Consider the following 576,716-nt stretch of genomic DNA (forward strand, 5'->3'; position numbering starts at 1 on the left):
TAAAAAGTTCTGTGAGCCCCATATTTTTTTAACTCGTATTTTTGTCATCCCCCTCAGTGATGACACCCGGGGCGCATCGCCTGCCCCCGCACCTCCTTTCCTCCACCACTGGCTTTAGGTACAGCATATGCACAGCTTAAGGAGGGAGGGAAGAGGGTGAAGAGAGAGAGGAGCAAGGAAAAGAAAGGAGCTTAGAGGGAATTGCTTTTTTTTTAATTCATCCTTGGTTCAGGGGTTATTGTAGAGCCAGAACAGTGAACCTAGAGCCCTTCAGATGTTGCTAGCCTCCCATTCTCATCCACCCTGGTCCCTGGCCATTCTGGCTTGGACAGGTAGGAGTTAGGTGGGGGGACAACATCTAGACAGCATCATGTTGGCTACAGGATTGCACATTCCACTGTATGGTAGAAGTGAGAGAGCGGAGGAAGAGGTTGACAGTTTTCTTGCAGATTTCTGCTGCAGCAAGAAAGCTCTTTTGCAGACACCTCCCCCCAATTCCTCTACATTTTAATGTGCATGAAGATCATTTGGAGGCATGAGTTCTGCTCTGCCTCCATCCATAATGGCCTGTCGCTGCCTTCAGAATGCTAACTGTGATGATTGGACGCAAGAGGTGGGCGATTGAAAGGTTTGAGCGGGGGAATATGCAGAAAATGTTATATGTCAGAGAATGTATTAAGAAAGCCCGAGTTTTTTAAGGAAAGGCAAAAGATGAACGGGTTGCAGAAGCTTCCTGGTTATGTGCTTTCCTGGAAAAGAAGCCAAAGTATACAAGTACACAGCTGTACACGTAAAGCATATTTAAAGAGCACACACACACCCTTCACAAACCCTGGGAACTGTAGTTGTTAAAGGTGCTGGGAACTGTAGGTCTGTGAGCAGTAAGACTATAGCTTCCAGGATATTGTGGGGCATAGCTGTCAACCATCCCTTATTTGGCGGGAAAGTCCCTTATCCCAGCGCCGTGTCCCGCTGCTGTCCCTTATTGATGATGTCCCTTAAATTTCCCAAGTTTCAAAGGAAGCAGCTCCTCTCCCTCCCTCCCTGCCGGCCAGGGAGGAGGGAGGCTCCAACTGTGTTGCTTGGCTGCGTTACTCACCCTATAAGGAGTCTAAAAACGACTGGGGGGTGGAGCTTGCATGCCTTGTGCCGATCAAATCAGCTGCATTGCCTTTTCTCAGCACTTCCCAGCGGAGAGGTGACGGTAGTTTTCCTTTGCATCCCCTTTGCCGGGTTGCTGTGCTGTGGGAACCACCGCTTGAGGCTTCGCTTGGCTGCTGGCTGGGCTTTCTGTCTTTGGCTCGGAGGGGCTCAGAAGTTGAACATACCTGTGTTCGGAAAATCCCTTATTTTGGCAGCTGATCCCTTATTTTTGAGGCTGCTGGTCCCTTATTTTCAAATCTGTAAGTTGACAGCCATGTTGTGGGGATGGTGTGTGATTTAACTGTACGGTCAAAGTTGAATGGGTTGCTGGGAATTGTGAGCTTGGTGTGTTGCAGAGTGGGCCACAGCAGCGAGAGGATGGCAGCATCTCTAGCTGTTTAGAATCGTAGAATCATAGAATCGTAGAGTTGGAAGGGACCCCAAGGAGCATCTAGTCCAACCCCCTGCAATGCAGGAATATGCAGCTGTCCCATGTGGGGATCGAACTTGCAACCTTGCTGTTATCAACACCATGCTGTAAACAACTGAGCTATCCTTCAGGGAGAGACTAGGGCAGGGGTTCTCAAACTTTTTCAGCAGGGGGCCGGTCCACTGTCCCTTAGACCTTGTGGGGGGCTGGAATATATATATTTTTGGGGGGGGAATGAATGAATTCCTATGTCCCACAAATAACCCAGAGATGTATTTTAAATAAAAGCACACATTCTACTCATGTAAAAACACCAGGCAGGCCCCACAAATAACCCAGAGATGTATTTTAAATAAAAGCACACATTCTACTCATGTAAAAACACGCTGATTCCCAGACCGTCCATGGGCCAGATTGAGAAGGCGATTGGGCCAAATCGAGCCCCTGGGCCTTGGTTTGCGTACCCATGGACTAGGGCATGGGTGGCTTTCCAGATGTTGCTGAACTCTCATCAGCCCCAGCCAGCATGACCAATGGTCAGGGAATAGAGGAGGTGGAGTCCCGTTACCTCTGGAGACCTACAGGCTCCCTAGCCCTGGGTTAGTGCAAAAGAAACACATCCTGTTTTGCATCTTGGGTCTTTGTAATCCAGCACACTTTCAGTTGAGATCATCTTTGTGAGATGAACTGCGATAATGTGATTCATGTTTTCAGGACCACGTAGGCTGGGAGCTACTTTCACCAGGAGGGCAAATATCTGAACATTTTGGGTTATTGTATCTCATAAAGGATATTGTAGAGCAGGAAGGGAAAGGTCCTGAAAAGGGCAACCAAATTATCAGGGTCTGGAGTGACTCCTCAGTGAGGAAAGACTACCATGTTGGCGCGTTTTTAATTTAGAAAAGAATGCAAGGACAAGGAAGGATGGGCATGCAAGGACCGTTATAAAAATATGGTGCATGAAAAGTGGTCAGAGAGAATGTTTTTGAACCCTGGATAAGAGATTCAGGACAGCCAAAGAAGGGGTATATACTGCTTACTCATTATTACTCTCTTATATTTAGGGGCGTAGGAAGGGAGAGCGGTGGGGGCGTTGTGCCCTGGGTGTCATCCCTGAGGGGGGTGACAAAATCCCCCCTGGGCAGATCACCACCCGGCCCCCCTGGGCACCAGTTGCTACACCAATTGCCCCCTGGATGCAGATTGCTGCACCAATTGCCCCCCTGGGACTCTCACCCCGTCCCCGGGTGCACAGTATGTGCGACACTCTGGGTCCCAGAGCAGCTAGCTCTGCCTCTGCTTATATAATAATAATAATATTAATAATAATAATAATAATAATAATAATAATAATAATAATAATAATTATTATTATTTGTACCCCACCCATCTGGCTGGGTTTCCCCAGCCACTCAGGGCAGCTTCCAACAAAGATCAAAAATACATCAAAATGTCACACATTAAAAACTTCCCTGAACAGGGCTGCCTTCAGATGTCTTCTAAATGTCAGGTTATCTCTTTGACATCTGATGGGAGGGCGTTCCACAGGGCGGGAGCCACTACCGAAAAGGCCCTCTGCCTGCTTCCCTGTAGCTTTGCTTCTCGCAATGAGGGAATCGCCAGAAGGCCCTCGGCGCTGGACCTCAGCATCCGGGCAGAACAATGGGGGTGGAGACGTTCCTTCAGGTATACAGGTATATTATGTTATTAATCACATTTGTCCATCACCTCCTGAGACAAGTTTTCTAGGTGACCGTTGTCCAGTTATGAAGTCCTCTTATCACAAAACGCAAGGTTAAATAATGCAATTTGCTACTTACTGCAAGATGTGACAGCCGCCAACTCCGATGGCTTTAAAAGAGTATTGGGCAAATTCCTGAGGATGAGGCTATTGGAGACTCACCATTATCTTGGGTATATGCTACCTCCAGCTTTCAAGGCAGTGTGGGTTGCTGAGTAGCACAGGAGAGGACCAATGTTCTCAGGTCCTGCTTGTGGTCTTCCCAGAGGCATCTAGTTGGTCCCTTATCTGGGAATTAAAGCCCTGGCTATTATTTATTTTCACTCAGTTATTGTGCAAGGCTTTGCAGCCAACTGAGAACCTAAGGAGATACCAGCCGGATGAGGCCAAAATGCCTACCTATGATGAGGTTTAATTAGAGGAGAGGAGGATGCGAGCTCAAGCCCTTCTCTCTTTCCCCCTCCCGCTGCCCATATACCTCATGCATTTAATTGAAGGATTCACTCAAAAGGTTTTCATTTTATTTCTAAAGTGGAGTAATTCATCACAGCTACTCACGCTCCTCCCTTCTGGTGACAGAAGATGGTTTTGTTAGAAAAGAAAATAACCCTGGAAGGCTTGGTGTGGAAACTAAATTCCTCATGCAAGTCCCGGACAAATAAGTTCAGTGAATCAAAAATACCCCAAGTTTTGGAAATATTGGCCAATTTTTGCTGCAGAGAAGCCCACAGGAGCCAAATCAATGCATGTCTGATCTGCATTGAGTTTGTACAAGTGACACCTGCAACAAAATACTGCAGCATGGAATGCTATTGTTCGGGGTTCATGTGCTCTTCCGGAATGGTCCATTCCATTCTTTTTTTGCATAGCTCCTCCTCCAACAGGGCACTCAGCATATTGTGCCCACTGAGCATGTGGGTGGCACTGTGGTCTAAACCACTGAGCCTCTTGGGCTTGCCCATCAGAAGGTCGGCGGTTCAAATCTCAATGACGGGGTGAGCTCCTGTTGCTCTGTCCCAGCTCCTGCCAACCTAGCAGTTCGAAAGCACACCAGTGCAAGTAGATAGGTACCACAGGGGCGGGAAAGTAAATGGTGTTTCCATGCGCTCTGGTTTCCGTCATGGTGTTCCAATGCATCAGAAGTGGTTTAGTCCTGCTGGCCACATGACCTGGAAAGCTGTCTGTGGACAAACGCCAACTCCCTTGATCTGAAAGAGAGATGAGTGCTGCAACCCCATAGTCGCCTTTGAATGGACTCAGCCGTCCAGGGGTCCTTTACCTTTACCTGCTCAGACTTCAATGGGCTTTGAGTGCTGTATCTTGCTCCTTGTCAAGGACAGGCTGGGTGAAGAGGAGTGGTGGGAGCCTGCCTCCCGAGAGCCCCCCAGGTAGGGCTCCGAAGATGACACCTTAGAGCCTGGAGCTTGATGGTGGGACACTGGGGAGCAGTTAGCAGAAGGGATGAGCTGGGAGCTGATAGAAACAGGAGACTCAAACGATTAAGGGGGCTCAGGAGACAGAGGGCCTTCCAGGACAGAATTAGTAGCTGAGAGTCACAGCGTGTTCACAGGCAATCCCAGTCCTGCTGACTCTCCTCCCCCTCTGACGCCCCCACTCTAGGAGGGTCCTGCACATTGCTCAGCAACGCATCAGACAGGCCCAGAGGAGGAACCCACCCTCCTTCACCTGCTTGGGAAGGATCCAGAGTGAAAGGCTTGAAGGCTATGCCTAGAGCTAAGTTTTAGCAACACCTTCGTCGAATTGAAATGAACCAGGGACATTGTTGTATTATTGTTGTTGTTGTTGTTGTTTTCTGCTAATGAAAAGCTAATTGCATTTCTTGTCTTCTGTGTGTGTGCCTGCCTTGTGCATGACCCAGCTCGCTGACAGCTCCTTGACACTCCTGTATGCAGATATTGCCATTTTGGTTTTTTCCCCTTTTTTCCTTTTGTTTTTTTAAAAAATAATATTTATTAAGATTTTTCCATTATAATACATCAAAAAAATTAAAAAAACAAAAAAGAGAAACAAATAAATTTAAAAACACATAAAAGTCAAAGTCCTTATTTTCAATGACATATTTCCCTGACTTCCCCACACCTCCCCCTCTTGTATTCCAGTTCAAATTGTTGGTTCAACAAGTTCTTGTCAGATATTGCCATTTTGGCTCCATAACAATCCACACTTAAGAAGAATGAGCTTGTTATTCGTATATATAAAAAATAGAGGGCTTGTCTTCCAACTCAAGGGTTCCATAAAGGTCAGACTTCCCCTACCTGGGGCCCTCTAGATATTGAAGACTATCCCATCAGCCCCAGCCAGCATGACCCTGCAGTCAGAAGACAATGAGTCCCCAGTAGGACCTTTGGCACCCGTGCTCATCCTGCCCCGGTCATTTAGGACTTCAAGGGGAGGAAAGAATTGTTATTGGACTGATGCGGACAGTCAGACATGGAGATTATTGTGTGCATTTTCCTGGGTGTGATGCTAGTGCGTCTGTCCTGGTTTCTAATGTTCCAGCTACACCGCATTACCTGTTATATTATGGAACTGTGGATTTTTGATGGATCTACTCAGGGCTATTTTAAAAAAAACTTTTTTTTATTCAAAATTAAAACAACACATATTATCCAGAAACATATCATCCTTATTTTTTCCCCATTTTTCCTCCCTCCCCCCACCCTCCCACACAACTCCCACCCACCCACCCCAACCCCCGGCTTCCCTCAGTTCCAGTCTTTGATTTCTCTAAGAATGCTGTTTTCCGCATGTTACACAGTTGTATAAATCCTCAAACTATTTAGCTGATTATCATCAATAAAAAAGTTTGTGAATGTTTGTTCAAAGCCAGCCAAGGAGTCCAGTTCGCTTTGTTGCATCTTCAAATACTTTGTAATGGGTTCCCATTCATCTTTGTCACAGTTATCCTTGTCCCATAGCTTATATGTCAATTTGGCCAGTTCTGCATAGTCCATCAATTTTTCTTGCCATGATTCTTTAGTTGGGGTTTCTTCAGTCTTCCATCCTTGTGCTATTAGAACTCTCGCGGCCGTTGTCGCATACATTTTCAGCCGGAACTCACCGGACCTCAATTGCTGCACCTCTCAGGTGGGTGCTATTGCCACTATCAGAGAACAAGGGAGGCATTCATGGTGAGTTCTGGCACCTTTCTCTAGAAAAATAGCACTGTGCTAAATTTCATTCACACCAGTGGCCATGGTGTAGCCTATTGGTAGTTTATATTCCGTTTGGGGGCATGTTTGGGACCTCAGAAGGTTTGGATCCCAACCTTCCATTGGTCCACCCTTGGCACACATCCTTTTCAGCCCTGCCAACACCAGAACTCTGACATCATCATCAGGGCAAACATCACAGATGTTTTTGTGGCAATGGGAGGGAAGATCTGGCACCAGTTTTCCCTCTGCCCTTGGAGATGAAGGTTTGAGGCTTCCTCAAGCTTCCTCAAGCTTCCTAAAGGCTCAAAGCTTGCAGGGCCCAGAGATGGATTCCTTCTCACTTTTGTTTATCAGTAGACTGCCAGTAAAAAATAAAAATTTAAGCAAACGATGCTTTTGCTACTTTTCTTCCCAATACCGTAAGTCATTTCCTCCCTGTAAAATGCAAGATGACAGAGAAGGTTTGCTCCCTTGCTCATTATGGGAGAGGATTAGGGATAAGGCAACAATGAGCATCCTGCGTAAATGGAAGCATTTGATCAGTAGGCTGCCCTTGAACAGTTCTAAGGATCTGTTCCAAAGAGCTGCTGGGCTATTTGTAGATTCCTTCTGAGATAGAAAAAAAGACTTGGGTTTTTTCCCCTCAATCTAACTGAGCCACAAGACAGTCTATTAGAGGATTTCAAGTTACAAAGCTGGCATAAACATCTGCAGGCGTGGATGTGAATTGTACTGCAAATCTCTCTCCCTCCCTCTCTCCTTCCCTCCCTCTCTCCTTTTCCTCTCCTATTGCTAGGATCATGTCTCATGGTGGTGACGGTGCCTAACGATGTCCAAAAACCTGGTTCTCTCATTGCTTTCTGCATCACCTTCAAGTTCCCCAGGCCTTCCTACTACTTGAAACTGCTTTGTCCTAATCCCACACTTGCTTTTCTCTTTCATCTTCTGGTCAGGGTAATAGCAACAGGCTTCTTCTTCTTCTTTGGCGATCACTCGTAGCTGAGTAATATTGTATTCCATAAACATGGTTTGAACAATGAGTCCGTAAGTGACTGTGAAGGCCAATTCTGGACCCACACATCCTTCCACAGTGGGGACATTGGTTTCCGGGCAGGAGTTGGTCACGGTGTGGATTTGCCAAGCGTGCCACCTTCTTAGTACGTTGCATCCTGAGTTTGAGTGTCTTCAAAGCCCATGACACCTTTGGTAAAGGCTGTTCTCCAACTGGGACAATTGGAGGGTCCATGGCTGCCTTTAAGTCATTCTAACATCTGAATTAAAAGAATCGAGATTGTGATGGAAGGGTCATAGCTTAGTGGCAGAGCATGTATTTTGCATGCAGAAGATCCTAGGTTCACTTGTCAGAATCTCCACATATGGCTAGGAGAGACTCCCAAACGGAACCCCAGAAAGACTATGTCAGTCAGTGTAAAGGACTCCTGGGAGGTTAAGTCCAGTCAACGGCGACTATCGGGTGTGGTGCTCATCTCACTTTTCAGGCCGAGGGAGCCGGCGTTTGTCCACAGACAGCTTTCCAGGTCATGTGGCCAGCATGACTAAACCGCTTCTGGCACAACAGGACACCGTGATGGAAACCAGAGTGCATGGAAACACCATTTCCCTTCCTGCTGCAGTTGTACCTGTTTATCTACTTGCACTGGTGTGCTTTCAAACTGCTAGGTTGGCAGGAGCTGGGAAAGAGCAACGGGAACTCACCCCGTCACGGGGATTCGAACCGCCAACCTTCTGATCGGCAAGCTCAAGAGGCTCAGTGGTTTAGTACACAGCACCACCCGCGTACCTCAACCTCAACCTTTACCAGTCAGTGTAGATGATTCTGAGCAAGACAGACTAGTGGTCTGACTTGGTGTAAGGCAGATTCCTAGCTGTAGGGAGGGCACTGTAGATCACAACCATGCAAAACTCCTTGCAAGATGAGCATTGCTCTTTCTCTCAAATCTGTCCTAGGTAGTGTTCCATTTGATGCATTTACCAGAGAACAGAAGACATTGGAGTAAATTAATTAATGCCCATCCTTTGGTCACACCCCCTCAGGGCCATAATGACATTGCAATGATGCAGCAAAGCAAACAACATGATTTTTTAGCATACCAGCAACTGATTTGACTTCCTGAAAAATTAAATTGGGAAAACAGCAACTTTCTGGTGGGTGACCACAACCCTCTGGCCTCTTGCATCCTCCTACGAAGCATCAGCAAAGAAAGCTAATGATGTGTGCTCATGGTCTGGGGAACAACTGAGGGAAACATCTGATAAACCCTTTAGCTTCCAGCAAATACTATATCAAAAGCACAGTCTAATTGAGATACAGAGGAGACAGTTACAGTATGTATATGCTATTGCTTCTGCTCAGGCCCTGTTTATACAGTTCCCCTGGAGTGATGTTGTGCTTTTAGTCATCTCTCCCATCTTCCATTAGGGTGGCCATTTAAGCACCATAAAAAGGGACAAAATTTAAAAAGTCAAAAAGCGCTAGCTTATACGTACTGTTGCGTGCACCCCAATCTATGAGCAGCAAGAAGTTCCCGGGGTGATTTCACAGGGTTCAGTTTCCCTGGAATGGAGGTCAACGAGGACTGTATTCTGTGATTTATAGTTTTATTTACACATATATACAACCTGCGCATAGCACCAACTCTCCAACATGTCTTGTCTCCTCATTAGATGCCCAAGGGAGATCTCCAAGTCATAGCCTGGGGTCCAGCACAGAGCAAGACAAGCCCCCGTGACCTCAGTTTCCAGCATCAACCAAACTCACATGCACACAACGCTCACCTACACAGTCTTGCCCCATGGCCTGTTGTTCTTCATCCTAGGATGACATGGCCACCAGCCAGTTGAGGTGGGGAAAGCCCCCCTCATTTATCTCTTTGGACCTGGGCAGGGCTTTTTTTTCCCCCAGCTGGAGCTCACTAGAGCTCAGCTCCAGCACTTCTCATTCTAAGACAACAGGGGAGAAGTTCATGGTGAGTTCCAGCACCTCTTTGTCTAGAAAAATGGCACTGGGTAAATGGCAGTACTTAAACTTGGAGGCAACAACCTTAGCAAAGGAACTGGTTTGACTGGATTGCAACAACAACAACAACAGCAACAACAACTTATTTGTACCACAACCATCTGACTGGGTTGCCCCAGCCACTCTGGGCAACTTCCAACATAAACAACAACAAAACGAGAATGGGCCTTCTCTGCAGTGGCAAATGATGTTCAAATGATGGGCTGATGGGAATGAGAGACATCTATCTGGCTAGGATGGCTTGGTGAGGGGCCCATTGCAGAGAAGGTTGTCTGTAGCATGCAGTGAAGATGCCCTTAAGGGGTCATCCAGGTGTGTCTGTGGCTCCAGCAACTCCCTGCCCTCCGCCCATCTGGAAAGAGAAAGCAGTAATGGATATTCTAGCTATGGATTGATCAAGTCATCTGCAATTACGACGACTTTCATTTTCTAACCCACTTAAGTAAGACCCTAATAGCACAAAACAATTAATTTTGTTCTTCAGCGCTCAATTAAATTCCTCAGAAATCTAGGATAATAGCATTGTTGTAGTAGAGCCTTACAAAAGATGAAATATAATCACTTCCAGCTCCTCATATTCCCCCCCTCCCTTTCAACAGAAATGAGGTTTTGTCTCCAACAAGCTGAGACACAAAGCATCTTTTAGAACAGGGCAACAAAGGTTGCAGATTTATCAACAGCAGGAGGAGTTCTGTTGTAGTTGCTGTCACAGAGTATTCTAAATAGACGCTTTCTTTGTTGGCCAAAGAAAAGAGCTTCACAATGAATTCTCTGCATTAGAGAAAATAGCTTCCTAATCATATCACAGTGGCATTTTTCACAGATGGGTAACAGGAGGAGGTGGAGAGACTTATTCCAGCTTTCATTTCGACAGATATAATTTTTGTTGGAAAGTGGTCTGGCAGAACTGCTTTTTCAAGAGCAGGAAATGTCCACTTGTCTTCTCTTTTTGGTCCATTTCTCCAGCCACTTTAGGCCTAGAAAACAGACATATAAGGCTTGAGGAGGCGAGAGAGTGGTCTATAAAATTATGCATGGTGTGGGAGAGAGCAAACACACTCTCTCTTGAGAGCCAGTGTGGTGTAGTGGTTAAGAGCGGTAGTTTCGTAATCTGGGGAACTGGGTTCGCGTCTCCGCTCCTCCACATGCAGCTGCTGGGTGACCTTGGGCCAGTCACACTTCCTTGAAGTCTCTCAGCCCCACGCACCTCACAGAGTGTTTGTTGTGGGGGAGGAAGGGAAAGGAGATTGTTAGCCGCTTTGAGACTCCTTAAAGGGAGTGAAAGGCTTGATATCAAATCCAAACTCCTCTTCTTCTTCTTCTTCTTCTTCTTCTTCTTCTTCTTCTTCTTCTTCTCTCTCATATATATATAATACTACCCTACAGTCATCCATCCAATGAAAATGGATGTTCAAAGATTCAGAACAGACAAAAGAAGCGCTTCTTCACACAGTCCATGTTATGTACTGAGTTGAATAGGATCCAAAATGCAGCAGTCTGATTGGTCCTGGAACAAAAGGATCCAGAATGCAGCAGTCTGATTGGTCCACAGGAGCCACCCAATCCAGCTCCAGGTGGAAGTGAATCTGCAACCTGATTAGCCTACAGGAGAATTCCAGAATTAGCCAATCACGTGGGGCCCATTGTGTAAATAATGTATATAAAGCAGACATTCTGGGGGAACTTCCATTCCACCTCACCACTATGAGCTGAATAAAGAGCATGAAATCCACTCTCGACTCTGAGTATATTTCAGTGCATAATAATTAAACTATGGAATTGGCTGCTACAGGACAGCTTCCACCCAAATGGAAATCTTCAGCAACATTCACTTCGCAGCTAAGCTGAGGTGTGTCCATTTGAGACAGCCATTGCATCTGTCCAGAGGACATTGTGTGCAGGTAGGAGAGCATCATGAACAGTTTTGGGGGGAGGCAGGTGCAGCAAAACCAATCAGGTGATGCACACAAGGGGAAGACTCTTCTCTGTCTCTGGTGTATACAGCAATTGCAACTTGAAGCGCAGCATGGGGGCTGGGGACGCACAACCTCACTATGTTTCAAGCTGGTAATGTGTACATGGACTGTAAGCAACAACACGATTTCAGTGTCAGCATGGATAAGAGGAAACAAGAAACAGCCAGAAAGGTGGGCTCATGTATTAAGCTATCTTCACTTTTGGCTAATCCACATTCATGCTGGAAACAAACCCAAACAGCCAGGTAACCTACATTGTCAATGGCCCATCTTTTTGATGACTCAGAAGTCCTCTTGAATTCATTGATGCTGACTCCCAGGTAAGTAGGGTTGGGGTTGCAGCCTTAGTCACCTTTAAGTGGGGACAGAGTGGGAGGGTGAGTTTATTTAGAGGCATTTTTTGTACCGTATCCATGGATCTCCCCCCCCCTTTTGCCTTTCTATTTCTGCTGGCATTAGCACTCTCTAGAGCGTCAGCTTCTAGGAAATGTCCCATTAACTAAAATGCATTCTGTGTTCTGATTTTCCTATTATATTCAGTCATTTCCACAGCAGTCAGTGTCTTATTATATAAGGCTCTTGCACGCATGCTAGCTGAGCTAGACTTTCAGGCATTGCATCTATTAAAAAAAAACCACCAGCAGCAGCACACCCAACAATATCCTGAGCCTCTGCGCAGGACGCAGCTAGAGGAAATGTGGGTGACGTTATAGAAAATTCATTATTGTAAAATGTGACTCCAGAGTCACAGATCAAACTTTTAAAGGTAATTTGCCATATTTCATGCTTGAAACTATATAAAAAATGGAGAAAATGGGAAATTAGAGCAGAATTACTGCCCATATTTTTCAAGAAGAGAGAGTGTTTTAGGCTAAATGAAGCTCATTACCCTGAAGGAATCCGCTGACTACTACTAAAAAAAACACACCCTCACAAATGGAATATATTGGCCGTCCTTGGGAAAGTTGGAAGGGGAGCTCAGGTGTTTGACTTGCTTGCATTTTCAATTCAGCAAGAATTGTAAATAGCCCAGCAGGTAACTAGGTTCCTGGTCAACAGCAAAATTTGGAGCCGTGCCACACCCCAAGCCTAAATTGGAACTGGGAGCATGGTATCGCTCCCCTGTCTGGAATGGTTGGGGTGATCTTGGGGAGGAGAATGAAATCAGAGAGACACCAAGAAGAGGAAATGCTGTAGTAACTGGTGAGTTGTACTACCTTCACAAAGGCTGTGTCTAAACTTTCTCCAGAAGGGAGTCTGAGGGATTGAGGCAAATAGCAGTGGTATAAGATGAAGTTCTGGGTCTTGTTGACAAATTAAAAATGAACAAATCTCCAGGTCTGGACATCATCCAGTGAGGCATTATTAAATGTAAAATGGCTAATCTTCTAACAAAAAACCCTAGATCAGGTGGCATACTGGAAAGTGGTCAATTTAACACCTTGTTTTAAAGGGGGGTGGTTGTTCCAGGAGGACCTCAGAAGTTATAGACTGGTTAGCTTCTCTTCCACGAAAAGTGGTGGCAAATATTAAATTACCAAACATATAGAATCATAGAATTGTAGAGTTGGAAGGGACCCCAAGGGTCATCTAGTCCAACCTCCTACAAGGCAGGAATCTAAAGCATCCATGACAGGTGGTTATCCAGCCTCTGCTTAAAAATCTCCAAGGAAGGAGAGTCCACAATCTCCAGAGGGAGACCGTTTGGCTGCCAAACAGCTCTTACTGTCAGAAAGGTCTTCCTGATGTTTAGTCGTAAACTCCTTTCTTGTAACTTTAAGTCATTGGTTCGAGTCCTACCCTCCAGAGTAGAAGAAAACAAGCTTGTTCCATCTTCCATGTGACAGCCCTTGAGATATTTGAAGATGGCTATCATATCTCCTCTCAGTCTCCTTTTTCCAGGCTAAACATACCCAGCTCCTTCAACTATTCCTTATAAGGCTTGGTTTCCAGACCCTTGATCATCTTGGTTGTCTTCCTCTGCACACGTTCCAGCTTGTCAACATCCTTCTTAAATTGTGGTGCCCTGTTCTGGCACAGTATTCCAGGTGTTGTCTGACCAAGGCAGAATAGAGTGATACTATTTCTTCCCTTGATCTGGAGACTATACTTCTGAACAGGGCTTTTTTTTTCTTCAAATGGAACTCAGTGAATGTGAATGAGGTCTGGTGAATGTGCACAATGTCCAGTCTCTATGCACATTAACCACTTAATCTATATAGACACACAGAGAGAGAGATACACTCAAAATAAACATGAATTTGAGCAGTCCCCCCCTTGAACTTACAGTGTGCACAAGACAAGTCAAGTTGTGTGTATCATTTAAACTGTTGTAGGCTAAATTCAGTGTAGGGGACAGGCTATGAGATAAAGAGATCTGAGGGCAGAAATTATACCAGCTAACATGACCATCTGAAAGGTATAAAGCATGAAATTCTGCTACAAAGAAATGCTGTGGTGGCAAATGATGTTCTTACTATACTGACAGCAGCCAAATTCACTAGGGAGAATGGATTACATGGTCTGACAAAAGCAAGGGCAATATGGAGCAGAACCAAGGCAAAATATCTAAGCCTCAGTCCTTACCCTGTCTGAGCATCCACTAGCCTAACCCTTGACTTCTGTTACCCCAGAGTCCCATTCATTCTAAGTACATCGAATCTAGGAATTGGTTGAAAAGTTACGTAGATTTTGTAAATCTTGTTTGGGTGAAGAACTACATTACAAAATTCAGATATGTGAATTTTTTGAAGGATAGCTGTGTTTTGGTTCTTACTTTGTTTTGGGAAGTCCCAACATGGTAGATTCTGCTTTAAATGTGATCTGAATCAAATTTCTTCCCCAATTCCTAGTCTTGACCATTCAAGAGGTTACAAAGTAGCTGCCAATAAGGTACACCCCTAATTCCTAAGGAAGACTCTAAAGAGAATATACACAGCCTACACAGCTACCTGGGAGTGCACCCCAGCTTCAGGCTATGTGGTTTCTATTGAATCTCTGACACCTTTTCTGTTTAAGAAAACAGTACAACATTCTGCAGGTACAATAAGGAGGAGCTATTCCACCCTCCCCAGCGATTGCGAACATCAGGGATCAGGATATAAGAGATGAATAGGGACACTGAATATACCATCTTCGTTTATTGCTGGCTACATCTCTGGCTTTATGAGAGCAAATTGTAGTCCTCAAATAGCAATGTCAATGTCACCTACTCCATCGTAAGAACCACAAATAAGTCAGTTCCTGGTTCTTTTCTTTACATACATACATACATACATACGCTACGTTTTTGGAAGAAAAGACCCCAGTCTGCACATGCAGAAAGGGGACGGCAGCCATCTACAGTTAAAAAAGCATTTTAGTCTACGGTGGAGCAAAATTTTGATCAAAACTGTAACTTTCAATGGGTGGTGGATTAATCAACTATCAGCAGCACCCTAGTCATGTCTACTTAGAAGTACACCCCATTGTTTTCAATGAGGCTTACTCCCTGGAAAGTGTTATGTGCTTACAAGCTAATTCATCACTGGATTCATTAGTGGAAGCCAAATCCTATACATATCTATTTAGAAGTGAAGTTCAGTGGGGCTTACTCCTAGGTAATTGGGTATAGGATTGAAGCCTTAATCACTGAGGGGAAATTTTAAATCTGTAAGGATGTGAATTACGGGTACCTGGAGCTATCTTGGTTCTAGTGTTTGTAACAGTAAATGTCTCAAATTTAGAGTTTGAATGATAGAAGGTAGGGGATTTCCCCCCCTAATAAATGCTAGTGTTTGTACATTACATGCTTAAATTAAGCCACACCCTCTTCAATATATCAAAAAGGTACAGGACTGGATTTGTTTGCTTTTTGTAATGCGGAGAATTATTTAATACATGCATTGAAGGGCAGACAATCAACTAAAATGTCCAATCAATGGAGAGCCCTAGATATTGCTAATTTAAAAGTAGTCTGGATCTTGTTCATAAGTGACAATCAGTAATCAGGTCTGCATTTACTCTCCCCCGCCGCCACCATTTTGTAGTGGAGCATCAGCCTAGAAACCAGACAGACTACTTCATTTTCCAATTTAAATAAAATAAATAAGAATGCCTGTGTAGATGACATATGATCAATCACAGAGGAAACCCATGGGCTTGTGGGTTTCTAATCTTCTCCTGGGGGCTACTAGGCCCATTCCCTTAACATTCATGAAGAAGTTAATAGCTCATTTAGCTAATAATTACCCTTCTGTGGTTCCTCTCAATTGCTTTCTGCAGAGATTTTTTTAAAAAAAACTTTAATAATAGCCATCAATTCCTTTCTACAGGAGGCGATCCATTCTTTTCACCATTTCAACAACAAAAACCACCTATTTGGGGAGAGAAAATTGACTCCCCAGTGGTTTACATCTATTTTCCAGAGAATGTTGATTGGTAAAGCATTTTCCATGGGGCAGACATGTCACAGAACCGATCTGCTTAGTATTAGTTCACGTGCCCTGGGTGTACATTGCCTTCAGTTAGAAGCCAGTTATTCAATTACATCAGTTGTACAAATAACAGCCAAAAAGCCAACTCTCTTGATTCATAATCTTCACAGTGTATGCCTGCACTTTCATTTTGGTGATTTCCAAAGTGGAAGGAAGGAGGGATGTCTCCGTGGTGCCTTGTAAGCTAGCGATAATGTAAAGTGAGATGACCGATAGTGTTATCATTTCCCCCTATTCTCCAGAGAGTAATGATGCTATTGGACAGTGTATTGAAGATGGAGGACCGCCTGGGTCCTGGTTAGTGAATGGATCAGAAGATCATTAAGATGTGGGTAACTGTAGCTGTTGAAGCAGATGTGGGCCACCAAAGCAAGCTTTATCTTTGTGAAGACTCTTGGAGATGTGGCCGTCAATCTGAATTGATGATATTGACCAATGGCTGATACTTCCTGAAGGTCTATAGACATCATGAAGTCATTGAGATGGAGAGAATGCTTGATGGAGGTGAGAGACTCCATGCCGCAAATTGAGAAGCATCCAGCTGTAAATGATGCTACTCAGGAGATCTTAAGTAGGCGAGACTGTGCAGGATCCTGTTCTGGATTTGTAAGGAGATCCTACACGGGAAGAGAGGGCTGCTGCTTTTTGGACAAACCTGAGAGCAAGATATAGGTGCCTATCAGTGGTCTATTTTAACTGTGCATCTTCATCCTTTGGTAACAAATATTTTGATGAAAGAGAATAAACTGGTTTGTCCACTGATGAGGTCTTAAGGTGGTCCACGAATTCTGTATCCAGCATGTTAATATTTATTAGAAAGAGCCCTGCATTCTACTTTGGTCACTTTCTTGATAACTGCTGGGGTGGGTACAATTTTGGGAGATGACTGGGCATAGGCCACAGGAAGAGGTTACCGTATTTTTCGCCCCATAGGACGCACTTTTTCCCCTCCAAAAATGAAGGGGAAATGTGTGTGCGTCCTATGGGGCGAATGCAGGCTTTCGCTGAAGCCTGGAGAGCGAGAGGCATCGGTGCGCACCGACCCCCCTCGCTCTCCAGGCTTCAGGAAGCTATCCGCAAGCCTTGCAAGCCCAGCGGGAGTTCCCGCGGGCTCACAAGGCTTGCGGGCAGCAGCCTGCAGCCCTGGCGATTGTCCGCAAGCCTTGCGCGCCCGGCGGGAGGTCCCGCCGAGCGCGTGAGGCTTGGGGCGGCAGCCTGTCGCCCGAAGCACGGGGAGCCCTCCAGAGGGCTCCCCATGCTTCGGGCGAGTGTTTGCAAGCCTTGCGTGCCCGGCGGGAGGTCCCGACGGGCGCGTGAGGCTTGGGGAGGCAGCCTGCCGCCCGAAGCACGCGGAGCTCTCTGGAGGGCTCCCTGTGCTTTGGGCGAGTGTCCGCAAGCCTTGCGCGCCCGGTGGGAGGTCCCGCCGAGCGCGTGAGGCTTGGGGCGGCAGCTTGTCGCCCCAAGCACGGGGAGCCCTCCGGAGGGCGAGTGTCTGCAAGCCTTGCGCGCCCGGCGGGAGGTCCCACCCGGCGCGCAAGACTTGGGGCGGCAGCCTGAAGCATGCAGAGCCCTCTGGAGGGTGCCCTGTGCTTCTGGCAGGTGTGCGCAAGGCTTTGGGCGGCAGCCGCGGCTGGGGGGGAATAAATTTTTTTTATTCATTCCCCCCCCCCAAAAAAAACGAGGTGCGTCCTATGGGCCGGTGCGCCCTATAGGACGAAAAATACGGTATGTGGTGCCTGCAGGTTGTTCTGTTGATTTGGGAGTCAATCCCAGAGTGGCATGGGCATGGCATGGCATAGCAAAGGCATCCTGTCCAATGGGGGTTCTTCAGTTACTGATCCTTCACTCCATTTATCATCATCTGATTCTGCCAAAGGAAATGGATGAAACCCCGAAAACTGGGAGGTTTGAGAGTGAATGGAACCATCCCTGTGTAGATGGGTGGGAAAAAGGATTAGGTGAGGATGGAGCTGGAGGTTCTCTAGATGATGTGTGATACAAGCTGCAATTCTGACATTGTTGAGGATTAGCAGCTCAAGTTGCAGAGGCTGGTCAGATTTTGGCTGCAAAGGCTGCTACTGCTCTGGAAGGATAATACCCATTTCCTTTGATAATGCTTCCTTAATTTGCCTTAAAACATCCTCAGATAATTGGAAGGATTGTGGTGGGGAGAGGGAGATCCCTGGACCCTGGTGGAGGATGGGCAGAATTCATGATCCTCAAACCCCAGGAATTTGTCTTTCTCAGAGGATGGCAGGGAATGAAAGCCCTGTGCTATGGCCAGCCCTGGGCTAGCTTCTTCTGGGGCATTGGGCTGGGCAGGCAGTAGCCAGGAAATAGCAGGGAGAACAAGGTAGCTGGTCTTTCCTTGTCTCTAGATTGATGGACCCGCTTATCCTACCTAAAGTGCAACTTCACTGCACTGGCAAGTAGGTCTTACCCAAGGCCTTTCTGGGCTGCTGATTCTCAACAGCACTCATTGGGGCTCATTGTGGGGCCATTTCACCCTATAAGGATGAGCAGAGAAGATGAGGGAATTAAGGGTTGCCACACGCAACCGTTGTGAGGAAGTGGTGGACCCCAAGGCCTGGTCTGCTCATGAGCCTTGGACCTATCTGAGCCTTGGAAGAATCTCGTCTATTGTGGATTGGAGCAGGGGGAAGCCCTGTATGGAACCCCCATCACCAAGAAATGGTGCCTGTAGCCACTGCTGTAAAATAAATCATCATCATCATCATGCTCCAATTCCTGGGCAGGAGGTGATGGTTAAAGGAAATGTGACTGCTTTGTCGAGGCAGGAGCAAAACAGTAAAAGTAAAAGCAACTCCTGCTTTCATACACTAGAAACACAAGTAAGCCCAATGCAGTGATGCTAACATTCCTACTACAGTGGTACCTCGGGTTAAGTACTTAATTCATTCCGGAGGTCCGTTCTTAACCTGAAACTGTTCTTTACCTGAAGCACTACTTTAGCTAATGGGGCCTCCTGCTGCCGCCACACTGCCGGAGCACGATTTCTGTTCTTATGCTGAAGCAAAGTTCTTAATCTGAAGCACTATTTCTGGGTTAGCGGAGTTTGTAACCTGAAGCATATGTAACCCAAGGTACCACTGTACTGTTCATTCTAACCCACCTCACAGGGTTGTTTCATGAAAGAAAAATATGAAGGGCAGGGTATAAATTTAATCAATCAAATAACTTAATATTTATACAGTAATAAAGTAAATAAAGTAACTTAACATTTAAGATTCCTCGAGGACTCTGCTGGTTTTGTTGCAGCAGAGCATTACTGCTCATCTGGAATTCATACAATACTGAATTCGGAGAGTTTTATCCCTGGTGCAGCTGGCTGGAGATCTGTTGCTGGACTGACACCCATGGAAAAGATAATGTTCTGCAAAAGCTAAAGCTCGTTTAGGCTTTTTGCAATCCCAAAGCATATCTTGCAACGAGACTGCGAAAACACACAAGCACATTCTGCTGTCTCTTGTGCAACCTGACAAGATTAGCGCCGTAAGGCAAAGAAAAAACAAAAGGAAGGTTGTGCTTCGGTTATTAGTAATGACTATGTGTGAACTAAAGTCTGATCTAAATGCTATGCTGGGTGTGCTAAAAATTAAAAGTCTTACTGGTGTGCAGTTCCGCACAGCCAAACCATGTTTAAACTGGCTCACTAGTCACTATGTGGCAGAGTTATGCACTGCGCTGGTGTGCTAATTGTAGACACAGATGTGTACAACTGGTTTCTTATCTTATAAATAAAAAAAAACCCATTTAGAGAAGGCACCAGCCACTTGCAATCCTCACTAGTAAGGTTTTTTTTTAAGTGTCATGTTTAAACTGGGCCTTATTTTGAACAAAGATGTATATTGACCAAGGTGTGTGTGTGTGTGTGTGTGATCCCTACAGATGACATTGCCGCAACCCAACATTAGTAGACAAAGGGACATCATTTTTTTTTATTTCCAACACTATTACATTTGCAGACTATTATTTAAAAAGGGAAGACCATATTATATTACTATATTACATTAGTTCAAATCTAGCCTGCCAAGCGAAGATATGTAAACTCTAATTTTACAAACACAATAAAAGACATTTCATTGTACAAATTGCTGTCGTCCCCACAGAGTATCGTGGAAAAAACCCCTTTAAAAATAGATGCCAAAAATTTCTCTCTTTAAATATACACCCACAATTCATTTCCCGAAGGTCTCCCTCTTTAGAAGCACCTTTCTCTTCTCTATTAATACCTCCCCACCATCACATTTAAACAACTGAGTCCTGGCCAGAGAGCACTGAAAGCACAGGAGGCATAAACAGTGTGGGAAGCGCTGTACAAAATTATGACAGTACAGCAGTATTTGTAGATCTCAGTGTTGTTTATACTTTTTTTTTTTTAGAAAAGCTTTGAATATATATATATATATATATATATATATATATATATATATATATATGGTTGAACTCCCTTTTCCTTTTGTGGACAATGTACAGATTGCAAATCTGGAACTTTGGAGGCTGAAGAAAGTTCCTCACCTAGATTGGTATATAACTTCTCTTGTAACTGTCAGTGCAAGGCAAGACTAAAAGTTCTCCAATCGGTGGTACTGTGGGTTCTTAGGCATGTTCTTGGACAGGGCCAATGTGACATGGATCGATCCCTTGATGTGAATCAGACAGTTCTTGTTTCGCATATTAGCCCACAAATCGCGGCCCTTCAGTTAAGAAACACTGTCTGCGCCCGAGATATTTTTAGATCAAACTCTCAGTATGTGTTTGAACCACAAGCTGCATGTCAGACAAAAAGATGATTACCTGTCCTTTTTAAAAACCCCACATCCCCTCTGCACACAAAGGAAAAGAGAGCAGGTGATAAGTTCACTTCTTATTTTATAATCCCTTCTGGCACTTCTTCTGGAACGAGGTTTTCAGGAAACTGCGGTATCCGGGGTCATCCACATACTCGTTCTTAAATCTGGAGCTCAATACCCTCTGCCTCTTCTTTTCTCCTTGTATAATATCGGCTCCATAGAATGTGTCTTCAAACCTCATATCAGAAGCTGTAGACTAAAAAGAGACATTCACTGTAGGGTATATTTCGTACATAACGAAACACCACATAAATAGTTTTCCAACTCCGGTGTATTCTCTTCAAATAAACATAAATCTCAACAACCTCTTCAAGAGCACGAAAGTCTTTCTACTTAATGGTCACAGACCATCGTCAGTTCAAGTTATATACATTCATAAATCAATGCAGGCACTGAGTGGAGATTAATCTTCGAAGTTAGTCAAGAGAAAGCATGTAAATCTCTAATGTGGATCAGCTTCCTGGTGTGTTTACAAACCATGGATGGGATGGACCTTCCAAGGGGCTGGATGCTTGAAAACAGATTGAATCATATGGGCTGGTTACCCATAATTTGATAGATGGGCAAGGGCAAAGGGAGGAACACCCATGGTGAGAAAGGAATGCATAAACCAAAATGAATGAGCTCAGATTGTACTGACCTCTGCCAGAGAAGACATTGTTATTCAAACAGTGATTGGCCTTCTCCTTTCATCTGCCTGGCTCTCTTCACTTGTCTTGTTTGCAAGTAAGCCTTTACTCATGTACAGTCGTACCTTGGTTCTCAAGCGTAATCCATTCCAGAAGTCTGTTCAACTTCTGAAACGTTCAAAAACCAAGGCGCGGCTTCCGAATGGTGCAGGCGCCCCGGAAGCAATAGCCGACAGCCACATCAGACGTTAGGGCTTCCAAAAAATGTTTGAAAACTGGAACACTTACTTCCGGGTTTTCGGCATTCAGGAGCCGATTTGTTCGTCAACTAAGCCGTTCGAGAACCAAGGTTCCACTGTATAGGCTTCTTTCGTCATGGTCAGTCGAGCTGGTATAATTTTAGGAGGAGGTAACTTTGATGTTGCCATTCTTAAACAATCCTAGCCAATCTACTTCCAAGTGCAGCTGCCATCACGCTGCACATACTTTATAGTCTTGTGATAGCAATGAAGGTAGAAATGGCCATCTGGCCGGTGTACTCAAGATCCAGGGTTTCAGTCCCTTGCTCTGAGTACAGTCAGGAAACAGATCTCCAGAGTAGCATACTTTGCTAGGCTGAGCTAGAAGAGAGTCTTACTGACTTCTCGTCAAAAGATTTTCCTGATGAATGGGGCATTACCAAAGCCAGATGCAAAGAGATTTCTGGATACTAGGGTATTCCCGGATTTCAGGGAGCATTATAACAATATCATTAACTCCCCTGAAGAGTTAACATTATTACAGACAGAAGTAAAAATGATCTATAAAACTATCACGATTTCTAATAAATGGCAGAAATCTACTATATCTGCAGTGCTATTCTAAGTTAAATGCAACAATAAAACAGATTTATGGAACATCTAGTTAATTATAAAGCCCATTATGAATACTCTATAAAACAATAAGTAATAATGGGTCATTTTCCTCAACATAATTTTTGCTTTTTTAAAAAATAATCAATCCGCTGTTCTTACCAATTAAGTTATTTATTGTACTATTCAAGAACCATCTTTCCCATGTATGCTGCTAGGTACGTGTTGAAGCTACAAACTCTGTTTCATGATTCTGAAACTTGTAGACTAGAAATATCTCAAGTTAATGCATGATAGAGACCTTTCTGGTCTACCAGGGCATCTTCCAAAGTGCCTACAGGTGGACAATATGTTTGGGAAGAGTCTTAGAGCTCATTGATTGGAAAGAAGCAAGCCACGACCCTGGGCTCAGATGTAACTCTAAGCCAGACCATGGCTTGTTTCCTGGGATCAGCAGTGGAGGAGGGAAGCATGATGTATCAGCATGCTGCATATTCACATTTAAACCAAAACGTAGTTTTAACAATAGTTTAAAGTGACATGACAAGTCAATGAAAAGAAGGCAGCTTGTAGTTTGAATGTAGACAAAGAGAGAGATAGAGAAGAGAGTTTAGCTGTGATTTTGGGGTGGAACCGTAGAGAGGTTACAGCAGGTATCATCTGGGAATCTGACCCAGGGGTAAGGAAATTTGCGGGTGCCTGATACAGAGTGCTTTCACTCTATTTAACTCCGAGTAGGATTGCTATGTATAAGACTGAATCAGATAAGTGCTGGAGATGCAATGAGGTTGAGGGTACGTTCTTTCATATGTGGTGGACCTGTAAAGGGGTAAAAGAGTATTGGGAAATAATTAATAATGAATTGGGAAAAAATGTTTAAAAGTACTTTTCCTAAAAAACACAACAGAGTCCATTTTTGTTGGGGGATAATTTTGTTGGGGATAATTTAGATGGAAATTCGCAGGTGTCAAAAAAATTTATCTATGCCACTACTGCGGCCCGTGTTTTGTTAGCCCAAAAATGGAAAACAAGCGAAGTCCCAACTAAAGAAGAATGGCAACTTAAACTTATGGAATATGCACAGCTTGCGGACCTAACATATAGAATAAGAGAACAAGAAGAACGTACGTTTAAAGAAGATTGGAAAATATTTATTGAATATATGGGGGGGGGGGAATTGTGTACACTTGAAAATGTTGGCAGCATTAAGATAAACTCAACAGTGTAAACAAGTTTTGATGGATGTAATAATGGAATACTGAACAGTATAGTTTATGTAAAATGTGTGGGGATTTATGATATGCAAAGTGAACCATGGAAAGAGAAGAAGGGAAGTCATTGACATTTTAAGGTTGTTTAAATGAATATTCTAAATTGTAAAACAGAAAATTTAATAAAAGTTATACACGACAGAGTGCTTCCACCCTGCTCATATATTTGCAAATAAAGTGAACATTAGAAAGACACTGTAAGTCTCCAGTGCTCTCATAGTCAAAAGAAACTAAACCCTGTAGAGCTACAACTGGAACTTCTAAGAAGTGTTTGGATTTGATATCCCGCCTTTCACTCCCTTTAAGGAGTCTCAAAGCGGCTAACATTCTCCTTTCCCTTCCTCCCCCACAACAAACACTCTGTGAGGTGAGTGGGGCTGAGAGACTTCAGAGAAGTGTGACTAGCCCAAGGTCACCCAGCAGCTGCATGTGGAGGAGCGGGGAATCGAACCCGGTTCACCAGATTACGAGTCCACTGCTCTTAACCACTACGCCACACTGGCTCCCAGTGTGGAGCATAAGAATGAAGAAAGGGTGTGATGGATTGGATCAGTGGATTTGGTCCAGCATTCTGTTTTCACAGTGCCCACCCAAGATGTCTGTTGAAAACCTTCAAGCATGATTTGAGCACAAGGGCACTTGCTCCTCCTGCAGTTTCCAGGAAATGGTATTCAGAAGCACTACTGCCTCTGACCAGGCAAGTAGGGAGCACACATGAATAATGTGGAAGAGGGAAGCAACATCAAGGTTGTTTTCTGGGGTGGGTGAGTTCTTCCTGCTTTCACCGGAATGACCGGCTTATGACAAGCTGCCACATAATAGCATCCAAGGATCTAGGGAAATGATGTTTGCAGGCTGGATAAGGCTTGATCTTCAACATCTGACAAGACGCCATGGGGCAATTGTAAAAGAAACGCATAAGCACTAAATCTTTATAAAAGCGGTGAGGATGATACAGAAATTCAATCATCAACTTGTGGCATTTTGCCCCAATTTCAATGTGTTTGTCGGTACTTACAAATCGAGCCCGCACTCTTTTGGGCAGTTCTTCATCCAGAGTGTAGATTTCTTCCCTTTTCGTTGCTATCTGAGAACCATCTTCAAACTCCACCTATTTATATATATAAAAAAAATACGGAAATTCTTCAGATTACAATTAACTGCATTATTTGAGATTCTGTTACTGGTATGGGATAGCACAGGCAACAAAATATTTTAGCTGTTCAATGCTCATCTGCATGAAATTCATACACAGCCACTCCCTCAATAAAATGACTTACTTTACAAGGTCGTCCAAGGACTGACTTCTAACCTTCTTCTTCTTTCTTTAGTTAACAGCTGCTCAGAGCAGCTGCTGCTGCACTTTAAAGCTTCCCCCCTGATTTCCTTAAAGAGTTAATAGCTCCTGGTAAGTGTGACTGCTTCTGCTCACATTGGAAAGTGGGGCTACAAATGCCCCTGGGTCAGGCAATGGGGCTGATGATGTGCCTTGCCTTTTTTTAAAAAATCTGTATAATGCCACACTGTGCTTTTTCTACACTACTCTGTACTATTTTTATACACTGCCTGGGTATTTCTTTTTAATGTAGAGTGGTTTACAAATTTGGAGATAAATAAATGCAAGGCAGCGAGTCATCCCTCCCATCACATGACCCAGGGCCCAACGTACCCAAATGGTTAATCTAATTCCCCAAGTGATAAGAATTAATCTTTCTGTTTTCAAGGTTGTGGAAGACTTATGTCAAAAGGAGGAAGGTATGAGTGATACTAAAGGAAATGCCAGTTAGCAGAATTATATTGAATCTGATGGAACTTCTTTTAAAATAGTCTGTTCAGAAGATGAAAAGCTTTATCATGCTTAGGTTTAGATCTAATCCAGTATGAACCCCTTTAGCAGAAAATGAGAAAGGGAATGCAGCAAGGTGTGGGGAATGCTAAACGACTCGGCTGCTGCAGTCAGTTGTGCCTTTCAGAAGATCCAAGTTACTTTCTTTGACACCACTTTTCCAATTCCAAGACATGGATGTCTGGTACTTCTATAGCTTTGTTCTTTGTGCTCTTGACCAAATGTGGTTGTTTATTTTTAAAGTTCAAAGTGCCCATTGAAACAAATGCATTAATAATGATAATCATAATCATAAATTCAGAGATAAAAAACTGCATACAGTGGTGCCTCGCAAGACGAAATTAATCCATTCCGCGAGTCTCTTCGTCTTGCGGTTTTTTCGTCTTGCGAAGCACGGCTATTAGCAGCTTAACGGCTTAGCGGCTATTAACGGCTTAGCGGCTTTAAGAAAAAGGAAACAAACTTGCAAGAACTCGCAAGACGTTTCGTCTTGCGAAGCAAGCCCATAGGGAAATTCGTCTTGCGGAACGACTCAAAAAATGGAAAACTCTTTCGTCTTGCGCGTTTTTCGTCTTGCGAGGCATTCGTCTTGCGAGGTACCACTGTAAGTACATACACCTTACTCAAATATGTCTAAAGCCTTCCTGACAGTATTAAAAGATTTTTGTTAGCCCAAATATTTTCAGGGTAGTGATATTAGTTCTGAGTGTGTGTGTGTGTGTGTGTGTGTGTGTGTGTATAACCACCCACTGCCTGACAGTCAGAGATGAGATGAATTGTAGTCCAACATCAGTGTGTGTGTGTGTGTGTGTGTGTGTGTGTGTGTGTGTGTGTACAGGCTCCCCATAACTGATAATCTCCTCTAAATCTAGGCATAATATACCACACAAAAGCAGCCAATGTTGTCCAGATAAAACTACCATACTATGCGGTTTCAGCTCTTCCAGAAGATTCGGCCGTGTGTCTGCCGCACCAGTTAATTAGAAACCAAATTCTATTCTGTGCTGGGAAAATATTTCCAAATTGTAGAGATCTAATGACAAGTAATGGCTCCTTTAAGTTATTCAATAGGGGTTTATGGCAGAGAGTGTCAATAGATCATCTCTAATGAGTCCAAATCTGAACTAGGCTTGAGTTGGCATAATGTAGACCACTCAGTTTGTCAATCACTGTCCATATTAATTTATATCAGCCCCAAGAGACAGACACACATAATAATAAAAACCACTACTGCAATAATATGTCAGTAACATTTGCTACTTAGTTCTCTCTATGTGCTTTTCTTGCATCAGGACATCATAAATTAGCAGTTTAATTGGAATTGCTGGAAAGCATTTGATTAGGTACATGGGTAATTTAGTCATCTTCATAAGCTCACACATGCATATTAAAAAGGGACACACAAGCAAAATCGTAAGACAATGTTTAAGGCTCAGGTTTCCACTTAAAAAATCCTGGCCTTTTTATTATTACAGATCTTCACAGATTTGCAACACTAAAACAGTGACCATGTTTTGATTTCCCATCACACTTCAGCATCTGTAAAAAGTGACATGGAAGTGCCGCCTAAACCCAACTAGTTCAGACCGAAGCTCTATGCATGATTAAAATGAGCAGGAAGCAACACTGTGCCAAACAGCTCTTCTCTCTAGTGCCATTGATAGAATGCACACGTCTGAAAGGTTGAGATTTTGTGCAATCACAGTTCTGTGCAATCTGGAACCCCAAATGTTCCAGAAGCCGAGATGTGCAAAGGCTCCTTCCTTCAGAACTTTGCATTCTGTGTGCAGACACCAGGGGAAGGGGTTATTTAGTATGGCGCCACTTCCTGCTCATAAAGGTAAAGGTACCCCTGACCGTTAGGTCCAGTCACGGACGACTCTGGGGTTGTGCGCTCATCTCGCTCTATAGGCCGAGGGAGCTGGCGTTTGTCCACAGACAGCTTCCGGGTCATGTGGCCAGCATGACTAAGCCGCTTCTGGCGGACCAGAGCAGTGCATGGAAACGCCGTTTACCTTCCCGCCGGAGCGGTACCTATTTATCTACTTGCACTCTGACATGCTTTCGAACTGCTAGGTGGGCAGGAGCAGGGACCGAACAACGGGAGCTCACCCCATCACGGGGATTTTAACCGCCAACCTTCTGATCGGCAAGCCCTAGGCTCTGTGGTTTAGACCACAGCGCCACCCACTCGTATGTTGGTGTTAATCACTAAGTAGCGTAATAAATCTGTGGTGCTAAATGTTTAGGTTTAGTACATATTAAGATTTAAACCTGTATGTTATTCTGGTACGTGTTATAAGACAGTATGAAAGTGTCTAAGAAAGGGGTTTATGCAAGGGGTTTGTGGTGTTAAATTAGTCTTTATGTATAAAGACTATGTGTTAGACTTTGAGAATGTAATCAAGATCCATGTGCATTGGAATGTGTGTACCTACTTCTGAACATCAGCAATTAGCACGTGAAGAGTTAATTAACCTATGTAAACGGTCTAAGTGTGTACGTCTTTAATCCTAGTCAATTAACAAGTGTTGATGAAGTCTGGGGAACTCCTTTGTTGATTAACCATTAGTATTTCAAAGCACCAAAAGAACTGACCATTAGAATGAGAAGGCTCGGTTTTTTTCAGAACAGCAGAATGAGGAGAGATGCCTAGGCTTAGACTCAAGTGTGGCACTGCTGTGAGGAACAAATCCCTCTTGAGATGATCATGCTGTCTCTCACAGAAGCAGGCCTGGAACACTGGTGGGGTAAAAGCAGCTGGCGGCAAGCTTCACAAAGACCACATCTGGCAGGGAAAGGGTTCAGCAGTTTCTTTACTGCTGCCAAAGAAAATGGCATTAGGCCTGAAGGACATAAGTATTTTCTGGCATGGGAACTGTAGTGCATAAAGGTGTCCTAAGCAACATAAAGGTTTCCCCCACTCTTTCATTTCTCCTTTTCTCACCCTCCATACAGAAATGTTTCCACAACCCTACAAGAATGTTATGGTTTCTTAATTGGAACTGCTTTGTTTTAAAATGCCACCTGTCATATCATCTTTCTGCTTTTTTTAGCACTTCTTTTTTGCCTGATCTTATTGTTAGAAGATAGGACACATGGTCCCAAGAAATGGGCAATTAGGGCTCTCATGTGACCTTGGAAAGGGCACTTAAATCCGACTAACAGGAAATAATTCTACTTCTAATAAGGCACATGTGCTTACCCTGAGTAACTGTTTTTAATGGCCACAGTTGTCAAGAACAATGGTTCATCTTACATCATCTAATTTTATGTATCTTAAAATGACTCTGCAACAACATTTCAAGTTATTTTCATTTCCCATCTGTTGAGGTATTCATACTAGTGCTTCATAGCATTTCTAATACAAGGTATCTGAAGCACACAATTCAGGAGTTCTTGCCACAGCCTATTGCAAGGCTGCCAATACCACTGTGAGGAATTCACCCCACCTGCTGCAGTTACGACTCGGCCTGGGGGTCAGCTGTAAGAGGCCAGGCACCACAAAAGACCAGGATAGGCAGCTTAAGTTTCAAATGTCATGATGCTCTTCTGAGCCTTGATTAATCCACAGCTGTTGAAGGGTATCTTAAGAACATGGCCATTAAACTGGCCCATGGGCCTAGAAGTTTGAAACGAGGTGCTCTTATGGTGAGCTGTAACTAAACGATGATCCTGACAAGGTTTCTCTGGAGATCTGAGTTCACTTTTATGAACACAGAATTGGGTTGAAACAAGTGATTCAGGCTTACTGACCTTAGACATTTTCTGTATGACTAAGTCATCCCTCCCACCCTCCGACCACTGTAAGCAAGGCTACCAGTTGTCCAAGCAGAGGTGAAGCTAGGGAACACTCTCATCTGGAGAGACACAAATTGAACCACAGGTACTGGGCCAAAACATATTGCAGACTGTCAGTTGGCTATCCCTGTTAAATAAGTTTTCATCTAGCACAACCAACATAATACTGGCCATATAATGAGCACCGGAATCCGACAACCGAATGAAGGTTTTCAATTTACAGATCACTAAATGCAACTTACATTATGCATGTAAGCTACATTGGTTCCTAGATATTTTGCACCATAAAGTTTTCCATCTGGCCATTTCACTTGAACGACTTCTCCCTCTGCAGGTGGGCCCAGCTTCAGGCAATCTCGGCTCTGGATCAAAACAAAACAAAGAGATATCCGGTTATTAAACAGGGAGGTAGAAAGACTATGTATGTGTATGGCTCAGTCACGAAGGGAGTCTTCTTGCTATCCTGTTAGCACACATACAAAACACGCTCCTCCTCTACGAACCAAAGAGTGTTCCAAGACCCCACTCATAACAATACATAAGAGCAATGTCAACGTAACACAGTGATTTGAATGGCACAAGCGGATTCTGGTGATGATATGTATCCCAAAGAAAAGCCTTGCAATACTCTTTAGCAACACTCTCCCATCACTGCAGAGAGCTCAAAAAGTTAATGTTGTTAAGATAAAATATTTTTCTATTTTCTCACTACCCAGAAGTCTATGTAGAAGAGTTTGAAGAAGAGTTTGGATTTGATATCCCGCTTTATCACTACCCAGAGGAGTCTCAAAGCAGCTAACATTGTCCTTTCCCTTCCTCCCCCACAACAAACACTCTGTGAGGTGAGTGGGGCTGAGAGACTTCAGAGAAGTGTGACTGGCCCAAGGTCACCCAGCAGCTGCATGTTGAGGAGCGGAGACGCGAACCCGGTTCACCAGATTACGAGTCTACCACTCTTAACCACTACACCACACTGGCTCTCAGTGTAGCACTCACTGAGCTCTACAAAGGTGGTGGATGGGGGGAATAATAATAATAATAATAATAATAATAATAATAATAATTATTATTATTATTATTATTATTATTATTATTATTATTATACCCCGCCCATCTGGCTGAGCCTCCCAGATGGGCGGGGTATTCTCTACTCTTATCCTTGCATGGTACTCAACTGTCAGAATCCGAAGGCAGAATCCTAGCCTTGTTGGTAAATTAATGCAGCTATTAAATGCAGAAATACAGCATGAGATAAACACTTAGTATAGCAGCTTTCATTTGTGGAAATCAAAAGCAAATATAAGCCAATACCACCCCCACCCCCCGAAAAAAACCCTTAAAAATTATTTGAGTATTAGAAGGCAATAATAGCACAGATGTTCAGTTTGTTGGCAATCGGTGTAGAATTGAGAATGCCTTTCCCAATTAAAACATTGGAAGACCATGGTCACTAACCCATTGTTTTCCATAACAATGGTGCATTTTATTTTGCATTCTTCTAATACAAAGCGAAGACTCACACTTGCAAGAGGGCAATGAAACAGGAGAGGAGCGAAATTATTTACATTTAAGTGCTTCAGGATGATATACAAGTGTTGCCAGAAAATGATCTCAATCTTGATGGGAAAAATGCCACCCCTAGCTTTATTCAAACTGCCGGAGAACAGCTTTTACAGAAAAAAAGCATTTGTTAATGGCTCTTAAAGCTTTTGTAATCAGCGAGCATTCTTTCTCTTTGTGTGTGTTAAGTGTTGTAAACTCAGCTCCCTCTGGTGGTAGATTCAAGCAAGGCTAAAAACGAGTGCATGACTTATTTGGGCAATAAGGATCCTAGATGCCAACGACAACATTGCCTTGTATATGGACGCAGCCACAGGTTTCCCAGCCTAATAATCTTGCCTGAACAGCTGTACTTTCCATCCCACTGATACTATTGCATGTGCATGCTGTGAAGCTCCTTATATCAAGATGAAGAAAATCAATTCCCATCTTGATAAGATTAGAACTCTTTTCTGCAGATGATTGCTAAGCTCATTTCTACAAGCTGCTCTGCTACAGTGGGGCTTTGAAATAGATGGCAAGGTTGACATGTTACTTTGCAAGAGAGCTACCTAGGGTTTGTCATTCCAGTGGGGCTGAACTACCAGCATGTTGATTAGCAAGGAAATTGTGTGTGTGGGTGGGTGTGGGTGTGGGTGTGGGTGTCGGTTCCGGTCCTCAGTATACACACACACACACACACACACACACACACATTCAGGTAACTACTGCTGTAAATATAACAAGTGTTTTTCCTGCTGATTCTGAGAAGGAAAATGAGCATTTCTGCCATTGATATGATAAAATATATCATTTGAGGCACTAGAGAAACATTTTGCATTATGTTTCAGTTCACAACCCTGTATCCCGTCCTTTCAACATGAACAGGATATCTTCCCAGTAAATGAGGTGTGGATTTCAGGCCGAGTGTTTAATTTGGCACGGCATGATGCACCCCATGGCTGTAGACTTCCTCTGATGTTCCCTCCAGCTGCCAGAATCCTGCTGCAGAAACAAGTGATCTCAGAACTGCTTTTTCACTGCAGGGCCATGCAGAACTTGCTATTGGTAGTGACCCAGTGTTTGGCCAGGGTGAGGAAATTGGTACAGATGATGCAACAGAGGGTGCAAAAAAAAAAATCTAAGGTAGCGATGTAGTAAGACCCTGTGGCTGAAAATGCAAGGATAGGAATGCACACAGCAGCTTTCCCTGGTCTCTCATGTTTGGATGCCCAGGTTGAGGAAGTGATGCTTATTTTCATTTTGCAAGAAGACTGCCATCTGCTCTGTTTGACGGTGCCTAATAACCACCAGCCATTTCTCCATTATTGAAAGCAAAATGGCTCATGCATTCTATGTTGAAGTCTTATTGATAAAGACTTCCTGGAAACTTCCTTGGCTGCAAAACACACAGTGGTCAACTCTTGACAAACCAAGAAACGAAGGGGGGGGGGATTACACCAATTTTGCCAGAGTCTCCACGGGTTTCTTACGATATTCAGGGCACAAGAATAGGTGTTGGGTTTTTTTTACTTATTAAGCCCCAAATAGTAAAGGAACACAGAATACCTTCTCCTTAATATGCTACATTGGTCTTTAAGTTCAACCTGGAGAATTTTCTTGATTACCAGTGTGCCAGTTTCACAGCTAGAGATACTAAAAAGGCTTCTCAGTGGCTTCCCCAGCTGTAGATTTTCCTTCCAATGGTGGAGGGGTGGGAAACCTGTGTCCCGCCATTTATTGTTGGACTTCAGCTCTCATCAACCCCAGACAACAGGGCTCATGCTCAGGGATGATAGAAGCGACTTCTGAAGGGCAACAGGTTCCCCAACCCTGCCTTAGTGGTTTACCAAACGTTGGATACAAAGTCTTTTCTAGAAGTGCTGTTTAAACATATTTACAGGGCAAAGAAAAAAATCTTGATGTGGGATAATGGCTCTGTAAGGGAAATTATGTTAGAAACTGGTATTAACACTCTCCACAGTTGAGAAGATACATGAAGTGGGCCAAAGGAACCTCATAACAGATATACACCAAGGATGGTTAAAAACAAGTCTAAGCAGATTCAGGCTGCAGCCTAGGGATTCCCCTATAAAGAACGGTCCTAAGTGAGTGTGGGTTGTATGAACATAGAGAGGAAATGCAGATCAGTGAAAAGAATGTAGAGCTGGTGAGTTTTGCCTCTAGAAAGATTTTGGAGTGTTAGCTGCAATTTAGAGTGTCCACTGACGACAATATTTCCATTCTAATAATGTCATGGCCTTTATAATCAGTCTCTCTTACCAGCAAAAGTAACTGGATGGCTAATTACATTAGTAAATCACGTAAGCATGATAGTTATCTATTCAACATTATATTTATGCTTTTATTATTTATCATCATTATATGAATCTCCTAACTGGCAACTGGGTGAAGGCAATACCGGCCCGCCTTCAATATGACCCACCTCTGGTTTGGATTTTAATCCCATCCAGAGAAGAACTCCTGCTCTCTTGAATGTCTGATCTGCTCTGCTCATCTGTGGTCTGGCAACAACAGCAGTGGCAACGAATCTTTCTAGGCATAACATGCAAGCTGCCGGCCCAATATGCATAGCTGCTTTATTTTAATGTACACCAGGCTCTCCAATTGTCTTTGGTTGAATGTTTCTAAGATGTACCACTTTTTCTACCTTTTGATTAAAAAAAAGTAGGTGCATGAAGAAATCAAAGCTCCTACCAACTTTATAATGGGCTATTCACTGTAGTAATAGAAAATTTAATGATTGTTTCAGCAAGGGTTTAGAGTGGCAATATATATTTAAAAAGATTGCAAGAGAAGGAGTACGGGAACTGTCACAAAGAGTGAGCGCACACTGTTTAAAATCTAGGGGGAAAAGAAGGGTTCCTGTAGCAAAGTTGTAAAGGTGACTGAATTGGGGTTCCCTGAGATGGGAAGCGTATCCCTCAGGACTGAACTGAAATGTCAACAAGCCCATTCAGTTAATACACTAAATGCAAGCTGTCCATTCTGCTTAAGCCATTTCTGTGTGCATTAGCTTGAAATTTGGGTGTGAGTGATTAAGCTTTCACAATTGTGCATACAAAGTGATAGTTTTCATAAAGAACATGACCACTGTAATTAGTATTAACAGCTCAGCAATAGACAAGCTTATCATAGAAATATATATGATGACAGAGATGAAAGCAACTAATAAAATTTATCTACTCAAGCTATTAAAACTAATGGAAAGAAGAACTTTGAAAATTGGTTGCAAGCATCTCAAAAGCCTCTTTGACCATATCTAGCTTGGGAGAACTGTACATGCATGACTGTATGTGCTAGTTCAAACTGTTTGAGTGAAAGAGCCTGGTTTCTGAAATGTGTAATTGTCAGAATTCTACAGGGATCTAAGATGGAGCCTTGTTTTCCAATCTACTGTGGGACCCCAAACAGATTCACCAGCCCTCTTCATTGCCCACCCCCCAAAGCTTTGTCTTCTTTGATAAAAGCACAACAAAAAGTACTCCTCCCACAATGAAACTCAGAGGCTTCCCCCCCAACCGCCTTCCCCCACTTTCCAACTATTGTGCTCTATCTCTATATATCTGCAGTGGTACCTCAGAAGTCGAACGGAATCTGTTCTGGAAGTCTGTTCAACTTCCAAAACGTTCAGGAACCAAGGTGCGGCTTCTGATTGGCTGCAGGAGTTTCCTGCAGCCAATTGGAAGCCGTGGAAGCCACGGACATTCAGGTTCCAAAGAACATTCACAAACCGGAACACTCATAGAATCATAGAATCATAGAGTTGGAAGAGACCACAAGGGCCATCGAGTCCAACCCCCTGCCAAGCAGGAAACACCATCAGAGCACTCCTGACATATGGTTGTCAAGTCTCTGCTTAAAGACCTCCAAAGAAGGAGACTCCACCACACTCCTTCTGGATTTGCAGGGTTCGGGAGCCACAACGTTCAACTCACAAGGCGTTCAGGATCCAAGGTATGACTGTACGTATATGCACAATAATGCTGGAGCAATGAGAAAACATTTAGTCCATCAAGAATGTTTAAACTGCCCCTAATGAGAGCCTGAGAAGCAACAATAATTCTGTGGGATATTTTATTCTTATAAAAAGAGCAGACTGCATCCTTTTCTTTGAGCTGATGGAAGCAAAATGGAATTAGGTGTTGTAGTGTTAGATGGAACCTAATGAAACCTATACAAACCCTGCTCTCACAATGCACTTCAGCGCATTCACAGTTGGGTAACACGTGCTTTAATTTTGCAAATACTTCCCTTATCAGGTTATCCATGGGTTGGGGGGGGGGGAATGGATTGGGGGTGGGTAGTGAAGGCTGCCACTCGGATGAGAGCATCATGTGGATGCGACAAAAAAATGGGGAGGTGGGTAAGACTGAAGCAGCTTCAAATCCACTTTAAACTCTTGTGTGGATGAGCTCAAAAACTGGAAGCAGACAGAGAGCTGAGTTTCTCTCTGGAAGAATCTGAGGGTACTAGTTGCACTTCGGGGTGTTTGTGGAGTGTTAAGCGGTGAATCTCTACCTATGCTCACCCGATATAACTGTAAAGAAATGCAAATATTACAGAATGCCACGAGCCTCCTGCAGCTTCCTTCTAAAGGAAGCTGAATCTTGGAAGTACATAATAGGAATGATATACAGCACAGCCTAATCAGCAGATTACACAAGTTAACCTCTCTTAATAATTGCTGGCATGTTTCTGTTGGCATGACATCAATCGTTGCTGAAGGGAAAGCCGCTGCATAACGTTATGTGATAGAAAATGCCATTCTAAAATCACATTTCCTTACCAGTTCAAATGCAGGATCGGTAACTTATTTATTTATTTTAAAGAGAACAAATAAAGTAAACACTGCAAGTAACAAAGCTACTTGATACACACCCTTCCCTATTGTTCTAATGTGGGTTTTCCTGGCTGGATCTAGACACATCAAATAAAGTGTTTCAAGAAAACACGCCTTAAACCTCCAAGTGGGAAATCACATTGGCGGAAGACGTAACTCCACAGCGCCATCTGGTGTCACAGTGTTATAACGAATATAACATGCTTTTTCTTTACTAATGTAGCTGAGTCTCCAGTCTTCTGACAGCTGAAGCATACTTGGTTTCTGAATTAAATTTTGAGGCATGCCTCACTCTTATATCGGAAAAGTTTACCTTTCATGCCAGGCCAGAAGGACAGTGGATTATGCAGAGACTCAGTGGATAGCTCCCTCTGTGTGTTGGTACACTGGAATCACAAGGGTCTTTGTTTCATTAATTTATTTCTAGTAGCACACTGACGGGATGCGGGTGGCGCTGTGGGTTAAACCACAGAGCCTAGGACTTGCCGATCAGATGGTCGGCGGTTCGAATCCACGCAAAGGGGTGAGCTCCCGTTGCTTGGTCCCTGCTCCTGCCAACCTAGCAGTTCGAAAGCACGTCAAAGTGCAAGTAGATAAATAGGGACCGCTCCGGTGGGAAGGTAAACGGCATTTCCATGCACTGCTCTGGTTCGCCAGGAGCGGCTTTGTCATGCTGGCCACATGACCCAGAAGCTGTACGCTGGCTCCCTCAGCCAATAAAGCGAGATGAGCGCCACAACCCCAGAGTCGGCCATGACTGGACCTAATAGTCAGGGGTCCCTTTACTGGAGTCTAAACTAGGGTCCCCTAGCACACTGACAGCTCTTTTGTGGGACACTAATTGGCTATAACGTACAGCCATTGGGCGCTCATGCACATGTTCAGTTATGGAAATCTGTGGCTAAGACATCCATGTGGGTGGAAGAACTCTTATTTTTAAATAGCATTCCATTTGTCATGTTATTATGCTGACGTTTTTGTTCAAATGCATGATCACGAAAATGTGCCCAATTCCATTACAAAGGAAGCCAAAGATGGTAATTTGATGTTTTGTGAAATTTAGGTGTATTTGGAAATGCAGAAGTAGTCTTTAGAAAATTTCTGTGATGTACTTTTGCTGTCACATTTCTAAATGGCTCTCTTCCTTTTTTCATAGCTGGAGATGAATTTGAAGCACAGACTGATGGGGCTTAATCGTCACCATTCTCATCTCAGTGAAGGCTCTCTCGGGTCCTCTGTTTGAAAGGATGCAGTTACATTAGTGTCAGCATAATTCTGTTAAGGGCTCCGTGTATCAATGTTGGCTTTAAAAAAAAAAAATGAGGAAAAATCCTCAAATTTCTATTCATGTTTGTCTCTTTCGGGTGAGGAAACATCCATTTTGGAAAAGGCTGGTAGACCAATAATAATAATAATCTGTAAGTTGTGTCACATTTACTTGGATTGACAGCCTGAGTCATGTAGTAATATGTCTTTTATTACTGTTTTTGACTGCTGTGACTTGCAGGCTGAGTTTAACTGCACAGTGCTATATACCCCACAGAATACACATATTTGGGCATTTTTAATACTGAACAGAACAAGAACACATGGGCATTTGGAATATCCTCTGAGAGTCTTGAAAATGCAGCACAGTCCAAAGACTGAGATACATTTCAGCATTGGTGTTTTATAAACTGAAATGGAATATCTTCTTTTCTTTCTCTCTGATGGCTTTAGACTCCAGTTCTATAAACATGTATGTTTCTAACATACATGTGGCTCAAGGGTCCTGAGAAATCTGGATACAAACCGTACCTTGACTATGAATGCAATGGAGTGTCCATGGCCAGGCCACTAGCTCCCAGCCGCAATTTTCTCACTAACGGTTTAGACTCCAGTTCTAAACACACTTAAATGACCAACAATGTAGATCAGTGAACAGTGCTACAGTGTGGACTTTGGAAACTGGGACTCAAATGTCACTTTTGACTATGAAAGCACTGTGGTTGGTATCAACCCAAAGTCATTTTCTCAATATGAGATAAAATAAGGGTCATGATATAAACCAGAGTTTCCCAAACTTGGGTCTTCAGCTGTTTTTGGACTACAGTTCCCATTATCCCTGGCCGCTGGTCCTGCTAGCCAAGGATGATGGGAGTTGTAGTCCAAAAACAGCTGGAGACCCAAGTTCGGGAAACTAGGGTTGCCATACGCCTGGAATTTCCCAGACATATCTGGAATATTTCACTTTTTGTAATATGGCAACACAACTATTATTAGCTTCCTGAATATTTATTTGGTGCTTATATGCTAAATACACAAAGCAGCCCCCTGTGGGGGAAAATAGGTATTTTTGTGAACCTCAGGGTGGCTCCTATCTCCAGAATTCATGATCCATTGCTGGTCCTTACAGAATGCTGCCAGGACCTGTGTTCAGTCCTAGCATGGGGCGGGGGGAGAGTTTCTGGAGGAAGTGGGTCAGGCAGCATTCTGAAGCAGGCAACCAGAGCAGATGACTGGCAAGCAGGGGCAGTATTTACTCAGAGATTATGAGTTAGGACTAAAAAGCCAAAGCTATCAGAGACATGTCCTAGGGAAGAGACTACATGTTGCAACAGGCATTGAGTTCAAACTGATCCCCTTTATAGCTACTGGGCCTACCTCTCCTAGGACCTTTCCTTTTGATGGACAATGGAGATTCTTAAAGTAGCAGCCCTCAAGTTCGACACTCCTTGATATTTCATTATTTCTGGCTCTTGGAATAGGGGGTATTGGTTCCATGGGGTGGGGGAGGGATCTGGTTCAGGAGATGCAATCTCTGGGAGTCCAGGTTGGGGGACCCATATTCAGATGGCTCCAGGCTGCTCAACTCAGGCTGTGTCAGGGCTGGTGCTATTGGCACAGCTGACCCCTCTCTCTGTGTGTCAGTGTCCAAGCCACTGGGTAATGACATACATGTGAGGGCAGACTACAGGATAATGTTATTGCTACATGCTTCTCTTCCAAAAATATTAGGGAGTAATGTTCAGAACTGTATGCACAGAATTCAGGATCTAATCTACAAGGGCAAACTATTCTGGTCTTAGATATAGTGGCTGAGAACTAGAGGAACTCACACACACAATCCACATCTGATTTATTTATTTATTTTGGTCAAGTTTCTTCCTCTGCAGGGATGACTGGAAAACCACCAAAATGCTCTTCATACTTCCTCAAGTTAAAAATAACTTAGGGTAAGCTGGAGACGCATTCATTTTCATTGATTTGAATAGGTATGCTTAACATAGTTGGACTGTTGGATTTGGTAAACGTTGCTGTAAATTTCAAAACATGCAGTAGAAACAAAGACAGTGTCTTCCCTGACCTGTATGAACCAAGGAACTGAAAATCTGGGGGGGGGAAGGCTGCAATTTCCCCCAAACCCCTTCTTTCTCCTTGCAAGCAATCTTACCAAAGGCTGTACAGATACGAAATGGTGGCTTGTCTCCCATAAATGCAATTGTGAACCAAACGGAAATTGTGCAGTGGCTTGAACACGTAAAGCAGAAAGCTTTTGCTATCTTTGTGAGCTAGCTGAACAGGGAAACAGATTAGAGAAATAGCTTCTTCAATAGGCAGCAACATTGCCGTCGCACAAAATTTGATGAATAAGTCCTCCCAGTGGCACTAACACCTGATATGCACATTGCACGGATTAGGGAGGCAGGGTTTTTGGGGGGGAGGAATCCTTCCTGTTACCGATGCTACAGGTATATTATCTAATGAAAACACACAAAGATTTCTCTACGGAATCTGAAAGTTCTTTGGCATTTGCTTCAAACAATTATATGTTGTTCCTCTACTATCTGAGAAGCACTGAGGCATATCCAGGCCTGATTACATTTCCTCTTAGCACCAAATCAAACCACCCCACTTGGGTGGTAAGCAGTTTTCCTCTCTCCCACAGCTCAAGCTTTGATGCAGGTGGAAAGAAAACGGTGGCTTCCACTAAGGAACACAGCCTCATATATCTCAATGTTCCTTAAATCAAGGCATCCTCAATCATTAATGATGCTTTTTATAATATTCCAAACAAAGAAGTAGCTTTTCAAAGGGCCGTAGCAGGAATTTAGCTGCACGGCTTCCTTTATCACCACTTTTTATAAGTAAAGACTTAGCAAGGAAAACAGTATAATCTCTGCTAATAATGTTTGAAGGACAGCTTTCCTTCCTGAAATCAAAGTAAGACAACAGCAGAGATCAGCATGCATACCTACAGGCGAGCGAAGATGGACATTTGTGATAGCAGGCTTGCAGCATACTGACCTAGCCTGAAGATCGTAACACCTTGGCCAATTTCATTGTGCTCTATCCAGTAACACTACAGGGAACAAAATGTGTTGTGATTCTCCCTGCCCACAGCATAGAATCATAGTATCATAGAGCTGGAAGGGAACCTGAGGATCATCTAGTCCAACCCCCTGCAATAGAGGAATATTCAGCTGTCCCTTATGGGGATTGAACCTGCAACTTTGGCATTATCAGCACCGTGCTCTAACCAACTGAGCTATCCAGCTCCAGCTATCCATGTTCTATGCTTTATATTTGCAATTCGCAAAGGAAAATACATGACCAATGCTTTTTTTTTAATCCCATAGTACTATCTGTCTGCCAAATTAGTGGAGCCAAACTAACACTTTCATTCTTTGTTGCGTCTCATCAATCTTCCTGCCTCCAATAGAACTTTATAGTTCTTCAATGTCAATAGCACTCATTTTTCCTACATTTGTTATCTACAAACTGAACGCCACATGTGAAGTTCTTTGCTGTCAATCCCACCACGTGAGCACAATTCTGCAGCCTTTTTCATTTATTAGGTAGGCACTAGACTCACAACTCAAATCCCAAGTTGACCATATAAAACCTGTGTGATCCTTATTCATTGTAGTTGAAGCTCATAGGCCTCTTATATAAGAATGTGTACAAACATCTGACAGAAGTTCCTGTTTCTCTAGAAGATACCTATTTAAATGCAGTAGGAGAGAGTACTGTGTCCAGTTCTGGGCACCACAGTTCAAGAAGGACATTGACAAACTGGAACGTGTCCAGAGGAGGGCAACCAAAATGGTCAAAGGCCTGGAAACGATGCCTTATGAGGAACGGCTAAGGGAGCTGGGCATGTTTAGCCTGGAGAAGAGGAGGTTAAGGGGTGATATGATAGCCATGTTCAAATATATAAAAGGATGTCACATAGAGGAGGGAGAAAGGTTGTTTTCTGCTGCTCCAGAGAAGCGGACACGGAGCAATGGATCCAAACTACAAGAAAGAAGATTCCACCTAAACATTAGGAAGAACTTCCTGACAGTAAGAGCTGTTCGACAGTGGAATTTGCTGCCAAGGAGTGTGGTGGAGTCTCCTTCTTTGGAGGTCTTTAAGCAGAGGCTTGACAACCATATGTCAGGAGTGCTCTGATGGTGTTTCCTGCTTGGCAGGGGGTTGGACTCGATGGCCCTTGTGGTCTCTTCCAACTCTATGATTCTATGATTCTATGATTCTATGATTCTAGATTCCCAGGATAATATGTCACATGGACATAGAGATTAGCAAAACAGGACAGAGAGGTAGACATCTTTACTGGCTAGTCTTCTAACACCTCATGAAGACTTCACAAGCAAACCAAAATGTGGGCCTGAAATCACAGCAGATATTTGAAAAAAGCATTGTTTAAATACAAATCCATCCAAAAGACCCCAACTGTCAGATAATGTACAAGATTCAAGATGATGACTCATCAATCATGAATATCACAAAAACAACTGTCCAAAATCACATACTCTGCACTGGCTAAAGAGTTCAACAGTTGGCTCTCAGGACTATTATACCTTAGGAGTTTGAAGTCCATACTTTAATAACAACAACAACAACAACAACAACAACAACAACAACAACAACAATAATAATAATAATTGTTTGTTTGTTTATACCCCGCCCATCTGGCTGGGTTTCCCCAGCCACTCTGGGAGGCTTCCAACGAAAGATTAAAATACAGTAATCCATCAAATATTAAAAGCTTCCCTAAACAGGGCTGCCTTCAAATGTCTTCTAAAAGTCTGGTGGTTGTTTATTTCTTTGACATCTGGTGGGAGGGCATTCCACAAGGCGGGTGCCACTACTGAGAAGGCTTCCTGCTTGGTTCCCTGTAACTTCACTTCTCGCAGTGAGGGAACCACCAGAAGGCCCTCAGCGCTGAACCTCAGTGTTCGGGCTGAACAATGGGGGTAGAGACGCCCCTTCAGGTATACTGGGCCAAGGCCGTTTAGGGCTTTAAAGTTCAGGACCAACACTTTGAATTGTGCCCAGAAACCCTTTCAGTATTTTTAAACATCTAAAACCAGATGCTGAGCCAGCTTTGCAACTTTTTTTTCTTTTCCGAAGCACAAGGGACAGAAAGGGAGAGGGCCTGCCTGAGGAATAAATGTATTGCTGCCATATCCTGGCAACGTCTGACTGATGTAATGGAGCCTGAAGAATTTTGACAGGAGGCCAGACATCAGCCCAAGATGCAGCACTCCCAGGATGAGAAAAGTGCAAAGGGACTAACCACAATACCAGAGTGCATGCAAGTTGTGTTACGTGCAAGGCAAGGCAGAATCACCCTGAATTTACTGCACCATATAAGAACATGAAGCACTGATTAATTGCTATAATAAAATGTTGGTTTAAACATGCACTGAAATGCATGTTGTGAAATGTTGCAAACAATGCCATTTCCCTTCTGATTTAGTATCATTAGGCAATGGAATCTTACAAACACATCCAAGATGTAAACAAGTCATCATACTAGATTCATGAGAACCATTCTGCCTATTACATATTTGAACATGGGCTTTTTCTCAATTCATCAAGGAATTTTGTAATATTATCTCTCAGAGACACATTACAATATGTGGAATTCCCACTCTAATATCTTTTATTAAAAACATACTTCTTATTTAATTAAAAGACTTTGGAAGATTAGTTTTGATTCATTTGACGAAATGGTGGATACTAATTAGAACAAACAAGGTTGGGAAGCCCCTGAGAAAGTAATAATTCTCTGCAGCAAGAAATAGCAAACACAAGCAGAATATTAAGTTAATTATCCCTGTTGAAAGGTCAGAAGAAATTGTTCAATTTTCCTTATTTAACTTTCAAAAATAAAAATAAAAATCAGTTTCTTAAAATAAATACTTACCACAATGTCTTCAGGGAAGGTGTCCCGGCTGAAGGAACCGTCATCAAACATGACTTCGTAGAAAACTTGAGATGTAACTTCTTTTACTCGGCAGCTATAGTACCGTGTGTTCCTGTGTTTCGCTATGACAGTTTGGCCGGCTGAGACCGTTTTCTCGAAGGCTTTGGTTTTCTAGAAAGCAAGAATTAAACACACATAGTTATATCAGCCACAAAATTTGTCTCTCTCGTTTCAATCCACTGGGTCCTGTACATCTAAGGATTCTTTGTGTCTGATGACCAGGAGTCATGAAAGACCTGTGCTCAGAGATCTGAACTGTTTGCTGATTTGCTATCAGACCAAGTTTGAGGTATTACTATTGATATATAAATCCCTTTAAAAATTGAGACCAGCTTACAACTACGAGATCACCTTACCCTACATGTGACCACATGACCACTTCAATTGGCACTGCTGTAAGGTAAAGGTAAAGGGACCCCTGACCGTTAGGTCCAGTCATGGCCGACTATGGGGTTGTGGCGCTCATCTCGCTTTATTGGCTGAGGGAGCCGGCGTACAGCTTCCGGGTCATGTGGCCAGCATGACTAAGCCACTTCTGGCGAACCAGAGGAGTGCACGGAAACGCCGTTTACCTTCCCGCCGGAGCGATACCTATTTATCTACTTGCACTTTGACGTGCTTTCGAACTGCTAGGTTGGCAGGAGCAGGGACCGAGCAACGGGAGCTCACCCCTTTGAGGCGATTTGAACCGCCAACCTTTTGATCGGCAAGTCCTAGGCTCTGTAGTTTAACCCACAGCGCCACCCGCGTCCCTTTGGCACTGCTGTAGGTGCCACATAATACCCGTTCCACATTTATGAAATCGTTCAGTATGGCAGCACTTACAACTTTGGAACTCCCTGCCTATTGAGATCAAGAACCTTCACTGTACTCTTTTTGGTGCCTGCTAAAAACATTTCTGTTTAGACAAGCCTACCCAGGTGCTTAGAAAGTTGAAGTAATATTCATCTCTTTTAGTATTTTAACTTTTTGATACAGTGGTACCTCGGGTTACATACGCTTCAGGTTACATACGCTTCAGGTTACACACTCCACTAACCCAGAAACAGTGCTTCAGGTTAAGAACTTTGCTTCAGGATAAGAACAGAAATCGGGCTCCAGCAGCGCGGCAGCAGCAGGAGGCCCCATTAGCTAAAGTGGTGCTTCAGGTTAAGAACAGTTTCAGGTTAAGAACGGACCTCCAGAACGAATTAAGTACTTAACCCGAGGTACCACTGTACTTTAAAGTAGGGTTGCAATTTTTTCTTGATTTTACTGTTTTATCTTTTCTAAACTGCTTTGAGGGTTGTTGTTTTTTAACAATCAAGCGATGTATAAATTTTATGAAATAAACAGATGAATGAAGGCCTTCTTTGCCACAGCCACAACTGTCAGAAAGCAACTGTTTAGAAACATCTCCCTTAGCCCAAGCCGCTTGCTTCTAGAGTCAAGAACTTGCACAGAAAACGTGATGCATTGTAGGTGAGCTTTTAACTGAAATTGATAAAATATAATTTGTCTTGTTTCAAGTGTTTTATTGAGGGCTAGTAAACAGACCATCAATTTATCAGGTCTCATATGAAATGTACATGGGGTGAGAGAGAGTTGTGGCTTTGCTGTTCCATCTTGCTTGTTTTTCACTCTCTTCCCACTTCCTAATAATCTGCAGCTGCTTCCAGGTCTGTGCAGAGGTTGTAGCGACTTCTGAAGCCTGGGCCGGGAGTCTTGTTAGAATAAAGTTATAAACTCAAACAAAAAAAGCAGCTGGTCCCTGGCTTAGCCCCACCGAGGCAAATGTGCCCACCTTCCCCCCACCCCTCTGCATGGGCCTGGCTGCTTCCCTTCTCTTGCCAAATCCCAGCTACCACTCCACTGCTTTCCTCCAAATCTACCTAGCATCCATTTCATCTGGCTGTCAATGCCACCTTCATGGCTGAAAGGAGACAATACAGCATTGACAACGCAAGAGGCTTTGCTTGGCGAGTCCTTCTTACCAGTCACACATTCAGCAATGCCTCTTGCATTCCCTAAAGAGCTCCTGAGAACAGTATTGCCGACGCCTTTACCACCAACACTAAATAGAGAAATGGTTGCAGCAGCAGCAGCATCCTATTGAAGTGACAGACTGTCAAAATGCTATAGTCATTCTGCTTAAGGTGTCTCTGAAAGCCACATACAACTCCAAAGATCTTTTTACTGATGCTAAAATCCTATGCGCAGATATACATTTGTTTGCTTGCAGAACTGGAGATGAAAATCATGGCTCACAGCGGTCCTGAGGATGCATGCAGGTACCTGCTTTGCCTGCAGTTTCAGAAGCATGGAATCATTAGCATGTGTCACACTGCCACACAGGCTTCTGCAATCGCCACTTGCAATCAAAATGAGTGTATCAGCTTCCAGTAGATAAAGCGTAGATTAAAGAAAGCTCGTATCTATTACAAAAATGTCCAAGGGTTCATCACATTTTCAAACCAGTTGCTACATTTGGGTAGGGCCTTATGATATATATGGTGAGAAACAACGGCTTTAGGATTGCTTCATTCTCCGTTGCTCTGGGGCACAGGGTAGCAGTGTGCCAGGCCAAGGAGATCTCTGTCTCAGGCATTCTCATGAGCCACTGGTTTCCATCACCCAGCAGGCTGCTAATCGGTGCATGGAATGTCTGAGAAAGGAAATAAATGGAGAGAGCGTCTTCCCTCTCTCTCTGCTGCTTGCACTGCAGCACTTATAACCTATTGAAAGGTAAGACGAAGGAGAGGGGATGTGTTTCAGGTAACTACAAATCAACCCACTCACCAATCTGTACCACACACTGCATGTAGCACATTTCACTTTGTGTACAGTGGTACCTCAGGTTACATACGCTTCAGGTTACAGACTCCGCTAACCCAGAAATAGTGTTTCAGGTTAAGAACTTTGTTTCAGGATAAGAACAGAAATCGTGTTCCGGTGGCGCGGCATCAGCAGGAGGCGCCATTAGCTAAAGTGGTGCTTCAGGTTAAGAAGAGTTTCAGGTTAAGTACGGACCTCCAGAACGAATTAAGTACTTAACCTGAGGTACCACTGTATATGCCAACATTAATAAAGCCTATGGCTATAGCCAGATAATAAAATGTAGAGAAAACAGGAAATGTTCAAATGTATAACTGGTTTAGAGAGGAAGATGTTTCAAAATTAGAAATCTACTTAGCTGGGAAAAAATGTGACATATGCAGACTGATTACCTGCCCTTTATTACCTAATGATTGTAACCTTTGAGAGCAGCAAACTATTCAATACATTCAGAGAACTAAATCGCGAGTACCTACAAGATGAATATATCAAAATACTTTGAAACACCTCAGTAAACGTTTTGGATTAAACCATGTCTCATTGCTTTAACACTGCAATACATAGTGGATTTGATTTTTAAAAGATGGGCCTTTATCAATATTCCGTTGTTGATTGTGGAATTATGGTTGTATATATAGGTGTGTCCTTGAAGAAATTCATATTACCTACACCTTGCCCTGTACTACTTAAATGCAAAGACCCCATTCTCTTCCTGCCAGCATGAAACCGTGGTAGCTAGGCATTGTATCTGCAGTGGTTAACCAGGGGTCACACCTAACCAGGTTTGGAACCAGAATGGCTCTTGCTGTACGGGTGAAAAATGGAACAAGCAGTCCAAGAAGAGTCCAGGGCCCCTGATGTCCACAGATCCCGAGTTCCCCTCTCACTTCTCAGCCCTGTGCATTGAAAGGGGTAAGTTATAATGAACTATATTATCAGGAAATAAGAGCAGAAGTGGTGCAGAATTAAGCAGTGGTCAGTAGCACTTGTAGCCAGGGCATCCTTGGGCAGCTGCTAGGGCCTCAACACATATGTAGATACTCTGCCCTGCCCCACCCCATCTTGGCATTCTCAGTAGCCCCAGTCAACTGGTTCTAGCCACCATTACATTTCCACAATGTCCCTAGCATAGCATTGCTCTGTGACATGGTATGAAATTAAAACTAAAGCTAGACCCAGCTGCCCACTGCTGTTTGGAACACTACCACCACCAGGTAAGCCTGACAAGGCCCAATGGTGAAGGAGAGGGACCCCCAAAGGATGCTTTGCCAAGGGACTCCTCAAACCTGAATCTAATATGTTTCAATGTTGAATGTGTAAGTTTATGTCTAGAGTCCACGGATAAAACAAACACCGTCAGACGTACTGCTGGGTAAGTGTTTAATGGTTCTTGTATTTGTATAAAACCTAATAAAAATGTGTGTGTGTTTTTAATAACCTAAATCTAGAACTTCTCATGGGTGAAATGTTCACTTACTCCAATTCATCGTGAATATAATTTGATTGTTTTGGTATGAGCCACTCCCGATGCTGAGCTGCCTTCAGCCTCACTGCAGCTTTTGCAAACCTGGTGCCCTCCCACTGTGCTGGCTGGAAGCTGTAGTCCAGAACAGCTGAAAGGCACCAGATTAGTAACTGTCCCTTCTATATATCTGCCTGCACACTTGACTCTTGGTGAGTCATTTAAGGATTTGTGGATCTGCTCCCATTTTTCCTGGACCTATGTTTGCCCTACATTTCACCTGGAAAGTCTGTGCTGCCCTACCTCTGGTGGCAACAGTTGCTGTGTGCAGTCCTCTGCTGGTGGATTGTGTTTGGGTTTTTTTGTTTTCTAAAAAAATGCAATTAAAAGTTCAAAAAACAGTAATTTACCCCAACGTGGAGAGTGCGTTAAGAGTTTTCAATTTCCCATCCCTGGAAAAATGTATCTCACAGAAAGTGTTATTGATAAACATGTTCCAAAAAAAGATTTTCTACCACAGAAGCCTAAGAATTTATAGATGCAAAGAATGCAATTTTTGATCAGAGGGACAGCTGTTATGCAAAGAACTGAATTAGATTAGATAAACATCTGTGGCATTTTCTGGATTACTGTGCAGGCTGCGGTTTGGACAGCACGATTTCTTTTGTGTAACATGAGCGATGAATGAACTAAGGTAGTCATATAAAAATATGAGCCACAGCAAATCACAATGAAGAAGAAAGGTAATCTTGGCCTTCTGTGTGGAAATGAAATACTATGAATAAGTATTATAAAGTTTTATCTTGCCTCCTATGTATGAGGACAGAAAGCAAACTTTTCTGTTATTTTTATAGTGATTATATAGGTCCTGGAAGACCTATGATAAATAACACATGTTATGGCACTTCAGCCCTTGGAAAGAAGGTCAACTTCACAGTCCTTAGAAAAACTGGCTTTGAAATAGTTCCCTTTTGACATGATAAAGTCTCGTCAAACCCACTGACTTTTATCCCTTGCTGCTGAAACATGTGGGAACAAGTAACAATGGCAGGCATGGCACTAAACCTACTGCAAATCGCTATGAGACTCTGAGTAGAAAGGTGAAGGACACTGGGACACAGGTGGTGTTTTCACCACTCCTTCCTTGTTGAAGGTCATGGCTTCAGAAGAGACAGAAGTACAGAGCAAGTGAATGACTGGCTACACAGAAGGTGTCATCAGGAAGTCTGTGATTTGTATATATCAGGCATGTCCAACTCCCAAGAGACTGCAATCTACTCCCACTATAAAAAAATGGCAGTTATCTACCCACTGGATTGACCAAAGTTTTTGAGTTTTTTGGGGGGAGGATTGTTCAGAGTTGTTGAGCTTTTTGGGGGGGGCTCCATCAGGATCATGCAATCGACCAGGGACGCCCCACGGTTGACAAGTAGATCGCAATCGACCGGTTGGACATGCCTGGTATATATGAAATGATCAATGGGGGGGGCTGCAGAGTTCTGGTCTGTGCCCAGTCTTGTTTAACTTCTTTATAAATGACTTGGCAGAAAGTGGGGGGGGGGGTGCTCATCAAATCTGCAGATGACACCAAACTGGGTGGGGTAGCTAATACCTGCCAACACAGAAACCAGATTCAAAAATAATTTTGACAGGATGGAGAATGGGGCGCTAACAACATGAATTTCAACAGAGATAAATGTGAAGTTCTGCATTTAGGCAGGAAGAATCAGATGAGACTACAGTATGGGAGAGACTTGACTTGATGGCAGTACATGTAAAAAGGGATCTAGGGGGTTTAGCAGACCACAAGCTATGAATGTGGTTCTACACTGTATGTAGTGTCCAGATCACAAGGAGGAATGGTAGAATCCTACAGCTTAATTTTATCCTACCTCAGAGCAAGACTGCGTTCATCAGTTTAAAGTGATATAGTGTGGATTTAATTTGAGCCAAGCCTTTCTCAGACTCAGGACTTGCTTTGAATGCCAGAGCTCAGCTCCGGATAATGAGATAATGAAACAATGAAGAGAGTTTCTTAAACTACATGCATTTGCTTAGCACCGAGCAAAAAGCCCTGACTTGTCTGGGCTTAGTATTTAAAAGAGTAACTCTCCTTCTATGAAATTAATTTACCACTGCACACAACTATCATTCATTGCCTTTCAAACCCAGTCCATACAGTCTTGGCATTTTCTCATTGTTCTGTGACAGCCAGGAACTAGCAAGCTTTTTAACCTGGTTCAGCCTAGTAGCAGTGTTCTTGTTTTTGAAAACACAGAAACAACAACATGGAATAAAATGGGGCGAAATAATACGGGAATTAAATTATGCAAATCCTTACCACATTTTGACTGATTTTGTGCCTGAAACATGTGATATAGACAACATAAGGCCAGTCATCTGGTTCCATCAGCACTCCTGCGGCATGAGCACATGTAACATGGAAAGAAGCTGGGCAACGACCGTAGGAACACTGGATGCAGGCGCCAGATATTTTCTTAATTCTTTGTCGGCAGAAGATACATTTCTGTAGGCACAAAAGGAGAATTTCTAATTAACTTCATTTTAGCTGCCAAGCAGGTACTTCTGTTTAATCAGCTATGCCTAAATTCACACATCTGTGTTCTTAAGACGGCACACATCTCTCACACACATTTTCGGATGCCTTTCCAAAGGAAGTTAAGCTTGGATGTGCTCTAAGACATCATGTATATTGAATCAGCTGTGTGAATTAGTACACAGTTAAATGCTTATGTTCAGTGGCAATTTTATCTATGTAGACTGAACTCATCATAAACAGAGAAGAGACATTAATGTAGCAGTGGGGCCTGGTTTTTTAATTTACATTTTCAAATCAGTGCTTACATTGTAAATATTGCTATTGATACCATTTTTAAAAAAAACAAACAACTGTATGTAAACCATCTTATGAGGGCAGTGTGTTTTATCTCCCCCCACTAAACGTAAGTAAACATAAATAGGATTGCACTGTTATTCTGGCACTTAGAAGACAGCAAGGTAGATACAAGGTGGATATGTTTCGGGTACGTATTCTGTCCTAAACTTTGAGGACAAAAGACATGGAGCTGATATCTCAAAACAAATGGGTAGAAGGTAGTTATATGGTAGAAGACAGTTGTGCTCCGAGCCCCAAAACCCATCCCTCATGGAAATAAAGACACAGTGGAGACAGAATTTAGTTTAAATGTTAATGGGCAAATTTTGGCCACAATTTTACTGAATACACAAATGTGACTGGTATTGACTTAGGCATTGGTATCAAAACTATATCTGGCTCCTGCCCCACCCTGCAGGAAGCCTGTAACGGTAAACAACCAGCAGGGGGATCTCCGTCAGTGTATATTGACTGGTGCTCACCCCTGGGGTCCTGGGGAGTCCTGGCATGGCCCTAGCCCCTCTCCGGGCTTCGGATGAGATCCAGACCCCCGGATTTCTTTAACCGAATATCCTATTCATTGGAGGGGCAGGTGATGGCCGCACCTCACCTCCCCACATTCCCCTAAACCAATGCCTAACCACCAAACCTTACAAAGTTGTGACATTTGCTAAGAGGTAGGCAAAAACCAAGTGGCCACAGCCAATCTGCCACATTGGGAAAAAATCCTACTCGGTCCCTGTTCCAAAACAGGCAACCAACCAAAGTCCAAAGCAAGGCCAAACACAACCTAATTAATGGGTGGGTGAGCGAGTGTTCGGCAGCGCGAAGCAAAAGGAGGTCCCTACGTCGCGCTGCCAAATAGATACCTCCAACCCCCAACCTTTGCCACGATGCCAATTGGCTAAAGGCCAGTGGCATAACTGTGGCACCGCCGGCTTGGAGTGGGGCAAGCCCCACCCACAATCCAGTTGGGGAAGAGTTTCAGGGGCCGAGCGCAACATGGACCCTCTGTTAGCAGGATCCAACTTCTCAAGATAATCTATACTGTAAAGCCCCTGTTAGTATTTCACGCCTCCAATGATGCAGATGAGATTGGTGTAAATCACATGCCTGTCTGGGAAGAGTGTGGGAACAGAAGACAGCCTTATCTCTTCTGCTGTATGTACTTATTGTACTGTACTTTTGCTTTTACTTGTGACCTGTTCTTCTCTCGGAGCTGGAGAGGGAAGACGCTATGCTTCCTTTGTCTGTACATAGTGTGTAAATAAATACGTAGATTAGCTCTACGATGTCTCCCACTTGTTGCTATGTTATGCTAGAAGATTAGTGTGCATATATCATTTGATACATGTCACTGAAACAGAAGGGAAATGCCTTTTCCAGAGCTGCACATACCAGAGGATGCTCGGTGTTCGGGGACTGAAGGGGTACCCCAGGGCATTTTCCAACAGCTCCAAGTGGTCTGCTAACAGGGTAACTCAAGAAATTCGAATTGTGTTTGGAAACCAACTGGGAGTCGGTTATGGTCTTTACTCATTGGCAAAATTTATTTCAGATGGCAGATTCCAGTTAGCAGCCTGGCCATCACATTCTGAATCAGTTGCTATTTCAGAAGCAACCTCACATATAACACGTCACTATAATCTAACCCAGATGTCAGGGTCAGCCACGTGAGGCAACTGTCTCAGGCAGCAGGGTCCCTGGGGGCAGCAGATCCCTATGTTACTCTTTCTCCCCTGCCTTGTTCCTAAATTCAATCTTCACTCGCCCTGTCCTCCCTGGTGGGAAGGAGGTGTGCCCAATTTTGGGGTTCTCCGATGCCAAAATGTCTTGGACTGGTCGTGCCAGATGTTATCAGGGAATGGATCACTCTGGAAAGATTGTTTTTAGAGAAGAGACTGCAGACTTGTGCACCAATCACACTGCTCTGAACCACGGACTCCACTTCAGTATCCATGTAATGCCAGGTCTAATAACACCTGCAAGCTGCAAACCTATTTCTTAAGGACTGCAATCCCAACCAGAACAAACTAGATACCACCACTTTCATCATTGTCAACTGAACCATCTACTGGAAGTAACTCTGTCTTATCTTAATTAAGTTTCAAATCAATTGTGTTTCAACTTATTATCCTCATTTTTGGGCTCCTCAGTAGAAAAGTAAAAATAGACCAAGCAACAAACAAATCTACCAATTTACTAAATTATATTTTCTAACATTAAGGAATGAGGGAGGTTGAGGGATTTTGCAAAACTGTAAATGCAGAAATTGCATTTGTTTTGCCATACTGCCACAGAAAAAAATGAAATGTAATAGCATTCTGTAATTATATACTTAAATTAAACCTATTTAAACCATTCTTAGGGGAAATGCAGTTAGCATGTCAAATTGATATGGATTTACATTTGATTCTATAAACTTTACATTTCCTGTTTGACACAAAAGGCAAAATGTTTCTTACTACAATGTATTCTTGCTGACTTCATACGCCTTTGAAAGCTGCAGTATCTCTGTAGCCTGCTGTTACTTTAAAAGGTAAGTGAATTTCTTCATGTCAGAGAATTAAAATACAGCATCCAATATGTTATATTATTTAATGTTTTCTAGATTATTTATTCACAGCAAACAATCAGTCACCAGAATTCCTTAAAATAAATTACCACCAATTAAAGGCAGGCCCCACTGTCCCCTTAGCCCAGGAATAGAGAACCTGTAGCCCACTAGGTGTTGTAGGACTCCAATTCCCATCAGCCCCAGCAAGCATAGCCAATGATCAGGAATGATGAGAGTTGTAGTCTAACTACATATGGAGGGTTGCAGGTTCCCCATCCCTGCCTTAATCACAATCATCATATATTTATCCAGGGCTTTTTTTAGCTGAAACTCTCCAAAACTCAGTTACAGCACCTCTTAGGTGGGTGCCATAGCATTATAAGAGAACGAACAAGGGATGCGTTCATGATGAGTTACGGCACTTCTTTTTCTAGAAAAATATCACTGCATTTATATCCTGCCTTTTTCCCTGAGAGGGGCTCAAGGCAGCTTACAAATTAAATAAGAAAAGCTAAAAACATTTTTTAAATCATTAAAAAACGGTTAAACATCAATAGAATTAAAAACTTTTAAGATCCAGTAAAAAGCTACACAAAATTACAATAAAAAGAGCACAGCACCGGCCCTTTCATTAAAAGCAGTCAGTTCCCAAAGTCTGTTGGAATAAGTCCTCACTTCTTTATTAAATAATTTGCTAGTTTCTTTTTTAATAGGATCTACAAGTTGCACCTGACCTGCAGAGAGGCCCATGAGTAGAGAAACACTTTCTGCTGTGGTTGTTACATGACTGAAGTCATGACATGTTGGTTGTGTTCCTTTGCATATCCTTTTATCCATTGGTTTACTCAAATCAGCACCCACAAGGCAGTGGCTCATGCTCTCGTCCAGTATAACTGCTTCCTAGTAACCAGGTTAGGTGTGTAAGTAGCCACTTCCTCCCACCAGAGTATTTCAACATAAATGTATTCATTTCTCTTCTTTTCTTTTCTTTTTTGCTTAAAACTTTTAATATGAAAATTCACTGGTGTACAAAAATACTATAATGTGACAAACTGTTCAAAATACTGGACTCAACTCTCCTGTTACGTGGCTGTAGAAAAACAAAAGCCAAAAGCCAAACTTGGTTAAGAAGCGGTGAAATGTGCATACTTCACACGCCACTGTCTACTCAGACCAAAAGGCATCTCCAGCTGGCCTCCCTGGGTTGCAGACTACTCTTGATGATGCACTAGAACAAACAAGTCCAATAAAAAGAGGACAATGTACTTAAATTTAAAGATGGTCACTATTCCAATGCATGGCGCAAATCCTCTTGCTCGTCCTACTACATCTTTCTTCTCCGGCCAGTGCTGACCTTGCATGTACGAGCCTTGGTCATCAACAGCGTTATTGTCACCCTTTGTCAAAACTTGATGTCTCCGTTTTGTTTTTCATGAATTTTCAAAACCCAATGCACTTTTGGGATTCCCCTTCTTTCAATCCTAAAGACCATGATTTCGCCCACTCCAATTGGCTCCTCAATGCGATTGGTTAAGAATAGAAGACCTCCTTTGTGATATGCAGGCTTCATACTGCACTAAGCATGGCCACAATGAGGCTTTCACTGCCCGTTGGATGGTAGCATTAATGTATTCTGAACTCACAGGAACAGGTTGACAGTGTTAGAATTTCTGCTCCATGATTGCAGTCATGAGATTTTTGTCTATCACATGACAGTGTATGTTTTGACTCCACAAGGTGGGAAGTGACGGAGACAGGATGCTTGTGTTACTGTGTTCTGTGAAGTGGGACTATTGTCCTTTGTTCTCTCTCTTTGCTATCTGATGCTAGAGAGAGAGGGAGCCATATTGCAATGCTCCATGTGTGTTTATATGTAAATAAAGCAGATTAGCCAAAATGCTGAGTTGCTGAGGACTATTACGCAAGCTGCAAAGACTCTGCGGATCCCTAAGTGTGCTGATGTCTGTTGGCATCGGTCGGTGTGATGTTCGGGTTGAAGAAAGCTTTTGAAGCTCCCAAACGATCGACCAGGAGGGAGAGAACATGCCAGTCGGGCATGTGTCTCTGCCAGGGTCCTACTCAAGTGTAAGACGAGCTCCTGACAGACAGGTGATCTTTTGAGCGGTAGCAAAAGGATGCCAGAATTTGCAAACCAAAGCAATGCTGCTAACTTACGTAATGATTACAGTGAACTTATATAAACAAATTGAAATAGCCTCTTTCAAACGAATTATTATTAAAAATATGACCCTACTGTGCAAGAGGCTTTTAAGAATTAAATATGGCACCTATTGTTTTCTAAGGCATTAATGTGGATAAGTGAAGATTTTAAAAATGCAATTGTGATTATCCATAGTCTTCTTTCCTAAACTCACTATGTTGCCTGGGCAATCTCTTTACCAGAAAAACAAAGCTCTCTCCTCCAAAGTTTCTTCCTACTTCCAGAGTTGTTCAAAGTATTATGAGGCAAACATATGTCAGACCCTCCAAGTGTCCCTATTTTCTAGGGACTGCCCCAGATTTACAGAATCTGTCTCGGTTTCTGATTTGATTCCAGAATATCCCACTTTTCCTTAGGACATCCCTATTTTCATCAGAGAAATGTTGAAGGGTATGGAGTTATATGAACCCCAACCCCCAAGCCAAGGAGATAAGTAACTGAACAATCTTTAGAAGACATCTGAAGGAAGTCCTTTACAGGGAAGTTTTAAAATGTTTAATGTTTTATTATGTTTTTATATATGCTGAAAGTCGCCCACCATGATAGGGGCAACCCAATCAGCTGGAAAGTGTATAAATAATAAAATTATTATTATTATTATATTATGATGATGATGGAATAGAACATCCCTATTTTCATTGGAGAAATGTTGGAGGGTATGGCATGTGACAAGCAGTCACACCAGCTTTCTCTGTATACCATGGAAAGAGAAGGATCACAATAGCATAGTTTTAATAGTGTGGGGATATGGAATTTTTATACTATTAAGCTGAAAACTCCCCCCTTGAGATGCTACCATGGACCTTCTACCAGCTGCAATTTTCATTGAATAGAACCAGCAACTGGCATGAAAAAATAATATTCTGGACAGCAATCTAATGTGAGGAAGCACGAAGCAGGTCCACTCATGCATGCTATGAGGAGTTCTGGATCGATAGTCAGGTGGCCCAGTGATATGAAAATGCATAGCAAACACCCCCAAAAGTAGCAAGATAATTATGATTCCTATCTATCCATCGCATTTATGAAATGTTCCTTCAAATATATAAAATTTACTCAGGGCCACAAACGTGTCTGTGTAGAAGTGACCCTATTTAGAAGGGACGGAGATCCTGCATGCAGTTCTGAACTGTTTCCCAGGAAGTTTCTTTATGGAATTCAGTTTCATCTCTGTATTTAACATACATGTGTATACATACACAACATTAACTATTTAATAGCAGACAGCATTTTAAAACAGATTTACTGAGATGCAGCTCTGAAAGGATTAAGTTCTGTGCAATATCCTACAAGCAATTTACTTTGCTGAGGAAAAATGCAAAGAATTCCTTTATCACAAACTGGGTGCCTGCATCTCTTAACCAATAAACCTTCCATCCTTCTGAGACTAGCTAGCTTGCCTGCTGATATCAATAAGCGAAAAGATAAATATTTTCTTTTCCCCTACAAACCTCAAAAGAGATAATTTAAATTAAAAACACACACACTCCTCCCCACCAAGAGAGATGGAAAGAGTCTTGAGACAGCCAGTCACATTTAAGACTTGCATGTTCAAATATTTAGAAACAGGAATCTTGTCAAACTTAAGACAGGGAACTCTGATGGTGATACAAATATTCATATCAAAATTTCATCTACCTTGAGGCTGGCCTAGTGGCATTTCAACTATGTGCTTCAATGTGTCTTAAAGATCTGAAATAGGAACCGACCAGAGTCCCTATGCTCTGGGCAGCAGGAGGCCATGGCAAATTATATAGGTGAATGCTCTCTGCTGCTGGGTAGGAGAAGGTTAACTTTCTGAAGTACACGGGTAATGGCAAGGGACACTTCCATTTGTCTTATCTGCTGAAGTGGAACACATTGCAGATGTAAATATCTTATGAGTGATGTGGACAATGTGGTTTAGGAAGCCTGTGCCACTAGGCACCATTTCTACATAATTCTCCAGTGAACCACAAAAAGTCACCCGTATGTTAGGCTTAAAGAAAGATGCCTTTATGAATTGCTAGAGGTGAATAATTCATGGATCATCAACTATTTTCACAAGAACAAGCCATAGTCCAGAAGGGGAGCCTGTCACATAGCAGCTTCCTTACTCCCCCGTGATGTTCCCTGGGGAGCAATCATAAATGGGCTTTGGTCATCCTTTCATACCCAGTTCCCCCCTGCCCATGAAGAGAAGCTACTGCATTATTTGAAGTGAGCTTAATCTTCCAGTTCATAGGAGACCCCACATTCAGATAACCATGTTATCTCCGAATCTGATCATACTCTATGATCAAAACAGCAAGGAAGGGTGAAAAGTCTCACTGAGATCTAAATGTAAAGTCAAATAGTAATAATAAATATTACTGGATTACCTTCTAAAAAGGTATGCGGCAATGCTGTTTGGAATTTTAAAGTATGCAAGCCTCACTTCCTGATTTACTCATATTTCTCTCCAAACTCACACGTAAGAAGTCACATCTGAAGTGAATTTGCACTTGTACATGGACCATAAAGAAGGCTGATCGCCGAAGAATTGACACTTTTGAATTATGGTGCTGGAGGAGACTCTTGAGAGTCCCATGGACTGCAAGAAGATCAAACCTCTCCATTCTGAAGGAAATCAGCCCTGAGTGCTCATGGAAGGACAGATCCTGAAGCTGAGACTCCAATACTTTGGCTACCTCATGATAAGAGAAGACTCCCTGGAAAAGACCCTGATGCTGGGAAAGATAGAGGGCACAAGGAGAAGGGGACAACAGAGGACAAGATGGTTGGACAGTGTTCTCGAAGCTACCAGCATGAGTTTGACCAAACTGCGGGAGGCAATGGAAGACAGGAGTGACTGGCGTGCTCTGGTCCATGAGGTCACGAAGAGTTGGACACGACTAAACGACTAAACAACAACATAGTTAACCCGACAGTATTCATCTCCTCTATTAGTCTCCCTTCTGGGGCCTACAGCAACCAAAGAAATGAATGGAATCCCTTGCAGCCATATACCTAATCTGTCTTCACATTACCCTATTGGAGAACAACTGTGTTTATGAACCTAACAATCCATAGTAATCAAGAATCTTAGTATTATTTAGATCCTAGCTCAACGTTTTTGTTTTTATTTTTTAAAAAACTCCAAGATAGCTGGGAAACAAGCATATAATGATTTTTGTTATCTGTGCAGCATCTTGTCTTTTGGAGAGTATATGGGATGTTAAGAGAGGGGTAGTACTTCTGACAGGGGACACATCATGCTCCTTCTGGCATAGTTTGTCCACCCTTCGTCCCCATCTTGCACTCAGCTCTCACCTGTGGCTGCTAGAAGCTGTCAGCATGCAACAGCGGCTGTACCTCAGGAACAGCTTCAACGGGCTGCTAAAACCAGGTGAGGGTAGCTGATGGGTCTCAAACCCTCATTGAGTTAGGGCTAATCTGGCTTCTGTTTTCTTACAACTTAGCTAGGGCTGCCATATGTCCGGGTTTTCCCCAGACATATCTGGGATTCGTCTGTCAGAAATAGCGTCCAGGAGGAATTTCCAAAAATCACTAAATGTCTGGGGAAACCTAGACGTATGGCAAGCCAAGTGTTGATTTTTTGGTAAATTTCCTTAAAAATTGCTCAAAAACCTCAACACAAAAACAAAACTCAACAACCTTTGTGTCCGGATTTTCACTTTTTTGAAATATGGATCAATGGTGGAGGAAAAGGCAGTTAAGAGGCAGGACCACGGAAATGTAGAGGACATGTCTACTGCAGTAACATATTGGTGCACAATCGCCTCAAGTAAAGATTCGAATAGTTCCATGACTATACTTGTAAGATATGTATTCACATAGACGTGGGTACAGACACATGAACAGATCTGGTAAAAGTTCTGAGGTTACCATGGAAGCAATATTCTTATTTTTATATATTTTAAAATACAGTTTGCTTGCTATGGACTTCTAGCATGAGCTCACTGACAGCTTGGGGAGTAGACAGATGAGGCATGGAAAATATTCTGAATTTGTTCATTTATCTTATTGAGACACGGGAAGAAGCAACAAATGGCCTGTATTTATAAAGGGGTGGGGAATAGGATGGGAAAACAAAGAATTTGAGCAGAAGAAAATTAGTTTTTAAATAATAGCTGTTATAGTTATTTTGAATATTTAGTCTACTACATAAATTGCAGTTGATTTTATAGTGCATTCCTGTACATGTCCACTGAGTTCCAAGGGCCTTACTAACAGGTGTGTATAAAATTAAATCTTTACTCACATCATGTAATATGAAAAACTACCAGTAGCTTTTGCTTTGGTTTTGTTACTTTTGATATCTTGTTATTTCAATGTCGCTTTTATATGGAGGTGATGGGTACATAGGATCCATTAATTAATTCAGATGGTTTATTGAAATTAGAAGGCCTCAAATAACCAGGATAGTGAAATTCTTGAATGATCTCCTGACAGTATCATCACACAAACAACCTCATTGATTGTCACTGGATGATTATTATTATTAACTTATTTTTAAAAAACAGGATGGAAAGTTTTAATGCAGTTAATGGAAATTTGGGAACAGACTCCACAACTGGAAATGGCATACTGGACAGAATTGATTGGTTACATTCTAAAAAGGTTTCTGTTGGACGGCTTGATAGAAGACATTTATTGCAGATCACAAAATGTAGTGATGAAACAGAAACATTCTACAGATTAATACTGGCTAGTGACATTGGTGTATTTTCCATTTTCCTGAAGCAATATGACATGGGTTATTTGCTTCAGCTATCTGTTTTTTATTGAACTGTTTCTTATCCCATATATCTTGTACATATCTTACATCCATCATGTTTTTGCTCTTAGATTTTAGGATGCAGTATCCTAGTTGACCAGACTGTGTTCTTTCAATAAAGAGGAGGAGGAAGAAGTCGAAAAATAATAGCAGTAGTAATTATTATAATGACTTTTTCTTGTTCTTCCAAAGGAGCCCAGGGCAGCTGGAAGGGGCTAATTACAACTTAGGCTTAGAAAAATGGTTGCCATCAGTTTCACCTAAAAAGGAAATCAAGAGGAAATGCTCAAGATTCCTGCTCAGTTGACACCTCTATGGAACACTGAAGGAAGACTTTAGATAAGACTAGTAATATTTCTTAAGGGGTTTCTCACATCCCTAAATTTGCTTCAATGTGAGGAGATAACTGACCTTTCGGTCCTCTGAATTTTGCAATATATAATAAAATATTGGATGTAAGTATAAAAGTGGGCAAAATTATATGCATGATGATGTAAGCAGCACAGTAAAATAGTCTTCTAATTGCAAAGCTATGCCTTCCTTTTTGCAGGTTATATAAACAGATGTTGAAGTATCCTAGTTAACAGATATTCACTATCAGGTGAGGCTCTGTATGATAAAGTGAGACACCTGCAACTAACCAGAACTGAAAGTGTAACACATAGTGGCACAGTGTGAGGAACCACGTATGCTGTGTTTTTTTAGCTGCTTTAAGAACAGAAGCAGAAATGTCCAAACAATATAGCTAGTAGGGAGAAACAGAAGCCCTTTTGTTTGGAAAAGAAGTAGACTTAGAAGTTGAGTCTTATTTGGGGGGTTTATAAATTTTCCTCAGCACAAGAAGAAATAGATATTTGCAAGCAACGCTAAGCAAAGGCTACAAGCAACTTCAGAACCATTACGATCTTTCAGGATAGTCAATTAATTTATGCTTCTTGATATATTTTCCAGCCTGTTATTTAGTGTTCTTTCGCCACCCAGCAACCCGCTTCTTTTCTGGGTGTTATTTAATTGACAGATAGAAAATCCTATTCATGCTAATTCCCAGCCTTAATCATAGTTAAAAGGAGGTTTGCAGACCTGAAACCCTAATTCAAGGGTGATTATGCAGTGTGTGGACTGGTGGCGTTTCCTTGCTTTCGACGCCTCTCCACTCCCAAAGGCTTCTGTACCACGGTTTGATGAGTATCGATTTCTGAGCTTTTGGGGCTTTACCCCTCCCCCCCTCATTCAGAAGGGAGTTTGGCAATCAAGATTTATGTCTTGATTACCGTATTTTTCGCACCATAGGACGCACTTTTCCCCCTCCAAAAATGAAGGGAAAATGTGTGTGCGTCCTATGGTGCGAATGCAGGCATTCGCTGAAGCCTGGAGAGTGAGAGGGGTCGGTGCGCACCGACCCCTCACGCTCTCCAGGCTTCGCGGACCTCTCCGCAAACAGCGGGAGCGGTCCCGCTGCTTGCGGAGAGTTGCCAGCATGCCGAAGCCTGGGCGCGCTGAGCTCAGCGCGCCCAGGCTTCGCGGATCTCTCCGCAAGCAGCGGGAGCGCTCCCGCTGCTTGCGGAGACTTGCCTGCATGCCGAAGCCTGCGCGCGCTGAGCTCAGCGCGCCCAGGCTTCGCGGATCTCTCCGCAAGCAGCGGGAGCGGTCCCGCTGCTTGCGGAGACTTGCCTGCATGCCGAAGCCTGCGCGCGCTGAGATCAGCGCGCCCAGGCTTCGCGGACCTCTCCGCAAACAGCGGGAGCGGTCCCGCTGCTTGCGGAGAGTTGCCAGCATGCGGAAGCCTGCGCGCGCTGAGACCAGCGCGCCCAGGCTTTGCGGACCTCTCCGCAAACAGTGGGAGCGGTCCCGCTGCTTGCGGAGAGTTGCCAGCATGCGGAAGCCTGCGCGCGCTGAGCTCAGCGCGCCCAGGCTTCGCGGATCTCTCCGCAAGCAGCGGGAGCGGTCCCGCTGCTTGCGGAGACTTGCCTGCATGCCGAAGCCTGCGCGCGCTGAGCTCAGCGCGCCCAGGCTTCGCGGATCTCTCCGCAAGCAGCGGGAGCGGTCCCGCTGCTTGCGGAGACTTGCCTGCATGCCGAAGCCTGCGCGCGCTGAGATCAGCGCGCCCAGGCTTCGCGGATCTCTCCGCAAGCAGCGGGAGCGGTCCCGCTGCTTGCGGAGACTTGCCTGCATGCCGAAGCCTGCGCGCGCTGAGCTCAGCGCGCCCAGGCTTCGCGGATCTCTCCGCAAGCAGCGGGAGCAGTCCCGCTGCTTGCGGAGACTTGCCTGCATGCCGAAGCCTGCGCGCGCTGAGCTCAGCGCGCCCAGGCTTCGCGGACCTCTCCGCAAGCGGTGGGAGCGCTCCCACGGCTTGCAGAGAGCTGCCTGTTTGGGGGCTGGGGTCGGGGGAAGCTTCCCCCGCCCCAGCCCCGCGCCTGGGGGGAAAATAATTTTCCCCCTTTATTTCCCCCCAAAAAAACTGGGTGCGCCCTATGGTCCGGTGCGCCCTATGGTGCGAAAAATACGGTACCTCGTCACTGCATAATTATCTCTGCTGGCAGGAGTGCCAGCAGCAGATATCTAGTCTGCCATGATTCCTCCCCGGAAGTCAGTAGGATCAATAAAGAAATTTCAACAGTGCCAATTTTCGGGTTAATGGTCCCAGGATGTGTCAAAGTCAGTGTTGTACAGGACACCAGTTAATTTGCTTGCATTTTCTCAGATTTACTGGGTATATGTGACAAGCCCCTCCTATACACTGTTTGTATGCCTCTCTTGCTGTCGACTTAAAGCATATTCAATACTACAAATGGGATATGGGTTAATCTTTTAGAAATATTCTGTTTCTAATAAGATGGTTTATATATCCTGGATGGAAGGAGAGAATTGTGTAGTTCCCTCATGTTTGAGATACTTGAGAACCTCGTGTGGGGAAATTCTGAAATGCACAACTTCCACTTTCTATTTCAATGCTTCTGTGTAATGTGCAAAGCCTGTAGAGGAGGGTTCATACAAAGTAACTTTACTTATTGTAAATATATATTTGCCCTCTATGTTTATATAGATGAAAATGCTTCAAGGATAAACAAAATGTTCAGCGTTGGGGATGTGTTCAGCTATTTCTGACTACAGGAATTTTGGCACTTGATTCAGTGTAGCTCGGTCCTCATTCTTTTTAAAGCAACAACAGTGACTTCAGATTTGTTGGCTGTGTGGTCTGCTGCAAGTGTTTGACAGAGTTGCCAGCTTTAAGACTATTCCCTAAAGGTTCTCCTGCCCTGGAGGTATTTGGAACTAAAGCTTTGAGTAATCTGGAGCTAAGAATGACAACTGAATAATGAGCTGAGCTGTAAGTAATCAGGCAAATGTCTGCATTGGATGTGGCTTTTTACTTACAAATCTTTCAGCGACCCCAGAAGGTGTATTCTGGAATCATTTTAATGAACCAGATGCAAGGCACTGAAGGAAAGAGACGTGCAAGCTATACGTGACTTTTATAATTTTATTTTTTAATCCATCCTCTCAACTCCTGCTGCCGTCAGTGCCATTTTTAGTGTCAAGAACTATGATTGACTGGACTGCAGCAAGAGATATTTCAGGGCTATTTCAATTTGATTAGCTATGTTTGCTTCTTCCCATGATGGAAAGAATAAATAGGCACTTCTGGAGATTGTCAATGACCAGAATATACAGCCTGTGATGCATCCAGGCTCTATTGAGATAGAGTAAGCAACAGTAACTGTTTGCATTATTGATCTTCAGTTTAAGATCCCGGTTGGTATCATATCTTGCTTTGGTGTGGGTCTGTTCCTCACAATCCCTTTTGCACTGAGGTAAAGATATATGAGAAGGACACGAAAGGCACAAACATTTCCTCCTCCTTGTTTAAAAGAAGGAAGTCATAAACTAATCTTACTCTAATTAATCTTTCTTTCATCAAATTTTCCCCCGCCCCCACCGCCAGATAGTATGGTTCCACATTATACTTTCATATGAGAATCTGATGTATGTATGTACATATACCGGTACACACACAAACAAACACACTCTTGTACTACTATATCCAAAACACTGCAATCCACCCCCCTTTCCAGTGTCCCTCCTCTTCATTGACAGGACACAAGCCGGCCTGCAACATCTACAATGAGAATGCTGCCCAAAGCCATGAGCCAATATGTCTCCATGTTAGTTTTCTTATCGTGATCAGAGCCAAATCCTATCTCAGTCTCTGGTGCATTTCCCACCAAATAGGCAAAGCTATAAAGCTGTTATGTATGCACATTCACAAATTTATTGAAAATCTACTTATCTTTACGATTCGTATGTTGTGCATTTTGATATGAGAAGGGGGGGGAAATATTTTACAGAGCAATTAAAGCTATTGTGATATCTACATTTACCGACAAATTATAATTACTCACAAGGACAAAAGTTGCCCCAAGGCACTAAAGTTGGCTTCTGATAGATCTCTAAGTAGGCTGCCTTTGATCTTCCAACCTCATACTAAAGACGCTTATAATCAAAATCTTTGAGGGCTGTCGGGAACAACAAAATCTCAGGATCTCACATAGTATTTGGACTGGGAAACCAAACGCTTAACTACTTGAAGGCAATAGTGTTGTATATTACACCATCTTTGAAGTCCTCTTTAATGTGCTTAAATACAGATGTAGCAACTTAATCATAGAAATAGTGGTTTATAATTATTATTTTGCTTTGAGTCTCTCTTTTCTATAACATTAACTTTCTTTTGAGTCTAAATCTGAGAGCCAGAGTGGTCTAAGAGTCTTGGACTGAGACCCGGGAGACCAGGGTTCTAGTCTCTACTCAGCCATGAAATTCACTGAGTGAACTTGCACCAATCACTATCTCTCAGCCTAACCTACGTCATGCGGCTGTTGTGAGGATAAACCAGGGACATTAAGAACCATGTACACCACCTTTGAGCGCCTTATGGAAAGGTGGGATATAAATGTAATAAATGAGAGAGAGAGAGAGAGAGAGAGAGAGAGAGAGAGAGAGAGAGAGAGAAAGGGATTTAAAAACCTTTGGCCAACTGGAAGTCAAGCTTTGTCATGAACTCTAGCTATCAGAACAATCATAGTTGTCCAAAAACAGCCTTGCTATTTCTTTGCTAATGAAAAAGATGCATATCACAAATATATTTTACCAATGGGACAAAAATACTTTGACATTCCACATTATTTCCAAAAAAAGCCCTCATCTATAGAACATAATCTGTGTTTATCCAGCTCAAGGAATTATGAACTCACCCAAGCTGTCTCAACTCCCCATGTTAATTTAAAATGCAGTTTATGTCCTATATTTTAATAGGCTTTTTGTAGAGTCTTGCTGTCCCCAGGGTATAGCAATAAGTTCACAATCTTTTTCAGATTTGCTCTGCACTTCCTTCTCACTGAGGTATCCTGTTAGACAACCTTGACCAGGGTTTTCCCCATGCAGACTCTTCAGCAGGGGTAGATCTTGAACAGCTGCTTTGCCTAACAGTGTTGATTTGATTTTTGGTCAGCTGGATGCCTAGGGATGCGATTTCATTTCAGCATCTTCCCACAGGAAGTGCTGTTCACAGGAAGGCCTGCTCACCTCCATCTTATGCTTTGGGCCCAGTTCATCATCACCCACCTGGAACCAATTAGAAAGCCTGGTTGGTCATCTTCTAGCTCACTGTTTCCACCCCAAGGACAGGCTCATCCCATCATGCTACAATTTTAATAACTGTAAATACTCTACAGTATTTCAGGTATGTGAAAAGGTCAGAAGGGACTACCGTAATTGCCTAATGATTCTAATTTCCTGCACAACACAAGTGATTTCCTGCAGTAATTTTTGCAGTAGGACAGAGCTCTTCCCTGTTTTGCATGTACTGCACAAACACATTTTGAGCATTTGAATACTCATTCAGTAAAATTTATATGCATCTAGTACTTAATATAAACAAACTATGGAGACAGCCACTGTGCTACTTCATATTTCACACATTCTATATAATTCTTTTTGACCAAACTGCGGGAGGCAGTGGAAGACAGAAGTGCCGGGCGTGCTCTGGTCCATGGGGTAACGAAGAGTCGGACACGACTAAACGACTAAACAACAACAATATAATTCTTAGTTGCAGTTTTCCAACAGAAAGTCCAGTCACATCTCCCACCTCCGGAATCCTAGGGACCATTCCAACCAACTTTGCTGAGGGCATTCAAAAGCTGAAGCCAATCACTGCCACTTAATGAGGGTGCCTGTAGGATCCACATGTTTGCCACTGTGTTTGTTGTGCCCATGCTTCACATTTCTAGGCAAAAAAGTCTTATGAACAGCTATACAACTAAACATGTCATGTGCTCCCAAGACAACTTCTGTTCAAATATATGTCTTTAAATATTAGAAATTGCTACTATTACATAAAGGATGTGAAGATCTTGCTAAGGTGGTGTTTTTACGCATTGTGTTTTATTGCATTCCTAAGTAGGATAGTGATGATCAGTAAGAGCCCACACACTAAAAGTAAATAAAAGCAAGCCATATTCTTTATCTGTAATGCTTCTTCAAAGGCTGTTAGATTTGATGGCCTGAAAACTAGCGCCTATTTAAGGTTGTTGTTGTTTTTCAAATTGCCCAAGTCATCCAACAAAGAGGTTGGGCTTGTCATAATAAACTAGACCTCTCAGCACCAACTACTTTTTAATGACAACTCAGTGATATCCCTTGGCAACAGCAGCAAAATGGGAATTACTGTGCCCTAAGTGCATCACACCAGTGTTTCAAAATGCAGAACTCTTGTATATTTCAGTAAAGTGCAGCAGTTGTATCGATACAAAAAGAACAAAATGGACAGGTGTGGATAAGAAGGTAAGATAAGCAAATATGAGGATGGAAACCTAACGCTATATGGGAAGAAGACAACATAGATAAGAAAGTAGAGAAAACATAAATAGAAATAAAGTACTGGTAGTGATAAGAATTTAAATAATTAACCATAGCATCTTCACAAGTAGGGTAATTCTGGATTCTTGTCTCAACTGTTTCATTTTTATCTCCAAAATGGCAATATTCACACATTTATAGCCCAGGGTTTTGAAATGATATCCTAAGCACATTGAGGGATGGGCAGGCAACTACATTTTCATACATTGGCAGAGAGACTTTCTTAATTTTGAGTCTTTCATCTTGCAACTCATGGAAGTTTATTTTCTGAACTAAATGCATGACAGGTGTAATCACACAACCTTAAAAAGCTGCCATTTTTTTAAAGCACATAGCTGCTGACCTGTTTAGTGCTAATCACAATATAAATGTTTCAAATCAGTTTAGGGCAGGCTTCCTCAAACTCGGCCCTCCAGATGTTTGAGACTACAATTCCCATCATCCCTGACCACTGGTCTTGCTAGCTAGGGATCATGGGAGTTGTAGGCCAAAACATCTGGAGGGCCGAATTTGAGGAAGCCTGGTTTAGGGTAATGTAAGAACGGAAAGAGTGAATTATGAAGTTATGACTTTAAAAGACAAATAATTTTCTAACTATGATAAAAAGCAAATCATAAATGTAAGGAGTACCTTTCCTAAGCTCCCATAGTTCTTCCCATCTTCCCAATCACTCATAACCACCTTCAAAGTGCACAGTGATATATCTAGGATTGGAGTGCAAGAGTATTTTTGCTATGAAGATGGTTGGGGGGGAAATAAAGAGGAAATAAAAAGCCCGAGCTTCCCCCAACCCCAGCCCCCAGGACAGGCAGCCCTCCGCAAGCCGTGTAGGCAGCTCTTCACAAGCCGTGGAAGAGCTGCACAACTTCGTGCAGCCCTCCCACGGCTTGCAGAGAGCTGCCCGAAGCCTGGGAGGCGCCGAGCTCAGTGCGCTCCCAGGCTTCGGGGTGCAGGCAGCTCTTCACAAGCCGTGGGAGAGCTGCGCGACTTCGCACAGCCCTCCCATGGCTTGCGGAGAGCTGCGCGAAGCCCAAAGCCTGGGGGCGCTGAGCTCAGCGCGCCCCCAGGCTTCGGGGTGCAGGCAGCTCTCCACAAGTCGCGCAGCTCTCCCATGGCTTGCAGATGGCTTCCTGAAGCCTGGAGAGCAAGAGGGGTCGGTGCGCACCGACCCCTCTTGCTCTTCAGGCTTCAGCGAAAGCCTGCATTCGCCCCATAGGACACACACACATTTCCCCTTCATTTTTGGAGGGGGAAAAGTGTGTCCTATAGGGCAAAAAATACGGTAATTTCTACGGTTGCTTGGCTTCATCAGAGAGCAAGCCTGTGAGACTGCACAGCAAAACCTACATCCAAAGCTCTGTCAGATAGCTATAGCAGGGGTGGAAAGTGAAGTAGCTTTCTCTCTATTTTTCCTTCCCTTTTAAACAAAATCCTTCCCATTGACTTCAATGGGAGAAAGGTTTGAGGCCCTTTGAAGGTGAGGTGACTAATATGCCTTAGGCTTCTGCAAAGTGGCCTTCCCAGTTTCCTTCCCACCAGGAGCAGGAAAGCTCCATGGATGCACAAGGAGAACCTCAGAGGTACCTAAGTTGGTTAGAGCGTGGTGCTGATAACACCAAGGTTTGATCCTTCTATAGGACAGCTGCATATTCCTGATCCTCAAGGTCCTTTCCAACTCGCTGATTCTATGGTATGAGTGCCATACCAGTTTTTAGATGATGCTATGATTGCTTTGCCAGCATTGCAACAGGATTGGATCATGTGTGTTACCAAAAGGCAAAGCCAAAACAGTATATAGATGCTTTTTGATTAATTAGAATCTTCATGCAGAAGCAAGTTCCTCTGAGTTCAGTTGGACTTCAGCCAACCTTCTCAGGATTGCAGTGCGGTATTTTGCTAACAATACATATATATATTTAATAAAGACAAGGGTGACCTTTGAAAGATATATAAAATCAGCCGAGACAATATCTGCCTGATGGAAAGCTGTGATATAAGCACAACTTTCTAAGAGGAAAGCAACTTACAAAGATATGTGGTTTGTTGATTTTCATAAAGATATCAGGGCTGATTTATTACATTTCAGAACACTTAAGAGTTTTGAGCATTAAATATGGGTCAAGAATCTCTAAACATGTCAAGAACCGACATTCATTAAAATAAATCACGCAAAATGACACTTGTATTATAAGTTATGACACTACCATGGTTCTAATAAATAAAGAATGAGAAACTTTCACAGGAAAAATATCTCCCTGTACTATGCCGCATATTTTGACATCGTCAATTCATCATTGTAGAAGTCAGGCAGAGCACAGTCTGCTGTAGTCAGGAAGCTCATTACCTCATTAAAAATTATAGCAGGTCTAGAACTCGACTTTTTTGTTTAGTTACTTATTTTTGTTGAAATAAGAGAACAGAATAATAATTGTTTTGCTTCTCTGTACCATCTGAACATGACTATTAGGCTGCAGTTGAAGAGCAGATGGATAGGTTTTATAGCTGATCTAAAGTGAAGTATATATACTTCTATAACTAATATGACAGGTGGTACATAAATCTACCTTATGACTGCATGGAAACTTGAGATCAATTCAATCAATAGCACCCACCCCCCATACACAAAATTATCATAATGGGAGGCAGAGAATGGGGAGAAGCCTGTTGTTCCACTCCATCCTGCATGTCCTTGTTACTGTCCCTGCAGCCTCCCACACATTGGGAGCTGAACTTCTGCCTGTTGAACTCAAGCTGAACCCACACAATTTAGAAACCTGGTCATCTGTAGTTCCAAATCACACAGGAGCCTATTTGCGCAGAAAAGGCTGAAGTGCTGCTGAAATTCCCTAAATATATACCCAGCATCAATTCCTATATCGTACATGGCTTGTGCAAAAGTGGTAGTCAATTGCATTCATACTGTTCATTTCATTTGTCGCAACAATACAAATTGAATTTTTCAACATGAGATGTTTCCAGTGTATATATTTAGAAACAAATTTCAGAAGCCTAGGGAAATAGTGCTGCTTTTAGAGATACTGTGGCAAGCCATACAGTACAGCTGTAAGTCTAGAGCACCTTTCAAATGCCTAAGAATGCTCTTGCCATGTGCAAACTGACTTTGACAAACGACTAATGTTCTACCTTTTTCTGAAGCCTTTCATGCTCTGCCTCCCCTCTGTCCTTATACATTGTCCTTGCACCTGTTCATATCTTCTCCACTACTGTGCATTTTTACTCTGAAGCTTTATTATTTTGCTTACCAGGAAACTATACCGTTCCTGCAATGCAAATTGTCTTCTGGTTAGGATCTGTGCATGGTAAACCCTTATTCAATTGCTTTTGTGTAATTCTCCAACCTTAAAACACACATCCATAACGGTTCGCATAATTTACAAAGGTGGAGCTTGTGGAAGAATAATTCTACTTTACATTCTTGTTGCTATTGGTGAATTATTCTAAGATGTTCGTTCAGTCTCTCTCTCTCTGTAAAACACATCATTTTGTAGAATGAGTATCACATTTCTGACTAATTTTAAGAGATGTGTACAGTATTTTAAACGAAATCCATTTGAGGGAAGGTGGGCAAGTGTAACGTAACTGTTCAGGAGTATTTATTTAGTACATATTTGTTATGGAAAGGAACTTCAAAACAGCATAAAACGGTATTTGTAAAAATGTGCAGTCAGCAGCAGCTTCTGCTGCTATCTAATAATATGTTAGTCACAGTTTTCCAGCAACAAAGGTGTGGAACCAATCTGTTAGCAAACTAATTCACTCTGGATATCACTCAGCAATATTATCTGTAGCAAGTGGGGGCAATATAGGCAATGCTGTGATGAGAGGAGCACTTGGCTATTCCGACTGAGCTGAGCTGGAACTGGATTTAAGAAATTAAGACTATTTTTGCTGCATTACGTTATAATGCTGAATTATTGTAAGTTTATTAAGTAAGTCATGTAATAAACAGCAGGTTACTATTGATCACTGAAACAATAGCCAAGTTGTTCCAACGGTAACTTCACTTTATTCTGATTTTGAAATAAACAGTCAAATAAATCCTCCTCTAGCTTTCCAACAGCTGTGCATTTGCTGCACAATCCTTGCAAATAAGTTCCATCACATTTAATGGGCCAACCTTCAGCAAAGAGTGCAAAGAATTGCAGCCTTAGGCTGTGATCCTAACCCTAATTTCGTGGAAGTAAACACCACTGAATTCAATAGGACTTCCTTCTAAACTGGCATAGTTAGGATTGTGCTGTTTATCTTCTTCATGGCAAATGATTGTAAGCTTCTAATAAATTAATTGTTTAATAATAATCAGAATGAATGCTGCACATTAAGTACTCACATCTATTGATTTTTTTATTACAAATATATTATAAGTGGCCTTAACACCAGCCAAAGTATCCATGCCTATGAACAAAGCTGGGATGTAACTCTGAGCAAGCAGCTCATTAGAAACTAATCATACAAAACTGAGTGACAGAGAAAGCGGGGGGGGGGACTTTAGTTATTCTGTGTAGACTCCTTAATTAATGTAAGTTCATTTGATATACATTTGATATACATAGATAGATGGGGCTCCATACACCCAAACACTGAAAAAGCAAAGTGATGAAATTTGTTTTGAACTGGTATTTTCTGTACCTTTATTTCATTCTTTTGATCATTTGAAACCTAGAATAGGTTTAATGGAATGCACGAAAGCTCATACCAATGCAGTGGTACCTCGGGTTAAGAACTTAATTCATTCTGGAGGTCTGTTCTTAACCTGAAACTGTTCTTAACCTGAAGCACCACTTTAGCTAATGGGAACTCCCGCTGCCGCTGCGCCGTCACTGTGCGATTTCTGTTCTCATCCTGAAGCAAAGTTCTTAACCCGAGGTACTATTTCTGGGTTAGCGGAGTCTGTAACCTGAAGTGTCTGTAACCCAAGGTACTACTGTAACAAACTTAGTTGGTCTCTAAGGTGTTACTGGAAGGATTTTTTTTATTTTGTTTCGACTACGGCAGACCAACACGGCTACCTACCTGTAACTAATTCTTTTGCATTTACTTTTACAGATTCAGTTTCCAAAAGGTATTTATAGTTATAGCAAGAACAAAACTCAGCTACCTCTCATGGGTAGTTGGTAGGGAATTTATCCACAGGTCCCAGTTTGGACATGCTAAGCCACAGTGCAATAGTAAAAAGGACTGGGGGGGGGGGGAGCAAAGAGTCTTGGTAAGACATGGTTTGGCTCACCATGTTGCGCAAATCAGATCATTCAGTAGATATAGCCTGTAATGCACATAATTTAGACAACCATTTATTACAACTCTATAGGGATAGTAGTATAAGCACATAAAATTGGGAAACACTGGCCTGCAAATACTCCAATTGGAGAACAGCCTTTAACAAAGGTGTCTTGGACTCTGAAGAAGCACGAACTCAGGACGAAACTCAGGAGAAGCGAGCTAAAAGTAAGGCACATTTGGCAAATCCTCACCGTGATCAACTCCTGCCCAGAAACCTATGTCCCCACTGTGGAAGGACGTGTGGATCCAAAACTGGCCTCCACAGTCACTCATGGGCACACTGCTAAGACTGCCTTCATGGAAGACAATCTTACTCGGCTACGAATGATCGCCAAAAAGATAGGGATAGTGGCAAAAGGCTGTATGATAACATATATTTTGTGTGGTTTAACGGATCCATATATATTTAACTAACATAATAAATAGTGGTGGGTTAGTCGGCTATAGGATCTTCTGTATTTTAGCAAATCTCTAATTGAAAAAAAGAAGAAGCGTTTATTCCTCATCAAACTATTTTAATATAATTTTAAAAACATTTTAGAAATATGGTTAAACACGCCTGAGTGCTCTCCCCTAAAACAGAAAATGTGTGAAAGTCAGCTAGTTAATGTGTAAGTTAATGTTCAGTATAATGACTTTCCTTGATTTTACCGCCTGCAGCAATATTTTTTAAAATTGCTGAAAGTTAATCAATACTTGCTTATATTTCAAGAATTGCATGACAACAGTGGTATGCATCACTGTCAAGCATTTTTCTACAACTAGAAACAAGGGCCTCTATAAACCTTCTAATTTTTATACAAAATTAGATCAAACAGAATGGGCAAGATTTTAGTTCTACTTTAAATAATAGTAATATTTAAAATATTTCAGAAGATGAAATGCCTGCGCTTTTAAGTCATATTTGTCCAGTGTGAAGATTCCATTCTTTATACAGGCATGCCACCGTGAAATCTCTATTTTTTGAACTGATTTCCCCTTTCAAGGGTCAAGACTATAATCTTTGGCTTTCAAGCTTACTGTTATCTGCCTTCAGGTGTGAATTTTCAAGCAAATACGTTTCTGCATATAACACTTTAGCCTTAGCCAGATACTGAAAGGCTTGTAGATCAGTCATCATCACTGTGTAATTCTATTTTCAAAATAATATTTCTCACTCAGGATATACTCATGCTTGTATTGGATTCACTTCTCAAATACAAATTTGAGGTAATCAAAAGCCCAAGGGCAACTTCAGTCTTTCTAAAACTCATTTTCTACCTCTGTTTGAAGAAATAGATCTGAAATGTAAAAATAATAGGAAACTATGTGGCGGGGGGGCCACCATTGGTCAAGGTACAGACAGATGTACAAATTCCTGTGCCATTTACTCTGCTGAAAACCAAGAGGAATTTAAAAACAGAAATAAAACAATGCTGACATAATGGCAGAATCAGACCTAGAGGTTTGTATCGAATTATTGTTTTAGCCACAGCTATCAGACCTATTCATACATATACACATATACTTTTCAACATTCTGTGGAGCGCTGAGTTACATTTTATAACAGACATCAATCCAGTACGATCTCACAATCGTGGTGGCCTGTGCTAAGCAACCATAAAATTGGAGAAGTAATGTGCAAATTCTCACAAGGTTGCGGAGAAAGTTAGATTGCTCAACAGAGCTTTTATAGACATTTGGTCTGTACATGATTTAGTGTGTAAAACGGTGGTCACTGTCCTTTCAGTATGGATGAACTGTAAACTGTATTGTAACAAAATGCTAATGCATATTGTAATGGTTCTAGGGGTTGCTCGTGCGTAAATCGACGCCACACCTGGCTAGGTTACCTGGGTGAACCCTTTCTGTCCGGACAGCCACTCACCCGTGGCTGTCTCAATCGCTGGCAGAATCCGTCAGTGGGCATTTCTTGAACTTCTTCCAGAAAAGAAGCTCTTTGACGCCTAGTCGCCGCCTACTCTCCCTGCGCGGAAGCCTTCTGCGCAGGGAGGGTGTGGGCAGCGGAGGACCCGTGCTCTCCCCGCTGGTCTCCAGCGAGGAGTCATGGAGCCACCTCGCCGATTCCCCCATCTGCCCCCCTTCTCCACTGGTGCTACGCTGAATTCCTTCCCCAGAAGATGGGCTACTTCTCTCCCTCCCAGGACGCTCTCCGGAATCCCTCTGGAGCCCTCCCTCTCCCTCAGGCTCCAATGGCAGTTCCCTGACACACACACACACACACACACACACACACACATATATATATATATATATATATATATATATATATATATATGGTCCTTTCCTCTGCCCCTCTCCTCCTTCAGTTTCTCACCTGGAATTCCTTCCAGGGCTGACTCCTTCTCTATAATCTGTCTCTTCTTTCCCCCAAACTCAACTGATAACTATTGCCTGTACAACCCAGAAGCCATAGGATTAAAAAGGAATAATGTTGAAGAACTATCCCTGCCCTAACCTCCCAATACGTATCATAGTTTATCCCCACAAAACTGAAGAAATTCAGAAACATGATAAAGATACTGGGTTGTATCCAACTAAGTTCAACTCCAACAAGACCCAACATGGGGATACAACCCTATGGAACTTTACATCAAGCTGAACTCAGCAAATGCCCACTTCGTTATACTCATCCTTTGCGACGTAATCTGTTAAGAGATAATCATGTGTTAAGTTTCTTGCCCTTTCTTGCTAATTGTATATTAGAGAGGAAAGTTACTTGACACTTTGCAGGCGCATGAAAATGGAAACGTTCACAATTACGTTTTGCAGAAATATTTTTTGGTCCAGACACTTGAAAAGAGTTCAACGGAAGGGGAACCCGTGCTGAACTGGCACCACTAAATTATAGTTTAGCAGTATTTTGTTATTATTTTACATGTGCTTTTTCCATGCACATCAAAGCTTCACTCACCTGGGATTTTAAAGGTTTATGAGGATGCTTGCTTGCAATGTAAGAGAGTCTGAAGCATATGAAATCTGGAAGGTTGTATTCCTTCATACAAACCTGCCCAGGTTTTGAGATAGTCGGGAGATGCTTTTCTCTCAGTCTCACCACCCTCATAGGAATTCTTGGTGGGGATGCAGGAGACTCAGTGGCTGCTCCCAGACTTTGGTACTGCCTCCCTATAGAAGCTGCCTCCTTGTTGCGCTGCTGTCAGCAGGTTGTAGACCTTCTTCTTCCAATAGACTTTTGGGAACTGACAACTTTTAATAAAAGGGCTGATGCCCGGCTGTTTTTATTATAATTATTTGTATTGTTTTAAGAGATTTTAAAACTCTTTATTCATACCATATAACGTGTTACATTTGTTAAAACAACAACAGGAATAATTCTAATACATGATGGCTCAGATCCAACTACTTTAGGCATGTCAATGTTTGGTGGTACCCAGCAACATCTTTTCCTTTTTCTGTTTGATCAGATGCCACGTTACAAAATCCTTCTGAATCTCCCTGCAGTTTCAAAATATGTTTGCCATATACATAGGGTGGATTTGATTTAAATCAAATCCATTTAAATCACGATATAAATTTACAGTGGACCCTTGGGTTACGTTACCTTCGGGTAACGTATCTTTCGGGTTGTGAATGTGGCAAACCCAGAAGTGTATGCTTCCAAGTTTTGCCACACGCGCATGCGAAGAAGGGCACCTCTGGTTACGAAGATTTCGGTATACGGCCAGGCCTCCGGAACGGATCCCGTTCACAACAAGAGGTGCCATTGTACTTCTAATGTGTTTAATTGTTTTAATTATTTTAGCTTCTCCAGCTACTGTGGAGCAATCTCCAGAATGTCTTTCATTCATAAACAGTAACAGCAGCCTGTCCTCACGTGGCTAGGATTAACAAACAGGGATTCCAGGGAACATGGTGTATTTTTTTTAAGAAAAGGAAATCACTGCCTAAATCTAATCAGCAGTGACAAGGGAAGCTAAATTGTGATGTCATAAACCTGCCAGCCAACGGAAGGTGTTTTCAGTCTCTGCTATTTCTAGGAAAATCTTAGATTATGTTTTCTTAAAGACTATTATGGTAATGAGGTTTTTGTTCCACTAGTTCAGGTGTGGGGGACCTAAGGCCCTCCTGATGTTACTACCCTAAAACCCCAATCATCCCTGGCCGTGCTTGCTGGGAATGATGGGAGTTGTAGTTCAGCAGCTCCTGGAGGGCTCAAGGTTCCCCACAGCTATTCCCCACAGGTACTTAGTATGAAAATGAATGCAATTTTGAACAGGAAGTACAAAACAACAGTTCTCACACATTTTGACTAGCGTTTTAAAACAGAAATTGAGCACTCTGTGACAATTGTACAACATGAACATCATCAAGGAGGTTTACTACACATTCTTAGAACCATAAAATATATGTCAGAATAGAAATCTGGATCATTACTGCTCACCAGTTTTAACCTCTGCAAAGGTATCCTGCTTGTGTCTATTGGTGTCCTCTCTATGACATTCACAAATCTCACTTCGGGAATAGCAATTGCACACATGACGTGAGCCCACCTGCAAATAACAACAATACACAAAAAAAGATATGCAAACACTTTAAAGTATATATATAGAGAGAGAGAAATAGATTTTCCCACTGCATTTCTTAAACTTTATTCTTTGCATAATGGTGTTTTTTTCACAAGGAATGCAATGAGAAACCATAATTTCCTCCCCAAATTGATATGCCTACACAGTATTCATACCATATAACGTGTTACATTTGTTAAAACGACAACAGTAATAATAATGGTTCAGATCCAATTACTTTAGGCATGTCAATGTTTGGTGGTACCCAGCAACATCTTTTCCTTTTTCTGTTTGATCAGATGCCACGTCACAAAATCCTTCTGAACCTTCCCGCAATTTCAAAATATGTTTGCCATATACAACTGGGCTGCTGTTTTTAAAGAAACATAGGTCAAAGGCTCCCTTGGCATATAAAATCAGACAAACATTTCTTTTGATTCCATCCTCATTCACACATGCCCAGTACTTTTGAAAAAGTTTGTTGAAAATATTCTAGTCCGTTACTGGAAAAACTTGTTACATATTCGCTGAGCTCTAAAGAACCATATACAGAGCACTGTGCGAGCAGGGTTCCCCAATCCTTTTGGCTCTGGAAGCACCGGTGGAAATTTAAGAAACCACAGAATATCCATCTCAGCAATGAAAAGAATGGTGTTGCTAAGACAACAGATAAGGCACAAAACAGAAATGCAAACAATAGCCTCCGCATCCAAAAATAAAAAGCATCCCCACAACTAAACAACCCTGCAAATGTCAGGAAAGTGCCAAGGGAAGCACCTGAGAGTGTTGGGACCCCAAGAAGGCATATTGATGACCTCATCTTGAGAGCAAGATTCACAATGGAAAGAGGGCTTTCCCTTGTGAGCTGTTATTTGTTCTCCCTTAACTTCCCTATCCTTGTTATGTTTATATATATATTTTTTTAAAAAACTTAACGAAAGCACAATAAATCAATATAAACACACACACACATATAATGGTGTGAGATGCAGCTAAACAGAAACTGACACACATATAATGGAAGTTGGAAACACTTTTTGTCCACACATGGGAGGACTGGATCTCGGCCACTGGTGAGAAATAAATACCATAAATATTTATTCTGAGGTCCTTTACAAGTATTGTTTGAAAATAGTTCCAGTTCTATTAGAAAACGCAGTATGAAGAGTCCTGGGGCTGCGTTCCTCGTGGCATTGAGATAATCATGCATACTGAAGAAACAGCAGAAGCTGCTTAATCCTGACGACAAGTATAACTTGCCTAGCTCCCTGATGGTTGTGTTTGATGTACCCAGCTGGCCAGCCAAGGTGTGCAGGGGAAAAACAGACTCTTGTTTAGTGGTGTAGCGTTATCCTTATGTGCAGGCACTTTTCATTATATCCTGCATAGCCGTGCCTGCATAGCCTGGATATAAAAGAAAAATGAATTTTGGCCAGTGCAATGAAGCCAGCATTTTTCTCAGCCCTCTTACCACAATCAAGCTTACAAAGAGTTCAGAGGAACTCAAAAGTTTCCTCACTATATTGTGACATTTTTGTTGATTTATAATAAAGGGGCTTAAACAGAAGTCAAAATAAAAATGCAGTTTATACCTTAACCTTGCAGGCTAATGCAATCTTTCTCATCACAGCTTAGTGTGGATTTGGTGGGTTTCTCAGGCGACAAAAACCTGGCATGCACCCCAGGAGAATGGAAAATAGGACCCCAGGACATCATTGTTCCAGCTATGAAAAGAGTGGGTGGCCTTTTGTCCCTGTCTCACTACACCACAGCTCTTGTGTATTAGGAGCCTCTACCCAGGGTTGTGATTCTGTATCTGCGAATGTCTAGAACAGGGTTTTATGGGAATGGTCCAGTGTCTTTGGAAATCCATTTTTTCTGGAAACTCTCTGACCATCCTTCACCGCCCACTATGTTTTCCTGTTTCTCTACATTCTGGGGGGAGGGGAGTCTTTATAAATAACTTAATATGGATTGGTAGATATTACTCATAGGAAATGTATTAAAAGAGGAAACCACTGAGGTGATTATAGGAAATTACAGACTCCTGTGGAAAGCGATTTTTTTTACCATTTAAAACTGCCAGTCAAGTCAAAACACAAAAATAGCAAAACAGAGTGTTGTAAAAACACATGAAACACATGTGAAACATGTGTGGAAGTAGGATTCCTCTATAAACAGAAACCACTCCCACATTTTTCATTCATGATTTTTCTTTTAAGATACAATACGCACAGAAAGGATTTTGATTTTCATACATGCCTTTTGTGGGCTCTCATCAGTAGATATCAAAGAAAAGTGTTGCATTCAATTTAGCTGACATTTCCTTGATCTATATTTTGAAATCTGTTTATTTCCGTCAGCACTCTATTATGAGATACTTGATGCTTAATTAACATTTAGCTAAAAAGCTGACTGCAAAGAGATTATAGTTACTATTTGCAGCTAATTTAAAATACTGGGTAGATGTATTATAAATTTATCTGTATGGCAATACCGCATTTGAGAAATAAAGACATCGATCAATATTAAGCTAGAATCCCTTGGTTCAGACATAACTGCCGCAAAGATTCCATTTGTATTAAAGCCAGAAGATGAGGTGTGTGGTACCAGGGCCCAACACTCATGCCCAACTTCATAAACCACAGTTTTTGAAGCCCAGAATGACCATCTAAACCAAGCCATGAATCATTTACACATGCCATATGACCACCTATAGAACACTGCTCAAAAAATGTGTTACCAGTTCTGCTAGTGCACTAGTGCACACATTCACATACAGATACATCTTACATGCGTACTCGCATAATTTGAGGGAATTAGCAATCTTACTCTCAAGATCTTTACATAGACAAGATGGCATTGGCTCTGATAACTTTGCTTAGTTTGGGGACTTTAGCTTAGTGTGCTTGCTCCAGACAGAAAGCAATAAACACACTGCAGCTGTAATTAGAATATTCATTTATAAATCAATAGAAACTTAAAGGTGATAACAAGACAATATAAGACAATTTAAGAGCAAGGGAAGTAGTATCGTGGCTTGAAACACCATTACAGAAAAAATAAAGAAAAGAGTGGGCTAATAATGGATGCACAGACTAGACCACCCATGCCTTGCCTAGACCATCTACTTTTGTAACCAGAGATAGAGAGAAAAGACTAAAGTAGGAGAATTGCCTAATAGGGAACTCTGAAGGTGAGTCTTTAAAAAACCTAGTTTTCTTATGGAGAAGAGGAAAGAACCAGGAAAGGGGAAATGTTATATGTTAAGTAGTAGTTTAAAGTAGTTATCTATGATTATTTTAGTTTTGCAAGTTTTATCAGTTTTTTAAATTGATGATGATCTTATACTTGTTTTTTGAACAGTTTGGTGGATTTTTGCTTTATTTTATTGATAATTTTATTATGTTAATGATTCTTATGATCTATCAATCTTTCTAAATAAAATAAATAAAAATTAAAGGCCTTTTCCTGACTTTCAAGAGCCAGATACAGCAAGAACAGAACAATACAAGAGACCTAAGAAATTGGAAAACTTGGAGTGTGAATATTTCCTGTCCAGATGGGGAAGGAATAGGATGGTGTTGTCAGTTTAAAACTTTCAGAGCCATCGCTGTGGCAAGCAGGGATTCTGTTAGAAAAGGGGAGGAAAAAAAACCTCCCTGGATAGAAATAATGAATTTCAAGTGGGATTCCTTTGCATGCACTTTGTGAGGGATACTTCCTATCCCTGCTAAGGCTCCAGCAGCGGCAGAGTGGCCAATTATGTCGCCGTTGAGCCCAAGCCCAGTCCCATCCTCTTGGTTTCTCTGAACTCTTCTCAGTTAAGTTCAAAGCTAGCAGTATCTCTTCCCTTCAGAATATTCCAGCTGGTATTTCTGCAAAGGGTCCTAACTAGCCCTGAAAACAAAATCACAGACACAGCTTTAAGGCAAGGAAACAAAGGAATGGTGGAGGCAAGGAAGGGGTGCAAACTACAGCGTAAGCAAATTGAAAGAAAGAAAAAATAGCAAAGATCAGTCTCCTCACAACTTTCCAAAGCGATGAATCAGAACTGCGTGAAGCAGTTCTGCTGCCTATAATTGAAACAGAGAGGTATGGAACAACCTTCCAGATAAAAGGCTGAACCACGTGGGGGCGTCCTGTCAATAATAATAATAATAATAATAATAATAATAATAATAATAATAATTTATTATTTATACCCCGCTCATCTGGCTGGATTTCCCCAGCCACTCTGGGCAGCTTCCAACAAAAGATTAAAAGTACATTAAAACATCAGTCATTAAAAACTTCCCTAAACAGGGCTGCCTTCAGATGTCTTCTAAACGCCATATAGTTATTTTATCTCCTTGACATCTGATGGGAGGGCGTTCCACAGGGCGGGCGCCACTACCAAGAAGGCCCTCTGCCTGGTTCCCTGTAACTTCGCTTCTCGCAATGAGGGAACCGCCAGAAGGCCCTCGGAGCTGGACCTCAGTGTCCAGGTTGAACGATGGGGGTGGAGACGCTCCTGTCCACCCAGTCATGGGGAAAGTTATTGCTTAACCTCGCTCTTAATCTGAACTGCTGTCCTTTCATAAAAATCCAAACATGTACCTGATTGATGTTTCAAAACAAAAGGCAAGGGTGGGAAGTTCCTGGAATATCCAGAGCATAAATTGTTAAGTGTTATTCAACAGGGTGAAAGTCAACCAAGAGGAGGTTTCTGCCCATCCAGACTGTCTTTAACACTTCTAATAATGAAAGGGCTTGAATTAGAGAGCTTTTAAATGAAAGTCTTTTTTGGAAATACGCACTTTTCCTGGAGGAAATGACTGAAGGATGCACAAAAATAGCACTGAATTAGTGGTACAGATTTTTCTACAACTGAACAAAAAGGTTCAGGGATCACCAGCCTTTGGGGAACCATGGCCACATTTGCAAACCGGGGAAAACTTTTTTGGGGATCACAAACAACAACAATAGCTGGTTACAAACAAATGCTTCTTTCGAGTCTAATTTCAAAAAGGGGAGGAAAGACCTGTGGTTACCTGGGAAAGTCTGTGCAGGTACCATGTTGGTAAAGCTTCCTTTAGTTCCATCATTTGCTAAGCTAAAACATTGCTCTATTTGACTACAGAATATTGGTCTTACAAACAGTATGGTGTCAACTGCAGAGCTATTTTCTGAGTCTATTGTAAGTAATAGTAAGAAAACCAACCAGCTTGAGTTCCAGAGTTATTCTAAATTGATTCAGATTGATTATTTTGTTAATAAATGCTCATTTCTATCAAAAGTTTAGTGGTACCACATTAACTACCATAATCACAGAATTCCAGAGCTAAAGAAAAATAAGTTGAACATGAGATAAAACTGTAAGACTTGCCCATGCAAACAATGACAAATGAGCTTTCATTTCCTTCCTTTATATTATCATCAACAAAAGCTGAGTGTGGAATATTTAAGCATGAGAGGATGATAAAACAAAACTTGCACATTAGCTCACAAAATGCATTTTAAAAGCAGCAACAACCTAACTTAGCAAGTTAATTGGAAGCTACCTGTACCTTTCAGTTGGAGAAGAGAGGTCCATATGTTAGCTCATTTTTGTAGAGATAAAAGAATACTGTACGTAAATTACATTTTGAAGCTGCCTTTGTCTAAGCCTGCTAACTGAAATTTAAAACCCGGCACTAAAAGTGGAGTTTGCAAGGAAAGGTATGTAACACAGCAGTAATCTTTTCTTTAAGTTTCCACAGGCATTTCTAAAACCCAGTTAAAACCCACTTCTCTTTGACAGAAAGGCTAATCAAAATAATACAAAATTGCACCAACAGGTTTTTGAAAAAATGTGTTACAACCATTCTTCAGAGGTGCCAAACCATACACAAAGCATGGTGGCAACAAAATTATGAGATTTTTTTAAAATTTAAGGGTGGATGCACATGTAGCTGGTACATAACAACCACATATTGATATTGAAGCACAGAAAGGACAAGAGTTCCCTGAGTTCTCGTCTGGGAGCTTCAAAATACAGCTGATCCATGCAGAAAGTTGGGCTTGAAGTTAGCACTGCAGCACTAACTGAAAGCCATAGTTTCATCTGAGAATTTTCTTTGCAGCCGGGCTGCAAAGGAAGAACAACCAGGAAGGCATTTAAGAGTGTGCCCGCCCCCCCCATTCTTTAATTTGAAGATGGGTAACCTGACATCGTGGTGACATCAGGTAATTGAGAGGAGTCATCCACCTGTCAAAATGGTCCACCAGGATGGGGAAACACAAAATTTGGTTCCCAAGCCCAATCCTGCTCCAGCCCCTGTGCTTTGCTGTAGAATTCACTTACTTTCTGTTGGTAGTCTGCTTGAGCGCTCCACCTCTCAAATTACACAGACAGCATTCCTGCAAAAGAAATTTTAAAAAAGAGAGAATTAATCTAAATTAGCTAAAACTATTGTTACACACCCGGATGTAAGGTATAGAAAAATAGGAGTGTAATTGACTGATGCTTGGGGGGGGGGTTGGTTGAATTTTGTCATATTAAGCTCCCTGATGCTAAGGTATTCAAAATGTTTTAAAATAAGGTCTCTGCAGAAAGATGTTGAGTGTTGTTGTTTTTTGTTTTTGAGAACTTAGCAAGTCAGAGGCTTTCTTCTAAAGGCAGAAAACCACATTTTTGCCAGATTTGACTGAAGGTATAGTAAATGAAAGGTGAAGCCAAAGCTTACAAGGGAGGATACTAGTCAATTTCCAGAGAAATCTATACAGAAGAAGAGATCACTATAGTGCATCTCTAGTACTATGCTACAAAGGAAGGGAGAAGTGATATAGGTTGGGAGGGTAGGTAGAAGATTAAGTTACTTAGCAGGTTTTGACGGAGAGTGGTGATTTTTATTTTTTATTTTTGCAGGGGGAGAAAGAATGGATGACACAAGTACTGAATAAGGGGCAGGCAAAGGGTTAGGAAGAGAAGTGAAATATGGACACACGTCTAAGGGCTTTGATCTGTTTCACAATGAATGAGCAAAAAAGTTTGGTAATGTGGCATATTAGACACGAAGCAAATGATTAGGATCTCTCATGATTATTTTTTTTAAAAAAAACATAGGCGCCAGAGGTTGAAAGGTCAAATCAAGTAAAGACAATGTTATTTTGGGAAGAATATTTATTCTACCCCATGTTCTCCTGATAATACTCCCCCTGCAGTAGTTACCTGGATTTTCCCCTCCCTGGCAGTTTTTTGGATTTAACTTCTCCCTTCCACTAGTTCTACATAGTCATTCTGATTTATCTGCCAGCAAGTACTATTAATTTTTGAGCAAACAGCAGGCAATTCTTATCAGAGATTTCTTACATCACATCTAGTTCTATCAAATGGCTACAGAATGAAGTTTTTCCATGTTGGACAACCATATAGGTGCAATATTTACATCTTTCTTAGAGCTGGCAGACAAAAGGAGTTCAAGGGTTCTATTAACAGAGCCAGAGTTGCACATCAGATAAGCACAGCTGATTTCTCTTTTTTTAGTATTAATTCTTTAGCGGTTGGTGCTTTTCCTTATGGGTGCCAGCTGCAGGAACTGGAGATTTATTCCACTTGTGTTTTCTAGAGTATCACATTCTTACAGCCTACCTCTTAATTTTATCCAGTTGGGTGCCATTACCTCCTTATCTAAATTTTGCTTTGGGCTTCAGCCTTGTCTTATACACTTGGCCACAGGGAAAGCAGCAGTAGTAACTAAGCATAAAAGAACTGATCTAATGAAAGGGCTTTCTCCAAATCATATGTGAAAATAGGAAATTTAGTTTTCATGCAGCCTTGTGCACCCAATAGCCCTTCACTATATCTAAAAACAAACAAACCAACAACCTGTATACAAATGAAACATATAAAAACTGCAATCCTATACCCACTTTCTTGGAAGTAAGATCCATTAAACTCAGTGGGATTTATTTTCAAATAGGATTGTGCTGTAAGTGTAGATACATTGCTCAGCAGAAGAAAAAGAGCTGGATTTTCTTCCCACTTCCTGTAACTTCTAAGAGATACTGAAAACCATATAAGGCATTAACAAACCTGTGACTTGAACCAATACTATCATTCCATGTTTAAACCACATGGTAAACATAATTATTCTAGATTATGCTTTTCATGTTGCTAACTTTAAAACACCAATTCTTCTTACGTTGCTTCAGCCGCTGTAAGTCATCCCGCATTCCTCTGTTAGTCCCTCTCAAATATTTGCAGGTTCTTATCACATTCTCTTGTTATCTCCTTTCCTCCAAGCTGTATGCAGTTAAACTCCCCTAGCTATCCATGAACAGAGCCATTTTTAATCCTTCCTTAATATTTGTTGCTCTTCTATGTATTCTGTCTCTTCTATCTAAGTCGTTATCATAATGAGGTGCTGTAATCCATATACAGGTGTAAGCTCTAGTGTAGCCATACTGAAACTCTGCTGAGAAGCATTATGCTTTATCACTGCTGCATCAGCATTATGATTCATACACTAGTGGAGAAGCTTCTGAGCAAGACAACAGGAAAGGAGCTAGTTTCTCAACTAGTTGTCTGTTACAGGCATTATTAAAGATGTGCAATTCTCAGGGTTAGTTTAGATGCTTGAAATCCCACTATGCAAAAGTCACCAAATGAAAGAATATTATTTTTGCAGTTACAGGCCTCGCTTCCCTGTGGCAATACATGTAATAACAATCTACATTCTGCCCTCTACATTACTTTGAAATTGCTCTCACTAAAATGACCATAGATCTCCTCACCACTAAACCACGAGGCCTTTACCACATCCGCCAGACCCTCCAAGTGTCCCTATTTTCCGAGGGACATCCCTGATTCAGAGAAGCCGTCCCAGTTTCTGATTTGTTTTTGGTTTTTTTTAAATTTATTCAGAGTTTCAAGAATACAGAAGAGAGAAGAAAAACAACAACAAAAAAGAAGAAAAAATACATAAAAACCAATACAACAACACCACAACAAAAAAGAAAAATACAAATCCCATATTACATCTTTCATTTTTTTTTTTATTAAATATTTATTGGTATTTTCAAGAAACACACAACAAACAAAAACAAGAAATAAACCAAGTTAAACAAAAAACAAAAAAAACAAAAAACACAAAAATACATAATATTCAAAACTAAACAGAAAAATAGAAAAAACACATAAAGTTTCTGATACTTATTATCCTTAACCTTCTTTCTCAGACCTCCTCACACCTCCCCTTCTTGTATTCCAATTTAAATTGTCAATTCAGCAAGTCCTTAACTTATTTCTTCACCTTAGCTTAAACATTTGTTCTAACATACTATTATTTTACTTTACTTCTTTTTTCCATTTCCTCAATTTATTTTTAACAGCCTTATTTTCAAATAATTTAAAAAGAAAAAACCAATTTTACCTTATTAAAATTACATATCAATACTTATACCTCATTAATTATTCTTAAACCTTTTTCCTAAAGTCGACCAAAATTTCCCTTCCACGATTTACCCAATTTCCTTACCACTAACAAAATATAAAAAGCAAATTATCCTTATGTACCCTTTGGATTCCCAACCTCCACCCACCCTTTTCCCGGTTCCAGTCCCCAACCAATATCCATCAGTCTTTATGTTATTTATTTAGCCTGGAGATCTCACGTCCGAGGCCCTTATATCTCTCTCAGTTCCTTTCTGCCGGTCTCTTTGATAGTCCTTGATGTTAAGCCCCAAGTCTCGGAGGGGCTCCGGCCCAACAGAATCCATGTTGCTTCCAGCCAGTCCTCCATACTTAAAAGCAAAGCCTATGGGGTGCTCCAACTCTTGTTTCAAATTTCTTTCAGATCCAGATGTCCCCAAAGCTCCAGCTTTCACCTTCAACAAATTTATAATCCTCAGGTCTTCAGATCTCCTCCAAAGGGGATCTCTCCATTTTCCAGACTCCCATTCAGACCAGGCTTTCCGCATCCAATTTTTATTGTCCTTTTTTATCATCATGTCAGGCCTCATGTTGTAACTCTCCTTCAACTCCTGCAAACCTCCAGCTCCTCCTTCATTTTCTTCAAAAACAACATATTGCTCCATCGTATCTACACTTTCAGTTTCATTTATTTGTTCAGTTAAATAGGCTTCCTGTTTCAAGTCCTTATCAGGCTCAAAACTGTTGTTTACTGTCCAGTGTAGTAGTGATACCTCTGTAGACAAAGCATTGTATTCATCTTGCAAGTTTCCCAAGAGAACGAGTGCTCTGTCTAATTCTGCTTGGATTTTACATACTCCAGCCATTTTTGTGATGTAGTGTCCCTATTACCCCTCTAGGGGGATTTTAGTTCCTTAATATTCCTTTCAGCTCAAAACCAAAAGTCCAGTTATTTTGTATCAGCCCTCCTTATTTTCAACAAGTTATACCGGATAAACCAGCAAAAACAGCAGAAACAATGTTCTCTTTTTCCAGCTGACAACTAGCTGACTAACAGCTCACTTGACAGCTGTCAAAATCTTCAATGCAACAGGCTTTCTCATAGGACGTTCCCGGGTCTAGGGGGGGGTGAAATTTCAGCTCCCAAAATTCCTTTTATCCTCCAGTAAATCTTCTTATAATGTCAAAACCGTGAAGTCAGGATCTTTTATTAAAAAAAAACAAGAAACAGATTCTCTCGACCTTAGCTGCCCAGTCCTTTGCTTTAAATTGTTTACAAAGAGGGGGGGTGGACTTCCTTTTTAGCCCCTTCCCGCTCGTTCCAAATCCAAAATTAAAGGTTTTTTAAGGTTCCAATCTCTGTATTACTCACGGGTTGATGTTTTAGAGTCCAGTCGATCTTAGAAGAAGTTGGCGCTCTCTGTCAATGGCTTCACTCCGTAGGCGAGGGAGTACTCTCAGCACCACGCCTCACCCTGCCTCCGTTCCGAAGCCTTTAAAAAGGCTCCGTCGCGGATTGGGGGGGCGCAAATGGTGCCCGCCGAGTCTCTGTGTTCACAGGCATCCGCGCCTGTGATTTTAAGGGTCTCCGCTTCGCCGCAGCGGCCAGACCCAGACGCTACGGAGCCGATTCCCTCCGGAGCTCGGAGGGAATCCGCCATTAAACAATGGCGCCAACCCGGAAGTCCTCCCATATTACATCTTTCATTTGCTTATTTCCTTGACCTCCTCACACCTCCCTTTTTGTATTCTAGCTTAATTAATTATTTCAGCAAATTCTTTCCATCTTTCTCAATTTTTATTTGAATAATTTAACTTGACAGTCTAGCCTATTAATTAACTCAGCAAATCCTTTCCATCTTTCACTATATTCTGTTATTCAATTTGCCTTAATTTGTTTAACCTTATCTTACCATAAAATACCTTAAAACTTAATACTTATTTATACATAACTCCTTATATCATTTCTACTAAAGCCAGATAGTTTCATTCCAACATTTTCCCTAATATTCATTAATTTTACCCTAATTCCCAAAATAAAAATTTTTCTTTATAGACTTTCTTCTAATTTTCATCCAACGTCCCTTCTTCCTGGTCTCGGGTTATGTCAGTCCTTACTGTCCATTCCATCCAGTCCATCAACCTGGTGATCTTATGTCTGAGGCCCTTAAGTCTCTTCCATGCCCCTTCTGCAGATTTTCTTCTTGTTGTTTATACTTGCACTTTTCCTTGTCTTTTGTTGGTCTCTTTCTTAATTTCTTTCCTTTCTCCTTGAGGAGTAGATCTCTGGGGGATTCCAGCCGATAGTTATTTCCATCTCCCCTCATCAGACCAGCCCATTCCCCACAGTCCCACTCCCCGCAGTCATCAATGTGATCCAGAAAATAGGTAACAGCATATTTCAAAGTCCCTCCAAAGTTAAGAGCCTCCTCAGCTCCAGGCTCCCCCTGGCCCACTCCAAATTCAATCTTCAAAGACAACAGCTTATGCTCCTGCAGGGCCTCGGATCTCTCCATTTGCATTACTTGAGGTGCATCCGCCACCTCCTCCATTATCATCTGCCCTTGCACTTGCCCAGTCGAACCAGTTTCCTGAGTTGGTCCCTGTATAATTTCTGTGTCAGTATTCCCTATTTGTCCACATTTACTGACTACAACAGTCCTCAAGTCCAACTTCTCATTCATCAGATCCATCTTCTCATGCAAATGCTCCAGCAAAGCATTTGTTTTACAAAAAGCCAGCACCAAGACTTCCTCCCAACACATTTTTATTCAAGGTCAGAAGACTGGTCCCACGATCTTAATCTCACAGCTGTAAAGTCCCCTAGTGGACTGCAGCTACAATTTAACAAGCTCCCTCTAGAGGAGACAATTTCTATTTGTGTCCATCTTTTTAAAACATATCCAACAAAGGAAAGTTACTTTCATTTTTCAAATATTTTGTTTCTTTAGGATGCAAAAGGCAACATTGGAATCAGTTTGTTTCTCTTTCTTTAGCTATCTGTCAAAATGTTCCATTCACAGTCAATGAACGTCTCCGACAATTTCTGTCTCTGACACCCCGTTCCCAGGTTTGAGACGGTGTAAACTTACTTTTCTTTTACTCTTTCTCCTGCAGGCTTGAACAGTCAAAATTCCCCCCCCCCCTTTTCTCCTGCTTCCAAGGGGGTTTTAGTGGTTATAAATGAAGGAGATTTCGTCCTTTACAAACGACTTTCCAGGCTATTAGCTTACAAGGTTTTTGCTTCAGTCTATTTACAAAAAGCAGAAGGCGGACTTCCTGTTTTAAACCTTCCCGCTTCAATGCCAAATTAGAATGTTTCTTGATCCAATTTTCCGTTTCTACTCACGGGTACTTGTTTAGAGTCCAATTGTCCACAGGAAAAAGTCAGCGCTCTCCGGCAATGGCTATGCGGCTTCCCTCCGTGAAAGTAGCAATCAGTTCACAGCACCGCGCCGCTCACCCCACTTCGCTCCAGAGCCCCAAAATGGGGTTCCCCGCGAGTAGGGGAGGCGCTCCTGGTGCCCTGCCGAACCCCACGTTCCCAGGCTTCCTCCACCTGGGATTTCTAGCGGGTCCCCACCTTCGCCGCGGCGGGAAGACCCAGTTTCCACGAAGCCAGTTCCTCCGGTCAGAGGAACTCCGCCATTCGCCGTTGGCGCTAACCCAGAAGTAGTTTCTGATTTGATCCTGAAATGTCCCTTAGGATGTTCCTTAGTACAGGTAAAGGGACCCCTGACCATTAGGTCGAGTCGTGACCGACTATGGGGTTGTGGCGCTCATCTCGCTTTATTGGCCGAGGGAGCCAGCGTACAACTTCCGGGTCATGTGGCCAGCATGACTAAGCCGCTTCTGGAGAACCAGAGCAGTGCACGAAAACGCCATTTACCTTCCCGCCGGAGCGGTACCTATTTATCTACTTGTACTTTGATGTGCTTTCGAACTGCTAGGTTGGCAGGAGCAGGGACCGAGCAACAGGAGCTCACCCCGTCATGGGGATTCGAACCGCTGACCTTCTGATCAGCAAGTCCTAGGCTCTGTGGTTTAACCCACAGCGCCACCCGCGTCCCTAGGATGTTCCTTAGGATGTCCCTATTTTCACTGGAGAAATGTTGGATGGTATGGATTTATCCGACCCCTGAGCCGTCTGAAAGCAATCCTGTATAGGGAAGGTTTTTAAATGTTTAATGTTTTATTATGTTTTTATATATGTTGGAAGCCGCCCAAAGTGGCTGGGGCACTGTGTCTGTGTGTGTGTGTCGGGCAAATGTATTTTGTATGCTTGGAAGACGAGAAGTGACAGATTACGTATCCAGTTAATTGTGTATTAAGGCAACCTACCTCTGCCACCCATGACAAAAAGACCTGACCTTCGTAATTGCTATCATTGTCAGATAAGTGCTCCTAAAAGGTGCATCCTTTTCAAGTGCTGCAGAATAGATTCAGTTTTCTCTACAAGCATATCTTATCAGATCAGGTCAGAAGGTCATCTCCTCATCAAGCACATGCTATAGTGATTATATCTGAGCATAATCTTCAACTTAAATAGCCTCATTAAAAGCTATGAAGTTTATGGAGTGTAAATGTGCAGAGAGTCTATTAAAATGAACACACGCAAAAAAAAACAAGTAAGCATGATTCTCACAGCAAATTGATTTTTTTTTTGTCAATTGTTTTTCTGGCAGCTGCACGAGAAGAAAAATTCAGAAACCATCCTAGTGATGAAATATTTTCTGTGTCTTACTATATTCCATTAAATAAATAAGCAGTCTTTGGAGCTTTCTTTGAGGGGGGGGCCTCCTACAGCCTACCAATTGTGTGTATTTGCCTACAGCATGGAATGAAACTTTATGGATCCGTTATCACTTTCTGTAAACAGGTTTGCAGTGGAAAAGCTGACATAACCTTAAATATAGTAGACAGAATGACATTTTCACAAGGTTGTCCCCACTGACTTCATTCTGCTAGAAATGGTGGTAATTCCATTGGTATTTTCAGAAGGGGGGGTCCCGTGTGTTTAAGAAAGATTACATAAAAATTGTCTTAAACTCTTTGTTTAAAATGTACAATTTCTTGTTTTAACCCATATTCTATGTGGGCTGAAAGTCTCGTCTTCTGCAAGTGCAGAAAGAAACAGAGTAGTTTCAAACAGTTTGTCCTGACACATGTCAATTGGGTCCCTTTAATAGCATTATTATTATGCCTTTCAAAAAAAAATCAATACATTTGAAGCATTTCTGTTAGAATAAGCAGGAAGTAATGTCATACTAGAGAAAGGTAGTGTACGATCTGTTCTTAACAATATATGGCCATCTGTCTAAAAAGTTAACTCGATACCATTCTCATAGCTTAGAATTCTTTAGATTTGTTGTACATCAGTGTTTCTTTGACGACGACGCTGTATGCCCTTATCAGAAACTTACATTTTAGCAGTAAAGTAAAAAACGAAAAAACCCTCTGCCTACAAATCATGTTCATTTATACATTATCAACATTTCTGATGATGAAAATATAATTAAAAGGAGAGCAGGATTGCATGGGTAAGCAGTTTGGAAAGCATTCTGTATGTATTTTCCTCGGATTCTCACTGCATCTGCATCATACCACAATTCTGATAATTCTTATTCATTATATTTCTACTCTGCCCTTCATTCCTTCATCACAGGGTGCTTTAAAACATAAAAACACAAAATGAATAATGAATAAGAATAATATCCCACACGCATTTAAAAGGCCACTGATTGTTTGACAGCCAAGGCCTGGTTTCACCTGGCACCTTAAGATACGACATGATGGTGCCAGGTGAGCCACCCTGGGGAGGGCATTCCACAAAGAGGAAGCCACTGTAGAAAAGGCCTATTCTTGTGTTGCCCTGAGCTGCTTGACCAGGGGTCAGCAAACTTTTTCATCAGGGGGCCGGTCCACCGTCCCTCAGACCTTGTGGGGGGCCGGACTATATTCTGAAAAATATAAATACCCTGCAAGCCAGTCCCACAGCTGTCTCCAGACCTGGAGGAGGAACGCACTCTACGCGCGCTCAGGAGCATGTCTCGGCGCCAGGGTCACCGCCTGCCCAGAGCTGTCTGCGGCTTCAGATTGGCTGCAGGACCTTCCTGCAGCCAATCCGAAATTGTGCCAGTGTTGCCGCCCACCAAGAAGCTGTGCCAGCGTCGCGGAAGTCAGTCCCCGCACGGCGAGGCGACTTCAGCACGCGGGGACTGACCGAGCGGGAGGCAGGGTCTATAGGCCAGATTTACGAGCCTGGGGAGGCATACCGCCCCCGGGTCTTAGTTTGACAGCCCCTGTGCTTGACTGTCCTAACTGGGATTCCTGCCAGTCTACCTATTTTCCCTTCCCACATGGAGTAAAAGCCAAGATTCTTCTTCTTTAGTCAGTGGAAAAGGTGAGACTCTCCTGTATGAAAAGCCATTTTTGCAAAAATTTCTTCTGTCCCTCCACCATACTGCTAAAAAGCCAGTTGATGCATACAGTTGTTTGCCCCAATACCAAATTAGGAGCCATCTGAGGATCTTTTGAGAATGACTGGAAGCCGATAGGCTGAAGTCTTTTTTTATACTCTTCTCAAAATTAGAATGGGGATTTTATTTTTAGAATTCTGTTTTATTATAGGCATTGTTCCCTTACTATTTTAAGGAGCTGAAGATGTTTTGTTTATATTCACCATTTCGTACCTTCTGCTCGGTATTATGAAGAGCAAATGATTTTTTTTGAAAATAGCTAAGGACATTAAAGGTAGTGGTTCTTTCCTTTAACCATGTGGCTGATTTTCAGTCACTTGGTTATATTTAGCATAATTAGCTTCTTATATTTTTATTTTCCTCTAAGCATTTTAGCTTTGTGAAATAAAACTAAGGCGCTCGCTGTTTGAGCAGTGTACCAGAAGGACACTTTCAATCCTACATGTTGTACAGTATGCAACATTCCCTCAAATGTCAGTCATTATTCTTCCTGACTTTACTAGCAGTTTCTGCTCAAAATGTTTTAAGATTAATGAGGCATTTATTCTCAATCAAGAAGCTATGTGAGGATATAGTTTCGCATTCAAGTGCAAGACAGATGAATTATTAAACCTCTTTGGGTCTTTTCATTTCTTGGGATGATGCATCCACCTTTTCTGTTGTTGTTTAAGCGGCGCCATAACAAAGATGGATTCAATGTCACTCTTCTTCTGTCTCAACTATTATTATTAGTCACACAGCAAATAGTGCAGAGTTAACATAAAAATGTGCATAATCTTATGAGTGGGTGTGACACATCCTGAATGATGCAGGAGTTGAAATGAGGTGTTGCAAGCTTTGCCGAAGGGAATGCCTGGGGTGATGGCTATAGGAAGTCAAAGTACTCAATCATAGGTAACTTTGGCATTCTGCTTATCTGCAGCTGTCACTTCTAAAATGAACATGAACAGGAAGAGGAGTAAGGGTTAGAAAGCAATGCTTCTGTAATTGTGTTTGATGCTACATATCACGAGTGGTGCTACACACTTGTCTACTGTGATCTCAAGATTTACCTCCTGCCTTTCCAGTCTGCATCTGCGCGATGCAAATTCAAAACTAGCACTCATTGAGCTAATTATAGCCTCTAATCAAGTCATTGTTCTTTGTCCAACAGAAGGATAAATATTTCCTTGAAAGCAGGAGCTGATTGCACCAATTCAGATCTCCCTGTTCTTCCTGATGCTACGTTTGCTGGAGGAAAAATTTCAAATGCAATATAAATCTACAGATTTATGTGATTCCAAGGACTGAGTTTAAATCTCTTGAAGTTCACTTTGTCAGCCCTTTCGAATTGTGTAGTAGAGTTTTAGACTATAAAAGCAGGTCTTAAAGCGACTTTGGTATCTTCGCTGGCAAAGCTGAGTATTTTGACTGACCAGAAGGTCATTGATCTGCATGCGTTGCTAGTGTGATCAGAAAGCTTTGCTATGGCTTGAACTAATAAGTCTGTTTATAAAACTGGCTTGCATGTGCTACCAGCAGCAAGGGGGGGAAATAGTTGTTTGCTTCTAGAGCCGAGGATACTTTTTTTTTCTACCTGTTTTCAACATCTGTGCTTTTTGTTGCTGTTAGTTTGTGGCTTTTTTACTTCCTTGTTCTTCCCCTTAAATATGTCTTGGCTACAAATATTAAGGTTACACTTTCTTCACACTGATGATTCATATGTGTAATTCCTGAAATAGCCTGTGCCATTGTGGTAAAGGTAAAGGTACCCCTGCCCGTACGGGCCAGTCGTGTCCGACTCTAGGGTTGCGCTCTCATCTCACTCAAGAGGCCGGGAGCCAGCGCTGTCCGGAGACACTTCCAGGTCACGTGGCCAGCGTGACTAAGCGGCATCTGGCGAGCCAGCACCAGCGCCGCACACGGAAATGCCGTTTACCTTCCCACTATAAAGCGGTACCTATTTATCTACTTGCACTTAGGGGTGCTTTTGAACTGCTAGGTGGGCAGGAGCTGGGACCGAACAACGGGAGCTCACCCCGCCGCGGGGATTCGAACCACCGACCTTGCGATCAGCAAGTCCTAGGCACTGAGGTTTTACCCACAGCGCCACCCACGTCCCCCGTGCCATTGTGGTACTATAAACTAAAGAGATACAGGGTCACAGTGCCTGGACAACTTTCTTTTGTTAAACAGATGACTAGCTAGTGGGAAAGGATGAGTGATTTGTGTTTTCTCAATGGCAGATTATCCTTTGGAGATCTTTCAAATCTGAACATTGAGGGTTTTGAGACACCTCACCTCTTACTTAAGTGAGGAGTGTATGAACGTACAGTGGTACCTCGGGTTAAGAACTTAATTCATTCTGGAGGTCTGTTCTTAACCTGAAACTGTTCTTAACCTGAAGCACCACTTTAGATAATGGGGCCTCCTGCTGCCGCTGCGCCGCACGATTTCTGTTCTCATCCTGAAGCAAAGTTCTTAACCTGAGGCAATATTTCTGGGTTAGTGGAGTCTGTAACCTGAAGCATATGTAACCTGAAGCATATGTAACCCGAGGTACCACTGTAGATAGGTGCATTGCATGTGTGTGTGTGTGTGTGTGTGAGAGAGAGAGAGAGAGAGAGAGAGAGAGAGAGAGAGAGAGAAGCAACAGAAGCTCTTTTGAGTATTTAAACAAGACAGGAAAATTGGCTTTCAGGTGGAGAGATCAAAATTAGAAACAGAATTGTTAGAACCCAATACTAAGAATTTGTCAAGAATGTACAACTTGCTGTTGAAATGGAATACACAAGATGAAACGGTTAAATCAGCTATGATTAAATGGGCACAAGACATTGGTCATGACATTATGTTTGCTGACTGGGAACAGTTATGGACCACTGGTATAAAGTTTACGGCATGTAATGCCTTAAGAGAGAATATTATGAAAATGATTTATAGGTGGTACATGACCCCAGTCAAGCTTGCAAAAATCTATCATTTGCCCAATAATAAATGCTGGAAATGCAATGAAACGGAAGGTACTTTCTACCACCTTTGGTGGACGTGCCCAAGGATTAAGGTCTTCTGGGAAATGATCTATAATGAAATTAAGAAGGTTCTTAAGTGTACCTTTCATAAGAAACCAGAGGCTTTTCTCCTGGGCATGGTGGGCCAATTGGTGTCAAGGAAAGATAGGACGTTCTTTATGTATGCTACAACAGCAGCAAGAGTTCTTTTAGCAAAGTATTGGAAGACACAAGAACTACCCACGCTGGAAGAGTGGCAGACGAAGGTGATTGACTATATGGGACTGGCTGAGATGACGGGCAGAATCCGTGACCAAGGGAAAGAGACGGTGGAAGAAGATTGGAAGAAATATAAAGTTTATCTTAAGAACTGTTGTAAAATTAATGAGTGCTAAAATGTCATGGGTAATGTAAAACAGAATTGCAGCGGTAAATGATTGGGTAAGAGAAGAAGGATTAAAGAAAGTGAATTATAAGTTAATTGAAATCAGGGGTTGCTGGAAAATTTTAAAACAGGGATGCAGAAAAGGGAGGCATGGGGAAGTCGGTGAAATAAGGCTTAAGAAAAAGAGGTTATGAAATTATACGTGTTTATATGTTTGTTTGTCTATGTATTGTGAATTGTAATGTGTTTAATTTATGTTGGAAAACCAATAAAAAATTTATTTAAAAAAAAAACAGAAGCTCCTTTGACACTGTAAGAGAGAGGCGCAATATTCACTGAAAGCACCTTGGGGCATATGATGTCTCTCTCCAGGGATCTGATGAGAGGTGGCAGGCCTGCTGCCTGGTAGGAACATTGTGCTGCTTGCCTCAACCTATGCTCCACCTATATTTGTTTTTTTAAATATACAGATAGATGATAGATAGATAGATAGATGATAGATAGATAGATAGATAGATAGCAAATTTAACTAAGAAGAAAAACATATATTCTTTCTTTTGCTAAATTTACACATGTGTACCCCATATTTATATATTAACAAACAATGGAGCACAAGATAAGTTTCCAATTATCTCTCTCTCCAAAGGAAGCCATACACTGGTACTGCTGCCCTCCAGAACTTCTCTCTGCTTGGACATGAAGTGGAAGAAGCATGAAACAATGGCTTCCACAAGTAAGCTGGAGAGGGTAGGCAACCGTGCACTAATGAGAAAGGGTCCCTATGTTTATTGGTCCCGGATCCAGACTAACAAACAATAGATAGTAGCATAGATCACCCTTGAATTTGAGGTTCTAGCATTAAAAGCAATGACCCTAAACCCAGATTACCAGTAAGTATATGACATATCTCCAGGACTGCGTTCTAATTTGAGAAGGCAAAAACCTTGTTAGTCAAGATAGATCTGGGTTCATTGACAGCCCTTACCACGCTGAACATATTCAGGCTGCCCACACAATGAAACTCATTTTAATTGTCGTTGCTAATGCTGAGGCGCCACACCTGTCCCTTCGCTGAAAGAAAACCGGCAAACTTGTTGCTAAAGCAGCCGTGCTGTCTAACTCTGTTCACTGAACTGAACTGATAATTACGTTCTGACTTAAAAGACACCCTGTCAGTTCCCGGGATTGACTTTTGCCATTCCCCCTCCCCTTTACACCCACCCGCAACTCTGCAGGAGCTGCAACAAAAGCAGTTTTATAAGTCCTGGAACTTCTGATTGCCTGATAAGGAACCTTTCACAATTTTCTCTGGTGGCCAGCAAGAGAGGAAAAATTCAATTTTGCCTGGAAAGAATGCCTACCCTGCTAAAATGAAAACATATTACAGATACAGAAATTGACTCTGGGCACATTTTAATAGCAATTCACTGAGCAAACACTGAACTACCTATATATGTGAATCACTATTTTTGTAATAATCTGTTCCAAATTGGTATTTGCCATTTTATTTCCCTGCCTTGGTTAATATGCACACCATATCTGCTACCTCCTGTTTTGTTCTTTACCAACAGCTACAAGGAATAAAAAAAAATAGGGGGAGAAACCTGCTTACATTATCTACTCCTCCAACCTGTTCACTCTACCTTTCTCTTTTATTTTTCATAAAATAGTAAGAAATTGCACTGGTGTGAGAAGCAACAATATATTCTAGTATAGTGAGGCTGATCGGAGGTGAGAGGAAGTCAAATGGTATGTATTTTGAAAAGCTTCTCTATAGTCTTTTTTGCTGATGTTTGGCAATGTTCCCAATTCAAGTAGGAGACAGGATGGCCATCAAAAAGTCTCAGAGAGTTTGGGATGGGGAGTCCCGGTTAAGGAAAGCCATGGGAACACAAGATTATTATTACAAAATAGGAAACGCTAAAACTGGAAAAAGAGCAAACCCTTTAATTTCTGAGCTGTCATCAGGAATTGTCCATATCCTCTCATTACTCTTGGGGCTAGGAATTTGTTTGTTACAAGCTGAATGAAAGCTGAATTCAGTGCCCATCTTGCAAAGAATCTCTGAAAATTGTACATACACAGACTTGTACATGATTGATTCTCTTATAATTTATCAAGTTAAGAAAAAAATTCACTCAACATATACACAGGGAGAGTTTTGTGCCACCAGCCCCTCAGGGAATAGGGAGATGTCTCATTTAGACTGGAGATAGATTAGAGCGTCTATCTCCCCCTGAGAGCAGAAAGTGGTATGGTAGAAGTAATGTTGACTGCAATGTGCACACTCATCCTATTTATGCCTACAGTCAAGTGGTTTTATAGGGTTTTGTGGTAGTTGGACCACCTGTTCATTCATTCATTGCCACGCACCAGAGTCTGAATAAAATTTACAATATAAATAGGCAACATACTTCAATCAATTAAATATAAAAAATATGAAACAGATAATCAGCTGTACCACTACCAAGGTAATCAATAAAAGGTCAAACTTGCCATTCCCCACAACTACACACACACACACTTTTTATTAAGCCTCCAAAGATATTCCAAAACTCATCATCATAAAAAGATTTTTTTAAAAACAAAACAAATTCTTCTTGACTTCCCACCCCTCCTTGCTTTTTGTTACTCCTTTTTATTAGCTGCTTTAGAACACATTATTATTATCTAAGCCCCGATCTCATTAATTATTTCAGCAATCCACTGCTTATATGTCAAATCCTGCCTGCGACTGCATGTATGGATGATAGTTTGATAGATAATCTATCAATGGTATATGATGTATATAATAATATAATTTATTATTTATGCTCTGCCCATCTGGCTGGGTTTCCCCAGCCACTCTGGGCAGCTTCCAGCAAAATATTAAAATACAATAATTCATAAAATATTAAAAGTTTCCCTAAACAGGGCTGCCTTCAGATATCTTCTAAAAGTCAGATAGCTGTTTATTTCTTTGGCATCTGGTGGGAGGGCGTTTCACAGGACGGGTGCCACTACTGAGAAGGCCCTCTGCCTGGTTCCCTGTAACTTGGCTTCTCACAGTGAGGGAACCGCCAGAAGGCCTTCGGAGCTGGACCTCAGTGTCCGGGTAGAACAATGGGGGTGGAGATGCTCCTTCAGGTATACTGGGCCGAGGCCATTTAGGGCTTTAAAGGTCAGCACCAACACTTTGATTTGTGCCCGGAAACATACTGGGAGCCAATGTAGGTCTATCAAGACCAGTGTTATGTGGTCTCAGCGGCCACTCCCAGGCACCATGTATATGATGCATATTTTGCTCTAGGAGGCTTTGTTTGGTCAAAATTGACTATAGAGTTAACGTTAAATACATTACTTCTGGTAAATGAGCCACCATAGCCACTGGAGGGGCTGTGACAGGTTTCACAACATTTTTTAAAACAATAGCAGATGGGCACTCATTTCCATTAAAAAAGAAAAGAAAAAATGTCATGAAATCAGTAAGTATTAAAGCTTTCCCATTCGCTGCAGGAAGAGAAACTGAGGTTGAAAACATGGTTCACTCTATATCCAGTCTGCTCCCACCACTGGTTTGGGAAGTAGTGAACACATGTTAATCACATTCCACATCTGTCCTGTAATTTCTTATGAAATATTGCCATTTCTCCCAGCTTCCATCCAAATTGAGAAAACAAATGACCTGGCTGCATTTTAAAGTGTTAATGTCTGCACAGCCTGACACTGTGACAATTAGAAAAGGCTGTTTAAGGGACAATTAAGAGGCTATTCATTGAAAGCTTCTATTAAGAAGCCATTTCCTCAGCATGCATGTACTTGATCAGCCCTCTGCTGCCGACAATATCTGTCTGTATGGCACACTGTGGTCAGAACAGGGCGAGATGATGTCTAGGAAGTTTGTTGGATGAATGGCCCTGCAAGAGTAGATTACCTGCAGCGTTAACACAGCAATGGTTTTTAGTCTGGTACTCTGGTATCTGTGCATTTGGCATCCACTCTGATCAAGTACATGCATGCTGATCGTCCCTAAAATTTCAATCAACCCCCGTAGATACAAGGGCAGATATTATCAGTGGTCCCACTTTTCAGGGTGACATGCCTCTGCAATATTGAAAGAAGTTGTGTAGTGTTCAGCAATTAGACAATGATGTCCCATGTCAAGGAGGATGAGAAGCACCAAGAAGTTCTGCACCTTCTTTGTCCGTCTGGCAGAGGCAGCATTACAGCTGACAGAAAAGCCTGAAGGGGCAAATGATTTGTTTCTGATTTTTTCTCTCCAGATAAGAGATTAATTGTTGGTTGTTTTCTCCACTGACATTATACCACATATCTTGTTTACCACGTACCAGTATGCAATCAGAAATTCAATTTGAACCATAACAAGATAGTTAAAACAGAAATAAGAATTCTTCTCTCGGCTATGGTTGGCAGAATGCACTTTTATGTCCCTTTCACATACGATCAGGAGGTTTAGTTGGGTCTTCACTGTGAACAACAACTAAATAAAATGCATAACTTACTGCTGTCCAGGCTCCTCTTTTGCATCGAGAACATAGCCATCTATCATTGATTTCATGGGAAGGAACACCATAGCAACCTATAATAAGAGAGAGCTAAGATGATAAACAGATTCTGTACTTCATTATCTTTCTAGCTAAACAGACAAGCTAGCTATTAAAAAAAGATACTACATTTGCATAGTATGTGATTAAAAAAAAGTAAAGAACGAGCATTTCTCCAACAGTAAGCTTAGCAGTTATACTGGCTGCTGGAAGGTCACCTATGCTACCAACAGTTCTCATTCCTAAAACCAGCATTGTTATCTTTAACAATCTTTTCACTATGCTAGACTGTCAGCTTTGAAATCCCAATTACTTTTCCAGGTGGTAAAATACAATCTGAACACTGCAGCAATAACTCTCCATAACAGAGAGCTGGTGCAGCATGGTGATTAACACTGCCGTCTATGCGCTGTGTCGTCTGATATGTTCGCCCACACCTTAACAGTCTATACACCCTTATTTGTGAAAGTATCTTAGGAGTTTGATTGTGTAGGTGCCCTATATCAAGAAACCAGGAAAGGGGTTGCTATCATTTTGGGGTCAGTGGGCATATTTGGAATTTTGAGGCAGTACTGTGGGCACCAGTCATCGGAGGCTCCCTTGTGCCCTTGGTAAGGAGTCATATTGGTGCCCCGCATCCCTTGCACCCTTCTAATCAGTGCCCCCTTCCCTCGCTGCCAACCAACTAGGGAGGGTTGTCTCCCTGCAGGGCAGGTGGGAATTTTGCACCGCCCTGGGTCTGCACCCTTGGTGGGGGTCAACCTAACCAACCCCTGCCAGTCATATAATAGCAGTCATGGGAAAACACAAAATGGCTGCTGTGGGCGAGTGGCATAATGCCTGTCCCATCTAAAAAAAGAGAGAGAGATGACCACAAATTGGTGCAGCCAAGCCCCCATCAGCCACTACATCAAAGGCACCGGAACAGCTATCATGCTTGCTCACAGAGATCTGAGTTCAAAACAGATGGGAGGGTGGGCACCCAATAAAATGTGGACATGTTGAAGGAGAGGCTGAGTCAGTGCAAACAGAACTATCTCTTATGCATTGGATTTTTAAGGCAATATCTCCTGAGACCTTTTGCAGGTGCTACTGGAGCTAAGATTGATCACAGTGGCGCCCATGGGTACCACATTGGTGGCCCCTATGCACAATTGAGGAGGTCCTCCTCGGTTTCTTTGAGGAGACTTGGAGCGTGTTGCACAGCCTACCATGAACTGGCTGCTCACCCCAATGCTGCTTGCATAGAGAGCATGACTGCCTCCATGCCTCTCCAGCTGCATGAGGCTGTCTGTCATTCCAGGAGGAGAAGCCCCAGCCCCAGATGACCAACAGCATCGTGTGCGTGAGGTTGCCTGTCAGCCAGACACAGGGAGTGAGGCAGGCAGTCACAACCTGTGAGAGCAGAACTGAGGTAGGTAGCCAGCTCGAGGTGGGTTGTGCAACTCGCCCCAATTGTACTCAGAAATTGAGGAGGCTACAGTGATACCTCAGGTTAAGAACTTAATTCGTTCTGGAGGTCCGTTCTTAACCTGAAACTGTTCTTAACCTCAGGTACCACTTTAGCTAATGGGGCCTCCCGCCACCATCTCATCCTGAAGCAAAATTCTTAACCCGAGGTACTATTTCTGGGTTTGCGGAGTCTGTAACCTGAAGCGTCTGTAACCCGAGGTACCACTGTATTTGCTTGTGAGCAGAGCCATCTTTCCTATTGGGCTTACTGGTGCATTGCGCCAGGGCGCTGGTCTCTCAGGGGCGCCCCAGCAAGTGGGGGAGCTGCGCAGTTTGCCGGCAGCCTCCCCTTTCTCTGCATGCCCACCAGCTGTGCCCCGTTAACCATATGGCTGGCGGGCATGCAGATTGCCTCCCAAGCCTCCGCAAGAGGACAGCGATCCCCACAGAGGCTTAGGATGGAAGCTGCGCCCCGCCAACCATATGGCTGGCAGGCTGCAGCTTCCTTCCCAAGCCTCTGTGGGAGGAGAGTGATCCCTGCAGAGGATATGCTTAAGACGGCCCTGCTTGTGAGAGCACTCATTCAATATTTGAAGTCAAGAAATTATATTTACTTGCATGGACCTGTACACAACACTTCGCACACGAAATCAGCAGACTTGTTCCATCTTCTTCAAGAAAGCCATTGGACGGATAGTTTTCAGTGTTCTCCTCACTATAAATAAAACATATCTCTGGAATAAGTGGTTTTGTCTTTTCTCTGGCCACAAAAGCTTCTCTTTGTTTTGCTGCTGAGCAACTATAGTGTTCTTCATTAGGGTTGTCAGCCTGAAAAACATATTTGAAAAAGAAGAAATTTGCTCTTTTTCTTTTACTTGGTAAGTTTCTTTAAATAATAATAAAACCAAGTCGCATTGCTTCTAAAATATCCGTCCCGTGTTTCAGATATTTCAGTATTTTGACAGTTGTAAAATTAAGTGTCAAGCTTAAGCAACCTAAATTTATTACTCATTTGAATCTTTCGTTGCATTCATTTCTTATTACTAAATTTTACAGTTTTAAAGGCCTTACACACACATACTGGCCTGGTCCGCATGTCACATTAAACCATAGTCTAATGGCTTAATATGATGAGGAAACCATTCCAATCACAGCAGCTCCAGAAACTGGGAAACTCATCTTTGGAGCTGCAACTACTGCTGCCACATAAGGAGGAATTGTTCCTCATTGTACTCTGCAACAGTAAATGGTATCTGCTCTTGTCAGAGCTTAGTTAGGAGAAGGTATTGGACCTTTGCCTCATCACACTGCACAACAAACTCTTGATGCATGGTTTCCCCCCTCTCCTGCTGATCATGGATTAAGGTAAGAAGCACTTCACATCAGGTTACTGGATGGTGTGTTACACCTGCCTGCTTAGCAACTATCTAGGGATGGGAGACTACACCTCCAGTATTGTTGAGATGTTGTGGTAGGAATGGAGGAAAGGGGGGGAAAGACAGTTTGAGCATTTTGCAACATCTACCAGCTGGGCAGGGACTTCAGTTCCATAAAGGGAGTTTTCTATTGGGCACCTATAAGGAATTGAGCGTGGCAAGAGTGTAATTGGGCAAGATTTGGAAAAAGATTTTAGAGGGGCAAAAATGTCACCACTACCAGCCTGATCTAGAACAGCATTTTTCTCATTTTTTTAGCATGAATCCTGGGGGGAGGGGATAGCCATTTATATGTGCTTATCTATCACTAGTATATGGCATGCCAAAAGTGCAGTGAAATGCAGTGGCAAACACTCTACAGCCAAGCCATAGGAAAATGGCAATTTAAGCGCTAGAAGTCAAGAAAATGCAAAATTAATCATTACAGCCCTCCACAGTGAGCAGGAGAGCCCCTGGATATAAAATGAGGTAGCAAAATGAAGAGACACTGCCCCATGAAAACTGTACTTAAATCAATGCAATTTATGAAATAAATTGTACTCTTTAAAAATAAATATAGTGCAATTTAACCACTTCTCTGCATGCTTGCATAGGAAGGGAGTGTGATATGGGAACCAGCTTTGCATGAACTCCACAGGGTGAGTCCAGAGGAGCCGAATAATACCCTCAAATACGTATAATGAATTTGTACGTCTCAAATATCTGAGTTAATGGAAATCTCCATTCCCTTGCTATCTTTGTTGTGCTTATCCAGTGTGTGCTTATCCAATGCTAAAGCTACCAAGCCTACCACTGAGAGCAGAAATTGCTCCATTTCCATTTCCTTGCTTTTTGGCAGTTGGACTCTACCCCTTGGAATCACAGTATCTATTTTGACAAGCTAAGTGATGGACCGTTTACCATTCAATCTTTTACTTGCTAAAAAAAGGGGGGGAATAGAGGATAAAGAGAAAATCGGCAGTTTTGTCACAAAGCAGCACTCTACAAATATTTGGGTTTCTTTTGTTTATAAATACCTCTCAAACTGTGAAAAGCTTCCTTACCTTGTAGTAAGGCTTCAGGAGTGTGCATATGGCGCAGCAGGGTTCCAAATTGGCAACAGCTGCATTGTATTCCTTTTCAGCAGTGAAATTTGGTGCTCTGTTCTGCCAAAGGTAGACAAGAGGCTTGGCCCAGGACTCCGTTTCTTGTATGTCTTCTTCAGTTAAGAGAGACTCGGGCAGTTCTTAAATGAAAATGACATTTGAAAAGGCTGCGTTCTGAGAGTGACGATGGCAAACAACAATTTAAGCTGCATATAAAAGGGAAGTGGATGGCAAGTCCACACATGAAAACAAGCCCACCAGAACAGACGCATTCAGACTGAAGAGGAAGCCTGCACTGCAAAAGTACAAAAGGAGAATCCACCCTCCCCACGTTTCTTACAGATGCCCGTTCCTGCTAAAAACAATACAAAACACCATGTCAACATGGTTGCCAACAATGGACAAAACTGTATACTGATTGGGGAATAACAGCTCTCATGATCATTTGTTGCTGTGGGATATATTTTAAAAGGGGAAAGGGTACTTATGATTTACTTATTTCTGATTAAGACCTCCATTATACAGAAGAATTTGATGCTGGTAAAAACGCTGAAGCATCAGATTCCTTCAGACCGTGACGACATGCATCTAAGTTGACAAAATACTTTTATAGATCGTTAATGATGAGTTATCTTTAATTCCTGCAGAAAAGCAGTAAGCCAATTATAAAATGGCATGTTTCTTTAGTTTAAGGAAACGTTGCATAGACAAGTTTTCAAAAAGGTTTCTCTCTCATTTGCTTACTGAACAGTTTCTCCATAATGATGCAGTACTTCCCTGCAGCTACCCTTCTTTATTCCTCCATGTCTTTGTGAAAACAGGGAAAGTCTCACAGGATACGGAGTCTGAAGACATCTGCAGAATAGGGGCAGGGGGTGGAACACTGTGCTGAATGGCTTTGAAGCCTCAGTCACTACAAAGAATTTTTGTAACCTTTGTGTTGGCTATCCATACTGTACGTATTACTTAACAATTTTTCCAAACTTCTAAGCACTAAGAGGCCCACATTTCATGCATGTGCCCATGCAAGGATTTGGAAATTGTAGACCAAATAAGCTTGACTCCTGCATTCCCCTTCTGAGCTTCGTGTTCAATTTAAAATAAGCAATCCCGAAGACAAGACAACATGCTATCTTTATCTCTGAGCTCTGCATGGGGTTTAGATAATTAAATTTTTCTTACCAGCACAAATTATTTTATATTTAAACTGAACTTCATCAATGCTTTCACAGCCATTTAATGTGATGCTTTATTTTAAGATACAGATTGAGAAACAGGCAAAAAGAAGCCAAAGCAAACACATTTCAGTAGGAAAATGTTGACACAATATTGTGTCCAATTATGGAGCCATGGTAATGCTAAATCTCTATGTAAACCATATAAGTGTGTGTATAATTACTTATCAATGCAAGCAGCCACTATTCTCACATATGCGAGAATATGCTCTGTTATCCTTCTCTCTCCCTGAGATCTGGCCATTGGTTGTTGTTGTTTTCCTTACAGCATTTATCAACTTGATCTGCTTTAGAAAGTTCATTGCATAGGAAAGTTTAATGAAATACTCTTTTTCTCAGAAAGCCTGTGATGAGTAACAAATATATATATATATATATATAGAGAGAGAGAGAGAGAGAGAGAAATAGAGATATGAATGACTGCGTCAGGAGAAGAAGAAAACCATTCACCCACACCCTGTCGAAGCAGATACTGTTGATTAGTAACTTTGGGAGAAGTTCAAGGCTGTAATCCTAGCCACATTTATCTGGGAGTAAGCCCCCACTTAATCCAACAGGATGTACATCTGAGTAGATATGGTTAGGATCAGGGGTCAACAACCTTTTTCAGCCGTGGGCCGGTCCACTGTCCCTCAGACCATGTGGTAGGCCGGACTATATTTTGGGGGGGAAATGAACGAATTCCTATGCCCCACAAGTAACCCAGAGATGCATTTTAAATAAAAGCACACATTCTACTGATGTAAAAACACACTGATTCCCGGACCATTCGCAGGCCGGATTGAGAAGGCGATTGGGCCACATCTGGCCCACGGGTCTTAGGTTGCCTACCCCTAGTTAGGATTGTACTGTTAGTCTTCTAAACTAGAGAGAAATTCATTGTTTTCTATACTACAAGGCAGTCCAAGAATGATATTGAATTGGGATGTCTATTTTTAAAGTTCTACACAGGGTGAGAATCTAAAACAGAATCATAGAGTTGAAAAGCTGGAAGGGTCCACAATGGTCAGCTAGTCCAAAAAGACTTAAGAGGCAAATGAGGATGCTCCTTTGTGATACACCCCCCTGCTAACATCAGAATTGAAGAATCGCCATTGCCAACCCACAGGCGTGTCAAATGTGCACACCTGGGCTTCACCAGAAATTGAGTATAGCTACCACCCTCAAGTTGGGTTGAGGCTGGCTTGGTCTAAATTGCATGAAACTCCAGGATTTCCATCAGTTAAAGAAGGGTTAACTGGGTTGGGTAACGATCACACGCTATGACAAAGGCAGGATTTTACAGACTTGCAACATGTATCCTACTACAGTTCCGTTCAACTAAACTACAGTACTGTATTTCACAAGAAATTGCAAGATAGTTCTAGATTGTCTCTAAGGTCACGTGCACAGGGCTTCAAAATCCAGGGGTGGATTTTTGCACTAGAGCCAGAGAGAACAGTAATGTGGGACATAGGTGTTCAACTGAGTGAACTTTGATATATCCAATGACTTTCAAGCTAGGAAAATTTCACCCAGATGTAGCAGAAGTGCATCAAGAATGTTTAGACCTTAATGAAATCTTCTGAAAAAACTCTAACACAATTTTGCAGGATGTCAGCATTTGAATTCTTAGTTTGTTTCTTCTTGTATACAGAATGTGCTTAAAATTACCCAAAGCTATGTAGAACTCTTCACCTGTTTTCTGGTGCCAGATCAAAATGATGAAAAACCTACTAATTTCAGTTTTGCAAATTATCTCATCAATATAAATGAATTCTATTTTAAGCCTTGTCTGTCTGTATGCCTGTGCCTCATTTTCCTGAAAAGAATGCACAAGCATGCAAAGCAAAATATGACTCAAAATGCAAATTAAGATCATCTAATCAAACAACAGTGCCTACGCACAACTTTTTATCTCCAGCGTGGTAGCAAGGTTCCATCCTTAATTTTTTTAAAAAAATAAAAATTGACAAACAGGGATCAGCCACACAAAAAACCTAAAACGGACAAAAATACTCACAAAGGATTTCTATAAACAATACATCCAACTGAAGATAAGAATAGCACTGAAATAAGTATGAGCCCTATACAGAGGTTATACCAGTACCTAGCAGGGCCTCTGATCTTGCACACTGACTAGTCCCACTCCCAAGCATTCACTGCAGAGCCAGAGTGTGTGGCTAGTCAGAGAGTTTGATGCCAAGGGTATGGCAAAGGGTTACGCTTTTATCAGGCTACAGCACGGGTTCTAATACTAAGGTATGTTGCATTCTCTATAAAAGAATGCATAATTATTTCTCCTATCGCTATGAAATTTCATATAATTTTGAGTGAGGGATACACAGCCCAAGCCATTTTGCCACCTGAGGCAGGAACCCTTGCTGCTGCCACCCTCAGCTGCCACTTACTGCATGCAGCGCAGAGAAGACACCCGAAGTTCTGCAAGCCATCACCAAAATCTTCCATACTCTTGCTGAGCCTGTGGCAGGCTAAGGCTTAGGGAGGCCTGTATTAAGGCCCCTCTCCACTTTGTTTGGCCTGTGGGCAAGTCCTACCCAGTCTGGGGTCCTACGTGCCATTTGGCCTAGCTTGCTGATGGTTTGGTGGCTGATGCACTCCATCCAGGCAGCTCCCGACAACGGGAGTTTGAGAAGCACAGCCGCCGTCGCCACTGGAGCTGATGAGAGTGTGCTTCTTCTAGAAGAAGCGCTTCCTCACTAAGCTTGGCAACAGTGTCCTTTCCCTGCCCAACTCCTCCCTGAGAACTCCTCACTCTCAGGGCCAGCACATCTAACTTCGCTGCTGCTTTGTGAAAAGAGGAAAATTTAAAAGTGACTTTTTTGAAACAGTGGGTCCAGAGCGGCACCAAGTCCCCAACGCCCCGATCCCCAGCATGGTGGCGGCGATCAAGCAGGAAAACGTGCTGGCGGACATGCTCTCTGGCGTCGGGGAGCCCGAGAAGGCAGCCCAGGAAGGCTGTGCGCCACCTTTTGCCAGGAAGCAGGAGGAGGACAACGACTGGGAGCAGGGCCATCTTTAGCAGATGCAGAGGCTTGGGAGGGAAGCTGCGTAGCCTCTGGGGGGATTGATCTCCTCCTGCGGAGGCTTGGGAAGGAAACGGCACGCCCGCCAGCCATATAGTTGGTGGGGCACAGCTGGCGGGCGTGCAGGGAAAGGGGGGGCTGCGGCAAAGCCACACAGCTCCCCCACTCACTAGGGCGCCCCTGAAAGGCCGGCACCCTGGTGCAACGAACCACTAACACCAGTGGGAAAGACAGCTCTGACAGGGCATTTATTACCTAAAGCTAAACTAGTGCAACATGTTCTACCTGCAGGGAGAAAATAAATCTATCTAGTACTGTAGTTCAAAAAGTTTACGAATAATTGCATTACTATGAAGGGATGCATTCTAAAAATTCCTTTCACTCCAGTACCTCTCACCTGGCAATATTCTAAGAAGAATGACTCACAATGAGCTGGGTAATCATAATTTTCAAACATTTTATTTTAGCTATAACCAAGGTTAACAGCCATCCCTAGTCACAAAACTGTATAATCTCTAATTAAAAATGCAGCAATTTCACTTAACCCTTCCATATTTAAATCTTTTAATTACTTTACCAGATGGATTCTAATATTAATGTAGCCTTTTTTGTGTAAATTACTGGAACATTCTGAAATCCACTCAATCTTGTCCCCTCAAGACATGCAAATATTACATAGATATAGATCATGGCTCAAAGCTGTCTCTAATTTAAGGCGAGATGCTTAACAGCTAATTGAAGAACTGTAGCTGGTGAATTTGTGGGCCAACCTCCCCCCTCCTGCAAAAAAAGAAAGAACCACAAACCCAACTATAGATCTATTCAATTATTCACATAGCTGAAAAGAGGGGGAAATAAGGAACTTCCTTGACTGGGAAATATAAGTTTTGTGCAATAAGTGACCAAACCTTCAGCAGGTTGGTTTTGTGTTTGTTTTTAAATAGCTAACACTATAAATGTAACATAGTTTGGCTCAGAAACTCAACTGGGTGCTGTTTGGAATTTACCACTCCAAAATGCAGCTGTGACAGGGAGCCATTACACATTATCCTATGGGATTTGGGGCTCTTAACCATTACAGTAGGCTAGTGCAATTATATGTCAACTTCCAGTATGAACATGGGGTAGTTTGCATGGTTAGCTGAGCAGAGCCAAGAAGGCAAATTACTGCTTCAGATAAAGGAGCTTCAATAGAACCAAAGCTTTAAAAAAGGGGATATGTAGAACTTTTGTTTAAAAGGGGATGGCTGAAAAAGCCAATTACCAATACTGCAATAAAATACAAGAGTAAATTTAGATATACTCTGCAGGAGAGATAATTTAAAAGCTTGTTGCCATTTTACTGAGATATATTCTCTGTGGAGAAGCTCAGATATGTTTCAACAGCTCTCCAGCAAGAAATGGTCTCTTCCTAAACTCTGAACTGCTCAAATACATTTTTGAATATACACTTAATCAAATACATTGGAGGGTTTTATGTGTATCTGCTTCCAAGAAACACTGTAAGAGGATTTAAAGGGTGGAATTCAACTAAGTTTTATTCAGAGCAGATCCACTGAATTATATGAATACGACTATGTTAAGTCCATTCATTGCAATAGGTCTACTCGGATCAAAATTTTGAATACCACGCATTGTGAGTCTGGCCAGAGGTTTGCTCATCTATGCCTTCTAAAAAGAATGGGGTAAGCAGCCTTTGGAGTTGAAACATGCAAGATTTCAGCTGACTAGGCTGGAAGCATGGCAAAGCAAGGTATAATACAGACCGTCAAAAAGTCAAAGTTTTCTGTGGACTGGAAAAAAGGGCTAAGCCAGGCATAGGCAAGTTTGGCCCTCCAGATGTTTTGGGACTACAACTCCCATGATCCCTAGCTAACAGGACCAGTAGTCAGGGATGGTGGGAATTGTGGTCCCAAAACATCTGGAAGGCTGAGTTTGCCCATGCCTGGGCTAAACTATTTTAGATTTGGTTTTGACTACAGTGCAGTTCTATGCACATCTACTCGGAAGACAGTCCCATTAAGTTCAAAGGTGCTTATTCCCAGGTAAGTGAGTACAGGATTGCAGCCTAAAACTGGTATAGAATGCAAGAATGGAAGATGAGATAAGGTTATAATGAAGTTACAGATTCTGAGATGTCATGAAGTGGAAAGAAGAAAACAGCAAAATTAAGGCACTGGATTTCAGAGAAGCATTTTCTTTTTGAAATATGGCAACCCTACAAGAATAGAAAGCAAAGCATCATGCTACTGATATGTGGACCAGAGTCAGATAAAGGAACCCATGACCCTATGAGGACCTTCCACAACTTTTCTACTTAACATTCACAGAATCCTATTATATGAAAAAGACTTACTAAAACTTGGGGGGGGGGATTAGTATCAGCACAATCAGCACTTGGAATGAACTAGTTCAGCTGAACAAAAATATCTGAACTACACCCGAAGGTAGTTTCCATAAATGCTGATTTAACTAACAAGAATTAAGTTCTTTTGGGGTATAAATCTGATTTATTTCTAGTTTACCTTCAGGTTTTATTCCCTCCCCCACTCCCCAGCAGTAGGACCAGAGTCCTCCTTTTTGTTAAACTACCTCAATCAGACATCTATAGAAATAGAAAGCAAAATGTGGAAGCAACATTCTAAGGCTTATTAGGCAGATACAGAGGCACTGCTGTTGCTACGGATGTTTGTCACTTAATCACTTTTGCTAAAAACCAGGAGGAAAAAAATTAAGTTATTTCTTGCATCTTCCCTGGTGAAGAGGTCTGCTCTATTCCAACAGGAGCAACTTGCAGAAAGAACAGGTACAAGAACAAAGTGAATGATGTCTTGTGCCTTTAACAGCTTTAAGGCTGGCACAAATTAAACAGGGTAAGCCTTTTCAAGTATGGAAGTAGAAGTATGGGGGAAAGCTTCACCAACTGACATTCTATTCTGTCTGTCAAGATATCTCATTTTTTGAGTGTGGCCCTTGATTTACTTTTAGATCTGATACTCCAGCACAGCAACTTGTCAGATTCTGAATGCTGTAAAAAAAATAATGCTGAGGATTAACTTTTTAGTTCATGCTGGAACTGAACACAAACCAAACTATGGCTTAGCACGAACAAATAAGAAAGGATATCTGCTGCTGGGCTGGGCTGGGCTGGGCTGAGCTAAGCCATGGTTTGGCTTAGTATATTAGCTGAACAGGAACTCATGGTTTAGCTCTTTTGGAACAAACCACAAACAATAACCAGGGCTTATGGAAGAAACTATTATTGGCAGAGACCATCAGCAGAACTATTCTAGAAAGGAAAAAGAAAATGGTTTTTCTTTTAGAAGAAAAAAAAAGGCAAGGGGAGCTTTTATTGGTAAAGCTATCATTTGTTGTGCTATGTAACAGAAATGCATGACCACACTGGCCTAATGATCTAGAAAGCTGCTATATAGATTTTACAAACATGTTTACATTTCCATCCTGAAAATACATTCAGGAAGCACTACCATACTTTAATGATGTATTCCAATTGAATTGATATAACACATATGATTATGTTATACAATGGAATAGCAAAATTTGCAGTAACCAAGTAAATTTGCAGTAAACATGTTTTTGACAATATGAAAACACCATGCTTATTTTCATCCGTTTAAGCTTTAATGTAATTGTCATAGATTGTAGTTTTTGCATTTCATTTCAATCTGACCTCACTGCTTATGAGATCAGACTTCTCCATACGTACGTTTATATAGACCTGTCAGCATTTCTAATGCACAAAACATTGAGGCTTTTCTCAACAACTCTGGCGAAGGGGGAGCAATACTTCTCTCTTCTTTTACGTTACTGAACTTGCAACACAGAATTCAAAGATTAAATGATGGTAGTAACCCTTCTGACACTGTTCAGAAGAAAAACAGTGGGATAGATGCAAAACCTCACGTGCCAGTGTGGAACAACCAAAGTGTAACAAAACGCAAGTATGTTATTCCACTCGTAAATGAGCTTACATAACCTCTGCCACAATCAGAACCGTGAGACACAAGTACAGAATCTATCTACTATAGAGAACACTTGCACAATCTCTTTTGCAAATCTTTGTGAAAGAGCACTGGCAGATACTTTCCTGCTTCTCCTGTTTCCTTGCATCCAACACAGTGTCTCTTTCATGAGCCTGGGCAATAAACAAAATCTACCAGAGAATCAGATTATTTTCAAGATCCAGCTAGATATTTATAAAAGAGAACAAAACAGCAAATTTGTTCTCTGTTGGTTCTGAAGATCTAGAAGTGTCCTGTTTAGCTCTGCTTGCCTTCATACAATAAAGTGTAATGTTCTGTGCCAAAGCTAATTGCTGAGAAATCCAACAAAGACTATCTGGTTGCCGAATGAGCTTTTATCATCCATGTAGTATTTAAGCGACTTCATACTGTTCTGAGCTTCTTACAAGTCCCTTCTAATGCGTTTAGAAGGATTTAAGAGAAAGGAAGGGTGGGAAAGTACAAAAAACCGACATCATGTATTCAGGAAGCATGCTGAAAGCTTTTAATGCAGCTCATTCTGCAGCAGTTGAGTTTCTGGCACACGGTCACATATCCTTTCGTCTTCAGTACTGTGCAACAGTAAGTGTATGCAGATGCATTTATATTGGCTGAAAGATATATTATTAGAGGGGATTTTAAAAAGCATGCTCACCTTCATCGCTTACTGCCTGCTGTTTAACCAGCGTCATAGGAGATCTGGCAGGGGGTTTACTTAGCGGATGACGCCAACTTTTAGATGTTTTTGTTCTCTCTCCTTCAGTTACCTGAAAGAGACAACATACATTTTTTTTTTCATTTAAGGCAGACCAAAATTATCCTAAAGGGATGGAAGAAAGAAAACATATATTAACTAAAGGTCACATTCACACTATACATTTAAAGCACATTTAAAGGACATGGTTTTTTGGGGGGAACCCATGTCCTTTAAATGTGCTTTTGCTGGTATTAAAGCATTTTGGGTAGATTTTAGATGGTGTTTTAAGGGGGCAGTAGTAAGATAACAGGCAAAAAAAATACATATCTATAAATGCTTGCAGGTCAATGCACCTAGGTAGTTGGAAAAAAGTAGAAATGGTAGCAGCATTGTTGTTTTTAAACTAAAAGTCCCCTTTTGCCTATTAGTGTTGATAGTGCATGTCCACATTTAGTTTTCTCAATAGAAAAATCAGGATTTCAGATTTAATGGGGTTTTTTCCTTTGAGATATAGTTTTTTCCCACCACAAAAGGAGTGGAAAATAAAAGAATGTCCCTTTTGCAGTCTTTGATAAAAATAATTCAAATCCCGTGGGATAGCTTCGCAGCCTCTCCTTTGAGGGTATACCTTCCCCCAAAGCTTGGAAATTAGACATTTTCAAGAAGCCGGGACTTCAGCTTCATTGGGAACAAAAATGCCTGTACCTACAAAACACCATTTATTGTAGTGTTTCCTAAACTCTGGCTTTAAGTTTCTAGAGACGCTTCCACAGATCTGTGTGAAGATGCCGGCCTCTGCAACTGCCCTCGCATAATGGGTTGGAGTAGCAGCCTGAGATCAAGGCAATTCCACTCTGCTACGTCCAGGAAGGAGCAGCCTACTCTGTCAAGATTAAAAGTTAGAGAAGCAAGGGGTTGTATCCAATTTTAGTCAGAGTAGACCCTTTAAAATTAATGAGTCTGTTGATTTTAATGGCTCTCCTCTGAGTAGAGCCTGGCTGAATACAACTTGGGGGCTTCTCTCTGAAGTTGTATCTTCAAGATGACAGTCTCATTATTGAGGGTCAAAGCTACAGTTCTTCGGTTAAATAAGTGCTGAGACTTTAATGATTGTCGCAAATGTCTTCACCAACATTCAGTTTACTAGGATCTTGCAAGCCTATCCAAAGAGCTATATAAAGAGCTCTATATATGTAGAGCTCTATAAAGCAGCTATCCTCAAGGTGGTGCCATCCAGTCATTCATTTCCCATCAGCCCCAGATAGCACAGCCACTGATGAGGGATGATGGTAGGTACAGTCCAAAACATCTGGAAAGAACCAGGTTGGGAAAGGATGCTACAGAAGGTGGTTGAACACCAATTAATATTAGGTAGCAATTCAACTATTCTATTCCAGCTACAAGGTTACTCATAAAAACTTGGAAATTCAAGAGGCTGGCAGTGCTTGGTGGGAAATGGAAGGCTCAATTAGTACCCTGCAGCTGTCATACAGAGCCCTCGGCAGCCTGGTCTGGCCACTCAAGGAAACAGGACACTGACCTGGAAGGATCATTAGCCTAATGCAGTACAGCTGCTCTTATGATTAAAGAACGTGGCAGATTCATTAAACAAAGCAAGGTAGCTGTGCAGAAAGGCTAAGAGACAGCTTTTTCAGCAGCAACCCTATAAAATGTTTGTGTGCCACTACAAGACGGACACAGCATGCAAACATATTGGAAAATACTTGAAACCCCACTAAGGAATAGCTAAAAAGTACCCAACCAGATGAATTAAACATGAGCTGTAATGCAGAATCTCACCACTGAGAAGATGTTTATTAGCACTTTATATTAAAACAGAAGGACTGGCTTTGGGACTGCTAAATCTCATTCTGTAAAACAATGATGAGTTTGCTATTTATGTCGGTAAAAGGGCAAGTGCTGTTTTATTCTTAGCTCTAAAGTGTCTTTTCCACTCTCTTAGGAACATCTGGCAATTCAAAAAGGGCTGCTCTCTGCAGGTGCCAGAAGCAGATCTAGCCTCCAAGTTAGTTAATGCAGCTCTGCTATTATCTCATTGGAGTCTCATTCACATGGACATTTGCTACCAATCAAAATGGGATGTCTTATAAAATGTGGTAAGATATGAACAACAACTTTGTCTAGTACAGTGAGTTGCACCAGTTCAAAATTTCACCTCAACCACTAGGTGGATTTTTGGGCATTCCACTACACGTTCAGCCTCACACATACCACATAACTGCAGTACAGGGATTATAAAACTGATCCACCTTTCAGGGCTGTGGCAAAGATCATTGAGATAATTTATAATAAATGAACTGTCAAATGTTAAGTATTATTATTATTAGCTAATTTCATTCCTATAACATACTGTAGACAATATGGGAAATTACAACAATGTATGGGGAGGTATTATCTACACCAGGGTTTTCCAAACTTTGGGTCTCTAACAATTTTGGACTACAGTTCCCATCAACTCTGACCACCGGTCATGCTAGCTAGGGATTATGCGAGTTGTAGTCCAACAACAGCTAGAAACCCAAGTTTGGGAAACCCTGATCTACACCATAACACTGGGAAGATTTTATTAAATAGTCAATAGTTTTTTTCTTGTATTAGCTTGCAAAATATGAGGCTTTCCTCTCAGTCATATCCAAAACCACAAATAATCCAAGACAGAGGCTTGTTGAAAAGCTGGAATGAGATGAAAGTATAAAGCACATTACACATACAACTGTTAAGCCGGAGGATAAAATATTTATAGATAATAGTGAAATGATCTCAGAACTCTAATACCGTGCCAAACACTTGAGAAATCCAGGACTCATTTCAAGCAATTCTGAATTTATCAAATATGCTCAAATTGTTTTAACCATAACACCCTTTCTTACCAGTGGTGATATTTCTCCAGGCTCCAAACCATTTTCACTGCTTTCAGTATCGCTGATATCATCCTCTTCTGTAGACAAGCTGCTAGTTTCTTCTTTCTCCAGGCTCTCAGCTTCGGAAGAAGCATACTCAAGAGCCTGGCTTGAAGTAGTTGAAATTTTCAAATTGTCTTCCCGGTTACAGCTAGCAGATGAAAGTAAGTCCAGTGCCGATTCCTCAGAACAAAAATACACAGAGCCAGAGTCTCCTTTCTCTTCCACTTCAGAGTGTGTGTTTTTGATTAGAGGACCATGGCTATGAGGAGAGTTATGACCTAGGGACAAAATTTCAGCATGAAGGCAATACAGTTTGTTTGTTTTAACAACAACAGCATTTTGATCACAATGTAAAAAATAATCTTGGCAGACAATTAAACATGTTAATTGCTCATATTTTTTTGCAGAAGCAGGGGAAATGTGGCTCACTTTTCATCAAGATTAATGAATGAGATGGAGATTAGAATAAAAAATCTGTGCTGATAAGATCAACGTTGATAACTTCAAAAAATGTCTATACTACACATGGAAATCATGTGTTTGCGCCAGTAGTCACTGGCTACTCAAATCCTCAAACTACCAAGTCAATCAGTTTCAGCCTGGATGTTGTACAGTAGATCATTTCTATTATTTGTTTTGTTAAGAGTGCTATCTCTGCACAGCTATGTTTATCTCGGTACATGTCAACTATTTTTGTACAGAAATGTTAACATTAGCTGGAACTTGTCTCATTAAATGGGGGGAAAATTATGATATTGCCCTTTAGATTAAAAATCAGATAATTATTCTTGGCTAAAAATCCAGATGCATAGCCATCTTATTCTTCTGCAGCAAAAATAACAGCTATCTTATTTAGGATGCCACTAGACTCTGTTTTGCTTTAGGATGCCACTAGACTCTGTTTTAGTTTGGTGCAACAATCCAGCCCTAAATCACTGTTATGGAAAGAGCAAGAGTGGAACATTGCTGGAATAGTAGTAATATCCTATTATAAGTGAGGAGGATCCTGCTACTTGTAGAAGTCACTATGAGGGCTACATGCTTCAATACAGGTGTAAAGCTTGTATGGGGTAAGGTGGTGTTGAGGGGGCTGTAGCTGTGAAAGAACGACTAGTGTGATATCTGTAGCTATTTTTTTTTTATGGCTCTTTAGAGGTTGACTTATTTCTAAAGGTGCTTTATATTTCAGTACTTCATTATTTGTTTAGTACACTGTTACGCACCCTGAGCCTTTAGGGAAACATAAGATAAAAATCTAAATCCCAAAGTAAATAGATACATGCTTAGGAAAGGAGCTTGCCAACAGTTATGCCTTCACCATTACACCTGTCCTGGAATAATGCTGCAGCTATGCTATGGAGAAATATTAGGAGACAGCTAGTCCTGCCCCAATCTGCTTTGCAATACAAGATGCTCTAAATGTCCATGGCTGTGAAAGCAGCACTGTGCAGACTAAGATTTGTCATTTTGCAACACAGAGCATAGCAACGTACGGCTTCTCACCTGCAGATTTATGGGATCACAACATCAACTGCCTAGAATTCTATGGGAAATAAACACCATTCGTCTCACCTGAGACCTTTTTGTTATCCAATAAATTGTGATCCATCTGCATCCTGCTTGCATCTTGTTCTTCCCCAGAAGGCACTCCTGTGTTTATTGCCTTTAGTTTTTCTGGTGGCTCTTCTTTGACCTTGAAGCTCTCTGGAGCTGCTCCAACAACGGTGATTTCTGTACCAACCACTATGGTTGATACCTTCTTGTCCTCTGGAGTTTTCAGCTTTTTTGATCGTGATCGGTTGTGCTGGGAGCTGTTATGAGAGATATTGCTGTCAAAACAGAACGTCTGGCTAGGATAAGATAAAACATTTACCAATATGAATATCCCTTTCACCTGCTTTTAGGAATACAAAAAAGACTAAGCAAAACCCCACCCTGACAATTTTTCATATCTGTGTGTAAGGGTAATATTTACAATTTATTAAGCAATAGATTAACAGGTTAATTTAAATCAGTTGTTAATGTTGTTATAGCTCTTTAAAGTTACTTATTAAATGAAATAATATCAGGTAATGCTGAAGCTCGTTCTAAAACCAGTTACTTGGTGAAGCATTCTGTAGAACATGACAAAGACTAACTTAAGTTAATTACAGCAATCTCCCAGATACATTAAACTTCGACAATGATGCTCAAATCCCAAAATGTATAAGACATTTTGATTGATTATTCTTCTGTAATCTCATTTACAAAAATAAAAAAATAAATCATCAGTTTAAACCAGTTGCAAATGCAGCTTTAGCAATAGCTACCAAAATCTGAATTCGGAAAAATTCGAGAAGTTCCTATTACCATAGGTAGCAATGTTTCTGGAAATAATACAGGGTGATTCATAACGAAGTATACCAATGGAAACTGTATACTTCATTATTATGAATCACCCTGTATTTAATACCTAAATATCAAAATCTAAACCTCACGTGCCCTGCTCAGACCATGACAACAAGGCTCTTCCTTGAAAGTAAGGCACAGTAGAGATACAAGCTCAGGAACAGGCAACGGCCCACGGCACCTTTTATGCTCAACCTATGTGACAGGAAAAGTGAGAGTAGCAGGTCAAGCTCACAGACTCCAATATTTAGACAAGGAGTTCCAAACTGCACAGGAGCAACGGGTTGGCATGCCCACCCACCAAGCTGTTAAGAATGGAGCAACGTAAGCTTCTCTCACACCTTGCGGGACTGCTGAGTGTGCAGGCGATTGCTGTGTCAGTGAGATGCTAGGACTTGGGCACACATGAAATGTCAAGTAGCTCTATTCTCAGTATGAGCTGCTTTGTGATCTGGCTGTGCCAACCATCTATCTGGTAGTAGCACATACAAATATATTTTTAAAATTGTGATTTCCTGCTGTGATTTCTGTGTCGGTACAAGTTTCTCATACCAGGGCAGCCCTGGCACAACCTGTCGCCCAGAACACAAACATTATCACCTCACTATTTTCCTCAAGTTGCTGCTCCTATACTTATGGGACCCTATTTGGAAGGCATATTATTCCCAGAATCAGAATTATCATATTTTTTTTCCTTGACATATTACAGCAGAGGTGAAACTGAACAAACATTTTATCTTCATTTGGGGGACGTGCATCTCCTGCTGTGTTTGCACTTGTGCCAAGTCTACTAATTAAATAGCACAGAAATGCATCCACAAGCTTAGCACAGTGAATAAATTCAGCACATGCACTCATCTGATAAAACTTTCAACATAATTACTATAATGTCTCCACTTTTAATTTTAACTTTTAAATTGGCTATCCAGATAAATAAGGGTTGTACTGACAAGGAAATAATTTCTCTGCCAAGTGCAAATGGCAGTTGTATAATAAAGTTGCCAGTTCTCTGCAGCAATACAAGAGCATCATTGTACAATTATATGACACACACATTAAAGCCCACAGGTTCTCAACATGTAAATGTAAGACTATATGTGGGTTGATGATTAAACAGTGCACATTTGTTAAAAATATAACATTCTTACGGTGGCTGGTTTTTGGGGGGTGATGGTGGTTCAGAATCAGAATGACAAAGGTCAGGAAGGGTAACAGATAATGTCCAGATTACTTTGTATCAAGATCATTAAGTGTGTGTGTGTGTGTGTGTGAGTGAGAGAGAGAGAGAGAGAGAGAGAGAACTAATGCAAAGTGAAAAAAAGTCCTAAGAGAGACATATCATTCTATGTTGCTATCAGTATTTACAAAGCATTTTATATTATAAGGTTAGGAGACTCTTGATTCGACAGAAGAATATGTCACGGGATGCAGTGCAAAATTACAAGAAGACTATTTGGGGGGGAAACTGCCAATAAGAAAATTCAAATCCACTATTGAGCTGTAGCATAAATAACCAGTTATTGGCAATACCTTTTGATCATTCTGCCAACTATGTATCTGCCTCTGGATAGACTCTTTCCAGAGGCTACAGCACACTCAAGGATACATAAATAAGTAAGGATTTTGTTTGGAAATTTTCATTGCAATATCTAAACGATTGTGTTTCACTCAGTTCTCCTCAATAATGCTTTTCTGGACTGGGATTCAGCAAAAATATATATGCATATTTTCATACAGAACAAATACTATATTAATGCTCAGAGCTCCACATATATAAATTTCAGGAATGCATTCTCATTAAACTTTTAAAAATGAATATATTTCTTCAATGAGTATTATCATTGTGAAATATGACTCTTTTGCCCTCAAGCTCACTGCTAGGTTTTAAGGAGACACAAATTAACTGTGACTAAAATAAATGAACAACTTAAAAGGAAATGGCAGAGAGAAGTGGAAGAGAGGGGGAGAGAAGCACTGAAAATGAACAGAAATTATATCATATTTAAACTTCAACTTTATGGAGTGCAAAACATTCATTACCACCTGGAAGATCTCTTTGTTTTCCTTCTTCTCTGCAACCAGGCCTTTACCTCGGGTGTCATTTCAGGGGTGGGCTTTGTATGATCAATGGTGTATAAATCTTTCCCTTGTTTCCACAGATGGTATCTGTCTGGCTGAAACTTCCTCACAAAGATATCCATTGATATTGTCACCATGTCTTTCCTGCAGGTACACTGGGAAGAAAGAAAATAGATATTTTTAAGAAGTTCATATGCAAAGAAATGAAACCATTAAAGAAATCCACCAAATTGTCATTGTTAGTAGTACATGGATTTTTTTTTTCTTATGGAGGAACTCCAGCAAATTTATAACCAATGGAGCTATCACAGTAACAAGTATGCATAAACAATAGAAAATAGTCCCCTCATGTTAACATATGTGTTAGAATGTCAGTATTCTAATTAGCCTTGAAGTTATTACAGTTGAATTTATGATGTAATTTGGGATCAATTTATATGCCACAACTACATGGACCATAGCTGTCAAGTGTCCCTTATTTGAAGGGACAGTCCCTTATTCCAGCACCATGTCCCGCTGCTGTCCCTTATTGATAGATGTCCCTTAAATGTCCCTTAAATGCTGCCCCTTAAATTTCAAAGGAAGCAGCTCCTCTCCCTCCCTCCCTGCTGGCCAGGGAGGAGGGAGGCTCCAACTGTGTTGCTTGTCTGTGTTGCTCACCCAATAAGAAGTCTAAGAATGACTGGGGTTGGAGCTTGCATGCCTTGTGTGTGGCTAGTTAATGCAAGCTGAGGGGTTTTTTGAATGCTGGACACCATTTTGTTGCACGTGCTGCTGCAAACTTTGCAGTGCAAAGCCAGGCCAGGGAGCCATCTTAAGTTGAGGCTGCATAGGCCTTGTGGTGCATGTGATTCAGATTCTATTCAGTTGAACCTCTGGTTACAAAGTTGGTTGGACAGTGTTCTCGAAGCTACCAGCATGAGTTTGACCAGACTGCAGGAGGACAGGAAGACTGGAGTGCCTGGAACAGGTGAGGCTGCAGGTCCCTTATTTTGGCTGCTGGTCCCTTATTTTCAAGGCTGCTGGTCCCTTATTTTCAAATCTGTAAGTTGACAGCTATGACATGGACTACTGTAAGACTGTAGTCATTCACTTTTTGCTCTTACATGAAGCCTCTACAGAAGAGACAAAGGGCTATTTCAAATAAATATTGTAATTATTCAGAGTCTTTTACCCAGTAATTTACTGCTGAAGGAGCAAACTGCCTCTACTGAAGTTAGATGGTATGAAAACTTTGTGGGATTTGGTCTGTGCTGGCTAAGACATCCTTGAGATTGCCTTCACCGAATAATGCATGTTTGAATTGTCTGCAGGAGATCACATAGTGCACATTTTTCAAGGATCTCAACTATTTTTCATGGCAGTATAAGCAAGAAAGAGTGAGAAAGCTATTGGCACAGAAATGGAAGCAAGAAGAATTACCGACAAAAGAAGAGTGGCAGATTAAATTAATGGACCATGGAGAATTAGATAAAATGACAGGAAGAATTCGAAACCAGCGGGATCAGAGGTTCTTAGAAGATTGGAGTAAATATGCAAACTATTTGAAAATCAACTGTAATCAACTGAATACGCTAATAGGACTGCAAGAAGTTTTGTAAAGAGGACTATATGAAATATTGCAGGTAAAATTTATGAAAAGGACTATTAGTTATGGATTTTTAAAAGTAATAGTGAAAATAATGAAATGCAAGACTAAGTGATGAAGAATGAAAATCATTAGGTGTAGCTGATGGAAGTCCTAAAAATATTGTGTAAGATAAAGGTAAAGGTAAAGGTACCCCTGCCCGTACGGGCCAGTCTTGCCAGACTCTAGGGTTGTGCGCTCATCTCACTCTATAGGCCGGGAGCCAGCGCTGTCCGCAGACACTTCCGGGTCACGTGGCCAGCGTGACAAGCTGCATCTGGCGAGCCAGCGCAGCACACGGAAACGCCGTTTACCTTCCCGCTAGTAAGCGGTCCCTATTTATCTACTTGCACCCGGGGGTGCTTTCGAACTGCTAGGTTGGCAGGCGCTGGGACCGAGCAACGGGAGCGCACCCCGCCACGGGGATTCGAACTGCTGACCTGATGATCAGCAAGTTCTAGGCACTGAGGCTTTAACCCACAGCGCCACCCGCGTCCCTATTGTGTAAGATATGATGTGGCATTTGGAAAATGTATTTGCAAAAACTAATTAACAGAGAGAGAGGGAGAGAGAGAAAGACTTAGAAGCTAACTAAAAATGACAAAATATTATTAACATTTCTAGATCCATTTCAATCAGGGTTTAGGCCCGGTTTTGGCACAGAAACTGCTTTGGTCGTCCTGTATCATGACCGCTGTCAGGAGAGAGACAGGGGAAATGTGTCCCTGTTAATTCTCCTTGACCTCTCAGCAGCTTTCGATTGACAATGGTATCCTTCGGGAGCAGCTGTCTAGAGTTAGGGGTGGGTGGCACTGCTTTGCGGTGGTTCTGATCCTACTTAGATGGTCATTCCCAGAGGGTGTTGCTTGGGGAGTGTTTTTCAGCCCTGTAGAGCCTTCAATGTGGGGTTCTGCAGGGTTCAAGCCCATCCCCTATGCTGTTCAACATCTACATGAAACGGTAATCTGGAGGTTTGGTGTACGTTGTCAGCAATATGCTGCTGACACTCAGCTCTACTTCTCCTTTACATCTGCAGGTGAGGCAGTGGAAGTGCTGGACCAGTGTCTTGCCTCGATAATGGACTGGATGAGAGCCAACAAACAAACTCAATCCAGATGAGACTGAGGAACTGTTAGTTGGTGGTTTCTTAGACTGAATGGCTGGGAGGTTGCCTGCTCTTGATGGAGTTACACTTCCTCTGAAGCTACTGGTATGTAGTTTGGGAGTACTCCTGTGCTGTCACTTGAGGCTCGGATGGTCTCAGTTGCATTGAGTACCTTCTATCAGCTTTGGTTGGTGGCCCAGCTGTGCCCTTATCTGGACAAGGATAGCCTACAGTCTATGCTCTGGTAACCTCAAGGTTAGATAATTGCATTCTACGTAGGGTTGCCTCTGAAAACGGTTTGGAAACTTCAGTCAGTGCAAAATTCAGCGGCCAGGATGCTCACCAGGGTTTGAGCATATTACACCAATCCTGGTCCAACTGCACTGGCTACTAGTTAGTTTCCAAGCCCAATTCAAAGTGTTGGTTTTGACCAATAAAGCCTTAAACAACTCAGGACTGCAATACCTCTAAGGCTGCCTCTTTCTATATGAACTTAACCTGACCCTGAGATCATCTTCTGAGGTCGTTCTTTGTGGGCCTCTTCCATGAGAGGTCTGGAAGGTGGCAACACGAGAACGGGTCCCTTTTTGGTTTTATTATAAATTTTGTGATTTTATACTGTGATTTCATGTTGTAACCACCCTGAGACCTGAGAGTATAGGGATGTATACAAATCAAGTAAGTAAGTAAGTTTCAGAGTTAAAATATACTCTGCAAATAAGAACAGTTTTCACTAGCATTTCCACTTCTGCAACAAGTTATTTAAAAGGTATCTCTGTCCTTGCTCTTTTTAAAAGTAAGCTTTCAGTGCAATCCTCTTATGTTTACTCAAAAGCAAATCCTGCTGACTTGGAACTTACTCCCAGTTACGTATGTATCTAATGTATTAAACAGTGTATTTTCTCAATGAGAATACTTCTCCATCACAATACATCTAATTCATGCTTCAGACTTATGCATTTTGCTTACTTGCAAGAGAAAATCAAAAATAAAACTTCAAATGTCATAACAACCATCAATTAGAATCAAATGATGGATTGAAGAATCATTGTAGTAATTGCTGCTATATGATTAAATTGATGTATTTCAGAACTAATCATATTATTTTTATACCTCTTTTTACCTGACCAGGTTAAGCACTCTCATTCATTTTAAAGAAAGATGATACTCATTGCTATTAGACCAGCACACTCATTTTGTCTCCCATTGACATCAGTGATGGGGGTTCACAAAGGAAGAATTGCATTGAATTCCCCCCCATGCAATCAAATTCTCTCTAAATTCAAGGTACAATGAACGTCAAGCATGAAAAACAATTGCATAAAAGATAGCTTATGAGATTACAGCATTTGCTGTGAGACTTCACATCTTCCTGCAGTTTGAGAAGGGATTAATATATAAGCCACTGTTAATTTATTGATGAAATACATCCCTCGTGGAATAACATTCAGATGTGAAACAATTCTTTAAAAAGAAAAAATAAATAAACTTTACCCAAAAATTACAACTATTCACAATATTTTTTACAAGAATATTTTCTGATGTGACAACATTGTAGAACACTAAGGGTTGCAGTTTAAAATGTAAAGCCTGAAAATGTAATAAATATATATATCGTTTTTCAGAAGACAGAGATCCCTATTTCAAACACCATGTTTTAAGACTATTCAGAGATTTTCATATACACCAATTGAAAACATCACTTGTTGAAAAATACATATTTGAGCTTCTATTCACTGGAGACTGGAAATATAAAAGCTGCACATCAGACAATGAAAACAGAGGCATTTTGTAGAACTTTTTCTTTTTCATTTTCCATTTATTCCCCCCACTCCAAATGTGCAAAAAATGAAATATGATGCATCCATAAGCAATTCAAAGGGGGATTTTAATAGATGTGTGTTCCCAGTCAAATTCAGAGTTATTCAAATTTTGAGGGTGGTTGTATGGGAATAAGGCATATTGATGGGGACATATTGATGTTTCATAGATCATTAATCCGTTGAAGCAGAGTGAAATCCAGATGAGGCCAGGCCTATCAGTCATGTGAGAAAGTACTGTGAACTCATCCTACAAGTAGAACGCAGATGTAATCGACAAGGTCAGACCATAGATACTAGAGGTGCAACTGATATGCCTGTGCATGCCACCCCAGTCCAGGCCTTGAATCAAATAATGGACTAGCTCTAACATCTAATTAGGGTTCTAAATGCTAATGATACATGAAGTCTGGGAGAGGGCAGGGGGAGAAGGAAGCCCTGCTGAGTACTGCTTCGCCAGTGTGTTCACTGCAGAAGCTGTTTGCCTCTTCTTCGAGTTGCGGTGGGCAGATCCGCGCTGATGGATAGCTGATGAAGGACCCTGTTTGAGAGGCAGGGAAAGGAAGATCTTTCAGGATGGGAGGTTGGGAGAAGAAAGGGAAGTTCCTGGGTGAGAGCTGGGAGGGTTCAGCTTTCTCTATGTGGATCAAGTTAAGATTTACTTGTGAAAAAGGACTTAGTATGCCTTTTTTTGGTTTGGTTTGGTTTGGTTTGGTTTGGTTTGGTTTGGTTTGGTTTGGTTTAGATTATATTGGTTTTTTTATTGTGACGGATTAATAAAATCTTATAAATAATAGTAATTTTAAAACAGGCAACTAAAAGAGTTCTTAGATATGTTCTTCCCAATTAACCAATGAATCCAAGCTTTCACTACCATAGATTACTAGGTCGGATTCAGAAATGGCATTCAATAATTGCTAAACCTGCAGGGCCGAACTGTTAAAGACTCCTTTCACTTAGAGTCACTAGTTTTCAGAATTAAAGCAAAAACAAGATACACCCTGATAAAGCTTGTTACAGGGGCAGTAACGGAGATGATTACACTTCCCATATAACCTACAGAACAAACATTTGTCAGGCACCACTTAGATGTGAAAAGGATTTAGAGAACGTTGCAACAATAGCCATTCTTCCCTAGCAGAATCAGAGTGATATATTTTTACACTGACCTTCCAGCAACTTGTAGGCAGTGCCGCAGAAACCTTTGATATCAGCTATCATTTGTTCAGGCTTCAATAAAACAAGTGTTCTCTTGGTAAAAAGCCTTGAAAAGTACACTATGTTCACAAGTCACACACAAAAATAAATAAAAATGCTAGGCTTCCCACTTATTTCCAGGGTTTTTTCCTCCCAAATTTTAAACTCAGAGTGGGAGAAAAACCTAATATCCTAGGGACAATTTAAAAATAGCTTCTCGGTGTGAACCAGGAAATGACTTCTGCAACCAATAAGATGGTTCTCTCTACAGTACTCGCATTGTATCTTGGGGTAGAATTCAATGTGGTTATGGATGCATGGAATGAACTCTGTTCATGCAGCAGAGACTTTCTTTGTTTTCTTCCCACTGCATGTCTCTCAGCCTGTACTGGGGTTTTCCCTAACCCTCCCAAACAGATTTAGAGGGTACAGGGGGTGCTGGACGTGGAGTGGGGAAATCTCATTGCATGAGTGGTCTTTGTTCTCTGCACAAAGCAGCTTAGTTGAATTGCAGTGGATATTGGCTGTAGCCAATGCTAGTCTTACTTAGAGTAGACCCACTGAAATTAATAGTCATGACAAACATGAGACTAACGTGACCGGCACTGGAAACAAGCCTAAATGTTTCTTCCCCCATCCTTTTCTGCTTGTCTCTCTAAGAAGGGGAGAGATAAGTCAAGAAAAGGAGCAAAGGACAACAGAGGGGGGAAACAAGGAAATATAAATGCCCATCCAACATCCTCCTTCTTACTGCCTCCACACTCCTTGGCTTGTGAGTGAACCTCTGTCAATATCTGATCATTGAAACCTCTGGGGCTGCTGTGTGCCTTCCTCTTCAGCTGCCTCTTTTGACCAGCCAGTCAACCAACCAGCCATTCCCCATCTCCCTGGTCTTCTTTTCCAAATGAAATGACTCAACTCCTGTTTAGGGTTCCAGTCAGTCAGTCCTGCCCTTTCTCAGACTACTCCATGACTTACCTCACAGTTTTTGGTTCCCCACAGCATTCTGTGCCCACTGAACATGTTCAGTCCTCATTGTGTGTTTTGGTTCCTTCCCCCCCCCCATCCCAGACCCTAAAGTTATTTTGTATTTTTGCAAGCCTTTGGTTGCCCCAAGTTTGCCAGTACCTGCCTCTTGTCTATAGATGCACCATTTGGAGTGCAGAAGGACCTACAGTCAGGGACTGAATGCCTCATTAGGATAAAGGATGGATGGTGAAAGTGTTTAAAGTGACACATTGCAAAATGAGATGGCAGCAGGAATCCCTGCTTAAACATGTTAACAAGAGTTTCCACTACTGTACTCTCATCACCACTTCCCAGGTGGATAAAATTTGAAAGACTTATGACAACTGTTCGCCAAAATGAAGTGATTTTGTAAAAACAATTGTAGAAAGATCTGCACTGCGTGTCAATTTCAGCTTTTATTGAAGTCAAAATGTGCCCAAATCAGGCCACATGTGGTTGATTAAATAAATAGCATTTCAGCTTAGAAACATGAAATATTGTATTTAATGATAGATGATAGATAGATAGCTGGATAGCTGAACAGATAGATAGCAAAACTGTCTGAAAAACAACTCTGTATGGAATCATTGCTCTAGAATCACAACCATTAACTTCCCCTTTAGGCTTCCATTGGTATTCACAGGTAACAAAATCTGGTGATAATTTAATATTGAAGGGTGGGGATCAGCCTTATTAAGTAGCAGAACTAGAATACAACAGCTTCCAATAATAATAAAAACCCGAGAATTCAAATTTTATAGTTCTAAATGGAAAAGAGAGGAAACATTCCCTCCATTTCTGAAGTTCAGATTCAAGTACTGTAGTTTATGTAGAGAAAACAACACCATCCAAACATAACCGTGCGTGTGTGCTATCAGCTGTAGTACACACACAAATCTTTAGCAGACATCTAAAGGGGGCAATCCCAAAAATAGCCAGGGAGGACTGATCATGCTCAGTAGCCACAGAAACCTAGATGACTGGTATGGGGAGTGGGGAATGGAAAACGGAGTGGGAGAGAAAATAGAAAGCACAAAATATCCTGGAAGACAGCCTAGCTGACTGACTAGAACAGTGACTAGTAGCACTACACACAGCAGCATTATTTGCCCCCCCCCCAGTAGATTCTACAGATTGATAAGCTTCCTATGTATGAGGAAGGTTCTTCCCCCCCCCCCTTGAAGAAAAGCTTTTATTCTTGGTTACAACTTGCGCTTAAAAACTGGACTGACTTCATTTGGCCCTTTCCTTGAAAAATACTTTGTCTCGATACACACTAGGAAGCGAACATGCTCACTCCACAGCAACAGAGAGAATACATGTATCCTGAGAACTTGTGTTTATAGTTTTCTCACATTAAATAGGAAGCTTAAAGTTGCAAGGGGGTTTAAAGAGTGCAGGTGCTTTACTGGGATAGGTATCTGGCTCCCACTCATACCGATGAACAGGGCCGTCTTAAGCATATGCGGCACCAGGGTGCAAAGATCCGCCCTGCGCACACACATGCACCCAGGTTACCCAGAGTTATCAACCTTTTGGGGGGGACCCCAAAGTTGTTGACCTTGGCCGGCCACCTCAGCAACAAAAGAGGAGCTCAAGGTGGCGGCGGCAGCAGAGCAATGCCAGGGCCGGGCGCGCAAGCAGAGCCCAGTGCAACAACAGTTGAGCCCGAGGCTCATGTGAGCAGTGTGTGCTGGGCGGGCGTCTCGACCGACCACCAATCCCAGGCACGCAGGAGGACGGAGCCAGCTGGCTGCCTCAGCACCTCGCTCACCCACAGCAGAAGAGCTGTGGCACTCCGATGGGCTCTGCTCCACTCGGCAGCGGCTGTCGGCTCTTCCCAATCTCCAGACTCTCAGCCTGGCCGGGTGCCCCACACCCCTAGCACCTATGGGTAAGATGGCCCTGCTGATGAACTATGGAACAATCTCTGGGATTCAAACATCTAGCAGGGAGTGAAATACATGTGCTACTCTTTTATATAATATGTTTGCATGTTTCTACAGACATTGATGAAGCTACCAGCATGAGTTTGACCAAACTGTGGGAGGCAGTGGAAGACAGGAGTGCCTGGCGTGCTCTGGTCCATGGGGTCATGAAGTGTCGGACACGACTAAATGACTAAACAACAAACAACAACAACAGAGATTGATTGGAGTAATTTGTGGGTGTCCTTTTGTGCCTTTCAGAGGTAGTATGAAAGAACATTGGCCAATGCATAGGAGTACAGAGAATAAGAAGGAACTAAAATCCTCTTACTTTTACAAATGCTTTGCTGTGTTGATGTAGGAGGAAATTTTAAGATAACTTTACTATTGTCATCTGATTTCTATGGTGAGGGCTATCACTGTGGGTTTGCCTTCGAAGCTGATTAGAATACGGACATCATCATAGAATATTAGTCATCCTGATTCTTTTCCTACACATCTACCTCTCTTCTCTCCAGGTGGACATAAAGGTAAAGGTAAAGGTACCCCTGCCCATACGGGCCAGTCTTGCCAGACTCTGGGGTTGTGTGCCCATCTCACTCAAGAGGCCGGGGGCCAGCGCTGTCCGCAGACACTTCCGGGTCACGTGGCCAGCGTGACATCGCTGCTCTGGCGAGCCAGCGCAGCACACGGAAACACCGTTTACCTTCCCGCTAGTAAGCGGTCCCTATTTATCTACTTGCACCCAGGAGTGCTTTCGAACTGCTAGGTTGGCAGGCGCTGGGACCGAACAACGGGAGCGCACCCCGCCGCGGGGATTCGAACCGCCGACCTTTCGATCAGCAAGCCCTAGGCGCTGAGGCTTTTACCCACAGCGCCACCCGCGTCCCATCGCCACCCGCGTCCCATGCGCCACCCGCGTCCCATGCGCCACCCGCGTCCCATGCGCCACCCGCGTCCCATGCGGACATATATCTAGTTTAAACACCCTGCTTCCTTTTTTTCTCCCACTTCTGGTGCTGCTGTCTTGAAGCAGTGCTGGATCAGAGACTAGGGTTTGAATAAAAGTGTGTTATGGGCCAGAGAGAAGCCATTTTTTTCTAAGAATAAACCATCCTGACTCTAACATCCTCAATTTTAAATCAGAAGCCAGTCCAAGTAGATATCTAATGACTTGTTTAAGGAACAATGGCTTCCTTATGGATTTGCTTTGTATTGCTAACAATAGCTAAAAATAAAAGTCTCAAATAGCATGTACATGTTCTCATATATAAGTTAAAGGGAAAATGTAAATACAGTTTCTGAACGTAGTGAAAAAACTCATCTAGGAACTGATCAAACATTAAATATTGCATTGCTATGCTATGCGTCCGCTTTTCAATAAAGGCAGGTATGAATACTGCATTTTTAAGAAGTGAAAAGTATTTTTCCTTACACACTTCGACAAGCTTCAACAATTAAAACAATTTTGAATCATAACTGTTGAAACTGGATGCTGTCTTATTAACTCAAACCCTTGCCATTTGAAATTCTCTGAACAACGTTACCCAAACACAAAACAAGCTACAGATTTCATTAAAGTTAACTACATATAAATGCCTTCAGGTAGAAAAGTATAATTTATTACAAGGCTTCCTGTTGTTTGGCATATGGAATTCTGAATGCAAAAACTAAATAATAAAAAGAATATTAATGAAGCAAACAATAAGTCTATTGCAACGCATAGCCTTCCCTGCCCCCAACACTTCCCTTCAAATTCTAACATGGTTCAGCACAGAACCACGGCTATACACATTACTGTTTACTCTGGCTCTGGCACACTGCTCGTGTTTGAAGCTGTGTACACATGGCATTAGCCACAATCCATATCTATCCTGTAGTTTCTTGAGAAATACTGCTGTCTAGTGTGTCTTCTTTCAAACCAGCTTCCATCTGATCTGAAAACACAAGCCACATCCACTATGCAGTTAAGCTGAGTTGTGGAGATCTGAGACAACCATTGTGCATCAGATGACAGTACATACACAATGACAACTTCATGAACAGGAGTTTGGGGGGGGGGACACTGCAAGCATGGGGAAACCAAACAGTTAATGCACAAGGAGTCAAAATACCCCCCCACCCGCCCACCCTCCCTCAGGTGTGTATAAAGGTAAAGGGACCCCTGACCACTAGGTCCAGTCGTGACCGACTCTGGGGTTGTGGAGCTCATCTCACTTTATTGGCCGAGGGAGCCGGCGTACAGCTTCCGGGTCATGTGGCCAGCATGACTAAGCCACTTCTGGCGAACCAGAGCAGCGCACGGAAACGCCGTTTACCTTCCCGCTGGAGCGGTTCCTATTTATCTACTTGCACTTTGACGTGCTTTCGAACTGCTAGGTTGGCAGGAGCAGGGACCGAGCAATGGGAGCTCACCCCGTCTCGGGGATTCGAACCGCTGACCTTCTGATCGGCAAGTCCTAGGCTCTGTGGTTTAACCCACAGCACCACCCGCGTCCCTCAGGTGTGTATAATAATGTGCAAATGTGACTTGAAACACTTAAACACAAACACACACACACAACAAAAAACCACCCTCTTTTTGCTATGATCTACCCAAAAAAATCATCCTGTTTAACAAAACAATTTGCACATAGTTGTTTTCCCGAGAAAAAATCAGTTAGAAGGCTTTTTCTCTATTATCACATCTACAATAAAACTCTTCTTAGCAAAGGTTTTCTAAAGTCCTGCATTAATTTATTCATCACATTGTTCACAGAACTTGGATGTGTATACACAAAAACCGTGAGAGTTCTTATAACTGCATTTTTCAATCTACAAAATATGCGATGCTCCATCCTTGCAGAAACTAGATAAATTCAACTTATACCGAATTCAAGATAATATGCAAGTTCACTATAAAATTATGTCTCTGTCTCAATGCCAGCTTTCAGAGTCTCACCGTATATCTAGGATGAAGGTAACTGATAAGATTGGGCAAAATGTTTTGTACAGCATGCAAGCTGTTTTTTTAGTCTTTAAATGCCCATTAATCACCCCTTTCTTTTTAAAAAGTGTTCTTTAAAAATGGCAGTTCCACAATACACATCCCTTTTCAACTATACTGTATAATCATCTCTCAGGCTCACAGATTTCCAAGGGAACATTTTAGAACATATTGCTGTTATCCGGAAATCAAGCATAAATAAAACAGCTGATATTAGTTCAGTACTTTGGCAGGCAGTAAAGACCATTCTAAGACAATTCTACCTCTCTATGTCCAATTGGATTTCTGGTGCCAGAATAGACATCTGTACACCCTATACAGTAACGATAAGAAAGTAAGGCTATTAATATAAATGTGTAAAAAGGAAATCACAACACGACAACCCTTTTATGAGTGTCGGGGAAAGTGGCTGCCTATTGTGGTCCATTCACTGTCAAGAAAGGAAAGTGCAGAAATACATTCTACGTTCAGAATATGAATTGTGAACAAGTATCCATTAGAAAATGTGCAAGTCATTCTCTTGGCCATTTGACAGATTAAATTAGAGTGCAAAACTTAGTTTGGAAGTAGAGAGCAAAAATCAATATGAAACAGACTTTTCTGCTATAATTCTGGATAAAATAGATTTGGCATAAAGTCAGCGTTGGAAGGTAAGACATTGTAAGCCCTCGGCTCCTACCTCTACTTTCCAACTCCTGATTTCAAAAGAACTAATAAAATATCTTCCCTATGCCACCAGTATATAGGCACCCCCAATTTCCCCAACATGCTACCATTTCTATTGTGACAAGAGAAGACCTTTTCATATGTATTTCCAAATGCAAACAAAAATCCAGTGACTATTATTTTCCAGAAGCTGCTCATGCTCATTTATTCAATACCACAGGACTGGGGGTACAGTTTGGATGGGAGGAAGGGCTCAAAGGAAGATACCAGTAGTGGGTTCTTCAAAGCAAATCTTACTTCTCTCTCTCTTTTGAGGGCAACAGTACTTGCACCCCTTCTGCAGAATACTTTGAAGAATCCAGTGGCAGTAGAAGTGTTTGGTTTCCCCTTCTAATAACCCAACCAAGCACCCAGCACACACTTCTTAGATACTATATCCAGCAGAAAAGAGGGGTCCTTCTTTACCACTCTGCTTGTTCAAGAAGATGGAAGAACAAGATCCTATGAGCTCCTTGTGTCCTTTGATCCTTGCTAGGCTGGTAGCTGCAGCATCCCTCTCTGGCCATCTGGAGTGCTGGCACTTCAGTGCAGCTCAGTCAGGGATTCTTGCTGCCTGAAAGCTACCACAGTGGAATAGGGTCTAAATCAGGCATAGGCAAACTCCGCCCTCCAGATGTTTTGGGACTACAACTCCCATGATCCCTAGCTAACAAGACCAGTGGTCAGGGATGGTGGGAATTGTAGTCCCAAAACATCCGGAGGGCCGAGTTTGCCTGTGCCTGGTCGAAATAGTTTGATCTAACTTAAAAAAACCATTTCATAATCAATCTTCTTTTGCTGCTGCTTCTGCAGGTGCTGGTTTGGCCAGAAAGAAAAGAGGGTGCAAAACCTGGATGATCTATTAATTCTTGTAAAGGTAAGTTTCTTGATATCATCCTACAGCACAAGAGGGTTTTTAAAACCCACACTTAAGAGTTATTCCACATTTGAGCTTTATTTTGCTGTTAATCCACATTTCCCCTATTCAAATTATACAGGACTTATTTGAACATGTCCATGAGAAGCAACTTCAGTCTTTCTTGTTCATACCATTAGACATACCCTTTTTCATTTGCCCTGCCTTCTAACTTGTTGATTCTATTATACTCGTACCAACAGGGTATGCATGCAGTATGGAAGCCTTGTTTTTTTTTGGGGGGGGGGGTTAAGTCGCCACACAAGAGGTGTGCAAAAGCACACAATTAGGCAATTGTAAATTTGCTTGTGCAGTTTTTGGGATCCTTCAAGCAAAAGTGCACCAGAAATACCTACAAGCATAGGCGGAAAATAAATGAAAGCATTAAGGAAATAGTGAGCTTGGAAAAGGGAGTAGCAGAAAGTGACAACTGATCCAACCACACCAAAGCAAATTGTCTGCAACTCCGAGTGGATTGGTTTAGAGCCTGTCCCCCCCCCCCCAATTTATCAGATTATTCCTGAATTTACAGGGGGGAAGCATCAAGACAGGTGGTGTTTAGAGGATAGCATCATATGGAAATACGCAAATTAAATGGAAACACAAACAACTGCAAACACACAGTAACTCCAGTGCAGAGAAGCCCTTAGATACATATGTTGATACTTTTAATATATTCATAACACATTCAATTTAAAATCAAATCAGATTTTACTTTATTGGCCAATATTTCCCATCAGTATGAGAAAAGGGAGGAATGTTGATTTGCTCACAGAGGAATCCTAAGAGAGTGTAAGAAGTCTAAAATGTAATAAATATCAGTCTATCTAATGGTGTCTACCAATAAGCAGAATGCACTTCCACTTTTGCAACAAGACTCTTCCTTTCCTCCCCTTTTCAGTCCCTCACATGCCCCCCCCATCTGCTTTGAAGACCTGGGGAATTCTCAGGACTACATGGGGGTGGGCACAAGACTTCAGAGAGTGATGGAGAAGATGGGAAATTATGTTTGTGCAATGCTTCTTTGTGGAAATTTCTCTCCAAATGAAGAATCCTCTAACTGAGAAGTCCCTTTGGAAGTTCATTCTCCGTTCTCATTTCTCAATCGTAATTCCAAGGGACACCCAAATAAATATATAAGATCCTGTATGTTTGCTGAAATCTAATAAATATATAAGATCCTGTATGTTTGCTGAAATCTGTATGGTAGGAAGCAGCGATGCAAACCCGACCTACAAGCATGTTGCAGGATTAATCAAAGATAATATTCATTTTGTGTGAAAAATGTTCTTATGCAAACAAAGAAGAAAATGATCTAAGCATGGTTCTGAGGTTTCTCCCCACCGCCCTTTTCAACAGTGTTTTGGTGTTTAAATACCATTTTGAAGTACAGTACTTAAAAGATTGCGTGGCAAGAATTTGGAATAGTTAATAGGGTTATTTTTTATTTACACTACACATGATATGGCTAAATTAGATCATTAAATTTTAACATTCCACAGAGGAATGAAAACGGCTTTCTGATGATGTCAAAACAGTAGGAATAAAACTTTTGCATTCACTGTTCCAGTGTAATCAGCACGTTATTTTATGTGCAGATGCTACTTCACCAAATTATTACCACATTGTTCCATCTTTAAATAGACAATTCAGCAGCATATGCTTAGTTAGGAATTAAGTTTTTTGCAGTAGGGTATAATGTACTGTTATTTCCTACTAAAATATATTTAAAGGGAATAATGCTTGATATAAAAAATGATGTGAATAATAAATGAGCTCTCTCCTGGAACGGTAGCTTATCCTTAACATGGAGGGGGCTATCTGTCATGGATGCTTTAGCTGAGATTCCTGCATTGCAGGGGGTTGGACTAGATGACCTTTGGGTCCCTTCCAACTCCATGATTTTATGATTTTATGATTCCATGATCTATGTATTTAATGCACTGAGCTACACACAGGATCAAAAACACTAATGGAAGCAACATCTTAAAACAACAGGAGAAAGGAGAAATACGTGAGTAGAGAACAGGAACTTCGAAGAATGTTTGTTTTATGTTTTTAGATATGCTGTAAGCCGCCCAGAGTGGCTGGGGAAACCCAGCCAGATGGGCGGGGTATAAATAATAAAATTATTATAATTGTTATTATTACTTTGTGATAGAAGTTACACCGAACCTTTCTGAAAATTGACTCCCAAGATGAAATGAAATTCAGATTGGGAAGTTTAATAATACACATACTTTGTTCCTAATTGCTTGCTTGTTTTAATAATCACATATTTCCTCAGAGCAATGGATTTTACATATATAATAGTTATTAGAAAGTAGGTACATTTTGTTCAGCTTAATCTCAAAGCCTCTAATTAGAAGCTTTGAAAAGGTTCTCAGTTTTACAGGCCTCAAACCAGTGAACCTTGTAGTCAACCAAATATTATAACTGAGTGCAAGGCATGCAAGATCTAACCACAAGAAAGTTTCTAGTGCCACTTAACGCAATAACTCTTGCATTACTCAGCTGTTGGTTTTAGGGCTGTTGGTGGTATAATGCCTTGGGACCCTCCTACTGCTCAGCTGCTTTTTGCTTAAAAAATAAATGAGAAACTGCCCAAGCTAAACATTTGACCTACAAGTGATTTTCAGCAAAGCTTTCCAGCTGAGCTACAGTGTTTGCAATCACAATTACAATGGTCTCGTTTTCAAAGAATAAACATGGTCACAGAGCATAAGGTTGTCTCCTGAGGTAGACATTCAGCCACTATCCAGCCAGACCCCATCTAAAATCGACTCTAATTACCCTACTGTGTGGCAATGCTAGGTCTTGCTCTCTGCACAGGGGACATGGCATATTTTCTGTAGAGAAAATAAGAGGCACATTTAAAAGACTGAGAGAAAATTCCTCCTCAGTGATCCCTTTTATCAATTGCTGGTATGTACGATTTGGGATGCGGGTGGCGCTGTGGGTAAAACCTCAGTGCCTAGGACTTGCCGATCATATGGTCGGCGGTTCGAATCCCCGCGGCGGGGTGAGCTCCCGTCGTTCGGTCCCAGCTCCTGCCCACCTAGCAGTTCGAAAGCACTCTTAAGTGCAAGTAGATAAATAGGGACCGCTTTATAGTGGGAAGGTAAACAGCGTTTCCGTGTGCTGCGCTGGTGCTGGCTTGCCAGCTGCAGCTTCGTCACGCTGGCCACGTGACCCGGAAGTGTCTTCGGATGGCGCCAGCTCACGGCCTCTAGAGCGAGATGAGCACGCAACCCTAGAGTCGGACATGACTGGCCCATATGGGCAGGGGTACCTTTACCTTTACCATTTGTGAATGTAGGTTGGGAATCAACTGTCTGATGGCCTCCCTTTTAAAAAATACATTTCAAAAAGCCATTTCAAAATCCCATGCCATTGCTGTACATTCAAAATTAGCATGTAAGGAAAATATTAGCCTAGTATCTTATCAATGTGCATAAGTTTTGCATTGATATAGAGCTTATCAAAATATCAAAGTTACCTTTGTTTGTACTCAGGTGAACTAAATTTTACTATAAATATGCATAAAGGGTACAATCTAGCCAACATTAGCCATTAGTTAAGTTGCACTGATTTAATATAGAACATGCTTAATTTTGCCATTGATATTTGTGGATCTTAGAAGTAATAAACTTTGGCTGGATAGGCTCTATGTACAGTACATAAATATTTATATATCTATATATTAAATTTTAGTCATTTAATTGAACGGATCTCAAGATACCTAATAGCTAACTATATGTTTCAAGGCAAGATAGCATGGTTGCAAGTTAGCGCTTCACATTTAGCTAGACATGTACATAAGCCAAAACAATAAATAGAGCAACTTTCATCAAATTCATAACAGCCATTTTACATTCAGTCCTGTTTTTTTAAGAGCAATGGGAGAAATTCAATGCGTCATTCACCAGATTGCTCAATTAATGTAAGTATTTTTGCTTTCCTGATGGAACTATCTCCCATCTCTTCCCTTGGCATGCTGTTCCAGAGGTCTCCAAATACCTCTCTGAATCAGTTGGGGGTGGGGGGGGCATGCAAAGCGAGGAGAAGGGCAAAGCCCCATTGCACTAGCAAAAGTTATTGCACTGGCTTCTAAGGGGGGGGGGACTACTTAATTGAATCTGGTCCAATATATTGTAGCTTTCCCTCTACTACTTCTTCTTTAAAAGTACATTTTAAAAGGAAAATAGTGTTTTCTGCAAAAACCACCAATTCAAATGCTACTTAGTTGTTGTTTTTAATCCTACCATAATCTAGAAAATAATGCTTGTAAAACAAAATTGAATACAAATGAAATACCAAATAAAACAGAGATTTGTTTACAGATTTGTTTACCTATCCACTGAATACTGAACCTAGAAAAGAAGGTCTGGGAACTACCGTACTTTTCCGTCTATAAGACGCCCCCATGTATAGGACACCCCCTATTTGGGGGGACTCAGATTTAAGAAAATGGGGAGAGATGTATCCTTGTATAAGACGCCCCCTAATTTTTGACATTATTTTTTAGGGGGGGGACTAGTCTTATAGATGGAAAAATACGGTATATTAGACCACAGGAATGAGGGTAACAGTCAAGGTTGACTGCAGTTGTGGACTTAGATCTCCAGTACTCCATTGCTGTTACACAGCAAGTCATCTTCTCCACTAGTCATCTTCTCCACTACATTTAAGTTTTAGTATTCCGCTGCAAAAAAATTAAAAAGGAATAAAGTCCATATTCCATTTAGAAAATTCTGGCATTGCCTTAATAGAAGTATGAGTAAAATATTATTCTACCTCATCAAAAATATGCAATGTTCCACATCAGAGAACAACATTATTGACAAAAAGTCTTATATATATATAATGAAGCCTCATTTGAGGTATGTTAAGAAAGTCTAGATAACTGAGTGGAGTGCACCATGCTGTAACAACAATCCACTGAGCAATGAGAAAAGGTTTAATTTTCCATATTACTGATATTCATAATTTCTAAAGATGACATTGTTACTCGGAATAGTTCTGGGGGAAAAAAGTGGCACCAACCACCATGTATTACCCAACAATTGTGCTATTTCTGTGTACTGGAGTCATTCCCAGGTGTTAGGCCAAGGTCCAGCGCTGGTTGTAGGGCATCACAAACAATTCTTCAGGCCATAAGCCCTAAGACTCTTAAAACACTTATTCTTATTAGAGCATTGTTTTCTGCAATAACTTTACATTTCAATAATAATAATAATTCTCAACCTATTAACCCCAGTCTAAATCGCTACATTTTCAGTGGACTTATCACCACAATCAACACCCAGAACCTCCACAGCGACCTCGCCTTGTATCTTCCACATCAATATACAATTCAAACCAGCTTCTTTCCCCTCGTCCTTCTCCTGTCAACATACCGTATTTTTTGCTCTATAAGACTCACTTTTTCCCTTCTAAAAAATAAGGGGAAATGTGTGTGCATCTTATGGAGCAAATGCAGGCTGCGCAGCTATCACAGAAGCCAGAACAGCAAGAGTGATTGCTGCTTTCGCTGCGCAGTGATCCCTCTTGCTGTTCTGGCTTCTGGGATTCAGAATATTTTTTTTCTTGTTTTCCTTCTCCAAACAATAGGTGTGGCTTATGGTCTGGTGCATCTTATAGAGCGAAAAATACGGTAACCACAGCCACTAGGAATGCATTGAGAAGGTAGACTCTCCAAGGTGTGTGAGCTCTGCAGTTTCAAAAAGGAGAGCTGGCCAATCATAGTCAGCCATCTAACAGATGGCTCAATTTACCCTTCTTCCACTATCCAGACAGAAAGCACAAGCATTTGTTTGGCACTCTAAGGGCTTTTCATAGAGGCAGTGGGAACTGCATCTGTATCTCTGCACTCATGCGCTGGCATCAGATCTACCCTAAGGTAAAGGTAAAGGGACCCCTGACCATTAGGTCCAGTCATGGCCGACTCTGGAGTTGCGGCACTCATCTCATTTTACTGGCCGAGGGAGCCGGCGTACAGCTTCCAGGTCATGTGGCCAGCATGACTAAGCTGCTTCTGGCGAACCAGAGCAGCGCACGGAAACACCGTTTACCTTCCCGACGGAGAAGTACCTATTTATCTACTTGCACTTTGACGTGCTTTCGAACTGCTAGGTTGGCAGGAGCAGGGACGGAGCAACGGGAGCTCACCCCGTCATGGGGATTTGAACCGCCGACCTTCTGATCGGCAAGCCCTAGGCTCTGTGATTTTCCCTCAGATCTACCCTAGCAGCCTTGAATTCAATTGATTTAACTGTGCTTTTCCTTTTAGCCAGCAAGGGCACCTACAAATTGTCACTATTTTGAGGATAGGATTTGAGCACATTCTGCAACTTTAGGTTTGCACAATTAAAGTGGACTAACATGCTCCATCACCTTAGCACAACAACAACACCTCAGACTGTTTGCAGTTAGGAAAGTGAAGGTGAAACACGTGGAAAAGTGAGGGATGAATGATTAATTGGAAACTTTGTAAGCACCATGCCAGCAAATAGGGATGAATGTTAAAATGCCAAATGAGGAAAAAACAGAGCAAATGACTATCATGCAAGTACCCCTCCGTGAGAAACACTGTAGTGCAACAAGTAATTTATTTCTAAATCATAGAATCTTAGAGCTGGAAGGGATCCAAGTGTCATCTAGTCCAACGCCCTGCAATGCAGGAATCTCAGCTGAAGCATTTATGACAGATGGCTATCAAACCTCTGCTTAAAAAGCTCCAAGGAAAACCTCCAATAAGATTGGTCTCAAATAAAATCCTCATCTTTGTAACACCTGGAAAGAAAAACTAAACAGGAAGAAAAAGGTCACTAGAGGATATGCATAGCATAAAAAGGAACAAGTGATCTACATGTACAGGAAATTAGTAAGTATATTTGCTGGACATTTGTCTTGCAATGACCTGTGAAGACTTTCAGAGAACCTTTCTTATATGGGTCTGGAGGGAGAGGGGCTATTGTTTCTTTTGTTTTTGTTTTATTATGTATTTTGTGTTTTCATTTTGTATTTTTATGTTGTGAACAGCCCTGTGCTCTTCAGCTGAAGGGTGATGCAGTACAGTATACATATTCAATAAATAACATAAAAAGTACTTTGTTATCATTAACCTCCTCCAGGAGGATGACTATGGGCATTAGTGCCAATGCTGAGGGGGGGGATTTCAAAATTCCTTCCAGTATGAGCTTCCGTGTGCATGCACACTTCTTCAGTGTGTATCTGAAGAAGTGTGCATGCACACGAAAGCTCATGCCAATAACAAACTTAGTTGGTCTCTAAGGTGCTACTTGAAGGAATTTTCTTATTTTGTTTTGACTACGGCAGACCAACACGGCTACCTACCTGTAACTAATGCTAGGAAAAACCTAGAGCCTCAAAACTATATGGTGCCCAAATGAAGCAGCAAGAAGCTGTGGTGACTTTACACTGCAATTCCTACTAAATGAACTGGCACAAATAGTTGTAGAACTCTGTTTTAACTATCTGCAAAATGACACTATGGCCTCATTCGCATGTAACGGAAAGCCATGGTGAGAAAGCAGTGTGACTATAAAATGTGCTCAGCCACACCCTGTCCACCTGCCTCTGGGAGAAACAGATCACATGGCTTGGCTTAGCATTATGTGTGAACTAGTGCTCCTGGTTTGTTTCTTCCAAACAAACCATAAGCAGTAAGCCAGGAACAACCCTTGGCTTCTCCTGCTCGTTATTTGTTTGAAAAGAAACAAGCCATGAGAAACTGGTTCACACATAATGCTAAGCCAAGCCTCATGGTTGCAGATTTGGTGAGTCTATAGCAGAATTTGCAAACAACAGATTCCTCAAGCATTCCCAAATTGGCTGCATCTAATTTGTTCCACTTTCAGGCTACTTGTATAATGAGTAATACTTGGGTAGCTTTCATTGAAGCAATAATTGGTCCCGTATACTTTCGCAGATACATTTAATCATTAATATAACAAGAAACGACAGCATTAGAAAGAGCAGAAGCACTAGTAAGAGTAGAAGGTCATCTCTTTATGACAATAAACAAAATGCTTCAGACACTTTCAGCTATGCAACTTGGAATTGAGAAAAATACAACACCACCACTTGTCAGGCTTGACATACATTTGTAATCTCACAAAAACTGTGGAGAGAAAGGAATAGAGATATTTAACCATATGGACATTTTGTTGTTGTTGTGCTTGCTACCCAGAAAGATGTGAGAAAGATGTTCAGGTGTAGCAGAATATTTAAATTAACCCCTCCATTCCAAAAAGGCTAGCTCTCTTAAACTGCACTGGAGATTGCTCCTGAAAGAAATAGGAGTATCTGCCTAAAATAACTACTATGACTGCAACAACAACTAGTACTTTTTAAGCTCTGCTATATGCACAGTTCTTACATATGTACATCTGAATTAAAGACACCTAATAAGAACTAACCGGAAACGGGCCACTATCTTAAACAGACTTTTAAATGCCACTATAATAGCTGTTCAGTTCCCAGCAGTGGAAGCTGCTGTGGCAAAAAAAAAGAAACTACTTTAGAAAAAATATCCAGCTACGCCTGACTCGTGCCTGTGTGTGTGTCTGTGTGTGTGTACACAAACACATAAGATATATCTGCTCTGTTTAGATGTTGAGTCCACCTAATCATTATAGTCAAATAAGCAAAATGTTCATTATGCAAAATTATGGTGGAGAAAATTGCAATATATGTCTGCACACATAATCACTTTTTTTCATGCTGTGATATCATTCATGTCCTGGACTACCATGTCAAATCACTGTAAGCAGTAAAGACAGTAAAGACACATCCATAAATGTTGGATTGATACACATGACAGAAACTAGTATTTATCCTATAATAAATACCCAAAAGTATTTTACTTTGCATTGTACCTCTCTTGGTAGGCTGTTCCATATCTTGAGTGCTTATGTGGATAACTCTGGTTTTAAAATGGGACTGGGGTTGGGACAAAATGCACCAAAACTCCTAATGCAATACTATTTATTCTTAAGTATGAAGTGTTAAGTTGTGGGTGAACATATCAGACGACACAGCAATTCTTCAAACAGCTCTTGTTTATTCAGAGGCCAGAACAGAACTGAACTGAAGGGCTCAGTCAGCCTGCTTATATAGAGCTCCAGTACAACGTTACTGTAGCAACTTTCTAAAACTATCCAGTCACTGAACGTCACTTTCGATCCTTCATTTGCATAACTATCTACAGTATACCCCTGCTGGCCCAGAACATAACATGTAGTATGCTTAACCTAATAAGTACTTACAAGTTTTGTGAAACAGATACAACATGGAGAAATATCTCATGCAACTAAATTTGCAAATTATTAGGTCACTGTAAGATGATTAATCAGATAATGCTGTTTGACAAAAATATATAAGAACTTATTTTTAAAAAAACAGTATCTGGTATCTATTTCATAACAGATATTCAGCAATCTCTTAGCAGTTCTACTGAAGTAAGTCAGCAACCAAAGGCAGAATGCAAATAGTGGTGCTGAGTCTAAGACACTTATACTAAATGGTCCTCCCAAAATGAAAACTAGTCAATCAGAAATATTACTTAATTTGTTTGCCCTTTAAATACCATTAAATACTGTGATACTTCATTTACAGTCTGCATTTATTCCACTGCCACAACATGCTTTTTATCTACATTAAACTGAAGCTATTTGTCTTTTAAAACAAAAACAGAACATACTACAAGAAACTATGACTTCAGGTGTGTCAGGGTTTAAACACATTTTTATTCTACAACAGACTAAAACTTGCAAGAAGGGGGTTCGCATTTTGGTCTCTATACATTCTTGTAACAGAAGGCTGTCCATTTTCTTCCAACTATCTGCTTCCTCAGTGAGGGCAATGGTTTGATTCAAATATGTCAAGGAACCCAGCAGAGTTGAGATTACTTCCATTAAGACAGCAAAAGAAGGGGGAAAGGAATGACATCTGACTATAGCCTCAGAGAACATTATCAAATAATATTTCCTTAACATGCTCTAATAGATTTGGGAAGTGAAAAGAATTTGAATTGCAAATTAATTCTTTATCAGTTGTCACAAATTCCCCACGTCTTTAAAATTAAGAACCATGATATAAACGACACAACCTTTTCTAATCCCTTTCTATATAGACTTCAAGAAGAAATAATAATAAATATTTAAATGACATAGAGGTAAAGTTTTCATAAAGCCTGTTATATTATTACAAGAGTCATAAACCAGGATAAGTACAAATCAGGATACATACAATACCATCACCTATATTTCTCAGTGATTTACAAAATAAAGAAGGCGGCGGTAGATGACTCTACAGAATATGTTGCAATGTGCTTTTACAGGTCTGGTTATCATTGGATTGTCCTGCAGGCATCTCAGGCCTGTAAGGTGCTGGGAGACTTAAATCGAAGACTTTGGCAAAAGGGCTTAGGTGCTTTACACTAAGGCAATTTGCTGGCCTAATCTCTGTTGTTCAGTAGGGCCGCTGTGCTAGAAATTTGTTGCCAAGGAAGCACACTCCTCTTCTCATTTTAAGTATGCCACTAGTTTTCAAAGGATGGTTCCTCCTCCTATGCAAGTGGGGTGAGACCTCCCAGAACATGCAGGTGCCTTTCTCCATGCTCTGCTTCTAATGCAATCAAGTCATTTGGACAACCTGTTGATTGGCAACCTGGATCCCTGGAGAGGGATAGCTCTGTGCCTGGGCCCTACAGAACCCACTGTTAAACATATTAGCACCCATAAAAGTCTGTAATGTCTATTATAGTGCAAACAGGGGAAATCTACTAGGGATCCAAATACCCTTCTAAGTATTCAGGAAAACCCCACCCTGGCATAATGACGTACAGTGGTACCTCGGGTTACATACGCTTCAGGTTACAGACTCCGCTAACCCAGAAACAGTGCTTCAGGTTAAGAACTTTGCTTCGGGATGAGAACAGAAATCATGCTCTGGTGGCGTGGCAGCAGCAGGAGGCCCCATTACCTAAAGTGGTGCTTCAGGTTAAGAACAGTTTCAGGCTAAGAACGGACCTCCGGAACAAATTAAATACTTAACCTGAGGTACCACTGTATTTAAGTCTAGGAGTTTGATTCAGTCTTGCTCAGCTTTGCATGCAACCTTGCCCCTGTACCACTACAGTTTCTTCCTCTCCCCATTTTAACCATCCCCACGTCAATTTTTATAGCTCATTTGTTAGGGCTCCATGACAGCCTCCATCCCCTCTTCATAGCCTTTCCCCTAAGGCTTTTCCATACCACATGGGGCTTAAGGAAAACTATAGGGGCTTAACCCCTGGTCCCCTTTCATCACAACATTTTCCCTGGATGTTCAAAGAAAAGAAAATAATGGGAGAGAACAGGTTCTCAAAGTGCCACAATGTTTTATCTTGGCCAACATGCTTCAAGATTCATTCATGTGCGGCAACACATCTTACCGGTCTATTTGCTTTCTGTACCTTTCTCCTTTGCCAAATCCTCAGAAACGAATGAGGAACAAACCTAAGCAACCCCCGTGTTCTGGTGCCAAGGGAATCCTCCTGATTTAAGCAGAATCCTGAAAAGTCTTCTACTATCCCCCCTTTGCATTTAAAAAAGTAGGATCTGAACTCAGGGTTCCCCCTGCCCTCTAGTTCGGTCTCTTTTCTTGCTTCTCTAACTTCTCTCTTGGCCACACAATGCCAAGTTGTAAGCATGACTGACGGGTAGGGTGGGCAAGAACCCAAACCACAGGCTTCTTCTCTTGTCCAGTGGCCCTGTTTTAGACATGACTAGGACAGACACACTATTATTGGTAATTAGTGAAGATAATCACTATACATTTAACATGATCTGCTAATCCAGGCCTTCGTTCATGAGCATCTGCAAGTTAAATTGAACTGCACAGAAAGAATCAGAACATGCTAGGAACAAAACTGACATTTTAGCAGTTTGCAGGAAATGAATGAATGAATGAATGAATGAATGAAAATACTGAAATATTTAAACTCATTTTATTGGCTTTATTTTGAGTATGGGATAAAGGAAATGACTGTGATAAGCTAAGAGAAGAGCTGGAATCTGAATATTGGATTTTCAAATAAACACAGATGTTAAGAATCCATTGCCAACCATGCTTTGGTATAGCCTCTGGACAAATGCCAATTCAATCAGCTTTCACTCTAAAGAGACTGAACAAACCCTTTGTGAAATATAAAATTCTGTCTAAACTTGAATATCGCAGATAAGAACACTGATAATTATCTTTGTCCCACCAGACTGAAAAAACAGAATAGGCAAAATGACACTTTAAAAAACAGTCAGTTTAAAATAGTGAAAATAACCTTTCAAACTACACCCCTGCCCAATTAAATATTGTGCTTTGAAATATTGCAGACAAATTTTCAAATGACTAGTTTTTCCAATTAAAGGCTGTGGGCTGAATCCAAAGACCCCTGTGGGGAAGAAACCCAATCCCCCACAAACATACAGCATTACCCCGTGCCACATAATGAGCCTCTGAAGGACCACCCCCCCTGCCATTTTTAGAAGAGGCTTTTCAGGAGTATGGGGACTCCAAGAGGAAGAGGACCCGTAACAACCCCAGAGTGCACAGCCCACTGGGATCTGAGCTGTTTCCTTTTCACTATGCTTTTTATGGGATAAACACAGCAACAACAAAAATTGTACAGCAACTTCTAACTGAAAATGGACAAACTGTACACGGTTTGTAACACACTTCCACAATCAATCTGAAATGAATTTTAAACTATAACTAAAGTCAGAAGAGCTACTTTTCTGCGTACCCAGAAAGATGGCATTCTCCTTCAACAACAATACATGGATGTTATTATTTCCTTCACCAACAGAAAATCTATTTTTTAATGATTCAGGCAGACTTAAATACTGCACATCCCATATACTATTTGGTGGAAATGCAATAGCTGACAGCAGCTATATAAAAGTGGCATCCAGCGTTAATCATAATCATAGGTAAGTATTTCTCGCCTCACTTTCTAGAGCCATTTCCAGGTCATCTAAAACAAGGAACAAAGGGGAAGGATGAAACCACTTTGTATGCCACATAGGCTCTCCGGTAAAATGTATAAAGGATCTATGTTACAGTAAAAACAGATATCTTGTCACCCTGCACAATTTGCAAGAATTTATAGAAGCACTCCTATCTGACAACCAGACACCTCTTCCCTACCTCAATGGCATATAGAAAGAAAGAACTAGAGATGGAGTTTGACCAGGAGAAAATGAAATTCTGCTGGTAAGTTTGCATGAACGTGTGAAACTGCATATTGCTGTCATTTCTGATTAATTCCAATAGCTAACCAAGTTCCACACTGTGTCCAATTGCTGTATTTCTTCTATCTTATATTCCTCCTTGGATCCAAACATAAATGGACCTTCATTTGAGATTTTTTTTAAATGGGCAAAAGAAATCCTGCTCTATTTTGTAGATAACAAAACTAAATATAACCACGAGCATCTTTAGAAATAAGAACCACCACCCCAAGGAGATTCCAATGTTTTTTCAACAAAGGAATGGCAAGCATGGGGAGCCACTTCACTCGTACCCCTCTGGATGTTTTTCTGCTCAAAATGCACCCCCCAACTTTTCTGCCCCATGTGGGGACTGGAAAATATTGATAAGGCATGGGGAAGTCCAACTCCCTTGCAGCCCCAGCCTGCATGGCCAATGGTTGGGAATGATGGGCATTGTAGTCCAGGAGCATCTGGCAACCCACACATTCCCCAGGCCTGATATAAATGCTCATGTTTTGTCCCCCATGGGACAAAAAGCAGCTTGAAGGGTTAATTCTGAAAGGGAAACGGATGGGAGAGAAAAGGTTAATCATCTCCCTCCTCCAAGCCAGTCCTCAAATACTGATTTTGGTCTCCCATGCTGGCTTTTCATTAAAACAAAACAAACATGTTGAGAGGATTTTTAAACTGCCTGTAATTGAACGTATTTCACCACAAACTAATGATGCAGACTAACCCTGGGACAGCACTGCACAGTTAACTTGGGCAGGAAATCGAAATAATCTCTTCCAAAACTCAAAATTTTGCAAAAGAAAAAGCATGTAAGTAGAAAGAAGGAAGAAAAGATTGACAATGGCTTGCAATGCAAGTAACTAAATAAGCATAGGCCAATTCTGCAGACTGACTATGCCAATTCTGAAGCATGAGTCTCTCTCTATAGTGTGTGTGTGTGTGTGTGTGTGTGTGTGTGTGTGTGTGTGTTAACACTACAATCCCAGAGGAGTTAACTACAGCATAACAAATACTCCAACAGCATCTGACTGTATGATTAACATAAAAATATTGTAAAATACATGGAAGAGTTTGTTGCAACTTTCAGCAAATAAATTGTGATAAAGTTCTTTATTTATAGCATTAAAATCTGGACTGGTCACCAGTTTCTCACTGAACTTAAGGCACCACTCCTACAGATAACAACTTCATAAAGCTTCATTGTGCTATTAAGGAGTAGTAATTGTGTTCACCTGAATGCTCACTGCTTTTTCATCATCAGGTTTGTACACAATATTCTGTTCTTATTTTTACGCAACATCCTTATAGCACAAGGTGCGCCCAATATTAGAGAAAACAAATTAAAGTGATTGCCTGCAAATGCATGAAGTTCTATTGCCCTCTGCTGATGAATGGGTAAAACTGGATATGAAAGCAGAGCATAGACACTAACAGACATGTTCTGAATATCTCTCCTTATATATGGCATTGTAAGAAAATTCAAGTATCATAATTCTAGTGATATCCAAGTGTCAGCTCTGTTTTATCACAAAATACAATACTACAAAGGAGATATGAATAAAGAGTAAATATGCAATTTTAGATTTTTCTGCTCTGTGGGTTAGAAAATATACTGATCAAATTTAATTCTAAACCAAAATGTAGCTGCTCTGCAGAAGCCTCCTTTGACATAACAAAAAACTGTTGAGCTATTACAGCAGGATTTCCCCCTTTAAGCTTTATTTTCACACACCCCTAAAGGGGTGGGGGGGATCAGCTGAAAGATATGAGATAGCAAAATATGATATTTAAATTGTGGGCTTGGGAAAGATTTAGGACAGGTTAGGAAGATATTCAGTAAATTGCACAATTTATTACAATGCAGAACACAACTTTAGCAGCTCGCGCGCTCTCTCTCTCTCTCTCTCTCTCACACACACACACACACACACACACACGAGAATCTCCAGCCTTATTTTGATTGTATATCAGACTGTAACCTACATAGCCCTTATGTTTAAATAATATTCAGCCCCTTTTTCGTATGGGGTTTTTCTGCTCATTTACAGTTTTGTATAATAAATGCAAACTTGGTTCTCATTTACAGTGGTACCTCGGGTTACATACACTTCAGGTTACAGACGCTTCAGGTTACAGACTCCGCTAACCCAGAAATAGTACCTTGGGTTAAGAACTTTGCTTCAGGATGAGAACAGAAATCGTGCTCCGGCAGCACGGCAGCAGCAGGAGGCCCCATTAGCTAAAGTGGTGCTTCAGGTTAAGAACAGTTTCAGGTTAAGAACGGACCTCCGGAACGAATTAAGTACTGAACCCGAGGTACCACTGTATAAGACATAAGTACCACTGTATGACATAAGCTACATGTCATCTTTCATAGATACTATGTTTTCCCAAGACTCAAATGTTTGTTTTTCGATTGGGACAAACCCACTTTTCTTCTGATAGTGTATCAATTGTTATTACTGTGAGAGATATTGTTATCAAGTATTGCTACTATTGCTGCTACTAACTTACAATAACTCCCACTATAACAAGTGCCATTTCAAACACAGTACATAAAAGCTCTTTGAATCCTTTGTGATCTCCACTGTAAAGTACCCAGCACATTAGTGCTTGGCTAGGAACTTATTTTGAGGATTTAAACATCAGAAAGTGAATTCCTTCTCCCACTCATCACATGAAACAATGTCTTGCCTGGAGAAGGTAGGCTTGCTGCACCTACAGCAGGCACGTCCAAAGTCCGGCCCGGGGGCCTGATTCTAAAACAAGGTCAACAACTTAAATCTCAAACAAAGCTCAACAACTTAAATCCTAAAAAAAGGTCAACAACTTTGGTCGGCCCTCATGCATGTTCACATCATCAGGTCTGGCCCTCTTTGAAAAAAGTTTGGACACCCCTGACCTACAGCAACAGCTTTTAGTGATCAAGATTGTAAAGCAAGTGGTTATTGCTTTGTCACTTTTATAGGAATTTCCCTTATAATAAAGAAGAGGAAATGTTTAAGCACAAGAAAAGATTATAGCTAAGTATTATTACTTGTCAGGTAAGAGGACCCCCATAAATACACGTTTTGTCCACATAAGCATTCCTGACCTCCCTCATGTGGGCATTCATAATGTGTGAACTGGAAATCAAGGATGCAAACAGCAGCACTCCAATGATTGTATGTTTTGTTCCAATGGTAAGATGCTGAGACAGGCTATAAGGGTGGATGTCAGGGAACTGATGTTGTCTAGCAGCAGAAAGCAGGTTCTGTGATCTTCGGAGAACTCTCAAGAGAGCTCTGATGTACAAAACAGTTATATCCATAATGACTGGAGTAAAAGGTAAAGGGGACCACTGACCATTAGGTCCAGTCGTGACCGACTCTGGGGTTGCGGAGCTCATCTCGCTTTATTGGCCGAGGGAGCTGGCGTACAGCTTCCGGGTCATGTGGCCAGCATGACTAAGCCGCTTCTGGCGAACCAGAGCAGCGCACGGAAAAGCCGTTTACCTTCCTGCTGGAGCGGTACCTATTTATCTACTTCCACTTTGATATGCTTTCGAACTGTTAGGTTGGCAGAAGCAGGGACTGAGCAACGGGCGCTCACCCCGTCGCGGGGATTCGAACCGCCGACCTTCTGATCGGCAAGTCCTAGGCTCTGTGGTTTAACCCACAGCGCCACCCACGTCCCTAATGACTAGAGTACAGATCTTTGAATTAGTGGCGCTGGTCTGCTAACTATTCAACATCATGAACACCACCACATGAATTAGAAGAGGCTAAGCCATAGCTTGAAGCATCACCTCTGATGTCACTTGGAGGGTTTCCCAGAGCACTCTCTGTATTTGCAGTCAGGAGCATTCAGAGGAGGGGGAGACCTGGGCAGTTGGCAAGGTGGCAGAGCTTTCAAAATCTGTTTCCTTGCATACGTATTATAAGTTTCCACTTTCAGGCAGGCATGAAGACCTCTGTCTGAGAGTGCTTAGTAGAATGTAGAGTCCCTGGGGTAAATTCCTGCTGTTCTGTATCTGTTTTAGTCCCACTTCCAGAACCACTAATTGAGCTTTCCTTGGATTGAGATATAAAAGATGCTTACTTTTTTTCATTAAATGTTGGGGTTCTGAAATACATTGTCTTGCTTGCAGAATTATTATTATTATTATTATTATTATTATTATTATTATTATTATTACTTCTTTAAGGAGCCTTTATATATTGTAGGGCTGGAGAATTGCCAGCCTGTGGGCCAGTCTTGCCAGTACTGAGACAGATGGGGGAAGAGCATATTTTAGCACAATTAGTATGTTATGTTCATTGCACTAGGTCACAGAAATAAAAGACAGGTCAAATATTTGTAGTCCTGCTTCCTTCAGTATCCACCACCCACCCACATTATTAAAAACTCAGTTTTAAAAATCTGATTAAAATACGCAAACAGTATTTGGCAGATAATCTACAAGGCAATCTGTATTATGTGGAATATAATCCAGAAGGAATAAGTATACTGGAGGGGGGAGCCCACAGATGTAATAATCATGTGCTTAACTGAGACCAAACATTTATGTTGGTGAAGAAATAAAATAAGACTATTTTGCCAAAAATAGTGTGTTTCTAAGAGACAAATTTGAACAGTGAGCATTGTCACATAGCGGCAGTGAATATAAATGAAGAGTGACAATTAAATATTGCAATGATTAATTCTATTCTTAGGTCTCTTAGCACATACCGGAGATGCAATTAAATAATTTAATAATTTAAAATCCACCTTTGTCTATTTTATCTAGTACAGGATGAAGTAACTGCGCAGATTTAAATGCATTTTTCAACATTATCCCCCTTGCCCCCCCAAATGGTCTACAGATTATATTTCCAAGGAAATTTCACATCATAACAGTTATCACCATTCTAGCCACAAGCTGTTCAAAGTGGGGATGGGGAACCTTCAGCCCTCTAGACATGCAGTTAACATCAGCGCCAGCCGGCAAGGCCAATGTTCAGAGGTGGTTGGAGCTGGAGTTCAGCAACAAGCTTAAAAGTAAGCCCCACTTAAAACAGTGAAACTTACTTAGGAGTAAATATGCATATGTTTGCACTATAAAATGCTATACCTGTTTACGTAGGTCCATAGGTCTGGTTAAGTACATTTATCTAGGGATAGAGGTCCCAGAGAAAGGTTGCAACAAACCACGGTCTGGATACGGAGAGACATGGCCAATGGAATCCTTTCTTTCTTTTCCCTTTAAGTGTCAGAACTTCATCAGCCACATCACAAACTACTTCTGCCTCTCAGTTTCAACTGACCAATCTCATCATGCAGCATGATGGAGGCTGGTAATTGAGAAATAACTCTGAAGGGTCCTTGGAAATACAGCGGTACCTCGGGTTAAGTACTTAATTCATTCCGGAGGTCCGTTCTTAACCTGAAACAGTTCTTAACCTGAAGCACCACTTTAGCTAATAGGGCCTCCTGCTGCTGCCGTGCCGCCGGAGCCCGATTTCTGTTCTCATCCTGAAGCAAAGTTCTTAACCTGAAGCACTATTTCTGGGTTAGCGGAGTCTGTAACCTGAAGCGTATGTAACCCAAAGCGTATGTAACCTGAGGTACCACTGTATGTAACTAGTTGTATGTATCTTTGAATCCAGGCCCATGAAAATTAAGTGCACAAGGGTGTATCAAAGCGGCAGTGTACCCACCGTATAAACTCAGTACACAGAAAGCAAAACTGATGTTAAAAGTCTGCTTTGTACCATGAAAAGTTCATTAGTGCAGTTACAGAAACGGCACACAAGACCAAGAAAAAGCTCAACAAAAGTACAAGCCTGAACAAGAGGATTCACACAAAGCACAGGAGAGTTGAAAGAGAGTTCGACATTGATGAAGACAGGTTGAAAACGTAAGTCCAGTGGTGGTGGTGATGCAAAAAAGGATTGAGGAGTAATTTGCCTTCATCTACAAAGTGGAGCCTAAGTTCCCAACCTGTGGTCATTGATATATTATTATTATTATTATTATTATTATTATTATTATTATTATTATTATTATTAAATTTGTATACCGCCCTATATTGTGTAGATTTCAAAGGAGTTCACAAGACAAAATCACAGTATAAAAAATACAAAATACATAAGAAAAACAACCCAATAATCCACAGAGAATGCAGGTTCTCCAAGTCTAATAAAAGAAGATTATGGGTATTCACATTTTAAATGTCACACATTCTAAATTCTGAGAATCACACTTTCACATTCCAAGAAAAGAGTTGCAAACTATGAATACAAACATGTCTATGGCTCCATCTGGCGAGTCTATAATAATTCCAAGCTTGTTTGTCTGTCTGGAAATTAAGCTAAATGGCAGACTGAACAAAATATGCACTTAAAATTACAGTATATTACAGGAGAGGGAGAAATGATAAATCCCAAATGTGTATATTTCTGCAAGAGATTCTGTTTATATTCTTGCTTAATAATAATAATGGAAATAGAAGGCTACCAAACCACATTTTGGATACTGTACAAAAAATATAGTTCTCAAAGGCAAATAGTAATGGCTCCCTACCACGTTAGTGAGTTAGAGAGCTATTGTAATTTCAGTATGATTACTTAACATTTAGCATTACAAGAGATCCAAATTTGTAAGAATGCTTCAAATCACAAAAGATATGAAAATATGTTACCTTTTTATTTATTTTTTTATTTTATTGAGACCAGATTGAGAAGTAGCACTCTAGCTTTCTTCTAAAAGTATCAGTTACAAGTCCTTCCAGCTGAAAATTGTGCAGATTTGGCTCTTTACTGCAACATATGGTTGTAGTGTTGTGGTATCTTTCTTTGCAGAACTCAACTATTACAGGATATATTGACAGATAAGAAACAACTGTTTGGATTTCTCCCTTTCAGCAATCTGGCCAAACGAAATTGCTGAATGCACTGAACTGACTTCTCTCTTTTCTATTCTTAATGTCCCTCTTCGTGTTGGCATTAAGGATGAATGGATGTTAGGGATTAGGGGAAATATGTAAAGCCATCCATCTGCCTATTCTGCTGTGAGCACCGTTTTAAAAAAAACCCTTTTGCAGTTACAAGCTGTTTCTGCCAGAAAGTTGCACGTGAAGGTAGAAGCATTACTACTTCTCCCCAAAGGGTTTTTTAAAAGTACATCTGGTGTGAGGATATTCATGTTATCATACGTAAAACTGGCTTGTCTTTGACCAAATTGCTACCATGTGATTTGCAGCTATATGTTTGCAGGCAGCATTTAAGTATACGACACACAGAATGAAAGTTTTCTTTCGCATTATACTAGTGTCATATTCCATCTGCCACTTTACACGTCATACTTGATAAAAAGTATAGGCACAAACATTACAGGATTTGACCTGCTTTCAATAGGCGCTTATCACCAGGAGCACATTTATGCAGGGTTATTGTTGATGAATTAGCAGCCACCTCATCCCTTCCTGCCTGGCAGCCCCACTCCTAATGATTATTACAATCATGCATGGTGTTTAATTTTCATTAAACAGACGAGTGAAGTCTCTGGTGATAAGTGACAAACAAGATCCTGAAGGATTGGCACTATGAAAATTTCCACTAGAGACAAACATCATTTTTTCTTGAGGGGATAGAATTAAAAATATTCATTGTGCTACATAAAATAAAAATGCAAGGGGGAACTTTAAAATTATTATCAGCCAAACCTTTGTTTGTATTTATAAATACACACATGCCACATATTCTTGTTCATTATTAGAATTAAGAAAAACATAGTCATGTGGCAAGGTGAACACAACACCCAATGACAACCTTAGGCAATAATGCTTTCTTTGTTTTAATTTCAAGAAAAATATAAACATGAACATCGTCATTATCAGTACAATAGCTTCCCCCCCCTTTCCCTCTCTCCCCAAACTGAAGACCAATGCATCAAATTTTCCCATAAATCTATATGCATAGTTGGTGGGTGCTAGTCATTAGGACAATCACTCTGATATTTTGCAAAGGGGTGAATATTTCAACAAAAAATTCCATATTGGATATGTCATTCAGGGTGCATTACTCTCTTAAGTTAGTTTATCTGAAAAAGTGATTGTCCGTACATTCTGTTTACATTGTGCGAAGTGTAGGTAATCAAGTCCTTTCCAATTTTTTTGCTATAAGTAATTGTGCCACAACCCAAAGTGATAAGTTCCTTGTGTAATAATTTGGGTATCTCTAAAGATTGTTAATAAACCTAGGCATGGATTACGCTGTACATCCTGGTTTGTGATTTTGCTTATTTCTTTAAATGCCCTTTCCCCAAATGGCTACACTAATTCTCATGTCCACCACATATGAAAAGTCATGTCAAGTATCTTGCACCCTCTCCAACATGCTGAACAGGATGCTTTATCTATATAGCTGAGTTTTACAGGTGTCATATATTAACTTAAAATAATTTTCTTTTAGTGGATACATGCTAGTTGATGTTGATTTTAGAGTTTTTTGTCCATAGGTTCTTACAATCTGCTTCCTCATTTTTTATGCCTAGGTCCTTTTCCCAATTTTGTTTAATAGCTGAGCATTGTCCAATGGCAAGATCAGTGAGTATTTTACATAAAATAGATAATTTTTGTTGGATGTTCAGTCATGTTCATAATCAACCTTTCTAGTGGTGTCAGTAGTCTAATCGCTTGAGATTTAACTGTTGGATTTTAGATAAAATGTATCACCAGATAAATTAATAGCCAGTTCACCCCACATCCCTCCATTCTTCCCATGACTTGCCCTGCTGTGAGAGAAATGTCATTTTCATATCTGTACAAACCTTTTTCTTTCTATTCCATATTAATCAGTTTTCCATCTGGTGTGCAAAAGGAAGAGTGCAACATGAAGGCAATCAGCGGTGGTTATAGGTGGTGTTAATTTCAATATCCAGGACCACCAGATCTTTAATTCTGCTTTTGCAAATGCATTTGTTATCATATCTAAGAGATGGAAGTATAACTATTCCTGTTCTGCAGCTGTGCAACCGACTGGCTCTTACAGAGTTTTCATTAATTGCTCAGAGGAAAGAAGTGAATGAATAGAGTTTTCTTTGTAGTGCAACCGTATGTGGTCATTCACAAGGGTGTAAAAGTGGTAACTATGCAATACTGGGAATCTATGAAGGCCAAACCTAACTGTTGATTCAAAACACAAACAAGCAAGCTCTGTACTTGTGATTAGCACCAGTCTTACGCATATTTTTTCATTACCAAAGCAGATAATTTATCTAGGCTACCCTGGAAGAGAGCACATAAGCAGATTTGCTGGGAGTGATCATGAAAAAGCAATGAAGGATGATAGACCTCTCTTATGGGTTGCAACCATGTAGATGGCATAGACATGCACATAGGATTTTCTGTCTGTATGCTAATAAGCAGATTGTGGCATGCACATTGAGGACTGGCCATGAGGGAAAGGGGAGAAATATGCTGATTTCTGCCTGCACAGGGAAGGGTCGTGTCCCATGCAATCATAAAGCACGTTTTCAGTGTTCAACGCACTTGACATACATTATTTAGAGAGAGCTTTCACAAACAGGCAGCATTAGAGATTTGAATTCCAAAGGCATAATATCAGACCAGATGCAATCACTACGGAAGCCAAGAAAAATTTAGAAATCTATACCATTTCAAAGATTTATTACAAAGGTATTTTTAACTCACGTTGCCTATATATTTATCATAACTATAGTTAGAACTGCAGCAAGACAACCAAATAACTGGAATGCACAAATGACAAAAGACATCAGTGCTGCAGTATTTTTTCCCTATCACTTTCCCTAATATGCTCTAATGTACAACACCCAGAAGACATTAGATTGGCTCTTGTAGACTTTCAACAGTAAGGTTTTAGGAATGTAGCTTATTTCAGGTATGTATCTGTTTAATTGAGCATCAAAGGTTAGAATGCTATTGTGTATCAAATAAAACTTATATTTAATTAAACCATTTATTGCTATAAAAATCAGCAGCAGCTTGAACATTTGTTGCTGCTAGTATCACTCCTTTTAGTCTGCCAAATTTTCAGGCACAGCTATACGTTTTACCTATTCAAATGTTAATGTAGATGGTACTACAAATACCATCTTTTCTTTGGATAACACAGGCAAGATGTGTTCCTTTTAAAACCTCAAGACAACATATTCTTTTTAAAGTCGGAGAAATTAGCATAGCAAATAATTTCCTTCCCTTTAGAGATAGTCCTAGGTGCTTGAGGCTGCAGTAGCAACAGAAAATATCTTCACAAATGTCTCCAAACAGTCAAGCTGAAAATCTAAGCCAAAGTTTCATTTAACAGTCTGTCAGTTTTTTGATGTGAAGCTAATGAATGCAGTGGCAAACAAATCCATCAAACCTAACATCAAAACAACTGCACTTCATCACACTAAAGGGGGGGAAATGAAATACAACCTGCAGGCCAGCACTTTGATCTAACCTACCCACACAACAAAGGTCTCTAAGCAGCTCCTGCTGCAAAATATGCATGAGTGATTATGGACTACATCTCACAAAAGAAGCTAATCATTTTTAGTTACCGTGATTTCAGAAGAAAAGACTGCCAAACATCTTGCTTTAGGTACTAGTCAGTTCAATATGGGATCATCATGAGAGGGAAGGGTGCGGGGGGGGGGACTTTTGAGGTACCCTCAAAACCTGCTATAATCTATACCAGTGTTTATGGACTTATGGACTCCTCCCTTTGGAATATATAAACATAATCAAAAGACAAGGATATGTGATTTGGGGGAAAAGCACAGGATTTTTAAATTCTCTAGTTTACAATGAAATACAAACACCAACGATGCAGTCTTGTAAACGGGTATCTGCATTTCTACCCAACTGCAATATGTGATTAATTATGTGCACATAACTGCAACACATATGAATTGTCTCCTTTTAGATACGTTAAAATGATCGTAACAGATGTGACATATATTGTTCTCTGTTTCGGTCCTTTCTATTAAAGGTCACCACCTTTTGGTTCACTCAGTTCATCGGTATATCTTGTATAGTCTATAGATTTACGGCTAGAGACCAGAGCAAGTATTCCTCACACAGTGCAGAGACATAGGGGCAACCCAGCCAGATGGGCGGGGTATAAATAATAAAATTACTATTACAGTGGTACCTCGGGTTACATACGCTTCAGGTTACATACGCTTCAAGTTACACACTCCGCTAACCCAGAAATAGTGCTTCAGGTTAAGAAGAGAAATCGTGCTCCGGCGGCGCGGAGGCAGCAGGAGGCCCCATTAGCTAAAGTGGTGCTTCAGATTAAGATGAGTTTCAGGTTAAGTACAGACCTCCGGAACGAATTAAGTACTTAACCCGAGGTACCACTGTATTTGCATTAATGTTAAGACTGGACCAGCACCACATTATCACCATGCAGCTTTATCTGTAAGCTGTAAGCCTTCTGGCGGTTCCCTCACTGGAAGAAGTAAGGTTACAGGGAACCAGGCAGAGGGCCTTCTCGGTAGTGGCACCTGCCCTGTGGAACGCCCTCCCATCAGATATCAAGGAAATAAGCAACTATCCTACTTTTAAAAGACATCTGAAGGCAGCCCTGTTTAGGGTAGTTTTTAATGTTTATTGCTGTATTGTGTTTTTAATATTTGATTGGGAGACACCCAGAGCGGCTGGGGAAACCCAGCCAGATGGGTGGGATATAAATAATACATTTTTTATTTTTATTATTATTATTATTACTACTACTACTATTACTACGTGCCTTGCTCTACACCTAAAAAAATTTGAACATCCATTTCTTTCTGTGGTTTTTAATTTCTCATCCTTTTTCATGCTGCTTGCCAATGGCTAAGACAGGAAATGGACTCACAAGAACTGGAAGAGATGATGCTATCCCCAATTTTGTCACAATTCCTGTATTCGGGCACTAGGTGGCAGTGTTAACCATTCTGAAGGACAGGCACCCATGGAAAACTGATGCCTCAAAAAGTGAAAGCAAAGCTCCTGCTGTGCACATGGCTCTCTCTTCCCTGCTTTGATGCCCAGGTTATTTTGGACACTGAACTGTTCAGTGGGCACTGTTGTACATCTTCTGCTGGTGTGTTGTGCAGTAAAAAAACAAATGAAAGTAATTTAGGTTTGCCTCTTTTTCCAGGACACGCCCTATTTTTCAGGGGTTAAATTTCTATCAGGGTGGATTTTTCAAATCTGCCAAGATGTCTTTGGCTATACAGTACTTTCTGGATGAGACAAAAGACATAACTGGTGGGTGAAGACTTGCTTTCCTCTTCTCCTGCCCCCCACCCCCAGCAATGTATCACAGCTTTGATAGCCTACATATAGTGGGGGTATTTAAAATGAGAGTCGTCGTACCATCCTCTTTTTTTGCTTTACAAAATATGGCCACCCTAATGACTAATTCCAAGTATATTCTGATGCTTGCATAAGAGCTTGTGCAATATTCTACCTATTATAGTGAATTCTTGCAGAAGCTTTTGTGGAACAGTGCTATTTTTCCTTTTGTTCCCGGTTCTTTGGGTCATTTTACTGTACAAAGACAAAAAGCCACCCTGTTACAAAGGACAATTTCGATATTAGGAAGTACCATACAACAACAACAACTTATCAGTTGTGCATCCCAATTTTTATTTTATTTGCCTTTCTTAAAATATGTAATGAAATCGAGATGGGGGTTATTACTTTGTGGGGGTTTTGTTCTTGTTTTTATTAGGTCATTTGTGTTCTTGTCTTGTATTTTTATATTGTGCACCGCTCTGAAATCTACAGATGAAGGGCAGTATACAAATGTAATAAATTACTGTTGTTGTTGCTGCTGCTGCTGTTATTTTAGAACACCTTGCTAAAAAGTCCTAAATATACTATGGGATTATTGTGGTATCAAAAATTAAAAATATTACACTTCTTCTTGAAAAGGAAAATCAGGTGCACTGGAAGACTATCATGTGTTCACTGTATGTAATAGTGTAGAAGAATTCAATTGCAAGGTAAGGAGTTTAAATTTTCAACCATCTGATAATTCCGTCTTGAAAATAAGATCTACATGGTGCATCTCTTAGGACAGAATTTGTATTTTTGCTCTAAAGCATATCAGCTCCTCCCTCCACAAATGTTTCTAATGGCTTCAGCCAAAATTGACCAGGAGGAGAAGAGAAATTCTATTATATTTTACTTTATTTATTCCTTCTAGGACTGGCACGGGCTAAGATTTATCTTAATATTTAGCAATTATAAGAAAAATATTGGGGGGGGGGGTCCTGATGTTCTATCACACACTTTCTGACCCCAATTATTGGCATTTGGGAGGAAGACAAATCATGATTCATTATCAAGCTTCTAAGCATATCACCTATTGACCTTTCAATTGCAGTAGGAAATGGATCATTCACTTCTCTAGAAAGGTTTTACATAAATTTCATGAAAGTGTATTCACACAATGCTAAGAATTATATCCTCCTCCTCCTCCTTTTACCCTGCAAATCAACAGCACTTGAGAAATTCCACTTTTTAATTAATTAACTAATAAATAATGAAGACTACAGGAATGGCAACAGTATAGCTTACATTATAAAATCTTTCAGTGACCTTATCTGCAACATTTGAAGCGCCTAATAATCTCGAGTGAAACAGACAAAGTAGTTTAAAGAGTGGGATATACTGGGCAGTGGGCTAAAAAGCCTCATTCTCAGGAAAGAATGATCACAGGGGAAGGGAAGAAGAGCCTAATGACTACCTTACATAAGGCCTAGGGGCAAGAAGGATTATGTATTTGGCGGAAAGGAAGCAGAGAATACAGTTTTGAAGGCTGGGAGCTCTGGGTCAGGAAACTTATGGGGCACAGAATGTAGGAAGCAGCCAATTTGTCCATCTAGCCTGGACTGACAGCAGCTCTCCAGGGTCTCAGGCAAATGTTTTTCCTATCACTTCCCACCTGCGTATTTCCAATTGCAGGTGGCAGGGAATTAATCTGCACGCACTTGTCGCTGAGCTTTGTTCCCTCTCTGGAAAGGCTGTGGGGTTGCTAGGTATAGTTAAACACCATGAAAGGTCTGCCTTATCTTTGACAGTTCACAAAAGGGAGATTCTGCTGGTTGTGGCTTCCCATTCTTGCAGAACTGTGATTTGCTAACCCTAAGGAAGCCTCAGTGGGGCGTACCAGGAGAGGTGGTCCCGTAGGTATGAGGGTCCTAGGCCGTATAGGGCTTTAAAGGTTAAAACCAGCACCTTAAACCCGATCCTGTACTTCACAGGGAGCCAGTGCAGCTAGTATTGCACTGGATGAATGTGATCCCGTGGCAAAGACCCCATAAGGAGTCTCGCTGCGGCATTCTGCACCCGCTGGAGTTTCTGGGTCAGTTTCAAGGGCAGCAATATCGTGATGTTTAGCTGGGGATATATCACAATGTTGAAAACCATATATCGCCCAGACCTAATCAATGTTAGAGTTGAGAAAAGAGCTAGTTCTGACACAGGCAGGTGACTGTGGTAGAAACATACAGATTCTCAAACTATACCACTGACATTCTCAAACTTCTGAGTACAGAAGTTGCTCAGCAATGCTCAGCAGACAGATAAACAAAATATTGTATGAACTTCCAGGCTGAGATTCTACCAAATGGCTCTTCGAAGAGCAGAAACAGATGCTTTGCCAGGGATCTCCCCATGCTCCTTAGCTGCTCATGCTCAACTGCCAAAGGCAAACAGAATCAGGAAGCCAAAAGGTGCCTGAAAGAAAAGCTCCACCAAAGTCACTGAACAGCCCTTTGCCTGTCTCTCAGTTTGCCTGGGAATAAGTCAGTGGGTAACGCCAATTTTGCTGGCATTCTAATGCTTGAATAATTCAGGTGGCCCATGTTAAAATCCAGTTGCTGACCATGGATATATATCAAGCAAACAGATGACAGCTTAAAGTTGTGAATGGGTTTTGCAACACTGAATACCCAGAATGTTTCTTTTTCTACTGATGCAGTAGGGAATCTTGCCCAGGGAGAAACATACAAGCTTACTTTCAGCTTAAAGTAATGCTTTTTAATGGAATCACTTCTAAAGAAATCTTTATTTTCTAAGAACGGGGCGGGGGGTAATCAAAGCAGTATGTAAACATTTATGTTCAGCAGTTTTAATGTCTGCATATAGCTCCTAGTTCAGCACAAATATTGCAGGCTCAGCACAAATTAAAAGAGACCCCAGCAAAACACATAAAGTAATTGTCACTGGTTCATCTGTTTTACCAACATTCACAAAATGCACTCGAGTAAAATGACTCCGAAATGTTGTCCACGGAAAGACACAACTCTAGCCAACCAAGATGGATATAAGCTCCATTAGGTAAATAATAAAATCCACAGAAGTCTGAGAAAATGTCCCATCTGCCCTTCTTTCACATCTTAAAATGTGATCTCATCAGTATGTTTATTGGCCTCTAACATAAAGCTCAGAAACAGAAGCTTTGTAACATGGATTCGTGGTGCAGACTGGAGTAGGATGAGTTAGTGGCACAGGGCAAATGATAGAATCAGCGAGTTGGAAGGGACAACAAGGATCATTTAGTCCAACCTCAGCACTGCCAAATGTGCAACTGCAGGCGGATGGGTGTGAATGGGGGAAAGCAAACAGAAGAGATGCCCACCTTCCAGTTCCACAGCTTTCAAACTGTGTTCTAGGGAACCCTGAGGTTCAGCAATAAAATCTATAATAGTGATTAAGCTTCCTTGAAAGAAAGGTTACATACCACTGCTGCTCTTTCCTGCAATGCAAGGCTCCAGGGAAACAGTGGGGGTTGTCTAGAATTCATTATCTGCTTATGGGAGGCAATGGGTAGCCCCATTGACACCCTGCCTGAAGCAAATAGAATACTTCTAGAATATGGGTGACTGAAATTATCAGATATTTATACAAGTGCCAAAACCTCTTGGTCTCACATAGCAACATGGTTTCGTTCTCTTTCAACATCTTACAAATTTCCTTTTTAAAAAAAAATCTGTTTACAGTGATACCTTGGTTCTCAAATGCCTTGGTACTCAAACACCCTGGTTCCCAAACTCTGAAAACATGGAAGTTAAGTGTTCTGGTTTGCAAACGTTTTTCGGAAGCTGAACATCCGGTGCAGCTGTTGGCTATTGTTTTCGGGGCGCCTGCACCAATCAGAAGCTGCGCCTTGCTTTTTGAACATTTCGTAAGTCAAACTGACTTCCAGAATGGATTAAGTTTGGTGCTTTTAGTTTTGCTATTTATTTTGCATTTTTGTTTTTGAGGCTTTTTCGGTTAATTTGTTTTTGTGACTGTGTCGAACCCAGTTCAGCTACTGATTGATTGATTGATTGTGTGACTGCAGAAATGGATAAAAGCCCCCCATCCAAACAATCAGTGAAGGTAAGAAAAAAACATAATTTTAATTTTTATCATCTACAACACTGTCTTATTTATTTTATAGTACAGTACATTGATTATTGCTTTCATTTTATGGATCAGTGGTCTTGTTAGATAGTAAAATTCATGTTAAATTGCTGTTTTTAAAAGTCTAGAACGGATTAATCCATTTTGCATTATTTTCTATGGGAAAGGGCACCTTGGTTTTGGAACGCTTTGGTTTTGGAACAGACTTCGGAACGGATTAAGTTTGAGAACCAAGGTACCACTGTGCTTTCAAGTGTAATACAGGAAAAAAGAAGTAGTAAACATTTACTTGAAAACAAAGCAAAACAACACATCTAACACTGTCTGGTAGATGACAGCCACACAAAACACTGCACCAGAGCAATAAAAGAGGAATGGCAAATAAGGAATGGAATACTCAAGGATATGCAGTCATCAAAGCTGTGACATGCAATTTCCTTGCACCTCCATATCAGGTCCCACCAGAATGCTAAGTGCAACACCACCCCCACCACCCCAGTCTACTGTGCCACTCTGCTCTGTTCACATATGTAAGGAACAGCCACCACATATGTCAACAGTTGGGTTATTATCACAGCTCTCAGCAGCACATCCCCAATAAGTGTTGCTTTGTTTCATCATTGCATTGTTTTTGGTTTTTCCAAGTAGCAAAACTAGCAATGGGAGGAGAGCAAAGGTAGTTCATAACCTGTTGCTATTGTTGTTTAGAAACATGTTAACGTATCAGCCCCCAATTACTCTAATTCACTGTTAAGGGAATGCTCCTGACAGGCACCATCTGACAAAGTAGATTGAGGGTGTGGAAATATCCAAGATACAGAGTATACCTCTCTGCTCTATGCAGATAACAGGATATTGACATTAATGAAACAGAATAATCATGTAAACAAACTTCCACAATCACACACACACCAAGTAGGAATTGGGTTAAAGATATACAGAGGCCACCAGATTTTATTATGGGGCTGACTGACCAGGACTCAGTAGCGAGACCTCCCATGAGGGATGGAAGTGGTGAAGAAAAGCAGCAATCAAAACCACGTTTAAATCAAACAGGAGTGTAGACTAGGTGCCTGCCAGAGTGCTGGGCAACTAGATAGCAAGTAAGGAAAGGAAAATGTACAGGCCTCAATGCAAGGAATGCAGACCGAACCTCCAACTAGCTTTAAGCTAGTTGCAAGAACTGTAAGCCAAAGCCACTTCTGGGAACAGCACCTATTAAAAGTTTCTGTAAGGAGACTAAATTCCTGCCTCAAGCACTAGGTGGCACTAATCCTACCTGGGTCTAGCAGGCCAGCATGGAATATGTGAGGTTCTCACAACCGGGAAATTTAGTATAACAAAGCATAAAGAAAAGAATGACAAAGAGAAACACCGAAGTACCTGACTATTATTTGTTCACAGTCGGTGGTAATGAAACCATGAATTTTGTGATCATAAAGTCTTCGTAAGAGCGTAACATCCTGGTATTTATAATTGACAAGTCCATTTTTAAAAAACACATTCTAATGGATAGCTTTGGTATTAATAATGTAATCTGACTTACCAACTTGGCTACTTTTCCATAGTCAATCCACCTGATCGTTGCAAAGTTCGTTGACTCGGCACAGTTGAAACCATGATTAAATCCCGCGTGGTATCCATATGGGAAAGTGATCATAAACTCTCCTGCCTCCTGTGTTATCTAAAAGAAAAAGAAAAGACAATGAATAAAAATTGTCCAGGTGCTTCTTCCCCTAGATTTTCCATTTCACCTGTGGTCTTGAATGACCACATCTGCATGGGCCACATGGACTGATTATGTCGACTCAATGTTTCCTTAAAAAAAACAACCCGCCAGCCTCTACCCAAAGGTTTTCACGAGAGCTTTTTGGTTCATAGGAAAGAAATTAGCCATTTTCACTTGTCCCGAAGAAGTACATACTCATACTCTGCATAAATGAATGAAATTGTCACAAATAAGTAACAGTGGGAAATTGGGGGGGGGGGTCAATAGCAGACAGGGTGACCATGTGTCCTACTTTATGGAGATCAGCTCTCTACTTGAGGGTTGTTCAGTCCAATCTCTCATGCTCACCATTCTAAAAAAAGAAACCTCATAGGACAACTGGAAGAAAACATAGAATTCCACAACATTGATGGAAGTTGGTAAAGTTTTCCATCCAATATTTGCTTGGCCCCCTGTACCAAGAAACATCTGGCATTTTTTCCCCTGCCACACCTTGTGTTCTAAAGACTGTCAAGTTTGCCATCAGGCAGTAAGATGTTACTGTTATAGAAAGCCATTAACCATTTGGTTGTTTCCTGAAGAGGACAACTAATAAAAGGCTGTGAGATGTTTTACTGACATCCTTAAAGAAAGCACCATTATACGTATAAATAAAACTAACATGGTGAGAACCGATTAAATAATCTCCCTCCCTGAGCAAGAACCAGGAATCAGGGAGAAAACAGTATTGCAGCAGTGCATAGCGACATAAAAAGTCAGTAAGTACAGGGTGGAACTACATCAGCCATCAAATAAGATGAGCCATGGTGAAATTCACAAAACTAGCACAGAGACGCCAAGTAGCCCCCAAGATTGAGGTGACGTCACACAAGCACATGGCTGGCTCAAGATTGAGGGGGCCTGGCCCCCTTAAGTCAAATATTGAGGGGGCTGATGTACCTTTGGCCCCTGAAAGCTGGTGCTACTGCTTTAGCACACATTTAAGCAGCAGGCAAATTTCTCAACATTTGTCCATTTGTATTCACCTGTCAGTGCAAGCTGGATTTCGAAGGGGCAGAGGAACCAGAGACCAAATTGCAAACACGCGCTGGATTATGGAGAAAGCTGGAGAGTTCCAGAAAGATATCTACTTCTGCTTCATTGACTATGCAGAAGCCTTTGACTGTGTCGACCACAGCAAACTATGGCAAGTTCTTAAAGAAATGGGAGTGCCTGATCACCTCATCTGTCTCCTGAGAAATCTCTACATGGGACAAGAAACTACAGTTAGAACTGAATATGGAACAACTGATTGGTTCAAAATTGGGAAAGGAGTACGACAAGGCTGTATATTGTCTCCCTGCTTATTTAACTTATATGCAGAATTCATCATGCGAAAAGCTGGGCTGGATGAATCCCTAGCAGGAATTAAGATTGCCAGAAGAAATATCAACAACCTCAGATATGCAGATGACACAACCTTGATGGCAGAAAGTGAGGAGGAATTAAAGAACCTTTTATTGAGGGTGAAAGAGGGGAGCGCAAAATATGGTCTGAAGCTCAACATCAAAAAAACGAAGATCATGGCCACTGGTCCCATCACCTCCTGGCAAATAGAAGGGGAAGAAATGGAGGCAGTGAGAGATTTTACTTTCTTGGGCTTCATGATCACTGCAGATGGTGACAGCAGCCACGAAATTAAAAGACGCCTGATTCTTGGGAGAAAAGCAATGACAAACCTAGACAGCATCTTAAAAAGTAGAGACATCACCTTGCCAACAAAGGTCCGTATAGTTAAAGCTCTGGTTTTCCCAGCAGTGATGTATGGAAGTGAGAGCTGGACCATAAAGAAGGCTGATCGCCGAAGAATTGATGCTTTTGAATTATGGTGCTGGAGGAGACTCTTGAAAGTCCCATGGACTGCAAGAAGATCAAACCTATCCATTCTGAAGGATATCAGCCCTGAGTGCTCACTGGAAGGACAGATCCTGAAGCTGAGGCTCCAATACTTTGGCCACCTCATGAGAAGAGAAGACTCCCTGGAAAAGACCCTGATGTTGGGAAAGATTGAGGGCACAAGGAGAAGGGGACAACAGAGGACGAGATAGTTGGACAGTGTTCTCGAAGCTACCAGCATGAGTTTGACCAAACTGCGGGAGGCAGTGGAAGACAGGAGTTCCTGGCGTGCTCTGGTCCATGGGATCACGAAGAGTTGGACACGACTAGATGACTAAACAACAACAACAAATTCATCTGTCATCTCTCATGTGTGTCTGACTTCTCTTTCTCCTTCCATTCCCCTCTCAAGCAACTTTTCCTTATGACTTTTCCATCCTCCCCCTGCCTGAGTTTATCACTTGCTGCACCTCAAGGAGATCTTACTATAGCAAGCCAATTTTGCACTGCATTATGGCTCTCTGATAAGTTTTCTGCCTGGTTTCCTAAAAAAACAACCCAGTAGGTCCTGAGGAACCGTTTCTGAGCTCCAGGCTCAACCAATAAAGCACAATCCATCTGAGCTGTCTAGACAATATTCTTCCAGGACAAATACTTAGGCACTCTTACAGTAAAACTGTCTTAAGAATTAACTTTTGCATATACCAGTATTACCATTGCAAAACATGCTTTTGCCTGAAGGCATCTATTTGAGACCCTACTAATGATATAACTGCCATGCCAGTGGCTGAAATTAGAAACTACAAAAGAATCATTTCACAGCATTGTAGCTCCAAACAAAAGTATGTTATAGTTTCAGAAATGTTTTATTTAATGGAAGACTTAACTTTTCCTAAAGGAGTACAATTTTTGCAGTCAGCAGAAGGGTACAAGGAGTGGAAGTGCAAGATATGGAGAATGTGGAACTTTATGTAATGAATTCTTGCTCACCACTGCATTGAAATTCCTTTTACTTTGATATATATTTTTTGTCACAAGACAATGGAAAGACACAGAAGTTGGAAGAATTAACAGGTGATCACCTAGGCACTCAAACTATGGAGTTTTTCAACAAAGCACATAGCACAGTAAAAAAAGAAAAAGGCTGTAGGACAACTCAGGCACTGCTCCAAATACTAAATACAGGTTCTTGGAGAGACACAATTTCATTGACATAATAGCATTTGTGTTGGAAGGAAGCAAACGCCCCTTGGGGGCAGCTGTCTGAAAGGCCAGGATTCCATAAAATACCCATAAGCTAAACTGATTTAATCTCATGAAGTGTCCAGAGGGGAAAAAAAGATTTAGCAACTTCATTTCAGCAGCTCCTCTTATACTCAGGAATTATTTGTTTTCTCGATATCCAATCCAGATCTGCTTTGCCACAGCTTGAAGCCACTGCTTCTTCCCCCAATTTCTCCATAGTAACTTTTTCTTTAAAACCAAGCAGTTCAGTTTTCATTGCTTTTTCCTGGGTGAGGGCAGGGGTGACATACTGAGCTGGATCAAAAGAGGCCATTACTTAATTGCTTACCTAGAGCTTTCAAGAATTTGGTGTAAATAGACAATGCTGCTTCTAGCAGAGGAACCCAACTCGGTCTACCTGTACCTGCTGGGTAAACTGAAATGGTTAAATGGTCTAAGGCAGCTGATAGCACAAGCTGTTTATGCTGCCTCTAGCCACCATCCTGAAGGTGCATCTGGTAACCAGCTCCCACAGCTTGTGTGGCTGAATCCTCAATAAAATAGGTCCCCTATGTAGCCCAGTCACTTACCTCCTTCAAGTTATGTCCTTTGCCCAATTCCTAAGCACCAACTTTCACATTATACATAACAAAACAACACAGTCACTTCAAAAACAACAACTGCTATATAGATTAGATAAAACTCATGCTCCCCATTTGTTAATCTTGAGATCTGGTGCAATTAAGTCCTAACTCCTTGAACCAGCAACCAACCAAAGTCCTCAGCAAATTCAAAAAGCTTTTATTATAGAAGTGTTAAATTTCTTTACAGAGCTACCATAAACATGCAATAGCATAGTTCATATTAAAATGTATGTACGGAGGAACTTACGATCTTCAAACAAAAACATCTTGGAGGTTCCAGGCCACAGAGAGGTTAGGCTGGCCTCAACCAGAGCCAGGGCTTTTTCGGCTGTGGCTCCGATCTGGTGGAACACTCTGCCACAAGAGACTTGACATCTTTCCGCAGGGCCTACAAGACAGAGCTGTTCCACCAAGCCTTTGGCCAGGGCACAGCCTGACTCCCTCCTTTGGCAATCTTCACAGAACTCTAGCCCAATGGTTGCCATCAATTTGATTTGAATTAATTTTATAATTAAATGATTTTAGAATGTTGTATTATTTTATTGTTGTTACTTTTCGTTAGCTCCTGAGAGACTGGAGAGGCAAAAAAAAAAAAAAAAAACCAAGATCAGCAAGTTTCTGAACTTGCAGATTATGTACACAAGATGCGAGATTTGTGAATGTTTAGATATAATCAGAGGGGAAGTACTATAATTCTAGGGTTGTACTCTATGCGATGCATTTGTGTGCCCACACAAAAATATGGGCACAAGGCAATTAAATAGCCTATTACGCTATCTTTTCCATAGACATATGTAATGCTACCTTATAGTTCCATTACGAATTGGTAGCAATTGTGTACTGTATCGAAGCATAAGCACATAAATATGGGAGTATGCACACAGGTGCACATGCTGAGATTGTGATTGGAGTTTTTTTAAGAGTCTGGTGTGAGTGCATATAAGTATGAACATTTTCTGTGCCAGCAATTCCCAAATTTATCTTGTCACTCACCCCCACTGATGACAGTTTAGCAGGTGTGCTATTGCAAGAACCAGCAGTTCAGCTGTCACCTGGTAGGCGTAGGCTGGCTTATCAGTGTTTAGCACGTTTCCAGTTCTATCACTCCAAGCCACAAGAGATCACAGCCTGATTCTCTCTATTCACATTCTCACAGAAGCCTATTAATTAGAACTACAGTAGGGTATAGACTGCTCTCTGGTGGTACAAGGTGACATAATATTTAGCTATCCAAAATGTTTAAATGGAAACTGAAAAGTTCCTAGCCCTAGGATACAGCTGTATGAAGGACAATATACAAATGCCTTAAGCGCATGAAAGTAGAAGCGGAATGAAACTTTGTGTGCTGAAAACCCATTGTCTCCTGCAAAAATGAGTCTGAAGAGGTTAAACAGAAATCCTCCTGCCTACACTACTTGAGAGCCTTGCTGTATTCCCATGCTAGAAGATGCCCTGCTCTGACTTTGTGAAATACAAAATGAAAGCTATAAACTGCAGGATTTTATTCTGTATGTGCAGTAGGGAGAAATTTAGTAGTTGACACATATAATACAAATAAAGCAACTGCCTGTTCCTAAGATGAGATGCCATTACAAAGAATAAAAGGATGTGCACATTTATACTTTAGTCACTTTCCTCGGCTATGTGCATAATGTGCTAGACGTAGCATAACCAAGGATCCTTTCTGACACACTCCCATTTGTCAATTAAAGTCCTTCATGAACTAAATGGGGTGGTTTAAGAATGTCTTTGTCTCCATTTATCCTGAACATTGCTGCCTGTGTACTTCAGCCTGCGGAAGACTCCCACATAACTTATTCACATAGAGGATTCTGTTATTCTGTGAAGCTGTTCTTTCTGCAACTGCTGTCCTTATTTAGAAAGTATATCTGTGCAGTTAGACAGGCATCACTGTTTAACTTGAATCTTTCTAGCTTCCTTCGACTTGAATTAGAAGCCTAGAGTTGAGCAATGAACTTCACTTGAAGAGGATGTTACTCACAGGCTTAGGTCCTCAAGCTATGTGGTTTTTTGAAGGTATCCTACTTTGAGGTCTGACCTGCTCAGGAATATTGCAGATCTGGATTCTATGTTCCAGAAGATGCCACCACATGTCTAATGGGATGATGTGGTGGTTGCAGTCATTGATCACTTAAGAGGCAAACACCTCTCAGCCTGTTCTATGTCGTAAGAAAGCTGGAGCAAGTGGTCCTTTGCTACACACATACTATAGCCTTTAAAATCCAGTGAGAGTTCACCCATACTCCTTTCCATGTCTGAAATGTTCATTGTTCATATTAAGAATGTACTATAATAAGTTTAGAGGCAAGAAAAATATTACACAATCAGAACACCTTCATCCTTTTTAGTTTTTTAACACTACTGAACAACATTGGAACTGTTTTTGTAGACGAGACACAGTCGTCCTCCTACCCTCTCACATCAACCGCCAAGTAGGGAAAACTTAAAGTGGATATTTTAGAAATGTGGGGGAGAGATCTGGAGAAGGCATTAATTCTTTAGAGATTCCAGATCTCTGCATAGCACACAGATACCCCACATAAGGTGGAGTTGAGCAAAATCTGTACCAAGCTAAAATTTCAGCCAACTTGCTGAAAGCTTTCTTGGCGTATCGTGATCCTACTGTGAAAAGGCTGCAGCTTTCTAGCAACTACAACAGCTTATCAAGTGGGCAGCAAAACATCAAGAGAACAGGAACATTTGGCTTAGCTTTTGGAAGCAGCTACATATTTAACCCTCCTCATGACTTTTTTTTTTAAAAAAAATCAAAAGTCATCTCCCTCTTTTCACCTATTTTATATTGAGATGGAATTTGTCTTCTGAGAGCACACTACAGTTTGAATATCCAGCAAGAGCTGAAATCTGGATAGAAAAAGTTTGTGGCAATGGTCTGCTACAGCCAAGGCAACAGTCAAGCAGGCCATTTGGAGAGAATTCTTTGGAGAGAATGCAAGATATAAACGTAAGTAATGAAATGAAATATAAAGTGTGGAATTCTCACTAAACACTCAGAAGCATGTATAGTCATCCATGGAGAAATACAGCGATGAAGGGACACATCCCTTCTTTCTTTCATGCTTCTCTCATCTCACTCAATACTTGTCTGTCATGGTTTCTGCAGTGAGACTTAACTTTCTTGCTTAACTTGTGCACCTTAGCTGAAGTTTATGTCCAAATAAATTACCTATATATAACTATTCCAACTTTGCTTTGATGCAATAGCTTAAAGACCCTAAGGTTTAAAAAAAACTCACTTTGTCAAATGGAATTCCGTATTTTTTCAGTATCGATGGAGAAATTAACGTCATCTTATGGCGCAGGAAAGCATCACATCCTTGAGAGCTGCTTGGGAAGAATCCTAGAAAAGCACAAATAAACAGAGAATTGTACCAATCACAGTGAGAACATTTTAATTACGTGCTGTATTCACCATATATGGTTCAATTCCACTGGCGCCAGGTTCTGTGTTTCCCTGCCCCACCTTCCCTACAGTTAAAAAGGCAGAACAGCAAGTTAGATAATCTGGTGACATTCTGACACAGGTTAAGTGATGCTACAGTTTACAGGGGTGAAGAGGAGAACTGAACATGGGGATTCCATTTTCAGAAGCAGCCCTGGGTCCCATATAATATACATTTCTTCCCTGAACTAGACCTAGCATTTAAATAGTAAGTCAGATATGCTAAATGACCAAGCCCTTCTGTCCATCTGAGAAATACTTTAACAGACCAAACTCTGGCCCAGGAGCCTTGCAGTCCACTGTCTTCTCTGACAGGAGCCTGCAGTACAATGAAGGGTCTTGCGCAGTTGGTGAGGTAGCAGAGCTAAGGATTCTGGTCCTCCATAAAAGGAATCTGAATCCCAAGTTTCAGACATCAAGTCCTCTTTCCTCTGTCAGAGTTTCCCAGTGGAAGGAACTTGTGAACAGCTTTGTGTCTGCAGGATCCCTGAGGCAGAATCTTGCAAACTGGGGAACAGCTAGCCATGACAACTAGGGACTGGGACATGACAGATGCAGGACACTCTACCAGACAGTCTTTTACATTCATAACACTGATCCACATGCAGACTGATTTATCTGCATCAGGGCATTCAGTTGGGCAATCCTATGCCCGATCAGTGCTTTTATCCAGAATGTTCTCCAAGGTAGCACTTACTGTAACAACTTCACAGTGAATACTGGCACCTATTTTTCTAGAAAAAAAGTACTGTGCCCAATTATTGTCTTTTCAGCTGAACTGTGAAGGTTCTAGATGTGTAAATGGGTGCCGGGTTGTAGTCTTATAATACAAGCATTTAAGACAGCCAAACCATTGCTTCGTTTGCCTAGTAGTCTCCTGTACAGTGGTACTTGTTTTAGGAAACGATACCATTAAAAATTGTATCTTTAAATGCAGGAATGTGAAAGCTATCCCGTAGCAATATACATCAGATGAACTCATCACACTTCTTTAAAAAAATCTGTACATTTGTGCTGCATTAAATAAATTAAATTTTAAATTAAAATCAATGAAGAAAGAAGAGTCTATTTAAATCTCCTTCTATATGGATTTGTAATCAGGGCCTGAACAAATGTGGTGACTGGTCATAAGTTAATTTAAATTGGAAACCCACTGGAGTAAGGTAATGCACAGTATATTAAGCCCAGCATATCAGTTTAGAATGTATATTTACAATGACCCTGGAAAATTATGCTCTATATCATCTCAGCAGGAGGGGGCAGGAACACGCGCACACAATGCAAGAGACATGCTTTGAAAGCCAATCTTCTATGAATATGTTGAACAGGTTTTACTATTAAATCCAATACTATTTTTGCACAAAATCCATACCCCCAACGTTTAACAGATGAACATAAGAATATGCTCGTGCATAAATAACTGGGTGGGCAGGTCCAAAAAATGAGCAATAGCAGGCAGAAGGCACACTCAGAGAAGGTATTCAAGACCAGAGGAAGGTGGAATCAACCATTAACCACCTTGACAAGATAAATAGTGTAATTATTCCACATTAAAGTGATCTCAGCTACATAGCCTATGGTTGCAGCCTCTGCCTGATCCTCCAAAAGCTGGGCTATCCTATTAAAGGGATCCGAGGGGAGTTGCCTATGTCCTTATGCCCGGATGGGAGCCAGGGCTGATGGGACGCCCCCAGACAGTGATCCCTGCAGGGGTCACCCTTAGGAACCCATGCTTATGGACTGACCTATGGCATCACTTCCAGCAGGTGGGCTGGAATAATTTGATTGCCCCGTGCCCAACCCTAACCTCTGTCATCTGTAATCAATAAAGCTGTGGCCTGTTTCAATCCAAATCAGTCTACATTGTCCTTCCATTCTTTTGAGGGTTGGAGACAGAGGTGCATGACACCTGGGCCGGCAACCTATATTTCAGATTGTTCAATATTCCAGTTCATCACAGATCTCAGTCTTGCAGGATCCATGATACGAACAATAAAGCTTTGTTATAAGCTTATATTCTTAGAAACACCCTCATTGTTCCAATTCACTGTTCAGACCTAGGAACAAATGGTTTGTTAAAAAGGAACATCAGAATTACGAATTATAATGGTACTGTTAAGGACTGCCTGATTCCTTATGCTCCCACCCGATCGCCGAGATCTTCAGGAGTTCAGGCTTTAACAGGGACCAAGGCTTTAGCTTGCCATGCCCTACCCAGTTAAAAGAAATCCAGCAGTCATTATTCCTGCTTTATTTTAGACATCTTTGGGACAGGCCTTTGGAAACTGATTTTTCTTTTACCAAACCGTTTTATCAACATGTTACTGATTCTCTTACCAATGTAACTGTTGCTATATTATGTTTTTATGTTGTATGCTATCTTGTTATATGTCCTATGAGAGTGTGGCTTCATTTATGCCCTTAAATCTTAAAGGAGGCTTTAAAATGGCTCGGGGGGACCACTGTTCTATACAAGGAAAAAGAAATCAATTGCCTGTACAAAAAGGACTCTCTGAACCATAAGTAGTTCTGTGTGTGCACGCATCCAAATCAATCTGTCCCCAAGATCAATACAGGAAGCAGAGGGTTAACTGCCACTGCAAAAAAAACAAAAAACAAAACCAACCTGGCTCGAATCTTCTTCTGCTTTCCATGTCCCATCCCTACAAATTTCAGTTTAAACACTACAGCTAACAGCTTGTTTTTCTTTCATTCTGATGCTTTTGGCTCTGGGCTCCCTTATAGAGAAGGGCAGGAAACAAATGTTCACCTGCACTGCCCTAAGGAATGAAAGGAGAGCATGCACCCAGTTCAAATCTTACCTCTTCCACTGGCTGCATTCAGAAGTTCAAATCCTGATTTATTAGTTAGGATATGCATGAACTTAACGCATTTGCATGCAGCCCCTTCCCAGCTCTACTCCCCAATTCACACGGATTGAAACAAATCAGAAAGCCACAGTGCTATTATATCCTAGTATCCTGTTTTGCACATATTGAGCCTTTAATTTCAATATGGGGAGGGACTCATATTCACCCTTTACAGGACCTGAGGAGCACAGAAGCATTATTTAGCACATATGAACTAGGCATATATTGTAACCAACTCTACAAGCTCAGCACTGAAATATTTCTGAGAAAATGGTGGGTTGAGATAACAGGAGAGATGTCATCACAACAATGATGAGAGAACAATGAAGTCTGATCGAATTCTCTGGAGCCTGTGAGGACTAATTATTGTGTCAAATTTTATTAAAATTCAGAGCTAATTAATTTTCCACACACTTCTTTAATCTTTGGAATCATCAAATCAAAAGGTCCTCTTTAAAAATAATCAAAAGCAGCTCCCCAAATGCTGAGTTTTGTTTCTCAACTGCTGGAGAAACTGTTGGTGCACAATTTAGATAAATAATCATCGGCCTCAGGACATATATTTCATTTCTCCCAGTAGTATCATTACAACATAATAAAAATCGCCATCATGATTTATAAAGCCTCAATTCCTCTTGCTATATATACCTTATTAAGTCATTTAAAGTGTATAAAACATGTTTTCCGAAAGAGGCAATTTAAGAGACAGAAATAAATTAGTACTAGGAACAAACTGAAACCTCTTTAGAGTAAATCAGTATAGATTTAAAGAAGAAATAAATTGGCACATAAGAAATTTGATTTCTTGGATGAGTCAGTTCAGCACCCAGACCCACTATAGCAAAGTCAGAACATTTCAATCCACGTAATGGGAAGCAATGGGCAGCGACTGCACACAAAACACCCCAAAGCATGGAGATCATAGCCTGAAGATGTTGAAAAATTATTCTGTCACTTCATAGGCAGCTAAAGCCAAGAAGTAAATTTACTGCCGTACTCCCAAAGAGCTTGGCACATTATAAAACATCCATGAATTTTCAAATATGTACAATAAAATCCTGCATCCACCCTAACTTTACCCCAAATATTCTGATGCAGCTTTTAATATCCATTCTGAAGCTTGAAAAAGTGACTCACAAGGCAAGTTCAGTTGTTCAAAGATATGACAGACAGAGAGAGACTACAATAAGCAAATTTAATTTTCACTGAAATAAATAGGCCATCTTTACATTTTAATCTGCCAGCACCTTACCTCTGCCACAGCATCTTATTCTTGACAAACTGAGCAAATCTATATGGCCATGCCAGGGAAAACCACTGTCCTGAGTAGGGATGAGTGGACCTGTCAATTTTTGTTTCTCTCTCTGTCTACTTTTTTCCAATATTAATTTCAGTTCACCACATCTCCATGTCAATTTGTGATTTTTTAGATACAGAACATTTAAAACAATGAAGAAACAACATAGTGGACTGCATGAAACAACAGTATATGATAAAGGGATGACAAACCAGAAATGGGAGCTGGGGAAGCCCGGGAGGGATGGGGATGAAGAATTGTAACATGTATGTTATTGATATTAGATGTTTGTTAAACTAGAAAAGCAAGCTAATAAAAAGTTATTAAAAAGAAAAAAGAAACAAACACACACAAACACTGGTACCTAGACCTGTGGGTGAGCAACCTATAGTAAAGGTAAAGGGACCCCTGACCATTAGGTCCAGTCATGACCAACTCTGGGGTTGCGGCGCTCATCTCGCTTTATTGGCCAAGGGAACCGGAGTACAGCTTCCGGGTCATGTGGCCAGCATGACTAAGCCACTTCTGGCGAATCAGAGCAGCGCACGGAAACACCGTTTACCTTCCCGCTGGTGCGGTACCTATTTATCTACTTGCACTTTGACATGCTTTCGAACTGCTAGGTTGGCAGGAGCAGGGACCGAGCAACAGGAGCTCACCCCGTCGCGGGGATTCGAACCGCCAACCTTCTGATCAGCAAGTCCTAGCCTCTGTGGTTTAACCCACAGCGCCACCCGCGTCCCACTGGGCAACCTATAGCCCTTGCCTAATTTCATGACAAAAGGAGGACACAAAAATAAAAAGGAGGTGGCAGAAAGAAAGGAAAGGAGATGACACATCCCTGATTTGTGGACTCCAACATGTTACCCCCAAAAGTATGTGTCCCTCAACAGAGAAAAGGTTGCCCCTACCTTAATTCAAACACAATCGTGTGGCATAAATTGGCGGATCTACAGATTGGAGTTCCATTTCTCAACTATCATTCACTGACTATATATCATAGCATATATAATATGCACTTTGTTTCAGTTTCAACTCTGTTGGACATAACTGAACACCATAAACAAATGCCTCTCATAAAGACATGATACAGTAAATGAATCTAGATTCAGGTAGGTAGCCATGTTGGTCTGACGCAATTAAAATAAATTTAAAAAATAAAAAAATTGTCCTTAGAGACCAACTAAGTTTGTTCTGGGTATAAGCTTTCGTGTGCATGCACACTTCTTCAGATACCCTGAAACAGAAGAAACCAGACCCTTATATATAGCGGGAAGGTGGGGTGGGGTTTTTCTCAGGAGGGTAGTAGGAGATGGGTGATTGATATGAATGCAAGTCATTTATAATTTGTTGCTGTTACTTTTATTTTCCTCTGCATTTTCAAGCCAACATTGTCAAATACCTTAAGAATTCTGTGATGTTATAGAGCAACATAACTAGTTTCAAAATTGCAATAACAGCTCACTTGAGATTTTTATTACATTTGTGTCTACGTAAAATTGAAAGAACTACATAAATGAGAAAGCACCTGAAGGGCAAAATCAAACTGCTGCCTTTATTAGATGCAAGTCTAATGTCTTTCAGATAAAATATTTGTAGGTGCCATAGTCAATCAAGTTTTCAATGGATTCCAAAGATGAAAGCATTCATGCATAAAAGGCAATGTGATAATTATGATAGGCAGACAAGATAATGGAAAAAATCCTAGCCTTCCTTTAATTTTATGTATCAAGTACAGACTTGACCTAGATAACCTGCAATGCTTCACCACATTTACTGCATTATTTTAGCATTTTAATTATTTAGGAAAATTCAATTAATTCAGTAGGCATCTGGTAAGCAGGACCAACCTTCCTGCATCTCACAGCTTTTTTTAGATGCTGCAATTCTGCACAACACTTTTAATATAAATATGTAATTAAGCCTGAAATCTATTCACTCTGCAAGTTTATTAACCTTTGCTGATTATGCAAATTGTAGCTGTGAGGCTGTCGTGACATTTTCATCATTCTAAAACAGCTTGTTTTAAAAATTCCATTGTAATCTTTATGGACAGTGAGTACAGTATGAAGATCACATACACCTCATCCCCAAATCCTGGTAGTGACAAAACAAACTTGCCAAAAAAGATAAATAAATGAAAGAAAGATGAAATGAGCAATACAGCTGGAAGAACATTAAGGTTTTTGCTTATACACTACTAAAACCACCTTCTGTGTTTTAATTCACCATTCAGGCCTAGGAACACACAACCTATTTAAAAAAGAACATCAAAATTATACTATTTGTTAAGATAACCGACATTTTTACAAACACACTGGCAGGGACATGGAGAACAGCACACAGCAGACTCTGGGTGGGGAGCACAGCTCAAGGGAGGCCCCCAAATCTCAAGGGAGGCTTAACAATGGCTCAAGGGACTACTGCTCTGTATAAGAAAAATAATCAATTGTGCGTGTATAAAAAGGGCTTTCTGAACCAAAGCCCCAATAATCAAAGATGCATGTTGGAGTTGCAAGTGTACCCCTGAATTTTAAGCATCCCTCTCATTAGGCAATAGCGCATATCACATGTGAAGACTTCTATATATGAAATGAAACTTCCCCTTTCCCACCCCAAAACTGCTCTGGGGGGGGGGTCCTCAAACATTTTGGGGGGGGGGTTGCACACAGAGGAGAGGAGAAGAAAAGAAAGTCTGATTGCACAAATGGAAGCCAATTCCACCCACTGGCAGACATCACTGGATGTCGCCCATCAGTCAAGGTTGTGAAGCTGAGAATTTGTGCTGTAATGGTTTGGTGTTACTCGTTTTAATAAATTAGATATATTTTTATGATATATGAATTCATATACAGTATGTTCATGTATGTTCTTTCTTCACAAGAGGCCTGTAGGTCTCCAATAAAGCTTCTCATAATAACCTCAATTTCGTTTCTGTAAAAGCACCTTTATATTTCTACAATACTGCACTGCCCTCAAATGTATACCAGAGATTGCCCCCCGTAATGGCTGTTCAGTAGTGGAAGGAATGATCGTTTAGCTTAGAAAAGAACAGGCAGTGATAAATTTATTACTGTGTGAAGGTGCATGGATAAGAGCTCTTTTATTTTCTATATTTAATTAACATGGTGTTCTTACCTTTCCTCCATATTACTGTCTCACTAGTTTTTTTGGGACTGGACTTTACGCTAACAGAAGCCATATTTATTGCTTAACTTTCAGGAAATGAATGTATAAAGTTATTTCTGCTGTATATGTATCCTCTAATGCTGTTCACCTTTTTGTATTTCTATGCTATAGCAGTATATAACTGTTTAAATGGACAAATAAGAATTACTGTATTTTTCGCTCTATAAGACGCACCAGACCACAAGACACACCTAGTTTTTGGAGGAGGAAAACAAGAAAAAAAATATTCTGAATCTCGGAAGCCAGAACAGCAAGAGGGATCGCTGCGCAGTGAAAGCAGAAATCCCTCTTGTTGTTCTGGCTTCTGGGATAGCTGCGCAGCCTGCATTCGCTCCATAAGACGCACACACATTTCCCCTTACTTTTTAGGAGGGAAAAAGTGAGTCTTATAGAGCAAAAAATACGGTACTTCTCATATCACCATTTCCATATAAGTTGAGCAGCAGGGAGGGGGAGTTTCTAGGGGATATTACTCGTAGCAGAAGAGCATAGGACTTTATTTCCTCCCCCACGACCCCTGTCCCGTCTCCAGTGCAAAATACTCCATTTACCCAAAAGCGATTGCAGCAAAAAGAGGTCACTGACACTTTATCGTGTAATGTCACATATAAGGTATTGCTTTGCCCCAAAACTTTAGTCGTGGTATTATTTCCAGCTAAGTATTCTACTGACAAGCGTAATATAGATACAATAAGAATTGCAAAGCAGTATACATCCAATTTTAAACTGCTCCTAAACTTTATATTAAATATGAATTTAGACAGAAATGACAATATATTGCAAAAATAAGGATATAAACATGACTTCTTCAAAATTGTATGATTTCCAAAGACAACAGTCTTTATTTTAAAAAGCAATTAAAGTGGCAACCGCAATTATTAGATGCCTTTCTAAAAATAAGGGACTTTTGAACGGAATGTCTTTGATATATGTATCTTACCTTGAGCTAGTCGTTCAAGTCGTTTTCCATGTTCTGGAGGGATAACATACCTAAAATTTACATAAAAAGAAAATAGAGAAGAGTTCATAATCACTGTCTACCTACAAGAGAAATCTGCATAGCTAACATAGCACACACAGAACATTCATTTTATGTATTTTTAAAAACCACCTTTTTTTTTTACAAAATAGAATTTGAAATAGCTAACATCAGGTTTTTTTTAAAAAGTAACAAAAAGTTCTCTGGGTGGCCTACAATAAGTAAAAAAAAAACCTGAAAGGCAAAGACAAAATCATTAGGAAGTGGGGAAACCTACAATAATCAACTCAAACAGAATTCATTGCATTCCCCAAAACTAAAAACAGTTGTTGTTGTTTTTTAAAAAAGCTTACTCAACATAAGTTGTTTGAAACACCTGGTACCAAAAGGACCAGATAAGACTCAATTGGAAGGCCTTTCTGTAACCAGGGTGCTACTACTGAAAAGGCCTGGTCCCCGGGTTACACCCACAGCCCTCTGGGAAACATGCTTTTCCTGACTGTTAATGTGGGCTTGAAATATAGGCGCTTCTTTTTACTTTTTCTCAGAATTGTTAAAAACTACATGTTGCCATTGACAGGCTAGATGCCACATGTCAGTTTATAGGCAATGCATAATGAGTCCTAAAATATCACCAGTGAAAATGTCATTCTTTTCTTGCTTGATATTATTTGAGGTGCTTTTAGTTTCAAATGTTAAGTACCTGCTGAGTGCTAAGCACATCAATAATAATGTTGACACTTAAGATATTTTGCTGTCAGTGGATACCCTTTCAGTGTGGATACACTTTTAGTGGATACACCTCGGATTTATGCTCCCCCCCCCTTCTAAATTTTGATATTTAGTTACCAGAACCTGGCTTTCTTTATTATTATTAAAACTTTAGTTTGAGAAACCAACCCCAGATAGGCAAGTGATAGGTGATTCATGTTATCAAAAACTTCTCAACAAAGGTTTTTCCATCAAATCTATGGAATCCATTATTTTATAGTGGAAGAATATGAATCAAACTCACAGGCAAGATAAATTCACATGGTCTCTGTTAATTATGCTAAAAATGCAAGAATTTCCAGTGGGGTAGTTGCCTTTCTTGAAGCAAAAACAGTAAGAGATTTGTGGCACCATAAAGACTAACAACGGTATGATGGCACACAACTTTACAGTCAGTTCCATCAGAGTCATGCTAGAAATGTAGTTTCAATTGTACAGCATAGCTGTTGAAACTGTGTATATGTCTATTAAATCTGTAATATAAAGTATTTTTTAAAAAAAGAGAATGAAGGGGAAAACCATTACCCAATGATTATTTAAATAACTGAAATAAGAGGGTGTGGTTATTGGTCTTTATATAAATAACACTGAATACAACCTATTCAAGTACCCTATTTCCTCAATACTTTTCAATTTGCCCCCTTTCAAAGTGCAATTTCCGTACAGAAAACATGGGCCATTAAGATTTAAATTCACTTATTTGCAAATATTATGTACTGTTTGGATATTAAAAGTTCCACTCATTTTAACTGAATTGGATTGCACCCAGAAATGATTATGTAAGGAAACCACTGTTCCAGATGATTGGAAGCCTTGATTGCCTGTATGCGTATGCGTCTACTCCAGAACATTGTTCGCCCTAAATTAATGGTAAGGTAATTTACAGAATATAAAATATATGTCCAAATAGCTCTTAAAAACATTTCTCTTTTTGAACAATATTTTTCATCAAACTTACTTTGGGACTAATGGAACCCATACTTGACCATAAGCTGAAGTAGCAACTGGGTGACAAACAGATTGAACGTATTGTCCTTCATAAGTAACTAATGGACTTTTAGAAAAGCTCAACCAAAAAAAAACAAAAAAACCCTCTTCCAGCTTTAGTACAATATATGATTTTTCAGATGAAGCATGAAGTCCCAAAGAACATTTCTGTATGTGTGCTCATAAACCGCTTGAGCAAATAATTTGGCTCTTTGGGGTGTTATTGTTGGAATATACCTTGCATACTATGATTTCTGTAATTTTGTGAACTATTGTGACATGATTTTACAAAGTTCATTTAGTCTCTGCTCTGCAACAGCTGGGTATAAAGTTTGTTGAAAGTAAGCTCATTTCAGTAAACATGTATCTGAATTTGAGGTGTCACTACCATTTATTAAAAGGACCCATGTATCTCTGAGAATAAAAGTGAGTCAACACCAAAATTAAATGCGGCAGTCAGTGAGGCAAGATGAACTTGCACTTCTGTTCCAACTGATATCAAGAAGCCAATGCAACAGGGATGCCGAGGGAGAATGGTATAAAGCACAATCATAACCATGTCTAATCAGAAATCAGCCCCATTGAATTCAATGGGACTTACTCCAAGGTAAGTAAAGTCAGGATTGCAGTCTTAATCTTTTTTATTGTATGATCAAAGCAATCAGCTTCTAGAAGAAAAGGGGGTATAAATAAAAGGAGGCTACTTCCTGTTCTCATGTGGTTTAAGGCTACTCCAGCTTTTCAAAATGGGTTTCCAACATCTCTGGTAGGAAAAGGTGCCTTAGAGTGTCTGATGTGTATTTATAGGAGTCCTCCGGGTATGTTTAGCCTCCAATTTTTATTGCTGCAAAACTATGGGAAATAAACAACCCCTCGGATCACTAAGTGACCTCTAGGACTATTCAAGCATAGTATTTCTTTACCAAATATTCAGGATTGCAATCCTAATCCATTTAGGCACTTTTCAAATGTTATAGTACAACTGCAGGGATGCATCGACAGCAAAGTATTTCCTACGTTTCCAACGTAACATTTAAACTGCATTTTCATTCTTAGATATTAGTTTAATGCACAGGAATAAAATAAATCTGAAATCTGTTTTAGCAACGTGATAATAAAACATATAGTTTCCACATTAAATTATATGAATATTGTATTTATTGTATCATATTTTGACTATCATTGAATAAACTTGATGTTTAAATTTGAGCTACCTACTTTTAAAATGTTCAGCTGCATTATCTGAAAAGGTTGCTTTTCTTTACTGGAGTTACAATACAATTCAGTTTATAAAAATCAATCATTTCAAATCAATGCATACAATTAAAAATGAAAACCCCAAACATATTTTACACCAATGATGTGAACCTAGAGTGCTGTACATCATTACTGTCAGGAAAATAATAGCTTTTTTGCCCATTTAAATGAAAGCAATTAGCCTTGAAATAGAAACTGGTCAACACAATAGTAGTTCTGCAAGGAAGAAGTGCTACATATTTGTTTAGTGCTTGGTGCTTCATTCTCATCTAAATGCAACTGAAAGGGAAGTATTGGTAGGGCAAGGTCACACAACTTTGGCACTGATACAATTTCAAAAATGAATCTAAAGCACGATGCCATTAATATCAATACCACTGCATTAGAATATTCAGCTTCCTTTACACAGAATGCAGAAACTATTTTTATTCCCAGATTCAAATATTTGACCTTGGAAATAAATCCCATGCTTTTGACTGTAACTTACTTCCCAGAAAGCTTACTGTGGTGCCTTTAGTGATACTAGATATATACTTAAATTAAAATGTACAGGGTGCTATTGAAGTGAGTTTTATGCAGACCCACTGAAATTAATGGACCTAACTTAGCCATGTTTACTAATTTTAGTGGGGTTGCATGGAGTAAGACAGTGGAATATCATCTGCAGCTCTCTGAGTTTCACTGGAGAAACATGGCCAAACAAGTGTAACCATGTTGCGTACTTGTAACGTCATTTTAGTTCTCATGCGTTCATTTATATGTGCTCTCTGGCACACACACAGCCTCACAGCTGATTACTGTTGTGATACTGCAGCTTCCTAATTTATCTGTATCCCCTTCTACCATCTGATTGCCCATTGTGTCCCTAGACCTTTGTTACCAACAACTTAATGCCTTGGCAGGAGCTAAGCATTCTGTAATATTACAGGAACCAGCCAATGACAGCAGGTGGAGCAGCTTTTTTAAAAAAAAAAAATCGGTAAGGCCTATAGCCTGCATTCAGGCCTTTTAATTTGCATATCACTGATCTATTGGATTCTGCCTTTAAAAAGAAGTTATTCTGATGTTTAAGGGAAGGATTGGAAGCCATCGGGGAAGAGCTGCAGTTCAATGGTAGAGCATCTTCTTTGTGTGCAGAGCTCCCAGGTTCAAACTTTGATATCTCCAGGTAGAGTTAAGAGAGACTCCCACCTGAAACCCTGAGAGGCACTACCAGTGCTAAGCCAGATGACCTAATAGTATAAGGCAGCTCACTATGTTACCATGGCTCTGCAGACATTACTAGTCTGAAATTCCCATCATCCCTGACTACTGACCACGCTGGCTAGGACTTATGGGAGGTGGAATCCAACAACATCTGGAGGGCCACAGGTTGCCCAGCTCTACTTTAATGTATTCTTCTTTCCTCGCAAATCTCAAACTCCAGATGTTTTACACATTTCCCACTGGGCTGGATCCTTCTGTTATTCACATACAGTGCCCTGAAACAAATGCCTGCTCTTCTCCTTTAACCTTCAGAATCCAATAAACATTTTGGAAAATTGATTTTCCTAAAGAGTTAACTTGCCAGGATTTCGGTTCCCCAAAGTGGAGGTAATTAATGCTGTAGAGATCCATATCTTCAGTATGCCATGCAAACGTTGTCTTCCACATGCCAAAATACAGATATGGGGTGTTGACTCCCTCAATTGAAATTCCGCAGTCTTCTTCTACGACATCCAGTATAGTATTAAGATGAGCGATATTCCATTCGTTAACATTCTGAAAGGAATATACGAGGACACAACTGATCAATGTCAAAAAAGATAAAAAAGGGGGGGAAGATATGAACAAAAGCAAACTTGCACCATCAGCTTTTCACTGAGAGGGCAAAATTCAAGACAAAAGAGAGCTGTCCCACAGGACTTGAGGATGACTGTTTCTTTGTATATAGGACAAAGGATGGCTTCAGATACATGTTAAAAACAAAATCAGTCTCTTAGCAGCAGTTACTATTTCAACATTAGTAGGAACTACTCTTTACTCAAGCACTGTCATTTCAGTATTGTATCTCTTGAACTAGGTATACTTTTAAACAAAAAACATAACAGGAATAGAGTTAAGTACTGTACTATAGTGGCCAATTATGAAATAAGGTGCAAATGCAATAGCTCCTTAAACTTTCTACCTTTTTTGTAGCAGAAAACACACACAAATCTGTTGCACAAGACTAGACAAAACCTAAGAAAAATATGTCTGTTATTAAGAACTCCATAGTTCAGCTTTCTTTGTAGAACTCCACAATTTGTTCTAAATGACAGCTACTACCTTAGGATATTTCCAAGTGTACAGAAGAAGACTTCATCAGTAAACAAAACAGACAGTTATATCCATGAAATACAATGCTATCAGTGCTTTCAAGAAGTGCAGTTATTACCACAGTAAATCATGAAAGAAATGTTTGCTTTGATTTTGCAGCTTTCTAGAAATAAAAGCATGAGTTTATACCCCATCTTTAATCCTCTGTTTAAGATTTTACTACTACATTTTTCCCCATTCCTTACCCACCCTAGTAAAATATCTACCCACCTATCTAGTAAAATACTAGATAACTATTGATAAACCTATTTTCTATAAATATATTAACTCTGATATCAAAATATCACTAAATTTAGGGGTTGTATACCTCTGACTACCAGACACCGAAGGCAATTACTGGGACGGACAATCTTCATCATGCCCTGTGAACTACCTTGGTGGTTGTTGAGGAGCTTAATAATAATAATAATTCAGGAGGCACGCTTTTAGCTTTGCTCTGCAGGTAACTTGCAACAATTACATGCTCTTTGCAAGCAGTGCAGAGGAAGCAAGACTTAGCATAGACTTGTTGCAGTCATTGGGTTGTACCCAGTGCCAGTCATACTCAGAGCGGCCACAATGAAATGAATGGCCGTTGACTAACTATGATCCATTAATTTCACTGGGTCTATTCAGAGAATAACTTAATTCGGTACATGCCATTGAGACATCTTACTTCATAGGACTGAGAAGTGCAAAGACTACACATGTATTCTAAATGAAACTTTAAATGAAAGCACGAGCCTCAGTTCAGTTTGACTTGCCTTGGCAAACAAAAATTGCCTTCCGACTTGCACTCCCTCCACCCTCATTTCTCATATGAGGCACCTCTGAAACTCAAGTCCAAAACAGTATGAACTTAGAATCCCTTAACTTGATTGGCACATGAGATTTACTGTTGCCCCAAGACTGTCCACGTAAAACTGTTGCAGGAAACTTGGGAATATTGCAACCTGTTAGTTAGCATGCTACCTGTTCTGAAGCTTCTTTCCCACCCACCCCAGTCTCAGATGCCTGTCACCTGAAACAAAGTCCACCTCCCCACCCACCCTGAGACCATATTGTTCAATTTCTCTCCAACAGGCTGTTCTACAGTTCAGTCTCTGTGGTTCTCCTCAAAGGCCTGCTAACATTTGTTCAGTCTTGTGGTACATCCATATGAGTAGACTGCTGGAGCCCATCTAGACCCTAAGCCTTGCCTCCTCCTCTAGGCTGTTTCTTTGCCTCCTTTCAATCTTTGTTATTTTATTCAGGTGAGTTAGGAACCTTGAGTTCCCTTAAATAAATTAATCAATTTTTGGACCTATACTGAGAGGCCTCTAAGGAATCAAATTTGCTTGCTTCAACAACCCATGACAATCATAGTATTTTCCCTGCAGGGAGGAGCAGCAACCCAAAATCCATTCCCTGTTGAGCTGGGAACTTTGGTCTAATGACAACTGCACACCCTCAGGTCACGGTGAAAGTTAGGAATCCTGCGCCCAACCTTCTCCTCTCGTTAGAACAGGCTATTACTGGCATTTCAATATCTCCACTTCTCCCTAACTCCTCCATTTATTAAATCTCATTATCCTTCTGTCCTTGCATGGCTCAAATATATCTAATTTCATTCAAGCATTCCCCTGGAGCATCTAGCCCTCCAGTTCTGCCTTCTGGATCACTAGTGCCAGTCCCTGCTCTTTATACAGAAACAATTAGATCCTCTGCTTTCACCTACCTTTGTTTCCATCATATCAACAAGTATGAACTATTTACCCAAACATGAGTTTGGGTAGCCTAGGTACAATCATACTCTAACCAACCATTTTACTCTTCAGTGATTCAAGCCACAAAGCTATTTTACTCTTAAATGCCATTTTAGTGCTGCAATTAACCAAACATTTTTTTTCTCTTTGGAGCCAAAATTGGGACCCAGCGGTTGTTCCTAATTCCGCCAATTAATTAAAATGACTAATGATGCGGTGCAATGGGTGTGCAACGACTCTGGATAAAAGATCCCAAAATATCAACCCTCCAAGATTACACATGTAGACATGGATGTTCATGTACATGTGATTTAGAAACACGTGACGCCTTGGTTACAGTGCACTGTTGAAACTGGAGTACTAGACAAGACAGATCTTTTCTGTACAAACGTTCAAACTAGGAAATACTATATGTTTCCTGGACACTAGTGGCTAACAACTGGTGCAAGCTTCCATAAATCCAAATGGGCTTTGAAGTTGTGTTACTCGAACAGCAGTTTCCTATGCCACCTGGGAAACCATTTTAAAAAGCAGAATCCTGTATTATATATGGCACAGGGCTCGGCTCTCCAAAGCAAAATGTAAAAAAAATCCTCTGGATGATTCCAAATAGCTCCTTGACTCACTGACTTTATTAACAGAGGGGTTGTTTTCTACAGATTTTGCACTGATTTTAATGCCACTTGAGTTTAAAGAATTCAGACATTTTTATCATGCATAATATGCTGCATCACAATGGAATGACTGGTTGGAATATTGGAATATTCTGGTTGGATTTTTTTTAAAGGAAGCATTATGGAATAAAAGCCATAATATAATGTTGAAACTACATTGCTTCCATTAAGTCTTCTGCATTGTTTTTACTTTTGATAACACAATTCAAATATTTCATTTATCACATATGGCTTCTCATGAGGAAATAATTACACCAAGCACTTTTGCTCCTTCCATTGCCTCATTTCTAGACAGATTGTATTTTATCCATCCTTATTGAATACATGAAAATCCCTAATTTGAATAAATATGAGAGATTTAGATTCTAAATTGAGAGATTTCACTAACAGCACAACACACATGAAAATGTTTTCTTGTGCGAGGCCGCCACCTGGTGGCTCAAGAAAATATACATACTGTATATCAATTCTTCCCTCCTAAAGATGCAAGACTTCTCTAACAACTTTTCCCTTTGCATTCCTTTGCATGTTAGAAATGTTTCTAACCTCCATTTAACCCAGCACCACTTCTGTGTTTTATTTTTATACCCTTCCAGACGTTTCCTTCAACTTCTTTGCTTTCTGTCACCATTTCCCCTGCCTAACTTTTCATTATGTACAGTCATACCTCATGTTACGTTTGCTTCAGGTTGAGCGTTTTCAGGTTGCGTGCCGCGGCGACCCGGAAGTACCAGAATGGGTTACTTCCGGGTTTTGCCGCTTGCGCATGCACAGATGTGCAAAATAATGTCACGTGCATGAGCAGAAGCAGCGAATTGTGACCCGCGCATGCGCAGACACGGGTTGCGTTCTTTTCAGGTTGCGAATGGGCCTCCGGAACAGATCCCATTCACAACCAGAAGTACCACTGCATTATTCTTGGGGGGGTCTCCTGCTTCCTTTGCAACATGTTATATTGATGCTTATTAAGAGTGGAAACAGGAAATAAATTATGTAGCTCCTTCAGAGATGCAGAAGAGGAGACATAAAGATAATTGTACTCCACGAAATTCCCAAAGGCTTACAACTTTATAGTATCAGCAGTTGCCAAATCAATATACCTCTATTAAAAGCTTTTCTCCACCATTTGGGATAGCTATCCCAATTGCATTATTGGCCTTCTTGCATTAAAATGCCCAAATACAGGGCACAGGACAAGAGTTCAAATGCTGCCGTTTCCCTTCCCTCTGGCTGTGAGTTGCATCATGTGTCTTCTTTCTAAGCCGACAGAAGAGGAAGAGAGCTTGGTACTCAAACAACTTGTAACCCAAACGCTGCAAACCTGGAAGTAAGTGTTCTGATCTGCGAACTTTTTTCAGAAGCCAAACGTGCTCCGTTTTGAGTGTTACGCTTCCGATTTGAGTGCCACACTTCCATTTTGACTGTTACGCTGAGGTCTGTCTGTTCTTGCTATTTATTTTTTGTTTTTGTGGCTTTCTTTTTTTGTTTTTGTGACTGTGTGGAACCCAGTTCAGCTACTGATCAATTGGTTGTGTGACTGCAGTACGTTGTTTATTGCTTTCATTTTATGGATCAATGGTCTCGTTAGATAGCAAAATTCATGTTAAATTGCTGTTTTAGGGGTTGTTCTTAAAAGTCTGGAACGGGTTAATCCGTTTTGCATTACTTTCCATGGGAAAGCATGCCTTGGTTTTGGAACCGACTTCCGGAACAAATTAGGTTTGAGAACCAAGGTACAACTGTAAACTACTATTAGGACAATTCTATGTATGCCTACTCATACATAGAAAAAAGCTCTAATTTATTTTTACTCATTAAATTTGCACACTGCCCGTCATCTCAAGATCTCAGGGCAGTTTCACAACATAAAAATATTATGTTCAGTGGGCCATACTCTCATGTGGTGTGTAGACTGCAGCCTTTGCATGTCACGCCCACCTTCATCAAACATTCATAAGAATGGGGAAACTGCAAACTCATCATACAATGAGCACATGCACTGAAATAAATGGAAATCAGATAATAGTCAAACTATGGGCTTTTTTTTTTAACGATGCAACTTCAGCTAATTTATAAGGATGACTGAACAGAGAGCTTACCTCACTATATATGCTTCCGTTAATATCAGCTCCATAGATCGGTGCCACAAAAGTTAGATTTTTCCAGTATTTGCGCTCCAAGTCTTCATAGTCTAAATGTCTTGGGGTACAATATCTGAAAAGGGAGGAGAAGAAAGAAATTAGTTACAAAAGGTCAGCAGTTATAAATTCGTTGTGTGTCTTGTAAGACTTATGTGATTATTATTATCGGGGTGACATGTTATCACACCTGAAGTGAACAAGGAACTTTAGATATTATTTATGGGGAGGGGAGTCTTCCTGCAAAGTTTATCTGCTGTACTGAAAGTCCCAAGAATCTGGCTCTATTACCAACTAATATCAACAACTGGCTGATCTCTCCAAGCCAACGAATTGTGCTAGGTGACTTGGTGTTTTCCTTCTCCTATCCCTCAACCACACTATGCCAATGCAGACAGATAATTTTGAAGCACCTCTAGCTAAAGTACATGAATATAAACCAGAGTGCAAAAAAATAGCATAGAAACGGTTTGCATGCATTCATCTATTTGTCTCATTCCAGTTACACTGCGTTGTACCATAGGCCTTTTGAGCAAATTCATTTTCCCAAGCCTATCTCAAATGCATATGCCATTTCCTATAATCTATGCAGTCTCGTTTAATACCATAGTTCTTCTCTGACTGTTTTTAGTGGGCTTATCTTATTTATCGCAAATGTAGAAAACCAAATACAAGAGTTAGATACGAGATACTATATATGAACCATAACCAAATATTGGAATTTTTGGAATAAAAGTAATTCTTGCAACACTCTTAAAAGTAATATTAAGAAAATTCATATTTCACTTGACTTAACTACAGCTGCTAGCTTTGCTTTGCTGAAAGGTCTTTTGTCTGGCAACTCAACAGTGCTCCAGCAAATGCAGTAGGAGGTTAGATTTTGGGGAAACACCAGGCACTGCAAGTAGGAGGAGAGGAAGTCCAATTGTGCAAGCAGGCTGACAACATTCATTGCTTCTAAATTGAAATCAAAATACTGCTATCAGCTTATTTTCTAATAGTTTTAGGCAGCCTCCTACCAAAGAACCAATAATATAAAAGCTATATCAATATAGTTTCTAAAGTGAAACATTCCCTATCTCCAAAAGCTGTGTGACCTTGAGAATAGAAACTGTCTGCAGAACAGCCTGTGTGGAGGGTTTGCAGAAAATGTGGAAGTGTAAAAATGTGAGGAATGTGTTTTTATTAGCCCTTAGAAGCCATGTATTAAGGAATTTTATTGAATTCTATTGGGGGGAAATGCATACATGAGCCTAAGTATGCATTTGTATGCATTCTTAAACTATAGCTTTTATTTAGAAACCATAAACTGCAATCTATAGATTATCCTACAGTATACATGACTTAATTACTCTAAAGTAAAACTGTAACTTAAGCGTTCAGCGACATAATCTCCACCTTGTGGTGGCACTGAATGACTATACCTACTTGTCACTGTTGGCAAGTTGCCGAAACTCCTTCACAGTCATTGGCTTTTTCTGAATGTTGTACTGAGTGAAGAGCCCTGATTGCCCAGTAACCATCTGTTGAATTGGAGCTGGTATAATCAGAGAATCAATGTCATCATAGCATTTTCTTGGCTTCCACTCCTTGGGGGGAATCACCTAGAAATTTAGGGGAACAGCATATTAACAGCAGCCAGTGTAACTTAAAAGGTTTAAAAGAATGAAAACAAAGAGTTACATTTAATGAAATTCTATATAAGGAAAGCCAGCAGTATTATCTGGAAAACTCAACATTCACGTAAAGCCAGTAGATTTGGTGGCCTAATGGCAGATATCCGTTGCCAGAATGCTGCTTACCAGTGGAATTTTCTATTTGTTTTCTTTGAACAGCAGCCTCCTGCTCTATAGTATCAGTGCCAAAGCTTCTTGCTATATCTCAAGGGGGAGTCAAAAGCTTTGCTAAATGTGCATTATTTGATCCATAATAAGGGCAGATAATCTCTGCCAAATATTGCTGGACTATAACTTCCGTGATCCCTGACTATTGGCCATGGATTGATGGGAGTTGGGAGTCCAACAAGATATGGAGGGACACAGGTTAGATCATAGAATCATAGAATCATAGAATCATAGAATCATAGAGTTGGAAGAGACCACAAGGGCCATCGAGTCCAACCCCCTGCCAAGCAGGAAACACCATCAGAGCACTCCTGACATATGGTTGTCAAGCCTCTGCTTAAAGACCTCCAAAGAAGGAGACTCCACCACACTCCTTGGCAGCAAATTCCACTGTCGAACAGCTCTTACTGTCAGGAAGTTCTTCCTAATGTTTAGGTGGAATCTTCTTTCTTGTAGTTTGGATCCATTGCTCCGTGTCCGCTTCTCTGGAGCAGCAGAAAACAACCTTTCTCCCTCCTCTATGTGACATCCTTTTATATATTTGAACATGGCTATCATATCACCCCTTAACCTCCTCTTCTCCAGGCTAAACATGCCCAGCTCCCTTAGCCGTTCCTCATAAGGCATCGTTTCCAGGCCTTTGACCATTTTGGTTGCCCTCCTCTGGACACGTTCCAGTTTGTCAATGTCCTTCTTGAACTGTGGTGCCCAGAACTGGACACAGTACTCCAGGTGAGGTCTGACCAGAGCAGAATACAGTGGCACTATTACTTCCCTTGATCTAGATGCGATACTCCTATTGATGCAGCCCAGAATTGCATTGGCTTTTTTAGCTGCCACGTCACACTGTTGGCTCATGTCAAGTTTGTGGTCAACCAAGACTCCTAGATCCTTTTCACATGTAGTGCTCTCAAGCCAGGTGTCACCCATCTTGTATTTGTGCCTCTCATTTTTTTTGCCCAAGTGCAATACTTTACATTTCTCCCTGTTAAAATTCATCTTGTTTGTTTTGGCCCAGTTCTCTAATCTGTCAAGGTCGTTTTGAAGTGTGTTCCTGTCCTCTGGGGTGTTAGCCACCCCTCCCAGTTTGGTGTCATCTGCAAATTTGATCAGGATGCCCTTGAGTCCATCATCCAAGTCGTTGATAAAGATGTTGAATAAGACCGGGCCCAAGACAGAACCCTGTGGCACCCCACTAGTCACTCTTCTCCAGGATGAAGAGGAACCATTGATGAGCACCCTTTGGGTTCGGTCAGTCAGCCAGTTACAAATCCACTGAGTGGTAGCATAGTCAAGACCGCATTTTACCAGCTTCTTTACAAGAATATCATGGGGCACCTTGTCAAATGCCTTGCTGAAATCAAGGTAGGCTACATCCACTGCGTTCCCTTCATCTACCAGGCTTGTAATTCTGTCAAAAAACGAGATCAGGTTAGTCTGACATGACTTATTTTTCAGAAATCCATGCTGACTATTGGTGATCACAGCATTCCTTTCCAGGTGCTCACAGACTGTTTGCTTAATGATCTGCTCCAGAATCTTCCCTGGTATTGATGTCAGACTGACTGGGCGGTAATTATTTGGGTCCTCTCTTTTCCCCTTTTTGAAAATAGGGACAACATTTGCCCTCCTCCAGTCTGCCGGGACTTCGCCTGTTCTCCAGGAATTCTCAAAGATGACTGCCAGTGGTTCTGAAATCACATCTGCCAGTTCTTTCAATACTCTTGGATGCAGTTCATCTGGCCCTGGAGACTTGAATACATCTAGACTAGCCAAGTATTCTTGTACTATCTCCTTAGTTATTCTGGGCTGTGTTTCCTCTGCTGAATCATTTGCTCCAAATTCTTCAGGTCGGGCATTGTTTTCTTTATCGGAGAAGACTGAGGCAAAGAAGGCATTGAGGAGTTCAGCCCTTTCTGTGTCCCCTGTTTGCATTTCACCATCTTCTCCTCTGAGTGACCCCACTGTTTCTTTGTTCTTCCTTTTGCTACGAACATACCCATAAAAGCCTTTTTTGTTGCTTTTAACCTCTCTAGCAAGCCTGAGTTCATTCTGTGCTTTAGCTTTTCTGACTTTGTGTCTACACGTGCTGGCTATTTGTTTGAATTCCTCTTTGGTGGTTTCCCCCCTTTTCCATTTTTTGTACACATCCTTTTTTAATCTTAACTCAGTTAAAAGTTCTTTAGATAGCCACCCTGGCTTCTTTAGGCACCTTCCATGTTTCCGTCTCATTGGTATTGCCTGAAGTTGTGCTTTTACTATCTCCCTCTTAACAAACTCCCAGCCATCATGAACTCCCTTTCCTTTTAGTATTACTGTCCATGGGATCTCACCCAGCACTTCCCTAAGTTTTATGAAGTCGGCTTTCTTAAAGTCGAGAAATTGAGTCCTAGTATGCTTGGCTGCTCCTTTCCGCTGTATAGTAAACTTCAGAAGAGCATGATCACTCGCGCCTAATGATCCTTCCACTTCTACCCCACTAACCAGGTCATCAACATTGGTTAGGACCAGATCTAAAATGGCTGTTCCTCTTGTAGCTTCTCCCACTTTCTGGACAATGAAGTTGTCTGCAAGGCCAGTGAGGAATCTGTTTGACCTTATGCTCTTGGCTGAGTTTGACATCCAACAAATATCCGGGTAATTGAAGTCCCCCATTACTACTATCTCCCTTCCTTTTGCATGCTTGGCCATCTGTTCCAGGAAGGCATCATCTATGTCCTCCGTTTGGCTTGGGGATCTATAGTAAACTCCCACAATGAGGTCACTGTTATTCTTCTCTCCCTTAATTTTGACCCAAATGCTCTCACTTTGGCTTTGAGATACCCCTGGCGTGCAGCCATACTGCCCAATGTTTTAACAGAGAGAATATTTGATCCTGGATGTTAATTTCTGAAAAATGTGTTACATTGTGTTAAATATTACCTTATGCATGATAGAAAAAGAAGGTGAAAATAACAGTGGCGTAATAGCCACAGGCTAATATTTGTGTTAACTCCAAATTATGAATAAAGGCCAACCTATGCTAACTCTGAAGGGTTGGGGGAGCACTGTGGGTTAAACCACAGAGCCTAGGACTTGCCAATCAGAAGGTCGGCGGTTCAAATCCCCGCGACGGGGTGAGCTCCTGTTGCTCAGTCCCTGCTCCTGCCAACCTAGCAGTTCGAAAGCACGTCAAAGTGCAAGTAGATAAATAGGTACCGCTCCAGCGGGAAGGTAAACGGCATTTCCGTTTGCTGCTCTGTTTTCCCAGAAGCGGCTTAGTCATGCTGGCCACATGACCCGGAAGCTGTACGCCGGTTCCCTCGGCCAATAAAGCGAGATGAGCGCAGCACCCCAGAGTCGGTCATGACTGGACCTAATGGTCAGGGGTCCCTTTACCTTTATGCTAACTGTTTTATAAAAGAACTGTCAGGCATTCTATGTTGCATTTTGTTTGCGGCAGTGAATATTAAATTAATTGGCTGAGATGCCATAATGGCACAAAACATTCACAAGTGTTCCAAGTACTCTGGGGACAAAAGCACTTGGAACACTTGCAGATCAATTTCTGTAAAGGAAGGAAAAGTTGTCAGTTCGCAAGGAATTAAAAACCTCACATGGGGCTCTGGGGACAAGAATAGCTTTTCTGACAGCCAGAGGATTGGAAAGCGATCCTAGGACAAATTAAAGGGCAGGAATTCAGGGACGAGGTAAAGGAGGTGTGAGAATATTTTTAGGTAAAGAACTGCATTACTTAACCGAAAAGCCTTCAGGGACTACTTTCTAGTAGTGGACAGGTCCAGACCCACACACAATCACAATTCATGTGAATTGTATTGTGTTTTACAAGAGTTTTGAATTATCTTCCATGTATCAGCTAATTGTCATTTGGACTAGAAGCTGTTGGCCTCAGTGCTTCTCTTCACCAAAATGAGTGATTTACCAGAACAATTTATGGCTTAATTCTTTAGTAATATGTTGCCTTTTACTTTTTTCTGGTTTAATTTATCTGCCTTGCTTTTATACATGGCTGTAGCGAGCACAGGGATTTGTATTTTAATTGTAACTTGCTCAGGAATATTTTAAAGAAATAAACTGTGTGTTTTATACATGTGACTTAACTTTGCAAATTACAATGGCTCTCAACTAGTGGAACTTTAATTTCTTCTTGCGACACAACTGTAGTCTGAATTGTGTAAGGATTGTGTTTGTTGGCCTAGGTTCACGGACAGATACACTGCTTGATAGAAGGATACTTGTAAGCATGTGGACAAATTGTATACTTTAACAGCGTTTTTCCCCCTGCTAGCCCAACCCTCCACGTGCACAGGCCTGCACTCTTGGAAGTTTGTACCCTGTGCCAAGTGAGTCCTGACTCTTGACATGCTGAAGACCACTGGTCTACAAAATTTAGATAAGGTTTTCCATATTATGGGGCTCTGGACCAAGACCAAAGTAGTCTACACCACGGAACTAAGCTTGAATACACTTGATCAGTGCCTTGAGGGATGCTGGCATATGGTCACAAGTTTTTCTTTTGTTGACAAAAAGCCTGAATTTCTTCAGGGGTGGACTTTGGTAATATGGTGCTCTGAGCAAAGGCAAAATTTGGTGCCCCTGCCCAAGTATTTCTTATTTTCACAATAATTCCTTTAGGTACAGTTTACCCATATTTTTACCTGTACATTATCTGTACAAATAAAGGTATGGTGATGATGATGCACCCCATTGGCTCAGCACCCGGGGCAGGGACTGCTCGCACCACCCTAAATCCATCATTGATTTGTTTTCCAGATAAACATTAATACACTGAAGGTCTTTTTTAAGTGCTTTCGGACTGAATTGTCTTTACATTAAACTGCACAAGTCTAAAATACATGACAAAATTAATTTCAGCAAAAGATGCTGCCCCTTAAAAGAAATTGTGAAAATGTAGGCAAGTAAAATCCTGAAATTAGTACATGTCTCTTCATTTATGTACATCAGGTAAAAACATATGACAGAAGCTTTAGCCAGTAAGATGCTCTGCACAAGTATTTATTCCACAAATTTTCAGAAAATGTATGCACACTTGAAAAGGAACTAAATATTGCTTAGGGAGGTAGAGAAACTGTGCATTTAAGATGTATGCATAAAAATCAAATATGTGCATAGCAATTCTCATTTTCATGACTATTAAGCATGCACTTGTGATTTGGGCTACACGGTGTGAATATTCGAAGAACATTTGCATGCTTTTCTTTAACTCAAGGTCAATGATGATTTTTTTAAGGCCACAAAGCTCAAACTATTTTAATTCTCACAGTATCTTCTCTTGGAGCCAACATGAATAAATTTCTGAGAATTTATATTTAACAACATACCACTGTACTCTACTACCTATGAAAACATATTGAGTCAGTTTCCACCCCAAAGAATTTCAGCATTATATGTCATACGTTATATGGTAAAAAAAAACTGGTTCTGAATGGAAAAACAACACAGAGATAACTAATCCAAGGTCACCAAGCAGATGGCTTCAACAAAAAAAGCACCAGAAGCCCAGGGAGCAGCAGTTGAGCAAGCCCGAAGACATGGAGATGGAAGCATCCCCACTTCCACACTCTCCAGCTCCTCAGCCCACCCCTACCTTTCATCTTCCATTCTCACCAGCTGATACCCTGTGCTTCATGCCTTCCATGGGTAGCGGCCTGGATGCAAAGAACAAGGTGCAGCTTCAAGTCAACAGCTGTGAGCCACCAGGATCCTGCTGAGGCTCTCTCAGGATCTTTATCATGGCATCTCCCTACCACTTGGTGGATTCAGCTAGCTGCCCCATTCCCTCCCTCTACCGGCAACCTCATCTTCTGCTACCATATAGGCCAAGGTTCAGCTGAAGAAGCTGGAGATGCAGCTGGCAGATGAACCATCGTGCAATGAGAGCATCCTGAGCATGGAGGCACTGCTGGACCTCCTTGTCAGGAGTATGTGCAGGAGCCAGGCCCTGTGACCTGGGGCTTTCCTAAGTTTGTTCTCAAGAGGGAAGGCGTGGCCACACAGGTGAGGCCGATTGGTAACTCACAGCACCTGATGACAAGAGCCGGGAAGGGATATAAGATCAGCATTTCCCTTTGGCTCTTTGCCACAGCAACATGCTTCTTGCCTTGCTACGTTTGGCTTCTTGACTCCTTGCTTCCTGACCCTCGACTCCTGGTTTCCTGACCCTCGGACCCTTGGCTTCCTGGCTTCCAGACTCCCGTTCCTGCTCCCATCCCGCCATCTTGCCCCCAGTCCCGATGTCCTCCACTAGGACTTTGACCACCTGTAAACCGGACTGTGACACTCCTGGTCAACCTCTACACAGAGTGCAGCCATGACTCGCCACTCCAGAAGGACAGGGTTGAGTGGGGATGGATCTCCTGATTATTGAGAGGGATGTGTGCAAGCTCCTCATCAATGGCACCTGGGCAGGCTACCCAGAGTCAACCTTGCCATTGGCGGTAAGCCCAACAGCCCCTTCATCTCCACCATGGCCCACTTCCTGAGGATACCAGCCAGTGCAGCATCTGGCTGCCCTGGCTTAACAAGCACTATGTGTATTTTATGTATGTTTTAATGAAATGAAAAGTCACTGGGGTGTGTAGAGTGTGTGTCTGAACTTAACTGTTTAGCTTTTTTTTTAGTTGCTATTTTGTTAATGTTAGTATTTTATAGATTATGAAAGCTGTATTGTAATACATAATTTGACTTTTGTTGTAATTATTTTTAGTTGCTTTTCGGCTAAGTGTTTTCTAGATCATAACTGTTTTATTGAGGATTTGTTAATTATCTCATAAGATTTATGTTGTATTTGTGATGTTCTATTATGCTTTATTATGTTATTGTGGTGTTTATTGTTTGTAAGCTGCTATGAGACTCATTTGAATGAAAAGCGGCACAAATACAATAAATCAAATCAAAATGTTGATTGCACAACACAGGTGGCCACTTAATCTGCTTGATAAGTAGATGACCCTCTACAGGTTATCATTTAAAATTATGTTGTATGCTTGAAATTCTACTCTATACTGCTGATAGTATTTCACCGTCAACATTAAAAGAGGCCCCTAGGACAAAAAACCATGTATCCTTACTTCATCAACTTCGGATCACAAAAGTGCACCTTTATTTGTTTCAGTGTTCTTGTAGTACTTGATTAATCATTGTTCTCTTCTTTTTAACATGACTGCTGGCCTGTTGCCTACTTTTATTGTCCTATTATTGTTCAGTATTATTTACCTTATTTTACTGTTTTGCTGCATTTGTAAGTCACTTTATGAATACTTGATATCATTTAAAACCATAGTATTAACAATCATATTAAGACTCAGCCTCTAACAATGCAATCCAATGCCTCTCTTCTCAGAAGTGATTCCCGTTTAACTCAATGGCATTTTCTCCCAGGTAAATGTGTATAGGATTGCAGCCTAAAGTGTGACTTTTAAGATCCTTTCTCTGTGAATTGTGGACTAGGGTTTCCAGAAGAATACAGTCATTACTAAAAATGCATACTATATTAAAAAACTAACACCATATGCAGCCTTTTAACAAAGTCACTTCTCACTGATGAAATGCAGACCAGATAAATAGGACATTTTAAAAGAAAAAATAATTCTGGTTTTAATTTTCAAACTGCATACTATATAGCGGCTACAAATACAAATGCCAACATGTTAATAAAATGTTGTTTTGCATCATGCATTACACATCAGATAGAAAAGATTACATGGTAGCTGTGTTTACCTTAGAAATAGGCCTGGAGGAATTGAGGACAAATAAGTTCAGCACTACTGGGGGGGAAAACCCACCCATCCCTATTATTACAACATACTTTACCCTGACCAAAGATTCTAACTGTTGTATTATAATGGCAGAATCCAAACACATCCATTACTAATTCCAATACAGTGGTACCTCTGGTTACAAACTTAATTCGTTCCGGAGGTCCGTTCTTTAAGCTGAAATCATTCTTCTCCTGAGCGCTTTCACTAATGGGGCCTCCCGTTGCATGCACGCCTCCGGCACGCAATTTCCAATCGCATCCTGGGGCAAAGTTCGCAACCAGGAGCAGCTACTTCTGGGTTAGCGGAGTTTGTAACCTGAAGTGTTGATAACCAGAGGTACCACTGTATAATATTGGACAAAAGATGGATATTACCGCAATGAAGGAAATCGAGGTTATTCTTTGTTTTGGTGTCATGTTTCTTGGCTTTGGACATTTTAGTGCAACAAGAAAAGAGAGAGAGTTTGTTTGTTTATATATGTTATATCAAATAATGTATAGTCAGTCCATTGATTTCTTTTAGCTGCCACAGAAAAGCCAAGGTGAATATTACATCTGCAGTCTCTTACTATTATTATAATAAAATTAAATGCCATAATCACTGAAGACATACTACATGATTTTTAGGTTGCAACTATGAAGCAATACAATCTCAGGAGGCCAGTTTTGTTTGGTTCCTTCTCTAGCTTTAGTCAAGATCTCATTAGCAGTATTGTGTTGCACCCCTTCAGAAAACACCTGCATACTTCACGACACAGGTCTCCAGTGTGCAAAACAATAACCCAGGAGAGTTGTTCCTTTATATTTCTCTAATGTGTAACATTATATATGAAACCAAGGTATTGAACAAGGTATTAATATAAATCTACAAAGCATTTCACTTTGTAGAAAAACTCCCCTGAGAAGATGCACGTGAAACCCTCAGTATGCAGAGATCTGTCTTTTCTACAGAAGAGAATGGAGAACGCTTGCTAGCAAAGGATGTTCCATGTGTACTTCTGAGGCCCCAGAATGTAACAGGGAATGTAACAGAATGTAAATATGTAAGAACAAGTGAAAACAAATACATTTTAATTTGTTTCCTATAGAAAGAGACATACTAAAAGAAACAAAACTGAAAAAGCACTTGGCATTGGAGGAAAATTACCATCAGATAAAAATGTCTTGGGAAATTTGTAAATAAATTAAAAAACAAAAAACAATAGCTATTCATTCATTATTCTTTTACTGCAGGATATATCAGTGAGTAGCTTATAAATTGTAGTAATAGAATATGAGTACCAACTTTGTCCCCAACAAATACAGAATTTTATATACATTGTTGTGTGACCTTTTCAGGCAGTCATTGGTAAAGCCAAACCCATGCAACATTTCTCTGATATTTGGCAGTATTTCCCCCCCAGCTATATTTCATTCACATTGTGACATTTGATATATTGTTACGTCATTTACGTATTAGTATTATCTAGCTATCTGATAGATCTTTATAATGATATGTATAATCTTTATGAGAACTTTATACGGAGTGTACGTATTAAAATTGGTGGTTGGTTGCTCTACACAGCATTTTAAAGGATTTACCTTTGCCAGCCCAGCACGATGAGCACCTTTTGATTCCATGTAAGCCAAGTACTTATTAAAGTCCCTGAACTCATCCATTGTAGGCCGAAAAGTCATGATTTTACAGCTTGGGTTTGGAGGAGGGTCCAAGGATTGAGCAGCCATGGCTGCTCAGATTTACGCCTGGTAAAACACAAACACTGTTAGTCATGCAGCAGTGTATTTGAGTAAAAAAAATATTGTAATGCTTTATACATTATATCAATGCAACTGCATCCAACTGCTGATCATGTTGTGCCTCTTTTCTCCTGCATTGATTGCTTGTGCCTAATACAAATATGTGGTTATGAAGACAAGGTTAGGAACAAAAATGGACAGGAGACAATGTTGGGAACACAACACAAGTTGAAGACACATCCCAAGGAGAAATTTATAAAAGAAGTTATTCATTGTTTCAATCAAGACCCTCAAAGACTCTAGTTTTTGTTTAAAGAATGATCCACTTTGTCTTATATGTGTCTTTGCTATCGACTGATAAGTGTTAGCAAAACAGTCGGGCTGGTTTCAGTGCTTATGTCTGGCATTTATCATAACCCAGGCAGTTTCTGTGTAAAAGGTAAGGAGGTCAGGCTTAGGGGTTTTTAATTTGGTTTAGAGTCCTACAGTATTGTTAACTGCATGAAGGAAAGCTGTATGTTTTCAAGTGCCTTATCCATTATTGCTAAATGGACAAATTAAACAGAATTTAGTTCTGAAATGCATAATTCCATTCATCATCATCAGCTGCAGCCCGTTATTGTTTTTCATTGAAGAAGGAGTTTGGATTTGATATCCCGCTTTATCACTACCCGAAGGAGTCTCAAAGCGGCTAACATTCTCCTTTCCCTTCCTCCTCCACAACAAACACTCTGTGAGGTGCATGGGGCTGAGAGACTTCAAAGAAGTGTGACTAGCCCAAGGTCACCCAGCAGCTGCATGTGGAGGAGCGGAGACGCGAACCCGGTTCCCCCAGATTACGAGCCTATCGCTCTTAACCACAACACCACACACTGGCTCTTGTTGCTTTGCTTTGGCACCATGTAATGATGCATGGGGTTCAGTCATATGAAGACAATAAATATTCAAATAAATATCCTGTAATTACAAGTAGGAGACCTCCCTCCTCCTCAAAATAATAAATTATTTCCACAGATACGCATAGGCTGGCCCTGTCTTCAGTGTACAGGCATTCAGCAAACCAGGCCATTATATGGAATGCAAATTCCTCTGTCCAACTTCATGCCCAATTCAGCCCTTCACTGAATGAAGGAAGGCAAGTTCTGAAAACTGCACAAGACTCCAGTTCCCTGGCATGTTTCTGCCCATGTGCTGGGGATAGGGATTTATGTAGATCCCACCATATGTAGGCAACTTCCTCGTTTTTTACAAAAGCATTAGCAGTAATATCATTCTTTGCTCATATAGGATGACCTCCTGCTTTATGAAATACCAGTAAGTAATTTAGGATTTAGCAGAACACAAGAGACCAACAATAAATACACAGCCTTTTATGTATTTGCTGTTCAAAAGTTAAAAGGTTAGGAGAAAATACATTACTTGGCATTCTAACAAACTCCTAATAAGCGTATGAGGCTGTGAACAGATTAAACATTGTTTTTACCTGCTGATTTGACACCTGTCTTCTACATCAACCGGAACAAACAGGTCACTGTCCACTTATGTACCAGGAGACTGCAGGAGAGATAACTTGTATTAATGCAAGTGTATAAATAATAAACTTTTATATATTTGCAAACATAGCAATACATTTTTATCAATTTAATAAAATATGCAATCTAAGTTTATAACTATTTTATTCTGAAAGTTTTTAGCGAACAGAATATAACTGACAGATGAAACATGCAGCTCCAGACAAATAACTAATGAAAACTGGTGTTGAGAACTCAATAGTGTTTGTAAAAAGATCCTGTAATATGAATACAAATTAAACTTATTCCAACAGACATCATGCAGCTGAAACCTGACAGAAGTTTCTCTGTTACAATATTGGGGGGAAGCTCCTGATTAGAATAAATTTATTTTGATTTTTAATGTGCAGGTAGCAAAAGTCTTCCTTGTTCTATATTTCTCAACAGAAAACTGTGGCAAAGGGCAGAAGCTTCATCCGCCAAAGCTGCTCTGGAAGACTCTTAGAGAACTGAAATAGCACTGTTTGCAAAAACGTGTAATGTTTATGTTATCTGTATCTCTGTCTTTTGATAGTAAAGTCATTATTATTAAATCCAAAATCATCATAGGGATGGAGAGGCTTCTGCAGCCTTATTCCATACAATCCCATTGTTGCATCAGCAAAATTAAGTTCCTAAAGAAGGAAGAAGTACATTTGAACTTCTGTTCTTATAACCAAGCATCTGCTCATGAATTTAATGTATTTTTTCCTTGCCAGAGCATGGTCATTTCAAGCCTTCCTTTTATGTTCTTGTTAACATACCAAAATACACAGATACAGGATGGATTTGATTTAAATCAAATAGATTTAAACCATTATTTAAATCGTGGTTTAAATCACTAGTCAGTAACTTGATAAATTTTTTTTTTTTTTTACATAAAGACTCATTCTTGATGCTATGATCTTAATATTTACAACCAGAGAAAGGTTTCATTTTTGGAATAATAAATTTTCAGAGTAGTTTTTACAGTTACAGTATATCAAAAATTACCGATTTGGTTATACTATCAGAAATACAAAGAAAGATAATTATGAAATTACTGTGAGGTTTAATAAGTTAACTGTTTATATTTGGACAACTTTTCTGCTCTACTTTATTGGAAGGAGAAAAATAATCATTTCCTTAATAACAATTTATTTAACTAAAGCAATAACATTATAGCATATGTATCCATGTTTGTTAACTGATGTGGTTAAACGTGTTTTTTTTTTAAAAAAGACTGAGTTTTAGCACACATGAAAAACTTAAAATAAATCCTTATTTCCTGATTAATAGCCTTTGGACTATAATGTAACTTAAATAGAAAACTATCCTTAGAAAGACTTTTCCTCCAAAAGCATTTTATTTTAAAAATCTGATTAAAATAAAAAAATCCTAATTTTATTTATTTATTTTTTAATCTTTGATTTTTATCCACCCTGCATAGATATGGCAGAACAATCAGCTCTACCCACCAAATATGCAAACATATATTTATAGGTAGTAGCAGCGCTGTTATCACCCCAGTTCAAACTCAGACTTTAAAAATGGGAGGAAGTTACCTGTTGCCCCTCTCAGGGTTAGATGCAATTATTTCCCAGTTTGCAGGAGATTGAACTGGTGGCAAAAGCTAGCTGTACCAAACTTAAAATAACTTGTCAGAAAGAATAGCAAGCCACACGCCCTCCAGTATAAATGCCTGGCTAGATAAATAAATATAATAGCCACTTAGGTTTAACAAACCAAAAAGCATATGCCATACACTATGTTTAATTACATGCTCTAGTTTCAATCTAGGCAAAGCAGAATATAATGTTACATACTACTTCTCCATCTCATAACAAAGAAAAATGGGCTCCAACTCAGCTACATTTAGTGAAATCTCACGTGTCCAAATTAGATTATGCCAGCTGTGACTTTCTTTCGAACAAGGGAAGGCAAGATCATCACCTTTTGTTGAGCACAAACCTTTGCAACAAAGCTGTCAAGTTACCACAAGCTAACTTTCATTTTCATAGCACAAAAAAAATGAGACAAAAACTTAAGTTTCACTGATTTGACAGCAGATTGACAGTTGCCTGAACATATATTGCATAATGCATTTAGCATACTGTAATATGCACTGGCACATTGCAGCCTAACAGAATGAACAAAAATGTTTTGACAAGTGAAAAATGTCCTCTATTTGTGAAAAACATATTCTAAACATTAGGATCACTGAGCTGTACTGCCAATTGAATAAATTAAACTGTGGGAAATAAAGCAAGTATTAACCTTATCCATGGTGCTAAATGCTTTAGTTACATCTTGACTGGAACACTGGAACATGCTGTAGGTGGGCCTGTCCCTGAAAACCACTTGGAAATTAAAATCACTGAAGAATGCTGCCAGTAAAATCTTGACTGGGCCAAGTGTTAGGACCATGCAACCATTTTAGTCTAACAGCTGCACTGGCTGATGGTTTCTTTCCAAGTATAATTCAAGGTCTTATTATCTTTTAAGGTCTAAACTACTTGGGATCAGCCACTTCAAGGCCCATCTCCTGCAGTAGGCTTGTTATGTGGCAATGCCCCATATGTGAAATTCCCTGCTCCAAGAGACTAAATCAACTCCTCCTTTATCAAGATGCTGCTGGCATCTGAAAACTTTTCTTTTTAAACAAGTTTCTGATTCTGATGCTGTTTAAACTAATCAACTGCAAGCTCTAGCTCTCCGGGTTCCCCCTTTTTACATACAGCTTTTGGTAAAAGACTTGATATTTAGCTGTTTTAGTATGGGGTTGTTGTTATTTTTGTGTTTGCTTCTATATTTCATTAGCTACTTTGAACACCTCCTTTGGAAGGGGAAAAAGGAGAATATTTTTGAAAAAATAAATAAATATTGGCTTGGATAAAAGTCCTGTGTATAAAGAATTTAAAGCACGTATAGGGCAGGCATAGGCAAACTCGGCCCTCCAGATGTTTTTGGCCTACAACTCCCATGATCCCTAGCTAACAGGACCAGTGGTCAGGGATGCTGGGAACTGTAGTTTCAAAACATCTGGAGGGCCGAGTTTGCCTATGCCTGATATAAGGGAACTCTGGATCTCCAGATAGTGGACTACAGCTTCTATTAATGTGGATCACTGGCCATGCTGGCTGGTGCTGATGGAAGGTGGAGTCAAACAATATCAGGAAAGCCTACAGTTCCCTACCTGTGACTTAAAGCATTTGATCTACAGGTTTGCACATCAAACTTTGTATTTTTCAGCAGGAAAGATGACAGAAGCAGAAGTTGCTTATAAACTGAAACAGTGAAATCAATCCCATATGACTGAATTTGTACAGATGCAAGTAAAAGAAGAAAAACTGAATTAGATCTAGATCACACACACAAAAATGAACACATATATGCATAGCATGCTGTACACAGACAAGCAATATTCCACTGGTGCAAGAAGAGATCATTGGTTCTGATGACAGAGAGGGCTTGGACATGTGATTGTATCCAACCAAGTTATAGTCAAGAATAGACCCACTAAGTGAATCATGTATATTAATTTCAATAGGTCTGTTAGAGTATGATCAACACTGCATAGAATCCATGTAGTTTGCATGGTAATGGGGGCTAGCCCTCCACCACAGAACAATATGTCCCATTTGGGACTAAGCTGCAGAGGCTGCAAAGCAGTCTTTGAGAAGAATTCAGATTATAAGCCTGAAAATTGCACCATGGTGCAGGTCATCTTGGGGTGGGATATATTTTTAGATCTTATTATCATTTATGTGGAAATTGTTAAATTTGGCTATGTACTTCTTGATGTGTTATTTATTGTTTACAACTACTTTTGATATATTTGTAACTATGTACCGTATTTTTTGCACCATAACACTCACTTTTTTCCTCCTAGAAAGTAAGGGGAAATGTCTGTGCGTGTTATGGAGGGAATGCCTACGGGTGGCATGCCTATGGATTTTCCTCCTCTAAAAACTACGTGCGTGTTATGGTCGGGTGCGTGTTATAGAGCGAAAAATACAGGTATTTTTTATGTTGCAAGCTGCCTTGAGCATGGTTTTAAATAAAGAAAGGCTGCATACAAATAAAATGATGTATGTATGTATGTATGTATCTCCAACTACTTGTTTATAATTATTGTGCTCAGAGAAGGCATTTCAACTTCAGCAACAAATGTATCTCCACTTCAGTAATACAAAGTTCATTTGCTACTTTTTTTATAAATAGTAGCTGCTTTGAAAGCTCTTGAATGAGAGGCTAGGACACTTCATTCATTCCCAATATAACTAATGTCCCTGAGGTACTCTATAAGCATTTCTTTATTTACATCAGCAGTTTGTAAAATACAAGTGTAAAATGCATCCTGATTATTCCTACCAGGTGCCTCACTGGCATGCCAGAAAAGCAAAACACAGAAGAAAAGTGAAAATTCTAAGAAAAGTGTTGTGATTATTACTTATTAGAAATAACAGCACATTTAAAATAGAATTTTAAGAATCTCAGGTTAATTTATTACAATTCTACCAGGGTCAGACTTTAGTCTTTCAAATTTCAGAGGTGCTCTGTGAGAGGCAAAAATCCCCCACCACCACCTTTTGCTTTCTCTCTAGTTCAATTCACTACGTCAAAGTTGTAAAACCCTGTGGTGCCCCCTAGGCTTGGCACCCAGTGCAGCAGAACCAGTCACCCTGCCCAAAATCCACCTTTGTTTCTACAATGCACTTATTAAGACACATGTGCATCATCACACAGCTCAGACAAAGAACCAAAACCTGTATATGTATATGACATTTTAGAAATAATGCTAAAAATACATCTGAGTGCAAACTCTCACACACAAGTTCCCATATGGGAATTCATAAATGGGGCTCTCTGTTTAGTAAATCCTCAGTCAAGATGTGGGAAATTTTGACCTCCAATTTATTCCAGCTCCAAATTTCAAGTTTATACAACAGTCCTTTGGGTACCTCAAAAAGATTTTAAAGTTTATTTTTTACAATTTTACTGACCACATCCCTTTAAAAAGTTACTGCTCTGCTTTGATCAAATATTCACATTTTAAAAATTCAAACACAGTACTTTAAAAGCATTAGCAACTCTCACAATAATAGACACCATTACTACATTGATTAGAGAAAGGATGATAAAGAACCCACTCAAAGAGAAGTCAGCTTGGAATTTGTTGTGCATTTCAGACATTGCTTTGTTACATTTGACAATTTCTGCAATTCTTTCCCTTGCAAATGAGCCCCATGCTTCTAAAATAATACTATTTTCTAAAACATTTAGGTAACAGAATGATAATAGAGACATTGACTGGCATAACTGTGACTTCATATGCAAGGTTTCAGATCTACATGACCCACATAAAGCAAGCAAAGAAAGAGCATTTCACCACTCCCAGGGGCCCACCGGTGGATGGATTAGCAAAAGGAAAACACATTGCCTTCGTCCTTGTAAAAAGCAATACACCAAAACCCTCGCCCTGCAGAAAGAGAGTGATGCTCAATTCACACCAGCTCAGTTTTCATAAATAAGTAGAAACACTGTTTCTGACTGAGCTTGTACATTATCTGAAGGGTTGAACCTGGATTTTATCAGGGCTGACCCATGCCTGAGGCAGAAGATCCAAACAACACTCCCAAGCACACTCATGAACATACTGCTGAACACCTTTCTCCATTTCATCGAGACTTGTAGAGTGAATTGTGCCCGAAGAACAGTTTTGTCTCCCTCTCATTCTGCCACCCTTAATGGCACCAAAAATAAGCTACCTAAGGTGACTGCCTCAGCCTTCTTAATGATAAAACTGCATCTAGATTTCATTCTTGGCACCTGCCAGTCGCATGATAGCATGATACAATACACGGGAACTAGACTTGCAGAGGAAGAAAAAAATGTAGCAGTTAGCTCAAAATTTTCTTTAAAATTTGAGTTTAGCATTTTTTTTTGGAAAATGCAAGCTCCAAAGAACCATATAAATATATATATCTATTTTAACGGAAGGTTTTTTAAAAAAAACTTTTGCTGGAGTTTTTGACTTTTGTCAGTCTTATATGCACTCCACTGTTTGAGTGGGAGAGTTCTCAGACTATTAAATTGCAGTCCAGGAATGGGTGGAATAGGGGTGGAGCTACACAATTCTGCAGAAGCAAAGTACTGCATCTTGAGAACTGAGAATACACCTGGACAAGGGATTATTTGCATCAGTCAGGTGACAACGTGTATAAAGAAAGTTTGGAAATGTCCTAACAAACAAGTCTCGTGACACTTTTAAGTTTAATAGATTGTGGCATCAAATATTGTGGATTATAAAGTACAAAACTTTGTACATTCGCAAACTAAAAAGGCTCACTGAAAGTTCAATGGTTAGCCATTATGTGGCTTATGTTGATTATGCCATGACTGCTGTTTCAATAATATACCAACAGACCAGATTCTGGTTACACAACATGAGCTTCAGCTACTGTTGGGGGACATCACTAGATAACAATCAATTATCATACTCTGATACAGCTACACAGGAGATGCCATGCTACTAGTTTAGCATACGATAACTTTCAAGCAAGGAATGGGGAACAAAAGGTGGGGTTTTTTAGTTTTTTTACATCTCTCAGTTTCTGAGAATTACAATACGAGATTTTACAACACCAAACATTTCAAAACCAAGAAGGAACCCGCAAACATTTCGCATGAGAGACGCATCTGGAAACTTCTTGCAAAGTCAAGTGTAACAACAGCTGTGGTCACCCAGTTCTGGCAGCTTACACATGACCCTTGGAGGAAGCCTATAGATGACTCAGTACTTTCATTATTCCAGGAATGCAATCTAAAAGTAAACACCGTGATATGTTTCTTTTTGTTGTTGTTTTCTTTTAAACCCGGGGCGAAAGAGCCAGCTGCACCTCAAAAGGGTTGGCTTTCCTGTGCGTGGTGGCCATAGACTCTGAACGATCTGGAAACGAAACCTGCTGTTTGCTGCTGTCCCTTCCTACCCAAGCGGGCATTTCCCAGCATTTTATTCGGTGTTATTTTTATTCTTATTTTTCCTCCCCCATCCACAGGGACACCAAGCGCCTCAACCCTGCCAGAGCCAACTTTGGCCATGGAAGAAGGGCCCGTCGTCCCCCTCCTGGCCAGCCATTCTCCCCACTCCCTGGAGCAGCACCTTTCCCTCAGAGGCCCCCCCTGGGTCTGGGGGGGACTCAGGCCGGCCCACCCTCCTGCCAGGTCCCACGGCGACCTCCACCCAACCCCCAAATATCCCCCCCCCTCACAACACCGGCCCTCGGCGCTGCTCTGCCCACCTTTCCCTGCCCCTCAAGGCGCTCAGCTGCCACAGCAAAGCCTCCTTCCCTCAGGGCCTCCGGAGCCACCTTCTTCCTCCCAGGGCCCCACCCCCGGCAGCCCATCCTCCGGAGACCCCCCCCCTCTCCACCTGTTACTCCCCTCACGAGACGCACGGCAAACCCATCCCCCGCCCGTCCCTCCTATCCACCACCACCCGCCATGCCCGGATATACCTTTTCCCTCCGCCTCAGGCGCCGACGCCGCCTCGCCGAGCCGCTCCGCCTTGGTTCGCCGGGCACGAGGGGGTTAACAGCGCGGGAGAGGGAAGGGAGGGGGGTTGGAAGCGAGGAGCCCTCCTGCTGCTGCTGCTGCTGCTGAGACCTCACCGCACTTCCTCGGAAAGCTTCCGACCGCGGCGGCAACTCTTTGCGCGCGCGCGCTGGCTCGCGCTCGTCCCCCCCTCCCCTCCCCTTTTTCCTCGTTTTGGTGGGGACTTGTTGTTCTAATGTACGCGGAATGACAGCTACGGGCCGCGCACGCGCACCTCTGTCGGCGAAGGGCTTCCTCCTCCTCCCACACCTTCCCACCCACTTTTTTTCCCCTTCTTCTTCTCTCTCTGTCCGCCGCGAGCAAACGCTGTGGCGTCACGTGACGCCAGAACGCGGCGGCGGCGGGGTTTCCTGCCTCGGAGGCCACGTGACCGAAGGAGGCTCGCGACTTGAGGAGGATGAGGCGGGGAATTAGGCGGGGGGGGGTGGAGTGCGGAAGAGAAAGCCAGTGGTGGTGGTGGACGTCGTGGGGTCGCCACGTGGGGTGGGTGTGTTTCCCCCACAACAAGAGTTGGCGGCTCTTTGCTGGGCGCACGTCGTCGTCGTTGTTGTTTCCCTCTCCCACCTCAGAGATCCCCCCCCCCGCGATGGTTTCCTCCTCCCCTCAGCCCGCCCTCCTCCTCATTCCCCCGCAGCCGCGAGAGGGTTAACAGCGCGGCAGACCTTCAAGACTCCGAGGCAAGGGAGCGCGAGCTCCTGTTTGGCAGCAAGAGGCTGTGCGCATGCGTGCGGGATTCGTGAGGTGCCGCTGTAGCCGCCAGTTCGGTTTGGCTGAACCGGCGTGAGGCGCAGCGCGCGGCAGCTGAGTCGGCCGGTGGCGGGGAGAAGAAGGGGGCCCTCGCCCGGTTAGCTGGAGGTGAGAGGCCGGGCAGAGCTGTAGGGGAGGCAGGTAAGAAAGGAGCTCGAAACTCACCTGGCCCAGTCGCTCTGGGCCGGCTTCCAACACACACACGATATATACGATACATATACGATATCTTTATTGTCATTGTCCCATGCAGAACAATGAAACTGAAAAACTACATAAAACATTCAAAATATTATACACACATATTATATACAGTGTGAGGCATAATAAAGTATACAGTTTCCATTCGCTATAAATGGAAACTGTATACTTCATTATGAATCACCTTGTATATAAACCACTCAATAAATAAATAATCCGCAGGGCAGAATTGGAGGTAAACCATATTCCCACGTGCTTTGAAGAAAGTTGAAACTGTTACTCCTGCCCTGTCAATATTGTCATTACTTTGAGGACATAACATTTGCTGCTTTCCTCTCCAGGCATGCAACGGACCCTAAGCAGATCTGGTGACAGCTGCTTAAAATGTCTAATAGAAGGGACAGGGAGCCAGAGATTCCCTTAAAAGTGGCCACATTCTGCGCTGCTGCTAAAAACTAAGGAGACAAGCTCAGAATGACTCTAATGGCCAATGCCTTAACACACATATTTTAAATTAGCGGTTAAGGTCGTCAGTTGCATATTTTAATTGTTTCGTGTCTGTGTTATTTACCATGCTCTAGCTCTAATAAAATTTATAGAGCTTACGGTTTTAACTTATGTATATTTACATGTTCTCTATCGCTGTATATCTCCATATTTCTGGTCTGTGACTCTTAATAAATAAATAAATTCATTCATTCAACACCAAATATTAAAAACTTCCTGATACAGGTGTTTCCTAAAAGTTGTATAGCTATTTATCTCCTTGACATATGATGGGAGGGTGCCACCACAGAGTAGGCCCTCTGCCTGGTTCCCTATAACTTCTGGCACTGAGGGAACTGCCAAAAGGCCTTCGGTCCTAAACAGCAGTGGGTGACCCTTAATTGCGATTAATCCGCCCTCCTTGGACAGCCTCCACACTTCTTAAACTGCCATACCAGGCTGTTCCTGAGGTACGTAAAACTGGGCTGTGTTTTCTCCAGGAAGTTAGCAAATCATTTTAATTAGGGCTTCCTAATTCATTGTTATTAGCACCAGAACATGTGAGAAAATAAGAGAAATGATTGTGCTTTTAAGCATACGCTGAATGATTAACCATAATGACCCTCTTCCCCCATATATTGGGAATCTAGCTTCTAGGCGACAGGGCACCATTTTGGGGGTACATGAATTCATAAAAAATTATACGGCGCTTGTTTTTTTACAAAGGGTTACAGTTGCAGGCTGTTTTATTCCCTGGCGATTCCAGGCATCGCTGTCCACATGCATACACACACACCCCAGTAAGCTAAAGTTTACTGTTATTTGTTATTATTTAACAGAATTGTATCTCACTTGATTGTAAAAACTTCTAAGCAGTTTACATAAAATATGCATTGAAATTATGAATAAAAGTAAGTTTTTTAAAAAGAAGGTAGCCTAAACAAGTCACAGTATCAATAATATCAGTAGTTTAAAATATAATTATAAAATAAGAATACATATTAAAATACACATCAGCTTTACATTTCTGGATAGGCTTACCTAAACAAAAAAGTTTTTAACAAAAATCCAAAACAGTACAGCTAAGAAAAGAGCACTGCTGGTAACAGCGACTGCACCGTACAGGGCTGTTGCTTACCACCCTCATCCCTCCTGCTAGCAAGTGAGTGTGAGTGATTAAGGTGGCTGCAGGGAGCAACCATTGCCTCTGCTTACTCCCAGTGTTCTGCTTGGGCAATACAGTGGTAACTTAAGAATGCTCTCTTTCAGCACTCTGCCCACACTCCTTCTTTTGGTGGCACAACACAAAGAAAACGCATGAAAAATCCTAAATACATTGGATTCCAATGTGGCATGATTTCTAATTACGTTCGTTATTTCTAGCTTCTCGGCTGAATATGTCGTTAAGCTCAAAATATCTTACTTGCTACTCTTATATAAAAAAATTTAAATGCTGAGCTGTGACATTATGTTAATGCCAAAAAACAGCCAAGTGTTTAGAAATCACATTTTTTGATGGTAATAATCCTACCTAACCTTGAACTTCTGTGCCATAACTCCTTTTACAGGTTAGTTTGCAATTGGCACATAGTAAAATTTAGTAGTTCTTCGGGAATACCTTTGAAACTAGTTCTTTAAAGTGTGGAATGTTATTAAGTCTGCTAGCCTGTAATCGAGACAAAAGTGTTTGCCAAATGATGGGTGCATTTGAAAGTGTTACTCTGCAAAAGAAAACTTTCATACTATAAAGTTGCCATTCTCCCTTCCCCCGAAGAATATGTGCCCTTAACAGTTAGTTGCACAAGATGCCTATAATAAACTTTTGCTATCCAGCCTGGAAAGAGTACACCTGTTGACTTTCTACCTGTCATGTAGTTATTAAAGGCACATATCTAAAGGCCTTGCCCACTATATCCATGCTATGGCAACTACGCTCCTCAGATGGGGCATTGTTGTGGGTACCATATGCCTGAGAAGTATGCCTAACCTGTACAAGAAACTAGTGTGGCAGCTCCATCTCAAAGTCAGCCTGGCACCTAGCATGGTGATGTTTAGGTACCTCCCAAAAACATTTTTATTTAAGAAGGCTTTCCCTGAATTGTAGCACAGTTATTTATGGAAGGTCAATTTTATATTTGATGAAATGGTTTTGTTGTTTTGAGAGTTTGTATGGGTAGTTTTATTGTTCTTGGAGTTGTGTTTTTGTGTTTCATTCTGTTTTTACCCCATACTTCTTTGATAGCTTTATGCGGTCTATAAATTTGTTTAAGAAATAAATAAATAAAATTGTGTTTCGGGGGAAATTGGTATACCTTGAGTTTGTAGGAATTAGTCTTTTATCACATCACACATTTTTTAGTTTGGACATATCATGATGATGAGCACAAAAGGGTCAGCAATCAATGAAATAACAATCTCAACAATTTTTATGTTTTTGATAACTTACTTCATCTGTGGATTACTTAATATGTTCTCTTTTGACTTTGGGGGTCAGTTCTGCTACATGAACTATTGAATTTTTTGCTTATAAATTATTTACATGCATTACCGGTAAATCATAACATTGCTCCCTGTACAATTTTTTCAGCCTATTCCAGTTTTATGAGCTTGCCATGATCAGACTCTCTTAACTATAGGATAGTAGAACATGTTCCAGCTAATGTAAAGCACAATGCAGTGTGATATTTAAGCCTTTTTACGTCTTACATGACTGGGACTTAGTTATGAAAAAAATAGTTGTTGTTTATTCAATTTATATCCTGCCCTTCCTCCCAAAGAAGTCCAAGGTGTCACTGCTAACAAGGTGTGTGTTTTTCTGTCTTGTGTGCTAACACAAGATGGCAGTGATGAGACAACAATGGCTACTCTCTATGCAGAAATCGTGATTTAACTTTCAACAGAAAGTAGTTAGTGCCCAGTCATATTCTTACCTTGATTTAAACATATTTAAAAAATGATTTGTAAATTATATCATACATGCAAGCATTTTAATTCTCCGCTCCAGACATGATTATTGTGGATAGTTGCTGAAACTGAACAAAACCTGGTAAGGTTCCATTCTAATGTCAACTGCTAGTTAATGGGCATGAACATTATATATATAAAGTTATAGCTGATGTATATACCACTTTCCTCTTCTAACTCAGTGCCTCCAAAACTGGGATATTTTATATCTCAAGTCATTGGTAACAACTTCTGACTACTGCATAAAAATCAGCAATTAGTTTCAAAGAAAAAGTTTTTAAAAAAGAAGAAGCATGATTTTAAACCTCTTTTCTGTTGAATAATTAGCTTAGCACAATAATATTCATCTTCATCCCCTGAGCTGGGCTAACAGAAATGAACTTTTAATTAAAAAATTCAAGTTAATCGATATTGGAAGTAGCAGTGCATCCGAACTAAGTTTGCTGCTAATTTATGCTATCAACTGTAATTTTATGGATTGGGCTTAGGCAGTATTGCATCGCAATTAAATCCGACCTTTAGAGCTGAACTTTTGTTAGAAATAGGTGTCTGATTATAGCTTGGAGTATACACAAATATGCAGGGCGCTCTTTGAATAGTGTGTTAGCTAATATCACCATGGAGCTGTGCCCTTAGCTCTTAAATAGTTTTCCTGAATGTAATTTGCTGGAACTTCATATGTGGCTGAAAAGGCAGAACACTTTGTCCATACTCAGAGATGTATCGTTGTCATCTTCAGACGCAAAGTGTTGTCTCCATCTTCAAGTGACTATTCAAAAATGATGCACACTAACAATGGTGTAAAGACCAACTAAGTTAGTTCTTGGTATGAGCTTTCGTGTGCATGCACACTTCTTCAGATACGTGCATGCACACGGAAGCTCATACCAAGAACTAACTTAGTTGGTCTTTAAGGTGCTACTGGAAGAAAAAAAAATTTTTTTGTTTTGACTATGGCAGACCAACACGGCTACCTATCTGTAAATGGTATAAAGAGTAAAGAATTTGCCTAGTACAAGTGTCTCTCGTGCTGTGACTGCATTGAGTCTGCGTAATTTTATCTGCGTATAATTTCCATGGACTTGACAGGTGCCAAGCCATGTTTAGTAGAACTGTACTTTTTTCAGTGGGATGTATGGGTGATAGGGAAGGGCTAGTACCTCTGATGGGGGACATATTGTGCTCCTTCTGTGGTAGTTTGTCTGCCTTTGGTCCCTACCCTGCACTCAGCGCTCTCACCTGTGGCTGCTAGAAGCTGTCAGCATGCAACAGCAGGCCCACCCCAGGAAACTGCTTCGACTGGCTGGCTAAACCAGTTGAGGGTAGTCAACAGGTCTCATTCCTCAGCGAGTTAAGGTCTTCCTCTGCCTGTGTTTTTAAAAATTCTCTTGATTACAGTGGTAGCAGGGAACTTGGCAGTGCCTATAATAGGCTTTTGAGAGAGAGAGCGCGCTCTTATGTTGGTCATAAGGAAAAGCTTATGAAGAAAGGATAAATTCGTAACACTTTATTGAACCAAGTTTTCTGATGAAAAAGTGCAATCTTTCAAGCTTCTGGTTTTGTTGCTTGTGAATGTCTACAAACAGCTTGCTGAACTTCTTGCAGAATGTCCTGCACAAATGATTGCACAAAAACTAAATACCCTTTCAGTCATAGCTTCCTCTTCTGTAAAAACTGTGAATACCCTTTCAGTCAGTTAGTGTTACGCCTTTCCTTTTATAAATGATGAGCGCTTCCACTCCTACAAATGTTACACCCAGATCCAAAATGTAGAAGTAATTGTGTTTAGAGTTGAAATTTCTATTAAAGTTCAGTAATATCTCTATTTTCCACCCTGATAAATGGACTATTTTAATTTTGCAGAGCCTGACTGTGAGAAAACTTGTTTCTTAAATGTTTGGCAATTAGAGATTCCCAATTAGGCTTTTGTTAATCAGTGAAAGAGGACATATACAATGTTGTGGTGTAAAGGAATTGGTTATCTAGGTTTCTTCTGCACCACAGTTTTTCAGTGCTGCTGAGGCATTGCATTTTCAAAATTAAGTAGAATCTGAGCTAAACTGGAGCTCTTAATATAGCACAAAATAACTGTATTATGTAGCAACGCTCTTCTTCATGACAAAGATCTCATAATGTAAGTTATTAACAGTTCTCAGTTAGGTTCATTAACTTTGTAGGTTCAGTTTATTGTTTCTATAAACGTAGTGATGAATAGCCTCTTTGACTGCAATCATATTACACACCTAGGAGTAAATCCCATTCAACTCACTGGGGAGTTTGTCCAAGTAGACACTTAATTGCCTCAATGTCGGTTTATGTTCTCATGAAGGGGCATGCTTTAATTACTTGTTTCTCTAATTACAATTGTTATTACTTTGCTTCTCTTCTGCCTCTGCTCTGCAGTAATTCACCGTTCTGCTAAGATTAAATTCAGGAGAACAAGTGAAAGGAAAGTGATTCCTAGCTATAAAAAGGTAAAGGTACCCCTGCCCGTACGGGCCAGTCTTGACAGACTCTAGGGTTGTGCGCCCATCTCACTCAAGAGGCCAAGGGCCAGCGCTGTCCGGAGACACTTCCAGGTCACGTGGCCAGCGTGACAAAGCTGCATCTGGCGAGCCAGAGCCGCACACGGAAACGCCGTTTACCTTCCCGCCAGTAAGCGGTCCCTATTTATCTACTTGCACCCGGGGGTGCTTTCGAACTGCTAGGTTGGCAGGCGCTGGGACCAAGCAACGGGAGCGCACCCTGCCACGGGGATTCGAACCGCCGACCTTTCGATCGGCAAGCCCTAGGCACTGAGGCTTTTACCCACAGCGCCACCCGCGTCCCTATTGATTCCTAGCTATACCCCTTTGTATATAAATCTTCCAACTACTACTACTACTTCCAACTATGACAACTACTACTACTACTACTACTTATTCTTATTAAATTTATATTTTGCCCTTTTTCCCCAAATGGGCAAACACACAGATGGTAAAACATCTAAAAACATTTCCAATGCAGATGCAGACTAAGAAATAGCTCTACTTGAAAGGGTTGTTGGAAGTGGAAAACTTTCAGTAGGCACCAAAAGACAACAGAAATAGTTCCTAATATTTAATGGGAAGAAATTGCAGAAGGAAGATGCCACGACACTAAGGGCTCTATTCTTATAAAATGGTACCTATGGGAGGTCCCCACCGGTAGTTTGTAATTATTGATAGGGATGAGATTATTTATGTTTACTCACATCTACAATATTGAAACTTTCTGTGCCAGTCATCATTAGCAGTTTTACTGACGCTATGGTCTAAACTACGGTGTCTCTTGGGCTTGCTGATCGTAAGGTCGACATTTCGAATTTGCATGATGGGGTGAGCTCCCATTGCTTTGTCCCAGCTCCTGCCAACCTAGCATCAAAAGCATACCAGTGCAAGTAGATAAATGGGTACTCCTGTGACGGGAAGGTAAATGGCATTTCTGTGCACTCCAGCACTCGTCACAGTGTCCTGTCCACATTCTGTCCACATGACCCAGAAAGCTCTCTGGGCAAACGCCAGCTGCCTCAGCCTGAAAACGAGATGAGCACCACATCCCATAGTCACCTTTGACTGGACTTAACCATCTAGGGGTCATTTTTTTCTACTAGTTGTGGTATAAAATACAAAGGATACCCAATGATACCTGTTGTTCGACTGCTTCTAGCCATATGATGATTCGTAACATGGTGCAAAAAAATTTTCCCTTCCTCTTTTCTCTCTTGCAGCCCCACCCCTACTAAAAATCTGCTCCAGATGGTTCCCCAACCCTCCCAAGGAGATTTGGTGGATGTGCAGAAGGCGGCAGGGAGGAGGAAAGGAACCTGAAGTCCTGTTATGCAAGTAGAAGTTCATTCCACTAGCAACTGGGCACAATTGCATATCTTCATTTTTACATAGGTTTGCATCTCCAGCAAATATGTAAAAATCTAGTATTATTTTATAACATGTCAAACATTTCCATAGGTTATACTATACATCTGATAAATTCATGGCAGAGTGTAGTATCATTGTGCAAACTTAAAAAAATTAAAATATTTATTGCTTCTTGCTTTAAGAACTTGTGATTGAGCTTGCTTTTCCCTCCTCCCTGCCATTTCTTTTCCCCTGTATGTTGTGTCTTTTTAGATTGTGAGCCTGAGACTATCTTTCTGTAAACCACTCTTATAGCCTTTTTGGCTAAAGGAATGAGTATAAATGCCCAATGTATTTATTCATGCATATATTAATAAAATTCAACAAAATTGTGTTGCTTATCTGCAGCCATCGTCTTATCTGATGATGTTTATTCTCTATACACAGAATTTTGTCTTAATTGGATCACAACATGCTTTAAAATATGTTTCCTCATTTCACCAAAGCTCTAACCCAACTTCCGCTTCAAAGCCATTTGCATTTTAATTGTTTGTACTATTAAGCTGGTATATCTTATCTTGAGATTGAACTTTACCTCAACTTTCAGCTTTTCTTTACCTTTTACATGTAAAAGGTAACTCTAGTTTGAATATGTTCAGAGGACTGTTACAGATGTAATTCTAAACAAAAAAGTGAGTCTTGAGACTTCACTTAAGGCTAGTGGGTACCACCAATTGGTGGTTGAGATGTATGAAATTTAGGTTCAGATCCCTTTCTGGGCATGAAGCTCATTGAATGCCCTTGAGGATGTCCCTGTCTCAGAGTCCTGTCCAGCAGTGGCTGATTTCTTAAAGCTGGGGAAATTGTGGGTTTTGATGGTTGGATCTCACTGAGCTGGTCATTGTCCTTTGTCCTAGCCCCAGGCTCTAAAGCCAAGACAGTACCCCTCCCAGATGGTCCAGGAAGTGAATGTTCAGTTCCTTATGCATATTAGACTTGGTGCTTGATTTAGAGAGTGCACACTAAGACTCTCTTTCCCTCGCGGAAAGCAGAGCACACAGCTTACAACTCAGCATATTATGGACTCAGGACCGTTGGAGCAATCTTAAGGTTACTGCGATAAGAGCAAAGGTGAACAACTGAAATTTGAGTATGGAGAATGAAATGACTTGTAAGCAAAAGCTATGAATCTGCAATGGTGGATTTTGGGGTCTCAAATTTCATTGGCACCCTGTGCGACTCCAAAATCTGGCTCACACACACACCCTTGCCTTTCATTCTACATCATAGCTGTGGCACCTCCCAGGCTCTGCACCCAGTACAGCTGAACTGGTCATGCTGCCCTATATCCACCTGTGGAATCTCTGTCATTTTGTTCGCATCTGTTTTTCTTAGACTTTTGATAAGCGGGACCAGCAACAATGCAACGTGGAGATCTCCTTTTCAGGGTTCCAGGCAGTCAGACCCTTTTTGTTAGTACTTTACTCCATTTACCACCACCACCTCCCCATTTTTCTGTTTTCTCTCCTCCAGTAGTCACTCAGCATTCTGTGCCCACTGAGCATGCTCAGTTCTCCTTGTGCTATTTTGTTCCCTTGTAGATCCCACCCCCAAGATTATTTGCATTTCTGAAAACCTTGCTGTTTCCCCAGACTTGCTGACCCTTCCCTCTTGTGTATGGATGGTGCCTTTTATATACGTTTTGGCACTTGGAGAGCTGTGTTCACTATTAGGATATATAATGATGATTTTAACAAATGCCCCTTCTCAAAAAGTTGCTTAAATGCTAAGGAAATGCTTTTCTCGATGTATTTTCTCAGGGAACATTTTTAAAACAAAAATAAGTAGATATATTTTACCTCTGGGTAAGAAAAGCAGAACTACGGATCTGCACATTGAGTTTCTCAACCTTCTACTGGCACAAAGCTAGAAATAAGTAAATCTGGCCAAAAGCCCCATTTTATTTCCCAGTAATTCAGGATTGGGCAAGGGGAGTCCTTGTACTTATTGCATAATTGCCTGCAGTAGATAACAAAATTGATAGTAGGCACTGTTAATAGGCAGTGGGTTTTTTTTTATCAGGTGAGCATATTCCTAGCCCATATTTAGCATTAGGTGAGTACTATTTAATTAGATAACACTAAGCAGAGTATTCATAATGCTTTAATTTAGTGTTATACTGTGTGATCTTTTGCCCATAGAAGAGAAGGAGATTAGAAAACTCCCTAATTTCACTCCCATCTCACCATTTCTGATTTTCTTAAATTCTCATTTTGCAATACTTGTTGAGAAAGGCTATCATTTTTAGAGATTCTTAAGAGATGTTCAAGTAACAAAAGCAACTCCATAAAGATAATGGTGAAGCCAGAAAAGCTATGTATTTTGTAATAGATAAGGCAGAAATTCTGTCATTGTAGGCAGGACAGGCTGAGGTCATGGCGAGTACAATCCAATAAATTAATAGACTTTTGGATAAAGAAGGCCAACTTCTAACTTTACTTGTATACGTAAGAACAAATTTTGCCTCCCACTTCTTTTCTGGACATGAAAGGCAAATACACTGCCAATGGATATCCCTGTCAGCATAGCAAGTGCAGATGTCATTACATGATGTAATTCCATTAGCTTTTTTGCAATTCTTTATCAGCTCGCTATTGCGTAGGCAACCCTAAGTACATGCCATCAGCTTGTCTGGATATACGGGCTCATGATCACTTAAGCATTTGTTTGAATAATACTTTTCAACGTATAAAATGTTTTACAATTATTTTCCAAACCTTATGGTACAATTCTACTCCCTTGTAAAACAGGGGTTGAAAGTGACCTGTCCAGCACAATTCAGTTAGCTTCATGGCTATAGGCACTTTAGTGTGACATCTTCCATTCTTTCAAGACTTGGATTCAAAATATCTGCTAAAACCTATCTTGACTCCCTTGGAATATGATCCCTCGCAAGTATTGAGGCTGCTATGGCTGTTCAGTAATTTGTTTCCAAAGCAAGAGAGAGAGAAGTCAAAATAGAAGAGGAATGGTTTCTGAAAACAAAAAACTCAAAAATTCATATGTAAAGGAGATGAGCGTAGACAGATGCACGACAGTCTTATACTAAAGCTCAGTGGAACTTGGGAAGTCAAAGAAAGTGTTGGTAAATTATGACAACTTGTAGTACGTAATAAATGGGACACGGGTGGCGCTGTGGGTTAAACCACAGAGCCTAGGGCTTGCCGATGAGAAGGTCGGCAGTTCGAATCCCCGCAATGGGGTGAGCTCCCGTTGCTCGGTCCCTGCTCCTGCCAACCTAGGAGTTCGAAAGCACGTCAAGTGCAAGTAGATAAATAGGTACCGCTCTGGCAGGAAGGTAAACGGTGTTTCCGTGCGCTGCTCTGGTTCGCCAGAAGCGGCTTAGTCATGCTGGCTACATGACCTCGAAGCTGTACGCCAACTCCCTCGGCCAATAAAGCAAGATGAGCGCCGCAACCCCAGAGTCGGCCGCAACTGGACCTAATGGTCAGAGGTCCCTTTACCTTTAGTACGTAATAAAAAGGATGAAAGTAAATGAGGAAGTTGTTATATAGCAATAATAGCCAAAATAGTGCAACAGGATCATATGCTTTTTTTGAGTATCATGCAATGTGTGAAATGCCCCCTTCTTAAGTATTTTTATTGATTTACTTGCTCTAGTGGGGGCAGCTACCCCCCCTTGGCTATGCCCAGGGTACCCATACAATCCTGTTGGCACCCCATAGCCCACAGTAAACCATAGTAGGTAAGAGTCAGAGTTTGCTGCACTTCACTCTTTTCTGAAAGTCAACCTGGTAACTATTCCTGTGAATTAGCATATACAAATTTGTGTTACAGGTCTGTACCTCAAGCCCCACCCCAGAGCCGTAGCTACTGGGGGGCCGGGTGAAGCCTTCAGAAGAGCTCCACTGAGGCTCCCAGCCCAGTAATTCTCATGGAGGAGTGCCAAACTGGGTCTTTGACCAGGGTGCAATAAAGCCTAGTTTTACCCTTGCGCAGCAGTTCTAAGTAAGAGGGAAAAGTAGGCAAGTGCTTCTTTAAACACAAAACGCTGTCACTCTTCTCAGCTGCTGCTTTTCCCATTTTTTATCTGACCTAAGGGACCACTATGGAAGCGCTTGGTGTTTCCAGGAAGAGATAACGCAGAACAGATTAGGCCGGCAGCAGTCAGGTGGGATTCCAGCCGGGGGGAAAGCTGCTGAAATTGAAGTTAAACTTCACGTAGGGGAAGGAGGTGAAAAGGGGATTGCAGCTAAGAATTCGGAAAGTAAAGAAGGTCGGGCCATTACCGCAGGCCATCCAATTTTATTATAGTAGGGGGAGGGCAGGGGAACGCTAGGGGCCATGGCTGTCAACTTTTCCCTTTTCTTGCGAGGAATCCTATTCGGAATAAGGGAATTTCCCTTTAAAAAACGTTGACAGCTATGCTAGGGGCAGGCACTGAAAACACTGCCTGATGATAAAAGCCCGAGAGCAGCAAAGGCTGATGAGAGAAAGAGGGGGACCCCCCCCGGGGGGTGGTGTGTCGCCAGTGAAACCTGTGAGCGCAGCAGCGGCACTTTGTCCTCCTTGCAGCAGCGGAAAATACGGATGATGCGCTGCTGGGCGAGAACGTGGCTGCAAGCCAGTACCTCGGGTCATTTGTCCTCTGCGCGCTGCTCGGTTCAGGCCATCCTGGGGTGGGTGGGTGAGCGGGAGGGAGCGCTGGCTGGCTCTCGCAGGCGGGGGGGGGGACCAGCCCTCTCAGCAGGTGGCTTCTGCGGGGCGGGGCGAGCGAGCGAGCCCCTCCTCCTCGCCTCGCCATTGGCTATAAGGAGGGCCGGGGGCGCCTGGCCGCCAGAAAGTGAGTCGCAGGTGGTGCCGTCGGGGGAAGCAGCAGCAGGCGCGCAGTGCGAGGGCGCGGCAGGCGAGCGAGGTCACCAATGCAGTCTTGCGTCCAGTGGTGGGGGCGGCTGGTGGGCCGGGGGGCCAGCCTGCACGGACCCCACGGCGGAGCCTTGGGGGGCAAGAAGGCGCCCGGCCGATGGGGAGGACGCCGGGAGCAGCAGAGGCTGGCTGGGGTGAGGAGGAGCAGCAGTGCCGTCGGGGAAAGCGCCGTCGCCGCCGCTGCCGCCTCTCCAAACACCTCGAGGCGCATCGAGAGACTCCTGCCCAGGCACGATGACTTCTCCGAGAGGCACATCGGACCGGGGGACAAAGAGAAGCGAGAGATGCTGCAGACGGTGGGGCTGTCGGTGAGCCAAATCCGGGGGGCTCCCTCTTCTCCCTCTCCCCGCTGATGCGCTTTGCGCCCCCATCCCGCGCCCCAACCTGACCCTCGCCTCCCCTCTTTCTGTGCGCTCCGGGCAGCGCTCGCTTTGTCTGCCCGCTCTCCTTTCTCTTTCGCATCGCCCCACATCAATATCTTTCCCACCATGTCACGCCATCTGGCCTCATTTCACTTCAGAGTAAAGAGCTTTTCGAAAGTGGGGGAGGAGAGGTCTAAATCGCGTTTCATAAAACCTCGGCTGCCATGAGCCCGAGCTCTTCAGCAAAGATCCCTCGTGAGTTTTTCCTCCCTTCATCCGTTCCTCTTGTTTGGACCCTTTGTCTGAATAATGCCCCCTTTTTGGTGCGCGGCTTAGGTGTTGCAGAACTTCAAACTTGCAGTCGGTTCATGTGATGCTTTTCACCCTATCCCTTGCCTTTTTAGAGTATTGACGAGTTGATTGATAAAACCATTCCTGGCAATATCCGCTTGCAACGGCCTCTGAAGATGGATGACCACATTTGTAAGTGTCCCTTTCAGCCTAGGTGCAAATAAAAAGCCTCATATGAAATCTTCCCCTCTCTGCTTTTCATTGCTTCTGATTTAATTAGTATAGCTGGGTAGGAGAATTTCATTCTGCCTATCAGCAATAGATTTAGTTGTGGGATAGAGAGTTGTCTTAAAAGGTTGGTGCAAAAACTAGATGACTATTGTGAAGAGCAGAATACAGTCTGCATAAACATACAGGGGACACCCATGTTAGTCTTTTACCCATAATTTCTCAAAATCATCTTTAAAATATACCATGCAAATGAATAAGCTAGTCTAATATACATGTTTTTTAAAAGTTGTTTGCTGCCTTATTTGTATTTATTTTGCTAATTTTCTTTAGTTATTTTTTTATTTACTTTTAGGATAGATCTTTTTTTAAAAAAATAGAAATAAAATGTCCAATGTGATCTATATGGTCATATGCATAAATGTTGTTCAAAATGTCTCTGAAGCACCTATCAAGAATGCTTATCATGCTGCTTTACAATCTAAAACATTGAACATTTTCCTGCCATTATGAAGCATATGCAGTTTTAGATAACATTACAGTACATTGCCATGCCTCTAGTGGGTTTCATTATTCAAGAAATAGTTTAGGAGATCAGATTCTAACACCTTCATCCACACTGTTTCTTCTAGGTATGTCAGTTTGCAATGCCAATCAAATGTTACGTGTGATGATGTCACATTGTGTAGATGCTGATTCACAAGTACAAAAAAGGATTTTAAAATAAGTTTCCTTTTGTACTTTGTCACCAAATTGCCCCTCTGTGCAAAATTTCAATACTCATAATTTTCCTTGTTTAGAGGTTCTTGGAGAAACTTCCAGGGTTTGGGAGGCGGAAGGTACATCTTTAAAACAAAATAAAACAAATTATATCTAGCAGCACCAAGATTTCCTTAAGTGCTGAACATAAAAGTGCTCTCTAAACAAAATACCAGGAAAATGTGCTAGTGACATATAGATGGTTTAATCAAACTTTGTTAAACAGTTGCACTATTATAATCTTTTAGCTTCCTTCCCTTAGGGATAATCTCTTCTTTTTCATCTGTGAGAGCATTTAAAGATCTAGAACACACTGAATTGTCTTGCTCTCATTTTGGTGTTGTTCATCAGCCAGCTGCAGTTTGAGTGTAAACTTTAGGCCTAGCAGCCCTTTGTAAGGTTCTGGCCAGTTCAATCTGGTTATTTTGTGATGACATCACAGAACAGAAGCAGCAGGCGGAATGAAAAACCCCGAGGAACAATAGTCTGCAAAGATAGATTCTATATAGAGGTAATAGAAAATGATGGAAAACTTATTAGTCTGTTTTTTCAGCTTTTATATTTTTATAGCTTAGCTTGTTTAATTAACTGTCTTCTCCCAGTTTGTGGTTGAATATGAATATATATATATATATATATATATATATATATATATATATATATATAATTCTGGATTATATTAATCCCTATTTGATGTAATATTTGTGACTTGTAATTTTTGGAATGTTGCCAATATTAATCATACTTAGAGGAGACCCATTGAAATTAATGGACGGAGTTAGTTTAGAGCCATTCATTTCAATAGCTGTGCTCTCGGTCAAATTTAGCTGGATACAACCCTTTCCTAATAAGATAACTCAAGAGTTACTATTGAAGGGGTGGTGGTTTCTTACAGCCAATTTATAATGGTTTTTTTTTTTTTACCTAGATATGATGTTTCAGTATAAAAGAAAGCATTGTGTGTCAGATGTGAAATGGTATACAGTACATGCATATTTTGCTCATTCTTTTAAAATGTACATTTTGCATTTGATGTGCAACATTATATCAGTGTCATAACCAAACAAGCCACGTGACGTGTCTCTTAGTTGTTGGAAGTAATCTGCCCTGAGACTTCCAGGTATAGGGTGGTTTATATAATTCAGTAAGTGTTCCATCCTCACAATTAACATTTTTAAGGGGAAACTGCATTTTCCGAAGACTCAGAATATAGACTGAAATTGGCAATGTTCATGTGCCACTTGAAACCATAATTAACCATAACACAGTGGGATTAGTGCACAGAACAAAATTAGTTGCTTTTCCCCTCCCCCATTCTTAATAGGAGCTGAGCAATAGTTTGACTAAGCACTGCCTCCCAATCTGGGTTTATGATTTGTGTTCCAGAAGCAAACAGTGGGCAGTTTGCCAAGAACAAACCTTGATTACACCTCATGGTTTGTCTAAAGAGAGACAAATCACAAGCTGAGGTTTGGGCATAATACTAAGCCAAACCATTGTTTAGCTTTTAGCAGTACAACTGGAAAACAGGGGAGGGGGAAAGTGGCCATAATTTTCATCCTATGCACCAACATGCTATATGTTCCCCTTTAAACTGTAGATGAGATGTGGTTTCCCTACTGCCCTCAGCTAATGCTTCCATTTTAGTACTTAGCACAGTGCAGCATGCAGTTGTCTAGGTATCATAGGAACCTGTTAAATTATACTTATGACATCTAGATTCCTTAGATGCTGTATTGTTTTTAATACTCAATTGGGAGCCGCCCAGAGTGGCTGGGGAAACTCAGCCAGCTGGGCGGGGTATAAATAATAAATTAATAATAATAAGTCAAAATATTCACAGACATCTTGCTACTTTAAAACTGAATACACTACAGGAACATAATACATTGGCAATCGTCTGTCCATTTCTTTCCCTTTAAGTAAAAACTATGAACTATGCTCTCATTTTGCAGCTTTTCTTTACATTTTATGTTCAGAACGTGTACGTTCACCTCAACTGAGCGGAAATGCAGTCTGATTTTTAATAATGATGGCAGTGAGCTCTTCCTTCCCACTCTTCAGCAAGGATCTCTTCTCCCTGCAGCAAGATTTCATACCCAGTCCATTATTTATGTACCTATATATAGCAGGATAATTAAGCAAGGGCCAAAATGCAGTTGGGACCTGACCAAACTTTATTTAAGGTTTTGCAGGATGGCGACAATAAAACTCCTGCAGCAAAAGTGAAGGAGTTGAGTTAGTAATACTAAACTCTTCATAATACAGTATTTTGTGTAGTGAACATGACACTAATTTCAGCTTATACTTAATGCAATATTGCTCTTTTTGTGCTTGAGTGCTTCCTTGCTGACTTTTAAATAAATGAGCATTATTTGGGTCCACTGGTCCCTTAGTATGTCTTAGTAACATTCTGTAACAGACTGCCATCTACTTGGTAATTCTCTGATAACATAATAGTAGTAGTTGGCTGCATTTCTGTTCATGAGTACAGCAAGCTCCTTTGACAGTGGTTTTAGTCTACTGAAGCCTGTTACAGAACGCTGCAGCTCAAATTTAAACATACCCTAGGGGTTCGTGACAACTGGGTGCCTCAAAACTTTGGCATGTAAACTGGATTATTCCAGTATTCCAAAAGGCTGAGGGAGAAATACAACATTGCACAATCTGGTTGGTAACTTGTGCCATATTCTAATTTGGTGGCAACTGCATATGATAAATTCATGTCAACAAGTTTATAACACAAAAAGTCCCTTACTGGATCTTGTTTTTGAACACTTTGTACTTGTGCCACCTGATGAGTCTATAACTGATGAGAGTTAACAGTAACATAGGAGAGCTTGAGGCAAACAAGTATATACTCTGACTGGCCATTATATACTCTGGCCATTTATGGCCAAAGGGCTGTGATACACACATGAAAGTGAATGTACAAAGGTTTTCCCATATTTATTTTCCACCCTTACTGCCCACAGTTTAAAACAACTATGCAAGCACCGTTTGCACATTTTAAGTATTCACTGATATTTATTTATGCAATATACTTTTATACCATCGTCATTTTTAAAAATCCATGTTGGTCTACAACAGAGAACAATAAAACAGCCCATTAAAATCCAACAAATCTAGAAATAATAGCAACCACAGTAGCTGGACAATGACCAGCAAAGGCCTGGGTGAACAAATGTTTTCAGTAGGCATCAAAATCTCAAGAGTAGGCACCTACCCTGTTGGAAACAATGGGGATAGTCTGGGCTCATGTGTGCAATAGCCAGGGCTGGGGAGATTAATAATAACAGTAACAACAACAATAATAAATAACAATAATTTTATTTCTTGAACTAGGAATCACGCCACTCAGCCGTTGGGCACCTTGTTTCTGAATTATAAAAGCTAAGATGGAGCTGTATGTGCTTTGTTCCCCTTCCCCCATTCTGAGATAATGGTGCCAAAAGATCAATGAACTCGATGCTTGGTACATTAAGATCATTGCCCCCGATAATGTCATGCAATGCTCCCAGTGGGAGAAATAAACAAGGTCAGCAGCAGGTGTTTATTCAGCAAAAAGAATTGCCAGCTAAAGTTCTTGAAGGATTACTCAACTATTTTCAGTGTAGTGGGTCTGGTGTAATGCATTTCATCTTTGCTACTGCCCTAGAAAACTGGAAGCAGTAGGCTGACTAGAATGGCTGATTTCCAAGTGTTTCTTAATGGGTGTTTACCGTCCTCTCGTATTTCCAGCTCCCCCTTCATTGAGTCCTTTGCTTTATAGCTTTTTCATTGCACAATGAGGAGGGGACAGCCTCAAATTAGCCAAGTAGATTCATAATCAGAGGCCAATGTCTGTATTCTATAAAGATAAATACTCCATACAAAAGAGTTGGACCTGTTTTGTACCTTTGGACTAGGCTAACTGTCAGGTAGAGGAAAATAGTGCAGTGGAGTAAAAAAAATGTTGAGTTGTCCTTGGTTTTTTTAAAGGCATCTCCTAAATGTTTCCTGAAGTTAAAGCACATCATTAAAAAAACTCATATCCGTTTTTGCTGTATCAGTATTATGTTTCTGGACTTTAAGGTTTTTATGGTTCATTTTCTGCTGAGTATGAAAAGGACAGGAAGGAAACTGAAAATGAGACAGGAGTCACTTTATTAGTGCCCTGATCATTAGGCACACAAGTGAGTAGAACTGAGCAGACGAAGTATCATAGCAATATGGCAACCATGATTCTCATAGTACAGGACAACAGGAAAGATTTCCATGCAGATATGCAAGACAAATGTTTAGAACGTTTAGAATCATATGCACAAATCACTTAAAGATAATGCTTATGATGCAGATTAAGTGAACTCTGCTTAACGAGGTCCATATGGAGATCACTTGTTCCTGGACAGTGTTCCCCTAATGGATTGTATCTTCCATCTATAGGTACCTATTAGGTAGGCCGATATATTAATATATCGCCCAGGACCGGTATGAGGAGCAGACCACAATATCAGCTTCCCTCAGCAGTATATCACTGGTGAAACTGCCACCGCTCCTGAGTCCCTCTGCTACCAACTTCCTCCAGCGAGTGTTGCTAGCAGAGGGACTCAGGAGTAGTGGCGGTTTCACCAGCGATATATTGCTGAGTAAAATTGGCATCCCACTCTGCCCTCGTACTGCGCAGAGGGTGAAAAAAGCTGCATTGGCGAAGCACCGATACAGCTCGTTCCTCCCTCTGCATCTTTTAACTGCTCACCTGAGGAGTGTGCAGTTGCCGCTCCCCTCAGCCACAGGGGCGTAGGAAGCAGGGGCGGTCCACCCTGGGTGCCATCCATGAGGGGGGTGACAAAAAGGCACACCGCAGCGGCCTCGCTCTGCCGCCACCGCACATGGCAGATCACACACACCCTGCACAGCTTGCCCCCCCCCCCCGGGTGCACGGCATGGTCACTGTTCCAGGCACTCATGCAGCTAACTCCGTCACTGCTCAGCCGAGCAGTTAAAGGATCCCCCAGCCGGTGCTGGCTCCTGCTCAAGTGGATGGCTCTGCTGGGAATGGGGAGCGCTTAGTGATATACAGTGGTACTTCAGGTTACATATGCTTCAGGTTACAGACTCAGCTAACCCAGAAATAGTGCTTCAGGCTAAGAACTTTGCTTCAGGATGAGAACAGAAATCGTGCTCCAGCAGCGCGGCGGCAGCAGGAGGCCCCATTAGCTAAAGTGGTGCCTCAGGTTAAGAACAGTTTCAGGTTAAGACCGGACCTCCGGAACAAATTAAGTAACGGTACTTAACCCGAAGTACCACTGTATTGCTGAATGAAGCCGACATCGCAGTCTGCTCCTCATATATGATATATGATATTTCGCCCAGGTCTAGTTTGCATATTATTTTCTTTTCAGGACATAGTACTATAAAGGTAGATAAAGTGCTTAAATGACTAGAGGTCAGGTTTCAAATAGTCTTGATTGCCTGTGGGATGAATTCGCAATTTTTTATTTGATTTATTTATTGCTCTCAGCTGCCAGTTTTCACTATTAAGTGATATTTTCAAGCGTAGGTTCCTTGACACTGTATATCCCCTTTCAGCAAAAGGTATATAAAGGCTGTTCAATTGACACCAGCAGGTTGTCAATCAGAAACCTTTGGTGAACTTACGTAACTCTTGCTGTGTAATTTAGGAAAAGTTTTCTCCATTGCCCCATAGCCACCAAAGGTGGTCTGAGTCTTGCTAAACTCATTATGATATCATAGCATAGGCCATATTGGAGCAGCTGAATCACAACCCTTCAGGCATTAGCTAGTTTACATGAGTTTAAAAGTCCTGGTATGATGCTGCAGAGTTGTACGTGTCTCTGGCAAAATTACCAATCTGGATTACCTTCCAGTAGTTTTAGGTAAGGGTGGTTACTGATGGGCAGCAACTCCCATCAGCCCCTGCAACTTGGTGAATGTTCAGGGCTCCTGGGGACTGTAGCTTAGCATCATCTGGAGGGACACCCCTGTTTTAAGGAAACTCACTTGGCATTCAAAAGAATGCAAAGAAGGAAATACAATTCCTTTTGCAAGTGACTTGAAATAGGTTTCAAGCTTTTAAAAACCCGCTGAGTAGGCATGCTACAATACGCTACTAATCAGAAAGAACTAAATATCATCACTCAAAAGTGGGCAGTTGGAATGTAGTGATTGTGAGTGATGGTAGCAAATCTTTTATTTGCCTCACTTCTGTGATTTTCAGCACTAAAGATGAGCAGGCCAATGAAATTGGGGAGTAGAAGGGGAGATGAATTTGAGGTGCTAGCAGACCTGCACTAGATTATAAGGAGCAGCAGGTTCCAAATGTACCACATTAATCAATCCTTTTACAAGACTTCTACCATAACTTTTTTTTTAATTAGGTGAGAATGAAATTCTTGAAACTTTACACAGTATTGCCAGCAAGAACAAGATCTGGAGATCGTATATTGGCATGGGTTATTACAACTGTTCAGTCCCTCAGGCCATTGTGAGGAATATGCTGGAGAACGCAGGATGGTAATGTACCATATTTTATCATTAAACACACACCTGTACTGTATATTTCATATTGTTCATGTTGTTAATGTGCTGGGATGCATAGAAGCTCCTACATTATTGTACTGCCTGCAGGGATTCAAGACTCCGATGAAAGAAAAAATGCTCAGAATTATCTGAGGAACAGAACGAACAGTCATTAGCAAATTTATCAATAAAGCAGAAATGTTTATTCTAATACATAAATGTGGTTGTAGGTGCAGATTGCTTCCATCATTTGTAATTTCTTTTTAAGATCAATTCCCATTCCCCACAAGGAGCCAGACAACTGACAAACCTGAGCTACATAATAGATAAAAACATGCACAAATAATAGATCTGTTACCAGCTAGTGATGCCTTGGGCTGTAATCCTAACCTCACCTACTTGAGAGTAAGCCCCATTGACTTTAATAGGAATTACTTCTAATCAAAATGGTTAGGATTGCACTGCTGCTAGTCAATTAATTGCATGAGATTTAGTTGACTTCATTCATTTCAGCACAATCCTATGCAAGTCTACTGAGAAGTAAGACCCATTAGGTTCAATAAGGCCATTTCTTCCTGGTAAGTGGGTGTAGGATTGCAGCCCTACTGCATTTGTATACCTTTACCTATGAGTAAAGGCTAGTTTTAATGCAAAAAGCATACTTTCCCAAAAGCAGGTGTTAGGTCATCCTACATCTAAAAATATACTGACAGATTAATTGGTGGCACTTCCTACTCAATAAAAAAGTTTCTAACAAATTAATTTGATAGTTGTTGCCCTAATAAATAATAAGTGGCCTATAAATTACAGAAAAGAATTTTTTGAAATTAACCATCAAATATAGTTCCTATAATTAAGTTGACCAACTGAGTTAGCTATAAATAAATTTGTGAAGCTTCTGATTTTTTTCTGGTAAAACATCAAACTTCTGAATTTGCGAGATTTTTTTTCCAACTTCCACTGTCAGTTTACGCAAAAGTCCTGTGAGGCTATGCATACAGCAAAATATTCAAAATGGTTCAAGGACATGCTACTAACTGCTATTAAGTTTTAAAAGATATACTTCAACTATTGAAATATATCAAAGCCTTAGAAGAGGGTAGAATGCAAATCCCCCAATGTACATTCATGTAACTGTTAAATATGGAAAACTTTTACGGGTGTGTAAAATTAGTCCTTGAAGAAGATGAAAACTGAAAGATGGGAGATACAAATAGAAAAGCCCGGAGGTTGTTTTTGTGTGTTATTGTTTTGAATATTATAAAAGACTAACAGGAAAGCACAGTGTGAGGCAAATACCATTCATTGACAGATTTGGCAAGCAAACGTTTGAATTCTTCTAGCAAGAATGCAACTCAGTAGGAGTCTTTTTGTAAACAATTCCTGCTACTCTGCACAGATAGTTGCATACAATTGCTCAGTTTATTTGATAGTTGCATACAATTGCTCAGTTTATTTGTAGGTAATACTGTGCATAAAAAATACAGTGAGCTTTTTCTCTCTTAAGGCCAAGTCTAGCTATTTAGCCCAGGTAAATACTGGCTGCAATCCATCTGCCCAATTATAGTATGCAGGAATTCTTTGCTTGATCAGACATTTCCCCACATTTCTGCACAGAAATTATGCTTTGTAAAATTCTTCCTACTCAAAGAGGGTCATAGGCAATTGCTTCAAATCCCCCAACAGTCCTTAGCTATCGTTATCACGGGTAAGCAGTGCTCAAACATTATTTCTCTAGGCTCAGTACAGACTTACAACATCCTCACATGTTCTGCAGCTTGTAGATCTTATCTGCACCTCTGGCTTTCACCACCACCCCTGGAATATCACTATCCCTCCTTATGGTGCTGATTCCTCAGTCCTGCTGCTGGTCAGCTGCCACACCCTGTTCCTCCTGCCTGTGCACAGGAAATATTGTCCAGGGAGTAAGGAACTCTGGGACTTGTACTTTAGAGAAACAAATTCACATCTCTGTTTGACTCATCCTCAAGCATTTGGCTTCATTTCCCACCCCCACCCCCTTCCTGGTAATATGCTTGCAGTGTAGATCAGACCTCCCTAGGCAATTGGGACATGGTAAAGTGTACCAGGATTCCTTAGATTGCGTGGCATTTCTAGTTTCCGTAATCAAAGTACTGAGAATAGGATGCTTTTAAATAAATAAATAGTGTGGCTCACTAACCCACAATCGGCTATTAGCAGTGTAATGTTGTGGGACAGTGTTAAGCTGCACACATTTTTGTGCTAATTCTTCCGGACTGTCTTCATGCTATCTGTCCGCTGTGGTGTTGCCCTGGAAACAGAACTAATTAATTCCAGTAACGTGACATGAACCTAAATGAACGGACAAAGAATAGAAAGTATGTTTGGCTTCTTGGATGAGTTGACAATAAGTCTAGACTTAACCCTAGAAATCCACTTTATTTTCGTAATGACTGCCTGCCTAATTTGTACTTTATTTATTTTCATACTGATAACAGTATTCTGAAATACTTATAAAATGCGTGCAATTTCATGTACTTTGGTTCAATGTCTGGCAAGATGTGAATGATGCCAGAACTGGAGACTAGCAATAACAGCCAACTATCATGGTAATGAATAGATAATCCTGAAGAGTGATTTGTGTGTGTTCAATAAGCATACGCAATTAAAACAATGCAAATTCTGGGGATGGGAGAGGGACCAATTTGCATGGTCAGTAATTACTAATGTGCCGGATTGCTACTGTGCATGTTAGGGGGTTGAATTTCTCTCTCGGGGTTAGAAAAGTTTGTTTAAATATAGCCTGAACAATATACAGTGATCAGTTTTCATGATGTTGAATAGGAGTGTTTTGTCTACCTGTTTTCATACTTTACTTGTGAGTAATACGATGCTGTTGTTATAGGAAGGTAGTATGTTGGTCAGGATCCAAAGTACTGCACAACTAACTCCATGGAGGCTTGTTCCTGAGGAACCAGTTGCCTTGGTGCATGGTAAACTTAAGGGATTTTCCATAGTCACATAGTAGTCTACCATTCAAAGGTTTCTCAAAGGTAGCTGAGGCTTTGGGGTTTTTTAGATGTTTAATCAAGGTTTGTAAACATATCCATTTATAGCTTCGGTCCAGGCTACCTGAAAGATCATATCTCCCTATATGAAACTGCCCAGCTGTTGAGATTCTCAGGTGAGCACCTTCTCTTGGTCCCATCAATACCAGAAGCTCAGCTGGTGGTGACATGAGACCAGAGCCTTTTCTGTGGCTGCTCGCATATGGTATAATCCCTTCCCAAGAGAGTTAGATTGGCTCCCTCTTGGTTATCCTTCTGCCAGTAGGCTAAGACCTTCCTCTTCAGACCAGCCTTTGAAAATTAAGATGCAGACAATGCTGACTGCTAGACTGCTGTTAGGGAAAACGGTGTTTTAATGGCTGCCTCTAACTGTGCTTTATATATTTAAATCATTGTTTTTAACTAGTTTGTTTTTATTACTTCGTATTTTATCATGTTATTTTTAAATGCTGTAAGCCACCTTGAATCCCAGCTTGAGAGAGAGAGAGATGGGATATAAATGCATATAGTGATATTAATTATATTAAATGAATAACTAACTAAATAAATAAAACAGCTAGCACAAAAAAAGCTTCATGGCGCACTGTCCGCACATCCCTGTGATCGTCCTTTGTGGCTTAATGGGGAACAAACCGCCACCCTGCCTGGTTGCATGCAGGAGATTCTAACTCACTGCAAGTGCCTTGGTGAATTGTTTAACCGTAGTTTAGATAATAGAAGTTTTCATTTGGCTTACTCATGCCTTAAAATGAATTCAGAAGCTTATCCACATACTGGACTGAATGGGAACAGCTTCAGAGCCTGTAAATTTCTCACGGATCTTTGACTTCTCTTCTTTGAAGTCGAAACTTCACTGTGTACTTATCAGAGGCTGAGCAGAGTAAAAACAAAAACAAAACTGTCCCCCCCCCCCAAAAAAAAGTTGTTATATAACTTATCAAAGCTAAAAACAAACACTCCTCCTTACTGGAAAAATAAGAATCTGTAGCAGGGCTGCGGGAGGCAGTGGAAGACAGAAGTGCCTGGCGTGCTCTGGTCCATGGATGAAGAGTCGGACACGACTAAACGACTAAACAACAAAGCAGGGCTAGCCAAGGCCATGCCCTCTAGATGTTGTTGGACTTGTACTATAAGCATCCTTGACCATTGGCTATGCTGGCAGGGACTGAAGGGAGTGCCATCAATATTCTTTTCTTCCTGTTGCTTCTTAGCAAACTGGAGGGCAGCATGTTGTCTACTCCTTATCTTTGAACTACATTTAGCCTATCATAGCTAAAGTCACTACTTCATAAGTCACTCCTTTTGGGTTATAACCTGGCCTTTGACTTGACAACAGTGTTCCCTATGATTCAAGTAAGGTTCCCTGCCTTGCTTTAGACACAACCATTTTTTTCCTATATGGACTCAGCTACATTAGGCAAAAAACAATGTTTTGAATGCATTATAAACACGCAACAGCAGATGGTGCCAGAGAGCGAAAGAAATTTTCTATGCGATTTTAACATAGTCTTCTTCCTTTTATTATAACAATTTAATTTCTGACTTATTTATAGCGTGCTTTTTCCTGTGTGTAGATCCACCCTTTATCACTTGCAAGAAATGTTTTACTTCATACGTTTTAGCACAGGAGTGGGGAACCTTTTTGGCTCCACGGGCCAGACCTTTATCAGGATCAAACTTGACTGGTGGACAGGGCCACTTCCCTGTCAATTAAATGATGTCATTATGACATCGCTAGATCAGTAGGTGGCTTGTCCCACCCATCAGTCAAAATTCCTAGCGCTGGATTCCCAGGCCCCAACAGCCAGTGGGCTGGCTGGTTTTTGGGGACTGTTAAGTTGTGGGTGAACATATCAGACGACACAGCGATTATTCAAACAGCTCTTCTTTATTCAGATGCCAGAACAGAACTGAACTGAAGGGCTCAGTCAGCCTGCTTATATAGAGCTCCAGTACCTTGTTACTGTAACAACTTTCTAAAACTATCCAATCACTGAACGTCACTTTCGATCCCTTATTTGCATAACTATCTACAGTATCCCCCTGCTGGCCCAGGGTGAGAACTTCAGTACATAACAGGGACCATAGCACAAGCAAAGTTGTTGGCCTTGGAAGTGGTGGGGGGAGAATGAAACTGGCCTATAAAAGGCTTTCTTTGTGTGTGCCTGTTCTCTACATCCCAAGCAGGGCTTAATTTCTAAATTAAGTTCTCAGCAGGAAACAGGCATACACAGTCAAAAGCAGGTTTCTTTGTCTCTGTCTCTGTTCTCCCCCTCCCCCCTACACCCTGCAAGAACCACATCTAAAGTTTAGCATGTAATTAAACACGCAAAATGAAGATTTTACTCAGTGTTACAGTAGCACATAGCAACACCAGCTGTGATCATTCATTCTGTGTCATGGTTTCTGAAACCAGAATCTTTTACAACACTCAGTATTTTAGTATTAGCTGATCAGTTAGTGAAGAGTAACTGAAGTTACAGCATAATCAAGTTAACAGATTAAGTGCAGCTTGACTCTGAATTTTGATACCTCTAGACTATCATATTTGGGGTGGTAGATAACTGTTTGATAATTGACGAGAATGCTTTCTATTCAGCAGCAAATAGTCACATTCTAAAAGTTAAGCCCAATTTATTTGTTTTTCTTATGGTGCATACTCTGTTTGCAACATAAATAGCCAGATTCAAATGGTATTAAAATAGACAGTTAAAATATATTGGAGATAACGACCTTTTTGGAAACATGGTTCAGAAGGGTCAGAAGCTTGATATCGGAAATATTTTCTTTTTAATAGGGTTACCCAGTACACCCCTTACCAGCCAGAGGTATCTCAAGGAAGGCTGGAGAGTCTGTTAAATTATCAAACAATGGTGTGTGACCTCACAGGAATGGACGTGTCGAATGCATCTTTGCTAGATGAAGGAACTGCTGCAGCCGAAGCTATGCAGTTGTGCCACAGGTAACAGACGGAAACAAAAATAATTGCAATAGCATTTTTGTTTTATAAAGGGCCCCACAGTTATGTTCAATACAGTAGTTATATTAAACAGAATGAACGCTGCCCCCTGGCCTGTAATCGGAAATGTTACGCCATGAAGAAAGGAAAAGGGATACTAAAAGAGAAAATACATACCGAACTTGAATAAATCACAATTGGGTGATTAGGAGGGTACTTAACGATGAGGCCAAGGGACCATAAAGTCAGTGATCCTGTTTTCACAGTGACCAACCAAGGTGGTTTAGGAAAACCCACAAAAAGGGTGATAACCTTCCATTGCTTTTCCAAGCAACTGACAAAAAACAGGAAGCAATATTTAGTTATCAGGGCTCAGGGCTCTCTGTGAATGTACCTAATAATCTTCTAACAATAACCGAGTGTTTTGCCTCACAATTTTCTTATGTGGATCTTGGTAACTAAGTGGCAGGCTTGAGTTTTTATTTGTTTCGTAATTGATGGATGTTTCCTGCCAGCCCTTCCTGAACTATTGGCCAGATACCCAAGCCAATCAGGCGTAATGATGTAGGCTGTAGAAACTTGTTGGCCTGCAATAAAAATGGTATGAAACATATTTTAAATGCTTACATTGTGTGTTTGTGTGTCTCTCCGCCCCCCCAAACAGGCATAATAAGCGGAGGAAGTTTTATGTCGACATCCGATGCCATCCTCAGACGATAGCAGTGGTGCAAACCAGAGCAAAGTAATGTTGACTTCTGTTGCATTATTTCCTTCAAATCAATATGTAGGTATCTCATTGGATCCAGACTTTGCTCCCAGCGGGAACATCCCTTGAATCAAGTTACATTCTTCCTGTGCAGGAGAGGGAGAGGAGATTTGCCAATTTCCGCTCCCGCCTTAGCTCCCAGCACCTCCTCTCACCCTGTTCCAGGGGACTGAGGGGCCATCAACCATCGTGAGTGGTATTCCTGGGTTCTGCAGGGGGAGCGAGGACTCAGCAAAAGTCAGCTCCCCCCCCCCTTCACCAGCAGGATCCCTCCGCTGGATTAAAACCTTTCTGTGGATAGGAGTCTTCCCATTTGTGGAAGGGTAAAGTCAGGATCCAATCCATAAATGATGTTGAAAACCCATTTACAAGCAGGAATTGGCTTACTCTTTTCCTGTATATTTCTCTTGCTTTCCAGTTACACCAGCATTATTGTTGAGTTGAAGTTGCCTCATGAAATGGACTTCAGTGGCAAAGATGTCAGCGGTGTTTTGTTCCAGTACCCAGATACCGAGGGGAAGGTGGAAGACTTCACTGCATTTGTTGATCAAGCCCATCAGAACGGGGTAAAACGAAGCAGTGATAACCTTTTCCTGACATATTTTGTATGTTTAACCATTTAGATTTATTATAACTGTAGTTGCAGAACACTCTTCGGAAATGAACCTCTCTGTGCAGACGTAGGTCTCCCTTGCCTTATTTGACTTCAATAGAGGCCAAAGATCCGCATGCAGAGTTTGTAGGAGTAAATCTGCTCCTCTCAACAAATAAATGGTTGAGCTGTTTCAGAATGAACCAATGATCTGATTTAATACAAGGTTTCTTCCTAATGCTGCATATAGTGATTAAATCTACATCACAATATTCTTTATTGTAGATGAGGTACCGGGAACAGGTAATTTATATACCCCAGCACAGTTGCATTAAACATGAAATTAAGGCATTACTGGTTCTTTCATTGTTGTTTTCTTTGAGACGTACTAGAATCACTTTGATTAAACCTTAGTTAATTGTCATTGGTATTACATAACATAGGCCATGGTTCATTTGTTCTGACAATGATGCTGATCTCTTTTCTTGTTTCAGACTCTAGTCTGCTGTGCTACTGACCTGCTAGCTCTGTGCATCTTGAGACCTCCAGGAGAGTTTGGTGTTGATGTCGCTCTGGGCAACTCCCAGAGGTTTGGGGTGCCACTTTGTTATGGCGGGCCACACGCAGCCTTTTTTGCTGTCAAGGAGAACCTGGTGCGAATGATGCCTGGAAGAATGGTAGGAGTTACAAGGTAGGCTAACTTGAAGCCGAAAGCTTCAATCCTAGTCATGGGACTTGTGCTGAAGACATCTCGGGCGATTGTGCAAAACTCCATCCTTCTGATAACACATTTCCCTTGCCATGAAGTGATTTGAGCTTTTTGTCAAATATGAGACACACATCTTCTTGGGTAGAATATGATTTATTTATTTATTTTACTTACATATGCACTAATATATAAACATAATTTCCTCCCCTCAAATCACTTTCCACACTTACTGCGCATAGAGCTTCACTGTCCACATGGAGCTTCCATGCTTTCAAAGGATTCCTTAGTAAATTTTCTGTATACATCCCTTTACATATGCAAAGACGCCATCTCTGTTCAGCTGGAACTTTACTTCCACAGTTGTGTGTCCCCACTGGAACACCTTCAAAAGCCTAAATTGGAGGAGTGTGCCCAAGAAACTAGTATATAAGGTTTAGGTCAAGGGCACACAACATAGATTTCATAGCATGTATCAGTCAAGCTTGTGGTTCCCCTTGCTCACAGTCTGTCAGGCTTTGTGAAACTGGTCCTTACATCTTGTTTTGTGGAATTGTCATTTGCACTATTGGGCTTTGCACTCAATGGTTCCATGTGATTTCAAGTGAATAAGAGGGTGCCTTGACCGACAGATTGGTTCAGGAACAGTTTGGCATTTTTTTAAATGCCTTTTTAATTATTTTGCTCAAGCATCTTAGCCTTGCATTACCTTCTTGAGTATACCGGTCACCTTTTATTAAGAAAAGCAGAGCTGTTCTTTGTTGAGAGAGTAACCATTTTTCTTTTTATGGCTCAAGGGATGCTAATGGGAAAGAAGTGTATCGACTTGCATTGCAAACCAGAGAACAGCATATAAGAAGGGATAAAGCTACAAGCAACATATGCACTGCGCAGGTGAGCTTTTCTTCAGTCGTTCAGTCATTTAAAAAAAGTAGTAGATTTATAAACATTTTAAATTTTGTGTTCACACTATTTGAATATGGGGATAGTAAAATATGTGGGTATTTTGGGGCAGTATGCAGCTGCTTCTGCTGGCAAAGGTGTGAATGAACGGGAGGGGAAGGAAATCATTTTTTTGTAAACACTGCACCTGCTTTCATCTGAAACCCCTTGTGCCATATCCCACAATTTTCCAAAGGATACCAGAATCCTTCGGAGCACATTTGGAAATGCACAAGGAGAAGCGACAGATACCACCCCTCCACTCCCTTTTGCAGAAACCTCATTGGGATCAAATAACTTTTCCAGTGAAGAGGAACACAGTTAGATACAACTTTCTCTTCAATGAGGCCTTTCTTGCAAATTTACATTCAAGAGATCTGAATGATTCTTTTATTGTTTTAAAATGTCAGGAATGTAATTGTAACTTTTCATTGTGTGGGTTGATTTGAACTCGATTACAAATAGAATGTTTTAAATATTAGTGGATTCTTTTTTCCTAATATACTTCAAGGCCCCCCCCCTGAAAAAAACCTTACACTAACCTGCTAGTGAACTGACTTATTCCACACACCCCTCCCCAATTTTGTGCCTTTTAGGCACTTCTGGCTAATATGGCTGCTATGTTCGGAGTCTACCATGGCGCTAACGGACTAAAGCACATTGCCAGGAGGGTGCATAATGCCACTCTCATCTTAGCTGAAGGTGAGTTAAAATTAATCTAATGGCTGCATGATGGAGACTCTTCAAAGATTTGAATATTCTGTGCAACAACTGAAATCTATTTTATGTACCTATTTGTATACTGGTCTTCATTCCAGGGTAGTAAACAACAAGTGCAAATAAAACATTTTATGTAATAAAACTTGTATAATAAAACTTGATTATTAACTAGAAAAAATGTAGACATGATAAGGGAGACCCTTTCACTTTGAAACAGCTCTATGGTAAATATCTGATAAAATAGGCACTCAAGGAAGAGCTTTAGCAGAAGAAACTGAAACTCTGAACTAGGATTAAGATAAATTGGAAGATTGCATATCTGAGGAACCAGACGACGTGGGGAAAAAGGCAACAGTGCAGTTTATAGTGATTCATAAGACAGATTTGGCTACCAGTCTCTTCCCCCACCTGCCAACTCTGAACAAATTTAGGCAAGTCTGTTATAACACCAGTAGAAATCCATAATCCCAGCATATTGTTGTTGAAAACCATTATCAACCAAAATACTGCATATTATGTGCAGAACCTTATAGAAATGTGAGCAGCCAGTGGAGCGAAGAGTTCACATGTTATTTCTGCTAGGTCTGAAGAGAGCTGGTCATAAACTGCAACATGACCTATTTTTTGATACCTTGAAAATCCAGTGTGGATGTGGCGTCCAAGAAGTCTTGCTCCGAGCAGCCCAGAGGCAGATAAACCTCCGGATTTACAATGATGGTACAGTAAGTGATGGCTAAATTTATTCTTGGATGTGTTCCTTTCAATGTCACATTGGGGCTGGTTGTCTAAAAGCTTTCCTATGATATCATTAAGCACTAGTGTGATGGAGAAAAATCGAGGCTGCACTTTGGTGGTATCTAACTTTGCATAGACTGACTAAAACATACAATCAGATATGCATTGTTGGAGATGTAAAAGATCAAAGGCAGATTTGATGCAAATCTTCTGGGATTCGCATAAAAATGTAAACAATTTTGAGCATGATACGTGAAAGGACTGGCTGTGCTTTACCCAGGAAGCCCCAAACAATCCTGTCTACGTTGTGTGTCACTCTGAAGTTGGTCTTGATCTTACTGCCAAAGTGAAACTTTGCATAGCTCACCTCTGGAAAACAAGAACCCTCTGATAGTCACAGAAGAACTGGGTGTTATGTACTGAAGTTCTCACCCTGGGCCAGCAGGGGGATACTGTAGATAGTTATGCAAATAAGGGATCGAAAGTGATGTTCAGTGATTGGATAGTTTTAGAAAATTGCTACAGTTACATTGTACTGGAGCTCTATATAAGCAGGCTGACTGAACCCTTCAGTTCAGTTCTGTTCTGGCCTGTGAATAAACAAGAGCTGTTTGAAGAATCGCTGTGTCGTCTGATATGTTTACCCACAACCTAACACTGGGGAAAATTGGGAGCCTGCCTAGGTTAGAAAGTCAACATACAATAGTAACACTATACAGTGGAACCTTGGGTTGCAGACATAATCCATGATGGAGGCACGTCCACAACCCGCAGCGTTCACATCCTGAAGCGCCGCCTCTGCGCAGGCGCCAGTGCGAGCGGCAAAACCCGGAAGTAACCCGTTCCGGTACTTCCGAGTTTCCCACTATCCACAACCTGAAAACACGTAACCTGAAGCTTCCGTAACATGATGTATTAGAATTATCCAGACAGATTTATTGAGAGATAAATCAATTGTAGAGAGAGGGAGTGCTGCATACCCTTTTCTTTTGGGGTCTGAATTTTTAAATTCTGCTTCACATCTTCTGAGTTCACTTTCATTAGAGGGAAAAAATGTAAGGGGCAGATTCCATTTACCGGTCCCACTAGCAGAAGCCTATGCAAGGACTTCCACTAACACAGGGGGATTTTCTTCCTTCCCTTCCCCATCCTCCAGATTGGCTTGCGGAGGTCAAGATAACCCCATAGTACATGGGTTGAGGAGAAGGTCAGTCATTTCCTTAGGCAATCAGAAATGCTAATACTGATAACACCTTCTCCGTAGCACTACATTGAATTCCTCCCCTAAATTTTAAATAACTGAGCAGATACATAGTGGAAGTTTGCTGAAATTGCTAAGCACAGTTTTATAAAACATGTTGCTCTTCTACAGTTAAGGCTAGAAGAATTGCATATACAATATTAAACCTATGGAGCAACTGAAAATGCAAAAAGTTTATTGTAAGCTTCTACCAGTATCATTTGATCCTGATGAGAAAATTTGTTACTTTTTCCCTCCTGTTGTAGTAATAGGGACCTTCACATTGGTGAAATGTCAACAGTTGTTACACTACTTTAATGTTTTGTTTTGCGATCTTTGAAAGTACACTGTTTTTTCAGTACTAAACTTTCCTTCCTCCCTTCCAACTGTCAATAGCTTGGAGTATCTCTAGATGAAACTGTAACTGAGAAAGACCTGGATGACTTGTTATGGATCTTTGGTTGTGAATCTTCCGCTGTAAGTAGATCGCAGTTCAGAGTGCTTAACGTTTAATTGGTAGACTCTGTCATGTATTCTACTCAATGTTGATCCAGAGCAGAACTCCAGCGTATAGTTAGCAGAGTAAAAACTTAAGCACGTTGCAGGATTCCTAAATAATAGACCAGAGGCAATTGTGTTTCATCCAGCAGAGCTTTACTGCTACTGAAGGCAAATGAGCATAATGGTCACAAATCCAATACATTCTGGATTGGCACTGTCCATAAAAAATCCAGTTGCAGCAGACTTAACTTAAACTTACAATAATTTATAATAAGACTGAACCTTGACACTAAGCATACTATGTGCAGAACATCACACCAGAGGGAAGAGAAAGTGAAACCCAGGCTCCTACTGGCCTTACTATTATAGTCAGCATGACTCTTGACAGAAAGAGATCACAGAACCAGCTGTACTCAGCTTCTCTGAAGGAATAACCCAAACATCATGAACCTTCTGCTTATTTCTTTCACACAGAGAAGCTTCCAGAACCCTCTTGAATTAATTAGAATAGGAAAGATCTCTTCACATCAGATCAATACTTTCTGTACTAAGAAATGCAAAATGCCAATATTAAATTTTGAGTCCTTAAATGGACAGCTGCCTTGGTGATTTAATTCTCCACTTCCACCTCTTGCTAAGGTGGTTTGAGTATTGTTTTGTGAGATAATGAGGGATCTGAGTTCAATTTAATCAACTTGTACTGCACCAAAATTCTGCATTACACAAGATATGGTAGGAAATATTAGCTTTCAGCAATGAGAAGGGTGGACCAGTAAAGAAAATTATTCTACCTCCCCCAATTATTATTTAAAAAAAACTCCTCTAGTGACTTTGATTTATGGGAACTAAATGTTATTTCCACCTTCTGAAAGACTAGAAGTGTATATCCAGATATTTCTAATTCTTATGTCATGTACATACTTCAGATTAAGAGAAAACTTTTAAAGAAAATATCCTTGCAGACAAAATGCTCATGGCAGTCTTCTTTTAAGAGCAATTTGCCTTGCTTTTGAATTAGGCATAACAGGGTTTGCCTGTATCCAGGGAGCTGGAGAAAGATTTGCCTTTACATAAATACCATGAAAGCAGAAGTGCTGAAACAAGAACAATTTTTTCCCTACTATCTGACAGAATAAATTTTTGAGGGATAACGAGTAACGTCTTAAGAGCCCCCCTGTCTGTCTTGTTTTGAAAGGAACTGGTTGCTGAGAGCATGGACGGAGAAACGAGAGGTATTTTTGGCACTGCGTTTAAGAGAACATCGAAATTCCTAACACATCAGGTATTCAACAGGTTTGTGAAATTAATTAATTTCCCCTTGATATCATCTGAGAAAAGAAGTCTACGAGATTATATTTGTGAGAGAGAAATTTGGTTTAGTATTTCAAAACATTGCTGTGATATAAGCAATGGGGCAGTGGCGGCAGCTTGTCCCCGCAACTGTGGATGCCTAGGATTGCCGCCGTCACCAGGGGGCGCTCTACGTCATCATGCCCACCCCGCCCCAGCATGCTGAGATCACTCGCACACATAGTGGGGTTTGGTGACTTAGCGTATTCACGCTGGGAGGGGGCCGTGTTGACATAGAGACTTGTGGGATCCAGGATTTGACGCTTATGACACGGGGCAAGTTAAGGATTGAGTTACCTAGCTTACGTTTTTATCATTCATATTTACAATGCAGCCTAAATAACTGTGGGCAGAAATGCCTGAATCTAGCAATCCCATATCTATCTGTTATGGCTATCGGGTGGTTACTCGAGAGCAATCAGGCAAGGTGCCTCACTGATCTGTTCTAAAGCTTTATTGATGCTAAAAACCTTTACAATGCAGAGCGCCTCTATTCCACATCTTGCTCATTCACTAGCAGAATCTGAGAGTGGGCGGTCCTTAAACCTTCCCCAGCAGAGTAGTCTCTTGACCCCCAGCCGACGCCTCCCCTCTCTGCGCGAAAGCCTTCTGCGCAAGGAAAGCGTGGGTAAAGGGGGACCTCCCTCCTCCCCGCTTTGCTCAGGCAAGGTGTCCTGGCACCGCCTCGCCTCCTCCAAGCCCTGCATCTCCTCCCCACTAGAGGCGTGGCTCCCTTCATCCGCTGAGGAGGTGCTGCTTCCCACGATCTTTGGGGGCTCTCTGTAATCCATCCGCCTTCCCCCCCCCTCACCCTGAGCCAATGGCAGTTCCTTGACACTATCACTTGATAGCATGGGCATACTGTTCATGGGACGGTCATGGTTCTACTAAGTAGCACACTATGACCTGGTCCAAGTCCAAGTTTGGTTTACTGTTACCGTGTGAACAGGCTGGCTCCCATTTTGCACCCACTTGGGTTTCTCCAGGCTAAACCAAGGTTTGGTTTAATATATCCACATCCAGGATCAATGTGGAAGTCTCTCCTGCTTAACCAAAATATACAGCCATAGGGCAAACCTTAGCTATAGACCATGATTATGGAGGAGAGACCTTAACCACAATTCTGGGTTTGGACAACACACTAAACCAAACTTTTTAACTAATTAGTGCTTATTATATTTGCACTGTTTGCATTATGTAGAGAAAGTAAATTTAACTTCAGTTTTCAAGATAAATAGGAAAGTTGAAGAGGGGCTGGGAAAGGTCCAGTGGTTTTCATTGTTTTATATATTTCATGGCTTGTGTGGTTAACTGGTTTGCTAACGTAAGTTTTTGTGTCTCCAGCTATCACTCTGAAACAAATATTGTCCGGTATATGAAGAGATTAGAAAACAAAGATATTTCCCTAGTTCACAGCATGATTCCTTTGGTAGGTATTAATTTTAAAAGGGGAAAAAAAAGGCAGTTGCTAGTGTCCTTGGTTGAAATATACTGACTAAGTTTTCTTTTCTTCTGCATGATTCTTGTTTTTGTTTTTATGTTTTTACTTACTGACTACATTTTCTGCTCCTCAGGGATCCTGTACAATGAAGTTGAATAGTTCATCAGAACTTACAGTAAGCTTTTTCCTTTTTATTTTCTGAGAGATGTGTAGCTAATCAAGCAATAATAGCCCTTCCCCCAGAATTCCATGTGAACATTAAGTAAAATTAAAGATTGGGGGGTAGATTTAAATAAGCTTTCTTCTCCTAGGAGTATTTTGTGTCTTGGTGAAATCCTTGTGGAAGTGCTCTTGTGAATGGTCCCAGCAACCTTGGGCATATGGTACTTTTTGAAATAAAAATTGAAATCACAGGACCCACTTGCTATGATGCGCCCACTATGCCTCATTGTAGATAAACAAGAAAGTTGTGGAATCCACTTTAAGATAACTTGGACACAGAATCCTATTTAAATTCAAAAGGGTGGAGACGTATTTGATAATATTTGCCTTCAATATTTGCTCTATTGGTGCATGACACAAGTTTCCTCAACCTCGGCCCTCTAGATGTTTTTTTGGCCTACAACTCCCATGATCCCTAGCTAGCAGGACCAGTGGTCAGGGATGATGGGAATTGTAGTCTCAAAACATCTGGAGGGCCAAGGTTGAGGAAGCCTGGTCTATTTCATAAAGCTTTCTAGATTATTTATATTCAAAACTGTTCAGCAAAATGAATCAGTTCTGTAATGCAGAGAAGAAATAGTATACTGATGACTTTTAATAATGACTTTTTTAATGCCATTTGATTTGTATTTTTTTAAAATGTGGTTTTTTTCAAGTTTATAATCATGTTTTCTAGCTGGTAATAATGAGCAACCTATTTTTACGGTGTGGAAACCTAAAAGTCATATATATCATAAGTATCCTATATAATTGGTGTTCAAAAATTCTTCAACCCAAAAGTATTCACTTCCCCTTCCGTGTTTGTGTTTTTCTTTTCTGCAGCCGATTACATGGAAAGAATTTGCCAATATCCACCCCTTTGTACCTCTAGATCAGGCTCAAGGATACCAGCAGCTTTTCAGGGAGCTTGAGAAGGATCTGTGTGAGATAACAGGCTATGACAGAATTTCTTTTCAACCGAACAGGTAGGAACAATCTTGCTTGAACCAGTGTTTTTCAGGCACACTTGCCGTACTTCCTGCTTTTCCTAAGGGCTGTTTCACACATCCATTTCCCTACCCAGATATTCCTCCTAGCACATCTACTGCATGTTGCTCCATCACATGTGACAAATGGCATGTGTGCATGTGGTACAATAGACAGCTCAGGAATGAAAGGTTTGAGCTGATGTAGTGAAAACGATTATATTTTGGGTGTCTACATGGATAGGCAGAGCTTTTGGTTCCAGTAGCAACTATCTGATTTCTGAAGGTGCATGTGATTTGGAGAACTTCTGTAAAATGACAGCAGTTTGGTCACTTGCCCGCAATGACAGAGTTTTCCCCACTGCAGAAGCCCTGAGACAGAAGAAGCCCTACTAGCAAATTTGCTCACTGTTGTTAAATATGTTAAAGGCCAGGTCAGGAATGGCTAACTGTAATAAACAGCATTGCTACAATATGCTGGTTAACTGAATATCCTTTCTTTTCTTTTTCTTTTTTGCATCTGTGTTTGTTGTTTTTTTAAAAACTTTTTAAATTCAAAGTTAAAACAAAACATATTATCCAGAAACATATCATCCTTATTTTTCCCCCATTTTTTCTCCCTCCCCCCACCCTCCCCCACAAAACCCACCCACCCCCACCCGCAGGCTTCCCTCAGTTCCAGTCTTTGATTTCTCTAAGAATGCTGTTTTCTGCATGTTACACAGTTGTATAGATCCTCAAACTATTTAGCTGATTATTATCAATTAAAAGTTTGTGAATGTTTATTCAAAACCAGCCAAGGAGTCCAGTTCGCTTTGTTGCGTCTTCAAATACTTTGTAAAGGGTTCCCATTCATCTTTAAAGTCACAGTTATCCTTGTCCCGTGGCTTATATGTCAGTTTTGCCAGTTCTGCATAGTCCATCAATTTTTCTTGCCATGATTCTTTAGTTGGGGCTTCTTCAGTCTTCCATCCTTATGATATTAGAACTCTTGCAGCCGTTGTCACATACATGAAGATGTTTTTCAGCTTTTTTGGCAGATCTTTCCCTACAATCCCTAACAAAAATGCTTCAGGTTTTTTAACAAATGTTAAATATGTTAAAGGCCAGGTCAGGAATGGCCAACTGTAATGAACAGCATTGCTACAATATGCTGGTTAACTGAATATCCTGACGTCTTTCCCTTTCCTTGACTTCTTCAGGGAAGCAAAAAGGCTATACTGTAGCATGAACCGCTTAGAGATGAGAATCTGTTCATCTCGAATGACTTAACTTGTGTCGTGCACCAATAAGAGATTATATTTCATATCTATTTTCTGTGTGTATATATTTCAGCTAGACAGGATATGTGTGCGCAGCCCAAATTGTAGACATGAACGATACTTGTTCCTGGTGAATGATTAAACTGACTTGATTAACTAAATTTTCAAAAACTGGATGCTGAGCCGAGCTGCTCAGACGCGTATATTATAATAAGCTTTGTGGTCTTGCAGTGGAGCTCAAGGCGAATATGCTGGACTTGCTGCAATCAAGTCTTATTTAAATTCAAAAGGAGAATGGCACAGAAGTGTAAGTGGAAAAGATGAACTTTGTTTAACTCCTGAACTGACAATCCTGCATGCTACTATTCATGCTTAGGGGTGGCACTTGTTTATCAATGCATGGCTGTACTGAATGTATGATTTGGGGCCTGTTTGCATGGGCAAGAGCTCCTCTGTTTACCTTTGCATCCACTCTCCTTTTTATTGAGAGACTAACTACATTGCAAACGTCTTTCCCTTTCGTGCACAAGTAGCCATTCTGTCAGGATTCCATAAATACCACTGGTAAGTGCCACAGGTCACTGTTGAACCACATGACTTTTGATCAGTAGTTCTATTATGCAGAACTGTATAATAAACGGTAAACTTGCCGTGTTCACTTTACAAGGGAACAGATAGAGGGAAGGGACCGGAATAAACCATATTTTGTGTTCCACGTTGAAGCAGTTCCGTAAACACGTGGGATACCTAAAGCCCTTATTGTACAGTGGTGCCTCGCAAGACGAAATTAATTCGTTCCGCGAGTTTTTTCGTCTTGCAAGTTTTTCGTCTTGCGAAGCACGGTTTCGGGAAAGTTTTGGAAAAGCTTCAAAAATCACCAAAGTCTTCAAAAACCTCAAAAAAGGCTACCACACCGCGTGCTATGAGTTGCTCCTCGAAGTCAAGTCGCAACTGTATTAATGGTTTTAAGAAAAAGGAAACAAACTTGCAAGACGTTTTCGTCTTGCAAAGCAAGCCCATAGGGAAATTCGTCTTGCGAAGCAACTCAAAAAACCAAAAACCCTTTCGTCTTGCGAGGCATTCGTCTTGCGAGGTACCACTGTAGAGACATTACTTACCAGGTGTCCATAAATGTTCTGGTCAGTTGTGAGTGGGTATCTTTTATTTTAGGAAGAAGGTTTGTGGTGCCTGCCTCTGCTGGGCTCATTCTGGTTTTTGCAGTTTATTATTTATTTAATAAAATTTATGCATTGCTTGATTGAAAAAAAAAAGAAAAACCCTCAAAGCAGCTTATAAAAAGATAAAACAAGAAAAAACACAACCCTACTTTAAAGCCTTCAAATGTTAAAATACTAAAACAATAAAGTTACCTCGACTTCCTAAGCATCTGGGTTTAGGGACCTTTCTGCCCCCAGCTCACTAGGAACTATTTTCTCCTTGCTGGGACAGGGACAGGGGATCAGTATAGCAATACTTCTGGGCTTCAGAATCCTCTCTGTTTCTGAAGTTCGGTCCTGCGCCAAAGCCAGCCAAAATTCAAGTACCCCAACCAACAGCTTGCAGTATAGCAGCAAAGAGTGAAACATAATCCATACCAAAGCATTGCACAGGTTTATTGAAAGTGGTTGTTGGTCTGTTTTTGTTCCTGAGTTATCTACCCATCAATGAAAGTTGTTGCTGAAGTATAGTATATTCTGTTGTATCTGGAGTGCAGCTAGGCACACATTGTGCCGTTTTGCTGCAGAAATCCAGGAGCCTAGCTCATTAGTGGCATGAAAGCAGAGTTGAGATTAGAAGAAAGGGCATGCCAGGGGCTGGCTCTGGGTACTGAGATTTTTCAAAACCTCACTGGGGCAGCCAGAAGGCTTTTGTGTTGGGATTAGAGCAGTGTTGTTAATTGAAATTCATAGCTAGGATACTTTGAACAGGCAGAGGTATTAGCATCAATATTCTTGCTTTTCAACAAACAATCTATTATTAGGGCTTCATTTAAAAATTCCGCCTCTTGCTTCCCTGCCCAAACCAATGCACCCAATTTAAAAAACTAAATAGCAGATAAACATTGGCTGTTTACTCTGTATACTTGACTCAGAACCATGAAGCAAGGAATAAATTTTAAAAATTAAAAAATTGTCCAGTAGCACCTTAGAGTCCAACTTAGTTTTGGGTATAAGCTTTCATGTGCATTCACACTTCTTCAACTTATACCCAGAACTAACTTAGTTGGTCTCTTAGATGCTACTGGACAACTTTTTAATTTTTTTAATTTGTTTTGTCTGCGTCAGACCAACACAGCTACCTGCCTGAATCTATGAAGCAAGGAGACGTCTGTTTTCTTCTTCCCACAGTCAATGAATTAGCGACATACTATTTGATTCAGCTTTTGCTGCAGAATAGGCATCTTTTTAGATCTGATGACTCCCCCATTCAGAAATATTTATCATCCATAATTTATTGCAGTTTCTTTAGCTCTCACTTTCTGTGTGGTTGCAAAGCACCACTGTCTAAAGTGCTGCAGTTTTTCCCTTACTAACTTGCATGTACTAATAAAGCAGCTCCCACCAGACTAACTCAGATGGCATTTCCTGGGGGGTGCCCCTGGCACGCACAGCTTCCTGGAGGGGCAGAATTCTCCCACATTCAGAATTCTCCCTCTTTTCCATTCATGTGATCAAACTGAACATCTGAAGAGAGTTCAGAGGGCTGCAAAATGTACCTTTAGTTGGCTTTTTGCAAGGTTGACGCTCTCTTAACTTTTCCCCCCGTTAAGGTTTGTCTCATTCCTAAATCTGCCCATGGCACTAACCCAGCCAGTGCTCAGATGGCAGGGATGAAGATTCAGCCAGTAGAAGTGGATAAAAATGGAAGCATCGATATCGTTCATCTTAAGGCTATGGTGAGTTGGTTGCCCTTCTTTTGAATGCATTACAGTATTATAAGCTTCGGCTAAAAACTGTTTAATTTTCAATGGGCATATAAAATTACATAGAAGAGGAAGCTGTGCCTGTCTCTTTTTTTTGGCATAATATTATGCAAAACTTAAATGTGTAGCTTCAGTTGTTAACATGTGCGATAGCCTATCTAATTTTTAGAGTCAGTTCTGTAGTGTGTCCGTTTTTCACAGTTATTTTCCCTCTTATTTGCTACAATTTGAGTGGAAACCAGATAACATGAAAGAGCTGATGATAAGCAACTGTAGCAATGAAGTGTTTGCTGCAATAGAGCATCCTCTCAAAGGAAGACTGTAAATCGAGGTCACCAACCTGTTGCTTCCGGTGGTACCCAGGTTCTGTGTTCTCATTTTTCAATGAAAGTGAGTCTCTAACCTGCTTGCCTGCATAGAAATAAAGTTATGGAACAAAATGTCCCAATACCTTCTAAGCAATTTCTGTGGCTACCCCTGCTATAAATGCTCTGATTTCCTTGATCTCTCCCTGACAATTTTTTTGTCTATTTTTCCTCCTTTTTGAAGGTGGATAAACACAAGGAAAACCTGGCAGCTATCATGATCACATACCCATCGACCAATGGTGTCTTTGAAGAGGATATCAGTGATGTCTGTGACTTGATTCACAAACATGGAGCCCAGGTTTACCTGGATGGAGCAAACATGAATGCTCAGGTGGGAAACCAGTTTATAGGCTCCTTCTGTTAATGCAGACCCCTGACTGAATTTGCGAATCGTGCTTAAATATAAATGTTAAAGGTGAAATTTTGTACCACTTTAATAATGAATAATAATTGACTGGACGTAATTAACCACACTATGAATCTTGTTATTTAAAAAAATCAAGAATCTTGTCTCTGACCTTTCCATAAAATCTAAAACTACATTTTACAAGTTTTGTTTTAGGTATAAAAAAATAAAATACTGAAATTTAGTTACAGCTTTACATATACTTAAGTATAAGGTAGAGGTATATGCTAATCTTTGTTTTGTTGATTTTTTTTTAACAACAGTAAACTTCTGTTTTTAAAAGAATCTTAATTCTTTCCATCAGCAGACTTGATTTTGAAAAATGAAATAATCTCATTTGTTTATCCCTCTAATCCCTTCTCTTTCGTTTTTGAAACTTTGTGCTCTCCTTCCTTTGATAGGTTGGTCTGTGCCGTCCTGGAGACTATGGGTCAGATGTCTCTCATTTAAATCTCCACAAAACCTTCTGCATTCCTCATGGGGGAGGAGGACCTGGAATGGGACCAATTGGAGTGTACGTATCTGGCTCTTATAGCAAGAGAATTCCCCCCACTACTTTATATTAGTCCAGTGCTATAGATATGGAATGTGGCAGTACATAGCCTCACTAATGATGACTGTCTATGGATAGAAAGATGGAAAGCTTGATTTCTTATGAGCCTTTGATGTTTTATTTAAGGATTATTTTGTTGATTTAAAGAACCTTTATTTTACGTTGGAACTATTGGTGGGATTACATTAAGTGGAACATTGCCACTGTATATTGGACTAACGTTAAGATGCCTTCATAAAAGTCTTAAGCTAGTTTTAACACGATAGTGATGGTGCAGTGGGAGAGAGTTTTATTTCTAAATTCTTTCTCTTCTTCTTCTTCTTCTTCTTCTTCTTCTTCTTCTTCTTCTTTTTGGTTCCATTTTAGGAAGAAGCATTTGGCTCCTTTCCTGCCCAGCCACCCTGTCATTGCGTTGCAGCACGAAAAGGATTCCAGCCCACTGGGAACCATCAGTGCTGCTCCTTGGGGGTCCAGTGCTATATTGCCTATTTCCTGGGCTTATATCAAGGTATAACTGGGACGCGGGTGGCGCTGTGGTCTAAACCACTGAGCCTCTCGGGCTTGCCAATCAGAAGGTCGGCAGTTTGAATCCCCACGACGGAGTGAGCTCTTGTTGCTCTGTCCCAGCTCCTGCCAACCTAGCAGTTTGAAAGCACACCAGTGGAAGTAGATAAATAGGTAGTGCTGCATTGAACGGCGTTTCCATGCGCTCTGGTTTCCGTCATGGTGTCCTGTTGCACCAGAAGCGGTTTAGTCCTGCTGGCCACATGACCCTGAAAGCTGTCTGTGGACAAACGCCAGCTCCCTCAGCCTGAAAGTGAGATGAGCGCCGCAACCCCATAGTCGCCTTTGACTGGACTTAACTGTCCAGGGCTCCTTTACTTTTTTTTACCTATAAAGGTATTCTTTGAAACACAGGACAAGGGACTATCCATGGTGCTGAAAATAAAGACCATGGGATCTGGATGACTCTGCAGATTAGCTTAATTCTCTAAGAAGAGATTAGTGGAAGTGTTGGCCAAGTGGAAGGGCCTTTTCACACCCTCTCTGCTTCCCACTGCAGCTCCCCGTGAAGTTTCTCCAGGGGTTGTTACTCCATGACACAGAACATGGTGCAAGGAAAGGATCAGAGAGGGAAGGATCAGGGGTGCATTATGCACACGGAGCACCCCTCATGCAACATGCTCTACCTGATTTTCATTGGTTTTCTTGTTCCATTGCAGCTCCCTGCACCACACCCCTCATGCTCTTCTGGAAGGTTTCCTGCTTCTCCAGAGTGGTGTTTTGGGGGCTGCAGGGGGCGATATTTTAGAGGATAGGTTGGGAAAGGTCCATTGCATAAGCAACCTCTCGTTTGTGAGACTCTAGATTCAAGCCAATGCATTTATTTCCCCAGCTCATCGGACCCTGGAAACTTCACAGTGGGAATGAGGGTGTGCTAATCATGTTTGGCTAGCAACAGTTTCAGAGTTGCCCATTTATGTTCATTCTGGAAATAACCTGTGCTACAAGAGGAGCCCAAGTTAAAGGATAGAGCAAATGCTTTGATGCAGAAGGTCCCAGAAAGAGTACCTTGCATCTCCAACTGGAAGAATCGGGTGATGGGGAAGAGAGCTGCAGGAGAGTTGCTGCAGGTCAGGCTAGACAATCTTAGGCTAGAGGGACCCATGGCCTGCACTGGGAGAAGGTAGCTTCATATGCCTTTTCAAAACTGATTGGGATAGTTTATGAACCAATTGGATTAGCTCCGTTGGTTAGAGCATGGTGCTGATAATACCAAGGTTGCAGGTTTGATCCCCATAAGGGACAGCAGCATATTCCTGCATTGCAGGGAGTTGGACTTGGTGATCCTTGGGGTCCCTTCTATGAAACCATTTTATCCCGATGGTACTTAGCACTGCCAGGCATCAGTACCACACTGCTGACACGGGCAAACAGTTTTTGTCAAGATTGATTCATTCCCGTATATCTTTCATATATAGGTGTATGGATAATGGCAGCGGCACCCTTTATTTTTCTAGAATCTGATACATCTGAGGAAGTGTGCATAGCAGGCTCTGTGAATAATTGCTTAACCTACATGTTCTTATTGTTGGCTCTTTGTCCCTTCAGATGATGGGAGGAAAAGGTCTCAAGCATGCATCAGAGATTGCAATATTAAATGCTAACTACATGGCAAAGAGACTAGAGAAGCACTACAAAGTCCTTTTTAAGGGAGCCAGAGGCAAGTATTTCAGCCTAACATGAAGTTGTCCATAGTCCCAGGAGACAGTGGTGCACACCAAAAATGAGGAGTGGAGGGTTATTGGTTTGCTTTGTTTTTGTTTTCATTATGTATTTTGTTTTTTTTTATTTGTATTTTTATGCCCTGAGATCTTTGGATGAATGGCGGCATACAAAATAAATTTAAACCACAGTTTGACCAGGAGGCAAAATAAATAGTGTTGCAAAAGTAACTTTTCTCTTTGGGAAAATCCATCCATACAAATAAGGTGAATAATCCCAGTGTGCAGACCAATTAATCCATAACACAGAAAGTGCAATGAAAATAGGAAACCCCGAAAGCCAGGTGCATAAGCAAGCCAATATATGAATAAACGGCATAGTCAGAATAGGATGTTTGTTAACCAATGCATTTCAGACCCTGCTGGTCTTTCAAAGAAATGTAATAATAATAAATAAATAAAAATATGGACTGGTCTATCGAATATAAATCTCAAAATAAACAAGGCGTACAAAGCTATTAGACTTAAAAAAGAGAGTTGATAATTGATTGTATTTCTCTGAAGAAGGATCAGTTGGGTCCAAAATGTGTTGGTTGGATTAGCAAGCATCCTTTTTTTTGCTACTCTGATGGGTCTTTGCTCCTGCTTTCAGACTGATCCATGGCAACAGTGGAGACCATCCCCTCCCTCTAGTTGAAAGAATTGCATAATTCTGTCCCTTCATTTCAGGAAAGATCCGTCCAGCAGGGTAGCTGATCATATTGGTGCTTACACAACCTTGTGCTGTACTAAGCTTTTGTGTTACTGCCTCTCCGTCCTTTCCATTGTCACTGGCCTTGTTTGAAGGTCATGATGAACTGTTTTATCATTATGTAGAGAGCCTGGACAAGTCTCTCATGTACTCCTTCCCTACTCCCTTCCTGCAGAGTGACCGCAAGGAATTTGGAAGCAAAATCATCTGATCTCCTTCAGCACACATGGGGGCGGGGGACGGGCAAGAAGCTCAATACGCTAAAAGCTTGTGAATATAACTACAAACAAATGTTTATTTGGGGAGGTTGCTGGATTAGTCTGTTGCAACAAGAACAACCAAGTCTTATGGTGCCTTAAAGGCTGACAATTATGGGACGGTCTTTTGTGAATGAGAGTCCGCTACATCAAATGTGTGGAGCATGAACCTTGGTTGTTAAGTGTAATAAAGGCTGTAGTTCAACAGCAGTGAAATGCAAAACTATTGTTTTGAGTTGTCGCAACTAATCTTATGCAAAATAGCCATCATTGCATCTAAACCAGGCTGGGGAGTCATCCTGTTGCACCCACCATCCCAGCCTCCTGACAAAGAGTATTGGCCCACTAGTAATCTAAATAATATGGGCTGAAAGGCGTTTGTGGATGAATTCATCCTCCTAAGAGGATATTCTCCAAAGCTGTAGGAGCAGCTGTGGACTTGTCTGCTTCTCCTCAATAATATATGTCCGTGCCCCCCCCCCTACAAATTGTTAGAGCTGTGTCGTGTTCTCTCTCTCTCACTGCACTGTGCTTTAATCAGGGGTGCTTTTTCCCTGTCAAGGATCAAATTCAGTCAGGGTAATCTGTTGGAGAGGGCACATGCCAGCAGTGGGTGTAGCTAAAAATGACGTGTTCTGGATTAACTACCTTATTTTTCACTCTATAAGACGCACCAGACCACAAGACGCACGTAGTTTTTGGAGGCGGAAAACAAGAAAAAAAATATTCTGAATCTCAGAAGCCAGAACAGCAAGAGGGATCGCTGCGCAGTGAAAGCAGCAATCCCTCTTGCTGTTCTGGCTTCTGGGATAGTTGCGCAGCCTGCATTCGCTCCATAAGACGCACACACATTTCCCCTTACTTTTTAGGAGGGAAAAAGTGAGTCTTATAGAGCAAAAAATACGGTAATTCAGAATTTTTAAAACCCCCGCTCTGCTTCAGTTTTCAGTTCAGAATTCCCAGTCTTATGCTCAAAGGTAACCCCCACTGGGTACTCTCAATCAGACGGCATTTATTTTCTGGGGTGCCACAGAGCACTATTTGATATCCAGCACTACTAAGTGTCTGTAGGAAGCTGTGGGGGTGGTCATTATGGGATGTGGAGCAAACTGTCATCAGTATGCTGGTGACACACAGCGGTTCCTTCAAAAGAAACTTATTTTAAACCCTGGCAAGACAAAGAGCTTGGAAGTTGATGCACAGGAATAACGCACCTGAGTTATGGATACTGAAAGCTACTTTGTGGTCACATTTTATTTTTCTACAAATATAAATCTTAGAATAAAATTTTCATACGCAGGTTATGTAGCTCATGAATTTATTTTGGACACCCGACCTTTCAAGAAGACAGCAAATATTGACGCTGTGGATGTCGCTAAACGGCTTCAGGATTATGGTGAGTTGTCAAATGGGCAACGTTCCCTCCCTTCTTTTATCACAATTAAAATGTAGGATCGAATCCTGTGGTGGTAAGAATTATGGAAGCTGTTTAACCAGCTCATCCAGCACCATGCGGGCTCCTGCCATCAGGCAAAATTGAGAGCCACTTGTTTTTTAACATTTACCCTGCCATTGGACATGTCTGAATTCTCTCCTGGTTTGGTGGGGAGTCAGGCGATCGGGAGAACATGATTATGGATGTCCACAAATTTGACATTTGGGTTTATGCAACTGCTACAAGCTGAGAATACATAAGGAGAGAGACGACTGTGCTTCAAATAACTGCCCCCCCCCAGTTGGTCAGTAACTGGGCTTTGTAAATGGCCTTGCTCTATGTAGCGATGAAGAATATGCAATACCAAAGAGTGTTCCTTGAACTCTGAAAACATGTTGTTTAGACTTTGCTTAGGGTCCTGGAAAGGTAGTACAATAAAAGAATGTTATGTTTGCTAGGATTCCACGCTCCAACAATGTCCTGGCCAGTGGCAGGTACTCTGATGATTGAACCAACAGAGTCTGAAGACAAGGCAGAGCTAGACAGATTTTGTGATGCAATGATCAACATCCGACAAGAAATTGCTGATATAGAGGAAGGAAGAATGGATTCTCGAGTTAACCCATTAAAGGTGAGAGCAGGGTGGGTTTAATTATTTGTAGCAGTTGCTCTTCATCAAGATTGTTTTGAAGTAAATTGTCTACGAGTGATGCTGTAGTCCCCAGGACTCTGTTGTTTAGCACAGAAAAAGGCAAAAAGCCAGCATTTATTCCATTTCTAGCTGTTGTATCTCTTGGTATAGGCCCTGTACTCCTCCTATTGCAATATATTATAGGCATGTGGCTCCGCTTGATTTTTAACAGCATCTACTAGAAAACCTCAGATTCACTGTTCCCCTTTCAGAGAGCTAGTCTTGGTCACACCTTATTGAAACCAATAGGACTCAGATTTGTTGGTTTTTGTTGGTTATTGATTTCAGTGGAACTTAGCAGATCTTTCTCTTAGCTGAGGCCATTGCTACTGTTTGAGTATTTATATTATTACTCGATTGAATTATATTATTTTGTATATTTTAACTTACATTTATTGACTTAGATGTCACCACATACCTTGACCTGCATTGCTGCTCCTAACTGGGACCGTCCTTACTCCAGAGAAGTAGCTGTTTTTCCATTGGTAAGTAATGAGTTAACATGGGAAGCTTTCCTCATTCTCATTTGAGCAGCCAGTTTTATTAGACAGCATTACTACTGGAAAACATTAGGAACCTTGCAAGCCAACCTTAAAAAGAAAGGTACATCAGATTTGCCAAAAAGAGATGGCATTAAGGAAAGGATTAAGCTGCCTCTTCCTGCTATAGCCTTTGTAATTATCAGCCGTCTCAGTTGATGCTGCTTTGAAAGAAGTCCTGTAAGTTACAGTATTTTTCGCTCTATAAGACGCACCAGACCACAAGACGCACCTAGTTTTTGGAGGAGGAAAACAAGAAAAAAAATATTCTGAATCTCAGAAGCCAGAACAGCAAGAGGGATCGCTGCGCAGTGAAAGCAGCAATCCCTCTTGCTGTTCTGGCTTCTGGGATAGCTGCGCAGCCTGCATTCACTCCATAAGACGCACACACATTTCCCCTTACTTTTTAGGAGAGAAAAAGTGAGTCTTATAGAGCAAAAAATACGGTAAATGCAAAGGCAGCTTGGAGCCAGAAACGTTCTTGCCTAACTGGAATTTGGTGGGGATAACATAAGTAAGTTAAAACAGAGTGGCTCATAACATTCTGACCCAAAAAAAACACCATACAAAGACAAGATAAAGCTTAAAGACCTTGAACTATTGGTTGTTTATGGCTCATGTTATGATGGAACCCTGAACTTATGTGGCAGTTAGTGGATAACCACCTCACATTTTATAATGCTTAAATTATTCTGAGGGATCTTTCCATTTGGTCCCAGAAAGAAATCATTCCTCACAGCAGGCAGCAGAACCCTGATCCCAAACACATTAGTTATGTTGAATTCACAAAGTGTATCCTTTGTCACTTCTGCCATTTGGCAAACTCCTTTTGAAACTTGGGGGCATCAAAACAGTTTGAGATACTCCACGGGGCTAAAATTAGCAACTGACTCACAATTCCTTTCATGAGCCGAAACTAATTTCACCCAACTTCTAAAACTTTAGGCTTTGAAGGGTAAACCTGTGCACTGCAACTCCTATACACTGGTACCTCGGGTTAAGAACTTAATTTGTTCTGGAGGTCCATTCTTAACCTGAAACTATTCTTAACCTGAAGCACCACTTTAGCTAATGGGGCCTTCTGATGCCGCCGGAGCACGATTTCTGTTCTCATCCTGAAGCAAAGTTCTTAACCCGAGGTACTACTTCCGGGTTAGCAGAGTCTGTAAGCTGAAGTGTTTGTAACCCGAAGCATTTGTAATCTGAGGTACCACTGTAGTACCTGATGAAGCTGGCTATTGTCTCTTGTACATGCTGCAGTATGCCCGTTACTCTTTAATGTACCATAGAATACTGTCTGCTTAATTGTCGGTAATTTAAAAATTACCTACTGGATATGTTTCTCCCACTTTAGCCATTTGTAAGACCTGAAAATAAATTCTGGCCCACAATTGCTCGAATCGACGACATCTACGGAGATCAACATCTGGTTTGTACCTGCCCACCAATGGAAGTCTACGAGTCTCCTTTTGCTGAACAGAAGAGAGCATCATCTTAGGGTCAGTCTCCGCTCGCCTTACCCTGTTCCTTTTTAGGTGACCAGGCTCGACCTCCCTTGCTACACTTCAGGAAGGATGGGCTCTTCTGCCCAGTGAACCATTTTTTTTATACGGTGTATATTTTTGTAATCTCCATTCTGTTGATTAAATTTCTGTGCAGCTATGTAAATATACTTTAGGTGGAAACAAACTGACTTGATGCAGTGCCTCAGTTTCCACAGCAGTTCATGCTGAAGTGGCCTTGATTTAACACTCTTTGATCAATTCAGGACCAAGGCTGCTTTCCTGTGTTGAGGAGCACTAAACATAGAACGGTATGTGTAAAAATAGAACCCTTTTTTTGGTTAAACTGGGCCCTGACAATACTTGTGTGATAGAGAGCAATCCCAGTTTATTTTGAATAACGCCTATACTGTGGGATTCTTTTTTGGGCTGAGGCTGTTTGGTGGCTAAAATTATAGTCATTATTCACTTTGTATGAACTGAAAGACAGAGACCACAATATGCTGAAACAAAGGAAAGTAAGCTCCTCTGTACCTCACTTTGTATTAGATTGTGGCTATATACTTTTGTAGTTTGTATTAATTAAATTTATATATTGCTTCTAGTGTTGATAATGTCATTTAAGGAACTCGTTTTTTCTTTTTTAAACTCCCTGGGGTAGCATTCCAATAAAATCTAGAAGTTGTAATAGCTTTTGAAACCTGATTTCAAACTCTGATTAAAAACTAGATTTTCTGAAAGTGTGTGGTATTTTGTTATGTGCTTTTGTGAACTATTTAGTGTATTCTATGCTTGCATGAACTGGAAGGGGTGCTTCTACAAGGCATTGTGTTCTGCCCAAGATACCAGGTAAGGCTTGAGATGGCTTTGTGCCAAGAAACAAAAAAAGGCAGAAGGCCAATTTCTCCACAAAACTAAGGTCTTTTAAAAATGTTTTGTATAATATAGCTTTCTAATGCAAATTGCCCAAAGATATTAAACTTGAGACCAAACACCTTGTTATCAAACGTTTTCAAATATACATTCAGCCATCTTCCAGGAAACACTGTCTTATGGCTGCAAAATACAAACTAACACTTTATGAATCATAAAATATTTAATAAGGTATATTGGGGAAGAGGAATATACTGTATATAAAATTTCAGATCACAATATGAAGCGATTTGAGCCCTCTCCAAGCTAGCACTGCTCTCAATGCTGTGTAAGATGTATTGCCACTGATACAAGACCTACTAAAAGCATACAGTTTTACCTAATACAAAAGTGGCTTGTTTCATATGAAAGTTTTTACACAACTAGAGTGTTTTGAATACCCTCTTTAAGTGCAAAAAACACAAATCACTTTACATTAACAGCAACAATGCATTCATATTGTTCTCAGTCATTAGTAGTCAACTTGCATAAGATACAAGAGCACAATGACGCTCACAAAAATAGACTAAAAGCCTGTTCTTGCAAAAGAAATTAAGAAAAACAGCATAATGGCAGAAAATGCACACGCACAAAAAGATTATGCACACCACAGAATTTGATGTTCTGTAATTAAAAACTGGCTTAAGTGCTGTTTTCTTGTTGTAAAATCAAACTGCATGGACCAGGCAAACTAATATTCAGGAGGCAGTGTGTAGCTGAACTTCATCTGACACGCTCTTAAAATTCCCCACAATTTGTTTTCCTCCATCTGAGGTAGTTACAAAAAACAATCTGAAGCATCCGCTGTTGTGGCCAGTCAGAGCCAAGGCTTGTATTCCTCCCCCCTTGTTGTCATCTGTCCAAAACTACCTTCAGTGTTGAAAGTCAGATGAGAATGTGAAGTTCTCGCTACACAAAAAAGATTGCAAAATGGGAAAGAAGGTTGAGTTAGCCGCTCCACAATGTGACAGTCGTATGAACTGCGCTCAAGCCAGCTGGTCCACTTTTGAATTTTCCTGGTTTCTTCTCTTTGTACAGTCTGTAAGTCATTAAGAGAAGTATACTGAGAACTGAACTCGTATCATCGTCCTTTGCTGTAACCAGGGAAGAACTGGTCAAGTAGTGTCTGCAGTATTTTGTTGGGAACCATGGTGTAGCCCTTTCCAAGGTCGTGTCGGCAAGCAGGGCAGGTGAAGACTTCAGCTCTAAAGGAGCGCTGTAAACAGCTCTATGTTACAGAACGATAAGGAATATGTTTAGGACACAAATTAAAATATTGTTCACAAGAAATGAAATATCAGCATAATGCCAAAAATAGACCTCTGGGCATTCTGTGTTTACAGAAAGCCTTTTCCTGAGATTACATTACATAAATTGACAAAAACAACAGGGCTACAGGAATATGCTAAATAATATACCAGTTATGTTATGAGGGATTGGTACTGTGCTATTTTTCTGCATAAAGGTAGTCCATTATTTTTCTAGCAGTAGTCTGTCATATGTTATAAATGAATTCTGTTTAAACATTTGCAAAGTCAGTAGCACTACTGTACGTTGAGCCCTAATTTGTTGTGCAGCCTGGTCCAGACAGAATAGTCAATCACAGTTTTATGCAACCAAGGAGAGTATCAGAAGTATTCACTTGGAAGTTTTTAAACTAACCATAGTTCCCTGTGCCGTCATACACAAAAGTGTGTTGTGCAAAGAACGGTCTAGATCACAACCTTCAGTAAAACTAAACTAACTTGTACACAAATGCTGGTGAATGGCTCTACAGTTGTTACAGGCAAAACTATGTTCTCTCATGATTTTTTAAAAAGACAACAAGTACTTTCTAAACAGCCAGGAGCTATGGCACATGGAATAACATTCCCAGGTGCCCTATCCTTGGCAGATAAAAATCTTGGCTACTACAAGCACTCAAATACCAGGTGCTCAGTAGTGGTCTTTTTGCAAATGTTTAACAATGAAAGCTAGGTTAGTGAGTGAGGTCAGGATGTGGAATTGTGTGGTCTCCCCGCCTTCCCATAATGTGTGAAAATTCTCTTTCATCTGCTTTGGGGCTTAGTGTTTGCTGCATTCATCCTTTACCAGTCCTGCTTAAAATGAATCCCAGTACTCTCCTAAACTCACTTTGGCAGCCCTAATTAACAATGGAGTTTTAACATTAGTTTAGGCCAGGCAGAGGCAAACTCAGCCCTCCAGATGTTTTGGGACTACAACTCCCATCATCCCTGACCAGTGGTCCTATTAGCTAGGGATGATGGGAGTTGTAGTCCCAAAACATCTGGAGGGCCGAGTTTGCCTCTGCCTGGTTTAGGCACACACCTGGATGAGAAGGAGAACTAGTGCATCAGGAGACAGGGAACAGATACTGGGAGTACATTTCCCTTACGCACTGGTTCATTGGGAAGTGTGATCTGGGCCTGTTTACATATACAATTGTTTTATATTTGTTTTCATTATATTGTGAAATCACTTTGAGAAGTGAAATTGGAAGCAATTCATAAATGATGTTGGTGGTTTTGTCATCTTCCCATAGAGCTCAAAGATGAGGGAAATGTACCCTCTGTTGGATCAAAAAGGCACTTCTCTTTGTTCCTTCTAGCATTCTATAGTTTAAACGGATTTTGTGAATGTAACCCCTACCAACATTTAAGAGTTGTTTATATGCTCCCCAAAAAACCAAGTCAAAATTATGAACATTAGGACAAATACTACAAGGCACAATTCTGCCAAAGTTATCTTGATTTCAATGGAAGAGATAAGAATGTGCTTAAATCTCTGCCCCTGGGGACTCTGAAATAGATCCAGCCTATGTATGGGAAAAGTAACTGATATCCTTTACATACTTCGTTCAGTCAAAATGAAAAATAACTCATCTCGTTTTTAGTTGCAATGTAAAACTGTGCCAGCTCAGGGGTGGGCAGACTTCAGGCTTGTGTGGTCTACTTTGCCCTCCTTTCTCCAAGCTACCACTTTTCAGGGCTGCAGCTGGTGAACTTGGAAATTATAAGTATCTTAGTCCAGGAATTTGTTTTCTGTATCCCAACCCCCAATATTACTTCAGTAGCCAATATACAGAAAAAAGTTGCTGCTACTGTTAAAGAGCCGGGAGTCAGAAGTCATTGATGATCTAATGCTAATTACTCAAGGATCTACCAGTACACCCCAATCTACTTTCTGCCAACCCCTGGTCTCTTGTACCTCTTTCAAGGAAGGAACAGAGTGAGTTCAAAATGCTGGTGACTTGCTTTCCAATAGAACCAGGACCAATGGTTCCAAGATCAAGAGGAAACATCACTACGGTACTACTTACTTTACAGACATTGTGGAGGCACTCTGTGGTCACCGGTTGGTATACCAGCTCCTGGCAGCAGACACACATAAAAGATTGTTCCAGTTTCTTCAAAAAGTTCTATAGCAAGATAAGAGAAAAATAAGTTACACTGACAATGAAATTCTAGGCTGCATGCATCAAGCAAATCCTTCATCTTAGTTGTTTAAAATAAATCACCTCTTCATAAAAAAGGTCTTATTCCTGTAAAGTAACTCCCACATTCTACAAAGAGCAGAATGTTATGTGGTTAAACTAAGCACAAACATACCTTCTATTTCAATAAATGTGTTATACATATTGATCCCTTCTTGTCACTGCAAGAAAGGTTAAAATGCAGAATGTGAGTTACTCTAAGAAAACATACTGGTCCTTCCTTAAGAGAAGCGAGAACTTCATCCCACAGCTTCTGGTTCGGTGAATCTTCCTGAATCAACCACTGCTGTTGCTGAGTGAGCTGGAAAGCTTCTCCTTTGCCGCCGTCTCCTTTCCCTCCATCTTCCATCTTCATGACTTTGGCCACGTTTGTAGGTTCCTCAATTCCTTCTGAAAAATAATGAAAAAGCATTATAATCCTGGGGTGTCTTAGTGAGGAAATGATAAAAATTCTTCCCATTCAGCTGTATTCTGGAAAACACAATGATACACACACACACACACACACACACACTTTATTCTTTCTTCAGCTTCATATTTGGCACCTACATTCTGGCAAAATATCTACCCTATTTCCCCCCCCCTACAATGTACTTTTTCTGGGGCCAAACTCAAGCAGGTCCCATTAAGACAAATTTTGGCTGCTATGAACCATTGTGTTAGGCAATGAACACCGGCTGTGTCCCAATTTGAAGTCAATGTGTCTGAAAGATGGGGCTGTAGCAAGCAGCTTTTCTTTCAGAGGCTGCGTGGTTTCATGTGGGACTGCTTTCAGGTGCACCACATAAAAACCAAAGCGAGACTACAGCACTCCCTCTGTCAGACAAGCATAGATCATAGACCCATAGGAACCCAGGTGTGCATCCTTATGATGCCAAAATGGTACCATCCACAGAAAAGACGGAGGCATCTGCAGGTTTGGGGGAGCCCCAGGTTCTATAGGGGGGACATCTTCAGAAAAAACTCTGAACTCCTACATCGTCCAACAAGGAATGGGTCTTCTCAGAGGGAACAGAATGCTGACTGATTATTTGAAGGTGGTGGGGAGAGAGACAGAAAACCAGCTGGAGTATTATGGAGAGGGAGTGGCTGTCTGGGAACCTAACAGTAGAACACTACAATGTTTTTTTCCAGCTTCCAGCTTTTATTATTAATAATTAGATTTATACACCGCCCTTCATATCTCAGGTTGGTTCATAGACTAAAATACAAGATAAAAACACAAGTAAATAATTAAAACAAAACAGCAAAACAATAACACACACACACACCCTTGCCACAGACACATTTAAAAGGCTGTAGGATAATCAGCCAAAGGCCTGACGGAAGAGGAACGTTTTTCCTGGCACCTAAAAATATATAATGAAGGTGCCAGGCAAACCTTCCCTGGGGAGAGCATTCCACAAATGGGGAGCCACCACAGAGAAGGCCCTTTCTCATGTTGCAACCCTCTGGATCCTTTTCTGGCAAATTTATATTTCGGAAGTTTCAGAAGTTTCCCTGGTGTTCCATCTAGTGTTAACTTGCAGCATGAGATGTTCAGACTGCTGACATGACCATTCCTAAATGCCTTCTTTCTCTGAACAGAGCTCAACCACCTCCTTGGCTCACCAATAAATTGATGCCAATGAAGTAGATGGGGGAACAAGCAATGATGCTTGGCCACTAAGCCCTTACTCCTTTGAAAACAGAGAGCCTAGTAAGTTAATTCCCCTTCCTCCTGCTATCATACCATCATCAATCAGTCTTTTCTGATTTCCGTTGCTCTGTTCTGTTGGCTCCTGTTTCGTAGGTTGCTTTTTTACTTTATCCTTCTTTTCTTTACTCGCCATAGCTTCCAAATAGCCTTCCGGGTACTGCAAAAGAAGAGCACCAGGTCTGAAAAGTATCTTAAACAGCATTCACATTAAAACAACAATGTCCAGAATGACATCATTTTTAAAACCAAACTAACTTAAAATTAGGGCACAGAACATAAGGAGCAGGCACCTGCGCAAATGACTCACAAAAAAGATCTGTCACAAGGGCATAAGCTGGACCTTGCTCTTTGATTCCTACCCTGGGACAAAAAACAGACTGATAGACCTCTGGGCTGTAGCTAACTCTTTTGCTTTTGACTCTCATTATGGGAATGGCAGCTGTTTACTATTTCTTAAATTTTGTCAACCTGTCTAGGAATCCAAATGTGAACAAATGATATGAACATGACTACACACTTGATCACATGCAATATGAAATAAGGTATGGGCCTATTTTAGGCTTCTAAAACCTGTTCAATAAAGATTAGAATGTATAAATCATCTTGTTTTAACTAGCTGCCTTAACATCTTCAAAGATGATCTTAATCAAGCCTGGCTCCCGGAGATTTTCAGCAGAGTTTGGAGCTTCTCCGACATAGATGTTGGAACAGTTATGTTTCAATAAAACTTTTTAGAACTACGGTAACTTGACGTTCTAACCTGTAAACTCAAGCCCAATTTCTTTGACCTTTCCATTCCTTCTGAAGTCCATGGGGCAGGTTCAGCATCATCTCTTCTCAGAAGATAGCGCCAAACTAAGAATCCACATTTTCCAATTTCAGGCCAGTATTTCACCACCTAAATGATAAACGTTCCTATCACTGTTATGTTTTATCTTCCACAGTCTGAAGGCCTGTCCAATTAAATCCCTCCACTCCCCCCATTTATTATAATAAGTTTAATAAATTTCACCTCTATGTACTCATCAGTTTTAAGATAAAATGGTGCTTTCTGAAAATGCAAGTTGATGCATAATCTGCACTATCCTGTATGAGACTTCCTGAGACAGCAATAGAGTTGTAAAGATAAAACATGCCTAATGTGCAAAAACAGCTTAACTGCTGTATGTGCCGTGAGCCAATAAGAGGACAAATTTTTCAGGAAGATTTCCTGACTCCCTGGAGAGGCTTTCCAGGGAATACAAGGAGGTGCAGAAGTAGAGGCAGGGGGAAGAGACAGGAAAGCCAGTTGTGTAACCCAAGATTTGTTGATGTTTAGTCGTCTTAGTTGTGTTCAACTCTCCATGACCCCGTCAACCAGAGCATAGCTTGGAAACTCCCACTTTCTTCTCAAAGCTTCTCCTTTTTTATGTCCATGGAGTTTTCTTGGCAAAATACTGGAGTGGTTTGCCAGTTCCTTCTCCAGGAGGATCACATTTAGTCTAAACTCTCAGCTATGACCTGTCCGGTGGCCCTGCACAGCATAGTTCATAGCTTCTTGGGGTTATTCAAACCCCTTCACCAAGACAGTTACAACATAAAGCACGCAACAGGCTGAATGGTAATGTTTGCAACAAATTTCTTTACTGGTTACTTCCTAATATACGAATCAAGTCCCGGATGTACACCATATACAATCCTTAAGCAAGGTAGTGTTCCATGAAGGAGTAACCCAAGATAATTTCCCCTAAAACACAAAATGCTTTGCTCTTTTTAAATGCAAGAAACGTTACATTAGGAAAATACGCACTTTATAAATGCCATCGTATCTGTTGCCTTCTTCAGGGGCATATTTGCTGATCCTTCGGCCCTTTGAGCTACGAACCACTCGGACTGGCTTGCCAGCTCTCCAGTTTTTAGACTCGGCTCCATTTTTATCATCCAGGGGGGCATCACAATTTAGCGCCAGTGCCCTGAAAATAAAAACAAAAAAAATTAAGAGATAATGCTTCCTCAAATATTAAGAGCACAAGCAAATATCTTACTCAGCTATTTGAATTTAATTTTCCATGGTAGGCAGAAGATAAAGCGTTTTATTCAACCTGAAGTTAAGAATTATTGATATAATGCCCACACAACAGGATTCCCCCCTGCATGCACCTGGGGGGTTTGGGGTGCGCAAAATAGATATAAGGGACACCCCTGGGTGAGGAGAACATTCCATTGCACAAGAAAAAAAATCATTGTGCTGATGGAACTGCTTAATGCTACACTGAATATAATCCAAAAGCAGATACAAGTAACATACACAGATTAAGTTAAATTACCCTCTAAGGCAGGGGTTGTCAACCTGGTCCCTACCGCCCACTAGTGGGTGTTTCAGGATTCTAGGTGGGCGGTAGGGGGTTCTACAGCACAAGTAGAGTCCTCCTTCCATTGCGCACTGTGGGCGGTAAGGAAATTTTACCATCAAGAAAGATGCATTAGTGGTGGTAGGTATAAAAAGGTTGACTACCCCTGCTCTAAGGCATAACAAAACATTCCCATGCAAACCAAATACTTTCCCATGTAAATTTCATTATTATTAGTCAATGAACATTTAGATAAAATTTAGAATCTGCTTGCTCCCAAGTAAATATGCTTAGGATTTGATTTTGATTTGTTTTAGTATTTATACGCCACTTTGTCAACAATAAAGCTGAGCTCATAGTGGCTCACAAATGTAACTAAGAATTAAAAAGTAACATTTAAACGAACAAAGCCATATTAAAATAGCATACAGGAGGTGAGCATTTTGTGCATGCTCAATTGATGCACGACCATGGGTCCTTTTTGGACCCGGAAGAGGGCAAAATGGGGGTGGAACAGAATGGGGCATAACAGGGTGGCTTTATGAGTGCTCCGTTGATGCAAACGAGGACCAGAAACGCAACCCCTGCACCAAATTGGGAGTTGCCTGTATTAGTAAAGAAAAATAAAGAAGCAATTAATGCAATCCAATTTAAAAAAGATGGAGGCATCTGTCTGTCTCAAAAAAACAACGGAGTGCATTTCTAGGGGTGAAGTCAAACCACTGGAGAATCACAGAATATCTAGATTAATAATAATCAAATTTCAGCAAATAAACAGGTTCACTGGAGTGTTTATTCTAGAGGAAAAAATTTGTATGAATAGTTCATGACAACATTCAGAGCATAGTTGCGGTAGAGTCAGATTATTTTCTCCTTTTAATGTAAGAATGTGGCACAGCTTACCTGTTCATGTGTGTCAAAGTTTGATCAAATGAATGTTCTCCAATCCTTTTATTGCCGGACAGATCTCTTCCACCGCTCCCAGTGTAAGTAAATTCATCACCTCGATCCTATATGAGATTAATTACTCTTTAAAATGTCAGGACTGCAAAAACTCAAATATACTAGTAGAAAATTAATTGTGTTAACAAAGTTAACAATTGCCTCGCATATAAAAACAGGTCAGCGCTTGATCTGCTGATGCCACCGATTTTTAGGTCATATCTTTATCAGTACATGAGTATGGGAAGTATACACATATATTACAACACATAAGAATATTGGTTGCTATAAACAACTTTTTAGTAGCACAGATTTAAGTTTGTTTGTCTGGAAAAGAGGTTGATGAGGTACACAGATGAGGAGATTGTTCTCCATAAAGTGTTTTTCCCAACCCAAAGTTAGAGTCTGTCAATGATTTTATTGTTCTAAAAAGGATTCTTCAATTATGATACATTGTAAGACAGTTTAGCACATTCATCTGTCTTCGCCAACCTGGCTCTTGCTGGGCTTGATGGGAATTGTAGCGCAATACATCTGGAGGGAACTAAGTTGGCAAATGCTGCCTTCTATCATCTCCTCTCCAAAACAGAAATCAACAGATCACAAGGGTCTGTTGGACTCACTCTGAATGATGTTTGGCAAGTTATTCTGACATACCCTGTTCAACTACAGTCGTACCTTGGAAGCCAAACACCTTGGCACTCATACGTTTTGGCTCCCGAACACCGCTAGCCCGGAAGTGAGTATTCTGGTTTACCAACGTTCTTTGGAACCCAAACGTCTGGCGCGGCTTCCACAGCTCCCGATTGGCTGCAGGAGCTTCCTGCAGCCAATTGGAAGCTGCGTCATTGTTTCCAAACGTTTTGGAAGTGGAACAGACTTGTACTCCCTCAATGGTTTGCTACCTTTCCTCAGACATTTTAAGGAATCTGTATCCACATAAGGTAATAATATCCCATTGGTGTTTCTCCGCTGGGGAGGAAGACAATTTTCAGACATTCTTTCCCTGCCCCCATAGCTCTCCAATCTGCTCTCAAGGGTCGCTCAACCCTCCAGATCAGATTTTGGAGAAGGGGGAATTACTGAAAATAGTCTCCTTCCCCATTCCACTGAAGGATACCTATCAGTGGAAGACCCCCTAATGGATACCACACATAAACTTTGGGAGGGGGGATCTAAGCACAAGACAAATTCGTTCAGCAACTGGGATGAATACAGCAGTTTGCTAAGTATTAATGGGCTAAACAAAGTTGCTATCAATTGTTCAGAAAAAATGTAATTTTTCATGTATAAAGAGCATTCCCACATTCTCCTGGTAAAAGCATACACTAACAAAATACTAAGGTTTTCTCTCACCACAATACAATAACTGCAAATGAACTGGAACAAACCTACTGCAACAGAATTTCAAGTAACATCACAAAAATTTTGGAAACTGAAAAGCAAAGCAAGGGAGGAGGATCTATCTTTTCCTTTTCTCTTGAGTTGTCAAGAATGTGAGCATGCAAAACAGACTATAAAAATTATTAAAGAAAGGTTGAAATGTGTTGGCTAATACAATTTTAAAATGCAGTCAGCAGCAAGAAAGTAAGTCAGGCTGTGAGTGGACCTCCTGACCTTTTGTGCCCCCCAAATTGGGCTGATTTGCCCTGTGCCACCCTGGAAGCAACACATCCACCCCAAAGCAATTCCTATGTGGATATAAAGTTAGAACAGGGTTTTTAAAAGGTCAGGGGATGAGTGCACCAGCACTGCACAGGGTCGCATCTTTAAGGGGACAGAACTGGAAGGAGAGGCCTGCCGGTGACAGGAAAAGCGAGACCTGGCAAGGGCACCCCTGCCATAGACCTTCTCTAGCAAAGATGCCTCCTTTTCACAGTGCTGTGGCCTCCTTCTTGTTGATGCCTGTCTCTCCTTCCTGCCTGACCCTCTACCCCTCAACCTGACCTATAGAGATCAGGAGCTGAATCCATTGCAGCAACCTACATCTTTAGTTCACATCTTATGAACTAAAAAATGATTAATGAATTATGAAGCATACATGAATGATTTATAATGTTTTATAAGCAATCGATAAGAGCATTAAGGGCTATTAATTATTATTATGCTACTAGATGCATCAGTTTAATCCACCTCATAATGAAGATGAAGTGGAACGATAACAGATCACTAGAGAAAGGTGAGAAACTTAGCTGAGGAAGGGATTTTTCAAGTGCAATCTTAGGCTTGTCTACTCAGAAGAAAGTCATCTTGAGTTCAAGGGGACTCAGTTTCATCTTTAATATTTGTTGCATATTCATTTGTCTGTGCCACATTCATTCATCCATTTATTAATCCATTCATTCACATATGGTATTTGTTTGTGGGTGTGTTACAGTATTCACAGCAGACCCAGCAAATTCAAGGTACTTAAGTTACCCCAATTGACTTCATAATTTTTAACAGACCTATTCTAAGTATGGAAGACAGGAGTGCCTGGCGTGCTCTGGTCCATGGGGTCACGAAGTGTCGGACACGACTAAACAACATTCTAAGTATGACATAGCTGATCATCACCCATATAGGTTTGGTCTTCTAAGGCTACTTTACTTATCTAAGAGTAAGTCCTACTGAACTCAACAGGACTTTTTCTGAGTAGAAATACGAAGAACACTACAAAACCCATTTATCATATTATCATAAGATAAAGTCTGTAAGTTTAACAAATTTCCAAGTACTTACAAATTCCTATAACAGGCCATAGTAAAGTAAGGGGAAAAGAGAGAGGATAGAAATAATATTTAAGACCAATATAGATGCAATGCTAGCATGGCCATGTACTTGTGCTTAAGGGTGGAGATGAAACCACAGAATTGACCAGCAGCCCCTTCTCTCACATGCAAATTCCCTTTGATCTCTCTTTCCTTGGTTTAGGATTATGGGTGTTGCCTGGCTAATGTTAACCTATCTGTGCTTGGAATCTAACTTCAGAACCTACTGCAGGGAAGGAGAACTTGTGAAGTAGGAGAAGAGGATTCCGAGAAAGGGGATTCCAACCTCTTAAACTTAGTTAATAGTGCTGGTTCTACTATGCCGGTATAAGTCCAAGTGAAAAAGATTATTCCACAATTATTCATCTTTAGGTTTCTACCATCTTTTCCTGAGGCGCTGCCAAGATCTACTGTTCACTCAACCAAATCAGGTCACTTGTCAGATACAGAAACGATACAGGACTGCAACTCTGGCACAGAAGTTTCTGGATCACGAATATGTATTTGGCAAACCTGGCTTATAGGCAGTGTAGTGAAAAGGGAGGCTTAAACACTTCTATAATAAAATCTAACTGTAAGATAAAAATATCAGTGCACAAAAGTGTACATAATTTGAGTGGTACTTTAGCCCATTGAGCTTCTCAAACACATCACTTGCTAACCCATCATCATCATCACCAAGAAAAAAGAAAAGAAAAGAAAAGTCAACAGACTCAGAAGTCATGGTATGCTTATGCAGCTAGCTTTGTTAGGATATTAGGACCACATGCCTTGACCTTCGCAGTTCTTTCCAGTGATGATAATTTATCAGCACCAAGTAAGCTCTCATGGGATTTCTTCAACCAAACACCCTTGATATCTTATATATCACAGCAGTAAAAAGAACTGAATAAGTGTTTGGCAAAGAATACATAATATTATGATGCTACTGAGAAGGTTCATTTCATTTTCTTTACTAATGGCTCTTAAAAACAACTCTTAACACATTGCTTACTGCTTTATCGTTCACCTGAAGCATGCTTCAGAATTCCTCCTGATGGTACAGAGCTGAAGAAGAGGGTGTAAACATTACTCTGATTGTAGAAAACAGCTTATGCCTAAACAAACCATAGCTAGATTCATGAAATCAAAAAGAGACAAATATTGTTTCATCACACAGAACAGCTTGCAGCTTAATTTCCCAATATCTGCTTCAGGGGCTAGACACTGGCCTGGTTGCGGGGAACAGTAAACCATAGTTAAAAACAAACTATGGTTTAATGTGAATGGGTCCCCATGGTGTTCCACCCCTTTGCTATGGTGCGGCAGTCTGGCTTGTTGTGTCGTCTGAAGGCAGGCTTGTGATTTGTCGGTGGCAGAAGTGGAGGAACACTGCTAATTCACATAAAATAGTTTGTTTTAAGAGATCCTATGCCACAAATATCTTACTCTTTATGGGTAAATATTGCTATTTATGTTTTTTAATCTGCAGCCTCCTAAACCTAATTCTCACTGAGGCGGTCAATCTGTGTCTTGTCTGAAACATTGTATGTTTCTCTGTACAAAAAACTATCGACATGTAGATGGGTACCATATCAGGTAGAAGTGATTTCTCGGATGTGCTAGTTTTCTACATGTTTTCTACAGGTTTTTGTTTTTGTACAGAGCAACTTTAAATCATGTGAAACCCATCTTGGAGTGTGAAGTGGTATGAACCAGGCATAGGTTATCATCTCTGTCAGATTAGGCCTAAAAGGAACACTCTTCTGGGTCTCAGAATATGGGCAGGATGCAGTAAACTTGCTGAAGCCAAGCAAGTCTGGTTCTGGACAATACCTGAATGGCAGACTGCCTCAGAACCCCATGTACAAGCACCACCTTGATTTCCATCTTGGAAGTAAAGCACAATATAGATGTAATAAATAAAACAATGCAGGGAAAAACCAGGATTGCCACCACAAGAAAAATGTAATATAATAAAAACATGGATATAAATGTCAGTAAGCTTCATCTGAAACAGAATACACTCCACATGCAACCTTTTTCCTAAGTGCATGTGTCATTTGTGTTACCAGATGCAACTGAGGCAAAATCACAATTTTCTATGGCTGAATTTCTGTAGAAAATAAATCCCAACATTGTGAATAGCTAAACACTATATGGTAGCAAACATTAAATCAAAGTGTATGTTGTTGTGGGAGACGAGGGTCAACAATTTCAATGGAGTTTGAGTCTAACTATCTGTGCTTGGAATCTGCTAGTGAAATACTAAAATAATTCTAAAGCAAAGAGACCCTCATTCTGAAGATTCTAAAGAACAGCATCTGTATTTTTGGCCTGAGCATTATGGAAAGAAACCTGAGCTGAGCCTGTATTTGCAGCTTTGATCTTCACATGTGTAGGCTCAGGAAGACATCAATGGACATTGCTTCCCAGTAGAAGTTTTATTATTATGAAGTTTTATTATTAGGAGGAGACCCTCTGGGAAACTAAACGAACCTGCTGGACCTGGACCTGAGTGTGGATAGCACAGTTGAAATGGGACCTAGCTGTGGGCAGCCTAAGGAAGGTACCATTCACCTTTGGTTGGTCTGCTCTGCACATAAAAAGCAAACCTAGAGTGAGAGAATAGGATCCACTGTTTCCAGGATCTCTTCTCACTGTTAGAAGTTTGTGAGTGAGCTGTGTTTCTTTGTACCCTGGGTGAGAACCCCGAGGCTGGGAGGGAAACTGTATCCAAAGGAAAATAAACTGATATTGAGATAGATTAGTAACTATGCATTAATGTCATAAATTTTATATGTATGTAACTGTATTTTGGTAATATTTTGTTTTAAGTTGTCTGTTGTTGCTTCAGGTTTTTTGTACTCTGCTTAGAGAATTTTTTTAATAGATTAAGCAATATAGTAATTAAAAAATCAGATCAAAACAAAAAAATACACAAATAATTAAAACACACAATTAATGGCGGAGTTTGGATATGAATTCTGTGAGTTGTTTATGGCTGCAGCTCATATGCTAGTTGGTAAACTGTGGAAGAAATGGAATGTGACCTTGTACCATCCAGATAAACACTGCAAAGAACTGAATAATGGAAGATAGTAATGAACTCTCCCAGCACACGAGGTCTGGAACAACAATGTACATGAAGGACTACACCCGTGAAATGGATTACTTAATGAAGGTGCTGTTTGTATGGTGGAAAAATGGCCAGCTGGAAGAATGGTTTAACGGCAAGTGAAGGACGTCAACTGGGCTTTAAAAAAGAAATGATGCGGCTATGCGAGGATGATGATCTTATGTTCGGAACCAGAGCAGGAAACTTTATTTTAAGAAACTGTATTAAATTAATTTAGTTTTGATTTGTAATAATTTGGAAAATTAATAAAAAAATAATTTGAGGGGGAAACTTTCATTTCTGATGAGGTCCCAAAAATAGGTAGCTTTTAGAAGTAAAACCATCTATTTTGAAAACATGCTTATTTATTTTTTCAATTTACATCCCACTCTTTGTTGCAAGACGCAATGGCAGATTGTATCAAACATATGATGTTAAATTATCAGTGAATTTGCACTATGCAGATCATTATGACTACTTTACTAAAGAAGACTGAACAAAAAGGCTGTTTTTCAGCTGCTACGAGAAGCTATACACTGTTGGCATCAGTCTAAGTAACCCACATATTTATTTTCCATTTGGAACCACCAGCGTGGCCTTTCCAGCAGATCATCTTGGGCAGAGGCATTTCCGTACATAAACAAGTCCCAAACTGTTTAGGGCTTTTATAGGTAAAAAATGATACACTTAATCTGACTTACTGGCAAATAGCCTTGAAATCAAGGCTGCCTATTTGATGCAAGTATAGACCTGCACAGAATCCTGTAGGGGAGAAGGTGGGGTGAATTTTAGATGCCGAGAAAGGGAAACAAAGGAATGAAGCAAGTCATTTGAGCACATAATTCCTAAATAACTGTTGCCAATGACTGCTTTGAGCCCTTCTTCTGTCCCCCAAGACTAGGTTAGGGGTGGGGGAGAGAGAAGGATTTGAGTGTTTCTCCTTTCATCCCCCCACCCAACCAATTAGGCTTCCAGGATGCTTACAAACTGGGTCTCTACTAACACATATATAAATGATAGACAAGTAGGTACATACAGAACCAGAAATACACCTATTTTAAAATGTTTGTTGCAATATTACAAGTGCCGTTAAATATTGTCAAGTTTTCTCTAGATATGGTATTTAATAAAGAAATTAAATCAACTCTCAGTGCACATAAACAAATCTGGATATAAAACTTACTACTTCATCTTCAAATCCTCCAGCCAGCACAAGGGAATAAGCTCCATCATTACTCCGTCCATGAATTCCACCAACATGAGGTCTATGAACACCTGCTTCACTCACCTTGGTGACAAAACAAGTGAAAGTAGTTTGAAACAAGTTCTTACAGTGATGGAACAATGTAGTTTGCATTCACCTTTTTCTCTGAACTGCGGCTTTCCATAACAGATAAGCCGCTTTTGTAAATAGTTTCAAAATTCTTAGGTTGAAATTTGGAAAGTGCCTCCAATACAGTGTGAACCACCACTGGCTTATAGCAGACTCTTTAGATAATGGCTGATGGCATCACAAACTGTTTTAAATATTGAAAATTCAATTGGGATGAAGTTGCTTACTGGTGAAGTTGACACAAGGAAAGAAGAAAGCTTAAGGTTACAAAAGTAAGAGCATGTAACCTATATCAGGAAAAGACAAAAGGTAGACTGAGACTTACTGGTAGGTTTTTGGATGCTTTCTAGAAAGAGTCTTGACTCCCAATTATTTAACAATGGTAATGACAAGTCTTTTCCCACCTCTTACAGTGTTATTCTTAACATCTTTTTCCAGAAGTAGCCTGTTCCATGGCTCCAGTTGGCGGTCCTCAGGTATTTATTAAAAGAACAAAAGAGACTGCACAAGCCTGATCTGCCCATCCCTGATTTATTTAATACCTGAACTCTGAACTTCCAGGTTGCTCCAACAGGAACTCCAGGTATGGGTCCATAGTGGTTAGAAGGAACAATAGTGCATTCCTTAGTACGACCAACACAAGCCATACCCTACAAACACAAGAGACAAGAAGGTGATGTATTCCAGCCTGTATATGTATTGCAATTGAAATTGCTTTTACATACAATTTTTATTATAAAATTACTTCAATATATTTTACAGGAAGCAATTTAAAAAATGCAACCAACCAACCAACCAACCAACCAACCAACCAACCAACCAACTAAATAAATAAATAAATAAATAAATAAATAAATAAATAAATAAGTGATTTAGCAAAGTGATTGTGGAGCTTTCTGATGAGATACCCATTTTAGCGGTGTTCAACCCTAGCCTATCACTTGAATCAAAAAGGACATTCTTCTGGTGTGAACAAAACCTACTTCAGTGCATTATCACTTTGAAATGGGGGAAGGGGCATATTTGAAAGATCTCACGGTTATGATCTTAAAGAATAGTCAGATTCACAAGGGAATAGACAATCCTTCAGGTATCACATTTCCAAGTCATATAGGGTGATTTACAGGTCAACTGATTTATGTCCCAATACAGACTTAAAGAAAGAGGTGGCTTGAAAAACTGACATTTTCTGTTGTTTTCCCTGTTCTGTGGAATGCCTTACACTCTGCCATACGTGAAGCAGCATTCATTGGTTGCTTCAGATGTCTTTTGAAGACTTACATTTTTGCACACATTATCCCAGAACCATAAGACTGGATCCTGTTTTGAATGTTGAAGTTCTCAGAATTTTTCTTTTATTGGCTTTTATGTGTTTTTATACTGCTGATTTCTTGGTTTTAGGTTGTATTGTTGTTGTTTCTTAATGATATACTGCTTTTTAGACTGCATACTGTTTTAGAGATTTCTGAAATATTACGTGATCTATAAATTATTTTAAATAAATAAACGCAACTGTTTCTAAATACGCTTTACCTTGCCCCAATCTCGCTGGCTGTCTGTGTAGGCAGATGGCATCTTTGCCTTCTTTTTACTCTGCTTGAGCTTTTCCCCAGCTTTTACAACTTCATTAGAATCATTTTTACAGGAAGGACAGTACCTAAAAACAATGGAATGGTTTAAAATTAACACCACTGCCTGAAAAATAAACCAAAGGTATTTGTTTTTTGTATTACAACCAGCATATTAAAATGATGAGTGGACTAAAAAAACCCACATCTTCATCACTGCCCCTTGTTTTGTTGCTACTCCTTTGTTCTAATGCTGCTGCCTTTTTGAGTACTGTATTTTTCGCTCTATAAGACGCACCAGACCACAAGACGCACCTAGTTTTTGGAGGAGGAAAACAAGAAAAAAAATATTCTGAATCTCAGAAGCCAGAACAGCAAGAGGGATCGCTGCGCAGCGAAAGCAGCAATCCCTCTTGCTGTTCTGGCTTCTGGGATAGCTGTGCAGCCTGCATTCGCTCCATAAGACGCACACACATTTCCCCTTACTTTTTAGGAGGGAAAAAGTGAGTCTTATAGAGCAAAAAATACGGTATTTGAAGTATGGATATAGGATGCAATTATTCAAAAATCAGTACAGAAATAACCACAATTGTATATTCCCCAATATTTTGTCATTCCAAGGCCAAGCCACTCTCACAAGAAGTTCCTGAGCTCACCGCTCTAAAGCACAGCACGAAGTTAGGGACAAACCTACACTCTTATAAAACGGAAATTCTATTCTTCATACAATCCCACATACTGAACATTTAAAAATGAAATAGTGTTGCATTATTTACCAGTCTTCATCTTCTGGTATCTTGCTTAAAGGTGGGTTCAGGCAGTATATATGGTAGGCCATATTGCACTCATCACAAAGAAGTTGCATGTGGGCATCCTGTTTCCCTCCACACAAATAACAAGAGCAAAATCGGCATTCTTTATCAGGGTCCGCTCTGCAATGCTTGCATTCTGGACCACTCTTTCCTGCAATGAAAAATGGCATAAAACGAGCTTTCCTTTCAGTGAGGGGCCTTAAAAGTATATTCCACAGAAAACTGATTAAAACAACAAGCTATACTTATGATCAAGTGAGTGGTGACTATAGATAGCAGTTGGGGACTGAGTTATGAACAAGTTAAACAAGAGCAACACTGCAGGAAGTGTTGAACTTCTTATGGCAGATGCATTCTCAGACAGGTAAAAGTGGGGAAGCCATTAGCCCAAGAAGCCTCTAGGTCTGGACAGCTGGGTGGTCAGATTTGATTGCCCGGCAGAAAACCAATCTGATAAGGGTTTGAGCTCTGCCACAAGACATATAAGCATGATTGTCTACAAAGTGGAGAGTACAGAGGAACTTGAGGCACCACATAAGTAAGAAGTAAGATTTCACCACGTTAACAGTGTCCCAAAGTGTTGTGGAGGCAAAAAATAAATGCAACTTGGGTTGGCTAATTGTGATTGTCTACTCACCACATCCCCGTATGACATCTATCTATGGGAAGACAGAAATCCTCCACTGACAAAACTGTGCAATAATGACAGCCATACATTCTATGAATTCTCTGGAGACTGTGGCTAACTCAAATGGGGCAACTCTGAAGCAGAATAGGAAATGGTGGTGCTTGGGATTGGTAGTTAGGTGAAAGTAAACTTAAGCTACTCCTGTGCATTCATTTCAATGGCTCTGTTCCAAATAGAACCAACACTGAATGCAAGCCTTGCTCTTTAATTGTTTTAAGGGACTCTAGGATATATATTTGATTACTTTTGCTTTTACTGGGTCATACTATAAAGAACCTTGCACTTAATCAGATGAATCAAAGTTTCAGCTCAAGAGCTACTTGCGAAATGGCAATTTTTATTTGCTACTTGTATCCCTTTTAACTATGGATGTAGATTCGGCATAGAGAGGCTCCAGTAAAAGGGAACTGGCTAACAGTTGAGTCGTTAGTAAAGGAAGTTGGCTGATTAGTCAGGGTTGAATGATACTCCTGAACTGAATAAAAGCTATTTCCTCTTAATTTGATTTCAAGGTTAGCTAGGTGTGGGCATTCATCCAATAACTAATTGAGACAGGTGTTTTTGTCTAATAAACAACAACAACCAAGATAACCACAACATAAATCTATTTCCATGAACTGACACAGTCTGCATATCTACCCACATAACCATTCTGGAAACAAAGTGTTATTACTTCCACAATTTGAAAAAGCTCTTTGACAACTTTTATAAGTGACAATTTTGAAAATACTGTATAAAGAACAGAAAATTGTATAAATAATTGAATATGCCTACTTTTGAACTCTCCATCTGCAAATGTCAGTGGATACGCTCCTGGCTTTTCAATCTTGTATATTTCCTCTATAAAAAGGAGTTTGCAATCATTTATGACATTTTCTGGACCGCTGAAAATTAAAGCATAAAAGTTTTGAGCTCAGTTTCTCCAATTCCAATTATAGCATTGGCCAATTGAAAACAGATAACTGCTACTTCAAACCACTCATGTCAGTTGAAATTTTATAAATACACTCTGAGTTTTACTATCATTTATCATGATCTTCTATTTAGCACTATTTTCATTTGAATCACCATCTATTAAATGTTATTTATTAGAGCTTTGGCTTTATGGAGACAACACTGGGGAGGGGGGAAAGAAAATCTCTCACTAAAGACTGTTGGAAGAACTTGAGAAGACTAAGCACTTCTTTATTATACTGAGGGTTATTTTCCGGGGATAGCGCCGAAAGCTGAAATTGCATGTAGTCAAAACACATTGGGTTCAATGACAGGTGAAACTGCCAAAGTCTTTTCCCCTGGATGCCCACCCCCTTTTTTATTTTTAATTGCCAAGCTGAATGCACACAAGTTAAATGTGCCTACGTTGTGGACTTGTTATGTTCAAAAAGATGCCCAGCTTGTCTATTAATGCACAAATGGAAAGAGAGTGCTTAAAGACTACTGCTTTTCAGTGTCGTCAGTTTTTGTGCTTGTTCTCACTCCTCCTTCTGGTAATAGGGCAGACTCCTTGATTTTCAGTCTACTGGCATTTGTTTAAGTTTCCCCTGCCACCATTGTGAGGATGGAAAATCTGCCAAAATGTTTCATACCACAGGCTTATTGAGCACTGCTGCAATAAGCAGAATGGGAGGGGAAGAAAAACCAAAGAAGCGATGATTTGCCTTGGCTCTGGAAACAGTCTTGTTACAGGGGGAAAGAACTGTTCAATCGTCAAGGAGAAAAGGAGGAGGGGCATCTACGCTGGCAGCCATCCACACTGAACAGAACACTGCCGTGTTTCAAAATCCAGCAAATTCTTGTGCGATGGGGCAGTTTCTCTTTCTTGGCTGCAATTTTGTCTTGCTCATTTCAGAAGCCAAGCCTGCTTTACGCTTCGGGAAGGCAGACATACTAAACAAAAAGAAAATGGCTTACATTTGAGAGGGAAACGGACAAGAGTGAAAAAGTCCTTCTGCGCACTTTCTTTGTATCCTTGTAGAGCAAGGCTGGCAATTTGAAAGCGCAACCCAGCAGACATTTTACTTGTGGTTAACTATGCTTGAAGCACAGAAAACAGACTTGAGACCGTCTAATACAACCACCCTTTATTTCTTACATCCTTGTATTACCTCCTCATCTCATCATTTTTTGAAAAAATAAAAATCTGAAATAAACTTTATTCTACACACAGATGTGCTCAAAATTAAACTACCAAATCAAGGAACAGGTGGTAAGTACCATTAAACCTATCAAATAAAGATGACAACAAGTATTCTAAACAGAAGTCAGAAATAATAAAAATACTGAATCTAAGACAGTCAAGAGAATTATGAGTTTTTAATCCTCTGGCAGGAGATCCATATTTAGACCAATTCTCACTACAAGAAACTAATTACTTTGGCAGTTGCCATAGTTACTGTGAAAGAGCCTTTTCAAGGTCAGCAAAAAAAACCATCAGAGGCCAGAAGGTTGAAGATTTAAGGGCAGAAAGTTGAAATACAGGGAATGTAAGATCAGTCCCTCTTGAAAGAATATTTCTGTCAGTATTATGACAGATATGAAATTAATTTCAGTTATATTTAACTTTACAGTAAAAGGAAACACATTGTTAAGTAAAATAGACTATCTTCACACCAAAATTATGTAGGTGGGTGCTGGTATTCGGCAAAATATGATTGAATAATAGGAACAGTCTAACATTCTAGTTATTTTATCCCTATTGTTCCTGATTTCTTCCTTATTTACTAAATATTCATTATCACAGTTCTTTGATTTAACACAGAATTAACTAGAAATGGACCAAAAGCACTTAAGTGCTAATTCTAACTTCTGGAGGTACTCAAGCGTACGCAGTACTGGCACCTTTTCTTGCTAGAAAAAAAAGCAGTGGTTAAAAGTGTGACACTTACTGCAACAACTTCATGGTCAGTACAACACCTTTTTTTCTAGAAAAAAAGCACTTTTCAGAACTAAAGTGTATTCTGTTGAGTTCTCTGAAATTAGTTGTTCATTGAGAGGCAGGTTACACAAAGTCCCAACCAACCCATTTTTATACACAGGGTAGAAGATGCAAGCAAGAAGATATAACCAAGCAACATTATTAAGTAAATCTGAAAAAATAAAATGCTGTGACTGGAATGGCACCTTCCAGATCACTTTATTAGAAGTGTGTTATTTTGAAATACAGTTATGCAAATATAACTGCAACCTGCAAATAAAATATTGTATTTCATCATCATAATTTCAAGTATGTGGCAAATTTTAATTTTCAAAAGATCACTGCTGAAATATATGAAACATACAAATTTTCAGTATGTCTAAGATGAATCTCCATTAAAAAGGTTCCTCAAAGACAAAATTAACCAATAAAATCTTACCCCAGCAAAATTTTGGCATAAACTTCTTTGTTAGTCCTTGAAATCTCTCTCAGAGAGGTTATTTCTGCATCAAACCAGAATCCCCTCTCTTCCGGACTCTCTACATTGTAGTTAACCATCACCAAATCACCCACACATAATTCATTCCACTTCAAAATAGTTCTTGCTCGTGGTCGTAGATTACGGACGGACATTTCTACAATGCCACTCTCTGGATACCTTAAAGAAATAAACAAACCAAAAGTTAGGAGAGAATCAGCCACATCACAGATTAAAGGAAATACACCAGCTACAGTTGAAGTTGGATCTAATTGTGCCATTTCATTTGCTGAAAGGTTTTAGACCCAGCAGATACCTCTGCCAATGGAAGAGGAGGAGATTCCCACTTCAAGTTTCTATGTCATCTTCAGTACTGTTCTGGAGGTACTCCCAACCCACCAGAGGAAATGGAGGGGTGGGTGCAGGCCTGGCATGGGTCCCAATTTGGCCTACCAGGCATTTACCCCAAACCATACCCATTCACCCCATACCTAACACCTCAGGAGAGGTGTGGATGGAGACATGGCTGCTAATACACAATCGGGAGCCTTCAAGTGCATTCCCAGTAGTGCACTGACAAGGCAAGAATGCTCTTGCCACCAATAAGCTAGGACTGGCTGCACTACCAAGGGGACTCCCCTTGGGAAATGCTTTGAGTTGCCTTGGGGAAAGCCATGGCCAGCCAACCAATGCAGAAAGCAGAGCTTGAAGTAAGTGTTTATCAGCTGATAGGAACTCACTTCAAGCACCCTAGAATTGGCTGCACTACTGAATTCCCCATGGGGAACTCTGAAGCCAGTCAATCCTCGAAGGGACTTGCCAAGAGTCCTGCTTAGCGCTTTGAAGCACTAACAACTGATTGGTGGCACTTCGAAGCACTGTGCAGGGCTCTTTGCAAGCCCCGTGCACCGACCATTTTCAGGACTTCAAAGCACCCCATCACCTGATGTCATTGTGATGCCCACTTGACAAATGTGGTGTGTGAATGTTATAGAAGATAAAGATCTGGCCCACCAAGCAGACTCAGTTCCACACCCCTAGTATAAAAGATGTGTCTCCAAAAAAACTATGTATCTATCACATTTCAAGTGGTTAAAGTAGAAGTTATTTAAAACGTAAACTAGCCTCATTTCCTTAGTATTGCAGTTAGACAGAAAGACAAGATCCAGCAATCGGAAGTGCAAAATTATATGAGGAGCACCAAGCTCTTATGGCAATTTAAGAAACTGTAGCAGTAGTAATGTAAGACCAAAAGGCAGGATCAAACCCAAAAAATCACCTTCCCCCACCAACCCAGCAGTGAGATTCAGCAAGGGCTTCTTGCAAAGACTCCTTTCCTATTGCAGGGGTGGCAGTGCATTTTGCCTCAGGTGCCAAAACATCTAGGGCTGCCCCATGACACTGGCAATGAAGTTCACCATAAAAATCACAAACGTAAAATAGAAAGAAAAAAAGAGTTCATTAGTTCTGCAAAGAATAATTTCACTTTTTCCTTTCCTACTAGCATGGTGAAAGGTATGCAACACATCATTCACACAGTCATATCTTAAAAGTACAGTAAGCCCACAACTTATGCACATGGCCAAAAAAATAATAAAATAATTAAAAGGGGGCATAATTTTTTGGGTGTGTGTGTGTGAAGACATGCAGTCCCACCTGCCATTGAACCCAATGCGTTTCAACATGATTTTGGCTTTAGGCATGATCCCAAGTATGAAACTCCCCATGTTGCAGGTTTACTATACAAATTATTATTTGTAAAGAATCCACAAAAATGCTTGTTTTAAAAACTCAAAGAAGTGCTACACAGTTGATCAGCATCTACAGCCACACAATAAATGAAACTAATTTACAGAGGAAAAAAATTATGTAAACTTGGTTTGACATATATCCCAAATCTCAGGGTGAGGTAGTGAGAGGATAGTACAAATGTAAACATTTTCAATAGTCTGAAGCCTTATTTGAAGTTAAAAACAAGCAATATTTTTTTGTGCACCTTCCTAACCACTCCACCCCCACACACTTAGGTTAATGAGTAATAGCTTGGGTTTTGGTAAACCATTATTTTTTGCCATTAGAGTCAATTCCACAAACTATTTTTGAACCATAGAATCATGGAATTGTAGAGTTGGAAGGAACCCCAAGGATTATCGAGTCCAAATGCCTGCAATAGAGGAATCATTTGTCCCTCCAAACCAGGACTGGAAAACAAACATCAAAACACAAGTCTGTGATCTTGTTTTGTAGGGCACACACAAACCATAGTTTTTGGTATGCCTGTAACATACCCAAGCCAGGAATTTATTCATGAAGCCAACAGTGCTAGGAAAAGGAGCACACAAGCACAGAACTCATTTTCAATCCATGGTTTGAAGAATGAAAAATGGTACATTTTAACCAAGCCAGGAAGTTATGAAACTTCCAGGAATTGAGACTGTAGTAATTGGAGAGAATAGTATATTCATTGGAGTCTTCAGTCTGAGAAATGAAGATTCAAAAATGGGAAAGCTTGAGTAATTGTACTATAGAAGACATAGCTGGTGTGAGAGCTAGGGATTCATGAGTGTGTGTACTAGGACACAAGTAGCTAGGTTATGTTGGCACTAGAGTTGATAAGTGTGGTATGAAGTTGGAAGGTTAATGGAAGCTGGGTGAAAGATGTGATGGCTGGTATATAAGAGAACTGAAGTGATCTGAAGAGGAAAAGACCGCCAGGGAGAGAGGCAAGAGTAGGAACCAGTTATCAGGTCTGTGAAGTGCCACCACTACTGTTTTTATGCCTGTTTTGTAGACATGATCCTCTTGCTTTACTTTAACAGAGAAGACATCTGACTATGAGAGTGAATCTAAGCTTTCTCTGACCATCAAACACTGGTTTGTGAGCAAGGCTACAAATCAGAAGGCAGGCTCATGACGCAAACATGTCTACTCAGCAGTAAGCCCTATTAGCAATGAGTCTTACTCTCAAGTAAGGCTTAGGCTGAAATCCTATACATACCCCAATTCCATTGAACTCAACAGGGCATACTATTGAGCAGACATGCATATGACTGGGCTGCAAAATTCTTGTGGTGGTTAAAAAAAGGCGGCTTATAATGGAGGAATTGTCATTCTATGTTTAAAGTGTATTATTATCAAAAGAAATTATGCAAGAGGGGATACATTTACCATTCAACCTAATTCAAGAACAAATATGGGGTTTTGTACAATTTGAAAATTTTAGTCAGGGGAAAGAGATACACAGAGATTTGCACAGCAAAAGACATGAGAGCTAAGGAAACAGCGACTGTGGCAAGGAGCAAAAAAACATGGTGCCCCCAGATGTTGTTGGACTCCCAGCCCCACTCAGCTACAGTCAGCATGGCCAATGGTCAGGGACAACAGAAGCTGTGGTCCAGTAACATCTGGCAGGGGTCATATTGGTGACCCCTCCTATAGCTATGGGGAAGGACACGGAGTTGTGCAGATTACAGACCTCTAGACACCCTAGCTTCAGCCATATTCTCTCTGGTTTCTAAGAGGAATAATCTACTATATCACTCCTTTATTGTTCCAATTCTCTACAGCTCTGAAGATTGGAAATTCATTTCTTTGTCTGCTAGGAAGAGATTCAGAAAATAAAAAGCCACCTGCACACCTTCAACACGGGGCTAGAATGCAAACACATTCAGTTTCAAATATTTCCAGAACATCTGCCTATAAACAATGGGTGATATCCAACTACGTCACCCTCAGAGTGGACCCACTGAAGTCAAATCCCTTTATTTCAATAGGTTTACTAATCCACCACTAAATGGAGCATTTTAACTATAGCAGAGCAGTGCAGCATTCACAGCTATATGATTTAAACTGTAGCAGTACAATACAGCATTGCAGTACACGAAATAGAGCAAAATCAGACAAAGAAACAAAAGGAGATTCTCATTTCATTTTCACCAAAGACGAAGCAATTTTGTTAAAAACAGAGAGCCAAAAATGAAGCAAGCCCATTATTTTCTAATCAGTATATTGCCCTTATATAGTTTAATCGTTACAATCTTAGCATAATCTTAAACTAACAATGTGCTTTTCAGTTACATATATATTGTAGACCTATACCAGCTTTGCAATGTTAACTTAAGTAATAGCTGCAATTCACATTCTATTGAAAATAATAGGGTCTTTCTCATTTATTTTGATAGACTGCGAGTGCACCTGAGGCATTTGAAATAATAACTCATGTCTTTAACAACTTTAGTTTCTACAAGAATCAAGATTTTACTATATAAGTATCTCTAATAAAATATTAATATTGGTGGGGGGGATCCAACAAATGTAAGAGCAAGTCTTTAAAAAATAAAATGCTCAATAGATGATTGACTCTGTGAAAGCTTAACCCTACCAAACCTGCTTCTAATTTTAAATATTAATGCTAGCATAGCAGAACTCTCACGTGATCTTCCATCTCTATGGAAACCTTTCTTAGCAATTGGTTGCCCATGAAGAAAGACTCCCAGTTTTCCTTGACCACAGGCTGTATTTATACATTACTAGAATGTGGCTCAGATAAAAGTATTAACCCTATGTGAACATACAACAAATCTATCCTAAATTTAAGGTCTATTATAAAATCATTTCATCCTTTCCTGACCCCCTTCTAATTTACACCTAAAACAAGTCCATTTAATTGATTCATGGAATCCACAACTGACTCATATCTGTTCACAGTTCACTTTATTTCCCTTCCCTCAAGCTAGACTGATCATTTTGGACCAAAATATTAAACAAGGACAGTCTTATCAAGCAAGCACAATCTGACAAGGGAAGTTTGTGCTTTGAAACAGGCTTGCATGTTCAAGCTTCCCCTCTGGAAGTGCTCCTACATAGGCAAATGTTATTCAAAAGTGGGGGGGGGAGAAATACCACCTCTAACACACAGGTTGTTGTAAGTCCCATTGAAAAGATGGTGGGTGTTGTCAGTTTTAACAATGAAGCTCATGTGTCAGAGAAGGAGATGTCCTAATTCACAGCACACACAAATACGGTTGATTAGCAATGTCAAAGCTGAAAGTGCAAACCATCTGCCTTGTGCACCATTTCATTCAGGAAGCCCACTGCTGTGCATGAGGATCTTTCCCCAGATGGCAATCCCTCCAAATACAAACTCTTACCACAACACAACAATTTAAAGATGAATAATATTTCTGCATATCTTAAAAATTGAATAACATCTATCAGATAATAAAACTTTATATCTATATTCACACACACACAATATAGGTTACTATCACAACCATTGCTTATTAAAAGCAAATAACTAGAAAAAAGCTATTCCATAAAAGAAAATATGGCCTACCATATATACTGCCTGAACCCACATTTAAGCAAGATACCAGAAGAAGCTCCTTTGATTTCTCTTACCACCTGACCTTCTAGGGGTGAGAGGTATATCTTTCAAGCAGGTATAGTGGATGAAGGAGGTGTGTGTTGTGTTGTGTTGTGTTGTTCTGTATGCCCTGAACCATGTGCTATAAGAAAGGCAAAAGGACAGAGCTAGCAGAACATCACTGGCAGAGGAAGCCTTCCCCCCCCCCCACCACCACAATGACAGACTCATTTCTGAGGGTGAGGGGCTATAGCTCCCTTTGGGATGACATTGCTTGCAGGAAAGCACAAGGGCACCTCCTTAACATTTGCTGAACAGGAGGCTGCGGGGTTTGCTTCATACGGGCTAGTGACTTAATGGGGATTGGCTGCGTTTCTGTTTTGTCTATGCCTTTAAGAATGCTCATAAAGTTCACAATGCTTACTTTATGTGCTTTTAAACTTTTTTGCTTTTTTCTTTCTGATTTTTCTCTTTATTGTATTAAATTTGAAAATCTTAATAAAAATCTTTTAAAAAAAAAAGAATGCTGTATCACATTCCTGGGAAGAGAAAGAGATCATTTGGGAGAATAGGGAGGATTCCAAGAATGAAGAATGTGACAGCTAGACTACTTACTAAGGACTTAATGGTCTAAACCAGGCACCCCCAACCTGCGGCCCTCCAGATGTTTTCGCCTACAACTCCATGATTCCTAGCTAACCGGACCAGTGGTCAGGAATGATGGGAATTGTAGTACAAAGCATCTGGAGGGCCAAAGATTGGGGATTCCTGGTCTAAACAGCAAGCTTCAGCTCCAGCCCACTTGCATAGACTGCCAGTCCCAAACCCCAGCAGAATTCTAAGTGCTGGTTTTGACCCATAAAACACTGCATGGTTTAGGATTCTGAAACATCATGGACTACCTTCCTTCATGTGAACCTACCCAGATGCTGAACAACATACAAGGCCCTTCTCTGTGTTTCCCCTCCAAATGTTGAAAGGGGAGAACCTGCCTTTACTGTGGTAGCCCTGACTGTGAAAAGCCTCATTGATACTTACTTTGTCATCTTTCTAACATCAGGAAAATACAGTTTTATTCTCTTGGGCATTGAATGATCGGACCTTTGGTGGCTGTAGATGTTCATCGTGTGTTCAGGGAGTGAGTGTTTTCTGTGGTTTCTGTGATTTTTTAAATTTTTCTTTCAGATGAACACTTTTCACATTGTTTTATTGACTTTATTTTGTATATTATATTATCATTATTTAAAATCACATAAGTGATTTATTATAGCTGCCTTACACCACTGAATCTGAAATTTCACTGTAGATTCTTTGAGTAATCACCACGTTTATTTACACAAATGCCTCCAAGTACAATGGCAGCCTTCATGAATGTAAAAAAAGTGATTTGATATGAATGATACCTTTCTCCCTATGTTAACAAAGTGACTATGGAATGTAGTTCCTCATTGTTGCACAGTTTCCTACTGGAAGCCAGTTGCTTGCAGAAATCAGAAATTAGGATATACCCTTGATTTAGTGGGAAAGCTGAAAGCTAAAACTCAGTATTGAAAAGGAACCGGTCTGTTTGCAAACTGGAGGTGTGTTGCCGTTCAACGAAAATACATAAATTTAGATCTATACACGAAACCCAAACTATCTGTGAGGCAGGGAAGAATATATGCAAATCATCTGGAATTTCTTGGGACTTTCTTATAAAGAAGTTGACACCACAAAATTCAAGGTTCTGTCGAAGTCTTCTTTTCTTCTCTGGCATGTTAAAGTATAGAAAAGTAGAGCTTAGATGACTCTGAGATACTTGAACCTCAATTGCTCCACTTTCCTCTGTATCACCTTCTTCCTAAAGAGGGAGGATATGGGGAGAGTACAGACAATCTCTGTTGGGGGTTTACTGAAGGCTGAACAAGATGGTGAGGTGAAGAGAAACAGCAGCCAAAGGGTTCGTTTATATAGTCATCCAATTGTCCTTGTACTAGCTGAAAACTCTGGTTGAGAGCACCAATAATTCTGATGTAGTGCATCAGTGCAGAATTTCCGGGATGCATATTCTCCAGTAGAAGATCTCATAGAATCATAGAGTTGGAAGAGACCACAAGGGCCATCGAGTCCAACCCCCTGCCAAGCAGGAAACACCATCAGAGCACTCCTGACATATGGTTGTCAAGCCTCTGCTTAAAGACCTCCAAAGAAGGAGACTCCACCACACTCCTTGGCAGCAAATTCCACTGTCGAACAGCTCTTACTGTCAGGAAGTTCTTCCTAATGTTTAGGTGGAATCTTCTTTCTTGTAGTTTGGATCCATTGCTCCGTGTCCGCTTCTCTGGAGCAGCAAAAAACAACCTTTCTCCCTCCTCTATGTGACATCCTTTTATATATTTGAACATGGCTATCATATCACCCCTTAGCCTCCTCTTCTCCAGGCTAAACATGCCCAGCTCCCTTAGCCGTTCCTCATAAGGCATCGTTTCCAGGCCTTTGACCATTTTGGTTGCCCTCCTCTGGACACGTTCCAGTTTGTCAGTGTCCTTCTTGAACTGTGGTGCCCAGAACTGGACACAGTACTCCAGGTGAGGTCTGACCAGAGCAGAATCCTTTCTAAGCGACCATCCTTCTAGATACTAAAACAAATTTCACTAAAGGACAGGTGCTCTGTGCTGGCCATACTCTATGGAAGCAGTGAAGTAGAGTAAGACTTGGCTTATTGGCAAACAGCAATAGTACTCACCACATCCTTTGAATCCCAATCATCATTGTAACATGTAGTGCTTGTTCCTTAGTAAAGTGAAGTGCATCAGCCTGAAACACATGAGCCAGATTTTTCTTGTCATCTGGAGTGTGATCAAGATAAAGTATGGGGTTGTCCCATTGAAAGCATTGGTACCTAGCCTTCACAAAGATAAGAAAATTGTAAACTATAATTTTCTATCCAGAAAACCCAGCTTCCCTCCATGTTGGTATGCCTCAGCAAGTGAGTCAATAGGTTAAAACGAAAGAAGCAGCTCCTTCACTAAAACTGCTTTCCAAGTACTATAAAAAGAACAAGAGCTTGTTTCAGGAATTTTTAGCTATTAAAAGAATAGCTAGTAACATTCACCTGAGGAAGTGCATATTTCAATCCCAGATATTGGGCCATTCTCTGCACTTATTTCATATGAAAGTGATCTTCATACAAAGAGGTAAGATTGGGATCCCCTACAACATGCTCCACTGAAGGCTCCAAGGTTCAGTCTGACAATGTTGAGTATGAGTTATCAAGATGCTAGTATGACCAAGAGTTGTGGCTCATGAAAGTGAGCATGTCTGTGCCCAGAAAGATCATGGAAATATGGCCAGAAAGAGATTGTCAAGGATCCTTCAACAGAGATAAGGATAGCTGTAACTATCAGCATTGCATCACAGGAACCAAAACAGCTTCTTAGTCCAGTCTCTCTGTCATTCTTATGAGAAATATGGCTCTGCTTAGCAATTACAGTCGCTGCTGAAGAAATACAACCTGTGCCGTTAATGATGATTGTGCAACCCGTACAACACATAGGCAACAATTATTCACACAATATTCTTGTCCAAAAACATTTTTTCACCATTTATCAGATTTGTGAGAATAAGACAACTACTTACAAAGTGCCATGAAAACCTAGAAGCTATCTAAAATAAAGTGAACTTTCAGTGTCAGATTTTACTAAGTTCTTACAACTTCTTGACTCACTTTTTGTTCTTCCTTGTTTTTTAGGTAAGTTCAAGAAGACGGTAGGTAAGCAATTACAGCTGAGCTGTGTTTATTCTGGCTTTTGACACTGCTAATGGAAAGTTGCGTATTGTCCAACCCAATCCACCCTGTCTAATAGATTCTGCTAGTAACAGCACACATGCAATCACATACAAAACTTAAACCAACACTGAAGCCAGTTAAGAAGCACTTAGCACAGGAATGCTAGAAACCAAGGCTTGATCCCTAATCATTAGGTGAAGACAATGAATCAGCATGGTGCTACTTCCTTTTCTTGGAGGCATGGGGGATCAGAGGCTGGCTAAACCTAATAGTGCTTTCAATTCCCTTTTCCGAACAACTTGGAAGCCACTTATGAGGAACACTTCAAAACTCAACCCTTCAAAATAGTGCAAAACACAGTGCAATGGAGGAGTCTGATCTGTGTCCGTGGTTCCTAGCATGGAAATAGGGACCACTCTTGGTCCACAGATCCATAGGGTTATCAGCAAAAGTAGGTGCCAGCACTACCCCTCATACCCAAAGCCCTAATGAAGTACAAGCAAGACAAGCATCCCCTCAGTGCTCCTCAAAGAGGCAAATCAAGCAATATGCCAAACCAGTACAAGGACTTTCACTCTACAAGTGTGGCATTTTAAATAAGACATATGTTAGGTTATAGGCTCAGTGAAAACTGAAGCAAAAGAGCCCCAAGCAACAAAAATAAGATACTCACCTACACTATGCTTGCATCTACACATTAAGCCAAATCACAGTTTACGGCACTATGCATGAGCAGGAATGAGCTGCAGTCTGAATTTGATTAGGTCCCCTCCTTCCACCCAGCCAAGATTTCACTTCCACTTTTGATTAAGAACAACTTATTACATCATCCAGATGCATAACCAAGATTAATCTTAACAATGATGGGTTAAAACAAGCCATCAGGGAGACAGGAACTTGTTCCTGTATGAGCAGATTTTACTAAACTAAGGTTTGATATGATGTGCAAAAGCAGCCCATTCAGTCTAAGCAAAATGTACCATCTGAAGATGAAATTCACGGGCAAGACCTGAAAAAACAGTTTCTTAACCAGCTTAAGAAAGTGGCACCTGAATAGACCTTTTATCCACACAAAGGGTTTATTCCGATGCTACTTCCTTAATCAGTTAAGAAATATGATTAGACTCAAGTTACACACATGCATCTTGGCCTACTCCTTTACAAAACAAAAAGTACTGTACTAAAGCCGATGTTCATTATCAAATGAACCAGTATTTCATTTTCAATTATGAACGTACAAATAGCTGATATTGTTAGGTACCCTATAACATCTGTATTAGGTTAACTGCAGAAAGATAACACTGGCCATATAAGATTAAAAACAACAGAACTGAGATCTCAGCACAGGCAGGAGGTCCCCTACCTACTGCTAATACTAGCATATTATTATATGCTTGTATTTTTACAATACTAGCAACCGTAACACATTGTAATTTTATGTTGTGAACCACCCTGAGATCTACAGATAAAGGGAAGTATACAAACTTTAAAATAACAACAATAATATATTAAATATTTCTTTCTCCCTCCTAACAACACAAAACATGCCTTCATGCAAAATACGTAAAAGAAACAAATTAATCATCTCACAACAATATCCTTTTATCTACAGGAGTCAGATCCTGCTCAGGCTGAAGATGTGCATTGGATTTTGACAGAAACATGACCAAGGCCACACAGTTACTGAGTCATTTTGAATCAGGATAACCAGGGATCAAGGAGTGGAAGCAAAATATCCCCACCCCTCTCTCCCTGTCACTTTCTCTCTCACACATACACACACAGAGTACCAATTAAAACACATACTTCCAGTTGGCCAAAGGTTTCTGTGTGTATATTTAGTGACAGTTGTGGCTAAGGGATTTGGTGTTTGTCCTACTCTGGAAGATGGGTTGAGACCCCATTACTATGCTCTTCACATCAATAAGCAGTTAACAGTGAGCTCATCTGTCTCTCCAAAATACTTCCTACAGGAAAAGCTAACAGGGTTTAAGTAAATAATGTACTGACAAAACTGTATTCCTATATATTTCTTCACTTATTAATAGTAAACCCATTCAGTTTTGTTTAGTAATTCCAGATAATTTTTTAAGAGTTATGCTCTAATTGTATATACAAAGTACTATAAAACACTACTGCAAGGCTAATTTATGGATCCACATCCTGTGAAAGTCTGGGTTTCTCAAAGGAAATACAGTTAGTATTTCAGCCAAGCTCCCAAAATAAATCATGCTGCTCCCAGGAAATGCATTATATCAAACAGAAATGTTTTATGGTTTGTAAAATCCTGTTTCTTTTGAACTTGGAATGTGAACTTGTTTTCTTAAGGATTTCAATTTCTTGTGAAAATTCTTAGCTTATACCAACCATATAAACGCACATGGTATCCTCATAATAATATCAGCAGCACTTACTCATCATACTTGATATGATAAACAGTATCTTCTTCAGTGTCCATATAATCTGAGTAAGATGTAGAAGGTGCATTGTCCAAATTATTTGCATTTTCTCTAGAGTGATCTTGGTTTAAGTTTCCATTAGTCCTTTTGTAATTACTGCCACTCTTTCCTTGTGCTTTTCCATTTTTATGTCCTTTTGTTGCTTGAGTTACGTTTTGTATATGAGCTTCAAACCAGGATCCAATAGTAACATCTCGGGCATCCACAAGTTCATTTATCTAAAAATAAATTTGACATTTAGTGAATGTTATGCTGAAAAAGTACAGGATTAATAATGCTGTGGATCCCCAACTACAATGCAACTGCATTAGTTAAATTCACTCTACCTTTACATTCTTAAAACTAAACAGAATATTCTACATTTTGTCAGAAAATCATTTCAACACAAATAAACTACAGATGTAAACAGAGCAGCTCTTGTTTTAAATTACTATTCTCTCCTTCACACAACTATTCACAATCACTAAGGTTACAGAAGCTTTCTAACCTTTGGTTATTCCTGCTTTTTGCCTGCTTTTCCTGTATTTTACCGCTTTCTTCATTTTCTCTAGACATTTCCTTCTCCACAATAATAATGAAATCCTTTAACTCTGAAAACTGTTCTTTGCTCATCCATTTACTTACTTACTTATTCAAACCTTTATTAGGCATTATACAAATAAAACGATAAAAGAGAAAGTAACATATAAAAGCCTTGAGATATATACAGAAAGGCAGCAGTTGGCTACATACATATATATATATATACATATAAAATCAGTGGTTTTCCTTGCTAACCCGCTCCTTGGAGGGCTACTACCAAAAACTCGGCTACCCCCGCCGTTACCCTTTGGTCAACGTCGGATAGGCAGAATCCCACACATTCACCTTGTTGGGGCTCCAGACCACCCAAAAGAGGGGACAGCACGCGTTGACGGAGCGTACTGTACAATGGGCACTGAAAGAGAATGTGCTCTACCGTGTCCGGGACATTCATAAAACATCTGCAGAATCTCTTGTTTCTGGGGATGTTTTGATATCTTCCCCTGACAAATGCTGAGGGAAAAACATTCAAACGGGCCAGCATAAAGGCCCTACGTTGGGCTGGAATTATTAATTTGGTGACGTAATTGGCTCTGCTATCTAAGATATTTAAATCATAGAATATGGGCGAACAAATTTTGTTTACAGCTGCCATAATATTTTGCCTCTCGACATCCTTTAGTCTAGTTAGGATATTATGGAAAATGTATTGCTCATTAGAATTGTACAGGGGCTCCAGCTCGATGCCTAAAGATTCAATCTTTTTTTCGAGGTACTGATACCATCTTGATTTGTAGGAGTCTTTGAGCAAATCAGCGAGCAGACTTGATGGAGGGCAGCGAAAATGGCAGCGTAACCAGTACTTTATTGAGGTGGACCAGGCCCAATATTCCATTGTGTGTATGCCTATTTCTGCACACATTGTTTCATATTTGATCACAGTTGGGAGTCCAAGAATACGTCTCAGAAAGCTGGAGTGAATCTTTTTTAGATCACTATTATATGCTTGGACCCATAGCGGGATTCCATAGAATATCTGGGATTGCACTTTTGTTTGGAATATCTGATTGGCCGCAGGAATAAATTGATTGCCTTTCTGATAATAAAAACGGGCAACAGCTGATGAGGTGCACTTTGCCTGTTTTATGGCATTTGTGCGATGATTTGCCCACCCTAAATTGCTCTGGAATAAGATTCCCAGATACCTATAGATTTTCACTTGTTGGATTTCCTGCCCTCTTATTTTCCATTTCTCTAATTTCCAACCATTCGAGAAGACCAAAATTTTTGTCTTCTCATAATTTATAGAGAGCTTGTTACATTCGCAGTAAAGGATCAGAGAAGATATGAGACGTTTCAGACCCAAGCTCGTTAATGATAGTAGAACAGCATCGTCTGCGTATAATAACAGAGAAACTGGTTTCTGATTAAGTTTAGGGGCATGTGATTCTATTTTTTGAAGGTGATCTGGCAAGTCTGATAAAAATAAATTAAATAGGAAGGGGGCAAGAATACACCCTTGTTTTACCCCTTTCGAGTTTGGGATGTCTGGTGAGAGGTGACCTTTGGTGTTAAGTTTGACTTGACAGATATTGGAAGAGTATAAATTTTTTATTAGGATCAATAAGCGCTGATCAATTTTTAATTCTGTGAGTTTCCTCCACAGCTTTGGGCGGTCAATTGAATCAAATGCACCACGAAAATCTACAAAAGCAGCATATATCTTAGATTGCCTTTGAGATCTGTATTTTTCAACCAAGTGCATAAGTATAAGGCAGTGGTCTAATGTAGAGCAACCTTTGGAGAAACCTATTTGTTCTTTCCCTGGTAAATTTAGATTTTTCATCCAGGTAAGGAGTTTAGATAAAAGGTGCTTAGCGTAGATTTTCCCTATCACTGATAATAGGCTTATCGGTCTATAATTCCTTGGTTCTTTTGGGTCACCATTTTTAAAGATTGGGATAATTATTGATCTTAACCATATCTCAGGTATGATCCCATATTTATCTATGAGAGTAAACAATTGAGCTAAGGGTTCTGCCCACCAATCTATATAGGTCTTGAATAATTCTATTGGTAGACCGTCTGGCCCAGGAGATTTCCCCGATTTGAAATTTTTAACTATCTCTCTAATTTCCTCTTCTTCTACCCTTGGCCACTCCTGGAGTTTATTGATTTTATTTTTAGTGGTTTCATTTCCTTTAAGCTCACTGTGTAGATTGTTAAATACCGATGTAAAATATTGGGACCATTTGGATTCTGCAATTGGTGGTAGAGTTAGTTGATTTTCGGCTTTCAATCCTCCGTACACTAGGTTCCAGAACGCTTTGTTATTTTTACTCTGAATTGAGTCGAGTAATTGTAGCCATTTTTGGGTTGCATATTTCTGTTTCTTTTCGGCCAGAATGTAATGATATTTTCTTTTTTCATCAAGATAAGAGGGCTCTAGTTTAGTACGATTATTTTTAAATGTTTGGCGCAGTTTTCTTTTTAGCTGGAAACATTCATCGTCAAACCAAGGGCTAGCGCTATGTTTAAGTACCCAAACTTTAGGTGGAGTACTAAGTTCTACGAACATTTGGAAGATTTCATTATAAATTTTCGGAATATCGCTGTAGGAATTAGTAGTCTTTAAGTTGGATAATACTTGTTTTCTCAGGTTGGCTGTAAGTTTTTGCCCCACTACTGCACTCATTTCCTGGGACCATTTTAATTGGGTCATTTGTTTGTATTGAGAGGGTTCCATAATATTGTGCTTGGTTATTTTGGTTTCGTCCTTTAAGTTAATAGACAACAATAATGGCTGATGGTCACTTTCAGTACGCGTTCCAATTTTGAGGTCCATGATCGAATTTATAATATTATAAGGGACAAGAATATAGTCGATGACACTGCATCCTCGGGGGGAGAAGTATGTAAACTCCCCGCTTCTATCGCCTTTTGTTGAACCGTTCACAATCTGCAAATTAAAGTTGTTACATAATTCAAGTAGGCGTAAGCCTTCGGTGTTTACAACCCTATCTCTGGAGAATCGTCCTATTTTCAGGGCATGTGCGATATCATTATCAGTATTCCAATTTAGTTTGCTACATAGTTGTTCATTGTTGGTTCCCACTCTGGCATTAAAATCACCTGCTATTATCAATGAGGTGTTTGGGTATTTATCGGTCAAATTTTCTATATAAAAGGTTAGTTGTGACCAATTTTCACTGTTGCTGTTGTTTTTGGATGGGGGGATATAGACATTTACAAGTAGCAAAGTATCGTCTTTTTGGGTTAAAAGTAGGGTTTGTGCAAGTGGCAAGCATTTTTCTAACTGCTTGATTTCAAACCCTAAGTTGTCTTTGATCATACAACAGAACCCTGCTTTCGGCCGGCCCTTCGTGTTCGTTTTCAATGCGGGTTTCATATAGGAGGAGAATCCATTGATTTTAATATCTCTAGTTGACCATGTTTCTTGTAGAAGTATTAATTCAAAATCTTTGAAGAAGTTCATTAGGTCTGGGTCTCCGTCTTTGTTTCCCCACCCTGCAATATTCCAGGACAGCAAGCGTAGGATCCGTTTTTGAGTTGGTGGCTGGTTGACAGCTTTTAGTCATTCTAATTCTGTTATTGAGTCCAGCGAGGGATTTTGTCTTGTGCCGATACAGCCATTTGTCGCTACTTTCGGTGGGGAACATAATGATGGATCTTTTAAATTCTTTTTTAAAGTGCGGGAAATTAGAATTTCCTCCCTTTCTTGATTTTCTTCCTTAGCTGTTCCTTGCTCCTGAGAAATTTCTGTAGTTGGTGGACTATTATGGACAGTAGGATTGTTTTCGGTCTCTACTTCCATTTCTTTGATTTCATTTGATGTTGAGCTCAGTGTGTCAGGTCTGTTGGAGGTCATCTTTTGTTCGACAATGTTAGAACCCTTTGTAGTACTTAAATAAGGGGTACCTATTTCGTTTGGAGCTAGTATTTGATATCTCAGCCAGGAATTTGTGGTCTCATTGCTGGAGTTTTTCCTTGTCATTTCATATTTTAAAGGAGGCTGGATTTGGAGCTCTGCATCTATACATTTGAAAGTTCCATTAGTAGCTCTCTTTTTGACTATGCATTTTGGGGAGAGGGCTGGTAGGTGTGAAGTTTGATTGTGTATTGTTTCTACTGCATTTTGTTGACCTTGTTGGTGAATTTCAGTCAATCTGGCCTGTAGTTTCGTCAGTTTACTGAGTATGCTTATTTGTTCTTTATCTGGTAAGTTGGTAAAGTTACTCAGCAGATCTTCTTCTTCTGGGACTGTCCAGTCTGTTGTGTCAAGGGCGAGGCTGTTGATTGATGCTACAATCGCATGGTTTGGGAACTTGGATTTTTCTTGCGTGATTTCCGGGGTAGCTGGCAGCGATTTCTCCCATCTACTGGGTTCTTCCACGGGAGTAGGGCAGATATCGGCTTCTGTTGGAATGGCCTTGTTCATCTTGTTCTGTCTTTTAGATGCGATCAGTGGTCTGAGTGATATATCTTCAAAGTGTCGATGTGGAATAATTCCTTTCTGGGCTAAATGAGCCTTTTCCCTTAGGATTTTGGTTGGGATTCTATGACTACCAAATCTTAGTAGTACTTTTTTGGAATATCCATCGTTAGTGAGCCTCTTGGCTGCTTTTAAGTCAATCCTTCCCCCCTCAAGGCCTAGGAGCAGATCTAGATGGTGTCTGGCCCAGAAGGCTGACTCCCAGTAAGGTAGAGGCCCTCTGTATGGAAAAATGTGGAGAACAATCTCACATGGCCTCAGTATCAAGTTAACTGAGTGAGGGGGGCTTCCTCTGGTTTTTAGCTGGTTTAGAGGTATAAATTTGTATTTGTTCTGTTTATCTCCAGGGCTTGTTAAGGATGGCAAAAAGGGAGTGAGTTGCCTCCTTTCATCTGGGTTATCCAGCTTCTTGAAGATGTTTTGTAATTGTTCAAAGATTTTTTGAACTGTTTGAGCAGTCAGTAGGCAGCATTCCTCCAGCAGCTCCACCTTTCTATCAATTAGTACTTGTGCCTCGGTTATGGGAGTAGTGGCCTTGTCCTCATTTATTCCTAGGGATATCTCTTCAACTGTCTTTCCATGTAAAGAGTTGAGGGAGTTTTTGGGAGGAGATATATGCTGTTTTTGAGGTAGCAGATACTTATCTAGATTACTCTGTTTGAAACCAGAGGGCTCTGCGTCAGTTTCTGTGTCAAGGCACCTGAGTCTTTTGGCTCTTCTCATTGCAGATTCTTCTTAAATCAATGAGATCAGACTTCTAAACAGAGTGATTAAGTATTAAAGTATTAAAGTTCTCAGGTCGCAATCTCGTTCAATTTTCGTTCCGTCCTAGGTGGGCTGCTGCGAGGAGTTTAAAAACTGAGTCCAATTAGAGCACTCCTTTGCAGTATCCCCCCCCCTTCTTCTCAGTTTGTTAAAAACAGCTGAGATGTTTGGGGGTCCACGAAATTGGAGGTGGTGGGAGGAATTTGTGGTTTTATAAATTTGTAGTTTTTAGGGTTAAGAGCCCATTAGAAGTCCTTCAAAATCCTTGGAGTAAGTTTGTCACGCGGAGTCAACGAGAAACTGGGAGGGAGTGCCTTAAAGCCCGGGAGGGAATGAGCTAGCAGCAATTATAAAAAGCTTCAAAGACTGACTGGGTCAGTTAAGATAAAATATAGAGGATTAAAAGAAGATTAAAAGAAGTCTGAAGAGCACCGGTAAGCGTGTCTTACCTCGGCGCCATGTTGAAAACTCCATTTACAAACCATCTTCCAATGAAATAATTCAGCTTTGCCAATGAAAAGGTGATTTTGTGGTTATTATTTTTGCATATACTCTCTCTAACAGTACACAACTTAACCTTTCCAAATTATCTTATGACACAATAAATGCAGTTACTCATTTGTTGTGCAGAATTCAAATGTATTGTTCCTAGGAAGCACTTCTGAGGAGTGAAAATCACATCACAGAACTCAATGTGTTGGCTCTTGGAAATGTGTTTTTTCCTCCAAACTAGCACTTTTACTACAACACTTTGGGCATTGGGTTAGCAATGGTTGCAAGAAAAATGCCACAGAAATTATCAACCAGTAACTCTGTGGTCACTGCTGATGCATAAAACAACTCCCTCCATGCCTATGCTGTTTTGTGATTTATTTGTTTTTTAAATGCTTAATGTAATGCACCTACAATTCTTTAGGGCTGCGTTTCCCACTAGCATGCTTTTTAAAGCTACCACCATCCCTCCTGCTCTTAACAACAAAACCCAGCACATTATGGACTTTCACCTCTTCCTTTTTTCACTAAAAACAAAAGCCCAACATACTTTCCTTGATGGCCAAGAACTTCTCCTCTCTCCAATGAAAAAGAACACATCACCTACATTCTTTAAGATACATTTTATTTCATCTGCTAAAACACCTAAACTTTTCCTAATGATGTCAATGCTCACAACCTACTGGACATTTGCATGTATTTATATCTAACTGCTTATTTACATATTTATATCCAATTATATTTATATAAAATTCAGCAACAGAACTGAATATAGAATAGTGCCCAGCGTCACCTTAGTGCAACCAATAGGAAGTCAAAAAGCACTCTCCCAGTGCTACTCTCTGGACTGTCCCGTAGGTAGAGCTGTAACCGCTGTAAAACTGTAAGAATAGGAATACAGTGCCCCCAATTCCCAATTGGTTCAGGAGGACACCATGGAGAAGTGCAGATGGTGGCTTGCCTCTGCCTTGCATAAGGGAACCTGCCAAAATCAGGAGTAGCCAACATGGCATTCTTTCAGATGTTTTGGAATACAACTACCTAGCCAGTATGCTCAATGGTCAGGAATGATGGGAGCACTTACCCCCTGACTAATGTATATTTAGTTTTCTCTCTGCTTTGGCAAATAAAATCTACTGCAACTACAGACTGGCCAATTATAATACACCTTGTAGCACACAGTAGCATTATTTTTTTCATATTAACTGGAATGTTACATTTAGCTGTGCACATCAAACAGACTATAACTACAGTTTAAACGGCCAATCCATATCTATTTATATGATCCTTCGCTACACTGAAAGCCACCAACGCTGATGACAGTTTTGCTTCACTATTCTAAAGAGGAAAATAGGAAAGTCATTTTGAATACTGAGTAGTCTAAACCTTCAGTCCCCATCTTGATGCTCACAGGTACCAGGGCACCCCAAGACAACCCTCTTGGTGCCCAGCAAGACTCCCTTCTTTTGCAAGCGAGGGACAACAGCAACACTTTTTATTGTTTGGTTGGGGCATACCTGCTTTTCCGGGGCAGGGGTTGCTTGATTGCTTTTTTGTCTGATTTGTTTTGGGTGTCTGCACTTCACTAGTTTTTCTTCTGTGAAATGGGTTCTTTTGGTGCCCACAAAGCTATATTACTTTTCCAAATGAGCCTATGGGCCCATAAAGTACCCATGATTTAAGCTTAGTCTCACTTCAACAAAAAGCCTACAGAAAAAACCAGTGAGGAACAAAGTTGATGAAAGGAGAGGATTGAAGGAACACTTGAGGGAGGCAGTACTGCTAGAAAGGAGGAAGCCGAAAGACAGGATAACTGAACTATTGATCCATGAGGACAGAGAAGGCATCAAGACCATGAAAGGTCTTAATGACTCAAACCCAGCAGAATAATACTTAACTACATATAGCTAAACTATGTTTTCATTAGCAGTCTTGTGGCTTCCTGTTAAAGCCACACTACCACCAAGAACAGAATCTCCATGTCTGTATGCTCCATGTTCCTTCTGAGTATGGTAACAGCTGTGCCAGTGTCCAGTTTACTTAACCCCACTGTGGCAGGGACAGAAAAACAGGTAAGTGAGCGAGTTGGGATCTTAAGGGGTGGCTCTAGCCCACAAGCCAGAAACTAGATCACAGAACCTCAAATTAAAGGAGAAAACAGGGCTATTTTGGCATAGCTTTCAGTATATTTATGGCCTTAGGTGAGCCATTACGTTCAACGTGTGAGCCCTGGTAACAGGCGCCCAGGAACTGAACGATTAACGAAGCCTGAATTCCAGCTGCAGCAGTATGTAGTTCAGTATCAGCAAATTTCTATGGTAACTGAATATTAAATGAGGCATGTGAAAAGGCTTGTACATTTTCAGCCCAATCAAACCAGTACATAGGCTCACTTGTAGTACAGTCTGTAAAATTGTGCAAGAAAACTCAATTTGCATGCTTCTGAAACGGAAGAGAAATGATATAACATTATCAAAAATAAGGTGCAGTCATAATATAAAAAGAATGTTACACTACAAAGCACCTTTGTTGTGTTCCACATTGCTTCCAGGGGTGTAGTACCAAGAAAATGAAATAAATGCTAAATATGCTAATCCCAGGTCTGTTGGACACTTAAAAACAAGTAATGTATACAACTAATGCTGTTCAGTATTAAAAAAGAAAAAGATTTCTTTTTCAAATGGACAGAATCTGAACCCAGACCAGGAATATAGTCACAAATGACTGGCAAAGCTTTTCACCCAAAAATAAGACTCTATAATTCTGCCAGTAAAGTTCACTAAATTATCACAAAAAAATCAATCAAAAATGTTAAAGAGGGGTATTAGCCTGTCAGAATAACACAGAAGTCCATGATATATATGAAGAAACAGAAACTGATATTGGTAACTCAGAAAATAAGACTGATTAAATTTCATGCAGTATTCATTGAGTCTTGGTTTACTCACCCCTTTTTCACAGCTCGCTTATGAAAATACCATATTTTTTTCATCTATAATATGCCCCCATGTATAAGACGCCCCCTATTTTGGGGGACTCAGATTTAATAAAATGAGGGAAGATGGCCCAGAGTATAAGACGCCCCCTAATTTTTGACATTATTTTTTAGGGGAAAAAACCTAGTCTTATATATGGAAAAATACAGTAAGTACTTTATATCTACTTGACACTTTGGGAGCACTTAAGGAGACATAGGGTACCATTCAAGAGTCATCCTGCACAGAGTAGCCCCACTGATATTAATACATATGAATAACTTAGATTCATTAATGTCAATGAGTCTGCCCTGAGTGCTGAACACAACTCAGGATAATTTTCAGAATACACAGTAATTTTCTTACTATAATGTTGGTGGTTTCTCTTGTTTTTATTGTTTTCTGCCTGCTCCTCATAAACTGGAAAATGAAAGAGATGCTAAATTCCTTACAGTTCAGTAGCTTACAGCTTCATTTGTAATAAAATATTTAAAAAGTAGATATTCAATTTGGAATTGACTGAATAAGCACTATTTTAAGGTATCAAACATGATAATTTAACGACAAACCAAGATATACATAATACGTTTTATGTTTCTAAAAATGAAAGGACTAAAAAAGGTACTGCATGTTTTTCCATTTTCCCAAAAATTCATTTTGCCTGAAAAAAACCTAGAAAAAGGAACATTTCCCATGGCTTCAAAAATTCCTAGATACCAGCTTTTCCATGACATTAAGGGAAGAGGGCTCAAGTAACTTAAAAATACATTCTAGATTCAATGAATCCATTGAGTTTTAGGCTTTATTACATCTGAAATTTCCTAAAAGCATTACAGTGCATTTGTGCCTACAGCAGAGGAATTTCATGTAGACCAGTGGCAGGAAAGCTATGGTGCACATCAGGCTCATGAAGCCATTTGAACTGTCAAACCAGCCCCTGGGAATTGGAGATAAAGGGTTCAACTCCAAAAGTGGGGAGGAAATCTTATTCCTCCAGCAAGGATGCTGTTGCTCCTATAGTCCCAGGGGCAGTGTTATCCTACCGCCAGCTATTTTCAGGGCTACAGTCTCTTTTTCACTCTCACCATTAACTTGTATGGAGTAGAGCAGTGATGGACAAACTTGGCCCTCCAGCTGTTTTGGGACTACAATTGCCATCATCCATGACCACTGGTCCTGTTAGCTAGGGACGATGGGAATTGTAGTCCCAAAACAGCTGGAGGGCCAAGTTTGGCCATCACTGGAGTAGAGGATGATTCCTTCAAATGGCTTGGGGGTGGGTGGGAATTTATCCCCCTGGAAAGAGGGGCAACTAAATTTAGACAGAAATCTAATATACAAACCTCAAACTTTACTTAACATTTTTTACTTCACAACAGTCATGAGAGTAAAATTTATATGTGCAATTATACAGTCCAAAATTTACAAAAATACAAATACCTTGTATCGTCCAATGCCAGGATCAATAAGAAACGAACGTGCTGATGTAGATGGCTGATTAGATGATCCACTGTTTGCTCCTTGCTTGGATTTGTTCTTACAGTTCACAACTCCACAGGAACTGGGCTTTCCATCTTCATTTGTTGATGGAGAAGCAGGAGCATCAGATTCTGAGCGTATCAAAAGCTGAACTATATCATTCAGTCCAACATTATAATCAAATAAGGTGTGTCCATCTTCAAGCTATCCAAAACAAAACCCAGGGAGAAAAGCAATCAGCAGGTGTTAGTTCAAAAGTTTGTATCTTAAAATATAAAGAATTGCATCAATATATAACCTGGAGACAGATATAGATTGATATAAAATAAAAGTAAATAAATAAATACTTCACACTAGCTAAATCAAACTATACTGATAATTGGATCAGGACCAGTTGATACTAAGAAGTTACAGATTGAAGCCATACTATTCATTTGGTCTTTAGAGCAGTATTATTACTAACTTATGAAAAGCTTAACTACTTTGAACAAAAAGCTATACATGTAAATATGTCAAAATCTGCTACCTTCTGTTTAAATATATGTGTCATGACAAATCAATGTTGTGTAATAAAAAGGATACGTTAAGAACAGAAACTCATTATACACCCCTCCATCTATGACCAGAAGAATATATTAAAAGTGCTTTCATTGTTTAGTTTTATCATTTACATTTCCTAATGTCATTGTAGTTTTTAAATCTAAAAAAGCAATGTTTTTCAAATTTAAACTTGATGGTTTGTATTCAACTCTATATTTTCTTCCTACAGTCCCTATGCTTTAGAGTACAATCCTGCAGATACAGATATATTTAACTGCAGTTAAGTCTTGTTCATTCTGGCCATCACAATTGTTGGTTTGGAGGAATACACAGATAATTCCTAGAGAACACGTAACTAATTTATATGAAAAATAAAACCAGAAGTGTGACAATGTATCGCTACTGGAAGGGTTTCCCTACACAAAGACATAGGCCAGGATTCAAAGCACTTTCTGTACAAGTATAGTTCCCTTTGCCCATCTTCTTTTGCTCACCCAAACTCAGTCTCAAGTCTTTCAACTCCTTTTACAACTGTAGCTCAGAGTCTGTGGACCACCAACACATTTATTTATAAAGGTACGTATATACTGCTTTCTCAAAAAAATAACAGGGTGATTTACAGCAATATAAAAGCATTAGAAACATTAAAAGTAGTACAAAACAATCATTAAAATAATGGGTTACTCAATAAAATTGTAAACAATAAAATAGGCGTGTTGCCATAAAAAAGTATTCAAGAGATGCCTATTATATGCACTTCCTCTTCTCTACCAAAATACCAGTTGGACCAGACTCTTTTAAATGTAACAAGAAGTTTTGTTTTTTATTTTACTGGAGGAAAGAAGTGACTAAACAAAGCAAAAATATTTTCCATAGGGATCAATTAACATTAAAACAAATCAGGTTAAGAGATCTCTGAGGTTTAGGAATTTCTGCTAATCTGGCTTTTCTAGAAATTTACTAAATTAGGACACTAGGAATAGAGGCTCTACTACAATTAGGAATCACTTTATTTTAGTTTCTCTTTTAAAGTTCTTTACTGCAATGGAGCACCATGAAGGAAAGAAACAACAATAATTCGCATCTCTCAAAAAATGTTGAAGCAACTTGTTTCCTGGGCAATAAAAGAATGTTTTCAATTAGAAAAACGGGGGGGGGGGGGGAGTGTTTAAAAATGAAGAGACAATCAGAGGATGAAATGTTACTGCAAAACATTCTAAAATAGTAAAAATCTAACTGACTATAAAAGTTACGTGATCTAAAATTCAGGCCCATGAGCTCTTTCAGGTGGTCAATTGTGAGGGGAGGAGAGAGAGGGAGAGGGAAGGTAATAAGTGGTTTTCAATATTGTGATATATCACCACCTAAACATCACAATATTTCAATATATCACAGTATCTGCTTGCCTGCTGATGAAACTGAGTGCGCGATGATTGGCAATATTGTCATTTATCCATTTTAGACCCCTAAGTAGTAGCAGTTGCCAGAACATTGTCCTGTTTGCCTCCGTATAGTTCCATCCTTATTTCCAACATTGTGGTATATTGCAATGTTTAGCTGGTAATAACATTGTTTAGGTGGTGATATTGTGAGGTTTAGCTGCTGATAACATTGTAGCGTTTAGCTGGTGAATTATCATCATCATCAAACCTTTATTGCATTAGCATACAGCCATAGCATACAGCCATAGCAGGATAAGACAGAAATGCTAGAGAGAAGCAACCTAACAAAATTCAAACGATATTACTGGCATTGTGACATTTAAATTACCCTAAAACACTAAAACAATAATGTAAAAATTTAGTTGCCAGCGCCGGGAATCTAAAATGCAGATGTATATAAAACATATAATGGCCCCAAAATAGGCTCGGCACATTAGGTTAAAAAGGTAATACAAAGAATTAAAACAGGTCCAGGTCTGGGACACACTACCCAGTCAGTGTAGCCCTGAGTTTCAAAGCCTGCACTATAAAGATTGCCACCCCACGTGAAATTTGGGGATTTGCGTCCACAAGAAGCGATTTCAAACAGTCTTCCTTAGATGTGATGGTGGGCGGGATCAAGAGGAGGAGCTTAGTTCTTATTAGCTCATAAATAGGGCAGTAGAAAAAGAAGTGTATGAAGTCCTCTACTTCATTCATTGTGCATGGACATAGACGCTGAGTAATGGGGGTCTTAAAGTAAATCCCCTGCAAGAAGGCCGTGGGTATAGAATGGAAACGGGCCATGGTAAACGCTCTTCTCAAATTGGGCTCCGTCAGGTCTATCAAGTAGTTGGCAAGTGATCTTACCACTTGGTGAATTATCATGATGTTAAAAAGCAGATATTGCCTAGCCCTTGCACACATTGTGATTTGTGATATATTGCCATGTGTGTGTGTGTGTGTGTGTGTGTGTGTGCGTGCATGCATCTATCTATCTCCTATGCATGTTCTGAATACTATGCATGGGAATCTGAATCCTGGGATAAGAAACACTGAATACATTAGAACTTACTTCCAAGTAGACATAGGAATGTAATGCACAAATTACTAGCTTGCCCAAGACTACCCAGGTACCTGTGGGTTCTTAAGTCTCTTGTACAGTGTCACCCATCATTGTGAATATGAAGCTTTGGATTGCCTACAAATTATCCAAAGTTTCATATTCACAATGATGGGTGACACTGTACAAGAGACTAAGAACCCACAGGCACATGTGCAGAGGACTATGTTTTTTGAACACATAATACAATCTGGTATACTACAATATCTAGTAATATTGGTAAAACAAAATAAAAACTTATGATCAGTATTAATTATAGGCATTTGTTTCAGGAGTGAGGAGGCATAACATATGTGAAGTGGAGGGAGAAGAAGTGGAAATAGTACAATGATTATTAGGTTCCTAGGGAAATTACTTGCCAAGGATTTCGCAAACATAATATTTAGTTATTGTCAGCAGTCGGAAAAATCCTAGTTAGTGGGAAGCCAGCAAAAGACCAAGATGCGTTAAGGGATTCATCTAGATTTCTGTAAATGCACCCTCCTCTTGCCTGGAAGGCTGCACACCCACAGGTCAAGATCCATGCTGCATCAAAGAAGCCCAAATAGGCAGATGAGGAGGCAGGGATGAGGGGGAGGCATCCTGTCCCCAGCAAAGTCTGACCTATATCTTCACTACCACCAGGGAGACAAATAAAAAAGAGGTTAGAGTGTAAGTCTGGTGAACTGAGACATATGTTGCCTCCCATCTGCTGGGCTTGTGCTTCTAGAATGCCACATGTTCTAAGGTGGACTGCACCTGAACCTGAGAATTATCCAATGAGAGAAAAATTTATTCTGTGAACCTCCCTGAGATTTAGTGAAGAAGGGCAGTATATAAATGTAATAAATAAATAAAGCCTTGAGGCTGCTGAAGTCCTGGGGTCCTCCCAAAATACCCCAGACAAACTTGGCCGGCTTGATCAGGGATGCTGATGGGCCACAGGGTGGCCAACAGACTAGCAGCATATCCAATCTATCTCTCTGACCCAACTCCAAGTGCAGACTCTTTAAAGCCCGTCCAAAAACCAAGATGTTTTCTGGTAAAGGAGGATGATAGCAGTTTTACTGGTGTAGTTAATGGCACCCTGACCCACATGCAGCAGGTTCAAATACATTATGTACCAGGTTCTATACATTATGCACCAGAATTTATATCTCGTGCATTGCCATTGAATATATATATATATATTCAATGGCAATTCCTGGTTCTAGGTTCCTATATGACTCACATCCTTGTTTCATTCATACTTCACATTTTTTATATGTATAAAAAATGTGTAAACATTGTTTCAATTTTGACAACAACCACACCATTTGAGTAACACTTGAGTAACTCATGAGTCACATCCTGGTATTCCATGTAAAAAAGTAATGGTTCTCTTCCGCACTACTCCTCATTTTTAACTGCAGTGGGAACCAAGTACACAAAACAGCATATGCTCATATTCAGCCCTTGTATGTTCGTGTTCCAGAAGTCTTAAGTTGTAATTACCTTGGGGCACACAGCATTTTATACTCTAAAACACCATGCAACCCCTTCCTTTTTTTTTAGTGCAGTGCTGGAATTTGTTATGGTTTTGTATGAAGCACTGTGCTACAAAAAAATACCTGAAGCTCAATCATGGCTTCATATCAAAATTTCAGGAAACCATCTTTTCATCTCCTAAATAACATGTTGGCCCTTTAAAGAGAACCCTCTCAACACCTCTCAGCATGCTAAATGTAGAAAGATACCCCTGCAGATTCAGTCTGGAAGAAGCAAATGATCTCTCACCCAATGTGTGTGCAGAGGAAAGACTAAGTAAGTCTGAAATAGTATACGTTAAAAGATTACCAGGAACCGTGAGAGTGAAGGGCACTTCCAGTTCAATTAGAAGAACGAGAGGACAGAAAGGAAGATAGTTCATAACAAACAGCAGCATGCCTCCCCTTCATTGACAAGTCTAATCTTTCTGAATAGTGCAGAAAAGAAACAAGTATATTAAACAAGAGAGAAATGTGCAGCTGCACAGCTATGGTAGCACAAATATTTCCTGATCACTACAGATCAGGGGCAGCTTACAAATAAGATGGACCTATTATTATGGAGAATACAGCAGATATTCACTGGGCCCGACGTACTTTGTAGAAATTTTTGTAGCAAAAAATTGGGGAAGCATGCTTCCTTTCCTCAACATTCCTGAGAAGAGAATAGAAATCCATTCACTTTCCATCAGTTGATCCTTAGACAAGGGTGGGAAGAAAAATCTCCCAACAGTACCTTGTTTATTTAAGAAAGGCTTGCATTTCAATTAACCAGCAATGGATTCATCACACATATGTGGAACCGTAAGCAAACTAGTAAAGTGCAGTTTTTTCACTACTCAAGTGATCTCCTAGAGCAGGGATGGGAAGCCAGCAGCACGAAAACCACATTTGGCCTTCCAACCTCAATAATGCCTACCTGCTCACTGATGCAGTCTCACCCCCTCCTACTATTGCCTGCCACTGCTTGTTTGCCAGCGCTCAACACAACATATGACCACCTTTGTGCATTGCAGACAGAACTCATGTTCCTCTTCAGTCATCTGTGGAGTCTGGAAGCACTGGGGGTGTACTGCAGCGCTCAAATTCCAGTGAGAAGCAGAGGGATAATAAGATGAACTATGTGAACAGGGAGGTTGCAGGTGCTACAGAGTCAAAATGCTTGCAGTAAGGGGTGGCCTAGAGCAGGGGTAGGCAACCTAAGGCCCGGGGGCCGGATGCGGCCCAATCACCTTCTCAATCCAGCCCGCAGACCGTCTGGGAATCAGCATGTTTTTAAATGAGTAGGGTGTCTCCTTTTATTTACAATGCATCTCTGGGTTATTTGTGGGGCATAGGAATTCATTCATATTTTTTTTCAAAATATAGTCCGGCCCACCACATGGTCTGAGGGATGGCGGACCGGCTCATGGCTGAAAAAAGTTGCTGACCCCTGGTCTAGAGAGACAGCGAGCATGGTGAGTGGGGGGAATCCTAATTTTTTACAGTAGCATGCTCCCAGATGCAAGTGACTTAAGTCAGTGTGTCTTATCCTTGTGCACACTGCAAGCTTTAGCTACGAAGTGGTTTATAAATCTGTTGTTGTTATTAACATGTGTTTGACCCACCACCAGCATGCAACTCCAAAAGATGTACCAATAAGAATGTAGCTCTCAGGTTAAGAGTTTGCCCATGTCTTATGAAAATATATTGAACTAAGAAAGAAAAACACTTTCCGTCACCTAGAAATTCCTCCTTCCCTACATGATTTTAAGCTTTAGGATCAGTAGCACAATCATTTGGCATATTGACTGAGCAAGCATGCTAAAAAGCTCCAAGTTTCAAATGTGATCTTTCACACATTTCTCAAAAATCATGTTATGGCAAACCTGCAAATACCAATTTTAAGGCTCTCCAATACCACTTGAAAGACAATTTACTTGTTTTTACTTCAGCAGTGCTATATCACTACATGCTATATGCATCTAAGTTATTTCCAGACCAGTATCAGCAGCATTCTATAGTATCCTGCATTAGTTTTGTTATGAGGCATCCAATGCGCTCCTACATTTCTTATTCCTTGTTATCTGTTTGTTTTGAATCCTCTGCTGCATCTTGCACAACACTCTTTGAATCTCTGATCTCATTGGTCCTTTGAGGTCCGTTAGATCGGCCATAACATGTTCTAAAACAGAGAGGCAATTACACTCTTGCTTTACAGAAATTATGACAAACCAAATCCCAGCACAATATATTCACAGAAACACAGAGCTACCTAGCCATAACCAGAAAACATTAAAGGTACAATGGCTAGAAAGCACAGTAACTGTAGTCTGAAAGGGCTATGGGAAAAGAAAAACATGCAGTTATAAGAATGAATTACAACAATAAATGGCACCGTAAACACTAACCCGTTTATCACAGCAAAAGCTTTTCTGGATCACTGGCCATGAAAGTTTATGCCATAACAAAAAGGTGCCAAAAGACTAACGTAACAACTTCTCTAGAAGAGGGAGTGAAGTTGTATGACCTGATTGCATACTCAATCTCTGTTATGCAGATGAGCTATGCTTCACAGCATTTATCCACACTGGATCCAACGAGGTAAAACGATGTATACAGTATTCCAGAATGTGTTTCAACCACTTTTGCATTTCCTATCATGGTAGCCCAGGCTTGTCTACCTTTGTTAATTTGCTGTATATTTAAAGAGAACCAGCTTCCAATGAAAGCCTTAAGTGCCTAGAGAGTACAAGGAACTCAAGCACTTTCTCAGAACTCTCTGTCCCTACACTGACAAAAACAAACTCCCAAAACAAAGGAAATGTATCTCTCTAAGGATGCAGCCTGTGCCTACTTAACCGAAACAAGTCCCACTGAACTCGATGGTGCTTCCTTCCGATTAGATGATGCCTATGGAACTGAATCTCGTTAACAGTTGGCACATCGGTTCCATACTCGTGGCTTTCGACTAAAGGGGGGTGTAGCTAGTGCCCCTATACAAAAAAGGATGGGAAGGAGGGTGTGGGGAGAAGAGGAAGTGGAAAGGGGGGGAGAGGGAGAAGAGATGGCACCGAGAATAACTTTCCTCGACCAGGTGCCACTTCCCTGGGCATACTGGCGGGGCGGAGCGGGAGCCAACGAGCGTTTCTGGAGGTTGTTGAAGCGCCGGAAGTCGTGCAGCAGAGGCAACCGGCCTCATCCTTCCCCTTCCCCCGTGGCATCCCGGCCCCCTGCGCGCACCCTTGAGAGCAGAGACTCCGCTAGCGAAGCAGAGAGAGAGAGAGGCGGAGCCTGGCGAGCAGCGCCGTTGGAAACCGAGAGCGAGGAGGAGGAGGAGGGGATGGTGGATGAAATTGCCGCCGCCGCCGCCCTTCGCACAAAGGCATCCTCGGGCTGCTTCCTGCATTTACCCCCTCAGGTGTGAGGAAGATGGTAAACAATAAGCCCAGAAGAGAGGATGCAACAGCTGCTGGGGTTCAAAATAATAATAATGCGAAGCACCACCCATCGCGCCTCCGAGAACCCAGGGAAGGGGGGAGTGTCCCGCCCGGCCGCCTCACCTGCTTGCCCCGGTAGAAGAGGCGCTGCCTGTCCGGGCTCACGCGGAAGCTCTCCTCGATCTTCTCGCGCAGGCTCTCGATCTTGGTGAGGCGGCTGAGGTCGTCGATGGTCTGGGTCTGCGCGCCGTCGATGGTGCGCACCTGGATCCACATGGCGCGCACCCAGAGGAGGACGAAAGAGGGGCGGGGGGCGGGAGGCGCTTTTCCCGCCGGCTCGGAGCACCGGAGAGAGAAGCGGGAGGCGGCAGCGGGGGTGGGAAGCTCCTTCCCTCAGACCCCGAGGACCACCGCCAGCCTCCTCAGCTGCCGGCCTTCCTCGCTGCCTCCTTCCTCGCCCCGCCAGCCGCCCTCGCGGCCCCCTTCCTTTCTCCCTTTCCGCAGCCGCACTCGGAATGGCGGCAAAAGCCCCTGTCAGGAGCTGCCCTGAGGGACCAGCAAAGGAAGGCTTCCCCCACCGTGTGGAACTAACGGGCGCCGGCGGCGGCGGGAGCCATGTCCTAACCCCGAGGACTGTTTACCAGGCGCCGCTGCTCTCACATGGAGGTCACGGCGCGCCAACGCGGATCTCGCGAGACGAGCGCGCGCGGACCACCAGCAACCGCCGCTTTCCAACCGCCCGCCCGCCCTCACACACACATACACACACAAAACAACCCCCCCCCCCTCCTCCCGGCCTTAAAGAGACAACGGCAGCAGCGGAGAGGCGGGGCTTGAGACGGGCTCCGTCCGTGTTCGCGCCACTCCGAGGGCTCGCGAGGCGAGGCCACGCCCCCTTTTCGCCTTCACCTCAGGGCGCTGAGGGGCGCGACGATTTGGGGTCGCCTTCGCAAGCGGCGCTCGAGATTTTCCTCCTTTTGCCGTCTTTTTTTCGGATTTGGGAGGGGGAAACGGCAGCCGCGCCCGTGTTTTTGTTTGGAAGCGGGTCCTGCCGAACTGCTGGGTTCGGTCAGGGCTGGTTCCCGAAGCTGAGGGAGCGGCCTCTTCTTGCCGCCCTAGGTAGACGGAACCCGGCATCCTCCTCGTTTCTGTGAGGAGAAACACTCGAAAACGGATCGTGGTGAATCTGCATGTTGCTGTTTTGCAGAGAATCAGTCTCACGCAGTGCCGGATTTGTTGTTGTTTAGTCGTGTCCGAGTCTAAACAAGCTACATCTTAGGGTCCCACTTTCTTGAGGCCCCCAAAAAATGTTAAAGGAGGAAAAAACCAGGATGTACATTTCCAAAATATAAGATAAAAAGCAAATAAAATAAAACCTACATATAGCAACAGTGGCAAATGGCTTTAGATACCTATTAGGTCCAGAAATTACCATACAGCATATATTCAACACAAAAAACAGCGACAGTATGTTGTTGACAAAGAACAGCTGGACTTATAAAGGGCCCCCTTACCTTCAGTAGCTTAGGGCCTCATCAAACCGAAATCCAGCCCTGGTCTTGTGTGCCCAAGGCTGCACAGTTTAAAAATAATAGTTCATGCCTCTGGTATTTTAACATTTCTGCTGTCATGGCGCACAGAAAATGGATCTTGTGGATCTTGACACCACATAGCGCACCAAAACCACCACCAAATCACCTTAGTGCCTGCAAGTCTGCATCAGAATAATCACGAACCCAGCGCTTCGTGCCCATAGAACCCACTGGCACATCATGTTCATGGTTTGAACTATAAAAACTATTTTATTTTTTTACTCAGTTGGGGTCACCCATGTTCCCTCCAAACCAAGCAATCCATAGCTTGAATGCATCTACACAGCCTCATCCGTATAAAATACATGGTTGGGGGGGGGGAATTGATCCTCTAAATTTTCACTTGGATCCGCACAATCCATGTCGCATGACCTCTGCACAGTTTGCACTACAAATATCACTTTCGAAGGTGCAGCAATAGGCTCCAAGGAACACATCTCCAGGGATCCTTTGCATGTTTAAATAGGCTTACTCCCAAGCCTTGGATGTCAATGCAATGAATAGGTAATACATTTATAAGATTTTTAATAATTCATCCCACCTACATATTAATTACATGAACCCAAGGGCGTAGCCAAATCAAGTAAATCAATAAAATACTTAACTAACTGAGGTTCTGCCCGCTCCCACCAACATAAATCCTGGCTATGCCCATGCATGCACCTTGTGCTTGCCAATTCATAGATCTGTCAGTTTTTCACATTGCACCATTAATATGCCTACTAGTGTAACACAAAATGAATGCAATTTAACCAAAGCAATTGCTATAAGTCCATTCTAGCTCCCCTGGATTGCAAAACTGGTGCATGGATCACCAGTAGTCTGCAAGTTTCATTCAGGTGGCCTGTGGGTTTGCTGAAGATGGGAAATGGTTCCTCCAACACATTAAATATTCGCACTGATTTTTATTTTTATTGCTTCATTTATTTCTAATGCTGTATTTTTATATTTCAATTAAAATAGTAATAAATATGTATATAAATACAATGCAATATATACACAATAAAATACAAGGTATACTAAAATAAACTACAATATATAAATAAAATGCAATATACAGAATACCATATGCAATATATACCGGTAGTCAGTTGTGAGATGCAACATATTGTAGATACAGTACTCTTGTTCAGCCTCTTGCCCCAGGATAGAAACTGAGCTGTTCTCACCGCTGCCATGCTAGTGTTGCTCAGCCCACTAGTAAGCATATGCACGTATATTTTTCCCCTCTTTAGGAAGTTTAGGAGGATCAGGGATGGGAAATAACTTATGTAAAGCTAAAATGTGTTGTCAATCAAATCCTTCATTAGTTTCACTGGAACATTTCCACCAAATCCTAAATTAAGTCGAAGGTGATAGTAATCTTCCATTAGTCTCAGCTGAGAATTAGTATTACATCTGTATCAAGATTTGTTGGGAAAGTTCATTTAAAATCAGTGGAGCATTTTCAAAGCATCCGACTTGACTAGGGATTTGATATATTTTTGAAAAACTTATTTAGAAGCAGCAGAGCATTTCCTCTCAATCCTGAGTTCCAGCAAATCTACAGGTCATCTTCTTTCCTTTCCATGGTTGGTTTTTTTTACTCTAGAGTCTTGCAGCTATTTTCATTATTTATCAAGTCTATAACTTTTTCTTTTACATTTTAAGATTGAATAACATCAACTTATTGTTTATTACAGGCTATACTCTTATCCAGTGTGAAGCAAGGTTCAGCTTCACTAGAGCTAATAAGCTTGAAAAGTTTTCTTGAACTGGTCTTTGACTGTAATAATAAAATATTATTATTATTATTATTATTAATGCCATGAATATTTGTTAGGAACCTACCTAAAAGGGTTCTTGCAAGGATAAAATGTAGGGCAGAAAAAAGCCCATCATCTCCTTGAGCTCCTTGGAAGGCAAGGCAGGATAGAATTGTAATAAAAAATATTTTGTGGATCTTTATGCTATACAGTGGTACCTCGGGTTAAGTACTTAATTTGTTCTGGAGGTCCGTTCTTAACCTGAAACTGTTCTTAACCTGAAGCACCACTTTAGCTAATGGGGCCTCTAGCTGCTGCTGCACTGCCGGAGCACAATTTCTGTTCTCATCCTGAAGCAAAGTTCTTAACCCGAGGTACTGTTTCTGGGTTAGTGGAGTCTGTAACCTGAAGTGTATGTAACCTGAAGTGTATGTAACCCGAGGTACCACTGTACTGCTTTCCATATTCACACAGATACACAAAACCAGTTACTCAAAAAGGAGACACATTCCCCAGACCATCAAGCCTACACAGTATATAGTATATAGGATAATATGAATGTTTTGGTCTAGAAAACATTACTACTGCTTAGGCATTTCCATCTTTTTTGTTGCCTGGTAGAGCAACTCCATGCATGGCAGACATTCTGCAAGCAAAGTCCAAACAATACAAGAAAACAGATGTTGCTACTCTGTAATATGATATTTCTTTCCCCCAATTACCCATCCATCCACAAAAGGTGGCAAAATGAGCCTCCGGTAAAAGTTAGTAGCAATGCACTTCAATCTGAAACCATGGGAAGAGGTCATCTGGGTGGAGAGCTGGTCTGAGGTTTCCCACTATGCAAATGATGCCAAGCAGATGCAGGTAGGGCTGCAATGTTCTAAATCAGTGAGGTGCAGAAACAGGCTACATGAGGGTGAATAAACTCAGTCCAGAAGTCATGCTGTGCTCTCAGTACCTAGACTAATGCCTCCAACTTGCCTTGATGGGGAGATGTGTGTGTGTGTGTGCATGTGTGTGTCCATATGTGACTTTTGTGTCACACTACTTGGCGTAATCTTTGGCCCTGTGTACCATGGCATGCAGCCCTCGGAAGATACCCCATGAGGGACTGAAAAAGGTTCCCCACCTCTGAACAAAGGAGAGAGCTCTTGCCCAGCGGTTGTGCTTCCATTATGAAACAGGCTAGAGATGCTCACATACTGTAACACCATCCCTATATTTATTTATTTTTGGCACAAGGTGAAGACCAAATGTTTTGAACAACTTTTTCTTTTTGCATATCTGACAGAAGAAAAATGTTTCAATGCTGCTTGTATTGTTTAGCATTGTGTTTTTAATACTGTATTTTATTCTTACAGTTTTTGTGAGTTGTCCAGAAAACAGGTGACTGGGTGGCCATGCAAATGTATTAATTCATTAATAAAGAAAGTTTTAAGGATCATTGTAGTTCTGCAGCTACTGTAACCAAAACTATCCTGCTATAATGCTCCTCCCTCTAGAAAACCAACCTGATTCCATGAATTAGTTCATTTGCTCATGTGACCCAGTAGAGTAGAAGTGCATGGGCGGGGGGGAATTGAACCACAGTAGCAGTTCCTTCTATTTATGAATGCTTCAGCTTTTATGCCTGAACATATTTGATGTGTCTAAATCCAGATTCAGTGGTATGCTACTTCTTACCTAGGAGGTGTAGTATATAGCTGTAATAACTAGTGGTCATTTAATTTGCCAAATGATTTAAAGCTATCTTAAGTTTGTTCCAAGGTTCCATAGTTTAACTAAGAGTTGCTTGAAGCACTTCTGTTTGTCTGTCCTGAATCTCAGCTTCATTCGCTGGCCCAGGTTCTAATATTCTGAGGGAAGGAGGCAAACTTCTCTCTAACTTCTTCACACCATTTTTAATGTTATACACCTCTATCATGTCCCCCTCTTACTTGGCTTCATTCTAAATGAAATATTGCCAAATGTTCTAACCTTTTTTCCATCAACAGGGGTATTTCTCCAACCCTCTGATAATTTTGATTGTCTTTTTTGTATCTTTTCCATTTCTGCAATATGCCTTTTGAGGTGCAGCAAACAAAACTTAATACAGTATTCCAAACGCAGTCTACCATAGAGTTGTGTTTACGCATTTCTGTACTGGGAATTTTGTTTTTGATCCCTTTCCTAATGATCCCGAACATGAAAATTGCCTTTCTTCTTCTTCTTCTTTTTTGCAGAAAGAGCAGTAGATATAAATTGGTGGGTTTTGAACCTGTGCTGTTCCACAGGTCTGTGCTCAGAGATCTCTGAAAAGGCTCCATTTTTTTATTATTATTATTATTATTATTATTATTATTATTATTATTATTAGGTGCCTGCTCCATGACGGCCCTTGCAGTAGAGGGTGCTGTGTTATCCCTGTAGCTGGCAGGCTGTGTGTTGTGAATGTTCTGCAACAGGGTGAAGAATCTCCATTGCTGTAGGTGCAGTAGCTCAGAACATGTGTGGCTAACACAGGACCGTTGTCAGAATGCTGCTCCATGATGGATACGCGTGCCGGTGGTATTGCCACTGATGCTGGGGAAGTGGCTGGCAGTGTTGCTGCATTCTCTGTTCTTTGTCCTATTGTGATTTTCTCCTCAACTGGCTCTATCCATGCTGAGCTGATGTGGGGGAATTGGTGTGCTGTTCTTCGATTGGCGGGAGTTGGCAGTGTTGCCATGGATGCTGGTGGAATGGCTAGTAGGATTGATGTATTCCCTGGTGTTTGTACTACAGTCCCCCCCCCACGCTTTTCTGCTGGGAGGGAATAGAACTTCGACTAAGCTATGCTGATATTACACAAGCATAAGCCGATTGCAGGCATGGCAAGGCGATAGGATTATGCAGCAAGTGAACCTTTGGCATAATGTAACTTCACTTAATGAAAATTCTAAAGACATGCTTGTGTGCACACCATATGATTAAAGCAACCCCTGGGAACTGTAGTTTACCCTTTACAGAGCTACAATTCCCAGCACCCTTAACAGTTTGCAGGATCCTTTGTGGGGAGGGTGCTTTAAATATATGGTGTGCATGCAGCCATATACACAGACGGTGGATTTTCATTGATGTACCTTTTTAATCTTTTGAAATGAATGTAGAAAAAGCACACGCATGTAGTTCACAAATGCAGGATAATAATAGCAATTCTTTAAATTCCTGTAGAAGAAAAGCAATTCAGGGTTTGGAAGGCATTGAGATTCTTAGGATGTAACATATATAAAGTGAAAGTTACACAGTGTGCAAATACTGCTCACAACACCCTGGCAACTAACAGTTGTCAACTCACCAAAATATTTTGTGATATACATGTGTTGGTGGCACATCCCCCCATTATCATCCAGTTTATAAAAAGCTTCCCTACCATCCCTACCTGCTTGTCTGCCGGCAGTTCTTTCCGTTGTAGGTGTGTAGGCTAGAGACTATTGACAAGTCAGTGGAAAATTTATTCTGGCACATTTTTCATAGAGAAAACTCACACAGGGAAGGATTGTTTTCTGTTCACTCATTTGTGGTGCTATTCTTTCCCAAACCAAGTCACTTTGTATGTTGCATGGAACAGAAGAACAACAGATTGTCTTTCATTAGCCGTTAACATGTGTGAAGAAGTCCCATATGTCAGCTATTTGACATAAATCTGTTATTTTGTGATAGCAAAGTTGTCTGTGTGGAAAGTTTTCTGTGTGGAATATCTATAACTAAACTGTATTAATTTTTATCGTTATGTCAAAAAGTAAAACAATTGAAAACAATTGAATAATTTCATTTCCAGTTTTTAAATACAGCATTTCTAACAAGTTTTACAGTATCAGCTTCATTACGTTTCTTCAGACAGTTCCTTTAAAACATGTTTAAATGTTTTAGGGGTGTTTGTGTCCTAACTGGAAATGTGAAGCTAAATTCTTTCCTTTGACATTTTCTCTCGTGTGTGTATCAAATATGACACAATTCCTACATGGCAAATGTGAGATATTCAGGAGGAGTTTTCCAGCCCATGAGCAGGCAACAAAATATGTGTGTCTGAGCACATGTGATAACCTACATATGGATTGCTTACTATTCCCTATATTTAAGTTCACACTGTTAGAAATACTGTGGGCTGGGCTGTATACAGTATAAGAACTGCATATACTACTTAAATATATATATATATACTATGTTTATATTTGAGGAGCTCAGCATACATGGCTCCCCACCCTCTCTCTTTTTAATCCTCAACAACCCTGTGAGGTAGGTTAGCCTAAGAGGTAGTCACTGCCCCAAGGTCACCCACTGAGCTTCATGGTTAAGTGGGATTTAGAACCAAACTCTCCCAGGCCTTTGCTCAACCCTCTGACCACTACAGCAAACAGATCAGATCAGATCAGGTCAGTCTTATGAAGGTGTCAAGTGGCCCATCTGGTCCTAAACTGGTGGATATACTTCAGTAATTAGGTCTGAGGGTGACAAGGGATTTGGACAAGTGCAGCCCACCACCTGCATTCTCAACCACTTAGTCTCCTGTCTTATTTTATTGAGAAGGGAAGGACTGATCAGTTCAGGAATTGATAAATTCAGGACTTCCTGGGGTGTGGTGGTGGACTGGATAAGAAGGACTAAGGCAGCTGTGTATTGTCCAGGGATGTGTCCTATATAGGAACATTGTGAAGGCTACTACATGATGTCTTCCTGCTGATCTCTATGAGAACAAATGATACTACCAGCTCTGAAGTGATACTAAAGAAATACGATCATAGAACCATAAAAACACAGAATCACAGAGTTGGAAGGGACTCCAAGTGTCATCTAGTCCAACCCCCTGCAATGCCATCCAACTTCTGCTTTAAAACCTCCAAGGAAAGAGAGTCCACCACTTCCCAAGAGAGATCATTCCACTGTTGAACAGCTCTTACTGCCAGAAAGCTCTTCCTGATGTTTAGTCGGAATCTCTTTTCTTGTAACTTGAAGCCATTGAGTTCAGTCCTACCCTCCAGAGTAGAAGAAAACAAGCTTGTTCCATCTTCCATGTTACAGCCCTTGAGATATTTGAAGATGGCTATCATATCTCCTCTCAGTCTTTTCTTATCCAGGCTAAACAGACCCAGCTCCTTCAACTGTTCCTCATAAGGCTTGGTTTCCAGACTTTTGATCATCTTGATGATTGGGAAATATTCTGATATCATAGTTCATGCTTCTATGATAAAGGACTTCTGGTGGTAGATGGGTTGTGCCTCACAGAGACTAAAAATAATGTGTTTGACATGAGTATCACAAACCTGATCTGGCAGACTTTAAAATAAATTTTGCAGTACAGATGATGAAATTCTAGGTAGCATGATGTCTTTTGAAAATTCTTGGAGAACAGGTGAACACTGTGAGCCTATGTCCCTGCTTCAACAGGGAGAAAGAGAGGACCCCAGATACTTCTCAACCAATCAACCTATCATTGATAGCTGAAAATTTATAGAACAAGTCATTAAGTATCCAGTCTACTTTTGACAACGCTTTTTACTCTTTTAACCAATCAGTGAATCATTATCAATGTGGAGAGATTAGATAACATTGTGTCATACTTACAAGCCATAAACTACTATTGAAGACCATTCTGGGTGAAAAGCAGTCTAGACTAGCATTTAAACCTGGGGCTAACTGGTTAGCAACTTGCTAAACTGAATCTGTGACTTCTCCACCATTTGATGACCACAAAAACCTACCATACCTATAGAAGGGATTATTTGTTCACAGCAGCTATGACTAAAAGTGAATTTTATTTTTTTGAAAAGAGCAATTTATACCAGGCACATTTTAAGACATTACATTTACCGTATTTTTTGCACCATAACACTCACTTTTTTCCTCCTAGAAAGTAAGGGGAAATGTCTGTGCGTGTTATGGAGCGAATGCCTGCGGGTGGTGGTGGGGATCTGCTGCAGTCGTGAGCAGAGGATCCATGGTTCCCCTTCCTTCCCTCCTCCGTGGCTCACTTTGAAACAGCAAAGTGGGAGAAGAGCTGCGGAGTGGGGAGGAGAGAGGGACAGAGAGCCTGCTTCTTTAAAGGAGCAAAGCAGGAGGGGAGAGGAGCCTTCTCCCCTTATACCCCTCTTCTTCATTATTAGCAGCATCCTTCTCCACACACCCCACGCGTGTTCCTTGTCCCTTCAGTGCTTTTCCTTCCTTCCCCACTTAAAACGTGGTTACAAAGCACGGATCCACATGGATCCTCAGGATTTTTGCATTGGGCTACTCCAAACTGACTGTCAGATCACATGTCTGTGGCCACAGCATGAACCACAAAAATCATATATCCACTGTTTCGTTTAGAATATTTTTTTTCTTGTTTTCCTCCTCTAAAAACTACGTGCGTGTTATGGTCTGGTGCGTGTTATAGAGCGAAAAATACGGTATTTCTGTTCTTGTGTCTCTTCTTCACATCTTCTCACTAATATACCCCATTTGGTTGTTAATTTTGATTTTACAGTATGCCCCTTTTCCATGACCTCATGTTCCCAATTTCTATTTAAATAGATTATTTTTAATTCTCTCCTCTCATTCTTTTACTTATTCATTTTTTGTGTGTGTCACTTTCTTACTGTTTTAGGTATTTGCAAAGGCAAACTATGTCCATTCTCAGAGCTTGCAGAATCAGTAACCAGCATTCTAATATGTTTTCCTCTGCCGTTATTCACTGTGATTTTACTGAAATTGCTTTGAGAACAGAATTTGTTTCAAGACACACAAATTAACTGAATCTGATTAGGACACTGAAATGCTTAGATCTTTCACTTTGTAGTTATGGCTGTTGCTTGTGGGCTGAAGTATAGAATAATAATAAAGCAATTTAATAGGATACGACTCTAGAATAGGTTATGAATCTGACTTTTAAAGTCCATGATCCAGCCAAGTTGAAAAAGTGAAAAAGGAAATGTTTTTTATCTCTACCACTGAAGTCAGTGCGACTAAAAAGTGCTTAACTTTGGCTAGCTTGTGTTCTTAATTATTGTAAAAGGTGCCATTCTGAATGGTGAAGAAATGATATTGTGTTCTCCATTGACTTGGAAGTGTCATGGGTTCAGAGGAAGCGTCACTATTTTCTAAAATCATATTTAAGAAGGTTTAGGTTTTTCACTTTTTCTATAGCATGTACGTGGCTTGGTCTGCTGGTTTGATAAATAGAGGTATGTTTTGTCCTCCAGTCCCTTCTTCAGGAATCCCTGCTTGAAATAATTGTGTAAAATAAGTCTTGGACCTGCATGATCTTGCCTTGTTCATAGACTATGTAAATTAAGGTTGATACTCTAATTCCAGTCAGTGAACTTCAGAACAAATACCACAGTACAAATATCGGCTCGCTTGGCCACTAAAGTGAGATGAGTGCTACAACCTCAGAGTCGTTCGCGACTGGACTTAACTGTCAGGGGTCCTTTACCTTTACCTTTTTACAGTGTAAGGTCGGGGTAGAGGAGGGGTGGGGTGGTGAGGCTTATATTCTTTTGCATTGTGTATGGGGGGGGTTGTGCCTCAGTTTCTGAACTTAATCCGTTCCGGAAGTCCATTCTTAAACCAAAACCATTCTTACACTGAGGCGCGCTTTCCGTAATGAGGCCTCCCACTGCCAGTGCCCTTCCACTGTTCGGATTCTGTTCTTAGATCGAGGTAAAGTTCTCAAACCGGAACACTATTTCGGTTTTGCGGAGTTTGTAAACCAAATCATTCTTAAACCGGACTGTTCTTAAATCAAGGTACCACTGTACATTGATTATTGCCTTCATTTTATGGATCAATGGTCTCATTAGATAGTAAAATTCATGTTAAATTGCTGTTTTAGGGGTTGTTTTTCACCGACTGGAACGGATCCATTTTCCTTTTCTTTCTATGATTTAAGAACAGACTTCCGGAACGGATTAAGTTCAAAAACTGAGGTACCACTGTATTTGTTCTTTTCAAACAATGAACACCTATCCTGAAACCTCAAATCCATTCAGACACCAGTAGTCTACCTTGATCCTTGTGATGTTTGCAGCACAACCTCTGTGCAAGTTTCCCACTCTTTAATGAGACATACTGTCAGATCAATGTCTATAAAACTGCAAATTTAGCATTTTTTTAGTTTTTTAGCTGGAGCCTCCTAGTTCTAAAGGGAAAGGTAATGCACTTGATAGCATTTCCCTGCTTTGCTCCTTTCTTTGTCCACTAGATGGCAAAAAAGAACATAATTAGCACACCAACAATTGAAAGTTCCCCTGTAGAATGTGTTTCATTTGCAAATCAAACAGTGCGGGGGCAGGGGGGTTCAGCTGGAGCTCACTTGTGCTCAGCTTTCGCACCTCTCAGGTGGGTGCCATTGCCATTCTAAGAGAACAAGGGAGAATGTCATGGTGAGCTTCAGCACCTCTTTTTCTAGAAAAATAGCACTGAAACAGCGTATTTTAATAGCCAACCCTGAAATGAATGTGTAAGGGTGGACTTCCAGCCCAGTGGTTTGATTTGACCTGGACTTCACAAAAAGTTATTAAATTGGAGCACCGGTGGCTGTGTGCCTCTCCTCCCCACTTGTAATATTGATTGGCAGTTCTGGGTGAACCTTGGAGCTTCTAGTTATAGCTCTCCCATATTAAAAGATTTGGGTGGATGACAACTGGTTTAACATATTAAAAAGAAGCAGCAAAATATCACATTTAAATTCAACTAAACTTAGTGTTTATATCACCCAGTCTTCTGCTACTTTAACACTGGCTCCCAAGAACCACTACAAAAAGTGAAGACTTAGAAGTCTGCTGTGTTACCGGAAAAATCCGAGGGCTCCCTTGGACAAAACAAAGACACCAACCAGGATAACTTGGAGCAAAACAGCAGCCAGTAGGCTTGGCCTTTATTGAACTGTTGCAACAGGGTGTTCCCCTCACTTGCAAGAGAGAGGAAAGACCAAGAAAAATAGTGTGCAAGGTCTTATAAAAACTTTTGAAATTCCCCTCCTCTAGGTCAAGCCCACCCCCAGAAACATCATGCATACATTACAGAAAGGAGGGGTTGAGGGAGGAGTTGGTGGTAACCTGAGTGTCCTGTCACCTGGCTGGTTCCTCCTTTCCCCCTCCCCATGAGTCACTTCCAGGAGACAAAGGGGAGTTTGCAGTTTCCTGCCCCCAGAGGGAAGATCTGATCATTGTCCTTTGTTTCAGTCCATGCTGACTCCACTCCCATATGCAAGTTCTTTGTGATCTTGATTGTCTTCTGTCTGGGATCATCAGGGTTGGCATAGCAACTGGGCAGGGCTCCTGTGGATGTGCTGGGATGGTGAAGGGATTATGGCTGACCAGAACCAAGCCACCCCCCTTTGATAGTCCTTGTCATATGCAGTAAAATAAAAATGGAACAGTGCAAATCCGATGTATGGTTGATTTTTCTATGAATTTATAACAGAAGTGTGGCGTATGTAGTGTGTGAGTGTGAGTGTGTGTGAAGTTTGTACAAACAGAATGATTGGGGTGGGGGGGTTCCTGCTACAGCTGAAAGGGGTTCAATCTCAGACTTGTTCACCATTGGGTGATGTCCAACTGAGCAGTACCCGGAGTAGACCCATTGAAATCAACAGACTTTTCACAACCACATTGCTTTAAACAGACCTACTCTGAATACAAGTAACACTATATATTACACACTGAGTGTTTTTTTCCATAGAGTTATGGACTCAGAGTGTTGAGAAATAACTGACAATAAACATTGCTTTAAGATACTTTTATTGAAAATATGCACATTCAACCTTTCCATTAAGAGATCTACAACTATAATACAGGTTGTATAAAAATATAAAAATAAAAACAGTTAAATTTAAGAAGGCAAAAAAAATCAGTAGCCAGCAAAAATTAAGACAAATCTTTCATCAAATTTTATGCAGCTTTCAAATAGCATCCAGAGAAAGTTAGTGTTGCAGTCATTTCAGAGGGCCATAATGGAAGAGCTTTTTCTGATCTCCTTAGGGAGGTTGTTACAAAGCCTTGGGGCCATTACAAAGGCTCCTAAGCTGTTACCAGATTCTATCTTGCACAGCAAAGGAAAACAATAAGAGGATTTTAATCAGCATAAAGAGATAAGATATACTAGTCCCAGTTCTTTAAATGTATTAGAAAGTAATTAAGTGCACAGTACAACAAATTGTCATTCTACATCAAATTGAATAAATACTATACTTGGTTATTTCAAACACAGAGTTACAAAAACAGGTGGTGTAATGTGGGATTTTTCCTTCTCTTACTTGAACATATGCAGTTGCAAACTTTCATTGCTGGACAGCTTTTCTGAGCTGTTAAAATACAGAAAGAGTCATAAATACAGGTTCTGTGCATGAAGACTACTACGATACCAAATTTGAAATTCTAAACATAAATAGGGAAAACACTGGAACTTACTTCTGAGTAACCATAGCTGGAACTGGATAGCAAATTGAATGCAACTATGAATTATGCATCTAGCAAGCAGTAACACACACACCCCAAATAAAACCAACTTCAGGTGCCCTAGTTTAATCCCACCCTCCTCCAATACACTATCTCCACATCTACCTCTTATGTTCTGCAATGGCAGTAAACCATTCACTTGAAACCAAGGACTTAATTCTCCTCACCCTTCAAGAACCTATCTAGCAGCCTGCTCTTGCCTTCCTATTCCACCTGTGAGTTTACTGCATGCAGAGACTTGACGGAAGGAGTCGGTGCTAGAATCTCTTAAGGCAGCCTTCAACTAGGTCCCCATCCACTCCAGCCAGCATGGCTAATTGTCAGGGATGTTGGGAGTTATCATCTAAAATATCACAGTGCACAAGTGACAGCAGTAGGAGTGTATGAACGGAGGCAGCATAGTTGGAGTGGGGAGAATTAAACTAGAGCATTTTACATACAGGATTTGAGCCATCGGCTTCAATCATCTAGATCAAAGGCAGGGAACTAGATCTGTTATGCTATGTTACTTTTTATTCATATGCTGTGTTTCAGTCAAAAGAATGAAGGTAAGGATCTGATAGGTGAAACAGACCATTATCTTCCCTACTCCTTGTTGGGAAAATTCGACCAGTAGGAAGGGCCACTCACCTGTCAAATCCCTGACAACAGATGATGGGATGCTTTGAAGTCCCCATGAATGCTTGAAACTTCAAAGCACCACACAGGGGCTGGAGGACCTGGTATGGGGAAAACTGCATTATGGCAAAAGTGGAACCCATGGCAGGCCAAATTAGGTCCACGGAGGTTCTTTATCCCAGACATAAAGTGACAGACTATGTCCCCTCTATGACATCAGATAGCCAGGTTGTTTCTAGAAAAAGTCAATACTGAGGAATTAACCTTTAAAAAGTTTACACAAAGGAAAGAAGTTGGAAGTCACCAGCTGAAGGGGAAACGAAGAAACAAGGATTCTCCCAGATGCAGAGGGTGTGGGCATACACACACACACACACACACACACACACACACACAAACACACACAATTTCACCTGCAGTGCTCCTGGCCTTCCTCGAAAAGCACAAATGGGCATACTTCTACAAAGGATGCACACAAGCAAGATTCTCTTCTAAACTGCTTTCCTGGGATTAATATTGTTTGTATTAATATTATTTATTCCTCAAACAGATAAAATAACAGGGAGCTAGGGGTGCAAAATTCACCCAGTCCTGGCTTTGTTGCAATCCGCACTATTTCTGATCTGCTACAGTTCAGATTCCGCCAAAACCTACATTCCTACGCTATCCTCCTCGCTATCTGCTATAGCTAAAATTTGCACAACTGATTTCAATGGAAGGTAAACATGCTTGCAGACAAAAAGAACAGAATACTGGTCATATTTGCTCATGTGACTTCCGTTCCTGACCTCTAACAAACATGCAGATTGTGGGGATTTCTGCTCCCTTTTCTGTTTCCAATGGAATTCTCCAGCACCCCTACAGGAAGCCCACTTGATGCTTTAGCTGGGATTCCTGCATTGAAGGGAGTTGGACTAGATGACGCTTGGGTCCCTTCCAACTCTAAGATTCTATGATTATATGGCACTTGGCTAAGAGGTTGCACAGGCATTCCAGAATCAGCACCCAATGAACTATGGCAACTTTGTTGCTTGGGTGTAACTGAGCAAGAGCAGTTGGCCCATCCCAATGTTTGCACACAGTATCAGTGGGCACAGTTTATGCTGTGGGTGTGGTAAGGCAGACTGATAGCAGTGCAGGATATCAGTACAGGATATTTGCATAAATTTGTTCACATGCTCCCTCATTTTTGGCCCATTTCTCTGCCCTGATGTCACTGCTGACATCCTTACAGTGTTTTTTTTATTTTTATGTTGCCCCCCATGGTCCTAGTCAGGCTTCATGTGGTGGTGGTGGGGCAGAACCTCAGTTATTTAAGTAGTTTTATTGTTTGGGGGGAAGCTGCCTCTCCCCCAGCTATGCCCATGGTTGCCCTAATGCTATTCTTCCCTCAATCCTCAGCTTTCAAAGACAGGGCGATCTGATGCCTCCCCACATCATAAGCTGCCAATTATAGGGAAAGATTTGGAAATAAACTAAGATAAAGGTAAAGTAGAGGAACCCTGGACAGTCCAATCAAATTTGACTATGGGGTGCAGCACTCATCTCTGCTTTCGAGCCAGTGTTTGTCCGCAGGCAGCTTTTCCAGGGTCATGTGGCCAGCATGACTAAACCACTTCTGGTGCAATGGACGGTACCTATTTATCTACTCACACTGGTATGCTTTTGAACTGCTAGGTTAGCAGGAGCTGGGACAGAGCAACGGGAGCTCACCCTGCCATGCGAATTCAAACTGCTGACCTTATATCAGCAAACCCAAGAAGCTCAGTGGTATAGACCACGGTGCTACCCATGACCCTGTCAGTCAGCACAGGTTAACGGCTCTAGATATTATGGATGGGAGGGGGAGATCTAACTTGTACATCTGGTCTGTCGTTGCAAAGCCCTAAAAGAAGGGTGGCAATAAATTGCCAACCATTGCAACATATGACGCTACCTTGCACCAAGGCAGACACTTGGTACATCTACAATGGCTAATAGCAGCTCTTCAAGGTGTGAGTCTTTTCTAGCCCTACCTGGCAATGCTGGAAATTGAACCTGGGACCTTCTGCGTGCAAGGCAGATGTTCTACCACTAAGCCACAACCCCTCCCCATGGCTTCTGCCCTTCTGCTACACTTGCATGTCAAAACATTGCAAGATCTTGGGAGTGCCTTTATTTATCAGTTTCTCACCCTGAAGCGGAATATTGATCCATCCGTCACATCTGTGTCTCTGTACTTTAGAAACAGTGTCCGACTCGCGTGAATATAGTGTGTTGTATCTTCAGGGCACTTAAGCTGTACCACTTCTCCATTTTTTTCTTTATCCATGAAGAAAAGATGACATTTTAGATCATCTGCACTTAGCTATGGAAATACCAAAATATAGATTATTAAGATTATTAAAGAAAAGAAAAGGACAAATATTAGCAGGGTACCGTTATATGTTCAACTAAAATGAGTTTTTTAAAAACACCATGCCCTGGGGAATTTTCTAGAGTACCACTTTCAATGGCGCTGCAATTCCTTCCTTATACCAGAGGAAGAAGGTTCACTGTCTCCCTTGCACTTTAGATATGCATTTTGTTGCATGTGCACTCTGGGAAAACATACACCGCTGGCCAATCTGTTGCCTCTGGAATTTTTTTATGGAGGCACATCCATTTCTCAGCACTACACCAACTTCCCATACAAATCGGTGATTACTGACCACTCTTTAACCAGTTTCCTAGCTTTTTGTTCAGCTAGGGCTTCACTCGAGGGTCTGTACACTTCTAGAGCCTGAGAGTACACAGTTCTGCCATTTTATCCTCGCAACAGCCCTGTGACGTAGGTTCGGTTGAAAGACTGACTGGTGCAAGATCACCTACCAAGCTTCATGGCCAAATAGGGATTTGGACCCAAGTCTCCCCGGTCAACTGTTTAATATCTAACACTAAGTAGCATTTTAGCCGAATAGTTAATCCTTTCTCAGGTTGAATCCTGACAAGACAGAAGTACTGTTTTTGGGGGACAGGGGGTGGGCTGGTGTGGAGGACTCCCTGGTCCTGAATGGGGTAACTGTGCCCCTGAAGGACCAGGTGCGCAGCCTGGGAGTCATTTTGGACTCATAGCTGTCCATGGAGGCGCAGGTGAATTCTGTGTCCAGGGCAGCTGTTTACCAGCTCCATCTGGTACGCAGGCTGAGACCCTACCTGCCCGCGGACTGTCTCGCCAGAGTGGTGCATGCTGTAGTTATCTCCCGCTTGGACTACTGCAATGCACTCTATGTGGGGCTACCGGAAACTACAACTAATCCAGAATGCGGCAGCTAGACTGGTGACTGGGGGCGGCCACCGAGACCACATAACACCAGTCTTGAAAGACCTACATTGGCTCCCAGTACATTTCCGAGCACAATTCAAAGTGTTGGTGTTGACCTTTAAAGCCCTAAATGGCCTCGGCCCAGTATACCTGAAGGAGCGTCTCCACCCCCATCGTTCTGCTCGGACGCTGAGGTCCAGCGCAGAGGGCCTTCTGGCGGTTCCCTCATTGCGAGAAGCAAAGCTACAGGGAACCAGGCAGAGGGCCTTCTCGGTAGTGGCGTCCGCCCTGTGGAACGCCCTCCCATCAGATGTCAAAGCGATAAACAACTACCTGACATTCAGAAGACATCTTAAGGCAGCCCTGTTCAGGGAAGTTTTTAATGTGTGACATTTTAGTTTATTTTTGGTCTTTGTGGAAGCTGCCCAGAGTGGCTGGGGAAACCCAGCCAGATGGGCGGGGTACAAATAATAAATTATGATGATGATGATGATGATGATGATGACAACACATGAGTCTTCACTCACAAGCCTCCTGTGCTTCTTCCAAGTAAGACTAAAGCTGCAATCCCAAGCCCGCTTATATCGAAGTAAGCCCCATTGAAGTCAATAGGGCTTACTTCTGAGTAGTCATGGGTGCTTTCTACCCTGTACATTTAAAGCACTCTCATGCCACCTTCTGGCGGTTCCCTCATTGCAAGAAATGAAGTTACAGGGAACCAGGCAGAGGCACCCGCCCTGTGGAACACCTTCCTATCAAATGTCAAGGAAATAAACAGTTATCTGACTAGAAAACATCTGAAGACAGCCCGGTATAGGGAAGCTTTTAATGTTAGAGGTTTTATTGTGTTTTTATATATTTTCCTGGAAGCCGCCCAGAGTGGCTGGGGAACCCAGTCAGATGGGTGGCATAATAATAATAATAATAATAATAATAATAGGACTATGAGGAGCATGAAACAGTATAGCATATAGCAAGCCTGTACCACTTATGATTATAAAATTGAATGCAGCTTTTGAGCTATGTAAAGTATGTACCTAGTAGGTAGATATTGATAGTGAATTGTGCTCAGTTTGGTGGGTCACAAATTGTACAGACCTGGCATAAAGCATTTCTAAGTGTTCATGTTCTTCAGAAAAAAATATTGGTTGATCTCATACCTTAGTGATATCAAACCTTTTGCCCTTAGTATGTGGCTTATTCGGCATATCACATGAAAACACCTGCAAAGAAAAGACCTCTTAGTTTCAGAATGCTTTGGGAAAATATGGGATACCAAAATAATGACTAGATTGGACATAGTGTAGAAGAACAAACAAACCAACAGATTTTTAAAATGATGGTCGTTATCAACTACATATTTTGAAAATGTTGTTTGCTATGGATTTGGACATCTCCAAAGAAATCATAATCAAATTTTGTATGATCAGGAGATCAAGGAGCAGGTTTCCATCTATGTTTGGATACAATTCAACACCATTTAGTATCATGATGCCAGATTTAACCTTTCAAAATTGCACTGGGTTTTTGGCTTCTTAGAATTCCTGAGCAATGACAGGTACTAGGCTGCTAGTTTTACTACATATGGGAATGATAAATTCCTGGACAATACAGCTCTTTATAATCTTTTTGTACTGTAATAATGCTGTTTCATGCACCGCATCATATAGATAGATAGACGATAGATAGATTTGTGCTTTGAAAAATACAAATAAATAAATCTGTTAGTCTTAAATTAGTGCCGCAAGACTGTCATTTTTGCTGCAAGATTGTAATGGGGTACCTCTCTGGAAATGGCTCCATGTAGTTAATTCTGCTGAGACTTTCAGTGCAAATAGGCCCTCATCATATTACCTTTCCATTTGTTGAAGTGTTGGGGCATCACTCTTTTCTCAAAGGATTTAAGCAATCCACCATCTTACTGGGCACAACTCTAAGGCTTCCTCACTAATTTGGGGGCCCTTAAATTCATGTAAATTGGCCAAACATTAATAATGTCAAGGAAGCCTCATCTATAACTTGCTGTAGGGATATAAGATGAATTTTCTGGCATCTTCTTGGAACTAAAGGCAGGTGAGAAATCTGTCTGAGACAGCAATGGAAGCTTTTCTTCCAATGTAAGTAGCAGGTGCAGGAGGACTGCAACAGGGAGCAAAAGGTTGGTGCCTCTATACACCTGCGACAAGGTTCAAAGGTGGATTGGCACATCTGCTACTTCTTAAAATCTATTGACACAGTTAACTATTTTTATGAATGGTGCCATATTTAGTTTGGTCCTAAATCAACATCAGGGATGCAAGTGGCGCTGTGGGTTAAACCACAGAGCCTAGGACTTGCCGATCAGAACGTTGGCAGTTCAAATCCCCGCAACAGGGTGAGCTCTGGTTGCTCGGTCCCTGCTCCTGCCCACCTAGCAGTTCAAAAGCACGTCAAAGTGCAAGTAGATAAATAGGTACCGCTCCAGCGGGAAGGTAAACGGCATTTCCATGCGCTGCTCTGGTTCGCCAGAAGCGGCTTAGTCATGGTGGCCACATGACCCGGAAACTGTACGCCGGCTCCCTCGGCCAGTAAAGCGAGATGAGTGCTGCAACCCCAGAGTCAGTCATGACTGGACCTAATGGTCAGGGGTCCCTTTACCCTTTACCTTTAAATCAACATCATCTGGATTTGTCAAGTTTGGCCAGTGTCAGTGACCAGAAAAAGGGCAAAAGTGTGATTGTCAGGGAACTGCCATCAGCTCAGAGGCGAGAGGCGGAAGGGCAACTGGGTTACAGGGAGCCTCCAAAGATCGTGAGAAGCAGTACTTCCTCCGCGGAGGAGGGAAGCCCCGCCTCTAGTGAGGAAGGGATGAAGGGCTCAGAGGATGTAAGAGAGAGCCAAGACACCTTGCATGAGCAAAGCGGGGGGGGGGGGAGGCAGGTCCCCCTTATCCACGCCCTCTTGCGCAGTAGGTTTACACACAGAGAGGGGAGGCGTCGGATGGGGGTCAAGAAAGTACTCTGCTGGGGAAAGTTTAAGGACCGCCAACTCTCAGATTCTGCTAGTGACTGAGCAAGACATGGAATTGAGACGTTCTGCACTGTATATGTTTTTGCACCAATAATAAAGCCTTTGAAAAGACCAGTGGGGATCTTGCCTGTTCGCTCTTGAGCAACCATGCCGGTAGGCATAACAGTGATCAATAAAGAATCACACAGCTACCATTTAAGGCCTGTCTTGGGCAAACATATTTCAAGTTAAATGCATATTTTAATCAGAACGTGCAGATTACTTTCTACCTTCTGCCTGCATTTCTGTGATGCTCAGTCCCCATCCCATCTCAGACATAAACAGACTTGGGTTACCTTCAGTTGCTTGTGGTCAATGTCTTTGGTCAGCACCAGCAATTTGTTTTGTTCATCGGACACTTGGCTAAAAGTAACTAGAAACCTGCCACGACCTGGGCCTAAAAAAAGAGGGGCATAAGAAGGAATTGCCGTGCAACGTAATAGATATAACAGGATTTATGTATAAATTTATAATAGAATTTAAAATACTGGAGCTAAGGTAATTATCCATTGGAATATATATATATTCTGTGGAGACACAAGTGAAACAACGTAAGTTCAATGTTCCAAAAATGGTTGGGAGCACAGAGACTGAGTGCAAAACATGCTAAAGCAATGGCAGCAAAGTCCACAGATAATGTGGTGCAATGGTTAGAGTGTTGGACCAGGGGCTAGGATGCTCACTCGGTGACCTGGGGTCAGTGAATGCTTCTCAGCCTAGCTTACCTCACGGGGCTATTGTGGGGATTAAATGAGGGGGGGGACCATATATGCCACTGGGAGCTCCTTGAAGAAAAATGTGGGATAGAAGTACAATAAATAAATAATAATAATATTCAAAAAAAGGCAGCTTGGGACTAGGGTCTGGTGTATCACTATGTTTGGGACAAATAAAGGACTTTCCTCCAGGTCAAACTGGCAATGACACCAAGAGGGTTTTTGGTTTTTATTTTGTCCCACCTTATACAGTGTATGGTTAGCTCATTGATTTTAATTGTCCCAAGCCAATTGTTTTGTTTTCCCAAACTTTCTTTTTTTCTTGTTGTATATCTGGTGTCTGTTTGTGGCCTAGATTGCATGGCTTGATCTGCTGCGTTCGATGGATGTCACACAGAACAAGGGACTTCTCATTTGATAGGCCACAGTACAAGCCTGCCAGACTAATCTTTACAGATTATTTATCCGGAAATGTCTCAGTCTTCAGAGCTGTGAGGCAACCTGCAATATACTTTTATGGCACAATTACTGCTTTGGACATTTAACGTACTGACTAGGAGCATGGATTGGATAATGGATGTTACTCTTAAAGTTAAGATGATACCTCACTTCTCAAGTGTTGCGGCTGCTTGCATCTTGCTCCCTTATTTCACTGCTTAGAAAATGGACATTTTGCTCTTAAGCCTCTATCACACATTCCTGGTATAAGAGGGGTAAATTGGCTTCACTGTAGGGGATAATTAAGGACTCATGTGGGAGGCAGCCCCGCTTTCAAAGAGTCATGGTGCACATTTTTCAATTGACCTTTAAATAAAAAACAGAATTAAACAAAAAAACAAACCTGGATCACTGTCACCCAATTCTTACCTTGAACACGGAAGTAATGGACCCAGGTAGTCATCCATCTGATATCTAAATATAATACACATCAAAGTGTTAACCGTCTAACTTGTCATCTATCATTCCACTATAATATAGCAATGAGTGGTAATATTCTCATGCCCCATCCCTCCATTGATTAGGCTACTTAGCAATGAAGTAGTAAACCTCTGGGCTCTACCATTTCAGAAAGCATGTAAAAGTTCCTATGACTAAAAGCCCCTCCTGCTGTATGGTGGCCAGGGAAGTCATGCTTAGTCATAACAAGGAAATGGTGTGGTCTTTATAGATTTACTCAAAGGACAGATCATTCCTTTTGTATTCTTTCTCTCATAATAACTGCATTTGCTTCCTGTAATAAAATGTTCAGGATGTATTGTCCTGAACATTTTATTACATGTATTGTCATCATGATTTGCTTGTTTGTTAAAAGGGTTGCTTGTCTGTTAAAAGGGTTGCTTTGCTAAACTTGTATCCAGCCTTTACATCAAATGGTCTAATGGTGGCTAACAAGAAGAATACGACATCATAGCAATAATATATTTAAAAACATAAAAACGAGGCAACTATTTAGAGAATTGCATTTGCTATTGACATTAACCATAACTAGTTTGACCCTTAGCGTTTAATGTTAAGGGTTTGTTTTCAATAGTGTTCTAGGCTTAACCAGAAGAAAGTAGGGAGAGAACTCTCTGGTTTCAGGGGTGGAGAAGGCAAACCCATCCCTTTCGCTCCTGAAAGTTCTTTTGTTTGATATGGGGGGGGGCAGCCGCAATGGCACCCCACCGGGATCGTGGTGCGGGGGCAGTGCGCTCTCCCCGCCCGCCTCTTCCTCCGCCAGTGCCTCCATTAAGAATAGAGGATGCCTGCCTGTTGTCTATCATTACTTTCCAAGTGCAAGAGTGAATCTGCCTCTTATTTATGAAATAAAGAAGTGTATAAGCAAACGTTGCAAAACAGAAAAAAATATACCAACTTGTCTCATTCTGCATCAATTTTGCGTTACTGAAATGCTTGATATTTTCAGAGGTTCATGTGCTTTTAAATTATATTCCTCTAGTAGGGGAACTAACATTGAAGCAACAAAAGTGGACTTTGCAAGTGCTTGCACTTTGAGCCTTGTACACAGTGATTGGAGGACCTCACAGTCGTGGCTAAATTTGTGCATATTTACCGTAATACAAACGTCAATTTTGTGTGGATATCAGTCTGAACATTTGGAGGGCTTATATTAACTTAGATGTTAATATTAACTCAGATGTTTAACTTCAGATGTCTGTACTGATTGTTATTGCATTCAGATTGTGAACTGATGTTGTTATTCGTATTATGCATGTACTATTTTTTATTTTATTGTCTTTCATCCCCTCCCCCTTTTCTGTTCAACTTGCAAATAATAAAAAAAGACTACATAGAAACAACATACCATTTTTTTGCTGGAGCCTAGAGAGAGAGATTCCATTCACATCAAACTTCACTACTTCATTGCCCTCTGTTAAGAATAAACATTCTTCTTGGCAGAGAAACTTATACTTTGTTGCTGCCTGAGAAAAACAGAAAAACCTGCCATGAAATACATGTTTTCTGTCATATTGCCCAGATAGTAATAGCTGTGTCTTTACAAAGCAGTGTAACCGTAAAAGCTAGAGGGACACATTCCACAAACAGAGGCAATGTGAGGGGCTCCTTGAGTCATTTTTATGTGTAGAGACATGTTCCGCATACCACAAATCTGCTGAAGTGTGGGAGATTTTTTTTTTTAATGTATAATGCAAGTTGAATGTATGATCTAGGAGCTGAATTTATAGGAACATTTCTGCATTAGCTAATAAATCTAACTCCTACAATGTTTTGCCTTAGAACCTTATTCCTACAAGTCTTCTTTCAAAACAAAGTGATGTTGTGCTTTATTATCCCAACGTAATGGATGAAGACCCAATCTTCCTATTGGAGGACTGCATTTCCTTCTTAAAAAAAAAACAGGCTAGTTATGTATGCCAGTGCTGAAAAGGAAGGAATATAGTTTGTAAATAACCAGATCTCTATCTATCCATATGCATAGATGCATATACACAGAGGCATTTGTCTATATCACGAACGGATTTTGCTGCAGGGAGAAAGAAGAACCCTGTGAGATCTGCTTAAAAAGGATTGCATATACACTCCTGTATTTGATGCTTTGATAATGATAAATAAGGATTGACAGCACTGATGTGTGAATGTCAGTGTTAAACAAATTTTGAACATTCACTGTAATGTATGCATATCTTGCTTTATAGTGTAGTGCTACTGTTTTTTTCTGTCGAGATATGCATTTCCTAAGAAGGTATGGCTGCATAATGGTCACTTTAAAAACACTACCAAATGCATGAAAGGCAGCTACAAATCTTGCCAAAACAGAAATGTTTTCATTATTACTAAGCTATTTGCGGGACGCTACATGATAACCTAGTAAATATTTAGTGCCATATCTGTGCTGTGCAGAAGTGACAATTCATTCTCATTCTTACCTTCTTTCTATATCTGCAGCTTTCTTCCACTTGCTGTTCCTAAAATAAAGGAAAACAAGTAGTTCAACAAAAACAAAAAACCAGAATCAGAAAATTATCAGAAAACTTTGTGGTACATAGAAGTGAGAATTTGTTCTTGTATTTACGTTACTTGTCGTTCTTTGGCATCGTTTTCTCAGTTCCATTCTTGTGCTGGGCTAAAAGAAATCAAGTAACATTTATTTGCATGCATTCGCCGCTTTACAATTTCCATGCTGTACTAAAGTGAGAATTCATTCTCCTACTCACGCTATCTGTAGGTCTCTGCCTTTGCTTTCTGCTTCTCATCTTGGTGCTGGCTGACATCGTTGTGTGGCTTACTGGAGCAGCACAACGAATTTATTCACTTGAAATGTGACTCAGAAACGTGGCTCAGGGCCAGTGGAATTGTGCAAGCAAGGCATGCTGATGCCTGCTGTCTACATAAAATGTCCAGGAAAAAGAATAGCCACAAATAAATTACCGGAATTCACTTTCCAATAGCCTTTTCTCCCTCTCTGCACCGGCCACATGGTATAGGTGGCCTGCCAGGAGGATGTGGGAACTCTCCGGGAATTGACAAAGGGGCTACCATGGTGCTGAATGATCCTGGAAAGAAACATCCCCAGGGAGAATGCGCAGCCAAAGGCAAATCAGCAACCGAGAGCAAGAGCATCACACCTTCTGTTAAGTTGTGGGTGAACATATCAGACGACACAGTGATTCTTCAAACAGCTCTTGTTTATTCACAGGCCAGGACAGAACTGAACTGAAGGGTTCAGTCAGCCTGCTTATATAGAGCTCCAGTACAATGTAACTGTAACAATTTTCTAAAACTATCCAATCACTGAACTTCACTTTCAATCCCTTATTTGCATAACTATCTACAGTATCCCCCTGCTGGCCCAGGGTGAGAACTTCAGTACATAACACCCTTGAATAGCAAACTTGAGAGGTGGGAGTGAGTGCTGACAGAATTGTAGCCAAAGGAGGCACAGTCGAATCATAGCTGTCAACCTTCCCTTTTTTTGTGGGAAATTCCCTTATTCCAGCGCTGTTTCCCACTGCTTCCCACTGCTATCCCAGATTGTTAGATATCCCATAGACTGTCCCCAGGACAGGTGAGGCTGCTGATCCCTTATTTTCAAGGTTGCTGATCCCTTATTTTCAAATCTGAAAGTTGACAGCTGTGAGTAGAATAGAATAGTGGTACCTCGGGTTACATACGCTTCAGGTTACAGACGCTTCAGGCTACAGACTCCGCTAACCCAGAAATAGTACCTCGAGTTAAGAACTTTGCTTCAGGGTGAGAACAGAAATCATGCTCCTGCAGCGCGGCGGCAGCAGGAGGCCCCATTAGCTAAAGTGGTGCTTCAGGTTAAGAACAGTTTCAGGTTAAGAACGGACCTCCAGAACAAATTAAGTACGTAACCAGAGGTACCACTGTAGAATAGAATTTATTATTTATACCCCGCCCATCTGGCGGGGTTTCCCCAGCCACTCTGGGTGGCTTCCAACAGAGTATTAAAATACAGTGGTCGGTTAAACATTAAAAGCTTTCCTAAAGAGGGCTGCCTTCAGATGTCTTCTAAAACTCTGGTAGTTGTTCTTCTCTTTGACATCTGGTGGGAGGGCGTTCCACAGGGCGGGTGCCACTACCGAAAAGTGAGAAACAAGAGGGAGGAGGCTGTTAGAGAAGCCCTTAGATTTGCAGAATCTGTTAGAGAAGCCCTTAGATTTGCAGAATTTGCAAATTTTAGAGAAGCCCTTAGATTTGCAGAATTCCAAACAATCTTTTTATTTTTAAAGAACCTAAGGGGGCATTCTCCCCATTCCCCCCCAAAAAAGAAATGCACACAGTTTAATGAAGACTGAGCATGATCAGCAACCAAGGAAGGTTGACTGGCAGTTGCAAATTAAAATAAAATGCCTCCACCTACTGAATTCAGAGAAGTACCGTATTTTTTGCTCTATAAGACTCACTTTTTCCCTCCTAAAAAGTAAGGGGAAATGTGTGTGCGTCTTATGGAGCGAATGCAGGCTGCGCAGCTATCCCAGAAGCCAGAACAGCAAGAGGGATTGCTGCTTTCACTGCGTAGTGATCCCTCTTGCTGTTCTGGCTTCTGAGATTCAGAATATTTTTTTTCTTGTTTTCTTCCTCCAAAAACTAGGTGCGCCTTGTGGTCTGGTGCGTCTTATAGAGCGAAAAATACGGTAGGCTCCTGCAATATTATTGAAGGGGGAAGACTTGTAGCAAGTAGCCTCATCCACTACCCCATCAGCTTCCAAACAATGCCCATTCAATACGTCTAGAGAGTCAACACCATAGCTGTCAACTTTCAGTTTTGAAAATAAGGGAACAGCAGCCTCATCTGTCCCAGGGACAGTCTACGGGATATCTTAACAATCCGGGAAGCAGCAGGAAACAGCACTGGAATAAGGGAATTTCCCGCAAAAAAAGGGAAGGTTGACAGCTATGGTCAACACCCACTCTTAGTACTATAATAATAACATTATTATAATTTATAATTTCTACCTCACCGATCTGGCTGGGTTTCCCCAGCCACTCTGGGTGGCTCCCAACAGAATATGAAAAACACCATAAAACATCAAACATTAAAGACTTTCCTAAATGGGGTTGCCTTCAGATGTCTTCTAAAAGTCAGGTGGTTGTTTATTTCCTTGACATCTGATGGGAGGGTGTTCCACAGGGTGGGCGCCACTGCAGAAAAGGCCCTCTGCCTGGTTCCTGTAACTTCACTTCTCGCAGCGAGGGAACCGCCAGAAGACCCTCGGAGCTGGACCTCAGTGTCTGGACTGAACAATGGGGGTGGAGATGCTCCTTCAGGTATACTGGGCCGAGGCCATTTAGGTAAGGTTACCAGATTTTTTCCAATGAATCCGGGGACACTTTTCAACTTCCTACTAAATAGATGGATTTTGTCAGGGGACTGATTTGTAAATCTGGGGACTGTCCCCGGGAAACGGGGACGTCTGGTAACCTTACGTTTAAGGCTTTAAAGGTTAGCACCAACACTTTGAATTGTGCTTGGAAACTAGCTTGCTAAGAGGCCCAAAGTAGGGATCTGGGGTGAAATACTGTAGGCTTTAAAGGCTTTAAAGGTTAGCACCAACACTTTGAATTGTGCTTGGAAACTAGCTTGCTAAGAGGCCCAAAGTAGGGATCTGGGGTGAAATACTGTAGGTGTTAAGTTGTGGGTGAATATATCAGACAACACAGTGACTCTTCAAACAGCTCTTGTTTATTCACGGGCCAGAACAGAACTGAACTGAAGGGTTCAGCCAGCCTGCTTATATAGAGCTCTACTAGGACGCAACAGTAACCATTTTCTGTAACTATCCAATCACTGAACATCACTTTCGATCCCTTATTTGCATATGTGGACCTGAACTATCTACAGTATCCCCCTGCTGGCCCAGGGTGAGAACTTCAGTACATAACACCAGGATATTCAAAATCAGACTGAATTTGTTTTAACCAAACAAATAGATTCACAAAATGTGCAGTGTACAGTAGGGCAGTCAAACAAGCAATTAACCTACCCAAACTCTCCAAGAATGGAGATCAAACCTCTCCATTCTTAAGGAAATCAGCCCTGAGTGCTCACTGGAAGGACAGATCGTAAAGCTGAGGCTCCAATACTTTGGCCACCTCATGAGAAGAGAAGACTCTCTGGAAAAGACCCTGATGTTGGGAAAGATGGAGGGCACAAGGAGAAGGGGACGACAGAGGACGAGATGGTTGGATAGTGTTCTCGAAGCTACCAGCATGAGTTTGACCAAACTGCGGGAGGCAGTGGAAGAGGCCTGGCGTGCTTTGGTCCATGGGGTCACGAAGAGTCGGACACAACTAAATGACTAAACAACAACAACAAGTTGTGCAAAATATATTGCATGAAAAGCAGCTACTTGTGGTGCTGTAAGACCTGTTTATTGGAACACAAACAAAAATAAGAGACTTCAAGGCCTATACTTTGGGAGGCAAGAATTATATATTGCCATGGATTTACTTTGGGGCCAATTGTCATGCAAGGCATGACACAACTGATAGAGGTGGTCACCAGAGATGTGGTAGATCTTTTGATGGCATTAAATTACTCAAACTTCCACCAGAAGCAGCTCAACCTGGGATGGCTGAAGACGGCGAGGAAGGGGCTAGAGACTTATCAGATAATGGCTGGGACTATATCTTCCCCAATCTACTTTCTTGGAAGAGACGCATGAAAGCCATGGATGTTTTCTCTGACCCAAATCATCCAAGTTTCATTGAGAGAATGTTTACACTCCAAAGACATTCCAGACTGTTGGAAGTCTCACGGAAGACAATAGTAGGGAGCACACGAAAGAAAAAATAATTGCTTTGGCAATAACATCATCTTCCCTGAGATTATTCTTCCAAGAAACATGAGTGTGTTTGTTTTCCAAGTTCTGTTTAGTTCTTTACATGTGCCTCTCATTAAAGGGTCACAGTTCAAGTCAATGTGCTTAGTTAACTTCCTCAGAATGTGAATTCCTAAGAATTTTACTGTCAGGGCCAATGTTAGAAAACTTAGACTCTGATCTGTGATAATGAATTGTAAAACCCTAGTATTGTAAAACCCTAGCTTTGTTAAACCCTAGTTATTGACGTGACTTCAAGTAGGTGTGAGATAGCGTAAGGGCTACATTATCAGAAATGAGGGTCAGTACAAAACAGACACACACAAATCTTCATAAGAATATCCTCTGAGGTCTTCTGTTTCTCTCAGCATTTGCAGTAATGGTTCCAATGATCAATCAATCAATTTCCTTTATTTGACCGATAGTCAGAAATAAAACATTACACAATAATTATAAACTATAACATCATAGGGGTACATAAATAAGGTAGGGCCACAGTACTAGACCTCTCACAGATAACCCACATCAAAGCAATCAGTTATACGTTTCCGACACTTGAGTGCCAGGAAAAGGAATTTAGCCACTGACAAAGTTGTTTTCCCAGAAGACTTATTTAGCAGATATGCTGTCTGCTTTCCTCTTTGTCGGGAACTGAGCTGGGGTAAGTGTGGAGTTATAAGGTACTGTCTTAAATCGTTGTAAATGGGACAGCTCAGTAAAATGTGCTCTGTGGATTCTACCTCACCCAATGCACAGTGGCATAATCTCTGGTCATATGGGACTCTTCCATATCTTCCCTTCAGAACCGCCGAGTCAAGAACATTCAGCCTAGCCGTAGTAAATAGTCTGCGGTATTCCACGTAGTGGATATCCGCCAGGTAGCGAGCTGGAGCAGCCCGATACAACTGCTCCCCCAGAAACAACCCAGGTTTCACGCGGGCTATGTCCTCCTGCCTGGCAATATCTCTTAATCTTTGAGCGATCACCGCCTTTGCGTGGCTATACGTCATGGACTCTATATAAAGGGAGGACAACCCGCACTTCTGCACTTCCTCAACTATCTCCCCTTCCCATGGAGATTTAAAGTTATCCCTCAGAATTAAGGGGACCAAACCCACCGGTCTGAAACAGAGCTTGAGCCATAGCCATAACTTCGCTTTCAGGGCCACATACCTAAAGGCTTGACAACCGGTTTCCAATCTCATGATCACGCCTGCCACGGAGGGGGGGATCCTGAGTATGGCCCTGAGGAATTGGGTTTGGATAGATTCCAATTTTTCAAAGTCCCTACGTGAGCCCAAGGCAATGCCCACCAGCAGAAGAGGGAGGACTTTCATTTTAAAGAGTCGCAAGGCAACTTTGACAGTTTGTGCCTGTTTCTTGGAGTACAGGGTTCTAATCACCAAGGCTGCTTTGGATGCGTTCGAGGCTATGTATTCTCTGTGCGCCAAGAAGGACCTATTTGATCTTACAACCTGACCCAGGTATTTGAAGCAACTGACCTGCTCTAAAGGGATACCATTAATTGACCATAAATTAGGTTTCAGTCGAGCAGCAAAGACCATTATTTTGGTCTTGGCATAATTTAGATGGAGCTCGTGTTGGGTCTCATATTCATGAAGAGCTCAAAGCATCCTCCTTAATCCGATGGGGGAGGTAGCTAATAGGGCGGCATCGTCCGCATACAGTAGGACATTCAAGGCTCGTCCTGCCAGTTTTGGTGGATGGAAGTCAGCATTTGCCATATGCACCACTAGCGAATTAATATAGAAATTAAACAAAGCAGGGGCAAACAAACAGACCTGTCTTACCCCCCTAGTGGTGGCAACCAGATTGGAGACTAGCCCCTTACTATCTAGCCTAATCCTCAGGAGGGTATTTGTATGCAAATTAATAATCAGCAGGAGAAGGCGGCGGTCGATAGATGTCGCTGCCAATTTTGTCCATAGCTGGTTCCTGGGAATTAGATCAAAGGCCTGCTTAAAGTCTATAAAGGCGACGTGGAGGGCTTTTAGGCCATTGCCAGCGTACTTGGTGGCCAAGTGATTTAGGATTAAGATTTGGTCTGTTGTTGATCTTCCAGGGCGGAAACCCGCCTGTTCCTCTGTGATGATATTGTTGCTTTCCATCCAGGTCGTTAATTTGTTAAGTAGAAATCTTGAATAGATCTTCCCGATAACATTTAGCAGGCTAATTGGTCTAAAATTGGCCGGGTCTGTGCGCGGCCCTTTCTTGTGAATTAACACAATCAGTGCAGAGTTCCAGCTTGGAGGAAATTGTGCTGTTTTGTTTATATAAGTAAAAAGAGCTGCTAGGGCTGGACAACACCAGTCCTTATTGGCTTTAATAACATCTATGGAAATAAGATCGTCTCCGGGTGCCTTGCCCGCCTCAAATTGGCCTATAAGTGTTTCCACTTCAGAGCAGGTAACAGGATCCCACTCAGGCAAGGGGGCCAAATCTAACCTTCCTCCGCTGGCAGCGTGAGCTGCATATAAATCGGAGAAGCAGCTTTCCCAGGTGTCAGCTGAAATTTGGGGTTCTATCCTTGACAACGGTCTACCCAGGTATTGAGAAATTTGGTGCCAAAAGGAGGAGGGATTTCTATTTTCTGCAGCTTTTAGAAGGTTCTTCCAATCATTTCTTTCTGCCGCAAGCTTCTTTTCCTTTAATAGTGCTTTATACCTTCTCTTGAGGTTCATAAGGTGACTGCTAGGTGCGGGGTCATTTGATGCCCTATATGCCAAGAATTCATTATATAGGTTGTTCTTGAAGTGTCTACATTCCTCGTCAAACCACTTTTTATGAGAGAAATGGTTACTATTCATTACCGGGGCCTTAGCCAACGAAGGTTTTAGCAGTTCTACTAAATTGTCATATATTGGCAGTGGCTCAACTGCCTGAATAAGGGAGTCCCTTGTCTCTTGCAGATGGTCAGACCACAGGAGTTCATTTATCCATTGAGCCATATTGTCGGTCCATTTTAAGGCAGTGGGCCTCATCTGAAGCTGGTTATTTGTAATAGGCACACAGGAATAAGTAGCCAATTCTCCATCCAGGATCAGAGAGAGTTCTAATGGAAAATGGTCACTTTCCAACCTCGTTACCACCCTAAAGTTGGAAATTTTGGGAATTAGGTCTACTGATGTCCAAATAAAGTCTATGGTAGAGGCTCGGGAGCCTGACCAGAAAGTAAATTCGGCAGGGTAATCAGAACTGAGAGCTCCGTTTAGAAGGTGAAAATTAAGAGCCATCAAAGTTTGTCTACATTTAAAACCTGCGTATGTAGCAACACTGTCTTTAAAATTCCTGGGTAAAAGGTCTGAGGTTAAAATGGGTAGTGAAGGATATTTATTATATTTAGCAAATAATGATTTATCAGAGTGAGACAATCGGCCGTTGAAATCTCCTGCAACTAGGAAGGTGGCTTCAGGATATTTCTCTAGGAGAATTTCAAGAGTCAGTTGAATTCCCCTCCATCTTTGGTCCACCAGGTTTTTCTTATAGGTTGGGTGCAAATAAACATTAATCACCACGAACACTTCCTCCGCTGTTTGTAGCTTTACCCCCAGCATGGATGACGACTGGATGTCGATTTGTTCCACCTGCAGATTTAAGGCCAAAGAAACTAAGGTAGCCAACCCACCTTGTGGTCTACCAGGTGATAGTGAATTCTGTTGTGCATTCAGGTAGAAGCCCTTATACCCCGATAAGGAGAAGCCCTCACAAGCCCAGGTCTCTTGCAGCAAAAGAATACGAATGCCTTTTATGTAGGCGACAAAAGATGGATCCATCAGCTTAGGTTTAATGCCAGCTACATTCCAGGATAAGAAAGTAAGTAATCTCCTGATCACCCCTTCGAGTCATGCTGGGCCTTGCGGAACCAGCACGGCAGAATCCACCTGGGGATGCATGCGGCGAGGGGGGGCAATAGGCTGGAAGAAGGAAGTAATTGTAGCTTGCTTACCAGGCAATTTCCGAGCACCACTTACCGCAGCAGCAGCCATGGATTGAGGCTTAATTATTGGTAGCTGCAGGGATGGATTCTGGTGCACGGGAGTATCACTTAACGACAGGTCCATAGACTCTGCATTTAAAGTATGCTCTAAGATTGAGGGGGGTGGGCCTTTTGGATCTGCAGTTGCTGTAGGGAACATGCAGTGTAAGGCAGGTGGGAGGCATCCTTTTCGGTTTGCCTCCAAAAGAGTATTCAGTCTTGCCACAGCTTCCGAGTTTGACCAGAGGGTTGTCGAATCTTCCACTGCTCACAAGCATTTAGAAGGCACGTTTAATAACCTTTTCTATAATTTTGCTCAATACTGATGTCAGGCAGGCTGATTTATGGTTTGTCGGAATGTTTGGGTTTTGGCTATATGCAAGACAGCAGTCAGTTCATTTAGTTTTTGTTTATTCAATTTGTAAACCATCTTTCATCGCATGGATTATCACAGTTACATTTATCCAAACTAGCAAAAACCACCAAAATAACTTGGCGGCAACAAAAACGCATATAAATAAATTCAAATGCTGGTAAGTGACCCAAGCAACGTACAAAAACAAAAAAGCACTAAAACCAAGTATAACAAACAACCAATAAAGAAACTAAAAGAGAATAGACAGGTCTTACAGATCCTGTAAGATCCACTAGAGAAGGCCACAAATATCTGAAACCCTTCAAATCAAGGGAGATGACAATTGTAGTCTTTGGGGGTTGCTATGGAGAGGCTGACGAGATGGTTGGACAGTGTTCTCGAAGCTACAAACATGAGTCTGACCAAACTGCGGGAGGCAGTGGAAGACAGGAGTGCCTGGCGTGCTCTGGTCCATGGGGTCACGAAGAGTCGGACACAACTAAACGACTAAACAACAACAAATGGAGAGGCTGTTCTTGAGGTTCTAAGCTGCTTAAGGCTTCATTGGTCAAAACCAGAACTTTGAATTGATCCCAGAAACTAACTGGTAGTTCGTGGAGCCCAGCTGGCCTCTCACTGCTGGCCAGCTGTGGAAAAAGGCCAGCTTCTTTGGAAGCAAAGAGTGCAGGCGGCTATGGAACAGGCTGGGTAGACAGCTCCCTTTCTCCAGTGATAGCCTCCGCTTGCTTCAGCCTCAGAGAGATTTTAACCATGTACATGCACAATTAAAAGCTAAAGAATTCCAAAACAATTAAATATTGTTTACCTCGGCCAAGAATTCTGAAGCCCTTTTTGAAAAATACCTACCAATTCACCGAATGCACAAGGGGAGGGATTGTGCCAGCTTGCCAGACTACTGAAATTAATGACTAAATTTGTCATGCTCATTAATGTCAATGAGTCTGCTCCGAGAAAATGTTAGTTGGATATCACCCAAGATATGAATGGAGCTACTGAGTAATGTTATAGGGATGGAGAAAAAACATACGGACAGGTAGTGCTATTTCTAAGTTCAGACATCCCCAAATCCTGAAAATAGCTTTTCTGCCATGCCCCCAAATAGTTGTCCTGGCATATACTGTTAAACTGGGGTGGGGGAGGAGAACCCAGTTGGCCCAAACCTTGGCAGCAATCCCAGATTCTAAATACTTGGACTAGCCCACTAGAATGTCCATTGTTTCCTGTCAAATAGCCAAGTCATGCAAAGTCTAGAACAGGCTTCCTCAAACTCGGCTCTCCAGGTGTTTTTGGCTTACAACTCCCATGATCCCTAGCTAGCAGGACCAGTAGTCAGGGATGATGGGAACTGTAGTCTCAAAACATCTGGAGGGCCAAGTTTGAGGAAGCCTGGTCTAGAAAGTTTGTGCGACAGAATAGCAAGGATCTCACAAATATAATGAAAAAATGTAATCCACTTCTTATTATGCAGCATCCTACGAAAACATCAATCTACAGGAATGACCTGATCTTTGCTTGCCATTCAGAAGAGTATCCTCTGGCTGAGGTTTCTACAGATGAGCTTCTTGTAATATAGAGTTACTGACTCACACTTGCATAAAAGGGTCAACCTGAGCTCAAGTTGCCTTGGGCTCTCAGCAGGCTCTCAGCAGCCTCTGCCCCCACCCTTTTTGTGCTTTCTAGAACAAGCAAAAAGTCATGGGGCCATGGCTTCCTGCAAGTGAGCTGAATCTCTCAAAAAGGAATCTCTTTGCTAATCCAAAGATTGCAAGATCCTTCTTGTAAGGAAACCAAGTTCTTTTTCTTTTTAAGTCACTTGGAACCTTTCTTCTTTGATTTACTACCAGTGGATGGAGACTTGTTTGCTGTAACTTCTGGAAACTGTGTAAGGAAAATATTCACCTATTTGCCAAGCTAAGTGTGATTTATTCTAGCCTAAGTATTTTTGTGGGGATTTTTTTTAAAAAAAAAAAAGTGGGATGAGGGCAGGTGTGCTTGGAGTAATTGCCATTGTGTTTAACTTTGCTACAAGAAAGTAAGACTCTCTCTTCCGAACCTCTCTCTAACTGACCTTTCAACATAACCAGCATCCTGTGAGTCAAACTAAGCAGCCAAGGGAAAGCATGGCTATGTGTTTTGGAATGAGGAAATTGAGTGGGGTGGGGAGACATTAGGTCACACATTTGTATTTTTGCAATGTCAAACATAAGTGCAATTTCAAGTCAACCTTTTGGATTTGATTATATAGGAGCTGTATTGTTAGGGCTATTCAAATTCCATACATTTAGATCAGGAATCTCCAGCCTGCAGGTAAAATTAGGCCCACCTTGTGTCCTAACTTGGCCTATGAGGTTGTTTTCCCAAAAACACCCACCTATTTCAAAGTGCAAGTTAATTGCTGTTATGCTTGCCCTTCTTCAGCCTTGGTCTTCTGTCCTCGTTTATTTTGCTTCGCTTCAAAAGTTATCTTCTGGAGAACAGATGGGAAGTGTGTGTATATTCTGGAAGAAGCATGATTTTCTTGCAAAACTACAGAATCACACAGTGTGTCCATTTCAATCTTCTGGGACAGTGATGTACTTTTTTTTGGAAATAGCATCATTATGCCTATGAGATAGTATCTTGTGATTAAGAGCCCTATGCAAACAGTGTGACGCAAACAGAGTTTAATCACAGATTTAAGTAGGTTCAGTGCTCACAGTTTGGCTTGCTCGAGTTCTCTGGGCAATTTTCCTTCAACTGTAATTAATCCCACATTTAAGGTCAGCTTTTATTACTTAGACCCTAGCTCAAAGAGTGTCTTGAACTTAAAGGGTGTCATCAACTTTGTATAGAGCTGTGTGTGTGTGTGTGTGTGTGTGTGTGTGTGTGTGCATATAAGAGAGTGTGTCCTCCAGTGATACTAGCAAATCCATGATTTCAAGGAGAGTGCAACCTCACCCAGAACAAATGATAAATCAATTCCTGGATCTGACAACCACTTGCCAACAGGATCTCTTCCTGGAATTGAGTTCAAGTTTTTTGGGCCTTATCTAGCCTCCCATTGTAATCTGAAACTGGTCTAGGACCCACATGACCTTACTTGATTCAGATGTAACAGATAAATAGAACTGAGCATCATCAATATAATGACGCCATGCTCCAAGTCTCCCAGTGACTGCCCCAATGGCTTTATATTAGCACACACTTTGTCTTTTGCAAAGACCAACAAAGTGAGAAAGATCACCCACTTCTCCAAGTCCTCTAGCACATGGGGAAGACTTAAGAGTGGTAGGTTCAAGGGCAACCATAAATACTGGCAGACCAGAATGTCAAACATAGGATATTCTAGGTGTATAGGAAACTCTTATGGATTCCCCTTTATGGGTGCACCCAACTGTTCAGATATGACAATGCTGATGACAACCATTATGAGATTTTGCTTCCAACTAAAGAACCCCCCCTTTTTTACAGGCACCTTTAGTTTGTTATTCTGTCAGGCTTTAATTGTGCTGCTCTTGATTCTCACCCAATTTTAATAAGGGTTTTTTTATGCCAAGCTTAGTTGTGAGCATATCTGAACATCCATAATGTTGTTGAAAACTGTGCCGTCCCCTTTTTTGGTGTTTACCATTCTCCACTTCCTTTGGGAGGAGGGGCAGGGTAGAAAATTTTAAAAATAAATATTGATTTGAGGTTTTACTGAAAGTGGGCAAGAATTCGGATAAACAAATAAAAGTTGTGGAGCAGTTAACATACAATACTATGTATTGTTACATGTAGCAAAGCTAGGGGGGAGTGTGTGCTGATACACTTATATGAAGGGAGTTTAAGTTTTATGATTCTTTGCAGCCTACTACCCAGGGCATTTGTTCAGCAGGAGCTCACTGGAACTCAGTTCCGGCACCTCTCAGGCGAGCAACACTGCCATTCTAAGTGAACGAGGGAGGTGTTCATAGGGAGTACCAGCACCTCCTTTTCTAGAAAAATAGCTGCTATTCGAACCTAGCAGTTCAAAAGCACGTCAAAGTGCAAGTAGATAAATAGGTACCGCTCCGGCGGGAAGGTAAACGGCGTTTCCATGCGCTGCTCTGGTTTCGCCAGAAGTGGCTTAGTCATGCTGGCCACATGACCTGGAAAAACTGTCTGTGGACAAACGTCGGCTCCCTCGGTCAGTAAAGCGAGATGAGCGCTTCAACCCCAGAGTCGTTCATGACTGGACCTTACCTTTAAAAAGGTAAAGGACCCCTAACCGTTAAGGGTAAAGGGACCACTGACCATTAGGTCCAGTTGTGACCAACTGTGGGGTTGCGGCGCTCATCTTGCTTTATTGGCCAAGGGAGCCGGTGTACAGCTTCTGGGTCATGTGGCCAGCATGACTAAGCCGCTTCTGGCAAACCAGAGCAGCGCACGGAAACGCCATTTACCTTCCCGCCGGAGTGGTACCTATTTATCTACTTGCACTTTGATGTGCTTTCGAACTGCTAAGTTGGCAGGAGCAGGGACCGAGCAACGGGAGCACACCCCGTCGTGGGGATTCGAACCACCGCCCTTCTGATCGGCAAGTCCTAGGTTCTGTGGTTTAACCCACACCTTTTTACCTCTAAATAAATAAACATATTCAGCTAAACACTAAATCTGATATGGACTACACTGATACATCTTTCTGTTCCCGGCATAAATAACTCTTCCACTGCCACCACAATCCTAATAGCGTCTACTCTGAAGACATCCTACCGATATCAATGGGGTTTTCTGCCAAGAAAGTCTTGAAGCATGAGTGAATAATCTGATGCAGCGTGGCAAAGCTGCACAAAGCTGCGACCACCACCTACTGGACAAGGAGCTAATCGCGCTCCCAAAAACAACACACTTCTGCACATTCCTCAAAACCTTCCCGCAAACGCAACGTGACTCTGCCCCCCATTTCTCCCCATCGCAAGACTGCAATGGATGCAAAAAAACCCAAAATCCCAAGTAGACGGGCTTTGATGACAAATGCCGCTCCCTCCACCCAACCATTGAAGACGGCACACCTCCGAAATTGCAGAGAGACTATTGGAACTCAACCCCCAAAACAACCAGCCGCATGCAACCCCTGACGAAGAGATCTTTGTTGCATTTTCCAACTGAATCTTAATACACGTATGACGAGCCTAGTAGCTTCTCCGTGAGCTCCCTTTAAATGACCCTGAGCGGACATGCGCAGTGCTACTCTACCGCCTGCCTGCCTACCTGCCCGCCCCCTCCCCTCCCTTCCCGTCGCTCCTTGATGACGAAGCCCCGCAGCTGGCGTCCAAAACAAAACGCGCAGCCTGGCTCCGCCACGCATGCGCAGTTTCCTCAAGAGGCCACTCTTTTTCCCTTTCCCCCACCCTTTCTGCCTCTTGTCTGTGGCGGGGGGGAGGGGACAGCTCAGGTCTGGCAGCCGCAGCAGCAGCAGCCCCCCCTCCCCGCTCCCGCTTAACTGACAGCGCGACCGGCTTCGGCCGCGTCCCTCAGCGAACGCCGCGCGCGCTCGAGCGCCGTGAGGGGAACCAGCAGGCCTCGCCTCCGCCGGCTTCTAGCGGAAGGGGGCAGCCCGGCAGCAGGTCCCGCACGCCGGGCAAGAGGGGGGCGGTGTCGGCGGCGGCTTCCCCGGCCGTCTTCCTTCTCCTCCTCCTCCTCTCCGGGGTCCGAGGCCGGGGAGCGCGGCTGCTGCTGCCGCCACAGGTGGGCAGCCCTGTATATACCCCGCCGTGAGGGGCTTCATGCCGGGCACAGAGTAGCGGCGGCGGCCGGCCTAAGCGAGGAGAAGCGGGGAGCCCGTCGGATGCCCGTCGCCGGCAGCCTCGGCGTCAGGGCCGGCGGCGGCGGGGCATGAACCTGGCGCAGCCCGAGGGCCAAGAGGAGGAGGAGGAAGGCGGCGGCGAGGAGGAAGAAGAGGAAGGCGGCATGGAGCCTCCGGAGGACGTAGCTGCAGCGGACCCGGCGCCGGTTGGGTGCCCGCTGCAAGAAGCGGCCGGAGGAGAAGGGACCAGCGGCTGGGAGCAGAGTCTGAGCCCGGAGCTGCAGCAGGCGCGCCGGATCCTGAGCGAGTTCCTGCTGGAAAAGCACCGGCCCCTGACAGCTCCTTTCCTGAGACCTTTCGGAGGAGGAAGCCAGCAGGAGGCTGAAGGGGGGCTGCAAAGTGGATCGGCCGGCTCCTCCTCCTCCTCCTCTTCTTCTTCTTCCCAGGATCCGTCCAGCCAAGATCCTCCGCCGCCACTCTCTGGGATGTGGTTGCTGAAGATGGAAGAGAAGTTTTCCTCCGGCCAGTACAAAGGGATCGCGGATTTCGTGGCCGATTTCCGGCTGATGCTAGAGACGTGCTACCGGCTGCACGGGGTGGATCACTGGCTCTCCAAGCAGGCCCAGAAGTTGGAGATGATGCTGGAGCAGAAGCTGGCGCTGCTGTCTCGGTAAGGTGTGATGGTGATGGGCAGAGCTTCTTCCTGTCTGGGTTGTTGTCATCAGCTTCACTCCTTAGGAGCTCAGCCTTCTCCCTATTTTATCCTCACAACAACCCCGTGAGGTAGGCTAGTGTTGGGAGTACTTTAGCCACTGAGGGAGGGTTTGAACCCAGGTCTCTCAAGTCCTAGCCCACCACTCTAACCACTGACTGATACCACGCTGACTCTTAAGGAACACCAAAAAGGAAAGTGTAGAGTTGTCCTTCTTGTGAAATCTTATGTATTGCCACAATTCACGTAGAAATCTATTCTTTAATGTATTACCTATATTTCTGTGGCTACAGTCCTAAGGACGTTTAGTAGGAAGTAAGTACCATTGCACTCGGTGGGCTTCCTTAGCAGTAAACATGTTTAAGATGGTGCTGCAAATCTTTGGCACAAACTCATTCAAGGTGATAATCCACTTGTAGTGCAGACTTGTGGATGAATGCTTAGTAGTAACTTCTATTGAATTCAGTGAGATTGCTCCAGGGCTAGTATGTATAGGATCATGCCTAACATGTGCACAGTTACCTGGAAGTAAGTTCCATTGGAATAAAGAGAAACTTCTTAGTAAGCATGTATGTGCTTGGTTGTTAACATGTACTGAAAGCATTTGTTTTCATTTTTAGCAGCATGTTACCTTTTTTGTAGCATGTATACTTAGAGTAAATGACAATATTACTTCCAAATAGACAATATCTGTTAATTGTTTTAATTTCTAAAGAGGGAGGTTAAAGGGTTTAGGTTTCTTTAAACCCAATTCCCTGAGTCTGTATGTAGGGGACCTGTTGTCCTGACATTGAAAACTGGATTTAGGGTCTGAATTTAATCATTAAAATGAAATCCTAGTCCTGGTGAGGTAATGCCTTGGGTTTTGTGGATGTTAGCATTAGGCTGAAGACATAATGCACACTTATCTCAGAGTACGTCCCACTGAAAACAATGACACATGCTTCTGAGGAAACATGCTTAGGATGTAGCGAAAATTTGTTTATGTAGCTTTAAAAATATAGCAACAGACTATGAATGAATTGAGAATGTTCATCGGCTTAGGAATGTAGAACAAGAGCTCAGAAACTACACCTGAGTAAAAGGGTATGATTGATTGTGTGTGTGGTGGGGTCATAATGGAGGACAAAATGTTCTTGAAGTTCATTACAAGGTTTAACTACTAAAATTTTAATTTGCTTCCTCTTATGTTAAGAAATCATTTATTATTATTATTAACTCCTTCCCTTTAAAATTAGCTTGTTGCTATAAGAAGGGTGGGGGTGATGCTTGCTGCTGACAAAAGTGAAATCTCTGAAGGTAAAATATGCAGTGATGCAAATAATTAGGAGATTGTGGCCTGGCTTGGACATAACACTAAACCATGGTTTGCTTAATCTGTATTAATTTACAAAGCTCTAAATAACATAGGTTTAGGGTACCTTAGGGATCGCATGAACCCTTATACCCCAGCTTAACTCTAAGGTGAGGCACATTGAGCAGCAACAAGAAATTGAGCTTTTAGTGCCATTGGCATAGTTCTGTGGAGTATCCTGCCAATACAGCTTCAGCAGGTGTATTCTGTTTCAACCTTTAAACCCCTTCTGAAAACTTTTGTTTTCCACCAGGCTTATGCAGGCAACTCTGAAGACATCTTTCCATAATAGTTATGGGATGGTCTCTGATTTCATTTTTTAAATGTGGCATTTATTGTATCATTTTATATATGGCAATTGTAAACTATTTTATGGATATTGGTATATACAAATATTCTTTATAAATAAATAAATAAACAAACAATCCAGGAGTTGCCCCTCAGACAATCAAATAATGTCCTGTTTCTCCATAGTTTGTTTTGCTTTCTAGTTGCTCTTGCCTTGTGGTTTTTTTTAGCCTTGTGTGGATCTGAAGTGGAGTGATCAAATAAACCATGGTTAAGGAAGGATGCTGGATCCACATGTAACACCAAGCTGGATCCACATGTAGCACCAAACAAACTATGATTCATTAGCAGATGGCAAACTACAACTTCAGATTGTGGTTTGATGGCAGTAAACAAACTACAGTTTATCTGCTGGGCAGTTTCACACCTAACACTAAGCTTTGCATTGATAAACCATAGTTTAATAAACTATGGCTTAGTGTTAGGGGCAAACTATGTCAATGCAGGAGCAGAGGTAACTACAACTGAAAAATTTAACATTGTTCAGGTGTAAATATTTGGGATATGTTAGTTTATAATTGCACATAGTTTTTTTTGTGTGTGGGACAGTATCCATTGTAGGTTTCTCTTGCAATCATTATATGATTCCCCTGCACACCTCCAGCTACTCTGCAACTCTCCATACCTGAGCAGGGTATGAGTAGAAATAACCTGCTAACCCCCACATTGGCTCAATTTTCTATGGGAAGAGCCTCTTCCCTCTGTATCAAACTTGATAACTGTGACCAAAGGGCCAAAGGTTTGCTCTTGCATCCACAACTTGCCTGTCGTGATGTTGCTGAGAAGGGTTGGCTCAAATAAATTCTTCTCATAATCGTGCTCTTTTTTTCCTTCTGAAACTTTGGGAAACTGCATCATGAATGTGTCTTTAAATAAGCACACACACCCTCTTAAAATTCTTGGGCGTAGACCAGGCATAGGCAAACTCGGCCCGCCAGATGTTTTGGGACTACAATTCCCATCATCTCTGACCACTGGTCCTGCTGGCTAGGGTTCATGGGAGTTGTAGTCCCAAAACATCTGGAGGGCCAAGTTTGCCTATGCGTGGCGTAGACCTCCAGCACAGAACTGGTGAAGTTGGAGAAAGTTGAACTGACAGCATTTTATAGGATAGCTGGACATTGGTCAGTTTGACTCTTTGGAATTGTGGTGGCTGCTCAAAATTGCTATGCATGTTTGATTACTTGTTGAGTTGTTTGGATGGAGGTATTACAACACACAATATATTTCTAGCATGATTCCACTAACCCACATTTACAGTATTGCAGGAGTATTTGTTCACCATATCCAGTCTGGAGGCCACAGGTATCAAATAATGCCGCTTTATTTCTGGACAGATTTGAGCACACCAATTGCACTTGTTTAGAGACCACCTGTTTCACATAGATTGCACAAATACATAATTCTGCTCTTATTAACTCTGGATTCTACAGTCAAGCAATATATAAATTATGTTAAATAAAATAAAATTTGTTACAATAGTGAATAGGCCTCCCTTTGATCCTAGCAGGGCTTCTGGTGTATTAGTATAGTGCTAGAATTCGCTTTAAAAAATCTTTCTGGGGTTCTTTTAGTGAAGCTATATTATCTTCACCCCAGTTCCGCCAGCACAAAAAGCTAGGTACTGTATATACATTTAGGCTGTGAGTGTTTTCCTTGTCATGACAAGAATACTGCTGCCCTCTGGGAACCGCGATAGTGATCAGCATTTCTCCCACCTTTGAAGCTACTGAAGGTGGGGTGAGGGACTGCGACCCCCAACTGCGCACAACCACTGTTTCCTTCTCCAATGGGGCTTCCTTCACCACTGCTGGGTGGTAGTGCTCTGAGTGCTGCCATTCAGTATCAGCCAAACTGGCACACTCTCCACGTGCCTTCCCTGCAGAAATTTTGCGTGTGTGATGTGGTAGTGGGGCTTCAGTTGCTGGGAAGTGGAAATCCCTTGTAAAAAAACCAGAATCTACTTCAAATCAGTGTTTTTGCACAATGAGAGAATCGGCAAGCACCAGTTCTCTTATTTTTACTGTGTAAGCTATGGAGGCTAATATAAGCTTTAATTTTTGGATGATTGTTGGGGGGAGGGAAACCCATGTAAAAATCATGCTAATTCAAGAGGGTCCATTTTAATTATGTGGGATCCTACATTATCAAAACCCAGGATATGGAGAAGCAAAATTTGCTTTCAGCTTCCCTGTGTGCTTTGTGTGTATAGGTGGCAGGAAGTGTGTGCTTTCTGTGTTTTGGGGTGTGTGTGTGTATTTTGTCTCTTTTATTAAAGAGGTGTTTTTTGTTTGTTTTTGTTTTGCAATTCTTGGAGGTCTAAGAGGTGTCTCTCTTAACCAAACAGTTTTTAATTGCAACCCAGGATTTTCCCTTCCTTGCTGTTGCAGCCTCACACAGGACCAAAAAAACCCAAAACAAAAAACCAACCCTCAAAGAAATGAGGATGGGGAGAGGCAGTGGGTGGATGAATCTGGGAAGATAAGAAAGAATTTACAGAACCACAACCCACATCTAGCCTGTTCCCAACCCCTGGTTGGTTACAGAGCACAGTTTAACTTGTGTTCATGCTGCAGCTGGTGCTGCTTCGTGGAGTTGGGCGGTGGGATAGCAGCAATAAGTTAAAAGGACCCCTGGACAGCTAAGTCAAAGGCAACTATGGGGTTGCAGCGCTCATCTCGCTTTTCAGGCCAAGGGAGCTGGCGTTTGTCTGCAGACAGCTTTCTGGGTCATGTGGCCAGCATGACTAAACCACTTCTGGTGCAACAGAACACTGTGATGGAAGCCAGAGTGCACGGAAACACTGTTTACCTTCCCGCCTCAGCAGTACCTGTTTATCTGCTTTTGAAGTGCTAGGTTGGCAAGAGCGGGGACAGAGCAATGGGAGCTCACCGTGTCGTGGGGATTCAAACCACCGATCTTCTGATCGGCAAGCCCAAGAGGCTCAGTAGTTTAGACCACAGTGCCACCTTCGTCCCTAGCAAGCAGTTACCCCAAGGCAGGACTGCTTGCAATCTGGGTTCCGGCAGACTTATGAGGAAAAGGATGATAACCATTTATTGTATGCTTGAGGGAAACCTGGACTGTGGAGAGCAAAGTACTATACAATCTAAATCAATTCACTTTAGACCTTTGGCTACAGTTTTAATAATTCTAAACTTTGATGTCATGATGTCAAGTAAACTTAATTTACTGTTTGTTTAACAAGAATATTAGGTTCTATTAAATTAATTTAAGGAAGCTTATCCTGACTATTGGGTTCTAGCCTACTATTTCATTTTATCCTTCTTGACTGTACTGTCTCTGCCAAGCTAAGCCCGAATGGCAACTCACTTTCATTGGTTCTATGTAAGAGCCCAAGAACCAGTGGCAAGAGCTCTGGGAATACCAGATGTAGGCTAAGCTTCTTGTATTGAAACAGTACAGTAGTCGTACCTTGGAAGTTGAACAGAATCCGTTCCAGAAGTCCGTTCGACTTCCAAAACGTTTGGAAACCAAAGTGCAGCTTCTGATTGGTTGCAGGAAGCTCCTGCAGCCAATCGGAAGCCACGTTGGACGTTTGGCTTCCAAAAATAGTTTGCAAACCAGAACAGTCACTTTGGGGTTTGCGGCGTTTGGCAGCCAAAACATTAAAGAACTAAGCTGTTTGAAAACCAAGGTACGACTGTCCTTTGATTGTGGTAAAATGCATAATTTAAGAAACAAAGGAAAGACACTTCACTGGGTCCCTTAATGATCAAGCATACCATGCTTGATACCATCACACTTTTGCCAAAGGGATGGCTCGCATCCTGGCTCAGAATTGAAATTGATTCAAGCAGACAACTCCTTCAAAGTTGGGCCCCACCAAGCATCCATAACTCAGATTGTGCATTGGAGCATATTGTGTCTCACCTCTGTATCCCTCTTCTACAACTGGAGTGATGTTGCTGATGAATAAAGCATGTTATTCAGCATACAAGCTTGTTCAAATTGAAGGGCTCAGAATGTAAAGCAAGAATCTGTACAGGAGGCACAGAATTTTTAGTTAAAGTTTATTTTTTTGCTCAAGTCCAAGACACTAATCACTGTTGAACAAAACCTCACCAAATATGATTTTAAGGCTTTAGGGAACTGTGGGCAAAGAGCTTCTGAAATTATGAAATACAGTGGTACTTTGGTTTATGAACTTAATCCGTTTTGGAAGTCCATTCTTAAACTGAGGTGCGCTTTCCCTAATGAGGCCTCCTGCTGCCGGTACCCTTCCACCGTTAGAATTCCATTCTTAGACTGAGGTAAAGTTCTCAAACCGGGACACTACTTCTGGTTTTGCGGAGTTCGTAAACCAAATAGTTTGTAAACAGGACTGTTCTTAAACCGAGGTACCACTGTAAATAACAGCTCCATCCTTGAGGTTGTCTGACTTGGCACAGAGAAGCTTCTTCACTAGAATAATTTACAGGTTTAGGCAAAAGCTCTTTATATACTGTAACTGAGCTCTCCCAGGCTCCATTCTCTTAACTTTGTTTTTACCTTATTGTGATTCCAAAAAGTTTGCTCCATTCAAAGGGCTCATTGCTAAATACAAATTAAACGTATCTAATTTGCATTTTAACACAAGGTTTGGGTGGGAAAACAAGCAATTGCATTTAAAATTAGCTGTATGCCCATTTCTTTGTTTATACTACAGTCCAATAGTAAAAAAAACCAAACCAATTTGCATTTAACACTATTTTTAACAATCAGGCAGCAAAGTCAAGAGAATTTAATACCTAGTGAGAAAGAAATTAATTTCCTCCTTGTCCAGTTTTAATTTTAATTTGTTTGAATTAATTGTGGGATGTATCTCAATTTATTGATCGCTTGTTTTTATGCATTGTATTACTTGTTTGATGTTAGCTGCTCTGAGCCTGGCTTTGGCTGGGGAGGGCGGGATATAAATAAAATATTACTATTATTATTCCTGGATGCTTTGCTCAAAATATGATAGATTTATTTTACATATAAAACAATGGAGTGAAAAGTTTCCCTTTGCCTTTCTCTATTGAGGATGGTTAAAGTTTCATGATAAAGTTTCATGATAAATGCTAACACAAGTTTGACGTGCCAGAAGGCAGATTAAAAAACAACATCGTAAGAAGAGCCCTGCTGCATTAGACTAAAAGTCTCATCTAGTCCAGCATTTTCTTCCCATAGTAGTCAGCCACATGCCTTTGTGAAGCCCATAAGGATGACCTGAGTTCAACAGCACTCTTCCTACTTGTGATTCCCAGCAAATGGTATACGGAGACATACTGCCTCTGACAGTAGAAATAGAACGTAAAACAAATTCATGGAGGACAAGGCTATCAAGAGCTAACTAGCCAAATGGCTAATTCTCTCTTAAAAAGCCAACAAGTTGGTTTCCGTCACTATATCTTGTGGGAAAGCCATAGTGACGTAATGAATAGTTAGTTCTCTGAAAATAGTTATAAGCACCATAATAGATTGCTTGGTATAGGGGATGTAGAAATATAAACTATGAATGTAAACTCAATAATAAGGTTCAGTCCCAACCATGTTTTCTCAGAAACAGCTTCATTCAATTTAAATGTGCTTAAGATTGTAGCCTGGTTTATCTCTTTAATGAGTACCCCAAATATAATGTTTTCATTATAGTGTTGTTAAAAGAGAGAAGTGGGAATTAACCTTACATTTGTTTGCAGTAAATTATCTTCAGTTAATGTTTAATAATATCCAAATCAGACACTCATAAGATTCTTGGGGGAGGGTATTAAAGCTTGAAAAACAGACAAAGGAAAAACAATATACAGAGGTCAACATCAAATATCAAGCATTTTTTAACATGAAAACTAAAAGAAAGAAAAAAGAAGAAAGGAAAAGAAACTTCCAACTCTCTGTCTCTCAGCTTTAAAAACATTTGCAAAACTCCTGCTCCCTAATAACATCCAATTCTTCTATCTGCCATAAACCAACTTTGTTTTCATTCTTCAAACCCAGATATCATGAGCTCATTATCTTTTTGGCTCAAAAAAATCCATAAGGGGTTTCCAATCATTAATAAATGTCAACAAAGATTTTGCTCTAATTAAACACATCAACTTTGCCAGCTCAGCCAAATCCATTAATTTCAATAACAATTATTCTATAGTAGGTAATAATGTGTTTATTACAATCTCCGCTGTGATCATATATTGCAATAATCTTCTGTATTCATTTTCTAGTTGTATATACTGTACATTAGTCCCAGCAGGAAGAGCTTTGGAGGTGCAGATCTTGCCAACAATAAGTTACCCATACTTTGGATATAAGATTCATTTTTTCTTTAAAAAAAAAAAGCAAATAGGGCAATAGTGTCCCCCAAAAGAGATATAATGGTCTGTGGTCATAACAAGTTAAACCTGAACAGGCATGCAATAAATAGATCAGAGAGAGTTTTTCTGTGTTACTGAATAAGAAAAAGAAAAAGAGATAAATAATTTTCATAAGGGGGATCGGGAGAGAGAAGATAAGAGAATCTCCCACCTTGGTGGGGGAAAATAAAATCTAGGAAGAAGGGGTTGTATTCAACATTAGGCATACCCAGAGCTGACCCATTTAAATTAAGGGATGTGACTGACATGTCTATTTATTTCAATTGATCTAATCCAATTAAAATTTAGTTTGGATACACCTCTAAGTTCAAAACTAAAGGAAGATAAAATGTTATAAAGCTTCATTAAAGTCTGCAATCCCATGCACGCTTGCAACTTGCTAAGACTAAAACGGCTAATAAACCATATAGTGTCAGGTCTAAGGGTGACTAGATAAATAAGGGGGAAATTGTTATTCTTTTTATTGGGCGGGGGTATTCATCCTTTCCCACACAACTGTAGTATTCTGGAAATCCCTAAGATAAGCTTTCTAATATGACTGTCTACCTATTCTGTATTTCCTCTTCGGTATTTCTACAGATGACTGATAAAGATTTCAAGTCTTCAGATGACTTGTATGTCCCCTTATTTGTGCCAGGAAGTAAGCCACCCTGAACAGAAGTGGACTTTGTCTGAGTCGACAGTCATAAGATGGTCGTATAAGTGAGCATTATTTTAATATGTTGGGCACTATTTGATCAGTGCCCTCTTTGATGGCAGATTCCATGCATTCCATGAAAAGCAGAAAGAGATGGTGGTGAGAGTTTATTCACAGGGTGGGCGGAATCCAGGTTTGTGGAATGGAAACTTCTGATTTTTAAGCATCAAGGCTTTGAACTCTTAGTGGTGTTATCTTGGCTTATCAGACCGCTACTAGAAACAAACTAATAAAATGGACTACACACTGCCTGCGGCAATTGGCTGGACACCTCACCCTACCTCTGTTCTGCTTCAGAAGAGACGTTGCAGCAGGGTCCAGCAGACAATGCTGGACGAGCACGTCTTTGTGCATGTAAACACACCCATGTACACACAGGGAAAATTGGAGGACCAGACACATGCATTTACAAGATGGTGCTTCATAGAGGTGGCAGTGGAGGAAGTATGGGCATTGCAGATCTTCATGCTCTAACTTAGATTACATGTAGTAGCCTTGGTCCTTTTTACGTATTGCTGACCGACACATACCCCCACCAAACCTGGCCGCAAAGCATTGTAGCTCTGCCCACACCTCGGAGGTGTCCCTATCTATCTTATGCACTGGAATCCTCTTCCAGGAGCATCTGGTTTACCAGAATTTTACTGGATGTATGGATGATGTCAGGGACGCGGGTGGCACTGTGGGTTAAACCACAGAGCCTAGGACTTGCCAATCAGAAGGTCAGCGGTTCGAATCCCCACAACGGGGTGAGCTCCCGTTGCTCGGTCCCTGCTCCTGCCAACCTAGCAGTTCAAAAGCACGTCAAAGTGCAAGTAGATAAATAGGTACCGCTCCGCCGGGAAGGTAAACAGCGTTTCCGTGCGCTGCTCTGGTTCACCAGAAGCGGCTTAGTCATGCTGGCCACAAGACCCAGAAGCTGTACGCCGGCTCCCTTGGCCAATAAAGCGAGATGAGCACCACAACCCCAGAGTCGGTCACGACTGGACTTAATGGACAGGGGTCCCTTTGCCCTTTACCTATGGATGATGTCACCTCAGAAAGAGAGAGTAATAGCTGTCTCATACGAAAAAGAATACCACTCCAGGCTAACAGGATAAGAGAAGGACACCCCACTTTCTAACTTACTTTCAGTGACATGACAAAACTATAAATAGCTTCCATATAGGAAAGAACTCCATCACTCATTATTTCTGAAAAAATGTACAAAATGTTCATTAGTTTTAGAGGAAATAATAACACTTTGCTAAATTCTACGTAAGTGGCAACCATTGCATTAATCCATAAGAAAGGAACCATATTCACCTAAGGACAATTTGGATTCATATAGAACAATATCCGTATTCAACTTAGTTGTTGTAACAACAACAATTTTATTCTTTATGAAATCTGGCTGGGTTATCCCAGCCACTCTGTGTGCGGCTTCCATCACACACAAAAACACAAAACATCAAATATTAAAAACAATACAAAAGTTCTGGCATTGAAAATAGGAATGGTATTTATTTACGGGGTTCGTGTTCTATTCCTATTTAAAATTAATATATCATTATCAAAGAGGCCATAATAAAGGAAGGCATTTTGCAGGCAGAAGCCTGATGTCACAACCAAACCATGACTTGGCCAGTGTGAGAGCCAGTGTGGTGTTGTGGTTAAGAGCGGTAGACTCGTAATCTGGTGAACCGGGTTTGCGCCTCCGCTCCTCCACATGCAGTTGCTGGGTGACCTTGGGCTAGTCACACTTCTTTGAAGTCTCTCAGCCCCACTCACCTCACAGAGTGTTTGTTGTGGGGGAGGAAGGGAAAGGAGAATGTTAGCCGCTTTGAGACTCCTTCGGATAGTGATAAAGCGGGATATCAAATCCAAACCCCTCCTCCTCTTCTTGGCTATCATGAATGAGATTTGGATTTGTTTTCTTTCTGCTCCCTTCATGTACTTAACAATTCCATACCTCCCTATAGATTTGGATGTTATGATGAACTATGCTGTATTGTAACATCCAGATCGTAAGGACCACAGTTACAGCAAACCAAAGTTTGCTTCCAAACGTGTGAATCAGAAACCATGGTTTGAAGTAGCAGTATTACGATGGATGAACAAATGGTCTCACTTGAATGAAGTTTCTTTAAATCATTCTGATTGGTGTATAAGCTTGAACAAAAAAGAATGTGCTGTTGTGTTGTGTAAACTAGGAGGTTAACTTGAATGGTAAGCAAATGTGGGTTCCCATGGGAGCTCACAGCTGTTTTGTTCCTCTGTGGTTCTTTTCACTCTCATGCTGTTTTGAACGTGCTTTGGCCTAGCATGTCAACTGAACCTGTGCTACTAAAATATGGAAAATATTATCTTAGCAGGATTGCATTGTGTTTCAGAGTATTTTGTGTATTTTTTGTATATACTTGTCCAAAAAGGATGAATGGAAACTGATTTGAGAAAATCTGATTACTTCCTCGGAAGAACATTGTTCTATTGTAAAGAGAGAATCTACTTTCAAATTTCAAATGATGGCACTAAATCCAGATTCTTCTTCTTCTTTTTAAGTAACAAGCATCCTCTACTATGAAGAAAACGTGCAGCCATACTACTTGAAGAGTCACTTTATTTATTTTACTTGGCCCTTTTCTATAAGTTTTAAAAGTGTAGCTACTGGATTACTGGTGGTCAGGAAAAATATTCTTGTGCATTGATTTGATTTTTCTTTCAAGGCATTTGAGAGAGAAGACAGCAATAGGAGTAACATCTAAAGGGTTCTGTGGGCTGGAAGATGAGAAGGGAACAGCTTGTACTTCAACAAGGCGGCGTTCAACACCACGCAGTTTAGCAGGCTTGACCACAGGCGTGTTTGAATCCGTAATGGTTCAGGTTCTGAGACAGGAAGAGCAACTGAGAGCAAAAGAAGAAAAGAGGTAAAAGGCAAAAGTGGATTGTTTTTAGCTGTTCTTTCCTCCCCAACCCCCCAACCCCCAATTTTGCTACTTTGGGAGATCAAACATACCACTCACTTCCCCATCATTTCTGCCTCGAAATTGACTTCTCAGCCTAGGAGTTCTATGTAACTGAACATCACATTTAGGCAGTCAAGCATTTGAAAATGTGTCCGATGAATTAAGTATATTGACAGTCCAGAATAAGAAGAATCACATGGTTCTGTTCTTTATTCTATGTCTTCTCCTTCATATGTTACTTTGCATTTCATTATCACATTTCTGTAGTTTTGTAATGTATTTGTCATTTTGTGTCTGTTAAAACTATATTTTATAGCAAAGCACTTCATATTGCAGGGAGAGTATTTACCTTCTCAGTTTCATTAGAATTTTATCATTATTTATCCAGGTATCAGAACACAATCAAACAATACTTCATTTGCTTTTCTTAATATGGTGAATGGATATCCATGGATAATATTGGTATGTGGGGGAAATTGTCTACATTTTGGAAAGGTGGAGAAGGAAAGAGAGACTGAAACATAGCCAAAGTTACTGATTAGACAGACTGTCTTGCTTTGCTTCCACAATTAAATAACATCAATTATTATGAAGGCCTCTTTTCCTAATTCCACTTCTTTCAGAAGATGGGCTTCACTGCTCTCCTACAGTTCTCATTTGTTCTAATTCTTCATAGTTGGAAAATGCTGCGACTTAATGGCAAATGTTTACTCCTTTCTCATAAATTGTTTTCTTTTTTAATACAAATTTCATTTGAATTTGTATATAATAATACTAAAACATCCTGCCATGTGATTGGCATGCAGAAGGGGAAGCAGGAGAAAGGTTTTTTAGCAAGGTAAATGTGATAGTGGCCTGTCTGTAACGCCAGTTTTCTGTGTTGTCACTGAATCATGCATCACGTGTGGAGCATGGCAGTCTGACAACACTGTATCCCAGAACTACACACCTGACTAAAAAGACACTTCTGACACATTTTCTCCAAGTCATGGTAACTCCACCCCAACATCCTGAAAGCTGGGTACCTCAGGTTAAGTACTTCATTCGTTCCGGAGGTCCATACTTAACCTGAAACTGTTCTTAACCTGAAGCACCACTTTAGCTGATGGGGCCTCCTGCTGCTGCCGCACCACCAGAGCACGATGTCTGTTCTCATCCTGAAGCAAAGTTCTTAACCTGAAGCACTATTTCTGGGTTAGCGGAGTCTGTAACCTGAAGCGTATGTAACCTGAAGCATATGTAACCCGAGGTACCACTGTACGTGCATTAGCTTGAAACTAAATGGTGTTAGATTTTTTTAACAAAACTATGTCTTGATTTTTATTGTTCGTCATGGAATAGTACAAAGACACACACAGAGAGAAAAGTACATAATGCAGACATTAATTCTGTCAACACAAATCACCCCCCACCAATATATACAGATTGACATTTTTGAGCTGAAACCCAACTGGTCAAATACTGAGATTAAATTAAATACTCTGCTGTGCTTAGATTATTGATCTTGACAGTTTGGTGGTGATGCATAATTTGGGTGCTTGGATGTGGTAGAAGCAATTATTCATTGTGTGGACTTCCTATGTTTGTAGTAAGAATTGTAAATGTGATGGTGATTGGACTGTTGTTGCACTGAAGCAGGTGGTTGCCTATTGCAATTTTTGAGGCATGTGATTCTTGGCTGGAATTGCAGCCATATATGGATAATTCAGGTTTTACAAGGGAGGCACATTTCACAAGGCATTATCATGTCAGGACAGAACTTGTCAAATGCATTTGCACAATGCTTTAGTTCTCAAACACTCATTCCCTCCCCACACATAAAAATGTATTTTAACATCTCAGCAATAATTATTTTACAGTAAAGTTGAGTATGGTATGCAAAAGGAGTACCTGGGAAAGTGTGCTATGTTGTCTTTAGTGCTATGTGGAAGAGCAACAAATAATTTCTAAGGGATGGCTTGTTAGACTTCTGTTTTGTTTTATTGAAGATTAAAGGTGTTTAATCATAGAATCATAGAGTTGGAAAAGACCACAAGGGCCATCGAGTCCAACCCCATGCCAAGCAGGAAACACCATCAGAGCACTCCTGGCATATGGTTGTCAAGCCTCTGCTTAAAGACCTCCAAAGAAGGAGACTCCACCACACTCCTTGGCAGCAAATTCCACTGTCGAACAGCTCTTACTGTCAGGAAGTTCTTCCTAATGTTTAGGTGGAATCTTCTTTCTTGTAGTTTGGATCCATTGCTCCGTGTCCGCTTCTCTGGAGCAGCAGAAAACAACCTTTCTCCCTCCTCTATATGACATCCTTTTATATATTTGAACATGGCTATCATATCACCCCATAACCTCCTCTTCTCCAGGCTAAACATTCCCATCTCCCTTAGCCGTTCCTCATAAGGCATCGTTTCCAGGCCTTTGACCATTTTGGTTGCCCTCCTCTGGACACGTTCCAGTTTGTCAGTGTCCTTCTTGAACTGTGGTGCCCAGAACTGGACACAGTACTCCAGGTGAGGTCTGACCAGAGCAGAATACAGTGGCACTATTACTTCTCTTGATCTAGATGCTATACTCCTATTGATGCAGCCCAGAATTGCATTGGCTTTTTTAGCTGCCGCGTCACACTGTTGGCTCATGTCAAGTTTGTGGTCAACCAAGACTCCTAGATCCTTTTCACATGTACTGCTCTCAAGCCAGGTGTCACCTATCTTGTATTTGTGCCTCTCATTTTTTTTGCCCAAGTGCAATACTTTACATTTCTCCCTGTTAAAGTTCATCTTGTTTGTTTTGGCCCAGTTCTCTAATCTGTCAAGGTCGTTTTGAAGTGTGATCCTGTCCTCTGGGGTGTTAGCCACCCCTCCCAGTTTGGTGTCATCTGCAAATTTGATCAGGATGCCCTTGAGTCCATCATCCAAGTCGTTGATAAAGATGTTGAAAAAGACCGGGCCCAAGAAAGAACCCTGTGGCACCCCACTAGTCACTCTTCTCCAGGATGAAGAGGAACCATTGATGAGCACCCTTTGGGTTCGGTCAGTCAGCCAGTTACAAATCCACTGAGTGGTAGCATAGTCAAGTCCGCATTTTACCAGCTTCTTTACAAGAATATCATGGGGCACCTTGTCAAACGCCTTGCTGAAATCAAGGTAGGCTACATCCACTGCGTTCCCTTCATCTACCAGGCTTGTAATTCTGTCAAAAAACGAGATCAGGTTTGTCTGACATTATGGAGGCCAATGTGGCGTCCGAGGGGTCCGGCACACTTCTCTGCGCGGCTCTGGTCTTCCCCCAGGGACCTTTGACTCAGCAGAGCGTAAACACAGCGGAACAGAAGCAGGAAACGTCGTTCGTGTGAGGGCAATAATTCAGGCTGAACGCAGCAGTCTCCTTATCTTTAAAGTCTTTATTCCTTAGCAAAACACAATAGCTATAAATCCTGGCGACAGTTCGCTCATCGCTGCTCTCTCCACGGAGCAAACACGCACACTGAAAGAACACAGTAAAACCCTCCCTTCAGTGTTCTAAACCACGCCTCAAAATGTGAGACGTCATCACTCAGAACTCTTAACCCTGTAAGTTCTGAGCCTCTCTCCATACCCCCTCTCGAATCATATTTTGAGAGGACTTCTGAGTGTTCAACACCTTCCCCATTGCCTTCCGCCCCTTCCTGGCATCGTTGTTAGGCACCTGTTGAACCTCACAAACCTTAGGTTCGCACTGTGCGAAACCAACCCACGCATTTGTGACCTGAAACCTCTCAGGTGGAATTCCCTTTGTAGCCCGCGATGACCGCCTGGGCACAAACCGGGGTGCTCCTCCCGACCCACTGGGGCCAGCATGTGCGTCTTCCTCATCAGAAGACTCCCCCTCTGACTTGACACGTCTGTGAGCTTTCTCCATTATGCGCACAGGAGATGAGGGCTCACTCTTGGACACTCCTTTAACAACCTGTGGAGACGCCCTACTCTGTTCAGGGTCCTGGTCTCCACCAGCAGGTTCAGGCTCTGGCTCTCCTTCCTCCTCAGAGTCAGACAGACAATCTGAGTGAACGTCAGAGCGCACTTTGCGCCTTGCCCAACCATCCTGCTCAAAGAACTCAGCCTGTTTACTGACCAGAAGCTTGGTCTGATCACCTTCTGGGTATGCGAATCTCCACCCTTTTGTCGCAGGCTCATATCCACAGAAGATCATTTCCTGGTACCTTGGGCCACCCTCCTGCTGCAGAAACTTTGGTACAGGCACCATGGCTCTGCTACCAAAAGTGCGAAAGAAATGCACAAGCGGCTTCTGCCGATGAAGCAGGAAATACGGGGTGTCACCTACCACTGCATTGTAGCACCTGTTCATCGTGAAATTGGCTGTCTTTACCGCCTCCCCCCAAAAACTTTGAGGCAAACCAGAGTCATCCAGTAGAATCTCTGATGCTCGAACCAGAGCTTTACTCCTAAGCTCTGCCACGCCACTGTCCTGAGGAGAAGTCACCTTGTGACGTATCCCCCTCTGGCGAAAGAAACCCTTTAGAGCAGACCCAGTGACCTCTGAACCTCGGTCACATTTGAACCCCTGCACCTTGGTGGAGAACCTTAGTTCCACCTCAGCAACCCAATCTTTGATAAGTTGTGTTGCCTCCTCCTTAGTTTTCAGCGTGAATGCCCATGCGTTCTGCGTATAATCATCTGTCAGCACCATCAGCCACTTGGCCTTGCCCAGACTTGGCTGTGGCATACCAAAAAGGTCTGCATGCACAAGCTCAAAAGGCTTTGTGGTTACTCTCTCCACCCTGGGATGATTAAATCCCTTGTTTCTGGCTTTTCTGCAAGCTTTGCAATTCAAAGGTTGACCACATTCTTTTACCTTGCACCCTTTGGTGCACTCTGATAACATCTGAACGTCCTCACAGGACCCATGTGACATTCTCTTGTGCCACACGCAAGCACACGACACATGAGTGTGATTAGTGGCTTTCCCAGTATTCCCCTCACCCTCCAGAGGTGTTTCCAGAACAAAGAGGTTGTTCTGATCTTTCTCAACACTTATTAGCTTCTTCCCCCCTCTGGAAATTGTACAAACATTTTTTTCAAAACTCACTGAATATCCCTCCTGTAAAAGACAAGGTACAGATAACAGGCAGTGTTTTATCTCAGGGAGAACATAGACCTTCAGTTCAGCCTGCAAGAAAGAGACAAACATGTTAGCAACATGGGTCACATGTCCCTGTGAACCTGTAGCAAATTTAACTGTTTTCCCAGTTGAAACAGCCTTGCAGTTCCACATTTGTCCATCAGGTGGCGCTGTTACCAGATGGGCATTCGCAGCCGAGTCAACAACCCAACGTAGGACCCTCCCCCCTCCGGAGTTGTCCTTCTTTGTTGCCTTAGCAACCGACTTCCTGCTGCCCCCGGTCCTGGGGCCTTCGCTGCAGGTGTTCTCCAAAACAGCCATCGACGCAGTCAGCTGATAAGCGTTTCCTCCCTTCTCTGGAGCTCGTAGCGTAAGCGCTTTCCCACGCCTGCCTCCCCTGCAGGCCCAGTTGCCATGGAAACCCGGCTGGTTCCCATGGGAAGCAACCTTGGACACATCCTGCCCTGTCTCCCTTGCTCTCTGTGGGCAGCTGCGACGCAGATGGTCAGAAGAAGCACAAACAAAACATCGCCGAGTGGAAAACTTTGCAAACTTGCCTTTGGTCTTCTCCCAACCTTTCCAGCAGCACTCCTCCTTGAGGCTTTCCTGCTGTTGGGAAAATGGCCTTTGGCTTCTGCTGTGGTTTCTCTGCAAACCCCCTCCAGCTCCTGCCAAACAGCCTGGGCACTCTCAAGACCCTTGGAATGGCCTGCAGCCCCACTCTCAGGTGCATCTCTCTTCTTTTCTCTAGCACGCAGCTCACGTGTAGGGGCATTCCGGCAGCCCTCCAACACAGTCCCAGCCCCCTCTGGGCCTTCTGGGCGTCCCTCAGCCCCTCTTGGACTTCCAGCCCCCTCTGGGCTTCTTGGGCGTCCCTCAGCCCCTCCTGGGCTTGGTGCTTCCTCAGAGCAATTCTCAGCGCCCTCTGGCCTGGCTCCCACTGCTTTCTTCAGTGCCTGCCTTCTCTCGGCCCAGGGCTTGCTCCCGTCCACCTTATCAAAAGGGATTGACGACTTCTGGCTGTCTGCCATGTCTCCCCGGGGCCCAGCCTACTTACAGGTACAGTAGCACCTCCCGGTCCGGCAGATCCCAGCTCCTCCCGGCTGGCTCCAGCTACTCCTTAGCTGGCCTTTGGCTGCTCCTCAGCCTCTTTGCCTGCAGTCACCCTTCCCAGCGTCTCATCGGCTGGCCTCTGGCTGCAGTCTCTCACACGCACGAACGTTGCTTATCTTTATTGCTGATCACCCATAACCTATGGAGGCCAATGTGGCGTCCGAGGGGTCCGGCACACTTCTCTGCGCGGCTCTGGTCTTCCCCCAGGGACCTTTGACTCAGCAGAGCGTAAACACAGCAGAACAGAAGCAGGAAACGTCGTTCGTGTGAGGGCAATAATTCAGGCTGAACGCAGCAGTCTCCTTATCTTTAAAGTCTTTATTCCTTAGCAAAACACAATAGCTATAAATCCTGGCGACAGTTCGCTCATCGCTGCTCTCTCCACGGAGCAAACACGCACACTGAAAGAACACAGTAAAACCCTCCCTTCAGTGTTCTAAACCACGCCTCAAAATGTGAGACGTCATCACTCAGAACTCTTAACCCTGTAAGTTCTGAGCCTCTCTCCATAGACATGACTTATTTTTCAGAAATCCATGCTGACTATTGGTGATCACAGCATTCCTTTCTAGGTGCTCACAGACTGTTTGCTTAATGATCTGCTCCAGAATCTTCCCTGGTATTGATGTCAGACTGACTGGGCGATAATTATTTGGGTCCTCTCTTTTCCCCTTTTTGAAAATAGGGACAACATTTGCCCTCCTCCAGTCTGCCGGGACTTCGCCTGTTCTCCAGGAATTCTCAAAGATGACTGCCAGTGGTTCTGAGATCACATCTGCTAGTTCTTTTAATACTCTTGGATGCAGTTCATCTGGCCCTGGAGACTTGAATGCATCTAAACTAGCCAAGTATTCTTGTACTATCTCCTTAGTTATTCTGGGCTGTGTTTCCTCTGCTGAATCATTTGCTCCAAATTCTTCAGGTCGGGCATTGTTTTCTTTATCGGAGAAGACTGAGGCAAAGAAGGCATTGAGGAGTTCAGCCCTTTCTGTGTCCCCTGTTTGCATTTCACCATCTTCTCCTCTGAGTGACCCCACTGTTTTTTTGTTCTTCCTTTTGCTACGGACATACCCATAAAAGCCTTTTTTGTTGCTTTTAACCTCTCTAGCAAGCCTGAGTTCATTTTGTGCTTTAGCTTTACTGACTTTGTGTCTACATGTGCTGGCTATTTGTTTGAATTCCTCTTTGGTGGTTCCCCCCCTTTTCCATTTTTTGTACCCATCCTTTTTTAATCTTAACTCAGTTAAAAGTTCTTTAGATAGCCACCCTGGCTTCTTTAGGCACCTTCCATGTTTCCATCTCATTGGTATTGCCTGAAGTTGTGCTTTTACTATCTCCCTCTTAACAAACTCCCAGCCATCATGAACTCCCTTTCCTTTTAGTATTACTGTCCATGGGATCTCACCCAGCACTTCCCTAAGTTTTATGAAGTCAGCTTTCTTAAAGTCAAGAAATTGAGTCCTAGTATGCTTGGCTGCTCCTTTCCGCTGTATATTAAACTTCAGAAGAGCATGATCACTCGCGCCTAATGATCCTTCCACTTCTACCCCACTAACCAGGTCATCAACATTGGTTAGGACCAGATCTAAAATGGCTGTTCCTCTTGTTGCTTCTCCCACTTTCTTGACAATGAAGTTGTCTGCAAGGCCAGTGAGGAATCTGTTTGACCTTATGCTCTTGGCTGAGTTTGACATCCAACAAATATCCGGGTAATTGAAGTCCCCCATTACTACTATCTCCCTTCCTTTTGCATGCTTGGCCATCTGTTCCAGGAAGGCATCATCTATGTCCTCCGTTTGGCTTGGGGATCTATAGTAAACTCCCACAATGAGGTCTCTGTTATTCTTCTCTCCCTTAATTTTGACCCAAATGCTCTCACTTTGGCTTTGAGGTTCTAAATCTTTAGCATGTTGTGGGGGAACAAGTGACCATGTGTCAACTAACCATTTGAACTGCTAAAAGCCTTAATATTTTGTTTAAACATCCCATAAATATTGGTATTTGATATTGGTATGTGAAATTAAGATTCGAACTTGAGAAAAGTCTATATGTACAGTGGTACCTCGCAAGACGAAATTAATTCGTTCCGCGAGTTTTTTCTTCTTGCAAGTTTTTTGTCTTGCGAAGCACGGTTTCCCATAGGAATGCATTGAAAATCAATCAATGCGTTCCTATGGAAACCGCCTTCAGACCAGGTCCAGGGACAGTCTGTCCCCCGACCTCTTCTGAAGGCTGGGTGGGGGGGACAAGAGACTTCTCCGCTGTCCCGGGGCGATTTTAAAATGCTGGCGGGCGGCAGCGAAGCCTCCGCTGTCCCGAGGCGATTTTAAAATGCTGGCGGGCGGCAGCGAAGGATTCGCTGCCGTCTGCCAGCATTTTAAGATCGCCCGGGACAGCGGAGAAGTCTCCGCTGTCCCGGGGGCTTTTAAAATGCTGGGGGTCGGCAGCGAAGGTTTCGCTGCCGCCCGCCAGCATTTTAAGATCGCCCCGGGACAGCGGAGAAGTCTCCGCTGTCCCGGGAAGGCAGGCGGGGGGGAGCAAAGACTTTTGTCCCCCGCCGGCCTTCAGAAGAGGTCCAGGACCTCTTCTGAAGGCCGGCGGTGGGCAAAAGTCTTTGCTCCCGACCGCCAGCATTTTAAAAGAGGTCCCCGGAGATTTCCCTATGGCTTTCTTCTTGCGAAGCAAGCCCATAGGGAAATTCGTCTGGCGAAGCACCTTGAAAAACGGAAAACTATTTCTTCTTGCGAGTTTTCCGTCTTGCGAGGCATTCGTCTTGCGAGGTACCACTGTATCAGCTTTGTTCTACCTTGCATTTTAGTTTCTGTGTTATTAATAAGTCCCCTTATCTGTATTATACTGGTAAGAATTCAGGCACATCCGTCGCATGCCATGAGGCCTAAACTTTCTCTTCTTGCTGATGGGTGGGTATGTGTTTGGCAGTGATGTTCTTGCAGTATTTTAGAGGGTTACAAGATGGATTCAATTTTTGCTGTAAACGGCTTTTTTTTAAAGGGAGTGGTGTTTGGTATGCATTATGAGTCCTTTTCTATCTTGATAATAGTCTATATATTTGTAAGCTAATTTGGTTCTTTTAGTGACTTGTTGAAGGGAAATATTGTCACTGCATTCAGTTGGGTGCGTTGTCGGTGTAGCTCTGTTGTTTGAGGTCTAAAATACCTTAGTATTAGTCTTTCTGTTTCTTGCTACATGTTCAACTGTGGACAGTTCACATGATCATCCTTTGGCTGCTGGCACAGAAGGCTCTATGCGTGAAAGGATTCACTGGGGGCACACAGAAGTGGAACATCAACTTTCAAAAGACATTTGGAATTCACTCTTCAGGCATGAAAGAGCAAACCCTTGTATAGCAGTGTGTGAATGGGTCATGTGATGCCAAATTATGATGAAAAGTATGTATGTGACCTATTCTAAGTGAATTTGTTTAGCAACAGAGTATCAATCTTTTTAAAAAAATAAAAAGTATTTCAAAATTGCTTTTTGCCCTTCAACGCTGTGATTTATTTGGGCATGATTGGGCTTTTTTGTAGCATTTTCTAACATGGAAAGTTTTCCATGTTCTGATTTTACATGCTTCACTTGCACTTAGTAAGTATACATAGTTAACCATAGTTTAATGTTCTAGCATTATGGGAATGAGTCTGTTTGAATCTCAGGTTTGGGCTTCCTTTTCTTCCTGGCATAGAAGGAATGAGATTGGAAGCATTTAAACTGCAGTTTCATCATTTTAAAACTATTTGCTCTTGATACCTTTCACTAAAACATAGATTAAACCAGGCATAGGCAAACTTCAGCCCTCCAGATGTTTGGGACTACAATTCCCATCATTCCTAGCTAACAGGACCAGTGGTCAGGGATGATGGGAATTGTAGTTTCAAACATCTGGAGGGCCAAAGTTTGCCTATGCCTGGATTAAATGAACCACAGTTTGTCATTAGCCACATTTAGATCTTGTGCATGTGGATTCTTCATGTGAGTGAATAAGCCAGGAAGTTTTCAGTAAGAATAGTTTCAAGTTTTGTACAAACTGGGAAACTGTGGTTACCAGCCTTGGAGCAGGCAATGATCTTAAGCCTACTTCATAGCATGGCTTCATGTCCTGACTTAGTTTCCCTGTTTGACCCTAGCAGAGTATCGTTAATTAAAGAGTTCTAGTTTGTTTCCTGCCCCTGCAAAAGAGGAAGACGAGAGGCTGCATTTGTGCCCACAAGGCTTGCTCATATCTTGGCTTATAATGATAATCAGAACTAGGCCATTGTCTGACATAAAAACAAGCTCCAGTTTGTTATACCTGGAAGCATCCACTTACCATTGACCTCAGTGGAACTGACTTCTGAGTAGGCATGTATAGAATTGTGCTGTTAATTTGGTTCAAACACTCTGTTTAAACAAATTCAAAGTTGTATTTCCTTGAAATACCTGTAACCCTTTGAAAAAATGACAATAGCATGTGATCCGCTTATTTAAATCTTAACGAATAGAGAAGCCAGTGAGAATTTTACATATTAATTCCAGCACATCAAAAGAGCTTTGAAAGAGATATATGTATGCTTCCTAGAGATAGTCACTTGAAGAAATACAAATAATGCCAGTCGGTCATATTAAGAAACTGATTGGACATTAGCTTGGAATCGGATCTATTAAAGCTTTTTTTATTTGTTTGCTTTTAACATGTTTCACAGCTGTGAAAGCAGCTTTATTTTCCTATAACATACTCAACCAGCTATTTAGATAGTACCCCGAAGGAGGAAATGTTTATATTCCATTTACTGAAAATAGTAAATGTTTATAGTATAATATCTGGTTACAAATGAAATTAAAAACAAATCTGAAATATATAAGTGAATACTGTTATTGGGAAAGCGAATGAACATTAAAGTTCTATAATCATAAAAAAGTACCGTATTTTTCGCTCTATAAGACGCACCAGACCACAAGACACACCCAGTTTTTGGAGGAGGAAAACAAGAAAAAAATATTCTGAATCCCAGATGCCAGAACAGCAAGAGGGATCGCTGCACAGTGAAAGCAGCGATCCCTCTTGCTGTTCTGGCTTCTGGGATAGCTGTGCAGCCTGCATTCGCTCCAGGAGGAAAAATGTGAGTCTTATAGAGCAAAAAATACGGTATTTTGAGTTTAAGATGTGACCAAGTCAGAGTTAAAGCACTATTACTTTCTATTATTTGTAGTTGGAGACTCTTAAGAATGCTGTATTCAGCCTAGCTTATTGATCTGGATATTTTTCTAAACGAGAGCAAAGTAAGATACTGAAATCCAAGTCGTCATGAAATTCTGTCTTTAATCAAGATACAATTGTACATCATAAAATGAAATAAAAAAACTTTTTTTAAAAAAACCAAGCTGAAATTGGCAAAGTGTAACTCTGGTTGCAAAGCACAGCTTTCCTCTTCTTTTCCTCATTGCAGCCTGCTGAAAAGCTGCTCCTGATAGTCAAGGGCCCCTTTGGAATGGCATGCAGTGTGACACCAGTGGCTGTAGCAGGAAGAGAGAAGTGGGGAGAGAACAGCTTGGATTAGCAGAAGTGCTTTCCTGTTGCGCAAAGCATCATTAGCTACAAGCATATCTTTCTAGTTTATGGCATGGTGTGTGTGGGAAGGAACTGTCATGCACACTCTTACTTGGAAGCAAGTCGTATCAACTTGAGTGGGAGTTGCACCTGAGCACGCGAGGCAATTAACAATGCTGTGTGTTCTAACAATTAATTAATATTTCTTTATTGAACAACAAGAATTGACTTGCCGTATAAGCACTTTTCTCTCTTTGTCTCTACCCGTAGGCTAATGGCCCCATGGCTCCTGCCTATAGATATTGTAGAATATGATTTAGGATCATAGACAGCTGCTTTATACCAGACCAGACTTATTGTCGGTCTAGCCCAGTATTATCCACCCCAAGCGGCAGCAGCTCTCCAGGGTCTCAGCCAGAGGCCTTTCCCTCACTCTTACCCCAATACAGTGGTGCCTCGCAAGACGAAATTAATTCGTTCTGCGATTTTTTCGTCTTGCGAAGCACGGTGTCGGGAAAGTTTTGGAAAAGCTTCAAAAATCACCAAAGTCTTTAAAAACCTCAAAAAAGGCTACCACACCGCGTTCTATGAGTTGCTCCTCGAAGTCAAGTCGCAACTGTATTAACGGTGTAAAGAAAAAGGAAACAAACTTGCAAGACGTTTCCGTCTTGCAAAGGAAGCCCATGGGGAAAATCGTCTTGCGAAGCAGCTCAAAAAACAAAAAACCCTTTCGTCTAGCAAGTTTTTTGTCTTGCGAGGCATTCGTCTTGCGAGGTACCACTGTACTTTCACCTAGAGGTGCCAGGGATTGAACCGAAGACCTTTTGTTTGCAAAGGACATGCTCTTATCACTGATCTATAATGACCCCTTCGCTAACCCCCCCCCCAATTTCATGCTGGTAATTGTCCAAATTATAGACAGCTGAACATGAATGACTGTTATAAAGGCTTGATTCCAGCACACATGATAATTGGACAAGTGCTAGAGCCCAGAAAGGCCCACTCTTGCCAGGCTACTGCCAGTCTCTGCCCTGGGCTGCTGCTTAATGATGCTAATAAGTGGCTGCTGTTGCGAGCAGACTGCCCAGGGTGGCATAAACATGGGGACAGTGGCCTGAAGGTGATGCTCAGCAGTGCTCTGGGCCTTTGAGCCTGAACTCACCTGTACCATCATGTGAATTATGTTGGCTCCACCCCATTGTGTGCATGTTGTGGCCAGTGGCGGAATTGAAATGGCGGCTCTGGCAAGTCCAGGTTTCAGACCTGGCAGTCCATTCAGCACCACTGTGGCAGCCAGGCACAGCACTTCACTTCCTGTGGAAGTAGACTGCCAATCAGAATTTAGCAAGTGTGCTATGCACAAGTTATAGCCCCCATTTCCTTTCCTTCTCCTAGGCTGATGAGGCAGAATTAAATGCAGTATAGATTTGAAGAGAAATAGCCATTTTCTATAACATCATGCTCTATAAACTTTTTGGCATAATTCTCTCAAATGGCAAACTGTGATGGTGAGCACTCCCAAACTTGTAACTATGGCAGGGACACTGAGGAATAATCTGCCTGATCAGAGAAGCTCTGATGTTAGTAGAAGTACAAAAAAGCTCTTTAAAACAACAACCAGGGGCACAGTGGTTGGCATCCATCTGTCTCAGGAAACAATGGAGGAGTGTGCCTTTGGGGGTGAAGTCAACTCTACAGCTGTAGAGACCAATACAGGAGAGACATGTTTTGTTGCAACTGGGGCAGATGAAGATGTCTGGCTGTGCTGCTGTAGACGCAGCATGGTATTTCTTCTCTGTGTGCTCCTTCCAGCCGTCATTCCTCATCTGGTCACTGCTATGGATGCACAACCTGATTGCCTGTCTCCAGACACTGCAGTCATCTGCAAGGGATTCACACACAGTGGAGTTGATTTGCCAGCCTTCATGTCATGTTTGCAGACATCTTTGTAATGCAGAGTTGGTCTGCCAACAGGCCTAGTGCCTGAAGGCAGCTCCCCATAGAGTACATCTTTGGGAATCCTGCTATCTTCTATTCTGTGGACATGACCAAGCCAGTGTAGATGTCACTTGAGACAGCAATTCAAGCGTGCAGGGATTGTGGGCTTGGGAGAGCACATATTTGTTTGAGACTCTACTTTGCCATGTGATGTCCAAAATCTTCCTGATGCAGTGCATGTAGAAGGCTTTGAGGCATCGTTCCTGGTGGTTGTAAGTTGCCCATGACTCCCTTCCACAAAACAGCGTGCTTAACATGCAAGTCTGGTAGACCTTCATCTTGGTATTGGATGTTAGCATCACATTCTCCCATACCCTTTGGAGAGGTGAGCCATAGACACATCCAAATATCCCAACAAGAATTGAGCATACTTAGTAGCCATGGAGTGCTGTGTCAATTGTAAAACAGAAAATACAGAAAGAGGTGAGCCTGAATAGTGTTCTTGGAGGGAAAGACTGACTGAAACCCTGAGCATCAGCACTACTGTTAGGAGGAGGAATACACCACAACATTTTGTTGTAGGTTCCACTTCTTCTTTCTTATTGGTTAATGGTGTGCATGTGGAAGAACTGAAAGGGGAAAAGTCTTCTGCTGCATTTCCATTTTCTGTAGAACTAGGTATGACATGTAGAACTTACATAACAAATATATGAAATGGAGACTAGAATATCAAAACAGTTGAATCTGATCAGGATTTTAAACATGTTAGTTGATGAATAGCTGACCAGTAGCAACAGGGCCACATAAGTGCCAGTTTCTACCATTTCAGTAGTATCTGGATTTATATATTTCAGCTCTGTGGTGTTACCCAAAGTCAGTAAAAATCTTTTATTTCTGCAAGTATGCTTTCTTTATTGCTTTTAGATAGACATTTTATTTTTATTTTTTTCTTGCTGCCTTTAATACTAAACCTGACTTGTTTTGCTTTCTTAGGCTTCGAGAGCAAGAGAGAAAAGAGGCAGAAGAAGCTAGCCAAAAAGAAATTGAAGAATGGGAGAAGTCTCTTCTGTCTCAAGCATCCCCTACTCGGATGGAAAACATGTGGGAAATCCCAGCTATTGGTCATTTCCTTTGTTTAGCACAGCATATTTTAAATTTGCCTGAAATAGTCTTTTATGAGCTAGAACGCTGCCTTCTGATGCCTCAGTGTAGCGCTTTTTTGTCTAAAATAATGACTTCTTTGCTAAGTCCTCCTCATCGGAGATCTACCTTGCATCGAAGGCCAACTCTTCCTTACAGGACTTGGGAAGCAGCACTTAAGCAGAAAGTACAGCAGTGGTATACAGCTGTGGGGCAAACGGACAATCCTGACAGTTGCGCAGAGAAACTTGGTCTTTGTCCTCAGTTTTTTAAAGTCCTTGGGGAAATTAATCCTTTGGAGGAAAAACCATTTCATGAGCTCCTGTTTTGTCAAAAAGTATGGCTGCTGAAAGGCCTCTGTGACTTTGTGTACGAGACCCAGAAAGATGTGCAAGATGCAGTACTTGGGCAGCCTATCCACGAGTGCAGGGAGGTGATACTGGGCTATGACTACTTAGAGCATGCCTATGTTCACTTCCCACAGTTCTGTGGTGCAGATGTACGGATTTACAAGCAGAAACCTTTTCATGCCCCTGAGTTTCCAGCTCCTCCCATTAAGGTGAGAAGAGTACCGCGGATTAAACTGGAGAAAGTGAAATGTGAATATGTCTCCAAAAGCAACGGCGAAGTTAGACTTAGCGCTAAAGAAGAGCTGTCTTTCACAAGGGCAGAATCTGGAAACAATATCGGCTTAGCAAAGATGCACTTGGACTGTTTGGATGTGGCCCCAGAAAATGACACAAATTCCCACAGTGAAGAGAAAATTCAAAGGGACTGTGACTTTACAATAGATTGCTACAAAGAAAATCGAGATAAAGCCGTTGTTCCAGGAGATGTTGTTAACTTTGGGGGGCCCCTCAGCCCAGGAGAAATCAGGGTTGTGGAAAATGGGGAGAAATGTGGTGAATCTTCCATAGTGAAAACCGAGACTACCCCGTTAAAGGAGAACACTCTTAAAACTTGCCAGATGCATGTGAATGGGAATCACAGCGACAATCCAGACATGAATTGCCACAAAGTTGCAAAAGAAGCTACATCAGAGAATTCTGTAGAAAACAAAACACTACAGTTTACTAAAGTGCGAGCAAAGAAGAAGAAAAAGAAGAAAAAGAAATTGAAAGATATTTTGAATGAAAGCCTTCAGAGAAAGCGTGAGATTCACCTCCACTCATTGAAATCGTATAAACCTGAGATCCAGAATAAGTTGCTCATGATGAAAAAGAAAGCCAAACATAAGAAGCACAAATCGGGTAAGGTGATTTGAGGAAATACCCTTATTTCGGTCTTTTGCATGCAGAGCTGCGGGAAATTTTTAAGTGTCTTTGTACTTAAAACATTTGATTTGGGCTTGTTTAAAAAAACGATTCTGATACTTAGGAATTTACATTGCTTTTTCCAGCCCTGTTTTAGTAGCCTGTGGTAAAAAATACCTGACTGCTCACAGAAGATGGAATGAAAATTCCAGATTACAAAAGAAATATTACAGGTGCTTCAACTGGCAGTCAGTCATTGGGGAGTTCTTTAGCATGAAGCTCCATAGGTATCAATATAGTTTTCCTCATAGGGCAAATACTAGCGCAGTTTACATTGGTAAATTGAATTGGGTTGGGGAGTGAGAAGGAGTTATGTGTCTTTCATTGATCCAGTTTGCCACCCCACCCTGTGGCTTTGAATTGAAAAAAATGGGGGACTATGGGAGCCACAATCCAGTTACAAAGTAACCTTTATTAAGACCAAACGAAATGTCACAAAATTGTGGAAAGTTTTCAGGTTCTGTTATTCAGGCAAGATCCACAATGTGTGTGGGTGTGGGAGGAGCAGGAAAAGTCACCACTCATTATCCACCCTAGTTGGGATTCAAGAAGAAAGAGCAATTAATTTGGGTGTGGACAGTGGGAGAAGGAGCAATGAATAAGGTTTTAAAAAGAGCCTTTTAGTGTGTGAGAGAGGGAAGGGGAGAGGAGAAGGGACAGAGCAGCAGAAATAATTTGCAACAATTTTCATATGCGGACATTGTAATAAAAGGTTGTTTAAAAATATAAATAATGTTTAGAAAGTGTGTTCTCCCCACCCCCACAAACACCAGAACATCAGGATCATCCACCCAGTGCAATTGGCAGTAGGTTGAAAACAGAAATACTATACTGTTTTTTTCATACAATGCATAATCACAATTAAGGTATGCATTACCATATAATGGGGTGATGGTTGCTAACTTACATGGCTTTGAAAAATAATTAGACAAATGAGTAGATGTTAGATGTATCTTACGTTGATTAGCCATGATGCTAAATCGTTCCCAAATATTAAGAGACAATATATCTCTGAAAAATCAAGTGCTATGGATAAAAACAGGTGATGGTTGTTGCCCTTACACCCTGGAAGGTTTTCCTGGAAGCATTTGACTAGTCACTGCTATTTACAAAGTTCTTCTTTCAATAATTCTTCTATTTTTCTATGATCCCTGAGGAGTTGAAGTTAGTATCCCTTCTCTCTGGAGTTGTCCCAAGAGAGAGACAATTCTGTACACCTATCTTTTGTCAGGTGGAACAATAAATAGGTAACAATGGGAGTGATATTGCCTATCATAGGGATTATCGAACGTCTCTTACAATAGATGCATGCTTGTTAGTATCATTAACATGAAGCCCAAACTCTATGTTGCTACCCTGTTGTACACAACTCCAGAGGGGAAATCTTTCATGAATATAAAGTATTTTGTTAAATAGGTGAGATAGGGGGTGTATCCTCTGTTTTCAGTGGTCCCTATACAGCTGTATGGCTGGTTGACTTCCTTCAATACTTATTTGCTCTATGCAAAGCACATTGATGACTCAAAGTAAGCGATTGGCTTTAGGGCTAAGAAGGATTTCTGCTCTTATCAGTTGTGCAAATGCGGAGGACTGTGGATGTTTGTCTTTTTGAAAGCTTTAGGCGTTGACTCTTGGCAAGTGAGCTGACAAGCTTTTTGCAGGTAGAGAGCAGTATAGGTTGTTAAGGTGCAAATGTAATGTACGTATATGATTTTTGGAAATTTTGTTTTTTAAGCGTGTTTTCAGAGTCGACAGACTCAACGGTCAGGCCTATGTATATATAGTTCTCTTGGGAATATGTATAGAGAGCCTATTGTAAGAGGCAGGTATAGTTTTCATATGGGAGGAGGAGTCACAATATGGAATTTGAGCAGAAGGATTACTAAAAAGTATTAAAATAACTTCTTGTATGTCTAATTTTATGCAAATGTTACTACTCAAATGCACCTTCCTGAAGAGAGACTTATCACAGTTTGTTGGTTGTTACACAGTCTTTGTTACCATTTAATTTTCAAGACTTTATGTAATTTGAATATATGGATATATGGATCTTGATATCGACAAATTCAATCTTTTTCTCTCCCTTTAAGGAAAGAAATCAATATCTAAAAAAGCAGTTACAAAGAAGAGGAAATCTGTTACGAAGGCTGCTGTTCCAGAATTTCAGGTAAGTGGTTCTTGTTTTTTTAATTATTTTTGCACTGTTTTAATTCTTGTACTTCATGTAGTAGAAGGCAGAAAGCCAAGAAAAAGCATTTTGTTTTTCTCTACTGGGACAGATGAACTGAATTAAGCTGACTTAATACATATTCAGTTATGTATATTTTAGTTGATATTGATAGTAAAACATACAGGATTTGTACTAGAATTACAACAGCTAGAATCCAAAAGGGCTGTGTGCAGTTTCATGCAAAATAACGGGCTTTTATGGGGTGTCTTCCCACCAGATCTATTCATCCCATGAAAAGTCAGGGTTGCCTGACCTTCTGAAAACTAGGCAATGCAACATGTAGTGCTGCTTTTTGGATTCAGGGGGAGTGGGGAATGTGTTGTTTATGGATCATAGATGAATAGACAAATAACTTAGAAGGGAATAAATTCACTTGTGATGAACAAGCACTAATATCTAAAGTAAAAATATATTTTCCCAATTGTTTTTTGGAAATGCTAATTGATACTGACAGTCACTATAAATGCTAGGATTTTTAAAAAGAAAATTATGCCAGTGTTTTCAGTTTTAACAACTCCTGGAACCAATAGATTGGACAATTCCCTCTTGTGTGTGGCGCTGTTTTAGCTACATAGGATCCACACTGGGAGAATGAGTTCCCTATTGTTCTTTGGGAAATTCCTCTCCTATGTTGACAAAATTACTAGATTATGAGTCCCATCAGTGGAGCCCTGCACAAGAGCTTCCACTTGTGCAGCAGGGCTTTCCCACTCTGCTTCCACAGCAGGTCCCCCATACTCCCCAGAACTGGCTCTGTGCAGGTTGGGAGCACTCCCGGAACAGTTTGCAGAGGAAGAGAGGGGATTATTCTGTCTGGCAAATATACATGCTTGCCTTTATGGAATGATCACCGTAGTGTGATATATGTATCCTATTAGGTTTAGTCAAAAAGGGTGGGAGGGGACAGAAAAAGTTGTCAACTTTTTTTTGGTAACCTGGCTCCTAGGTCTTTAATGGGGTTGCCAACATTTACTGGTTACTGCTGTTTTCCTGCCTGTAACAACCAGTTCACTGGGTAACATTAGCTATGTTGATTCCCATGCCCTAAATTCACCCTGGTTTATTTCTGCAGGTTGCATGGTTGTTAAAGGTGCAGGAACAGGCCTAACTAAGATTCTTCTGGCCAAATGGCAATCCTAGTCTTCAAAAGTTGCAATTGTAAAATATAAATTCAGCAAATAAAGCATGCACAGTTGCTCCTGACCTGAATCTATCCCTTGCTTTTTCTCCCTGAATGTTACAAACTATTAAAGGCTAAAGCCTGACCTTTGAGTACTTTCATCTCTACCTTTCATCTCCTTTCCCACCGCAAGTACTTTTCTGTCCCTCACACAGCCACATTCTGTAATTTTCCAACAGACCCTCCATCCCGGTCATTCACTCTCAACTCCACATTGCATTCCATTCTCACAGCATGTTTATACTGAGCATATGTGCAGGACACCCTTATTAAATTCAGTTTATTAACATTGGCTATCAAAATGCCTTTTAAATAAAAACTGCAAGTCATGGGTAATGGGACATGCTGGATGTTCCCCTTGACCTAACACAACAAACCATTTCCCAAAAGACTCAATACAGATGGGGAAATATTTCTCCCAAAACCACAAGAAAGATGAACTAGCCAAAGTCTCTCGTTAAAACTCATTCTTCCCAAATTTGGCATGGACCATCCTCAAACCTATGTCCCCTACACTTGTAAGTTTCAAATCAACCCATTGACTATTTTCTGACTTTGGATGCCATAGAACCAACTGTTGCTCATTATAATAGTGGAATGTGATTTGGTAGAACACCTTTAACATAGGGTGGCCTTAAAATACATATAAATTTTATTTGCATGCCACTTTTTCATAGTTCAAACCATGCTTGAGGTGGCTTATAACATGAAAAAAATACATAATTCAACACATAACAAAAGTAGCCATAAACAATAAATAAAATATCAAAAAATATACAGCCAGATTGAACAAATTCCATATAAATCATAATAAAGATAAAAAAATAATATCAATAACAGCAACAGCTCCCGTAAGCAATACCCCAGCCCAAGAAAATCTTTAGCAGCCTCAGCTGTTGTAGCTAGAGTCAGTCAAGGCTCCCTCCCAGGCCAGGTGGAAAAAGACCTGCAAGGCAGGGAGCAGGTCAGACTCATTGACTTCTGAATAAATATGTATCAAATTTTACTGAACGTATTATATATTTTAAAACTCCCTGCTTGATTATGTTATCTTTCCCCCCTCTTATTTCAGCTTATTTGCACTAATCTTGATGAACTCAGGGAATTAATTAGAAAAATTGAGAATGAACTCAAAGATGTGGAGAATGTTAAAAAGAAATCGGTATGTCTACTTTTTTCTTTTTTTAAAATGCAACATGTTTGGATGGATTATCACTTATAGGTATTTTTGATTTTGCCTTCTCCAGGTGAATCATGGAAAACTTTTTAAAAGTTTCCACTGTGGCCTCTTACCAGCTATTAGGAAGAACAATAGTGTTTGAGCAATACTCTAGGGCTTTTTTAGTCAAATAAAAGTTGGCTTGTGGCTAACTATGAAGACCAGTGGTTCCTGAATAGCCAAGTATTTCAGACCCCCTGTTTGTCAAAAGCCAAGCCATGAACTCCCTACTTTTGGAAAAAATTAATATCTCTATGGTAGCTTTTGTTGTGTGAATGGTACTATGGACACCCCCCACACCCCCGTCGGTCATTGAGAACCGCTGCTGTAGACAAAGGGCTGTATGCAATAAAGTTGCCCATTCATGCAAGGACTTCTGCTTGCACAACGGAACTTTCCCTCCTTCTCAGAGCTCCAGGTAGAAGTTCTTGCACAAACAGGACAACTTCATTGGATATAACCAATAAGGTGTTCCTCTTCTTTACTCTCACTGCTGTTTTGTGAAGTGCTGCCCTTTATCTAATCAGTTGAATTTAGGTTGTTACCTTGCTGGACATATCACGTTCATATGGTGCCTAGCACACTGTTCCAGTTTTGTTTCCCACCCTGAATCTAAGAGAAAACCATGTGTGAGCCTATATGTCATCTCATATTGTATTAGAGTGAAAGTAAACTTCGTCATGCTCCATGGCTCTAGGGATATGTGGATATAACTTGTATTCTGCTCAGTGAATACTGAGATAACCAACTGGGATATCAGCCAACTGAATTACAAGAATTTTGAAAGAATTGTTAGAATGATAAGACGTCGAAAGGTTGATTCTAAAGGTATGCAACTATTCACGGTTGTAAATGGCTTTTAGAATTGCCAATCATGCAGTCAGGCTCCTGCAACTTTTTCAGTAGTTACAGGTTCAGAGAAATGTTCCTGCTGCTATTTAACAGTAAAGTGCAAGAGATCTGTTGAATGGGGCAAAGGTGTGTATTTGAGGCAAAACTGCTGCCCCAACCTGCTTGTTTGATAGATATTAACTTGCTCCTGTGTACTGCATATGTATATTTGTATATGTGTCATGGAGTTGCATGGGTTGGAACTTGAAGAATAAACAATTTAACTGGACAGTGGAACTTACTGAAGAGTAGTTGATACATCTTTCTGTACTTTTGTTTTCTGGTAGAATGTAGATTAACAGGTTAATCATATGCATGTTTACTCAAAAATATGACTTGGTTGAGTTTTATGGTACTTGCTTCCAAGTAAGTGTGCTTAGAATAGCATTTCAGGTGTAAAGTCCCGCAGTCTTTTTCCTAAGCACTTGAGAATCCATATGTACAACTTCTGCCTGCTTTGTGTTTACAATATGATAGAAATTGCAGGCAAGCTCACTCTAGTTAAATATTAATCTACAATAGTTCTATATTGTATTTGTTTTCCATCCCTAATCTTTCATCCAAGCTGCAGTCTATGTTTTTCTTACCTTGCATTGCTGACATCTCAGTTCACAATACTTTTTCTCTAAACACTGCTTTAAAACACACACATACACGCGCACACACATCTTTCAATTCAATTAAGTCACCATTAGGTTTTTGCAGGAACAAGTTGATATTCAGAACTTAAAAGCAGGACAGTCTAATTTGGGCTCAAATCCTGTATCTGTTGAACCAAATGGATTTAAGATTGTGCTGTTAAACACACATGAGTACTTAAACCTAAATTTAGGGTCCTGTCATGTGTCATTGCCACACCCAGGTCTGTGTTGATTTGTTTTTATTAATAAATTTGCTTCAAAATATTTGCCCTCCCTTCGGAGGCTTCATACGCAGTATTAAATTCCATATTCCGTCTGCTTTTTAAATCTATTATCGTTAGGGCTGGGCGATATCATCCTATGCCCTTTTAAAATGTGGGGGTTTGGGGGGGAGGGGTTGGGTTGTTTTTATTTTGATTATATATTTTGTGGTTTTATATTTTGATTTTGTTCTGTCAACCGCCCTGAGACCTCCGAGTATAGAGTGGTATATAAATTCTAATGATGATGATGATGATGTCAGCTTTTCAGCATCGCAATGTATCACCAGTGATACATAACAATGTTGAAAAGTGGAGGGGGGAACAAGTTGCATCAGCCCCGCAAGGCGCCAGGGTGAAACTGCCTCAACTCCCTTGGCAGGAGTTGCTGCGGTTTCACCCTGGCTGTTCGCGGGGCCACTGCAGCTTGTTCCTCCCTCCGAGCACCAGGTGCTGGCAGCGGAGGGAGTCAGGTAGAGGCAAACTGCACCCCCAGTATACTGCCAATTGAAGGCACCATCACACTCTGGCCCTCAAACCGGTCCTGGGCAATGAATGTATCAATACATCACCCAGGCCTAAGTTCCATATTTTTATGTTCACCTTCAGATTTTCTGGACCATTCTCTTAGATTTCACTGCATACTCCAAAAGGAATTCAAAGGGCTCCCTGTAACTGCTGATTGGCAGTTAAAGAGACCTCTTTTGAACTTTTGACAAGTGTCAATGGCCTGCCATGGCTAGGCAAAGAATTGAGAATCTGGTAAGAAAGAGGGATGGAGAACAGCAGAGGTAGGTCACAGATATGTTGAGCATATAATTCATTTAAATTTCAGCATATCTGCTTGGTTCAAATTTGTAAGGGAGCCTGCTTGGCCCAGTGGGTCAGTTCACTACTGAGCGACAAGATGGCTAACAAGTAGGTCAGTTGACGTTTCAGTTCAACATCTGAAATTAGTCTTGAGCTGTAATCAAACTGCAATCTGCTGTAATCCGAAGTACTTTCAGAATAATGGCGGAGTCCTGTGCATGGCAACCCAGACGTATACTCCATTCATCTTCTTTTGTATAGAATTGCAGCCTAAATCATCAGATCTGTAGGTAACTTTGCCCTAGGAATGAGCGGCTGTTTAAAGTTTCAGGAAAAATGGGCATTTCTTAGTTGATTTCTTCGCAATCTAAATAAAGATGTTTTCACCTTAGCTTTCTATTCATGACATTTTGAAATAGGTATTTTTGCTTAAAAGGACATATCTGCTAGCTCCTGCAGTTTTACACTTGCAAATATGTTTTTGGGAGTAGTCCAGTGCCACTCAATGGAAAGGTTATTTTTGGGGGCATAAAATTTCACAGTAATTTACCTATGAGTTACTTTTCTCCTGTTGTGGTTTTCAGTGGGAGCTGTTTTTAATTTAGGTATTTATTTGTATATCCTCTCAATGCTGGTCACATCATAAAACAGATTAAAAGAATAAGATAGAAACCTCTGGTCTTACCATTGTGAAAATAAATTGGAGGAAAGTCTGTTGATATATTGTTGTACTATGAAAAGATTGTACTGTGTATCTTTATCACATCCAAACACACTACAATAATGTCCTATATTTATGTATACAGGGAAGATGGTATCACCGAAAGCAAGCTGTAAAAGAACTACACTGTACTCTGCTGCGACTGCTCAATGAATTGCTGCCATGGGAACCAAAACTAATGAAGGCTTTTCAAAGAAACAGGTAATTAGCTGTTTTAAATAATGTGAAATGTAAGGACTCTGCACCAGTTATCTTGTTTTGCGATTGCTCTCGTGGTACAGACAAGAAGCCTGACATTTTAAGGTACTTCCCAGCTTAGACAGTGATGGGTCTAGGTAATTATGTCACCAGATCTGTATCTCTAGCCAGAATTATCCAGTTTGTTTCCCCCCCAATGATTTTGTTATTGCAAATTCATTAAAGAAAAAAGAAAAAGAGAGACTGAGAGAAAACAAAGAAGGGAAGAAGCACAAGAATAAAACCCCAACAGCTCACATGAATGATACATTTAAACATCAATAAACATCTTAATTTACACATATAGATCAATGTGCCGTCCAAATAATTATCCAAGCAAAGTATGCTCAAATGTAGCAGTGACATTAGGGTCGTCAGACCATTATGTAACAAATGGTGGATATTTATCTTTCCAGGCTTGAAATAACTCTCTTAGTGACCATTTAGGCTGTGTAAGATCCTTTATTGTCCTGCCATCACCATACAGCAGGAATATCATGTCAAAGTCGTTCTTTCTTGTGATGTTTTGTTGAAGGTCTCGGTTAAAAAAGGATTATGATGACTTCAAAAAGCAGCCAGATCATGATAAATTTACAAGAGAACAGTGGACTAATGAGGATGGTGAAGTAAATACTGGCATGGAGGTTTCCACTAAAGCAACGAGTGAGTCCCCCGAGCACAACGAACTTCTGAAAAGGGATTATACAGATACAGGTAAGTCCTTTGCTAGTCATTGTGAGTGCCTAGGCACATACAGCAGTCCTTGCATATGGTTCTTATTTTAGTCAGCTAGAGAGTTTGAGTGGTGCAACACAGGGCACCAGCCCAGTTCCCACCATAAAATTTGTGGGGTGCTTATTTATTAGGGGGCAAAACTCAGTAATTTATCTAGCTTTAGGGTCACGTGAGGATTTGAGTAGGATTGAGCACAGCTATGCTCACTCATTCCTGTGAACAGTTGCTGCTGCCTCCTTTCCCCTGAAACCCAACAACTTATATTTGGGGAAGAAGAAAACAGAGAAGATATTCCCAGTAGAAGAAGCCATGGCCCTGGGAACACCTGCTGTCTTCCCTTTTCCTTCCTCCAAAGGTGTGTTATTTGGTTTGGGGAAAAGGGAAATTAGCAGAGGCAGGGGTTTTTTAGTACCTTTTAAGCCTTTTGCAAGTGTTCAATGGGCACACTTGCAAAAGCTCAGCCTATTTCAGGGTAAATGGTGGGATGTTCATGAGTCGCCACTATTTTTGATTAAAAGACTTTCCAACTTAAGCAGTGTGGTCTTTTACTAAAGAAGCTTTACTGTCAGTTAAAACGTAGGTATCTGAATTTAACATCTTGGAAAACATTCACAATTTTAGTTTGTAATGACATACATACACACACACACACACGCACACACACACACACACACATATATATACATACACCCCCCCCCGAGAAACTGCTTCCAACACATATACAAACATAATAAAACATCAACCATTAATAGTAACAGTGTGATCCAATCTAAAAAGTCACAATAACTTTAAAATAAACAACTTGTATCAAATAAAGCAATATTCAACAATCCATTAAAACCTAATAGTAAACAGTAAAAATAACATCAGCAAATAGTAATTAAACAGTATTGACTCCCTAATGAGGTCTTATGCCAGTACAGAAAATGTTAGAAAATGTAATTGGATATAGATTAAGTTACTGTCTTCTGAAACTGTGTAATTAGCAAGTTCTTGATGAAATAAATAAATAAATTAAGAATATTCTCAGAACCTCCTCCTATTGGTTGGAAGGGTGGTGTAAATATATTTTACATTGACAGAGCCTCCACCAACAATAAAGTTCTAGAAACATTTTAATTTAGCTTTTTAAAACTTCCCTTTTGCTTTCTTCTCCCTCTAGAGGACATGAAACTGTCAGAAATGGAACTTGCTGCAGGAAAATCCAGACTGTTAAGGAAAGAACTGGCTTGCAAAGAAATACAGAAGATGGTGCCTAAATCTTTTAAACGCCAGTCCAAGCAAAACAGTTACCTAGATGATAGCACAAGAGAGTTTTCACCAAGGAAAAAGCTGAAATTAAGCACAGGTGATACCACAGTCTATGGTACGGAAAATGACTTGTCAATTGATGGTGGCTTGAATAAACCCAAACAAACAGAATCCTCATCTTCAGAATCATTGGACACGACAGACTCGCCACCATCAATATCAAGCTTAATAAAAGGGACCAAACCCATCCAGGCCTTGCTTGCTAAGAATATTGGGAACAAAGTGACCTTAACAAGTCAGCTTCCACCTGCTGCAGGTAGAAGCATTTCTACGTCTGAAAAACTGATTATGTCACCTATAGGTTCTTCCCCAGTCAAACCAGTGTTGCCCTGCCAGGCCAGTTCCAAGAGCCCATTACAAGTGTTATACAAAATACCTGATGGCCACTGCATGCCAATAGACTTGCATAACAATTCACTGAAAATTCAGGTGCAGCCTGTGGCCGATTGTAAACCAGGAGAAAAAACCACAGGAGAGAAACTCATGCAGCAGGTCCTTATTTTGCCTAAAAATTTCCTTATCCAGCACAGAGAGGGTAAAAGTGTCGCAAAAGAAATTCCGCCATTGCAGCAGAAGACGAACGAGCAGCACCGTTTTTCTCTTCCGCAGTCAACAGCTGTCAACACTACTTTAGCTCCTGCCTTTCCAGCTTCGGTTATAAATGCTGCTACTGCGTTTCTTCCCGGCACAAATTTTAAAAAGAATACTACACATTTGCCGCAAGGAGCTAATGCAGCAAAGGGTCTTTCGGCGTTGCCCTCTGTATCAGCCACAGGCAACGTGTTGGCGTCAGTGGTGAAAATGAGCCAAAGTGAGACTACTAAAACTAAGACTGTTGTTTCAAGTACCTCATTCCCTGTCACTTCATCTACAGTTCAGGCGCTGACAACAACACTACCACCAAGTGTTTCTTCTTGCACCAGCGGTTCCTCTCCAAGACTAGCATCCCCGCAGAAAAGTGACGCTGACGAACCTAAACAGGAGCTGAAAACAGTCTGCATCAGAGATTCGCAATCCATCCTTGTTAGGACGCGAGGTGGGAACACAGGAATCGTTAAGGTGCAGACAAATTCAGACCAGATTTCCCCTAGTAACTTATCTCCAGGTTCCGTTTTCACATACACACCTCAGCTTCAGGCATTTTTAGTGCCAAAATCCACACAATTGTCAACCTCTACCTTTTCGGCTGCGACAACAGTCGTATCTAATATCCCAGCACTTATCCAGTCCTCTCCCACAACTTCTGTTTCCATTCCAGCTGTTCCCAGTGGTGTAAATCAGGGAATAGGGAAAAACATGATGTTTGCATTTGGGCAACCAACGAACAGTTCTACGCTAGGTCATGGAATGCAAAAAACTGTACATTTGTCCTCTCCCACTTTCTTATCTCCAATGTCATCATCTAATATCACCATGCCGGCACATCTTAACAGCTCTGGTAATGCAAATAGCATTTCGCCAGGTAATAGTGGGCAGAATGCCATATGCAATACCCAGGCTTCTTTTATTAATCAGCAAGCTGATGTAAATAGTATGAACTCTCCTGTCACACAGCCTGAGGCCACACCTATAAGCAGTGGAAGTGTTGTGAGTGGCACTCAAATTCAAAAACTTATGTTGGTCACAAATCCCCCCCTTCTTCCCGCTTGCGGAACTGCAGGAGTCAACCTCGTCCCTGCTCCAACATCCACTGGCATTACCGCCCAGAAACTGGTTTTCATTAATAGACCACTTGCCAATATTCAGTCAAATACCGGTTTGACCGCAGAGCCCTTTAAACAGACCTTCTCTCCTTCGATTGGAAAAGCATTTGTTAAAAGCACAGAGCAGCCTCAGTTAGTCCTGATTCCATCTACCGTGGGAGCATCGCTGAAAGTTAATCCATCGCCAACGGTTTCTCAAATAAAAGATGTAAAAATAGGACTTAATATTGGCCAGGCCATCATAAATAGCACAGCTAATGCCCCGAGTGTTCCACCAATTAACATTATGCAATCCGCAGCTCCCAAAGATGCAGAAGAGAAAAGTAGCCAGGGTGTAATTTTGCCATTGTCAAATGATGGTTTGGTTCCTCTGTGTTCAAGCTTGGCAAAGAGTGTTGCACCAGTCGAAGAGTCTCTGAGTCTTACAACAAGAGCAATTTCTACAGTAACAACAACAACATGTTTAGATGCTGCTTCTGCGGCATTGAGTGGAACCACTTCTGGAACATGGTCTACTGCCTTGGCTGGTGGAACAGATACTTCAACAAAAGTCACACCCGTTTTAACTACTCGACTGCGTACCTCTAATGTCGGAAATACTGTAGCTATATCAACTGTGAAAACGGGACACCTTGCTTCATCAGTACTAATTTCAACGACTCCACCAGCTCATCCAAGCTTGTCATCTACTTTTCAATTGCCAGGTACAGTTGCCTTGCCCAGACCTGTGAATAGTGCCCCCAAAATGATACCAACAGCCCCTCAATTGCCAGCAGTTTCCTCTGTTGTACAGTGTATGCCCCTTTCGAAAGGTCAACAGTCCACACTCGTTCAGTTTCAGTCACCCAGAATTCCAGCTGCAGTGCCAACAAATGGAAGTGCTCCCAAACCTCAAACTGTATTGGCCCCCAATCCACCAAATAAAGGTAAAATTGTTAGCTTTTCTAACTTAGTTTCCCTACCTTGTCAGCCGCTGCCTCCTAATTTTGTAAAGCCCGCCCCTGCTTTCACTTCTGCTCCTACTGCCGCCACCACTCAGACTGTTCCAGCTTCACCATCCATAGCTGGCAATGTAGGAGGACAGCTGAACGAGTCTTGTGTTCAACAAAAAATAATTATTAACACGTGTACACCTTTGGCACCTGGAACTCAGATAATGATCAGTGGCACTCGGTTCATTGTTCCACCTCAGGGTCTCGGAGCTGGCAGCCACGTCCTTCTCATCTCTACAAATCCAAAACTTGGCCCTCTTTTAACTGTTAATAATGGCCATGGGCTTCAAGGTGTATCCCCTCCTTCTCCTTCTCCCCAGAAGACTACACAAGTGTTGAGCAATGCATTAAGCTGGCAGCCGTCAAAACAGCCTTTGAAAAGCTCTACCAAAATCGTGAACGCTCTTGGGACTGCGAACCCCCTGCCAATTGTACATGCAGCGCCACAAGTTGCAAACAGCGCTGCAAAACCAAGCGCCCCATCTTTTGCAGCAACATTGTCTGCGCCTTTGGTAACCACCCGGCCCGGCGGCCTGGCTAAAACGTCTTTGGTTTGTGCCACTCACACTGATAACTCACAGTTGCAAAGCAGTACACCTGTATTACATCTAGACACATCTATAAAAAAACTGATGGTCAGCCCAGAAGGAGCCATTCTGAATGCTATAAAGACTCCAACATCGAAATCTTCCTCTCTACCGTCGTCCTTCTCTCCTGACATCGTTTCCACAACCAGGAGTCCTGCTGTTGTCTTCCCTAATTTTCTGAAACCCAACATAGGCGTGCCTAACACAGCTGCATCTTAAATGTAAAGTAAACGAGCCCTTAAAATGTTGGGGCATTCTTTTGTGTATGAAGTTAATTTATAATGGTTTAAGAAATTCTTCTGATATTTGAAACATACCAGACATGAGGCTGATGTACATGAACCCATGGCATGTGATGGCTACTTTTGAGCACTTGGAAGCTGCCAGGGAAATAACTGAGCTGTTGTGCATGTTCTTGGGAACTCACAGGCTGAATAGATTCAGATTCTTCACATCAGATGTATTGGCTGCTAGTTTGCCATTAAATTGGGAGCTGCCACATGCTCAAATTTTAAAACGCCTACCATCTACCCAAGGGTTTATGGCCATAGTTGATTTTCTAAAAATTACTTCATATTAGATTGCAGCTGCTTACAATTTTATTTTTAAATGGTGAGGAACCTCATCATTAAAATACTTTTCAGACTTATACTTTCAAAGGGTTTTTATTAAAGTGGTCAGATAAGGCCGTCTGTTAAGGTATGTTGTAGAAAGCAACGTTTAATTTTTGGTTAGCACATTTACAGGGATATGTTTCTTCTTCAAATTTAGACTTTTCCATCTTAATTATAAACACAGTACACTTTTTAAAAAAATTACTTGGTTCTCTCTTTCTTTTTTTAAAGCATATTTATGCATTGTAAAAATGCAATCTATGGTGTAAAATTGTACATATCCCTGACTCCCTAACAGTATGTACTAAACTATGTGTAAAAAGAACTACTCTGTCTTATTTATGTTTTGTTTACATAATGTATAGTTTTTTAAGTATTTTAGTAATTTTGGACAAGTGTACTGTTTAGCAATAATGCAGAAAAATCTGCATGTAATAAACAAAGTTGCCGTATTTCTTTGATAATGTATCAGTTTCATCTGGAGAAGAAATACTTGAGAGCACAGGGTTATGGCATGTATGGGCATTAAGAAATTATTATGTTGGGATTAACAGAAAGGTTGTGGTCCTAAGCTCAGATACTTAGACACAAGTTCCATTAAAACTAATGGGATTTTTTGCCAAGTAAAAGTGCCCAAGTTTGTGGTTTCCCAGCTTTTGATTTCTTTCTCTTGCTCTTTTGTGCATCATTTGAACCTCCCCCCCCCCCCCAGCTTATACAGTTATGGACATTTGAGCTTGTTCTATTTTCGCCATTGCGACAGGGAGTGAAAATATTCCTTTTTCCATTATCAGGAAGAAAAAAAGAAAGATTGCCAGATTTGATTGCAGATCTGTTCATTGTGTCAAAGGCATCGAGGGGTTAAATGTTAATGAATACTTCAGCTTTTATATAAGTGACTACAAAGAGAAACTAAGAAAAGGTTTTCTAGCAAATATGTTGGATGGGGTGGGCTACAGATGCTGCAAGCTGGAAGAATTGGGGAATTGAATCTTATGTGAGAAATTGCTGAAATTCTGAATGCTCCTTCCTGGTAACAGATAAGCCTGGGACAAGGGCTGCACTTGTTAGAAGGACGGAAGATGAGTAAAGAACTGGATTGCCTGTTTAAGAAACTGAACTTAAAGTTGAATTAAGCAGCAAGCTCAGGAACTGTTCTCTACATAAAACAGTTTGAAATGTGACCTTTCAAAACTGAACCTATCGGAAAGGTAGAAATCTAAGTCATGCTTATTCACACTTTGCTTAATTTAGTTGGGCAGGATTTTATATTTGCGGGGCTAGGCTGCCTTTAGCCAAGTCTAACTTTGAGTATCAGCCAGAACTGGCCTAAACATTCTTCCTCCAGGTGTCCTTATTTTACCTCGAACTTCACAGTAGGCAATGAGCAATAGCCAGGTTTTCCTTTTTTTTTTGGTCTAGTGATAGCACTAGAGTTATCATAGAGATTCATGTTGTGGTAGGTGACTGTCACTAAACAAATGTTTTTTGTTGAACAAAATTAAAGATTACGAATTGTAGAGAATGTTTAGGATTTGATAATGTTTTGTCTCCGTAACGATTTCTGTAATATAGATCTTTGAAAATGCTAACATTTAGAGCCTGTCTCCCCTTCACTCAAACCGCTAGGACTTCAAAGCCATTTGTAGAAGAGTCTCTTAGATGTACATCAAACTCTGCTTCGGGCTACATCTAACATACCTTGAGGGGGGGTGTTGGGTGTGTGTGGGGGTATATTCTGCAACGTATTACTGACACAATAATATTTTCACTTTTTTGCTCTGTGCTGCTTGCCCAATGTTACCAAATCATTGCTGTCTACTTCTGGCTCCAGTGCAACAAAAGTGTGTGTGGGGGGGACAACCACTGCAGAACATTTATGAGATTTCAGCATATAGTTACCAGACGTCCCCGTTTCCCGGGGACAGTTGCCAGATTTTCAAATCTGTCCCCAGACAAAATCCATCCCTGGAATGTCCTCGGATTTCATTTAATGTCCCCGGATTTATATTTTAAGTGTTGTAGATTTATTAGAAGGGAATGAATGTTGTGTGATTGGTTCAACGGCACAAGACACATCATATGGGGACTTCTGGCGAGGTAAAATGGTGGGCGCTACAGCAGTGAGCAGCTCCTGAAGCCAGCCAGAGCCAACTGCGCTATCAGGCTGACTCTGGGCTGCTGAGGCTGCCGCTGCTGCCGCCACTGCTAAGGGGGAACCGGGGACACCCAGCGCATCAACAGGGGGAACTGCTGACTCCCCCGCGACCCAAATCGCGACCCAGTTGACTGCCCAGCGGCACTCTGCAGCCAGGAAAACCCCAGAGCCAACGCAGGGAGAAGGAGGAGAGGAGAAGAAGGAAGAGAGAGAAAGAGGAAGGGGAAAAAGAGGGGAGCCCTGACCTTGCTGCGCAGCTGCTGCCACCACCGCTGAGAAGGAGAGGTAGGAGAGCACCGGGAGGGCAAGGACACGTGGCCGAGCCCAGGCCCGACCCAAGTCTATTCCACAGCGGCTAGCACTCCCAAGAGAGCATGCTGGGGCCCAGAGGAAGGCCACACGACAGAGACCACAGAAGAGAAGATACTACTTTTTAAAAAAAAAAATCAACTTTTTTTAATAACTTTTTTTTCTTTTTTCAAAAAAAAGTGTCCCCAGATTCTTTGGGGGGGGGAATGGTAACCTTATTTCAGCAGGAAGTTAGAGGATGCGCACTGACGGGAACTGAAGCGATATGACTGCCCAAAATGTTGCAGGCGCAAACAGTATTAAAAGCAGGATTGTCCATAACTTCCACAATAGCATAATCGGCATAAATCATGAATGCACAATGGAAAGATTCGTTATTGCTTGATATGGAGGGGCATGGTTGTTGAAATTATTGGAGGCAAAGTTGTTTGATTGGAGAAAAACCATTGCTGACATTATGTAATAATAATAGAGAACCCCTTTTGGACTTTTTGTATGAAAAGGAGAATGAATGAATTTGAGACACTTGGGTCTGAAGAATGGAAAAAATATTACTTAACAGAAAGTAGAATGGTTGGGTGTCAATTTAGAGTGAATGTTTTGAATAATTTATTTTATCTACTAACAGACGGAAAATCGGAAGTCCTTTTTATTTGTCTGTCTTTTCTTCCTTTCTTTCCTTCTCCCCCCCTTTTTTCTCTTTCTTTTTTCCATTTGGTGTCCTCTGCTCTGGTCCATTATTGAAGGTGATAGATGGTTGGTGGAAGGACCCTGAGTGAGAGGCAGGGAAGGGAAGACCTCCCAGGACGAGAGACTGGGGGAAGAAAGCAAAGCTCCCAGGTGGGACCTTTGAAGGCCCACCACTTTCCGTGGGGGACAAGGATTAAGAGCTACCTTTGAGAGCCGACTCCACATTTTCTTTTTCCTTGCTCTTTGTTTTTATTGAGATTAGTTTATTTTATCTTATTATGAAAAATAAAATCTCATGAGGAAAAGTGAATGCACAATTAATGGCATTCAATTAAATTTAACTCAGAATAGATGCATTGAACTGGGAACATGGCTAAATTTGATTCATTAATTTGAATAGATATACTCTTGAGTAAAAGTGAGTTGAATGCCACCTATAAAAATTATGTTTGTAAGTGCCCTTGCTGTCAGCTCTCAACTCGCTACTCCTTGGTTCTTGGAAGTGCCTCTTACTTTGCCTTGATCTTTTGAGTACCTTAATGGTATGGAATTGATGCTTTTGAATTATGGTGCTGGAGGAGACTCTTGAGAGTCCCATGGACTGCAAGAAGATCAAACCTCTCTATTCTGAAGGAAATCATCCCTGAGTGCTCACTGGAAGGACAGATCCTGAAGCTGAGGCTCCAAGACTTTGGCTACCTCATGAGAAGAGAAGACTCCCTGGAAAAGACCCTGATGTTGGGATAGATTGAGGGCACAAGGAGAAGGGGACGACAGAGGACGAGATGGTTGGACAGCGTTCTCGAAGCTATGAACATGAGTTCGACCAAGCAGTGGAAGACAGGAGTGCCTGGCATGCTGTGGTCCATGGAGTCACGAAGAGTCGGGCGTGACTAAACATCTAAACAACAACAATGGTATGGAAGGGAGGTTGTGTAAGAGGGATACTGCAATTGTACGCAGACATATTCATGGATATTCGTACCTTCCCTGAAAGTCAATACTGTCCCCTAGCTGCAAAACTGGAGGTCCACAACCAGAGAAATGTGCTGCACCAAAGTATGTTGGCGCTCCATTCTTTCCACGAGTTGCTGTTTGGTCAGTGAAATTGTCTATTGGGAAAAACCCTTACCTTTCACATCCTGGTTTACAGTCCTTGTTCTTGTCTGCTACTTTGGCTATCTTTGCAATGAAACAGAATGTTATAGTAGACATGGTAACTTCCTGATGCCACACGGTAATGATGCTGAGGGCAAACAAAGCCTTCCCATTACCCCACCAGCATTTCCAACATTAGAGGTACACAGTTGGTTTACTGCCAAGAAATTTAGGCTGACACTCAAAGAGTGTATTGGGTTTTGCTGCGGTCAAAATGTTCACGGAGCACATTATCTTTCACCCCATTTAAGTGCAACACCAGTATTAACTGCACATTAGCTACTCTTAGCTGCTCCTGGTAATGGCTGAGACCAATTACCACTATTAATTTTATCATGTATGTGCTACAATTTGCTTGATTAATGTCTTCTACCTGATTTCACATTTAGTATCATCTCTGTTGGGCTAGACAGTTCCTTTAGAAAAAAGCAAAAGCAAATGTGGACTGTTCAAACGGAGTCCAGTATCTGCAAAGATTTCCCGCTGCGTTGATAATAATAAATACAATATAATTCACTCACAAATGTATCCTGATGACCAATAATTCTCATGTTTCAGTTACAATCAGATTAATTGAATTCGTAAAAATCGTTTTGGACCCTTTCCCCTTTGCTGGTACTTATCCCAAACAACCGTGTTGGCATGCTCAACAGTTGCAAAAATCAAATTGGGAAAATGTATTCGGAATTAATAAGTTTGGTTTATTTGTATACAAAGCTGAAGAGAACTCCAGCTCCAGGAAGTGCATTGGCCACTGGAGGTACATTTAGAAGTCTAAGGCAGGCATGGCTAAACTTGGCCCTCCAGCTGTTTTGGGACTACAATTCCCATCATCCCTGACCACTGTTAGCTAGGGATGATGGGAGTTGTAGTCCCAAAACAGCTAGAGGGCCATGCCTGGTCTAAGGAACTGCCCTGGGTGTTAGAAACTCAATTTCACTCACCCCCCAAAAAAGCAGACAACCCCCCCCAAAAGTGGGTGCTGAGATAAGTCTCCCAGGGTGCCATGGAGCCCAGGCACAGTCTATATGCCCAGTGCCTACACTATAATGGGCTTGGTACTGGAAGCAAATGCTGAAACAATTGTATAGGATAAGTCTTATTTGGACTGCAACCTCAGTGCTGTCGGATAGGTAGTTTAACACGTTTTCCCATGCACAGTTTCCTTGGTGTAAGCCTCTCCAAGCAGCTATTGGCTTTGGAGCAATGCTGGCACACAGATACAACACAGGCAAGTCCAGTGCTTTTTTTTCTATAAAAAAATGTTTAGGGGTACTCTATTATTATTATTATTATTATTATTATTATTATTAATAATAATACCCCGCCCATCTGGCTGGGTTTCCCCAGCCACTCTGGGCAGCTTCCAACAGAATATTAAAATACAATAGTCTATTAAACATTAAAAGCTTCCCTAAACAGGGCTGCCTTCAGATGTCTTCTAAAAGTCCAGTAGTTTTCTCTTTGACATCTGGTGGGAGGGTGTTCCACACTACTGAGAAGGGCCTCTGCCTGGTTCCCTGTAGCTTGGCTTCTCGCAGTGAGGGAACTGCCAGAAGGCCCTTGGTACTGGACCTCAGTGTCCGGGCAGAACGATGGGGGTGGAGTTGCTCCTTCAGGTCTAGTGAACCGAGGCTGTTTAGGGCTTTAAAGTTCAGCATCAACACTTTGAATTGTGCTCGGAAACGTACTGGGAGCCAGTGTAGGTCTTTCAAGACCGGTGTTATGTGGTCTTGGCGGCCATTCCCAGTCATCAGTCTGGCTCCCGTGTTCTGGATTAGTTGTAGTTTCCGGGTCACCTTCAAAGGTAGCCCCACGTAGAACGCATTGCAGTAATCCAAGCGGGAGATAACCAGAGCATGCACCACTCTGGCGAGACAGTCTGCGGGCAGGTAGGGTCTCGGTCTGCGTACCAGATGGAGCTGGTAAACAGCTCCCCTGGACACAGAATGGACCTGCGCCTCCATGGACAGCTGTGAGTCCAAAATGACTCCCAGGCTGCGCACCTGGTTCTTCAGGGGCACAGTTACCCCATTCAGGACCAAGGAGTCCTACTTGTATTGAATACGAGTTTCCTACTCGTATTGAAATACTGCCCCTCAATGAGGCCAAACTTAGATTCACAACATGTTTAGGGGTATGCGTACCCCTGCGCCCCCCCAAAAAAGCACTGGGCACGTCCATTCTCCCGCAGGTCATTGCTTCTGGGAGAGTCTGAATTTGCGGAAATGGGGAAAACAGTTAACCTGGTCCCAGAGTAATGGCCCCAGTCCATAATCTCCATGGTAACTATAAAGAGAAAAAAGATGTAGGTAAAACTTGCCATGGAATCTTCCATATCACAACAGGGCTATGTGCACATGAAATGCAGCAAGGCTGTTGCTGTTCACCCCAGAGAGTAGACAGGGATGTCTTCACCCACAAATATTGCTTGCTAGATTTTCCTGCCCCTGCAACCCATCCCCTGAATGTGGAAATATTCCCTTAAGTTACTCCACCCAGGATTTCCCCCTGAAATGGCTTGGCACCAGCTTTTCTTTCTCCCCATAGAGTCCCGATGTACAGTGGTACCTCGGGGTACATACGCTTCAGGTTACAGACTCCGCTAACCTAGAAATAGTGCTTCAGGTTAAGAACTTTGCTTCAGGATGAGAACAGAAATCGTGCTCCTGTGGCGCGACAGCAGCAGGAGGCCCCATTAGCTAAAGTGGTGCTTCAGGTTAAGAACAGTTTCAGGTTAAGAATGGACCTCCGGAACGAATTAAGTACTTAACCCGAGGTACCACTCTAATCTTTAGCGGGAGAGAAAACAACAAGGGAGAAATGCTTTGGCATCAAAACGCAAAGGTGGGTTTCAGGACTCTTCAGAATCTCCCCTTCCGCACCACACGCCAGAAATCATTGTGTTGTTATTTGAATTAAGTGGGATCTCAGATGGGCTATTCCACCTTCACGTCTAGTTTGCCTTGTAGCTTCTGAGACGGTGGAGGAGGCTCCTGAGAGGCCAACTTGTTCGCTGAGAGCTGAGCAAATGAAGCACAAGAAGCTAAAAGCGGCTTTATTTATTGGCATGCTACATAATGAGAAGCATTAAAGAGATAAAATCATTTATTCTTTTAGTAAATCTCAAAAAGAACAAAAGAGTAATAGAGTCCATGTTTGAGGGTTATTATCAGTGCTTTTTTCTGGGGATACGCATACCCCTAAACATTTTGCGAATATTCGTACTTTTGTCCATTTACTGTATTTATTCTTCCCAATTTGAACTATAAAACAGTGATTTTCTTGAGTCAAAATCAAAGTACCCCTAAACTTCTTTTTTTAAGCACTGGTTCAGGAAGGCTGGTTCTTGCTCTTCAGTATTTATTATGCTTGGTATAGCTCCTGGAATAAAATATATCACAGCATCTCTTACACTGAATGACTCCAGGCAACTGGAATGAAGGTACAAAGCCATCAGCACTCCAGGTATCTCATACAATTGGGAACAGCTGCATTTTCTTAAGCAATAATGGCTTCTAGAAACATTTGCAATAGCATGCATTATTTTTCAAGAGGTGTAGCTAAAAATCAAAGATGGTGCAAGTAATCGTTCAAGCACTGGATTTAATGGTTCCTGCTTCATGGTGCATATGGCGGTGGCAAAAGGGTGGCAGATATTTTGTCATAGGCCGGTGGAGCATCAGGCACCTGTGAAAATGGAAGTCAGGAAAGGGAAAATAATAAAATAATAATATAATAAATTACTTATATCCCACCCATCTGGCTGGGTCTCCCCAGCCACTCTGGGTGGCTTCCAACAGGAGATTAAAAATACATGAAAACATCAGTCATTAAAAAACTTCCCTAAACAGGGCTGCCTTCAGATGTCTTCTAAACGTCAGATAGTTGTTTATTCCTTTGACATCTGATGGGAGGGCGTTCCACAGGGCGGGCGCCACTACCGAGAAGGCCCTCTGCCTGGTTCCCTGTAGCTTTGCTTCTCGCAGTGAGGGAACCGCCAGAAGGCCCTCAGAGCTGGACCTCAGCGTCCGGGCAGAACTATGGGGGTGGAGTTGCTCCTTCAGGTATACTGGGCCGAGGCTGTTTAGGGCTTTAAAGGTCAGCACCAACACTTTGAATTGTGCTTGGAAACGTACTGTTATTCATATGCTAAGTTGTAAATACTAAGGTGCTTTATAGCTTCCTTAAGCTAATATTGCCAATTAATGTGCTTCCTATAATCATCACATTTAAACCTCATTATGTCAACATTGTTGGCATCTGTCTGTCTCGAGAGACAATGGAGCATGCCTCCGGGAGTGAAGTTGAACCACGGTGTTAGCATCAACGAAGTGACCTGCGCTCTGGGCTGCCCAGACAACAAGACCCCCTTTCAGCCTTGCTGATGTGGTCCAAAGGAAAGCATTTGGCACCAGCTTGGCTGCAGGAGCTGCCAGAAGGAGATTTACAAGACACCATCCAACCATCTTAGCAACTTCACTCCGTATTTGTGTGGGGTTTAATCCTTAGCCTTTTCTTCTCCTGACGATATCTGACAAGGCAGCTTTAGGATCAGAGTTTTCCTCCTCCTAGATGCACTACCTTCTCAGGTTGATGAGTCCCATCTCCCCCTTACTTCTCTCTACACCACTATTGGTCTTGTCTGCTCAATCTGCCAGAGCCTGTTTTCACATACAGGGGAAGTCTGTTACTTGCTGAGGGCTTGAGACCCATTGGCTACCTTCACTTGGCTTAGCCAGCCAGTCCAAGCCGCATGGAAAAGCACATGAACCTGACTTTTGAAGAATTAGTAAGTAAACCATTTTCTATGCTAAGGGAAGAGGGAAGTTTTGGAACTCATAAGGGAATATTTTAAAGGTCTAACAGACTACATTTCCACACTTTACTTTGCTGTATATTTTTTTTGATTTTAAATCTCTGCTGCGGTTCACTCACCAAAGAGTAATCGTCCGAAACCTGGACCTCAGCATGCAGGAATTCTTTTCATATACCTATTCCCCCCCCCCCCCGCCAACCAACACTATTGAGAAGTAGTTCCACAGGGCACTAAAGCCTCGGTTCCTGGTAAAGGCTTATTGAACCTCAGGGCCCATGGGGTCCACCACCAACCACCCCATCAGAAGACCTCAGGAAGGAAAATTCATTTTTTTAAAAAAATCATTCAGCCCCTATGACTCTGTACCAGTGTGATGTTGATTCTTCAACAATAGTTATATATTTGTTCATTTTATGTCCCACCTTTCCTCTAAGGAGCTCAGACGACACCCCCATTTTAACCTCAGAACAACCCTGTGAGGTAGGTTAGGCTAAGATGCAATGATTGGTCCAAGGTCACCCCATGAGCAACGTGGGATTTGAACCCCCGTCTCTCAGGTCCTAGTCTAAAGCTCTAACCACTCCACTATACTGGCCCTCTCACTGCACTCTCTGGTGGTCACAGAAAGGGTTTCCAAATGTTAAGAGAAAGGATAATCTTACCACATGGCTTCTGTTGCTGTTGTATTCCTGCAAGGGCAATTTGGAGCCCAACAAACCACTTTTTCCTTCCGAGATCCTTCCAGTGGTCCCTCCAAAATTCTTACTCTGTGGCACACAGGGAGAAAAGGGCAGAGAAACGAGACATTTGAGTGCAAGGAAAATTAGAAGGTCCATAATATATATAAAAAAACCAGTAATGAGAATTAAGTCTAAGAGTGTTTTGCACATGAGGCCTAAATCTCTTTGTGGCTTACATCATCTGTCTGTAATGTCAATTTGCTTTCAGTTTCTTTTTTATCCGCATTTAACATTCACATGTGGTCTCGCACAAAATTTGCTCTTTAAGTCGCAGTGAAAGTGGGGCCCTACTTGCTCTCACCCTACAGTGCATGTGTGATTCTTAGCATGCTATAGTCTTGCAATACATCCCTCCACTGTGAGCCAGTGTAGTGTAGTGGTTAAGAGCGGTGGACTCGTAATCTGGTGAACCGGGTTCACTTCCCTGCTCCTCCACATGCAGCTGCTGGGTGACTTTGGGCTAGTCACACTTCTCTGAAGTCTCTTAGCCCCACTCACCTCACAGAGTATTTGTTGTGGGGGAGGAAGGGAAAGGAGAATGTTAGCCGCTTTGAGACTCCTTCGGGTAGTGATAAAGTGGGATAGCAAATCCAAACAACTCCTCCTGCATAAACCTTTGGCAACCCTCTGCGGGCTGTGTCTGTTGGGGGTCTCCCAAACATCTGGAGGGCAACCAGGCTGGCAAAGGCTGTCATAGGCTATTGTGCACATTGAGTACACCCAAGGCTTAACTTACGACAGGGCTAGTATCTGCTCCCTATGTTTAGGTTTAACACTAGATCATAGGAAGTACAGTACCATACAAATGTACCTCTGAGCAGGGGCAGAGCGTATTTGCCTCACCAGTACTGAGTAACCATGAAGTGTATTTGCACATCAGAGTTTAGGGGGAAAGACTACAGGACTGTGGATCCCAGGCAGAACTGAGATGCAGCATTTTTTAATTTTAACTTTTATCCTTACCAGAAGGCTTCTATAACCATTGCGCTTTTTGTAATACCAACAGCCAATAATCAGCAAAGCTGTAAGAATCACAACAAGAATTCCAATGCCTGCAGCCCTGTTTGGGAAAGAAGAAGACACCATTACAAAACACGTATGGGAACAAGAAAGACTTTAATATGTCCTGTGCGAAGCACAGTTTTAACACAGGGCCAAGCAAACCAGGAGACGCAACAACCGGTTTTGCTTTTGTAGCTTTGTAGGGAACGCGATAAGCACAGAGCCTAGGACTTGCCGATCAGAAGGTCGGCGGTTTGAATCCCTGCGATGGGGTGAGCTCCCGTTGCTCGGTCCCTGCTCCTGCCAACCTAGCAGTTCGAAAGCACATCAAAGTGCAAGTAGATAAATAGGTACTGCTCCGGCGGGAAGGTAAACGGCGTTTCTGTGCGCTGCTCTGGTTCGCCAGAAGCGGCTTAGTCATGCTGGCCACATGACCCGGAAGCTGTACGCCGGCTCCCTCGTCCAATAAAGCGAGATGAGCGCCACAACCCCAGAGTCGGCCACGACTGGACCTAATGGTCAGGGGTCCCTTTACCTTTACCTTTAGGGAACGTGATAAGCATGTTGAATCAACTCTATGAAACTCTGCATATTCAGTACAGAATTTGTACAAAAAGACACACAGGCAGCCAGGAACAAAGAAATAAAATGGGCTTTTGATTATGGGCTGCAATACAACTGGCACGCTGCATGATGAGGCTTCCATCTGAATAGATTTTGATATGGAATTATCTCCTTGTTACGACACTGACACAATAGGATTTAGAGGGGATGAAAGGGCTGAGTTCAAAAATATTTCAGTACCAGCTGCATGCTGCAGGTGGAGATGGCAGGCATACAACTGCATCTCACCCAAGAGACAACCTCTCACACAGCGGAGGGGACAGGTACGTCCCCCTGAGGGTGATGGGATGTAAAAGTGAATGTGCAAATGATTATTTGTTTATTTGTGGTGTTTATAGTCCACCTCTCACCTGAAAGTCCCAGGGTGGAAAATGCATAAATACGCTGAAATTGAACAATGACAATAAAATGGGAACAATGAAAATAAGAAATAAGGCAGGAGAGGCAGTGAAAACAAACTTATCAAAACTCATTGCACCTCTACCAAAGGTCTGGGCAAAGAGGAGCATCTTCACCTGCTATAAAAAGGAAACAGAACTGAAGCAAGATGCCCCTCAGAGAAATTATTCCAAAGGCACAAAGGATCCCTGGACGGTTAAGTCCAGTCAAAGGTGACTATGGGATTGCGGTGCTCATCTCACTTTCAGGCCGAGGAAGCCGGCGTTTGTCCACAGACAGCTTTCCGGGTCGTGTGGCCAGGTTGACTAAACCGCTTCTGGTGCAATGGAACACCATGATGGACACCAGAGCACACGGAAACACCGTTTACCTTCCTGCTGGAGCGGTACCTATTTATCTACTTGCACTGGCATGCAAGTCACGGATGACTCTGGGGTTGCGGTGCTCATCTCGCTTTACTGGCCGAGGGAGCTGGCGTACAGCTTCCAGGTCATGTGGCCAGCATGACTAAGCCGCTTCTGCAAACCAGAGCAGCGCATGGAAACACTGTTTACCTTCCCGCCAGAGCGGTACCTGTTTACTGTATCTACTTGCACTTGACGTGCTTTCGTTCTGCTAGGTTGGCAGGAGCAGGGACTGAGCAACGGGAGCTCATCCCGTCACGGGGATTCGAACCGCCAACCACCTGATCGGCAAGCCCTAGGCTCTGTGGTTTAGACCACAGTGCCACCCCGCGTACCTGAGACTGGCCTCTTTAGGAGTATAATCATATGTAGGTCCTGGCTTTTGCAATGCTTACTGGCCCTCATCCTCACAGTTTTGTGACAGTCTATTTAACTACTGTTGTTAGACGGGTGTGGTACAATTTGGCTTAAATTACTGGGGAAAGTCAGGTTTTGGTTTTCATTAGAAGCCCCCAAGCTTCCCCCCCCCCCAGTAATTTGAGCCCTGGGCCAGGCTGCTATTGCCTCTTATGGTGTAGCTTAGACTGTGCCATACTCAAGTAACCCCGGTCTACATAACCAGACACTGGAGAGACCTGTCAGGAGTAAGCATGGACCAATGGTACCAAATAGTATGGGAAACAGCCCTACTAGAAAAATTAACTAATAAACTGAAACTGACACGGGGACAAACAGAAGAAGACGCCTTCACCCCGGTATGGCTCCCCTTTATCACATACACAGCCCAACAGGACAATGACAATAATCCACCAACAGCATACAAATCAATATGGCTAACCTGATCCAAAACACACACACACCTCACTCACACGCGAAAACAAAGATCACCACAGCCAATCACAAGCAAACAAGCACACCCTAGGCCAACCCCAACCTCTCTCACCACCAAAGGAACACAAGTGAACAACACAAGCAACGCTGACACCAAACTCTACATACATTAAACATAATAGAAACACCGCCACCCGACCCCACCCCATGCATCTTCCCTCTCTCCACCCCCCCTTTCTTTTTTCTTTCTTTTTTCTTCTCCCCCTAATGCCTCAACAAATGAAACGGATTTGTAAAAATGTTACATGGAAGAAGGAAAAAAAAATACGAGGTACTACACTTCTGTAAAATAAGGAAATCCTTAATAAAAAATATTATAAAAAAAAGTAATCCCGGTCTACTGCATAAACTGTGAAGAACTGGAGTCAGGGTGGACAATCTTCAAAAGCCTGGATAAATTAGCGATTGGATGCAGCGAACCAGCACATCAGAAACCTAGCAAGAACAACACATTCATGCAGAAACACCCTTAGGACAACCACAGTTGGGGATAGTGGTTATAAATATTCTCCATTCATTCCACAAAGTATTAAAGTGTACATTAAAAGCAAAAGGAAAAAAAGGCACTTTACACTGGCGAGTCGACTCCCATCTCCCTCCCACCCTGAAATTTGTTTTCCCCGGCTCTGTTTTCAGTCTTGTTTGTGGCCAGTTTCCCCTCCGACAGCAGTAGGGCTGTGGCTGCAGCAGCTCAGCTCTTGCAAAGCTGATCCTGGGTGGAAATGAGGTTCTGCAAGGTGGAAGCCCCTGTTTTGTAGTTTAAATTAAAACCCAGCAGCTGCTCTCTGCAAGTTGGGGGAGGGGAGGCAAGGGTGGAAAGCAAGCCTGCCCCGCCCAGAGAGGAAGGGGGGGCAGGGCGAGGGGTGACCCAATGCCCACCGAGGGACCTTGTTAAATCTGCTCAGGGGCAAATCCAGGCAGCCTCAGGCAAGGAGGGGGGCAGCAACAGAGTCTGTGCCATTTGGGATGGGGGACATGAGAGAGGCCCACCCCCAACAGCAGAATCTCGTATCCCTGTGTGGAATCAAGTGTCCATGAGTTCCAACGTCATTCTTTGTTCTTTTTCAAATAAAATCACTACCCTAGAAATGTTAATCTGAAAGCCCAGATGAAGCACCCAGGGGTGCCTCCCTGCGTAAGTCTTGTTCAGGCCCTGCCCACAGAGAAGGGCTTTACAGGACCGCCTCTCCTGGTATGCCCCACAGAGGACTTTAAGGTCCATGAATAACCATAGTTTAGAGGTCCCGGGCCCTAAGGAAGTCAGACGATCCTCCACCAGGGCCAGGGCCTTCTCAGTGATGGCTCCGACCTGGTGGAATGCTCTGTCCCATGAGACTAGGGCCCTTCAGGATTTAACCTCCTTTCGCCGGGCCTGTAAGACAGAGTTATTCCGCCTGGCCTTTAATTTGAATTCAGCCTGATATTTTATTTCCCTTCTCTTCCCTCCCCCTCCCCTTTTATGAAGATTACCCGCTCTGAGACCCCACAGCTAATTCTCCCCTGGCCTCCTTGCTGGCCCAAGTAGGACCAATTCAGCCAGCTAGCCCTGGGGATTATCTAATGCTTATTTCCCCTAAATTGATTTCTGAATTTTGAATTTTATTGTTATCGATGTTTTTATACTGTATTTTGTGCTGCTTTTACAGTTAAGTGTTTGTTGTTAGCCGCTCTGAGCCTGGTTTTTGAACCGGGAAGGGTGGGGTATGAATAAATAAATAAATTATAATTATTATAATTCTCCTTCCTCCCACCAAGAGACTGGCCACCACCCAATAGCCCAGGGCCAAGAAGAAGGAAGCTTCGTACATGGGCAGAGGCTCAGCATACAGGGTGGGAGGGGGAGTAAAACAGGCACACACGCCCCATGAAAGGGGCTATAAACGGATGAGCTGAGAGCTTGACCCTGAACTCAGATGGAGAAAACCACTCTCCCTTTTGCGACTAAAATTGCGTATTTGGAATGGTATTGAAATAGTTTGCCAGTAAGTCCGATAGCTCCGCTTACTCTTCCGCTGAAAGAGAGGTGGATCCCTTTCCTCGAGCAAAGTTGCCATCTAGGTAGTGCTGTCCCCTGGGCATCTTGTTTGGTTCAGATCACACCTACAAAATGGACAAAGGGGTGACCATTCTCTATGCGGAATTTTCACTGTATCCTTGATAATCTTGGCAGAAACACAGCCTCATTTGTTGACTGGACAGTTTCTTAAGAAATTAAACAGCTCACTGACAATGTTTCCCAAATAGTCATACTCAGCTGAAGTCTTGAGTGGGGACCATCTAGGGCAGGCGTAGGCAAACTTGGCCCTCCAGATGTTTTGGGACTACAGCTCCCATGATCCCTAGTGGTCAGGGATGGTGGGAATTTTAGTCCCAAAACATCTGGAGGGCGAGTTTGCCTATACCTGATCTACGGTTCAGAAAGGTTTTTATTTTTACATTTTTAAAATTCTTATTTTATTGTTTTTTCTAGTTTGCTTTAGATATTGTCTCAATCCTTCGAAAGAGAAAAAAGGATGCTAGGAAAATTATTATACATTGATCCATTAAAGGCAAGTGTTTGCACTGACCACTAAAAGGAAATCTCAATGACTGAATGGGCCGGTTGCTTATTAAAGTATTTTAATAAAGTTCTGCATGTGAAAAATCTAAGTGAAATAAATGGTCTCATCGACATCTCCCCACACATTCACTTCTTAGCTTCCATGCCCTCTGGGTGGGGTGGGGGGGCATTTCAGACTACTGTAATCTGCAGAATATCTATACAGTGGTACCTCGGGTTACAGACGCTTCAGGTTACAGACTCTGCTAACCCATAAATAGTATCTTGGGTTAAGAACTTTGCTTCAGGATGCGAACAGAAATCACATGGCGGCAGCAGGAGGCCCCATTAGCTAAAGTGGTGCTTCAGGTTAAGAACAGTTTCAGGTTAAGAATGGACCTCCAGAACGAATTACCAGTAAGTTCTTAACCCAAGGTACTACTGTATACATAGCAGGTTAAGAGCACATGCATTTTATAGTGTATGGTAGGCGAAAGGCTTTGCATTCAGAATCATCCTATATTTAGTCTCTTGCATCCTCAGTTAAAAGGTAGAACAGAGAACAAGTTATGTGAAATATGCTGTCTGGGCCCCTGAAGACCTGCTGTCAATCAGAGCAGACAGTTCAGGGCTAGCTGGTCAAACATTCTGGTAATGTAGCAAAGAGACAGAAAGTGGACTGCAGGGCAGGTCTGACTTTGAAATTGTACCCTTGAATGCTATCAAATTTAAACATGGTGTGCTAAAAACAAAACCCACTCTTTTCATTCATAAAATAAAGGGGGAAATGTTTTAAATAATAAAAAGTGGGCAGAGTGTTCTTACAGCTAGATAGCATTGATTGTTTAATGGCGCCAGATCACTGATTGCAGGAGGGAGCTGGGTCAGTTATTACGCCAAAACGTAATAAACCTATTTTAAAAATGAAATAAACTTTCAGTCCCTGAACCACTGTTTGAAGAACAGAGAGAGATTCCAGGATTTAGAATTCGGTGACCCTTGATTTGGAAAAAGACACACTGGAGCATTGTGTAACTTTAAAAAATCAAAAACGTAATAGGTTTTGCTATTAGGATGTGAATGAACACAACTCTGCAAAGGCAGTAGACCAACGTTGTCTTAAGTTTATATTGCCCCGTGCTTTTCCTAATGTCATAATCTGATGGATTTATCTGCTTGTCATTTGTGTAAATACCCAAGGAAAATTAACCAGCCATATCAAATCAAACTTCATCCAGAAAAGCACACAGATAAACATTTTGCCCCACAGCTATGCTACTTAAATCTCATTAAATGAAAGGAGATTGAAACAGCCTATCAAGTGCAGGATCGCAATCTCTGATTTCAGCAGTGCACAGAATAGTAAATTGTGCTGTGAACTAAAATTACAGAGCTACCACAGTCAGGTAAAGGGGGGGGGGGGAAACCCCATGCTAAAGGTCCCACAATTTAAGAAATTTATTTCTTAATCAAATACATTTTTTTCCAAGAGATAAGAAAACTGGTCAAACTGAAATTTAATACAACATGAAAATCTTGCGAAAGAAATAAACAAGGCTTACCTTTCTTACAGACTCTGGCTGAGTGCTAAGGCATAACCAGATTTCCTTCCTCCTCTATCTCTTTTTTCCTTTTTTAAATTTCCTCCTTAGGACTACTGAACTCTCATGACCATCACGAGTCTGAATTCCTGGCGGTGCAGCTTTTTGATCGCTTTAATTAGCGTGAAAGGCTAAGACCAAAGAAATGGTTTCTGTTCTTTCCATTTCTACCCAAGCCCCTCCCAGAGGGAAGCCACATTCAGTTCAGTGGGACTTGCTCCCTAGCTAAGTGTATCTAGGATTGCAGGCTTATGCAAACAATAAAGAGTACCTGTTCAATTATTGTGTGGAGCAATCCAGACCTCTTTTCTTGAAGCCCAGTAGAGAGGCAGAAGCAAATGCTTAATACAAGTACAGTAGACACTTGGGTTGCGAACGTGATCTGTGCGAGATGCACATTCGCGACCCGCAGCGGCGCATCTGCACACGTGCGGGTTGCGATTCGGCGCTTCTGCGCATGCGCAAAGTGCAATTTAGTGCTTCTGCACATGCGTATTTTTCGCCCTATAGGGCGCACTGGCCCATAGGGCGCACCTCGTTTTTTTGGGGGGGGAAATGAATAAAAAAAAATTATTCCCCCCCCCAGCCGCGGGGCTGGGGCAGGGGAAGCCCGAGCTTCCCCCGACCCCAGCCCCCAGAACAGGCTGCTATCCGCAAGCCTTGCGAGGGCGCCCCGTGCTTCGGGCTGCAGGCTGCTGCCCGCAAGCCTTGCGAGCCCTCGGGAACTCCCCCCGGGTGCGCAAGGCTTGCAGATAGCTTCCTGAAGCCTGGAGAGCGAGAGGGGTCGGTGCGCACCGACGCCTCTCGCTCTCCAGGCTTCAGCGAAAGCCTGCATTCGCCCCATAGGACGCACACACATTTCCCCTTCATTTTTGGAGGGGAAAAAGTGTGTTCTATAGGGCGAAAAATACAGTAACCTGTTCCAGTACTTTCGGGTTTTGGTGGGCCCGTAACCCGAAAAAACACAACCTGAAGCGTCTGTAACCCGATGTATGACTGTACAGTGGTACCTTGGGCTAAGAACTTAATTTGTTCTGAAGGTCCGTTCTTAACCTGAAACTGTTCTTAACCTGAGGTACCACTTTAGCTAATGGGGCCTCCCGCTGCCACCGCCGCGCCGCCACCAGCCGAATTCTGTTCGCATCCTGAAGCAAAGTTCTTAACCCGAGGTACTATTTTTGGGTTAGTGGAGGCTGTAACCTGAAGCGTCTGTAACCCGAGGTACCATTGTACAAAGGACAGCTGCAAGTACGATCATCTCAGCTCAAACTGCACCAGAATTCTAATAACCAGGTGGCCTGATGGGCCTCCGAAGTTGTGGGGATGCCAATGAGACAGTCCTATATAAGTTCCATCATTTTTGACATCAAAGAGGGTGCTTGCAGCAAGGCCTCTGCTCTTTAAAATATGGTGAGATTAATATGGAAAGAGACATCCCTGCAATCTTGTAAAACAAATGCAAAGATTTTTTTAAAAAATAAAGTTTTACACAAAAGCTACCTATAGAAATACAGAACCAATAAGAAGGTGGGGGGGACTAGATGGGTTCATCTGAATTAACTGCCCATACAACAGTAGTGATGTATGGAAGTGAGAGCTGGACCATAAAGAAGGCTAATCGCCGAAGAATTGATGCTTTTGAATTATGGTGCTGAAGGAGACTCTTGAGAGTCCCATGGACTGCAAGAAGATCAAACCTATCCATTCTTAAGGAAATCAGCCCTGAGAGCTCACTGGAAGGACAGATCCTGAAGCTGAAGCTCCAATACTTTGGCCACCTCATGAGAAGAGAAGACTCCTTGGAAAAGACCCTGATGTTGGGAAAGATTGAGGGCACAAGGAGAAGGGGACAACAGGGGACGAGATGGTTGGACAGTGTTCTCAAAGCAACCAACATGAGTTTGACCAAGCTGTGGGAGGCAGTGGAAGACAGGAGTGCCTGGCATGCTCTGGTCCATGGGGTCATGAAGAGTCGGAAATGACTAAATGACTAAACAACAACAGCAGCATTGAACATGAACTGGTAGCAGGCAATTAATAAAGGGTCTAATTAGTGATGTGTATAGATGCTAGGGGGACGTGGGTCTAAACCACAGAGCCTAGGGCTTGCCGATCAGAAGGTCAGCGGTTCGAATCCCTGCAATGGGGTGAGCTCCCGTTGCTGGGTCCCTGCTCCTGCTAACCTAGCAGTTTGAAAGCACATCAAAGTGCAAGTAGATAAATAGGTACCACTACGGTAGGAAGGTAAACGGCGTTTCCGTCGCTGCTCTGGTTCGCCAGAAGCGGCTTAGTCATGCCAGCCACATGATGCAAGCTGTACGCCGGCTCCCTTGGCCAATAAAGTGAGGTGAGCGCCGCAACCCGAGAGTCGTCCACGACTGGACTTAACGGTCAGGGGTCCCTTTACCTTTATAGATGCTAGGAGAGGATAAATTTATTGATTAATATCCTTCCTTCCTCAGGTCTGTGAGTTCAGCAGAGTGCATCTCTTAAGATGGTGTCTGAGCAATGGACCTACCTACTAGGCACAGGTTTTCTGCCTGTATTTTTCACTGTCCTGTCCAGCTTTAATAAATTCAATGGGGGTGGGGCACAATACTTGAGTAAAAGAGTATAATACTCACCACCTGGTTTTCTATAAATGTTTCCAGCATGTGCCCCCCCCTTTTTTAGCATGTAAATATTTGCTTCAGGCCACCACACCAGTTGCATGTAGTACCATCAAAATTAGCACCTTTTCCCACGCTACTTTATCCTACGTTGCACAAATGGAAAATAGCCCATGGAAGCAGGGTAAAAAGAGCCATGAGGTGTGTGTGGGGGGGTGAAGCGGGGAGGGAATAGCATGAGACCCAAAATCAAATGAGAGGCTTTCTTGTACTCCTTATGGCTAAAAACAAATCAGGTATACTTTCTTCCCTCTCGGAGAAGAATTCATCAATAACTGCTTGCAGAGAGCGGGGATCACATAAAGGGGTTCTTTGTCACTGCCAGCAGCCAGGCAGTCACAAATCACCCATGTGATGATAATGCCAGTACATTTGTGCTTCGCCATGGGCTGATCTTGCATTCAGATGACTCAAGATTCCAGATGTCAAAGGTCTATTATTCTCGAGAGCGATGAAGAGATCTCTGTCCGTGTTAGCTAATCCCTTCGGAGCAGGCAGTTGCAGAAAAAGTAATATTAATAACCGAGCAGTTTATAAGGTGAAAACATGGGCTTAATCCTGGTCTTGGTCCTTATTAGTATGCTTGTATAAATTCCAAATTTGCTATACTAACCGCCCCCTCCCCATTTTAACTCCTATGCAGCTGGCAGCAGACCTCTGCTTACAGATCTATTTCTTTTTTTTAATCCTTTTTTGTTTTTGTCTGGTAACACCCAGCAGAAGAATTTCTGCCAGTACCATGCTACTCCTAAGTACTGAGCGAGGTCAATCATTGTGTTGACCCGGAAAAGCGAGCTGGTTTGGAAGCCCTGCTTGCGGCAAACGATGGCCAAGATGACCCTGGAAGCAGCTGTAGCATGGAGCTCATCTGCATTTCACATTATTGGAATATTATTGGATATTTTGCTGTGCCCCAGGCATAGCTAAAGGGGGAGGTGATGGTTAATATCAGCCACATTTGTTCCCAGGTGACATAGCCTACCTGGGTCTATAAAGGTTGTGTGTATCTTCACTTGGGTGCCGACAAGCCATCTTCTCGCTACAGAATCTTTTCCCCCGAATGCTGTGAGGAGGGAACCTTTGGACCTTTGCTGTAAGTTTGTACCTTTTAAAAATAAAAAGTTAGACCTGATCTCTCATCTTTCTTTGGAATCCCTGTGTATCTGAACTTGCGAGACCACTACCCACTCAGTCAGCTCCAGTGCCAGATTTATGTATAAGCTAAACAATCTATAGCTTAGGCCCCCCCCCCCCATTTAAAAGAAAAGAACATGGATGTATGTTTCCAAAATATAAGATAAAAGACAAATAAAATAAAACCTACATACAGCAACAGGGTTTTCTGTTGTGTAGGCTCCTATGATGTAAGTAATGGGCCCTGCCTGCTAGCCTGCTCCCTAAAATATCACTGGTTTGCTATTATTATTTCATGTTATAGCAAGTTTCTAGAGACTAGATTATGAGACTTTGTAGATTGTGTTTCTAAAGGAACTTTTGTTATTTCCAAATGCCAATGTGTTTGCATTATTAAGTTTGATATGAATAAAAAATCATTTTAAGTTAGAGCTGAATAATTATTTCACTATTAATATACTTCTTCTTAACTGTATTTGAGTTCAACAATTACTTTGATAAAATATGTTATGTACTGAAGTTCTCACCCTGGGCCAGCAGGGGGATACTGTAGATAGTTTTCACTCAGGTCCACGTCAGTTATTTTAGGCGGGAAACCCTGGGTTGTTGTTGCTACAATGTTGACAGCCGGCTGCCTATAAAAGCAGGCCGGCTGAGCTGTTTGCTGTTCAGTTTCTGTTCCAGCTTACAAAATAAAGAGCTGCTTTGGAGAAATCGCTGTGTCGTCTGCCATGTCTACCCACTATTCAACAAAATACATATTTGTTATGTGCAAATGGCTTTAGATACCTATTAGGTCCATAAGTTACCATATAGCATATATTCAACACAAAAAACAGTGACAATTTGTTGTTGACAAAGGACAGCTGGACATATAAAGGGGCCCATTACCTTCAGTAACTTAGGGCCTCATCAAACCTAAATCCGGCCATGGTCAGCTCCTGTACATTAAATAGGAGAAGGTTCATTTTGTCCTTCATTTCTATACAGCTTTATATTTTTAAGGAAAAGAAAAATCTCAAAAACAGTTTACAACATGTTAAAATGTCGAATGAAACTATCTGGAATAAAACGTTACTGAAGAAAGTCAACTATAAACTAAAATAATATCTTATAATAGGGTTGCCAAATGTCCAAATTTTCTGGGGGGAATTTGAGGAAATCGCCAAAATGTCCAGGTTTTTGAAACTCCACCCCCCCCTAAAAAGGTCAACTTTTACTTCTTTAAATATGGCAACCCTATCTTAAAGATTACAAATAACGCATTACAAAGGAGGTCAACTACAAAATGCACATTTGACGGACAGCGTTAACAACAAAATGAACTTAAAACATTTCAAAAGAAAACATTACTAAAGGAAGTAGAATATGAAATGCACATTTAAAACAGCATTTATTCCCTTTCCTTTCAAATAGTTCTTCCCTTTCCTTATATTTGACTGTGAGCCTTCAGTTGTTTGTAGTATGGTTAGTTTTCAGATGAAACAAAACATGTTATTTTTTTAATTTTCCTCTAGAGGGAGCTCCAGTAACATGTCACCTTTACCATCTTGTCAGTGCTAGATGCAGAGATGTTATTTAAACGTGAGACAATTACTTCCTTAAAGAATTCATGTCTGATAAATGGTTCCAATGATACATATTTGTCCCAAACACATTTTAGCCTTTGCATTATATTACTGCCAAGCTCTTTTCCATGCTAATAGCGTAATATTCCCTTTGTGAGTCCCAAGGGTACTAACTTTTGCTTTGGACAAGCAGGAGACTAGACTGAGGAACATTAGGAGGGCATAATGGATGTAGGGTAATTCTGTAGTGAGCAATGTAACACTCATAAGCTTCTTTACATATTTTGTGCTTCAGCTAATATTATTTGAACTTCCATTACTATACCCCAAAACTCCAAAAATTATACTGACATAATCTTCCCTACAAAAATAATCGAGAAAAGTATGTCACAGGTAGATGAATTTTTTTTAATTGTGTTTTAAAAGATGTGACCAACCTCAAGAATTTATGTGCAACTTGTTTTCTCTAAAACGATTGTCTTCTCTAAAAGTATGATTTATTTATTTTTTAATCCATCTTCAGCAATATACAGAATGTTTCATGGGCGAGTGTCAAACATATTGTAATGTTTATTGGAAACTGTTGAAAAAAGTTTTCTGACAGAAGTTTAGTGTGACCAACATAACCAGTGTGGGAATTCATTAATAGATACCCACAAATTAATGTCTCTGAAACAAGGCCCATATCACTCTTTACTGTACTATGGATTCACAATTGCAGATTAGCATCACGCTAAAATGGAAGAAGGTGCAATTTCTTCCCTTCCATTTAAGGACAGTCTTGCTATGTTCCTGATGGGGGGGGGGAAGACTTCCAAACACTGGCAAAAGCCTTTAGGGGTCCTCCAATCTTTAAGATTTATGCTAAATTGGGTTTTAAAATAGGGACTTCTCCCATCGCTTCCTTTTTTTAGTCTGATCTTGCGCTAACGGGAGGGAGAAAGGTAGGGTGTAAATTTAATAAATAAATAAAGGCTTATGCACCAACTGCCTTTAAATAAATTCCTTAATTCAAATATTTATTTAGCCCTGTGCATGTAAAGCAACATTTATCCGTCAAACATTTAAGCAGGGTGGCCCCTGAGCGATATGATTTTTGAAGAGTACAAAACCCACACAGAGACGCCAGTTTTCAATCTGCTTGTGAAAATCATCAGAGATCGCAAAGAAAGGAATATATGATAACAACAAGAAGAGAAAGAAAGTAACAAAGGACTATCCGGATTGAACTGGATAGAACTGTCTAATTAAAGCAGTAATATAAGTGATGCCTGGACTTTTCCGGAGTTTTGGACTCGTGCGGAGCTTGATGTATGGGTACCCTCAACAAAATTTAAAATTTGGCTGTATAATTTGGAACTAATGTGATTTGGATAATGTGATGTGATTGGCCTGTTAATAAAAATTATTAAAAAACAACAACAACATTTAAGCAGGGTGGTGGAGGGGGCTGGGGAGAGGATGCTACGTAAGGGCTTAGAACTATTATTATTGCTGTAGCAAGGAATTCAAATTCTTTCTTTTAAATACAATCAGTAATCCCTTCTCTATATGTTTTTGATCAAGGTTTTGCCACACATCATGGCAGAGAAATGAGGCATACAAAATAAAACCAACAAGAATTCAGCTGAATACATTGACTTCACTGTCTATAATGCTTGGTTGGGGCAACCCAGTCAAATGGGCAGGGTAGTAATTATAATAACAACAATAAGAAGAATAAGTTAATTTTAAGTCTTCTGTATGACTAGAAACCAGAGAAACAGTAAGAATAAATTAAGAGTGCCCTTCTAGCACAAACTCCTGACTGAAAGCATCACCAACGTACTACAGATAAAAGTATGCAATATTTACAATGCAATCTTATGCATGTTTACTTAAAGCAAGTCCTACTATGTTTGGTTGGGTTTACCTCCTGGCAAATGTGCATAGGATTAATGCTTAAAAACTGTCGTTAATAGTACTGCTGCACAAAACCAGTTCTACAAGTTTATTGGTTATGGGGCTCAACATTAGCAGCGACAATAGCACAGCTGCTTCTATATATTTTTTCTTTTTGTGTGTGTCGTCCTATCATCATCTTATAGGAAACCCACAACTGGACCACGCATGTTGATAGAATAATTATAATGTAATCACAATATTGTTTCCTTTATCTCCCACTGAAGAAAAGCTCTGGTACAAGTAGATGTAGCAGTAACCCTACTTGGGCATTAAAGGAAGGGAAGAGGCTGTGACAGATGGACTTTGAGTGATCGCCCTGGGTATCCTGCTGGGACGGGGAGGGAGCGGGGAGTTGAAAGACAGAACCCAACAGGTAAACTGACAGGGCTTTGCAATGGCTGAGTGAAGGATTAGCTGGTTGGTTAGAAGTTTGCTAGGCAGGGCAACCCAGATTATTTCCATGAGGTGAAGGGAAAGATCCTAGAAGGGTCTGGAAGAAGGCTCTTAAACTATATACTATATATATATATAGTGTATGTGTGTGTGTGTGTGTGTGTGTGTGTGTATATATATATATATATATATATATATATATATATATATATATGTAAAGGTCCCCCTGCCCGTACGGGCCAGTCGTGACTGACTCTGGGGTTGCGTGCTCATCTCGCTTAAGAGGCCGGGAGCCAGCGCTGTCTGAAGACACTTCTGGGTCACGTGGCCAGTGTGACGCAGCTGCTCTGGTGAGCCAGCACCAGCGCAGTGCACGGAAACGCCGTTACCTTCCCGCTATAAAGCGGTACCTATTTATCTACTTGCACTTAGGGGTGCTTTCGAACTGCTAGGTGGGCAGGAGCTGGGACCGAACGACGGGAGCTCACCCCGCCGCGGGGATTCGAACAGCCGACCATACGATCGGCAAGTCCTAGGCACTGAGGTTTTACCCACATCGTATATATATATGTGTATATATATATATATATATGTATGTATATATGTACATATGTATGTTGTTGTTTAGTTGTTTAGTCGTGTCCGACTCTTCGTGACCCCATGGACCAGAGCACGCCAGGCACTTCTGTCTTCCACTGCCTCCCGCAGTTTGGTCAAACTCATGCTGGTAGCTTCGAGAACACTATCCAATCATCTCGTCCTCTGTTGTCCCCTTCTCCTTGTGCCCTCAATCTTTCCCAACATCAGAGTCTTTTTCAGGGAGTCTTCTCTTTGCATGTGGTGGCCAAAGTACTGGAGCCTCAGCTTCAGGATCTGTCCTTCCAGTGAGCACTCAGGGCTGATTTCCTTCAGAATAGATAGGTTTGATCTTCTTGCAGTTCATGGGACTCTCAAGAGTCTCCTCCAGCACCATAATTCAAAAGCATAAACTCTTTGGCGATCAGCCTTCTATATGGTCCAGCTCTCACTTCCATACATCACTACTGGGAAAACCATGGCTTTAACTATACGGACCTTTGTTGGCAAGGTGATGTCTCTGCTTTTTAAGATGCTGTCTAGGTTTGTCATTGCTTTTCTCCCAAGAAGCAGGCGTCTTTTAATTTAGTGACTGCTGTCACCATCTGCAGTGATCATGGAGCCCAAGAAAGTGAAATCTCTCACTGCCTCCATTTCTTCCCCTTCTATTTGCCAGGAGGTGATGGGACCAGTGGCCATGATCTTCGTTGTTTTTTATGTTGAGCTTCAGACCATATTTTGCGCTCTCTTCTTTCACCCTCATTAAAAGGTTCTTTAATTCCTCCTCACTTTCTGCTATCAAGGTTGTGTCATCTGCATATCTGAGGTTGTTGATATTTCTTCCGGCAATCTTAATTCCGGTTTGGGATTCATCCAGCCCAGCCTTTCACATGATGAATTCTGCATATAAGTTAAATAAGCAGGGAGACAAAATACAGCCATGTCGTACTCCTTTCCCAATTTTGAACCAATCAGTTGTTCCATATCCAGTTCTAACTGTAGCTTCTTGTCCCACATAGAGATTTCTCAGGAGACAGATGAGGTGATCAGGCACTCCCATTTCTTTAAGAACTTGCCATAGTTTGCTGTGGTCAACACAGTGAAAGGCTTTTGCATAGTGAAGCAGAAGTTGTTGGTACCAAAGGGTTAAGAGGTAACAAGTCGCTCTAATCACTGAGCAGCTGGAAGTCATTAAGCATCCAAGAATGTGAGTTAGTTTGTATAAATACTCAGTTCACTCAGTTTGTGGCCGGTGGGCTGATATGAGTTAGGTTTAGAGTAAAGTTTTCTTTATGCCGGAGATAAGAGCATGTGTGCTTTATCGCCAGGGTTTTCTTTTGTAAATAAAGTTTTTTCCTGAGTTCCAAAGTGCTTGCTCCAGGATTCTTCATTGAAAGGTACTGTCTCTCCTGCCTTCTTCACCGCTGCACGAAATTCTCTGCTGAGATAAGATTTATGGCGTCGGAAGCGCACTGGACGTTTACTTAACATTAAACTAATTAAAGTTTAATGGACAGGTTATGGCTGTTTGTACGTCAAGAAGGAGATAAGGAGTGCAGTTCAGAGTGATTTACGAAAGGACTGGAGCGAAGACAGAAGCGGTTGCCGACAACGAAAGCCTTCAAAGCAGCTTGAGTCCTGCAACGTGCCTAGAAAAAGTTTTAAACAGGCACTGCACAGTTTGTACTCGCTGGAAGACGTCTTATTCCTCAAGGAACCACCTCAGCAGCTGGGAGACGGTCTACAGGTGTGTGAGTATCGTTCCTAAGCCCCAGGGAGGATGGCAGAGTTCCAGGAAAGTTTTGCTGTCCCGTTTACGCGACTCAATGGGAAAAATTGGCAAGATTGGAAGGCTAGAGTAAGGGTTTGGTTGCAAGCAAAAGAGTTGTGGAGTTGTACTGGAGCACCGCCTTTGCAGGCAGCTGCAGACACGTCTGCAGAAGACAAAGCAGCAGCAGCAGCTTCACAGAAACGCGACAGGAAAGCCCAAGGTCTATTAGTTTTGGCAGTGGGACCAGAGCAAATGCCTTATGTTTCTGAGTTAAAGAGCACGCATGAGGTCTGGACGGTTCTGCAGCGGCTAAATTCCAGAAACACTGCAGGGGCCAAGATCCATGCAGATGAACAGGATAAAAGGCAAAGAGAAAGAGGTTTGTCTTCAAAGGGGAGTTGTGCTGTGCCTAAGAGTGGGGATGCTGAGTTTGAGAACACAGTAAATGCTTTTGCAGCTAGACACTGTTTTCGCTGTGGTTCCTCTTCCCATTTAATCAGGAACTGCACACGTGAACCTGGTCAAGACAGCACCAAGGCCGTTACCCCTAGTTACCAGACAAGGAGTTCCAGGCGACGTCGAAGAAGAGGAGGAGGTCGTGGCTACTCCCACAGCACACAGCACATGGCTTCAGCAATGGCGTTGATGCAAGGGCGTGGCCAAGGCAGCAATCTACGCTGGTTGATCGACAGTGGTGCATCTCACCACCTGGTGGCGCCATCTAGTGTCCGTTTGCAGAATTGCAGACATTTGCAAACCCTTAAAGTTGTGACAATGGCAGATTCAACTAAACGTTCCTTAAAGACCGTAGGCACAGTGTTCTTGAATTGTTTGCATACAGAAATTGATGCCTATGTGCTAAAGGGAATGAAGGGGTGTATTTTGTCTGTGTCAGAACTTGATAGAGATGGGTTTAAAACTGTGTTTGAAAATGGGGTTTGCACTATTTCAAAGAATAACGTATCTCTTTTGCAGGTGGAATGCAGAAATGGGTTATATTATTTTGAGACAAGTCCAGATGAAGTTGAACAGGTTCATGCTGGTTGTGTGAACTCGCCTACCCATAATTCTTGTGTTCATTTATGGCACCGCCGTTTGGGACATATTAATTTTCAGTATGTTAAAAGGCAACCTGAATTATCAGAAGGGTGCAAAATGAACAAATGTACTAAGTATTTGGATTGTACTGCATGCAAAAGGGCGAAGGTTCATAGATGCAGCTATCCCAGTTCAGATAGGAAATCTGACAAAGTATTCCAGCTTGTGCATATGGACCTATTTGGCCCAATGCCTGTTGCTAGCATGGGAGGTTCGAGGTATGCACTGTGTCTCTCGGATGACAAAACAAAAGTCACATGGTTTTTTCCTCTCAAAACAAAAGCAGATACTGCAGAAACAGTTAAAAATTGGGTTCATGCAGTAGAACTTGAATTCAGTACTAGAGTACTTGCTTTTCAGACAGACAGAGGGTCAGAATTTACCGGGTCTGTGTTGCAGAATTTCTTTAAGAAAAAGGGAATTAAGCATCGTCTGTCTACACCTTATTCCCCCCAAGAAGGAGGCGTGGCCGAACGTAAAAACAGGGTTCTGCAAGAGTTGGCAAACTCTATGTTGTTTGATTCTAAACTCCCTCAAAGTTACTGGGCGGAAGCCTGGCAGACGGCTACTCATATTCTAAACCGAGTATATAATTCAGTAATTGATACTACGCCATATTTTGCTTTATACGGGAAGAAGCCCAAAGTTAATTACTTTCGGGTGTTTGGATCTCAAGCCTATGTACTTATCCCAAAAGCGTTAAGGAAAAAGGGAAGTCCAAGGGCTAGGAAACTCATTTTTTGTGGGTACGAACCACACGCCAAATCTTGGAGGTTCGTGAACCCAAATGGGGATACTACAAGAGTGGTCATCAGTAGGAGCGCTGAATTTTGTGAGCAATCCGGATGGACTCACTTACATGCTAACCCTGACATTTTGAGAGATGATTTAGGCATTTATGCTGAGAATGAAAGTCCAGAGGATGGTGAGCCAGAAGGGGATGGTGCACATGGTTCAGATGCAGATTCTGACCAGGCACAAGGTTCTTCTCCTAAGGTAGAAAAGCCAGAATCTAGGAGTGTTCCAACATCGCCAGTCAGTAGGCCTAGCAGACAGCAAAAGCGAAGCAGGTCGCCTGCAACACCAAGCCCAAGGGAGGTATCTAAACGGAGGTCTTTATCCCTAGGGGCGCACCCAGATATAAAGTCTGAGACAGATTCTGACAGCCAACGGTCAGAGGGGGCACAAGAGGAACAATTGCGCAGATCAAAACGTGCCACAAAGGGCAAACCACCAGAGCGGTTTAAGGTGACAAGTGTATATGTAAATATGGCACAGTGTGAGCCAGATAGCTATATAGAGGTACAACAGCTTCCAAGCTCAGAAGCCGTAAAGTGGCAGGAAGCAATGGAAAAGGAGATGGCTTCAATGAAGTCTCTCGGTGTGTTTACAAGTACAGAGCTTCCGAAAGGGCAACAAGCTGTAGGTTGTCGATGGGTATATCGTTTAAAGCCCACAACTACTGAGGAGTTGCAATATAAAGCCCGACTAGTTGCAAAAGGTTTTTCGCAGTGCAAAGGTGTTCACTATTCTCAAATCTATGCCCCTACTTCAAGATCGGAGTCATTAAGAATGCTTTTAGCCTCTTCAGCTAAGAAGGGAAATAAGCTGTTTCATTTTGATGTCAATGTGGCTTATTTAAATGCAGACTTACAGGAGGAAGTCTATATGACACCACCACCAGGTTTTGAAGGAGACAAGCCAAACCAGGTCTGGCGCCTACACAAATCCATTTATGGGTTGAAACAGTCCTCCCGTAATTGGAATTCCTGTTTAAACGATGCTCTAGAGAGCATGGGGTTCAGAAAGAACGCAGCAGATGCGTGTCTTTATCTAAAAGGCTCTGGATGTGAACAAGAAGCAGTTTTGATATTTGTTGATGATTTATTATACAGTGGAAAGGATGATAAACTTGCACAACAATTTGCCACAAAGCTTGGAGAAAAGTTTCAGATAAAATCACTAGGCACTGTATCTGTTTATCTAGGAGTTAAAATTCAGCAAGATGAAAATGGGAACTATTGGCTCAGCCAAGAAGCTAAGATCCAGCAGTTGCTGGAAAGGTTTAAAATGGACAACTGTGCTGGTGTTAAAACCCCAATGGAGTTAAGTTACACAAAGGATGCTCAAGCCGAGCAACAGGCAGAGTTCAGTAATCCCGGGGTTTACCAGTCAGTGATAGGCAGTCTACTCCACATTGCACAGTGGACTCGGCCCGATATAACATATGCTGTCAACATGCTGTGTAGACAAGCTGAAAAACCAACAATGCATGCTTGGCAAGGAGTAAAAAGAGTTTTAAGGTATCTCCAAACTACCAAAAGGTTTCGCTTAAAACTATAAGCAGAGGGCAGCACACAACTTGAATGTTGGGCCGACAGCAGTTGGGCAGATGCTGGACCAGATAGAAAATCAGTGTCAGGAATGGCGATAAAATTTGGAAATGCACTAATTGGTTGGAGATCAAGAAAGCAATCACTTATAGCTTTAAGTTCGACTGAATCTGAGTTCAATGCATTATCAGATGTATGTAGAGAACTGGAATTTTATAAGCAACTGGTACAAGAATTGTTTGGAGAATGTTCCCTACCTATCAGAGTGTGGGAAGACAATCAACCTTGTATTAAACTAGCTAAATCAGGTCAATTCAAGGCACTCACAAAACACTTGGATATCCGTTATCAAAATGTATGCCAAAGTGTAAAACAAGGTTTAATTGAACTAAAGTATTGTCCAAGCAAAGAAAATCTCGCAGACGGTTTTACAAAAGCTTTGAGTCCGCAATCTCACCAATATTTCTGTTCAGGTTTAAATTTGAATTAAGGTTGGTACAGCTCAGTGTTACGAGCGAGAGGGGGTGTTGGTACCAAAGGGTTAAGAGGTAACAAGTCGCTCTAATCACTGAGCAGCTGGAAGTCATTAAGCATCCAAGAATGTGAGTTAGTTTGTATAAATACTCAGTTCACTCAGTTTGTGGCCGGTGGGCTGATATGAGTTAGGTTTAGAGTAAAGTTTTCTTTATGCCGGAGATAAGAGCATGTGTGCTTTATCGCCAGGGTTTTCTTTTGTAAATAAAGTTTTTTCCTGAGTTCCAAAGTGCTTGCTCCAGGATTCTTCATTGAAAGGTACTGTCTCTCCTGCCTTCTTCACCGCTGCACGAAATTCTCTGCTGAGATAAGATTTATGGCGTTGGAAGCGCACTGGACGTTTACTTAACATTAAACTAATTAAAGTTTAATGGACAGAAGTAGATGTCTTTCTGGAACTCTCTAGCTTTCTCCATAATCCAGCACATGTTTGCAATTTGGTCTCTGGTTCCTCTGCCCCTTCGAAATCCAGCTTGCACTTCTGGGAGTTCTCGGTCCACATACTGCTTAAGCCTGCCTTGTAGAATTTTAAGCATAACCTTGCTAGCGTGTGAAATGAGTGCAATTGTGTGGTAGTTGGAGCATTCTTTGCCACTGCCCTTCTTTGGGATTGGGATGTAGACTGATCTTCCCCAATCTTCTGGCCACTGCTGAGTTTTCCAAATTTGCTGGCATATTAGGTGTAGCACCTTAACAGCATCATCTTTTAAATTTTTAAATAGTTCAGCTGGAATATCATCACTTCCACTGGCCTTGTTATTAGCAGTGCTTTCTAAAGCCCATTTGACTTCACTCTCCAGGATGTCTGGCTCAAGGTCAGCAACCACACTACCTGGGGTGTACGAGACATCCATATCTTTCTGGTATAATTCCTCTGTGTATTCTTGCCACCTCTTCTTGATGTCTTCTGCTTCTGTTAGGTCCTTACAACTTTTGTCCTTTATTATGGTAATCTTTGTACAAAATGTTCCTTTCATATCTCCAATTTTCTTGAACAGATCTCTGGTTCTTCCTATTCTGTTGTTTTCCTCTATTTCTTTGCATTGCTCATTTAAGAAGGCCTTCTTGTCTCTCCTTGCTATTTTTTGGAAATCTGCCTTCAATTTCCTGTATCTTTCGCTATCTCCCTCACATTTTGCTTGCCTTCTCTCCCCCGCTATTTGTAAGGCCTCGTTGAACAGCCACTTTGCTTTCTTGCATTTCCTTTTCATTGGGATGGTATTCATTGCTGCCTCCTGTATAATGTTACGAGCCTCCATCCATAGTTCTTCAGGCACTCTGTCCACCAAATCTAAATCCTTAAACCTGTTCCTCACTTCTACTGTGTATTTGTAAGGGATTTGATTTAGATTGTATCTTACTGGCCCAGTGGTTTTTCCTACTTTCTTCATTTTAAGCTTAAATTTTGCTATAAGAAGCTGATGATCTGAGCCACAGTCAGCTCAGGGTCTTGTTTTTGCTGACTGTATAGATGATGACACCAAAGGTGTCATGGGGCTTTGAAGACACTCGAACTCAGGACGCAAGGGAGAAACGTGCCAAGAGGAAGGCACGCTTGGCAAATTCTCACCATAATCAACTCCCGCCCCAGAAACCAATGTCTCCACTGTGGAAGGACGTGTGGATCCAGAATTGGCCTCCACAGTCACTTACGGACTCATTGTTAAAACAGTGTTTATGGAAGACAATCTTACTCGGCTACGAGTGATCACCAAAGAAGACATAATATGCTTGACAATCGGTCAGTGTAAATGAATTCTCTGTGCCCTCACATCTGCAAAAATATTGATACTGCTACATTGGAAGGACAGAATAGACCCCCCCCTCAAACAATGGTAGGTGACATGACAACTCTTGCAGCCCATAAAAACAGATCGCCTTCAGACAAAGATTATGCATGGACAAATTGAATGAAATTTGAAATGTATTTGTTGAAACCATAGCGGCACATGGATTAACATATGCTTGAGGGAAACAATAAATTTGTCCATTTACATATATACTATATAGCTTTTAGCCTTAATTATATTTTATGGTTATTTTGCTATTGCTGTTTTCCTCTGCTTTTAAAAATATTTTAATGTATTCTCTTCCCGTCCTCTATTCTTTCTGCTTTACTTTAATTTACTATAAATTACTGTAGTAATACCAATATATATAAGTTCTTAATTTATTTACAGTGATTTTGACTGAAATAATGTGTTGTGCCATAGGAAAGTAATCACTGAGCTTTAACCTTCATTGAGTGTGTCAAAAGAAAACCCCAGCTTTGTTTTCAAACTGCCTCACTCTTAATTTGATCTCTGGTTCTTTCTTTCATATATTTACGAGTCCTTGTTGCTGGATATTGGAAAAAATTACCAAATACATGGAATCCCAAACCCTATTACGTGTTATTTACAAGTGCTATCTGCAAGGGGTGTCTTAAGTTTGAAAGCACCCAGAATCAGGTCACATTATCTCCCTCCCATCTTTATTGAGGCAGTTTCTCACAGAGGCAACACAGGAGTGGTGAGGCTATGGGAATAGCCTAGTCTGGCCTCTGAGATCGTGTGACTCTCCCAGCCCCTCCGTTGAGGAAAGTGAACTTCTGTATCTGTGGAGGTCCCCAGTGTAGGAGTGCAAATATCCAGAGTGTGGGGTCAGGTGGGATTACCATGAGGAATTATAAAGTATGCCTCAAGCCATTGTGTCCACGATGAATTCATTGTGTTGACTGGGTTTGATACATTGACAATTTCTGATCAAATCCCACAACCCTCTGCATCTCTGGCCATTTCCTCTACTGTCCATTTGTCCACAAGTCACCTACACAGCCCAGTTGTTGCCAGGCAGGCATCCTGGGTCATCAGAGATAGTGGGCAAGTTTCTTTGATGTAGCTTTTCTGATATGTTAATCTTAGGATGTTAATCTTAGGGCCAAGAAACAGGTTTCACATAAAGGTGATAATGATCGCTGTCCTCCTGGCCATCCTTCTTATCATGTATATTGCTTGTTTGTCACCTTCGGGGTTGCCAAATGCTCTCCTTTGTAGTTCTGTTCTTTGTTTACCCCAGAAATAAGTGTGGTTAATTAGTTTTGGTAGTTTAACTTTATCCCCACAGGGATTTGTGGAAATGATCAGAAGAAATCTGATTGGTTCTTACGAACACTCTGTTCTTACTGAGCACTCTGTTCTTTTGTGAATAAAACGAGCTGGGCCGAGGGGTGGAGAGAGAGACACAGACAGAGATTAATATACACACCCTTCCCAGAGTCTTGCTGGTTCAAGCCTCTGTGGGTATTCTTATTAATCAGAGTTCAAGCCTTCCTTTACTTTGGGAACGCCTCACCCAGTATGACTGAGAGCTGCAAGAGTCACATGCAGAGCCAGATCACCCATGAGGTGAGGCAATGCTGTAGCATGGGTTGCCAGTGCCCCGGGGCCACACGGATGGGAGGTGGGGGGACAGACAGAGTACACATATACATTCAATTGCCTAATGGTATCTGTGTCACCCAGGAGATCGCAGCCGCAGAGATAAGAAAAAGTTGTTTTGTTGTCTGGAGAGGTCACTTCCTTGTTTGCTGCATCAAGGCAACACTGGGTGTTGGAATTTTGGGCTCCTAACAATTTTGCGTCCAGGGCAACCCACGCTACGCCACTGAAGCAGGTTGAAGATTTCACCCGATCTCAACAGAACCTGCCACAGTGCAACGTAGGTAAGGGATGCTTTGGTAGGGGCGGCAGCTGGAGGGCACTTCCTGTTTTGCCTCAAGTGGCAACCCGGGATGTACCACCGCTGGTCATATGGCCTCAGGAGCAGGGCTAAAAGCAGTCTCCCTGTACCCACGTTGGTTCTCCCCCCCTCCTTTTAAAGTCTGAATAGAGCAAATAGTGCATCATGCCAAATCCTTATAAATTTTATAATATCGCGTCATATAAGAGGGGAAGATTTAAAGCACAGTCTGGTTGTCACGGTCTGGTTCATGGGTGATCAAAGTCCCGGCAGGGGACGTCAGGACCGGGGGCAAGATGGCGGGGTGGAGCAGGAAGGGGGGGTCCAGAAGCCAGGTGTCAGGAAGCCAAGGGTCCGAGGGTCAGGAAGCAAGGAGTCAAGGGTCCAGGATGAAGAAGCAAGGAGTCAAGAAGTCAGGGGTCCGAGGATTAAGAAGCAGGGAGTCAAGAAGCCCGAGGTTCAAGGATCAGGAAGCAAGAAGCCCAAGGCAGGAAGCGTGTTGCTGTGGCAAAGAGGCGAAGGGAAATGCTGACCTTATATCCCTTCCCGGCTCTTGCCACCAGGTGCTGTGAGTTACCAATCGGCCTCACCTGTGTGGCCGCGCCTTGCCTCTTCAGAACAAACTTAGGAAGACCCCAGTCCTGCAAAGTCCTATTGGTCACAGGGCCTGGCTCCTGCACACACACCTGACACTGGTGGATGGAAAACTGGAGATGTGATTTCCCTCCGCTCATGGTTTTCTCTTGAAAACTACTTCTAACCAGCCAGCTTACTTCTACACATGCAGCCCCGACAGGAGAAAAATGACTAGAATGTAGAGATTCTAAGGCACAGAAAACAGAAGACCCTCCAGCCACACTTCATCCTCCCTGCTGACCATCGCCCTGCAATTTAGGGAGCATCCATGTTGACCCAATTCTGCCCCATGAAGCGAGAGTTTTGAAATTCGCAACTGGTGGTGCAATATGAGAAGGGCTACACTATCAAGCAACATGCTGTGCACCCATGGGTGGGAAGAGCTGCCCACGGGGGGTAGGGCAAGCGCCCCAGGGTAGTGGTTTGGTGATGTCACCCCCCTCAGGGATAGCACCCAGGGTGGACCGCACCCCCTTCCTCCGCCAGTGGAGCCTCTGTAACATATTGTCTTGGGAAGATTGGCTCTAGGCCTACTCTTCTTAGAATAATAATAGTTGTTTGGATAAGCCTACCTGCAGTTTCTCTGATCTTAAAAATGTTGCGAAGGGAAGGATTTCATAACACATCATGTTGCAGACGGCTTTGAGTTTGACCTCCTCGTCCTTCCCACTGCTTTGGCAGAGCTCAGATAAAATATTAGAAGAATGAGCACAATTATTTCTCCTCAGAAATACATGTGTGCCTCATTTCTCAGAACTTTGTGGCGCAGAAATGTGGAAAATGCTTCCTTTCAAACAGTGAGGATTGGGTCTGTTACATCTACCTCCCTGAAGCTCTGACTCCCTGACTAACACTTGGTTGCTAATTATTTTAACTGTTTAGAATGGATCAATTGTTGTTGTTGTTTAGTCGTGTCCGACTCTTCGTGACCCCATGGACCAGAGCACACCAGGCACTCCTGTCTTCCGCAGTTGGTCAAACTCATGTTACTCGCTTCAAGAACACTGTCCAGCCATCTCGTCCTCTGTCATCCCCTTCTCCTTGTGCCCTCCATCTTTCCCAACATCAGGGTCTTTTCCAGGGAGTCTTCTCTTCTCATGAGGTGGCCAAAGTATTGGAGTCTCAGCTTCAGGATCTGTCCTTCCAGTGAGCACTCAGGGCTGATTTCCTTAAGAATGGATAGGTTTGATCTTCTTGCAGTCCATGGGACTCTCAAGAGTCTCCTCCAGCACCATAATTTAAACCCCTTCATGGATCACTGCCTTGCCGTGGCGAAGGGGCTTGAATAACTCAGAGAAGCTATGACCTATGCCGAGCAGGGCACCCAAGATGGACATGTCATAGTGGAGAGTTTTGACAAAATGTGGTCCACCTGGAGGAGGAACCGGCAAGCCACTCCAGTATCCTGCCAAGAAAACTCCATGGACAAAGACAACAGGCAATGGAGCAATTAAAATTAGTTTAATTCATTCTCCTGTTTGTTTTAGGAATTTATATGCTGCCCTTTGATTATATTTTTTTCAGGGCAGCTTGCAAATAAAATAGTGTCACACACCGCTCCAATCTCTGAGCAGTCTGAGAATCCAGGGGTTCCATACCTAAGGTCCATGGAAATGAGGCACTGCGGAGACTGTGGTGTCTTTATGATACATGCTTTATTTAACATGTATACAACCTGAGCCTACGTTGGAGGGGTTCACAGAATTAACACCCCAAGAGGGTCTTGCTTCTCACATAGCCACAGAAGCCTTGGATTCAAACATGAATCCACCATTGTGCTCTCTCCCTCTCCAGCTTGCTGTGTTTAACAAACTGCAACCTCTTACCCCTAGGTCACATCACCACCACTGCAATCCTAAACTCAACTCTGCTATCTCAGAGCTGAGGGAGGGGTCCCTTCCATTTTCCACACGGCACAGAAAGCCATCTCTCTGACTTTCCTTTGTCTTTGGTTAATGACTGATTCACCAGGGGATTTCCTGAATATGGGAAGTTAGTTCAATGGCTTAGCCTGTATCTTAAAGTAAAGGTAAAGGTACTCCTGCCCGTACGGGCCAGTCTTGACAGACTCTGGGGTTGTGCGCCCATCTCACTTAAGAGGCCAGGGGCCAGCGCTGTCCGGAGACACTTCCGGGTCACGTGGCCAGCGTGACAAAGCTGCATCTGGCAAGCCAGTGCAGCACATGGAAACGCCGTTTACCTTCCCGCCAGTAAGTGGTCCCTATTTATCTACTTGCACCCGGGGGTGCTTTCAAACTGCTAGGTTGGCAGGCGCTGGGACCGAGCAACGGGAGCGCACCCCGCTGCGGGGATTTGAACCGCCGACCTTTCGATCGGCAAGCCCTAGGCACTGAGGCTTTTACCCACAGCGCCACCCACGTCCCCAGCCTGTATCTTAACACTTGGCTAAATCCACCTATTAGACCCAGGAAATTAGGGAAATCTGACACTCCCAAACCCTGGCACCCCAACTCATACATAATACATACATAATATACAATACATAATAAAACAAAGCAGTATAAAAACAGAAATAAAACTGAAGATTTAAACCTTTTTTTTAAAAAAAAGTAATTTATCCTGCCTGACTGGAAATCCTGTGTACAGTCGAAGTGTGGGAAAAGTGGTAGCTTTTTAGCAGGGAAGAGAGAAATAGCTACACATGCTCACTGACATTTCTCTTTATCATCACTTCAGCTGTTCCAGGAGTTTTTTCTGGTGTTTGAGAATAGTAATGGGGCACAGTCACATCAAATTTGTCACGGTAGACCCCTTCCCTGCCTCTATGGGTGATGCAGACACACTGCTGAGCTATGAGCTACTCAGTGGGAAGACTAAGCACACACTGAGGGCACTGGAAAACCAAGGGCACAAAAAAGATTTTTTTTAAAAAAACTGGAAAGAATTTGACACTTAGTCTTTCGAAAGAAGCGCTGAAGGAGGCATCGTGGCAGAAACAAGAACTTGCTTAGACTTTCTCCCCTGCACACTCTTCCTTCATTTCCCCGTTCTTTTTATGACTTATCCCCACCTAAACCAGGGGGCGCCCCACCGACAGCAGATCAAAATAACGCCAGGAAGAAGGAAGAGCCCCGGCAGTGTGTTTCACACAGGGCATAATGCACGCGTGCACATCTCGCCGTACATGCAAGTTTTGCGTCCTTGCAAAAAAAAACCCAAAACAAAACACCAGCAACGCGGCTTGCTTTTTTTGAACTGCATCACCACCAATATCCTCATGTTGTTATTTGCATCCCTCCCACCTCACTGGCTTCCTTCAGACGCATATTTTGCTTTTCCCCGGGGGTTGGTGGGGGGAGCACCCCAGTTTGCCCGTCTCTAGGGACCTTTCCAGGTCCGGCTCTGCGCACGACTCGTGCCAAGAAGGAGCGTGGGCGAGGACCAAGGAGCGCGCAAAGGCACCCTCGCGCAAAGTCACCGCGCTTGACCCTGGCAGGGTGGCGGGCGGGACCAAGAGAAGGAGAAGGAGGAGCGCCGTCTGACATTTCCTGCCCAGGCTACCTTGCGAAGGGACTCCTGAGCCCGCCTCCCGCTCGCGAAAGCAAGGTGGGTTGGCCCCGGCCGGGCGCTTTTAGCCCTCCCGCCGTTGCCATACTGCTGCTGCTGCTGCAAGCCCAAGCCAGGCACCCGGGGTCTCCACCATGGAGCGCAGCTCGGCCGCCGTGGGTGCCGTGAGGCGCCTCCGCACGCATCCTGCTCAGCAGCAGCAGCAGCAGCACCCTCGCCCAAACCAGCAGCAGCAGCCGCCGTGGCGCCCGGGCCAGGAGCCCGACGGACTGGACGGGAAGAAGCCGGCGGGCAGCCGGGGAGGAGGAGGAGCGAGGGGCCTCCCGCTGCTGCCGGAGGCGCGCACGGCCCTGCTGCTGCTGCTCTACTTGCTGGCGCTGCGCGGGATCGCGCACCTCTCCCTGCGGAGGCTGGTGCAGCCGGCGGAGCGCCGCCCCGGCGAGGATTTCAGCGCCCCGCGCGCCAGGTAACCGCAGGTAGCGGCGGCGGCGGCTCTCGCGCGCGCTTGCCGGGTCCCAGGTCCCTTCTTCCGTGGGGTGCGTGGGTGGGAAGGGTCCAGGGACAGATGCCCCCCCCAATCAAGTACATAACTAACTGAGGTTCTGGCCCCCACCCCAACATAAAGCCTGCCCGCCCCCTCGAACATGAATCCTAGCTACACCCGTGGTCCCTTCCCCCGTCCTCACTGCGCACCTGCATCTCTGGGAGAGAGAGACATGGGCGTAGCCGGGGAGCGGGAAGACGGAGCCAAAATACTATTGAAAAGCACTGAAAGTACACAATTATCTGAGGTCCTGTGTGCCCCCCTCCCAGCAGAAGCCTCCCCCCTAATGTCCTCAACAACTTTGGAGGATCCCCTTAAAAAAAGCTTTGGCTGCTCCCCAACAAAAATCTTGGCTCTGCCCATGGAGAGAGAGGTGGAATGCTCTCCTCTGGGAGGGCCAACTTGGCCCCACGCCCCTGGGTGCCCAGGGCCATGGGTTCCATACAGTGTCTGGCCCCGGGCTGTTGGCTCCTATGCCCTCCTCCCAGACTAATGTACTGATGTACCCTAATGTACTTTGAATCTGATCTAGATAGGAGTTTCAAACGTGTCATTGTGTTCCCTATGTCCTTTTTGATTGTAGTAGCTAGCAATAAAGGATAGCTGCTGGGCCTGTGTACATGGGGGCGTGTTATACATGGAAAAATACAGTATGTCTTTTTTAGCTATTAAGGTGCCTTTAATGTGTAGGTAGGAACGAACAGGGAGCACTCGTGTTTTCAGAATCTCTGTGGTTTAATTGAACTGTGGCAAAGCCCCAGAAACGGTTTCTGTAATAACAGTAATTTTATTATTTATACCCCGTCCGTCTGGCTGGGTTTCCCAAGCCACCCTGAACAGCTTCCAAACATATGTTAAAACATAATAAATAATCAAACATTAAAAACCTCCCGATACAAGGCTGCCTTCAGATGTCTTCTGAAAGTCAGATAGTTTTTTATTTCCTTGACATCTGATGGGAGGGCGTTCCACAGGGAGGGTGCCACCACCAAGAAGGCCCTCTGCCTGGTTCCCTGTAACTTTGTTTCTTGCAGTGAGGGAACCGCCAGAAGGCCCTCGGAGCTGGACCTCATTGTCTGGGCAGAATGATGGGGGTGGAGATGCTCCTTCAGGTATACTGGACCAAGGCTGTTTAGGGCTTTAAAGGTCAGCACCAACACTTTGAATTGTGCTCGGAAATATACTGGGAGCCAGTGTAAATCCTTTAGGACTGGTGTTCTATGGTCTCGGCGGCTGCTCCCAGTCACCAGTCTAGCTGCCGCATTCTGGATTAGTTGTAGTTTCTGAGTCACCTTCAAAGGTAGCCCCACACAGAGCGCATTGCAGTAGTCCAAGTGGGAGATAACCAGGGCATGCACCACTCTGGGGAGACAGTCTGCGGGTAGGGTCTCAGCAGAATTGACCTGTGCCTCTATGGACAGCTGTGAGTCCAAAATGATTCCCAGGCTGCACACCTGGTCCTTCAGGGGCACAGTTACCTCATTCACGCCCACAGTTGCCCCAAAACAGTACTTCTGTCTTGTCAGTATTCAGCCTCCGTTGTGTTAGCCACCATCCATCTTCCAACTGCCTCCAGACACACACACAAGACATTCACTGCCTTCACTGGTTCCAATTTAAAGGAGAGGTAGAGCTGGGTATCATCCACATACTGATGAACACCCAGCCCAAACCCTGTGATGATCTCTCCCAGAGGCTTCATATAGATGTTAAAAAGCATGGCAGAGAGAATGGATCCCTGAGGCACCCCACAAGTGAGCACCTAGGGGTCTGAACACTCCCAACACCAGGGCTAGGATGTATGAGGTTAGTGGATAACCACAGCAGAAGATAAATTCCACTGAATGAAGTCAGACAAATCCTGCCTTGGCTTCCTAGAATTTGCTACCAGGCTCAGGTTAAGTTACTGACTTTGGTATACAGAGCTCTCTATACCCTGGGTTGCAAGTATTTGAAGAAGTACATCTCCTGCTACCTGCTAACCCACGCCTTAAGATCAGTGGAAGAGGCCTTCCTTTTGCCTCCATCAGGGGCTGTTTGCTGTATAACAGCATGGAGCAAGCAAGGCCTTCTGTGCTATGGCCCCCTGTATGTTAAGCTCCCTCCCATTAGACCTGTGGTTGCCTACAGCTTTCAGATGTCTGCTTAGGATGTAGCTCCCCGCCTGCTCCTGCCTTACTGTGGAAGTGGCTGGTCTTGTGACCGGCCGCTTTATTATTTTATTATATTTATTGTTTTAAGATGCTGCTAATGTTTACTGGTTTTATGGTTTTCATTTTAATCCTTGTAGTGCATTTTATTTGATGAAGCGTTGTATACCACTACAGTGGTACCTCTACTTACGTGCACCTCTGGTTATGTATCCTTTGGACACGTACGCAGAAAACCTGGAAGTATTTTTCCGGGTTTCCTGCATGTGCAGATGTGCTCTACTGTGTGCATGCGCAGAACAGGCACCTTCAGTTGTGAAAAACTCAGGATCCGACCGGAGCTCCGGAACGGATCGCTTCCGCAACTGGAGGTACTACTTTATTGGAGTCGAAAGGTATGTTATAAATACAATGTGTAATATCTGAGGGGTCATCACTGACTACCGAGAAGATTTGGGATGAAGCGGGCTGTACAGTGGGACCTCGGGTTACAGACGCTTCAGGTTACAGACTCCGCTAACCCAGAAATACTACCTTGGGTTAAGAACTTCGCTTCAGGATGAGAACAGAAATCGTGCTCCGGTGGCACGGCAGCAGCGGAACACCCCATTAGCTAAAGTGGTGCTTCAGGTTAAGAACAGTTTCAGGTTAAGAACGGACCTCCGGAATGAATTAAGTACTTAACTCGAGGTACCACTGTATCTCGCTTAGTTTGGGAGTTTTGCAGAAGTAGCATGAGGAATTGAGAAGGGAGCAGACAAGATCTTTGACGCTACTATTTGGAGAGGAAAAGAAGCAGTACAAGAGCCTTTCACTACTTCCCCTTTGGCAAAAAAACAACAACTAGTCAGGCTATATTTCTTCCGGCTGGTTAGTCATCCTAGCAAACGCTTCTGAGTAGGACAACTTGGGGGCATATTTCTGCTAGAACCTCTCCTTCCACATTCAGAAGATGTTAGATAGCAGGTGCATATCTGTGCAGACAGTGTTAGAAACTCAGATATATAAGCTGGGGCCAAATGGCTCCTTAAACCAAGGTTGCAGTCTCCAAAATGAAATGTTTGTTTGCCATTTTGGGACAAGACGGCTGTAAAGTCTTATTTTTGCAAATGATGGACTGACTGTGATTGATTATCAGTTAGACATCTGGCTAGCTCAGAAGACCTTGAGCTAGGTTAAGAACTTAAATGAACTCCAAGAAGAAAAGTCACTTGATCCAAGGACTGTCCACATATATATTGGCTTATTCTGACCTCTTTTTCTTCCTGGTGACACGGCATTCGTAACGTAGGAATATTCTTCACAACGGTAAGCAGGGCAGTGGGACGGGGCAAGCGAAGTCAAGCTATAACAGTTAGATGTAACGACATTCACTCTCCTTCTCAGGCTGCGCAGAAAAAGCGCTTTGGTTCCCAAAGTTCATTCCAATTGTGCGGATAAAATACAGTGGTACCACGGGTTACATACGCTTCAGGTTGCATTCGCTTCAGGTTACAGACTCCGCTAACCCAGAAATAGTGCTTCAGGTTAAGAACTTTGCTTCAGGATGAGAACAGAAATTGCGCGGCAGCATCAGGAGGCCCCATTAGCTAAAGTGGTGCTTCAGGTTAAGAACAGTTTCAGGTTAAGTACGGACCTCCGGAACGAATTAAGTACTTAACCTGAGGTACCACTGTATAGTGGATAGAATTCTCCATGGTGGGGTATTAGTGTGTGTAAACAGTCCAGATCCTATGGTTCCCAGGCATGCAACTCCAAATGGTGGAGATCTTCACTTGGTCGCAAGTGGCCGATAAGTCAGTTGGAAAATTTGCCTGCGCTTGTCTGGTTTCAAACTCTGACAGTGCAGGTAAATAAGTTTTACTTTGGGTATTTTGAGCCCATTCATGTTGATCATGGTTGAAATAGAGTAAGGCAAGAATCACATTGTTATTAGCCACTGTGGGTAGTTTGTGGGCAGTTCCTTTTATAACCTGCTAATCAGCCTCCAAAAATAGAAAAAGCTGTTAGGGGATAAAAACTGGCTTGTGTTCCCACAAGGCTCATAATTAATCAGAAATAAAAAACAAGACTGAGAGCCAAGGGGATGATAGGAGGAGGCAATGGTTAGTGTATATTTCTATTCCCAAGGCAGATTACAAGCTGAAACAGACAATAAAATAGACAGCAAAGATCACGCACCTGATGACAATCTAATCCAATACAAAAATAAAATAAAATCATAATGAACGCATAACTATAAAATAAACAACTTATATCCAATATTAAATACCAGCAGTTTACACTTAACAGCTTACAGTTTACACTTAACTGCTACAATAAAGAATTACTAAATGACAGTAAAAATTACGAACAATGCGTAAAATAGCACAAAACATACAAAACCTTGTAAAAGGATCAAATTAAGAGACAAGGGTACACAACTTATAATTTATTCCTTTAAAAAAAAACAACAACCTGTTGTTGTCCAATCCAGTGCCTTGTTTCTGTTATGGAAGATATTTAGCTTAAACTTCTATTCAGAGCAAATCCAAAATATAGACACACAGTTCTGGAGTGCAGACAGCGGCAGCGGAACACCCCATTAGCTAAAGTGGTGCTTCAGGTTAAGAACAGTTTCAGGTTAAGAACGGACCTCTGGAACGAATTAAGTACTTAACCCGAGGTACCACTGTATTGAGTTTTAAAATTGAGCTAAGAAGAAAGCATTGGAACTCCTTTCTAGTCTTTGCATTATTTAAATTTACCATGAGGGAGCTCATTACCTCTTTCATCAAGTTTAAGGTAAAGTGAGCCTTGGAGTTCCTGTTTGTTATTTTCTTATCTCCTCCTGTTTGATGTCAGGCTTTATGGAACTTCCTTTTCCCCTTTTATTTCATACACATGCACCTCTTTGTAGTTTTTAGCAACAGATCTCCCTTTGCACCTCAAACCTAAACCAATTTATTTGGAACTGGATCATATTGATTTCAGTGTAACACTTCCAAATGCATATGTATAGAATTGCAGCCTTTGGCAGCAATGCTCATAAACTGCCCTAGTTTTAAGTCCTGCTGAAACCAGTTTCAAGCAACTTTAATTTTCAAGGAAAAGCAGTGCGTTAAATATTTTGCAGTTTGGAGTGTATGACCTTGTGTAACCATCAAACATAAGCACCATTTTATAGGTGGTGTCTGAAGCAAACACCTGAGAAACTGAAGTGCAAATTATTATTTATCTTCTAATGGAACTCTCCCGGGTAATGACTATACACATACAGGGTTGCTGTGTTGTTTGTGTTATCTGTTAGATTATTTCTGTTTTTAAAAAGAAATTGTTGGTTTTAATGTATTTATGCGTGTGTATATGTTTTTTGCTTAAACTGTTTTAAGACACTTTTGAGTTGCTATGGAAAAAAGTGACCAATAAACATAAAAATAGAAACTTTTGATTAATATTCAGATAATGCCCTGGGCATTAAATCAGATGGTTAGTACGTTTCCGAGCACAATTCAAAGTGTTGGTGCTGACCTTTAAAGCCCTAAACGGCCTTGGTCCTGTATACCTGAAGGAGCGTCTCCACCCCCATCGTTCAGCCCAGACACTGAGATCCAGCGCCGAGGGCCTTCTGGCGGTTCCCTCATTGCGAGAAGTAAGGTTACAGGGAACCAGACAGAGGGCCTTCTCAGTAGTGGCGCCCGCCCTTCAGATGTGAAGGAAATAAGTAGCTATCCTATCTTTAAAAGACATCTGAAGGCAGCCCTGTTCAGGGATGTTTTTAATATTTAACGCTGTATTGTTTTTAATACTTGATTGGGAGCCGCCCAGAGTGGCTGGGGAAACTCAGCCAGATGGGCGGGGTATAAATAATAAATTATTATTATTATATTAGGGTGTGTTTGTGTATTTGGAAAGATACATATGGTATATTTAATACAGAGTTGGACCTAGGTTACATCCTCAGTTAAGTATGAAACTCACTGAGTGGGCTTGAGGTAGTCCACATTGGTGTGAGGATAAATAGAATAACCCCACATAGGCGGAAGATTGCCAGATTCCAGTGTTCATGAAATATGAATGGGTTTTTAAAAAATCTCTGGGCATAATCACTGTAAACATTGGGTGCCATCCAAGTTTTGTGTGAGCGGATGTCTTCTTCTTCTTCTTCTTCTTCTTCTTCTTCTTCTTCTTCTTCTTCTTCTTCTTCTGGCAGAGGAGATTCTGGTGTGGGGGCACAGAAGGCTATGGGGCGGCCGAGGAAGAAAGGGAAGACCTATTTGCTCAGGCAGGAATCTGTTGCACAGTTGGGTGGGTGGGCATCACTTGATGTCCCCTCTTGTTCTTTTGAAGTATTATAATCAGTAACGTGCCCATATTTGTACTGCTATTTAACATATTTCTAGCCTGTCTTCAGTGGTGCATGGAGTCTAAGCTGCTGAACAGACATTTTGTTCTCCTTCTCTGGTAGTCAGTGGAACGTTAAGCCCCATTTGCCCTGTCAGGGGTCAGCAAACTTTTCCAGCAGGGGGCCGGTCCACTGTCCCTCAGACCTTGTGGGGGGCCGGACTATAATTTGGAAAGAAAAAAAAGAGAACAAATTATTATGCCCCACAAATAACCCAGAGATGCATTTTAAATAAAAGGACACATTCTACTCACGTAAAAATACGCTGACTTCCGGACCGTCCACGGGCCGGATTTAGAAGGCGATTGAGCCGGATCTGGCCCCTGGGCCTTAGTTTGCCTACCCATGCCCTAATAGCTTAAGGTATGTTATTGCAATTATGTCATTGTTCACACCAACAGATCTAGCTTTCTCTTCAATGGCCTGTTAAGGAGTAGCTGCTCTTTTGGAGCTGAGTTTGCATGCATTTGTGGGTTTTAATACATTCTTCTAATGCCCTGTTATGGTCTCCTACAGGACTTACCTAGAAAACATTACTGCAATTGGTCCCAGAGCAGTTGGAAGTCCGGAAAACGAAATCTTCACAGTCAACTACCTCTTGGAACAAGTTAAAGCTATTGAAACTCAAAGCAGTCATGTCCATACCATCTCTGTCGATATCCAGAGGCCCACTGGCACCTTCAGTATTGATTTTCTTGGAGGCTTCACCAGTTACTATGACAACATTACTAATGTCGTGGTCAAGCTGGAACCCAGGACTGGAGCAGAGCATTCGGTGCTCTCCAACTGCCACTTTGACTCCGTACCACATACTGTCGGTAGGTAACATCAGAAAAATTTTGTATAATGGGGGCAGGGGGGGCTGCCGCTTCACAAGAAATTTGTGTTTCCCCCTTTATTTAAGAGGTGGACCCCAGCGAAGGCCCAGATCTTTCTATTCACTGATTCTGGTGGAGAAATTTCTAAGAATTCTCCACAAATGCAATTTATTGAGCTGGCCTAAATATTTTATTTAAAGTTGCTTATGCTTTGTAAAAGGGACGCAAGTGGTGCTGTGGTGTAAACCACTGAGCCTAACGGCCAAGGGTCCCTTTACCTTAAATGCTTTGTAAATCTTAGTTGTTGGGTACTTTGTAGACATCGTCAGCTTCACAGCACGCTGAGAATATTTTTACTTTTCAAAAGCTTATATTAATGGGGTGAATTTGTATACATTCCCCCCCACACACTTTCACTTTTTCTGCAGATTTAAAATTAGTTGTAATTTACTGGTTATCCAGCTTAACATTTTATAAAAGGCAAAAAACCTCTTACCTAAACGTAATTTTGTTAACAAGACTTAACCTGCCTACAAAGGCTTATCCCACAAACTTTTCTGAATCTGGGTAATGAAATTTTTGCACAGTAGTTTTTTGTTTGTTTGCTTTTTTGTTTTAAAAAACGCTCAGTAGTTTTATAAAACTATTAAAATGTCAAAGGCCATCCTGGCTCAGAACTCTCTTGATAATTTTGTGCTTTTACACAGTCATTTTCCTTTTGCTTTTTGAAATGCTAACGAAAGGAAGGACTGCATCTGATTTTATGCCAAGCGCTTTCAAGCACTCACCATTGGCAAGGAGGGAGGAAATTCTTCGTTTTGTTTCCATAATCCTCTTAGGGTGTTTTCATGTAACAATACAAGGTTGAAAGGAAACCTTTTTAAGGTGTTTTACTCAAATGAGGTTTTAAAAAATTATGCAGCAGTTGTGCATCAATACACATAAATTGATTGCGCTCTGTATATTTTCATTTTAAGGGGCCAGCGATGATGCAGTCAGCTGTTCTGTGATGCTCGAGATACTGCACACCCTTTCTAAATCACCCAAACCATTGCAGCATGCTGTCATATTCCTGTTTAATGGTGCAGAAGAGAGTGTCTTGCAGGTAAGCGTGGATTTATGAAACAATAAAATCAATGACAAATCAAAAAACAAAACAACTGCATTTCTTTATAATATTGGTTTATATTTTGATTCTGAGGGTCCTCAGAGTGACTTAACAATGTGTATGAAAACAGTGAGATTGGCTCCCACCTGAAGCCAGTCAATGAAAAGAATACAGGACGGCGTTAGCAGCATCAATACATTAAAAAAGTTTCAGAGGAGGGGCAGTAGAAGAAGCGGAGGAAGGGTGAATGCAAGAGCCGCTTACTTTGGGCACTGCCATGTTTTGCAGCAACTCTGGTGTCCTCTACATACTGTTGGCACCATAAACCCCAAATCCTTTCCCAGCAGTTTCGTGTAGAGCAGTGATGTCCAACCGGTCGACCGCAATCGACAGGTAGATTCTTGGGCGATTGCGGGACCCTTATCGATCGCAGGAAGAAAAGTAAAGTATTTTGAATGTTTCTGACCCTTGCCCTCCTCGCTCTGTCCCTACATAGCGTCATAAGGTCAATCTTTTGTAGTCTGCTTCCGACGTCTGTTGGCTTTATTGTTTTGCGCCCATGTTAGTGTTGCAGTTAATTGTTAGCCTCCCCCCCCCCCAAGAAAAGTTGAAAAACTTTAAGATAAAAAATTTGATTTAAGAATTTTGGACATGCTTTGGGCGAAGAAAGGGTAATTAATCTGCCAACTAGAGCCACTGAGGTGCCAAGAGTGACGGGAGGAAGAAAGATGACATCAAAGAATAACATCTAAACTGGTATGTTGGAACGGAACGGAAAGGAGGGGGGATAAAACTTTTTCTGTTTCTACTACGATAATACCTAACAACCCCTGCCCCCCGAAGAACCGTCTACATTATCTATAGCAAGTGAGCTTGGAAAATATAAACAGTGTGGAAATAATAACATTATGTAAAGCCTTTGCTCTTTGAAATACTTGGAAGAAGATAAAAGACTCTCCTGTGACGCTATTTAATCAGGATCCGCCATTATGAGACAGACTGAGTTGCAGAGATTAATAGTCATAGGGAGAGGCGAGCTCTTACTTTGTTATTATAGCTGTATTGCAAGTCCGATTTGGCAAACCTCTGGAAAGACTAATGTTTGGTGCAACCTGTCTGAGAAAATTAATGAGCAAACGCCTAGACTTTATTTCATCGGTACTGAGAGAAGATGGCGTCTGCTACCAGAGAAGGTCTTTTGGATTGATTCAGCATAAATACCAGCGTGTGAGGACATACTGCAAATAAAAGACTTACCAGTTGCAAAAAAAAAAAAAGAGGAGAGTCATACAAAGTTCACACAGAAGCATATTATTGTTCACTTCAACTCGCCTGTGGGAACAGCTCAGAGGCTATGAAAGAAAGAAGGATAACAGCAGGAAGTTTTAAAGAAGGAACTATTGGAAACTCAAGGCAGTAGAACCATAAGATGATTGGACCCCACTGAACTTGAAGCATGGGAAGCCCCAACAAAAATTTATAATTTGGCAAAATATTTGGACTTTATGATATGTATGTGTATAATTTGGAATATTTAATGTGATTTGATTGGATTGTTAAAATGGAAAACTTAATAAAAATTATTTTAAAAGAAAAGTTGAAAAACTTTGGCCTTCCCCCCCTTAAAAAAGCTCAACAATTAATGCCTCCCTAAAAAAAGCTCAGGAACTCCTTTGGCCTTTCTCCCCTAAAGAAAGCTCAACAATTCTGGCCTTTCCCTCCCAAAAAATCTCAACAACATTGGCCTTTCCCCCTAAAAAAAGCTCATGAACTCTGGGCAATCTTCGCCTTCCACACCCCCACACACCCTACGCACGCTCCTCTGTGCCTGGTATAGAGCTTGAAAAGCTGCAAGGACTATGGCACTGCAATCTTGAGGGAAGGCACTGTTTTGCTTGTTACTGTGTGCCGTGGGTGACTTTTGGGCAGGATAAAACGTTTTAAGTAAATACCGTACTTTTCCGTCTAGCAAGACGCCCCCTATTTTGGGGGGCTCAAATTTAAGAAATTGGAGGGGATTACCCAGGGTTGTTGAGCTTTTTTAAGGGGGGGTTGCCAAAAATCGCTCACCCACACGGGTCACAAAATCCGCCTCCCGTCTGTCCCGTTGCCCGCAGAAGCTGCCAATCGCCCGCCCAACTGCTGGAGCGTCGGCCAATCAACACCACCCATTGACGCAGCAACCAATAACACACCCAGTAGCCTCCGCAGCAACCAATCAAACGTCCACCCTATGCACTACCCATGTATAAGACGACCCCCACTTTTTTGCATGGTTTTTAGAGGAAAAAACATAGTCTTATACACGGAAAAGTACTGTAAGTCTCCCAGTGCCTCCTTTTTGACACCCAACCTCCATGAGTAATCAGAGCTACCGATCAATTGATGCATAAATTGTGTATCCAGTACCCGTCTCCTTTAGCTGACCCAAAAGACTACTGTGATCAATAATATTCAAAGTGGCTGAGAGTTGTAGCAGAACTGAAAGGGACACAGGTTTCCTGTCCAGTACCCAGGATTGACCACCCAACCAGGGCAACCAAAGCAGTTTCTGTCCCCAAACAAGGCTGAATTGAGGCAGATTGAAATGGATCCAGCTATTGATGTTGTGCTCTAAAGGCTTGAGCATTCCTAGGACCTAGCTATAGAGCTGAAAATAGAATGTTTTAAGTGTGTTTTAAGTGCACATTGTACAAACGTGACACTAGATGGTGAGCTTATGGCAAATTCAAACTATTTTTCAAAACGCTTAAAGCATTTTCAATGCGAGGCCAAAATTTGATGCCCCCCCAGCCCCCTTGCTGCCTTCAAAAGAAAGCTCCAGCAGCCAATGGGAATGCACAGAAGCCCCGTCGGACATTTTGCAGTTTAACTAGTTCTGTGCTCTTGCGACAAGTTATTTCCTTGCCTTACAACACTGTCTCCTAACGTTTTGTGAGAACCAGAATTGCTTTTGTGTGATGAGACGCTGATTCAAATGTTTTGCCATGTTTGACCTCTCTTGTTTTTTCTTGTTTCATCAAGGCTAGTCATGGCTTCATTACTCAGCACCCCTGGGCTAAATCAGTTAGAGCATTTATTAATCTGGAGGCTGCTGGAGTAGGAGGGAAAGAACTTGTGTTTCAGACAGGTAAGAGGCTTAATATCCCCTATCATGTATCCCCTATCATGCTTTTTTTTTAATAAAACAAACAAATCCAAAACAAAACTCTACTCGAATACAACTGATGCAGAATCCATTGTTGTTATTATTAAGTTTAAAATGTTATCATATAGTTGAACTTTCATCGTGGCTCTGGCGAAAGCAAACAGGTGTAAAATTAAAGGTGCGGAAATCAGGTTTTTCCCCCACAGTCAGAAGTTATCCTTCTTCTTAAGTCATCTGATCTGATATTCAGAGAAGGTTAATATTAAACCGTTCAGCCCCTTGATGTTCCAGCTAGCATTTAAACTGGTTTGGCAACTCTAGATGTGCCAAAATTTCTGTATTAAACGGGAACATGTTTGAAAGATCAGCAAAAGTGAATGAATTTCTTACATAAGGCCTGTGTAAAATGGCAGAAATCGAGGCTGGATCAAGACGCGTTTCGGTTTAAAGTGTTGTAAATTTAAACAGGGAAAACAGGTAGAGAAAAACCGGGACTCCACGTTGTCACCTGGTGGCACAATATTATCTCGCACATACAACGCATATAAATTGCTTTATCTTTACCCGTCTAAACACCTGTCTAAACACCGTCTAAACAAGTTCTATTCAGTTTGTATCCCCTCCTCCCCCTTTCTGGTATAGCAGGAATCTACTCCTACACAGTAGATAAACCTGCAGTTACAGTTTTGCTCTGTTTTGTGTATGCTTCTGCCTCGGGGTGATTACAAGAAGTTTAAGTATCTAAGCAGCAACCTCTGCACATGCTTAACTTTTTTCTGAGTCTCACTAATAATCTCTGTATCTTTCACTGCAATTTCAAGTATTCTCTTCTCCTGCATTATTACAAGAACAATGTAGGAGGCATATTTACCAGGAGCAATTTGGTTTGGGAAGTTTGCCCGTGTTCCAGTATGTTAATATTTATTGCTATTCTTGCAAACACTGACTCAAAGAATGACACAAATAGAATTCTAGACACTAGAAATGAGTTCATCTTTCCTTCTCTGCTATTGGATTATTTTATATTGATTGAATTGTTTTTATTGTTTGTTTGTTTGTTTGTTTGTTTGTTTGTTTGTTTGAATGGATGTATGATTGCTGACTGAATACTGCTGTTTATTTTTATTATTACTGTTTCAGCTGACCTTGTAAAGTGCTCTGGGGAAGGTTTTTATGGAGAGAGAGAAAAAAAATAGTCAATTTATCAAAACATTGCTCCCATCAGGCAATGAAACAAAGGAGCAAGTAGTTCGTTCAGAAGTACTTTTGCCTGTGTTTTTAGTTCCAGTATTGCTATGAATGCAAATATCCCTGAAATTTGGATTACAAGGAAACAATTTGAGCATCGATACAGTTCACAGTTGATGGGGGGTGTAGCTAAAGGGATTGGGTTCAGTGCAGCCCCTTTTTCAAATAGCAGGACCTGGGGCTGCCTTGGGAGGATATCAGTTTAATAAAATAAAAATGAATAAATAAAATGTTTATGGAAGAGGTTGAGATCCAGTGGAAGCTTCTATGCATTTCCCATCTCCATCTGTTCCCAACTGTCTCCCAACCCTCTGAAGCAGAATTTTTTGGGGAAGCACAAAGGAGCTACAATGGGAAGTATCAGTTGTTCGACCCTTCCTCAAGCTCAAAGGTCTTTGGGCCCAGCACAATTTACTTCCTGTAAATCCAAATATGGGGAATATTTGTATTTGCCTGTAGCTATACTGGAACTAGGGACGCGGGTTGCGCTGTGGGTTAAACCACAGAGCCTAGGACTTGCTGATCAGAAGGTCGGCGGTTCGAATCCCCGCGACGGGGAGAGCTCCCATTGCTCAGTCCCTGCTCCTGCCAACCTAGCAGTTCGAAAGCATGTCAAAGTTCAAGTAGATAAATAGGTACCGCTCCGGCGAGAAGCTAAATGGCGTTTCCGTGAGCTGCTCTGGTTCACCAGAAGTGGCTTGGTCATGCTGGCCACATGACCTGGAGGCTGTACGCCGGCTCCCTCAGCCAGTAAAGCGAGATGAGCGCCGCAACCCCAGAGTCGGCCATGACTGGACCTAATGGTCAGGGGTCCCTTTACCTTTACCTTTATACTGGAACTAAAAACACAGGGGTCATCAACGCAGTTTCTTGCTCTGCATAATAACCCCCACCTTACAGTTTCAACATTAAGGTAAGTAAAGGAGGTCCATGAAGGAAAGGTTTCCTGTCCCTGATTCCCCTGAGCACCTGGCTGTGTCCTCTGAAGACCTTCTCTGGATAATCATCATCATCACCATCATTATTTATTATTTATACCCTGGACATCTGGCTGAGTTTCCCCAGCCACTCTGGGCGGCTCCCAACAGAGGACTAAAAACAGAATAAAACTTCAAACATTAAAAACTTCTCTAAACAGGACTGCCTTCAGATGTCTTCTAAAAGTCAGATAGTTGTTTATTTCCTTGACATCTGGCGGGAGGACATTCCACAGGGCAGGCGCCACCACCGAGAAGGCCCTCTGCCTGGTTCCCTGTAACTTCACTTCTCGCAGTGAGGGAACCGCCAGAAGGCCCTCGGAGTTAGACCTCAGTGTCTGGGCTGAACATTGGGGTGGAGATGCTACTGAGCAGTATGGGATTGAGAGGTCCAGGCAAATAAATGTAGTTGTATGAGTCAAGCCTGTGTCTTTGTGATAGGGCAAGCTACAGATCAAATACAGAGCGCAAATTTAAAAACAGGCAATTCTTCATTTTGCAATTCTTTCCTAATTATTCCAGGACCTGAAAACCCCTGGCTGGTGCAAGCATATATCTCTGCTGCAAAGCACCCTTTTGGTTGTGTTGTGGCTCAGGAAGTGTTTCAGAGTGGCATTATCCCTGCAGAAACAGATTTCCGCATTTACAGAGATTTCGGCAACATTCCAGGTAAGTTGCTTAACCGTTTGGTTGGGCCATTATTTCTGCTTCCTTGTGTGTGCAGGAGAATGAAAGAAAGAAGGTAGAAAAAGATGGTTCTCTTGTGTGAGCCGTGCAGACAGAAACGTGTGATCTGGAGCGTTAGGGCGCAGGCTTAGCCATCCAGCGCTGGAAAGAATTTCAGGCATTTCTTTCCTGGGGCAATATAACTAATGGCAAAGGGGCACAGGGTGCACAGATTTCGAACCAACAGCAATAAACTGCAACCTGAAAGCACTTAGACTCTTGATCTTGTTCCAGGACAATCCAGACCCCATCAGGGCAGTGGTGAGGTGTGATTCTGTACCAGAGCTGCTGCTATATCCAGAACCCTGTTGCTCGCACCAACCAGAGTGGAAGGCAGGGAGACAGACATCAGTCAAATAATGACAGTGGGGTCAACTCTGGCTCTAGTGGCTCTGCCACGGGGGACAGAAAAGCTGGTGCCTCGCTGCAGGCAGAGGCTGGCAGAGCTGGGCAGAAGAACACCATCCAGTCAAGGCTCCCCCCTTCAGTTTAATAATAATAATAATAATAATAATAATAATAATAATAATAAAAAATTATTTGTACCCCACCCATCTGGCTGGGTTTCCCCAGCCACTCTGGGCGGCTTTCAACAAAGATTAAAAATACATTGAAATGTCACACATTAAAAACTTCCCTGAACAGGGCTGCCTTCAGATGTCTTCTAAATGTCAGGCAGTTGTTTATTTCTTTGACATCTGGTGGGAGGGCGTTCCACAGGGCGGGTGCCACTACCGAGAAGGCCCTCTGCCTGGTTCCCTGTAGCTTTGCTTCCCGCAGTGAGGGAACCGCCAGAAGGCCCTTGGCGCTGGACCTCAGCCTCCGGGTAGAACGATGGGGGTGGAGATGCTTCTTCAGGTATATCGCTGTATCGTCAAAACTGGTTTGACGTCCATATCATGATATCAGTTTCTTAATTTTTGACCTGGCAATATATTGCAAATTATGGTGCATGTGTGCTATGCAAAAATCACAATGCAGGGAAAACCGCAAAGCCAGCCAAGGCTTCTCTCGATTCCTGCAGCCCCTGTTGACTCTGCTGGCTCAGCTCTCCCCTGCCTCTTGCAGGGGGGTAGCGAATCACCAGAGCAGGCAGGGGCAAATCACGAGATGGGAAAAAACGTGAAGCTATCCCAATCTTATTTCAGACATTGTGATATATTGGTATACAGTGGTACCTCGGGTTACATATGCTTCAGGTTACAGACGCTTCAGGTTACAGACTCCACTAACCCAGAAATAGTACCTCGGGTTAAGAACTTTGCTTCAGGAGAGAACAGAAATTGTGCGGCGGCAGCAGTGGGAGGCCCCATTAGCTAAAGTGGTACCTCAGGTTAAGAACGGTTTCAGGTTAAGAACGGACCTCCAGAACGAATTAAGTTCTTAACCTGAGGTAGCACTGTATTGTGATGTCTAGCTGGTGGTATATTGCGATGCTGAAAACCAGCTATCGCCCAGCCCTAGTTGCAAACCGTAGCAGCGTGTTATCTGTTATGACTAGAACTTCTGTCTAGAAGTAATTAACAGCACTCTAAAATAAAAGTGGAGTGGTTGGTCTTAAATACAGTGGCACCTGTGGTTAAGAACTTAATTCGTTCTGGAGGTCCGTTCTTAACCTGAAACTGTTCTTAACCTGAAGCACCACTTTAGCTAATCGGGCCTCCCGCCGTGCCGCCGGAGCATGATTTCTATTCTCATCCTGAAGCAAAGTTCTTAACCTGAGGTAATATTTCTGGGTTAGCGGAGTCTGTAACCTGAAACATCTGTAACCTGAAGCGTCTGTAACCCAAGTACCACTGTACTTGAAGCCTGCAGCTGCCTGGTAGCATTTCGGTTTACCAAACTTCCCCCAATGTGACAAGCGTCACAGTGAACTTGGCTAATCCAATGGCACTTGGGGGGGCGGGTCACGGGGTTCGTGATGGCGTCATAGTAGTGATTTGGGAAGCCAAGAGGACTCTGTGCCCCTTCACTGCTTCAGTGATTTCCCGGGCACCACGATTCAGTGATTCAGGCATCACTGAATGGGCTGGGCTTGCTGATAACCTTTGTCACTTTGAGAACATTTTAGTAAATTGTGGCAGGTGGGTTCAGCCTTTGTCGGCAGCACACCACAGTTTGGTGCTGTCATTGCCTGTCTGGGGTTTTTTTTTTAGGGGGGGGGACCACTGGATTGTGGAGGTCTCTTGGACTTCTGCCACAAAATCTGGAGCTACTACACCACTGGTTAAGCAAAGCAGTTTACATTTGCTCTATGCAAAATACGTGAAAGAAACAAAACAAAAATCTCTGTTGGGCAATTTCCACCTTGTGTATTAAATTATATCAAAATAAAGGCAAGGTGCTATTGCAGGAAACAGTTTCTGCTTGGTCATTAATGCTGCAAAACCATCCAAAAAAATGTTCAGTTCCTCCATAAACATAGCAAATCTGAAGAAATAGGTTGGGGGTGAAGGTTAACTGAAGCTTAAATAAACACACTAGAAAAGAGCTTTGGCCTGCCCTGTAGTAGTAGTAGTAGTAGTAGTAATAATAATAATAATAATAATAATAATTTATTTATATCCCGCCCTCCCCAGCCAGAGCCAGGCTCAGAGCCAGGCTAACAACAGTAAAGGTAGCACAGTTTACATAAAATCACAATCAATTAATTGAAATACATTCTAAAATCAATTCAGAACTAGAACTAGTTATGAACTAGAACTTTTCCGGGGGGGGGGGGGGCTTGCAAAAGAGACTCATTTTGTCCCAAGTTGTTTCATTTGTTGCTTATTTTGTTATTGATCAGACACAACAGGAAACTCTGACTTAATTCAGACGGTGATCTCTGTGCTGGGCATAGGAGAAATGAAGAGGGGAGGCTGGAGGTCACGGATGAACATGCAAATTTGCACTTGGGGAAAGAGATGGGTATATAAGCAATTCATTTCATTTTGTGGAAAGTTATTTGGTTTAGTCAAATAACACCTTGGCTATTTTTTAGTTTGATCACATTACCATTAAATTATATCGACAGGGATAGACCTGGCTTTCATTGAAAATGGTTACATCTACCACACGAAGTACGACACAGCAGACCGAATTCTGACAGATTCTATTCAGAGAGCAGGTTGGTCCTCCGAGTTAATCAGGGATTTTATAGCAATTTAAATCAAAACATTGCTTTGCACGCTGGTTGTTACAACTCAAAGCCACAGGCATGCTTTAGTATTCCAAAGAAATCAAACCTGTGGGGAAGGAAATCCAAAATATCATTGGGGTGGGTGGGAATTAATTGACTCTATGAATTGGGCGGCCTACACTACTTGGATTGTATACTTTAATCAGTGAAGGCAATTTATAGATTTTACACCCCAATTTTACATACTTTTAGCTATCTCCTGGTTACGCCTTCATCTGCTTTCTTTTATCATTCTTGGCATTGAGTTTCAGTTGGAGAATTATTTTTCCTTTTTGCCTTAGTTTGCTCTACATTTTAGAGAAAATACATAGCGTTTTAGTTTAAGAGTTTCAGTTTGTAATGTTCTTATAGAATGCTTGCATAAAGTCCGGTTATAGGGTCACTTTCCTTTGTTTTTTGTTTTTATTCCTTTTGATCATAAAGTTCTAATTCCTATTTTGTTTTGTAATGCCACGTGTGGAATTTTATGTGAAAACAATGGGGGGGGAGGGGAGAGAGACGAATTCTAAATATATGTTCATATTTTTTTCCAAAGGTGACAATATTTTGGGTGTGCTAAAGTACTTAGCGGAGTCGGACAAACTGGCCAAATCTCATGAATATCGACATGGAAATGTTGTCTTCTTTGACGTCTTTGGCATGTTCGTTATGTCCTACCCAGCTCGTGTCGGCTCCATTATGAACTATATCGTTACAGCCGTTGCGTTTCTTTATCTGGGGAGAAAAACATTGCAACTTAGAAAAAGAGGTACTGGTTATAATTCCATTTATGAACAGGCAAACGGGCCCTTTGCATGATTATAGCTTTCTCTTAAGCCTTTATTTACCATTTTATTTATTTCCCAGCTTTCCCCCAAGGAGCTCAAGGTCCTATACACACTCCACCCCCCCTCTATTCTGTCCTTGCAACAATCTTGTGAGGTAGGTTAGACTAAGGTGGAATCTAGACACATAAAAAAAAAGGCCATGAAAATGTTTCTTTAAAAAAAGTTTCGGGAAATGTATGGAATTTGACATAGCTCGCCATCGCCTCCTAGTGTCACATTTGTATATTGCACTTTACAACACTCTTAAAGCATTTTATTTGCAGCTGTGTAGCTGAGTCCTAGGGACGCGGGTGGTAAAAGCCTCAGTGCCTAGGACTTGCCGATTGAAAGGTCAGCGGTTTGAATCCCCGCAGCGGGGTGCGCTCCCGTTGCTCGGTCCCAGCGCCTGCCAACCTAGCAGTTCGAAAGCACCCCCGGGTGCAAGTAGATAAATAGGGGCCGCTTACTGGCGGGAAGGTAAACGGCGTTTCCGTGTGCTGCGCTGGCTCGCCAGATGCAGCTTTGTCACGCTGGCCACGTGACCCGGAAGTGTCTCCGGACAGCGCTGGCTCCCGGCCTCTTAAGTGAGATGGGCGCACAACCCTAGAGTCGGACACGACTGGCCCATAAAGGCAGGGGTACCTTTACCTTTACCTTTACCTAGCTGAGTCCTAAGAGGCAGTGAGTAGCTCAAGGTCACCCAGCAGGCTTCATGGCTGAGTGGAGATTCAACTCCCTGGACTCCCATCTCCTATCACTACCCCAAATTGGCTTTTAGTTTTCGTTGCTGCGCTTAACGCACTTTACCAAGAAAGCTGCTAACAAGTTTTAAACTGCAGGAGGTGGAGGGGATGCACTAAAGAGAGAGCATCAGACACGTGTTGGCCTCATTTGAAAAGGCAACCAATACACCTTGGCTGAGATCCAATTGAGGCCTGGCCATTTACCACCCAGTTCTGAAAAGAGAGGTATCATTGTTCCTTTGGTTATGTGTGCCTAGTTTGGATCCTGTAGCCTTAGCAGTTCCAGCTAGAAGAAACGTATTGATCTGGGCTTCATGTCTTTCTCTTCCTGCAGTGAGTTATCTGAAGGAACTTGCCATCGCCTTTGGCTTCTCAGTCCTCAGTTGGCTTGCTGTCTTGATTGGCGTCCTTATCATAGCCGTGTTCATCTCTCTCCTCGGACGCTCCCTTTTCTGGTACACCCACTTCCATGCCTCTGTTCTTCTGTATGGAACTGCAGCTGTGGCTGGACTGATTCTCTTGCATACATTAGCCAAGACATTCTATTACAAAGTAAGTGTGGCATGCAAAAATGTAGGACTTGAAATAATAGCAGTTCTCTGGTTTTCCTTTAATTATAAACATACAGTGGTACCTCAGGTTACAGATGCTTCAGGTTACAGACACTTCAGAATACAGACTCCACTAACCCAGAAATATTACCTCAGGTTAAGAACTTTGCTTCAGGATGAGAACAGAAATCGTGCGGTGGCGACGCAGCGGCAGCAGAAGGCCCCATTAGCTAAAGTGGTGCTTCAGGTTAAGAACAGTTTCAGGTTAAGAACGGACCTCCGGAATGAATTAAGTTCTTAACCCGAGGTACCACTGTATAGGCCTAAATCCAGCACAGAGTTAGGCGAACTTAATCCCATTGAAACATGAGTTTGACCAAACTTCGGGAGGCAGTGGAAGACAGGAGTGCCTGGCGTGCTCTGGTCCATGGGGTCACGAAGAGTCAGACACGACTAAATGACTAAACAACAACAAATCCCATTGAAACCAAGGGATTTAAGCCTGCCTAACTGTGTGTTGGATTTAGTCACAAGACTGCCTCATTCTGACTTAGTCTGATGGTCCGTCTAATCCATTATTTCCCACCGACTGGCAGCAGTTCTGCGGGGTCTTTGGCAGTAGTTGTTCCCATCACCTGCTACCTGTTTCTTTTCATTGGAGATTCTGCATGTGCTGCCCTGCTGAGCTGTGCCCCTTCCCTTAAATTGGGCACAGATGTAAAGGTAAAGGGACCCGTGACCATTAGGTCCAGTCATGACTGACTCTGGGGTTGCGGTGCTCAACTCGCTATATTGGCCTCGCTATACAGCTTCCGGGTCATGTGGCCAGCATGAATAAGCCGCTTCTGGCGAACCAGAGCAGCGCATGGAAATGCCATTTATCTACTTGCACTTTGACGTGCTTTCGAACTGCTAGGTTGGCAGGAGCAGGGACCGAGCAACAGGAGCTCACCCCGTCGCGGGGATTCGAACCGCCGACCTTCTGATCGGCAAGTCCTAGGCTCTGTGGTTTAACCCACAGCGTCACCCGCGTCCCACAGATGCAAAACTCATAGCTTAATTCTGTCGGCTGCGCACTGGACTGCTTTCTTCTCCAGGTTGCAAGATTCGGGAGCCAAGTTCCTTTCTGTCTCCTCTTACACAGATTCAGCAATCGGCCTAATAATTGTTGATCCAGAAACTCCAGGTTTGGCATGCTGCCTCATGTGGGTGGGTGGGTATGAGAGAAACCACAGGCAGTGCGTTGGCCGGAGAAGCTCTGTGTTATAGGCACCATTCATTCTGAAGTGGGGGAGTAAATCTAATTATGCCGTTCCAGTCTGGCTGTGTTGGGTAATGTATTAAATGAATTAGAGCCAGTTACTGTTCATAGAATAACAACTTTGGCAATTGTGCAAAAATAAATAAAGATGTTATAAATTGCAACAAATGGGCTGTGCCCTTCATTCCCCTAGCTCAGGAATTCAAGCTTTATATTGGTGGTGTCTGGGGCAGCAGTCTTAATCACATTCTTTCAATTTTACATTAAAACAAGCATTTTGGCTTGCTAGGTGGAACAGTCCCCCCCTTTCGTCTTCTTGCATGCTGTTCTGGGAGTTCTCCTGGCCCCGCCCCCCAAAAAGATTTTTTTGAGTGTGTGTGTCAGAAAAAATTAGTCTTTTGCAATTGGACGTCCTTGAGCTTGAGACTGTTGAATCCTGCCCTGTGTAACACAGCACATTTCTCTAGGCTGTATAAGTGCAATTAAGAAGTGCATTAAGAAAAACACAGGAGGTGGTTATCCACTTACCTGAGAACAAGCTCCTTTGAACGTGGTGGGACTTGACTTTTAAGCAAATATGCACAGAACTGCTCTGCCAGTCTGCTTCTTAAGAAACTTGGAACGTTTGTTGCTGACATTTCATAATGCACAGACATTTAAATTTGCCTCTCTTTTCTGTCTGCTTGTTTTGTTTTCCCAGAATACAAGCGAACAGTTCCTGGGAGAGCTCTTCTTTGATGTTCCAGTTGTTTTTTGGTCAGTTATGTTGGCTTTGCTTACTTACCTAGGACATTCCTCAGCATTTGTCAGTGCAATATGGATTGTGTTTCCGCTGCTCACAAAATTAATGACCTATAAGGAACTGAAAGAAAAAGGTATGGTGATGGTGATACCTCTGAGACTTGTCTTTGAGAGTTCTTGTAAGGATTGCAAAAAGATAATATTTGCAAAGAACTTAAGGGTGTTCCTATATAAATTATTATGACTTTCTATGGCAGAAATTCTAGTGGAAATGTTCACAGCTGGGGAATAGTAATAGTAATGATAATAATAATAATAATACCCCAGCCACTCTGGGTGGCTTCCAACGCATACAAGAACAAAATAAAACATCAAACATTAATAGCAACAATCTTGCAAAAAGCTTCTGCTAGTGCAACTTGTTGTGCAAATTATCTGCAAATTCACTTAGGCAGACATAAGTAATTATGCCCAAACCTCACAATCTACTCCGCAGATTCAGACACCCAAAGAGCCAGAGTTTGCCTGTTTCCTTACTTGGTGTTCTTCACTGGCCGATGGCAGCCATTTTTGGACCGAAATCACAGGGGGGGCGGCGGCGAGCAAGACTGGATGAATCGGAGAGCAGGAGAGATTGGACAGATCAGTCTTTCCTTCATCTCTCTTGCTGGTTGGCTTCAGCCATTTTAGGAAGAAACCATGGCAGGAGGGGGAGGGAACTCGGTGGGATTCGTGGACTTGTTGCGTGAATGCTTGCTTAACGGACTATTTCCTGGGAACGCTTTGTGGGTGGACTTTTGTATATTTAATTTCATATTCATCATGCTTGCCCATGCTTGCACAGCAGCCCTGGTGTTAGTGGTGAAAGAACATTAAATCTGAAGAAAGGTCTAGAATTCTATATAAAATATAAAATAAATAAAATTTTATTATTATTAAGGCACAGTCTGACCCCCTCCTTTGGTAAACTTCACAGAATGGTTGCCCAATGTTTGCCATTAATTTGATTTTGAATTGATTTTAAAATGAATTGATTTTAGAATGCTGTGTTACTTTTATTGTTGTTAGCCGCTCTGAGCCCGGCTTCAGCTGGGGAGGGCAGGATATAAATAATTATTATTATTATTATTATTATTATTATTATTATTATTATTATTATTATTATATTGCCAGCTACTTCTTCTCTCCCCCCTCCTCTCTCAATGTAGGTGCCACAATGAAGTTTCTAGCAGTTTACCTCCTGGGAATGTTTATTCCACATGTCTATTCGTTATACCTCAACTGGATTATATTTGAAATGTTAATTCCCATCTTGGGACGCATTGGTTCAGAAATTCCACCCGATGTCGTCGTGGCTGCTTTTATCGTTTTGGCGACGATATTTCTGTCTTCCTACTTTGTAAGAATGCTTTCAGAAATATTTTGTGTTCTACAAGTTCAGCTGATTCACAGTGCGGTCCTAGGCATGCCTTCTCGGAAGCAAGTCTCGTTATATTCATTTGATCTGTAGGTTAAAAAAATGCTGTGACGATTCTTGTGTTTTCAAAAAATAAAAATGCAAATACATGTGGCTTCTTTGCGCATGTGACCATGGATTTTCCGAGACCATTTTTCTCTACATCTTTCTGTTTTAAGCTGTGAAAACTGTAAGGCCCGAGAGCTTGCGCGTGAATTGCAATTTGCCATGGGCTGTGCTTCAATTAGCTGCTTTTTAAGTTTTCCCTCTTGCGAAATAGAGTAATTAACATGTCCACACAAAACAATGTTAGCAGGTTGCTTACGTTCACGAATTTTTGTTTTTTCGGCGGGACGCTGGGAGGTCAGCAAATCTGCTGTTTCTGCTGGAATAGATGCAAATTATGTAGATGAATTAGCGTAATGAATTGTGCCCATTAAGTTATGTGGAAGGGTAAGGAACCATAACCCCAACTTGCAACCCCTGGAAATTCTGCACAGAACCCCTCTAGCATCTTAGATTTCACCAGTCATCGCCAATACAGTGTTACTTCAGGTTACATACGCTTCAGGTTACATACGCTTTAGGTTACAGACTCTGCTAACTCAGAAATCGTGCTTCAGGTTAAGAACTTTGCTTCAGGATGAGAACAGAAATCGTGCTCCGGTGGCGCGGCAGCAGCAGGAGGCCCCATTAGCTAAAGTGATGCTTCAGGTTAAGAACAGTTTCAGGTTAAGAACAGTTTCAGGACCTCCAGAATGAATTAAGTACTTAACCCGAGGTACCACTGTGCTTCTTAACCTGAAGCACTATTTCTGGATTAGCAGAGTCTGTAACCTAAAGCGTATGTAACCTGAAGCGTATGTAACCTGAGGTACCACTGTACTATCTTCACAACTCTTAAGGAGCAGGAACATTTTCTTATATTTTAACAAAAGCTGATATTTTCAGAATGTTTCTTTCTGCTCACTAGTAAATACCATGCTAGTTTGCTCCCTCCTGACCTTACTAAAGGAGAGGTATGAAAGGCCCTGGGTCAGATCTCTGTTTAAATATGATACTTATAAGTCAGATATAGGCAGACCAGATTTCTTTTATTTTCTTTCTGCTGGAACCCCAAAGCCCACTGAACGGAACCAGGTTCCTAGCCTTAGAATTAAGAAACAGGAATGAATTCTGCACATGTGCCCAGCAGTTCATTAATGGTACCACTCCTAGTTTCCCCCCAAGCTTTGTTCATTTGAGCGGCCTAATTTAGAGAGAAAAGCCTTTTTTTGTTAAACAGTTGGGAGCTGATTTTTTTTCTAAATTGCCCAGAGATTTGCCGGTAGATCCCTTTCTCCCATCTGCCTGTCCCCTAAACCATGTGGTCTTTGTCACATCACTGGCCCTCATCCAGATTTGCCACGCAGAGTTGTGCTTGGAAGAAGTCTTTGCGATTAAATAAACCTAAATTTCAAAAGCTTGCAGGCTCACTAGTTGGTTTTTCGGGATGTGTTTTTATAGATGAAGTGTTCTTATCTTTGTTATTTTCTCCTCCTGTTCTCCAGCTTAAATTCATCTACCTTGCCAAAAGTACAAAGATGTCAATAATAACGTTAGCAACTGTTTCTGCAATCATGTTCGTCCTGGTTTGCAGTGGAATCTTCTTCCCGTTCAGTTCAGATTTTGCAAACCCCAGACCAAAGCGAATCTTTCTTCAGGTAAGGAACCGTTTTGATGCTGCAGAGGGCTATCCATGCAGTTGTTAACGAAAGATGTGGTGAATGAGGGAAACTCAGCAAGTCTTTGAAACTGCTGGCTCATAATGCTCTGTGTAGCCACTGAAATGGACCAGAGATAAACACAGGAACCTGGGGGTGATGCTGTAGTGAAACACTTATCTCCCAACCCTTTAAATCTTTTATGTATTTATCATAGCCGTCCATGACTTTTTGTGCAGTTCTGCGTTTGAACTGCAGTAGTTTGAGTTTAGAAACTAACATTTGGTTCCGTTTGAGAACAAGTTGGAATTTCTTCCTTGATATATTCTTCAGAAGTTGATAAATGTACATTTATTGCTCGTTAGAGTCTGAGTAAGTTCCCATTGATCCCCGAAGGGAAAGTATTTATTGACACTTCTCAGACTTAGGTTCTCATGACAGCTAGTCTAGTACGATTCTTTGCAGCTATAGGTCAACCCTGAAGGTTGATTTGTATGTCTTAATTCAATCGTTGGAGTAATAATAATTGTTATTATTTATATCCCACCCATCTGCTGGGTTTCCCCAGCCACTCTGGCCGGCTCCCAACAGAATGTTAATAATAATAATAATAATAATAATAATAATAATAATAATAATAATAATAATATGTGATAAAACATAAAACTTCCCTAAACAGGGCTGCCTTCGGATGTCTTCTAAAAGTCAAATAGTTGCTTATTTCCTTGACATCTGATGGGAGGGCGTTCCACAGGGTGGGTGCCACTACCGAGAAGGCCCTCTGCCTGGTTCCCTGTAACCTCGCTTCCACAGTGAGGGAACTGCCGGAAGGCCCTTGGAGTGATGGGAGTGGAGATGCTCCTTCAGGCATACTGGGCCGAGGCCATTTAGGGCTTTAAAAGTCAGCACCAACACTTGGAATTGTGTTCGGAAATGTACCGGGAGCCAACGTAGGTCTTTCAGGACTGGTGTTATATGGTCTCGGCAGCCGTTCCCAGTCACCAGCCTCGCTGCCGCATTCCGGATTAGTTGTACTTTCCGATATACCTACAGGGCTCTATAGTGTCTCTGGATAAACTCCAAATACATTCTTAGCTGGCCACATTCAGACCCACAGAGCATTCTGTAATGCCCTCTTGCAAAATATTTTGTACGCCACCCAAGTTGGTAGTTGGTTTTCCCTTGAAGATGGAAAGTAAACTCTTGTTTCGCAAAATTGTTGCTTCTGTGGTACCACATGGGCTGTGTACACACTATAAACGTAAAGCACACAGCTTTTCCCAGAGAATCCTGGAAATGGTAGTTTTACCCTGCACAAGAGCTACAATTCCCAGAAACCTCACCAAACTACAGTTCCCAGGATTCTCTGGGGGAAGTCATGTGCTTTAACTGTATGGTGTGTGCAAATCCTTAAGGCTGGTCTTTGTGGGTGGTCATAATAAGTCTGCTGAACAGATAACCTGGATTCAAAATTTTATGCCGAGCCTTTTTGGGTCACTTTTCCAGCACATGAGTCGAAGATTTCATAGCCTGGATGGGCAGCTGGCGAAAAGTGATTCTGGAATATGGATTAATGGGCTTGACTATGGCGGGATATCTCATATCACTCCTCATATACCTGAACTCAACGATTCCATTAGAACAAAATGCGAGGAAGATGCACCTCTCTGTGGATTTCCCTGGATCCTTCCCGTGAACTATTTATTCAAGTTGGTAACATCGTCTCCTCAATGTACTATTGAGAGTGGATGTAATGCTTTTAAAAACAAACAAACAGTGAACTGCTATTTAGGTTAGGTTTACAGTGGTCCCTTGGTTCTCAAACATAATCCGGTCTGGAAGTCAGTTCCAAAACCAAAGCGTTCCAAAACCAAGGCATGCTTTCCCATAGAAAGTAATGGAAAATGGATTAATCCATAAGCTTTTAGGAAAACTTTGGATTTTTTAAAGTAGAATTCTTTTTTCTTTTGGGCACCTGCCAACCAAAACTTAGATTTATTCCAACATGTCTGGTTTTATAAGTTTGTTTTTGTTCTTATATATGATGAAGATAGTCGTTTGGATTTACTTTATGTATTTGTGGCTGGCTCTAAGGCCATAACTTTAGTTTTCAAACCTATCCGTGTTTGACGCTGTGCTATGACCAGTTGTGTCGCGCAGAGTCTTTAAGTTGGACAGATTCAATACCGAGCAGTAATTTAAAGTACTTCAAAAATGCCATTTTGGAGAGTCACATTAATCTTCAACACAACCTTTTCTTGCAGGAAAAATTGGTATCTTCCTGCTCCAGCCATCACTCCCAAGAAACCAGCTCACTTTCAGCTTCTTTCCAAAGAGCGAACGCCGTCAGATTCTACAAAGTTCACCTTTGAAATAACCGGTGAGTTGTGTGTGCTATTGTATTTTTATTTGGTACTTATCATTGGGGAGATTTTCCGGTTTCTGCAGGTGGCAATGCTAGTCTTAAAATACTCAGAGTAAGGCTGCTGACAAACAATTGCCTGTCACTGTCAGCCTGGATAGGTCAGTTGGTTAGAGCGTGGGGCTGATAACGCAGAGGTTGCAGGTTTGGTCCCATATGGACAGCTGCATATTCCTTCATTGCAGGAAGTTGGGACTAGATGATCTATGACCCTAACAGTGCCGTTTCCCAGATACAGGAAATTTTGCATGCCATAGTTGCAGTATGCATGAGAGAGCTTCTGTCTGCAGTAGGCTCTCTATGAAAAGTTATGTCACAATAAATTAGTTGGTCCTTACAGTGCTACAAGACTTTGTCATCTCTGCAGCAAGCAACTAACTAGCTACCTTCTGGCGATTTGTTTAAATTTTTATGCTGCTTTTTAGGCCTTCAAAGCAGCTTGCAGACTAAAGGCAAATAAGTGATAAGAATGCGACAAGTACAAACAGAAGCTCAGTGCACAGTTTTCTATATAAATATAAATATTATAAATATAAATAAATATGTCTATGTCTATGTATGTGTGATGGGATGGTGAGCTGCTTGTGCGTAAAATCCTAGTCCCTCAGAGTTTGGCTAAGTCCACAAACCTCTGTCTCTGACGGAGCTCCTTAAGCATGGCTCCATCAGTCGCTCGTTGAATCGGACAGTGGGCGTTTACGGAACTTCTTCCAGCATAAAAGCTCCTTAACGGAAACGCGTCTTCTGGACTCTCGGCGTGACAGTTTCCGGCGAGGAGTGGGTGTCCCTACAGGAGGTCCTGAAACCTCCCCACTATTTTCGCTCGAAGTGTCTCTGAGCCCTCCCTCCGACTCACTTTCCCTTGGAACTCCACTTCTCCCCCTGCTGGTCCCCTCCTCAGCTGAATGGTCTCTCTCACCCTCCGTGAGCCCTTTCACCTCCTGCGTCTCAGATGGCAGTTCCCTGACATCCACCTCCCCTCCAGGGCCCCCTTCACCCCCTTCCCTCCCCTCCTCTGCGGGAGGCGAGGGAGCAAAACCCCTGAAGGAACCTCCCTCATCTTCCGAAGTTTCGAACACTTCCCTCCACCTCTTGCTGTTTCCGGTTTCCAAGTACTCCTCCTCATCGGAGTCTGTTCCTCCTTCCAACTCCGATTCCCTGAATCCTTCCAGTTCCTCCTCATCGTCGGTGGTGCCAAAGTACTCCCTCCGGAACCTCGCTACTGGCTGAGGTTTCCTGGGGAACCTTTGGTGGAACATTTCGATCAAGATCTCGTCACGGACCTCCTCTGCCGTCACCCAGGTGTTTTCCGACTCCGGTTCCCCTTCCCACGCGACCAAATACTCCACCTGATTACCCTTCCACCTGGAGTCGATGATTTCCGCCACATGGTTGCTGCTTTCCCTTTCTTCTATGGCTGGCCCCCGTGTGGATACCCCTTCACCTTCCCCCCTATATGGTGACAGTAATGACCTGTGGAATACTGGGTGCAGTTTCATGTGGTTCGGTAACCGGAGTCTGAAAGCCACTGGGTTGACCTGTTGGATGACCTCAAATGGTCCCAATCTTTTGGGTCTCAATTTCTTGCAACCCCCCTTGAACGGCAACCCTTGGGTTGATAGCCAGACCTGACTCCCCACCCTAATGGTTTCACCTTCCCTTCTGCTCTTGTCTGCCTCCCTCTTATATTCTTCTTTGGCCCTTTCTAAGTTGAGTTGGAGTTGACGATGGATCGCTTCCATTTCTTCTACAAAATGTTCAGCGGCCGGGACACTCCATCTCTCCCCTCCTCCCCCTGGAAACACCCTGGGGTGGCACCCATAATTAGCCAAAAAGGGGCTCATCCCGGTGGACACATTCTCTGCATTATTGTAAGCAAATTCCGCTAGCGCCAACTTTTCGACCCAATCGTTCTCTCTGTCATTGACATAACACCTCAGGTATTGTTGGAGGATACCGTTTGCCCTCTCCGCCTGCCCATTGGTCTCAGGGTGCCTGGCAGTCGAAAAGTTGACCTCTACGTGCAACAAGCTCATAAGTTTCCTCCAGAATCTGGACGTGAACTGTTTCCCTCTGTCGGAGACCACCCTCAAGGGGGCGCCATGCAGCCTAAAAATATGTTCTACAAACAATTTCACTGTCTCTTCCGCCGTGACTGCATGTGAGCAAGCTACAAAGTGACCCATCTTGGTTAACAGGTCTACTACGACTAGTATGGCGGTTTTCCCCTGGGATTTAGGCAGATCAGTCATAAAATCTATCGATACCGCCTCCCACGGTCGTTCTGGTGTGGGTAACGGTTCTAATAACCCCGCTGGTGCCCGCCTTTCTCCTTTGGCTCTCTGGCATTGGTCACACCTTCTCACATACTCCCGTACATCCTCCCTCACCTTGGGCCACCAAAACTCCCTGGTCACCAACCACATGGTCTTGTGTTGCCCAAAATGCCCCGCTGTGGGATTGTCGTGCAGCTGTTTGAGTACTCTCCCCCTCAATTCCCCTTCGGGTATATATAGTGCCCCTTTGTAATACAATGCCCCGTTTCTTTCTTCAAAACCTCCGGGGTCTTCTCCCTCTCTCCTTAAACCTCTGAGCTTATCCTGGGCGTATTCATCATTTACCGTTCCCTCTACCAGTTCTCTTTGCCCCACCCAGGCCGCCCCACACACCCAGTGGTCCTCTGGGATAATATGTCTCTCTTCAGGCGCTCCCTCCCCCTCCAAATATTCAGGTTTGCGAGAGAGAGCGTCCGCTCTGATGTTTTCTGGACCTGGCACATAGCAGATTTCAAAATGGAATTTGGAGAACTCCTGGGCCCATCTCACTTGTCGTTGGTTGAGCACTCGTGCCGTTCTCCAATACTCCAAATTCTTGTGGTCCGTACACACTTGCACCTTATGCTGTGCGCCAATTAGTAAGTGTCTCCATCTCCGGAACGCTTCGTGAATGGCGAGTAGTTCTCGGTCATATACGGTGTAGTTCCTCTCGGATTTGTTCAGCTTACGCGAAAAGAAGGCACACGGTCTCCATTCCGATTTATTGCTCCCTGGCTGAAGCAGCACCGCCCCCACCGCCCGGTCTGAGGCATCAGTTTCCACTCTCATGGGTTTTTGTAAATCCACATGCAGGAGCTGTTCTTCCGAAGCGAATGCCCTTTTCAATTCCTCAAATGCTTGCTCCGCCTCCGCCGTCCAAACGAATTTCTTCTTGCTGCTTAGACAGTCTGTGATGGGAGCCGTTAAGTGGGCAAAGTTCTTGATGAATTTACGGTAAAAGTTCCCAAACCCTAAGAACCTTTGCACATCCTTTTTCGTTTTCGGTGTCTTCCATTCCAGCACCGCCTGGACCTTGCCTGGATCCATGGCTAATCCCTTGTCTGATAAGCGGTACCCCAGGAATTCCACCTCCTTGGTGTGAAACTGACACTTCTCCAATTTCACCCACAGCTGGTTTGCTTGCAGCTGGCTCAGCACTTCCCTGACATCCTTTACATGCTGCTCCTCATTCTCTGAATATATCAGCACGTCATCGAGGAAGGCCACGCAATTCTTGTAGAGCAAAGGTCCCAGGACATGGTTCATGAGCTATTGAAAACAGGCGGAGCCTGATTGCAATCCGAATGGCATAACGAGATATTCAAAAGCCCCCAAAGGGGTGAACATGGTGGTTTTCCATTCATCCCCTTTCTTTATTCGTATCAGGTTGTATGCCCCTCTCAGGTCCAGTTTCGTGAATATCTTTCCCTTCCTCACCCTGGTCAAAATGTCATCAATCCTGGGCATGGGGAAAGTCACTGGTTCTGACACGGCATTTAGCCGCCGGTAGTCCACTACAAGCCGGGGTTTATCCGTGTTTTTTTTGTCCACAAAAAACACTGGGCTCCCCCCCACCGCTCTGGACTCTCTGATGAAGCCCCCTTCAGGTTTTTATCAATAAACTCCCTTAACTCCTGCATTTCCCTGTCTGACATGGCGTACAGCTTGCCCACGGGGAGCTGGGCCCCAGGGACCAGGTTAATTTGGCAGTCAAAGTCTCTATGCGGTGGTAGTTTATCTGCTTCCCTTTCGCTGAAGACCTTGCTCAGATCAGCGTATTGTTTGGGCACCTTCCCTTTGTCTGCCACTTCCGTCCCTGCTAGAAAGGCTTTTGCCCCTTCTGGCACCTTTCCCTCTCTGCAGTGTTCCAGGCAATGTGCTGACCCAAAGGAGACCACTCTCTGATGCCAGCCCACTAGCGGGTCATGCAACGCTAGCCAGCTCATTCCCAAAATGACGGGAGCCCCTCCCAGGGTGGCCACATTGAACGCTATCCTTTCGGTGTGCCTGGCCACCCTCATAACCATTGGGACGGTCTGTAGGCTAACTTCTCCTCCCAACAGCTCCCTCCCATCGATCGTGGTCACCTGCAGGGGGTTGCTTAAAGGGAGTGTCTGTATCTGGTGTTCAGCTGCAAACTCCTTACTCATAAAATTACAGGAGCTGCCTGAGTCCAACAGCGCCTTTGTCTTTAGTGGGTATCCGTTTGCCAGCTCTAGCAACACCTCTATTACTAGGGCTGGTCTTGGAGGTTCCGGAGTGGGCACTTTTACTGCTCCTTGGCCTGGCTGCAGTGCCCCGACGGTGGCAGCCAGGCGTTGGCTTTTACTGGCTCCTGGACTCCCTCCTCCTTCCCCCCAACAGCTCCCGCCATCCCTTGCCATTCCTTTCTTTGCGGGCAGACTCTGGCAAAGTGACCTGGCTGCTGGCAGAGATAACATTTCTTGGCGCTCTTTCCCTCCTTCTTCCTCCCTTCACTGGGATTTGAAACTGCGCGCGCGCGCGCTGTTCCAACTTCCATCGGCTCTCCTGGCGGGAAACTTGGCTCTGGAATCTCTGGAATGCGGAAATCCCTCCAACGCTCTCCTTTCCCCTCCCGCTTCTCCAAGGCTCTTGCCTCCTGGCGCGCTCCAATGGTCAGCGCTGATTTGGTCAGCTGGTCCATAGACTCCGCCCTGGGCGCCCGGGAAAGTTCGTCTTTCACCGCCGAAGAAAGCCCTTCTTCAAAGAGCATTTGAATGGGTTCCGCCGATAGGTCCCATCCCAATTTATGTATCAACATTGTAAACTCAGTCCAGTACTCACGAACCGATTGGCTCCCCTGTTTGCAAGCCATCAATTGTCTGCACACCAGTCCCTGTTCAATCTCGCTGGAAAACATCAAATCCATGGCGCGAAAAAACTTCCTCGTGTCCTTCAGCATTTCACTATTCCCTGCCATCAGGGGTCTAACCCAGTCTCTCACCCCCCCTTCGAGATGGCCAATCACAAACGCCACTCGCGATGCCTCGTCGGGAAAGTCGTTAAACTGCAGCTCGAGAGCATACTGCATCTCTGTCCTAAAGGCTTGATAGTTCCTGGGGTCCCCCCCAAACTTCTGCACCAATCCTGGCATCTTTCTTGCTAGTGGGGCGCCTTTTGTCTTATCTGCATCCTGCGCCCTCCTTTCCTCTAGCCTCGCCGTTTGCAGCGCTAGCTGGAGCTCCAACACCCTGTACCTTTCTTCCAGGCTTGGACCCTCTCCAGCTCCTCCTGCTCCCCCGGCTCCGGCTGGGTTGCTCATGATGCCTCTTTGCACAAGCTGCTTTCAGGGACTGTCCGATTGCTGTGATGGGATGGTGAGCTGCTTGTGCGTAAAATCCTAGTCCCTCAGAGTTTGGCTAAGTCCACAAACCTCTGTCTCTGACGGAGCTCCTTAAGCATGGCTCCATCAGTCACTCGTTGAATCGGACAGTGGGCGTTTACGGAACTTCTTCCAGCATAAAAGCTCCTTAACGGAAACGCGTCTTCTGGACTCTCGGCGTGACAGTTTCCGGCGAGGAGTGGGTGTCCCTACAGGAGGTCCTGAAACCTCCCCACTATTTTCGCTCGAAGTGTCTCTGAGCCCTCCCTCCGACTCACTTTCCCTTGGAACTCCACTTCTCCCCCTGCTGGTCCCCTCCTCAGCTGAATGGTCTCTCTCACGCTCCGTGAGCCCTTTCACCTCCTGCGTCTCAGATGGCAGTTCCCTGACAGTATGTTTCTATTAGGGTTTATAAAGAAGAATACAAAGATTGTTGTCAAATATCTTTTTTTGTCCAAAACCAAAACGTTAAAGGCAAAAAAGAGAAAGAGAAGAAGAGGAAGAAAGGGGAAGACATAGGGAAAAAGAAATAGATTGAAAAGAGAGAGAGAGAAGTTAAGAAACTAAAGGACTTCTGATTCCTTGTCTGTCTACTATATATAAGCATTATTCACTTCAGCAACTGCAGTAGAACACCTAATAAAGCCACTTTCTACAAATCATTATCTTCACTCCTCAAATCCAAACATCATTATTTCTTCTTTTTCATGCAAAAAGTCTACGAGAGGTTTCTCATCTTTAGTAAACGTTTACAATGACTTTTCTCTGATTAAACATGTCGATTTCGCCATCTCAGCTAAGTCTGTTAGTGTTAACAGCCACTCTTCCATCGCTGGCAATAATGGTTCATAACATCTTTGAATGCACAGCTTTCTGAATACCTGAAACTGTTCTTAACCTGAAGCACCACTTTAGCTAATGGCGCCTCCCGCTGCCGCCACACCGCCGGAGCACGATTTCTGTTCTCATCCTGAAGCAAAGTTCTTAACCCGTGGTATTATTTCTGGGTTAGCGGAGTCTGTAACCTGAAGCGTATGTAACCTGAAGCATATGTAACCTGAGGTACCACTGTATAGTCGTGTGCTAAGTTTCATGGTGAATAGGTTCCTGCTGGGAACCATGAGCAGCTATTGAGTTCAAGTCTTATTTGTGGACTTCTCAAAGCATGTGGCAGGTCATTGTGGAAATTGAATGCTGGACTGGACTGACTTTTTGACCTGATCCAGCTTAGGTTTTTTTGCCTTAAAGCAAGCAGTAAGGGACATAAAGAAATTCAGGAGAAGAAAGGAATTCACGATAGTTCTAGGTACACCTGAAAAAGTTCCTGTGTTCTTCATTCTGCGCTAATGTAGAAATCTTTGTCTGCCGTCTACTTTAGGTCCAAGTCACATGTCAGTGTTTCTTCGGCCACATGAAGGTTCAACACTGTCCAGGTGGTCTCTGGGAGATGGAACTCCTCTTGCTAATAATGTAGGCAGAGATTATTTTATATATTATACACATGGACTCCAGGCCTCGCCATGGCGCTTCTGGATAGAAATGAAGGTGAGGCTATATCAAAAACATGCAGTCGTACTTCTTAGAACTCTGTTAAAATGATTTGCTTTTTTGGAACACAGTTTCCAATGGTTCATCTGTGTGTGTGTGTGTGTGTGTTTGTAAAGAAAATGCAGGCTTTTTATGCTGTACATTTTCGAACTCAGTTCCCTCCTGCCCCTTGGCTTGTAAGTCTACTCTTCTCCTTTGCACACATCCCAAAAGGTTTGCTTCCAAATGTGCGTCATAGGCAGACCATCTGTTTCAGGGATGGCTCACCCGTGGGTCATCTGTAGAGCTTTTTTCTAGCCCTCCCAAAACCCCTCTAAAATCATCATTAACACCCACTCGCCCACACCTGCCCATAGGGATGCCTGCTTGAGGAAAGGAACCCTTGCCCCCCGGTTTGATCTCCTGACCATAGCAAAGAGAGCAGATATTATCTGTACACTGGGCCTCACTGTAAAATCCCAAGTTATGGCTCTTCTATTTCTTGTAACAAGTAGAGACGCTTTTCTTTCTTTTTCTTTCTTTTACATTTTATTTATACTTTTCAAATACAGTGGTACCTTGGTTCTCAAATTTAACCCATTCCGGAAGTCCGTTCCAAAACCAAAGCGTTCCAAAACCAAGGCACGCTTTCCCATAGAAAGTAATGCAAAAGGGATTAATCCGTTCTAGACTTTTGAAAACAACCCCTAAAACAGCAATTTAACATGAATTTTACTAACTGACGAGACCATTGATCCATAAAATGAAAGCGATAAACAATGTACTGCAGTCACACAGTCAATCCATCAGTAGCTGAAATGGGTTCCACACAGTCAAGAAAAACGAAACAAAAAAAGCTGCAAAAATAAAAACCGCAAAATAAATAGCAAAGATAGACCTCAGCATAACACTGAGAATGGAAGTGTGGCACTCAAAACGGACCATGTTCAGCTTCTGAAAAAAGTTTACAGATCAGAACACTTACTTCCAGGTTTACAGTGTTTGGGTTCCAAGTTGTTTGAGTACCAAGGCGGTTAAGAACCAGGGTACCACTGTATAACTGATTTTACATTCATTTTGACATTTTAAAACTTGGCTTCCTTCCCCCTTTTTGCAGTTCCTTAAATTTATTTTTACTATCTTCTGCATATCCAAATTAACTTAACTTGCTCATTTATCTTCTTTATATATATATTTATACTCTTATATAGCTGCAGGTTATTACAATAATCCTGCCAGTGTTTTTATCTGTTTACAATTTATCCGTAAATATTCAATAAACCATTTCCATTCTTTTATAAAAAGTTTGATATCTGGATTTCTTATTCTTCCAGTAAGTTTCGCCATTTCTGCATATTCTATAACTTTTCGTATCCATTTTCCCTTTGCTGGGGCTTCTTCTTTCCATTTTTGGGCAAGTAACATTCTTGCCGCTGTAGCCGCATACATAAAAAAAATTCTATATAATTTAGGTAGTTCTATCCCTATAATTCCCATACTTGGGCTTTTCATACTTCTGGCACAATCTGTGTAGTCATAGCTGTTTTGTCCCTCATTTATTAACCTGGGTTTTTGTTTTTTTTTACTTCTTTTAATTTTCTACCTAATCTGATATCTAATAGGGAGAAAATTCCTTCTGTATCCCTGCATGACATAGAACGGCTTCTGTATAGGCTGTTTCTTCATACTGGATTCCCTTTTTAGCCAGCAGCAAGCAGCAAAAATGCACATCTGCTATATATCAGAGGGTGCCTTTGGAAACTTCAGCCCATCCTAGAATGTGCATGTGATTACAAGCCTACTGTTTCTAATTGTATTAAAAGGTCAAACCCACAATTTTCCTATGAACCAACATTTCTACTTTTGCTTTTTGTGAGCCTTTTTTAAAAATGAGCACAGATTGCTCCACCTCCATATAACTTGTTTGTTGGATATGCTGCGTAGCTCCCATTTCAGTATGCTTCCTCGTAACGTGTGTCTTAGTTGTCAAATTGGTTTCAGGATCATTTGTGAGCTTTCAGCCTGCTAAATACCATTTTCCCTTCTTTGTAGTCTCTGTGAAGAGCACACAAGCTTCTGTCCTGTTTGCAGGCCCCGAGTCTTCTGGATCTGACACCCTTCGCCACCTATACCGTATTTTTCGCTCTGTAAGACGCACTTTGCCCCTCCTAAAAAGTAAGGGGAAATGTGTGTGCGTCTTATGGAGCGAATGCAAGCTGCGCAGCTATTGCTGAAGCCAGAAGAGCAAGAGGGATCAGTGCGCACAGATCCCTCTTGCTGTTCTGGCTTCTGGGATAGCCACGTGAAGCCTCTTTAGGGCAACGGGAGGAACATTCCCCCTGCCCTGAAATGGCTTGGCACGGCTATCCCAGAAGCCAGAACAGCAAGAGGGACCGCTGCTTTCACTGCACAGTGATCCCTCTTGCTGTTGACTTTAGCTGGAGAGGTGCTGCACAGCTTTCCCTCTCTGCGCAGCGCCCCTTCAGCAAAGCGGGAGGAGAAACAGAGCCCCTTCTATTTCTCCCCCTGCTTTGCTGGAGAGAGGCGCTGCTCAGAGAGGGAGAGAATTTCCCCCCCTTGTTCTCCTCCTCTAAAACTAGGTGCGTATTATGGTCCGGTGCGTCTTATAGAATGAAAGATTGTGCAATGATAATAAGGGACTTAGAAGTTTCTAGAAATCATATTTAGCATGACCGTGATCAAATCTTTGCTTAATCTGGCTTTGCCTTGGCTGTTTTTTCAGGCTTCTGAAGAGCCCACTAAAGGAATGGTCACCCTTTCTGTGGTTTCGCAGTATTTATTTGAAGAAGATCACAATTCTCCTCAGTTGCAGGCCTTAGCTGAAAGATTTCCCAACTGGACTTTTACCTCAGGCTGGGTCTCCACCTATGATCAATTTATCTTTTAACCCAGAGATAACACAAAGGTAAATTGTTTCCCATACATTGGATGCAGCTTTCGCTCATAAGGAGTTGGGAAGAATGAGTATTGTTGACAAAAAAAACTGTGTAAAATACTTCAGCCACAAAGGTATTTCTATGGCAGCTTGAATAGGTAAAAGGGGGTGGGGGCATGGGGAGAGAGAAGGAAACCTTTGTGGTTTTTATGCAAAATATCACCTACTTGAAAGCTGCCTTTTAGGAAGTGGTTTTAGAGTTGCCGTCTTGGGCATCTTGCAATAAAAGGGGCTTTGCGCAGGCATTCCAAGCACAATGTAAAACCCTCCACAGGCTTTAAACAACCCGAGTTCTGCCTTCCAGTAACATTTTGATTCGTTATGTTCTTAATCGGCTAAAGTAAGGCTTTGGGTTGGAGACTTTTAAGACTGTACATCATGGAAGATAAAAGAAGCGCCAGTCATCGTTACAGTTCCAAAGTATTGATGCCCATTTAGAACACCGTCTGTAATCAAAGCTCTTTAAATTCTTAACCGCAGAGACCTTGGCGATTGCTAATTCTTGCCTGCTCTGATTTTACGGTTTTTCTTTCTAAAAACTTCTGTATGTCCCTTTTGGGGCATTGTACTGATGCTCGACTGCAGTGTCTCTGAGTAGAAGTTGGACCAACCCCAAAATGCGCTCACTTTTCTATGGGGATCAAGTGGAATGAAGGCCAGGCTGTATCGGATGCAAGCGCACAGTGCTATTGTCTCTTTGGACTTCTGAGCACTGAGCTAGCCACTTTCGCCTTTTGTATGCAGGTGTCTTATGTGTGTGTTGGGTTTTCATTCTTGGCAATACCAGCTATTCAGCAGTTGTTAAAAGTGTCAATAGTCAGTTCCTATTCTTTAGTTGCTTTCTTGCAAGTTAATAGAAACTACACATTTCCACTGTGTTATTGGAAGCTTGCAGGAAATCAAGTTGCACATGCTTAAAATGTGCTCCTTTAAAATATATTGAATTGAGGAAACTCTTGTTCAGAGAGATTTTGAACACAGTATGCTCATCTGTAATTCCTTCCACTTAAGATTACATTGCTCTACCCCGTTTCTATTGAACTCAATGGGACTTGCTTTTGAATAGGTACGTGTAGCATTAATGCTATTCATGTTTGGGATTTTGCTATTAATGACTTCAGCTTCCAAAGCCCAAATATTTTAGTGCATCAGGGGGAAGGAAACGTGTTCCAAAAGGAAACATGTTGGGAAGAATTTGCCTAGGAGGCTGAAAACAGCCCGCCATGAATTAGAAGCCATTTGCAGGTGAAATAAGCAAAACATGAAGTGATATAAAAAAGAAAATTATTTGTTTCAGATCCACACAGTAATAACTTTGGACAGAAGGTTCAGGTCCCATCAAACAGTTTTTTTGGGGGGAGGTTTTTAGTCAGAACATAGAAAGCACTTCCAGTGGCAACCAATATAAAACCCTTTCCCATTCCTGCCTCTTCTGCTTCATTTGCATAGTGAAGGAAGGGGGGGGAATGGCATTTTCATCAAAATGAGTAACATAGGCTGGACAGTCTCTCTGCTGGAGGACATGTAAAAGTAGTAAAAAATACTACTCTATTCTCTAGAGCAGGTGTCCCCAAACTTGGCCCTCCAGATGTTTTGGGACTACAATCCCCATCATCCCTGACCACTGGTCGTGTTAGCTAGGGATGATGGGAGTTGTAGTCCCAAAACATCTGGAGATATGGGTTTGGGGATGCCTGCTCTAGAGTATGGGAAGAAAATCAGTGCTGTGGGCAGAAAACTTCCATTTCCCAGTTAAGCTATAGTAGGAAGCTGTAAGGCTATGTTGCGCCTTTGAGCTCCTCAAGACTCAGGTTTGTGGTGCTGCTGCCAAGATGCCAAATCACACAGCGTACAAAGCATGCGCCTGTAGCGGCTTTCACACAGGTGGGGTAGGAACAAAACCATATGCAAAGGCCAAGATGAGAATTAGCTTACTGCAATTCTACTGTGAAGTAAGTTCCGTTTAAGGGAGTTACCTCCCAGTAAAAATAATTAGATCAGGATGCTATTTGAAATCCCTGGTTCTTCAGCTTTACTGTCCAAATATTCTTTGATTTTTCCATTCAGATGACTTCTCAACATTTCCATTTGCCTCTCTTTTTTTTTAAATGTCACTAATCCTGCATTGCGTTAATATTACCTTATTAATGTCTTGGAAAATGTTGCATAATTATAATTTGAACGCTAAGGTCAACGCCAGCCTTGATGCCTGCGTGCCACTGAAACTAGCAGCTGTGCATTTAGCTTCTCCTTTGCTCTCTGTAGCCTTTTGTATAACTTGTGTCATAACATTGTGGGCTTCATTTTCCTCTCTCCATTCTAAATCACTGAATGGTGATTGGAAGGAAATTGAGAATCCCGTGATATCAGAACACAAGGCGTGTTATACTCCCCGTTACAGAGGGGTGGGGAACCTAAATATTTCGCTGCTCTATTGTGAGAAATGTTTAGTAGAATGCATCAGCTGGTCCTAAGTAACAGCACTGCTTTGTACTTCGAACTCAAATATTTCAAGCAAAGTCCAACAAATTGCCTATATTATTACTGTCTTAATTGCTGTAGCTACAAACCTGCATTAATATGTTATATTAAAAAGTGCACAAACTCTTTGCACTAAAAACAACTGGTTTTGCATGTAGTATTTTCCATTCATAAAAAAAACCTACTCGCGGAAGTATAGTGTTTATCTGTCCTAAATCTCTTGCGGATCTTAATGTACTGCATCTTAATGTACTGCTTTTGCAACATGCGTTTAAAATCTCAGTGCACCTTTTGCACATAGTGTGTGTTCTCCAATAAACCAAGATTGGAGAAATTCAGAACTCACCAAGCCTTCTCCCCAACTGATTTACATTGTGCCTCAAAACTTACATAATGGTTTGAAAATGACTCTGCATGATGTAAATATGGAGTAATGAAAAATACCTACATGTCTCAGAGCATGCTTAGGAACATCAGGGCAAGTAATAACTATTTTGTTCCTTGAAAGAAAAACTTTGCCTAACTCAGGTTGTATATTTTATTAAGTAGCAGAATGAAATAGTGGGATGCCTTTTTTGTGAACTCCTGCCTTTTTTAAAAAAGTACTTAACTGTTCAGCACATAAATTCTCTTGTTGATCATTCTATCTTGTCTTCCCTTGTTCTAGCATTGCACTGAAATCCCCAGTATGGCATTCTTCAGCTTAAAAGTTCTCAAGGATAAATTGAGTGTGTGTGGAACAAAAATCCTGCAGTTATTGCTCCTTGCTAGCCTAACTATGGGCCTGGTTTTTGTCATATACATTACAATATAGCTGATTGAGTTGTTAAATGTGTGCTTGGGTGTACTACTTCAGACTGCATTTATGGAGCTCATAGGACTGTTGTATTCTACCACCCCAGAAACACCTCTTTGGAGAGGATGCCTGCCAGGGAGATTGGTCCTAGCTTTGCCTTTTCCCAGCTGTGCTAATCTTCCACGCAAGAATCCTTTCTTTTCTTTTCTTTAAAGGAAGCAATCTACCTATGAGCCCCTCACCTGCTGCCTAAAGCGGTACATATATGCTTGCCTTTGTCTTCTGTTTGAGAACCAGGCCCTGGTTACAGATGTTGGAAGAAACACACAAGAGCTCAGAGAATGGAATGTATGTAAAAGATAACCAATGCTAAATAAATTGATTTTGTGAAAAGGTTTTGTTTTCTGGTCTAATCTGTTTAGGTGCTTCTGTAGCTAGAGTCAAGGATGGGTATAGCCAGTAGATTTGTTCTTAGGTTTTCTTCCCAGTTTCAGGGGAAGGGGAAGGAGAAGGGAAAAGACGCCTTGCGTTAGCATAAGTCATTGCACAGGCTTCTAGTAGCATGACCTTGCCAAGACAGGCTTGTCTTGAGGTCAGTGGTATAAGCAGCAGGTAGCAAACAGAAACCTGGGCGAAGCGTTGAGCAAAATTAAAGGTAAAACCCTGCAGGGGGTGGGTTGGTGCAGTACTCATCAGCATGCCTCTTAATGCAAGAGAGGCTTTAGTGAGTGGACATTACATATTAAAAACAGATTAAATATTTCTACCTGGAAAAAATAAAAGCAGATGCTTATTCCCTTCATGTTACACAATGCAGCATGTCAAGCTAACAAGAAGTATGGATTGTTACCTCATTTCCACCCTTCGTCATTTATTTGAAAGTTATTGCACATGTACCAGTACTAATGGCAAAGTCTAAGCAACAGTAATAAAACTTATCTAGTTACATTTATCCATTAAAAGACAATTTGATCTTGTCCCCTGGAAAAATATACAAAGTTATAATCTGTATTTCTATGCTCCTTCTGAAGGTTCAGAACACATTACCAGTTCAGAATTCATATAGAGAAATGTATGAACAAACTGAGGTTGTGGCAGACAGTGATGCTTCTGCATAATAAAATGGTTTTGGTCCATATCAGTATTCATTATACCCCACATTATAAAAATAAGTGTTAGTTTTTGTATAAAAAGTAGAAGTGTTGCATTTCTCTTTTTTTCCTGTAACCCCAATTGCACAGTAGAAACCAACCAATGCCTAAATTTTAATACTGTTACAGGTATTTAATATTATACATATTGGGGGCAGCAGATAAGGGGAAAAATAAGTACCTCAAAGCAACCATGAGCCTCTGCTGCAGCCAGCTTCTCTTTAACATTGTTGTATGAAAGTTAAAATAAACATTTGCAATTAGTTACAAGTATATGCATTATAAAATATTTGCAAGGTGGTAGTTTAAGTATATACACTGTACATTGTCACTAGCCAGCCTTAAGAGCAATAAGGTGGTTCTATTTACATAAAACTAGTCTTGAGAGAGAAAATGTACAAGTGAAATAAATAAGAACCTTCCGTTATTTGTTTAAAATCTGCTTAGGATACATCTGAATAGGTCCGAAAACAAAACGATGTCCCTAGCAACTGTTCCTACTGCCTTGGAAGAGTTCGGTGAAGGTCTTGTTGCATCCTGATGGAAGTGCAACTATGCTTCAATTTTCCTGGAATTAAAGGTCAAAGCATGCAAGACAGAGAGGGCTCGGCTCCCCTTCACTGCAATACAAGCACCAGAAGCATGAACAGAATATACAGGAATATTCACAAAACATACAATGTATTTTACAATTATTTAATATAAAAAGTCTAGTGATATCAAACAGCATAATCTATAAAACAGACAGAGCCTAGCTCCATCAAGCCATCGTTTCCAGCAATCAAGCTAAGCAGAACATATGAAGTTGTTATCCTAGTTAGCTTCATTGTTGATTTTTTTAAAAGTTTGGGTTCAAAAACCAGGCAAGCTGAACATTAGACAAACACTCCTCTTAAATATTGTCTCGTTTTCCAGAGGGGACCAGTTTAATTTAGAACCTCCGGATATTAGGCTGCATTCTTCTTGCATCCCAAAGGAACTCAACTTGTGCACTGATATATATGTCCTTCTGCATGATCAGTTATCCAAAACAACAGGAAAATATTTGAGGACAAGAGGGGGGGGGCGGAAAAAACCAAGATCTCCAAAATAAAATTATCTTGGTATGAAAACTACAAATACGATATTCTTGCTTTCCACATAGCCAAGTTTATAGATGAAAGAGCCAAGACTGCTTACTAGGAAGTTTTCACAGATTTAAGAAGGTTCTCTAGTTAATGCATTTTTTAAAAAACACACCAAAAAAGCATTAAAAAAGAAAAGAAAAGTTTAACTGTTGAAGGCTTTGATTACTCCCCCCCCCCAAAAGCAATGTTCTTAAATGCCATTACTATGATGCTGTGCTCTTATTCATATGATCAGCCAAAAGTTTCCAGGCAGTGTTAGGACACAGTGCAGTCATAACTGCCTTCTGGGAGTGGGTCCTCCTCTTCTTCCTCTCCAATCATGTCCTCATCGTGCCGCGTCATGGTGCTACTGCCAGGGTCAATTTGAGGACTGGCACTGTGGCCAGCTGAACTTCTGTTTTCTTCTGCCCTCGGGCTGGCTTGTTCTGCTGCTCTCGAGAGGTTTGCGGGCTGAAAGGCTTCCTGCTGCACTTGTTCCTCTGCTATCTCACTCAGTTTCTGGAGCTGGGGCTTGAGGACGGTTAAAAATGGCTTGTACCCAAGGCTAAAGGACATAAAAGAGAAAAGTCGTTCCAGTTAATTATCTTAAAACTCCTAATTCAGGCTTTGACCTTCTCCTGGTCATTAAAGTTCAGAACACGATGTACCTCGCACTAAACATACTCAAAACCTTTTGCTCATAAATTAATGGCTGTGGAAACACTTTTAACAGTAAAAGCCTGTATTTACTCCTATGGTGTCCCAAGTTTCCCTTATTACCCTGAAGGTGCTCCCACCATATCCCAAGTCACTGTGATTTGAGATATACATACCCTGCTTGTTCTATGGATAGATACAACCTGTTGTCACACTACTGTTTAGTTTTTTATATCACACTGTTTATATCATGCCTATTATTGAGGTCATTGAACAGTTCCTGGTTGAGACAGGTCCAACATTAAAAATTCATCCTTTAATCACCAGTGTACTTCAATGCTATGCTGAACTGCATGCAGATTTATTTGGCAGACAATGGGAGGGGATAAGGCTCATGAAACTTACCAGTCTGTAGAGGCCCATCTATCTACTGCCTGCAATCCCATCTTTATGTTCTGCAACATCTCTCCTTCAACCTCTGAAGATTGCATTAGGCTAAAAACTTGACTGATTATTGAAGATTCCCGGAGAATAAGGCCTATAATAACGCACCAGTCCAGACATCCTGCTTCCATAAAAATATGAAGCAAATACCTACAGAAGAGAAAAAAATTGAAGCAAATAGGGTAAGGCAAAACAAACTTTTTAACACCACTGCAAGACTGCTGTCCCCTTTAACCCCAACCTGCTAAGATTGGCTTCAAGGAGACATAGCAAATACTCCTCACCCCTTTACTACAAATTCCAGCCTAACTTACCGCAGCTGAACCTGTGATTTATGTGGCCCTTTACTGGCCAGCTCCAGGGAGATATGTTCCAGCTCAGATTGTGTTAAACTCAGTGTTGAGAAGTTCTCATCCACCATCGTCCAGTCTCCGTCCACGATAGAGCTTGTTTCCGTCAGGTCTGTTGCTGAACCAATGCTACATTCATCACCTGTTGAAACACTTTCATTTTAATGCGGAACTTAGAAAATCAGTACAGTACTGATCATGCCTGTATAGAGAACCCAACAGAATGACAACCTTGAGTCTGTGGTTTCCAAACTGTTAAAGGGAAGCCTTGGCTTTCCCTTCAATAAGATCGGTAATTAAGACAACTTCTCTGAAATAAAGCTTGCCAACCACAGCTGATTTCCACCCGTAATACTGAATAGGTTTTAAAAGTGTGCTCAAGAGTTCACACAGACTGTTAGTGAGGCCTGTTTAATACCCCAAGTGAAATGAGTGAACATTCTACAATATGCCCTGGAATTCTCCATGGCACACTATGGCAGTCATGCTCTAAGCATTTCTAAGCCTAGATCCATCCATTATTACCAGCACTGTTTTTGCTTAATCCATTTCCTTCTGTTCTTTAAGAATTCCAGAGGAAGACTAGAAAGCAGGAGGGAGCCACGAGATGCGCAAAGTATTCCCTGCTCCCCTTTCCCTCAAGAAAACGTGGAACTTACCGTATTTTTTGCTCTATAAGACTCACTTTTTCCCTCCTAAAAAGTAAGGGGAAATGTGTGTGCATCTTATGGAGCGAATGCAGGCTGCACAACTATCCCAGAAGCCAGAACAGCAAGAGGGATTGCTGCTTTCACTGCGCAGCGATCCCTCTTGCTGTCTTGGCTTCTGAGATTCAGAATATTTTTTTTCTCGTTTTCCTCCTCCAAAAACTAGGTGTGTCTTGTAGTCTGGTGCATCTTAGAGAGCAAAAAATACAGTAAATGCATTCGCAAAGGAAGCCAACTGCGCGGATGAAGGACTCACATACCTTTATTTAACAAAGGGGAGAGAAATGCCTCCTGCATGTGAGGACCATGGGAAGATGCTGCATCCATTTCTCTTTGGGAGGAACTGATGGCACCGAGCCAGCTGTGACTTCGTGGCATGTTTGGAATGCCACTGTCCACTTCCATGTTCAAAAAGCTGTCAGCAGACTGGGATTTTAAGAGTTGTTCACCTATTACTGGAAAAGGAAGCACATTAATAAACGATGGCTCCCAACAGTCAATGAACACGTGCCAAGATTTCATTCTTAATTGATACTATAGGACTTTGAATCTAAGCCAAGTTACGTGTGTGTGTGTGTGTGTGTATACACCAAAACAATTAAAACTGCTTATTGTAATTATTTAAGCGCAATGTAACTTGTATGCAAACCGATCTCTGAAACTCACTCTGCACAGTGAGATCAACTTTTGATTTAACACAAATACAACCAACTTGGGAATACAGAGGAATAAGGAAACTCTAGGCAATTGTACTTCTGTTCCTTCCAGATTTCGGTCAGGCCTAGAAGCTGCTTTTACTTCCTAGTTGTTGAAAACAAAAAAACAACACATTGAGGACACAGTACCTGTCCTGTACTTCCCATTCTTCAGAGGAGAATTTATGGAACAAACTGGAATAATTGGAAACGGCCAGAGGAAGTCGTTGTGCAGTTTCTTCAAAGCTGTTACAAAATCCTCTACACGGGCAGCTCTGGTGCGTTCCTTACACAACCAGCCTATCAGCTCAAAGCCCAGCTGGGCAGCAAAGCAACCAAGGTCCTTCAGCCTGATTTCTTCCAGGAGGCGCCGGGCGTGTCGCCATAACATCATATCAATGTACATATTCTCGGCACAGTCGCTGTCTTTACTCCACCTATGGAGAGAATATCAGGACACATGACTAAAACCCAGTTAATTTGAGATTAGTTTCCACAGTACTTCTTTGCTGATCTATGCTGTGTCTTCCAAGGATTCTCACTGTGAGAATAGAATACTAGGAGGCCCATGAGCTTGATCCAGCATGGTCTTCTTAGTTTCTCAAGAGACTAGGAAGAGACCTTGTACATTCCGTTCTACCATCATGAGGATTATAGCCTCTGGTATCACATTACCTTTTGCCGGATGGACCAGAGGGCATGCTCAAGGTTTTCTGCAAGTTAAACTTGCCAGGAGGAAGGCTTTCTCCGGATTGGGACAAACTAATGCTGCGATTTCTGAAGAATTCAAAGCCACCACTTGAACTAGGTTCCTACATGGAAGAAAGCATAAAGAAAAATGTTATACAACAGCAGGGTGGGGCGGGAGGCATGGCCTGAGAGCTAAGAGAAGACACATCTTTTTTTAAAAAATCAGAATTTACAATATTTATTGATTATCTCTTGATCAACAACTATGTAAGCCATATAAAGTTATTACTTCCTTATTTCATTTTAATGTAACTTGCCAATATTAAAATAATATGGTTTGTTCTCTTATACAGCTGTAAAGGTAAAAGGAGGTAAAGGACCCTTGGATGGTTAAGTCCAGTCAAAGGCGACTATGGGGTTGCAGTGCTCATCTCGCTTTCAGGCCGAGGAAGCTGGCGTTTGTCCGCATACAGCTTTCCAATTCATGTGGCCAGTATGACTAAACCGCTACTGGCGCAGCGGGACACCGTGACAGAAGCCAGAGCGCACGGAAACGCCGTTTACCTTCCCGCCACAGTGGTACCTATTTATCTACTTGCACTGGCGTGCTTTCGAACTGCTAGGTTGCCAGGAGTTGGGACAGAGCAACGGGAGCTCACCCCATTGCGGGGATTCGAACTGCCAACCTTATGATCAGCAAGCCCAAGAGGCTCAGTGGTTTAGACCACAGCGCCACCTGCGTCCCTGTACAGCTGTAGATTGAACAGATGATACCCTTCAGTGTCACAGGGAGCACATTCTTTCTGCTATTAAGTATATATTACATTACTCTTTGATAATTACCCAGTAACATATATGACAGATCTATCGTGTTCATCTAACAAACCTGAGTTGTTGGTGTAGGAGGAGGTGTCTCTGACTCCCCAGAGCCAATGGCTTTCAGAAATCTGATCATGTGACGACAGAGATCCCACTTTCCCTGCTCCAAGGCAGTATTGAATAGCAAAGTTGCATGCTGCCTACTAACTGCTGGAACTTCCATGTTCTAGAGGCAACACAAAACACTTTTAGATGGGAGCCACTGATGTGAGAGTTCGTATATTATTTCTCTTACAAGGTTCAAGAAATAGCTCCTGTGGAAGAAATCTTTTTTTAAAAAAATGAGGATTGTGGATGGAAATGCACTTTGGACCATATGTCCTCCATTGTGGAAATCTAATTTTACAAGGACAGGAAGAAACACCATGGACAGAATAATTGCCATACACAGGAAGAACAAGGACATAGCTTGAGTGCCTCACTTGCAGTTTTAGAAATCATTTAATGTGTCAACACAAATAGAAGTTACTAATACTGCAGTTGTTGCATAAGGGATTATTATTGCAATCCAACTGTAATTGAAATTAATAAGATTTTGGAATGCAGAAATAAAGAAATCATCAAACCATAAATTCTAGCAAGCGAGGGGGCCACCTAAATTATATAATTCGGTATTTGAATGATTGGTATTAGTAATGTAATTATAAATTGCTTTTATTATAATGAGGCTATTATTGGATTGTAATTGAAAACTAATAAAAATTATTATCAGGTAATCTAAATCACCACAACACCGTTTAAACACTCCCAGCCCTATCACAGAAGAGTCAGTAGGGTGGCCTGGAGGCAAGTACTATAAGGATCAATGCCCCCATATGGGAACTTCCATAGTTAAAGAATGTATGAGAGCCATTAATCATGTTTGTTCCCCTAAAAAAAATACCACTCGTGTCACAGTCCTCCCCTTCCCACCTCAGAAAGCTTTGTTTCAGTTGTTTCTGTTGAATTCAACTCTAGTCATACTCGTGAGAAGACCCTCTGAAATGGGCGTGACTTACTGTATTTTTCGCTCCATAAGACACACTTTTTCCCTCCTAAAAAGTAAGGGGAATGTGTGTGCGTCTTATGGAGCAAATGCAGGTGGGAGGCAGGTGGGAAAAGCCCCCAAGAGCCGCACACAGGCTCCGCGTGGCTCTTGCGGGCTTTTCTACGAGGTGGGAGAAAGACAGCCTGACATTGAGGGGCTGTCCTCCCACCTAGTAGAAAAGCCCGCAAGAGCTGCGCTCTCTTTAAAGAGCCGCGCCTAGCATGTGTGTGGCTCTTGGGGGGCTTTTCCCTAAGGAGGGAGAATTCCCCCTCTAAAAACTAGGTGCGTCTTATGGAGCGAAAAATATGGTGCTTCCATTCACTGCAATGGGTCTATACTCTGAATAGAACTTAGATGGATATAACGCATACAACAAGTAAAATGGCCCATCGCTTTCGTGCAGCATGCTCGCAGCATCTCCCTTTGGGATAAAATGAATGAATGCAGTTACCTGTAGAATAATAAGGTAAGAAGCAGCTGTGTCTAAGTCCTGGGCCATCAAACACTCTTCAAACAAGTCTTTCGGGTTCCCGACAGCAGCAAAGAGATAATTCCACAGGGCATATTCTGTCTTCCTAGCACAATGAACAACTGTCTGCAGGAAGAGGGGGAACTCTGTGATGAATTTAGCCACAGTGGGAAGCAGAGGGTCGGGAATGGGATCCCGCGAGGTAGCTTCTTCTTCCAGCACTTCGTGCAGCATCAGTTCGAGCACGTGAGGAAAGTACGGTAACGTGGCGCAGGAGTGAGCCAAAAGCAAGGCTTGTTCGCCCAGGTTCCTCACCAAAAGCTGGCGTAAAATGTGATGGAGGTAGATCTGAGATGTTCTCTCGACAATACAGAAAGGGAAGAGAACCTCTACATGTTCTGCGGCGCTGCTGTGAGTGTATAAACAGTCATAGAGCACAGTGTCATTCACAGCACCAAGAACCAAGGCATCTTCAAACAGGACGGCCAAGGGGTATATGTTAATATGGAAAGGCAACATGATCCGTCTTGAAAGAAAGGAATGCGGTTTGCGGTGGTCCCTGGGAAACAAAGGAAGCCAGACTTTCATACCTGAGCCACCGCAGCTGAGCCACAGAGCCTCCAGTAAGTGTCGTTTCTGTTTGTTAGAACGGCATGTAGTCCAAACATTTTCAACAGACTGGGCAAGAACAACTGGAGCACAAAATGGCAGCTAAAAACAAAAGCACAATTCCTTTAAAAACTACTTTCTTTTTACCTTTTCATACAAGTTTATTCTAAAAGTCTGGTGTGAGCCATTCCTTTCCCATCCTCATTTTCTATCTCGTAGTGGATATGTGCAAGTATTAGATTACTAGATAACTAAACAGTTTTCACATTTCTCTTGTTACCCCTTAATAGTATTATTTTATTTTTAAAAAGCAAGCAAGAAACGTAGCATTCTCTATTATTCACCTTGTTAATCTTCAATAGTAACATAACATGGCTATAAGTATATAGAGGTGAAAACACAGTTTGGTAAAGTACTACAAAACTAATGTCCAATTTGCTAGGAATTCCAGAGGCTCATTTTAGTCCCCCTTTCTCCTCCACTGGCAAAGAGACCAGAGTGTTTCACACAATTATTTATGTTTTGCGACAAAGGAATGTGTGACTGTATATACATTAATCAGAGTCAGTCTTCCTAAGTAGCTGTGGTAGGCAGACATGTGCTATTTAAAAACAAAAAATGAAACAGTTTACAGTGAGAATCTGTGCACAAAGCAATTTTTTAAGATAGTTTCGAAATCAAGTACATACAAAAGTTGGAGCTATCCATTCAGAGAGAGTCTTAGATGGTTTAACTACACGGTTCATGCTGTGTTATAAACCCCTGCTACACATTCACAATGCATATTCTTTATACTGTTTTAGAAAAAGATCTTCTCATAGGTTAACTCACAAGTTTCCTTTGGTTGGGATTACTCTCCTTCTCTCTTATCTGTGGACCAGATCGATCCCTCTGCACCATAATTAACTGTCCTGCTAAGTTTAACATGATGCTCTCTGCTTCACAGGCCTTAAAAAAGATAAAGCTCAATTACTTCCTTCACCTCTACAGAATCTATCCCTTTTATCCTGAAATGTGAATGGGTTAACGCCACAATGATAATAAAAGCATCGTAATGTAGCCTTGTTTATTCATCCTCATCCAGTCCATCACTGATCACAGACATGAAGGACATCACTGGCTCACCTGGATTAGATGAAAAGTGAAAACAGAGCTGGGTGTCTTCAGCTCCTGGGTGACACCCATCCCTGCTAGTCCCTCTGACAATCTCTCCCAGTGGTTTAGGGGGGGGGACCTTTTTGGCCCAGTGGGCCAGGTCCTTATTTGTTTCCACCCCATGGGCCAACTCTGACATTACACCAACAAGTGATAGACGAGTGGGTTGTTCTGCCCACCTGTCAAAGTCCCTTGCACAGTGCCCCTCAAGTGCCCCAAAGCCAGCTGGAGAAGTGCAGTGCAAGGGGCTCTGCCATTGCTATGCTCTGCATAAAGGTAAAGGAACCCCTGACCATTAGGTCCAGTCGTGACCGACTCTGGGGTTGCGGCGCTCATCTCGCTTTATTGGCCGAGGGAGCTGGCGTACAGCTTCCGGGTCATGTGGCCAGCATGACTAAGCCGCTTCTGGCAAACCAGAGCAGCGCACGGAAACGCCGTTTACCTTCCCGCTGGAGCGGTACCTATTTATCTACTTGCACTTTGACGTGCTTTTGAATTGCTAGACTGGCAGGAGCAGCGCCCAAGCAACGGGAGCTCACCCCGTTGCGGGGATTCGAACCGCCGACCTTCTGATCGGCAAGTCCTAGGCTCTGTGGTTTAACCCACAGCACCACCCGCATCCCTATGCTCTGCATATTCCAGTCTTATTGAAGGGGCCAAATGTTAGCTCCCCAAATCAGAAGAAACAGTCCCCTCCCACTTTTCAGGTGCCTACTGGCCACTTCCTAACTTGCCTTTGATTCTGTGGGGACTACACAGCCAAATTCCCATAGAAGCAGCTTTGCTAGCCCAGCGCTTGGCATTTGGGAGGCAATGAACACACACCGTGCCTCCCAAACAGTTCAGTGTTTTAAAGACTAAAAGCAGCCGTTCAAATTGGGCCCAGTTAAACTGGTACAGAAACAGTGTAATAAGCTCTGATCATCCAGCCCTAACAAGCAAGATTCCAAGTTTTCTCCAAAAGCAGCTCTGCTTATGTCTCATGGATGTCACTAGTACCTGCCTTTTGCTTATGCAGGGTCACAACTAGTGTACCAACCTGAGCTGGTAACACACTCCTGGCTGCCATCACCACTCATGCTTCCACAAGCAGAGCTGAGTCCAGAAGAACTCCCAAACTGCTAACACAGCCTTCAGGGAGGGCTGAGTCTGATTCTACCCAGAAATGGTTGCACTTCCCCACCCAGATCAATGCATTTCCCTACCTACAGCACTTAAATATCCCTTGGCAGATTTAGTGAGCAGTAGGCTTTAGAATCATAGAATCACAGGTGCTGAAACTTTGCTTAAAGGTCATGAAATCACATGCTGCTGTAGTAAATAAAATTCAAGCATCTCTCTGGACAGTTTGTTTAGTTTCAAACAATGTCTTAAACATTGTACCAAGAGTTGTCTCACTGATGAAGCAGCCCTCAACCTGTCGCAGTTTACACAGCAGAGTTACTGTATATTTCCCCTGCAGTCCTCAAAAACTGTACCTATACATACCTGCTGTGGCATTTTCAAGCTGATGCCGGTCTCTGTTCTCACGGATGTTAAAGTAACAGACACAACAAGGAAAGGGTGAGGGATATATCGTGACATAGAAACCTCCTGAAGAACCTGAATACTGGTAGTAGGATTGGGACTGAAAGGCAAAGGCAAAAATGGTGACAACGCTCCTAGCCGTACAGAATAATAATTTCTGCCATCTGCTGAACTTAAAGATCAGGGTAGGGAAACGAGAGCCACCTTCCACCAGGGGCAACCTTCCAAGAGCCACGTTGCCTGCGGTGGGTGGACCTTGGAGCAGCAGCAGGTGAGGCCAGAGACTACCTTTGCACAGTCAGAGACATCCCACCTGTGCAAAAGTCTGAGGTTTATGCGTTCGCTTCCCCTCCATCCAGGTAAGAGAGATTATTACAGTTCAAGGGCATGTTCCAACTAGGCAAAGGCACTTCCGTAGGAAATGGAGCGGGGTCAATGAGGGGTGCAGCCTGGGGATAGGTGTGTGTGATTTGGGGGAAAGAGTCCTGAAAGCCACATTTGGCCTCCAGGCCTGAGGTTCCCTATCACTGTTGTAGAGATCCTCCAAAATCTTAATTCATCCATTTGTTAATCTACAGATAATGAAAAAGGCTCCTATAATTAACAATGGTATAAATATTTTAGGTAGCTGTTCCCTATGGGCAGGATTCAACTAAGCAGTTGTGTGCATGGAATGAGATCTACTGGACTTCTCCCCTGCTAACACCCCCTAAATCTGCTCTGGAGGTTTCAGGGAAAACCCAGGACAGATTTTGGGAAAGGAGTAGGGGAGAAACCCCATTGTGTGAATAGGCCTTGAATTCCACCCTGAGTCTTATATTCAAGCAGCAAATAAAATTGAGGAGAGTCTTATTTACTACATTTACGCCCCACCTTTCTTTCAAAGAGTTTAAGGCTGCACATGTGGCTTTTCCTTTTATTCTCACAACAAACCTGTGTGGCAGGTTAGGCTGAGAGAGAGAGAGACTGGCTCAAGGTCACCCCAATGAGCCTCGTGGCTTAATCATCACTCTAACCACAACTCCACAATAGGCTATAAACTTAGCAACTATCCAAAATTTTAGCTTGGCATGTGAATTTTCTTGGTGCTACTGCTAAGGGGAAATGAGACATCACATTTAAAGTCTGCTTCCCTGGGATCTGGTCCTCGAGGGAGTTGAACGGGTGAATGGGGCATGGTGACAGAAACGGACACAAATATTCTTTGTCTCAGTGCTAACTACAGTATACAACTGAGCTTGTAAAAAGCTGCTGCTTTTCAAGATGTTCCAGGAAGGGTTACTAAATTTTAACCCGCCCACCCCTTTCCTTCTCTTACACACAAACACAAACTAAAAGCAAAAAGGGGGGAAAAGGTTATAAATAATTGTTTTCATAATATACTTACCCATTAGGTTTTCTTTTAATACTATAAAGGCAAATAGAACAGTCTGCTCTAAACAAAATTACAATGTCCCGAAAGACACTGAGTAATAATGTTTCTGCCTGCACTTTGGTGATATGGGCAAACGCGTTGTCCAGATTGGCTGTTCGCAAATACACCCTAAGCTGAAATATAGAAAAAAAAGCACCCCACTGTTATGAATTGTATGATAATGAGTCTAAGCAGAAAATGGATTTACGAATACTCAAGACCCACCCGCAAGAGAAATTTGTTAAGCAGTCTGCTCTTGATCTACAGGTTCATCAACAGAATCCATGGCCTCGTTATTATGAATTGGCATTTCAGGGGGGGGGTGACTGCAAATGTCCCCCTAAGCACCCATTACTTATCCCCACCTCCATTCTTCTACTATTAGTGGTGGGGCAGGCCAGGTAAGGAGCACATGACGCAGGTAACTCAGAGTACAAACTTAAGAACTATGAAGTTAAAAGGAAAAGTTTCCTTAGAAAAGTACAAAATAATACGATTTTCAGTAATTAAGTTTTCAGAGCTTAAGTGAATTCTACTGGTAGATGTAATAAAACCATCCTTCTCTGACTGACAGTAGCATTAAGCACAACAACTAGCAAATTGTCAATTAAAAAACACCATGCCTTACCTCTTCTTGGCGGTCACTTAAGTTATAACATGCAATAACAACAAAATCATTCCACCAGGCTAAGCCACCAGTCACAGTCATGTTTTGTTCCTTAAAGTTAAAAAAAAAGCAAGCATTAAACAACATTTCGTAAAAACAACAACTTTCATTCCCACAGTTTTATCCATAAACGCTAAATGCATTTGTAAACTTGTGTTTGCCAGAGGAACATAATTTGTAAACTATGAAGCAATAAAAACCAGGTTCACAAAGGCTCAGCTAAGCACTTTAATGTTTCAGCATCCTACATACTGTTGTTGTTCAGTGTGGACATGGCTAACATAAAAAAAGAGAAGTAGCAACAGAAATAAATGTCTTGTGCTTAATCAGACTTTTTGCCCAATTGGCCTAGTATTGTTTACTCTGATAGGCAGCTCTCCAGGGTCTCTTTTGCATCAACTGCTATAAGATCCTTCTGACTGCAGATAACGCAGGTTGGACCTGAGGCTTTTAGCATATAGAGTATGAACTCTGCCAATGGCCAGGCAGCATTCCACTCCATCCACAGTATGTGGAATGTGTGATGCTGCTGCCTGGCTAAGAGTCAAACCAGGTGTGTTCATCTGGCTTGAAAGTCGTGGTGGGGAATTAACAGAACACAGAAAAACAGGGAACAAAAACCTCCCTCTCCTTATGTGATTGCATCCTGCTGCTCTGAGCAGTTTTATTCCCGCCAGCTCATTTCTGGTATCAAAACTGAGCTGAGGAGGAGCAGCTTAAAGGAGAAGAATATTGCAAGCAAAGGGGTGGGTGGGAAGAGTTTAACTTCTGCTTTTCTTATGCACTCCACTTAGTATACAAAGTTAAACCTCTATATCCCTGCTTCATAGACAAAAGAGACAAGACTGGTTTTCGTAAACATGTGCCCATTTGCTTTGGCCCCCAGTGGAGAGGTGATCACCCTGTGCCTTCCTTAGTCATCTCTGCACCTCTCTTCCGAACTGAACTCCATCAGAACTGTCTGATGATTTAAGGTTACAGCAAGAGCAAGTTGCGAGGCATCTTGGCCCTATCAACTGCCCATATCTTCTTTTTGCATCACATATTATCAGCAAGAAGTCTAAAACTGCGCAATCTATTCTGTCAGCAAGAACGCTGACAGCTCCCCTTTTTGCTAGATAAAAACACCACCACTATTGCAACAGGTAACTGTTCTATGCTTCTGCAAACAGCTCTGCTGTTTGGATCCTTTAGGAATCACTATAGGAAAGCTCTGTTTCTTGGTAGGCATACCCCCTTTCCCTTGAAATATAAATTTTATTTTATTTATTGCATTTATAGCCCACCTTCTTCTGTAGGAGCTCAAGATTCTTTCCCTCCTCGCTTTACTCCCCACAACAACCCTGTTCAAAATTATGCAGAATGCCTCACATTTCACAAAATCTAATTATTCAAAATTATTTGAATTTAGAAAAGCATTTTTCTAACAGTTGCATTTCTTCATTCCTTCACACACACACACACACACACACACACACACACACACACACACAACCACTACTCACCTGGGTAATGTTTCCAAACAGTTTCCATTTTTTGGAAAGCAAAGAGTAATGTGCAAAACCAAACTTGCCAACTACAGCTACATTCTGCCCCATCTTATCAATAGCTGAAAACTGTTCACAGGAAGGAAGGAAAGAAATAAAACTTCATTAGAGCCTTAATAGGAACAATGAGACACTGGTTCACTACTTGCTTTCTCTACCCCCACCTCTGTAATGACAGCTAATGTAAATTTCCTCATGCTATATCATTCCTTTAAAATTTAATCTTTGCATTTATATATAATCCAAAGTTGCAAAATAAGTATTTTTAAACAACTCACCCTTATAGGCCAATTGATCTCTAAGTAAGTATTGTGTATCTTAAAAAGAGAAGGAGGAAAAAGAATTAACAATCATAATAAAAAATTGCTACCATTTAGCATGCTTTTCTTTCCGTTATTTTCAGTTTTCACCTTGTAAAATCCTACATGGCTCAAATGCAAAACTTAATTGCAATTTGTTTTGGAAACAATGGCCACATGGAGGTACCATTCAAAAGCAAGGAAAGACAATTCATATGTACAAGATTAGCAGTTTATTTTTCTTCCAATGCCATAAAATCATTTTTAATTAGGAAGGTACTGTGCAAGTAAGACTTATCATTATCAGGATTCTTTGTTCTTAAAGAACAATAGATAACACTGGACAGGACATTGGAATTTGATATACAAGACTTAGGCTCAAATTCCAAGACAGCTAAGCGGCTCATGTTTTCATCTTGGAAAGTCATTAGTTTTCACCTGATCCTCTCCTACTGCATTGCAACAAGCATATAATAAATAAATAAATGACGAGACGAAGAAAACAGTAACAATGCCAACAAGGCACCTTACCTGTACAACATGCCAATGTCTATGCCCTAATAAAGTGCTTAAACCCTGAGAATCTAAGCTCCCATCTGAAAAATGGCCTCTTTCTCTGACAGCTTTATGTTCAGAGTGTGTTGCAGAATTTCTAGGATTCTGAGCTTGTATTGCATCGCCACAGTTCAAGTACAAGCGATCTTCTCCCTGAAGGAGGACCTGCTCCTGGTTGCTCTAGGAACATAGGAATAAATGCTTCAAGTTAGCAAACAATGAACAGTAAGAGAAATCAATAAAATTCCAATTAAAATGGATTAAGTTACTAAAGAAAATTGTTTTAAAATGGAATCACTTTCATTTTAGAAAGGCTTCAGTTGGAGAGTGACTCTTGCATAGTAGTGTTACTAGGGGAAACGGGAAATTTTTGTTCTGTAATCACAACAAGAATAAACTTGGCCAAAAATGCACGAAAAGTTACTTAGAAGTATAATACATTAACAAGAGGATTTATGCATACTTACTATGCAAGGGTTAACTGTGAGTGCACTCTTGATGAACTGAAACTGTAAGATACCAAAATGCTGGGATTCATTTTTGCCCTCTCTCTCCATCCCAGAGCTATTTGCATCAATCACCCAGAGATGATAGCCTTCTGCTCCCCAACTCTGAAATAAATAAATAAAAACGATCAATTATTTAAAACTGCTGGGGGGAAAAAGCTGGAGGGGAAAACATTTTGTAGCAATTTCCATGCAATAATCCAGGGGTCTATTTTAAGGCTGTCCAAAAATATGGGTTTGTTGCCTTCCTCCTCCTCCTTCTCCACCACGATCCCTTTCTTCTGCTGTTCCTTATGCTTTCCCATTTGTTACTGTCTGGTCTCCTCCCGACCCCTCCAATACCCTAGAGGTGACACATACAAGCTTTCGTCATGCCAGCAGAAATGGCAGATGAAACCACTGCACAAAAGTTAGCCCGCCAATCATATTATATAGCACTTGCCTTGCCCATCATGATCACACACTAGAACAGGCATAGGCAAACTCCGGCCCTCCAGATGTTTGGGACTACAATTCCCATCATCCCTGACCACTGGTCCTGTTGGCTAGGGATGATGGGAATTGTAGTCCCAAAAATCTGGAGGGCCGGAGTTTGCCTATGCCTGCACTAGAAACTATATGACCACATTTGCTGCTACTTTTGCTAGAGGAAATGCAAGGTGGTGCCAAGTGGGACAACAGCTGAAAGATTCACCCAGACAGGAATAATTTTGGGGAAGCCTCAATGGACTTGAATGCAATTCCTTGATTAAACTGGGTGGCAAAAATAATCCTGAAATCTACTAAACTGAAACAGAAAGGGAAAGTGCTAGTCGAATACAATGGGTTAAATCTAGGTAGGTTTATATGGGACGTGCTTAAAACGAAATTTGACCATGCCACATGCATGTGACACAGATAGATGCTCAAACAGTGCTTACCATAGAGCTGATCTTCAGAGGGTCTTTCTTGGTACCATCAGACCGATTACTTAAAATAAAAACAAAACAGATTCAAACGAGGCTTTTTAAAGTGTTTATATGGCATGCATGTTAACAAGAAGGGATTTTTTTCTGTACCCAGATATATTAAACTGAAGGAAAGGCCCTGTCTTTGAGAAAGTACATACCTCCTATTCTATTTTCAGAATATCAAAATTTCCCTCTCCCAATTCTAGTGATCCTTAGCAAATGACAAACGTTTTCTCTGATCCACCAGATATTTAAACAATATAACTACAACATGCCAAATTCAACTTTCTAGACATTGCATTGGGCATGCAGATGACCAGGGAGCACTTCTGCAACCCTAGGTACATCCCAGTAAAAACAGAAAGCAGAAAAAAGCACAGAAACCTACAAGACCTACACTTTCCAACTATAGGTGGGAAATAACTGATCATTTTCAGCAGCTCCAATCGGTTAAAAAGAAGGTGCTGATGAGGTTAAAAATGGACAAATTAAATGAGAGGAGGGGTGGGCAGATAGACACATGGGATGTAGGAAAAGAATCTATGGGAAATGTAGTGTGATTCAGAAAGAATAAGCTTTTGTGGCCTGAGACAAAGTCTGATTCCAAAACATTAATAATATTTTTAAGTGTCTTATTGTTCTGATAAAAACAAATGCAGCCCAACATAGTGTATTGAGCATTTTACTGGTCTATTAAAAATCTATTTTAAATGGTTTGTTGAGCCACTAGAAACAACACGACTATGGTCATGGAAGTGTTGCACAAAATACAGAACAATGCACAATAAATAAAATGCTAAACAGGAGATGCATCGGGCCATTTTGCTAAGCTTCCTCAGCTACAACATTGCTTAAAAGATACTTACGCAAAGTCTCCTCCTAGAGTACAGATAAGCTGGGCACCAAATACACTCCATAAGGAGAGGCCTCCACATTCCCAAGTCACCATAACAACACAACTATCGGGAGACCATCTGATTAGTTTAACAGCTCCGGTTTTATTCCAAATGTCTATTGAAAAGCAGAAAAATCCACAATGTAAGATCATGAAAAGCTATGCACTTGCTCTTTAATCATTTTTTAGGACGCTATTTATGGTAAATTATTGATACTCAAAAGGCACAATCCAGTCGAATCAGGTTCAGCTATGCATAGAGAGCTCCATCTCCCTCCCAATCCCTAACAGTATGAGGACTCAGAAGATGAGTGGCAGATGCATGCCGTTCATATTCCCGTTCTTACAGGACATGCACAGGCTCTTAGCTTTTTGGATCCCTGCCACAATTCCTTTCAGGTTAGTAAGTCAATTTTGCAACCAGAAATTTACAGCTGTCGCCCAGGCACATGAGACAGCAAAATGAGACTTCCAGCTTTACATGACAGACTTGGTCTAAACACACTGGTGCTAGATAGCTGCACCGGGAGTATTTTAATCACCAAAACACAAATTCTATGTGCCTGTGCTTTATAAATAGTAGAAGGAAATGAGGACAGAATGCAGAACTACTAATCTAGAACTGGGAGATTCTATAGAATGCTATGGCAAGATTGTAAGACCAATATTCCACTGGTTTTCAACAGCAATGTACAGACAACTAAAGTAGGTTTTTAACAAGGAGTAATTCAGAAGTGATTGGAATAGAGAAAGCATAGTTGTCTATGGGTTAAAAATTACCGGTAACCCATACTGAAATATAGTGCTGCCTTTAAAGGTAAAGGTACCCCTGACCGTTAGGTCCAGTCACACACAACTCTGGGGTTGCGGCGCTCATCTCGCTCTATAGGCCGAGGGAGCCGGCGTTTATCCGCAGACAGCTTCTGGGTCATGTGGCCAGCATGACTAAGCCGCTTCTGGCAAACCAGAGCAGCGCACGGAAACGCCGTTTACCTTCCCGCCAGAGCAGTACCTATTTATCTACTTGCACTTTGTGTGCTTTCGAACTGCTAGGTGGGCTTATTGCCACTTGCCATCATTTGCCAAATGACTGACTTGCTACACTGAATCAGAATGGGCTATATCAGGGATGGCCAAACTTGGTCCTCCAGCTGCTTGGGGACTACATTTCCCATCATCCCTGACCCCTGGCCTGACCCCTGGTCCCGTTAGATGATGGGCATTGTAGTCCCAAAACAGCTGGAGGGCCAAGTCTGGCCAACAATGGGCTATATTAACAAAAAAAAAAACCTTTAACATTCCGTATCCATCTTGTCGTGATCAGACTTACCAGGATATTGTTTTGGTGTTAACTCCAGTTTATGAGACAGCTGCATGGCCCCCGTAGAATGATCAATTGTATAAACTTGCACTGAACCACTGGAAAAGAGCAGTTTTTCAGCATTTAGAAATCTGTATTTTCCATGGAAAATACATTTTCCAGGAAAGTAAGTATTTTTAAATAAATCCATTGTGTTAGTTTGTGCGCAGCATTAGACTGTAAACAGAAGTTGCAATCCTGCGTAGAATTACTTCGGAGTCAACTCTGTTGAACTCTGTGACTAAACTGCAATAACCAAATACAAAAGAAAGCAGTAGCACCTTAAAACTGATACACCCCAAGAGCCAGAATTAAACAAAACAATTCTATAAAACTGTTAACCCGAAAAGCTCAATGGAAAAGAAAAGCCTTGAGAACTTCCACAGCCTCTCAGACGGAGTTGGTGAATAGATTAGAAGGAATGAATTGCTATGCAGTTTTGCCCCACTAATCAGGTCTAAAGGCAATGAAAGATATTTTAAGGCTGTGTACTAAGTATATGTATATTTATTTTGGGTTTCTCAGTATTTATAAATCAAGTGAAACAGCGTGTAACAATAGTCGACCTTCGCATTTCAAAATCCTATTTATTCTTCAGGGAAGTGTTTACATCTGCCTGCTCTTACCAACTCATTCACTAGGCATTTCTCACACTGCTTTGCCATTTCCATCGCCTTCAGTAGTATCTCTATATAATCACCTCCCAAGCTACAAAGGGAAGTGCTAGTGCCACAACTGCTGAGCATCTTGTATCTTTAAAACATGGTTTCAATAGGTTGGTAACCCTAATAAGCAAAAGCACTAGGTCCAACCTGTGTATTTGACAACCTGGTAAACCAGGGGTTGGCAACCTAAGGCCCATGGGCCACAAGCAGCCCATGGGGGTCATTTAACCAGCCCATGGATCCCCGCCACCCGCTCAGTCGGCTCCCATGCACCGTGCTAAACTGGCGCAGTGCAGAGCAGGAACCGCCTTCCACAACGCTGGCCGGCTTGCCATTGGCTGCAAGAAGCTCTACGGAGACAATTCAAACCTGGATCTTGGCAGAGAATAATTAAGTTTTCTCAAACCACTTAGCATTGCAGATTCAATGGGAAAGAGCTTTTGTTGCAACTATAAAAACGGTTCCCTCGCCAAGAAGGCAATACAGTACGGGGTGGAGAAGCCAATAAAGGAGAAGATCCAGCAGAACTGAGAAAACCAATTCCAATTGGGAAATGGTTTACAATTCCAAGATGACTTAAAACAGCAGAAATACAGTAACGGCAACACATGTTTACAGGCCTTACCCTTTTCCTATTTTTTGCCTGTTACAAGATCTGTAGCCCAGATCCTTGGTATGTATGTGTGTGAGTGTACTCCTCTGTGTATATTAACTTAGGGTTAGTATGTAAGGTAGTGTAACACCTTAACGATTTTAAGGAAATATAGCTTTGAACCTAAATTTGAACACACACAGCAACATTGCTGTTTAAGTTCACTATCCAGTTCCATCCCCAAAACTGAACTGTGACACAAAAAAACCTTCTATGACAGGAACATCTAGACTGTACACATCCTGGGAACACAAATAAAACATCAACCAGCTCAGTTAGGGTTTTAGAGATCCCTTAAAGAATATAACTTTTATATATTCAAGCTAAGAGTTAGCACCTTAGCTTTCTAAAGTGGGACTGTTTCACGTATGTATTTCGAATAGCCAACATTCTACCAAAGACACTCAAGTTTTAGGATGTCAAACCATACAGTACTATTAATAATTAGGGCTAAGAATTTCCAGCAACCACCTGTTCCTTAGTTTTCAAAGTTAGTGGAAAGTAGCTTATGATATCCCTCTGTTAAATGTTCCAATAATCAAAATTGGGGAAATAAAAGTGTCTGTCTGCCCCGGAAATGTACAGCATCAATTAATTCTGAAGCAACATTAGGGGTGAGGGAGGATAACGTGGAGAGAGAATGAATATTGGTGGGAAGAAGACCAGACATATGTCATGAACAGCCACATATATGTGCATCACACAGGCATATTCCTGACAAAACAATCATTTACTTGAAAAGTCCGGGGGGGGGGGAATCTGGACAAAGCAGAGTACTCTACTAAGTGAACAGGTAAAAACAGGAAGCTATAGACAGCACTAAAAAGGGAAATATTTTCCAGATCTGATATTTTTACATATTTAGACATTCTGAACTATGCAAAGAATGTTAAGCATTTAGTTATGGCGGCAAGATTATCTATAGCAAACAACAGAAAGCTCAGTATTTCTCCAGTATGGCATGCAATTTCCTAAGTGCTTCATTTCATGAATGTGTCTCAAGATATAGTTTCCCCAAGATATAACATATTTTGTACTTTTCTTTAAAGAAGAGTACAACATTTTCTAGGACACCTCTTAACCAGGGATCCAGAAACTGTAAGTACAGCTTTATTTAAGAGTAGATAGGCTACAGGAGATACCAAGTTCATTCCTTTCAGATTCCACACGAAGACATGCAACTTACTTTGTGCATCCAAATGCCATCAACCTGTATTTGTTATTTACAGCCACACAGGTTCCATCCAAAACATCTTGTGCCCAAACGCCATGGAGCTGCTGCAAGAAACATTACAAAGCATTTTATCCCATAAACCTGTTCAGTTTTGACCACAGGCATGTTTGTGCAATCATATCTGCAATAAACTGTACCTATAAGCAGCCCCAATCCCTATTGCTTTGCTCCTTTATTTGTGTGAGCAAGCAAACCAGCTAGAAAGGTACACTTAACCATAGCATCCTGCTTTGTCTGAACTTGAAACTATGGTTAATATCTTCTACAGTGGTGCCCCGCAAGACGAATGCCTCGCAAGACGGAAAACTCGCAAGACGAAAGGGTTTTCCGTTTTTGAGTTGCTTCGCAAGACGATTTCCCCTATGGGCTTGCTTTGCAAGAAGGAAACGTCTTGCAAGTTTGTTTCCTTTTTCTTAAAACCGTTAATACAGTTGCGACTTGACTTCGAGGAGCAACTCATAGAATGCGGTGTGCGTCTCCGTAGGGGCAAGAACGCGTGAAGGCGGGTTCTGAGGAAGAGGGAGCTTTGTTTCGGCGAAAAATAGCAAGGTGCGCACACTTCCCTCCCCACAACTCCCAGTTAGGGAGGCCAGGCTCCGGGGCTCTTCGGACGGGGCTCCTTCCTTCTCCCCCCCCCCCAGCGCCCCGGCGGTGACAAGAGCGCCTGCCCGGGCCCTCCGGAGCTCGCCCAGCGAGGGGCTCCCCCTACCTGCATCTCCGCGCTTTCCAACCCCGCGACGTCGACGGCTGCGGCAAGTTTGCCTCTCGGTGTGTGTGCGCGCGAGTGTGTGTTCTCCCCGCCCCACTCGAGTTAGTCCCAGCGCAGCGCAGGCAGCAGGTGAGTCTCCCTTTGGCAGCGCGGAAGGCGCCGGGCCAGGCAAGGTCAGCTTGGGAGCCACCAGGGACGCGCCCCCGCGCTCCTCTCCAACGGGCTGGATGCGCCCCTCTCTGCTCGCGCGCTTTTGGCTGGCTGGCCGGCTGCAGCAGCAACAGGGGCAATAGGCATCCACCGTCGCTGACGCTCCCTCCCTCCCTCCTGCCCCTGGCGGGTGGCTGGCTGGCTGGGGCTGGATGTGCCCCTCTCCGCTCGCGCGCTTCTGGCTGGCTGGCCGGCTGCAGCAGCAACAGGGGCAATAGGCATCCACCGTCGTCGACGCTCCCTCCCTCCCTCCTGCCCCTGGCGGGCGGCTGGCTGCCTGGGGCTGGATGCGCCCCTCTCCGCTCGCGCGCTTCTGGCTGGCTGGCCGGCTGCAGCAGGAACAGTTGCAATAGGCATCCACCGTCGCTGACGCTCCCTCCCTCCTGCCCCCGGCGGGCAGACAACTTTTAGGCCGGTAGGAGTTTTGACTACCGACACCGTGCTTCGCAAGACGAAAAAACTCGCAAGACGAAAAAACTCGCGGAACGAATTAATTTCGTCTTGCGAGGCACCACTGTACATAAACCACGACCAGGAAGCCAACTTTAAACAACAACTTTCAGATCATGGCTTGGAGGCCATTAACCTTAGTTTCCTGTCTTAGACTTAATGGGAAACTGTGGCTTCCAGGCTAGTTTCACCAACTGCACGGAGGGAAGAGCAAAGCAGTTGTGGGCTGATGCCTGAAGGTTGCAAATGCATTGGCTTAACAGGTCAGCCATGTGATTGCACTCACAATGTGCTACATTTTGAAGCTATGTATATTGTACACTTGAAAATTACTGTATTTTTCGCTCTATAGGATGCACCGGTCCATAGGAGCGGGAGAACGGGGGGGGGGGTTCTTGTTCTCCCCCTCTAAAACAAGGTGCGTTCACCCAAAGCCTCCGGAGCGCAGCGGGAGTTCCTGCTGCGCTCTGGAGGGCTACCTTGGAAGCCTGGAGAGCAAGAGGGGTCGGTGCGCACTGACCCCTCTCGCTCTCCAGGCTTCAGTGAAGGCAACCCGAAGCCCACCGCCAGCCTCAAAGACCAGGTCGGGGAGCAGCGCGAAGGCGGCAAGCCGCCTTCCCATTGCCCCCCGACTTTGTGGGGCTAGCGGTGGGGGGAAGCGCTGCTTTCCCCTACTGCCAGCCTCAAAGACCAGGTCGGGGAGCAGCGCGAAGGCAGCAAGCCGCCTTCCCGCTGCCCCCCAGGTTGTGGGGCTGGCGGTGGGGGGAAGCGCTGCTTTCCCCCACCGCCAGCCTCAAAGATCTATGAAGGCTTTGGAGCGCAGCGCAAGTTCCCGCTGCGCTCCAAAGGCTTCAGGCTTCGGGGACAGCCTTTGGAGCCTCAACAGGGCAGCGGGGTGCAGGCACCCCGCTGCCCTGCGGAGGCTTTGCACAGCCATCCCCAAGCTAGAACAGCGAGACGGAGCGCTCCGCAGCGCTCCATCTCCGTTCTGGCTTTGGGCTTAGCCGCACAGCCTGGATTCGCTCTATAGGACGCACACACATTTCCCCTTAATTTTTAGAGGGGGAAAAGTGGATCCTATAGAGCGAAAAATACGGTAAGTGACAAAGAGCATTCAAATCACTGGGGGTTCAGCATCTAATGGACATGGGAAACCTATGGCCTTCCAGATGCCACTGGACGGTGTAGCTCTTTCAAAAGATATCTAGACTGAATTATTTAGCATAAAAAGTCAGCAGCTGAATTAGTTTCCATATTTGCATTTCAAAATGCAGCCAGGCATCACTGATAATAGGAATCCCATAGCCATTCTGCTAGATTTACAAAAAAGGAACATAACAAATAACAAGTTAAAGTAACCAGTAAAAGGGCAGTTTAGTTCAATACAGGACTGAATCCGTATGGTGCTAACAGGCATGCTGCTTTACTTTAAAAGGACAGTATGTACAAAGGATTTGAAAATAATCAGTTCACATAATGCAAAATGTGAGAGGAAAACTATAAATTAAATTTAGGAAGATAATGCAGAATTAATTTTAGAAATTACGTGTAGTAAGATTATAGTCTTAACTGTACATCCGAAAAAACTTATTTTAATGTCATACATGAAATATTTTTTTCTGCCCAAAGATTCCTCTCAGTTATTTTCATCAATGGCATGTTCGGGGGGGGGGGACACACACCCTCATACAGCATTTCCTAAACCATTTTGACCACATGAAGTTTCATAATTTCTCAGCTGTGGCTGATTAATACAAAGTCTAATGCAGGGCAGCAAACATTTAGCTAAATCTGGAAAATGCAGACAAGTAACTAATCAAATGTTAGAAAATTATACCTCTGCTGTGAATCCACTTGACATTGGTGTAATGAAACCAACTCTGCCATCATTAAAGACAACAGCAAACCCATCAAGAGTAGCACAGTATTCCATGTCTTTGATGTGCACATCTTCAAATCCCAAATATGAACCTGGTAGTGAACAAGATCAATGATCAAAAAGGCCATTTTCATACCGCAAACTATTTCTTTCTTTCATCAGCACAAGAAGTGGTACTATCCACAGTACAGAATAGGGAAAATGTTCATGTCAGCTGTAAGGACCGAGAAAAGTAGATTTCATTTTAGTGAATCGTTTCCCTCCCATTTACGCCCAGGCAGAGAAGTAATACCTCTAGAAGAATGCAGATCCACTGAAAATGGGACTGTGCAGAGGTTTATGGCTTTCCTTCCATTCATCATGCCATCCCAGTGAATAAGATGCAGGAAACCATCAATAGTAGCAACAAGGAGATCCTCCAGCATGGACTGTAAGCTACAAGAAAGACACATCATTCCCCAGACACTGAGGCTGAAAGAAATAGGTCCATTCACTCAACAGAGAAGTACTTTTCAAGGCTTATTACATTTTTTTCATTGATTATTCCAGTTTCCTACTGAGAATATTTCTACCAATACAGTAACTTCACCCACAGTGACAGATAAATTGTTTGTTTTTTACACAGATAAATCTGAAAATAAAAGCAAGCATTCCTCTAATATGGGGAATCTTTGGGGAAAGGAGGCAAACCTTCTCCCCTGCACATTTACCCTCACGAGCACACAGTTATTATTTAAAAGACCCCACAACAAAGATCCTTTCAGTACTGATTTAATATTGAATATATCTAAGAGCAAGTCTTTGAACAATGCTATCAGTCTCCTTCAATTGCCATACAAAACCTGAATATCATTTCTTAATTCATTCTAATTTTCCTTTCTAGAGGAGCAGAGTGTACCCTCAACTTTTCCAAAGCATGGGAATGGGCTTTTTGCATAAATACCAGAAAACAGAGGGCTTGCTAAATCATAGAAAATGTACAGTAATAATCCAACAGCTAACTTCATCTAATGGCAGAATAAAATATTCCACAGCTGTCCTCACTTGTCATGCAAAACCATGGTTTAGTATGATGTGCATGAGCAAGAATGAGTGGCCGTGAGCCTCTGACTTATGTGCTCTCCATCCCACCCCACATGGCTATGAAGAGTATGGTTTTAGGATGGTTTGTTATGCTATTCTGATTGAAAAACTGTGGTTAATACTACTTACGTTGAATTTAAAACAAGCCAGCTTCAATTAGAGCTTATTATTCTAAACAGTTAATGCTGACAAGAGTTCTTGGATCAGACTGTAGTTAACCAAAATTGAAAGTAGGAGGGGGAGAGAGTGCATGCATGGTTTGGTGCAATTTCATAACGTATCTTATGTATATCACCGCAAGATTCTCCTAGGCCATTTTTCTTTGAGAGCATCACACAGTCCCATATTCTCAAGGCCTCAAGTGTTGCATAAATGATGGTTCGCCATACCTGGTTATAGATGCTTGCAAATCCAACACTTGCTTCTTCTCTAGATTTAATGATGGGGCACATTGTTCTTCCTTATAGTGTGGTGTTCCTTTCATATGGGGGCTTCCTCTTTAAAACAAAAACAAACCCAGAACACGGAAATCAAAAAATATATCAAAGTGTGGCACATTAGAATACTGTAAATTTCATATTTTAGGAGAAAAACATGGTGGTAGGACCTAGGGATTCTGAAAGGCTCCCGCTATCTTAAGTAGAAGTTACTTTAAATAAGGACTATTTGCACTAAATCAATCAAAAGAAGAAAAAGAGCAAAATGATAGTTGCCACAGCAATCTAAACTAAGTTCTGTTGTGTACAAGAACTGAAGGCTCTGTGATCCTGTGGGTACAATGATCAGGAATGTAGAAATATAGTTCTAGGAGCGGTCCCTCCTAAATAATGGGGGTTTGGTGGAAGAGAGGAACTCTCAAACCTCTCCAAAGCAGCCTTCCAGAGTCTCATTATGTAAATAACGAAGGAATGCCCACAACAAAGTAAACTTGAAATTTGCCAGCCTCCCTCTCTCACCCCCAACTCCCAAAGCAAAGCTCAGTTTGCTTAAAAAACACTCCCATACACACCCCTTCTCTTCTTTCAGCTCTTCTCTTCTGAAATAAGGCCTAATCCACCCCTCTCTGAAAATGTGCCTCTTTAACAGAGGAGCAAAGCACTGCTGGCTTAAACACAAGCTGCTTTGGAGGGGAAGAGTGGGCTGAAAAATCAGCTGCTTGGGGCAGAAGGACCAAGGCTGCTCTGCAGCTTATGCAAATAGTACCACATTGGAGTCAGATTCACTCTTTAGTACATCAAAAGGTCTCATGGGGAGGGCCAGAGGCTCAATAGATGATAACTGCTTTTCAACTTTTGTGCTCCCTCAAGTCAGGGACCTTGCCCTGCCTCTCCCTAGCAAACCTTGCAACAGGAAATCTCCACTGGGTTGTAAGGGGGTGCTCCTGAGTTGCAAAAAGTGATGAGCGACCAGTTAATTTTAAACAACGGGAATAAAAATAGGTGTGGTCCACAACATCTGGAGGCTACCCTGGTCCCAGAGTTCTCTGGAATACAGTGGTACCTTAGGTTAAGTACTTAATTCGTTCTGGAGGTCTGTTCTTAACCTGAAACTGTTCTGAACCTGAAGCACCACTTTAGCTAATGGGGCCTCCTGCTGCTGCTGCACCGCCGAAGCCCGATTTCTGTTCTTATCCTGAAGCAAAGTTCTTAACCTGAAGCACTATTTCTGGGTTAGCGGAGTGTGTAACCTGAAGCGTATGTAACCTGAGGTACCACTGTATAATAAAGCTAAGGAGGATATTTCTGGAATGGAGAACCAGTGCCCCCTGCAACCGATATTGTTGGACTACGTCTCCCATCAGCCAGAGGCAGCATGGCCAAAGGACAGGGACATTTACACTTTTATTGTATGGTTTTTATCTTTTTAATGCTGTAAACTGCAATGATATATTTGTATGATTTAGCAGTAAATATTTTTATAAATAAATGGAATTTTTTTTCTAGCAACATCTGAAAGATCACAGTTTCACCACTCTTCTTGTATCATTGTAGCCAGAAGTATATAATACTAGACTCAGAGGGGTCAGAACAGTACCATCTTAGCACCTTGCTTCCACCCAGTCCCCCAAATTAGAAAAAGAATCATCATGCATGCTGCAACATACAAAATGCAAAATGCATTCTAGTCAAAGGCAACAAAGCTAAACAAAATCAGAACCGAAGTCAAGAAAGCTTGTTGTGGCGTGTACACTAAGGTCTCCTCAACAAATTTGCCTGTGTGACCTCATCTCAAAGAAGAACTAGATAAGCTTGGTTTAACAAGTTTGGTGCACAGCAGAAGAATCATAAAAAATACGCAGTCCATGTCAGTTTTTCAGCTCACAGCATCATCACAAATTCTTGCCCAATATGAATTTATCATAGAGTTTCATTTTAACAGTGACAATGTAAGACAGAACCAACACTGCAAAATACTTAGGTATCTGCAGGTAGGAAAGGAATGATCACTGGAAGATGTTTTTAGGATGTCTTGAAGATCTAGATGGTGGAAAGGCAGTATATAAAACTGTCAAAGAGCTTCCAAACTGCATAGCTGCTCCTTCAGGGGGAAGTGCAACCCCATCAAGGGCAGGCAATTGACTGATTTTTCGGACATGGGAACCATTCATCCACAGTGCCTCCACCCTGTCAAGATTCAAGAGCAGCTTATTTTCTCTCATCCATCCCACCACCAAATCCAGGCATTGGTTCCAGGGCCCACACAGCCTCTTCTGATTCACTTATTATGGAGAAATAGAGCTGTGTCAGCAATATACCTATGCATGTTGCCCCAAAGCTTTTAACGTCCATATAGATATTAAATAGCCCTGGGGACAGAATAGTGCCCTGTGGAACTTCAGAGCACAACCACAAGGGGGATGGAAAGGACTCTCCCAGTGCTACTCTTCGGATTTGGTCCCATAGGTACAACCAGAAACACTGTAACACAGTGCCCCCAATTCTTAGTCTATGGAACTAGCTCAGGAGATTACCATGGGCAATGGTATCAAAAGCCACAGAGAAACTGAGGAGCACTAGAAAAGCCTCTTGTCCCATTTTCTAAAGGTCAACCAAGGCAGACTCAATCCCATGGCCATGCCTAAACCCCTCTTAATCTCTGGTGTCCAATCATTACAATCTTACTAGGGGACAAGAGCTCCTAAGAGGACAGGGGGAATGGAAACCTCAGGTGCTTCTGGAATCACTAGGCTTGAACCAAGAGGAATCAGAATGCAACCAAGGAAAAGCAGAGATCCAAAATTCTTTCCTGCCCTGTTCTTCCCCCACTCCAGCCTCAGAACCCATTCCACTCTGTTCTTCTCCTCCCCACAAATCCAATCCATTAATCTGCCTTCCCAGATAAAATTCATTCTTCCTCAAAATAAAACCGCACATTACACTTAAAGTCTTAAATGCCTGAAATGACCAGCCATACTATGGCATTGTTCTCTAGCAGTTGCTTGAAAACTGCTTTATTTCCTGTATAATCTTACTAGGGGACGCGGGTGGCGCTGTGGGTAAAAGCCTCAGCGCCTAGGGCTTGCCGATCGAAAGGTCGGCGGTTCGAATCCCCGCGGCGGGGTGCGCTCCCGCTGCTCGGTCCCAGCGCCTGCCAACCTAGCAGTTCGAAAGCACCCCTGGGTGCAAGTAGATAAATAGGGACCGCTTACTAGCGGGAAGGTAAACGGTGTTTCCGTGTGCGGCTCTGGCTCGCCAGAGCAGCGATGTCACGCTGGCCACGTGACCCGGAAGTGTCTGCGGACAGCGCTGGCCCCCGGCCTCTTGAGTGAGATGGGCGCACAACCCCAGAGTCTGTCAAGACTGGCCCGTACGGGCAGGGGTACCTTTACCTTTACCTAATCTTACTAGGAGGGAAGTGGACCAGAATTCAGCCCCAGGCAGTGGCAGTTCTTGAATATTCAGGCCAGGAAGCAGGACCTCTCAATTTCCATTCTCCCTCCTTTGGCAGCTACAACTGTGAGAGAAGCATGTGGCATATGCAAGCAAGGTGCTCACAGACATGTGAAGCGCTTAAATGTGCCATACAGCTTTGTGAGCCTGTTTCAATATATTGATTGCTTTGACCTTTAATCTATGAATGTATGCTGTGACAGAAAGTGGAAGGAATGTTTCATCTGTGTTGCCACATCAGCGATTGCGGCACTTCTGTCCAAATTAGACATCTAAAAGGGCACCAGGAAGGTCAAGGGGAAAGGAAGTCATGAGGAAAGTCCTGTTTATAGCGAATAAGAGACCCATATCATGCAACATCTCAGTATGTTCACAGTTTTATTTCATTTATTTAACAGATAGGTTCTAAGTTATTAACAACAACTTAACTGAAGTATAACCAGTATAAAAGTGTCCCTACTGAATTTTCCTAAATAAAATTATGAATTTCCACATGGCATACTCAAAACATTTTTGCCTAACATTAATTTCTAGTGGTATTTTTATTTGGCTTCTTTTACATTTTAATCAGCTTTCCATCACCACATTAAAACTGAACAGTGCTCTTTATGCTCATACTGAACATGGGCTTAAGGCCAACACTGACAATCTTCCAAGTTCCACTCTGAAATGGAAGAAAGACTATGCAGCTGGAGCAGAGCCACTTGGCTTCTTTCAAATATCAACCACTATTCATTTTTCGGTTTTACTCTAATGCAGACTACTCTAGCTGAGGAAGTCAACAACCCCCCCTCCACTTAATGTCAATTCTATAATTGCCAGCAAGAACACTCTAGGAAACCAGTTTCTACATAGGACCTTTCTAAACAATCAACCAAAACACTGAATAGGTTACTGAATAGGTAATTCTTAAACAAAAATGTTACAATGAGAAAGTCTGAAGCGATTCTTAGCAATATACAATGTAAAGAAGTGAAGCATTTATTGGAAGACTTACTTGGGATAAACTGGCTCATAAAGATACTTGTCTCTTGCCAACGGAAGATGAAAAAACATGATGTATCCATTTTCTGTCTGAAAGAGGTAAGATATAAAAATCAAAGAAGCACACACGCAAAAGTTCTCACAGGAACTTCAAGCTATTTCAATACACTGCGTGTTCGATATGTTTTATGGTTTTTCATGTTTTTAACATCTTTGCTTCTTTTTTATTTTTGTTTGCCACCCTGGGAGGAAGGATGGGATAAAAATCTTATAAATAATAATAGTGATTTAAAGAGAAGCCCATGGATGAGACCCGACAGAAGCTCTGATTTCAGATTCTCTTCCTCCACACAGCAGTCCCAAAAATGCCTCTTCCAGGGATTGAGGACCCTTCTGAATGGAGATGCCTGTGGTGCAGGAGGAGGGCTCTCCAAAGGGACAATGCCCCTATAAGTATTTTGACAAATCTCATGAAGTGACATTAATAAGAAATGAAAATACGTTTATTTATGACTGAGACATATTTGCTAAGGATCTGAAATCAGCCCTAGGTCCAGAGAAGCTTCTTAGCTAGCGATCAGCATGCAAGGGAAAAAGTTCATCTTAGCTACTGTTGCAATTTCAGTCATTTAATACTGGCCGAGGATGCTTCTCAAAGCGGCAAGGCTGAAGGAGAAAAATTGAAGGTTTCAAATTTCTTTCCAGGCATGATTTCCTGTTTTTCAATTAAGGATACAGAAGCAGAAGGAGGCCACACACTTGTTAGCCTATTTCTTTAGCTGTCCCACCTAGTCACATTTCTTCGGTTTTAGAAGCAAAACTAGTAAAAATCCATGAGATATATATTTCTTGAAGTGCAAAGTACGTACAAAATGAAAGTTAACACTATCTATACCTAACTTGCCTTTACTGCTCGGTCATCTTTAAACAATTTGCACACACTAGCAACAGTATCTTATGCCATAAGAAAGAGCAGAAAGAACACTATGTAGAACTCTCATTCTAACATTAACTTTCTTGAATTCCATCCTCAATCTTAGTCGATAATGTTACAAGGTTCATTTCTGTTCACATGGCCTTCAAAAACAAAATATAGCTAAATTTTGCTACGCAATCACAATTCAATAATGCTCCACAACTACGGGGTAGTTTTAGAGTTGCCACCAGTCACTGTGGAATTTGAGTCAAATAGCTAACTTTCACAACTGGCAAAATTGACAAAGCTTTCATCTAAACGTGTTCCATCCAAGTGAACTGAATATGCTCACTTCATTCATCTGTATGAAACAAGGAGAAGAGCTTAAAACTGAAAGTGGAGGCCATGCTTGCATTCTGTCACAGGTCCTTCAGAAAACAGAGTCTGTCACCTCAAGTTTCCCCAATTTCAACCCCCTTTCAGAGCCAGCTCCAAGCAACTTTTAGCAATAGCTTGGAGTTTCCAGGGGGGGAAACCAGCTAGTTCAAACAAGACCCCCCCAAAAAAAAAAATTTGTTAGTCCAACTAGCAAATTAGCTTTTATTATCAGCTGCCATTTATGCTTTGTAACCTCAAGATTAGAAAACTGCAATATGCTGTTATGTGGCACAGCACTAAAAATTGTTCAAAAGCTTCCATTCTTGGTAGATCACTGATCACGTATTATTTATTCAGCATGTGACCTGGCTCTGTCTTGTCTTTCAAGCACAATGGAAAAGAGCTAGTTTTAATGTATTTAAGACAAATAGGCTGACCACTGCATAGTTTAACAACCCATTATCATGTTCCACTACACAGCTCATGCCTTATGTATAAGATCACAACTCTGTACTCTCTGAATAGAGCTTGGGTTGCATGCATTAACTAATTTGCCTGGCCATGGCAAATGAACAGTATAACATCTAAGTGCAGCTTTTATAGGAAGAGTAACCACAGGCCAAATAGAAATAGACAAAAATGTTCACTCAACTGTTACAGCTCAGTTTTGACAATCAAAAGGTTTAAAACATCTGGCCCAAAGGTACTATAACTGATCATGCTATCAGACAATATTGATACCAACATGTTCAAGTTTGCAGTTTGGTTTGGTGCTGCTAATATCATCCCTTTATGGTACATGCAGAGTAGATGTTTAAAGATATTGTTTACTATGTGTCAGTGTCTATTTAATTATCACAAGGATTTCAAATTGTAAGTGGTTTCTGAAGGATATTCATTACCACTTGTTGCCAGCAATTTATTCAAAACCATTATTGAAACAGTACTTTAGAATTTACTAAAGGCCAACTTTGGTTCTAAATAAAGCCTGTGAAGAACCTGACAGTTGCAGGCTTAGATTTTTATTTTTATCCTTTCTAATAAGCATGAGATGTTAGTGCTTAATGTTACTTACAATGCTTAGGAGAACAACTTTCCAAAAGAAATTTACAATCACAAAGCTAAAAACAGAACTTTGTGAACATGCAGAAGTTCACTGTCTTGTCACCAAAGAAGAGAGGGACAATTACACAAAGTAAAAAAGTGAACACTGTAAGCATGTCTACCTTTTTAAGAAATTTGCTTTAGATGTCAGTACTGCAAGCTCAAGGCCTATGCGAAAATAGTTATTTATAAACTGGTTGGGGCAGGAAATCCTTGAAGAATTGAACATTCTTGTTTAGGCCAGTACATACTTGAACAAATTGAAAACATCAATGGTATGTATGAAGCTTTTGCATATTTAAAACATCCATCTTCAGTCAAATCTTCGAAATGATAGTACGTGTTGTTTTGTTTAGGCCTGTCATAAAGCTGACTTTGCTGTAAAAATGAATCTGTTCGAAGGGAAACCTAACCTCCTTGGTGTTTCAGAACTGAGCACAGGAACTGAGCAGTTTCTGGTGGCAGCAGCTAGATGCAGTACATTAGCAAACACAAGCTACAAAAGAAAGCTAAGCATTTAGCAATTCAGAACTGGGTAAACATGGATTTCCTAAAACATTGCTCTGCAACTCCCAAGTTCTAGACAGAAACCATGAAAATCTTTAACCAACATTGTTCGGAAGGGGGTGGTTGTGAATTTGAATTTTTCATATAAATAAGTAGGTGTGGTGTAGGGCTGTACGATAAATCCGGCATGTCTACTCACAAGCAAGCCCTACTGAATTCAATGAGGCATACTCCCAGGAAAGTAGAAGTAAGTTTAGTTGAACTCAGTGCGGCTTATGCATGCAGATTCCACTTAAGACCTCTGAGTGGGGAAGCAGATGTAACTTGACTAGTAAATCACTTAAACTACTCTTAAATTACTTGAAAATGTATTAAATATATTATAGGGAAGTTTATTTAATATTTTTAATAAATCTACTACTTCCTTACATTTTAAGGCCCTCCACCGCCGCAGGGAGTCTCGTCAAGGCCCTCAGCTGCTGTGGGGAAGCATGGTGCTCTTCTGCTGCCATGGGGAGGTACGGTGGGACCCTCCACTGTCACGGGGAGGTATGGTAGGACTCTCTGTCACCATGGGGAGGCCCACCCAGCAAGGTCCTCTCCTACTGGGGGAAGTGTGGTGCACCCTCTGCCGCTGCAGGGAGGTATGGCAGGACCCTCTGCCACCGCGGGGAGGCCCAGCAAGGCCCTCCACTGCCGCAAAAATATATTGTGATATATTGAGATATCGTGATATTTAGCTAGTGATATATCATGATGTTGAAAACCAGATATCGCTCAGCTCCATACTCAGTCCTACTTATGGAAGACCCACTGAAGTCAATCAGACTTATCATAAATACCGTATTTTCCCCTCTATAACACGCAGATTTTTTCTCCTAAAAAGGAAGGGGAAATGTCTGTGCGTGTTATTGAGCGAATGTGTGGTCCCTGGAGCCGAAAAATCAGGCAAAAATCCAATCGCGAGTCACGGAGAAGGGAAACCTGAAAAGAGGAAGCGGCTGCTTTCCTGCATTCTGCCTCAGGGTCTTACTGCCCACCCGCCTCTGTTTCCTTGCTGTGTTTGCTCAAACGGAATAAAGAGCAGGGAAAGCCCCTCCCCTCCAGGCAAGCAGAGGGGAAAGCAGAGTGTCATTCCTTCTAATTCCTCTCTGTGCTCCGGTGCTGCTGAAAACATGCAGGTGGGGGAGAGAGAGAGAGAGAGAGAGAGCGCGCGCGAGCTGGCTGGTTTGGGTGGGTGGGTGGGTGAAAACTTTTGCCTTTCTTTCCTCCCTCCCGTTAAATCCCTCTCCTGCATTCTTAGCCAGCTGCTTCTCTGCACACCCCTTTCATGCTCCTTTTCCCTTCTTTGTTTTTCCTTCCCTCCCCACTTAAAATGTGGTTACAAAGCATAGATCCACAGGGATTCTCAGGATCTTTGCATTGGGTCACCCCAAATTCACCATCAGATCACATAGAATGTCCATGGCTACAGCCTGCACCAAAAAAATCACACACCCACTGTTGCCTGGGGCTGCAATGGTGCAAAAACGTGGTTACAAAGCATGGATCCACAGGAATTCTCAGGATCTTTGCATTGGGTCACCCCAAATTCACCATCAGATCACATGTCTGTGGCCACAGCATGAAGCACAAAAATGATACATCCACTGTTTCATTCAGAATGTTTTTTCCCTTGTTTTCCTCCTCTAAAAACGATGTGCGTGTTATGGTCAGGTGCGTGTTATAGAGCGAAAAATACGGTAATTTAAATCACAATGAAATCAATGGGGCAAATCTAACTATTATTTTACCAATACTATTATATTAGCAAAACTATTATTTTACCAATATCAGGGCACTGAAGGGCAGATTCAATCAGAGTTAGCGACACCAGGTTCACCCTAGCTGACGGAAAGCTCAGCTGAAGATAGCATGAACTGTCACACATATTACCAGCATTGTTTCCTGGTAATAGTAAAATGACACATAATTACAGTAGATAATTATAGTAATTTAAAAACTCAAACAACCCTTAAGAGCACAATAAAGCCTGCTGAATCAGGCCAATGGCCCATCTCAAGATGTTTAATCTCAGGGTGTGGTTTGAGCCCCATGTTGGGCAAAAGACACCATAGGTTGGACTAGATGACCCTCGTGGTCCCTTCCAGCTCTACAATTCTACGATTCTATGATTCTTCTCCAGCATACTATTCTCATAGTGGCCAACCATATGTCTGTGGGGAAACTTGCAAGCAGAACATGAGAACAGCAGCACCAAACCCACCTGTGATTCCTAGCAACTGGTATTCAGAGGCATACTGCCTCTGACAATGGAGGTAGAACACAACCATTGTGGCTCCACAAGATTCACTCCATGAATCTGTCTAATCCTCTTTTAAAGCCAGTCACGTTGGCAGCTATCACTGCCTCTTGTGGGAATGAACTCCATAGTCTAACTAGAAGAATGTAAGAAAAACTTCTCTCTAGCCACTTTCTCCATGCCATGTATATAGACTTGTATAACGGCACTGAACTATCAACAGCTTTCTTTCCAATTTCTTTCCTAATAATACGTAGCATGGAATCTCCCTTTTTCAGAGCTGCTGCATCCTGGGTCAGCAGCTTCACTGAACTATTCATTACAACCCCAAGGTCTTGTTCCTGGTCAGTCACTGTCAATTCAGATCCCATGGGTTTAAATAAGAAATTAAGATTTCCCCCCCCAACATATATCACTTCACATGTGTTTACACTGAACTGAATTTGCTATTCTACCACTCATTCAGTCAGTTTGGAGAAGTACTTTTGGAGCACTACATAATCTCATTTTGTTTTAACAACCCTGAACAACTGAGTATCATCAGCAAACTTGGCCACCTCACAGCTCAGTCCTTACTCTATGTTGTTGGCCTTTGACTGTCTCAAAAGACAGTTTTGGGCAGTAAACTCCCTAAACGATGAGATCAAAGCTTCCCACCTCTCACTTACCTTTCAGTTCCACAAATATTTCTACCCTACTGGTTAATAAAGACCACGTGTTCTGCTAATACAGCACTCCCCCCCCTTACTACAAGATTTAGCTCTCCTGCCCAATTTGCACAGCAATTTGCTAACTGCTCAATATTAGAATGTGGTGGACTTAAATTCTTATCAAAACATGCTCATTTTACAACATGCATACCTTCCTCAAAAGATTTGTTGGGCAGAGACCAGTTTTACATTTAAGCCAGCTCTCTGTATCACCATTCCCTTCTCACATTGGTAAGAAGCAGCTGGTAATACGAGATATATGCCTTTGTAACACAACAACTCATTTTACTCTTGTAGGTTTCAACTACTGTACTTGCTGGTGCAAATAACCAGAAACTGTAGGGCCATGTCCACCTGGTCATACATTAAATGTCTTCTCAATCATTCTCTGGGTTTGGCTAATTTCAGACACTCATTTTTAATACATGGATAGGAAAATGGTAATGTGAATATATCCCCTTGAGCTGTTTCCACTTAGCAACATTATGTCAGCACATATAAATTGTACATTACTGTAATGCAAAAGCATATAGTATTTGCTACGAATAAAGGATAATACTAGCATTCAGGTAAATATAATTTCTCTTTTTAAAGCACGCTGGACTCCTTTTGACATTAAACCATAATCACCATATCATAAAAACCTCCACAACAGCTCCTTTACTCACCGAAACAGCTATCATGGTGCTGTCAGGCCTCCACTCTGCTTGGTCATAGGGTCCAAATTGCAATGCTGCTTTTGACGATTCTTTGTAGCTTACGATTAACACACTGGGCTGTGGGGAAAAGGAGATCCAGTTTAATTCTCATACATTTCAAAGCTAACTTTTAAAACAAAACCAAGCTTATTGGACATTTTTACAGATGCAATTCTCTAAAATAGCTATAGGAAGTTTCTGGGAGACAGAAACATTATTTAACTGATTCACTTTTTTAAAAAAAAGTTTAGCGAGCCACTTTTCAGCAAAGTATTAAGGACTGAGGCCAGGAAAAGATTTCAACTTTTCAAAAACTTCAAAATTTAGGATTAAACCCAAATGATTAATGCTTCTTTGGAGGGGGGAAGATACCATTTGCCTTGAAGGAGGTGGACCCAGAGCTGTTAAATAACTATTGTCCAGTGGCAAATATCTCCTTTCTGGACAAGGTGCTTGAGAAGGTGGTGGTGGTCCAGCTTTCAGGGATGCTTGACAGAAGCTGGTTACTTGGACAGATTCAAGTGTGGCTTCAGGTCTGGTTATGGCACTGAAATTGCCTTGGTTTCTCTGGTTGATGACATTTATCAGAAGAGTGATGGGGGGAGGGCAACCCTTCTTGTTCTCTTTTATCTCACAGTGGCTTTTGATACTGTTGACAACAATATGCTTCTGAGGCATCTCAGGGAGGTAGGGGTTGGGACACTGTTCTACCTCCAGGATCGTTTCCAGAAAGCAGTCATGGGAAGCTACTGTTCAGCACCATGAGAGTTTTCCTGTGGTGTCCCACAGGTTTCCATCTTGCTCCCCTTCCTATTTAACATCTATATGGAGCTCCTAGGATCAGTCACCAAGAGATTTGGAGTGAAGCATCGTCAATACGCAGATGACACTCAGCTTTGTCTCTGTTGTGTTTTAATGCTGTTAGCTCCCCTGTGACCTTAGGATGAAGGGCATGCAATAAATAAATCATAATTGTGTATGTGTGCTTGCGAGCAGATTTCCCCTTCCTCTCTTCCCCTCTTAGCCTCCTATAAGCATCCCAAATCTGCCGGGGTGTGTGTGAGAGAGAGTGGGAAGGAGAGAAAGGGAAAGTCTGCCTGCCCAATATTTGAATTTTACTCTTAATGTAGACGGGTAACAGTTTGAGCTCATGCCCACTAAACTCCAACTCTATAAAGTACTCATAAGAATACCCACTATAGGTTTTCAACTGCCCTCCCAAAATAGTTTGAGGGTGTTGTAGGTTATGTACCAGGCTCATATTGTTAGGCAGCCTTGTGAATAAATAACACATATTCCAAGGTCATGCTTTTCTTTCTCTATTGGTGTTTGAATCAAGATGAAGAGTATCATGACAAGAACTTGATACCAAAGCATTCAAGAAATATATGGATTAGTGTCGTCTTCAAATTGTTAAAGTAATACTCTTTTCAAACCCAACTGAACAAATTTCTACCTTCCCCATTACAGTCCTCTGAACTAAAACCTAGCAAATTTTAATATCCCGCAAGCACAGACATGCCCCCTAAGAGGAGCTGAAATGAAAAGAGAAGTTACTGCTGGCAGTGGCATAGCGTGGGGGGTGCAGGGGGGGCCGGCCGCACCGGGCGCAACATCTGGTGTTAGGGCAAATCCACGGGTTAGGGGGCGCAAATCCACGGGTTAGGGGGCGCAAATTACTTGCCTTGCCCCGGGTGCTGACAACCCACGCTACACCACTGACTGCTGGCAAACATTAATTCTGCTCTAAAAGCTGGTCTCATTTGCATGTAAGAATGACAAAATCACCACAAGGTAACACTTGCATGATAAAGATTCCTTCAAATGCACACTTATGTTGCAATATCTGAGATTCATCCAAGTCTGGAGAATTGTAGCTTTTGATCCTCACATAGTTGTGCATAGCGCAATTCACAACAGAAAAATAACAAGTAAAAGAAAACTCACAGCTATGCTTCAAACACATTTAAAGTAACAGTATGAATCAAGGAGAAGGGAGTCATAATTTACATGCCCTTCAAAGCTGAAATTAAGAGCATTTGCATGCCCTGATTATCAGGATAACTATTACTTGCACATGTTATTGCAGTTTCAATCTTGTTTATTATTTTCTACCAGCCTCATAACCAGTCCTCCTCTGGAATTCTTGGAAACCAAAAAATCAGTACAGTTTTGAAAGCCATTAAAGTAATCCGTGCAGTCTGGCATCATAATTCAATATGGTGTCCAACTGTATCCAAACAGATGAAAGCCTGCTCCTTTATCCCAGAAGCCATCATGCATAATTTGGTTACAGTATCTTTAAAGCTGTCCAAATGCATAGCAAACATATGAACAACTTTTCAAAATATATAGTGGATTTATTATACTTATATGCTGCCCATAAGCAATTTCTTGAGATAGCATATAATAAATAAAAATTTCATTTTAAAAACTTACATAAAAATAATAAACATATATTGGGCAACTGAGAATAAAACAAATACAGCAGAAATATTCAAACAGCAAAGATTTTTAAATGTCAGAATTCCAAATAAGAGACCCTGTAGAAACCTCAATGCTATAAAAAGTCATCTCTAAAAATCATCTCTAAAAAGCTGTTCTAAAAGTCAGAGAAAATAAAAAAGGCCCCACTAGCACACTGTATTACTTTGGAGTTCGGAAGAATAAACTCAGGTATCAAAATATCACATAACAGAAGCTCACCGCAACCTGCTATGATGATAGGAGAGGGAAAGGACAATGAGAAAACAGGGCTGCCACAACCATGAAACGGAGACAGGAAATTTGCAATATTAACTTCCTGATTTGAGACCACTGCAGTCCTGTTTGTCTATTCCAGGGATTTACAACCCGTCGACCGTGATCGACAGGTTGATCCCCAGGTGATAGCAGTCGATCTTGGTTGATTGCGGGGGGCGGGGGGAGAGCACCCACGTGCATGCCACTGTGACCTGGCTAGAGTCGGTTGTTGCTCGGCTGCCAGCACCGGCACCCTGATATGCTGGCGTCCTGGAAGCCCCTGCCAGCAGGCTGCGTCAAGTTCACTCCGGCAGGAGGCTTCGCGGATCCCTGGCCGTGCCGGTCTACCCATGTGATCGGGTGGTGGTTGAGCGCTCATTGCACCCATTCTCTGCTTTCCCGCAACAGCCTGACTGGAGGGGAGCACAGAGCAGGAGCGTCGCTGTAGACAAAGGCCCACCTAAACGCCATTTTGGATGCGAGGCAAGAGCAGCAGAGTGTTTATTGTTTCGTTAGCGATTTATGCCATGCCCCCCGAAAATGCAGAAGAACTAAGCCCCCCTAAAAAAGCTCCACAACTTTGGGTTCCAACCCCCACTCCCCCAAATGGGTAGATCACTACCAGTTTTTTATTCCTGGAGTAGATTGCAGTCTCTTGAGAGTTGGACGTCCCTGGTCTATTCTTTCCTTCACTTGAAGTGAAAGGAGCAGACCAGTTTGAACTCTTCCACTAGTGAAGTAAAATGATAGGATGCAGGGAAGAATCATACATTTTTATGAGTACAGTGGAATCTCAGGTTAAGTACTTAATTCATTCCGGAGGTCCGTACTTAACCTGAAACTGTTCTTAACCTGAAGCACCACTTTAGCTAATGGGGCCTCCTGCTGCCGCCGCACCACTGGAACACGATTTCTGTTCTCATCCTGAAGCAAACTTCTTAACCTGAAGCACTATTTCTGGATTAGCGGAGTCTGTAACCTGAAGCGTATGTAACCTGAGGTACCACTGTATATGCATTTTACTAGGGACTGCATCCCTGCTCGCTCCATTGCCACCCCCTCAGCCATTCCCCCACATTAACCACCCAGACTTTTTCCTATGCCACTAAGATCACTTTTCACTCTCCCAACCCCATTTTTGAAGCCACTTCTCCTTCCCCTCTTTTTGTGCATCCCCCTCCCTTGCACATAAAGCACCCCGTGGTAACTTTCTGCAATTTCCTCCTCTCTCATGTTGCAACTATTAAGCACCCTTTACCGCTCCATCCCATTATGAAGCCACCATAGCCTCCTATTCTGCAGACTTTTCAATGCCCCTGGTTTCACCTTCAACCCTATTTCCATGCCCCCACTGTCTCCTTTTAGCAACCTCTTTTGCACCTCCATTTTCACATTCACCCCCTTTTTCCTAGCCCCTCCTTACTTTTCTCAACTCTGCACACAGATCACCCACACTTCCATAGCTTCTCTCTAGTCTGTAACCCCCTTTATACATATACCCAGTAATGATGTATGTATGTCACAGTACCTTTAAGGAGAAAAGAGTCTTAAAAACAAGCCCATAATGTAGCTTGTTCAGTTAAAGGAGGTTAATTTCGGTTGATGGATGTTGTACATCTACAGGTGTTTGCCTGCTGATGAAATACCTGTACTAAATTACCACACTGAACCTGGAACTTCATGTTGAAGACAGCACACATGGTACCAGAAGTGAAATACATTGTGTGAAGGTACTTAGGAACATTTGAGGCCTTCACATCCTTTATCTCTCTCACATGAGGAAACAGAAATAGAATAAGTTTGAGTACAGTGAGGAGGGAGACAAGCTGAATGGGGGGAAATTGCTATTTTAAACAATGACAGAAGTTAAAGTGGGAGGGACACTGAGAGGAAAATGGTGTCTTTAAACAACTGCAAACAAACAAGCCAGTTTTAACAAGGAAAAATAGCAGGGATGGGTACAACACAAAAGACAACACCAAAAACCCAGCACAACATAACCTTTCCAAATTCCTTTCTTGCTGCACTCAAACTGTCATTTCTCCCTCTGTGTCACTTTGCCCTACTGAAACATCTGCCATTGTTTAAAGCAGGCACTCTCCCCTCTCAGTATCCCTCAATTCCTGTGCACATACAGACTCTTTCAACAGAGCATCATGATAATTGTCTACAGTGGTACTTGTAGAACTTAATTTGTTCTGGAGGTCTGTTCTTAACCTGAAACTGTTCTTAACCTGAAGCACCACTTTAGCTAATGCTGCCACCATGCCGCAACCACGCGATTTCTGTTCTCATCCTGAAGCAAAGTTCTTAACCCAAGGTAATATTTCTGGGTTAGCAGAGTCTGTAACCTGAAGCGTATGTAACCTGAAGCGTATGTAACCCGAGGTACCACTGTACTTTGGAAGTTATAAGCCTGTTTGCCCCCCAAAACTTGGGGATTAAATGTATACACTGCATGTGAATGGAAGTCACATTCAACTGTCATAACTAACATATATTGACAGACCACTGAAACATTTTGCAACATAATAGTAAGCTTGTTTACCCATTAGTAAATCCTACTGCGTTCAACAGGGCTTATTCTCAGGTTAATTGTACAGTACTGTACCCTAACCTACTTAAAGTCATCTAAGCTGCTGGCCATCACTACATGTTGTGACAGTGAATTCCAATTAATTACAACAGGAATGAAGGAACACTTCTTTTTGCCCATCCTTAACCTACCATTAACTAACTTCACTGTTCAAGTTCTATTATTTGTGCCAGGAAGAGAAACTCTCTCCCCTTGCTATAACTTTAATAATCTCTCATGAGGCCCCAGAGCTATCTTTAATTAAACTAAAAAGTCACAACGGTTATCTAATCATCTTCATTTTTACTGCCCCTTTCTGCCACTTTTCCAGATCCACAATATCCTTTTTTTAATGGAGCAGTGGGAACATTAAGCTTTGCAGTTATGTTCCAAGTAAATAATACTATCACAAATTATTGGCATTAGGACTTTGGTCATAAACGTGTTAAAGGTTTTGAAATATGACAACATCACACAGAGAGAAAGACTGAAGCCAACCTACTTGAAGTCATCACAGGTGACAAAGGGACACTGTAAAACATTGCATCATGGGTATTAGGCACCAGCTGAACTAGAAGCTAAGCAAATCACAAGCATCCGAAACTTGCTTTCCTTTATTGCCATTTTTAAAATTGATAAAAGATGCTTTGACCAACTTAAAGCAACAGATTTGAGTTTGATTTTAGTATCCTATCAATGTCTAGACTAGAGGGGGGAAACACATTTCCCTGCAGCCTTTGAAATTTCAGCTCTAGAGCATGAACACCATATGGCAGAGACAGAAAACCTGTGACCCTCCAAATTGTTCAGTTAAAACTTCCATTATCCATGATCACTGGACCACCTTAAATCTGATCAGAGCTGATCAGAGCTGCAGTTAGTTCCAGTTCCAGTTCCCTGCCATATGGAGAAGCTGGTAGGTAACTATTGTCAGCAGAACTGTCATTGCCAAGCTGTGCTTGAAAGGTACAGACTCACTGTGTAAAATTCAAAGAAAGTATGTTTTTCCAGATCTAATGAATGGTACTTGACTCTTCCTGAATAGAAACCTGTGTAAAAACCGAACATTCAGACTTAAGGTGTATGACCAAAATTGGTCTTTGTGGATTTTCACACTGTATATGTGTAGAAATCATGAAAGAGCAATGATCATTTGGGGTCAGAATGTAGGTATAGGTTACACTTAATGTTATCCACTGTTACTTTTAAAAGTTTAGTGGACATATTATTGGAAATATTAATTTATATGTACCTGAATCATTGTTATAGTACAGCAGAAGATAGAACTGAAAAATAGATCAGATGTGCCAACATTTTAAACTGAAATGAGTATTTGAAAAAGTAGGGACTTTAGCTTCAGCAACTAATTAACCTACAAGAGAACCAGACAATAAAAAGCATCATTCAAACCCAACTTTCTCATATTTTCAGAGTTATTTATGTAAGTAACGAGCCCCTGGAAATCAATCAATCAATCAATCTGAAGGCTGCAGGCAAGAAGGCGAGGAGAACATTTGGGAGGCATCCCTGAATTTAGAGAAGCCTGCCCTGATCGTTCAAAAGACCGTGCAACACAATGATACTATGTATTCGCAGTAAGTCTTGCTGGCATTCCCTTTACTAAGGCAAGTTAACATGAAACAAGTGTGAAGTAGGCAAATCATTTCCAAATTTGCTGTCAAAGAACAGAGGCTCTAACCGAAGTCACACATTGAAAACCCAACTGTGTAGGGATTTTGAAGTCAGGCTTTTAAGCTTAGGGTCAAACCCATTAAAACAACAGCCCTCTGATCTCATTGAGCTCAGTCAAACCAGTGTTCACAATTTGCCAGGCACATTTTGCACCTAGCTATTGACCACTTGTGAGGATGACGCCTGACATCACCATCTGGAGATGCATGCTTGGAGATTTTTGGATCTGGACTGTTTCCACACACTAATACCCCATCCTGTAGAAGTCTATCAGTTATATTTCATATGCACCCTCCCTGTGGAACGCCCTCCCATCCCACGTCAAGGAGATAAAGAACTACACAACTTTTAAAAGACACCTGAAGTCAGCCCTGGATCGGGAAGTTTTCAATGTTAGACGTTTTACAATGGGGGGTGGGGTGGACTGGGTGCCACGAGCGGGGGCCTGCAGGGCATCTGAGTGTCACCGGGGGTGGTGAGCATTGGAGCTGCATGGGAATTGGTAGGTCAGGCTTCCTCAAACTCAGCCCTCCAGATGTTTTGAGACTACAATTGCCATCATCCCTGACCACAGCTCCTGCTAACTAGGGATCATGGCAGTTGTAGGCCAAAAACATTTGGAGGGCTGAGTTTGAGGAAGCCTGTGGTAGGTGGTCCTGGGCTTTCCTAAAAAGAGCTTGACCACTTTGAAGCATCTCTAATAATAATAATAATAATAATATTAATAATAGAAGCGGGCGGCGGCCCAGCGAGAGTCTCCTCCTACTCACCCTGTTGTACCAGATGCCGAGCTGGGAGCGGGACAAGACGGCGAACAGAGTCCGCTGCGGGTCGGCCTGGATGCGGAGCGGGGGCTCCCTGGCCTCGGCGGGGCACAGCAGCCTCTTCGGCCACCCGCTTAGGAAATACATGGCTGGCGAGCAGGCAGGCAGGCAGGCAGGCAGGCAGGCCGCCTGTCCCGGCGAGGCACTAGCAGGCCGGAGCCAGGAGCTTTCCCCTCATGGGCCTCCTCGGGCGAGGGAGACTCTGCCCCGCGCGGCCTGCGGAGGGTCCGCGGAGGAGGAGCCGCGCATAATCCCCGCCTGAGGGGCGCTGGGAAGAGACTGAGGGGGGCGGCTCGGAAGAAGGGGCTCCCTCCTCTCCGCTGGGCCGGGTCGCGGGGAAAGGGCCGTTACAGCTCAGGACGGAGCCCTCGCGGCGTCGCCTCAGCCTCCCCCCGGGAGCCCTCGCTCGCTCTCCCCGCCAAGGCTCCCTCCGCCGGCGCCGCCATCTCTTCTCCTCAGCCGCGTCAAGGCGTCTGGTCGCCGGAATATGCCGGCGGGTAGGAGGGAGGGAGGGAGAAGAGGCGAACGCGCACGCGCACAAGCGTCGGCAGCCCTCCGTCGGAACGACTCGGCAACCCCGCTGGGGATAGGAGAGGGCGGGCGGGCGCGGGGGGGGGGAGGGGAAAGCGGAGACACACTAAAGGCGTCGCTATTGGTTCAGGCGCCGGTGAAGGGGAGGAGCCGGAAGTGGCGTCGTCGGAGCAATCGCGAGGCGGCCAGAGAGAGAGAGAGAGAGCGCCGCTCGAAGGCTGGGGCTGGAACGCGCGCGCCCCCTGGCTTCCTGTTCTGAGCGGTGGAGGAAACGCGACGTGTCTCTGCCCGGAGCGGCTGAGCGGGCAGGCGGAGGGTCGCTGGTAGTGGGTTCATAAAGGAAGGTCGATAACTGGATTCGGTTCATGTAATTCCTTTTCTTTTTTTCGAATAAATTTTTATCATGGCCTCCAATATTTTCCCCATGAAAATAGGGACGTCCTATTTAATTATTATTATTATTATTATTATTATTATTATTATTATTATTATTTATTTATATGCAACCCATTAAACATTAAATAACTTCCCTATACTGGGCTGCCTTCAGATGTCTTCTAAATGCTATATAGTTACTTCTTCCTTGGCTCGCGGGTTGCATAACTCCATACCCTCCAACATTTGTTTGATGAAAATAGGAAAAGCAAGACATTCCGGGTATCATATCAGAAACCGGGATGGCTTCTGTAAATCCGGGACTATCCCTGGAAAATAGGGACACTTCGAGGGTCTGTTTTATTAGGAATACAAAAATCAATATCTTTCCCTTATTTTTTGCCCAAATTAAGACTTTGATCTAAGTGCAATAGAAACACAAAGAGAAAGGAATAAATAAAGATAGAAGTAAAGAAAAAGAAATAGGGAAGAGGTTAAAAGAAAGAGAGAAATGAAATTCAGAAAATAAGGGACTTCCGATTCTTCGTCCGTCTGCTATATATTGTCCGCTACATATTCATTTCATCCACTCCAGTATAACACCCAACAAAACCACTTTCTGTAAACAAATAGGTTCTTCCTTTTCTGAGCTCTGATCTCCGTTGTTGCACCGATCTCAGATGGTTAGATACACACGGGCTGTGCAGGTTCATGTGAAAAAGCTGAATACATGCAATTTTGAAACTCCTTGCTAAGTCTTGATACCGCAGAAGTTTCTGTAGCATTGAATTGGGCACCTGCAGTTTCCTTTTTCCCAATCAGTTTAATGAAAGGTTTTCAGATTTAAAAAACCAAGCCACACAGATCTAATATGAACAAACAATACAAAGAGAAAACGGAGGCAATAAAAGGAAAAAGAAAGAAGAAAGGAAATTGTGTGTGTGTGTGTGTGTGTGTGTGTGTGTGTGTATTATCCCCTTTTATCACCATTCTGTCTTAATCTTCAATTCACATACAGAGAGAGATGTGAGTCCTTGCACCTCCCACCTGGGATATCTTCCACCTTTCTCAGCCTCTTGCCTTGAGAAATACCACTCTAAGCTGTCTCCCACACAGGTCCCTTTCCCTTCTGTCCATCTTCTCTCTGTATGTAACTTCTTTTATCCCAAATATAAATCTTCACAATTCAAAGCATACATGTAAGTAATAATAATAGTGAACTAGAGACCAGTGGATTCCCAACATGTACACTCAGGACTCTGTAAACACTTCTCCCTCCCAAACAAACCATTGACGGTCATTTTCTTGAGGGAAATCAGTTTCATTCTTGATTGAGAACTAGAAATGAAATTGAAACACTAATACATGCTTAAGAGCAGCTGTAGCGCTGTTGATTGCTTTTAGCTTCAGGAACATTTTTTAAAACTCCCTTGCAGTCTGAAGTCCATCTCACACTTGACCTCTGATCTCCTTTGATGGAAATATGATTGCTCATTTATTAGTTAATTGGTTCTATAAAGAAAATTCTTAACAACTAGTCAAATACAGGTACCCACAGAAGCATAATAGGTTTGACAATATCTGCATCTAAAGACATTTTATCATGTTAGAAATTAAACTTTTGTGGGTTCCTGTGTTTTGTAGTAAAGGGTAAAGCGTACAGCCTCTGGGTCATGTGGCCAGGATTACTAAGCCGCTTCTGGCAAACCAGAGCAGAGCACGGAAACACTGTTTACCTTCCCGCTGGAGGGGTACCTATTTATCTACTTGCACTTTGTGCTTTCGAACTGCTAGGTTGACAGGAGCAAGGAGCGAGCAATGGGAGCTCACCCCATCGCGGGGATTCGAACCGCCAACCTTCTGATCGGCAAGCCCAAGAGGCTTAACCCACAGCGCCACCCGCGTCCCTGTGTTTTGTATTATGCTTATGTAAACCTTGTGTTTGATAAGCACAATTAATGTGTTCACATCAATTCAAACAGAAACGAAAAGAAAAAGCAATCTATACCTTTCTTTAAAATAACCAACAAAGATGAGTAGAGCAAGAGCAAAGTCTGTATATACTAACCTGGTTCAACTGGTGCATTTACATCAAAACATCCCAAGGCATAAATATTTACTAAAGAAACAGCATTATCAATAATAATAATAATAATAATAATAATTTATTATTTGTACCCCGCCCATCTGGCTGGGTTTCCCCAGCCACTCTGGGCGGCTTCCATAGAAAACCAAAAATACACTAAAATATCACAGATTAAAAACTTCCCTGAACAGGGCTGCCTTAAGATGTCTTCTGAATGTCAGGTAGTTATTTATCACTTTGACATCCGATGGGAGGGCGTTCCACAGGGCAGGCGCCACTACCGAGAAGGCCCTCTGCCTGGTTCCCTGTAGCTTTGCTTCTCGCAATGAGGGAACCGCCAGAAGGCCCTCGGCGCTGGACCTCAGCGTCCGGGCAGAACGATGGGGGTGGAGACGCTCCTTCAGGTATACTGGGCCGAGGCCGTTTAGGGCTTTAAAGGTCAACACCAGCACTTTGAATTGTGCTCGGAAACGTACTGGGAGCCAATGTAGGTCTTTCAAGACCGGTGTTATGTGGTCTCGGCGGCCGCCCCCAGTCACCAGTCTAGCTGCCGCATTCTGGATTAGTTGTAGTTTCCGAGTCACCTTCAAAGGTAGCCCCACGTAGAGCGCATTGCAGTAGTCCAAGCGGGAGATAACCAGAGCATGCACCACTCTGGCGAGACAGTCCGCGGGCAGGTAGGGTCTCAGCCTGCGTACTAGGTGGAGTTGGTAGACAACTGCCCTGGACACAGAATTGACCTGCGCCTCCATGGACAGCTGTGAGTCCAAAATGACTCCCAGGCTGTGCACCTGGTCCTTCAGGGGCACAGTTACCCCATTCAGGACCAGGGAGTCCTCCACACCAGCCCGCCCCCTGTCCCCCAAAAACAGTACTTCTGTCTTGTCAGGATTCAACCTCAATCCATTAGCCGCCATCCATCCTCCAACTGCCTCCAGGCACTCACACAGGACCTTGACCGCCTTCACTGGTTCTGATTTGAAAGAGAGGTAGAGCTGGGTATCATCTGCATATTGATGGACACCCAGTCCAAACCCCCTGATAATCTCTCCCTAATGATGATCAAGTTCCTAAAGGTAGTTTCCAATGCTTGTCAATACAAATTTCCCATTTATTGAAGTTATAAAATGTGGCCACCAATCTGCCACTTGCAAAAAGCTTCCGAAGAAGGAAATCTTCCCGTTGCTACATTTGGTAAAACTGAAAGAGCTTGGATTGCCAAACCAGTAACTAAAGCGAGTGTTGGCAAATGAACAGGTTACAAAACACTAAGCCTCCATTGCATTAGCATTCGGAAAGCCTTGTTGTCAAAGCCAAGTTCAGAAAAACACCGTTTATGGAAACAAACATGGCTTTCACATCATACTTTCTATTTTAAACAGGAGAAATCACACACTGAAGACTGGAAGCCAATGGTTGTCACTTCTGAACCCTGATGTTGGTTGCTGTTTCTGAAGAAGACTGGCAAATGCTCACCATGAGCAGAAAACGTGACTGCCTGTTTAGAAACATGCAAAACAGAAATACTTGGGAGTTGAGAAAATGAGATTTTGTCACATTCCACAAATTTGCATGCATGGCTGAAAAATGCACAAAAATAAATGAGCGCCCAACCATTGCAGTTAGTGGGACTGTATCCATTTGGCAAATTCATTCAACAAAATCATTTGCATCCTCAGAAACAGAAAACTTGTCATAACAGACTTTTTCTCTTCTGCATCTCCCTTGAGGTTTTGCCACTTAATTTTTTCACAGGCAAATGCATCTTTATTACTAAGAGTAAAAGCCAGAACATCATTGCAAAACTTTTCTGTTACGTGGTCTATATTTTCCTCCAGGTACTGTGGCGTGCAGAATATTAGATTGATGCATAAATCTATCTAGAGTCATTGTCGGACAGTATGTCCTAGAGAGGCATGAAGTACAGGTATATAAAATTAGGATCATTACATATTCTGATGTAATTTTTTATATTTCCGGTGCAGAACCCCTTTGCTCAGAGAAGGTGCTGCTGTGAAAACAGCAAATTGAGTTCCACCTGAACATGCACCCCAGACCTTACTTTGGATACAAACACCTGTAGTGAATCTTCATGTTCTATTTTATTTTATTTGCTCAGTCATTTTTAGTCAGTCTGGATCTATAAAATGAAACCGCATTTGTCAATCAAAAACTGCAAGTATTCCCCACCCCACAGAACACCCTTAATTCAAAGTTTCTGCAATAGTTTGCAACAAGGGGAAATTATGTGGACTGAATAAAGCATCCGTTGCTATAAATAAATTTATAGGTATACAGTGGTACCTCGGTTTAAGAACAGTCCTGTTTAGGAACTACAGTGGTACCTCGGGTTAAGTACTTAATTCATTCCGGAGGTCCATTCTTAACCTGAAACTGTTCTTAACCTGAAGACCACTTTAGCTAATGGGGCTTCCTGCTGCCGCTGCACCGCTGCTGCACAATTTCTGTTCTCATCCTGAAGCAAAGTTCTTAACACGAGGTACTATTTCTGGGTTAGCGGAGTTTGTAACCTGAAGCGTCTGTAACCCAAGGTACCACTGTATTTGGTTTATGAACTCCGCAAAACCGGAAGTGGTGTTCTGGTTTGCAAACTTTACCTCGGTCTACAAATGGAAGCCAAATGGTGGAAGGGCACCAGTGGTGAGAGGCCTCATTAGGGAAAGCGCACCTTGGTTTAAGAATGGATTTGGTTTAAGAACGGATTTCAGGAACGGATTAAGTTCGTAAACCGAGGTACCACTGTATTTTAAAACATGAGTGTATGGTGCTTCGATGTAAATTAAAAAACAAACACAAGGGGGAGCTACAGAGCTTGATGTACTTTTGAGAATAAAATGTGGTTCAAAGCAGACATTGCAGCTGACTCAAAAAGCAGTTGGATATTTGCTTTTACATCCCAGGGATCCCTGCAGAAGGAGTTCAAGCCCGTGCCAGAACATTAGGTTTGCACATTGAAAGTATATTAAAGTGCTTTGTCACCCTAGCACAACAAACCCACTTAAAAAAATTAAAAAGTGGATGCTTGCAGTTTGAAAAGTGATGGGGGGATGCATTGGAAAAAAGGCTCTTGCTGTTTCTAAAAATGTAATTTCCATACCAGATTCTGGCTTTCAGGGAAATGTTCACATGTGAAACGGGGGAAATGTGAGGCTCCCGAATGCCACATTTTTAAAGTTTAGCCTTGTTTTGACACCCAGGCACCATCCTTTATTTAAAGCATTTTAAAGTGTAAACCCTACTCATTCTTAGCCAAAATTACTCCCAGAGAAATTTACAGAAGTCAGTAGTAAGGACAATCCTTGCCCTCGGGATTATAGACATGACACATGAGGGTAAAGGGATGGTAGGGAAGAGGGGGAAGGGATATTATTATTATTATTATTATTATTATTATTATTATTATTATTTAATTTATTTATTCAAAGTTATAACAAAACATATTTTCCAAAAACATATCCTTATTCCCCCCCATTTTTCCTCCAAAACCTGAAAGTAACACATTCCGTTACTTCCGGGTCGCTGTGGAGCATAACCTGAAAACGCTCAACCTGAAGCATATTTAACCCGAGGTATGACTGTATCTGGGACGCGGGTGGCGCTGTGGGTAAAACCTCAGCGCCTAGGACTTGCCGATCGCATGGTCGGCGGTTCGAATCCCCGTGGCGGGGTGCGCTCCCATCGTTCGGTTCCAGCGCCTGCCAACCTAGCAGTTCGAAAGCACCCCCGGGTGCAAGTAGATAAATAGGGACCGCTTACCAGCGGGAAGGTAAACGGCGTTCCGTGTGCTGCGCTGGCTCGCCAGATGCAGCTTGTCACGCTGGCCACGTGACCCAGAAGTGTCTGCGGACAGCGCTGGCTCCCGGCCTATAGAGTGAGATGAGCGCACAACCCTAGAGTCTGTCAAGACTGGCCCGTATGGGCAGGGGTACCTTTACCTTTACCTTATGACTGTATCAGCACAGACATGTGTATCTAGAATGGGTAGGCAACCTAAGGCCTGGGGGCCAGATCCGGCCCAATCGCCTTCTCAATCCAGCCCACAGACGTTCCAGGAATCAGCATGTTTTTACATGAGTAGAATGTGTGCTTTTATTTAAAATGCATCTCTGGGTTATTTGTGAGGCATAGGAATTTGTTCATTCCCCCCCCTCCAAAATATAGTCTGGCCCACCACATGGTGGACTGGCCCAGGGCTGAAAAAGGTTGCTGACCTCTGATCTAGAAGGTGCATCAGACAAATCTGGTTGAATTAAAACTACCTGCTTCTGAGATCTTCTCATCTCAAGTATTTAACTGCATTTGGAAAATTGATAAAGAGGGACATATTTAATTTATTAAAATTGGGGGGTGGGGGGAGGGAGTCCTTCAAGGAAAAGGCGTAGGATTAGGTTGCAAGCACTGGCACCTACAAACCTAGCCATCAGATATTGTACAGTTTTAAAACCCGGGGCATTCTGATCGATGCTGTTTTTGTTCGTTTGGTTTAGTCTTGGGAAATGTAAATACCATTCTTGGAATCATTTAGTCTCCGTCGTCTTGTCTTTGATCATTCTCCCATGGGAAAGAATTCAAGAGAACCGCAGGCCGGCTAACGAGGACGCTTCTTTGTGATCTTGCAGCACTTGGCGCATGGGGAGGAAGGCAAGAGCGATTGGCATGAGAAAAGATGTGCGAGAGAAGAGTGTCTCCCACAATCCACTTGATGGAAAGCTATTTGTTGGATTGACGCCATGCTCCTTAAGCAAGAATATAAGAAGAGCCTGCTGGGTCAGGTCAATGGCCTATCTAGTCCAGCATCCTCCTCACAGGGCCTGTGGGAAACCAGCAAGCAGGATTCAAGCCCTCATATCTATGGGACCACCTCTCCTGGTATGCCCCATAGAGGACCTTAAGGTCCACGAATAACCATAGTTTAGAGGCCCTAAGGAAGTCAGACGATCCTCCACCAGGGCCAGGGCCTTTTCAGTGATGGCTCCGACCTGGTGGAATGCTCTGTCCCATGAGACTAGGACCCTTCAGGATTTAACCTCCTTCCGTCGGGCCTGTAAGACAGCTATTCTGCCTGGCCTTTAATTTGAATTCAGCCTGATCTTTTATTTCCCTTCTCTTCCCTCCCCCTCCCCTTTTATGAAGATCACCCGCTCTGAGACCCCACAGCTGATTCTCCCCTGGCCTCCTCACTGGCCCAAGTAGGACCAATTCAGCCAGCTAGCCCTGGGGATTATCTAATGCTTATTTCCCCTAAATTGATTTTTGATTTTTATTGTTATTCATGTTTTTATACTGTATTTTATGCTGCTTTTATAATTAAGTGTTTTAAATTTGTTGTTAGCCACCCTGAGCCCAGTTTTTGAACTGGGAAGGGCGAGGTATAAATAAATAAATTATTATTATTGTTGTTGTTGTTGTTGTTGTTGTTATTATTATTATTATTATTATTATTATTAAGAGCACTCCTTTCCTGTGGTTTCCAGCTGCTGGCATTCAGAAGCATTACAGCCTCTGCACGTGGTGGCAGAGCAGAACCATTGACACTAGTAGCCACTGGCCCTCCATTAATTTGTCCAATTCCTCTTTAAAGCCACCCCAGTTGGTTCCAATGGTGTGTTGCATGAAGACATACTTCCTTTTATCTAGCCTGAATCTTCCAACATTCAGCTTCAGTTACAGTGTTATGAGAAAAGCAGTGGTGTAGTGTGGTTTGCTGGCACCCGGGGCAGGTGTGTGTATGCACCGGGATGGGCATGGAGGGTAAATGAAGCCAACCGCACCAGACCAGCCCTTGCCACCGACACTACCGGGGCACCCCCTGGAGCCAAGTGGGGCCACGCTGTGCCACTTGCCCAACTGCGCAGGGGGGGGGCGGCCCCGGCCAGCCAAGGCAGCCCTTGGCGGGCAAATCCCCCTGACGCCCACAGGCAGGGTGAGGAGGACACAACAGCCACGCAGCCTTCGATCCCAGCTGCACAAAGCAAGGGTGAGGCTGGGATCAAAGGGCACATGGCTGTTACGTCCTCCTTACACTGCCCTGCTGGCCCTGTGCCACTTTGTGAGGCTGGGATCTGATCTGAGTGATTTCACCCGGCGAATCATTCCAGTCAGATCTCAGCCTTGCAAAGCAGAGCAGGGCTGGCAGGATGGCCTGTGGAGCCAAATGCACAGTGTCCCCTTAAAATATGTGCTTGGGGCCATTGCCCTGGCAGGCCCTCCTGCCGGGGGGTGGGGGGACAGGACTTTTCCTATCTGATTATGCCAGGCCATCACTCACATTTTCTCCAAACTGAAAAGTCCCAAATGCTGAAGCTTCCCTGATGCTAAGAAATTTCCTAGTAAGATGTCTGCTACTTCTTACAAGGAATCCAGGGTTTTGATTAAGTAATGAAGGGTGACGCAAGTCCAGATTGGAGGCTAGCAATATTTATAGCAGCAATATTTAACTAAACTTTCCTGTGAGATCAAGGCTTACAAAGGGGCTTCCCAGGTCTCCTTCCCTGTGCATGCGTTGAGCCACCGCAATTTGGTCTGGGGTGTTGGAACCCCTCTAACAGATTTAGGGGGCAGGCGGAGGGGAGGGGGTGAAGTTCTGTTGCATAAGGAGAAATTCTTCCGCTGGTGGATCTAGTTCCTTAACCCAATATGTTGGTCTAGGGTTTGGGTTTTTTCCCTTCCAAAATGATTGTTCACTTTCTCCAAGAACTAGGCTTTTGACATAGTTCCCTTTTAAAGCAGAAAGGGACTTTTCGTTAAAAAAAGGGGATAAATGGTTGTAGCAATGCTACTACTCAGAGTAGACTCGGCAAAATTAATTGGCATGTCTAACTGACGTCCATTGGTTTAAGTGAGTCTATGAACCTCAGGCTTCCAGAACTCAGAGACAGTGGACCTACTGGAGAGGTCAGGCAGGACATACACATGAGTCTGGTAGACTGGAAAATGTATATCTCATTTATTTATTTTTTAAAGTACAATTTTGTACATACAAGTAAATAAATACATGCACACATGCCTGCAATGGGGTGTAGAAACACCAGAGATTTTTTTTTCAGCCAGAACTCACCGGAACTCAATTCTTGTTGTTGTTGTTAAGTCATTTAGCTGTGTCTGACTCTCCGTGACCCCATGGACCAGAGCACGCCAGGCACTTCTGTCTTCCACTGCCTCCTGCAGTTTGGTCAAACTCATTCTGGTAGCTTCAAGAACAATATCCAACCATCTCGTCCTCTGTCATCCCCTTTTTCTTGTGCCCTCAATCTTTCCCAACATCAGGGTCTTTTCCAGGGAGTCTTCTCTTCTCATGAGGTGGCCAAAGTATTGGAGCCTCAGCTTCATGATCTGTCTGTCCAGTGAGCACTCAGGGCTGATTTCCTTAAGAATGGATAGGTTTGATCTTCTTGCAGTCCATGGGACTCTCAAGAGTCTCCTCCAGCACCAGAATTCAAAAGCATCAATTCTTTGGCGATCAGCCTTCTTCATGGTCCAGCTCTCACTTCCATACATCACTACTGGGAAAGCCATAGCTTTAACTATATAGAACTCAATTCTGGCATTTATCAAGTGGACGCCATTGCCATTCTAAGAGAACGAGGGAGGTGTTCATGGTGAGTTCCAGCACCTCTTTTTCTAGTGAAATTGCACTGGGAAACATGAACTGGGGGGAGGGAGTTGAGAACATTGATGCACAATACCTGTGAAGGAGACTTTGTGTACAGATAGCAGTAGGTGTCATGTGCTGTGAAGATGCTCAAACTCAGGACAAAAGGGAGAAGCGTGCTAAGAGGAAGGCATGTTTGGCAAACCCTCACCGTGATCAACTCCCACCTGGAAACCTATGTCCCCACTGTAGAAGGACATGTGGATCCAGAATTGGCCTCCACAGTCACTTATGGACTCACTGTTAAGACCGTGTTCATGAAAGACAATCTTACTCAGCTATGTGTGATCATCAAAGAAGAAGAAGATAGCAGCAATGTAGCTGCCACTTCAACAGTCAACATAGTTTGCTGGTTGGGACAACTGCACAGGGATGTGTTACGGAAGCACTCGGGTGGAGGGGAATGGTTCTTACGTGTTTCGAATGCTTAGGGTGGTCTTGACACTTATCTACACTTATCTACACTAAATCATTCATAAATATGCTTTTAAAGCTGGCAGAGCCATGCTGGAGGAGTTTGGATGAGGGGGAAGTGACCATCTTGCTGGCCTCTGCTAACGAAGAGCATCCCATTTTGCCTTTCCAAAAGGCAGGAGGAAGCTACTGCCAGTGCCATTCTTACTGGTAGCACCAACAGAACAACCCCAAAATGAGGGGTTTCAGAGGAGGGGGCTGGGCTGGGCTGGACTGGACTGACGCAGCATCTGCTACCTGCCATGCTGTCCTTGCTACTGCCACATGATGGCAAAGGGCCTGATCCAGGCCCTCTCTGCTGCACCAACCTAGAAGTGGTGGAGACTAACAAGTCCTCTTGCTGCTGGCCAGGTATTTGGATTGACCCTTGAGTGTATCTTCAAACATATACGTGGATATATGACGCTCTCCTTAGGAACGCTCTCCTTAGGAGTAATTGCACATCCGTGTTAGACACAGCCTGACATTAGGGAAGTGTGACTGCCTGGAACCAATCCCTATACATAATGTTTACTGTTCCTCATTGCCCTTATAATTGTGTAAGCTAAGCAGATGGCTGTGGTTCCTTTGAAAAAGACCCTTGGTTAATTTTTGTGTTGCGCATTATTGCTAGAGTCACTAAGTTTGTTGTTCATGGTGTTCCTTTTGGAAAACCCCTGGGCTTTTGAATAAAGGTACAGAGAACAGACAATAGGGAAGTCATTGCTTGTCAAAAATACGCTTCTCATAGCTGGAAAAAGATGCCATCAGATCATTGTGCAGCTGCTCATAAAAGCTGACCTTTGAAGTTTCCAAACAACCTCAGCCAAGTATACCTGAAGGAGTGTCTCCACCCCCATCATACAGCCCAGACTCTGAGGTCCAGCGCTGAGGGCCTTCTGGTGGTTCCCTCCCTGCAAGAAGCGAGGTTACAGGGAACCAGGCAGAGGGCCTTCTCAGTAGTGGCACCCGCACTGTGGAACACCCTCCCATCAGATGTCAAGGAAATAAGCAACTATCTGACTTTTAGAAGACATCTGAAGGCAGCCCTGTTTAGGGAACTTTTTAATGTTTGAAGTTTTATTCTGTTTTTAGTGTTCTGTTGGGAGCCGCCCAGAGTGGCTGGGGTATTATTATTATTATTATTAATCGGTAAGGATTATTTATTTATTTATTTATTTATATTAAAGATTTTCTTGATTTACAAAAGTGTGTGCAATGTCTCTCTCTCTCTCTCGTATTTTTTCTTCTTCCATGTAACATTTTTACAAATCCTGTCACCTGAGCCCCAACCCTTAAGTTGTGCAGCCCGGTGAAAACTAGGATTCCTTAACCTGGTGTGCTTTCAAAATCCTCTCCTGCTATTGTTGTCTTTCATCTGTGCTGTCCCAAGCCATAAAATGCTTCCCACAGGTGCTTCGAAGTGTCCGCTTGTGCGAGATTAGATGAAGCAGAAAGCGCATAAGAAACTTGGGTTGGACAGTTGTATCCACATGCTCAGGCAGAAATGACAGATTCAGAAATGCCTCCGATGAAACAGAAGCCTAGAGAGTTGGCACACAAGTATGAACAGCTGGAACAGAGAGGGAGTTGGTGGAGAAGAACTTCAGCTCTCTTTCCTCACCTCCCTATATGCTGCTGCTGCTGTTCAGCATCATTGCTGCAGGCCAGAAACTGACGAGAAGGGGAGGAAGGGAAAACAAGGAATTCTTTTCCTCCCTTGGATATTAATCCGAGGAGGCAAAGAATTTGGCCTCTGACAAAGTGCCAGGGAGGGTCATGAGCCTAAAAGGTTCATTGGGTTCACCAGGACTTGAGACATATGATTTGGCTCTTAGAATTTGTTCCCACGAGATGTAATGATAGCTACCAACTTGGATGGCTTTAAAAGAGAATTAGACAGTTCGTGAAGGATAAGGTCTTAGGATGGGCGATATATCATCCAAACTGGTTTGAAGTCCATATTGTGATACCTGTTTCGTAATTTTTGTCCTCGCCAATATATGGCGAATCATGATGTGTGTTAAGAGTTGGGTGATATATCATCCAAAACTGGTTTGAAGTCGTGATAACAGTTTCATAAGTTTGGTCGATATATCGCGAATCGTGGTGTGTGTGTATCTACTGTGCAAAAATCACAATGTGGGGAAAACTGTGAAGCCAGCCAATGCTTCTCTCGATTCCTGCAGCCCCTGTTAACTCTGCTAGCTCAGCTCTCTCCTGAATCATGCAGGGGGTCAGCGAATCACAAGAGAAGGCGCCGGCAAAAATCACGATACAAGGAAAAACCTTATTTCAGACACCTGATATATTGGTATATCACAATGCTTAGCTGGTGATATATAACAATGTTGAAAACCAGATATCGCCCAGCCTTAGGCTCCAGTCCTGTACACAATAGGCAATATTCTGCCAACTGTTAGCACAATGATTCCCTCCAGCACAATGGGACTTCCTCTCTTCCCCATGCATACTCTGTGTGCCCTCCCAAAATCTGCTGGGGGCGGGGGACTGGAAACCCCTCAAACCAATTTGAGGAGGTCTAGTGGGAGCAGGGTGGAGGAGTTCTGCATAAGCAGAAATCCTTGTACTATCAGAACCTAGTGCTACGTTGAATACAATCCAGTGGCTCTTTTTTGTTGTTGTTTAGTCGTGTCCCACTCTTCGTGACCCCATGGACCAGAGCACGCCAGGTCCTCCTGTCTTTCACTGCCTCCCGCAGTCTGGTCGAACTCATGCTGGTAGCTTCGAGAACACTGTCCAACCATCTCGTCCTCTGTCGTCCCCTTCTCCTTGTGCCCTCCATCTTTCCCAACATCAGGGTCTTTTCCAGGGAGTCTTCTCTTACTTCTGAGTAAACATGTACAGTGGATGCTCAGGTTGCAAACGTGATCCGTGCGGGATGCATGCTCACAACCCGCAACGTTCGCAACCCGCAGCACTGCGTCTGCACACACGTGGGTTGCGATTCAGCACTTCTGCACATGTGCGACTGCCAAAACCCAGAAGTAACCCTGGTACTACCAGGGTTTCGGTGGTCCGTAACCTGAAAAAACGCAACCTGAAGCGTCTGTAACCTGAGGTTTGACTGTACAAGATTGCACTGTTAGTCTCCCCCCATCTGTTCAGTCCAGCAAAAAATAATAATGCATCATGTGACTCCACTCATCATGTTTTTCAGCTGCAAGTTGCATTGGCTGCATTTGGATGGTCACAATCTCGGTTTGATAAGATGAGACATGGTTGAATCTTAAGTGCCCCCATGCAGTTGCTTTGCTCTTCCCTTCGAGGAAAAGAGAAGTTAACTCAGCTATTATAACAATGGACGTTTAATGCATAAATTGATGTACCGTACATTTCGAGGAAATTAAGGGCAGGGAGATTCAGAGAAATGGTACACAAAGTCACAGAATGTGTGTGATGTACTCAGATAACCCCTTGAAGTGCTGACCAGCAACACAATTTTCTGCAGTTTTTAAAAAGACAGTGCTGAAGTGCACAAAGACGATCAGCAATTCACATGCTGCAGCGCTGACAAAAACCAGAAGTGTCAGCTCTATTTACCTCTGAAGCACCATTGCTTCCTCATACATTTCTAAAAGCGGAATTAAGTGGAAAGTGCAAAATTGCAGGCAGCTCAGAATAACAGTTTCCCATCTTCATTTTATCTCTTCAGTCTGTAACAGTCACCTCAGTAAGATCCTTGGTTTGAAGATCCAAATCTCCTTGGAATAGCAGAAAGACAAAGAACTTTAGACAAGTGATAAACGGGAAAAGCCTTTGTCTCCTTTTCTTTAACCAGATGTTCCAGAGTCCCCCAAATTCAAGGTTTCCATCTTTGTGTTTCGTACATATGACACTTCATAATTCAGAAACTGACACAGGGAGAACCCCCAGTTTCTCAGATTGATGGACCGTGAGTAATTTCTGGTCACATCTGTAGTTTTCAGGTTTGACACAGGAAATAGCGGGGATGGGGAATTGTTCTGAGAGAAGCTTAAATAGTGAAGAGAGATGAGAATTACGATTCCTTTTCACAAACTTAATCACCGATTTGAACACACACTTTCAGTCCTTGAAGTAAATCTACTATGCCTTTCCTTTCTCCCTTGAGAAGGTGAGTGAACTGAACAGATTGATAGTTTGGATGGAAACAATGCCATAGATTTCAGAAGCAATAACATCACCATGGATATATTATGCAACACTTTGCTATACACTGAGGTCCAGCCGAGGGCCTTCTGGCGGTTCCCTCACTGCGAGAAGTGAAGTTACAGGGAACCAGGCAGAGGGCCTTCTTGGTAGTGGCGCCTGCCCTGTGGAACGCCCTCCCACCAGATGTCAAGGAAATAAAAAACTACCAGACATTTAGAAGACATCTGAAGTCAGCCCTGTTTAGGGAAGCTTTTAATATTTGTTGAATCATTGTATTTTAATACTCTGCTGGAAGCATCCCAGAGTGGCTGGCCAGATGGGCGGGGTATAAATAATAAATGTTGTTGTTGTTGTTGTTGTTGTTGTTGTTGTTGTTGTTGTTGTTGTATGAACTGGCCAGTATGCAAATACTTTTATAAACAGAGAAGCAGCTAAACAGCATTAGGATGGGCCAGATGGTGATACCAATCTGGCCTATCCTACGGCCAATTTAGGAGGCAAATTCACCTCTGAGTGGACAATTGAGATTGTGGGAAGGCATTTCTCAGTCAAGCACTTCAGTTCATAAGAATAACTAGGGCCAATTCACACACTTACCAGAAAAGACCCCTTCTTTTATTTATACAACTTTTTTGCCTCTCAAAGTGGTTCACATTTTTTTAAAACAACAACAACAACCACAAAGTGGTGAAATAAAAATTAAAACTCGAATGGAAAAGGAGCAGAGTTGAAAACCTTCCATCTTATTTTAACAACCATTAGAAGCCATGTGGAATAAGAACATTAGCCTGGCTCAACACCATCAGGGATGGAGCTACTCTCACCTCCTGAGGGAATAAATTACACAACTTGGGTTCTGCAACAAAAAAATGTCCTATCTTACATTCCCGCCCTCCGCAACCAAACATCTTTTGGTGCTGGTAGGATATACAACATGAAGGTGTGGAGAGAGCTTGTAACATGAGATGTGGGTTTCATATGATTTGTGTAATCATTCTGCCTCCAAAAGGGAGAAATAGCACACAAATCCACATGTACACAGCTTGAGTTTCATTTTACCTTATGCACATTCATGCTCCATGTGTGAGGAGAAACCGTAGGTAGGATACATATGGGCATCGCCTAATTCGTGGACCCAAATCCAATTTGAAACCCAAACTTGGAGCTCCACAGTTATTTACAAATAAGCACATACAGGTGCACAACACACAAACTAACACAGACCTTTTCCTTCCAGTAAGATTCAGTGTGGTGCAGTGGAAGCATACTGGATTATGACTGGTTTGAGTGAGATTCAAATCTCCGCTTAGCCGTAAAGTTCACTGGAGATTTGCTTAAAGCTGCAGGTGTGGTTTTTAAATTTTATTTTTTTTAAAATGTACCAGAGAATTATATCAAAATTACATACTCTTTAAAAACTGTCGGAATAGTCTTCGTTTTCCTGGGAAGAAATATGAAAAGCGAACAAAATGTTGGTAGGTGTTTACCTAGAAACATGCAAGATTATACAAAGAGAGCTTCTGAGCTTGGCATTTTGCAAGCAACACTAGCTAAGGTTACCAGATTTTTTTCAAAGAATTTGGGGACACTTTTTTTTTGGAAAAGGGTTTTTTGTTTTTTTTAAGAAGTAATATGTTCTCTTCTGTGGTCTCCTCTGTTGCGTGGCCTTCCTCTGGGCTTCTCTCTTGGAGCACTAGCCGCCATGGAGTAGGCTCGGGTCGGACCTGGGCTCAGCCACGTGTCCTTGCCCTCCCAGTGCTCTCCTACCTCTCCTCCTCAGCGGCAATGGCGCTGCAAGGTCAGGGCTCCCCTCTTTATTCTCTTTTCCCTTTCTCTCTCATCCTTCTCCTTCTCCTCTCCTCCTTCTCCCTGCTTTGCCTCCAGGGTTTTCTTGGCCCTGGATCGTCGCTGGGCAGTCGGCCAGGTGCTCTTGCTCAAGGCTCGATTTGGGTCATGGGGGGGTCAGCGGTTCCCCCATTTGATGCGCTGGGTGTCCCCGGTTCCCCCTCAGCAGTGGCGGCGGCAGCAACAGCCTCAGCAGCCCAGAGCCAGCCTGATAGCGCAGTTGGCTCTGGTTGCCTTCAGGAGCTGCTCATTGCCATGGCACCTGCCATTTTGCCTCGCTGGAAGTCTCCATATGATGTGTCTTATGCCGTTGAACCAACCACGCAACATTCATTCCCTACTAATAAATCTACAACACTTAAAATATAAATCAGGGGACCTTAAGTGAAATCTGGGGACATTTCTGGGGACGGATTTTGTCCGGGGACAAATTTTTAAATCCGGGGACTGTCCCCGGGAAATGGGGACGTCTTGTAACCATACGCTAGCAAATCTATCATCGTGCTAAAACATCAGTGAAGCTGTAAATCCCCACAATAGGAAGTAGCTGTTCTTAGATATTTCCTGTTATCTATTCCTAGAGAAATCTGGAAATGCCCCAAAACACTTTCGGTTTTATTAACACTCCAAGTACTATTGCACAGAAGGAGAAGGCAGGGGAGGAGGAGGAGGAGATCCTAAAACCAGCTGTGGCTAAGAAGTTCCATTGAAAGCCAAGAGTCTGGAAATAGCCATTATCAAGTTGCTTTGTTTATTTCTTCTTGGGCAACCCTTACCAACAGATCCATTGGCTAGCGAGGGTTAGAATGCAGTAGTTGGTGCAGGGCAAGATTAAGGTTTGATGAGGCCCTAAGCTACTGAAGGTAATGGGGCCCTTTATATATCCAGCTGTCCTTTGTCAACAACAAATTGTTGCTGTTTTTTGTGTTGAATATATGCTATATGGTAATTTATGGACCTCATAGGTATCTAAAGCCATTTGCGCATGTTGCCATGCAACCAGTCCATGCAGAATGTAGGCACCCTGTATATAGAAATGAGCAAACCAGTGATATTTTAGGGAGTGGTCTAGCAGGCGGGGCCCATGACTTACATCATAGGAGCCTATACAACAGAAAACACTGTTGCTGTATGTAGGTTTTATTTTATTTGTTTTTTATCTTATATTTTGGAAATGCACATCCAGTTTTCCCCCCCTTTAAATTTTTTTGGGGCCCCCAAGAGAGTGGAGCCCTAAGCTGTAGCTTGTTTAGCTTATACGTAAATCCGGCACTGAGCTGGTGGCCTGCTGGAAAGAAACACTGACCCAACCTCTAGTCCAGGGGTAGCAACCTAAGGCCCATGGGCCATAAGCGGCCCATGGGGGTTGTCTAACCAGCCCATGGACCCCCGCTGTCCGCTTGGGGACCCCCCCACCCACTCAGTCGGCTCCCGTGTGCCACGCTAAACCATAGCTGTCAACTGTCCCTTATTTGGCGGGAAACTCCCGTATCCCATCGCTGTGTCTTGCTGCTGTCCCAGACAGATGATGTCCCTTAAATTTCCTGGCTTTCATGCTCGCCCGGCTCACGAGGGAAGCAGCGGCTCTAGGTCCTCCGCCTCAAGAGAGCGCGCACATGAGCTGCCGCATCTCCATCTCTCCCTTTTCCCCCTCAGGGGCACGACATGAGGAGACGGGTGGCGGTGGGTGGGCAGGCAGCTCCTCTCCTGCGAGATGTCTGCCACGCTGCCAGGGGAAGCCGGAAGCGGCAGCGGCGGGAGCGGCTGAGGAGGCGGCCTGAGGGAGGAGGAAGAGATGGGGATGGGGAGGGATGCAGAAGGGCGGCACTTTAGCGACCGCCGTGGCACCGCAACCACCTCATGCCGGGCTCGCGGGCGATGTACGCGAGAGTCTCTCTCCCTCCCTCTCGGGGGGGGGGAAGGGCTGATGGAACTCGTAAGCTAAGCAAAATCCCTTATTTTGGCTGCTGCTCCCTTATTTTCGAGGCTGCTGGTCCCTTATTTTCGAGGCTGCTGGTCCCTTATTTTCAAATCTGTAAGTTGACAGCTATGTGCTAAACCAGTGCGCAGCAGAGCAGGGACCGCCTTCCGCGAAGCTGGCCAGCACACCCCCATGCCAGAAGGAGTGCCGGAAACAGCATTTGCGCATGAGTGCATGCGCACTCCCGGCCCCCCGGCACGTCTGCGGGACTGTGAACCGGCCCAAGTCACAAAAACTTTGCCGAGCCCTGCTCTAGTCAATCCCATTGCTGCTGCTTAGGTAGAAAGGGAGAATGGAGGACGACACAATACAAGTGCCCCAGTGGGAACACCTGATGGTCTCCGCTAGTCTCTTTACACTACCAGCCTTGCCACCACCTTGCCTCTTGCCCTGGTGTTTTTCTGCTGGGTATTGTAGGCAGTCCTGGGACTGCACCATGACTCAGATCTGACTTCTGAGTCTTTACATGCAAATGTGTCTGCTTGCAACACAGAGAGACACAGACACAGAGAGATGTCAACAGGCAGAGAAAGGAGACAGATGCATTTTGATTAAGTTCTCTCTGGGACCAGAGGGATAAAAACTCTATGGAGCTGAGCCATTGCTAGGTTTTGCAATGTATTTTTTTTTTTTTGGAGTTGTTTTGCAACGTTTAAATATTTAGGACTCCCCCACCCCACCCCTGCAGTAAAGCTTTAAAACTTATTTCTTGTGGTAAATAAAATTCATTTCTGCACAAGAGTCCAGATCTGGGAGTTTCGTTGTACAACTCTAACAACCAGAAGCAAACAAGGGCTGGCCCACACTTCTGTGTGTCCTCCTGCTTCCCGCCAGAGAAACCAGCTCTTTGCTGCTGAATATGGAACCAATAGCAATAGGGTTTTCCACGGAATGCTGTTTGTTCCGATTCAGCAGTAAAGAGCGGGTTTTCCCAGGGAAATCTGCGAGGCAAAGGCAAAATCACTTGGACCTATACTTTCTAGGCAAAGGGACAAGTGGAAGTGTAGACAACCCCCAAATTGGGTGGTGCTCCCCTAATTCATAAACAGACTAGACACATTTAATTTCAGTGTCTGTATGACCAAAGTTAATTGTTCATTAGCTTTGATGATTTATACTCCACCTTTTGATTGAGATATCTCCAAAGCGGCTTCCAGTAGATTATAAATATATAGCAAAACCCACACATACAGAAATAACCCCAAGAGCCCGAGTCTTGCCATAGTCTCTCACCTTTTCGGGTACTCAGCTTTGTGCTTGACTTGCTCCTTTGGACTTTAATGGCAATTGCTATTAGTAAAAATAATGCCAGCAGACAAATTGGTAGGATGAATGAGAGGGGAGATTTCCCCCTGTTATGTGCTGGAGGTGTTTTATCTGTAAACAAGAAAATTAAAATATGTATATTATCCCGAACACAATCTGATACATTGCCCAGTTTGATCAAAGAAGCAGGATATAATTAATTAGGATTTTTTAAAAAAATCCATTTTCATAATTCTCCCTGCAATTGAAGCTGTTTCTTGTACGGACAGTGAGCTAACGCTACAAAAATCACCAGGTGCTGTGATGCTACCAAGAGCATCCCTTGGTACATCTTGGTGATAGTGCATATTGGTATTTAACTCACCCTTGGGACCAGCTGATTGTAGGGGCGTGCTACAGATTAATGTGAAACCACACAAGTTTTTACCTTGCAAAACCACTGATTTGTGGGCTGATGTCTCCTGATTCAGTTCCTGATTCCAGAATGCACAGCTGTAGTTTCCAGGCGTGCTTGGTTTGACTCTCAGGATGCTGGTTATGTTGAAAAGTCCATCCCTTGTCATTTCATATGTAGTGTTTGCATGTATGCTGGCATTCAGATTGCTCTCATAGTGCCAAGAAACTTCAGCCAGTGGGTACCCTTCTGAATGGCAAGCTAAGATCAAGTCTTCTTCCTCTCTTCTTTCCTGTAGATTGATTCTTTTGTAGGGTGCTGCAAGAATTGGAGGACAGTATCACAGAGCGCTTTGCAGTATTTTGGTGGCACTTTCCCCGTTTCTCTTCCTTTTGGTTGATTTATGCAATCATGGCATAATAGAAGACCCATGCTTTGAACTAAGCAAGAAGGGACATTGCATACATTTTGCATTTAATGTGCACATCTTTAAAATACGTTGGAAGAAACAAACCAGGAGATTTAGTTCAGGCATAGCAAGAAGCCAAGGCTTTCTACTTTGCTTATCCTGCCTGGGCCAGGAGGTTAGCAGGGGGTTAGTTTTCCTGACGGGAAACAGGAATGCAAACTCTGCATACTTCTCTCAAACCTAGAGACGCATACAGTACTAACGCTGCAATTCCAATAACACACACATGTTGAAAGTTGCAGCACATGCAGAAGCCACTCTTTTTTCTTCTCCAAATTCTCACAGAAATAACTGCAAATAATTAACTTTTTTTTTTAAAGATAGGAAAGAAGTATAATTAACTTTTTTTAAAAGACAGGAAAGATGTAGATCTAGTGGAACAACCACCATTGCATACAGCTGTATACACATAGGAGCCCTTTTCTGTGAGTTCAAAGCTGTGGAAAGTGTTAATCAGTTCCTTTGTTAAGAAACAAAGGATTAAAATGACAGAGTGTGTTCAGCATTCTTGCCTCCAGAGGAAACTAAGGCTGCAAATCATTCTCTTAGATTCTCACTGCTTGGGTGCAATAATACAGTATTACCATATATATATTGTAAGTTCTGCAGCTACCAACCTTCAACTTCCAAAGTAATGTACTTGTAGTCTGCTCCCTCGTATTTAACAACACAGATGTAATCTCCTGCATCTGTGAGCTTTATGTTGGTGATAGACAGCAAAGAAAGTCCTTTGTCTAACTCCTCACGTAACAATGACGCTCTCCCATGATAATCAGAATCCTGATGGGTGAGGTCTTCTTGGCCATTGTTGAGCTTGTAGACTTCTTTATCCCCCAGTGACAGCTTTCTTTGCCACGAGACACTTAGTCCCATCAAATTTAATGGGGAATGGACTGGAAAGCGACATCCCATAATCACATCACCCCCGTACTCCGCAGTGTAACGTGGCTGAAGAACTTTGACTGTGAATAAAGCTGAGAGGTTGAAACAAAGCATGAGTATCTTATCATGCAAGCACCAGGATTTATGCGGAACAGAAGAAGTCCAGTAAGTCTGATATCAACAGTGTGTGGATTTCTGGTTGGTATGTCTTCTTCTTGTTCACAACTTACTGACATGACTGCTTTCTACATGGAGGAATCAAGTAGGGTAGCCCCTTTCCATGCCAATGTCACCACACTACAGTGAAAAGGAAATGAAGAATTGGGCCCTTTAAATGAGTTTCTGTAAAAACATGCCATGATTTGCTGCCATTTTTAAAGAAAGTATTTGAGTAAAGAAAGTATTTTCACACAACCAGGATCAAACTTCAAACTCCCATAAGACCAATTTCATGCATATTCAGTAACTATGCATTTAACACATTCAGGATGCTTATAGAGAGATGGGAGAAGATTGTAGACATCTTCTTTCTTTGTTGAATGCATAGGAGCCAACCTTTCGCCTGCCCTCCTCCCAAAAAGATGATGGGTATTGTCATTCAACAGATGTGTGACATGCCATGCCATGTGATCGATTTTGCAGGGCAGGGCTCAAGTGGGCCCTCCAAAAATATAATTCACATTGGCATTCCTGGTTGGACGATTGTCTAGCCCAGGGGTCCTTCTCACACCACCTTCCCTGAACCACTCTGCGAGGCTGGGCTCACGTGCATGTCCTGGGCCCCATGAGGACACATTCCATCGCTGTTACATACCAAAGGGACAACCCATTTGGGACACCAAACTTATGGAGACCTTAGTAAGAGCATCTCAGGGCTCAGGAATATTTCCTGCAGACTGCAAAGGTGCAAGCAAAGTGCCCAGCAGCCAAGAATTGCAATCCACCATCCACAGTGGCTGAATATTCATTAATGGTAGACTTTTTCTGACCCTGGCATTCAGGAACGGGTGACCCACCCAACCCTTCCAGATAGCTCTGAAGCTCTTAGACTTCAAATCCAAAGGGAAATGTACAACTCTTTGAGGATTTCATTGTAAACTTGCCCAAATGAAAGCTCTCACCTGCAATCATATGAAGCTGGATTTCCAGTAGCACAACTGGCAGCAGTTTGGACATTTGCCTAGACATATCTGAAAGGCAATGTTGACATGATAAACATCCTACATTGTGGCATATAAACAACTGCTCTGCCAAAGAATGCATGTTTTTATGATTCAGTAATATACCCCTAAAAGAAGAGAATTCGACAGCTGAGATACATGTTTTGAACCTGACCTTATTCTCTGTTCTAAACTGTACTTTCGATGATGTATTAAGTATTAGTTTTATCTGAATTTAAATTGCCTCATTGCTTTGCTGTAACCCGTTCCGGGTGGGTAAGAAACACAATACACATGGCTCACAATTTGAAAAAGAACTTTTACAAAATATGGATAAACTTTTGTCTAAAATGTATAACTTTCTACTAGAATGGGAAACAAAAGATGAGCTGGTTAAAGCTTCAATGGCACACTGGGCAATAGATATAGGACGCAATATAGAGCTCAACCTCTAGGAGAAACTCTGGAAAAGTGACCTGAAATTTACTGCATGTTATTCATTGAAAGAGAATTACCTGAACATGATTAATAGATGGTACTTAATTCCGAGTAGGTTGGCTAAGATTGATGTGTTGGAAGTGTAAAGAAACAGGGGAAATGTTTTTTTCTCATGTGGTAGACATGTAAAAAGGGAAATGATTTATAATGAATTGAAAAAAAATGTTTAAAATTACTTTGCTCCCCAAAACAGAGTCCTTTTAGTTGGGGATAACCCAGACTGAAATTCCTAAGTGTCAGAGAAAATTATTTATGTATGCAACAACTGCGGCCCATATTTTGTTAGCCCCAAAATGGAAAGTGAGTGAGGTCCAAACTAAAGATTGGCAGCTTAAATTGACAGAATATGCACAACTTGCAGATTTAGCATATAGAATAAGAGAGCAAGAAGAACATACATATAAAGAAGAGTGGAAAACATTTATTGAATATATGGAAAATAACTGTATACAGCTGAAAATACTGGCAGCATTGAGATAAATTCAACAGAGCAAATAATTTTTGATGGATGTAAAAGCTGATTTGAATGGTTATAATAAAATATGCAGGGATGCATGACAGGTAAAATGAACCATGGAAAGAGAAGAAGTCATTGTTTCATAAAATTTGCAATTTAAGTAATAAGGTGCCAAAGTTGCTAGACTCTCGCTACCCCCCCCCCCAAGCTCCATGAACACATACCTGGCTAACTCCAAGACGGCATCGGTTTGTATGCTTCATGCAGCCTTCCAAGAAGAAATGTTCTAACCAACAGGAACTGATCCAGCTGCATTACAACTGGAGATGCCAGCTAGTATAGCGTGTGACAACCAGGAATGGATGAATCAGCCTATTTTTCATCCATATCACTTGCATATGTCTTTAGTCGTAAGTCTGTCTCATCCCATAGCCACATTAATCAGCATATGTTTGTTTGTTTGTGTGTGTGTGATCTCTCTCTCACAAAAATCACACTTAAATATGTACAGTCGTACCTCGTTTTGCGGTCGGGATCCATTCTGGAGCCCCAGCCGCTAGCCGAAAAGAATGCAGGGCAAAGCGCCACGTCTGCGCATGGAGTGGTTTAAGCTTCTGCGCATGTGCAAAGCGTGATGTAGCGCTTCTGTGCATGCGTGAGCAGCAAAACCGGAAGTAACCCGTTCTAGTACTTCTGAGTTTGCCGCGGACATTCACTAGAATGGATGTTTGCTGAGGTATTACTGTACTGTAAGCTTAACTTTCTATATATCGTATTTTTCCATATACAAGACACTCTTCCCATGTATAAGATGACCCCTAATTTTTTGGAACCCCAAATTAAGAAATCAACATTTTAAAATAGTTAGGGTTGCCGTATTTCAAGAGCCAGAATCCGAACCCTTGTGCATTCACCATCCGTGTATAAGACGACTCCCAATTTTTGACTATTTTTTTTAGCAAAAAAACCCATTGTTTAATACACGGGAAAATACGGTCTTTTTTTGGGGGGGGAACCTTTCTCTCTCAAAATATACATTTTAAAATGCATTTTTATATTGGTTTTGAGCCAAGAACCAACAACAGTGGTGTGGTCTCGACAGGGTAGATGCAAGGAAACCAATTTGGAGGCTGAATCCTCACCACCACTGCAAGGCGCACCAATATTCGGGGTCAAAGGATGAGATCTATTTTACATTTTCCACCTTAATGCTACACCCGATATTTGCCATCTGAGGTAGGATCTTCAGAGTACATCCTGATCAGGCTACCTTGCGCTGAAAAGCAAGGAAATGCAGGACTGAGCTATGCTCATTTTCAATAGTTAGCATGATAAAGGGTAAAGGGACCCCTGACCATTAGGTCCAGTCGCAGCCGACTCTGGGGTTGCGGCGCTCATCTCACTTTACTGGCCGAGGGAGCCGACGTACAGCTTCCGGGTCATGTGGCCAGCATGACTAAGCCGCTTCTGGCAAACCAGAGCAGCGCACGGAAACGCCGTTTACCTTCCCGCCGGAGCGGTACCTATTTATCTACTTGCACTTTGACGTGCTTTCAAACTGCTAGGTTGGCAGGAGCAGGGACTGAACAACAGGAGATCACCCCGTCACGGGGATTCGAACCGCTGACCTTCTGATCGGCAAGTCCTAGGCTCTGTGGTTTAACCCACAGCGCCACCCGCATCCCTTAATTATATCATGAGCCTGCCCCATATCTTCTCCAGATGCAGCTTCTGCACATGCTGAGAAGCGCACATTCCTTGACTCAAATATGCTGCCATGAATGATAAAGAGAGAGAGAGCAGGCCAAGTAAGATTGGAAACTCATTTTTTCATCTCTTCACCTCTGATTTGAATCGCCCAACCTATGCTTCATGCAAATTCCCCACAGGGAACAGAGGGGACAACCCAAAAACAGTATAGATCTCACTCAGCATTTTGCCCATTACTCTTACTTGTCACTTTTGAGTTTAAGGGTAAAAAGGAGAAAGGAGGAGGAAAGGAGAGAGTTCTGCTGACTTTGCTGCCACCAACTCCCCTGACCTATCCGCATCAGCATAGGTGCCCCCATGAAGGAGCCGGGCACCCACAAATTTTGGTGCCAAGGCCATGCACCCGACATGGCAACCATGGCTGTGGGCATCCACGATCACAGGGCCAAATTGGCACTCCTGCCCATCAGCACCGGACCACTACTGCTTGGAGACGACCACTGCTTCCCCTACCCTTTCTGAGCCGCTGCTGTGAGGCACCAGATTCCCATGCGCACAGCCCATGCTGCTTCAGATGTGTGCAGCAAGTCTTGAACTGGCCAGGTGGGACATTTAACATGGACAGCGGTCTGGATGTGTTGTTCTGCACAGCTAGCTTATTAATTTATCACCTTTGTACCTTGCCGTTCCATAAACAATGCTGACAACATGGTCAACAACAATAAAAAACCCCAATTAAAAATGTATTCTGTGTGTGTGTGTGAGTACACACACACACACACACACACACACACGACAACAATAAAGCTGTCATGGGATAAAGAACATTGTTATGGGACAGTCTAAAAACTGGGAAGGAGGCGCAGACTTTGGACTTTGTTGGGGTTTTTTGGACTTTGTTGGGAGTTTTTTTTACTACCACCCTGGAGTCTACCAATGGGAAAGAGCAGACATACATTAGGAATTAATGAAGATGCCCTGGGCACAAACTCAGGGCAAAAAGTTGTGATCAGTAGCAGAACCGCAGGTCCTTTCCACCGCAGTCTACTCCTGGTCCTTAGGGTTCTGCTGTGGCTGTGTACACTAACTTCAAAGCACATTCTAAGTAAGTACACATTATTCTAGGGTTGCCATATTTTGAAGAGCAAAGAAGAGGCCTGGGCCGGGGGGTGGAGAGGGATGTGGGAGAGAAGATGCTTGCCTAGATAGCCCTATAATGCCAGTGTACTGGAAGAAGCAAAGATCATCATGAAGAAATGATTCTTCAACATCAACTTCATTGGACTGGTCATGTTGTTTGGATGCAATGATTCTTCAACATGGTCATGTTGTTTGGATGCGTGATTATCGTATTCCAAAGGAACTACTCTACTCTGAACTTAAAAATGAAAAGCGTAATGCTGGTGGTCAACAAAAGAGGTTTAAAGACTCTCTCAAGGCAAATCTTAAAAAATGTAGTATAAACACTGACAACTGGGAAACACTGGCCTGCGAACGCTCCAATTGGAGAACAGCCTTTACCAAAGGTGCCTTGGACTTTGAAGATACCGTACTCAAACTCAGGACGAAAGGGAGAAGCATGCTAAGAGGAAGGCACGTTTGGCAAACCCTCAACGTGATCAACTCCCACCCGGAAACCTATGTCCCCACGGTAGAAGGATGTGTGGGTCCAGAATTGGCCTCCACAATCACTTACTGACTTTTAAAACCGTGTTTATAGAATGACTATTTTACTCGGCTACGAGTGATCACCAAAGAAGAAGAAAGATGGCTTGATCCTGCAGGATCCTTGTTATGGATGTATGGGCTCAGCCCAGAAGCTTTAACCAGTGTGTCATGTTGGCTCTCAGCTTCATTATCAAGATAATTCTCTAAGGCCCTGTTCTCCCTCCATCTTAAGCACAGTATGTGAGTCATGGGATGGGGGCTTTCTGATGTTGACGACAAGAAAGGAACTTCAGCCTCATCACAGCACTCCTTTTGATGAGTACGGTAGGTTCCCCCTCCAGCATATGACTTCGAGTTTATTGTTGTTTTAGCCTAATTGTAGGCATTTGATTGTTTGATATTGTTTTAATTTCCTATCATGTTGTTTGCTACCTTGATTTATTTTTCTTTTATGGGAAAGAAGGAGAAAACTGTTGAAAATAAGTAAAAGAATAACCAAACATGCATGTCTGAATCAGCTCTTGTCCAATTTAACACTTCCAGAATGGCAATTCCCAAGCACACGCATGCTCCCTTTAGTACCAAAGAAAAAAATGAGGACGTTTTGGCAAATTCCAAAAATCCACCAGGACAGAAATGTTACTCCTGAAAAAGAGGACATGTCCTGGAAAAAGAGGATATATGGCAACCCTACATCCCCCCTCCTAGAATACTGGGCACTGTACTTTACCCCTCACAAAGTTAAAATTCCAACCATCCCTTAACAAACTACAATGCCCATAATTCTTTGAGGGAAATAATGTGTTTTAAAGGTATAATGGACACACATCCCTATTTTAGATTGGGGGGAGGCTGTTAGACAACTGGGGGTCTGATCTACTGCAAATCACCTAGAGATCTACCAGTGGATTCTGATGTAGCTTCTGCCCACTGCATAATGTCAGTAAACTCATAAAAATTTACACACACACACACATTCATTTCCTTGTTTAAAGATTTGGCAATGATTAATCTCCACCAATTCCCTTCACATCTCATGTTTTCCAAGAGAGCTGCCTGACAATCCAGACAAATTATTTGTTCTAGAGCATATTAGAAATACTGATGTTCTGTATCAGAATTATATTCACCTCAAGATTTAAGGCCGATCTCCTTCACAGTCAAATTTGTTTTCCCAGGCAAAAGAGCGCCTCCTTGATGTATGTGCCTTGAGACAGCCAGCGAGGAACAAGGTATCATGCTTCATTGCCAGAGTCTTCTCTCATGAATAAAATGCTGAACTCCGACAACTAGCTTTTCTGAAGAAAGTGGTTGGATAGATGCCAGCCTTCTTTCGGGAAATGAAGTGCTTGTGGTTTCTCTTTTATTGTCACTCTTTTACTTTTGTATTCGGTTGTTCTGCATTCTAAAAGCAAAACAAAGCAGCTGCATACTGTACTTCCTTGTGCACAAGGTCATGGCAACACATCTGACCTACATCTTTCTGCAGCAGGAGCACTGCTTTGTTTGAAAATAACAGCAAGCTGACAGCTCTTCAGCACCCTGAATATCCAATATGCACTCCTAGGTGATGAATGACAAAGATCATGGCTTAACTTTGTGCTTTCTTCTCTGATTATGCTGTACTTTGGCCACCTCATGAGAAGAGAAGACTCCCTGGAAAAGACCCTGATGTTGGGAAAGATGGAGGGCACAAGGAGAAGGGGATGACAGAGGACGAGATGGTTGGACTGTGTTCTCGAAGCTACCAACATGAGTCTGACCAAACTGCGAGAGGCAGTGGAAGACAGGAGTGCTTGGAGTGCTTTGGTTCATGGAGTCACGAAGAGTCGGACACGACTAAACGACTAAACCACAACAAGCCCAGAGAGACTCTTTGCAAAACCAAGTGCTGAATGTGTGTTTTTTTTGGGGGGGGGTAGGGAAAACAGAAGAAGGAGGAGGAGGAGGAGGAGGAGGAGGAGGAAGAGGAAAAGAAACCCAGAGTGCTATAGTTTGTAGGAGTTGGTGAAATAACAGCCTCAAATGGACTGGTTTTAGTTGGATAAGAGTATGTAGACCTCTTCTTCTTTTAAATGGAGCCAAGAGCTTCCTTCTTCAAGTGTCTGAATGCAAATGATGATGCAAATATGCAGACCAAATAATAAATATATCACCAGAAAATACATCCTGATTCATGAACATGTTGTAATGAGCACACTGTAACATGTCTGTTATCATCCTACTTTGAGGTCTCTGTCCATCTATGAAGAAAACACCAATAATGTATGTATTTTTTATTCTCTAACAAAATTTACATACTGCTTGATTGTAATAAAACCTCTAAGTGGTTGACAAGAAATCCAGGCAGCTGACAAGAAATATTGATAATGAATCAAACATTCCTGATATAAATCCAGTTTTTCACATTATACACCCAAATTAGGAAGTGCACTGATACGTAAATGACCAATCTTTTCGTACACCATAAAATAAGGACTGTGAAGTACAGATTTTCAAAGTCCTGAAAATTTGGACTCTTGCACCTTAAAAAACAACAACAAAGTTCTAGGTCTCATGGTAGCATGCATATATTTGAAAATATAATGGGACACAAAGGATTCTCTGTGGCAAATTTGCAAAAAGCCCAAATCCTTAATGATTCAGCTTTCATAATTTTAGTCCCCAAAGATTTCTCAAGGGCTCAAAAATGTTTTGAGAAGAAATGTTGTCCCCTCTTTTAACCAAGTATATTTTGGCAACCTAGCAGTTCGAAAGCACGCCAGTGAAAGTAGATAAATACTTCCTGTGGCAGGAAGGTAAACGGCATTTCCATGCTCTCTGGCTTCCGTCATGGTGTTCCGTTGCGCCAGAAGCAGTTTAGTCCTGCTGGCCACATGACCCAGAAAGCTGTCTGTGGACAAACGCCAGCTCCCTCAGCCTGAAAGCGAGATGAGCGCCACAACCCCATAGTCGCCTTTGACTGGACTTAACTGTCCAGGTGTCCTTTACCTTTTTTACCTTTATTCTGGCATCCAGCATGTTAATGAAAACCTTGTTATGTTACATGTATCTTCATGACACAAATGATTTTTCACAAGCGACAGGGCTCCTGTGCAGAGCAGATACACCACAGCATCACACGTTCCTCTCACAATGCCTGAGCATTCAGCATTCACCTTTGTTGTAAGGAGAAGTTGTACACCCAAAGACCTCCCCAGATTCTGGAACCATTCTGCGTAAGCCGTGGCATGTGCAGCTGTGCAGGCAAAGGCCCAAATCTTTGCAGGTGTTTGGTCTGTGTTTGCAGCAGACACCTGGGGAAGGAGTGTGTGATGTCAGGGCAAGACTATTCAGATTAGCCCATCTCCTTCCTCTTCCACTGCTCAACACAGGAGGAAACAACAGGTAATGGGGCATGGATTTCCCACTCTGAATAACCCCATTAAACAAGGCGTCTGTCCACTACTGACCTGGTTGCATGTCGAGGTCCCCAAGCCACCCCAATAAAACATAATTCACACAGAATTTTTGTTTAAGGTTTTTGGCATAATTTTGGCCACAACTTTATTAAAACACAAAAAATGTGAGTGGTTGCTTAGGCATTGGTTGCAACTATCTGACCCCGCACAGGGACAGACTGACATTCGCACGCCCGCGAAAATCAGAAAGGGAAAACATATTGGGGAGAAAGATGGAGCTGGGTACCATGCCCTCACCTCTCCCCAAATGCTCCCAGGGGCTCTTGCGTGGCCCTAGCCCCTTGCCAGGGGTTCGGACAAAAGCATGGTGAGCCCCTGGATTTCTTTAACGGAATACCCTTGCAGCAGCAGTATTGGAGGGGCAGGCACAGCCAACCATACCCCCTCCACCAACCAAATTTAACCAATGCCTAACCGCAACCTTACAAGCTGTGACAATTTGCTACGCAGTAGGCAAAAACCAAATGGCACCAGCCAATCAGCCAAATGGACAAAATTCCCACCCGGCCCCTGCTCCAAAGCAGACGACCCCATGACAGGCATAGCAAGGTCAAGCAAACAACCCTAAAATAGGGAGGGTGGACAGGTGGTCCGATGCACGCAGCGAAAAGAGGCAGCTCAACGCTGCGCGCAGGGAATTTAAGAGTTCTGGCTGTCAATCACAAAATGGCAACATCAACTTCTCCCCAACGGCAAGAGTAGCCCAATCACAGCAGTGGCCAACTACCTTCACCCGCCCAGCAACAGTGGGATGTCTTGATAGACCCCACTGCAACACGTGCTCTCCATGAAGGAGAACATGCTTTCATATCCTCCAACATTTCTCTGATTAAACTTGGGGCACCCTATTCCATAATAAGAATAATTTTATTATTTTTACCCCATCCATCTGACTGAGTTCCCCCAGCCACTCTGGGAGGCTTCCAACATATATAAAAACATAAAACATAATACTTTTTTTAAAAAAAAAACACTTCCCTATACAGGGCTGCCTTCAGATGTCTTCTAAAGGTTGCATAGTTACTTATCTCCTTGGCTTGGGAGGTAGCCTAACTTCATACCCTCCAACATTTCTCTGGTCAAAATAGGGATGGCCTAAGGAAAAGTGGGACATTCCAGGATCAAATCAGAAACTGGGACAGCTTTTGTAAATCTGGGACTGTCCCTGGAAAATAGGGACACTTGGAGGGTCTGCTAGTTTATGCAAACTGAATTCTTTCAGTTTATTTCTGAAAGAAATATTTCTGAATTCTAAGTTGAGTGGCTACACTTTGGCTTAATGATCCACCATCATTGTTAAAGTAACTCGTTTTCCTTGAGGGAAGTGGCTGAAGATGTTACTTTACTCATCTCTTGTGATGATGTCACAGAAGCAAGAACTGTTTACTGCCTTCATGCCAACTGGCATGTATAAATGTTCCTCCATTCCTGCTTGTCTCCTGACTTGGAATCTGAGCAACTGTTATCTCATTGCACATCTGCTTTTTGTTTTTACTTTGGCTTTTCCTCAGAAGATCATTTAAGAAATAGACATAATCACATGCTATCTCACAATCATGTGCCTGAGGGGAAATCACAAGCATCATAGCCAGAGATGTTTTGCTTTTTGCCCAACACACATAATCTCTTTTCACATAAAAAAAAAAGTCACTCAACATGCATGCAAACATTTGTAACATTTCTTTTATCACTGGATTAACTAGGATATTTTGTAGTTGCACAGATGGAGATGGGGGCAGGAAAAGTTTTGTGTTCTGGAGAGTCAAAGTTTTAAGTTAATTGCATTTAAATTATGCAGTGGCGGGGGAGGTCTATTAAAAATAAATAGTCCAATTACAAAAGTAAAATCATGTCAACACAGAAGAGTCATTTGACAGTCATTAAACAGATAATACTGTACAAGAAAACAACAGCAGACAAGATTTAGGTATGGGGAGGGAAATCTATAGGAAAACACTAAGAATAAAAGGAGACTCTGGTCAATAAACACCAACAGGTCGCCAAAGGTGTCTGGCAAATTGTCCTCATGCCCTTGGAAGAACTCCATGGACAAACCTACCGGTAGACAGCATCTTAAAAAGCAGAGACATCACCTTGCCGACAAAGGTCCGTATAGTTAAAGCTATGGTTTTCCCACTAGAGATGTGTGGAAGTGAGAGCTGGACCATACAGAAGGTTGATTGCTGAAGAATTGATGCTTTTGAATTATGGTGCTGGAGGAGACGCTTGAGAGTCCCTTGGACTGCAAGAAGATGAAATCTATCCATTCTGAAGGAAATCAGCCCTGAGTGCTCACTGGAAGGACAGATCCTGAAGCTGAGGCTCCAATACTTTGGCCACCTCATGAGAAGAGAAGACTCCCTGGAAAAGACCCTGATGTTGGGAAAGATGGAGGGCACAAGGAGAAGGGGACGACAGAGGACGAGATGGTTGGACAGTGTTCTTGAAGCTACCAGCATGAGTTTGACCAAACTGCGGGAGGCAGTGGAAGACAGGAGTGCCTGGTGTGCTCTGGTCCATGGGGTCATGAAGAGTCAGACACGACTAAACAACAAGATTGATGAGGCTGAAGGTCACAAAGGAAGCAGTCAGAGCAGGATTACAATGTGGCTCACGCAGAGCATAGATTGCAAATGTCTTTGCTCCGCACACAGAAATGCAGGCCGGGCACCTACCTTTGTTAAGGTGTGCTTGCACCCCTGCCTTAAGAGCACAGTGTTCTTTTTTCAGTACATTTCACAGCTCTTTCCCTGCTAGCTGTTCACACCAGCAATTCATTTCATTTATTTTTGTTTACATACCAAGGGACATGGGGGAGGGGTGGTTAGAGTCTTTACCCTATGCAAATCAGTTCACACCATGCTTAGATACAAAATAAGATGAACCAGACACTGGACATGCAGTGAGAGTGCAGTAAGTGGTATGTGAACATGTGCTTTGTGTGGATGTTAAGTGGAAAGCAGAAAAGTTTTATACAGAGCTTTTAAAAGTCCTGCAACAGAAGTTAATCTATAACGTGCTAATATTTGCATTTTGCTCTCAGGGACTGAGAGCCCGTCAGTGGTGTGAAGAAGAAGAAGAAGAAGAAGAGGAGGAGGAGGAGGAGGAGGAGGAGGAGGAGGAGGAGTTTGGATTTGATATCCCGCTTTATCACTACCTGAAGGAGTCTCAAAGCAATTCTCCTTTCCCTTCCTCCCCCACAACAAACACTCTGTGAGGTGAGTGGGGCTGAGAGACTTCAAAGAAGTGTGACTAGCCCAAGGTCACCCAGCAGCTGCATGTGGAGGAGCGGAGACGCGAACCCAGTTCCCCAGATTACGAGACTACCGCATTATGTGGCCCTTGTGACAGGAACCTTTGAATGCCTATTGCCACCCCTGAGATACATTTATGAATCACTCCCACATAATGGTTTCATAACACAATGAAGCTGACTCATGGGAGCACTCTTATCCTCTAGAGGTTTCGCAATATGAACCTTTGTCAGAAAGTCCCTGCTCACATCTCGACCACTAGCCAGCGGAAATTCTTTAGAGTGAGTATTTTCCTGAGATAACAGCATTCATTGATTTGGGAACCATCTCAATTAGGAGTACTGGACTCCCAAGGGGCAAAGGTACTGCTGTGTGGATATAAGTCTGAGTTTTGCAAACAGTGCAGTAAAAACAATAATTCAATATTTTGGAGTTTTGAATCCAGTAAGTCATTATCTATCCCCTGTTGTTCTTGCCCTTGCTGCTCCCCGTGTGTGTGTGTGTGTGTGTGTGTGTGTGTGTGTGAGAGAGAGAGAGAGAGAGAGAGAGGAGGCAAACCCATTGACCTCTTCCCCTTCTTTGTTTTCCAATCACTGACTCCATCCTCTTCCAAATGTTGCAAAGTGTGATAGGAATTTTGAGGTCTTAGATATATGGTAATGTTCATAACCGCACGTACATAGATCAGCACAGGAAGACCGACCTGAAGCCATTTGGATTCCTAAACTGAGCAAATGTTTTCTCTGCAAGGTCAAAGTGGAAAAGCCTCCCCATTGTCTCTTCCCTCACAAATCCTGTCTTAAGGACACATTTAAGATCTGAATAGGGTGTGAGCCTGTGACCTGGCCCAGGAACTAAGTATTTATCATTACAAAAGACTGGCCAGGCTACCCAGGAAATCCAATCAAGTAACCTGCCAGACAGGAGATAAACAAGGACAAGAGAAAAACAACATTTAAATTTCTGTGATGTAGGTATGATGTATCTGAGGGGTGGTCTTAGGTTACACCCCTTCTGTGATGTATGTATGATGTATCTGGGGGTGGTCTTGATCTACAGGGTGGCAATTTCAAAAGTCTTTATAAGGCCTTGCACACTATTTTTCTGGGTCCTCCTCCTTTCCTGCGTGTGAGGGGAGCACCCTGTTGCAACAGATCAATAAAGATCAAGCTTACTAGCTGCTTTGCTTCTCAATATTCTCTGGTTGGCCTCTGTTATTCTCTCCTACCAATAGGGAACCTATGGAAGGACTCTATATGGGCTCTTGGATACCCCATAAGGGAAAAGGGCAATTTTTGTTTACAACAAAAGTGAACTTCTATAGCAGGAAAGCAACTGGACTATAGGTAGAATCCTTGCATAAATTAGTACCCTGATCTTCAGGAGGTCTGAAGCAGGCTGGATCTGCTCTTGCCAGAACATCCAATGGCATTTCCTTGAAGATGGGCGCTGGGCCTACCTGGCTAGCTCGCTGGCGGACTCTGGCTCAGGTGCCTCCCTGGTTGTTGGGGAAAACCCATCATGAGCCAGTAATCAGCTTTGCCTGCTGGACAGCAACCTGAAGGGGGAGAAGCCGAAATGATTCCACCTACAGCTCATCGCCTTTGCAGAGGTGAAGACCAGTTAGCTCTGGCCTTCCTAAGCAGAACTATCAGCAGCAGTCAGATGCTGCGAACAACGCCTGTGGTTCCTAGCCCTCCCTTGCTGCTTCCTGCTCTCCCTCTGGACCCCTGACTCTGTGATCATCAGGATTCCCTAACCTATGGCTTGTCAGACTATGTATGTGGCTTCTGCTCTTAGGCAAGCATTCCTCAGAGACTCTTGGCCCCTCCTTGATCAGCACCAGAACTTGGGACAGGGCTGTGGCAAAACCTTATGGACAGGAGGCAGTGCAAGGGCTGTTTCAGGCAGCTCTCCCACCTCGGTGGGAATGTCCAGCATCAGTGGGGCAGGATGCCTCCCGATGAACTACTCAGCCTGTGTCAGGCTCAGCACTTCAGGGGAAGGGAAGGGAAGGGAAGGGAAGGAAGGGGAATAAAAGATCAGGCTAAGTTCAAATTGAAAGCCAGGCGGAATAACTCTGTCTTACAGGCCCTGCAGAAAGAAGTTAAATCCTGCAGGGCCCTGGTCTCATGGGACAGAGCATTCCACCAGTTCGGAGCCATCACTGAGAAGGCCCTGGCCCTGGTGGAGGATAGTTTGACTTCCTTAGGGCCTGGACCTCTAAACTATGATGGACCTTAAGTTCCTCTGCAGGGTATACCAGGAGAGGCGGTCCTGTAAATGCGAGGGCCCTAAGCCACAAAATGTATGCTTCATGCAATTCTTTCCTCAACGGGGTAGTTGTTGATGGTTATTTTTTCCTTTCTTTTCTTTTCCTATGCTTTCCTATGGTTTTCTTTCGGTGACCTATATGTGCATGCATCTATCTGTTTATAGAAAAGGTTAATACAAACTGCATTTTTTAAAAGCAAAGTCAGAGCCAATTCACACAACTATTGATGCAAACTGGTAGAGTTTTATACCTTGCCCTTTGCACAAGCTAATACAAGGCAGTCTACCTTGCACACCGCAATTGGAAGCCTCTGATCTCATCTGCTTCAGGTGGTAAGGGGACTTCCTCTCGAACTTTCACTTAGCTTCTTTCCCCACTGAAAGAACGCTCCCAATTCTTTATTCTCCACCCACGTTCCCACCGCTGTTGACCGAAAAGTTGTCCAAAAAGAAGCCCTCTCTCGGCTTTATCAGTGAAATGGTTTTGCAAAAATTTCCCAAGAGTCACACCAAAAAAAGATATGTTTGAACTAGCATTAGGAACAGAACTATTTATTTAATTCACTCATCAGGCTGTGGGACATGTTTGCAAGAAGGATGGTTGTGCTGACAGGCTAAGTAGAAGCAACAATTGCTGAAACCTTATTTTAAAAGGTCAATTGTCATATAAGCCTATTGTCAGGCATTTCCAACACCCACTCTGACGCTGAAGCTCAAAAACAGTGCAAACGTCACTATAATGATGAATAAATGTTCCATAGGTTGGTGTGAGACTCGGAAATAGCTGCTACAAAGCTTACGTATCAAGTAACATTTAAAAAGTGCCTTTAATCATCGGTATTTGAAGAATTTATAAATTTTATTTTTAAACATATTATTGCATTTATATTGTTACATGCCACCCCAATCTCCGAGTGGCGAGAGAATCCCAGGGTTTTTCAAGTACTTTCTCAAGTTTGGTTTCCTTTGGTTTCCTTGGACTGAAGGTGAACAGAGACTGTGATGTCTTTAGGATATATGGTTTTATTTACTCATATGGGCAACCTGGGCTCACAGCATTAACACCCCAACAGACTGTGCTTCTCCATTGGATCCAGCACAGAGCAAGTCTGTCTCTGCGTCTCCAGCTTCCAGCCTGTTTCCAGCTCGCTCTCTGGCTCGTTCTTCCACCTAGCAGTTAGGTGGGTGAGGAGAAGGCTCACCTATTAGCCTGGAGCCCTGTGCAGCCTTGTGTCATTATAAGGTAAAGGTAAAGGGACCCCTGACCATTAGGTCCAGTCATGGCTGACTCCAGGGTTGCGGCGCTCATCTCGCTTTATTGGCCGAGGGAGCCGGCATACAGCTTCCGGGTCATGTGGCCAGCATGACTAAGCTGCTTCTGGTGAACCAGAGCAGCGCACGGAAACGCCGTTTACCTTCCCGCCGGAGCGGGACCTATTTATCTACTTGCACTTTGATGTGCTTTCGAACTCCTAGGTTGGCAGGAGAAGGGACCGAGCAACGGGAGCTCACCCCGTCGTGGGAATTCGAACCGCCAACCTTCTGATCGGCAAGCCCAAGAGGCTCTGTGGTTTAACCCACAGCGCCACCCGCGTCCCTCAAGTCATTATAGACACATAGAATTGTAGAGTTGAAAGGAACCCTGAGAGTCATCTTGTCAAATTTAGCCTATGACAGTCCTATGATTGCTGATTGAGACATCAAACCCATGGTGTCCTGGAGAACTTGCTACTCCTGAATTAAGTGATGTGCAGAATTACATTTATGCTTATGATGTATCTTACAGGCAAATATTGTGCAATACTTTAAAACTCAGTTACTGCTGTCGGAGACGAAAATTACTAATGATCAGGCTATTTTGTGTTTCCTACTACTCTGTGAAATTCCTCTTCTACAAGGAAAAATCAGCTACAAGTTAGGTTTGTCCACATTTGAGCTGGAGCTTGGTTGGAATCCATGTTTTACCCCTTTGAATTTTCCTTCAGTATTTGAAGACTTATGGCCATTTCCAATGTTACTTAGATGCCTGCTGAGTTTGCTTGTTCCCACCTCTTCATTGGTTAAGTTAAAAAGGCAGCATGACTCCTGTCCTTCTGAAGGGAAGGGAACCATACCTGAGTTCCTTGTAGGAAAGGCGAGATAGAAATGTAATAACAAATAGGAAATTATGATTGTGTGCAAATTTAGATCTGTTTGAAAAGGGCGAGGGCATTGGTGCAGTAGGGAACAGATTATGGACAGTAGTTGTTTCTGAGGAACAGTAGTAAGAGCAACACCAAGGTCCGTGGTAGACCAAGACCCTTTTTTACTCCAGCCAAGAGCACAATGGTAACCAAAACCAAAGGCTACATGGTGAGAAAACAGAATACTTCCTTTTCCCTCGCTTTCAGATCAAGTCACGCTCTGGGGCAGTCCTAGGTCATGCTTGGGATTTGCTTGAAGAGCAAGAAAGGCAGTTCCTAACTGACACAACATTTTGCAAGCTATGAAAAATATTTTTATTTCCCCAACATGCACGCTTACCAGAACCCTTCATTGGGCAGAATGGGAATAAAGTCAGTTTCAAGGACACAGAAGTAGAGAAGGTGGTTACCAAGGGAAACACTTGGAGCCATTTCGAGTAGCTAATGGCCAAATCCCAGAAAAGGCTTAGCACATCCACACATGGAGTCCCTCCAAGTGTCCCTATTTTCCAGGGACAGTCCCATAAATACAGAAGGCATCTCGGTTTTTGATTTGATCCTGCACGTTTCCTTAGGACGTCTCTAGGCGGGTATGGAGTTATGTGACCCCTGAGCCGAGGAAATAAGTAACTATACAACCTTTAGAAGACATCTGAAGGCAGCCCTGCATCGGGAGAAGTTTTTAATGTTTGTTTTATTGTGTTTCTGTATATGCTGGAAGCAGCACAGAGTTGCTTGGGCAACCCAGTCAGATGAGCGGGATGTAAATAATAAAATATTAGCAGCAAGAATATTATTGTCCCAAAAATGGAAGCAAGAAGAATTACCGATGATTGAAGAATGGAGGATGAAGTTAATGGACTATGCAGAATTAGATAAACTAACAGGAAGAATTCGAAACCGGTGGGACCAGAAATTCACGGAAGACTGGAGTAAATTTACGGATTATTTGAAAAGTATTTGTGAAGATCAGATGACGTTTGTAGGTTTGCAAGAAACTCTGTGAGGAGTATTATTGGAAGTATTGCAAAAACAGATAGGGGAAGGATAATTTGTTAAGAGACTTAAAGGCAATATAAAGTTAAGAAATGTATAAGAAGTAGATAAAACGGTGGATTATCAGAGGTGCTGATGGAAGTCAAAAAAAAGATTGTATAAGTGATAAGTTTTGTGGTACATTTTATAACTGATACGTTAAAATCAATAAAAATTATTTAAATAAATAAATAAATATTTTTATTGAATAGGATGTCCCTGTTTTCACTGGAGAAATGTTGGAGGGTATGCACACATATGAAGATAACAAGAGCCTTGTGGATCACCCCGTGACCCATCTCATGTTCTCATATTGGCCAAGCATACGTCCCATGACTCATGGGGGATCATGAGGGAATACACAGGACTGTAGTGACTCAGGCAATTACATTCTCTGAGAAACTCATTGTCTTCTGCAGTCTCAATCCCAGGTTTCAGAAGACCTTGCTTGGGCAGGATGCCAAATTGACTCACCTCCTCTTCGCTTCTGCCTATTCATAGTCTGACTGTACACTAAGGATGCACGAGGGTGGCACTTTCAAATTTTCTACGCTTAAGTTCAGTCTTCCACATTTCCACCTCAGTTTGCAGAAAAAGTCTGCACAGAAATTCACCAGCATCTTTGTGCAAATTCCCCCAACATACACATTTCTGCATGTTCATTTTTGCCTGAGATATATACCTTTGCAAACCATTTCCCCTAATACAGATGCATTTTCGTATCTCGTCTTTGCTAACATATACTGTATTTTTCGCTCCATAAGACATATTTTTTTCCTCCTAAAAAGTAAGGGGAAATGTGAGCGCGTCTTATGGAGCGAATGGTGCTGCGCAGAGAGGGAGAGGTGCGCAGCGCCCCTTCAGCGAAGCGGGAGGAGGAACAGAGCCCCTTCTGTTCCTCCTTCCACTTCGCTGAAGGGGCGCTGTGCAGCTCTTGCTCAGGACAGGAACAAAGCCCCGCTTGATGTCCTGGCTTCTGCCAGTGTGGTGTAGTGGTTAAGAGAGGTAGATTCGTAATCTGGTGAACCGGGTTCGCGTCTCCGCTCCTCCACATGCAGCTGCTGGGTGACCTGGGGTTAGTCATGCTTCTCTGAAGTCTCTCAGCCCCACTCACCTCACAGAGTGTTTGTTGTGGGGGAGGAAGGGAAAGGAGAATGTTAGCTGCTTTGAGACTCCTTCGGGTAGTGATAAAGCGGGATATCAAATCCAAACTCTTAAATTTCAAAAAAAAATATTTATTAAAAAAAATCCAAACTCTTCTTCTTCTTCTTCATTATCATCATCTTCATCCCGCTGCCCAGGAGAGGCTGCACACATCTATCCCATAAGCCAGGACAGCAAGAAAACAAGGAAAAAAATATTCTGAATCCCAGAAGCCAAATCCCTCTTGCTGTTCTGGCTTCTGGGATTCAGATTTTTTTTTCTTGTTTTCCTCCTCCAAAAACTAGGTGCATCTTGTGGTCTGGTGCGTCTTTTAGAGTGAATAATATGGTGCATTTTTATACACACTTTACCCTGATTTGCGAAATCAGAAGTGCACATTTTAAAGGACGGCTGACTTTCAGTTTGCAAATTGTGTCAAAGGGTGTGAATTAGGGAAATCCACCTTTAAATGCAAACGGAATCTAATCCCCCCCCCATTGCCAACTCTCAACTCCATCTACAACACATGTGGAAGATGCAGCTCTGTTCCCTCTTGTCACTGCTTGAATGGTCAGAGAGGACAAATGAACAGGAACATTGTGTGTGTGTGTGTGTGTGTGTAGGTGTGGGTTCATGGCACCCATGTGAGGGTGGGGGTCTTGGCAGGTGCCCAGCAAGTACGACGCCTCGTGCCAGAGCCCTAGCCTTTTGAATACAGCCTTAAACAATTTCCACATAAGTCATAAAATCTAAAACTAAAAAATACAACATTAATATCAATAACAATTTAAAATGACATAGATAAAAAATAAAAACAATTTTAAATAAAAACAATTTTTAAAAGGATCCATCTCTGTAGAGCAGCAGCACCAGTCCTTTATGGAGCCCTCCAGGCCCTGTCCCAAGCCAGGTGGAAAGAGGCAGGGCAGGCTCCCAGGCTCCCAGCAGTCAGTCCCAGCAGGTCAGATAAAGCTTAGCTTAGAGCAGTTGGACTTAGGAGGGATGTGACTTACAAGCAAGGCAAGTTGCACAGCAATCTCAGAGACCCGTGGCTGATAGCTGCTGGAACCCAAGGCTGTGGCTACAGAAGAAGCAATATTATTTTGGGGTGCAATGCTGTGAACCCCTCCATCTTAGGCTGAGGTTGTATATATGTATAAATAAACCATATATCATAAAGACACCACAGTCTCTGCTGGGCCTCATTTTCCAAAGGGAAACACAAATCCTATTTTTACTCACAAGTTGAACTAGAGTTTATAAAGTGATGCTGCCAACTGCTAAATATTCGTAGGATGGCAGCCTTAGTCGCTGAACCTTCAGTGACTTGTGCTGCTTGCAAATGTTTTTTTGATAAAAAAAATGAAACTGAAATTATTTTATAAATAGGCAAACTCCAGGAAGCTACTCTGGGGAAATTTATTCCAAAGAATGTTGGAATGCTTTACTGGAAATTGCAGTTAGAAACCGAAAGTAATACGAAGAAGAAATCATGACTGTGTAATATTGCATGTCTCATGAAGAAACTATTTGTGAAGTAATACTTCACTAGAAGCTTACAACTAAAAAATTTGCTAGTTCATGTAACACTTGCATGTGAAATTCGACACGTACACACAGTACTGTCTTGCCCACAGTAGTAGATATGATGGTCATCCAAACTGAATTCGCCCATTCCCATCCATTTTAGTTCACTGATGCCCAGGATGTCAATATTTATTCTTGCCATCTCATTTTTGACCACCTCCAACTTACCCAGGTTCATGGTTCTTACATTCCAGGTTCCTATGCAATATTTTTCTTTACAGCATTGGACTTTCCTTTTGCTTCCAGGCATATCCGCAACTGAGCGTCCTTTCGGCTTTGGCCCAGCCGCTTCATCAGCTCTGAATCTACTTGTACTTGTCCTCCGCTCTTCCTCAGTAGCATGTTGGACGCCTTCCGACCTGAGGGGCTCATCTTCCAGCGTCATAACTTGCATATGCCTGTTGTCTTTGTCCATGGAGTTTTCTTGGCAGGGATACGGGAGTGGCTTGCCGGTTCCTGCTCCAGGTGGATCATGTTTGGTCAAAACTCTCCACTATGACCTGTCCATCTTGGGTGGCCCTGCACGGCATAGCTCATAGCTTCGGAGCAGATGTTAGGAGTGTGCAAGAAGCCAAAGAGGAGGAAGAGTTAATACGTGCAATCCTATGGCCTTAAACCTTACAGAACAAAAGCAGTTTTTTGGAACCATATTGACTGGGGAAACGGCCCATAGGGCAAGGATTAAGCACCCCCTTTGCATCCTGCTGATGCTGCTTTGATCAAATCTGAAGCCCATCACTGCTGCAGTAAAATGAAGACAAAAACTATCAGGGCATTATCCTTGTTTGCCCTGCATCAAATCTTTGGCTCTGGTTAGCCAATATATTAGTAAGGAACAGGCCTAACACAAGGAAAGGGAAATAGGTTGTGCTAGAATGAGTACCACAGAAAGACAGTATATTAAGGTATTTGATAAAGAGGGGAGGGGGAACCAGAAGTATGGAAATGGTAGCCTAGCAGTTACAAAAGAGAATTAGAACTTTAAAGTCACTTAAAGAATAAATAATACATTAGAATCAAGAATTAGAAGTAGCATGGGGACCAGGAATTCCTTTGAACAGAGTTCTTAGGAGACCCCCATTTTCCTCACAGAGCTAAAATTCACAGAGTTCTCAGCACCCTTAACTTAGGGCTGCCTTACTGGGGTTTTTTTCCTCCTTAAAAAAGCTCAACAACTCACAGCTGTTGAAGCGGTATAATAGTGCTTTAAATTATAATGCGGATGTGGCCCTATATAGATTTTAAAAACCTGGAAGCCATCACCATGCACATTTCAGTTGTCTAGTAGCCGAACTGCAGCACAATAGAAAAGAAATAGTGCCATCTGGTGTATAATAAGTACAAGGTCTGTGGTAATTTCCTTTCAAGGAAGCAATGGAATACTTTATAGGCCTGTGCATAGGTAAGTTCATTAACAACAACAATAACAACACAAAACTTTAAGGAGACTAGGCATATAAACTAAATTAGCATCTTTAATAGTCTCGCATACGTGCAGTTTCCAACTATATACTACAATGTTACTGATCCAGGGCATCCAAAGATCTGACCTACAGAATTAAAGATTTCATGTTTTATCTAGTTTTTGGTCCCTTTCTTGATGAACAGCTTTTGCAGCTGGAAAGCCACTTCCGTACTGATTTGGTGTACGAAATGCATGCATTTAAAATATATTTCTCGCACTTCTGCTGGATCTACACCATGCATTTAAAATGCGTTCAACACACATTCGAAGCACACGATTTCCCCCAATGTCCTGGGGACTGCCGTTTGTTAAGAAGTGCTGGGAGCTGTAGGCCTTGGAAGGGGAAACTACAATTTCCAGAATTCTTTGGGGAAACTCATGCGCTTTAAATGAATGCACTTTTGGTTTCAGCCAATAATGCAGTACACCTGTCCATCGGCCATCCTGGCTGGGGCTGAGGAAAAGTCCCTTTGCTGAACAGAACACTTCATTTGGCCAGTTATATCCGAAGTAGAATGGGACGCGGGTGGCGCTGTGGGTTAAACCACAGAGCCTAGAGCTTGCTGATCAGAAGATCAGCGGTTCGAATCCCTGCGATGGGGTGAGCTCCCGCTGGTCAGTCCCTGCTCCTGCCCACCTAGCAGTTCAAAAGCAAATCAAAGTGCAAGTAGATAAATAGGTACTGCTCCGGCGGGAAGGTAAACAGTGTTTCCATGCGCTGCTCTGGTTCTCCATAAGCAGCTTAGTCATGCTGGCCACATGACCCGGAAGCTGTACGCCGGCTCCCTCGGCCAGTAAAGCGAGATGAGCGCCGCAACCCCAGAGTCGGCCATGACTGGACCTAATGGTCAGGGGTCCCTTTATCTTTACCTTTACCTGAAGCAGAAGAGCTTTGCCTCTTCTTTTACACACATTTCCCCACTCCACCTGCAACCCCTGAATTAAATTAATGGGCCTTGCTTGTGAGTAAGCTTACAGATTGCAGCCTCACAGTCCAAGCTTTACTCGGAAGCAAGCCTGAAAGATAACGGGGCTTACTCCCCATAAATGTGCCCCCTAAACAGTAGCTGGGGAATAACATCACATCACATCATCACAACACAACACAACACAACACAACACAACACAACACAACACAACATGCAGGCCTGGCCTGGCCTGGCCTGGCCTGGCCACCCTATGTGTGTGATCACTATTTATTAATAATAATAATAATAATAATAATAATAATAATAATAATAATTATTATTATTATTATTATTATTATTATTATTAAGCAAATAAAAAGAGGGGCTCTCACCCTCTCATTCCCTCCCGCCGTTTCCACCCACCCGCTGAAATCGTTCCCCGTTTATTTATTTTTATTGAAAGATTCCCACAGCTCCAGTCGGTGGAACACGAGACTCTTCATCTTCGGGTCCTGGGTTCGAGTCCCACGTTGGGCCGAAAATTCCTGAATCGCGGGTGGGGAGGGGGCTGGACTGGATGACCCTGGTGGCCCCATCCCACTCCTGCTAGGATTCCTAGAAGATACACAGCAATCCGTAAAAACGACAGGTCAGTACGAGAGATGCCAACCTCCGGGCAAAAAGCCGGTCGGCCGCTCAAGAAGCAGCAGCAGAAGAAGAAAAAGAGAGGAGGAGGAGGAATAGGAATCGTGCCCGGAAATGACGTCCCATCGCTTCCTGGCCCGCGGACAGCTTCCCCCCAAACAAGCGTGCCTTGGCAGGCAGGCGGAAAGTCCGAGGAGGGAGAGCCTGGCCAGGCTGACGGAGGGAGGCCGCTGAAGAGGAGGAGGAGGGGAGGCCGGGAAGGCGGCAGGTAAGGGGGGAGGAGGAGGGGGGGCGAGGGTCTAGGGAGGAGGAGGGGCGGGAGGAAGCTTCCGAGGGGCAGCGCTTCGGGGGGTGGCGGCGTCTCTGCAGCGCCTGCTCTCCAGGGCTGCCCGCTTTGGCCTTGGCGGAATACGGAGCGGGTTGGAGCTGCTGCTGCTGCGAGTCTGGACCGTTCGGACCTGGAGCGCTTCTGCACCCTTTATTGTTATTATCCCCTCCTGCAGCAACAACCACACACACACACCACCACCAACAAGAAGTTTGTTACTGGTATGACCTTTCGTGTGCATGCACACTTCTTCAGATACACAGGCACACACACGAAAGCTCATAAACAAACTTAGTTGGTCTCTACGGTGCTACTGGAAGGAATGTTTTTATTATTATTATTATTTGTTTCGACTATGGCAGGCCAACACGGCTACCTACCTGTAACACATAATAACAACAACACAGAGAGAGAGAGATATAAAACACACACATACAGTATACAGTGGTACCTCGGTTTACGAATTTAATCCATTCCTGAAGTCTGTTCTTAAACCAAAACCATTCTTAAACTGAGACGCACTTTCCCTAATGAGGCCTCCCACCGCCGGTGCCCTTCCACAGTTCGGATTCTGTTCTTAGACCGAGGTAAAGTTCTTAAACCGGGACACCACTTCCGGTTTTGCGGAGTTCATAAACTGAATTGTTTGTAAACAGGGCTGTTCTTAAACTGAGGTACCACTGTAAATATATGTAAAACCACACACACACACCTATAACAACAACAACAACACACATATATATAAAACAATGCACGTACTCATATATGTATATAAAACAACACACACACACACACATATACATATATGTAATTTTTGTTGCAGGAGGGGAGAATACACACACACCACAGATACCCTGCCATTTGGGTACAGCTCCCTGCCCCCCAATTACTTTTTAGGACTTGTGGGATGGGTAGGTGATGTATATTTTTCCCCACCTCCAGGACTGAGTTGCATATACCACCCTGAGACTGTAGAAAGCCGCCTTCTAAGACAGGCTTCTACAACCTGGTGCCCTCCAGGTGTTTTGAACTCCCATCACCCTTGGCTATTGGCTATGCTGGCTGGGGTTGAAGGGAATCCGAGTCCAACAAATATCTGGAGGGTGCCATGGCTGGGGATCCACAGCAAGGCTTCCCGCATTTCCTACTACATAATTTCAGGCTACTGCCTCTCTGGATGGGCTAGTGTCAATAAAATGCCAAATAAAGAGAAGTGTTGACGATAACGTCCAAAGGTTGAATAAGTAGTTTGTTGGTGCGTTTTATTACTGAGTCATTTCTTTATGGGAGGAAAAATAATACTTGTAGCTCAAATTTCAAGTGTTAATGATTGTTGCAAATATGTATATATTATCTCCATTTAGGTCAAAATGGGTTTCATATTTTCGAAGTCTGTGAATGAAAGCCTAAAGAGTCAACAGGAGTTTATGCTCATGAACTCTCGACTTCAGGTTGGTTATTATATTACAGAGCATGTAGCAACGCGATGATTTTATACTCTGGTACAAAAATATGTGCATACAGCATTGGTTACCCCACAGTGACATGCATCTCATATGTGGTACTGGGAACCGAAATAAAAATATGGATTAGATAAATTTGTTCCCAGACAAATGCACCTTGGAACTGCCAAGGTGCCTTCTTGCAGTCCTCTACCCACTTACCTGGGAGTATGCCTCATTGAACTAAACGGGGCTTACTTCTGAGTAGGCATGTTTAGGATCACACAGTAAATTTGTGTGTGTGATGCATACGTACACCTGAATGAAGAAAGAGGAGTGAGAGCTGGGAGTTGAGAGAGACCTGTGGTGTAGAGAAAAGAACAAATAGTTTTCGTTCTTTTCTGTCTGCACCCTCATTGCAGCCCTAAAGTTAAGATCCCAGTGAAGACCAGCAGATGGGAGGGAGGAAAGTTGACAGGGGGGTGAATGGAAGAGAATCTTACATTACCTGCCCCCCCTTCCCAGTAGGAGAACAGGAAGCAGATTAAAGAACAGGAAGGTAATAAAGTATCCTGTTTTCCTGCATATCTTATTAATCTGTCATTTAGAATTTAATTTTGTCTTTGTCTTCCTTGGCAAATCTGATTAGGTTATCGGATTGTCTTATCCTGAAGACCTTACTGTTAATATAATACATTGCTGTGCGGCTTCAGAACACTTAAGCAATACAAATATATCTGAGATAATTGCGTGTTGTTGTTTATTTTAAGAAAAAAACCTCTGCAGTGCTTGTTTACGTATTCTCTGCTTCCAGAATCACATTCTAAACTTGCTGGTGCAATTTGTCTTCAAAATAACTTTTTCTTCCCTTAAAGTAGTCCTTGGGGCTCTCTTGGAGGCAGAAGAGTTTAAAGTGTGTGGTCCAAAATATAGAATATTTTATGCTCCTAGTTTAGCTGAATGATATGCTGCCTACTTTTAACGGTGGTATTTGTTTAATCCAAGCCTGGCTTTTTCCAGGAGATTGTAGCACTTAAAGTACTCTTAAGTAAGATGTGACATTGCCATGTGGCATGTAAGGGCATATAAAAAATAAATAGCTAGGGAGGGGGCGCTTATTTAGCTCCATGTCTGAAAGCTTTTATTACTCTTCCTTATGACAAGTGTTGTCCACTGATAAGAAGAGCCTTGCAGGATCAGGCCAAGGTACATCCAGTCCAGCAGTGGCCAACCAGATGTTTATGGGAAGCCACTGAGCAAACAAAAGTAATGAATTAGAGGGGTATTGTTTCCAGTGAGAGGCTAAAGAAAAGATGGTTTAGAACAAGGGTAGGCAACCTAAGGCCCGGGGGCCAGATGTGGCCCAATTGCCTTCTAAATCCAGCCCGCAGACGGTCCGGGAATCAGCGTGTCTTTACGTTAGTAGAATGTGTCCTTGGTCTGAGGGACAGTGGACCAGCCCACGGCTGAAAAAAGGTTGCTGACCCCTGATTTAGAAAATAAGAGTGACTGATGTTCTTGCAGTTCAGTGTTGCTGTTTTTCAATGTCTGCAGCAAGATATGTACTAAATATAGAATCATAGAACTTAGATGGATAAATTTAATTTTTAATGACAATAAGTTCTGCTTAGGTGTCTTCCACTAAATTAGATGTGTCACTTTCAGTTGTCACAAAATATCAGCTACTGAAATGTTTTTGCTATGTATCTTATCGCCATATGACTAAAGAGGTTGACTTGTTAAAAATCGCACACAGTGTTTCGTTTGGGTTGTAGTTGAAGAATATAATAGTAAATGTTGGGGCAAGCATGAGAGAAGATACGTGCTTCCTGTTTCCTGACTATAATGGGAATTTAACACATAGCTGTTTAACACATAGCTGTTAGCTTCATCTAACAGACAGTGACACTGTGAAGTTATAATGAAGGAGAATTGTGCCTTTGGCATAAGGGCGGGTGGCTGTCCTATGAAATTTAAAACTCTGGGGAAATAAGAACATTACATTTTCTGTTAGTAGCACTTCGCAGTGGACCGGCTGTTAAAAATGTAAGAACACCAAAAGAAGCTTGGATAATGATTTTATCTCATTGCTAACCACTACGTTGCTCATGTTCTGATTTCTCTCGCCACCTTGCCCTCCCCCTCACACATCCAAGATTTCAGTGAAAGAGGATGTAAAATGTGGACCTAATAAATTGCCTTGTCCAGTACTATATAATGAGCTGCAGAGTTGATCTCAGATTTCATATTAATGGCAACTATATTTGAGAAAGGATACATGTCAGATATGTACAGAAGATTAACCTACTGCACGTTTGCAACATTGGGCTGGATCTGTGGATTATGCATAGACACACTGAAATCCATAGGGCTTATAATCTTAGAGTTCGAAGGGTCCCCAGAGGCCATCTAGTCTAACCCCCTGCAATGTAGGAATCTCGGCTAAAGCATCCATGACAGATAGCCATGCAACCTCTGTTTAAAAACCTCCAGGAAAGGAGAGTCCACAACATCCCGAGGGAGACTGTTCTACTGTTGAATGGCTCTCGCTGCCAGAAATTTTCCCCTGATGTTTAACTTGTTAGTAATGGCTAACTTAAGTCAAATAGGATTCCCTATATTAAGTCCAGAGGGCACAAGGCTGTAAAACATGGTTATTCCAGGAGATTTTGCACTTTTCTCTAGCTAAGGACCACTAATATTTTCCTGAATTGTGCAAAGGATGCTTTTGTTTGCAGAATATGATGATAGTATGTATTTCTGTTACTACATTTCTAGTGCTTGATTAAGATAATTATGTCAATATAGTAGACAAAAGGGTCTTGGTAACTATTTTTTAAAAAATTAGGAGTAGCAGGAGAAGGCTGGAGTTTTCATTGTTATAAATCTTAAGAAACTCCTCTAACTTCAACATTTAATAGCTTATATTTTAGTTGAACCATTGCAAAAAACATATGACCTTTAAGGATGTATTTAGGCTATCAGGGTGATTTCCCCACTATTAAGTGTAACATAAAAAAAGATACCCTTTCAGTCTCGTCATTTGATCAGAATTCTAAGAGAGCCGTTCTGGGGTGTTAGAAGTTTCTGAGGGAGAGCAGCCACCACATCTAAGGCCCCGCTGCTAGCTGCAGCCATGACAGGAGATGGGTGACTTTTCCTCTCCTGTCCTGCCTTCCCATTTTTACCCCTCTTAGACTCAGTTGAACTGGAAATAACTTGATATCATCATCTTAACTGGCATAGTTTGGAGCCCTTTTCAGGAGTGCATTGTGGGAAAATCAGCACTGATGTGCCTAAAATAAAAGGAATATATTTTAAAATGGTGGTCCAGCTCTTGTCTTGTTCAGACCCAGTTCTCTGGATATCGTAAATTACAGTACAGTGGTACCTCGGGTTACATACGCTTCAGGTTATATACGCTTCAGGTTACAGACTCCGCTAACCCAGAAATCGTGCTTCAGGTTAAGAACTTTGCTTCAGGATGAGAACAGAAATTGTGCTCCTGCGGTGCGGCAGCAGCAGGAGGCCCCATTAGCTAAAGTGGTGCTTCAGGTTAAGAACAGTTTCAGGTTAAGAACAGACCTCCAGAATGAATTAAGTATTTAACCTGAGGTACCACTGTATAATCTTTAAGTTTGAGAACAGCAACTACAGTCGTACTTTGGAAGCCAAACGCCTTCCAAGTCAAACGTTTTGGCTCCCGAATGCCGCAAACCCGGAAGTGAATGTTCCGGTTTGCAAATGTTCTTTGGAAGGTGAACGTCTGACACAGCTTCCGATTATGTGCAGGAAGCTCCTGCAGCCAATCGGAAGCTTCACTTTGGTTGTCGAATGTTTTTGGAAGTCAAACAGACTTCCGGAATGGATTCCATTCAACAACCAAGATACGACTGTATTTAAAAATGGTATGTGGGATTCAAAATTACTTTATGAAGTTTATCCTAGAGTAAACACAGACAGGTGCAAATTTCCAATGCTGGAGACCAAAAAGCATTTATTAGAAAGTCTACAGGGTGCTTTTTGTTGTTCTCCTCTTTTGCCTGTGGAAATGCGCTGTTTAAAATTATTTGCAAGTTTTGCACATGGCTTACATAATTTGGCATTTAATAATTTGTCAAGTGTGGGAATGTGTGTATATACATATAGGCCTAATAAGAAAAAAGTCATAACTATCTTGCAGTTGTCTTGCTGTAGCTTAATCTATGTGGACAAATGCAATTTTCCATTTTGTTTGTGGATTAAAAATGGTAGTGCTGGCAAAGAGAACTGGTAGTGAAAACTTTTATAACTAATTTTATTTTAGCTTCAAGCAAAACATCCCAGCATTACCTTCTATCTTTTTCTTTCTTTCTTTCTTTTAACACAAGCTTTTGCTAGAGTTGAGAGAGCAATAAATGAAATGAAATAGGTGATTTTTCTCAATTTATACGGCAATGTTTGCCTATTGAAAATCCAGGCATCCAAATGTTGCTTTTCTGTAGTTAGAATTTGGACAAGTTGTCTTGAGAGACAACGGAGTGTGCCTCCAGTGGAGGGGAGGAGTCAAACAGCTACATTAGCAGCACCAAAGTTACCTCCCCAGAGCGCAAGACTGGGCAGTGTGTATGGAGGGGCTGCCCAAATGACAAGACCCACCCCCCGGCATCACTGACGTGGTCCAAAGGAAAGCAGAGCAATACATTTGGCACCAGCTTGGCTCCAGGTGTTGCTGGACTGAGGCGTACAAAGCCCAATCCAACCATCTTAGGAACTCCACTCTGGATTTGTGTAGGGTTTGCTCCTTAGCCTTCTCTTCTCCCAAAGATATCCTGTAAAGCAGTCATCAGGAAAGTGCCCCCAGCACACCAGGAGAGTCAGCCTCAGAAATTGAGCTGAGTGAGGAAGAGGCTGCCTCTGTAGATGAGAGCTGTCTGTCTGATTTTAGAGAGAACAGCCAAGGGCCCCTCCTTTTCAGGGAAGAAGTGGTTAGTTCCCAAGGGGTGGAAGAGTTGGATGTTGGCCAAGGCGTTGCCAGGCAACCAGCAGGTAAGAGGGTGTCAGAGGCTGAGTCTTCTGAGGAAGAGGTAGCTCAGCCCTGCAGTCCCCAAACGAGGAGATTAGAGAGGCTCCGAGAGCAACGGAAGGGAAGGAGACGAAAGGTGGGATTCTGGCGTTCTTCCTGTTGGGGGAGGAACTATAAGTCAGACTTGAGCAACTAGATTAATGAGAGCAGGCAGTTTGTCATGCTCTGAAGGTGTTTTTCTTTTAAATAAACTTGTATAAAACTGACAGAGACTCTTTGCTGCTTTATCAGGCTGCTCACCTGCCAGAGACCATTATAGCAGTGGAGCTTTAGGATCAGAGTTTTCCTTCCCCTAGATGGGCTACCTTCTCAGGTTGATGAGCCCCATCTGCCCTTCATTTCCCTCTACAGAACATACAGCAACTGTTGGACCCTCTGTTGGGTGGACCCAACAGTCTGAACAACTATACCAATAAATACAGTCTGTTCACAGATGCATAGTATTTTATCAAAGTAAGAAATAATGTTGTTTGCTTGAACATGATGGTTTTGAACGATCCTACGCCATACCCAGTACAGTGGTACCTCAGGTTAAGAACTTAGTTCATTCTGGAGGGCTGTCCTTAACCTGAAACTGTTCTTAACCTGAAGCACCACTTTAGCTAATGGGGCCTCCTGCTGCCACTGTGCCGCTGCTGCACGATTTCTGTTCTCATCCTGAAGAAAAGTTCTTAACCCTAGGTAATATTTCTGGGTTAGCAGAGTCTGTAACCCGAAGCTCAT

The 576,716-nt window shown here is 42.1% G+C and overlaps 10 protein-coding genes and 2 long non-coding RNA genes across 28 annotated transcripts in view; 5 read left to right on the forward strand and 7 right to left on the reverse strand.

Annotated features, from left to right (window-relative positions):
- Positions 1 to 20,823: 20,823 nt before the first annotated feature.
- Positions 20,824 to 211,275, reverse strand: KDM4C (lysine demethylase 4C). 4 transcript variants are annotated; one of them, XM_053372018.1, is made up of 23 exons: positions 205,125 to 206,345; positions 203,514 to 203,584; positions 201,875 to 202,036; positions 192,098 to 192,273; positions 190,631 to 190,745; positions 185,343 to 185,536; positions 180,722 to 180,771; positions 172,220 to 172,323; positions 165,019 to 165,156; positions 120,460 to 120,653; positions 117,604 to 117,842; positions 115,999 to 116,309; positions 113,066 to 113,177; positions 104,086 to 104,267; positions 102,221 to 102,434; positions 100,113 to 100,189; positions 82,688 to 82,743; positions 76,239 to 76,347; positions 49,526 to 49,711; positions 42,849 to 43,019; positions 29,493 to 29,612; positions 24,622 to 24,714; positions 20,824 to 21,048 (listed from the first exon to the last, which is right to left on the reverse strand). In XM_053372018.1, the coding sequence occupies exons 3-23, from the start codon at positions 202,016 to 202,018 to the stop codon at positions 20,872 to 20,874; spliced, it is 3,162 nt and encodes a 1,053-aa protein (XP_053227993.1). In that variant the 5' UTR covers positions 202,019 to 202,036; positions 203,514 to 203,584; positions 205,125 to 206,345; the 3' UTR covers positions 20,824 to 20,871. The 4 variants fall into 4 exon arrangements, with proteins under 4 accessions (XP_053227993.1, XP_053227990.1, XP_053227992.1 ...); XM_053372015.1 differs by lacking the exons at positions 185,343 to 185,536; positions 190,631 to 190,745; positions 192,098 to 192,273; ... (1 more) ...; positions 203,514 to 203,584; positions 205,125 to 206,345 and having other exon boundaries at positions 120,463 to 120,653; positions 180,722 to 180,828; XM_053372017.1 differs by lacking the exons at positions 20,824 to 21,048; positions 24,622 to 24,714; positions 29,493 to 29,612; ... (13 more) ...; positions 180,722 to 180,771; positions 205,125 to 206,345 and adding an exon at positions 211,080 to 211,275 and having other exon boundaries at positions 184,801 to 185,536.
- A 215-nt stretch (positions 211,276 to 211,490) lies between these two features.
- LOC128405422 (uncharacterized) lies at positions 211,491 to 219,856 on the forward strand. Its single transcript, XR_008328305.1, has 2 exons — positions 211,491 to 212,031; positions 219,323 to 219,856. It is a non-coding gene; the product is annotated as an uncharacterized LOC128405422 (long non-coding RNA).
- Positions 219,857 to 224,238: 4,382 nt separating this feature from the next.
- Positions 224,239 to 262,399, forward strand: GLDC (glycine decarboxylase). Its single transcript, XM_053371915.1, has 25 exons — positions 224,239 to 224,704; positions 225,163 to 225,241; positions 232,417 to 232,552; positions 238,406 to 238,570; positions 239,232 to 239,309; positions 239,752 to 239,899; positions 240,420 to 240,616; positions 241,429 to 241,525; positions 242,170 to 242,275; positions 242,876 to 243,015; positions 244,665 to 244,745; positions 245,965 to 246,062; positions 247,464 to 247,548; positions 247,694 to 247,735; positions 248,605 to 248,747; positions 250,241 to 250,316; positions 252,780 to 252,905; positions 253,482 to 253,631; positions 254,108 to 254,220; positions 254,626 to 254,767; positions 256,372 to 256,483; positions 258,793 to 258,888; positions 259,386 to 259,558; positions 260,023 to 260,103; positions 261,512 to 262,399. Exons 1-25 carry the CDS (start codon positions 224,393 to 224,395, stop codon positions 261,653 to 261,655), a joined length of 3,120 nt encoding a protein of 1,039 aa, XP_053227890.1. The 5' UTR covers positions 224,239 to 224,392; the 3' UTR covers positions 261,656 to 262,399.
- A 337-nt stretch (positions 262,400 to 262,736) lies between these two features.
- On the reverse strand, positions 262,737 to 315,769 carry UHRF2 (ubiquitin like with PHD and ring finger domains 2). 2 transcript variants are annotated; one of them, XM_053371920.1, is made up of 17 exons: positions 315,146 to 315,769; positions 306,976 to 307,218; positions 305,902 to 305,955; positions 296,224 to 296,486; positions 284,637 to 284,855; positions 282,058 to 282,167; positions 280,560 to 280,746; positions 279,749 to 279,872; positions 278,758 to 278,865; positions 278,066 to 278,170; positions 270,997 to 271,103; positions 269,553 to 269,715; positions 268,524 to 268,661; positions 267,797 to 267,920; positions 266,276 to 266,454; positions 265,891 to 265,989; positions 262,737 to 263,799 (listed from the first exon to the last, which is right to left on the reverse strand). In XM_053371920.1, exons 1-17 carry the CDS (start codon positions 315,296 to 315,298, stop codon positions 263,653 to 263,655), a joined length of 2,523 nt encoding a protein of 840 aa, XP_053227895.1. In that variant the 5' UTR covers positions 315,299 to 315,769; the 3' UTR covers positions 262,737 to 263,652. The 2 variants fall into 2 exon arrangements, with proteins under 2 accessions (XP_053227895.1, XP_053227896.1); XM_053371921.1 differs by lacking the exon at positions 305,902 to 305,955 and having other exon boundaries at positions 315,146 to 315,767.
- Positions 315,770 to 328,085: 12,316 nt separating this feature from the next.
- LOC128405378 (uncharacterized) lies at positions 328,086 to 340,523 on the reverse strand. Its single transcript, XM_053371926.1, has 9 exons — positions 340,162 to 340,523; positions 340,020 to 340,070; positions 339,874 to 339,912; positions 338,790 to 338,907; positions 337,352 to 337,396; positions 336,065 to 336,165; positions 333,881 to 333,943; positions 331,611 to 331,784; positions 328,086 to 328,665 (listed from the first exon to the last, which is right to left on the reverse strand). The coding sequence occupies exons 1-9, from the start codon at positions 340,216 to 340,218 to the stop codon at positions 328,642 to 328,644; spliced, it is 672 nt and encodes a 223-aa protein (XP_053227901.1). The 5' UTR covers positions 340,219 to 340,523; the 3' UTR covers positions 328,086 to 328,641.
- Positions 340,524 to 353,979: 13,456 nt separating this feature from the next.
- On the forward strand, positions 353,980 to 397,567 carry KIAA2026 (KIAA2026 ortholog). Of its 2 annotated transcripts, XM_053371907.1 has the most exons (8): positions 353,980 to 355,081; positions 366,581 to 366,781; positions 381,525 to 382,921; positions 385,075 to 385,151; positions 387,467 to 387,556; positions 391,022 to 391,137; positions 391,709 to 391,887; positions 393,071 to 397,567. In XM_053371907.1, exons 1-8 carry the CDS (start codon positions 354,501 to 354,503, stop codon positions 396,718 to 396,720), a joined length of 6,291 nt encoding a protein of 2,096 aa, XP_053227882.1. In that variant the 5' UTR covers positions 353,980 to 354,500; the 3' UTR covers positions 396,721 to 397,567. The 2 variants fall into 2 exon arrangements, with proteins under 2 accessions (XP_053227882.1, XP_053227883.1); XM_053371908.1 differs by lacking the exon at positions 366,581 to 366,781.
- PLGRKT (plasminogen receptor with a C-terminal lysine) overlaps positions 354,545 to 576,716 on the forward strand; it is a 231,538-nt gene continuing 9,366 nt past the window's right edge. The window contains exons 1-2 of one of the 2 annotated variants that reach the window (XM_053371928.1): positions 354,545 to 354,551; positions 570,849 to 570,937. In XM_053371928.1, the coding sequence (XP_053227903.1) occupies positions 570,857 to 570,937 (81 nt within the window). In that variant the 5' untranslated portion in view covers positions 354,545 to 354,551; positions 570,849 to 570,856. Of the gene's footprint in view, positions 354,552 to 569,362; positions 569,427 to 570,848; positions 570,938 to 576,716 lie in introns of those variants that run through there. The other variant, XM_053371927.1, reaches the window with a different exon arrangement.
- MLANA (melan-A) lies at positions 404,521 to 444,041 on the reverse strand. 3 transcript variants are annotated; one of them, XM_053371930.1, is made up of 6 exons: positions 443,955 to 444,041; positions 418,101 to 418,223; positions 412,315 to 412,409; positions 407,953 to 408,049; positions 406,912 to 407,016; positions 404,521 to 405,120 (listed from the first exon to the last, which is right to left on the reverse strand). In XM_053371930.1, the coding sequence occupies exons 3-6, from the start codon at positions 412,386 to 412,388 to the stop codon at positions 405,052 to 405,054; spliced, it is 345 nt and encodes a 114-aa protein (XP_053227905.1). In that variant the 5' UTR covers positions 412,389 to 412,409; positions 418,101 to 418,223; positions 443,955 to 444,041; the 3' UTR covers positions 404,521 to 405,051. The 3 variants fall into 3 exon arrangements, with proteins under 3 accessions (XP_053227905.1, XP_053227906.1, XP_053227904.1); XM_053371931.1 differs by lacking the exons at positions 418,101 to 418,223; positions 443,955 to 444,041 and adding an exon at positions 414,721 to 414,767; XM_053371929.1 differs by lacking the exons at positions 418,101 to 418,223; positions 443,955 to 444,041 and adding an exon at positions 414,411 to 414,627.
- Positions 436,399 to 500,331, forward strand: ERMP1 (endoplasmic reticulum metallopeptidase 1). 6 transcript variants are annotated; one of them, XR_008328268.1, is made up of 17 exons: positions 436,399 to 436,819; positions 443,948 to 444,249; positions 445,227 to 445,354; positions 448,382 to 448,487; positions 451,253 to 451,399; positions 454,473 to 454,565; positions 455,173 to 455,385; positions 456,521 to 456,738; positions 458,699 to 458,873; positions 459,948 to 460,138; positions 461,746 to 461,898; positions 463,405 to 463,607; positions 464,163 to 464,278; positions 471,357 to 471,523; positions 474,249 to 474,431; positions 477,610 to 478,086; positions 479,337 to 480,197. XR_008328268.1 is itself a non-coding variant. In XM_053371918.1 (16 exons), exons 1-15 carry the CDS (start codon positions 436,488 to 436,490, stop codon positions 474,411 to 474,413), a joined length of 2,709 nt encoding a protein of 902 aa, XP_053227893.1. In that variant the 5' UTR covers positions 436,399 to 436,487; the 3' UTR covers positions 474,414 to 474,431; positions 500,217 to 500,331. The 6 variants fall into 6 exon arrangements, 4 of the variants coding, with proteins under 4 accessions (XP_053227893.1, XP_053227892.1, XP_053227891.1 ...); XR_008328269.1 differs by having other exon boundaries at positions 477,954 to 478,086; XM_053371918.1 differs by lacking the exons at positions 477,610 to 478,086; positions 479,337 to 480,197 and adding an exon at positions 500,217 to 500,331.
- Positions 478,590 to 524,181, reverse strand: RIC1 (RIC1 homolog, RAB6A GEF complex partner 1). Of its 3 annotated transcripts, none has more exons than XM_053371910.1 (26): positions 523,548 to 524,181; positions 515,739 to 515,846; positions 509,167 to 509,243; positions 504,669 to 504,776; positions 503,489 to 503,667; positions 503,155 to 503,288; positions 499,901 to 499,989; positions 497,368 to 497,456; positions 496,009 to 496,153; positions 495,113 to 495,161; positions 494,154 to 494,297; positions 493,663 to 493,866; positions 493,111 to 493,149; positions 492,791 to 492,901; positions 491,247 to 491,336; positions 490,592 to 490,752; positions 489,166 to 489,304; positions 487,354 to 487,470; positions 485,896 to 486,624; positions 484,425 to 484,583; positions 483,524 to 483,660; positions 482,999 to 483,285; positions 482,414 to 482,608; positions 481,411 to 481,588; positions 481,058 to 481,246; positions 478,590 to 480,560 (listed from the first exon to the last, which is right to left on the reverse strand). In XM_053371910.1, the coding sequence occupies exons 1-26, from the start codon at positions 523,686 to 523,688 to the stop codon at positions 480,272 to 480,274; spliced, it is 4,287 nt and encodes a 1,428-aa protein (XP_053227885.1). In that variant the 5' UTR covers positions 523,689 to 524,181; the 3' UTR covers positions 478,590 to 480,271. The 3 variants fall into 3 exon arrangements, with proteins under 3 accessions (XP_053227885.1, XP_053227884.1, XP_053227886.1); XM_053371909.1 differs by having other exon boundaries at positions 499,901 to 499,992; positions 523,548 to 524,180; XM_053371911.1 differs by having other exon boundaries at positions 499,901 to 499,992; positions 503,489 to 503,631; positions 523,548 to 524,179.
- LOC128405381 (uncharacterized) lies at positions 487,742 to 489,159 on the reverse strand. The gene is made up of 2 exons (XR_008328270.1): positions 488,289 to 489,159; positions 487,742 to 487,925 (listed from the first exon to the last, which is right to left on the reverse strand). It is a non-coding gene; the product is annotated as an uncharacterized LOC128405381 (long non-coding RNA).
- Positions 538,077 to 552,548, reverse strand: LOC128405376 (programmed cell death 1 ligand 2-like). 2 transcript variants are annotated; one of them, XM_053371922.1, is made up of 7 exons: positions 552,334 to 552,548; positions 546,832 to 546,900; positions 545,446 to 545,802; positions 544,393 to 544,677; positions 543,933 to 544,076; positions 540,282 to 540,314; positions 538,077 to 538,443 (listed from the first exon to the last, which is right to left on the reverse strand). In XM_053371922.1, exons 2-7 carry the CDS (start codon positions 546,896 to 546,898, stop codon positions 538,391 to 538,393), a joined length of 939 nt encoding a protein of 312 aa, XP_053227897.1. In that variant the 5' UTR covers positions 546,899 to 546,900; positions 552,334 to 552,548; the 3' UTR covers positions 538,077 to 538,390. The 2 variants fall into 2 exon arrangements, with proteins under 2 accessions (XP_053227897.1, XP_053227898.1); XM_053371923.1 differs by lacking the exon at positions 540,282 to 540,314.

Source organism: Podarcis raffonei, chromosome 17, assembly GCF_027172205.1.
Source record: "Podarcis raffonei isolate rPodRaf1 chromosome 17, rPodRaf1.pri, whole genome shotgun sequence".
Lineage (NCBI taxonomy): Eukaryota > Metazoa > Chordata > Lepidosauria > Squamata > Lacertidae > Podarcis > Podarcis raffonei.

Excerpts from the sequence above, each read along its gene's own strand:
- LOC128405378 (XM_053371926.1), bottom strand. The coding sequence starts at position 340,218 with ATGTCAGCCAGCACCAAGATGAGAAGCAGAAAGCAAAGGCAGAGACCT. Across the intron at positions 336,166-337,351 it reads CCATTACTTCCGTGTTCAAG|GCCCAGGTCGTGGCAGGTTT; the intron begins GTAAGAATTGGG and ends CTCTTTTTTTAG. Across the intron at positions 331,785-333,880 it reads AAAGGTTTGATATCACTAAG|CTAAGTGCAGATGATCTAAA; the intron begins GTATGAGATCAA and ends GTATTTCCATAG.
- MLANA (XM_053371930.1), bottom strand. The coding sequence starts at position 412,388 with ATGCCCAGGGGACAGCACTACCTAGATGGCAACTTTGCTCGAGGAAAG. Across the intron at positions 408,050-412,314 it reads ACCTCTCTTTCAGCGGAAGA|GGCTGCAGGCATTGGAATTC; the intron begins GTAAGCGGAGCT and ends TTTCCCAAACAG. Across the intron at positions 407,017-407,952 it reads ATGGTTATAGAAGCCTTCTG|AGTAAGAATTTTGGAGGGAC; the intron begins GTAAGGATAAAA and ends TGTGTGCCACAG.
- KIAA2026 (XM_053371907.1), top strand. The coding sequence starts at position 354,501 with ATGAACCTGGCGCAGCCCGAGGGCCAAGAGGAGGAGGAGGAAGGCGGC. Across the intron at positions 382,922-385,074 it reads ACATAAGAAGCACAAATCGG|GAAAGAAATCAATATCTAAA; the intron begins GTAAGGTGATTT and ends TCTCCCTTTAAG. Across the intron at positions 391,888-393,070 it reads AAGGGATTATACAGATACAG|AGGACATGAAACTGTCAGAA; the intron begins GTAAGTCCTTTG and ends TTCTCCCTCTAG.
- LOC128405376 (XM_053371922.1), bottom strand. The coding sequence starts at position 546,898 with ATGTCTAGGCAAATGTCCAAACTGCTGCCAGTTGTGCTACTGGAAATC. Across the intron at positions 544,077-544,392 it reads CAAATCAGTGGTTTTGCAAG|ATAAAACACCTCCAGCACAT; the intron begins GTAAAAACTTGT and ends TCTTGTTTACAG. Across the intron at positions 540,315-543,932 it reads AAAGCTGAGTACCCGAAAAG|GAAAACGAAGACTATTCCGA; the intron begins GTGAGAGACTAT and ends ATTTCTTCCCAG.
- RIC1 (XM_053371909.1), bottom strand. The coding sequence starts at position 523,688 with ATGTATTTCCTAAGCGGGTGGCCGAAGAGGCTGCTGTGCCCCGCCGAG. Across the intron at positions 515,847-523,547 it reads TCGGCATCTGGTACAACAGG|CCCAGTGTGTTAATCGTAAG; the intron begins GTGAGTAGGAGG and ends TTTTCCCCACAG. Across the intron at positions 496,154-497,367 it reads AACACCAAAACAATATCCTG|ACATTTGGAATAAAACCGGA; the intron begins GTAAGTCTGATC and ends GCTTTTCAATAG.
- KDM4C (XM_053372018.1), bottom strand. The coding sequence starts at position 202,018 with ATGGCTGCTCAATCCTTGGACCCTCCTCCAAACCCAAGCTGTAAAATC. Across the intron at positions 76,348-82,687 it reads AAGCAGACTACCAACAGAAA|GTGGGCTCACGTCATGTGTG; the intron begins GTAAGTGAATTC and ends TGTTATTTGCAG. Across the intron at positions 21,049-24,621 it reads AAAGAGTGCGGGCTCGATTT|TCTACAGCTTCTGATATGAG; the intron begins GTAAGTACCGAC and ends GTCTCTTTTTAG.
- UHRF2 (XM_053371920.1), bottom strand. The coding sequence starts at position 315,298 with ATGTGGATCCAGGTGCGCACCATCGACGGCGCGCAGACCCAGACCATC. Across the intron at positions 296,487-305,901 it reads GAGAAACCACCAACATTATA|ATAAATGAACTTGTGGATGC; the intron begins GTAAGAAAATTA and ends ATTTATTTTTAG. Across the intron at positions 268,662-269,552 it reads GATACGATGGCATTTATAAA|GTGGTGAAATACTGGCCTGA; the intron begins GTGCGTATTTTC and ends TTTATCATTTAG.
- ERMP1 (XM_053371918.1), top strand. The coding sequence starts at position 436,488 with ATGGAGCGCAGCTCGGCCGCCGTGGGTGCCGTGAGGCGCCTCCGCACG. Across the intron at positions 444,250-445,226 it reads CTCCGTACCACATACTGTCG|GGGCCAGCGATGATGCAGTC; the intron begins GTAGGTAACATC and ends TTTCATTTTAAG. Across the intron at positions 445,355-448,381 it reads CAGAAGAGAGTGTCTTGCAG|GCTAGTCATGGCTTCATTAC; the intron begins GTAAGCGTGGAT and ends TGTTTCATCAAG.
- GLDC (XM_053371915.1), top strand. The coding sequence starts at position 224,393 with ATGCAGTCTTGCGTCCAGTGGTGGGGGCGGCTGGTGGGCCGGGGGGCC. Across the intron at positions 241,526-242,169 it reads GCAACATATGCACTGCGCAG|GCACTTCTGGCTAATATGGC; the intron begins GTGAGCTTTTCT and ends TGTGCCTTTTAG. Across the intron at positions 258,889-259,385 it reads TAAACGGCTTCAGGATTATG|GATTCCACGCTCCAACAATG; the intron begins GTGAGTTGTCAA and ends TATGTTTGCTAG.